The 518,535-nt window shown below is 46.5% G+C and overlaps 3 protein-coding genes across 7 annotated transcripts; 1 reads left to right on the top strand and 2 right to left on the bottom strand.

Moving 5' to 3' along the window:
- Nucleotides 1-67,162: 67,162 nt before the first annotated feature.
- LOC141259633 (amine sulfotransferase-like) lies at nucleotides 67,163-362,226 on the top strand. Of its 5 annotated transcripts, none has more exons than XR_012318444.1 (6): nucleotides 67,163-67,279; nucleotides 229,947-230,121; nucleotides 230,262-230,470; nucleotides 280,725-280,851; nucleotides 349,453-349,633; nucleotides 361,768-362,226. XR_012318444.1 is itself a non-coding variant. In XM_073675897.1 (6 exons), exons 3-6 carry the CDS (start codon nucleotides 229,962-229,964, stop codon nucleotides 361,896-361,898), a joined length of 681 nt encoding a protein of 226 aa, XP_073531998.1. In that variant the 5' UTR covers nucleotides 67,229-67,279; nucleotides 104,529-104,729; nucleotides 229,947-229,961; the 3' UTR covers nucleotides 361,899-362,226. The 5 variants fall into 5 exon arrangements, 4 of the variants coding, with proteins under 4 accessions (XP_073531997.1, XP_073531995.1, XP_073531996.1 ...); XM_073675897.1 differs by lacking the exon at nucleotides 280,725-280,851 and adding an exon at nucleotides 104,529-104,729 and having other exon boundaries at nucleotides 67,229-67,279; XM_073675896.1 differs by lacking the exon at nucleotides 280,725-280,851.
- A 58,318-nt stretch (nucleotides 362,227-420,544) lies between these two features.
- On the bottom strand, nucleotides 420,545-447,385 carry RWDD1 (RWD domain containing 1). Its single transcript, XM_073673186.1, has 7 exons — nucleotides 447,152-447,385; nucleotides 442,924-442,989; nucleotides 439,313-439,443; nucleotides 431,328-431,471; nucleotides 430,839-430,971; nucleotides 422,393-422,455; nucleotides 420,545-420,811 (listed from the first exon to the last, which is right to left on the bottom strand). The coding sequence occupies exons 1-7, from the start codon at nucleotides 447,222-447,224 to the stop codon at nucleotides 420,702-420,704; spliced, it is 720 nt and encodes a 239-aa protein (XP_073529287.1). The 5' UTR covers nucleotides 447,225-447,385; the 3' UTR covers nucleotides 420,545-420,701.
- A 13,152-nt stretch (nucleotides 447,386-460,537) lies between these two features.
- CALHM4 (calcium homeostasis modulator family member 4) lies at nucleotides 460,538-473,279 on the bottom strand. The gene is made up of 2 exons (XM_073673187.1): nucleotides 472,569-473,279; nucleotides 460,538-461,125 (listed from the first exon to the last, which is right to left on the bottom strand). The coding sequence occupies exons 1-2, from the start codon at nucleotides 473,127-473,129 to the stop codon at nucleotides 460,694-460,696; spliced, it is 993 nt and encodes a 330-aa protein (XP_073529288.1). The 5' UTR covers nucleotides 473,130-473,279; the 3' UTR covers nucleotides 460,538-460,693.
- Nucleotides 473,280-518,535: the final 45,256 nt, after the last annotated feature.

Consider the following 518,535-nt stretch of genomic DNA (forward strand, 5'->3'; position numbering starts at 1 on the left):
GTGGCAGTGAAGGTGGGGAGAGTGGAACTGAAAGACCAGGGACTAATTGTAGTAGAGACTAATCCTGATGATACCAATTTGTATATGGTACTTGGCACTAATATTGTTGGTAACTGTTTGGGATAAGTTGTGTTCTTGCTCCAACAGATAGCTGACACTGCCAGGCCAGGGCAGAGGAGGGCGCTGCAGAAGGAGATCCGAGCCCTGATGTACCAGCAGCAAGTAAAGCTATCCGGTGGTGAGATTGGTAATGTGCGGGTAACAGACCCCATACCCATTGTGATTCCCCCAATGAGTGAAATGCTTATCTGGTGTAGAGCAGCAATATGTCTTAAAGGACAGAGCTACCAGGCGGTAGTAGAACCCCTTAGCTCTGAGCACAAACCTACACTCTTGACTGCCAGAGGGGTAGTGGATGTACGCAATGGGAGGGTGCCTGTCCGTCTTCTCAACTGTGGGGAAGATGAGGTCAGATTACCACAGTATGCCACTGTTGCCAAGTTACATGCTGTAAATACCAACTCCATTCACACAGCGGAGTCCTTAACCTCACCAGACGAAGTGGAGGATAATGACCCTGCAACCCAGGTGGAGGAATGGTGTCAACAGCTCCATGTTGGGACAAACACCACTCCTGCCCACCAGAAGCAGGGTGTACACCGGGTGGTTCAGGAATACGCGCAGGTATTCAGTAAGCAACCACTTGACTTTGGGAGGATTAAGGGGGTTCAACACAATATCCCCACAGGTGACCATCCACCCATCAAAGAACGTTACAGGCCTATACCACCAGCACACTACCAAAAAGCTAAGGAGATGTTGCACGACATGAACAAGGCAGGGGTAGTAAGGGATAGTTGTAGTCCCTGGGCAGCCCCCTAGTGCTAGTCAGGAAAAAGGATGGAAGCATGAGAATGTGTGTAGATTACAGACAAGTAAATCGCATTACACATAAAGATGCATACCCGTTACCACGTATTGAGGAATCCCTGGCTGCCTTAAAGTCTCCAAATTACTTTCCACCCTTGACCTCACTAGTGGGTACTGGCAGGTAGCTGTGGCTGAGGAGGATCGGGAGAAGACGGCCTTCACCACCCCGATGGGACTCTGCGAGTTCAACAGCATGCCGTTTGGACTCTGCAATGCCACCGGAACGTTCCAGAGATTGATGGAGTGCTGCCTGGGACACCGCAACTTCGAGACTGTGTTACTATACCTGGATGATGTAATAGTATACTCCAAAACGTATGAGGACCACTTGAAGCACCTGGCGGAGGTATTTGAGTCACTGTCCCATTATGGGATGAAGCTGAAGCCCTCAAAGTGCCACCTGCTCAAGAGAAAGGTACAGTACCTGGGGCACATTGTCAGTCCGGAGGGAGTAGCACCAGACCCGGAGAAGGTCACTGCCATTCAGAGGTGGCCGGAGCCGAAGAACCTCAAGGAGGTGCGTCAGTTCCTGAAACTAGTAGGATACTACCAGAGGTTTGTAAAATTTTACACTAAGAAAGCAGCCCCTCTGCAGGACCTCCTGGTAGGACAGTCCCCCAAAGGCAGAAATCCCCCGTTCCACTGGGGTAAGGAGCAAGCCGAGTCATTTCAGGAGATGAAGGAGATCCTGACAGGCGACGAGATCCTAGCCTACCCTGACTACAGCCAACCGTTCCTGCTGTATACTGATGCCAGCAATGAAGGACTGGGAGCTGTCCTAAGTCAGAAGCAGAATGGCCAAGAGAAAGTGAGCAAGCAGGAAGCTCCGCCCGACCGAGAGGAACCCAGAGAACTATAGCATATTTAAGTTAGAGTTCCTTCCTGGCCTTGGTCTGGGCCATCACTGAAAGGTTCAAGCACTATCTAGCCTCCAGTAAGTTCACTGCCTTCACTGATAACAACCCCTTGACCCATCTTGAGACAGCCAAGTTAGGAGCCCTGGAGCAACGATGGATGGCTCGGCTGTCAAACTACCAATTCACAATTAAATACCGGGCGGGCCGCAAGAACGCCAACGCCGATGCCCTGTCCAGGATGCCTCACCAGTCGGACACAGAAGAAGAAGTGGATGACCTGGAAGAGATTGAGCTACCTGCCTTTCACTGGAATGGGATGATCCACGAGCAACGAGCCTCCAGGAGGCAGATTGGGAAGATGTTAAACCCTTTGCCTCACCACAGCTGGAAAGAGACCCAGGACAGTGACCCGGTTGTCAGCCGTATCAAGGAGCTGATAACCCAAGAAGGTTCCTCCCTGGAGAAGGAAGCATCTCTCCAAGCAAATCAGCTGTGGAACGAGAGAAGCCGGCTGTTTATCTACCGTGAGAAGCTGTGCCAGAGGTACGTCAATCCAAAAACCCATGAGATGGTATGGCAGATAGTGGTCCCCAAGACAGACATCCAAATGGTGTTGGAGGCCTACCACGATCAGGCGGGGCACTTTGGCTGGAAGAAGCTAGAGACCCTGCTGAAGTGTCGATTCTACTGGGTAGGAATTCGCAGCTCCATTGAGCGGTGGTGCCGAAACTGTGGACCCTGTAGCCTCAGAAGAAAAGACTACAGCAGCCAGAAGGCACCCCTGCAGCCCATCAAGACGACTCGACCCCTGGAGATCGTGGGCCTGGTCCATGTCAGGCTGTCGCCTAGCAGGTCGGGGTACTCCTATGCCCTGACCATGGTGGATCACTACTCACGTTTCCTGGTGGTCGCCCCCGTCAAAGACCTGACGGCAGAGACAGCAGCAAAGACGTTCCAAGAGTATTTCTGTAGACCCCACGGATACCCTGAGCAGGTGCTAACGGACCAAGGCCCGGCCTTTGAGGCTGAGTTGTTCAAAGAGTTCTGCCATCTCTACGAGTGTAAGAAGATAAAAACTACACTGTACCACCCACAAACCAATGGTCTCTGTGAAAAGATGAACAACATCATCATCGACCTGCTGAAGACCATACCACTTGAGGAGAGAAACCAGTGGCTAGACCTACTACCTGACCTGGTAGATCTGTACAATCACATACCAGTAAGTTCCACCAACTGCACTCCGGCATATCTCATGCGGGTAAGGCCAGGAAAGCTGCCCATGGACCTGGAGCTTGGTGTTGTAGAACCAGAAGCGGATGTGACCACTGAGGACTAGGACACGACCAGACAGGAGCAGTACAGAAGAGTGCAAGCCTGTGTCGAAGACAGTCTCACTCGGGTGAGAGACAAGCAGGAGGCCCACTACAACAAAAGTGTGCCAGCAGAACCCTTCACACCTGGTGAAGTAGTGTTAAAAAGGAAGAGAAGAAACCACAAACTTGATGACCAGTGGGAGAGAGAACCCTACACTGTGTTAAACTCAAGGTTTGATAATAGGAAGACCAGCCTAATTAGTAGAGACGGAGGAAGAACGACTGCAACAGTATCCAGGGAACATCTGAAGTTGTGTCCAGGTCTGCTAAAGCCCCAAGAAGAAGCGCCCCTCACCGTACTGGAGGAGCCTAAAGAAGCAGTAATACACACTGACTTAGGAGATTTCCCGGCAGATTGGCCTCAACTAGGAGGAGCAGTAATCATACCTTCTACCCACAGCAAGAAGAACCTGTAGGTGCCCCAGAAGAGACTGCTCAAGAAGAATTCCCGGACGAAGGATCCCCGGCTGGAGCAGAGCAAGAAGGCCCAGCGAATGGTATACTTGCCAGTCCCACAGAGAGGCCAAGGCAGTCTAGCAGCCCCTCCACACCTAGTACTGACAGAATGGGAGGTAGTGCAAGTACTAGTGCCTCACGCATCCCAGTACCACGCAGGTCCATGCGTAGTACCAAAGGTCAACCCACTGTCAGATACACTGAGTAAAATAGTTAAACTTCTGACAAGTGTAGATAGTTGCCCCTGGGGTATTATATAGCATTGTATTGTATTATATTGAATTATATAATGTATTTTCTGGTATATGCATTTAACTTATATTTTTGTCTTTATTAATGGACAATTCAAGTAAAACGGACACTTCCCTTGACCCATACAGAACTTTGAGGCTGAGGACTATGTGCAGCCTAAAAACTATTCCTTGTAAATAATTGCACTCCCTGGAGTGCCCCTTTAGGTGAACTCAGAAGCAAAACCTGTCTGGAGTGGCTCTAATGGAGGTCCAACTCGGGATCTTCATGCCCTGCAGCCACCCCAGTGCCTACATTGAGGGTTTGGAACAGGTCCCTCAAGCTACCAAGTACTCTGCCCTGTGAGATGGACATCCTTTCGGGGAACCTCACCAAAAGAGACTTAAATTCTGAGGTTGCTTATGGTATATATGTATACATTTGTTATTTGTAATGTTATATGCAACGTTTAAGAATGTGCCTCCCATAAAGGGAAGATTGTTATAGCTCATGTTTATTCAAAATGTACTTCAGCCCGAGAGTGCTGAGCTTTGCTAGGGGGGAATGTGGCACCCTGCTGCGCTTAGAGCCACAGATCCTAGAGGGGTGCATAAATGGATTCCTCCTCAAGAGGCCCCCACAGCACACACACATCTCCACCTTCCACCTCAGACCACCAGAGGGAGCCCGATAGGGATATAAAAAGGGAAGGTGGAGCTAGGCAGTTCAGTTCCTGCAGAGTGAGACACAGAAACAGGTCAGTCTGCAGTGGAGCTCAGTCTAGAGTACAGAGTCTAGTCTAGACGTTCCTCTGAAGAGTTCAGCAAGTACAGATCTGAATACAGAGTCGAGCTCAGTCAGTTTAGTCAGACTCAGTTGTAGCTCAGGTTAGTGAGTTAGGAGCGTGCCGACTCTCAGAGAGCGGCAGAAGAAGCAGCCAGCTAGCTGCCAGTGGGTATAGCCTAGTGAGGGCCCCGAGTAGGCCGAAGGCTAGAGGAGTGAGTAGCATTGGGGGCAGAAGAGCTGTACAAGCTCACCCCAGAAAAACATATACCGGACACCGGGTCCGCGTCTACAGGGTCTTATATCCCCCCTGTAGAGACAACCGGAGACCCCTGGAAGACTTCAGGTCCCAGGATCACCCAAGAGCTGATACGTACCCGAGCCAGGAGTCACGGAGGCCCCGCAAGCTGGGAGTGCGTACTCCAAGAGAAGGCCCTACCACAAAGTCAGCCGGTGCAGGACAGCGACAAACTTAGGCCTAGCTCCAGGCAGGTCAGAAACTTACTATACAAAGGCAAGAAACAGGAGGCCCTATACCCGCTCACTGAGGAGGGTCCTGATATGCACCCTTCACCCTACAGTGCTCCGGGATGTGCCTGAATTTCCATCAGTAAAAGGTACTGAAGTGACTACCGTGTCTGTCCCTGTTCTTGCTCTGACCCGGCTGGGTCCCATCTGTCCCTGCATCTTTCATCACCGCTGCCCTGAGGCCTAGCTCAACCTTTGGGGAGCTATACCATGCAAGCTGCCTTAACACCGGCCTCAGTGGGCTGCCGCAGCGCTGGTGATCCTCACCAGACACCACAGGTGGCGTCACAAACTTATACATAGTTATCCACCCTTTTAAAAGAGAGGCCCAGGGTACGGCCCCGGGAGCCGACTACCGTGACATCCCCCAAGGTCAGGCCACAACAAGGCCCGGGTGCCGAGTCCTCCCCATCCCCTGGGCTACACACTATTCCCCAGCACTTTACAAGTACAGGTAGAATGTACTAGTAGGTATGTTGATCTTTGACCTGAGAGGCCTCAGGTGGCTCTGTAACATGCGTTTTGGAGGGACAGCTGTTACTTAGACATTTGGGCGGTCCCTCCATCATTGACACTCAGATAGTGGAATACATATTCAATAGCAGTTTACAATGTGCCCATAGTAGCGTTGAGCTTGACCCTCCTCCTCCACCATGTGATACTGCGGCCCTAAATTCAAATGTTCAGAGGCCCTGCAGTAGGCAGGAAAGCTGAGTTTTGTGAGAGATCTCGTGTGCCCCTGTAACATACATTTTGAAGTGCCCTCCTCTAGAGATTTTGGAGGTCCCTCTTGTGTACAATACATTTTTGAGTGCCCTCACTTATTCATATTGTAGGGCCCTCACTCTATTATTTAACTCATTTAAGGGCAGAGACTACAGAGAAAAAGGCCAAGAGACATGGAGAGCTAGAAGGTAGCAGTGAGTGCGGCCTGCGATCCTCAGGTATGGCTGAACTCTGTGAACCGGAAAAATAAAGCTGCACTAGTCAACTGGATGACGAGCTCAAAGATATCACTTGTGCAAGTCAAAGGGCAAAGGATATATGGTGCCCCCCTCCAGGATGGGTTGGAGAAGCTACTCCAAATGGCTCAGAGATTTTGATTGTCAATATTCCCCAGATTATATAGGAAGAGAAGACTTCTTGATACTGTACTACTTGGTCCAGTGCAGAATGTGCATCGTATTTCCAAAAATTACTCCTGGGGGCTGTGTTATAGGTGCAGGGAGATTCCATGACAAGGGCCTCCCTTGTCAAACATTAGCTACGATGGAGTACTGTAGTAGTTGTGGCCGTCAATTCAAGTTTTCAGAGGGCCATCAGTCGGTCATCAACAGTCAGTGTAAATTTCTATTGAATATGTATCCCCTATCTCAGTCACAATGTGGCACAAGCCAATCATGTTTTTTGCCAAATAGGGTGACTGACAGTACATTTCTATTGAATATGTATCCCCTATCTCAGTCACAATGTGGCACAACCTGTGACAAGGGCCTCCAATGACAAATGTTAGTTTGGTAGGACCACTGTACATTCCAGATTTGTCCACTGCACAATGTGCATAGGGTTTGTAAAAATGAGCCCTATGGGCTGAGTCATGGTTGACGTAGGTAGCCACCATCCCAAGGTCCTACGATCACAAATAGTAGTTAGGCTGGAGTAGGAATACTGTCCTGGTTTGTCCACTGCACAATGTGCATAGAGTTTGTAAAAATGAGCCCTATGGGCTGAGTCATGGTTGACATAGGTAGCCACCATCCCAACGGCCTCCAATCACAAATAGTAGTTAGGCTGGAGTAGGAATACTGTCCTGGTTTGTCCACAGCACAATGTAGATAGAGTTTGTAAAAATGAGTCCTATGGGCTGAGTCATGGTTGACATAGGTAGCCACCATCCCAAGGGCCTCCAATCACAAATAGTAGTTAGGCTGGAGTAGGAATACTGTCCTGGTTTGTCCACTGCACAATATGCATAGGGTTTGTAAAAATGAGCCCTATGGGCTGAGTCATGGTTGACGCAGGAAGCCACCATCCCAAGGGCCTCCAATCACAAATAGTAGTTAGACTGGAGTAGGAATACTGTCCTGGTTTGTCCACTGCACAATGTGCATAGAGTTTGTAAAAATGAGCCCTATGGGCTGAGTCATAGTTGACGTAGGTAGCCATCATCCCAAGGGCCTCCAATCACAAATAGTAGTTAGGATGGAGTAGGAATACTGTACTGGTTTGTCCACTGCACAATGTGCATAGAGTTTGCAAAAATGAGCCCTATGGGCTGAGTCATGGTTGACATAGGTAGTCACCATCCCAAGGGCCTCCAATCACAAATAGTAGTTAGGCTGGAGTAGGAATACTGTCCTGGTTTGTCCACTGCACAATGTGCATAGGGTTTGTAAAAATTAGCCCTATGGGCTGAGTCATGGCTGACGCAGGAAGCCACCATCCCAAGGGCCTCCAATCACAAATAGTAGTTAGGCTGGAGTAGGAATACTGTCCTGGTCTGTTCACTGCACAACGTGCATAGGGGTTGTAAAAATGAGCCCTATGGGCTGAGTCATGGTTGACGTAGGTAGCCAACATCCCAAGGGCCTCCAATCACAAATAGTAGTTAGGCTGGAAAAGGAATACTGTCCTAGTTTGTCCACTGCACAATGTGCATAGAGTTTGTAAAAATTAGCCCTATGGGCTGAGTCATGGTTGACAAAGGAAGGAAACGGGTTTTTATGGGAAGGGGGTGACGTTAACAGCAGTAGCATGAATCTGCATTTTTGAAGGGATTACAAACTGTGGAGATATCCAGTCTTTGTTGAATTTAATCAGAGTAAATCTGTCTGCATTTTCCGTGGAGAGGCGTGTGCGCCTATCAGCGATGATTGCCCCAGCAGAACAGAAAACACGCTCAGACACCTCACTAGCAGCCGGGCAAGCCAGCACATCCAAGGCATATAAGGAGTGTTCAGCTAAGACACCCAATAATTAAAGGGAACTGAAGCGTCAGAAAGAACGCATATATGGTCACTTAACCCTAGAACGCATGACCATAAAAATCTACACTTTCACATACCTGGGGCCTTTTAGGCTCGTGTGCAAATAACATGGAATAACTCAAACAAAAATGACAAAACAACTATATACCTGAGGAATACCTAGAGTTTCAAATTTCTAACTAAAGTAATCTTGCAGAAAATAGAAAACAATTAACAGGGCGGGCCTGCGAGGCCGCAGGTATGCGTTCAAGGGTTAAGTACCCCTTGACCATGTTCTGAAACTTATCCCTCCTTGGCATTGTTACAGGCACAGATACAGGCACAACTTGCTGTTGTGCTGGTTTATTGAAAATTGCCCAATTTGTGCACATTTTCCCCCCACCTCTGTTGGAGCTGGTGTTCGTGTCTCTCCCCATTATCCCTTGATGTTGAAAAGAGCCGGTACCTCTGCCACCAGCATTGTCTGAGGGTGATGTGTTCAGCAACTGATCTACAATGGCCCTCTTGAACGTTTCCATTGTAAAACTCTTTGGTGACTCCACAAGGAGAGAAGGAAATTTCTCCTTGTACCGTGGATCGAGAAAGGTGGCCAACCAGTATGGGCTGTTGGATAAAATGTGTATCACGTGAGGGTCTTGCCACAGACACTTACACATGAACTGTGCCATGTGGGCCAAGCTGCAAAAAGGCAAGTGTCTCAAACAGTAGAAACAGTACCCATTCTCTACTCACGCTGACTCGCCTCCACCTCCTCGTTCTCCTCTCCAGCCCATCCAGCCTGGACAGACATGAAGCTTGAGTTGGGTGTCCCCTCTGTAGCATTACAAGTCCCCTCGGTAGCACAGAAAAACAAGTCCTTTCCCTCCTCATCACTCCTCATCTTCCTTCTCATCAACCATTGTTGCCTCAGAATATTGGCTGGGATGGGTAGTAACACCCATTGGGAAATTTGGCTCCATACCAACATGCTGGGTACTCAACAGCGGGATGGTTACACTGATAATAGCCTGATCACCGCTCACGAGGTTGTAGCAGTACTCAAAGTTCTCAAAAACCTCACAAATGTCAGCGATCCACACCCACTCTACAGTTGTTATGTGTGGTGGCTGACTCTCAGTCTGATGGGCATGCTGAAGCTTGTATTCAGCTACTGCCCTCTGCTGTTCACTAATCCTCACCAATATATGATAGGTGGAGTTGCACAGCGTGTGCAGGTCGCAAATGAGTCGGTGACTTGGCAAATTCAAGCGCTTTTGCAGCGCTGTAAGAGCAGCAAAAGCGGTAGAGGAATGGCGGAAATGGGCGCTAATACGGCGCACCTTCTCAAGTAGGTACGGCAAGTCACGGTAAGTTTTCAGAAATTTCTGAACAACTAGGTTCAGCACGTGAACCATGCATGGCACGAGTACCAGCTTGCTGAGCTTTAAAGCCACCAGCAGGTTACGCCCATTATTGCAAACGACCAGACCGGGTTGGAGGTGCAGCGGGGAGAGCCACTGATCGGTCTGCTGTTTTAAAGCTTGCCACAGCTCTGCTACAGTGTGAGCTTTCTGACCTAAACAGATCAGCTTCAGCAAAGCGTGTTGCCGCTTTGCCGATGCGCTGCTGCATGGGTCCCAGCTTGGCAGTGATGGGGAGGGTAATTCAGCAGAGGATGAGGAGTAGGAGGAGGGGAGAGAAGAAGTGGAATATGTAGAGGCAGAAACCCTAACAGAAGTTGGGCCCGCTATTCTTGGCGTGGATAGGATGTGTGATGTTCCCGTTTGCGCCTTTGTCCCACCCTCCACCAGGTTCACCCAGTGTGCCGTGACAGAAATGTATCGTCCCTGTCCACAACAACTTGTCCAGGTGTCTGTTGTTAGGTGGACCTTCCCAGTTACGGCATTGGTGAGAGCACGGTTCAGATTGTTTAACACGTGCTTGAGTAACGCAGGGACGGCACACCGGGCAAAATAGTGGCGGCTGGGAACACTGTATCGTGGGGCAGCCACAGCCAAGAGATGATGGAAAGACTGTGTTCCCACAAGCCTAAACGGCAACATCTCCACAGCTAGCAATTTGGCAATCTGCAACTTTAGTATTTGTGCCTGTGGGTGCGTGGCTGGGCATTCACGCTTTCTTTCCCAGCTCTCAGGCACAGACAATTGGACGCTTTGCTGGGACAAGGAAATGGATGTGGTTGATGTTGTGTGTTGTGTGTGAGCAACCGCATCTTGTGGGCAGAAGATATGAGCGCCTGCTTCCTGAACAGCAGATTCTGAAGGATGTAACCCAGGCGACATGGCATTGGTTTGACCCGCAGATGCAGATTTAGTACCCTGGTGTTCCGCCCACCTACTGGGGTGCTTGGCTGCCATTTGGTTTCGCATACTGGTGGTGCTTAGGTTGCCTTTGTCCTGGCCTCTGCTCAACTTGCTATGGTAGATGCTACAGACTACAATGTTTTTCTCTGAAGGACTTTCAGAAAAAAAATTCCACACAGCAGCTGAACGCCCCCTTGCCCTGACTTGGCGCACAGCGGGGGTTCTCTTGTGAACAGTTGACCCAGTTCTCACTCTGGGCAAACAACGACCCCTTGGTGCCTGTGTTGGTGCTACATATCCATCTTCCTCGGTGTTGCTGTCATGGCTATGCATGCCAACGGTCCAGGTGGGATCAGTGTACTCATCATTGACCACTTCGTCTTCCATCTCATCCTCCTTCCCAGTTGACATTGTAGGCTGACCTGATGGCAACTGTGTCTCATCATCATCAGCCTCCACCTCTGGAGAAAGTAAATGATGTTCCGCCAAGCGGCTTTCTTCTGGCCGTAGGTCCTCAAATTTCTGAGCATCAATGCAGGCCACCTCCTCTTGTCCCTCTTCAATGCTGTACGGTGATAAGCCAGAGTCAACCAAAGGATACGTACCAAACAGATCCTCGGAGTGGCCAAGCTTGGAGTCATATGTCTCCTGTGACTGATAATGGCAGGAGGAAGGAGAACCAGCTTCAGGATTGGATGGGCCAGCCTTCTGTGTATCCACAGTAGACTTTGTGGTCGTGGAAGTTTTGTTGCTGCTTGACAAATGCGTAGGGGCCTTGTCTGCTATCCAAGACAGAATCTGCTCTTGCTCTTCTGGCTTCCACACACGTTTACGTTCCAGACTGGGAAATTTATCCAGGAACATAGTGGATGCATCAAGCTTCTTCTGACCTGACACAGACTGAGTGCCTTCTCGCGCACCACTGACAACATCCACATCCACGTCCCTTAACAACAGGCTTTTTTGGCATTTTGGGTTTGTTGACAGATTTTCAGATGTTGATGGCACAAGCCAAGCTTGCTGTCACAGCCAAAATAGTGGTTAAAATTGGCTGGTGCATGCTTTGTAGCATGCAGTAGGAAATGTTTGGACTATTGTGCAGGGCACTCAATGATTTTAAAAGTGGACTAATATGAACAGAAGGCAGGCTGACACCCCAAAATACTGGTTAAAATGGCCTGGTGTGTGCTTTGTTGAAGGCAGTTGAAAATATTTGGACTACTGCTTTGTGCAGGGCAATCAATGATTTTTTAAGTGGACTAATACGGACAGAAGGCAGGCTGACACCCCAAAATAGTGGTTAAAATGGGCTGGTGCGTGCTTTGTAGCAGGCAGTAGGAAATGTTTGGACTACTGCTATGTGCAGGGCACTAAATGATTTTTTAAGTGGACTTATATGGACAGAAAGCAGGCTGACACTCCAAAATAGTGGTTAAAATGGCTAGTGCGTGCTTGGTAGCAGGCAGTAGGAAATGTTTGGACTAATGCTTTGTGCAGGGCACTCAATGATTTTTTAAGTGGACTAATATGGACAGAAGGCAGGCTGTCATCCCAAAATAGTGGTTAAAATGGGCTGGTGCGTGCTTGGTAGCAGGCAGTAGGAAATGTTTGGACTACTGCTTTGTGCAGGGCAGTCAATGATTTTTTAAGTGGACTAACATGGACAGAAGGCAGGCTGACACCCCAAAATAGTGGTTAAAATGGGCTGGTGTGTGCTTGGTAGCAGGCAGTAGGAAATGTTTGGACTACTGCTTTGTGCAGGGCACTCAATGATTTTTTAAGTAGACTAATATGGACAGAAGGCAGGCTGTCACCCCAAAATAGTGGTTAAGATGGGCTGGTGCGTGCTTGGCAGCAGGCAGTAGGAAATGTTTGGACTACTGCATTGTGCAGGGCACTCAATGATTTTTTAAGTGGACTAATATGGACAGAAGGCAGGCTGACACCCCAAAATAGTGGTTAAAATGGGCTGGTGCGTGTTTTGTATCAGGCAGTAGGAAATGTTTGGAATACTGCTTTGTGTAGGGCACAAAACGCTTTTTAAAGTGGTGGACTAATATGGACAGAAAGCAGGCTGACACCGCAAAATAGTGGTTAAAATCGCCTGGTGTGTGTGTGAAGTGACCGCGGGCAAGGCCGCGCGTTGATATCCATGATCTGGCCCAGCAAGATCCCCACACACAGACTCTACCTTGATAACCGTATCTTTACTTGTATATGACGCGCCCCCTGGGACATATTCCTTTTTGAGGGGAATACCCGGCACCGGATCAGATGGGGGGTTGTAGTCTCCGAGCGGCTGTGACCCGGCCCCGTGCCCAGGGCGTCAAGCTCTGTGTTATGTGGCAGTCCTACGGATGTTATTAAGAGTTCTTTTGTGTCGACTACGCCACCCGTTGTGATGCGGTCACTGTGGCCGCCGCTGCAGCAGGGTCCGCTGAGGCTGATGGTGCAGGTGCAGCTTGTGATGATAACCCCCAACGGGAGGGGTATAGCCTCAGGGGGAACAGGTGCAGAGGATGGGGGTTGTGGTGGTGCAGTGCAGACGGCAGTGAAGACAGAGTCGGGTTATGCAGTTAAGGGTGTTTACTTACTGCAGATGTTGTACTGGTCACTCCAGCTCCGAGTGACCACCCGAGCCGTGCTGCGTCCACCAGGTCCTGGATCCGGCCAACCCCCAAACAAGTCCGGAGCGTGGCCCTGAGCTCTCCTTCTGTCCCGTTCTCTGGCCGTCCCCACCAGTGATCCACCTAGGTCCAGCTCCCTCGGGCCTTCTGTTGGGACACCCTTGGCCTTGGGTTCCCTGACCCTTCATGTGGTGTGCCTTCGGGGTGGATGTAGTGGGTGACCGTGGCAAACGCTGCCCACGGTCTCCGGTCTCTGGCTGGGGAATGTTTTTACCCCCACCAGCTTGGGTTCCGGTACCCTGATGCCGACTCTTCACCCGGGGTTTTAATTTGGGATCTTAGAGTCCTGTTCTTCTGTGCCTCTGGGTCTCTCTCTCTCCTCTCCCACTCTGGGTCTTTCCTTCTCCTCTGCTCCTGACTTGTTCTCTGCATCTGACCCTGTTCTTAGTTGGTGCCCACCTTATATACACCCTCTATGTGTGAGCTCAGGTGACCAGCACCCAATGAGCTCCTAACTTTACCCAGGCTGCTCCCCCTATCTGCCCCTACACTACTTGGGATGTACCACCCCCCTCCCACTCCAGCCAGGAACAGACTCGGTCGTACCTGCACATTTCTAAGTGGGAGTACCGTCGGTCTGCTCCTCGGAAATGGGATGTGTGTAGTGCATGCAGCCTACCGAGCTCAGATCCACACTCCATCCTTACCCGGGAGTGGAATATCACACCTCTGGGTTGAGGTGCAATACCCCTGTAGCAGCCGAATCCTCAGGGTGCTACATATACATTTTTAACACAGCAGAACACAATAAATGACAACCGTAAATGTTCACAGCAATAACGTGTACTTATAAGCTGACCCTTACTGTCCCTACTCACACGTTACCAGTCCTTTACTCCAGAAGGATGTGTCCCCCGTCGCAGGCCTGTCTGTCTTTGCAGGAAGGCGTCCCAGCCGAAGAAAACAGGAACATCAGACTTCGCTGAAAGGAAGGAATACTTCGGCCTCTCGCCAGAGGTCCCGCTTACAGTCTCTCTGATCCGGGTAGTAGCTCTTGTGGATTCCCTTATGTGGTTCACACTCCAGTAGCGGGGAGTGTAACAGCTGAATCCTTCAGCAGTGCGGAAGGTGGGGAAAACTCTGAGGATAAGGTGTCAGATAACAGAAACCATGTTGAGAGTATCCTCTACGGCACACACAAGGACCTGCACACCGTCCTGTTTCTTTTCACAGACCATCTCAGACTCTTCGCGCGCTCTTTTTTTTTCACTTTGCTCATGTGACTCTCCAGGGAGGGACACAGGAGACTCAGTCTTTTTCTCTGTCATCACATCCTGCGCAGGTGCAACCTCTGGCCACAAGGTGGCAACACCATCCTGCGTTATCATTTCGGTTACAGGCTCTATCTCAATTATCACAGAACAGTCAGAGCCTGCCAGCTCACTACACGCCCCCCCGCTCAAAGGTTGGCAGTCCCTGCCAACGACTGGCTCCAGGGCGGCGATGGCTGTGGATGTTACAGGGGGCAGCTGGGAAGAGGGCCACACATATTGGTCTCTGTAGGACTGTCCTGGAGGTACCCCTGCAGTGGTCCTCGTTGTCCGCCTAACGGGTTGGATCCCCTCTCTCTGATCAGTCACCCCACTCTCTTTCCCAGTCGACATGTCAGTAGAGGAGGTAATCGGTTCAAGTGCGTCAGTCAGACGGACAGGGGTAGGCATGCATTCAATCTCTACATCCCCGGGGTCAGTGTCTCCGACAGTATTAGTGATATCCATCTCTCTAGGTATCACAGTAGGGGAGTCAGGCTGGGAGCGACAGGGGCGCAACATATTACGGTGCAAAGTACGGATGCTGCCGCTGTTTTCGCCCTGCACTCGATAGACGGGGCCACCGGGGTACGGGTGTCCAATTACTCGATAGACTTCGGTCTCCCACTTGGGCCGGAGTTTCCCTTGCGGTTTCTTTATACGAACTAGGACCAGTTGACCTATATTCAGTGAGTCCTCTTGTACCGGAAGTGGGTCAGCGTGCACTTGATCCTGGATTTGTCGGCCTACTAGCCAGTAGACAGTCTCCATTCTCTGGCGGTGTGTTTGTAGCCAGGAAGGATAGGTACCACAGGTATCTTCTTCGGCGTTAGACAGTTGCAACTCATGGATGTCTTTGCCTGGACGGCCAAAGAGAAGGGTGTATGGGGTGTATCCGGTGACGGAATGGACTTGATTATTATAGGCCCACAGCAGTTCTGGGAGGAATCGAGGCCAGTCGGGCTTTTGTCTTCAGCCAGTGTCCCGATCAGTTGTAAGAGGGTTCGGTTAAAGCGTTCACACGCACCATTCTCTTGTGGATGGTAAGGGGTGGTCCTGGACTTCTTGATTCCATACATCCGTTGGAGTTCTTCAATGACTCGCCCTTCTAAACAAGCCCCCTGATCAGAGTGCAGCCACTCCGGACATCCGTAGACCCGAACGAACTGTTGACAGATGGCCTGTGCAGCTGATTCGGCAGTCTGATCCTTGGTAGCAACAGCGACGGCGAATTTCGTGAAGTGGTCCACCATCACCAGACAGTACTGGTAGCCACTATTCGCCGTTCCGATCAACAGATAGTCCACCATCAACAGCTCGAGGGGCCTCGACATCTTAATAGTCTGGACGGGTGCACGCTGTTCAGTGGACTTGTGGAATTCACAGGTACGGCATTCTTGACAGACGTTTTCAACCAGCTTACGGAGCCCTGGACAAAAAATGAACTGCTGGGTCCACCGGAGGGTCTTGTCTATGCCGAAGTGGCCGTTCCTCCTGTGAGCTTCGCCCACCATCTCATGGGCCAACTGCATCGGGACGACAATCTGCAAACACTCCTCCAGCATATGGGATAAAAGGGCCCTGCGATACAGGACTCCATCTTTCACGATCAGCCGATCCCATTGGGCAAGCAGAGTCAAGACTCCGGTCGATAGTCGGGCTCTCACTTCGGAGGGCGGTTTCTCTTGTTTATTCACATACCGTTTCAGTAAGACGTGCTCGGGATCTCGATCTTGAAGCTTGGCCCATTCTTGCTGGGACAGGGGAGATCCCACTACGGCTTCAATACCTCCTACAGCATACTGGCGGCTATCTTCTATTTGCTTTGCGAGCCGGGCAAAGTCAGGCATCTCATCTTCCTCCAACTCTTCATCCCGGTCCCCCACTGGCGGGGATGATGTCACTCTAGACAGGCTGTCAGCATTCTGATTCTCATTCCCCGCTCTGTATTTAATTTTGTACTGGAATCTAGAGAGCCTGGCCATCCAGCGCTGTTCCATTGCCCCTAGTTTGGCATTCTCTAGGTGGGCGAGAGGATTGTTGTCCGTCATGACCAGCACCTCCGCTCCTGTCAGATAGGCAGCAAATTTCTCCGTCATAGCCCAAGTCAGAGCCAAGAGTTCCAAGCGGAAGGAGCTGTAGTTGATGGGATTCTTTTCGGTGTCACGGAGAGACCTACTGGCATAGGCTATTACGCGTTCTTTATTATCTTGAACTTGAGAGAGGACCGCCCCTAGACCTTGAAGGCTGGCGTCGGTGTGCAACTGGAATGGTAATGTGTAATCTGCATACGCCAGAACAGGGGGTGATGTTAGAGCAGCCTTAAGTGCCTGAAAGGATTTTTCTTGGTCAGGACCCCAACTGATGCGTCGTCCTCTGGGACTGTTCGCGGTCCCTCGGAGAACCTCATGCAGTGGTTCAGCAAGCCGAGCAAAGTCCTTGACAAACTGACGGTAGTAGCCTGCCAGCCCCAGAAAAGCCCGGACTTCTTTGGCTGCGGCCACTCTTGAACGGCTGCTATCTTCTCCGGAGAGGGCTGGACACCTTCGGCCGAGATTCGGTGACCCAAGTAGTCGATTTCCTGCTGGAACAGACGGCACTTGCTGGGCTTCAACATCCTGCCGACTACGCCAGATGAAGTGAACGCGGGCAAGGCCGCGCGTTGATATCCATGATCTGGCCCCGCAAGATCCCCACACACAGACTCTACCTTGATAACCGTATCTTTACTTGTATACATTTTTAACACAGCAGAACACAATAAATGATAACCGTAAATGTTCACAGCAATAACGTGTACTTATAAGCTGACCCTCACTGTCCCTACTCACACGTTACCAGTCCTTTACTCCAGAAGGATGTGTCCCCCGTCGCAGGCCTGTCTGTCTTTGCAGGAAGGTGTCCCAGCCGAAGAAAACAGGAACAGCAGACTTCGATGAAAGGAAGGAATACTTCGGCCTCTCGCCAGAGGTTCCGCTTACAGTCTCTCTGATCCGGGTAGTAGCTCTTGTGGATTCCCTTATGTGGTTCACACTCCAGTAGCGGGGAGTGTAACAGCTGAATCCTTCAGCAGTGCGGAAGCTGGGGAAAACTCTGAGGATAAGGTGTCAGATAACAGAAACCACGTTGAGAGTATCCTCTACGGCACACACGAGGACCTGCACACCGTCCTGGTTCTTTTCACAGACCACCTCAGACTCTTTGCGCGCTCTTTTTTTTCACTTTGCTCACGTGACTCTCCAGGGAGGGACACAGGAGACTCAGTCTTTTTCTCTGTCATCACATCCTGCGCAGGTGCAACCTCTGGCCACAAGGTGGCAACACCATCCTGCGTTATCATTTCTGTCACAGGCTCTATCTCAATTATCACAGAACAGCCAGAGCCTGCCAGCTCACTACACGTGCTTGGTAGCAGGCAGTAGGAAATGTTTGGACTACTGCTTTGCGAAGGGCACCAAACAGCTTTTTAAGTGGACTAATATGGACAGGCGAAGCCAGGCTCTAACCCCTAAAACAGCAGGGAAAATGGCCTGGTGCGTGCTTGGTAGCAGGCAGTAGGAAATGTTTGGACTACTGCTTTGCGAAGGGCACCACACAGCTTTTTAAGTGGACTAATGTGGACAGAAGAAGCCAGGCTCTGACCCCTAAAACAGCAGGGAAAATAGACCGGTGCCAAAACAAAGGCAGCACAAAATGCTACTTCTGTGTGCGCTAGAAAAATATTGTTTTGCCTCTGACAAGAGCTGTTTTAAGATGGACACTGGAAGAACACTTTATCCTCTCCCTAGCTAATACACAAGCTCTCCCCTGTACTCTGACTTTGCTGTGAGCCTTCAGCTCTGAAAAGAACTATTTTTTGGTGGTATTATGGAGCTAGTGAGCGGATCCTGTAAACAAAGAACTAGTATACACTGCAGGTAGCCCTTAAAAGGGCTTTTGTTTTATCAAGAGGCCAAAACATTTTCCCTAGCAGCTCAGCGATCTCTCCATAGGCTATTACAAAGCAGGCTCCAGATGCAATGTGCACAAAATGGTGGCGGCAGAGCTTAAATAGACCCTATGACGCTGGGCAGCCAGCCAATCACAGTAATGCCACAACCAAGATGTCTGCGGCATTACTGTGATTGATTAAGAAGTCCAGCATGTTTAGTGGCTGCAAAGAAGGTGCCAAAACTGCAGGGCGGGACATCCAAATATAGCAAGGCGAGAACACAAATACTTGCAGAATAACGAGTAACCCGAATACCGTACTATCCGTGCGAATAGCGAATAGTAACGAATACACTCGCTCATCACTAACAGCAGCTCATCGGCACATGACTAAGTGTGCAAATCGCGTATGTGCTTGGGGGGGCGCCAAACTGAATTTTTGCCCCGGGTGCCAGAAAACCTAGATATGCCTCAGGTCCCGACACCCAGCCCCTTTCCGATCAGTACACTGGTATTGGCTGCTGCCAGTTAATGCAGATTAGCTCATATTCTCTTCAATAGACTATGATCTGCAGTACCCTCGCCCGACCATTACACAATGTACAGAGTTGAGGTGTCCTGCCCTTACATCAGGCCACCACTAGATGTGACAATAGCTAATATAGAAGTAGTAATATTTGAAAACTAAAATTCAGGGCCTTCATATAATACTAAGATGCAAGCCCTAGTCCTTACATTCTGAAAGTCATGGCAATGCTATGAAATTAATAAATAATTTAGCATGAAAGAGCTAATTATTTTGGGAATATATTCAGACAAAGCCTCCTAGACGTATTTTCACACCAAAAACTCAGCAGCTGACACTGGTGGCACAATGGATATTATCATATTAATGAAAGTTGCCATAGGGCCACAGCCACATGACTGGTGGATAACACAAGGGTAAGTGCCAAATAGCACACAGACAAGAAAAGGTTGGTTATATCTCCCTTAGGATGTGCTGTATGTGTGGGAAAATAAAACAAGTAGGAGATTCATGATCATTTATAAAGCTTGAGGCAAGAGAGTGAGGATATTCAGTTAATATTTACATTTGCATCATGCTCAAACAGTAAAGTAACTTAGAATCCATAATGTAAAGCACATAAAGTATTTTACCTGATGGTCATATAACTTTTAGATAATCAGTCAGCAGGATCAACCCTCCTAAACCATCTACAGTACTGACCAAAAGTTTGGACACACCTTCTCATTTAAAGATTTTACTGTATTTTCATGACTATGAAAATTGTACATTCACACTGAAGGTATCAAAACTATGAATTAACACATGTGGAATTATATACTTAACAAAAAAGTGTGAAACAACTGAAAATATGTCTTATATTCTAGGGTCTTCAAAGTAGCCACCTTTTGCTTTGATGACTGCTTTGCACACTCTTGGCATTCTCTTGACGAGCTTCAAGTGGTAGTCACCGGAAATGGTTTTCACTTCACAGGTGGGCCCTGTCAGGTTTAATAAGTGGGATTTCTCGCCTTATAAATGGGGTTGGGACCATCAGTTGTGTTGTGCAGAAGTCAGGTGGATACACAGCTGATAGTCCTACTGAATAGACTGTTAGAATTTGTATTATGGCAAGAAAAAAGCAGCTAAGTAAAGAAAAACGAGTGGCCATCATTACTTTAAGAACTGAAGGTCAGTCAGTCTGAAAAATTGGGAAAACTTTGAAAGTGTCCCCAAGTGCAGTTGCAAAAACCATCAATCGCTACAAAGAAACTGGCTCATATGAGGACCGCCCCAGGAAAGGAAGACCAAGAGCCACCTCTGCTTCTGAGGATAAGTTTATCCGAGTCACCAGCCTCAGAAATCTCAGGTTAAGAGCAGCTCAGATTAGAGACCAGGTCAATGCCACACAGAGTTCTAGCAGCAGACACATCTCTACAACAACTGTTAAGAGGAGACTTTGTGCAGCTACTAGGAAACCACTGCTAAGGACAGGCAACAAGCAGAAGAGACTTGTTTGGGCTAAAGAACACAAGGAATGGACATTAGACCAGTGGAAATCTGTGCTTTGGTCTGATGAGTCCAAATTTGAGATCTTTGGTTCCAACCACCGTGTCTTTGTGCGACACAGAAAAGGTGAACGGATGGACTCTACATGCCTGGTTCCCACCGTGAAGCATGGAGGAGGAGGTGCAATGATGTGAGGGTGCTTTGCTGGTGACACTGTTGGGGATTTATTCAAAATTGAAGGCATATTGAACCAGCATGGCTACCACAGCATCTTGCAGCGGCATGCTATTCCATCATTTATTTTTCAACAGGACAATGACCCCAAACACACATCCAGGCTGTGTATGGGCTATTTGACCAAGGAGGAGAGTGATGGGGTGCTACGCCTGATGACCTGGCCTCCACAGTCACCAGACCTAAACCCAATTGAGATGGTTTGAGGTGAGCTGGACCGCAGAGTGAAGGCAAAAGGGCCAAGTGCTAAGCATCTCTGGGAACTCCTTCAAGATTGTTGGAAGACCATTTCCGGTGACTACCTCTTGAAGCTCATCAAGAGAATGCCAAGAGTGTGCAAAGCAGTCATCAAAGCAAAAGGTGGCTACTTTGAAGAACCTAGACTATAAGACATATTTTCAGTTGTTTCACACTTTTTTGTTAAGTATATAATTCCACATGTGTTAATTCATAGTTTTGATGCCTTCAGTGTGAATGTACAATTTTTATAGTCATGATAATACAGAAAAATCTTTAAATGAGAAGGTGTGTCCAAACTTTTGGTCTGTACTGTATATGGGCATGTAGGTCATAGGAAGCTGAATAAAATGATACCTTGATATCTGAGATCCAGTTTTTTATTCCAGAGAAATCCACATTTTTCATATATGTAAATGAGCAGTTCTGGGCTATGGGCCGGACACTGATGTGCATGAGAATCTGCCTCGAAAGTTTTTTATAAATAAAAGGAGACGTTATCAGTGTGAGACTTGTAATTACTGACACTTTGCTCTCATAATCACTCACACAGAAGCTGTCACATTGTACATGCAGTCTGATATGTGGAGAGCATCCTACAGAGAAGGAGAAGCTGAGCAGAATGATACATACAGTTAGGTCTAGAAATAATTGGACAGTGACACAAGTTTTGGCTTTTTAGCTGTTTACCACACATATTAAAGGTTCATTTATGTAATTAATATGGACTTAAGAGATTGCATAACTCCCAACTTTCGAAGAACAGAAAGCGGGACAGACATAGCAGGCAACACGACGCGACAAATTTTGGCCACTCCTCTTGTCACACCCCAATCCACACCCATTTACATTTCTTTCTTCCCTGGCAGGAGGAGTTGTCATAGGGGCACTAGCAGTGAGGGAAATTCAGTAGACTCCCGAGACTGCAGGTTGTAGACCCAAATCCAGGACCGTCCGCTGTATCCATGACAATAGGGACTAGAGATGAGCAGATGGATTCCCGGGTCTCTGGTCCATTGTCCAGGTCAGTGCTACCTGGCGGTTGGACAGGAGGCCATGAATCTCTTATCTTCCGGTGTCCCTGGCGGCTTTTGATTACACAGAGCAGCGCGACGTCATCTGTACGTCCTGCTCATCTCTAGTCGTGGATTATTTTTTGTTCCTTCATTCACAGTTGGAGCCGCCAGAACTTTCTCATCTTTATGTTGCGTCACTATACGACATCTGTTTTTTTGCTGTCTATAAGGCCATGTTCACACAGTGCAGAAATACTGTGTTTTTTGTTTTCGGCAGGATCCACATCAAACTACAGAATAACAATCTTCTCTAATTATTGCTGCATTTTTTTTTAGGTATTTTCCTCCTTATTTGATGCGATTTTGGTGCAAATGTGAAGCTGCTTTTTTTAATTGCTTTCTATAGCACAGAAAAGCTTTGATTCTTAATAAAGTTTCTGCAGTTTTTTACCTGTTTTCTTTTTTTTTTAGGATCCAAATAGAAGACGAGAAAATAAGTGTGGCACCCCAGGGGTCTGGTTTTCCACAGTAACAGCAATGTTATGTCTGAGAGCAGGTGGGAGGTCTCTTGGTCAGGGATCCTATGCATGCCACACCTCCTGCCCAGTCCTGGGAGGGGAAGAACTTCCCCTATATAAACCTAGGGCTGAGGCAGGGTGAGTGAGTAGAGAAGAAGCAGAGAAAAGAAGTAAATATAGGAAGAAACAACAGGAGCTCTGTGGGAGCAGTGTTACAAGGAGTCAGGGGCTGGCAGCTGCAGAGCTCGCCCTGACTGAGAAGTTATCACCGGACCCGGAGTCCGAGGCTGTGGGGACTAACTCCTATCCAGCAGCAGAAACCGACCGGCAGGGGATTGCAGGTCCTCTGGCCCAGAAACCCGAAGGCCCCGAGTCACCGGCCATACGGGTGAGCACCACACGGTACACTCAGGGACGTGGGCTACTTATACCCGCCTCTAGCAAGGTAGCCAGAAGAGTATCGTTAGTTTGGGAGGCCTACAACTCCGCCTGGCCAGGGGAGATCCCATCTGCTCAAGGACTGACCAGGCCCCAATCGCTAGCCAGTACTCCGGGAGGGTCTATCTTTGTCACCAGTAAAGACCCTGAACTACACAGTACCGTCTCCGAGTGGTTCCTGCTACCCCCATCATCCACGTCGGCTGCCCTGAGGCCATACCTCTCCCGTTGGGGGTTATACTATCACGCTGCACAATCCTACCACCGGCCTCAGCGGTCTGCCCTGCAGCAGCAGCTCCCTGGCTGCACTCAACGGGTGGCGTAGTCGTCCAACATCTACCGCTAAAACAGCGCCACTTAGTCTGACACCCTGGGCACGGACCGGATCACCGCCACGAGACTACAACCCTCAACAGATCCGGCTCCGGGTAAGCTCCCGCGTGCGCAACGCAGCGCGACACAGGCCCAGGGGCGCGTCAACTTTTGGCGTAGTCGGCAGGATTTCGTGCCCGCAACCACCGGGTACTGCGTGCCTGAAAAAGACTGTGAAAACTTACCCGTGGTGAAGATTCCCGCCATCCGGCGCCATCTTCCGCTTTCTTCCCGCCATCGGTGGAGTTTTCCCGCCATCCGGCGCCATCTTCGGCCTTCTTCCCGCCATCCGTGGAGTTTTCCCGCCATTGGACGCCATCTTGAGGACGCCGCGCGGGAAGAAGAGGGGCGTGGACTCCGAAAACGCGCGAGAACTGAAGCCCCGCCTCACGTCCGGACGTTGCGTAAGGTCCTGGAAGGAGCCCAGCAGACGCCGACGTCACAGGAGCGCGACGGAAGGTCCTCAACCCTGACGATCCACTGCGGAGCCGCGGCCTACGGAAGAGGATCATCGCAAGGTAGGCCACGGTCCACTAGGGGGGAGAAGGATGTCGGATACGGAGGAGAGCTTCACCGCTCCAACCCCCGCCAGCGCCACCGCTGTTGCGGTCATGCCTTTCACCATGCCCTATATCCCGGGGACAGCCTGGCTACCCCAGTACTCAGGGGAGTCACATACCCTGCAGGACTTTAGAGAAAAACTGGATAGCCTCTTCCAGGTGTACCCCCTCACAGAAGAGCAAAAAGTAAGCATCCTGGTGGCCCAATTAACCGGGGCAGCCAAAAGGGAGGTAAAGTCCTGGCCACCTGGGGGGAGGACTGTCGCAGGGATACTAACCCGGCTGAGGGACACCTTTGATACCCGTACCTCAGCCGAGATCAAGCTTAGATTCTACGGGTGCAAACAGCGGGCACATGAGAGTATAAGGGACTATGCCCTGAACCTACAAGAGGCCCTGAGAGCCATTAAGCAGACCGACCCTGACGGCGTGGGAGACGAGGACAGGCTGTTAACTGAACAATTTATAGAGGGTTTATATTGCAATGCCCACCGAGCCCAGTTGCGGGCAATGGCCTTACAGGACCCTCATCTGGGATTTGCACAGTTCAAGGACAGAGCCATCCGGGTGCTCCGAGAACCGGCACCAGGTGGCGTTGTGACCCACAAACGCCCCACTACCACCTACCACCAGGAGGCGGCGCCCTTGTCGGCAGGGCCTGTGGGAGCTGATGCGCAGGCTTTGAACAATGACTCGGCTCCAGACCTGCACCATCAGGTCCAAGAGCTAGCTAAAAGCGTTGCTGCGCTAACCCGAACTGTGCAGTCTTTACAGGTTTCCACTCCAGGGAAGATCCAGCTGGCATCCGGACCGGAGGGCATCCCGTGGCGTCGACCAAGGAGGACCCCACCGGCCAGAGGAAGACCCAGCGACCGATACAACGAGGACGGACGACCCATCTGCCGCCGCTGTAATCAACCCGGACATATGACAAGGTACTGTCCTTTAAACTGGCACAACCTAGGGTAGAGGGCCAACCCCTAGGAAAAAGATCATCAGGCCCATCGAACTGGCGCGACAAATATGTGGGAGGACGTCCAGTCTTGCCTGTGGTACTGGATGGCATTCCTATGAGTGCCCTACTGGACACCGGGTCACAGGTCACCACCATCCCGTACGTGCTCTTCAAGCAGTACTGGAATGACTCGGATATTACCCGCTACCCTGACGACGACTTGAGTATCATCGCCAGCAATGGTCAGCCCGTGCCACAGATCCGATTTAAAGAGGTGACCATTAAAATTGGTAGAGTTGAACTGGCAGCACAGGGACTGATCATTGTAGACATTGACAAACACGAGAGTCACCCAAAGATATCTCTAGGAACTAATGTAATTGAAAATTGTCTTGCAGAGGTGATTTTCCTTTTACAGCAGGTTGCCAAGAACGCCAGCTCCGGCGAGCAGCGAGTGCTCCAAAAAGAGATCCGGGCACTGATGCGACGGCAACAGGTGGAACTCTCCGGCGGTGAGATTGGTAGCGTGAGAATGTGTGACCCTTTCCCTATTGCCATGCCCCCAAAAAGTGAAATGATGATTTGGTGCCGGGCAGCTATTGGTCTGAGAGGTAGAGATTACCAGGCAATGGTAGAACCAGTTTACTCAGACAGTAGGCCCACCATCTTGACAGCACGGGGGGTGGTTAATGTACGCCATGGGAGGGTGCCCGTTCGCATAATCAATATCGGGAAGAGGGAAGTGTACCTGCCCCGGTATGCCACGCTAGCCAAATTATATACCATTAACCAAAATGCTATACAATCTGTGGAACCCTTGCCTCCATCTCACCCGGAGGAAGGTAACGGCTCTAAGAAAACAATGGAGGACTGGTGTCAGCAACTACATTTGGGTACTGACTCCACTCCCTCACATCAGAAACAGGGAGTCTATCGGTTGGTTCAAGAGTTCGAGAGAGTGTTTAGTAAACACCCATTAGACTTCGGGCGAGTCAAGGGGGTAGAACACCACATCCCCACGGGAGACCATCCTCCCATAAAAGAGAGGTATCGACCCGTACCCCCTGCACACTACCAACACGCCAAGGGGATGCTTAGAGACATGAAGGAGGCTGGGGTGATCAGGGATAGCTGTAGCCCCTGGGCAGCTCCACTAGTCTTAGTCAAAAAGAAAGACAACACCATGAGGATGTGTGTAGATTACCGGAAAATCAACCGTATCACACACAAGGATGCGTACCCCTTACCAAGGATAGAGGAGTCTTTGGCTGCTTTAAGATCTGCTAACTTCTTCTCTACCTTGGATCTCACTAGTGGGTACTGGCAGGTTCCTGTAGCAGAGGCGGACCGGGAGAAGACCGCATTCACCACCCCGATGGGACTTAGCGAGTTTACCTGCATGCCGTTCGGACTCTGCAACGCACCAGGAACCTTCCAACGATTAATGGAGTGCTGTCTGGGCCATAGAAACTTCGAGACGGTCCTGTTGTACCTGGACGATGTCATCGTATATTCTAAGACTTATGAGGACCACCTGAAACACCTGGCGGAAGTGTTCGAAGCTCTGGCAAGCTACGGCCTAAAGGTGAAACCCTCCAAGTGTCACCTCCTGAAACCAAAGGTGCAGTACCTGGGACACGTGGTGAGCGCTGACGGAGTGGCTCCCGACCCTGATAAGATCACCGCAATTAAGGAATGGCCAAGTCCCTCCAGTGTAAAGGAAGTGCGGCAGTTCCTCGGGTTGGTAGGCTACTACCGCAGGTTCATCCCCGGTTTCACCAAAAAGGCAGCTCCTATGCAGGACCTCCTGATAGGCCAGTCCCGGAAGGCCAAGAACCAGAAGCCGCCCTTCAGATGGGAGAAGTTGGAAGAGGAGTCCTTCCGCCAGCTGAAGATGGCCCTCACGGGGGATGAAATCCTGGCGTACCCGGATTACAGACAGCCCTTTATCCTCTACACCGACGCAAGTAACATCGGACTAGGAGCCGTGCTGTCCCAGATCCAGCAGGGGAAAGAACGAGTAATTGCTTACGCCAGCCGAAAACTGCGACCCACCGAGAGAAACCCTGAGAACTACAGCTCATTTAAGCTAGAGTTCCTGGCAGTGGTGTGGGCAGTCACCGAACGCTTTAAGCACTACCTCGCTTCTTCCCGGTTCGTCGTGTACACGGATAACAACCCGTTGACACACCTGGACACGGCAAGACTCGGTGCCCTAGAGCAGAGATGGATGGCCCGCCTGTCCAACTACGAGTTCACCATCAAATACCGGGCAGGATGCTCCAATATCAACGCAGACGCCCTGTCCAGGATGCCAAACCTACCGGACGTAGGAGAAGATCCAGAGGGACTGGAAGAAGTCGAACTCCCCGCGTTCCACCGGCATGGGACTATCCAGTATTCCCACCGGGTAAGGAGTAAGCAAGCCGCTACGTTTAACCCCTTGCCTCACTACAACTGGGAGGAAACGCAAGACAGTGACCCTGCCGTCCGACTGGTGAAGGAGGTGCTGACTCGGCCAGAGGCTCGCCTTGACCCAGACGCTCCGGAGGAAGCCAAGCAACTGTGGGCTGAGAAGAGTCGACTGTTCCTTTACAAGGGGAAGTTGTGCCGCAGAATGGTTAACTCCCGGACGCATGAACTAATCTGGCAAGTAGTGGTGCCACGAAGAGACGCAGCCATGGTGATGGAGGCATACCACGACGGGGCTGGGCACTTCGGATGGAAGAAGCTGGAGTTTCTGCTGCGCGAGCGGTTCCACTGGGTAGGCATGAGGGGAACCATCGAGAGGTGGTGCAGAGACTGTGGCCCGTGCAACCTAAGAAGGAAGGACCGTGCCAGCCAGAAGACTCCCCTGCAGTCCATCGTCACCCGGCAGCCGTTGGAACTGGTAGCCTTGGATCATGTAAAACTGACCCCAAGCAGAAGTGGCTACGTCTACGCACTAACCATCGTGGATCACTACTCCCAGTTCTTGGTTGTCGTCCCTGTCAAGGACTTAACAGCTCGAACAGCAGCTAGAGCCTTCCAGCAGCATTTCTGCCGTCCACACGGGTACCCGGACCAAGTGTTGACAGACCAGGGACCTGCCTTTGAAGCGGAGGTCTTCCAAGAATTCTGCACTCTGTATGGCTGCCGGAAGATAAGGACAACACCCTATCATCCGCAAACTAATGGACTTTGTGAGAAAATGAACCAGGTGGTAATGGATCTTCTGAAAACGTTGCCCCTGGAAGAACGCAGTCTGTGGCCTGAGAAGCTGCCCGATCTGGTGGACCTATACAACCACATCCCGGTAGGTTCCACCAACTGTACCCCGGCTTACCTAATGAGGGCGAGACCTGGTAAGTTACCTGTTGACCTGGAAATGGGAGTCCTGACACCCGAGGACACTTCACCAGAAGCAGACTGGGACACAGAGAGGCAGCAGCAGTACCGGAGAGTACAGGAGAGCGTGGAGCGAAGTCTCTGTCAGGCTAGGGAAAGGCAAGAGAAAACTTACAACCAGTATGCTCCCGCTGTTCCCCTGGTACCCGGAGAGCAGGTCTTGAAGAGAAAAAGACGGCTCCACAAGTTGGACGACCAGTGGGAGAAGGACCCGTACACCGTACTGCCCTTAAGCCACGACAACCCAAAGGTCTGTACCATCAGTAAAGACGGAGGGGAAACCACAACCATTGTATCCCGGGATCACCTGAAGAAGTGTCCCGAACAGCTACGGAACCCTGAAGAGGAACAAGAAGACCCTCGACCCGTAGAGGAAAGGGAAGACATGGTTAGTACTGTGCTCGGAGACTTCCCTCGGTCTTGGACTCAAGTCAATGGCGCAGTTGTGGTACCCGTACGCACCTTCCTCCAACCAGCATCCCAAGCACCTACGGAGCGACAGGTAGAGCTGGAAGAGCAGCCGGTCCAGGAGGCAGAAGACTCCACACAAGCAGAACAGGAGGATCAACCCTCTGCTTATAGTGAGCCTGCCGTACCCCTAGTGAGCCAAAGAGCCGGTAGACAGCTGCCCAGTTTACCCTTGACAGCTCCTACACCCTGTAGTTCAGGACTAGACAGTCAGCTCCGTAGGTCCACTAGGGCCACTAGAGGCCAGTTACCCGCACGTTGGAGGATTTGAAATGTATAAATTGTTTTATTTGTGGTTACCTGTTTTTCTTGTTACTTGTAAATAATTATGTGTTTCTAGTTATTTTTAGGAGTCCTTGGTGGATTTACCGGGAATCCTTGTACAATTAGTTGGAGCGTAACCCAGGATGGACTAAAAGACTGTTAAGGACTCGGGGCAGGACAGACCCCTACCTGGTTACGTCTCCCTGTTTTGGTGAAATGGACACCTTGCTTTCTTCAAAGACTGCACCCGGTTACGGACATGCCGTGACCACCTTTATGTGTTTCTTTATTGTTATTGTTATATCTTGTTATGTTTTTCTAAAATATGTTTAGTCCCGGAGTACTAAATTTCACTAGGGGGGAATGTGGCACCCCAGGGGTCTGGTTTTCCACAGTAACAGCAATGTTATGTCTGAGAGCAGGTGGGAGGTCTCTTGGTCAGGGATCCTATGCATGCCACACCTCCTGCCCAGTCCTGGGAGGGGAAGAACTTCCCCTATATAAACCTAGGGCTGAGGCAGGGTGAGTGAGTAGAGAAGAAGCAGAGAAAAGAAGCAAATATAGGAAGAAACAACAGGAGCTCTGTGGGAGCAGTGTTACAAGGAGTCAGGGGCTGGCAGCTGCAGAGCTCGCCCTGACTGAGAAGTTATCACCGGACCCGGAGTCCGAGGCTGTGGGGACTAACTCCTATCCAGCAGCAGAAACCGACCGGCAGGGGATTGCAGGTCCTCTGGCCCAGAAACCCGAAGGCCCCGAGTCACCGGCCATACGGGTGAGCACCACACGGTACACTCAGGGACGTGGGCTACTTATACCCGCCTCTAGCAAGGTAGCCAGAAGAGTATCGTTAGTTTGGGAGGCCTACAACTCCGCCTGGCCAGGGGAGATCCCATCTGCTCAAGGACTGACCAGGCCCCAATCGCTAGCCAGTACTCCGGGAGGGTCTATCTTTGTCACCAGTAAAGACCCTGAACTACACAGTACCGTCTCCGAGTAGTTCCTGCTACCCCCATCATCCACGTTGGCTGCCCTGAGGCCATACCCCTCCCGTTGGGGGTTATACTATCACGCTGCACAATCCTACCACCGGCCTCAGCGGTCTGCCCTGCAGCAGCAGCTCCCTGGCTGCACTCAACGGGTGGCGTAGTCGTCCAACATCTACCGCTAAAACAGCGCCACTTAGTCTGACTCCCTGGGCACGGACCGGATCACCGCCACGAGACTACAACCCTCAACAGATCCGGCTCCGGGTAAGCTCCCGCGTGCGCAACGCAGCGCGACACAGGCCCAGGGGCGCGTCATAAGCACCAAAACCGCACTGTTCAGTAGTGTCCTTAGACCACAGGGGGCGCAGTTCACATGAAATCACATCCACTTTGCCTCGATGGTTAAGCAGAGCAGAATTTCTGTGCAAAAAAATAAAACAGCTGAAAAAATGCAGCATTTACTCTACATATGAACATGGTCTAAATATCCAAGTAAAGTGGATGTAATTCCATGAAATCTCCTCCCTCTGTGGTCTGAAGACGCTGCTGAACTCTGCCGTTTTGGTGCATTTTCTCTCTATAGGCTTCTTCTGAAAAAAAAAAACTGCATGAAGAAAAAAACTGTTGCATTTTTAAGCGCAGAATCAAAGCTTTTCTGTACTATAAAAAAAACATTAAAAATGTGGATTCACATCTGCACCAAAATCGCATCAAATAAGCGGGAAAACGAATAAAAGAAACGCAGCAAACACGCAATAATCAGAGAAGATTGTTATTGTGTTATGTGGTGTGTAAACCTGCAGAAAACATTCAGAAAGAAAGCAGCATTTTACACTACGTGTGAACACGGACTCAGCATTATGTTTTCAATACATTTTATATTGGTTTAATAGAGAAAAATATAAATTACGCCATTAAAAATAACAATAAACAAGTGTTTTTCATATTTTTCTAATTTTATAGAAATTAAAAAAAAATACATTTTTGTAATTGCTTATAATAAAAATCTTTTATAGGATCAAAAATCTGACTTTTTTTTTCCACCTCAGAATACAAGTACAAAGATATACACTGCTATATCCAATGTACTTGTATTCTATGCATCTGGAGTCACTGCCTGATATGGAGGTCAAGAATACCAAAACCTCCTAAGTCTCCCATTATGACCTATGGCTCATTGGTGGGGCTGCTTCCTGGGGACTCGAAGTTCGAGTCCCGGGAGACCGATAGAGAGTGAGGTGAATAAATAAAATTTAATTTATGCACTTCACAGGGTGAGTATGAGCCGGTAGAATAGCTGAGCCGTGGTGGGACAGTCCCACCGAATATGGTACAGTTGGGTGCTATGGAGATTCTCCACTACAATGTGTAGTGGCCAGTGGTCAGATCGATTTAAACCTTGGAAGTAAGGCTTTCTTCAAATACAGAATACAGTACCTTGTGGTTTCAAATGTGACTGTGCGCGATGCTATTGCTGTCCACTCTTTCTCATCACGTGACCCCTGGCTGCAGCTGCCTCTGATGGTCAGTGATGTCATGTCAACTTCCAGAATTGGAAGATGTCCCGGCATCATCGAGGCAGGACCCAGTCTCCCTGAGTGACTGGGCTGTAGGCGGAGTTTCACCACATGTCACAGCCCAGCATCTCATCAGCTCGCAGCACTCTGTTAATGAAAGCAGTGCACTGCACTGTCCGTTTATCCATTATAGTGTACACTTTATCCTGAAACCACATCTGCATATCTGAACCCCATGGCCACATCAACGGTGCCTCAAACATCTCCTGAAAGCTGCACAGTCTGTTCCCATCCTGTCTGCAAATGTGGCGCCCCTGAGGGTTCAGTCGCCACAGAGGTACTGCACCTCACCCTGAGGTGTGATGTCTCCCTTCTCTCAAGTAAGATGGGAGTACTGCACGGAACCCCAAAACACCTGCATCCAACACTACACTGCTCCAGGCCGGCTGGAGGGGCAACATGCAGAGCGCAGCTGCTGAGCCCTGACCCTGGCTGGAGTTTGGGGAACCCAAAGGTAGGGGGAACCAGTAGTGGGCGTGGGTGGAGGAAGTAGTTAGAGGAAACACTTTTGATAGGAGTATAAATAGGGAAGCCATCATAGGGTGGCAGGCTAGTTCTAGGGAGCAGTTCAGAAGAACAGCTCGGGACAGTTCAGAAGAACAGTCCGGGAGCAGAGTCTCATTAGGAGATCTTCTCCACAAGTAGGGCCAGGTCAGAAGGCCCCGGAAGGGAGCAGGGAGTAGGCTCCGTTCTACAGAAAGGATCCCAGGGGGTACGGCGCGTGCAGGACGGCACCCGTACGCCCCGCATCTGTCAGAAGACAGAGGGATCACTGCGGCATTCTAATCCCCAGGAGGGTCAAGTAGGTCCCGGATCCGACGTACAGGAAGGACTCCAGAGCACCCGAGCGGGATTGAGAGTGGGCAGCGCAGAGCAGGAGGGAGAAGGACCAGAATAAGGACGGTCAAAATAGGAACACAAGAAAATGGGGTTCTGCCAGGTATGCCCAAGTTGCCTGAGGAAGGTTTGAACCTCTGCCCGGTGAGCGCAGCGTGACGCGGGAGGCCTTTACCTGTATAGTGCACCTGTGAAGTGTCTAAAGAACTGTGAGTAAAATCTTGGATGACTGCACCACACTGCCTCTGTCAATTCTTCATCGGCACTATCATTCCCCCTGCACTACAACCCCCAGCGCGACCCACTCTCTTCTACTACACTGCCCTGAGGCCTGCTCCACCTGTGGGGAGCCGTCCCATCACAAGCTGCCCTAACATCTGCCTCAGAGGACTGTTGCAGTGCTGGTGATCCTCACCAGACACCACAGGTGGCGTCATGAACTTTCCCAAATTCCCCATATATCCGTATTCTCCCTTTTGAGTGACCGCCCTGGGCCTCGGACCGGGCCAGCCACCGTGATATCCCCCGGCAAATAGAGGCCAGGCTGCCGAGTACCCCACGGCCCTGGGGGCGCGTCACTATCTAGCGCTGCACAGTCTGTTCCCACGTGCCCGTCCTGCCCTGTTTAGGACTCTCTATCCGAATTAACGTCTCTGACCCTTAGGGTCAGCTGATACAGCTGGATGATACCCTGGAGTGACACTTGGCAGCTACCTGTCGCCCAAGCCTTAGCTCACCACCAGAGGCTCCATTGAACACCAAGGTAGCTGCTTAGTCACGCCGCTCCAGGGTAAGGAAGTCGTTCAAGTCTTAACAGAACTTGAGGAGCTCTAGATAGGAGTACTCCATTAGGAGAAAATTGCTTTCTATGTGCTGTCTGATATCTTTCACCCACTTCACTTAGGTCTTCCCTGGCTGAGAACTCATGAGCCTGTGCTAGACTGGAGGTCCGGTGAAGTACTTTGTTGCGGACAGTCATGTCGCAGCAGGTGTTTGGTCCCTACACTTCCAGGTGGGCTGCCAGTGATGCCATCTTCTCCCTCAGGCGCTGTTCCAATGACATGTTTCCTGAAAACTTCCACCTTAAGGACGCATCCTTGATGAGACCAATTTGAAGATTGACCTGGAGAAGGAATCTTCTGCTTCCAGGTGGTCGCAGGATGAGAACATCAAGGTGGAGGCATCTTCTGATTCTCTACTATCTACCGACCAGGAGGAAGAATCCAAGTCCATCTTCTTTCCTTTCAAGGGGATAGTCAGCCTTACCGGGCTAAGAGAGACTGGGCAATTTAAGGTTCCTGTTTCCAAACCCACTCTGTTCTGCTCCCGGAATGGCCAGTCAGTGAGAAGCACCATCACCAAGAAGAAGATGGGAGATGTAACCTTTCTTCCAGTGACTTGGAGAGAACGTGTTCCTGATGAGAGGTCGTTGGAGTTCAGGATAAAAAATCTGGCTCCATCTCCTCTGCAGGGAGTTCTAACAGGCTTGGAGAAGAGGGCGCATAAAGGGGCTACTGTAACATCCATAGCCAGCATCCCCACATGGTTTCCCTGCTTTCTCCATGTGGGCACACCGCACTGTCTCCTGGCCTCCCCTGTTCTTTAAGGGGCAGCGAGCATAGTAAAATGTCCCCAGTCAACGGCTGGGAAGCATTTAGTAAATGCATCTTCTATAAAAGAACCCCTCCCCAGTGGCTGAGCAACCCTTATAGTAAGTTTGCTAGTGGTGTTGATGTTTGCAACTGTATATTGCCAGGTCCCCCAGTCATTGATCTATGATAGTTATTTCCTATCCTGCACTGTCCCTGTAGTCCGGTGTAGTATATACTTTACCCTGAAGCAACATCTGCGTATCTAAACCCCGTGGCTGCATTGGCGGTACCCGAATCATCTCCCAAGAGCTGCACATTCTGTTCCTGTCAAAAGTGTCCATTCTGCCTTGTCTAGGACTCTCTATCCGAATTAACGTCTCTGACCCTTAGGGTCAGCTGCTGCATCTGAACGCTGCCCTGAAGTGGCACCTTGCAGCTACCTGCCACACAAGCCTGAGCTCACCACCAGAGGCCCCAGTGAACACCAAGGTAGCTGCTTAGTCACACTGCTCCAGGCTAAGCCCGGTCCGTGGCACACTGGGTCCACAAACCACGTGCGCCACCTTTCAGGCAAAAATGGACCACATAATTTGTTGTGTAATTTCTCCTGAGTAGAGGGATACCTCATATATGATCTGAAACTCTTGTTTAGGCAGATGGCAGGGCTTGGAAGGGAAGGACCGCTATTAGATTTTTGGAGTGCAAAATTGTCTGAAATAGATTGCAGACGCCATGTTGCATTTGTAGAGCCACCAAAGTTCTAAAACAGCAGAAACCCCCACAAATGACCCCATTTTGGAAACTAAACCTCTTGAAGAATTCTTCTAGGGGTGTAGTGAGCATTTTAAACCCATGGGTATTTCAAAGAATTGTATAACATTGGACTGTGAAAATGAAAAGTTAAATGTTTCCACTAAAATGTTGTTTTAGCCCCAAGTTCTTAATTTTCAAAAGTGCTTACAGGAGAAAATGGACCCCCAAATTTTTCTTCAGAGTATGGAAATGCCCCATATGTGATCAAAAACTTCTTGTTAGGCACAGTGGAAAGATCACAAGGGAAGGAATGCCATATCGAAGTGCAGATTTGCCTGTAATGATTTGTGGGTACCATTTCACATTGGCAGAGCCTCTGATGTGTCAGGACAGCAGGATCCCCATAAGTGACCCCATTTTACAAATTACACCTCTTAATGAAATCATCTAGCAGTGCAGTAAGCATAGTTACACCACATGTGTTTCACAAAATTTTATACCATTGAGCAGAGAAGAAAAGAAATTACAATTTTACCACTACAATGTTGTTTTAGCCCCAGATTTAACATTTTCACAAAGGGAAATAGGTAAAAACGACCACAAAATTTCTTACACATTTTCTCATGATCATGGCAATACACCATAGTGGTTGTATAGTTCTGCTTGGCCACACGGCGAGACTCGGGATGGAAGAAGTGCTATTTGACTCTTGGAGAACAAATTTTTGTAGAATAGATAGTGGATTCAATATAGAGAGTCCTTAAGTGCCAGAAGAGCAAAATCTTCCTTCAATTGACCCCAATTTAGAAATTACACCCCTCTGGGAATTCATAAATGGGTAAAGTGATGATTTTGACTCCGTAGATATTTTCCAAAAACAAGCAAGAATGGACATTGCAGAGTGAAAATGCAAATATGCCATTGTAGTGCCATACATTGTAGTGCCCGTATGTTGTAGTGCCCATACATCACAGTGCCCATACATTGTGCCCAGTTTGTGCTTCTGGAGACATGCACATCGTAAATTAAGTGGGTTCTCCTCGCTACAGTAATGCCAAGCATGTGGATGCTAATTGCGGTTTAGGCACACTGTGGGGCTCAGGAGGAGGGGCCATTTGGACTTGGGAGTGCAGATGTTGCTGGATCTCTTTTGGTGAAAGCCACATCACTTTTTCCGAGCCTTTGTGCTATCAGTAACGTGGAAACCCACTATATTTTTGTTAACAGATCACAGACCTAGTAGGGACTTGTATTTGTGGGTTGAGTAGAAGCTTTCATTGATGGCATTTTGGAGTACAGAACATTTTGGATCAGTTCACATTGATCTTGTGCTCTACACTAAGCACTTACATCAGGGTCTCCATCTAAATCTACAAAATAAGTGATTTGGATGAAACCCCCCAAGAGATCTGTGTCACCCCAGGCCTGGATGCCACAAACTTGTAAGGCTGTGTCTGAGAGCAGGAGGGAGGTTCTCTGGTCATGGACCATTTGCATGCAGCACCTCCTGTCCCAGGCCAGTAGGGGGAGCAGGCTGCCCCTATAAAAACTGGTACTGAGGGCAGGGTTAGAGAGACCAGGACCCACTTCTGAAGCATCCAGAAGGGTTCCCAGAAGAGAGGGACAGGTCAGCCGCAGCTGAGGAGTCCAGGAGGCAAAGAAGGAACAGAAAGCCAGGGACAGAGGCGACGAGAGCCGGTCCTGGCAGAGAGAGACCACACAACCGGACACTGGGGTCCGAGGCTGTCAGGGTTGCAAGCCCTGCAGCAGATAACCAACCCGCAAGGGATTTCAGGTCCCTTGGCCAAGAAACCTGGAGGCTCCGCCACACAGAGGGACCGGTACAGTACGGAGAAGCTACAGGTACCTAAGGCCCGAGTCGCAAGCCATACAGGCGTAGTACACGGCAAGCTCAGGGACGTGGGCTATCATACCACTAAAGGGGGAGTCAGCAAGGGCAGAGAGAGAACGGTAGGCCTACCCACTCACCCTGACCAGCGGAGCTCGCCCGAATGCCCTCAGACACCCAGGTCCATACCTACCCTGTACTCCTGGTGGGTCTGTGATAAGATCTGCAGTAAAAGACCCTGGACTGCATTATTGGACTCTGTGTGGTTACTGCTGCGCCTGCACCATCACCCCCAGCATCCTATTACACTGCCCTGAGGCAACACTCCTCCCGTGGGGAGTTGTACTATTCCCTGCTGCATCCCCAACACCAGCCACAGGTGGCGTAGTCGGACATTACCTAAAACATATAAAAGGCTGCCACTGGTCTGACCACCCTGAGCCACGGGACCGAGTCGCCACTACTACTCCCAGCATTGCCCTGAAGTCCGGTCCCGAGTGCCCCACGGCCCAGGGGGCGAGTCAGCTTTGGCGTAGTCGGCAGGATTGTGACCAACCCGCCACCAACGGGTATTACGTGCCTGAAAAGACTGTACACGTACCTTAAAAAGAAGTTTCCCGCAATCCGGAGCCGTTTCCCGCCGTTTTCAGCCGTCTCCCGCCATCTTCAGCCGTTTTCCCGCCATCGGACGCCATCTTCAGGACGCCGGGCAGGAAGAAGAGGGGCGTGGACGTCTAAAGCGCTCGAGACTTGAAGCCCCGCCTTACGCACCGACGCTGCGCAAGGTCCTGGAAGGGAGAGAGAGCGACGCTGACATCACCAGGACGCGACGCGACGCAAGGTCCTCACACGGAGCAGCACCAGTGGAGCCGCAGCCTACAGAAGAGGATCGTTGGAAGGTAGGCCACGCTTAACTAGGGGGGAGGAAGATGACGGACGCGGAGGGGCCCTCTACAACCGGTGGGGCTGCAGCGGCGGTGATGCCGTTCTCTATGCCCTATATCCCCGGAGCAGCCTGGCTACCCCAATACTCAGGAGACCCCCATACCTTAACTGACTTTAGGGAAAGACTGCACAGTTTATTCAAAGTTTATCCCCTGACAGAAGAACAGAAAGTGAGCATTCTGACGGGGCAGCTCACCGGTGCAGCCTCGCGGGAAGTGAAATCATGGTCAGATGAGGAGAAAAGGACAGTAAAGGATATTCTGACCCGGCTGCGGAGTACCTTTTATACCCGTACCTCAGCAGAAATCAAAATGCGGTTCTATGGCTGTAAGCAGCGGGCCCAGGATAGTATCAGAGACTATGCCTTGAACCTGCAAGAAGCCCTGAGAGCTATCAAACAAGCTGACAGGACTCTGATAAACTGTTGACTGACCAGTTAATAGAAGGTCTGCTGTCCAGTGCCCACAGAACCCAGCTGCGCCTCATGGCCCTACAGAACCCCGATTTGACTTTTCAAGGATTGGGCCATCCGGGTGCTCAGAGAACCCGCAGCAGGTGGCGCTGTAGCTTCCCGGCGCCCTGCCATCACTTACCACCAGGGGGCAGCGCCCTACCCCGCAGACCTTGTGGGGGCTGATGCACAGGCCCTAAATCCATCCCAGCCTGCAGGCCTGCACCATCAGGTCCAGGAGCTAACAAAGAGTGTGGCTGCATTAACCAGGACCATAGAGTCGTTGCAGGTGTAACCGTCAAGACCAATCGAGCTGGCTTCCAGTCCGGAGGATGTCCCGTGGCGTCGACAGAGGAGGATCCCACCGTTCAGAGGGAGGCCCGCCGACCGCTACACTGAGGATGGACAGCCGATTTGCCGCCGTTGCAATCAGCCAGGACACATAGCAAGGTACTGTACTTTAAATGGGTCCGACCTGGGGCAGAGGGCCAACCCCCAGGCATAAGGTCATCAGGCCCGTCTAATTGGCATGATAAGTACGTGGGGGGACGCCCAGTCTTACCCGTAGTGCTGGACGGTATCCCCTACGCTTGCCAAACTGTTCGCTCTTGAGCACAAAGCTATCAGGGCTGTGGAATCGTTGCCTCCATCTCCACAGGTGGAGGGTAATGGCTCCCAGAAATAAAAGGAGGACTGGTGCCAGAAACTCCATGTGGGTGCTGACCCCACTCCCCTGCACCAAAAACAAGGAGTCTACCGGGTGGTTCAAGAGTACGAGAGAATTTTTAGTAAGCACCCGCTAGACTTCGGCAGAGTAAAAGGGATAGAACACCATATCCCCATGGGGAGCCACCCACCAATAAAAGAGAGACACAGGCCTGTACCCCCTGCACATTATCAGAACGCCAAAGGTATGCTGAGAGAAATGAAAGAAGCTGGGGTCATTAGAGATAGTTGTAGCCCGTGGCCGCTCCCTTGGTTTTGGTAAAAAAGAAAGACAGTACCATGAGAATATGCGTGGACTATAGACAAATCAATCGTATCACTCATAAAGATGCGTACCTGTTACCTAGGATAGAGGAGTCTTTAGCAGCTCTAAAATCAGCTAATTTCTTCTCTACTTTGGACCTTACTAGCGGGTACTGGCAGGTTCCTGTGGCAGAGGCTGACAAGGAGAAGTCCGCCTTCACCACCCCGATGGGACTGAGTGAGTTCAACTGTATGCCCTTCGGGCTCTGTAACGCACCAGGGACCTTCCAGAGGCTGATGGAATGCGGTCTAGGGCACCGAAACTTCGAGACGGTCCTCCTTTACCTGGGCGACGTGATCGTCTATTCGAAGACTTACGAGGACCATCTAAAGCACCTGGCCGAGGTGTTCGAAGTCCTGGCAGGCTACGGCCTGAAAGTGAAGCCTTCAAAGTGCCACCTATTAAAACCGAAGGTCCAATTCCTAGGACACGTGGTGAGTGCAGAGGGAGTAGCCCCCGACCCCGACAAAGTTACAGCCATCAAGAGCTGGCCAAGCCCCTCTAACATCAAGGAAGTGAGGCAATTCCTCGGGTTGGTGGGCTACTACCGAAGGTTCATCCCCGGGTTCACTAAGATGGCAGCCCCTATGCAGGACCTCCTGATAAGGCAATCTAAATCCAGAAGTCACAAGCCACCCTTCAAGTGGGACAAGCCGGAAGAGGAGTCCTTCCGCCAGTTGAAGATGGCCCTCACGGGGGATGAGATACTAGCCTGAAAGTGAAGCCTTCAAAGTGCCACCTATTAAAACCGAAGGTCCACACCTAGGACACGTGGTGAGTGCAGAGGGAGTAGCCCCCAACCCCGACAAAGTTACAGCCATCAAGAGCTGGCCAAGCCCCTCTAACATCAAGGAAGTGAGGCAATTCCTCGGGTTGGTGGGCTACTACCGAAGGTTCATCCCCGGGTTCACTAAGATGGCAGCCCCTATGCAGGACCTCCTGATAGGGCAATCTAAATCCAGAAGTCACAAGCCACCCTTCAAGTGGGACAAGCCGGAAGAGGAGTCCTTCCGCCAGTTGAAGATGGCCCTCACGGGGGATGAGATACTAGCCTACCCCGATTATGGCCAGCCTTTTATCCTCCACACAGATGCCGGTAATGTGGGGCTGGGAGCCGTACTGTCACAGAACCAACAGGGCAGAGGAAGGGTGATCACGTATGCCAGCCGGAAGCTGAGGCCCACTGAAAGAAACCCGGAGAATTACAGCTCCTTCAAGCTAGAATTCTTGGGAGTGGTGTGGGCCGTCACAGAACGGTTTAAGCATTACCTGGCCTCCGCAAAGTTCACCGTGTACACGGACAACAACCCGTTGACACATCTGGACAATGCAAGACTAGGTGCCCTAGAACAGCGGTGGATGGCCCGGCTATCCAATTATGACTTCACAATCAAATACCGGGCGGGCAGAACCAACGCCAACGCAGACGCCCTATCAAGAATGCCCCACCTACCTGAAGGAGAAGATGACTCGGAAGAGCTGGAGGAAATAGAGCTCCCTGCGTTACACTGGTATGGGGCCACTCAGCATTTTCACCGGGTAAGAGACAAAGACTTAACCACCGTCATGTTCAATCCCTTACCCCACCACGGCTGGGCTGAAATGCAAGATAGCGACCCTGCAATACGCCTGGTGAAAGACATGTTAACCCAGGAAGACGCTAGCCCTGGCCCGGACGCTCCAAAGGAAGTCAAGCAGATATGGAAGGAGAAAAGCAGGCTATTCCTCTACGAGGGTAAGCTGTGCAGAAGGCTTGTCAACCACCAGATGCACGAGCTGACCTGGCAGATAGTGGTCCCAAGGCTAGATGCAGCAATGGTCCTGGAGGCCTACCATGACAGAGCGGGACACTTCGGGTGGAAGAAACTGGAGTTTCTACTGAGAGAGCAGTTCTACTGGGTCTGCATGAGAAGGGCCATCGAGAAGTGGAGCAGGGACTGCGGCCCATGTCACCTCTGAAGAAAGGACCATACCAGCCAGCAGACACCCTTGAGGCCCATCATCACCAAGCAGCCTCTTGAGCTGGTAGCTCTGGACCATGTGAAATTGGCTCCAAGCCGGTCGGGCTACGTCTATGCCCTGACAATTGTGGACCATTACTCTCGGTTCCTGGTAGTGGTTCCTGTTAAAGACCTGACAGCCCAAACAGTGGCCAGAGCCTTCCAGCAACACTTCTGCCGTCCACATGGGTATCCGGAACAGGTCTTGACAGATCAAGGTCCAGCGTTTGAGGCTGAAGTATTCCAGGAGTTCTGCAACCTCTACGGCTGTAGGAAGATTCGGACAACGCCTTACCACCCGCAAACCAACGGGCTGTGTGAGAAGATGAACAATATCGTCATTGATCTCCTCAAGACCTTACCCCTGGAAGAACGCAGCCTGTGGCCGGAGAAGCTGCCAGACCTGATTGACTTGTACAACCATATCCCGGTGAATGCTACAAATTGCACCCCGGCTTACCTGATGCGAGCAAGACCAGATAAGCTGCCGATCGACCTGAAAATGGGAGTCCTGACACCTGAGGACACCTCCCCAGACGCGGACTGGGATACGGAACGGCGGCTACAGTACAAGAAGGTACAGGAGAGTGTGGAGAGGAGTCTGGCTCAAGCGAGAGAAAAGCAAGAGAGGCTCTTCAACCAACACGCCCCTGTTGGTCCCCTGGAACCTGGTGAGCAGGTCCTGAAGCGGAAGAGAAGGTTACACAAGCTGGATGACCAGTGGGAGAGAGACCCGTACACAGTACTGCAGTCCGACCACGACAACCCGAAGGTATGTGTGATTACTAGTGTTGAGCCACCCCCGTAGTGTTCGGGTTCGGTTCGGTTCGTCGAACACCGGGATGTTCGAGGAACTGTTCGTCGAACTGTTCGTCGAACACCTTAGAACACCGTCGAACACCGTTAAAACCAATGGCAGGCAAACAAAAACACATAGAAACACATAGAAAACACCTTCAAAGGTGTCCAAAAGCTGACAAACTGCTCAGAAGACGCTTTCTTTAAAAAAGCCGGCCGGCAATTCAGCAGCGGCATACACCAGTACCCGACAATTTAGACAAGAAGGAATAGAGCCTCACACATAGATTAGATAGATAGAAACATGTCAGTCACATATATATGAAGTACAGTGACAGTGTTGCTTACTGTACTTGTCATTTAGTGTAAAGGATTTATTAAAAAATATATTAGTGTTTTCATGCACTGTCTCTTTAAAAAAGCCGGCCGGCAATTCAGCATCTGTACCCGACAATTTATAACAGACAGAATAGAGCTTCACACATAGATTAGATAGATAGAAACATGTCAGTCACATATATATGAAGTACAGTGACAGTGTTGGTTACTGTACTTGTCATTTAGTATTAAAATAAAGGATTTATTATTAAAAAAAATTGGCGTGGGGTTCCCCTTAATTTTAGTCTCTAGCGGAGGTTAAGCAGACAGCTGGGGCAGATGTTTGAAGCCTGGGAAGGGGGTAATACCCACGGAGCTTCCCAGGCTACTAATATCAGCCCACAGCTGAATACATAGCCTTTACTAGCTATTAAAATGGGGGACCCCCCCCAAAAAAATGACGTGGGGTCCCCCCTAATTTAATAGCTAGCAAAGGCTAGGCAGACAGCTGGGGGCTGATATTAATAGCCCAGAAAGGGAGCCATGAATATTGGCCCCCTCCCAGGCTAGAAACACCAGCCGTCAGCCGCCCCAGAAATGGCGCATTTATAGGATGCGCCAATTCTGGCACTTAGCCTCGCTCTTCCACGCTGCCCTGGTGCGGTGGCAGTGGGGTAATAGGGCTGGGGTTGATGTCAGCTTATAATGCCAGCTGACATCAAGCCCAGGTTAGTAATGGAGAGGCGTCTATAAGACACCCCCATTACTAACCCCATAGTCAAAGTTAAAAGAAAACACAAACACCCAGAATAAAGTCCTTTAATTGAAATAAAGACACAATCCTTTATTGTTCTAAATTAAACCATACTTACCATCACGCCCATTCCAGCTGAAGCCAACGATCTCCTGCAATAAAAGAAAAATAATAAAGCAACATCATCCTTACCTTTCCATGGTTCCCACGACAGCTTCAGCTCTGCTACATCGAGATGACAGGCTGGACCGCAGCAGAACGCTGCCATCCAGCCTGTCATCCCGCAGACACTGAGAAGCTCAGGCATGCTTGCGTTCCTCAGTGTCTGACTGTGACGGCATCCAGATGAGCCGACAATGAACTCGGCTCACCTCATGTACGTCACTGACAGCGTGGGAGAATTCTCGCGCTGAGTGCAGGAGAATTTTCCCACGCTGTCAGTGACGTGCATGAGGCTGATATTTAAATTTGGCGCACAAATCGGTGATTGGTCGCGGGCAGCGTCCGCGACCAATCAGCACAGTAGTGTTTAACTTTGGCGGCAAGATCAGTGATTGGTCGCGGTCAAGACGGCGACCAATCACCGATTTGTGCGGCACATTTAAATAGCGGCCGCGACCAATTGGATGTCAGCGCCGCTCCCCGGTCCTCCCTTCACACCCTAGCCGCATGGATGTCAGCGGCGCTGCCTGGTTGGATACTTCCGCTCCGAGAACCCGGGACATGAGCGGGTACTCGCAGCAGAAGTATCCCGACCCGCAGCGCAGCTCCCCGGTCCTCCCTTGACACCCTAGCCGCTGATGTCCCCACAGTATCCGCATGGTGTTACAAAGGTCCGGACATTTGTGTTAAAAATCGCTGATTGGTCGCTGGCGCTGCCCGCGACCAATCACCGATTTGGGCGCCAAATTTAAATATCGGCCGCGACCAATCACCCATCTTGGCTCCACATTTAAACACCGCTGTACTGATTGGTCGCGGACGCTATTTAAATGTGGCGCCAAAATCGGTGATTGGTCGCGCCCAGCGTCGGCGACCAATCAGCTCAGCGGTGTTTAAATGTGGAGCCAAGATCGGTGATTGGTTGCGGCCGATATTTAAATTTGGCGCCAAAATCGGTGATTGGTCGCTGGCAGCGCCAGCGACCAATCAGCGATTTTTAACACAAATGTCCGGATCTTTGTAACACCATGCGGATACTGTGGGGACATCAGCGGCTAGGGTGTCAAGGGAGGACCGGGGAGCTGCGCTGCGGGTCGGGATACTTCTGCTGCGACCAGTCGCTCATGTCCCGGGTTCTCGCAGCGGAAGTATCCAACCAGGCAGCGGCGCTCCCCGGTCCTCACCAATACGATTACCTGATTGGTCGCGCTGTCCGCACGCGACCAATCAGTGATCTTGGCGCTAAAGTTAAACACCGCTCTGCTGATTGGTCGCGGACGCTGCCCGCGACCAATCACCGATTTGGGCGCCACATTTAAATAGTGGCCGCGACCAATCAGCGAGCTTGGCGCCAAATTTAAACAACGCTCTGCTGATTGGTCACGGACCCCAGACGCGTCCAGTCAGTGAGATTGGCGCCAAATTTAAACAACGCTCTGCTGATTGGTCGCGGACTCCAGCCGCGACCAATCAGCGAGATTGGCACCAAATTTAAACCCCGCTCTGCTAATTGGTCGCGGATGCCGGCCGCGACTAATCAGCATTATTGGCGCCAAATTTAAACACCGCTCTGCTGATTGATCGCGGTCGCCGTCCGCGACCAATCAGCAGTATTGGCGCCAAATTTAAACCCTGCTCGGCTGATTGGTCACGGTTGCCGACCACGACAAATCAGCAGTATTGGCGCCAAATTTAAACCCCGCTCTGCTGATTGGTCACAGTTGCCGGCCGCGACCAATTAGCGATTTTGGCGCCAAATTTAAACCCCGCTCTGCTGATTGGTCGCGACCGCCGGCCGCGACTAATCAACATTGTTGCCGCCAAATTTAAACACCGCTCTGCTGAATGGTCGCGGTCGTGACCAATCACCATTATTGGCGCCAAATTTAAACACCGCTTTGCTGATTGGTTGCGACGGCAACCAATCAGCATTATTGACGCAAAATGTAAATACCGCTTTGCTGATTGGTCGCGACCGCGACCAATCAGCATTATTGGCGCAAAATTTAAACCCCGCTCTGCTGATTAGTCGTGACCGCCGGCCGTGACCAATCAGCGATATAGTCGCCAAATTTCAACACTGCTTTGCTGATTGGTCGCGGTTGCTGGCCGCGACCAGTCAGCGATTTTGGCGCCAAATTTAAACACCGCTCTGCTGATTGCGTCGGGTCTGCCGCATACATATTCTAGAATACCCGATGCGTTAGAATCGGGCCACCATCTAGTTTCATGAAATAATTTAAAAAAAAATTGACGTGGGGCTTCGCCCTATATTTGTGTCCAGCCAGGTACAGCAGGCAGGAACGGGCTGCCCCCAACCACCAGCTGCCTATTTGTACCTGGCCGGACACAACAATATAGGGAAGCCCTTTTTTTCTTAATTATTTCATGAATTTCATGAAATAATTAAAAAAAAAAATACGTGGGGCTTCGCCCTATTTTTGTGTCCAGCCAGGTACAACTAGGCAGCTGGGGGCTGGAATCTGCAGCGCAGGGAGGCCCAAGCTTTCTGGGTCCCCCCCGCTGCAAAATGCAGTCCGCAGCCACCCCGGAAAATGGCGCATTCATAGAAGCGCCATCTTCTGGCGCTGTACCCAACTCATCCAGGGCCCTGGTGCGGTGGCTCACTGGGTAATAAAGGGGTTAGGGCCAGCTTGGCATTATCAGCTGGCCCTAAGCCCGAAATTCATGGGGTCACGCCAATATTAGACATGACCGCCATGAATTTCTAGTAAAGTATTTAAAAAAAACACAAACACCCAGAAAAAAAGTCCTTTAATTGAAATAAATACACAATTCTTTATTGTTCTAAATTAAACCATACTTACCGTCACGCCCATTCCAGCTGAAGCCAATGGCTTCTGCAATAAAAGTAAAATAATTAAGCAACCTCATCCTTACCTTTCCATGGTTCCCACGACAGCTTCAGCTCTGCTACATCGAGATGACAGGCTGGACCGCAGCAGAACGCTGCCATCCAGCCTGTCATCCCGCAGACACTGAGAAGCGCAGGCATGCTTGCGCTCTGCAGTGTCTGGCTGTGACGGCATAAAGATGAGACGAGTTCATGTCCAATGAACTCGGTGCACCTCATGCACGTCACTGACAGCGTGGGAGAATTCTCCTGCACTCAGCACTTCAGCGTGAGAATTCTCCCACGCTGTCAGTGAAGTGCATGAGGTGAGCTCATTCATGTCCAATGAACTCAGCTGACCTCATGTACGTCACTGACAGCGTGGGAGAATTCTCACGCTGAAGTGCTGAGTGCAGGAGAATTCTCCCACGCTGTCAGTGACGTGCATGAGGTGCGCCGAGTTCAGTGGACATGAACTCGGCTCATCTGGATGCCGTCACAGTCAGACACTGCAGAGCGCAAGCATGCCTGGGCTTCTCAGTGTCTGCGGGATGACAGGCTGGATGGCAGCGTTCTGCTGCGGCCCAGCCTGTCATCTCGATGTAGCAGAGCTGAAGCTGTCGTGGGAACCATGGAAAGGTAAGGATGAGGTTGCTTTATTATTTTTCTTTTATTGCAGGAGATCGTTGGCTTCAGCTGGAATGGGCGTGACGGTAAGTATGGTTTAATTTAGAACAATAAAGGATTGTGTCTTTATTTCAATTAAAGGACTTTATTCTGGGTGTTTGTGTTTTTTTTAACTTTGACTATGGGGCTAGTAATGGGGGTGTCTTATAGACGCCTCTCCATTACTAACCTGGGCTTGATGTCAGCTGGCATTATAAGCTGACATCAACCCCAACCCTATTACCCCCTGCCACCGCACCAGGGCAGCGTGGAAGAGCGAGGCTAAGTGCCAGAATTGGCGCATCCTATGAATGCGCCATTTCTGGGGCGGCTGACGGCTGGTGTTTCTAGCCTGGGAGGGGGCCAATATTCATGGCTCCCTTCCTGGGCTATTAATATCAGCCCCCAGCTGTCTGCCTAGCCTTTGGTAGCTATTAAATTAGGGGGGACCCCATGTCATTTTTTTTGGGGGGTCCCCCATTTTAATAGCTAGTAAAGGCTATGTATTCAGCTGGGGGCTGATATTAGTAGCCTGGGAAGCTCCGTCGGTATTACCCCCTTCCCAGGCTTCAAACATCTGCCCCAGCCGTCTGCTTAACCTCCGCTAGAGCCTAAAATTAAGGGGAACCCCACGCCAATTTTTTTAATAATAAATCCTTTATTTTAATACTAAATGACAAGTACAGTAACCAACACTATCACTGTACTTCATATATATGTGACTGACATGTTTCTATCTATCTAATCTATGTGTGAAGCTCTATTCTGTCTGTTATAAATTGTCGGGTACAGATGCTGAATTGCCGGCCGGCTTTCTTAAAGAGACGGTGCATGAAAACACTATTATTTTTTTTAATAAATCCTTTACACTAAATGACAAGTACAGTAAGCAACACTGTCATTGTACTTCATATATATGTGACTGACATGTTTCTATCTAATCTATGTGTGATTCTCTATTCCTTCTATTCTAAATTGTTGGGTACAGATGCTGAATTGCCGGCCGGCTTTTTTAAAGAGACGGTGCATGAAAACACTATTATTTTTTTTAATAAATCCTTTACACTAAATGACAAGTACAGTAATCAACACTGTCACTGTACTTCATATATATGTGACTGACATGTTTCTATCTATCTAATCTATGTGTGAAGCTCTATTCTGTCTGTTATAAATTGTCGGGTACCCTGCTGAATTGCCGGCCGGCTTTTTTAAAGAGACAGTGCATGAAAACACTATTATTTTTTTTGATAAATCCTTTACGCTAAATGACAAGTACAGTAAGCAGCACTTTCACTGTACTTCGTATATATGTGGCTGACATGTTTATATCTATCTAATCTATGTGTGAAGCTCTATTCTTTCGGTTCTAAATTGTCGGGTACCGGTGTATGCCGCTGCTGAATTGCCGGCCTTTCATGTTTCACTGTGAGCACAGTTCCCATCGATTTGGGCAATCACTGTAATGCCACAACCACCATGGCTGTGGCATTACAGTGAGTGGCAGACAATCCCTGCATGATTGGTGCTCTAAATAGCGCCAGACATGCAGGACACGCTTTTGGTGCACGAACAGTTATCAAACATAACCTCGAACAGCCGAATTTTTCGCAAATCGTTCGGGTTCGTCGAACAACTCGAACACCTCCCAAAACAGCTCGAATTTGAGATTGGCGAACAGTTCTAGTCGAACACCGCTCATCTCTAGTGATTACCAAGGATGGAGGAGAAACCACTAGCACCGTCTCCAGAGACCACCTAAAACGCTGCCCCAAGCAACTACAGAGTCCAAGTGAAGATCAAGATGACCTTGAACCCGCAGAGGACAAGGAAGAGATGATCAGCACAGTTCTCGGAGAGTTCCCCCGCACCTGGACTCAGATAAATGGCGCAATAGTGGTACCCGTCCTACACTTCCTTCAGCCTACCCAGCAGGAGCCTACAGGAGGAAAGGAAGAACAAGAAGAGCAAGCGGCCCCAGAGGCGGAAGAAACCACGCCAGTAGCCCAGGAGAGTCAACCCTCTGCTGACAGTGAGCCTGCCATGCCTGCGGTAAGCCAAAGGACCCGCAGACAGCTGCCTGCCCTGCCTGTACACCCAGCTAGTAGCTGTACCCTCACTGATATTGGGGAAAGTCAGGTTGGTCGACCACCAGACAGTGGGTTAAGGAGGTCAACCAGTAGCACTAGGGGTCAAACACCAGCTCGCTGGAGGATATAGGTACAAGATCTAAATGTACCATGCATATATTTAATATGTTTGTTACCTGTAACTAATAGTGTTTTCTCCAGTTTGTCTAGATATATGGACTGACAGGTTATGAACTTTGGATAACTGGAACTACCTTGTAAATAGTTGCACTTGGTGCCTCTTGTGAAGACGGCCACGGAAGAAAAACCTGTCTGGCGTGGTCCCGAGTGGTCCAAAGTAGTTTGATTCGCCTTGAAGCCACGCCCAGGGCCAACGTTTGGGGTTTGCTTTGGACAGGTCCCGCACCGGTTGAGATTTCGCCTTAGTGGGTGAAATGGACCCCCGGTCACAGGCCATACTGTGACCTAAAGAACTTAATATGTGGTGTTGTTTGTTGTTTTCTTCTCTGTTATGTTTATGTTATAATTTATACCCTGTATCGTGTTTCTTGTTTAGTCCTGGAGTACTAAGCTTTCCTAGGGGGGAATGTGTCACCCCAGGCCTGGATGCCACAAACTTGTAAGGCTGTGTCTGAGAGCAGGAGGGAGGTTCTCTGGTCATGGACCATTTGCATGCAGCACCTCCTGTCCCAGGCCAGTAGGGGGAGCAGGCTGCCCCTATAAAAACTGGTACTGATGGCAGGGTTAGAGAGACCAGGACCCACTTCTGAATCATCCAGAAGGGTTCCCAGTAGAGAGGGACAGGTCAGCCGCAGCTGAGGAGTCCGGGAGGCAAAGGAGGAACAGAAAGCCAGGGACAGAGGCGACGAGAGCCGGTCCTGGCAAAGAGAGACCACACAACCGGACACTGGGGTCCGAGGCTGTCAGGGTTGCAAGCCCTGCAGCAGATAACCAACCCGCAAGGGATTTCAGGTCCCTTGGCCAACAAGCCTGGAGGCTCCGCCACACAGAGGGACCGGTACAGTACGGAGAAGCTACAGGTACCTAAGGCCCGAGTCGCAAGCCATACAGGCGTAGTACACGGCAAGCTCAGGGACGTGGGCTTTCATACCACTAAAGGGGGAGATAGTCAGTAAGGGCAGAGAGAGAACGGTAGGCCTACCCACTCACCCTGACCAGCGGAGCTCGCCCGAATGCCCTCAGACACCCAGGTCCATTCCTACCCTGTACTCCTGGTGGGTCTGTGATAAGAGCTGCAGTAAAAGACCCTGGACTGCATTATTGGACTCTGTGTGGTTACAGCTGCGCCTGCACCATCACCCCCAGCATCCTATTACACTGACCTGAGGCAACACTCCTCCCGTGGGGAGTTGTACTATTCCCTGCTGCATCCCCAACACCAGCCTCAGCAGTCTGCCTTGCAGTGGCGGTCCTCCCTGACCGCAATCCACGGGTGGCGTAGTCGGACATTACCTAAAACATATAAAAGTCTGCCACTGGTCTGACCATCCTGAGCCACGGGACCGGGTCGCCACTACTACTCCCAGCATTGCCCTGAAGTCCGGTCCCGAGTGCCCCACGGCCCAGGGGGTGAGTCAGATCCATTCACTAATGAGGCAGCAGAAATACTCTGGACTCTGGTGGTTTCTCTTTGGCGGTTTCCGGCCTTTAAGAGGTGCAAAAAAATGTGGCCGACTGTGCTTTTATGTATGCCTAAAAAGACAGGCACAGCAGGATCATAGGCCAGGCAGAATTCAGAATGTTTTCATCTGCCTTATTATAGGGAATCTTCCACCAGAGGTTCTAGAATGTGCCTCCCAAAGATCGCAGTAAGGCTCGGCTCATATTTATCCTGTGCTCTACGCTGAGCGCTTGCACTGGGGTTTTCCTCTAAATTTCTGAAATACATAATTCAGACGGAACCTCCGGTGGAAGATTCCCTCATTGGACCAGCGAGGTGGGCATTACTTACTACCTCAGTAAATTAGAATACTTTATATCAACAGCTTGAAAGATGCTTTTAAAATCCGAAATGTTGGCCTACTGAAATGTATGTTCAGTAAATGCACTTATTCTGTCCTCACACGATAGCACGGTGTGCAGTGAGACATATAGCTAAACCCCCTGTCTTCTTTAAGAAAAAGAGAGGCTGTGAACCTGTAACCTTCTTTTATTGATTGTAGATTTGACAGGAAAGGGTGAAACTATAGGATGTAATAACAAGGTATTCAGAACATATACTGTACAATACATAGATACAGGTAATCTGCAATACAGTGTAACATGAAGTAATACAAACTGATGACACCTATTTAATACATCAACATACCTCTAATGTGCATTGTACCTCTTACACTGCATACTAACACATAGATAGTAACTTACCAACTATGCTTAGGACAGTCTGTTTGAGGAGCATAAGACAGGAGATGAGTGGTCTGATACCTCTTCAAGAGAATGCAGGAAATGGCTGCTGGTATTTCTGCAGTGTCATAATATCAAGTCCACAATGCATTGCAATATTCCCAGAATGCCTCAGATACTCCCAAAATACATTGCAAACTAAAACTAAAACTTTTACATTAAATGGTCAGCTGGTGGTGCTGTTACCAAACAAACAAAGTTCAATACATAAGAATGTGTAATGAACATAAACATGTATTTCAATAGCCTGGCATTATTGTCAGGACAGGACACTCCCCGTTTGACGTCAACCGACGTCACTATTGAGTTTATCAGACGAGAACAAGAGGACGAGTTCCCCTACTGGCCTGAGGAACAATTTTGCCTCGCTTTGTTTCCCTGTTTTAACTTTGACTTTACGTACAACTCCGTCTTTACTCAGGAACGTTTGGGTAATGAGACCTAACGGCCCTTCGTTTCTTCGAGACTGACAGTCCTTCATTAGTACTACATCGCCGGGCTGGAGGTTAGGCTTGCTGGTTTGCCACTTTCTCCTCGGTTGCAGAGTAGGAAGATACTGTTTCCTCCACTTGTTCCAAAAGGCGTTGGAGAGATTCTGTACTTGTCTCCATTGACTCTTGTAACGGTCTTTAACATTAAATTCTCCGGGTGGAGAGCAATTAGGTTCGGTCTTTTGGGTAAGCAACATGGCTGGGGTGAGAACAGTTGGGTCATCAGGATCATTGGACATAGGAGTTAATGGTCTGGCATTTATGATAGCCGACACTTCTGCCATGAAAGTTGTCAAGCTTTCGTGCGTCAGTCTTGTAGCTCCCTCTTGTAAGAAGATCGAGTCGAGGATTCTCCTTGCGACACCTATCATTCTCTCCCACACACCTCCCATGTGTGAAGAATGCGGTGGGTTGAAAGTCCAAGTACACCCTTGTACACTTAGGTACCTTTCCACGTCATTCACATCCAAGTTGGTAGAGAGTTGCAGTTCTCTTACTGCTCCGACAAAGTTTGTGCCTCGGTCAGAACGAATATGTTTGACAGGTCCTCTGATGGCAATGAAACGCTGGAGAGCTTTTATGAAGCATGAAGTATCCATAGATTCGATTACCTCTATGTGGACGGCTCTAATGGATAGACAAGTGAACATAATCACCCATCGTTTCCCGCTGACGTGGCTTCCTCTGGTTTGTCTGACAACCACAGACCAAGGACCAAACACATCTAGGCCGACATTGGTGAAAGGCGGATCCGTACTAAGTCAGTCGTACGGAAGATCTGCCATCTTTGGAACTTGTGCCATTCCACGAAGTTTCTTGCAAGTAACACAGTTAAAGATGAATCTGCACACACATCTCTTGGCTCCAACTATCCACAATCCAGCTACTCGTATGACTCTCTCTGTGAACGTACGACCTTGGTGCTTCGTCCGCTCATGGTAATGTTGAACAAGCAGAGTAGCTATGTGGTGTTGTCCAGGAACGATCACGGGATGTTTCTCCGCGGAAACTATTTTTGCTTCTTTAAGCCGTCCTCCTATTCTCAAGAGACCATTGAAGTCAACGACTGGGTTGAGTTTCCTCAGAACGCTATCCTTTGGCATTGGTCTTTGGTTGTTTACACAGTCAATTTCTTTGGCGTAGTTTTCATGTTGTGCAGCTCGGATAATTACATTTTTTTGACTGCTCTAGATCAAGAGCTGTGTGAACGAGATTACAATGGTGCCAACCTGAGCAGTTTCTCCTTTTTGCTGATGAGGTTTTCTTGTATGACAGAGCTATGTGGGTCAGGCAGGCAATGGCACGAGTGAACTCCAGGTAGAGAACCTACTGAATCGCTGGGATTCCAGGCGGCGGTTCAAAGTCTCCGTATGCAAGGCAGACACTTGAGGGCGTATTTCTATATCAGCATGTGGATCTACTAGTTCAAACAAGGCTGTTTCTGACATGCTGGCCAATGGTCGGGGCCTGTAAACCAAATTATGTCTTTGAGGCGATTAGCGGCAACGAATCTGGTTGCCTGGTCCGCAGGGGTGAGATGTGTAGGTACGGATTTCCATTGTTCGTGTGAAGTAGACCTTCTGATCCTGAGCACTCGGTTGTTGACGTAGACATAGAAGCGTCTCACTTCATTATGGATGTACCCTAACACTATCTTGCTATCAGTGTAGAACTCGACATTTTTAATCTCCAAGTTCATTTCCATGGTGACGAGTTTGGCCAACTCGACTACTTACACTGCAGCACAAAGTTCTAGGCGTGGTACGGTGTGTTCACGGAGCGTTGTTAGTTTTGCTCTGCTCATGACGAACCCTACAAAGCATTGCCCACTGGTGTCTATCGTCTTTAAATAAGCTACCGCAGCAATTGCTTTGATCAAAGCATCGGAGTACACAAAAGTGTTTGTGTCTTTATCTTGGTAGTAGGTGCAGATACATATGAGCGTGCTATTTGAAGACTTGATAAGGCTGTGAGGGAGTTCCTCCAAGCTATTCACTTGGTTTTCTCTTTCGTGGGAAGAGGAGTATCCCAGTTTGACACCTCCTTGGTGAGGTCTCTTAACATGGCCTTGCCCTCGATGGTTACAGGAGCCGCAAACCCCAGTGGGTCATATAAACTGCTTATGGTCGATAGCACTCCTCTGCGAGTAAAGGGTTTATCTTCTCTGCTAACCTGGAAGGTGAAAGTATCCGTTTTTATGTCCCATAATAGGCTGAGGCTCCGTTGCATTGGTGGGGAGTCTATGCCTAGATCTACATTTTTCAAGTCATTTGAGCGATCTTCAGGAGGAAATGCTTCCATCAATTCTTTGCTGTTAGAAGCGATCTTGTGTAACCTCAGGTTAGATAGAGCGAGCATGTCCTGAGCTCTTTTAAGAAGACTAATCGCGGTCTCATTTGTGGGCATCGATTTCAAGCAATCATCCATGTAGAAATCCTTCTCTACAAAGAGTCTGGCATCTGTCCCGTACTTTGCTTCTACCTCTTGAGCGGCGCGTCTCAAACCATAGATGGCCACTGCAGGAGAAGGACTGTTACCGAAAATATGTACTTTCATACGATATTCTGTAACCTCTTTGGAAGGATCATTATCTTTGAACCACAGGAACCTCAAGAAATTTCTGTGTTCTTCTTTTACAAAGAAGCAATGGAACATCTGTTGAATGTCTGCTGTGAATGCGATAGAGTCTCTAAGGAAACAGAGAAGCACTCCCAGGAGCTTCTTGTTTAGGTCCGGGCCTGATAGCAAGACATCATTCAATGAGACTCCTTCATGCTTGGCACTCGAATCAAATACTACCCGGATCTGATCTGGCTTCTTTGGGTGATACACTCCAAACAAAGGCAGGTACCAGCGCTCTTCGGAGTCTTGAAGTGTAGGTGCTAATTCAGCATGACCGTTCTTAAATATCTTCTCCATGAAGGTAAAGAAATGATCCTTCATCTCTGGTTTATTACGGAAGCTGTGCCTGAGGGAGATAAATCGTTTATAAACTTGTTCTCTGTTGTTAGGCATGCGTTGTCTTCGAGGCTTGAAGGGTAGGGGTGCAATCCAGCACTTATTTTCGTCCTGCACCATTCCTTGCTCCATCATCTCTAGGAACAGTCTATCTTCAAATGACATTGCTGTACGATTGTCTTCTTTCGTTTTGCGGAAGACTGTACACCCAAGGTGATCTTGGTCGCCATCCCAAATGCAATCATTATAGGCACGACTTGCTAGGATACTAGGAGCTGAAGTGCCTTGCGGTAGTTCTTTTATGAAGAAGTGATTTTCACACGGTTGAAGGAGAGATGAACGTCCATTCTCAAGCGTACTGGTAAGCATGCTGTTGACCGTTGTTGATTTGTGTGCACCTCCTAAACAGACTTCTCCTACGACGACCCATCCTAGGTCAAGTCTCTGGGCATATGGAGCGTTGTGAGGGCCATTGATCTGCTGTCTAACCTTGTGGATTTGTAGGATATCTCTCCCAAGGAGTAAGACTATCTGAGCTTCTGAATCAAGATTGGGGATCAGGCGTTCTATATGCTTCAGATGAGGATGATGCGATGCTACTTGAGGCGTAGGTATTTCAGACCTGTTGTCGGGAATCTGATTACATTCCAGTATGGTTGGCAAGGGCAGACACATTTTGCCATCTAAAGACTCGACTACGTAACCTGTTGCTCTTCTACCAGCTGTCTCTACAATATCCGCACAAGTCTTCTGAGAGTAGGGGGCACTGGGTCCTCTGACGTTAAAGCTATCAAAGAAGGCAGACTTTGCTAACGACTTGTTACTCTGATCGTCTAAAATCGCGTATACTTTGACGGCTTTGTCTTTTCTGTTTGCTGGGTAAACTCTCACTAATGAAATTTTAGAGCAGGACTTGCCCCCTTTAAGGTTTCCGCAAACTTCTGTACACTTAGAAGTAATTGCTGGAGCATTGGTATTCGTTTCCTTTAGCTCCCTGCTATGCTCTTGGACTTGGGGCAGAGTCCCCGTTGGTGGTCCAGGGTGTAGAGCTGTGTTATGTCCAGCTCTGTCACATTCGACACACTTTGCACTAACCTCACAGTCCCTGGCGAAGTGGGATGTTGAAGAACAGCATTTGTAGCAGATGTGGTTCTCCTTCAGGAAGGCCTTCCATTCTTCCAATGGCTTTTCTCTGAAAGCTCTGCACTTAAGCAAGGAATGTGGCTTCTTGTGTAGGGGACACGGTCTGCTTGGGTCCTTGGATTTATCTTCTCCTTGACGGGAACTGAACTCTTTGTGAACAGAACCTGTGGAGGAAACTTTAGTTTTGTGGACCTCTATAGTCGCTCTACGAGGTTTACTTACAGGGGTACCGGCACATGACAGCGGGAAATCAAAGCTAGGATCATTCCTAATTCTTGCTTGTTCAGAGACAAAATCTACAAGCACATCGAATGGAGGAAATGGTACGTTGTTAATTTGTTTATACCTAGAACCATTCATAAGCCACTTGTCTTGCAAGTTGTCTGGGAGCTTTTGAACTATGGGGTTCACACCTCTAGCAGTGTCAAGAAATGTCAACCCCATAAGATCCCCTTGTGTTTTTGCTACATACAACTCCATTAGCAAGTCAGTTAACTCTCTAAGCTTTGAATAGTCCTTGCTAGCTATTTTAGGAAATTCTTCTACTCTCTTAAACAAGGCACTTTCTATAACTTCTACGGAGCCGTAGCATTCATTAAGTCTATTCCAAATTCTTTTGAGTCCGACATCTGGACAATTTACATCAATGTCTCTGATTCTCTTTGCGTGCTCGGCAGACTCACTTCCTAGCCATTTTACCAGGAGATCCATTTCTTCACTACTTGATAGACCTATGTCTCTGATGGCGTTTTGGAAGGAGGCTCGCCACGCTCTGTAATTTTCAGCGCGATCACTGAACTTTACAAGTCCCTTAGTGACCAACTCACGTCGAGCAAGGAACTTGGCAAAGTCTATTGTAGATCGGTTGGCGTTGATACCAGTTGATGGTGTGTTGTCAGAGTGCATGTATGCTGTGCGGTCATACCTGTTAGACGTCTCTGGTTTAGTCCAACTGGTGTAGTACCTTTCTGAGGCAAAGGGAGTCTCTCTAAGTTGGGGCTGATTCTGGATCCTCTGCTCTGGAGAAAGATTATTGTATTCAGTCTTACCCCTATATGTACTCTCTTGTCCATGGCAGGGCAACTGATAGCTGGCTTTCTGGCGGTCCGGATAATCGGGCTGGCTTGTCTTGTTGACAAAATATACTCCCTCCGGCTTTAGGTCTGGGTGGCCGTCTGCTTTGGAATGTTGCTGGACGTACTCTGAAGTGCACTGCAATGAATCGTGAGGGTCTTGCTGTGGACCTAATACACTGCTGCGTCCGCTGTGTTCGCTGTCAAAAGATATGGCATCCTCTAACACTTCAGCTTCTGCTATGGCTGCTGCTGTTTCTTTCTCGATAGCAAGCCTCTCTAACGTTGCTTCTAAGCGTGCCTTTTCTATTGCTCTTTGTGCACCCAGGGATGCTCGTTCTGCCTCCAGGGAAGCTTGTTGGCGTGCTCTTTCTGCATCCAGGGATGCTCACTCTGCCTCCAGGGAAGCTTGTTGGCGTGCTCTTTCTGCCTCCAGGGATGCTCGCTGTAGTTTCAGTTGGATCTCTTCCTCAGCAAAGGCGGCTTGTGCTTTCGCTGCTTCTGCTTTTGCGTGGGCGATGGCGGCTGCATTGTTGACGGATGATGCCTTTGAGGAACCAACTCGTGATCTCATCTTGGTAGAGGATGCTCGTCCTTCAGACATGATGTGACCATTAGTAGACAGCAGCGATATCTGTTGCGGGCTCCACGTGGATAATGGCGGGCTTCATATAGTCAGATCATCTCAGCTTATTCTTAGCAGTTGTTTCACTATTCTGTCCTCACACGATAGCACAGTGTGCAGTGAGACATATAGCTAAACCCCCTGTCTTCTTTAAGAAAAAGAGAGGCTGTGAACTTGTAACCTTCTTTTATTGATTGTAGATTTGACAGGAAAGGGTGAAACTATAGGATGTAATAGCAAGGTATTCAGAACATATACTGTACAATACATAGATACAGGTAATCTGCAATACAGTGTAACATGAAGTAATACAAACTGATGACACCTATTTAATACATCAACATACTTCTAATGTGCATTGTACCTCTTACACTGCATACTAACACATAGATAGTAACTTACCAACTCTGCTTAGGACAGGCTGTTTGAGGAGCATAAGACAAGAGATGAGTGGTCTGATACCTCTTCAAGAGAATGCAGGAAATGGCTGCTGGTATTTCTGCAGTGTCATAATATCAAGTCCACAATGCATTGCAATATTCCCAGAATGCCTCAGAAACTCCCAAAATACATTGCAATCTGAAACTAAAACGTTTACATTAAATGGTCAGCAGATGGTGCTGTTACCAAACAAACAAAGTTCAATACATAAGAATGTGTAATGAACATAAACATGTATTTCAATAGCCTGGCATTATTGTCAGGACAGGACAGCACTCAATACTTGGTTGGGACTCCTTTTGAATCAATTACTGCATCAATGTGGCATGGCATGGAAGCGATCAGCCTGTGGCACTGCTGAGGTGTTATGGAAGCCCAGGTTGCTTTGATAGCAGCCTTCACCTCGTCTGCATTGTTGGGTCTGATGTCTCTCATCTTCCTCTTGACAGTATCCTATAGATTCTCTATGGGATTAAGGTCAGGCGAGTTTGCTGGCCAGTTCAAGTACAGTGATACTGTTGTTTTTAAACCAGGTATTGGTACTTTTGGCAGTGTGGACAGGTGCCAAGTCCTGCTGAAGAATGTAATTTCCATCTCCAAAAAGCTTGTCGGCAGAGGGAAGCATGAAGTGCTTTAAAATTTCCTGGTAGACGGCTGCGCTGACGTTGGTCTTGATAAAACACACTGGACCTACACCAGCTGATGACATGGCTCCCCAAACCATCACTGATTGTGGAAACTTCACACTAGACCTCAAGCAGCTTGAATTGTGTCTCTTCGCTCTTCCTCCAGACACTGGGACCTTGATTTCCAAATGAAAACTGAAACTCGTGGAGTGTGTCAATGACTGCCTTCTGGACATCTGTCAAGTAAGTAGTCTTCCCCATGATTGTGGAGCCTACTAAAACAGACTAGAGGACATTTTTAAACAGTTAGGAAGCCTTTGCAGGTGTTTTTTGCTAATTATTTTAATTTACTGAGATAATGACTTTTGTGTCTTCATTGGCTGTAATCCAGAAATTAACATAAATAAACACTTGAAGTAGATCACTCTGTTTGTAATGACTCTATATAATATATGAGTTTCACTTTTTGTATTGAAGAACTGAAATAAGTTAACTTTTTGATGATATTCCAATTTAGTGAGATGCACCTGTAAGTTTTGATCGCACTCAATTCTAATTTTTGGGATGGAGAATGAACAAAGTCCGGCTACTCAGATTGGTTTATTTTATTTTTATGCCATTCATAGTGTGGTAAAAGTGATGTCAGCTTTATTCCCTTATTCTTTAGCTCAGTACGATTACAGCGATAACACATAAAGATATTTTTTTGTTATGTTTTGTTGCTTCTAGACAACAAAAACAATTTTATAGAAAATATTGTGTTTGAGTCACTGTATTTTGAGAGATATTGCTTCTTTTATTTTTCCACTGATGGAGCTGTATGGCAGTTTGTTTTATTTCCGGACAATATCTCGCTTTCAACTACACCACTTGTATTTATTTTTGTCTTTTTGATTGCGTTTTATTTCATTTTTTTTTCAGCAATATTATGAAAAACCTTATATTTAGAATATAGACCATCTCGCTCTATGGGTAGAACAAATAGTAACAAAGAGGAGAAGAAACATGGAATAATCACCTTAGGATAATGAATGTTACACGACTTGTTCCACTACTGGTAAAATGTACTTTTAATTCACTTGTAGTCTGCACCACTATATAGGCCAAGATATATTTATACAAGTCTTACGTTCATATTCACACTCTGTAGTTTGTGAATTTATGCTGACACTTTGACAATGGCATTCCAGCATATATGTGTGATCAATATTGTTGGAATTTAATTTTGACTTATATTGCACTATGCCCAAAGATATTCCATATGCATAAATAACTAAAATAAAATGTGCCTTTATACAGTAGGTACGGAAGGTATTCAGACCCCTTTAAATTTTTCACTCTTTGTTTCATTGCAGCCATTTGGTAAATTCTGAATACTTATGACCATGTGATATTTCAGTTTTTCTTTTTTAATAAATTTGCAAAAATTTCTACATTTCTGTTTTTTTCAGTCAAGATGGGGTGCAGAGTGTACTTTAATGAGAAAAAATAATGAACTTTTTAGAATTTACCAAATGGCTGCAATGAAACAAAGAGTGAAAAATTTAAAGGGGTCTGAATACTTTCCGTACCCACTGTATATCATACAATTATCACTTATTTCTTTTGTCCAATTAAGTGTTTAAGTCCCGAGATTATAATAGGCCACGTATGTGGAAAAATAATGGCACCAGATACTAACTCATGTATCGACACCCACATATCTTAATGAGCAACATGAATTGCACACAACTGCGATCCCGTGCAGTAATGTCTGTATACATTTTTGCATCCCCCCTGCCCAGGCATTTGGTACATTCAAACCATGTTTCTACACGGTAAGACACAGCCATTACACGGTACATAGCACGGGCACATTTACAAGATTATCTCAGCACATGAACATTTTTTATAACATCCAATTGTGGAACTTATTTTTATTCCAAGATCTATTAATTAAAATGTACTTTGCTTGTGGGAAAACCCCAAACAAGTAATAAATGAAGTCAGCTGCAGTAAAGGCCGAGCATAGCAACAAAAAGAAGGAAACCCAGCATTTGGTGACATCCATGGCTTCCAGACTTCAGGCAGTAATTGCCTCCAAATAATTCTCTACAAAATATTAAAAATGAAAATTTTTTTATGGTAAAGAAAACTTATCCAATTACTTTTGAGCCCCTGAAATGAGGAGGCTTTGTAGAAAAATGGTTGCAATTCCTAAAATTTTCACAGAATATTCTTGTTCAAACCCTTTAACACCTTTAACCCCCAGGCCTGTTTTCACCTTCATGACCAGGCCAAATTTTACAATTTTGACTAGTGTCACTTTATGGGGAGATATCTCTGGAACACTTCAATGAATCGCGCTGATTTTGAGAAAGTTTTTTTTATGATATATTGTACTTCATGATAGTGGTAAAATTTCTTCAATATGACTTTTGTTTATTTGTGAAAATTAGTAAATTTGATGAAAATGTTAAAAATTTAGCAATTTTCAAACTTTTAATTTCTATGCCCTTAATCAGAATCATGTCACACAAAATAAATTTCTCACATGTCTACTTTATATCAGCACAATTTTTGAAACATTTTTTTGTTAGAAAGTTAAAAGGAGTAAAAGTTGACAAGTAATTTCTAATTTTTCCAACAAAATTTACAAAAGCATTTTTTTGAGGACCACATCAAATTTGAAGTGACTTTGAGGGGTCAGTATGACAGAAAATACCCAAAAGTGACATCATTCTAAAAACTGCACCCCTCAATGTGCTCAAAACCTCATTCAAGAAGTTTTTTAACAGGTGCTTCACAGGAATTAATGGAATGTGGAAGGAAAAAAATAAACATTTAAGTTTTTTTTTTTTTTACAAAAATTTTATTTTAGACCCCAATTTTTTTTATTTTCATAAGGGTAACTGAAGAAAATGGACCCCAAAATGTGTTGTGCAATTTCTCCTGAGCACGCTGATACCCCATATGTGGGGGAAAACTACTGTTTGGGCGTACGGCAGGGCTCAAAGGGGAAGGAGTGCCATTTGACTTTTTGAATGTAAAATTTGCTGGCATAATTAGCGGACACCATGTCGCATTTAGAGAGCCCCTGATGTGCCTAAACAGTGGAAATCCCCCACAAGTGACCCCATTTTGGAAACTAGACCCCTCAGGAAACTTATCTAGATGTGTGGTGAGCACCTTGAACCCACAGATGCTTCACAGAATTTTACAACGTTGATCTGTGAAAATAAAAAATATATTTTTCACACAAAAAATGTTCTTTTAGTCCCAAATTTTTTCTTTTCACAAGAATTGCAGGAGAAAATGAACCCCAAAATGTGTTGTGCAAATTCTCTTGAGTATGTGGTCGAAAAGTACTTTTGAGGCACAATGTAAAGCTCAGAAGGGAAGAAGCGCTATATTGGAGTCCAGATTTTGCTGGACTGGTTTGAGGGTGCCATGTCACATTGGCAGAGCCCCTGAGGTGCCTGAACAGCAGAACCCCATATAAGAGACTCCATTTTTCAAACTACACCTCTCAATGAATTCATCTAGGGATACAGTGATCATATTGACAAGACAGGTGGGTCACATAATTTTATACCATTGGACAGTAAAGAAAAAATAATTACATTTTTACCAATAAAATTTGTTTTAGCCACAGATTTTATGTTTTCACACTGGGAAATGGGTAAAAAAATTGTCCCACAATTTCTGCTAAATGTAGAAATACCTCATATGTGGCTGCACAGTACTGCTTAGCCACACAGTGAGAACCGGGAGGGACGTAGCGCTATTTTCCTCCTGGAGTGCAGATTTTCCTAGAGTAGTTTGCAGACTCCATGTACAGAGCCCAAAGGGCTAGAAGAGCAGAATCCTCCCTCAAGTGGTCCCATTTTGGAAATTATACCCCTTTGGGAATTTATCTACAGGTGTAGTGACGATTTTGACTCCATGGGTGTTTTCCAGAAACAAGCAGCAGTGGGTTTTGCTGAGTAAAAATTGCAAACTGCCATTGTAGTGACCAGTATATTGTTGTGACCAGTACGTTGTAGTGACCAGTACATTGTAGTGCCCAGCTCATGCTTCTGTAGACATGCACCCAGGGCTGCCACCAGGAATTTCAGGGCCCCATACTGGCAAAATTTTCAGGCCACTTTCACACTCTGCCCAGGCTCCACCCAGCTCCGCCTTCACCCAGCTCCGCCTCCACCCCTTGAACCTTCCACAGTCCCCACCACCCACTCTTGGAAAAATTCCACTTCTGCACAACATCCTCCCCAATCACACAGTAACAGTTCCCATTGAACCATATCACATTCATAGCCAGCAGCTTTTGTTTTGGCCAAAAGATTTTTTAAACCGCCACCATGACAAGGTAGACCCTTCTGGCCGGGCCTTACTCTACTCTAACCTATTAAACATTTCTTATAATACCCAATACTCTTTTTGATATATTTTCCTTTAAGGGAATGTGTCACATACATTTTTTTAAAAATGACCACTAATACCACATACAAGGAACAAATACCGTCACACCATGACTAGACCACATAAAAGGAACAAATACCATCACACCATGACCAGACCACATATTACCACCTTATAGTGACCGAATAATACTACATTCAAGTAATAAATACCGTCACATCATGAATAGGCCAAATATTACCACCACATACAAGAAACAAATATGCCATACCATGGCCAGACCACATATTACCACCCCATAGTGACTGAATACTACAATACTGATCATTAATAAAAAAAACACAATACTAATATTACCATAAATGCCATTATACACAGGAGCTCTGTACATAGTATACAGTGTATAGTGTAAGTGTACAGGTAATACAGGGATCACCAGTGACATTATACACAGGAGCCTTGTGTATAGTATGTAGTGTAGTACAGTGTAAGCATCCAGGTAACACACCGACTCACCAGTGATGTCTCTAGTTGAAATCCTTCATCTTCACTTTTCTCCTTCATCCAGCACAGACCGCTATCACTTCTTCCAGCCAGGACTCGTCTCTGCAGAAAATAACACAGTTATCTAGAGCAGTTTGCAGAGCATATTCCACAATTTTTTCCCCAACTTCTACACTACACCAGATGAAGAAAAAAAGTGACATAGCGCCGCCCTGTGTAAGCTGTGTACTGGGAGTGTTCTTCAGGAAATGGCGGAGCCACGGGGGCAAGAAAACAAACTCTTACACAGTTTGATCTCAAAAGAACTATTTTACTTATTTAAGTGTATATTTTCACCCCAACAATACAAAACATTTAAACATTATGCAAACATTAGTCAACAGCTGGAACCTCAGTGGTATACAGCGTGGCACCTAAGCAATCTGTATTTACTTTTTTTTATAGATTTGCCTGCTGGCGTACCTGTCTAAACTGGCCGCCTATTACCGTTTTACACCTTAAGAATTGGATTAATTGTATGCATGTAACGTACAGGCTAGCCTGTGGTACAACACTGAGGTTTTACAATCTTACAAATATTTCCTCTATTTCCCCAACCAAATTTCCCTTTCCCTTCCCATAGTGTTTACAGAGGAACAGTCCGTGTTCAAGAGTCGAGAGTACCCAAAACAAACTACGGTGACGGCCTTTTAGCCGTGAATAAAGTCGTACACAGTTCAATAACTGTCCACTACTAAAATGCTGTGCTGTTCTCACAAACAGATTCTGCTGAATTCCCTTCCAGAGCATCCTCTTCTGTTCAGGACATATTCCAGACTACCCCCAAGATGGCCACTCCACTTATTCCTGTCACGTATGTTTTCAATTGTCACTGGGAAAATCCCTGAGCATATTAACTAAGCCCCTCCCACACTGGAGCTAGACCAATCACCAACTCTCCTTTGGTTGTTGGGCAGATTTCACCATTACTACCCTCTAACAGCATGCACTGAACTCCCTATCATCAATATATTAACTGCTTATTCTTGGTATATAATCATGTAATGTAATGCATTTTAAATCATTCACAGAGTTAAAACCTGACATCAAAATATATATATACATTCTTTCAACAAGTACAGTGTTATAGTGGTCTGGATACAGATTTACATAATTATATCACTCTGGTGAACCGACACACATCTCACACCTGCACAGTAACAGGGTCCCCTCCCCACTGACAACAGTGTCTTCAAAATTAAAATAAAGCCTGCCCCATGTGACTCATCATCACCATCCTGCCCCATGTATCTCATCATCACCAGCATGCCCCCATGTGCCTCATCATCACCAGCCTGCATCCATGTGTCTCATCATCACCAGCCTGCACCTATGTCTCCTCATCATGCTTCCCCCATGTGTCTCATCATCATTCTGCCCCCATGTGTCTCATCATCATCATTCTGCCCCTATGTGTCGCATCATCATTCTGCCCACATGTGCCTCATCATCATCATTCTGCCCCTTTGTGTCTCATCATCATTCTGCCCCATGTTTCTCAACACCATCCTGCCCCCATGTCTCCTCATCATGCTGCCCCATGTGTCTCATCATCACCATCCTGCCTCCATGTGTCTCATCACCATTCTGCCCCCATGTGTCTCATCACCATTCTGCCCCCATGTGTCTCATCACCATTCTGCCCCCATGTGTCTCATCACCATTCTGCCCCATGTATCTCATCATCACCAACCTGTCCCCATGTGTCTCATCACCATCCAACCCCCATGTCTCATCATCATGCTGCCCCCATGTCTCCTCCTCCTCTTAATGTTGCCCCCATGTCTGCTCATCCAGCTACCCCATGGCTGCTCATCATGCTGTCCCAGGTCTCCTCCTCATGCTGCCCCCATGTCTCCTCCTCATGCTGCCCCTTGTCTCCGCTTTACAAGAAAGTAAAAAAGTTTTTCCTTACCTTGCTGCTGCTTCAGCGGCATCTCTTCTTCTCATCTGAGGCGTGGATGCCAGACAGTCACAGGTCGGCAGGGATGTCATATGCTGGTGACGTGCCACGGATGTCAGGCAGCTGCCGGCCTGTGATTGGCTGGCGACTGTTAACTATTGCTGTGCGAGAGATTCCCGTACGGTAATAGATTTAAAGTGAACAGCATCTGAGGACGCAAGTTCAGTTTGCTGGGGCCCGTCGAGCAGACGTGGTGGCCCCGTCGGGCCCCTCTGCTCACTGGGCCCCATACTCCAGTAAGGGCAGTAATGCCCTGATGACGGCCCTGCATGCACCCATAAATTAGGCAAGCTCTCATTGCTACAGAAATGGCAAACATGTGAATGCTAACTGCGGTTTAGGCACACAGGGGCTCAGAAGGAAGAGGGGCATTTGGATATGGGAGTGCAGATTTTGCAGGATTTCTTTTGGAGGGCAAGGAGCCACAATGCTTTTCCAGAGCCTTTGTACTACCAGTAACGTTGAAGGACCCTTTATTTCCGTTATATAGATGTATATGGATGAATATATAGACAGATATAGATGTATGTAGATCGATATACAGATGACGGACCCCAGTGGGGGCTTTTATTGTGGATTGATTTGAAGCTTTTGTTAGGATCATTTTACATAACGTTTGGGATCAGATTTCTCCAGCACTCTAAGCTGAGTGCTTACATCGAAGTTTCCATCTAAATCTCTGAGTGACTTGATTCAGATCCATCCACTATAATGAGGCAGCAGAGTTACTCTCGACTCCGTCTGGCCTCTATTCGGTATTGTCCTTCTTTTCAGAAGTGCACAAAACTGTGGCCAGCAGCATTTTTATGCATGCTCAAAAAGACGGACACCGCCGTATCACAGGCCAGACGGTATCCATAGTGCCTCAATCTGCCTCATTATTGGGATTCTTCCACAAGGGGTTCCGTCTGAATCACGTATTTCAGAAATTCAAACGGAAACCCCAGTGTAAGTGTTCAGCGTAGAGTGCAGGATAAATGTGAGCTGAGCCTTACTGCGATTATAGCAATACCAGATTTATAGTTGGTTTTTATGTTTGTCTGCTGTCACACATTAAAAGATTCTTATTTTTACAAAAAAAATTTTTTGCATCACCATATTTTGAAAACTATAATTTTTTCATAGTTTGGCCAACAGTCATGTGAGGGCTCGTTTTTTTTGCGGGATAAGTTGATGTTTTTATTGGTGCCATTTTCGGGCACATTACATTTTTTTTCTTTTTATTCCAATTTTTGGGAGGTAGAATGAGCAAAAACCAACAATTTACGAATTGTTTTTGGGTAGGGGTTTTTATGCCATTCCGCGTTACCGTATTTTTGCATCGCTTTATTCTGAGAGCTATAACTTTTTTATTTTTCCTCTAATTAAGCTGTATGGCAGCTTGTTTTCTGTGGGATAAGATGATGTTTTCAGTGTTACCATTTTTACTTTTGTCTTTTTTTTCTGCTCTCTAAATGATGTGATCAATTTCGATCAGAGTATTTAGGGGGTTAAAGTGCTGGGATCTAAATCGATCACAGCATTTAGAGAGCAGACAGAGGAAGCCTTGCACGCGCTCAGCCCCTGTACGCAGGCAATCGCCATGACTTATCTATATGTCCAAGGTCTTTAAGTACCAGGCAACCTGGACGTATGGATACGTCTAAGGTTGTAAAGGGGTTAATTAAACTTGAAAGTCTACATTTTAATTGCATCTAAGTTGTTTCATTTTAAATCTAAAATCTAAATAGTGGCATGCAGAGCCCAAATGACAAGGATTCGGTCACTGTCCAAATATTTCTTGACCTAACTGTATATATATATATATATATATATATATATATATATATATATATATATATATATACATATATATATATATATGACTGTAGGGAGTAGAGCAGAAGTTTCTGGTGTAGAAACAGCAGAACTCTACAGATGCTGCGGAGGATTATTTATCCCGTGTGATGCAAGAGAGCATGAGGAGGTGACAGAGCAGCCAGAAGGAGGTGGACAATGTAGAATGCTGCGTATTGGGCAGAGTCGCTTCTTTGACATGCTGATGTGCACAGTAAGGAGGGAAAGGAATGATTGGAGCTGTCGTTTTCATAAGTCATAAAAAGGAGATAGGTATGCAAACACCAGCTTGGTACAGAAGAGCAGGGAAAGGTAAGTGCCAAAAGATTACTTAGTGGGAGGATTCGTAGCCATACTTTACGTACATTATATGCATTTAAAAAAAAAAGTTTTTGCGCTGGCCTAACACTTTGGTTGTTTGTCCTTGTGGTGTTCCATTAGTGGTGGGCAGCCTGCCTGATCTAAGAGTATGGGTGTGACAAACAGTCTGTTGGCCAGCATGGTGCACTACACATATCTGTGTCTGGCACCTTATACAAGCCTTAATTTTATGCATTTCTAATATTAAGGAGCCTCTTTCTCACAGATAACAGTCGTATGACTGGCTGTTCACCAGTATTTTGCACATGTGCAATTTCCACAGACCACCATATACAGGTGCATCTCACTAAATTAGAATATCATAAAGAAGTTAATTTATTTCAGTTCTTCAATACAAAAAGTGAAACTCATACATTATATAGAGTCATTACAAACAGAGTTATCTATTTCAAGTGTTTATTTCTGTTAATGTTGATGATTATGGCTTACAGCCAATGAAAACACAAAAGTCATTATCTCAGTAAATTAGAATACTTTATAACAACAGCTTGAAAAATGTTTTTAAAATCCAAAATGTTTGCCTACTGAAATGTATGTTCAGTACATGCACTCAATACTTGGTCGGAGCTCCTTTTGCATCAATTACTGCATCAATGTGGCGTGGCATGGAGGCGATCAGCCTGTGGCACTGCTGAGGTGTTATGGAAGCCCAGGTTGCTTTGATAGCAGCCTTCAGCTCGTCTGCATTGTTGGGTCTGGTGTCTCTCATCTTCCTCTTGACAATACCCCATAGATTCTCTATGGGGTTAAGGTCAGACGAGTTTGCTGGCCAATCAAGCACAGTGATACTGTTGTTTGTAAACCAGGTATTGGTACTTTTGGCAGTGTGGATAGGTGCCAAGTCCTGCTGGAGAATGATATTTCCATCTCCGAAAAGCTTGTCGGCAGAGGGAAGTATGAAGTGCTCTAAAATTTCCTGGTAGACGGCTGCGCTGACTTTGGTCTTGATAAAACTCTGTGAACCTACACTAGCAGATGACATGGCTTCCCAAGCCATCACTGATTGTGGAAACTTCACACTAGACCTCAAGCAGATTGTATTGTGTACCTCTCTACTCTTCCTCCAGACTCTGGGACCTTGATTTCCAAATGAAAACTGGAACTCTGGGACCTTGTGGAGTGTGTCAATGACTGCCTTCTGGACATCTGTAACGTCAGCAGTCTTCCCCATGATTGTGGAGCCTACTGAAACAGACTAAGGGACCTTTTTAAATGCATAAGAAGCCCTTGCAGGTGTTTTTTGTTTATTATTTTAATTTACTGAGATAATGACTTTGTAGTGGGGAAAGTTCTGGCCTGTGCAAAAACACCATGTAACTAACTGACTAGCTATATACAGGCCTCTGATCAGACTTTGGTTTAGGCGCCAAAAAAATGTAGTTGCGTGCACGGTTATACCTCTACAATGATGCCGAGGGCCTTAAATCTCTTACAGACCCGGGTCTGACTCATTAGGTGCTAGCAGGCAGTTGAGGGGGCTTCCTTCCCAAATGGGGGTATATCCATCCAGACAATCGTGGTTGGTGTCCTTCTCCGACAACCGTCACTCCTCATGCGGGCCTCCGGCTGTACTCGCCCACCTTTGCCATCTCCCCTAAATACCAATTTCCGTTGAAAAACAAACTTAGCAGAGAGTAGTAAGGAAACAGTGACCTCCTGTTGTCACATGACGCCATTGCAGCTTATACATATCATACATTAGCATATATAAATGGATGAGCTGATATCTGCAGGAAACAAGGTTTATATTCTTTTGAACACTGGTATCTATACTTTGTACCACTTTGGTGGGTCAGCATATATCTCCATCCCTGAAGCGCTGGACTGCTGTCCCACCATCCTACAACTGTTCTTTAAAACTGTCTCTGATAACAGTATGGCGGGAACATTCGTGGGAATCATGTATACCATGTACCAGGGTGGTTTCTCCCAGAATACAGTGGGCCGAGGATAAAGAACACAACCAGACAATTTGTCAAGGAACTACTTTTTACTAACAATGGAACCTGAGTTACCCCATCAACGCAAGAAAGAAGCACAGTTACATTTCACACATACCTAGCCCGGGTCGGCTACGACCCCTGCACTGCACAACTAATAGTATCTATCTGATAGACTATAATTTGCCTGAGCTGTGGTTCCGCCTAATGTGATAAATGAGAGTTAACCAAGGGCAAAGGTGTAATTAGATGGGTGCAAGAGACAGTCCCTGCAGTGGTGCAGCACAAAGAATCACAAACTTATCAATTCTCTAAGATTACAATTCTGTTAGGCTATATATATACAGGTTCCCCCTAATGAGGTGAGTATTTGGCTCTGATTATGCAGTTCTACAAGCAAGCAATGTCTCTATATTTGGCACCAAATTCTCTCTAAGTCTGTATGCACACTTCCACCAGGATCCCTGTGGCGGGGCCTGAGTTCAGGACTTACCAGCCATAACCTGTTCACTGATGAGGCTGGCTTATTGTCTGTTTGACTATTTAACTGGGAGGCTGAGGAGTGAATCCTGGACTTGTAATCTGGAGCGTAGTTTTAGCCTGTTAGGCTAGCAGGATGTCCTCCACGTCACAGCAGATGCCTTGGGGGGAATCCAACTCTGCATCCAGTACCCCCCCAAAGTAATTCTTTCTTACTAATAGGCGTCACGGGAACAGGTATACGTTTCTCCAGCAGTCTGGTCAGTTTCTTGAAAAGAGCGAACTCTGAGCTCCCAGGATGGCAGTGGATTGTCATACTCCAGTCAGCTGTCTCCTCAAACTCAAAAACACCATGAGGTCTGCAATAGTGGCAACAGTGACCTCTTGTGGCCAGAGTCCAATACTGCAACAATGTCTGTTCCTTACCATCTCACCATCGTATTGTGTTTTGAAATGATGAAGCTGAGCTGAAAATATTATTTATCCTGGGGTCATTGTTATGGCAAATAAGTAGAATAAGGTTCCGGCACTCAAAAATAGATACAAAGAGTCAGTAGTTTCAATTCCAAATCAAATTCCTTTTAATGATTCTCCGGTAAGTAAATGCCCAACGTTTCAGCCCCACCGGGGTTTTCATCAGGGGCTTCTAATCAACCAGGATTGTAGGTTTTTAGACCAATGAAGCTGGAGAGTCTTCAGGAACAATGTGGAATACCCAGGCAGCTAATGCTGCTGCAATGGATTAAGGTGTCCAGTGTGTCACCTAAAGTGGGTGTACGTGGTGTTGCCACCAAGACAACTGTGCTTGCCAGTCTGTGTGATTTGTGGAACCGGATTGCGTCTTATGGAGGTGGCCGTGGTGTTTGTTATGGCAAATCACCTGCAGTCCTATGGAAAACTAATGAGGAAAGATGATATGGCATTAGTGCTGTGGTAATTAATCTTTGCTACATCTCTATAACATTATGTCAGAGGCGGACAATTAATTTTCCTAAGGGGCCATATGAGAGACCCTGTTGTGGAGGGCTGAACCAACAGAACAAATTTAATTCTGATTATTATTATTATTATTATTTTTATTATTATTTAAGATTTGTATGGCTTAATATTGAGCAGAATTAAGTCTGTTGTATAGGTGATACTGCTACTACATGTTATAATAGGGCTTATTGTAATGCATAATATTACGTGTAGCAGCTAAAACCATATAAATTACAGCTGTTTATAAATCATACTACATTGTTATTCAGCCTTGAAGGGAACCTGTCATGTAAAAAAAGCTGTTAACCTGCAGATATGGGCTTAATCTGAAGATTAATAGTGTTCTGAAGCTACATGGCGCCCGTACTGAGAGCCCCACTGATAGGAAACAATTAACTTTGTTCAACCTGGCAGGCCCAGGCTTTCAGTCATATGTGTGCAGCTGGATCAAGTCACTGCTCAGTACATAGCAAGCGGCAGCTATAACCAAGCCTCCGGCACTGACTCACTACATGTGGCCTGTGTGCCACGCTTTACCTAGGCCTGCATTACGTGACTGATATATGTGCCTGTTAAGGTAATGTGGCACCACAGGGGTCTGGTTGCCACAGTAATAGAAATATTATGTCTGAGAGCAAGTGGGAGGTTTCTCTGGGCAGGAGCCCTAAGCATGCAACACGGCCCGCCCAGACCTGGGAGGGGAGGAATCTGCCCTTATAAACTGGGTCTGGGGCGGGATTAGTGAGTGAAGTCCCAGACAGAGACGCAGTCTGGTCTGGAAGACAGCAGACACAGGGAAAGCAAGAACTAGGAGCTCTGTAGGAGCAGGAGCAGAAGACCAGGGGCTGGAAGCAGAGATATAGCTCGCCCTGGCAGAGCAACTTAGTAACCGGACACCGGAGTCCGAGGCTGTGGGGACTGATATACACCCAGCAGCAGAAACCAGCCGGCAGGGGATTCCAGGTCCTCTGGCCATAGAAGCCCGGAGGCTCAGTCACAAAGAAGGGACCAGCGCCTCCATCCAGGAGCGGAGGCTAACAGAAGGCCCCAAGTCACCAGCCATACGGGTGAGCACCACACGGTATACTCAGGGACGTGGGCTACTTGTAACCACTTACAGCAAGGTAGCCAGGAAGAGTGCAGATAGACGGGGAGGCCTACAACTCCGCCTGGCCAGGGGAGATCCTGCTTGTTCACAGACTGACCAGGCCCCTTATACTAGCCAGTACTCCCGGGAGGGTCTGCCTTATAACATCAGTAAAGACCCTGAACTGCAACCACTCGTCTCTGTGTTTCATCGCTGCACCAGCACCATTAGTACTGGGACGCCCACACCATCACTACCATCATTCACTCTAGCTGCCCTGAGGCAATACTTCTCCCGTGGGGAGTCATCCCATTCTTGGCTGCGCATATAACATCAGCCTCAGTGGTCTGCAGCACAGCGGCGGTCCCCACTGACCGCAATCCACGGGTGGCGCAGTCGGACAATTACAATACAAATAGACTGCCACTGGTTTGACCACCCGGAGCCACGGACCAGGTCACCGCCACACGGAGACTACAACCCCCAGCATCCTACAACAGGCCCGGTCCCGGGTTCCCCACGTGGCCCAGGGGGCGAGTCAACTTTGGCGTAGTCGGCAGGATTTCGTGCCCGCAACCACTGGGTACTGCGTGCCTGAAAAACGCTTTTGTAACTTACCTGTGTTTCCCGCCGTCCGGAGTCGTTTCCCGCCATCCGGAGCCGATTCCCGCCATTAGACGCCATCTTGGACCGTTTCCCGCCGTCTTCTGCCGTCTTCCCGCCATCGGACGCCATCTTCAGGACGCCGAGCAGGAAGAAGAGGGGCGTGTGCGCCGAAAGCGCGTGAGACCCGAAGCTCCGCCCCACGCACCGACGCTGCGCAAGGTCCTGGAAGGGAGGAAGAGCGATGCTGACGTCATCAGAGCGCGACGCCAGGTCCTCGACCCCGACGATCGACTGCGGAGCCGCGGCCTACGGAAGAAGAGCATCGCAAGGTAGGCCACGGTCCACTAGGGGGGGAAGGAGGATGTCGGACACCGAGGGGAGCTCCACCGCCACACTGGCCGCCAGCGCAACCGCTGCTGCGGTCATGCCTTTCACCATGCCCTATATCCCGGGGGCAACCTGGCTACCCCAGTACTCAGGGGAGTCACATACCCTTAGTGACTTTAGGGAAAGACTGGATAGCCTCTTCCAGGTATACCCCCTCACGGAGGAGCAAAAAGTAAGCATCCTGGTGGCCCAGTTAATCGGGGCAGCCCAAAGGGAGGTAAAGTCCTGGCCACCTAGGAGGAAGAGAACTGTCAGAGAAATACTAGCCCGGCTGAAAGACACATTTGACACCCGCACCTCAGCCGAAATAAAGCTCAGATTTTACGGGTGCAAACAGCGGGCACATGAGAGTATAAGAGACTATGCTCTAAACCTACAAGAGGCCCTGAGAGCCATTAAGCAGGCAGACCCTGACAGCGTGGGAAATGAAGACAAGCTGTTGACCGAACAATTTATTGAGGGTCTACTGTGCAATGCCTACCGAACCCAGTTGCGGGCAATGGCCTTACAGGACCCTGACCTGGTCTTTGCACAGTTCAAGGACAGAGCCATCCGGGTGCTCCGAGAACCGGCACCAGGTGGCGCTGTGACCCACAGGCGCCCTGCTATCACTTACCACCAGGAGACGGCTCCCTTGTCTGCAGGGCCTGTGGGAGCTGATGCGCAGGCTTTAAACAGTGACCCGGCTACAGACCTGCACCATCAGGTCCAAGAGCTGACTAAGAGCGTTGCCGCGCTAACCAGAACTGTGCAGTCTTTACAGGTCTCTTCTCCAGGAAAGATCCAGCTGGCATCCGGACCGGAGGACGTCCCATGGCGCCGACTGAGGAGGACCCCGCCGGCCAGAGGAAGACCCAGCGACAGATACAACAAGGACGGACGACCCATCTGCCGCCGCTGCAATCAACCCGGACATATGGCAAGGTACTGTCATTTAAACGGGCACAACCTGGGGTAGAGGCCAACCCCCAGGCATAAGATCATCAGGCCCATCAAACTGGCGTGATAAATACGTAGGGGGACGTCCAATCTTGCCGGTGGTACTGGATGGCATTCCTATGAGTGCCCTACTAGACACTGGGTCACAGGTGACCACCATCCCGCACGTGCTCTTTAAGCAGTACTGGAATGACTCGGACATAACCCGCTACCCAGATGACGACCTGAGTATCATCGCCAGCAATGGTCAGCCCGTGCCGCAGGTGGGATTCAAGGAGGTGACCATTAAGATCGGTAAAGTCGAACTGGCGGCACAAGGACTGATTATAGTGGACATAGACCATCACGAGAGTCACCCTAGAATAACCTTGGGAACTAATGTGATTGAAAATTGTCTTGCATAGGTGATTCTCATTTTACAGCAGGTTGCCAACAACGCCAGTTCCGACCAGCAGCGTGTGCTCCAAAAAGAGATCCGGGCACTTATGAAGCGGCAACAAGTGGAACTATCTGGTGGTGAGATAGGTAGCGTGAGAATGTGTGACCCGTTCCCTATTGCCATGCCCCCGAAAAGTGAAATGATGGTTTGGTGCCGGGCAGCTATTGGTCTAAGAGGTAGAGACTACCAAGCAATGGTAGAACCAGTCTACTCGGACAGTAGGCCCACCATTTTGACAGCACGGGGGGTGGTCGATGTACGCCATGGGAGGGTGCCCGTCCGCATCATAAATATCGGGGAGAGAGAAGTATACCTGCCCCGGTATGCCACGTTAGCCAAATTGTTCACCATCAACCAGAACTCGGTACAGGCCGTGGAACCCTTGCCTCCATCTCAACCAGAGGAAGGTAACGGCTCTAAGAAACCAATGGAGGACTGGTGTCAGCAACTGCATTTGGGTACTGACTCCACTCCCTCACACCAAAAACAGGGAGTCTATCGGGTGGTTCAAGAGTACGAGAGAGTGTTTAGTAAACACCCGCTAGACTTCGGGCGAGTAAAGGGGGTAGAACATCACATCCCCACGGGAGACCATCCTCCCATAAAGGAGAGATACCGACCCGTACCCCCTGCACACTATCAACACGCCAAGGGGATGCTAAGAGACATGAAGGAGGCTGGGGTAATCAGGGACAGCTGTAGCCCCTGGGCAGCTCCACTAGTCTTAGTGAAAAAGAAAGACAACACCATGAGAATGTGTGTAGACTACAGGAAGGTCAACTGTATCACACACAAAGATGCGTACCCGTTACCAAGGATAGAAGAGTCCTTAGCTGCATTAAAATCTGCTAACTTCTTCTCTACTTTGGATCTCACTAGCGGGTACTGGCAGGTTCCTGTAGCAGAGGCGGACCGGGAGAAGACCGCATTCACCACCCCGATGGGTCTCAGCGAATTTAACTGTATGCCGTTTGGGCTCTGCAACGCACCAGGAACCTTCCAACGGCTGATGGAATGCTGTCTGGGACACCGGAATTTCGAGACGGTCCTGTTATACCTGGACGATGTCATCATTTATTCCAAGACCTACGAGGACCACCTGAAACACCTGGCCAAAGTGTTTGAAGCTCTGGCAAACTACGGCCTAAAGGTGAAACCCTCCAAGTGTCACCTCCTGAAACCAAAGGTGCAATACCTGGGACACGTGGTGAGTGCTGACGGAGTGGCTCCCGACCCCGATAAGATCACCATGATTAAAGACTGGCCAAGACCCTCCAGCATAAAGGAAGTGCGGCAGTTCCTCGGGTTGGTAGGCTACTACCGAAGATTCATGCCTGGTTTCACCAAAATGACAACCCCTATGCAGGACCTCCTGATAGGTCAATCTCGGAGAGACAAAAACCAGAAGCCGCCCTTCAGGTGGGAAAAGCTGGAAGAGGAGTCCTTCTGCCAGCTGAAGATGGCCCTCACGGGGGATGAAATCCTGGCATACCCTGATTACAGCCAGCCCTTTATCCTCCACACGGACGCAAGCAACATCGGGCTAGGAGCCGTACTGTCCCAGATCCAGCAGGGGAAAGAACGGGTAATCGCTTACGCCAGCCGAAAGCTACGGCCCACGGAGAGGAACCCTGAGAATTATAGCTCATTCAAGCTGGAGTTCCTGGCAGTAGTGTGGGCAGTGACCGAACGTTTCAAGCATTACCTTGCCTCCTCCAAATTCACCGTGTACACGGATAACAACCCGTTGACACACCTGGACACTGCAAGGCTCGGTGCCCTGGAACAGAGATGGATGGCCCGCCTGTCCAACTTTGAATTCACCATCAAATACCGGGCGGGACGCTCAAATGCCAACGCGGATGCCCTGTCAAGAATGCCGAACTTACCGGACGTAGGGGGAGATCCAGAAGATCTGGAAGAAGTCGAGCTCCCTGCGTTCCACCGTCATGGGATTACCCTGTATTCCCACCGTGTGAAGGACAGGCGCTCCGTGACGTTCAATCCCTTGCCCCACTACAACTGGGCGGAGACGCAAGACAGTGATCCCGCAGTCCGTTTGGTGAAGGAAATGCTGACCCAGGCCGATGCCAGTCTTGACCCAGACGCTCCGGAGGAGACCAAGCAACTGTGGAAGGAGAAAAGTAAGCTGTTCCTCTACAGGGAGAAGCTGTGCCAGAGAATGGTTAACTCTCGAACACATGAGTTGACCTGGCAGGTAGTGGTCCCAAGACGAGACGCGGCTATAGTTCTGGAGGCATACAACAGAGCAGGACACTTCGGATGGAAGAAGCTGGAGTTCTTGTTGCGTGAACGGTTCTACTGGGTAGGCATGAGAGGAGCCATCGAGAGGTGGTGCAGAGACTGTGGCCTGTGCAACCTAAGAAGAAAGGATCGTGCCAGCCAGAAGACTCCCCTGCAGCCCATCATCACCAGGCAGCCACTGGAACTGGTAGCCCTGGACCATGTGAAGCTGGTTCCAAGCAGATCTGGGAATGTCTACGCCCTCACAATCGTAGATCACTACTCCCGGTTCCTGGTGGTAGTCCCTGTTAAGGACTTGACGGCTCAAACAGCAGCTAGAGCCTTCCAGCAGCACTTCTGCCGCCCACACGGGTACCCGGACCAAGTGCTGACGGACCAAGGACCAGCCTTCGAAGCGGAGGTCTTCCAGGAGTTCTGCAACCTGTATGGCTGCAAGAAGATAAGAACAACGCCCTATCACCCCCAAAGCAATGGACTCTGCGAGACGATGAACCAGGTGGTGATAGATCTGCTAAAAACGTTGCCCCTGGAAGAACGCAGTCTGTGGCCTGAGAAACTGCCCAATTTGGTGGAATTTGGTGGACTTGTACAATCACATCCCTGTAGGTTCCACCAACTGTACCCCGGCTTACCAAATGAGAGCAAGACCTGGTAAGCTGCCTATTGACCTGGATATGGGAGTCCTGACACCTGAGGACACCTCGCCAGAGGCAGACTGGGATACAGAACGGCAGCAGCAGTATCGGAAAGTACAGGAGAGCGTCGAGCGAAGTCTGTCTCAAGCTAGAGAAAGGCAAGAGAAGGCTTATAACCAGTATGCTCCCGCTGTTCCCCTGGTACCTGGAGAGCAGGTCTTGAAGAGGAAGAGGCGGCTCCACAAGTTGGACAACCAGTGGGAGAAGGACCCGTACACCATACTGCCCTCAAGTCATGAGAACCCAAAAATCTGCGTAATCAGTAAGGATGGAGGAGAAACCACAGCCATTGTCTCCAGAGACCACCTGAAGAAGTGTCCCGAGCAGCTGCAAAGCCCTGAAGAAGATCAAGAAAACCCTCAACCCGCAGAGGAAAGGGAAGAAATGATCAGTACCGTACTCGGAGACTTCCCCCGGTCTTGGACACAAGTAAACGGCGCTGTCGTGGTACCTGTCCTCACCTTTCTCCAGCCAGCCCCGCAAGTGCCTACAGAGGAACCGGTAGAGCTGGAAGAGCAGCTGGCCCAAGAGGCAGAAGAGTCCACACCAGCAGTCCAGGAGAATCAACCCTCTGCTAGTAGTGAGCCTGCCGTGCCCCTAGTGAGCCAAAGAGTGCGCAGACAGCTGCCCAGCTTACCTACAACATCTCCTACACCCTGTAGTGCAGAAAGAGTTAGTGAGCTCCGTAGGTCCACTAGAGTCACTAGAGGTCAGATGCCCGCTCGCTGGAGAATATAACTAATGCACTGTGAATTTATCTGTTAACTGTTTATGGTTTTTGTTGTTGCCTGTTACTAATTATGTTTCTCAGTTACCCTGCAGATTTATTTGGACTAACAGGTTATGGACGCTGGATAACCGGAACAATTTTGTAGATAGTTGCACCTTGGTGCCTCTGGTGAAGACGGCCGCGGAAGAGAAAACCTGTCTGGCGTGGCCTCCTTGCGGCCCAAAGTAGCTATCTCCAGCCTTGCAGCCACGCCCAAGGCCAACGCAAGGGGTTTGCTTTGGACAGGCCCCCTACTTCGCTTAAAGCTTCACCTTGGGTGACATGGACACGCTCCAGTTACACGAACTTCACCTTGGGTGATATGGACACCCGGTTACGGACACGCCGTGACCTCTACAGACTAAAGTTTCTTGTAAATATGTTGTCTTGTTATTGTTATACCTTGTATTTATGTTTCTTTAAAAATGTGTTTAGTCCCGGAGTACTAAAATTTACTAGGGGGGAATGTGGCACCCCAGGGGTCTGGTTGCCACAGTAATAGAAATATTATGTCTGAGAGCAAGTGGGAGGTTTCTCTGGGCAGGAGCCCTAAGCATGCAACACGGCCCACCCTGACCTGGGAGGGGAGGAATCTGCCCTTATAAACTGGGTCTGGGGCGGGATTAGTGAGTGAAGTCCCAGACAGAGACGCAGTCTGGTCTGGAAGACAGCAGACACAGGGAAAGCAAGAACTAGGAGCTCTGTAGGAGCAGGAGCAGAAGACCAGGGGCTGGAAGAAGAGATATAGCTTGCCCTGGCAGAGCAACTTAGTAACCGGACACCGGAGTCCGAGGCTGTGGGGACTGATATACACCCAGCAGCAGAAACCAGCCGGCAGGGGATTCCAGGTCCTCTGGCCATAGAAGCCCGGAGGCTCAGTTACAAAGAAGGGACCAGCGCCGCCATCCAGGAGCGGAGGCTAACAGAAGGCCCCAAGTCACCAGCCATACGGGTGAGCACCACACGGTATACTCAGGGACGTGGGCTACTTGTAACCACTTACAGCAAGGTAGCCAGGAAGAGTGCAGATAGACGGGGAGGCCTACAACTCCGCCTGGCCAGGGGAGATCCTGCTTGTTCACAGACTGACCAGGCCCCTTATACTAGCCAGTACTCCCGGGAGGGTCTGCCTTATGACATCAGTAAAGACCCTGAACTGTAACCACACGTCTCTGTGTTTCATCGCTGCACCAGCACCATTAGTACTGGGACGCCCACACCATCACTACCATCATTCACTCTAGCTGCCCTGAGGCAATACTTCTCCCGTGGGGAGTCATCCCATTCTTGGCTGCGCATATAACATCAGCCTCAGTGGTCTGCAGCGCAGCGGCGGTCCCCACTGACCGCAATCCACGGGTGGCGCAGTCGGACAATTACAATACAAATAGACTGCCACTGGTTTGACCACCCGGAGCCACGGACCAGGTCACCGCCACGCGGAGACTACAACCCCCAGCATCCTACAACAGGCCCGGTTCCGGGTTCCCCACGTGGCCCAGGGGGCGAGTCAACTTTGGCGTAGTCAGCAGGATTTCGTGCCCGCAACCACCGGGTACTGCGTGCCTGAAAAAGACTTTTGTAACTTACCTGTGGCGAAGTTTCCCGCCGTCCGGAGTCGTTTCCCGCCATCCGGAGCCGATTCCCGCCATCAGACGCCATCTTGGACCGTTTCCCGCCGTCTTCTGCCGTCTTCCCGCCATCGGACGCCATCTTCAGGACGCCGAGCAGGAAGAAGAGGGGCGTGTGCGCCGAAAGCGCGCGAGACCCGAAGCTCCGCCCCACGCACCGATGCTGCACAAGGTCCTGGAAGGGAGGAAGAGCGATGCTGACGTCATCGGAGCGCGACGCCAGGTCCTCGACCCCGACGATCGACTGCGGAGCCGCGGCCTACGGAAGAAGAGCATCGCAAGGTAGGCCACGGTCCACTAGGGGGGGAAGGAGGATGTCGGACACCGAGGGGAGCTCCACCGCCACACTGGCCGCCAGGGCAACCGCTGCTGCGGTCATGCCTTTCACCATGCCCTATATCCCGGGGGCAACCTGGCTACCCCAGTACTCAGGGGAGTCACATACCCTTAGTGACTTTAGGGAAAGACTGGATAGCCTCTTCCAGGTATACCCCCTCACGGAGGAGCAAAAAGTAAGCATCCTGGTGGCCCAGTTAATCGGGGCAGCCCAAAGGGAGGTAAAGTCCTGGCCACCTAGGAGGAAGAGAACTGTCAGAGAAATACTAGCCCGGCTGAAAGACACATTTGACACCCGCACCTCAGCCGAAATAAAGCTCAGATTTTACGGGTGCAAACAGCGGGCACATGAGAGTATAAGAGACTATGCTCTAAACCTACAAGAAGCCCTGAGAGCCATTAAGCAGGCAGACCCTGACAGCGTGGGAAATGAAGACAAGCTGTTGACCGAACAATTTATTGAGGGTCTACTGTGCAATGCCCACCGAACCCAGTTGCGGGCAATGGCCTTACAGGACCCTGACCTGGTCTTTGCACAGTTCAAGGACAGAGCCATCCGGGTGCTCCGAGAACTGGCACCAGGTGGCGCTGTGACCCACAGGTGCCCTGCTATCACTTACCACCAGGAGACGGCTCCCTTGTCTGCAGGGCCTGTGGGAGCTGATGCGCAGGCTTTAAACAGTGACCCGGCTACAGACCTGCACCATCAGGTCCAAGAGCTGACTAAGAGCGTTGCCGCGCTAACCAGAACTGTGCAGTCTTTACAGGTCTCTTCTCCAGGAAAGATCCAGCTGGCATCCGGACCGGAGGACGTCCCGTGGCGCCGACTGAGGAGGACCCCGCCGGCCAGAGGAAGACCCAGCGACAGATACAACGAGGACAGACGACCCATCTGCCGAGCTGCAATCAACCCGGACATATGGCAAGGTACTGTCATTTAAACGGGCACAACCTGGGGTAGAGGGCCAACCCCCAGGCATAAGATCATCAGGCCCATCAAACTGGCGTGATAAATACGTAGGGGGACGTCCAATTTTGCCTGTGGTACTGGATGGCATTCCTATGAGTGCCCTACTAGACACTGGGTCACAGGTGACCACCATCCCGCACGTGCTCTTTAAGCAGTACTGGAATGACTCGGACATAACCCGCTACCCAGATGACGACCTGAGTACCATCGCCAGCAATGGTCAGCCCGTGCCGCAGGTGGGATTCAAGGAGGTGACCATTAAGATCGGTAAAGTCGAACTGGCGGCACAAGGACTGATTATAGTGGACATAGACCGTCACGAGAGTCACGCTAGAATAACCTTGGGAACTAATGTGATTGAAAATTGTCTTGCAGAGGTGATTCTCATTTTACAGCAGGTTGCCAAGAACGCCAGTTCCGGCCAGCAGCGTGTGCTCCAAAAAGAGATCCGGGCACTTATGAAGCGGCAACAGGTGGAACTATCTGGTGGTGAGATAGGTAGCGTGAGAATGTGTGACCCGTTCCCTATTGCCATGCCCCCGAAAAGTGAAATGATGATTTGGTGCCGGGCAGCTATTGGTCTAAGAGGTAGAGACTACCAAGCAATGGTAGAACCAGTCTACTCGGACAGTAGGCCCACCATTTTGACAGCACGGGGGGTGGTCGATGTACGCCATGGGAGGGTGCCCGTCCGCATCATAAATATCGGGGAGAGAGAAGTATACCTGCCCCGGTATGCCACGTTAGCCAAATTGTTCACCATCAACCAGAACTCGGTACAGGCCGTGGAACCCTTGCCTCCATCTCAACCAGAGGAAGGTAACGGCTCTAAGAAACCAATGGAGGACTGGTGTCAGCAACTGCATTTGGGTACTGACTCCACTCCCTCACACCAAAAACAGGGAGTCTATCGGGTGGTTCAAGAGTACGAGAGAGTGTTTAGTAAACACCCGCTAGACTTCGGGCGAGTAAAGGGGGTAGAACATCACATCCCCACGGGAGACCATCCTCCCATAAAGGAGAGATACCGACCCGTACCCCCTGCACACTATCAACACGCCAAGGGGATGCTAAGAGACATGAAGGAGGCTGGGGTAATCAGGGACAGCTGTAGCCCCTGGGCAGCTCCACTAGTCTTACTGAAAAAGAAAGACAACACCATGAGAATGTGTGTAGACTACAGGAAGGTCAACTGTATCACACACAAAGATGCGTACCCGTTACCAAGGATAGAAGAGTCCTTAGCTGCATTAAAATCTGCTAACTTCTTCTCTACTTTGGATCTCACTAGCGGGTACTGGCAGGTTCCTGTAGCAGAGGCGGACCGGGAGAAGACCGCATTCACCACCCCGATGGGTCTCAGCGAATTTAACTGTATGCCGTTTGGGCTCTGCAACGCACCAGGAACCTTCCAACGGCTGATGGAATGCTGTCTGGGACACCGGAATTTCGAGACGGTCCTGTTATACCTGGACGATGTCATCGTTTATTCCAAGACCTACGAGGACCACCTGAAACACCTGGCCAAAGTGTTTGAAGCTCTGGCAAACTACGGCCTAAAGGTGAAACCCTCCAAGTGTCACCTCCTGAAACCAAAGGTGCAATACCTGGGACACGTGGTGAGTGCTGACGGAGTGGCTCCCGACCCCGATAAGATCACCGTGATTAAAGACTGTCCAAGACCCTCCAGCATAAAGGAAGTGCGGCAGTTCCTCGGGTTGGTAGGCTACTACCGAAGATTCATTCCTGGTTTCACCAAAATGGCAACCCCTATGCAGGACCTCCTGATAGGTCAATCTCGGAGAGACAAAAACCAGAAGCCGCCCTTCAGGTGGGAAAAGCTGGAAGAGGAGTCCTTCTGCCAGCTGAAGATGGCCCTCACGGGGGATGAAATCCTGGCATACCCTGATTACAGCCAGCCCTTTATCCTCCACACGGACGCAAGCAACATCGGGCTAGGAGCCGTACTGTCCCAGATCCAGCAGGGGAAAGAACGGGTAATCGCTTACGCCAGCCGAAAGCTACGGCCCACGGAGAGGAACCCTGAGAATTATAGCTCATTCAAGCTGGAGTTCCTGGCAGTAGTGTGGGCAGTGACCGAACGTTTCAAGCATTACCTTGCCTCCTCCAAATTCACCGTGTACACAGATAACAACCCGTTGACACACCTGGACACTGCAAGGCTCGGTGCCCTGGAACAGAGATGGATGGCCCGCCTGTCCAACTTTGAATTCACCATCAAATACCGGGCGGGACGCTCAAATGCCAACGCGGATGCCCTGTCAAGAATGCCGAACTTACCGGACGTAGGGGGAGATCCAGAAGATCTGGAAGAAGTCGAGCTCCCTGCGTTCCACCGTCATGGGATTACCCTGTATTCCCACCGTGTGAAGGACAGGCGCTCTGTGACGTTCAATCCCTTGCCCCACTACAACTGGGCGGAGACGCAAGACAGTGATCCTGCAGTCCGTTTGGTGAAGGAAATGCTGACCCAGGCCGATGCCAGTCTTGACCCAGACGCTCCGGAGGAGACCAAGCAACTGTGGAAGGAGAAAAGTAAGCTGTTCATCTACAGGGAGAAGCTGTGCCAGAGAATGGTTAACTCTCGAACACATGAGTTGACCTGGCAGGTAGTGGTCCCAAGACGAGACGCGGCTATAGTTCTGGAGGCATACAACGGAGCAGGACACTTCGGATGGAAGAAGCTGGAGTTCTTGTTGCGTGAACGGTTCTACTGGGTAGGCATGAGAGGAGCCATCGAGAGGTGGTGCAGAGACTGTGGCCCGTGCAACCTAAGAAGAAAGGATCGTGCCAGCCAGAAGACTCCCCTGCAGCCCATCATCACCAGGCAGCCACTGGAACTGGTAGCCCTGGACCATGTGAAGCTGGCTCCAAGCAGATCTGGGTATGTCTACGCCCTCACAATCGTAGATCACTACTCCCGGTTCCTGGTGGTAGTCCCTGTTAAGGACTTAATGGCTCAAACAGCAGCTAGAGCCTTCCAGCAGCACTTCTGCTGCCCACACGGGTACCCGGACCAAGTGCTGACGGACCAAGGACCAGCCTTCGAAGCGGAGGTCTTCCAGGAGTTCTGCAACCTGTATGGCTGCAAGAAGATAAGAACAACGCCCTATCACCCCCAAAGCAATGGACTCTGCGAGAAGATGAACCAGGTGGTGATAGATCTGCTAAAAACGTTGCCCCTGGAAGAACGCAGTCTGTGGCCTGAGAAACTGCCCAATTTGGTGGAATTTGGTGGACTTGTACAATCACATCCCTGTAGGTTCCACCAACTGTACCCCGGCTTACCAAATGAGAGCAAGACCTGGTAAGCTGCCTATTGACCTGGATATGGGAGTCCTGACACCTGAGGACACCTCGCCAGAGGCAGACTGGGATACAGAACGGCAGCAGCAGTATCGGAAAGTACAGGAGAGCGTCGAGCGAAGTCTGTCTCAAGCTAGAGAAAGGCAAGAGAAGGCTTATAACCAGTATGCTCCCGCTGTTCCCCTGGTACCTGGAGAGCAGGTCTTGAAGAGGAAGAGGCGGCTCCACAAGTTGGACGACCAGTGGGAGAAGGACCCGTACACCATACTGCCCTCAAGTCATGAGAACCCAAAAATCTGCGTAATCAGTAAGGATGGAGGAGAAACCACAGCCATTGTCTCCAGAGACCACCTGAAGAAGTGTCCCGAGCAGCTGCAAAGCCCTGAAGAAGATCAAGAAAACCCTCAACCCGCAGAGGAAAGGGAAGAAATGATCAGTACCGTACTCGGAGACTTCCCCCGGTCTTGGACACAAGTAAACGGCGCTGTCGTGGTACCTGTCCTCACCTTTCTCCAGCCAGCCCCGCAAGTGCCTACAGAGGAACCGGTAGAGCTGGAAGAGCAGCTGGCCCAAGAGGCAGAAGAGTCCACACCAGCAGTCCAGGAGAATCAACCCTCTGCTAGTAGTGAGCCTGCCGTGCCCCTAGTGAGCCAAAGAGTGCGCAGACAGTTGCCCAGCTTACCTACAACATCTCCTACACCCTGTAGTGCAGAAAGAGTTAGTGAGCTCCGTAGGTCCACTAGAGTCACTAGGGGTCAGATGCCCGCTCGCTGGAGAATATAACTAATGCACTGTGAATTTATCTGTTAACTGTTTATGGTTTTTGTTGTTGCCTGTTACTAATTATGTTTCTCAGTTACCCTGCAGATTTATTTGGACTAACAGGTTATGGACGCTGGATAACTGGAACAATTTTGTAGATAGTTGCACCTTGGTGCCTCTGGTGAAGACGGCCGCGGAAGAGAAAACCTGTCTGGCGTGGCCTCCTTGCGGCCCAAAGTAGCTATCTCCAGCCTTGCAGCCACGCCCAAGGCCAACGCAAGGGGTTTGCTTTGGACAGGTCCCCTACTTCGCTTAAAGCTTCACCTTGGGTGACATGGACACGCTCCAGTTACACGAACTTCACCTTGGGTGATATGGACACCCGGTTACGGACTCGCCGTGACCTCTACAGACTAAAGTTTCTTGTAAATATGTTGTCTTGTTATTGTTATACCTTGTATTTATGTTTCTTTAAAAATGTGTTTAGTCCCGGAGTACTAAAATTTACTAGGGGGGAATGTGGCACCCCAGGGGTCTGGTTGCCACAGTAATAGAAATATTATGTCTGAGAGCAAGTGGGAGGTTTCTCTGGGCAGGAGCCCTAAGCATGCAACACGGCCCGCCCTGACCTGGGAGGGGAGGAATCTGCCCTTATAAACTGGGTCTGGGGCGGGATTAGTGAGTGAAGTCCCAGACAGAGACGCAGTCTGGTCTGGAAGACAGCAGACACAGGGAAAGCAAGAACTAGGAGCTCTGTAGGAGCAGGAGCAGAAGACCAGGGGCTGGAAGCAGAGATATAGCTCGCCCTGGCAGAGCAACTTAGTAACCGGACACCGGAGTCCGAGGCTGTGGGGACTGATATACACCCAGCAGCAGAAACCAGCCGGCAGGGGATTCCAGGTCCTCTGGCCATAGAAGCCCGGAGGCTCAGTTACAAAGAAGGGACCAGCGCCGCCATCCAGGAGCGGAGGCTAACAGAAAGCCCCAAGTCACCAGCCATACCGGTGAGCACCACACGGTATACTCAGGGACGTGGGCTACTTGTAACCACTTACAGCAAGGTAGCCAGGAAGAGTGCAGATAGACGGGGAGGCCTACAACTCCGCCTGGCCAGGGGAGATCCTGCTTGCTCACAGACTGACCAGGCCCCTTATACTAGCCAGTACTCCCGGGAGGGTCTGCCTTATAACATCAGTAAAGACCCTGAACTGCAACCACACGTCTCTGTGTTTCATCGCCGCACCAGCACCATTAGTACTGGGACGCCCACACCATCACTACCATCATTCACTCTAGCTGCCCTGAGGCAATACTTCTCCCGTGGGGAGTCATCCCATTCTTGGCTGCGCATATAATGTTAGCCTCAATGGTCTGCAGCGCAGCGGCGGTCCCCACTAACCGCAATCCACGGGTGGCGTAGTCGGACAATTACAATACAAATAGACTGCCACTGGTTTGACCACCCTGAGCCACGGACCAGGTCACCGCCACGCGGAGACTACAACCCCCAGCATCCTACAACAGGCCCGGTTCTGGGTTCCCCACGCGGCCCATGGGGTGAGTCAACTTTGGCGTAGTCGGCAGGATTTCGTGCCCGCAACCATCGGGTACTGCGTGCCTGAAAAAGACTTTTGTAACTTACCTGTGGCGAAGTTTCCTGCCGTCCGGAGTCGTTTCCCGCCATCCGGAGCCGATTCCCGCCATCAGACGCCATCTTGGACCGTTTCCCGCCGTCTTCTGCCGTCTTCCCGCCATCGGACGCAATCTTCAGGACGCCGAGCAGGAAGAAGAGGGGCGTGGACGCCGAAAGCGCGCGAGACCCGAAGCTCCGCCCCACGCAACGACGCTGCGCAAGGTCCTGGAAGGGAGGAAGAGCGACGCTGACGTCATCGGAGCGCAACGCCAGGTCCTCGACCCCGACGATCGACTGCGGAGCCGCGGCCTACGGAAGAAGAGCATCGCAAGGTAGGCCACGGTCCACTAGGGGGGGAAGGAGGATGTCGGACACCGAGGGGAGCTCCACCGCCACACCGGCCGCCAGCGCAACCGCTGCTGCGGTCATGCCTTTCACCATGCCCTATATCCCGGGGGCAACCTGGCTACCCCAGTACTCAGGGGAGTCACATACCCTAAGTGACTTTGGGAAAGACTGGATAGCCTCTTCCAGGTATACCCCCTCACGGAGGAGCAAAAAGTAAGCATCCTGGTGGCCCAGTTAATCGGGGCAGCCCAAAGGGAGGTAAAGTCCTGGCCACCTAGGAGGAAGAGAACTGTCAGAGAAATACTAGCCCGGCTGAAAGACACATTTGACACCCGCACCTCAGCCGAAATAAAGCTCCGATTTTACGGGTGCAAACTGCGGGCACATGAGAGTATAAGAGACTATGCTCTAAACCTACAAGAGGCCCTGAGAGCCATTAAGCAGGCAGACCCTGACAGCATGGGAAATGAAGACACGCTGTTGACCAAACAATTTATTGAGGGTCTACTGTGCAATGCCCACCAAACCCAGTTGCGAGCAATGGCCTTACAGGACCCTGACCTGGACTTTGCACAGTTCAAGGACAGAGCCATCCGGGTGCTCCGGAAACCGGCACCAGGTGGCGCTGTGACCCACAGGCGCCCTGCTATCACTTACCACCAGGAGACGGCTCCCTTGTCTGCAGGGCCTGTGGGAGCTGATGCGCAGGCTTTAAACAGTGACCCGGCTACAGACCTGCATCATCAGGTCCAAGAGCTGACTAAGAGCGTTGCCGCGCTAACCAGAACTGTGCAGTCTTTACAGGTCTCTTCTCCAGGAAAGATCCAGCTGGCATCCGGACCGGAGGACGTCCCGTGGCGCCGACTGAGGAGGACCCCGCCGGCCAGAGGAAGACCCAGCGACAGATACAACGAGGACGGACGACCCATCTGCCGCCGCTGCGATCAACCCGGACATATGGCAAGGTACTGTCATTTAAACGGGCACAACCTGGGGTAGAGGGCCAACCCCCAGGCATAAGATCATCAGGCCCATCAAACTGGCGTGATAAATACGTAGGGGGACGTCCAATCTTGCCTGTGGTACTGGATGGCATTCCTATGAGTGCCCTACTAGACACTGGGTCACAGGTGACCACCATCCCGTACGTGCTCTTTAAGCAGTACTGGAATGACTCGGACATAACCCGCTACCCAGATGACGACCTGAGTATCATCGCCAGCAATGGTCAGCCCGTGCCGCAGGTGGGATTCAAGGAGGTGACCATTAAGATCGGTAAAGTCGAACTGGCGGCACAAGGACTGATTATAGTGGACATAGACCATCACGAGAGTCACCCTAGAATAACCTTGGGAACTAATGTGATTGAAAATTGTCTTGCAGAGGTGATTCTCATTTTACAGCAGGTTGCCAAGAACGCCAGTTCCGGCCAGCAGCGTGTGCTCCAAAAAGAGATCCGGGCACTGATGAAGCGGCAACAGGTGGAACTATCTGGTGGTGAGATAGGTAGCGTGAGAATGTGTGACCCGTTCCCTATTGCCATGCCCCCGAAAAGTGAAATGATGATTTGGTGCCGGGCAGCTATTGGTCTAAGAGGTAGAGACTACCAAGCAATGGTAGAACCAGTCTACTCGGACAGTAGGCCCACCATTTTGATAGCACGGGGGGTGGTCGATGTTCGCCATGGGAGGGTGCCCGTCCGCATCATAAATATCGGGGAGAGAGAAGTATACCTGCCCCGGTATGCCACGTTAGCCAAATTGTTCACCATCAACAATAACTCGGTACAGGCCGTGGAACCCTTGCCTCCATCTCAACCAGAGGAAGGTAACGGCTCTAAGAAACCAATGGAGGACTGGTGTCAGCAACTGCATTTGGGTACTGACTCCACTCCCTCACACCAAAAACTGGGAGTCTATCGGGTGGTTCAAGAGTACGAGAGAGTGTTTAGTAAACACCCGCTAGACTTCGGGCGAGTAAAGGGGGTAGAACATCACATCCCCACGGGAGACCATCCTCCCATAAAGGAGAGATACCGACCCGTACCCACTGCACACTATCAACACGCCAAGGGGATGCTAAGAGACATGAAGGAGGCTGGGGTAATCAGGGACAGCTGTAGCCCCTGGGCAGCTCCACTAGTCTTAGTGAAAAAGAAAGACAACACCATGAGAATGTGTGTAGACTACAGGAAGGTCAACCGTATCACACACAAAGATGCGTACCCGTTACCAAGGATAGAAGAGTCCTTAGCTGCATTAAAATCTGCTAACTTCTTCTCTACTTTGGATCTCACTAGCGGGTACTGGCAGGTTCCTGTAGCAGAGGCGGACCGGGAGAAGACCGCATTCACCACCCCGATGGGTCTCAGCGAATTTAACTGTATGCCGTTTGGGCTCTGCAACGCACCAGGAACCTTCCAACGGCTGATGGAATGCTGTCTGGGACACCGGAATTTCGAGACGGTCCTGTTATACCTGGACGATGTCATCGTTTATTCCAAGACCTACGAGGACCACCTGAAACACCTGGCCGAAGTGTTTGAAGCTCTGGCAAACTATGGCCTAAAGGTGAAACCCTCCAAGTGTCACCTCCTGAAACCAAAGGTGCAATACCTGGGACACGTGGTGAGTGCTGACGGAGTGGCTCCCGACCCCGATAAGATCACCGTGATTAAAAACTGGCCAAGACCCTCCAGTATAAAGGAAGTGCAGCAGTTCCTCGGGTTGGTAGGCTACTACCGAAGATTCATTCCCGGTTTCACCAAAATGGCAACCCCTATGCAGGACCTCCTGATAGGTCAATCTCGGAAAGCCAAAAACCAGAAGCCGCCCTTCAGGTGGGAAAAGCTGGAAGAGGAGTCCTTCTGCCAGCTGAAGATGGCCCTCACGGGGGATGAAATCCTGGCATACCCTGATTACAGCCAGCCCTTTATCCTCCACACGGACGCAAGCAACATCGGGCTAGGAGCCGTACTGTCCCAGATCCAGCAGGGGAAAGAACGGGTAATCGCTTACGCCAGCCGAAAGCTACGGCCCACGGAGAGGAACCCTGAGAATTATAGCTCATTCAATCTGGAGTTGCTGGCAGTAGTGTGGGCAGTGACCGAACGTTTCAAGCATTACCTTGCCTCCTCCAAATTCACCGTGTACACGGATAACAACCCGTTGACACACCTGGTCACTGCAAGGCTCGGTGCCCTGGAACAGAGATGGATGGCCCGCCTGTCCAACTTTGAATTCACCATCAAATACCAGGCGGGACGCTCAAATGCCAACGCGGATGCCCTGTCTAGAATGCCGAACTTACCGGACGTAGGGGAGATCCAGAAGATCTGGAAGAAGTCGAGCTCCCTGCGTTCCACCGTCATGGGATTACCCTGTATTCCCACCGTGTGAAGGACAGGCGCTCCGTGACTTTCAATCCCTTGCCCCACTACAACTGGGCGGAGACGCAAGACAGTGATCCCGCAGTCCGTTTGGTGAAGGAAATGCTGACCCAGGCCGATGCCAGTCTTGACCCAGACACTCCGGAGGAGACCAAGCAACTGTGGAAGGAGAAAAGTAAGCTGTTCCTCTACAGGGAGAAGCTGTGCCGGAGAATGGTTAACTCTCGAACACATGAGTTGACCTGGCAGGTAGTGGTCCCAAGACGAGACGCGGCTATGGTTCTGGAGGCATACCACAATGGAGCAGGACACTTCGGATGGAAGAAGCTGGAGTTCTTGTTGCGTGAACGGTTATACTGGGTAGGCATGAGAGGATCCATCGAGAGGTGGTGCAGAGACTGTGGCCCGTGCAACCTAAGAAGAAATGATCGTGCCAGCCAGAAAACTCCCCTGCAGCCCATCATCACCAGGCAGCCACTGGAACTGGTAGCCCTGGACCATGTGAAGCTGGCTCCAAGCAGATCTGGGTATGTCTACGCCCTCACAATCGTAGATCACTACTCCCGGTTCCTGGTGGTAGTCCCTGTTAAGGACTTAACGGCTCAAACAGCAGCTAGAGCCTTCCAGCAGCACTTCTGCCGCCCACACAGGTACCCGGACCAAGTGCTGATGGACCAAGGACCAGCCTTCGAAGCGCAGGTCTTCCAGGAGTTCTGCAACCTGTATGGCTGCAAGAAGATAAGAACAACGCCCTATCACCCCCAAAGCAATGGACTCTGCGAGAAGATGAACCAGGTGGTGATAGATCTGCTAAAAACGTTGCCCCTGGAAGAACGCAGTCTGTGGCCTGAGTAACTGACCGATTTGGTGGACTTGTACAATCACATCCCTGTAGGTTCCACCAACTGTACCCCGGCTTACCAAATGAGAGCAAGACCTGGTAAGCTGCCTATTGACCTGGATATGGGAGTCCTGACACCTGAGGACACCTCGCCAGAGGCAGACTGGGATACAGAACGGCAGCAGCAGTATTGGAAAGTACAGGAGAGCGTCGAGCGAAGTCTGTCTCAAGCTAGAGAAAGGCAAGAGAAAGCTTATAACCAGTATGCTCCCGCTGTTCCCCTGGTACCTGGAGAGCAGGTCTTGAAGAGGAAGAGGCGGCTCCACAAGTTGGACGACCAGTGGGAGAAGGACCCGTACACCGTACTGCCCTCATGCCATGAGAACCCAAAAATCTGCGTAATCAGTAAGGATGGAGGAGAAACCACAGCCATTGTCTCCAGAGACCACCTGAAGAAGTGTCCCGAGCAGCTGCAAAGCCCTGAAGAAGATCAAGAAAACCCTCAACCCGCAGAGGAAAGGGAAGAAATGATCAGTACCGTACTCGGAGACTTCCCCCGGTCTTGGACACAAGTAAACGGCGCTGTCGTGGTACCTGTCCTCACCTTTCTCCAGCCAGCCCCGCAAGTGCCTACAGAGGAACCGGTAGAGCTGGAAGAGCAGCTGGCCCAAGAGGCAGAAGAGTCCACACCAGCAGTCCAGGAGAATCAACCCTCTGCTAGTAGTGAGCCTGCCGTGCCCCTAGTGAGCCAAAGAGTGCACAGACAGCTGCCCAGCTTACCTACAACATCTCCTACACCCTGTAGTGCAGAACCATTTAGTGAGCTCCGTAGGTCCACTAGAGTCACTAGAGGTCAAATGCCCGCTCGCTGGAGAATATAACTAATGCACTGTGAATTTATCTGTTAACTTTTTATGGTTTTTGTTGTTGCCTGTTACTAATTATGTTTCTCAGTTACCCTGCAGATTTATTTGGACTAACAGATTATGGAAGCTGGATAACCGGAACAATTTTGTAGATAGTTGCACCTTGGTGCCTCTTGTGAAGACGGCCGCGGAAGAGAAAACCTGTCTGGCGTGGCCTCCTTGCGGCCCAAAGTAGCTATCTCCAGCCTTGCAGCCACGCCCAAGGCCAACGCAAGGGGTTTGCTTTGGACAGGTCCCCTACTTCGCTTAAAGCTTCACCTTGGGTGACATGGACACCCTCCAGTTACACGAACTTCACCTTGGGTGATATGGACACCCTGTTACGGACACGCCGTGACCTCTACAGACTAAAGTTTCTTGTAAATATGTTGTCTTGTTATTGTTACACCTTGTATTTATGTTTCTTTAAAAATGTGTTTAGTCCCGGAGTACTAAAATTTACTAGGGGGGAATGTGGCACCCCAGGGGTCTGGTTGCCACAGTAATAGAAATATTATGTCCGAGAGCAAGTGGGAGGTTTCTCTGGGCAGGAGCCCTAAGCATGCAACACGGCCCGCCCAGACCTGGGAGGGGAGGAATCTGCCCTTATAAACTGGGTCTGGGGCGGGATTAGTGAGTGAAGTCCCAGACAGAGACGCAGTCTGGTCTGGAAGACAGCAGACACAGGGAAAGCAAGAACTAGGAGCTCTGTAGGAGCAGGAGCAGAAGACCAGGGGCTGGAAGCAGAGATATAGCTCGCCCTGGCAGAGCAACTTAGTAACCGGACACAGGAGTCCGAGGCTGTGGGGACTGATATACACCCAGCAGCAGAAACCAGCCGGCAGGGGATTCCAGGTACTCTGGCCATAGAAGCCCGGAGGCTCAGTCACAAAGAAGGGACCAGCGCCGCCATCCAGGAGCGGAGGCTAACAGAAGGCCCCAAGTCACCAGCCATACGGATGAGCACCACACGGTATACTCAGGGACTTGGGCTACTTGTAACCACTTACAGCAAGGTAGCCAGGAAGAGTGCAGATAGACGGGGAGGCCTACAACTCCGCCTGGCCAGGGGAGATCCTGCTTGCTCACAGACTGACCAGGCCCCTTATACTAGCCAGTACTCCCGGGAGGGTCTGCCTTATAACATCAGTAAAGACCCTGAACTGCAACCACACGCACACGTCTCTGTGTTTCATCGCCGCACCAGCACCATTAGTACTGGGACGCCCACACCATCACTACCATCATTCACTCTAGCTGCCCTGAGGCAATACTTCTCCCGTGGTGAGTCATCCCATTCTTGGCTGCGCATATAACATCAGCCTCAACGGTCTGCAGCGCAGTGGCGGTCCCCACTGACCGCAATCCACGGGTGGCGTAGTCGGACAATTACAATACAAATAGACTGCCACTGGTTTGACCACCTTGAGCCACGGACCAGGTCACCGCCACTCGGAGACTACAACCCCCAGCATCCTACAACAGGCCCGGTTCTGGGTTCCCCACGCGGCCCAGGGGGCGAGTCAGTAACACATGGTAAACAGTTGGCAGACTTGACACAACCACATCTGTGCACACCATGATTTTACAATATTTCTGGTTTCATCTAGGACTGCAACACAAATTGAACACTGCTACATCTGTGCACTCTGGTTTTAAAATATTATCTGTAGCTTGATATAAAGTTGAATCTGTGATTCAGTCCCATGTAAATCTGTAAACAATATTGTAAAAAGAGAGTTAACATACTGTATGTAGCAGAGTAGAATTAGTGATGAAATCCTAGGTGAAACCTGAAATATTGTAAATTCATAGTGTGGCTGGACTACAGCACAAACTCAACTGTACTACATGTATGAACCGCAGTGGTGTAACTAGAGTCTGATGAGCCCCGGTTCAAAATTTGGACCTACCATTCACTCCATTCGCCCCACGTTTGTCAGAGGTATAGGCCCTTGTAGCTTTTTAAATCCTATAAGAAACTACATGTTGCACCCCTCCCTCGTTATGTAGTAATGTTCCCATCCTGGGCCCCTTCCTGGTATATATATCCCCCATTGTGGTAGCTATGTCGCCCACCCAAATATATATGTCCCCTATCCTGGTATATATGTCCCCAACCTGGGCCCATCATGGTATATATGTCTACCATCCAGGTACATATCTCTCCCATTCTGGTATATATGTCCCTCATCCTGTTATATGTGTTCCCCATTTTGATATATATGTCCCCCCATCCTGTTATATATGTCCCCCATCTGGGTAAATATGTCCCCCCAACCAGGTCTCATCCTGGTATATGTCTCCCATCCTGGGGCCATGAGCACATCCTTGTATATATGTCCCACATTCTGGGCTCATACTGGTACATATGTCCCCAATCCTAGGATCATCCTTGTATATTTGTCTGATATCCAGGTATATTTGTCTCCCATCCTGGGCACATCGTGGTATATATGTCTCCAATCCTAGGCTCATCCTGAAATACACTGCTGAAAAAAATAAAGGGAACACTTAAACAACAGAATATAACTCCAAGTAAATCAAACTTCTGTGAAATCAAACTGTCCACTAAGGAAGCGACACTGATTGACAATCAATTTCACATGCTGTTGTGCAAAAGGAATTGACAATAGATGGAAATTATTGGCAATTATCAAGACACCCTCAATAAAGCAGTGGTTCTGCAGGTGGGGATCACAGACCACATCCATTACCAATGCTTTCTGGCTGATGTTTTGGTCACTTTTGAATGTTGGTTGTGCTTTCGCACTCGTGGTAGCATGAGACAGACTCTACAACCCACAGAAGTTGCTCAGCTAGTGCAGCTCATCCAGGATGGCACATCAATGCGAGCTGTGGCAAGAAGGTTTGGTGTGTCTGTCAGCGTAGTGTCCACAGGCTGGAGGCGCTACAAGGAGACAGGCCAGTACACCAGGAGACGTGGAGGGGGCCGTAGGAGGGCAACAACCCAGCAGCAGGACCGCTACCTCCGCCTTTGTGCAAGGAGGAACAGGAGGAGCACTGCCAGAGCCCTGCAAAATGACCTCCAGCAGGCCACAAATGTGCATGTGACGCACCCCCTGGGTCGTGGGCTACACGGTGCCGGGCCAGTCGTTGCTTGGGGAGATGTCAGAGTGGCGGTGACCCGGTCCGTGACCCAGGACGGTCAGTAAAAAGGGGGATTTTATTTACAGGCGATTTATAGTTTTTATATATATATATATATATATAGTTCGTGACACCACCTGTGGTATGCGGCTAAAGGGAGCCGCCGCTGCGCAGCAGGTCCTCTGGAGCTGATGTTAGTGCAGCAAAGCTGGTGTGGCTCTCCACAGGTAGAGCTTAGCTCCAGGGCAGTGTAGATGTTATAGATGATGCTGGGCGTTGTAGTGCAGGGTTTGATGGCACAGCAATAATCAGTCCACAACTTAATGGCGGTTTCCTCTTATCTTTACTGGCGGTGATTAGGCAAGCCGGGACTAGGGTACTGGCTAGAAGTGGAAGTCCGGGCAGCCTGGAAGCAAGTAAGGAATCCACCTCACCAGGTGAAGTTGGAGGCCTCCCCTTTCCACTAATCTTTTTGGCCCTGCTCCTTGTAGCTGTGCGGTGGCCCTCGTCCCTGAGTGCAAAGTCTTTGTGCTCACCCGTATGGCAGGCAGCTCGGGCCTTGCTGAGGCGTCGCTCCCACGTGGCTGTGCAGGGCCCTGTGGTGCTGCTGAGCCTCCGGGCGTCTGATGGGGCAAAGAGACCTGCAGTCTCCTGCCCTCCGGTTTCTGCTGCTGGGCCTTCAGTGCCCCACAGCCTCGGACTCCCATGTCCGGTTCCTCTGTGTTGGTTCCTTCTGGGGTGAACAGCCGCGCAGCTCCACTCCCCAGCTCCTCTCTCGTCGACGTCCTCACTTCAACTCCTCACACTAAGTCTAACTAACCCCGCCCCCAGATCCCAGTTGCCAAGGGGAGGGACTCCCCTTGCTGGTCTGCAGCCAGGACAGTGTTGCATGCTAGCAAAACCTGATTAGGGTACCCCTGCATGCTTCCAGGCATGGCATCACCTCTTGTGAAGGAGGCAATGCCACTGTGGCAACCGGACCACTGGAGTGCCACACATGTGTCTGCAAAAACGGTTAGAAATCAACTCCATGAGGGTGGTATGAGGGCCTGAAGTCCACAGATGGGGGTTGTGCTCAAAGCCCAACACCGTGCAGGACGCTTGGCATTTGCCACAGAACACCAGGATTGGCAAAGTCGCCACTTTTGCCCTGTGCTCTTCACAGATGAAAGCAGGTTCACAGTGAACACATGTGACAGATGTGTCAGAGTCTGGAGACGCCGTGGAGAGCGATCTTCTGCCTGCAACATCCTTCAGCATGACCGGTTTGGCAGTGGGTCAGTAATGGTGTGGGGTGGCATTTCTTTGGAGGGCTGCACAGCCCTCCATGTGCTCGCCAGAGGTAGCCTGACTGCCATTAGGTACCGAGGTGAGATCCTCAGACCCATTGTGAGACCATATGCTGGTGCGGTTGGCCCTGGGTTCCTTCTAATGCAGGACAATGCCAGACCTCATGTGGCTGGAGTGTGTCAGCAGTTCCTGCAAGATAAACGCATTGAAGCTATGGACTGGCCCGCCCGTTCCCCAGACCTGAATCAGATTGAACACATCTGGGACATCATGTCTCGCTCCATTCACCAACGTCACGTTGCACCACAGACTGTCCAGGAGTTGGTGGATGCTTTAGTCCAGGTCTGGGAGGAGATCCCACAGGAGACCATCTGCAACCTCATCAGGAGCATGCCCAGGCATTGTAGGGAGCTCATACAGGCACGTGGAGGCCACACACAATGCTGAGCCTCATTTTGACTTGTTTTAAGGACATTGCATCAAAGTTGGATCAGCCTGTAGTGTGTTTTTCCACTTTAATTTTGGGGGTGACTCCAAATCTATGCCTCCATTGGTTAATAAATTTGATTTCCATTGATGATTTTTGTGTGATTTTGTTGTCAGCACAATCAACTTTGTACAGAACAAAGTATTCAATGAGAATATTTAATTCATTCAGATCTAGGATGAGTTATTTGAGTGTTCTCTTTATTTTTTAAGCAGTGTATATGTCTCGTATCCCAGTATATACAGTGAAGGAAATAATTATTTGATCCCTTGCTGTTTTTGTAAGTTTGCCCACTGACAAAGACATGAACAGTCTATAATTTTAAGGGTAGGTTAATTTTAACATTGAGAGATAGAATATCCCCCAAAAAATCAAGAAAATCACATTGTACAAATTAGATACATTTATTTGCATTTTGCAGTGAGAAATAAGTATTGATCCCCTACAAACCATGAGTTCTGGCTCCTACAGACCAGTTAGACGCTCCTAATCAACTCGTTAGCTGCATTAAAGACCACTGTCTTACATAGTCACCTGTATAAAAGACTCCTGTCTACAGACTCAATTAATCAGTCAGAATCTAACCTCTACAACATGGGCAAGACCAATGAGCTTTCTAAGGATGTCAGGAACAAGATCATAGACCTGCACAAAGCTGGAATGGGCTACAAAATCATAAGTAAGACACTGGGTGAGAAGGAGACAACTGTTGGTGCAATAGTAAGAAAATGGAAGAAATACAAAATGACTATCAATCGACATCAATCTGGGGCACCATGCAAAATCTCACCTTATGGGGCATCCTTGATCATGAGGAAGGTGAGAGATCAGCCTAAAACTACACGGGGGGAACTTGTTAATGATCTCAAGGCAGCTGGAACCACAGTCACCAAGAAAACCATTGATTCCACATTACGCCTTAAAGGTTTAAAATCCTAAAGTGCCCGCAAGGTCCCTCTGATCAAGAAGGCACATGTGCAGGCCCGTCTGAAGTTTGCCAATGAACACCTGGATGATTGTCTGAGTTATTGAGAGAAGGTGCTGTGGTCAGATGAGACAAAAATTTAGCTCTTTGGTATTAACTCAGCTCGCCGTGTTTGGAGGAAGAAGAAGGCTGAGTACAACCCTAAGAACATCGTCCTAACCATGAAGCATGGTGGGGGAAAGATTATACTTTGGGAGTGCTTTTCTGCAAAGGGGACATGACGACTGCACCGTACTGAAGGGAAGATGGATAGTGTCATGTATCGCGATATTTTGGTCAACAACCTCCTTTCCTCAGTAAGAGCATTGAAGATGGGCCGTGGCTGGGTCTTCCATCAAGACAATGACCCAAAACATACAGCCAAGGCTACAAAGGAGTGGCTCAAAAAGAAGCACAGTAAGGTCATGGAGTGGCCTAGCCAGTCTCCAGACATTAATCCCTTAGAAAACTTATGGAGGGAGTTGAAGCTCCGAGTTGCCAAGCGACAGCCTCAAAATCTTAATGATTTAGAGATGATCTGCAAAGAGGAGTGGACCAAAATTCCCCCTGACATGTGCGCAAACCTCATCATCAACTACAAACAACGTCTGACTTCTGTACTTGCCAACAATGGTTTTGCCACCAAGTATTAAGTGTTGTTTGCCAGAGGAATCAAATACTTATTTCTCACTGCAAAATTCAAAATAAAAAAAATTTAATTGATACAATGTGATTTTCTTGATTTGTTTTTGGATATTCTATCTTTCAATGTTAAAATTAACCTACCCTTAAAATTACAGACTGTTCATGTCTTTGTCAGTGGACAACCTTACAAAACAGCAAGGGATCAATTACTTATTTCCTTCACTGTATGTTCCCTATCTTTTTATAAAATCTCCCATCCTGGAATATATGTCTCTCATAATGGACCCATCTTGGTATACATGTCACCCATCCTGGGACCATCCTGTTATATATGTCCCCCATCCTGGTATATATGTCTCCCATCCTGTTCCCATCCTATTTTACATGTCCTCCATCCTGGACCCATCCTGGACCCATTCTGGTATATTTGCTTCACATCCTCGTATATATGTTCCCCATCCTGGGCCCATCCTGATATACATGTCCCTCATCCTGGGCTCATCCTAGTATATATGTCTCCCACCTGGCATATATGTCCTTCATCCTGGTTTATATATTTTCCATCCATGGCCAATCCTGGTATATATTTGCCTCACCTTTGGCCCATCCTGGTATATATATCCCCCATCTTGGTATATATGTCACCCATCTTGGGCCAGTCCTGGCATATATGTCCCTTAACCTGGTATATATGTCTTCATTCCTGGTATATATGTCTCCCATCCTGGTATATATGTCCCTGATCCTTGGTCCATCCCGGTAGATACAAGTGCATATCACAAAATTAGAATATCACCAAAAAGTTAATTTATTTCAGTTCTTCAATACAAAAAGTGAAACTCATATATTATATAGAGTCATTACAAACAGAGTGATCTATTTCCAGTGTTTATTTCTGTTATTGTTGATGATTATGGCTTACAGTCAATGAAAACACAAAAGTCATTATCTCAGTAAATTAATTAACAAAAAACACCTGCAAAGGCTTCCTAAGCATTTAAAAAGGTCCCTTAGTCTGTTTCAGTAGGCTCCACAATCACAGGGAAGACTGCTGACTTGACAGATGTCCAGAAGGCAGTCATTGACACACTCCACAAGGTCCCAGAGTTCCAATTTTCATTTACAAATCAAGTTCCCAGAGTCTGGAGGAAGAGTGGAGAGGCACACAATCCAAGCTGCTTGAGGTCTAGTGTGAAGTTTCCACAATCAGTGATGACTTTGGGAGCCATGTCATCTGCTGGTGTAGGTCCACTGTGTTTTATCAAGACCAAAGTCAGCGCAGCCGTCTACCAGGAAATTTTAGAGCACTTCAATGTTTTCTCAGTCGAGAAGCTTTTTGGAGATGAAAATTTCATTCTCCAGCAGGACTTGGCACCTGTCCACACTGCCAAAAGTACCAATACCTGGTTTAAAAACAACAGTATCACTGTGCTTGATTGGCCAGCAAACTCGCCTGACCTTAACCCCATAGATAATCTATGGGGTATTGTCAAGAGGAAGATGAGAGACACCAGACCCAACAATGCAGACGAGCTGAAGGCTGCTATCAAAGCAACCTGGGTTTCCATAACACCTCAGCAGTGCCACAGGCTGATTGCCTCCATGCCACGCCGCATTGATGCAGTAATTGATGCAAAAGGAGCCCTGACCAAGTATTGAGTGCATTTACTGGACATACATTTCAGTAGGCCAACATTTCGGATTTTCTAATTTACTGAGATAATGACTTTTGTGTTTTCATTGGCTGTAAGTCATAATCATCAACATTAACAGAAATAAACACTTGAAATAGATCACTCTGTTTGTAATGACTCTATATAATATATGAGTTTAATTTTTTGTATTGAAGAACTGAAATAAATTAACTTTTTGATGATATTCCAATTTTGTGAGATGCACCTGTATATCTCCCATCCTGGACCCATCGAGGTATACTATATACATATAGTATGTCCCCCATCCTGGGTCCAACGTGATATGGATGTCTCCCATCCTGGGATCATCCTGGTATATAGGTTTCCGATCCTGGGCCCATCTTGGTATATATCTCCCCCATCCTTGGACCATCCTAGTATATATGTCTCCCATCCTGGGCCCATTATGATATATCTGTCTCCGATCCCAGTATATATGTGTCACGACAGGTGTGGGAAAGACTTAGTGCAACACAGAGGTAAGAGGGAAAGGGAGCCCAGACATTAGGAAAAGGGGGAAGTGGAGACCTCCTAGTCTGGTCTAGTATCACCCTGTCTCAACTGCCGTCCCTATATTGCCTCTTCCGCAATCGCCGCACGCGTGTCTCGCCCTGTCTTTCCCTGGCATATGGCTAAGGCTAGGGATGGGAGGAGATGAGCACTAGTCGATCTCCACTACACTGTGTTCCAAATTATTATGCAAATAATATTTTCTCAGATTTTCCCAAATTACCTATATGAATTGCAGTCATTGTAATTTTCCAGTCAAATAACTATTAGAGTACGATTGAAAGGTTTTTGTACAAACTGCCTATGATAACAGTATATTTTTAAAAAAATAAAAAACTCAAACTGCACTCAAAATGTATGTTCCAAATTATTATGCACAGCAGATTTTCAACCTTTTCATTTTAATAAAGAACAAAAAAATGGTCATTTTTTAAATTATAAGCATTAGCAGGTTATTACAAACTGAAATCAAACAGTTTTCAACTCAAAACTTTATTCTAGGTGATGTTACATTTGCACATAGGACCGCTTGTTCGAAAGGAGCTTCTGAACTCTCTCGTCCATTGAATTTGTCAGGTTTTGGATGGTTTCTGCTTCAATTGTTTTGCATGAGGACAGAATACCCTCCCAGAGCTGTTGCTTAGATGTGAACTGCCTCCCGCCATCATAGACACTCCTTTTGATGATGCGCCAGAGGTTGTCAATGTGGTTGAGGTCAGGGGAGCATGGGTGCCGCACCATAAGTTTGTCCCCTTTTATACCCACAGCAGCCAGAGATGCAGATGTGTTATGTGCAGCATGAGACGGGGCATTATCATGAAAATGATCTTGCTGCGGAATGCACGGTTCTTCTACTTGAACCATGGAAGGAAGTGCTGTTTGAGAAACTCAACATACATTATGGAGTTCATCTTTACCCCTTCAGGGATCCTAAAAGGGCCGACAATCTCTCTCCCCATGATTCCAGCCCAAAGCATTACTCCACCTCCTCCTTGTTAGCGCCGTAGCCGTGTTTGCATGGGGTGTCCATCAACCAGCCATCCTCCACTCCATTCATCTGGACCATCGAGATCATTTCATGCATGATAATGCCCCGTCTCATGCTGCACATAACACATCTGCAGTTATGAGGGAAGTTCTGGTACAATGTCCGTATTTCGGATGTTCTTGCGGGCCGTTTCCAAACCCACAAGTCGAATATTCTTTGGTCTACCCCTGTGGAAGTCCAAAAAGTGTGTAGCAATTGAGGTGAGTGTCTTGCCCTTCTCACAGTCCTTCTCAGCAATATTGATGGTGGATCAATGTTGCTGAAAACAGCGTCTCAATTCTTGTGTTGTTTGGCCCACATAGATTTTGGGGCAGCCACAAATAATCGCATAAACAAGATTGCGTGTCTTGCAATTGCAGTATTCTCGAAGACGTAGCTGTTCACGGAGAACAGAGAGAGAGATGTTATCAGCAGCCAACATAAATGGGCATACCGTACATTCCCCACAAGGATAGGTACCCCGCAATTTGAAGCCCCTGTTAAGAGAACAGGTGGGGCGTCTAAAATGGCTGGGTACCAGGCAGTCCTTCAGGTTCTGAGCCCTCCTGGCAATGACCCTCGGTTTAGTAGAGATGATGTTACAGAGCTTAGGTTCCCCTAATAATATCCCCCAATTCTTGGAAAGAATATGGTGGACATCCTGTCATTGATTGTGGTATGTGGTTATAAAATTAATAGTCCCCCAATCTTTTCGACATTTAGGTTTAAAAGTCTCTTTCCTGTCAATGTCTCTAGAGAATTGATAAGCTCCAGATATAACTTTATGGTGATAACCCCTAGCAAGGAACCTTTGTGTTAGGTCACGAACCTGTAGCTTGAAGTCTTGTTGTGAACTACAGTTTCTTTTTAGTCGCAAAAATTGTCCTTTCGGTATACCTCTTTTGATGTGATCAGGGTGTAAACTGGAGAAGTGCAATACACTATTTGTTGCTGTAGGTTTTTGGAAAAGAGTCATGGTGAGGGTTGATCCAGTCAAGATAATCTTAAGGTCTAAAAATTCTACAGAGGAATATGAATAATTTGGTGTTAGAATAATGTTCCAATAGTTATCGTTAAGCAGATCAAAAAAGAACAAACATTCCTCCAAGGAGCCTGACCACAGCATGAGGATGTCATATTACATATATAGTTACATAGTTTATAAGGCCGAAAAAAGACAAGCGTCCATCCAGTTCAGCCTATTTCTTGTGCACTGCAGCTATTCCGCAGCGTTGATCCAGGGGAAGGCAACAAAAAACCATGAGGTATAGGCCAATTTACATCACTGAGGAAAAATTCACTTCCCGACACCAATCTGGCAGTAAGATTAAATCCCTGGATTAATTAACTAAGCATAAGATGTAAATTTATTGTTCTCAAGAAAGGCGTCCAGGCCTCTCTTGAACTCTTTAAGTGAGTTGGACATCACCACTTCCTCTCCCAGAGAGTTCCAGAGTCTCACGGCTCTGACCGTAAAGAATCCCCTTCTATGCTGGTGCAGGAACCTCCTTTCCTCCAGACGCATAGTGTGCCCCCTCGTCTTTGTCACCATCCTTGGTATAAACAGGTCATGGGAGAGATCTCTGTACTGCCCCCTGATGTATTTATACATGTTTATGAGGTCTCCCCTAAGCCTTCTCTTTTCCAATGTAAATAGGCCTAATTTTGACAACCTCTCTGGGTATTCTAGTCCCTCCATTCCCTTTATTACCTTAGTCGCCCTCCTTTGTACCCTCTCTAGCTCCAATATGTCTTTCCTGAGCACCGGAGCCCAGAACTGTGCACAATATTCTAAGTGCGGCCTTACCAGCGCTTTATACAGAGGAAGAACAATGTTCTCATCATATGCCCTTATTCCTCGCCAATATAACGATACCATCCTATAACATGCTGTTGAAAATGGTCCATCTTTCATATTTTTGTCTCCTCCCACCAGCCCAAAAAGAGGTTTGCGTACTCAGAGGCACATCTTGCCCCCATCGCGGTTCCAGACATTTGTCGGTAAAATACACGATCAAACAAAAAATAATTATTTTGTAATGCCATCTGTAAGAGATTCAAAAGAAAGGAGTCATGTGGTCTTGTACCTGTGGTATGTGCATCCAAAAAATGGGAGACAGCATTTATACCCAAGTCATGTCCAATATTCAAGTATAAGGACTCCACATTCATAGTAACCAGCATTGTATTTTCTGGTATATCCAGGCTATCCAGTTGTTGTAAAAGATGTGGTGTTTCTAATAAAAGAAGGCAAAGATGAGGCTAGGGGTTGTTAAAAATAATCCAGATAAACACATGGACGTTCAAAAAGGCCCCCTATCCCCGATATGATACATCTACCTGGGGGTTCTGACAGGGACTTGTGCACCTTTGGGAGCAAGTAAAAAGTAGGAGTAGTAGGGTGATGATTTGTTAAGAAGTCAAATTATTTTTTGTTGATGGTCCCCTGCCGTAATGTCGAGGCCAGTAGGCCATCTAACTTATATTTGAAGACGGATGTTGGATCTGAGGGGAGATGTTGATAGTAGGTTGTATTAGTTAGTTGTCTACTTGCCTCCTTCAAATATAGACTAATAGACCATAGCACTATGTTGCCTCCTTTGTCCGCCTCTTTGATCACAAAAGTGTCATTGTTTTTTAATTTAATCAATGCCTTTTCTTCTTGTAGTGATAAATTGCCCTGTTTACAAGTATCAATTTTAAGTTTTTGTATATCCCTGCAGACCATATCAATAAAGATCTGTACTGCAGGGAAAAGAGAGAAGGAAGGAGTGGCATGTGACGGTAGTCTGCCGGGAAAAGGGGGTCTCTTACCAGGGGGTCATTCATTTTCAAGCATGAGATCAACCAGATCACGAAAGACTTGTCTCTCATCATCCGGCAAGGTGTCGATTATTGAAGGTTGGTGATAGAGAAGTTTGAAAGTAAGTTGCCTGCAAAATAAATATAAGTCCTTTGTGAGTGTAAATTTGTCCAAGGTGTTCATGAGTGAAAATTAAAGACCCTTGGAGAGTAAAGCTTCTTCGTCACATGTAAGAACATATGATGACAAATTAATAATACATAGATTACCTGCATCTTCCTTATAAACTATCTCCTGTTGTTCCTGTTGGACCTTGTGTTCCTCTTGTAAGTCGAGGACGACTCCCTGTAACGTCAGTTTCTTTTCCTTAAGTTTGGTAGATTTTCGTTTACCCCTCCGACCGCGACATCTGTGTCGCTTATTTCTGACGACAGAAAAATTGCTTGATGACAATTCTGAGGTTGTGGGTAGATGTTTCGGGGTACCCCTAAATTTGTCTTTAGGTTTAGTTGGTCCCCCAATCCTAATGTTCCCTTGGTGTGACCACTTGTAGGCTCGCTTACTATCAAAATCACTCCTATCATGTTGAAATTTCTGTGTCTTCCTTTTTATAATCTCTGTCTCCAACTGGTCTATAATGGTTTTTAGTTTTAATTCAAAAGGAGCAATCTCCTTAATAGGATCATAGTTTTTCATCAGACCCTCCTTCAATTTAATGTCCCTCTTTACATGATCCAGTACTTGCTTGTCATGAGTAATTAGCATATCTAGGATAATATTAGAGCCCTTAAGTAGGCCTGCTTCCCATGTATTTCTAAAATCCTCATCTGCTTGCCAGGCTGGGAATATCTGTATCCTTAAGCCTCGAGGAACAATACCCGTCCTCCTATATTCCTCCAGACTTTTAATATTCCACCAAGTTTTCGTTAGTAATTTGTGTAAACCAATAACATCTGAGGATAGTTTCACAAAATCACTGTCGCCCATAGGGGCATCAAGTGAGTTCCCTTCTCCCGAGCTGCTCTCGAGCAATGTTGTCAAAGTATTATGCCACTTTTACTGACTTACAATAAAACATACAAAAATGAAACCAAAATGGATTTTCCTTGGAAAAATGTTAAGGAACATCCTTTCCAGGGTACTGACTTGTATATAAGGCAAAATAAATACACAAAAACAAAAATGCTCCTTCACACCTTGGGCTATGTTCACACATTGAGTTTTTGATGTGTTTTTGCACTTTTGGATTGCTTTTAACAGTGAAAAATACATTCAACAGTAAATGTCATTTTAACATTTTACTACCTTATCTGGCCATGTGGTGTGTAAGACATGATCAGACACGTCCTGTTTCATTTATGAAGGAGGGACTATGAAAGTCACAAAGACTATATCTATAGGGCCATCAGGTGGCCCTTACTATTCTTAAAGGGCCAGCAGTCAGCCCTCACTATTGTTAGAGGGCTATCAGCCAGCTATGCTTTGCTGTTCCCATTATTAAAGATTGGTTCTCCTATACTGTTATTGAAAATGCAGTGACTGCAAGGGGTGCCAAAAATATGGACGCACCCCAATACCTCTTTAAAGAGACATTGAGGAGGGCCTCAGTAAAAAAAATGTTCCCATTATAAAGGAGTGGTTCTCCTATAGTGGTACTGTAGGAGATTGTCCCTTAACGGACATTGAATACACTGTGACTTTAAAGCATCATGCTCCCCTCTGAGCCTTGCTGTTGGACTAGTCTCCTCCCCCTGCTGTTGTTGGTATGTGCTGGGACAGAAAGGAGGACCAGGAAGTAGAGACCTCGTGTGGATGTCTGTGTGTGTCTGAGGTAACAGGGAGACACTGTCAGCTTCCCTGAGCATCAGAGACTATAAAGAAGACACTGTTAATCTATGTAAAGAGAAGATTATGGACTATAGCAAGAGTTGTTGTTTGGGACTGTGTCAAGGAATAGAGAAATTTATCCTGTTCTTGAAGAACATTTTCCCGTGAGACTGAGGACATAAGATAACACACAACACAGCTTGTCAGCCATTTCTGTGAGAGTACGGCAAGTTTTGCCTGCTGGCTGGAAGAAAGAGGACCCGTATGCAAGGAAAAGACTCAAGTGAATACATCCAGTGCTTTCCCACCAGGAGCAAGCGGCGGCCGCCATCTGCACCTGATCTACGCACGCGTGAGTGACCCATCAATGTGAACTGTGTTAGGGTTTAGCATAGTTTTCTGTATCTAGGATGCTGTAGCAGTGTGGCCCGAATAGCGGAAAGCCAGATAGGGGATTAGCTCAGAGTAATTTGTGAAACTGGATGTGCACTGTTTGTTCTGAGCTTTCATTGCCATAGCTGGAGCATAGTTTGTGACTCGCTCCAGCTATATCTACCTATGTACATGTTTGTAATATCGTTATTGTAAATATTGTTATTTTCATCTCCCGGCATATAATTCCTTTGTATATAATAAAGCCGGAGTTTTGTTTCAGTCTTCTCGTCTGCTGTGCCGTAATTAAATCCTGCCTTGCGGTGTTCTTTGGACACCGATACAAGTGGCGCTGCGAGCAGGGTACGGTTACAGAGATGGAGATGGCCGACAGCAATGTGGCTAATGTGAGTACCGCAGTTAATGGTGGAACTCCTGCAAGGGCCCTCCCTATGAGCACGTTGTTTAGTGTTCTGCCCAAATTTGATGGCCAGAATATACCCCTGACAGACTGGGTCACCAGATTGCAGAGCGCTGCCAAGATTTTTAATCTCAGCCCAGAACTACAAATTGAAATCGCTCTGGCTTCCCTGGAAGGTGAGGCGTGCAGGAATGTTTTTTTGCAACCGGAAACCACACGTAGCACCTTAGAAGAAATGGTGACGTTTCTGGAAGAGATATAGGGTGAAACGGCTAGTGAGGGCATCTCCAGGCAAAATTCTTCTATCGATTGCAGCGAGAAGGGGAGGGAGTCTCCCAATACGCCACAGCATTGCAGGAAGTACTTGCAGAGGTACAAAAGAAAGAGGCAGACAGAGTAACATAGTAACATAGTTTTTAAGGTTGAAGGAAGACTAAGTCCATCTAGTTCAACCCATAGCCTAACAATGTTGATCCAGAGGAAGGCAAAAAAACCATGTGGCAAACACTAAGCTTCACAATGGAGAAAAAAATTCCTTCCTGACTCCATACGGCAATCAGACTAGTTCCCTGGATCAATGCCCTATCAAGGAATCTAGTATACATAACCTGTAATATTATACTTTTCAAGAAAGGCATCCATGCCCTTCTTAAATATTAGTAGTGAATCACTCATTACAACATCATGCGGCAGAGAGTTCCATAGTCTCACTGCTCTTACAGTAAAGAATTCGTGTCTGTGATTATGATTAAACCTTCTTTCCTCCAGAAGTAGAAGATGCCCCCTTGTTCCCGTCTCAGGCCTCAGAGTAAAAAGATCAGTAGAAAGGTCTTTGTACTGTCCCGTCATATATGGTACATAGTAATAAGATCACCCCTAAGCCTTTGTTTTTCCAAACTAAATAACCCCAAGTGTAATAACCTGTCTTGGTATTGCAGACCCCCCAGTCCTCTAATAACCTTGGTCGCTTTTCTCTGCATCCGCTCTAGTTCAGCTATGTCTTTCTTATACACCGGAGACCAGTTCTGTACACAGTATTCTAAGTGTGGTCGCACTAGTGACTTGTATAGAGGTAAAATTATGTTCTCCTCATGAGCATCTATGCCTCTTTTAATGCATCCTATTATTTTATTTGCCTTTGCAGCAGCTGCCTGACACTGGCCACCAAACGTGAGCTTGTCGTCCACCAAACGTGAGCTTGTCGTCCACCAATACACCCAGGTCTTTTTCAGTGACAATTTTGCCCAGTGTTTTACAATTAAGCATATAATTATACATTTTATTTCCTCTGCCCAAGTGCAATTACCTTACATTTATCCCCATTAAAGCTCATTTTCCATTTATCAGCCCAAGCTTCATAGATCCTCCTGTAAAATAAAATTGTCCTCCTTTGTATTGATTACCCTGCAGAGTTTAGTGGCATCTGCAAATATTGAAATACTACTCTGTATGCCCCCTACAAGGTCATTAATAAATATGTTAAAAAGAAGCGGGCCCAAGGCTGACACCTGTGGTACCCCACTGTTAACTGTGACCCAGTCTGAGTGCGTTCCATTAATAACCAACCTTTGTTTCCTATCATTGGGCCAGTTCTTAACCCACATACATATACAGTGCATTGTGAAAGTATTTGGCCCCCTTGAACTTTTCTACCTTTTGCCACATTTCTGGCTTCAAACATAAAGATATAAAATTATATTTTTTTGGGGAAGAATCAACAACAAGTGGGACACAATCGTGAAGTGGAACGAAATTTATTGGATATTTTAAACTTTTTTAACAAATTCAAAACTGAAAAGTGGGGCGTGCAATATTATTCGGCCCCCTTGAGTTAATACTTTGTAGCGCTACCTTTTGCTGCGATTACAGCTTCAAGTCGCTTGGGGTATGTCTCTATCAGTTTTGCACATCGAGAGGCTGAAATTCTTGCCCATTCTTCCTTGCAAAACAGCTCGAGCTCATTGAGGTTGGATGGAGGGCATTTGTGAACAGCAGTTTTCAGCTCTTTCCACAGATTCTCGATTGGATTCAGGTCTGGACTTTGACTTGGCCATTCTAACTCCTGGATACGTTTATTTTTGAACCATTCCATTGTAGATTTTGCTTTATGTTTGGGATCATTGTCTTGTTGGAAGATAAATCTCCGTCCCAGTCTCAGGTCTTTTGCAGACTCCAACAGGTTTTCTTCCAGAATGGTCCTGTATTTGGCTCTGTCCATCTTCCCATAAATTTTAACCATCTTCCCTGTCCCTGCTGAAGAAAAGCAGGCCCAAACCATGATGCTGCCACCACCATGTTTGACTGTGAGGATGGTGTTTTGAGGGTGATGAGCTGTGCTGCTTTTACGCCAAACATATCGTTTAGCATTGTGGCCAAAAAGTTCGATTTTGGTTTCATCTGACCAGAGCACCTTATTCCACATGTTTGGTGTGTCTCCCAGATGGCTTGTGGCAAACTTCAAACAAGACTTTTTATGGATATCTTTGAGAAATAGCTTTCTTCTTGCCACTCTTCCATAAAGGCCAGATTTGTGCAGTGTATGACTGATTGTTGTCCTATGGACAGACTCTCCCACCTCAGCTGTAGATCTCTGCAGTTCATCCAGAGTGATCATGGACCTTTTAGCTGCATCTCTGATCAGTCTTCTCCTTGTTCGAGATTAAAGTTTAGAGGGACGGCCGGGTCTTGGTAGATCTGCAGTGGTCTGATACTCCTTCCATTTCAATATGATCGCTTGCACAGTGCTCCTTGAGATGTTTAAAACTTGGGATATCTTTTTGTATTGAAATCCGTCTTTAAAATTCGCCACAACAGTATCTCGGACCTGCCTGGTGTGTTCCTTGGTCTTCATGATGCTCTCTGCACTTGAAACAGAACCCTGAGACTATCACAGAGCAGGTGCATTTATACGGAGACTTAATTACACACAGGTGGATTCTATTTATCATTACCATTCATTTAGGACAACATTGGATCATTCAGAGATCCTCACTGAACTTCTAGAGTGAGTTTGCTGCACTGAAAGTAAAGGGACCGAATAATATTGCACGCCCCACTTTTCATTTTTTATTTTTTAAAAAAAGTTTAAAATATCCAATAAATTTTGTTCCACTTCATGATTGTGTCCCACTTGTTGTTGATTTTTCCCCCAAAAATTAGAATTTTATATCTTTATGTTTGAAGCCAGAAATGGGGCAAAAGGTAGAAAAGTTCAAGGGGGCCAAATACTTTCACAATGCACCGTATTTTCCCCTATCCCCATTGTTCTCATTTTATGCATCAACCTTTTTTTGTGGAACCGTATCAAAAGCTTTTGAAAAGTCCATATACACAACATCCACTGCATTTCCTTGGTCCAGTCCGGAACTTACCTCCTCATAAAAGCTGATCAGATTAGTTTGACAGGAACGGTCCCTCGTAAGCCCATGTTGATATTGGGTCATGAGTAGTGTTGAGCGATACCTTCCGATATCAGGAAATATCGTATCGGATTGGATCGGGCCGATACCCAAAAAGTATCGGATATCGCCGATTCCGATACCGGAAACCAATGCAAGTCAATGGGACACAAATATCGGAATGAAAATAAACCCTTTCTTTCCTTGTAGGTTAATTCTACATGAAGTAAAACAACTAAGAATAATGTAGAATGACATGAAAAGCCGGCAATTCATCAGCGGCATACACCGGTACCCGACAATTTACAACAGAAAGAATAGAGCTTCACACATAGATTAGATAGATAGAAACATGTCAGTCACATATATATGAAGTACTGTGACAGTGTTGCTTACTGTACTTGTCATTTAGTGTAAAGGATTTATTAAAAAAAATATTAGTGTTTTCGTGCACCGTCTCTTTAAAAAAGCCGGCCGGCAATTCAGCATCTGTACCCGACAATTTATAACAGACAGAATATAGCTTCACACATAGATTAGATAGATAGAAACATGTCAGTCACATATATAAGAAGTACAGTGACAGTGTTGCTTACAGAACTTGTCATTTAGTGTAAAGGATTTATTAAAAAAAATATTAGTGTTTTCGTGCACCGTCTCTTTAAAAAAGCCGGCAGGCAATTCAGCATCTGTACCCGACAATTTATAACAGACAGAATAGAGAATCACACATAGATTAGATAGATAGAAACATGTCAGTCACATATATATGAAGTACAGTGACAGTGTTGCTTACTGTACTTGTCATTTAGTGTAAAGGATTTATTAAAAAAAATATTAGTGTTTTCGTGCACTGTCTCTTTAAAAAAGCCGGCCGGCAATTCAGCAGCGGTACCCGACAATTTATAACAGAAAGAATAGAGCTTCACACATAGATTAGATAGATAGAAACATGTCAGTCACATATATATGAAGTACAGTGACAGTGTTGCTTATTGTACTTGTCATTTAGTGTAAAGGATTTATTTAAAAAAATAATAGTGTTTTCATGCACCGTCTCTTTAAAAAAGCCGGCCGGCAATTCAGCATCTGTACCCGACAATTTAGAATAGAAGGAATAGAGAATCACACATAGATTAGATAGATAGAAACATGTCAGTCACATATATATGAAGTACAGTGACAGTGTTGATTACTGTACTTGTCATTTAGTGTTAAAATAAAGGATTTATTTAAAAAAAAATTGGCGTGGGGTTCCCCTTAATTTTAGGCTCTAGCGGAGGTTAAGCAGACAGCTGGGGCAAATGTTTGAAGCCTGGGAAGGGGGTAATACCCACGGAGCTTCCCAGGCTACTAATATCAGCCCCCAGCTGAATACCTAGCCTTTACTAGCTATTAAAATGGGGGAACCCCCCCAAAAAAATAACGTGGGGTCCCCCCTAATTTAATAGCTAGCACAGGCTAGGCAGACAGCTGGGGGCTGATATTAATAGCCCAGGAAGGGTGCCATGAATATTGGCCCCCTCCCAGGCTAGAAACACCAGCCGTCAGCCGCCCCAGAAATGGCGCATCCATAGGATGCGCCAATTCTGGCACTTAGCCTCGCTCTTCCACGCTGCCCTGGTGCGGTGGCAGGGGGTAATAGGGTTGGGGTTGATGTCAGCTTATAATGCCAGCTGACATCAAGCCCAGGTTAGTAATGGAGAGGCGTCTATAAGACACCCCCATTACTAACCCCATAGTCAAAGTTAAAAGAAAACACAAACACCCAGAATAAAGTCCTTTAATTGAAATAAAGACACAATTCTTTATTGTTCTAAATTAAACCATACTTACCATCACGCCCATTCCAGCTGAAGCCAACGATCTCCTGCAATAAAAGAAAAATAATAAAGCAACCTCATCCTTACCTTTCGATGGTTCCCAGGACAGCTCCAGCTCTGCTACATCGAGATGACAGGCTGGACCGCAGCAGAAAGCTGCCATCCAGCCTGTCATCCCGCAGACACTGAGAAGCGCAGGCATGCTTGCGCTCCTCAGTGTCTCTCTGTGACGTCATTCAGATGAGCCGAGTTCATGTCCAATGAACTCAGCTCACCTCATGCACGTCACTGACAGCGTGGGAAAATTCTCCTGCACTCAGCGCTTCAGCGTGAGAATTCTCCCACGCTGTCAGTGACATACATGAGGTGAGGTCATGTCCAATGAACTCGGCGCACCTCATGCACGTCACTGACAGCGTGGGAGAATTCTCACTCTGAAGCGCTGAGTGCAGGAGAATTTTCCCACGCTGTCAGTGACGTGCATGAGGTGAGCTGAGTTCATTGGACATGACCTCGGCTCATCTGGATGCCGTCACAGCCAGACACAGAGGAGTGGAAGTATGCCTGCGCTTCTCAGTGTCTGCGGGATGACAGGATGGATGGCAGCGTTCTGCTGCAGTCCAGCCTGTCATCTCGATGTAGCAGAGCTGAAGCTGTCGTGGGAGCCATGGAAAGGTAAGGATGATGTTGCTTTATTATTTTACTTTTATTGCAGGAGATCGTTGGCTTCAGCTGGAATGGGCGTGGTGGTAAGTATGGTTTAATTTAGAACAATAAAGAATTGTGTGTTTATTTCAATTAAAGGACTTTTTTCTGGGTGTTGTGTTTTTTTAAATACTTTACTAGAAATTCATGGTGGTCATGTCTAATATTGGCGTGACCCCATGAATTTTGGGCTTAGGGCCAGCTGATAATGCCAAGCTGGCCTTAACCCCTTTATTACCCAGTGAGCCACCGCACCAGGGCCCTGGATGAGTTGGGTACAGCGCCAGAAGATGGCGCTTCTATGAACGCGCCATTTTCTGGGGCGGCTGCGGACTGCAATTTGCAGCGGGGGTGGCCCAGAAAGCTTGGGTCTCCCTGCGCTGCGGATTCCAGCCCCCAGCTGCCTAGTTGTATCTGGCTGGGCACAAAAATAGGGCGAAGCCCCACGCATTTTTTTTTTAAATTATTTCATGAAATTCATGGAATAATTAAGAAAAAAAGGGCTTCCCTATATTGTTGTGTCCAACCAGGTACAAATAGGCAGCTGGTGGTTGGGGGCAGCCCGTTCCTGCCTGCTGTACCTGGCTGGACACAAATATAGGGCGAAGCCCCACGTCAATTTTTTTTAAAATAAATCCTTTATTTTAACACTAAATGACATTTGAGGAGTTAATAAAGATGCAGTCCCTAAATTATTATTTATTTTTTAATTAATTTTTCCCAAAACTTTTGACGTGGGCTTCGCCATATTTTTGCATGCCAGCCAGGTACAGCATCCAGCTTCTATGAACGCGCCATTTTCCGGGGTGGCTGCGGACTGCAATTTTCAGCGGGGGGCAGAAAGCTTGGGCCACCCTGCGCTGCAGATTCCATCCCCCAGCTGCCTAGTTGTACCTGGCTGGACACAAAAATAGGGAGAAGCTTCACGTATTTTTTTTTTTTAATTATTTCATGAAATTCATGAAATAATTAAGAAAAAAAGGGCTTCCCTATATTGTTGTGTCCAACCAGGTACAAATAGGCAGCTGGTGGTTGGGAGCAGCCCGTTCCTGCCTGCTGTACCTGGCTGGACACAAATATAGTGCGAAGCCCCACGTCAATTTTTTTTAAATCATTTCAGGAAATTCATGAAATAATTTAAAAAAATTGATGTGGGGCTTCGCCCTATATTTGTGTCCAGTCAGGTACAGCAGGAAGGAACGGGCTGCCCCCAACCACCAGCTGCCTATTTGTACCTAGCCGGACACAACAATATAGGGAAGCCCTTTTTTTCTTAATTATTCCATGAATTTCATGAATTTAAAAAAAAAAAAATGTGGAGCTTCGCCCTATTTTTGTGTCCAGCCAGGTACAACTAGGCAGCTGGGGGCTGGAATCTGCAGCGCAGGGAGGCCCAAGCTTTCTGGGCCCCACCCGCTGCAAATTGCAGTCCGCAGCCGCCCCGGAAAATGGCACGTTCATAGAAGCGCCATCTTCTGGCGCTGTACCCAACTCATCCAGGGCCCTGGTGCGGTGGCTCACTGGGTAATAAAGGGGTTAAGGCCAGCTTGGCATTATCAGCTGGCCCTAAGCCCGAAATTCATGGGGTCACGCCAATATTAGACATGACCACCATGAATTTCTAGTAAAGTATTTAAAAAAAACACAAACACCCAGAAAAAAGTCCTTTAATTGAAATAAACACACAATTCTTTATTGTTCTAAATTAAACCATACTTACCATCACGCCCATTCCAGCTGAAGCCAACGATCTCCTGCAATAAAAGAAAAATAATAAAGCAACCTCATCCTTACCTTTCCATGGCTCCCACGACGGCTCCAGCTCTGCTACATCGAGATGACAGGCTGGACCGCAGCAGAACGCTGCCATCCAGCCTGTCATCCCGCAGACACTGAGAAGCGCAGGCATACTTCCACTCCTCAGTGTCTGGCTGTGACGGCATCCAGATGAGCCGACAATGAACTCGGCTCACCTCATGTACGTCACTGACAGCGTGGGAGAATTCTCCTGCACTCAGCGCTTCAGCGTGAGAATTTTCCCACGCTGTCAGTGACGTGCATGAGGTGAGGTCATGTCCAATGAACTCGGCGCACCTCATGCACGTCACTGACAGCGTGGGAGAATTCTCACGCTGAAGCGCTGAGTGCAGGAGAATTTTCCCACGCTGTCAGTGACGTGCATGAGGTGAGCTGAGTTCATTGGACATGACCTCGGCTCATCTGGATGACGTCACAGAGAGACACTGAGGAGCGCAAGCATGCCTGCGCTTCTCAGTGTCCGCGGGATGACAGGCTGGATGGCAGCGTTCTGCTGCGGTCCAGCCTGTCATCTCGATGTAGCAGAGCTGAAGCTGTCCTGGGAACCATGGAAAGGTAAGGATGAGGTTGCTTTATTATTTTACTTTTATTGCAGGAGATCGTTGGCTTCAGCTGGAATGGGCGTGGCGGTAAGTATGGTTTAATTTAGAACAATAAAGAATTGTGTCTTTATTTCAATTAAAGGACTTTTTTCTGGGTGTTTGTGTTTTTTTTAAATACTTTACTAGAAATTCATGGCGGTCATGTCTAATATTGGCGTGACCCCATGAATTTCGGGCTTAGGGCCAGCTGATAATGCCAAGCTGGCCTTAACCCCTTTATTACCCAGTGAGCCACCGCACCAGGGCCCTGGATGAGTTGGGTACAGCGCCAGAAGATGGCGCTTCTATGAACGTGCCATTTTCCGGGGCGGCTGCGGACTGCAATTTGCAGCGGGTGGGGCCCAGAAAGCTTGGGTCTCCCTGCGCTGCAGATTCCAGCCCCCAGCTGCCTAGTTGTACCTGGCTGGACACAAAAATAGGGCGAAGCGCCACACATTTTTTTTTTTAATTATTTCATGAAATTCATGGAATAATTAAGAAAAAAAGGGCTTCCCTATATTGTTGTGTCCGGCTAGGTACAAATAGGCAGCTGGTGGTTGGGGGCAGCCCGTTCCTGCCTGCTGTACCTGGCTGGACACAAATATAGGGCGAAGCCCCACATAATTTTTTTTTAATTATTTCATGAATTTCCTGAAATAATTAAAAAAAAATTGACGTGGGGCTTCACACTATATTTGTGTCAAGCCAGGTACAGCAGGCAGGAACGGGCTGCCCCCAACCACCAGCTGCCTATTTGTACCTAGCCGGACACAACAATATAGGGAAGCCCTTTTTTTCTTAATTATTCCATGAATTTCATGAAATAATTAAAAAAAAAAACGTGGAGCTTCTCCCTATTTTTGTGTCCAGCCAGGTACAACTAGGCAGCTGGGGGATGGAATCTGCAGCGCAGGGAGGCCCAAGCTTTCTGCCCCCCCCCCCGCTGAAAATTGCAGTCCGCGGCCGCCCCGGAAAATGGCGCGTTCATAGAAGCTGGATGCTGTACCTGGCTGGCATACAAAAATATGGCGAAGCCCACGTCAAAAGTTTTGGGAAAAATTAATTAAAAAATAAATAATAATTTAGGGACTGCATCTTTATTAAGTCCTCAAATGTCATTTAGTGTTAAAATAAAGGATTTATTTAAAAAAAAAATGGCGTGGGATCCCCCATAATTTTAGTCTCTAGCGGAGGTTAAGCAGACGGCTGGGGCAGATGTTTGAAGCCTGGGAAGGGGTAAAACCCACGGAGCTTCCCAGGCTACTAATATCAGCCCCCAGCTGAATACCTAGCCTTTACTAGCTATTAAAATGGGGGACCCCCCCAAAAAAAATGACGTGGGGTCCCCCCTATTTTAATAGCTAGCAAAGGCTAGGCAGACAGCTGGGGGCTGATATTAATAGCTCAGGAAGGGTGCCATGAATATTGGCCCCCTCCCAGGCTAGAAACACCAGCCGTCAGCCGCCCCAGAAATGGCGCATCCATAGGATGCGCCAATTCTGGCACTTAGCCTCGCTCTTCCACGCTGCCCTGGTGCGGTGGCAGGGGGTAATAGTGGTGGGGTTCATGTCAGCGCCAGCTGCCATGAAGCCCAGGTTAGTAATGATGGCCGTCTATATGACACCCCCATTACTAACCTACAAAGTGTTAAAAAGAAAAAACACACTACACCCAGAAAAAAATTATTTATTTGAAATAAAACACCATTTTATTTAATTCTTAGTTTACTAAAAAAAAAATAGTTACCTGTCCACGTTCCTGCGCTGATCTCCCATGCACAGCTGTCACATCTGGAGATGGTGACAGCTGTGCATGGCTGCTGTAAGCTCACGCTGCCGGGAACATGTCCGCTCCCGGCAGCGGGAGCCACTGACTGAGGTCACCGGAGTGCATTCAGGCAGCGCAGCTCCGGAGACCTCCTTTACGGCAGTGCTGTACCGTGGGAATTTCTCACGATACAGCAGTGCCGTAAAGGAGCTAACCGGAGCAGCGCTGCCTGAACTCCGGTGAACCCTTACGGCCCCGTCATTCTAGCGGCGGCAGCGGTTCAGAGCGGTCACATTCTATGTGGCTGCTCTGAACTGGAGATCTTCGTGGGACACTCGTGGACTGCTACGGAGGGGTAAGGATAAGGTTGTGGTTTATTATTTTATATTTTATTACAGGAGATCGATGGCTTCGGGGAATTAGGTGTCTAGGTGAGTATAGGTGAAGTTTTTATTTTTTACTTTATTTTAGGTGGCGATCGGCGGGGACAGGTAATGTATGAACTAATTTCTTTTAGGTAACCACTGGCCACCAATGACATGTATTTAAAATTTATTGGGGACACAGTAGGGCAATTTAAATAGCAGGATCAGGCTGATGGGAACTACTGCTCCCATCAAGCTGATCCTGCTGGCACGAGTGGACGGGGGACAGACATAGGCCGATGGGAGTAGTAGTGTCACATCGGCCTATGTCTGCCTGCACGCACAGACACCCCGCACACACACCCGCACACACACCCCGCACACACCCCGCACACACACACACCCCGCACACACACACACCCCGCACACACACTAATCATGACGGGTCTGGGAGGAGTGGCTGATCTGTGCGGCCGTGGGAAAGTTCATGTGAGTTCATGCAGTCAAGCATGAACTCACATGAACCCTCTGAAGGCACCGCGGCTACTTCAAATGAACAGCTGATCGGCATCACCTGATACCTCAGCTGTTCATTTGAAATAACCGGCGGGAAAGCGCAGCACAGAACGGGAAAGCCGGCGGTGAAGTCTTTTCACTGCCGGCTTCCCCGCCCGGGTCCTTCGCTCCTTGGTGCTGCGCTCCCCGCCCGGTCCTAATTTACGATTGGGATTGGAGGTGGCGAGGGGAGCGGAGGATCGGGGTGGGAGGCTGCGGGGAAGCAGTATGGGGCTGTGTGATTGTTTAAAAGCCGGCGGCTTTTTACCGCGCGCCGGCTTTTAAACAATCAGGAGAATTCTCCCACGCTGGGATGGCATTCTGATGACAGGCTGGATCTCAGCTGAGCGCTGCCATCCAGCTTGTCATCCTTCACAGACACTGCAGAGCGCAGGCATTATGGGAACTTCCGATTCCGGTATTCGATATTATAAAAGTATCGGAATTAAGTATCGGAATTCCGATACAGTGAATATCGGCCGATACCCGATATTTCAGTATCGGAATGCTCAACACTAGTCATGAGGTTATTTTTCTTCAGATACTCTAGTATAGCACCTCTTAGGAAACCCTCTAGGATTTTACCCACAGTAGAGGTTAAGCTTACTAGCCTATAATTTCCAAGTTCGGTTTTTGTCCCCTTTTTGAATATTGGCACCACATTTGCTATACGCCAGTCCTGTGATACAGACCCTGTTATTATGGAATCTTTAAAGATTAAAAATAATGGTCTACCTATGACGTTATTTAATTCCTGCAGTACTCGCGGTTGTATCCCATCTGGAACCGAGGATTTGACAACTTTAGTGATTTTTAGACTCCGCCATACTTCCTGCTGGGTTAAGCAAGTGACATTTAATGGAGAAATTTTGTTATCACTGATCATGTTTTCTGTCATGCCATTTTCTTGTGTAAATACCGTTGAAAAAAATCATTTAGCATATTGGCTTTTTCCTCATCCTCATCCACCATTTCACCCAGACTATTTTTAAGGGGGCCAACACTATCATTTTTTAGTTTTTTTACTATTTATGTAGTTAAAGAATATTTTGGGGTTATTTTTACTTTCTCTGGCAATGAGTCTCTCTGTCTCAATCTTTGCTGCCTTGATTTGTTTTTTACAGAATTTATTTCATTTTCTGTATTTACTTAATGCCTTCTCACTACCTACTTGCTTTAGTTCTCTAAATGCTTTCTTTTTGTCACTTATTGCGCCCCTTACAGCTCTATTTAGCCATAGTGGTTTCCTCCTATTTCTAGCATGTTTATTCTCATAGGGTATATATTGTGTACAGGTCCTATTCAGGATGCTAATAAATGTCTCCCATTTGCTTTGTGTAGTTTTATGTCTCAGGATATCGTTCCAGTTTATTGCACTAAGATCATCTCTCAACCGTTGGAAATTTGCTTTCCTGAAGTTTAGTGTCCTTATAACCCCTCTGCTACACATCTTATTAAAGGATACGTGAAAACTTATTATTACCCAAGTGACCCCCAAGTCGTATATTTGATATGTTGTCTGGCCTGTTGGTTAATATTAGTTCTAGCAGTACCCACCTTCTAGTTGGGTCCTGAACCAGTTGTGAAAGGTAATTGTCTCTCATAGTTGTCAAAACCTATTATCTTTGCTTGAAGTACAGGTTTCTGTTCCCCAATGTATTTCAGGGTAGTTAAAGTCCCCCATAATAATGACTTCTCCTTGAGTCGCTGCTTCATCTATTTGTTTTATGAAGATATTATTCGCTGCTTCCATTATTTTTGGAGACTTATAACAAACCCCTATCAGTAATTTATTATTTTTCCCCCTCCCCTTATCTCCACCCACAGGCACTCAACATTTTCATTAGATTCAGATATATTCTCGCGCAAGATCGGTTTTAAAGATGATTTTACATATAAACACACACCCCCCTCGCTTGTTTTACGGTCATTTCTGAACAGACTATAGCCCTGTAAATTAACTGCCCAGTCATGGCTCTTTTCCAGCCATGTCTCAGATATCCCCACCATGTCATAATTATTTTCCAACAAAATTAATTCTAATTCCTACATTTTGTTGGTGAGGCTTCTGGCATTAGTGTACATGCATTTTATGTATCTCTCTGTACCTCTATTCCTTCTTACTATATTGACTGTTCTAACCCCACCCCCAAATTCTTTATTTGTGCCCAGGTCACAATCTGCACTATCTGCCCCACCTATAAAATGAATACCCTCCCCCCCAATCCCTAGTTTAAACACTCCTTCAACCTTCTAGCCATTTTATCCCCCAGCACATCTGTACCCTCCCCATTGAGGTGCAGCCCATCCCTAGCGTAGAACCTGTAGCCAACTGAGAAGCGGCCCAGTTCTCCAGGAACCCAAACCCCTCCTTCCTATGCTAATTCCTGAGCCACTTATTTATCTCCCTAATCTCCCATTGCCTCTCTGGCGTGGCACGTGGTACAGGCAGTATTTCAGAGAATACCACCTTGAAGGTCCTTGCTTTAAGCTTGCAGCCTAATTCCCTGAAATCATCTTTAAGTACCTTCCACCTACCTCTAACTTTGTCATTTGCGCCAATGTGCACCATGACCGCTGGGTCCTCACCAGTCCCTCCCAGTAATCTGTCAACCCGATCAGCGATGTGCCGGACTCGAGTGCCAGGTAGGCAGCACACTGTTCGACGATCCCTGTCTTTGTGACAGATTGCCCTATCTGTTCCCCTAATAATTGAGTCACCCACTACCAGCACCTGCATGGCCTGCCATGCTCTCCTATTTCCCCCCTTACTGGAGCTGACACTACTCCGGCTTTCAGAGGACATGCCTTGCTGCAGCAGTGCTACCCCTGTACTGACACCGCCCTCATCTGCCAACTTTGCAAACTTATTGGGGTGTGCCAGATTAGGACTAGCCTCACTGGCACTCTTCCCTCTACCCCCCCCCTTCTAACTGTCACCCAGCTAGCTGCCTCACTGTCCTGCAGCTCCCTACTACCACCCACCCCCACATCTACCCCAGTGAGCAGCAGCTCAGTGAGCAGCAGACTCCTTACCATATTGTCAATGGATCTCAGTGTTGCCAGCTGCTCATTTAGATCCAGTACCTGGGCTTCCAAACGCACAACGAGCTCACATCTCCCACAGCAATATGCACCCACAACCGACTGTTCATGGATTGCATACGCGTGGCAAGATGTGCACTGGATAGCATTGTCAATAATGGAGCTCATTTCCTAATGGGAATTGCACTAGACAGAAATGTTAAGTAAAAAGAAACACTGGCCTGTTGAACCCTTATGTTCCCCCACCTACACCTTTTGTGGGTTGGCCGTGTTACCAAGGTCCTCAATATCATCCACCAGCGGGCCCCCAGGCTGAGCCAATCTACCCGAGGCCCCAGCGTTCTTCACTGCGACCAGACGGTTGGATGTCAAGGGTCCCTCCCACACGCGGACGAAGAGAGGGACGTCAGGTTGCACAGTGCTGGCGATGTGTAAGTGAAAGACACTTCACTAAAGAATGTCAGAGTGATTTGCAGGGATATCCAGCGCCGCCGTTAAACTTCCAGCCCCTGCAGTAGTGGGGCATACTTCAGGGGGTAGAAGGACAAACCACCCAGCACAATTCTGAACATCTGGTTGCAGGCTGTCCCATCCTGTGAGCTGTGTTTGAAGGAATCCCAGTGGACTGTTTGGTGTATACCGGATCACAGGTAATGACTGTGCCCGAGTCATACTTCAATCGCTACTTCCAGGCAATGGCTAAACCAGAGCGGGAGATGTTAATTTGAGCGACAGTGGCAAATCAGCAACTGATCCTAGTCACGGGGGTCATGTCGATGAACGTGCGGCTATGTGGACAAGATGTGGGAAGGAAAGGTATCCTGTTGGTCCCTGAACTATTCAAAAAAAATGTATCAGTGATAATGGGTATGAATATTCTGCGGGAGTTAGACCAGATGATGTTCACTAAATGGGGGCCTGGCTACTGGAAACAAGCCACCCTGCACAAGCCCACTCAGAAAACGTTTCAACGGCTGATCCGCGTTTGTGGGACTCAGAAGAGCGTCCCGATATACCAGTCTGTGAGAATTATTTGAATGCTAGGAAGGGCGTCCCTCACCCTCCCTCTTGGTCAGGAGACCATCCTCCCACTGCCCGTGGGGACTTTCCGCAACCTTGAAAATATGGAGGTGGCTATTGAACCAGTGGGCCTAGGTGAAATAGACCAGAATGTCCTGGTGGCCCGGACACTGGCAGTGGTCCGGGAAGGGAGACTACCAGTCATGAGTCATGAATATGGGGCAGAGAGAAGTCCATTTACCCTCGAGAGTGTAACTGGCTCGGGTGTACATGCATCGAAGTGAAGTGTTGAGTCCAAGAGAAATTACCCTGGCCTCAGTAGATGATGCAGTCTGGACTCTGGCCATCACGGCCAAAGAAAAGGGGGCACCAACTCCAGAATGGAATGGGCGAGCCCTCCTGACCCAGATGGGGGTGGATGTGAAAGCCCTCAATTCATATCAGATACAAGCAGTGGAAGCAATGCTGTGGGAGAATCAGGTCGCGTTCACCCGTTACGCTGATGACTTTGGCTGCACAGACGCCATCACCCATGAGATACCGACGGGGGACACACCTCCAGTTCAAGAAAGATATCGACAGATACCCCCTAAGCTGTTCCAAGAGGTGAAGACCCTGCTGAAACAGATGTTGGATTCAGGAGTGGTGCAGAGTAGTCAGAGCCCAGTGGTGCTTGTCAAGAAGAAGGACGGGACCCTTCATTTCTGCGTGGACTACAGGCGATTGAACGCATGCACTGTGTGAGATTCATACCCCCTGCCCTGTATCGAAGAGTCTTTGATGGCCCTGTGAAAAACAAAGTACTTCTCTACCCTGGATTTGCCTAGCTGGTACTGGCAAGTATCGGTGCAGAAAAGGACAAGGCAAAGACAGCGTTCATACTCCCTATGGGACTGTTTGAATTTAATAAACTGCCGTTCGGATCATCAAACACGCCGGGGACATTCCAGCAGTTGGTGGAGAAGTGTTTGGGTGACCTAAACTTTGAAGCTACTCTGATATACCTGGATGATATCATTGTTTACTCTGCTATTTTTCAAGAACATCTGGACAGACTCAGGCAGGTGCTTGGACTATTGTGGACCCATGGCCTGAAGATAAAGCTGAAGAAGTGTCATCTTTTTAAGAAAGAGATTGAGTACCTGGGCCACAAGGTGTCCCAGGATAGAGTCTAGCTTTCCCAAGCTAAAGTTGCTGCGATACAACAATGGCCAGCACCTCGAACCCTAAGGGAGTTAAAGGCTTTCCTTGGATTGATCGGGTAGTACCGGCGGTTCATCAAAGACTATGTGAAAATAGCAGGCCCGCTGCATGAACTTCTGAGAGGGACTGTTGGGGGACCAAGAAACCAGGGTATACCCTGGGAACGGAAACAGGAGGAGGCCTTCCAGACACTGAAAGTCGCCCTAACATCAGCCCCTATCTTAGCCTACACAGATTTCAACCGGCCGTTCCTCTTTTACACGGATGGCAGTCTTCATGGACTAGGAGCAGTTCTCTTTCAGATTCAAGACAGGCATGAAAGAGTCATCGCCTATGCCAGTAGGTCCTTGAGGGATACGGAGTGGAAACTCCACAACTACAGCTCCTTCCGCCTGGAACTCGTTGCCCTAGTATAGTCCATGACAGAGAAATTCGCAGAGTACCTACCGGGAGCCAAAATCCAAGTGCAAACGGATTACAACCCGCTGTCCCATCTGGGCACTGCCAAGCTGGGTGCCATGGAGCGGCATTTGGTTGCCCGCCTCGCACAATTTGACTTTTTGATTCGCTAACGCTCTGCCACGGAGAATACCAATGCGGATGGATTGTCAAAAGTAACCTTCGAGACTCCAGGAGAAGACCGTGATGAGCACCTAGAAGAGGAGATCCCAGATTTCTGCAAATTCACACCCATTGCAGTAGCGGCACAGTAAAGTGGAGAGGCTCGACCTCTACCCAAGTCACTGAGAAGGACTAACGAAGAATGGGGTCGAGTCCAAGATGAGGATGCAGGGTTGCAGCAAGTGAAAAGCTGTGTAGTCCAAGGAAAATGGACAGACAAGGAAGAAAGAGGTGCCCTAGATCTCAAAACAAAGTGATACACCAGTGAGATAGATTAAAAGTTCGAAAAGCCGTTCTACACCGCAAATGGAAACAGCCTGCTGATTTAGAGGCGAGATGGCAAGTAGTAGTCCCTGGAAGAGTGGCATGAGAAGTTGCCAAAGAAGCTCATGAGCTCCAAGCTCACTTCGGCTCGGGAAAAACTTACAAGTGGCTGCAGCGTTATGTATATTGCCCCCGGTTGGAGGAGACAGTTGAAGAAGTGTGCTGACAGTGTCGAATGTTTGACCTCACCAAAAGCACAGAACAGAGGGCACCCATACAGACCATATGGACCAAAGAGCCACTTGAAGTGTTGATGATAGATTACTTTCTCGTGGGACAATCAACTAGTGGCCCACAGTACTGCCTGGTAATGACCAACCACTTCTCCAAGTTTGCGGTGGTCACTCCGACTCGGGACCAGACGACTGAGTCTGCTGCATGAGCTGTCTGTCAATATTTCATCCGGGTCTATGGGTGTCCGAAGGGGATTCATTCAGACCAAGGAGCGTGGTTTCAGGGTAAAGTGATGGAGGAACTGTACCGACTGTACGGCACTGAACGGTCCTGAACAACCCCATATCACCCCCAAAGGAATGGGGCCTGTGAGGACTTTAATCAAACTCTGCTTCAAATGTTGAGGACATTAGAAGAAGACAAGAAGATGCATTCGCATGACTACGTACCCAAACTAGTCTGGACCTATAACAATTGGGTCCACACCACCACAGGTTATACCCCATACATGCTACTGTTTGGTAGGGCTGGCCGAGAAATCATCGAGCTAAATATTGAACAGCCAGAGGATCTCTTCGAATGATCTACCACCTCCTGGGTGGAAGAACATCGGCGACGACTTCAGACCCTCTGAAGGTTTGCAGACCAGCGGTTACAAGAAAAGGTGCACAGCGGTCAACCACCAATTCATGAAGTTCTGCTCCAGCCTGGAGACCGAGTGCTGGTGTGGGAAAAACGCCCCAAAGGGAAGCTGAGCGGACATTGGGAGGTACAACCATACAAAGTGATCAAGAGAGTGTATTCCAACGGTCCAATGTACGAAGTGCAAGCTGAAAATGAGGAGTCTGGTTGGAGAACCCTGCATGTATGTTACGACCATGCTGCTCTGAGGATCCTACACATGTTCTAAGAGTTACTCCTCCTGCTCCTTTAACAAGACTGGTTTTCCCTGACAGTGATTTAGTTGAAGACTGGTGGACCCTTCCTAAGTCTGCGGAAGGTCCTCAGTCAGTGGGAGTTGACATTCCCAACACAGATGCATTGCCAGCTCGCAGAGAGAAGGAAACCACGGCTCCAGCCAAACCTTCAGTTGAAGAAGACAGTCACACGGCTGTTATGCCTATGGAGGACAGTCAAGATCTCCGGAGATCCAGTAGGCCTAATGCAGGGATTCCACCAGAAAGGTACAATGCTGATCAGTTTATTTGGTCCACTCATATGTATTGTGATGAAAGTGGTCCTGTGATGTATACCGCTGCATGAAGCCTTTATTTCTTTCAGAGCTATACAGCAAGGCCGAGGACAGCCGTCTTTAAGTGAGGCGGCATGTAGATGATCAGCCCTTACCAAACATTGAATACACTGTGACTTTAAAGCATCATGCTCCCATCTGAGCCTTGCTGTTGGACTAGTCTCCTACTCCTGCTGTTGTTGGTATGTGCTGGGAGAGAAAGGAGAACCAAGAAGTAGAGACCTCATATGGATGTGTGTGTGTCTGAGGTAACAGGGAGATGCTGTCTGCTTCCCTGATCACCAGAGACTATAAAGAAGACACTGTTAATCTATAGAAAGAGAAGATTACGGACTAGAGCAAGAGTTGCTGTTTGGGACTGTTTCAAGGAGTAGAGAAATTTATCCTTTTCTTGAAGAACGTTATCCCTGGAGACTGAGGACCTGAGATAACACATAACACAACGTGTCAGCCATTTCTGTGAGAGTGAAGTAAGGTTTGCCTGCCAGCTGGAAGAGAGAGGGCCCCTATACAAGGAAAAGACTCAAGTGAATACTTCCAGCGCTTTCCCACCAGGAGCAAGTGGCGGCCGCCATCTGCACCTGATCTGCGCACGTGTGAGTGACCCATCGATGTGAACTATGTTAAGGTTTAGCATAGTTTTCTGCAACTAGAACGCTGTAGCAGCGTGGCCCGAATAGGGGAAAGCCAGAGTAGTTTGTGAAACTGGTTGTGCACTGTTTGTTCTGAGCTTTCATTGCCTTATCTGCAGCATAGTTTGTGACTCACTCCAGATATATCTACCTATGTTCATGTTGGTAATATCATTATTGTAAATATTGTTATTTTCATCTCCCGGCATATAATTCCTTTGTATATAATAAAGCCGGAGTTTTGTTTCAGTCTTCTCGTCTGCTGTGCCATACTTGAATCCTGCCTTGCGGTGTTTTACTTGTGGGTCTTAGGACACCGCTACAGTAATGCCCATACAGTGACTGCAAGAGCTGCCAAAATTTGGGAAAAACCCAATAACCATTTAAAGACATATACAGGTGGGCCACAGTAACAACATATTCCCGTTAGAAAGGAGCGGGCCTGCTATACAGTTATAGGGTATGTAGTGATTACAATGGCTGCCAAAATTTGGGAAAAACCCCAATAATAATTTAAAGACACATAGAGGTAGGCCACAGTAACGACATGTTCTCATTAGAAAGGAGCGGGTCTGCTATACAGTTATAGGGTATGCAGTGAATACAGCGGCTGCCAAAATTTTGGAAAAACCCCAATAACACTTTAAAGACACATAGAGGTGGGCCTCAGTAACAACATGTTCCCATTAGAAAGGAGCAGGTCTGCTACACAGTTATAGGGTATGCAGTGAGTACAACTGCTGTCAAAATTTGGGAAAATCCCCAATAACAATTTAACCCTAGAACGTATGACCATAAAAATCTACATTTTCACATACCTGGGGCCTTTTAGGCCCGTGTGCAAATAACATGGAATAACTGAAACAAAAATGACAAACAACTATATACCTGAGGAATACCTAGAGTTTCAAAATTCTAACTAAAGTAATCTTGCAGAAAATAGAAAACAATTAACAGGGCGGGCCTGCGAGGCCCCAGGTATGCGTTCTAGGGTTACAGACACATAGTGGTGGGCCACAGTAATGACATGTTCCCATTAGAAAGGAGTGGGTATGCTATACAGGTATAGGATATGCAGTGAGTAAAACAGCAGCCAAAATTTAGGAAAAAAAACAAAAACAATTTAAAGACAACCAGAGGTGGACCTCAGTAATGACATGTTTCCATTAGAAAGGAGCGGGTCTGCTATACAGTGAGGGTATGCAGTGAGTACAACGGCTGCCAAAATTTAGCAAAAACCCCAATAACAATTTAAAGACACAGAGGTGGGCCACAGTAACGACATGTTCCCATTAGAAAGGAGCATGTCTCTCATACTGTTCTTGCGTATGCAGTGAATGCAATGGCTGCCAAAAATTTGGGGGCACTCCAATGCCCCTTGCAAGAGACGTAGAGGAGGACCTCCTGAAAAAAATGTTTCCATTATAAGGAAGTGGGTCTCCCATACTGTTTGCCTATGCAGTGAATGCAATGACTGCCAAAAATTTGGAGGCATTCCAATGACCCTTGCAAGAGACGTGTAGGAGGTGATATGGTAGATATGGTGGTGAATGATATGGTGATGGAGAATGAGGAGAAGGAGGAGGACAAGAGCAAATAGACAAAATCAGGAAGCATACACCCATGTCTGGGTGTGAAGAGGTGCATGGGAATAGACCTCCCAAAAAAAAGACACTGGATTTGAGTTTATGCTACGCTGCTATCATTCAGTGGTGTTGAGAAGTCTGGCCCAATTCATCCCTTGTTTATTTTTTATAAGAGTCAGCCTGTCAGCATTGTCAGTTGACAGGTGGATACGCCTATCAGTTATAACTCCACCAGCGGCACTAAAAACCCGCTCTGACAAAACGCTAGCAGCAGGGCAGGCCAGGACCTCCAAGGAGTAGAGAGCCAGTTCATGCCACATGTCCAGCATGGATACCCAATAATTATAAGGCACAGAGGAATCACGGAGGATGTTGGTACGGTTGGCAAGGTACTCCTTAAGCATCTTCCCAAACTTTTCCCTCTTTGTGAGAATACCCCGCGTATCAGGGCCTGTGTGATGGGAGGGTCTGAGAAAACAGTCCCAGAACTTTGACACTGTTCCCCTGCCTCTACTAGATTGGATTTGTGTCTCTCTTGCCTATACACCTTGGTTGTCTAAATAACTGTGCCCTCTGCCGCAACCGTTTTCAGATGGGAATTTTTTTAATAATTCCGCAACAAGGGACTTCTGATACTGCCCCATTTTATTAGGCCTGTTTGCTGCGGGAATAAGAGATAGAAAGTTCTCTTTGTAGTGTGGGTCTAGAAGTGTCACCAACCAATAATGACTGTCACCCAAAATTTGGACAGCGCGAGAGTCATGGGAAAGGCAGCGTAACATAAACTCAGCCATGTGTGCCTGACTGCTAACAGGCAAAACTTCCGTGTCCTCACCAAGTGGATGACTGACCATGCTTTCCTCCTCTTCTTCCTCCTCCTTCTCCTCCTCCCTGTCCTCAGGCCATTCATGCTGAACAGACGGTGTGACAGTTGTACAGGTAGTACTGTTTATAGGGCAGGAAATTAGCTCCTGTTCTTCCTCCTCTTCCTCTTCCTCATTGTCACCCAATCCACGTTAGGATGAGGTGAGGCTGGGCTGTGTGGAATAACCCTGTATGGCTCCTTGCTCCATCTCATCGTGTTCCGCCTGCAATGCTTCCTCTTTAATTGTGAGCAGAGAACATTTCATAAGACAGAGAAGCGAAATGGTGATGCTAATTATGGCGTCATTGCCGCTCACCATCTTGGTGGAGTCCTTAAAGTTTTGGAGGATGGTACATATGTCTGACATCCATGTCCACTCCTGAGGTCTTATGTGTGGAGTCTGACCTGAATACCGACGGCCGTATTGATGGCCCAACATCTACCCTCTTCTGCTCACAAATCCTTCCCAACATCTGCAATGTAGAGTTCCAACGCATGAGGACATCGCACACCAATTGGTGAGCTGGAAGCTGCAAATGCTGCTAGGGTGGCGAAAGCTGTAGCTGACATTCTAAAATGGACACACATGCTGCGTACTTTGACAAGCAGATCCAGCAGATCTGAGCAGGTTTTGAGAAACTGCTGAACAAAGAGGTTAAGCAAATTGGCCAGGCATGGTACGTGTGTGAGCTTGGCTCGCTTCAGAGCCGCCACCAGGTTCTGGCCATTGTCACACACAACCATGCCTGGCTGTAGGTTCAGAGGTGTGAGCCACAGATCTGCCTGCTCTTTCAAAGCTGACTACAACTCTTCAGCATTGTGCAGATTGTCACCTAAGCATATTAGCTGCAGCACAGCCTGTTGCCACTTGGCCGAGGCAGTGCAGCAGTGCTTCCAGCTTGTGACTCATGTGGTCATTTCGGAGATGGAGGCTGAAGAGGAGGAGAATGAGGTGCAGGAGCTGTAGAATGTGGTGGCAACCCTGATTGACCCAGGGCCCGCAATCCTCGACGTCGGGAGGACGTATTCCATCCCAAGGTCCTACTGAGTCCCGGCTTCCACTATATTAACCCAGTTAGCTGTCAGCGAGACAAACCGTCCCTGCCCACAAGCACTTGTCCACGTGTCCATGGTTAGGTGGAATTTCCAAGTAGCTGCATTGTTGAGGGCACAGCTAATGTTATGAGACACATGCTTGTGTAATGCGGGGACGGCACACCGGGAGAAATAGTGGCGGCTGGGAACAGAGTACCGAGGGACGGCAGCCGCCATCAGGTTGCGGAAAGATTCCATCTCCACGAGCCTAAAAGGCAACATTTCAAGCGCAAGCATTCGCAAAATGTGTGAATTTAGTAGTGTGGCCTGTGGGGCGTTGGCTGCGCATTTGTGCTTGCGTTCCAAGGACTGGGGTAGGGACAACTGAATGCTGTGCTTGGACAAGGACATGGATGTGCTTGCTGATGCAGGGCGGGAGGCATCTTGGCATGCGCCATTGACAGGGGATTGGCGTGAACGCACAACAGCGGATGAAGCAGTGGTGTCATCTGCAGACACTGTTTCTGGACCCTGGAGTTTGGCCCACTTAGTCGGATGCTTTGCTGTCCTGTGCCTGGTCAGGCTGGTGGTAGTCAGGCTGCTAGTTTTGCTACCCCTGCTGATGCAGGCCTGGTAGGTGGTGCAAATGGCCTTTTTGGGGTTATCTGCAGAGTTTTTAAAAAACAACCAGACTCGGGAAGATCTACAGTAATAGTTGTACTGGCAACTTCCGCCGTGTTGGTGTTACGGGGAACGCTTTCCCACCTTGTGTCTGCGGCCACCACACTGCTTCTTCCTGCCTGTTGTGGTGCTACACCTCCCTCCCCCTGTGTGCTGCTGTCCTCGCTCTGCATGTTACCCTACTAGATTGGGTCAGTTACTATATCATCTACTACTCGTCTTAACTTCCGCACCCTGGCCCTCCTCCTGACTTTCTGGCAATTGTGTCTCATCATCATCCACATCTTGCAACAGTACTTGCACTTTCCCACAGTTGCTTTTGTGTGACCGTGGCTACTCAAATATTTGGCATCATTACTAGTGTTGAGCAAATTTGTTCGGCGAATGTTCGAAAGATTCAAATTCGGCATGAATATGGCACATTCAGATTCGTGATTGCAAAGGCGAGCAAATTTTCTTAAAATCGGAAAAGATTGACGAATTTGCGCGGGACCGCAAATACAGGGTGAACAGGGCGTTTTTAACAGTTTTGTTAGCATAGTGCAAGCGTATGATGAGCGGTGACATGTGCCAGGTGAATGTGGGGGCTGTGGAGAACTTAGTCAGATCAGCGGCGCACTGTTTTTTTTTTTTTAACTGAGGAAAGCGCGGCCAGCCAATCATAGCGCAGGAAGCAGCTACACTGTCCAGACATAAGGGCTTCTGCAACTGGCTGCAGAAATCACATGTCCTCTCAATATAAAAAGTGGCCATGTTCCTTCAGCACCATTATATTCATGTCACTGCTGGAGACAGACGCAGCTCTGTGTTCTCCTGTCTAATGAGAGATATTAGCTAGGTAGATGGGCTCTTGTGTGGTAGTCAGATAGTGTAGATAATTCCTGGCCTGTGTACCTCTGCAACCGCTGGTGCAGCACATTTTTGGTGTTCTTGTGCAAGTACTGAGATTCTGACAGAAACAGAGGGCCCATGCCATACAATAGTGCTGTGCACCGCTGGTATAGAGCTCCATGCCTCAGTATATCTTAAATATTTTTTTGCACTTGCTAATGTGATCAAGGAAGCCCAGTGTACCTTTTCATTTAGTGGGGTTGAAATTGTGCTCGGCACAGTCTGCAGAGCTTCTTATTGCAGAGCACAAAATCAGTTTTTTTTTCTGTTGCTATTGTGATATTGAAAGATGTGTGCACTAAAGTTTTTTTTAGTGTAAGATACTATTTTAGTGGAGTTGAACTTCAGTTGGTTTCAGAGTAAAAAAATAAATTTTTTTCTCTTGCTATGCCCAGTCCAAAAAATATTTTTTCCTGTGCCTAAAGTCATACAGTGCTATAAGCCAGCTACTACGTCAGTGGCGGTCAAATTCAGCATGTACGCACAGACAAACCTATATATATTTTTGGTTGGCAGGCAGAGTCCTTCAAAGGTTTTTTACTGTGGCAAAGTTGATCCAGTTTGCTAAAAGGCAGATCCTATTTTAGTGGCGTTGAACTTGTCCTGGTTTCACAGTAAAAAAACAAAAAAAATTCTCTTACTAGGCCCAGTCCAAAAAGTATTTTTTCCTGCGCCAAAAGTTATACAGTGCTATAAGCCAGCTACTACGTCAGTGGCGGTCAAAGTCAGCTGGAGGCAGAGCTTATGCAGAGTAACCCAAACATATTTGGTGACACAGCTGGCTGGATCTGAGTTTGAAATATTTTGGAGCATATATTCTATGTCATACTGGCCTCATCCACATTAAAAAAACATTTCTTCTGTTCCTAAAGTAATACAGCAGGGGACATCTCAGTTTGAAATTGTTTGGAGAATATCTCGTAGGTTTTATTGGCCTCATGTACACTAACAAATTTCTTTTGTCTATTAGTAACATTATACGGCAGGCCATATCTTACCTTGTCATTTAGTGTTGCTGAAATTCAGGTGTGTGCTGAGCTATTGCACAGGAAAAAAATGTATTTTTCTTTAGTTAATTGCATGCTCCTACCACTGTATCTGACCAACATGAGTGGGAAAAAGAGAGGGCGTGGTGGAAGGAGGAATAGGCTTGGTGTTCAAAGTGCATGTGGGGTACGTGGTAATATTAGTGAAAGCACTAGTGAACCAACACAAGCAGGTCCTATCCAAAGACAACTGACAACTTTTGTTATTGGACGGCCTACTGCACTCCCTTCCTTTGGCAGCCGCACAGCGATAAGCCTTGTTGATAAGGCCCAGAACGAGCAGATGCTCCAGTGGATGGCAAGCTCTGCTTCCAGTGCCCTCTCCTCTTCTTCCTCCACTACAACATCACACCCAGTACAGTCCACAGAGGTGGCAGCCCAATTACCCATGCTTCCCCCCGCGTCACAACTGGCCAACTGCCCAACTGACTGTAGCAAACCACAGCTGGGCGAGTCTGTAGAACTGTTCACCATGGGCATCAAAAGTGTACTCCAAACAGTCACAGAGTCAAGGGGAGGAAAGCATCTGCACCATTGCCCAAAATTTTTTTAGCTTGAATTCGGGACAGGACGAAGTAGGGTCCAAGCAAGTTCCTGACCCTCGTCACCAGACGTTAACCGCAGGGGAGGGAGGTGATCCCGATGAGACTCAGATACCTGAGGCTCATGCGGACTGTACCGTGCTGTCAGGGGAACAAGAGGAAAGGGGTCACTCTGAAGGCGAGGAATAGGATAACACATTGGATGATGACGAGGTTGAAGATCCTACTTGGTGTGAACCCAAAGTCACGCAGCCGAGTAGCTCATCTGATGATCTGAGGGGGTAGGGGAGGAAGACGAGGAGGTTACATTTCGCCCTATGGTGCAGACACGGAGTGATGCAAGCATGAGGAGCACTGCATCCTTAGCCACAACTGTGGCTGTGGCCAGCAGCGGTCATGGGTCTGCAGCACGCAGGGGCAGCAAGGGTTGCCTAGCATGAGCCTTTTTTGTCACTGCAAAGGATGAGCCAACTCACGTTATCTGCAAACTTTGCGATAAAAAACTCAGTAGAGGGAAAAACTGCAATAATTTGACATTCACATGCTAAAACAACATTCTTTACGCTGGGAATCTTACCCCGCTGAAATGCAGACCAGCAGACCTTCACAACCATCAGCTGCCCCATCGAACGCATCTGCTGCTTCTTCCTCCTCCTCTGTTACCATGCCAAGTATTGTCACGCAGGTCTCCCATCGCAGAAACTCCGGTTCTTTACCCACTACAGTCAGGCTGAGTGACAGCCCGTCAGCTGTAACAGAAGCGGACACCCGTGCTGTGTTTGTTTCACAGAGCACACTGCATGTTTTTCCACCGTAGCATCTGCTTCTCACTCACGCTCCACCAGTTTTTCCGGTTCACCATACTCTCTCAGCACATTAGCCAGCCCTCGGTCCCGCAGTTGTGGGCAAGTAAAAGATTGTTTCATCCCATGCATGACAAAGCTAAGAGGTTGAATTCCACCATTGCCAATCTGTTGGCCACGGAAATGCTTCCTTTCACCTGGTAGATACAGACGGTTTCCGAAAACTGATGGCTGTCGCAGTCCCCAGTACCAGTTGCCCAGTCGCCATTACTTCTCTAAGAAAGCTGTGCCTGTGCTACACTAGCATGTCGCAGACAACATCACCCATTCCTTGTCTAAATCTATGTGTGCCTGGCTGCATTTCACTACAGACACCTGGACGAGTAAGCATGGCCAAGGGCATTACGTCTCACTGACTGGGCACTGGGTGACTCTGGTGGCTGTGGGGGCAGGCGGGGAAGGGGCTGCTCCACAAATCGTGGAATCCCAAAGGCTTGCAGAAGAAACTTCTGTATTTCCCACTTCCTCCACTGCTTCTGCATCCTCCACCTCCTCAATGGCCTCCACCTGCGCACTTAACCTCTGCCTTAACGGGACACGCGTTCCAAGGGTGCAGAGCGAATATACACCACCTCTGTACTGCGCAGTCAGGGCTCACCGTAATCAGGCAGTTTTCAAATTAATATGCCTTGGAGATCGCAGTCAGAGTTGTAGGCAGAAGAGTTGTGGGCAGCCCTCCAGGCTCAGTTTGAGCAAAGACTGCCTCCGCTGAACCTAGAGCCAGGGAAGGCCATGTGTGATAACGCTGCAAACTTGTTAGCGGCCGTAGGCTGAGACAAGCTCGCACACGTGCCTTGCATGGCTCATGTCCTCAACCTCATGGTACAGCGATTTCTCCGCCACTATCCTGGCTTGGATGAGCTGCTTCACAAAGTACGGAAGCTGTGTGCTCACTCCCGCCGTTCGCACCCCTCATGTCATCGACTTGCATCGATACAGAGGTCTTTGTCCGTGCAAGTTAACAGGTTGATCTGCGATGTGCCGACGTGGTGGAATTCCACTCTGCACATGTTGTAGCGACAGTGCCAGCAGCAACGAGTTCTGATGCAGTATGTCATGACGTATAGCTTGGGGCAACGCAGTACGGACTTGGGGCATATCACGTTTGCGGAGTGGGAACTGATTAAGGACCTCTGCACCCTTCTGAACGGTTTTGAAATGGCTACTAAACTGGTTAGTGCTGACGATGCCATTATCAGCATCACTATTCTGGTCATATACGTGCTGGAGTAAATATTGAATAACCTGTGGCAGGAGGTGTTGGCCCCAGAAGAGGAGGGGATACCAATGTCTCAAATGTGGAAGGGATACCAATGTCTCAAATTTCTAGACTGTCATCACACAGGCGGATGCCAAGTGACAGTGGATTACAGCAATCAGGGGGGTTTGGTGATACCAGGCAAACTGTTAGTGAAGGTGCAAGAGACGAGGAGCTAATGGAGGAGGAAGAGGTGATGGGCGAGCAGCTGTCAGAGGATGAAGAGGATAATCATCCCCTCTCGTTTGAATGTGGTTGGGAGGAGGGGACAGAGGAAACAAGCATCAGTGTTACACAGCCCACAATACAGCCTGTCTTTGGACCTCCTGGAAGAACCCGACATCTGCAACATGATCCCCGTATAGTTAGGATTCAAAATATTGCTGACTACTGGGTTGCCACTCTGTTAGATCCAAGTTATAAGAGTCAATTTTGCCAGATGCTTCCCGCCCTGGAAATGGACCAGCTTAAAAACAAGCTTTTAAGCAACTTTAATAAAGGTTTTCCCCAAGATAACAGTGAGGCACACAGTGTGCATCGCAGCTGTAGTCTTTCAACCTCCGGCACGTCAGTTCATCAACGCCAAAACATTAGCTGCAGCAGCAGAGTAAGTGGCAGAAGAAATTTCTAGGAGTCCTTTCACACATATTTTGCACCAGCTTGTGCATCAGCACAACAGAGTACAGATCTGACACGTGGTGAACGACTGGAGAGGATGGTGGTGGAGTATCTAGAGTTCAATATCAATATCATCAGGGAGGGTTTGGACCCTTTTACATTTTGGTCTTCAAAAATGGATGAATGGCCTGAGCTCGCCTCTCGCGCCTTGGAGGTTTTATCATGCCCGGCAGCCAGTGTTCTCTCTGAACGTGTTTTCAGCGCTGCTGAAAGTGACTAGCCCAGGGGATGGGGATGACTCGGGTACCCGGGCCTTTGCCTTGGGGATGTCGCGGTGGTCGGCTCCCGGGCCCGTACCCTGGGGTCTCTCTTTAAAAAGGGTGGATAATTTGATAAGTTTATATAAGTTCGTGATGCCACCTGTGGTTTCAGGTGAGAATCACCAGCGCTGCGCAGTCCACTGAGGCCTATGATAAGGCAGCTCGATGGTATAGCTCCCCACAGGTGGAGCTAGGCCTCAGGGCAGCGTATGAAAGGGGAATGCAGGACAGGCGAGACCCAGCCGGGTCAGAGCAAGAACAGGGACAGACACGATAGTCACTTCAGTACCTTTTACTGATGGAAATTCAGGCACATCCCAGAGCACTGTAGGGTGAAGGGTGCATATCAGGATCCTCCCCAATGAGCGGGTGTAGGGCCTCCTGTTTCTTGCCTCTGCGTAGTAAGTTTCTGACCTGCCTGGAGCTCGGCCTAACTTTGTCTCTGTCCTGCGCTGGCTGACCTTGTGGTAGGGCCTTCTCTTGGAGTACACGCTCCTCAGCTTACGGGGCCTATGTGTCTCCTGGCTCTGTTACGTATCAGCACTTTAGCGATCCTGGGACTTGTAGTTCACCAGGGATTCCGGTTATGCCTTACTGGGTCATAGAGATCCCGGTAAGCTTCGGACCCGGTGTCCGGTAAATGCTTTGGGGTGAGCTGGTTAAGCTCCTCTGCCCCCTATGTACTAACTCTCCACTCGCCTTCTTCCTACTCGGGCCCTCACTAGGCTACTCACACTGACGGCAGCTTTCCGCGCTTCACCGATCTTATGGCGCCGGCACACCTAAAGCTCACTTCTCTGAGCTACACCGAGTCTTGGTCTGGATAAGCTCCACTGCAGGATAGCAATTGCAGGAGCTGGAACAGGCTTTTGTCCTCTGAGGTAACTCTTCTCAGACTGTACTGGACTCACTGCTAAACCAGACTCAACTAGACTCGACTAACTGCTGCCTGGCTCCACCTTCCCTATTTATCTATCCCAATGGGCTCCCTCAGGTGGTCTGAGGTGGAAGGTGGAGATGCATGAATGGTTATGGGGGCCTCTTGTGGAGGAATCCATCAATGCACTCTTCCAGGATCTGTGATACCAAACGCAGCTGGGCGTCACAATAGTGTCTTGATGAATAAGCTGTCCCCTGAAAGTGTAGACCGCCTAACTTTCATCAAGATGAACAAGTTATGGATCTCCAAGGACTTTTGCACCCCAATTGCAGACTGTACAGAGTAGGCGATGTTGTCGTTTTGAGTGTGCTACATTGATCTCTTGAAATTGCAGTCTGTGATATGGCTTCTGTGCCAAATCGTGCTGCTGCGGCAGGTTTTAGGCCCTAATTTTGGGAAATGTGGAGAATTCTGATTGTGTCTCCATCCATTGGGTTGGCTATAGTGGGACAGGTTTGGGTCTGCGTTAAACTACTTGTAGTCTGATGACATTGATGCCACTTTGGTGGTGTTAGGCCCTCATTTAGGGCAATGTGAACACTCCTGGTTAGGTCTCCATCTCCTTGGTTGGCTGTACTGGAAGAGGTGTGGGTCTTATTTACACTATTTCTACAGTAGTGAAATTGATGCCACTTTGCTGGTGTCTGCCACTAATTTTTTTAAATGTGGGGAATCCTGATTGGGTCTCCATCTATTGGATTGGCTGTAGTGGAACTGGTTTAGACCTCCTTTGCAATACTTATACTCTAGTGAAATTGATGCCACTTCGGTGGGGTTAGGCCCTCATTTAAGGCAATGTGAACACTCCTGGTTAGGTCTCCATCTCCTCGGTTGGCTGTTCTCGAACAGGTGTGGGTCTTATTTACATTATTTCTACTGTAGTGAAATTGATTACACTTTGCTGGCATGTGCCGCTAATTTTTGGAAATGTGGGGAATCCTGAATGGGTCTCCATTATTGATGAGCGAATGTGCTCGCCACTACTCGGTACTCGCCCGAGCATCATGGTGCTCGACAAGCTCGGCGAGTATTTCCGGGTTGCTCGGGCGGGAACTCGGGTCCCCTCCCTGCATGTTTGGCGCTCTTTAGAAAGTCAATGAACATGCAGGGATTGCCTGCCATGCACTGTAATGCCATACCCATGTTGGTTGTGGGCATTACAGTGATTGGCTGGCCACACAGCGTCATCAGGTCTATATCAGACCTGGCGCCGCCATGCTCGTCACAGTCACTCTGGATCAGACAGTGTAGGGAGAGCTGCTGCTGTGTCAGGGAGAGATTTGATCAAATATTAGGTAGTGTAGGGAGAAAAACCGTACATTACACATATCCATCTTAACAAACAGTCCTTCTGAGGACTAATCCATCTGCAGAGATATCAGGCAGGCAGGGTGTATAGGCAGGCGATGTATATAGCAGCTGCAGTGCATATAGCACAAGAGGCTCCATTCCAGTTCTGTCGGCTGCTGCTGTTAGATATTTCTGAAAATAGGCCCAGGTCTCAGGAGCCAGGAATAGCTTTTTTGCATGTTAATCCTCATTATTTGCTTAAAAAGCAATCCAGAGAACTCGGTTTTTCTGCGCCATTTGTTGTTGGCACTGCAGAATACAGCCAGGTGCTTTCCATATTACAGCGCTAAAAATCCATCTAGTTAAAACTGTGTTTTCTCCGTCACACGGACCACATATACAGTACAGACCAAAAGTTTGGACACACCTTCTCATTTAAAGATTTTTCTGTATTTTCTTGACTATGAAAATTGTACATTCACACTGAAGGCATCAAAACTATGAATTAACACATGTGGAATTATATACTTAACAAAAAAGTGTGAAACAACTGAAAATATGTCTTATATTCTAGGTTCTTCAAAGTAGCCACCTTTTGCTTTGATGACTGCTTTGCACACTCTTGGCATTCTCTTGATGAGCTTCAAGAGGTAGTCACTGGAAATGGTTTTCACTTCACAGGTGTGCCCTTTCAGGTTTTATAAGTGGGATTTCTTGCCTTATAAATGGGGTTGGGACCATCAGTTGTGTTGTGCAGAAGTCTGGTGGATACACAGCTGATAGTCCTACTGAATAGACTGTTAGAATTTGCATTATGGCAAAAAAAAAGCAGCTAAGTAAAGAAAAACGAGTGGCCATCATTACTTTAAGAAATGAAAGTCAGTCAGTCTGAAAAATTGGGAAAACTTTGAAAGTGTCCCCAAGTGCAGTTGCAAAAACCATCAAGCACTACAAAGAAACTGGCTCACATGAGGACTGCCCCAGGAAAGGAAGACCAAGAGTCACCTCTGCTTCTGAGGATAAGTTTATCCGAGTCACCAACCTCAGAAATCGCAGGTTAACAGCAGCTCAGATTAGAGACCAGGTCAATGCCACACAGAGTTCTAGCAGCAGACACATCTCTTCAACAACTGCTAAGAGGAAACGTTGTGCAGCAGGCCTTCATGGTAAAATAGCTGCTAGGAAACCATTGCTAAGGACAGGCAACAAGCAGAAGAGACTTGTTTGAGGTAAAGAACACAAGGAATGGACATTAGACCAGTGGAAATCTGTGCTTTGGTCTGGTGAGTCCAAATTTGAGATCTATGGTTCCAACGCAGAAAAGGTGAACGGATGAACTCTACATGCCTGGTTCCCACCGTGAAGCATGGAGGAGGAGGTGTGATGGTGTGGGGGTGCTTTGCTGGTGACACTGTTGGGGATTTATTCAAAATTGAAGGCATACTGAACCAGCATGGCTACCACAGCATCTTGCAGCGGCATGCTATTCCATCCGGTTTGCATTTAGTTGGACCATCATTTATTTTTCAACAGGACAATGACCCAAAACACACCTCCAGGCTGTGTAAGGGCTATTTGACCAAGAAAGAGAGTGATGGGGTGCTACGCCAGATGACCTGGCCTCTACAGTCACCAGACCTGAACCCAATCGAGATGGTTTGGGGTGAGCTGGACCGCAGAGTGAAGGCAAAAGGGCCAACAAGTGCTAAGCATCTCTGGGAACTCCTTCAAGATTGTTGGAAGACCATTTCCGGTGACTACCTCTTGAAGCTTATCAAGAGATTGCCAAGAGTGTGCAAAGCAGTCATCAAAGCAAAAGGTGGCTACTTTGAAGAACCTAGAATATAGGACATATTTTCAGTTGTTTCACACTTTTTTGATAAGTATATAATTCCACATGTGTTAATTCATAGTTTTGATGCCTTCAGTGTGATTGTACAATTTTCATAGTCATGAAAATACAGAAAAATCTTTAAATGAGAAGGTGTGTCCAAACTTTTGGTCTGTACTGTACGTTTTCAGAAAATACTGCAATTTCTGGCCTCCATTAAAAAAAAATTTCAGTGTGTCAGCAAAGTTTTTGACACTGGTTTGCTGTTCAAAACAGTTACCTACAGGCCAGGTATTTAAAACAGTGTTTTCTCCGTCACACGGCTCACATATACGTTGTCAGAAAATACTGCCATTTCTGGCCTCCATTAAACACTTCTTTCCGTGTGTCAGTGAAGCAATTCACAGCAGTTTGCTGGTCAAACTACTTACCTACAGGCCAGGTATTTAAAACTCTGTTTTCTCCGTCACACGGATCACATATAAATTCGCTCCAAACTCAGTCATTTGTAGTGAGCGTGGAAGATACTGTTCTCCATTTAAAATGGGCAAGGCACGTGGGAAGGGACGGGGAACTGGACGTGATGGTAATGGTGCATGCAGAAGCTGAGGACAAGGCCATGGGCAAGCCGAAATTGTGCCACAACAAACACCCACATCTTCTCGCCCCACCTGTCCCAATTTCTAGGGGACCGCAGCACACCACTATTGAACCCAGAGCAGTGTCAAAAGGTTGTTAGTTGGATAGCGGATAATGCTTCCAGTCACTTAGCCACCATCACCACCACCCAGTCTTCCACACGGTCAAGTCTCAGTAGCTGTGAGTCTGGACCGCATATTCCTCACCCTAATCCTCCTTCCTCCCATCATGCCGAGTACCCAGAGACAACTGATCCCACACTTGGACACTCTGAAGAGCTGTTCACTTTTCCATTTATAGATTCGGGCCTCTCGCCCGGTCAACTTGAAGCGGGGCAAGAGGAGATTGCGTGTAGCGATGCCCAAATATTTGAGCAGCCACGGTCACACGAAGGCGACAGTGGGAAAGTGTCACAAGAGGTGGACGATGATGAAACACAATTGCCAGAAAGTCAGGAGGAGGACCAGGGTGCGGAAGTGGAAGATGAGGTGGTGGATGATATAGTAACTGACCCAACCTGGCAGGAGGACATGCAGAGCGAGGACAGCAGCACACAGGGGGAGGGAGGCAGAACACCCTAACAGGCAGGAAGAACCAGTGTGGTGGCCGCAGACAGAAGGCATGCAACTGTTCCCCCTAACACCAACACGAAGGAAGTTGCCAGTACAACTGTTAGGTCTTCCCAAGTCTGGTTGTTTTTTAAAGACTCTGCCGATAACCCCAAAAAGGCCATTTGCAACACTTGCCAGGCCAGCATCAGCAGGGGTGGCAAAACGACCAGCCTGACCACCACCAGCATGATCAGGCACATGGCAGCAAAGCACCCGATTTTGTGGGCAGAATCTCAGGGTCCAGGAACAGTGTCTGCGAGTGGCACCATTGCTTCTTCCGCTGTTGTGCATGCAAGCCAATCCCCTGTCCATGGTGCATGCGAAGATGCCTCCTGCCCTGCATCTGTCATTTCATTCTCTCAAATAGCAGCATAAGGAAGCACGTCCATGTCCTTGTCCCAGCGCAGCGTTCAGTTGTCCATACCCTAGTCCTTGGAACGCAAGCGCAAATATGCAGCCAACGCCCCACAGGCCACACTACTAAATTCTCACATTTCACGACTGCTTGTGCTCGAAATGTTGCCTTTTAGGCTCGTGGAGGCGGAAGCATTCCGCAACCTGAAGGCGGTGGCCGTCCCTCAGTACTCGGTCCCCAGCCGCCACTTTTTCTCCCGGTGTGTCGTCCTCGCATTACACAAGCACGTGTCCAAAACATTAGTCGTGCTCTCAACAACGCAGTTACCGGTAAAGTCCACCTAACCACGGACACATGGACAAGTGCTTGTGGGCAGGGACGGTACATCTCGCTGACGGCACACTGGGTTAACATAGTGGAAGCTGGGACCCATTCGGACCTTGGGACGGAACACATCCTCCCGACGCCAAGGATTGCGGGCCCTAGGTCAATCAGGGTTGCCCCCATGGTCTACAGCTCCTGAACCTCATCCTCCTCAGCCTCCTCCTCCTCTTCAGCCTCCATCTACAAAATTACCACATCAGTCTCAAGCTGGAGCACTGCAGCACTGCCTCGGCCAAGCGGCCACAGGCTGTCCTGAAGCTAATATGCTTAGGTGAAAAACCGCACAATGCTGAAGAGTTGTAGACAGCTCTGAAAGAGCAGGCAGATCTGTGCCTCACACCGCTGAACCTACAGCCAGGCATGGTCGGAACCTGGTGGCGGCTCTGAGGCGAGGCGAGCTCACACACGTACCATGCCTGGCCCATGAGCTTAACCTCGTGGTTCAGCGGTTTATCAAATCCTACCCGAAGCTGCCGGATCTGCTTGTTAAAGTACGCCGCGTGTGTTTAGAAAGTCAGCTACAGCTTCCACCGCCCTTGCAGTGTTTCAGCAGCGTTTGCAGCTTCCGGCTCAGACTGGTGTGTGATGTCCCCACGCGTTGGAACTCTGCACTGCAGATGTTGGGAAGGATTTTTGAGCAGAAGAGGACAGTTGTTGAGTACCAGCATCAACAAGGAAGTCGGTATTCAGTTCAGACTCCACACATAAGACCTCAGTAGTGGACATAGATGTCAGACATATGTACCATCCTCCAAAACTTTGAGGACTCCACCAAGATGGTGAGCGGCGATGACGCCATAATTAGTGTCACCATCCCGCTTCTCTGTCTTCTGAAATGCTCTCTGCTCACAATCAAAGAGTATACATTGCAGGCGGAGCACGATGAGATGGATCAAGGAACCATACAGGGTGATTACACACAGCCAAGCCTCATATCATCCCTACGTGGATTGGGTGACAATGAGGAAAAGGAGGAGGAGGAGGAAGGACAGTAGCTAGTTTTATGCACTATAGACGGTACTACCTGCACAGCTGTCATACCATCTGTTCAGCGTGGATGGCCAGAGGACAGAGAGGAAGAGGAGAGCATGGTCAGTCATCCTCTTGGTGAGGACACAGAAGCCTTGCCAGTTAGAAGTCTGGCATGCATGGCTGAGTTTATGTTATGCTGCCTTTCCCATGACCCTGGCATTCTCAAAATTTTGGGTGACAGTCATTACTGGTTGGTGACACTTCTAGACCCACGCTACAAGGAGAACTTTATATCTCTTATTTCTGAGATGGATAGGTCTACAAAAATGGGGCTGTACCAGAAGGCCCTTGTTGCGGATCTATTAAAAAAATCCCATCTGAAAATGCTGGCAGCAGGGGGCACACTTCGTTGGAGAGCCAAGGAGTACAGGCGAGAGAGACACAACTTCAATCCAGCAGAGGCAGGGGAACACTGTCAAAGTTCTGGGAGAGTTTTCTCAGACCCTCCCATCGGACAGGCCCTGAGGCGCGGGGTTCTCTCACAAGGAGTGCAAAGTTTGGGAAGATGCTGAGGGAGTACCTTGCCAACCGTACCAACGTCCTCCGTGTTTCCGCTGTGCCTTATAATTATTGGGTATCCAAGCTGGATACGAGGAATGAACTGGCTCTCTATGCCTTGGAGGCCCTGGCCTGCCCTGCCGCCAGCGTCTTATCAGGTGATTAGTGCCGCTGGGGGAATTATAACTGATGAGCGCATCCGCCTGTCAACTGAAAATGCTGACAGGCAGACTCTTATAAAAATGAACAAGGGCTGGATTGGGCCAGACTTCTCAACAGCACCGAATATAGCAGCGTAACATAAACTCCAATCTATTGTTTTTTCTTGGGAGTTGTACTCCCATGCACCTTTTCACACCCACACATGGGTATATGACGCGCCCCCTGGGCCGTGGGGTACCCGGTGCCGGGCCGGTAGATGCTGGGGGTTGTAGTCACAGTGGCGGTGACCCGATCCGTGACCCAGAGCGGTCAATCCAAGGGGAATTGTATATGGGTTTTATTAAAGAGTCCGACTACGCCACCTGTGGAGTGCAGCTAAAGGGGGCCGCCGCTGCGGAACAGTCCTCTGAAGCTAGTGGTTTTGCAGCAATGATGGTAAAACTTCCCACAGGAAGAGTTAGCTTCAGGACAGTGTGTGGATGATGGTGGTTGTGCAGGTTGTGCTGGGCACTCTAGTGCAGTGAGGAATGGCGCAGCAAGGAACACAGAGACAGTCCCAGGGTCTTTACTCACGGTTATTGCAGTTCAAGATACAGGTACCAGTGCAACTTCCCTCGGCATGCTGCTCTTACTCAGTGAGGGGCTCAGTCCAACCCCAGATAGCTCCGGAGTACTTTTCAGGACCCCCTTCTGTGTCCTTTCTCTGGCCTCTTCTCTGCACCTCACACCTAGTGACTCCAATCCAGTACCCACGGGCCTTGGCGGGCGACGTATGTTCCGTCCCCTGGGTCCTATATGGCTTCCTTCTCGGTGAGACTGGTGTGGACTTGTGGCTCCAGGACATAAAGTTCTGCAGCCTCTGATTTCTAGCTGAGACTTGCAATCTTCTACTAGTTGAGGGATCCGGTTCCCTTTGTGTGGCCTGACCCCTCCACCTCCCGGTAGATTGGGGTGTATTGGTGGCCTCCAGCACTGCCCGTACCCCTGGGATTCTTTCTGTTCCTGGAGCCTTCCTGCTCGCTCTCCTCTCTTCTCTCCTTCTCTCAGACTTGGGCCTCACTGGCTAGGCCCGCCTCTGGAGCAGAGCTCATACAGGGCCTCTGCTCCTGTCACTTCTCCTCCTCTGACTGAACTGAACTGATCTAAGATGGCTTCCTATTTGTACTCCCTCTGTCATGTGCTCCCCTAAGCTACTTTCTCCACCCACACCCACTACATAGTCCCCTCCCGCCAGCTAGGAACTCGGGACTGTGCTCTCCCTTAGGAGCAATCTCGCCCTGCCCCCGCTGCAGGTATGTGTTGGATGCAGGTGTTAGGGTCCTTATCTGTACTCCTTCCTTACCTGAGGGTGAGATACCACACCTCTGGGTGAGATGCAGTACCTCTGTGGCGACTGAACCCTCAGGGGCACCACATATACGCTTCCTGATTTTGGCTATTTGCTATTGTCCTCCTCCTTCTCCTCTTCCTCCACCACCATATCACCAGGGTGACCGTGGTCCGTGATGCAACACCCACCTAATTTTTTAAAGGGTGTTTATGATGCCCGTAAAAAATTTTTTATACAGTATGTTCATGTATAAACCCCAGGGGTAAATGTTTGTCAGCCCATACACTTAGTGCATGGGCATTACAAGTATAGGAGGCCCGCTCCTTTCTAATGGGAACATTTTTTTATGAGGCCCTCCTCCACATCTCTTCCAAGGGGCATTGAAGTGCCTCCAAATTTTTGGCAGCCCTTACATTCACTGAATTGGCCAACACTATGGGAGACTCTCTCCTTTCTAATGGGAATTTGTCGTTACTGTGGCCCTGCTCTGTGTGTCTTTAAATTCTTAGAGGGGTTTTTCCTAAAATTGGTTAGCCGTTGGACTCACTGCATACCCTATAACTGTGTAGCAGACTCTCTCCTTTCTAATGGGAACATGTCGTACCTTGTTACTGTGGCCCTGCTCTGTGTGTCTTTAAATTCTTAGTGGGGTTTTTACTAAAATTGTCAGCCGTTGGACTCACTGCATTCCCTATATCTGTATAGCCGACTCTCTCCTTTCTAATGGGAACATGTCGTACTTGTTACTGTGGCCCTGCTCCATGTGTCTTTAAATTCTTAATGGGGTTTTTCCTAAAATTGTCAGCCGTTGGACTCACTGCATACCCTATAACTGTATAGCACACCATCTCCTTTCCAATGGGAACATGTCGTTCCTTGTTACTGTGGCCCTGCTCCATATGTCTTTAAATTCTTAGTGGTGTTTTTACTAAAATTGGTCAGCCGTTGGAATCACTGCATACCGTATAACTGTATAGCAGACCCTCTCTTTTCTAATGGGAACATGTCGTACCTTGTTACTGTGGCCCTGCTCCGTGTGTCTTTAAATTCTTAGTGGGGTTTTTCCTAAAATTGTCAGCCGTTGGACTCACTGCATACCTATAACTGGAAGCAGGAAGCCGCGGGACCGGAAGTGGGACCGCGCGGGGTGTGTGCACGTGGGCTGTGGTGAGCGGAGTGCAGCGTGGTCCGACTAGGCTCGCGGCCCTCCGGCGAGGGAGCCAGGCGGAGGTGACCGAGTGGACCGGAGGCGACCGGAGGGACGAGCGATAGAGAGCGCTGTGACAGCGTGCAGCGCCGGCCGGCGGAGGGCACCAAGTGGTGGTGACCAGGAGGACCGGTAAGAGGCGACCGGAGGGACGAGTGCGCTGTGATAGCGTGCAGCGTCCCTAGAGGAGGTGAGTGAGGGGCAGGAGGCCGCGATAAGCAGCCCTACTGAACCCAAGTGTGTGCTGTACTGTATTATATTTGTATCTGTATTGTAATTGTATTGTATTCCCCAGTCCATATTTAATTGATCACCCCCCCGTCCATATTTAATTGATCACCCCCGTCCATATTTAAATTGTTCCCCCTGATCACTCCCCGTCCATATTTAACTGATCCCCCTTACCACATTTAAATTGACCCCCCGTCCTCATTTAATTGATCCCCGACCACCCCCTGTCCATATTAAAGTGATCCCCCTGACCACATTTAACTGATTGACCCCCCCAGCCCATAATCGATTGATCCCCCTTGTCCTATTTAATAGATTCCCCTTGTCCACTTTTACTGATCCCCAGTCCCTATCTATTTGCCTTATCCCCCACCATATTTAATTAACCCCTGTCCATAATTAATTGATTGATTTCCCAGTCCACAATTAATTATTTCCCCAGTCCATATTTATTGATATTATTGATACTTATTGATCCCCAGTCCTTAGTTAATTGACCCACCGTCCATACCTATTTATTTGCTTTACCCCTTATCCTATTTAATTAACCCCCAGACGATAATTAATTGATTGATTCCCTAGTCCACAATTAATTATTTCCCCAGTCCATACTTATTGATCCCCAGTCCATAGTTAATTGACACACCGTCCATACTTAATTAATCCACCTGACCCACTCAGCTGATTCCCCCGTCCATACTTAATTGATACTTAATTGATCCCCCGTCCATACTTAACTGATCCCGCGCCGATATCTAATCAATACACTTGAACATCCCTAATTGATCCCCGTCCATACACCTATATATAAATAATTGTGTTTTGTACTTGTAGATATATACTGACTGTATCCCCATATTTAGAATGACGTCCATGTTGGCCGGAGCCGTGCAGTGTACATCTTGCGCAATGTATGCATTCCCTGAGCTACCGCTCAGGGATCCATACGGCTGCGAGAGATGTGAGCATATCGTGCACTTGGAAGCCCAAATCCTGGATCTAAGTGCTCAGATAGCGGTACTGAGGAGCATCGACAACATGGAACGGAGTTTGCTGCTCACCGAGCAGACACTCAATGGGTCAACACTGGGGGTGGAGCATAGTGGGGAAGAACAGGCTGAACAGGCAGGGAGCTGGGTAACAGAAGGGATAGAGGGAAGAAGTATAGGAAGGCTGGTTCATAACCGGCATTATTGGAGCAAGACAGATCCTCTGACCGCCGGGGGAGTGTATGCTCCAGTAATGAGGGGGAGGGGGGAAGTGTAGGGCAGGCTAGACAGGTCCTGGTAGTGGGTGACTCTATTATTAGGGGGACAGACAGGGCAATCTGTCACAAAGACCGGGATCGCCGAACGGTGTGCTGCCTCCCTGGCGCTCGAGTCCGGCACATCGCGGATCGGGTTGACAGGTTGCTGGGAGGGGCTGGCGAAGACCCAGCGGTCATGGTCCACATTTGCACCAATGACAAAGTGAGTGGTAGATGGAGGGTCCTTAAAAATGATTTCAGGGATCTAGGTAGGAAGCTTAGGGCAAGGACCTCCAAGGTAGTTTTCTCAGAAATACTACCAATCCCGAGAGCCACACAGGAGCGCCAATGGGAGGTTAGGGAGGTGAATAAGTGGCTAAAGAGTTGGTGTAAGGCAGAAGGGTTTGGGTTCATGGAGAACTGGGCCGACTTCATGGTCGGCTACAGGCTCTACCGTAGGGACGGGCTGCACCTCAATGGGGAGGGTGCAGCCGTGCTGGGGAAGAAGATGGCTAATTGGTTGGAGGAGTATTTAAACTAGAGACGGGTGGGGGAAACCAAGGAAATAGGTGGGATGTGAGGCAAGCAAGGGGGAAGGGGATAAGTGAATATAATGAGGGTGGAGAGGTGGGTGGGGATAGCACAGTTAGATCATTAGAGAAGAGTAGGATGCTAAATAACCCCAAAATTTTATCTTGCATGCTGACCAACGCAAGAAGCCTGACCAATAAGGCGGATGAGCTACGGGCGCTTATATCGGAGGAGAGGTATGACATCGTAGGTATAAAAGAGACTTGGCTAGACGATAGCTACGACTGGGCGGTAAATTTATTAGATTATAGTTTATTTAGAAGGGACCGGAAACAGGGGAAAGGCGGAGGAGTCTGCTTATATGTAAAGTCATGTCTAATGCCCAGACTAAGGGAAGATATAGGAGAGGGAGAAGAGGGGGTCGAGTCCATGTGGGTAGAGATAGAGGAAACTAAAAATAATAATAACATATTACTGGGGGTCTGCTATAAGCCACCCAATATAACAGAGGAGAATGAGAAACTGCTATTAGGACAAATAGACAAAGTAGCAAAACATAATGAAGTGATTGTAATGGGGGATTTCAACTACCTGGATATTGACTGGGAAACTGAAACCTGTAGATCTCAGAAAGGAAAAAGGTTCTTGACAAATATTAAGGATAATTATCTCTCCCAACTAGTGCAGGAACCAACGAGAGGGAAGGCCGTGTTGGACTTAATATTGACTAATAGGCCTGATAGAATAACTGAGGTACAGATAGGGGGGCACCTAGGTAATAGCGATCATAATATTATCAATTTCAAAATGCCCTTCAGTAGGGTTATCAATAAGGGAACAACTAAAACATTAAACTTTAGGAGGGCGAAGTTTGACCAGCTGAAAGAAAGCCTTCAACTTATAGACTGGGACAAAGTTCTTAATCAAGGGAATACGAATAGTAAATGGGAAACCTTCAAAATAATTCTGAATACTCAGTGCGAGAGGTATATACCGTATGGGAATAAAAGGGCCAGAAACAAGAGGAAACCAATATGGTTGAATAAGAACGTAAAAGGGGCGTTAAATAGCAAAAAAGAGGCATTCAAGAGATTAAAAAAGGAAAACAGCAAGGAGGCACTAATGTGTTACAAGGAAAAAACGAGAACCTGCTAAAAACAAATAAAAATAGTGAAGGAGGAAACAGAGAGACGTATTGCTAGGGAAAGTAGATCAAATCCCAAACTGTTCTTTACGTATATAAATAGTAAAAGGATTAAATCGGATAATATTGGACCGATAAAAAGTGATGAAGGCAAAATCATAGAGAAAGATGAGGATAAAGCTAATCTATTAAATAAATTTTTTTCGTCAACTTTCACAAAGGAAAAAGAACTAACAGGCGAAATGAGAAGGGACAAGCTTAATCCTCCACTAAGTATGACAAATCTAACCCAAGCTGGGGTACAGAAACGCCTCAGTAACATTAAAATAAACAAATCACCAGGACCTGATGGCATACACCCACGGGTACTAAGGGAACTAAGTAATGTGATAGACTGACCGTTATATCTTATATTTAAGGACTCTGTTGAGACTGGGTCTGTACCACTTGATTGGCGACAGGCGAATGTAGTGCCAATATTCAAAAAGGGAGCAAAAAGTGACGGCGGAAACTATCGGCCGGTGAGTCTGACGTCCGTTGTGGGCAAAATTTTGGAAGGCTTTATTAATGAGGCAATTAGGGAGCATCTTGATGCTAATAATCTATTAACCCCGAACCAACATGGATTCATGAGGAATCGCTCCTGCCAAACAAACCTGATTGACTTCTACGAGGAGGTTAGCTCTCGATTAGATCAGGGGGAACCAGTGGATGTCGTGTATCTCGACTTCTCAAAAGCGTTCGATAGCGTGCCACATAATAGGCTGGTATACAAAATGAGAATGATAGGGCTGTGGGAAAATGTTTGCAAGTGGGTAGCTAACTGGCTAAAGGATAGAAGGCAGAGGGTGGTTATAAATGGAATATACTCAGAATGGGTAAGCGTCACTAGTGGGGTACCACAGGGGTCTGTACTAGGCCCAATGTTATTTAATATCTTTATTAACGACATAGTCAACGGGTTAAATAGTAAAATATCAATATTTGCAGATGACACAAAGTTATGTAAAACAATTAATACAAAAGAGGATAGTGAAGACCTACAGAGGGATTTGGATAAACTGGGTAGGTGGAGCATTAAATGGCAAATGAGGTTTAATGAGGAGAAATGTAAGGTCATACATATGGGAAGGAAAAATGGAAGTCACCAGTACTCACTGAATGGGAAATCATTGGGGAATTCAGAGATGGAGAAGGACTTGGGTATCTTGATTGATAGCAAACTAAATTGGAGTGCCCAAAGTCAGGCCGCTGCTGTAAGGGCAAACAGGGTAATGGGATGTATCAGAAGAGGTATAGCTGCAAGGGATGAGAACATTGTTCTCCCACTGTACAAAGCACTGGTCAGACCACACTTGGAATACTGTGCTCAGTTATGGGCCCCAATATATAGAAAGGATATAAATGAGCTTGAAAAGGTACAAAGGAGGGCAACAAAATTAATAAGGGGAATGGAGGGACTGCAATACCCAGAGAGGTTGGCAAAACTAGGACTATTCAGCCTGGAAAAGAGAAGGTTGAGGGGGGACATAATAAATGTGTACAAATAAGTTAGGGGACAGTATAGAGACCTTGCCAGGGATTTGTTCAAAAGGAGGGATATTACGGTAACAAGATGGCATTCACTAAGACTGGAAGAGAAAAAGTTTCAGCACCAGCACAGGAAGGGGTTCTTTACGGTAAGAGCAGTGAGAATATGGAATTCACTGAGTGAGGAGACGGTAATGTCGGATTCACTAAACCAGTTCAAGCGGGGACTGGATGCATTTCTAGATACCAGGCAGATTTCAGCATATACTTAAAAATAGAATAAAATAGTAAATTGATACAGGGATTTATTCTGACTGCTGGTTTCAGAGTCGGGAGGGAATTTTTCCTCAGGTGAAGATTGGCCAAATCATTTGAGGTTTTTGCCCCCCTCTGGATCAACTTTAGCAACTACATAACTTACAGGTCGAACTTGATGGACGCAAGTCTTTATTCGGCTTTACTAACTATGTAACTATGTATAGCAGACCATCTCCTTTCTAACGGGAAAATGTCGTACCTTGTTACTGTGGCCCTGCTCCATGTGTCTTTAAATTCCTAGTGGGGTTATTACTAAAATTGTCAGCATTGGACTCACTGCATACCCTATAACTGTATAGCCGACCCTCTGCTTTCTAATGGGAACATGTCGTACTTGTTACTGTGGCCCTGCTCCGTGTGTCTTTAAATTCCTAGTGGGGTTTTTTTACTAAAATTGTCAGCCGTTGGACTCACTGCATTCCCTATAACTGTATAGCAGACCCTCTCCTTTCTAATGGGAACATATCGTACCTTGTTACTGTGGCCCTGCTCCATGTGTCTTTAAATTCTTAGTGGGGTTTTTACTAAAATTGGTCAGCCGTTGGACTCACTGCATACCCTATAACTGTATAGCAGACCCTCTCCTTTCTAATGGGAACATGTCGTACCTGTTACTACATTTTTTTTTACTGAGACCCTCCTCTATGTCTCTTCAAAGGGGTATTGGGTTGTGTCCAAATTTTTGGCAGCCCTTGCAGTCACTGGATATGCAATAACAGTATAGGAGACCCACTTGTTAATAATGGGAACAAGAAAGCATAGCCGGCTAGTAAGGGCCATCTGATGTCCCTATAAAAATAGGCTTTATGACTTTCAGAGTCCCTCCATCATAAATAAAACAGGATGTGTCTGATGATGTGTCACACACCACATTGCCAGATAAGGTTGTAAAATGTTAAAATGACATTTCCCAGAGAATGCATTTGTCTTAAAAAAAAAAGTAAAAATACCAAAACAATAGGATCTTTCTTTAGTATAAAAAATAGCATCACCAATTTAACAACAATGTAATCACATTGTTCAGGTCATGCACCTCCTCCTCCATCTCCGAAATGAATACATCAGTCACAAGCTGACAGCACTGCAGCACTGCCTTGGCCAAGCGGCAACAGGCTTTGCTGAAGATAACATGCTTAATGCTTAATTGACAAACCGCCCAGCGCTGCAGAGTTGTTGAAAGCTGTAACACAGCAGCCTGATCTGTGGCTCTCACCGCTGAACATACAGCTAGGCATGGTCCTGTGTGGGCGGAACCTAGTGACGGAGAAATGACAGCCGGGATAGATACGGTTTCCCTCTATGCCAGTCCTTTCACTGAGCTAAAGAATATGGCTGTGGTGAACTACAACTCCCACTGAGAAGCTGTTTCAGATTGAAAAACATTGTGCCCACCAGAGGATTTGATTCTGAGGGCTAACCTTTCTCCCCCGCTCAAGAGCTCAGCTGCAAAGTTAGCGCTATCATGAACTCTCCTGAGGTAGAAGCCAAGGCACACCAGAGGATTCTCTGGTGGGACCGTCCAACCCTGCCAAGAAGCAGTCCTGGCTAAGAAAAGTGTGTGGGAAGGTTCCCGGACACTCTATGGCTGCTTTTTTACTGAGGAGGAAACACACGCAAACACGGGGAGAACACACAAAGTCCTTGCAGATGTTGTCATTGCTGGGATTTGAACCCAGGATCCCAGCGCTGCAAGTCTTCAGTGCTAACCACTGACCCAATGTGCTGCCGTTCACCCTCTAATATCTAACACGTTGGAGAAACTTGCACCTGCTGCCACTGTATCTTCAGCTCCTTTGTGAGAAAATGTATTTGGGCAGCCACTCAGTCTACCAAATAAAATTCCTGAGAAGGAAATTGGGGATGGCTTGGTTCCTGGTACTGGGGGCAGTGCTAATACCATGGAGTCATACCATAGTTTGGTGGAAATATTCGAGGCTGGTAGGAGGCAAGCAAATTCCCACAGAAAAGTACCAGCAGTAATGATCAGGGACCCGCGCTTGTAGAAGACGGAGACAAGACCGGGAGAAAGTGACGCCTGGGGACCGAGTATGGACACGAGGCATGAGGCATGTGGTTGTGAAAAGCTTCCGCCTCCATGAGCCTAAAAGGCCACATTTCAAGTGAAAGCAGCTTTACAGGACTTCCTGTGAGAAATGACATGCAGGGTAGATAGGGTTTCCCTTTATGCCAGTCCTTTCACTGAGCAAAATACAACTCTCAGCAAAAAAAGTTGTGGACTGGCTCCATACTGTCCCTGGCCACATTCTCCTGTCCATGTGTTTGTGGTTAGGCGGTCCTTCCCAGTAAGAGTACTGGGGAGGTCATGGGTAATGTTGTAGGACCCGTGCTTGTGGAAGGCGGAGGCGATACCGCAAAATATAGTGGCGGCTGGGGACCGAGTATGGACACCCGGCCGCCGCCGGCATGAGGTTGTGAAAAGCTTCTGCCTCCACGAGCTTAAAAGGCCATATTTCAAGTGCAAAAAGCTGCCCAGAAATCTGGCAGTTTAGTGTTGCAGCCTGTGGGTGGGTGGGTGGCTGGCTGCATACTTGCACTTGCATTCCAAGTAACAGAAAACTAAGCACATGGTGGCCTCTATCATCATCATGGCCTCACCTCGGCACTATGAACTCTCCTGAAGGAGAAGCCAGGGCCCGCCGGAGGAGTCTCCGATTCTCTGGTGGGCCCGTCCAACCCTGCCGAAAAGCAGCCATGGCTAAGAAAAGTGTGGGGGAAGGTTCCCGGACACTCTATGGCTGCTTTTTTTAATGTGGATCGGCCATGCTTATGCATGTTATTTCTCAAACCGCATTACAGATCAGGCCATTGTCCAACTCTGTATTGAAGAAATTAAATGCGCAAAGAAAGATGTGTGTGTGTCAAAGCACCACCGACAAGGGCGAGTTGATGTTGGACGGGCTGCCAGTGCTTCTTCAACAAGCTGCATTACAGGACTTCCTGTGAGAAATGACATGCAGGGTAGATAGGGTTTCCCTCTATGCCAGTCCTTTCACCAAGCTAAATACAACTGTCAGCAAAAAAAGTTGTGGACTGGCTCCGTACCGTCCCTGGCCACATTCACCTGTCCACTTGTTTGTGGTTAGGCGGTCCTTCCCAGTAAGTGCACTGGGGAGGGCACGGGTAATGTTGTGGAACCCGTGACTGTGGAAGGCGGAGGCGATACTGGGAAATATAGTGGCAGCTGGGGACCGAGTATGGACACCCGGCTGCTGCCTGCATGAGGTTATGAAAAGCTTCCTCCTCCACAAGCCTAAAAGGCCACATTTCAAGTGCAAGCAGCTGTCAAAAATTGGCAGTATAGTATTGCAGCCTATGGGTGGCTGGCTGGCCACCTGCATACTTGCGCTTGCTTCCCAAGGAATGGGGTAGGGACAACTGAACACTGCAGTGGGACAAGGACGTGGACGGTGATTGTTGCAAGTCTGCAATGACAGGTTCATGGAGGGAGGCATCTTCGCATGCGCCAAGGATCACTTATGATGGGCACACTTTTAGGCAGTGACCTGGGAGTCAGAGATGCTTCCAGAGGTCTTCCCCATGCTGTTCCCATGACTATTCAGCACTGTATGCATGTGTCTGATGATGTGTCACACACCACATGGCCAGATAAGGTTGTAAAATGTTAAAATGAAATTTCCTGGTGAATGCATTTGTCTTGGTTGAAAGCAATGCAAAAGTGCAAAAACGCTACGTGTGAACATAGCCCAAGGTGTGGAGGAGTATTTTTGTTTTTGGTTATTTATTTTGCTTTATATACATTGTACATGTCATGGAAAGGATGTTCCTTAACATATTTCCCAGGAAAATCCATTTTGGTTTTGTTTTGGTATGTTTTATTGTGAGTCCGTAAAAGTGGCTTAATACCTCTGACAACGTTGTTGACAGAAGTGACCTGGGAGTCAGAAATGCTTCCAGGGGTCTTCCCCATGCTGTCCCCATGTCATTTGAGCACTGTTCCCATAGATTTGGGCAATTTTTAGGCCCTCTGCGGACCGCCGAGAGGAGCCGCCTGAAAAATGCTCGAGTTTCCCATAGACTTACATTGGGCTCATTTCTCAGGTCGAGCACCCGAGTATTCCTATTTGCTCAACACGAGCAACGAGTACCCGAGCATTTTAGTGCTCGCTCATCACTAGTCTCCATCCATTGGGTTGACTGTAGTGGAAGAGGTTTTGGTCTCCATGCATTTCTATAGTTAGATTGTAGTGAAATTGAGCATTTGTTGCAGATATTATTCTCCCCAAAAGGGTACCCAAACATGATAAACTCTAAATAGATTTTTAATAAACAACCATCAGCCGCCCCATCAAACACCTCTGCTGTTTCTTCCTCCTCCTCTGTTACCGTGCCAAGTTGTGTCACGCAGATGTCTGACAGAACCAGCTATATACCCGCTGCAGTTAGGCTGAGTGACAGCCCGTCAGCTGTAAGTGAAGTGGACATGCCTGCTGTGTTTGTTTCTCTGAGCACACCACGCATTACTCAATCCACCGTAACATCTCCGTCTGTACCTCACTCACGGTTATCGGTTTGTCAGTTTCACCGTACTAGGCCCTCTCTCAGCACTGCAGTCAGCCCTCAATCCCGCTGTTGTGGTCACGTAGAAGATGGTTTCATCATACACATGACAAAGCTAACAGGTTGAACTCCACCATATCCAATCTGTAGGCCACAGAAATGGTGGTCTTAGGCCCTATTTTTTTAAATGTAAACACTTCCAATTGAGTCTGCATCTCCTGGGTTGGCTGTAGTGGGACAGGTATGGGTCTGCGTTAAGCTACTTGTAGTCTGATGACATTGATGCCGCTTTGCTGGTGTTAGGCCCCCATTTAGGGCAATGTGAACACTCATGGTTAGGTCTCCATCTCATTAGGTTGGTTGTACTGGAAGAGATGTGGGTCTCATTTACACTATTTGTACATTAGTGAAATTGATGCCACTTTTCTGGCGTTTGCCACAAATTTTTTTTAATTCTGGGGAATCCTGATTGGGTCTCCATCTATTGGGTTGGCTGTAGTGGAACCTTCCTGTTCTGCAGTCTAAGTTGTGTAAGATTGCGTACCAGTCCTTGCTGCACTCCTGATACAGACTCTGCCTGCTGCACTCCTGATACAGACTCTGCCTGCTGCACTCCTGATACAGACTCTGCCTGCTGCACTCCTGATACAGACTCTGCCTGCTGCACTCCTGATACAGACTCTGCCTGCTGCACTCCTGATACAGACTCTGCCTGCTGCACTCCTGATACAGACTCTGCCTGCTGCACTCCTGATACAGACTCTGCTTGCTGCACTCCTGATACAGACTCTGCCTGCTGCACTCCTGATACAGACTCTGCCTGCTGCACTCCTGATACAGACTCTGCCTGCTGCACTCCTGATACAGACTCTGCCTCCTGCACTCCTGATACAGACTCTGCCTCCTGCACTCTGATACAGACTCTGCCTGCTGCACTCTGATACAGACTCTGCCTGCTGCACTCTGATACAGACTCTGCCTGCTGCACTCTGATAAAGACTCTGCCTGCTGCACCATCTAGTCTGTCCTACTGGGTCCAGCTGCTGTGTGTCCTGGAGTGGCACCTGGCATTCATCGGGAGCCAAGTCTAACCTCACCATCAGTGTCTCTAGTGAACAGTCCGGTGCTCGCTTAGTCACGCCCCTCTAGGCTCTCTGGGGTCCGTGGCACAGTGGTTCCATAAACCATGTCTGTGACAGTGTGCCCTCGCAGGCAGGGTCCTCTATCCTGTTGTACCAGTCGGTGACCCCTTTTGACATGTAAATCGCAACTGAATAAATGTCGCTGTCACAGTAATAATAATTATAGTACTTGTACTCTGGGTCAATTGATGGTACTTCCTTGGTGTCTACACCTAATTTTATGTGTTTTGGCAGCTTTTGGTCCCATTTCTAGGTATTGTATATGCATTTTTTTGGTCCCCCCATTGACTCCTATGGGATTCGGAAATGTTCAACGAACATTCGGCGAATAAATTCGGCGAATATCAATTTATTTGGCAAACTTTTCTGAACTGAACATTGAAATGTTCGCTCATGCCTAATCGCTCCTCTTGACTCGCTTGAAGCTGGCCGGGCGAGAAGCCCGAATCTATAAATGAAAAATGAACAGCTCTCCTGAGTGTATAAGTGTGGGATCAGTTGTCTCCTGGCTCTCGGCATGGTGGGAGGAAGGAGGATCAGGGTAAGGAATATGCGGTGCCAGACTTACTTCTACTGAGACTTGACCGTGTGGAAGACAGGGTGGTGGTGGTGGTGGCAAAGTGACTGGAAGCATTATCCGCTATCCAACCAACAACATTTTGACACTGCTCTGTGTTCAATAGTGGTGTTCTACTGTCCCCTAGTAATTGGGATAGGAAGGTCGAGCGACAAAATGTGGGTGTTTGTTGTGGCACAATTTCAGCATGCCCATGGCTTCGGCCTCTGAATGCACCATCACCATCACGTTCACTTCCCCGTCCCTTACTACGCGCCTTGCCCATTTTAAATGGAGGACAATATTTTCCACATTCACTACAAGTGGCTGGATTTGAACTGCAGTTATATGTGATACGTCTGACGGACAACCGCAGTTTTAAATAGCGGGTCTGTAGTTTATTAATACTATTCTTCAAAGCGACCTCGTGTGAATAGCTTCACTGACACACTGCAGCAAGATGTAAATGGAGGCCAGAAATGGCTGAATTTGAATCGCAGTTATATATGTCTGACGGAGAACCACAGTTTTAACACCTTTACAACCCAAGGTGGTTTGCACGTTAATGACCAGGGCAATTTGTTACAATTCTGACCACTGTCACTTTATGAGGTAATTACTCTGGAACGCTTCAATTGATCCCCCTGATTCTGAGATTGTTTTTTCGTGACATATTGTACTTCATGATTGTGGTAAAATTTCTTCGATATCACTTGTGTTTATTTGTGAAAAAAATGGAAATTTGTCGAAAATTTAGAAAATTTTGCAATTTTAAAAATTTGAATTTTTATGCCCTTAAATCAGAGAGATATGTCACACAAAAAAGTTAATAAATAACATTTCCCACATGTCTACTTTACATCAGCACAATTTTGGAACCAAATTTTTTTTTTTATTAGGGAGCTATAAGGGTTAAAAGTTGACCAGTGATTTCTCATTTTTCCAACAAAATTTACAAAACCATTTTTTTAGGGACCACATCGCCTCGGGGAACTTATCTAGATGTGTGGTGAGCACTTTGAACCCCCAGGTGCTTCACAGAAGTTTATAACATTGAGCCGTAAAAATAAAATTTTCACATTTTTCCCACAAAAATGTTTTTCAGCCCCTAATTTTGCATTTTCATAAGAGTAACAGGAGAAATTGTACCCTACAGTTTGTTGTGCAATTTCTCCTGAGTAAGCAGATACCCCATATGTGGGGGAAATCCATTGTTTGGGCGCACGGCAGGGTTCGGAAGGGAAGGAGCGCCATTTGACTTTTTGATTGTAAAATTTGCTTGAATAGTTAGTGGACGCCATGTTGCGTTTGGAGAGCCCCTTATGTTCTTAAACAGTGGAAACCTCCCACATGTGACACCATTTTGGAAACTAGACCCCTCAGGGAACTTATCCAGATGTGTGGTGAGCACCCTGAACCCCTAAGTGCTTTACAGAAGTTTATAACATGGAGCCGTGAAAATAAACAACTCAAACCTTTTCCACAAAAATTATGTTTAGGGCAAGAGGAGAAAATGGACCGCAAAAACTTTTGTGCAATTTCTACTGAGTACGCCAATACCCCATATGTGGGGAAAATACAGTGTTTGGGCTCACGGCAGAGTTCAGAAGGGAAGGAGCACTGTGTGACTTTTTGAACACAAAATTGGCTGGAATCGAGAGCGGATGCCATGTCGCGTTTGGAGAGCCCCTGATGTGCCTAAATAGTGGAACCCCCCCACAAATGACCCCATTTTGGAAACTACACCCCTCAAGGATTTTATCAAGGGGTATAGTGAACATTTTGAACCCAGAGGTACGACACAGAATTTAATAACATTAGGTCATCATATTGAATAAGTTGCCATTAGTCTTGAGCGTAAGTGCTCGCTACTTGAGTTTGCATTGGGTACTCAGGTATGCACCATGTATCGCGGGTGCTCGAGTGACATGCTCGAGTCCCCGCCCGCATGTTTCACTGTTATTAGACACCCAAGAAAAAAACAAGCGGGGATCGCTCGTGCATGGCAGGCAATCCCAGCAAGTTTTTTTGGGCCGCGAAGCATATGGGGCAGAGACTTGAGCATGTCACTTGAGCACCTGCGATACTCAGTGCATACCTGAGCACCCGATGCAAACTCAAGTAGCGAGCACTTGCGCTCAACACTAGTCGCCATATCGCCATCTTTTTTTTTTTACTTTTGAAAGAAATCCCAACCCTAACACTAGCCCAACCCAACCCTAACCCTAACCCTAGCCCAACCCTAACCCCAACCCTAGCCCAAACCTAACCCCAACACCAACCCTAACCCTAACCCCAACCCTAACCCTAACCCTAGCACAACCCTAACCCTAACCCTAGAGTTTACTTTTTACGCCGTTCCTTGTGCGGTATAAGTGATTAGACGACTTTATTCTTTGGGTCGGTGCGATTACAGCGATACCAGAATCATATCGGGTTTTTATGATTGACAGCTGTCACACACTAAAAGACGCATTTTTTTGTAAAATCTAGTTTTTGCATCGACATATTTGGAGAGCTATAATTTTTCCATATTTTGGCCGACAGAGTCATGTGACAGCTTGTTTTTTGCGGGATGAGTTGACTTTTTTATTGGTGCCATTTTCAGGCACTTGACATTTTTTGATCGCTTTCTATTCTGATTTTTGGGAGGCAGAATAAACAAAAACCAACAATTCAGGAATTGTTTTTTTTTTATGCTGTTCCGCTTGTGGTAAAATTTATAAGATAGCTTTATTCTTCGGGTCAGTAGGTTTACAGCGGTACCACATTTATATAGTTTTTCTATGTTTTGGCGATTTTACACAATAAAAGCTATTTTATAGAAAAAATTCTTTTTTTGCATCACTTTATTCTGAGAGCTATAACTTTTTTATTTTTCGGCTGATGGAGCTGTGTGGCAGCTTGTTTTTTGTGAGACAAGATGTCGTTTTCAGCAGTACTATTTTTATTTATATTCGTCTTTTTGATTGCGTGTTATTCCATTTTTTGTTTGGCGGTATGATGATAAAGCATTGTTTTTTGCTTAGTTTTTTATTTATTTTTTTTACCATGTTCACTAAAGGGGTTAACTAGTGGGACAGTTTTATAGGTCAGGTCGTTCTGGACGCGGCGATACCAAACATGTGTACTTTTATTCTTTTTTTTTTCATAATAATAATTATTGATGGGTACATTATATTTTTATTTTTGGTGGATTATTATTATTTTTTTTTTTACTTTCTAACTCTTTTTTTATTTTTATTCTTTGTACTACACTGCGCATGACCAAAATATCTTCCTGCTGTCTGGTGACCCGAATGTTGTCATGACGACATTGGGTCGTCATGGCAACATCTGGGAAGCCGCGGCAGACAGCGCTGGAGGCCGGCAGGAGAGGTGAAGAGGTGAGTATCCCAATCACCTCCCCTTGCCACCACAATGCTGCGATCGTCTTCAACATTCGGGTTAATGTGTGGGACCGCTCCCTGCAGATAGCACCGGGTGTCAGCTGTGGCAATCAGCTGACACCTGGCGGAGATCGCGCCCGCACAGCTTGTGTGCGCGCGCGCGATCGCAAAGACGTATTAATACGCGTCAGGCTCTTAAATCCCAGGGCACAGACACATATTAATACGTCTTGGGCTTTAAAAGGGTTAAATAGCGAGCCTGTAGCTTACTAATACTATTCTTCACAGCGACCTCGTGTGAATAGCTTCACTGACAACTGCAACAATATGTAAATGGAAGCAAGAAATGGCTGAATTTGGACAGCAGTTATATGTGATACGTCTGACGGACAACCACGGTTTTAAATAGCGGGCCTGTAGGTTACTAATACTATTCTTTAAAGCGACCTCGTGTGAATAGCTTCACTGACACACTGCAACAAAATGTAAATGGAAGCAAGAAATGGCTGATTTTGGACTGCAGTTATATGTGATACGTCTGACGGACAACCACGGTTTTAAATAGCGGGCCTGTAGGTTACTATTCTTCACAGTGACCACGTATGAATAACTTCACTGACACACTAACAAATTGTAAATGGAGGCCAATATTTTCCACATTCACTACAAATTTCTGGATTTTTATCGCTGTAATATGGAAAAGATCTGGTTGTATTCTGCAGTGCTAACAAGCAAATGGAGCAGAAAAATGGTGTACTCTGGATTTTTTTTTAAGCAAATAACCAAGATTAAGATTAAAAAAAAATTAGCCCTGATATCTGGGGCTATGTCTACAAATATCTGTAACAGCAGGATCAGTCAGAACGTGCAATGGACCCTCTTGTGCTGTATGCACTGCAGTCTGCCACAAATCCTGCCTGCCTAACTTCTGCTATCACCACTGAAAACTGTATATGCAGCTGGATTAGTCCTCAGAAAGGCTGTTAGTTCATATGGATATATAGATATGCTGTGGAATACTTTTACTAACTATAAACAAGCAAATCTCTCCCTGACTCAGCAGCAGCTCTCCCTACTCTGCCTGTTTCCGGGGAAGAATGTGTCGAGCCTAGCGTCACCGGATCTTATATAGACCCGATGACGCTATGCGGCCAGCCAATCACTGTAATGCCACAACTAACATGGCTACGGCATTACAGTTCGTGGCATGCCATCCCTGCATGTTCATTGGCTCTCTGCATGTTCATTGGCTCTCTAAAGAGCGCCAAACAGGCAGGGTGGGGATCAGAGCTCCCGTCCGAGCAACCCGGAAATACTCGCCGAGCTTGTCGAGCACAGTGATGCTCGGGCAAGTACCAAGTAGTGGCGAGCACATTCGCTCATCATTATATACGTGTCCTCCATCCTGGACCCATCCTGGTATATATGTCTCTCATTGTCATATATATGTCCCCAATCCTGGGCACATCCTGATATACATGTCCCTTATCCTGGGCTCATCCTTGTATATATGTCCCCCATCCTGCTATATATATTTCCCATCCTTGACCAATCCTTTTATATAATTCCCCCACCCTTGGCCCATCCTGGTATATTTGTCTCCCATCCTGGGCCCATCCTGGTATATATGTCCCCCATATTGAGCCAATCCTGGTATTTATGTCCCCTATCCAGGTATATATGACTTCCTTCCTGGTAAATATGTCCCTCATCTTGGTATATACTGTATGTCCTTCATTCTGGGCCCATCCTGATAGATATGTGTCCCATCCTGGTATACTATATATGTCCCTCATGCTGGTATATATGTCCCTATCCTGGGACCAACGTGATGTACATGTCTCCCATCCTGGGATCATCCTGGTATATATGTTTCCCATCCTTATATATAAACCTCTCATCCTGGGCCCATCCTGGTATATATTTCCCCCATCCTTGGACCTCCTGGTATATATGTTTCACATCCGGGGCCCATTATGATCTATCTGTCTTCCATCCCAGTATATATGTCCCCTATCTTGATATATATGTCTCTCATCCTGGACCCATTTTGGTATCCATGTCCCCCATCCTGAGACCTGTTATACACTGCGTGCAGAATTATTAGGCAAGTTGTATTTTAGAGGATTATTTTTATTAATGATCAACAACTATGTTCTCAATCAACCCAAAAGACTCATAAATATCCAAGCTTAATATTTTTGGAAGTTGGAGTGTTTTTTTTTTAGATTTGGCTATCTTAGGAGGATATCTGTTTGTGCAGGTAACTATACTATTACTGTGCAGAATTATTAGGCAACTTAATAAAAACCAAATATAATCCCATCTCACTTGTTTATTTTCACCAGGTAAACCAATATCAGTGCACAAAATTTAGAAAGAAACATTTCTGACATGCAAAAACAAAAAACAAAAAAAAATAGTGATCAATATAGCCACCTTTCTTTACGATGACACTCAACAGCCTTCCCTCCATAGATTCTGTCAGTTGCTTGATCTGTTTTCGATCAACATTGTGTGCAGCAGCAGCCACCACAGCCTCCCAGACACTGTTCCGAGAGGTGTACTGTTTCCCCTCCCTGTAGATCTCACATTTTATGATAGACCACAGGTTCTCTATGGGGTTCAGATCAGGTGAACAAGTGGGCCATGTCATTATTTTTTCTTCTTTTAGACCTTTACTGGCCAGCCACGCTGTGGAGTAGTTGGATGCATGTGATGGAGCATTGTCCTGCATGAAAATCATGTTTTTCTTGAACGATACCGACTTTTTCCTGTACCACTGCTTGAAGAAGTTGTCTTCCAGAAACTGGCAGTAGGTCTGGGAGTTGAGCTTCACTCCATCCTCAACCCGAAAAGGTCCCACAAGTTCATCTTTGATGATACCAGCCCATACCAGTACCCCACCTCCACCTTGCTTGCGTCTGCATCTGAGTGGAGCTCTCTGCCCTTTACTCATCCAGCCTCTGGCCCATCAAGAGTCACTCTCATTTCATCAGTCCATAAAACCTTTGAAAAATCAGACTTAAGATATTTCTTGGCCCATTCTTGAGGTTTTATCTTATGTTTCTTGTTCAAAGGTGGTTGTTTTTCAGCCTTCTTTACGTTGGCCATGTCCCTGAGTATCGCACACCTTGTGCTTTTTGATACTCCAGTAATGTTGTAGCTCTGAAATATGGCAAAACTGGTGGCGAATGGCATCTTTGCAGCTTCACGCTTTATTTTCCTCAATTCATGGGCAGTTATTTTGCGCCTTTTTTGGCCAACACGCTTCTTGCGACCCTGTTGGCTATTTGCCATGAAATGCTTGATTGTTCGGTGATCACGCTTCAAAAGTTTGGAAATTTCAAGACTGCTGCATCCCTCTGCATGACATCTCACAATTTTGGATTTTTCAGAGACTGTCAAATCTCTCTTCTGACCCATTTTGCCAAAGGAAAGGAAGTTGCCTAATAATTAAGCACACCTTATATAGGTTGTTGATATCATTAGTCAACACCCCTCTTCATTACAGGGATGCACATCACCAGATTTACTTAATTGGTAGTTGGCTCTCAAGCCTATGCAGCTTGGAGTAGGACAACATGTATAAAAAGTATCATGTGATCAAAATACTCATTTGCCTAATAATTCTGCGCACAGTGTATATGTCCCTCATCCTGGTATATACATCTCCCATCCTGTTTTACGTGTTCTCCATCCTGGACCCATCCTGGTATACATGTTTCCCATCCTCGTATACATGTCCCCCATTCTGGGCACATCCAATGCAATTCAATTCAAAGAAGCTTTATTGGCAGGACCAAATAAACATTTGTTTTGCCAAAGCAAGTGTACAGTAGGGGATAGGGATTGGGACTGTGGGGATGATTGATGGGGACTATGGGGATGATGGATGGGGACTGTGGGGATGATGGATGGGTACTGTGGGGATGATGGATGGGGACTGTGGGGATGATGGATGGGGGCACATCCAGGGTGGGGGCTATGGAAGTCCATGGCATATCATAGTTCTCTTTCTCGCAGCCTATGCCATGTGTTCACATATTGTGCTGCTATCTCCACTGTGCTCTTTTCTTCCCCCAGCAGGATTTATGTTTTCTCTTCCTCCTTCATGGATTTGAAGTTTGCGAAGAGATCAGAGAGTCTCCTGAAGTGAGTGTCCCTGACTGGTGAGTATTTGGTGCAGTGTAGCAGGAATTGGGTCTCATCCTCCAGGGCCTCCAGGTCACAGTGTGGGCACAGTCTGTCCTCTCTGGGCTTGTAGCTCTGTCTGTGCCGGCTGACCTCGATGGCCAGATTGTAGGCACTGAGTTTAGGATACTGTTGAACAGTTTTCCCAGGTTGCTGCTGATACATATGCCTCTGTAGTTGGCAGGGTTATACCTGTCCCCACTCTTGTGAATGGGTGAGATGAGGCCTTGGTTCCAGGTGTGAGGGAAGTAGCCAGCGCTCAGCATGATATTGAACAGTTTAGCCATTGCAGCCTGTATTTCTGGTGGGTTGTATTTCAGCATTTCCGGCGGGATTCCATCCAGGCCGCTGGCTTTTCTACACCTTATGGAAGACATTGTCTCTGAAACTTCCTGTAATGTGATTGGTGTATCCAGAGGGTTTTGAAAATTTTTTACTTTTTCCTCCAATGCCTTGAGTTTTGCAATCATATTTTCCTGTTCTTGGCTTAGTCCTTCCTTTGGGATGTCTTTGTATAGGTCACTGAAGTACTGGAGCAAGATGTTGCCGTTTTGGATATGGATGTAGCTTTTCTTGCTTTTTGTGCCCATGTGGTTCCATAGTTCCCAGAAGGAGTTGTCTTGGAGGGCGTCTTGGAGTTGGTTAAGTTTAGTTGAGATGTAACTTTGCTTCTTCCTCCTGAGGATGGTTTTGTATTGCTTTTGTATGCTGTCATAGGCATCTCTGAGATCCGGGTGGTTGGGGTCTCGGTGTTTCTTGTTTGAGGCTGTTCTCAGGCTCTTCCAAACTTCTTTACATTCTCTGTCAAACCAACCTAGTCCGTCCATGGTATAGAGCAGTGTTTCCCAAACTCTAGTCCTCACGGCCCCCCACAGGTAATGTTTTCAGGATTTCTATAGTGCTGCACAGCCAAGAGAATTACTGATGCCTTGATGATACTTCCACCACCTGGCCAATTCTAAGAAAATCCTGAAAACATGAGCTAATGGGGTCCGTGAGGACTGGAGTTTGGGAAACACTGGTATAGAGTATCTCAATGAGGTCTTTTGCAGCTTGACTCACTCCTTCTGGGTTTGACTTTTACTCGTAGTTGTAGAAGTGGTGGAGCATCTCCTGTATTTCGGGGATGCTTCGAACCTCTTTATACTTTGTTGCCGATGCCTTGGACCATTTATAGGATGGAGGCAGCTTGAATAGGCCGTTCAGCTGGGGCTTTTCTGTTGATGATTTCTTTGAAGATTTCATGTATAGAAGAAGTTGGCTGTGATCTGTCAGGTGACAATGAAGGCACCTATATTCGCCGGGTCCATGTCTGTAATGGCATAGTCAACAACACTCCTTCCTACATGGGAGTTTAATGTAAATCTTTCTAGAGAGTCTCCTTTGGTAAGGCCGTTGAGTATATGAAGTCCTAAACTTCTGCATAGGTTCAGGAGATTTTTGCCACTTTTGTAGACTGTACTGTCGTAGCTTTTTCTCTCTGTGTATACTGAGCCGTGGTCATCAGCCTTTGCTCCAAATATGTAGATGTGTCTGTTCGTGGTCAGAAAGTCTTTTTCTCTCCCTGTTCTGGCATTGAGGTCTCCAAAGATTAGAACTTTGCCAAGGGCCTGATAATGGGCAGCTTCTCTTTGTAAGTTCTCGAACGTAGGTAGCGCAGAGGTAGACATCAGACTGAGAGGTGAGAATGGAGCTGCTGGTTCTGATCCATGTGTAGTTTTCTCCTCTCTTCATCAGTTTGATGTATGGTTGAAGCTCCTCTTTATACCAGAGTGATATTCCTCCTGAGCAGCGACCCTGCTTGATGTTTTTATTTTTCGGGGCGGGGATGGAGATTTCCCTGAATCCAATGGGCACCAGGGATTTGTTTTCAACTGTGGACCATGTTTCCAGGAGGATCTGAATGTCTATATTTTTCAGTATTTGTGTAAAGTTGGGGTTATTTCTTTTACATCCAAAGGCCGAGGTGTTCAGGCCTTGGATGTTCCAACTGCTAATCATAAGTGAAGTCATTTTTTCTATATAACTTGTGTGCATATATCTTTTAATGAGTGTGGCTGTGTAGGATACACCGGATTTCTGACTGGTTTATTAATGACGCTCGCTTCATCCAGTCACATTTGTTTCCTGCACAATGTGCTGAGCCGGGTCTTATCTCCTCCATGTCTCTGCTCTGCATTTCTCTTATCTGGATTAGAGATGAGCGGTGTTCGACTAGAACTGTTCGCCAATCTCAAATTCGAGCTGTTTTGGGCGGTGTTCGAGTTGTTCGACGAACCCGAACGATTTGCAAAAAATTCGGCTGTTCGAGGTTATGTTCGATAACTGTTCGTGCACCAAAAGCGTGTCCTGCATGTCTGGCGCTATTTAGAGCACCAATCATGCAGGGATTGTCTGCCACTCACTGTAATGCCACAGCCATGGTGGTTGTGGCATTACAGTGATTGCCCAAATCGATGGGAACAGTGCTCACAGTGAAACATGAAAAGCCGGCAATTCAGCAGCGGCATACACCGGTACCCGACAATTTAGAACCGAAAGAATAGAGCATCACAAATAGCTTAGATAGATAGAAACATGTCAGTCACATATATATGAAGTACAGTGACAGTGTTGATTACTGTACTTGTCATTTAGTGTAAAGGATTTATAAAAAAAAATATTAGTGTTTTCATGCACCGTCTCTTTAAAAAAGCCGGCCGGCAATTCAGCAGCGGTACCCGGCAATTTAGAAAGGAAGCAATAGAGCATCACACATAGATTAGATAGATAGAAACATGTCAGTCACATATATATGAAGTACAGTGACAGTGTTGATTACTGTACTTGTCATTTAGTGTTAAAATAAAGGATTTATTTAAAAAAAAATTGGCGTGGGATCCCCCATAATTTTAGTCTCTAGCGGAGGTTAAGCAGACGGCTGGGGCAGATGTTTGAAGCCTGGGAAGGGGTAATACCCACGGAGCTTCCCAGGCTACTAATATCAGCCCCCAGCTGAATGCCTAGCCTTTACTAGCTATTAAAATGGGGGACCCCCCAAAAAATTGACGTGGGGTCCCCCCTATTTTAATAGCTAGCAAAGGCTAGGCAGACAGCTGGGGGCTGATATTAATAGCCCAGGAAGGGAGCCATGAATATTGGCCCCCTCCCAGGCTAGAAACACCAGCCGTCAGCCGCCCCAGAAATGGCACATCCATAGGATGCGCCAATTCTGGCACTTAGCCTCGCTCTTCCCACTGCCCTGTAGCGGTGGCAGTGGGGTAATAGGGCTGGGGTTGATGTCAGCTTATAATGCCAGCTGACATCAAGCCCAGGTTAGTAATGGAGAGGCGTCTATAAGACACCCCCATTACTAACCCCATAGTCAAAGTTAAAAAAACACACAAACACCCAGAATAAAGTCCTTTAATTGAAATAAAGACACAATTCTTTATTGTTCTAAATTAAACTCTACTTACCATCACGCCCATTCCAGCTGAAGCCAACGATCCCCTGCAATAAAAGAAAAATAATAAAGCAACATAATCCTTACCTTCCCATGGTTCCCACGACAGCTTCAGCTCTGCTACATCGAGATGACAGGCTGGACCGCAGCAGAAAGCTGCCATCCAGCCTTTCATCCCGCAGACACTGAGAAGCGCAGGCTTGCTTGCGCTCCTCAGCGTCTCTCTGTGACGGCATCCAGATGAGCCGAGTTCATGTCCAATGAACTCGGCTCACCTCATGCACGTCACTGACAGCGTGGGAAAATTCTCACGCTGAAGCGCTGAGTGCAGGAGAATTCTCCCACGCTGTCAGTGACGTGCATAAGGTGAGCTCATGTCCAATGAACTCAGCTCACCTCCTGCACGTCACTGACAGCGTGGGAGAATTCTCCTGCACTCAGCGCTTCAGTGTGAGAATTCTCCCACGCTGAAGCGCTGAGTGCAGGAGAATTTTCCCACGCTGTCAGTGACGTGAATGAGGTGAGCCGAGTTCATTGGACATTAACTCGGCTCATCTGGATGCCCTCACAGAGAGACACTGTGGAGCGCAAGCAAGCCTGCGCTTCTCAGTGTCTGCGGGATGACAGGCTGGATGGCAGCGTTCTGCTGCGGTCCAGCCTGTCATCTCGATGTAGCAGAGCTGAAGCTGTCATGGGAACCATGGAAAGGTAAGGATGATGTTGCTTTATTATTTTTCTTTTATTTCAGGAGATCGTTGGCTTCAGCTGGAATGGGCGTGACGGTAAGTATGGTTTAATTTAGAACAATAAAGAATTGTGTGTTTATTTCAATTAAAGGACTTTTTTCTGGGTGTTGTGTTTTTTTTAAATACTTTACTAGAAATTCATGGTGGTCATGTCTAATATTGGCGTGACCCCATGAATTTTGGGCTTAGGGCCAGCTGATAATGCCAATCTGGCCCTAACCCCTTTATTACCCAGTGAGCCACCGCATCAGGGCCCTGGATGAGTTGGGTACAGCGCCAGAAGATGGCGCTTCTATGAATGCGCCATTTTCCGGGGTGGCTGCGGACTGCAATTTGCAGCGGGGGTGGCCCAGAAAGCTTGGGCCTCCCTGCGCTGCGGATTCCAGCCCCCAGCTGCCTAGTTGTACCTGGCTGGACACAAAAACAGGTTAGTAATGGAGAGGCGTCTATAAGACACCCCCATTACTAACCCCATAGTCAAAGTTAAAAAAAACACACAAACACCCAGAATAAAGTCCTTTAATTGAAATAAAGACACAATTCTTTATTGTTCTAAATTAAACCATACTTACCATCACGCCCATTCCAGCTGAAGCCAACGATCTCCTGCAATAAAAGAAAAATAATAAACCAACCTCATCCTTACCTTTCCATGGTTCCCACGACAGCTTCAGCTCTGCTACATCGAGATGACAGGCTGGACCGCAGCAGAACGCTGCCATCCAGCCTGTCATGCCGCAGACACTGAGAAGAGCAGGCATGCTTGCGCTCCTCAGTGTCTCGCTGTGACGGCATCCAGATAAGCCGAGGTCATGTCCAATGAACTCGGCTCACCTCATGCACGTCACTGACAGCGTGGGAAAATTCTCACGCTGAAGTGCTGAGTGCAGGAGAATTCTCCCACGCTGTCAGTGATGTGCATGAGGTGAGCTCATGTCCAATGAACTCAGCTCACCTCATGCACCTCACTGACAGCGTGGGAAAATTCTCCTGCACTCAGCGCTTCAGCGTGAGAATTCTCCCACGCTGTAAGTGACGTGCATGAGGTGAGCCGAGTTCATTGGACATGACCTCGGCTCATCTTTATGCCGTCACAGAGAGACACTGTGGAGCGCAAGCAAGCCTGCTCTTCTCAGTGTCTGCTGGATGACAGGCTGGATGGCGGCGTTCTGCTGCGGTCCAGCCTGTCATCTCGATGTAGCAGAGCTGAAGCTGTCGTGGGAACCATGGAAAGGTAAGGATGAGGTTGGTTTATTATTTTATTTTTATTACAGGAGATCGTTGGCTTCAGCTGGAATGGGCGTGATGGTAAGTATGGTTTAATTTAGAACAATAAAGAATTGTGTCTTTATTTCAATTAAAGGACTTTATTCTGGGTGTTTGTGTGTTTTTTTTAACTTTGACTATGGGGTTAGTAATGGGGGTGTCTTATAGACGCCTCTCCATTACTAACCTGGGCTTGATGTCAGCTGGCATTATAAGCTGACATCAACCCCAGCCCTATTACCCCACTGCCACCGCTACAGGGCAGTGGGAAGAGCGAGGCTAAGTGCCAGAATTGGCGCATCCTATGGATGTGCCATTTCTGGGGCGGCTGACGGCTGGTGTTTCTAGCCTGGGAGGGGGCCAATATTCATGGCACCCTTCCTGGGCTATTAATATCAGCCCCCAGCTGTCTGCCTAGCCTTTGCTAGCTATTAAAATAGGGGGGACCCCACGTCATTTTTTTGGGGTGGTCCCCCATTTTAATAGCTAGTAAAGGCTATGTATTCAGCTGGGGGCTGATATTAGTAGTCTGGGAAGCTCCGTGGGTATTACCCCCTCCCGAGGCTTCAAACATCTGCCCCAGCCGTCTGCTTAACCTCTGCTAGAGCTTAAAATTATGGGGGATCCCCACGCCAATTTTTATTTTAATAAATCCTTTATTTTAACACTAAATGACAAGTACAGTAACCAACACTGTCACTGTACTTATTATAAATGTGACTGACATGTTTCTATCTATCTAATCTATGTGTGATGCTCTATCTTTCTGTTCTAAATTGTCGGGTACCGCTGCTGAATTGCCGGCCGGCTTTTTTAAAGAGACAGTGCATGAAAACACTATTATTTTTTTAAATAAATCCTTTACACTAAATGACAAGTACAGTAAGCAACACTGTAACTGTACTTCATATATATGTGACTGACATGTTTCTATCTATCTAATCTATGTGAAGCTCTATTCTTTCTGTTCTAAATTGTCGGGTACAGATGCTGAATTGCCGGCCGGCTTTTTTAAAGAGACGGTGCATGAAAACACTAATATTTTTTTTAATAAATCCTTTACACTAAATGACAAGTGCAGTAACCAACACTGTCACTGTGCTTCTTATATGTGTGACTGCCATGTTTCTATCTATCTAATCTATGTGTGATGCTCTATTCCTTCTTGTCTAAATTGTCGGGTACCGGTGTATGCCGCTGCTGAATTTGCCGGCCGGCTTTTTTAAAGAGAGTGTCTTCTGAGCAGTTTGTCAGCTTTTGGACACCTTTGCAGGTGTTTTCTATGTGTTTCTATGTGTTTTTGTTTGCCTGCCATTGGTTTTAATGGTGTTCGACGGTGTTCTAAGGTGTTCTACGAACAGTTCGACGAACAGTTCCTCGAACATCCCGGTGTTCGATGAACCGAACCGAACCCGAACACTACGGGGGTGGCTCAACACTAATCTGGATGTCTCTGTTTTGCATAGCTCTGTGTGAGGCTGGTTGTCTCCTCCGTGGTGTTATTCTCTGATGGTCCAGTTTTGGGTGAGGGTGTTTGTTCCAGTTGTCTGTGATATAATTGTGGTTTCCTGTTTTTTCATTGCCATGGGCCTTTCCATAAAATTTTTGTTGACGTTGGGTCCAAGCCAGGGGTCTCTGTTTAGTATGATGTCCTTCAGCTCTTTGGCCAGGAGGCTGACCCCTTGTTTGTCAAGGTGCTTGCTGTCATAAAGGTGATGGTGATTTATGGAGGGGTGAAGTGCCAGAGTCACTCCTGGCACAGATTGCATTCTTGTCATGAGGTCCAGGTTGATGTTCTAGATGGTTTGGCTGGTAATATCCTTTCTTGGGAGCAGAGATGACAGAATGATTTTGCTGTCTGGGAATTTTAGTTGTGTCGTCCTTGCTAGTTGGGCCAATTGTCCTGCGATCTGCTGGCGCTGGTCTGGCAGGTTGTTTGTACCTGTGTGAATTATAATATTATTTGAGTTGGTAAATCATGGATCATTGATGACTGCTGTCACCTGTTCAATGGTTGCACAGCAGATTTTATTGACCCATTTTCCTGGGAATAGATGCCGTGTATTCAATAGTTCCCATTTAAGTCCATTATTCGGAAGATATCAGGACTTTGTAATGTCACGAGTGAGTTATGTGGCTGCTAATGGGGGTGTGTGCTGGAGACTATGCTGGTGGCAGGATCTATTCTCTCTTCTATGGGTCTGGTTTCTGATTCGCTTTCAGGTTTCTTCATATTTTTGGGGTTATTCGGCATCTCGGCCTCCTGGCCAGTGGAGGTCACGTTGTCTGCACTCCTCATTCTCATGGCCTCGTTCTGGCTCAGATGTCTAGGTGTCTGTGGTTTTAGCTTTTCTATCTCCTGTCTCTGCCTGGCATTTTCCTGCTGCAGTTCACCTATTGCCTCTTTTATTTCCTGCAGTCTCTTTCTAGTTGATATAGACAGTTTCTCAGGGTCTCTTGAGTGAGGGGTGTGAGGAAACGGAGGCAGCAGTGGTGTCTCTGGCTCTGGATGTCTCTGTAGAGGTGAGAACATCAGAGGTGGCTGGGTTTTGTCGTTCTTTGTGAGTTTGGGCCTGGAGTTTAATATGAGGGAAACTGTCTTGAAATTGCTGTAGATTATCCTCAGTCCCTTGTACCAGCATACCTCCCAACTTTTGAAGAACAGAAAGAGGGACAAATTACGTGGCCACACCCCAATCCACGCCCATTTACCATTATCTGACAGGAGGAGTTGTCACAGGAGCGCTGGTAGTGAGGGAAATTCAGCAGACGGCGGAGACTGCAGGTTGTAGACCCAAATCCCGGACTGTCTGCTGTATCTGGGACAGTTGGGACTAGAGATGAGCGGATGGATTGCCGGGTCTCCAGTCCAGCATCCAGATCAGTGCTACCTGTTTTCTGCAGATGTCCGCACCAAACTCCACAATAACAAACTCTTTCCCCTTATTTGATGCGTTTCTGGTGCAGATGTGAAGACGCGTTTTAAGGTGCTTTTTATAATACAGAAAAGCTTTGATTTTGCCCTTATTGAAGTATCTGCATTTTTTTAGGCTCAACATAGAAGCGTCTGAAGATGCTACTGAACTCGGCGGTAGTGATGAGCGAGCGTGTGTTGTTAACCCTTTTGGCAAGCACACTCGGCATTTATGTTAGTGCCACTGCGGCTGCATGTGTCACGGCATCCTGCATGTGTCACAGCTGTCTAACAGCCGCGACACATGCAGTCGCAGCGGCTCAAACATAGATGCCAAACACACCAAAAAATACTCAGCGAACACCCGAGCGTGTTCACCAAAAGGGTTAACAATACATGCTCGCTCATCACTCCTCTGCGGTTTTGTAGCATTTTCTCTCTATAGGCTTCTTCTGAAAAAACGCAGAGCGAAAAAAAACGGCGCAGCATTTTTAAGTGCAGAATCAAAGCTTTTCTGTACTATTAAAAAGAGTTAAAAACTCTGCTTCATATCTTCCCCAAAATCTCATCAAATACGCGGGAAAACACATAAAAGAAACGCAGCAAACACACAATAGTCAGAGAAGATTATTACTGCGTTGTCTGGTGCGAACACCTGCAGAAAAAAAGCAGCAGAAAGAACGCAGCATTTACTATTATTATGGGTTTAAGAAAGAAAAAATATCAATCACGCCATTTTTTTATGCCATTTACCGATCCCCGTAAATATTCTGATCGCTGTGTTCTGCGGGTCATTACGATTACAGGGACGCCAAATAAGTCCATGTTATTTGCTGATTTGTGATGTTCTTTATTTTTTACAAAACGCATTAAAAATGACAAGATTTCTTTCATTATCAAATGTTTTTCTTTATTATTTTTTAGCAATTTTATAGGCTGAAAAAATCTCTTATTCTCCATGTAGAATAAAAATACCTAGAAATACACTGCTGTGTACTATGTATTAGTGTATTTCTATTCTAGGCAGATTCTGGAGTACAGACCAAGTAGACAGAATTCTAGCAACAACTTCACTAGAGCTTGTCGCTCTGCATGTTAAGGGTCTGTGTCAGTAATGTTTTAAGGTTGTGGGTTCAAGACCAGGGATGCACAGAAAAAAAAAATTGTAATTGATCACAAATTTGCTACTTTTATTTATACAATCAAAAAGTTTTTTTTCTTCTGCTCAGTATACAGGTACCAAAAAAATGCATTGCTATACACAATGTATTTCTATAGACTTGTATGAGCTGCTGCTAGTCATTGACTGCATTGTAGAGTCAACAAGTTAACTAAATCCTCCTATGTTTACCGTTGACAGCTGAAGCTCAGTGGTTAGAGCTGCAGCCTCTGGTCACTGAGTTCCCAGTTTGATGGTCCTACCCGTGGATGCTCAGTCCTCTGAATGTCAGACCTGGTGCTGCCTCTTGTTTGCTCTCTGTCCTCCAGAAGATTCTTGTTTTGTCCTTTAAATCTCCTATTTTCTCCTTTTTGATAAAATTTTTTAGTCCAGCTCAGTCCAGCTCGCTTTTCTTTTCCACGGAGTTTAATTTTTCCAGGTTATGTCTTATAGTTTGCTCATTACAAGGTATAAAGTGATAAAAGTTCAAGAGCTCAGGTTCTGTGCTTCTTACTCCTAGGAATGGTGGGCGGGATGGATCCTGATCCACATCCTGATATGCATTAACTGCTGTGTTCCACCATTTACAAAAATATAGCGGCTATACGGACGAAACGAAGGAAATGATTATCCGTAGTATTGAATATCTCCTTGAGCATAATTTTTTTATGTTCAATGAAGAATATTATTTCCAAATTAAAGGTTGCCCAATGGGCTCATGTTTCTCCCCATCTTTAGCCGTACTTTTTGTATCATGGTGGGAAGAAAGCACTATTTTCACAGACAAAAATCCTTTTAAAAATGACATTGAACTATATGTTAGATATTTGGAAGATGTTTTACTAATATAGGTAGGAGAAGTGGAAAAAAATCCCATATTTTTTATCCTATATCAATGCTAATGATGTAAATTTACAATTTACTTATACTGAACCGCTGCATAAAATCAGCTTTTTGGATTTGTATCTCATGGGGGATGTAAAACAACAAAAGGTTAGATATCGCAACTATAGAAAACCTATTAGTGGGAACACTACACTTAGAGCAGACAGCTGCCACCCCGCCCATACTGTGAATTCAATCCCCTATGGGGAATTAAATAGAATTTATAGGAATAGCTCTGATATCACACTATTCAACGAACAAGCAAAGGTAGCAACATCTAGATTAATGGAAAGGGGGTATAAGAAAAAAAACATATTGATGCAGCATTAAAAAAAGTTCTTGTAAGAAATACTCATTTAAACAACAGAGATGATGGTATTAATAACAACCAGAAACCAATAACAATAAAATCAAATAATATGGACAAAAAAAACATCTTCAGTACCCCATATAATTGACAATTTCAGGAAATAAAAAATATTATAAACAGATATGTCCCTGTATTATTCCAAGATCGGGACTTAAATAAAATCCTGAAAAATGGATTAGTATGTGTGCCGAGAAAAGGTAGATCAATAGGTGCTACTCTTTCCCCAAGTCTATACATGCCACAAAAAAAGTGATAAAAAAGCCTGGCTAAGTTGTAAAGGTTTTTCTAAATGTGCATGTTCCAAATGTACGATGTGTCAGTACACACTGCAAACTCAAAAAATTGATGCAGCCAATGATATTAAAAGATTTATTAATTGAAATACAAATTATGTTGTGTATTGCATATTTTGCAAAGAACGTAAAATAAAATACATTTGGCTGCACAATACGTAAATTAAAGGATTGCAGAACATGTTACCAACATCAAAAATCAAAACGCATCCTATTCAGGAGCATGCAAGCATTTTGTAGAGAGACATAAAGGTGGAATTAAACAATTTTTCATTCTATGGGATAGAAAAAGTGGATATTCCTATTAGAGGAGGGGATTGGAGGAAAAAACTCCTCCTAAGAGAATTATTTTGGATCATTAAACTTGATACAAAATACCCCAACGGCATGAACCATAGGAATGATACTCTTTACCTATACTAATCTTAGGGATTTGTATGTAGGTTTTTTTTTTTTTCCCTTTTCCTCTCCTTCTGGTTTTCCTTGTGATTTAGCCTTGTGATTATGCTAATAATTCTCAAATGTGATTGATTGTCAACATACCTGTTTATTGATCAACGGTTGGTTACCATTTGTTTTTATACCATGCATCATAATGAATCTTATCTCAGTGAATAAGGGCTTTTTGCCAGAAAAAATTTGAGATGTATTCCCAACCTGTATGATCTTTTAAATTATTTTGTAATAAATTGAGGATTTTAATTATTTTTGGGACTCACCAAAATTATTTTCTTATCCTGAGATACATGTCCCTCATCCTGAACCCATTATGATATATATGTCTCCCACCCTGGTATATGTGTCCCTCATCTTGTTATATGTGTCCCATATTCTGATATATATGTCCCCCACCCTGTTATATATGTCTCCCATCCGGGTAAATATGTCCCCCAACCTGGTATCATCCTGGTATATATGTCTCCCATCCTGGGGCCATCCTGGCATATATGTCACCCATTCTAGGCTCATCCTGGAATATATGTCTCCTATCCCAGTATATATGTCACCCATCCTGGTATGTATGTCCGCCATCCTGGGCCCATCTTTGTATATATGTCTCCCATCCTGGATCCATCCTAGTATATATGTCCCTCCTCCTGGTATATATGTCTCCCATCCTGGACCCAGCCTGGTACATATGTTCTCCATCCTGGTATATATGTCCCCCATCCTGGGTTCAACATGATATACATGTCTCCCATCCTGGGCTCATCCTGGTATATATGTTTCCCATCCTGGGATATATGTCTCCCATTATAGACCCATCCTTGTATACATGTCTCCCATCCTGGTATATATGTCCCAATTCTGGTATATGTATCCCCCATCCTGGGTCCAACTTGATATACATTTCTCCCATCCTGGGCTCATCCTGGTATATATGTTTCCTATCCTGGTATATAAACTTCTCATCCTGGGCCTATCCTGGTATATATTTCCCCCATCCTTGACCATCCTGGTAAATATGTCTCCCATCTTGGGCCCATTATGATATATCTGTCTCCCATCTCAGTATATATGTCCCCTATCATGGTATATATGTCCCCCATCCTGATATATATGTCTCTCAACCTGAACCCATCTTGGTATACATGTCCCCTATCGTGGGGCCATCCTGTTATGTATGTCCCCATCCTGATATATACAACCCCTGGCAAAAATTATGGAATCACCGGGCTCAGAGGATGTTCATTCAGTTGTTTAATGTTGTTGAAAAAAAGCAGATCACAGACATGGCACAAAACTAAAGTAATTTCAAATGGCAACTTTAGGGCTTTAAGAAACACTAAAAGAAATCAAGATAAAAAATGTGGTACTCAGTAAGGGTAATTTTTTTCAGACAAAGCAGAGGGAAAAAATTATGGAATCACTCAATTCTGAGGAAAAAAATATGGAATCATGAAAAACAAACACACAAAAGAACACTCCAATACATCACTAGTATTTTGTTTCACCACCTCTGGCTTTAATAACAACTTGCAGTCTCTGAGGCATGGACTTATTGAGTGATAAACAGTACTCTTCATCAATCTGGCTCCAACTTTCTCTGATTGCTGTTGCCAGATCAGCTTTGCAGGTTGGAGCCTTGTCATGAACCATTTTCTTCAACTTCCACCAAAGATTTTCAATTGGATTGAGATCCGGACTATTTGCAGGCCATGACATTGACCTTATGTGTCTTCTTTCAAGGAATGTTTTCATAGTTTTTACTCTATGGCAGGATGCATTATCATCTTGAAAAATGATGTCATCATCCCCAAACATCCTTTCAATTGATGGGATAAAAAAAAAGTCCAAAATATCAATGTAAACTTGGGCATTTATTGAAGATGTAATGACAGCTTTCTCCCCAGTGCCTTTACCTGACATGCAGCCCCATATCATCAATGACTGTGGAAATTTGCATGTTCTCTTCATGCAGTCATCTTTATAAATCTCATTGGAACGGCACCAAACAAAAGTTCCAGCATCATCACCTTGCCCAATGCAGATTAGCAATTCATCCCTGAATATGACTTTCATCCAGTCATCCACAGTCCACGATTTCTTTTTCTTAGCACATTGTAACCTTGTTTTTTTCTGTTTAGGTGTTAATGATGGCTTTTGTTTAGCTTTTCTGTATGTAAATCCCATTTCCTTTAGGCAGTTTCTTACAGTTCGGTCACAGACATCGACTCCAGTTTCCTCCCATTCGTTTCTCATTTGTTTTGTTGTGCATTTACTGTTTCGGAGACATATTGCTTTAAGTTTCCAGTCTTGACACTTTGATGTCTTCCTTGGTCTACCAGTATGTTTGCCTTTAACAACCTTCCCATGTTGTTCGTATTTGGTCCAGATTTTAGACACAGCTGACTGAACAACCAACATCTTTTGCAACATTGCGTGATGATTTACCTTCTTTCAAGAGTTTGATAATCCTCTCCTTTGTTTCAATTGACATCTCTCGTGTTGGAGCCATGATTCATGTCAGCTCTCCAAGGTGTGATCACTCCTTTTTAGATGCACACTAACGAGCAGATCTAATTTGATGCAGGTGTTAGTTTTAGAAATGAAAATCTACAGGGTAATTCCATAATTTTTTCCTCAGAATTGAGTGATTACGTAATTTTTCCCTCTGCTTGGTCTGAAAAAAAATTACCCTTACTGAGTACCATATTTTTAATCTTGATTTCTTTTAGTGTTTCTTAACCCCTTAACAACATTTGACGTACTAATACGCGTCTGTGCCCTGGGACTTAAGAGCCAGACCCGTATTAGTACGTCATGGCGATCGCGCGCGCACACAGGCTGTGCGGGCGCGATCGCCGCCGGGTGTCAGCTGATAGTCACAGCTGACACCCGATACTATGTGCAGGGAGCGGTCCTGCACTGCTCCCAGCACATTAACCTCCCGCGATTGAAGTCGATCGAAGTCGATCGCAGCATTGCGGGGGCAAGGGGAGGTGATCGCAGATACTCACCTCCTCTTCCGGCTTCCAGCGCTGTCTGACGCGGCTTCCCGGGTGTTGCCATGACGACCCGATGTCGTCATGACAACATCCGGGTCACCAGACAGCAGGAAGATTGTTTGGACATGTGCAGTGCATCTCCAAACAATCTTCTCCCTGTCCAGCGCTGACAGCCTGCATGGCACAGGGATGGTGCTGCATTCCTGTGCCATGCAGGTGATCAGAGAAAAAAAAGTGAAAGTCCCATAGTGGGACAAAGTAATAAAGTATATAAACTTTCAGAAAGTGGAAAAAAATAAAAATAAAAATTGCAAAAATATAAAAAAAAGAAATAAAAAAAAGAAAATCCACCAAAAATAAAAATATAATGTACCCATCAATAACTATTATTATAAAAAAAGCAAAAAAACAATAAAAGTACACATATTTGGTATCGCCGCGTCCGGAACAACCTGACCTATAAAACTGTCCCACTAGTTAACCCCTTCAGTGAACACGGTAAAAAAAAAAAAAGAAGCAAAAAACAATGCTTTATCACCATACCGCCAAACAAAAAATGAAATAACACACGATCAAAAAGACAAATATAAACAAAAATGGTACCGCTGAAAACGTCATCTCGTCCCGCAAAAAACAAGCTGACATACAGCTCCATCAGCCGAAAAATAAAAAAGTTATAGCTCTCAGAATAAAGCTATGCTAAAAAATATTTTTTTCTATAAAATTGCTTTTATTATGTAAAAGTGCAAAACATAGAAAAACTATATAAATGTGGTACTGCTGTAAACGTACTGACCCGAAGAATAAAGCTACCTTATCTATTTTACCACACGCGGAACAGAATAAAAAAAATCAAAAAAAACAATTCCTGAATTGTTGGTTTTTGTTTATTCTGCCTCCAAAAAATCAGAATAGAAAGCGATCAAAAAGTGTCACGTGCCTGAAAATGGCACCAATAACAACGTCAACTCATCCCGCAAAAAACGAGCCATCACATGACTGTCTGCCAAAATCTGGAAAAATTATAACTCTCAAAATATGGCGATGCAAAAACTAGATTTTACAAAAAATGCGTCTTTTAGTGTGTGACAGCTGTCAGTCATAAAAACCCCATATGATTCTGGTATTGCTGTAATCACACCGACCCGAAGAATAAAGTCGTCTAATCACTTATACCGCACGAGGAACGGCGTCAAAAATAAACTCTCGGGTTAGAGTTGGGCTAGGGTTAGGGTTGTGATGGGGTTGGGATTTTTTTCAAAAGTAAGAAAAAAAGATGACGATATGGCGACTAGTGTTGAGCGCAAGTGCTCGCTACTTGAGTTTGCATCGGGTGCTCTGGTATGCATTGAGTATCGTGGGTATTTGAGTGACATGCTCGAGTCTCCGCCCCATATGCTTCGCGGCCAAAAAAACTTTACGGAGATTGCCTGCCATGCACGAGCGATCCCCGCATGTTTTTTTTTGGGTGTTTAATAACCGTGAAACATGCGGAGCAGAGACTCGAGCATGTCACTCGAGCACACGCTGTACATGGTGCATACCTGAGTACCCGATGCAAACTCAAGTAGCGAACACTTGCGCTCAAGACTAATGACAACTTATTCAATATGATGACCTAATGTTATCAAATTCTGTGTCGTACCTCTGGGTTCAAAATGTTCACTATGCACCTTAATAAAATCCTTGAGGGGTATAGTTTCCAAAATGGGGTCACTTGTGGGGGAGCTCCACTGTTTAGGCACATCACGGGCTCTCCAAACGCGACATGGTGTCCGCTAACAAATTGAATGGAAAATCGGCTCAAATTGTTAGCGGACGCCATGTTGCGTTTGGAGAGCCCCTGCGTGCCCAAACATTGGAGCTCCCCCACAAGTGACCCCCTTTTGGAAACTAGACCCCACAAGGCACCTATCTAGATGCATAGTGAGCACTTGGAACCCCCAGGTGCTTCACAAATTGATTCATAAAAATGAAAAAGTGTTTTTTTTTTCACTTTTTCATTTTTACGAATCAATTTGTGAAGCACCTGGGGGTTCCAAGTGCTCACTATGCATCTAGATAGGTGCCTTGGGGGGTCTAGTTTCCAAAATGTGGTCACTTGTGGGGGAGCTCCAATGTTTGGGCACACAGGGGCTCTCCAAACGCAACATGGCGTCCACTAATTATTCAAGCAAATTTTACAATCAAAAAGTCAAATGGCGCTCCTTCCCTTCCGAGCCCTGCCGTGCGCCCAAACAGTGTTTTTTCCCCACATATTGGGGATCTGCGTGCCCAGGGAAAATTGCACAACAAATTTTGGGGTCCATTTTTTCTTGTTACCCCTGTGAAAATAAAAAAAATGGGTCTAAAATAAAATTTTTGTGGAAAAAGTTAAATGTTAATTTTTTTCTTCCACATTCCAAAAATTCCTGTTAATAAAGTTCTTGAATGTGGTTTTGAGCACCTTGAGGGGTGCAGTTTTTAGAATGGTGTCACTTTTGGGTATTTTCTGTCATAAAGACCTCTCAAAGTGACTTCAAATGTGACGTGGTCCCTAAAAAAATGGTTTTGTAAATTTTGTTGGAAAAATGAGAAATCGCTGGTCAACTTTTAACCCTTATAGCTCCCTAAGAAAATAAAATTTTGGTTCCAAAATTGTGCTGATGTAAAGTAGACATGTGGGAAATGTTATTTATTAACTCTTTTGTGTGACATATCTCTCTGATTTAAGGGCATAAAAATTCAAATTTTGAAAATTGCTAAATTTTCGCCAAATTTCCGTTTTTTTCACAAATAAACGCAAGAGATATCGAAGAAATTTTACCACAGTCATGAAGTACAATATGTCACGAAAAAAACAGTCTCAGAATCAGGGGGATCCTTTGAAGCGTTCCAGAGTAATTACCTCATAAAGTGGCAGTGGTCAGAATGGTAAAAATTGGCCTGGTCATTAACGTGCAAACCACCCTCGGGGGTTAAGGGGTTAAAGCCCTAAAGTTGCCATTTGAAATGACTTTAGTTTTGTGCCATGTCTGTGATCTGATTTTTTCAACAACATTAAACAACTGAATGAACATCCTCCGAGCCCGGTGATTCCATAATTTTTGTCAGGAGTTGTATGTCTCCCATCCTGGTATATACAGTACAGACCAAAAGTTTGGACACACCTTCTCATTTAAAGATTTTTCTGTATTTTCATGAACATGAAAATTGTACATTCACACTGAAGGCATCAAAATTATGAATTAACACATGTGGAATTGTATACTTAACAAAAAAGTGTAAAACAACTGAAAATATGTCTTATATTCTAGGTTCTTCAAAGTAGCCACCTTTTGCTTTGATGACTGCTTTGCACACTCTTGGCATTCTCTTGATGAGCTTCAAGAGGTAGTCAGCGGAAATGGTCTTCCAACAATCTTGAAGTAGTTCCCAGAGATGCTTAGCACTTGTTGGTCCTTTTGCTTTCACTCTGCTGTCCAGCTCACCCCAACCATCTCGATTGGGTTCAGGTCTGGTGACTGTGGAGGCCAGGTCATCTGGGGTAGCACCCCATCACTCTCCTCCTTGGTCAAATAGCCCTTACATAGCCTGGAGGTGTGTTTGGGGTCATTGTCCTGTTAAAAAAAAATGATGGTCCAACTAAACGCAAACCGGATGGAATAGCATGCCACTGCAAGATGCTGTGGTAGCCATGCTGGTTCAGTATGCCTTCAATTTTGAATAAATCCCCAACAGTGTCACCAGCAAAGCAACCCCACACCATCACACCTCCTCCTCCATGCTTCACGGTTGGAGCCAGGCATGTAGAGTCCATCCGTTCACCTTTTCTGCGTCGCACAAAGACACGGTGGTTGGAACCAAAGATCTCAAATTTGGACTCATCAGACCAAAGATTTCCACTGGTCTAATGTCCATTCCTTGTGTTCTTTAGACCAAAACAAGTCTCTTGTGCTTGTTGCCTGTCCTTAGCAGTGGTTTCCTAGCAGCTATTTTACCATGAAGGCCTGCTGCACAAAGTCTCCTCTTAACAGTTGTTGAAGAGATGTGTCTGCTGCTAGAACTCTGTGTGGCATTGACGTGGTCTCTAATCTGAGCTGCTGTTAACCTGCTATTTCTGAGGCTGGTGACTCGGATAAACTTATCCTCAGAAGCAGAGGTGACTCTTGGTCTTCCTTTCCTGGGGCGGTCCTCATGCGAGCCAGTTTCTTTGTAGCGCTTGATGGTTTTTGCAACTGCACCTGGGGACACTTTCAAAGTTTTCCCAATTTTTTGCACTGACTGACCTTCATTTCTTAAAGTAATGATGGCCACTCATTTTTCTTTACTTAGCTGCTTTTTTCTTGCCATAATACAAATTCTGACAGTCTATTCAGTACGACTATCAGCTGTGTATCCACCAGACTTCTGCACAACACAACTGATGGTCCCAACCCCATTTATAAGGCAAGAAATCCCACTTATTAAACCTGACAGGGCACACCTGTGAAGTGAAAACCATTTTCGGTGACTACCTCTTGAAACTCATCAAGAGAATGCCAAGAGTGTGCAAAGCAGTCATCAAAGCAAAAGGTGGCTACTTTGAAGAACCTAGAATATAAGACATATTTTCAGTTGTTTCACACTTTTTTGTTAAGTATATAATTCCACATGTGTTAATTCATAGTTTTGATGCCTTCAGTGTGAATGTACAATTTTCATGTTCATGAAAATGCAGAAAAATCTTTAAATGAGAAGTTACATAGTTTATAAGTTACATAGTTTATAAGGCCGAAAAAAGACAAGCGTTCATCCAGTTCAGCCTATTTCTTGTGCACTGCAGCTATTCCGCAGCGTTGATCCAGGGGAAGGCAAAAAAAAAACATGCGGTATAGGCCAATTTACATCATTGAAGAAAAATTCACTTCCCAACACCAATCTGGCAGTCAGATTAAATCCCTGGATTAATTAACTATCACTAAGCATAAGATGTAATTTTATTGTTCTCAAGAAAGGCGTCCAGGCCTCTCTTGAACTCATTAAGTGAGTTGGACATCACCACTTCCTCTCCCAGAGAGTTCCAGAGTCTCACGGCTCTGACCGTAAAGAATCCCCTTCTATGCTGGTGCAGGAACCTCCTTTCCTCCAGACGCATAGTGTGCCCCCTCGTCTTTGTCACCATCCTTGGTATAAACAGGTCATGGGAGAGATCTCTGTACTGCCCCCTGATGTATTTATACATGTTTATGAGGTCTCCCCTAAGCCTTCTCTTTTCCAACGTAAATAGGCCTAATTTTGACAACCTCTCTGGGTATTCTAGTCCCTCCATTCCCTTTATTACCTTAGTCACCCTCCTTTGTACCCTCTCTAGCTCCAATAAGTCTTTCCTGAGCACCGGAGCCCAGAACTGTGCAAAATATTCTAAGTGCGGCCTTACCAGCGCTTTATACAGAGGAAGAACAATGTTCTCATCATATGCCCCTATTCCTCTTCTGATGCATGCCATGACTCTATTTGCCTTCGCAGCTGCTGCCTGACACTGGGCACTCCAATTTAATTTGCTATTAACCAAGACGCCCAGGTCCATCTCCATGTCAGATTTCCCCAACGGTTTCCCATTTAATATGTATGGGTGACTGCTGTTTTTCTTTCCCATGTGCATGACCTTACATTTATCGGCATTGAACCCCATTTGCTATTTTTTGGCCCAACTCCCCAATTTATCTAAATCCTCCTGTAGCTGTGCCCTATCCTCATCTGTATTAACTACTTTACAAAGTTTAGTATCATCTGCAAATATTGCTATTTTACTATGCAACCCTTCCACTAGATCATTAATAAATATATTAAATAATATAGGGCCCAAGACAGACCCTTGAGGCACCCCGCTAGTAACCCTGACACACCCTGAGCTTACTCCATTGATAACCACTCTCTGCTTTCTATCACTCAGCCAGCTATTTACCCAGGTGTGTCCAAAGGTGTCCAAAGTGTGTCCAGAAAGTGTGTCCAGAAGGTGTGTCCAAACTTTTGGTCTGTACTGTATGTCCTCCATCTTGGGCCAATCCTGGTATATATGTCACCTATCCTGGTATATATGTCTTCATTCCTGGTAAATATGTCCCAGATCCTGGTATATATGTCTCCCATCCTGGTATAAATGCCCTTATTCCAGGTATATATATTCCCCATCCTGGGTCCATCCAGGTACACTATATATGTCCCCCATTCTGTATATATGTCCCCATCCTGGGTCCAATGTGATATACATATCTTCCATGCTTGGACCATCCTGGCATATATGTCCCTCATCCTGGGCCCATTGTGATACTGTATATATGTCTCCCATCCCAGTATATATGTCCGCATTCCTGGTATATTTGTCTGATCCTGGACCCGTCTTGGTATGCATGTGTAAAAAAAATAAACAAAAAAGTACACATATTTGATATCGCCGCGTCCGTAACGACCCAACCTTTAAAATTGTTCCACTAATTAATCCCTTCAGTGAACACCGTCAAAAAATAAATAAAAAACAAAGCACAAAACTATGCTTCATCGTCACACCGCTGAACAAAAAGTTAAATAAAACGCGATCAAAAAGACAAATGGAAATAAAAATTGTATTGCTGAAAACATTATCTTGTCCCGCAAAAAACAAGCTGCTATATAGCACCATCAGTAGAAAAATAAAAAAGTTACAGCTCTCAGAATAAAGCGATGCAAAATAATTATTTTTTCTATAAAATAGTTTTTATTGTGTAAAAGCGCCAAAACATTAAAAAACTTTCTAAATGTGGTATCACTGTAATCATACTGACCCAAAGAATAAAGCTGCTTTATAATTTTTCCCACAGGCATAAAAAAATCCCCAAAAAACAATTCCTGAATTGTTGGTTTTTGTTCATTGTGCCTCACAAAAATCGGAATAGAAAGCGATCAAAAGATGTCATGTGCCCAAAAATGATACCAATAAAAACAACAACTCGTCACACAAAAAACAAGCCCTCACATGACTCTCTTGGCTGAAATATGGAAAAATTATAGTTATCAAAATATGGAGATTCAAATACTTGTTTGTAGAATAAAAAGCGTCTTTCAGTGTGTGACAGGTGCGAAACATAAAAAATAAATAAATAAATCTGGTATTGCTGTAATTGTACTGACATGAAGAACGATGTAAAAAATAAATAAAACCAATTCTTCACCTACTGTTTATTTGTTCATTCTGCCTCCCAAAGATCGCAATATGGCTCGGCTCACATTTATCCTGAGCTCTACACTGAGTGCTTACACTGGGGTTTCCGTGTAGATCTCTGAAATATGTGATTCAGACTTAACCCCCAGTGGAAGATTCCCTATAATGAGACAGATGGAGACACCATGGACGCTGTCTTGCCTTTGATCCGGCTGTGTCCATCTTTTTAGGCATGCATAAAAGTGCAGACCGCCACACTTCTGAACTTCTGAAAAAAAGGACACCACTGAGCAGAGGCCAGATGGAGTCCAGAGTAACTCTGCTGCCTCATTATAGTGAAAGGATCCCTCGGGTGCCTCATCTGAAGCATGTCAGCATAGAGCGCAGGATAAATGTGATCCCAAGTGTTATGTAAAATGTTCCTAACAATAGCTTCAAATCAATCCACAAAACAAGCCCCCACTCATGTCCGTCATCTATTAATGGAAATATAGGGGCTTCCACATTACTGATAGCACGAAAGCTCTGGAAAAGCAAAATGGCTCCTCTCCTCCAAAAGAAATCCAGAGAATTCTGCACTCCAAAATCCAAATGCTCCCATCCCTTCTGAGTCCCAGTGTGCCTAACCCACATTTAGCATCCATATGTTTGGCATTTCTGTAGCGATGAGAGCCCACCTAATTTATGGCTGCGTGTCTCCAGAAGCACAAGCTGGGCATAATGTACAGGTCACTACAATGTACTGGTCACTATAATGGCACTTTGCAATTTTCACTCAGAAACATTCACTACTGCTTGTGTCTGGAAAACACCCGTGGCGTCAAAGTCATCACTACACCAGTAGATAAATTCTCAAAGGGGTATTGTTAGGAACTGACCTGGGTTGGAGTAGTGGTATTGCAACCACTAGGGGCTGCATCGGGAGGTAGCATAATCAGGAAAAGCCAGAAGTCAGTACACAGGAACAGCAGTATAGTCTTGAAGGATTTAGCAGGTTGCGTAGTCAGGAAAAGACAGAAGTCGGTACACAGGAACATTAGTATAGTCTTGAAGGATTTAGCAGGTTGCATAGTCAGGAAAAGCCAGATGTCGGAATACAGGAACAGCAGTATAAACTTGCATGAGGCAGCAGGTGAAGGGAGAGCTTAACTAAAAGCTGGAAGTTCAATAATCTTGCAAAGAATGAGGTGCCAGGCTAGGTTTTAATAGGGTGTTCAATCAGGAATTCACAGGTGGAAGCCAATCAGCAACAACACAGGGTGTAACCGCTCAGGAACAACACATGTACTAGAATCTAGGTTAGCCAGGAGCTATCCAGCGAGCTGAATAGCTCTGAGGGAAGAGCAGCCACCTGGTGCACAAGAGCTGCTAGGTTCGAGTCCTGGCAGTAGTCCCTCCCTTGCAAGATGGCCTCTGGTCATCTCAGGCACTGGCTTCTCTGGATGTCTCTGATGAAAGCCTCACCATGGACTATTTCTAATGGAGGAGGAGGTTTCTTCCTGGAAACAAGTCACTGAAAGGTTTGAGCAAGGATACATGGAACACAGTGTGAATTTTCAGGCTGTTAAGAAAGTTTTAAACGGAAAGCATCTTAGTTAATTTGTGCAGAAATTTGAAAAGGTCCTATGAATTTTTGACCTAATTTCGACAAGGGTTCATTTGTTTTCAGATTTTTTGTAGATAGCCAAACCTTGTTACTGACCTGAAGGGTAGGAGGGGGTTTGCGATGCTTATCTGCTGTTTTTTTATATAATCTTCGTGGGCCTTCTGTAACTGCTCAATTAGTTCTTTCTGAGCTTTTTGCAATTTTGTTAGTCTGTAATTAACAGCAAAGAACCAAAGTATTAAATGGAAGATTAGGAATAAATACTGGATGCAAGCCATAATTAGAAAAAAATGGACCTTGGGATGTAGATGTGTTTGGAGGGAGTTATTATAGGCAAATTCTGCTGTTGGTAAAAAGTCCACGCAGTCATCCTGCAGGTAAGAAATAAAACAGTGTAGATATTGTTTGAGAATTTGGTTAGTTCTTTCAGTCTGGCCGTTGGATTGAGGATGCAAGGCAGTAGACAAATTGACAGTAACTCATGAAGCTGTACAGAAGCTTTTACAAATTTTTGATGTAAACTGAACACCTCTATCAGAAATTACATTTTCAGCAATTCCATGCAGCCTATATGTGTCTCTGACCATTAATACTGCCATTTGTTCATCAGTAGGAATTAGAGATAAGCGAATGTTTCAATATTCGATTCGGATTACGATCGCCGAATTTGCAATATTCGCCAATTAATTTGTCGAAAATTCGTCGAACATTATCGAATGCCATAGGATTCAATAGGGGGCAAAAAAAATGCACATACAACAACTTAAAATGGGTCCAAAAGCTTCCAAAACACATCAAATTAGGGGTAGACACCTGGAAAGTGCCATCAATTGATCCAGAATACAAGTACTATAATTATTATTATTATTATTATTATTATTACAGCAACATTTATTCCGTGGCGCTTTACATGTGAAAATGGGTCACCGTCGGTGACTCACCGACTGGTACAAGACTCTGCCTGCGAGGGCACACAAACAGTCTACAAGGGATAGGTGAGGATACAGTAGGTCAGGGTACAGCTAGTCGTGCAGCGATATGCTGGAGCGAGGGTTACTGCAGATTGTACGCTTGTCAGAAGAAGCGGGTCTTCAGATTCCTTTTCAAAGTTTCCACGGTAGGCAAGAGTCTGATGTGTTGGGGTACAGCGTTACACAGTTGGTTGAGATGCACCGGACAAATCTGCTGAGAGCCTAAGTGAAGGGAAGCTTCCAGGAGCTCACAACCGATCAGATTAACCCCTGCACCGATTAATATGAAGGTGAAAGGCTTCTAATGAGTGCAGGAGAGTCTTCTGGCTCCTCTCTGTCATGGTAAACCTGTGACACCTTGTAAGCTTCAACACAATGTTTACAAGGTAGACAGCAGCGGTGGTCGGTCTCCTAGACAACGAGCTAACTCCTTTATGATGATAGAGGCCACCATCTCCTTAGCTTGCTGCTGGTACTTTTCTGTGGGAATGAGCTCATCTCCAGCCAGCCTGGACTATTTCCAGTGAATTATGGCACAACATCATGGTATTAGCAGTGTACCTAGTACCAAAAGAAAAGCAAAGCCATCCACAATTTCCTTCTCAGGAATTTTATTTGGTAGACTGAGTGACTGTCCAAACATTAGTTTCTCAAAATGGAGCTGGAGACACTGAGTGGCAGTAGGTGCAAGTTTCTCCAGCATGTTAGATATCAGAGCCGGGAGAACAGAGAGAGCAGCACTGTGGAACAGTGGCTAGCACTGCAGCCTTGGGTTCAAATCCCACCAAGGACAACATCTGCAAGTAGTTTGTATGTTCTCCACGTGTTTGCGGGGGTTTCCCGCAGGTTCTCCAGTTTCCTCCTCTGTAAAAAAGCAGCCATACAGGAGTGTTCACAGTTCAAAAAATTAGGGCCTAACATCACCATTTCAATGGTCAACAGATTGGAGATGGTGGAGTTCAACCTCTAAGCTTTGTCATGTGTAGGAGGGAACAATGCAATGCTGTGCTGAGAGAGGTCGGAGTATGGACAAACTGCTGGACCGTGAATGAGATGAAGGCGGAGATGTAACAATGGATTGATAAAGTTGTGGTGTGCTCGTTTTCTGAGACCAGTCAAAAACAGCAGGCATGTCCGCTTCCGTTACAGCTGCCGGACTTTCACTCAGCCAGACTGGAGCGTGTAAAGAACCAGAGGTTCTGCGGTGGGAGACCTGCATGACAATACTTGGAAGGAAGGAGAAGAAGCAGCAGATGCAGTTGATGGGGCAGCTGATGGTTGTTGAGGTCCGCATTTTATCACAGTGAGATTGCCAGAGTAACGCATGTTGATTGCGCATGTGAAGGTTCATGCTTGTAATAGTCAAATTATTGCACTTTTTCCCTCTACTGAATTTTTTATTGCAAAGTTTGCAGATAATATGAGTTGGCTCATCCTTTGCGGTCTGAAAAGAGGCCCAGGCTAGGCAACCCTTGCCATCCCTGTGAGCTGCAGACCTGCGACCACTGCTGGCCACAGCCAAAATTGTGGCTAAGGATACAGTGCTCGTCGCGGTTGCATCACTCCGTGTATGCGCTGTAGGACGCAATGTAACCTCCTTGTCTTCCTCCTCCTCCAACTCCTCACATGAGCTACTCAGCTGGGTGACTCTGGGTTCACACAAGTGGGATCTACAACCTCATCATCATCCAATGTATTATCCCATCCCTCGCCCTGAGAATCCTCCTCCAGTAAAGTCAAGGTTCAGGAAGCTACTAGGACTCAACCTTTTCTTTTTTCCCCTGTATGGAGAACAATAATTTCCCCAAAGAATTTTAAGCTGAGATGTAGTCTGCGTTATATACCAATTTTGAGTTTATCATGTCTGCGTACCCCTGTATGGAGAACAATATCTGCCCCAAAGAATTTTAAGCTGAGATGTAATCTGCTTAATATACCCATTTTGAGTTTATCAGGTCTGTGTACTCCTGTGTGGAGAACAATATCTGCCCCAAACAATTTTAAGTGGAGATGCAGTCTGCTTTATATACCCATTTTGAGTTTATCGTGTCTGTGTACCCCTGTATGGAGAAAAATATCTGTCCTAAAGAATTTTAAGCTGAGATTTAGCCTGCTTTATATAGCAATTCTGATTTTATCAGGCCTGTGTACCCCTGTATGGAGAACAATATCTGCCCCAAAGAATTTTAAGCTGAGATGTAGTCTGCTTTATATACCAATTTTGAGTTTATCAGGTCTGTGTACAACTGTATGGAGAACAATATCTGCCCCAAATAATTTTAAGCTTTGATGTAGTCTGCTTTATATACCAATTTTGAGTTTATCGTGTCTGTGTACCCCTTTACTGAGAACAATATCTGCCTCAAAGAATTTTAAACTGAGATGTAGTCTGCTATATATACAAATTTTGAGTTTATCAGGTCTGTGTACCCCTGTATGGAGAACAATATCTGTCCAAATAATTTTAAGCTGAAATGTAGTCTGCTTTATATACCACGGTAGAAAGAAAACCAATTTCTATTTTATCATGTGTTATCCAGTGAGAACAATATCTGCACCAAACAATTAATTTAAATTGAGTATAGCTACACAACAGCCAGCCCAGCAGATGGAAACACATCAGGAGTGTTTACATTTAAAGAAATTAGGGCCTAACACCATCATTTCCATGGCCAACAGATTTGAGATGGTGGTGTTCAACCTCTTAGCTTTGTCATGTGTAGGATAAAACAATCTTTTACGTGACCACAACTGCGGGACTGATGGCTGGCTGCAATGCTGGGAGAGGGTGGAGTACGGTGAACCAGACAAACTGCTTGACCATAAGTGAGGTGCAGGCACAGATGTTCCGGTGGATTGAGAGACATGTGGTGTGCTCAGTGAAACAAACACAGCAGGCATGTATGCTTCGGTTACAGCTGACGGGCTGTCACTCAGCCTGACTGGAGCAGGTAGAGAACCAGAGGTTCTGCGGTGGGAGACCTGCGTGACAATACTTGGCACGGTAACAGAGGGGAAGGAAGAAGCAGCGGATGTGGTTGATGGGGCAGCTGATGGTTGTTGAGGTCCGCATTTCAGCGTGGTGAGATTCCCAGCGTAACGCATGTTGTGTGTGCATGTGAAGGTTCTGTCGCAGAGTGCATCTTCTTACAGTCACCACTGTACTTACGAGAGCTTCAATCAGCAAGATATCTTGAGTAAACAGTATTTACTTCATACTGGTTAAACATGAGATACAATTCAGTGTCAAACATGAGATACAATTCAGTGTCACACAGTCCGTGTGCTGCTTACATAACACATTCAGGAAAGAAAAAAAAAAAAAAAACACAGGAAGTAGAAACAACCAACAATTGAGAGCTTTCCTCCCACTTATTACAGCAAGCATATAACTATACACACTATCGCCATCTGCTGTCTGGTTAGTATAAAGTCCTCCTTTCACTTATAATAAGTCCTAACCTGTTGTATATGCCAACACCCTTTCTCAACAGTAAAGACTTATTCAATCAAACCCAACTTTTTTATTAGTCTCTGGTGTTTATCAGCATTCAACGCCTTCGTGAAGATGTCTGCTGTCATTTCTTCAGTAGGACAATACTCTAACTTCAAGACTCCTTGTTACTGATGATCTCTCAAGAAATTATATTTCACATCAATATGCTTGGTTCTTGGATTGACTCTTTCCATCTGAGCAAGAACAAGACATCCTTGATTGTCCTTTCAGTTTTGTTGGTTCCAACTGTGGTTGTCCTAATTCTGTCAACAATTGTCTTAACCACAGTACTTCTTGACTCGCATGTGCTGCTGCAACATATTGTAACGGGTCTGGGAGGCGGAACCTCTGAGCTACTATACAAGGGGGCGGTCCTTGTAAGGGAGCAGGAGGCGACCAGGGAAGACGGGCAGGAAGTCACAGCAGGTGACCGGGACAGTCTCTGAGTGAACGGGCTGGAGGTCACGGCAAGTGACCGGGGCAGTCTCTGGATGAACGGGCAGATGGTCACGGCAAGTGACCGGGGCAGTCTCTGAATGAACGGGCAGATGGTCACGGCAAGTGACCGGGGCAGTCTCTGAATGAACGGGCAGATGGTCACGGCAAGTGACCGGGGCAGTCTCTGGATGAACGGGCAGATGGTCACGGCAAGTGACCGGGGCAGTCTCTGGGTAAAGGGTTGGTACGACCTGTGGCGGCTGATGATAGACGTGAGCTCCCAGGTGAGCAGGCGAGAGTCTCTGGATGAACGGGTGGTCACAGCATGTGACGGCGGAGCCTCCAGGAAGACCAACAGACAGGCGGCAGAAGAGCGCTCCCAGGTGAGCGGGCAGAAGTCTCTGGACAGGCGGGTGGTCACAGCACGTGACGGCAGAGCCTCCAGGTAGGCTAGCAGACAGGCAGCAGATGAGCGCTCCCAGGTGAGCGGGCAGGAGTCACTGGACAGGCAGGTGGTCACAGCACGTGACAGCGGAGCCTCCAGGTAGGCTAGCAAGCAGGTAGCAGATGTGTGCTCCCAGGTGAGCAGGCAAGCTGGTCCATAGACAGACTGACAGGAGTTGGAAGGCAGACCGTCGGACCTCAGGCAAGCAGGCAGGTGGCTGGAGTGCGCTCCCAGGTGAGCGGACAGGCTGGTCCTTAGACAGACTGACAGGAGTAGTAAGGCAGACCGTCGGACCTCAGACTAGCAGGCAGGTAGCAGATAATCAGGCAGGAATAAGACAGCAAGCTGGCAGGAATCTGGCAGGTATCTGGCAGGTAACTGGCAACGGGACCTGAGGGCTGAAGCAGAGTAGTGAACAGTGCAACAACATTGCTCGGGCACCTCCATTTTGGAGGAGGTGCCTTATATATGGTGAAGTCCTCCGGCCATTGGCCGGGGACTCCTTAGGACGGCGCGCGCGGCCCCTTTAAGAGGGAGGGAGAGCGCGCGCGCGCGCCCTAAGCACAGTGGCCGGGAAGGAGCGCGCGCTGCCAGCAGAGCGGGAGGAGGACGCCGGGCACGGAGCAGAGAGGTGAGGGGAACAGCGTCCCTGCCTAGCAGAGGGCAGGGACGCCGGCGCTACAGTACCCCCCCTTTAGGCCCCCCCTTTTTTAGGCCAGACAGAAATTTAGCTAGGATAAGAGGGGCATGGATGTTCTCCCGGGGCTCCCACGTTCTCTCCTCAGGACCAAACCCCTTCCAATCTACTAGAAAAAAGGTCTTTCCTCTTACCCTTTTGGTGGCAAGAATGTTCTCTACCTCAAACTCGTCCTCAGCAGAAACCGGAGCAGGAGGCGTACCTGTAGACTTGGAAAAAGAGTTAAGTACCACAGGTTTGAGGAGAGATACATGGAAGGAGTTAGGGATCCGTAAGTTGGCCGGGAGTTTCAATTTATAGGCCACCGGGTTGATCTGACTGATGACCTCCAGAGGACCGATGAACCGAGGCCCTAACTTGTAAGAAGGTATCTTGAGTCGGACATATTTAGATGAGAGCCAGACTTTATCTCCAGGACGAAATTGTGGAGGATCCAGGCGTTTTTTGTCAGCGTGTCTTTTCATCCGTTCGGACGACTGAAGGAGTGCAGATCGGGTACTCTCCCAAATGGAGGAAAATTTGCTAACGAGAGATTCCGCAGCCGGATTGTCCACAGAGGTGGAGACAGGAAAAGGAATCCGAGGATGCTGACCGAAGACTACAAAAAACGGGGATTTGGAGGAGGATTCGCTCTCGTGATTGTTATAAGAGAACTCGGCCCATGGTAGGAGATCCACCCAGTCTGAATGATGGGCATTAACGAAGTGCCGGAGGTAACTGGTCAGGTTCTGATTGATCCGCTCCACTTGACCATTGGACTGTGGGTGGTAAGCGGAAGAGAAGTCCAGGGTGACGTCTAGCAGTTTACAAGTGGCTCTCCAGAAACGTGAGGTGAACTGTACCCCACGATCCGACACGATGTGGAGGGGCAGGCCATGAAGACGGAAGATGTGGCGGATAAAGTCTTTAGCCAGCTCGGGTGCAGACGGGAGGGCTGGCAGGGGAATAAAGTGAGCCATCTTGGAAAAGCGATCAGCAACCACCCAAATGACCGTACAACCGGCGGAGACGGGGAGATCAGTTATGAAGTCCATAGCAATATGCTGCCAGGGGGCAGCAGGCACAGGAAGCGGAAGGAGGCGACCGGCTGGCAGGTGTCTCGGGACTTTGTTGCGGGCGCAGGACACACAGGCAGAAACAAAGTCTATTACGTCCTTGTGCAGGGTAGGCCACCAGTAGTGCCAGGCAATAAGCTGGAGGGTTTTTTTCTGACCGGCGTGGCCAGCTAGTTTAGACGAATGGCCCCAGTGTAGGATCTTCTTCCGATCAGGTACTGAAACAAACGTCTTACCGGGAGGGAGACGATTTAGACTCACGGGAGCCACCTGCATTACTCTGGCGGGATCGATGATATGTTTAGGTTCTTCCTCGAGATCGGACACCAGAAAGGATCGGGACAAGGCGTCTGCTTTGACGTTTTTGTCAGCCGGGCGAAAATGAAGAACAAAATCAAAGCGAGCAAAAAACAAGGACCACCGGGCTTGGCGCGGGTTAAGTATCTGGGCATGCTGGAGGTAAGTCAAGTTCTTGTGGTCAGTGTAAATTATTACCGGGTGAAGAGCCCCCTCGAGTAGGTAACGCCACTCCTCCAATGCCAGCTTGATGGCCAATAACTCTCGGTCTCCTATGGAATAGTTGCGCTCAGAAGAGGAGAAGAGTTTGGAGAAGAAGCCACAAGTTACCATTCTCCCGGAAGATGATTTTTGAGTAAGTACCGCTCCGGCTCCAGAGGAGGAGGCGTCAACTTCCAGGAAGAACTGCTTGTTGCCGTCCGGGCGATGCAGCACCGGGGCGGAAGAGAAGTAGTGTTGAGCCACCCCCGTAGTGTTCGAGTTCGGTTCGTTGAACACCCGTGTGTTCGCCGAACTGTTCGTCGAACTGTTCGTCGAACACCTTCGAACACCGTTAAAACCAATGGCAGGCAAACAAAAACACATAGAAACACATAGAAAACACCTTCAAAGGTGTCCAAAAGCTGACAAACTGCTCAGAAGACATAACTAACACATGGAAAAGTGACAAGTACATATAGTCATGCGAAAATAAAAGAGGTGGAGGAGTAAAAGGAGGGGGAGACACAGATATAGGCATGTCATGCCCTTCTAAAATCCAAAAAGTGAGAAGCCGACACGGCCAGTCCGCTCCTGCCCGTGCCACCTCCGTGTCGCCGGGTTTGTGCCAGAGCCGCGGTAAACCCTGACGGCCAGCCCCCCTCTCCCAATACTGGTGCCTGTCCGCTGGTGGGTCGAGCGAGCCCCCCTGTGGTGGAGGCAGCTCTAAGCTTTTTAATTTAAATTGTCTCTCTAATTTGAATGAATACACTTTAAATCCATTTACAAGGATCTATTGGAGGGCAAGTCTCATGCCAGCAGCCACGGTAATTCCAGCTCCAGTAGCGTCCACTAAAGCTGCTGCAATTAAAAAGCTTTTATAAGGATCGAGCTCGGCTGTCCACCGCAAGGCATCCTACTGCCAGTCCCAGCCCCTATGCCTTGGGGTGCCTCCTGATGCTCTTCACTAAGTATCCCATGGTCCCGAAGCATTTCCTTTGAAAAAATTAAGTGTCCAAACTACAGGTGGTGTAGCTTGCTTAACAGCCGGGATAATCCGCTGACTAGCAGACACTGCTACTAGGCACAAAGTATTTCCTGGGCTAGATGCAGTTAAAAATTTGTAATTAGATACTCTCGTTGGATGCTGAGAAAGCATTCCATAGAGTCTCCTGGCATGCCATATATGATTCTCTTAAAAAGCTTGGGGTAGGGGTCTAGGGGACCCTTTTATAGCCAAAATCACGGCCCTGTATCGCAATACGTCACCTAGGCTGAAGATAAATGGAACTGTAGCACCCTGAGGGCTCGGTTGCTACAGACGTATTGCACCTCACCCAGAGGTGTGATATCTCACTCTCAGGTAAGGATGGAGTGTGGATCAGGACCCGACACCTGCATGCATTACACCACATTGCCGTGGGGCAGGGCGACCAATATGCCCCTGAGATGGGCACGACAGTCCCTGTCCCTGGCTGGAGTGGGGGGAGGGAACACTGAGGAAGGGGAACCCTGTAGTGCAGGAGCAGGGAGGAAGCAGTTCCTGGGTGCATTGAGAAGGGAGTATAAAAGGTGGGCACCATCTTAGTTCAGTGCAGAGAAGTCTGAGCAGAAGTGGCAGGGAGCAGGGGCTCTGCATGAGCTCTGCTCCGGAGGCGGGCCTAGTAACAGAGGCCCAGGCCTGGAAGAGGGAGAAGGAAGGAAGAGGAGCGGAGAAGGCTCCAGGAACGAGGAATGAAGGGATCCCAGGGGTGCGGACGGGCGAGTCGCCACCGCACGCCCGAATCCACCTGCGTGGAGGGGTCAGGCCAAAGGGGGAGACCGGTCCCCGAACTAGTGGAGGCAGGAAACGACCCTCAGCTAGAAACCGGAGGCTCTGACATTTTATGTGGCGCAGCCCCTCGCTACACCCGCTAGGAAGGCACCACATAGGGTCAGGGAAACTGGCGCCAAGTTTACCAAGAGGAGGCCCGAGGCAGCCGGACAGAAGTGTTGGTAAGAAAGGCCAGACAAAGGACACACAAAGGGGGTCCTGTGAAGTGCTCCAAAGTTATCTGGGAGTTGTCTGAGCCCCTCACCTGGTGAGCACAGTACGACATGGGCAGCCGTTACCTGCAGACGTGGTCTGGATAATAAGAACTGTGAGTAAAGGCCCTGGACTGCATCACTGACTCCGTGTCGTTACTGCTGCTGCCCTGCACCATCACCCCCATCCTCCGCATACACTGCCCTGAGGCTATACTCCTCCCGTGGGGAGTTATGCTACGCTCTGCTGCACCCACAACACCAGCCTCAGCGGTCTGCCCTGTAGCGGCGGTTCACTCTGACCGCAATCCACGGGTGGCGTAGTCGGACATTTAAACATCAAAACCACATAAATAGTTCCGCCACTGGTTTGACCGCCCTGAGCCACGGAACCGGGTCGCCGCCACGAAGACTACAACCACCAGCATCCACCAAAAAGGGTCCGGCTCCGGGTGTCCCAAGGCCCAGGGGGTGCGTCAGAACATTTTCATCACCTTTCACAATCACCAATGGGACAAGGCAGGGATGTCCTCTGTCCCCTCTCTTATACATCCTAGTGACGGAGCACCTGCTCTCATCAATTTGCCATAACCCCAATATTAGGTGGATTGAGGTGGGAGGCACCGAGTACAAGTGCTCTCTATTTGCTGATGATGTCCTAGTATATATCACTCAATCACATATATCCATCCCTGCTGTTATGGCTGAAATAGATCACTTTGTTACATGGTAAAATTTTAAAATCAATGCAGCGAAGTCTGAGGCCCTCGATGTCTCCCTCCCCAAATCCATATAGGATTCCATCCAGTCCAACTTTCCCTTTGCCTGGCCCTCACAGGGTATCAAATACTTAGGAATTCCTATTCATAGAGACCTCTCCCATCTATGTTATCTTAATTTTGGGCCCTTTATTGAACAATTCCATACAGACCACGGTTGGCAAGTTAGAACTGTAAGATTCACTACGTGAACCACTGGTGTTTTGTGGAAAAGCACATGTACACTGCGTTCCAAATTATTATGCAAAAAGTGTTTAGGAGTGATAAGGGAAGAATTTGTTTGTTTGTCAGTTAAACTCATTGATGGTGATGTGTGTCAGGGCTCTTTATATCACTGTAAGCAATTGCAGACACCTGTGCTAATTAGTTTGGCAGGTGTGTCCAATGAAAGGCAAGACTACTTAAGAAGGCTCTCTCACATTATTAAGCAGCCTACATTTTCTGCCAAAATGGGAAAGAAAAAGGATGTGTCGGCTGCTGAGAAGCAACAAATTGTGGAGTGTTTAGGTCAAGGCATGACTACAATCAACATTGTGCGATGATCAGGATGAAGTGTCTTGGCAATCAAGAAGTATGTAGCTGATTCACAGTACATACGTGTGCGTGCTGATAAGGGCAAATTGAGGACTCTTTCCTACAGGCAATTACGTCAGGTTAAAAGAGCAGCGGCAAGAAACCCTTGTCATAGCAGCAGACAAGTTTTTGAAGCTGCTGGTGCCTCCAACGTCCCCCGAACAACAAGATGCAGGGTCCTTCAGAGGTTTGCAGCTGTGCATACGCCATCCTGTCGACCTCCTCTATCCACTTCACACAAGCAGAAACGGCTCCAGTGGGCCAAACATTACATGAAGACTGATTTCAAAACTGTTTTGTTCACGGATGAGTGCCGTGCAGCGCTCGATGGTCCAGATGGATGGAGTGGAGGATGGCTGGTTGATGGACACCCCACGCAAACACGGCTACAGCGCCAACAAGGAGGAGGTGGAGTAATGTTTTGGGCTGGAATCATGGGGAGAGAGATTGTCGGCCCCTTTAGGATCCCTGAAGGCGCTAAAGATGAACTCCATAATGTATGTGGATTTTCTCAAACAGCACTTCCTGCCATGGTTCAAGAAGAAGAACCGTGTATTTCACAGCAAGATCATTTTTCTGCATGATAATGCACCATCTCATGCTGCACATAAAACATCTGCATCTCTGGCTGATATGGGCATAAAAGGGGACAAACTTATGGTGTGACCCCCATGCTCCCCTGACCTCTACCCCATTCAGAACCTTTGGAGCATCATTAAAAGGAGTGTCTATGATGGCGGGAGGCAGTTCACATCTAAGCAACAGCTCTGGGAGGGTATTCTGTCCTCATGCAAAACAATTGAAGCAGAAACCATCCAAAACCTGACAAATTCAATGGACGAGAGAGTTCAGAAGCTCCTTTCGAACAAGGGGTCTTATGTGAAAATGTAACATCACCTACAATAAAGTTTTGAGTTGAAAACTGTTTGATTTCAGTTTCTAACAACCTGCTAATGCTTATAATTTCAAAAATGACCATTTTTTTGGTCTTTATTAAAATGAAAAGGTTGATCGAAAAGTTTGGGGGATCTAAGAGTGTGGCAACCCAGTAGTCATGATTACTTCGAATTCTGACAATATGAGGGTCATGCTGCAGGTAGTGCAGCAAGAAGGCACTTATGTGTCTTGCGCATCTCGGAGCCCCAAAATTATTTTCCGGGCTAGATGCAGCTAAAAATTATTTTTAATTTTAAATCTGGTGGAGCTTATTATAGATGGCCTAATAGGATCAGTGCTGCACACTGCTACAAAGCCCAAATTATTTTCCAGTCAAGATACAGATAAACATGATTAGTAATTTGAAAGCTTAAAACGGTTGGTAGGGTGATTTTAACCAATCATCAAGCTTTTACTCTTCCCAGGATGACACAGGGGTAGAAAAGTCGTTTCGGATCCATGATTTGTTCATCTTTATGAACGTGAGTCTGTCTACATTATCAGTGGAGAGCCGCGTGCGCTTATCTGTCAGCACACCACCAGCAGCGCTGAACACACGTTCAGACAGAACGCTGGCTGCGGGGCATGACAAGATCTCCAAGGCGTAAGTGGCTAGCTCCGGCCATTTATCCAGATTGGAAGCCCAAAAAGAGCAAGGGTCCAGTGACACAGTCGTGGCTTCAATGTTTACTTGGAGATACTCCTGTACCATCGTCTCTAGGCGTTGACTATGTGTCAGACTTCTTGTCTCCTGTGGCCTTGCAAAGGATGGGCTAAAAAAGTGGTGAAATGATTCCGCAAAATTGATGTTACCAGCAGATACTGTAGTTCTGTTACGGTTTGAGTGCTGAACACTTGACGGTCCCACGGTTGGCAAGTTGGAACTGTGAGATTCACTACGTGCACCACTGGTATTTTGTGGAAAAGCACATGTAAGATTCTGCAACAGTCTCTGCTGATACTCCTGCATGCGTGCATCCCTTTCTATGGCAGGAATAATTTCTGCAAATTTACTTTTGTACCGGGGATCTAACAGTGTGGCAACCCAGTAGTCAGGATTATTTCTAATTCTCACAATTCGAGGGTCATGTTGCAGGTAGTGCAGCAAGAAGGCACTCATGTGTGTTGCGCATCCAGGAGCACCAAGTCCCTGTTGTGTTGGTGGCGAGGTAACAATCATGCTTCCTTCCTCTGTCCTCTCCCCCCAACCTCGCACAACAGAAATGTGATCATGGTCTCCCTCATCTGATGAGTCTTCCATCAGTTCGTCCTCCACTTCTTCCTGGGCTCCTGCACCTTCCTCACTAGTTTGGCTGCTACCATGCGCCCTGGTAAAACCATCTCCCCCACCCTCACATGCCTGCCGCCTTGGTGCTGCCGACCGTCTGGACCTTGCAGATGTTAGCCCTTCCGCATACAACTCCTCCTCCTCTACTTCCTCCACCTCCTCTTGTGCCACCACCTGTCTCCGAATTCTGTTTAACATGTGCTCCAGCATGTAAATCACCGGAATAGTCATGCTGATAATGGCATCGTCAGCACTAAACATCTTCGTCGCCATTTCAAAACTGTGCAGAAGGGTGCATAGGTCCCTGATCTGAGACCACTCCTCCAGCGTGATTTGCCCCACCTCTGAATCTCGTTGGCCCAGGCTATACGTCAGAACGTATTGCTCCAGGGCTTGTCGGTGCTGCCACAGTCGCTGCAACATGTGCAGAGTTGAATTCCACCGGGTAGGCACATCGCATTTTAGCCGGTGAAGTGGCAGGCCCAACGACTTCTGTAGAGATGTAAGTCGCTGAGCTGCGGGATGCGAACGGCGGAAGTGAGCACACAGCGACCGTGCCCTCTGCAGAAGGCCATCTAGTCTGGGATAGTGGGCTAAAAATTGCTGGACAACCAGGTTCAACACGTGAGCCATACAAGGCACGTGTGTGACATTGCCCCGGCGAAGGGCCGCACCCAGGTTTGCAGCATTGTCGCACACGGCCTTCCCTGGTTTCAGGTCCAGTGGAGACAACCATTCATGAAATTGGTTCTCCAGAGCTGACCACAACTCCTCAGCTGTGTGACTCACATTTCCCAGACATTTCAAAGTAAAAACCGCCTGATGACGTTGAGCCCTACTGCCAGCATAGTAAGGAGGTGTGCAGGATCCCTTCTGCGCAGTTAGAAAGCTTGTGGCATGACCAGACAGGCTTTGGGTGCAGGTGGAAGACCGAGAGGAGGTTGAGGAGGCAGAAGCAGTGGAGGAACTTTGACATAAAGAGGATTGACGCACAACTCGTGGGGATGGCAAGACTTGGACAGCAGCCCCTTGTCCTGCTGTCACCATAGTTACCCAGTGCCCAGTCAGCGACATGTAACGCCCCTGTCCATGCCTACTCGTCCAAGTGTCTGTGGTGAAATGCACCCTGTCACACACAGAGTTTCTCAAAGAAGCGGTGATGTTGTGTGCGACATGCTGGTGGAGCGCAGGCACACCTTTCTTTGAGAAGTAGTGCCGACTGGGCATCTGGTACTGGGGCACTGCGATGGACATAAGGTCTCGAAAATCCTCTGTGTCCACCAGGCGGAAAGGCAGCATTTCTGTAGCCAAGAGCTTGCAGATGGTGAAATTCAACCTCTTAGCTTTCTCATGGCTAGGAGGAAATGGTCTTTTACTTGTCCACATCTGAGGGACCGAGGGCTGGCTATTGTGCTTAGACGGGGTTGATAAGGGTGTCCCCGGCAAACTGCCGGTCTGTGAGGAAGATGCAGGCGGACATGTTAGGTTGCCTTGATCCAAAGGTGGTGCTATCGATGTCGGACAGCGCTCAACACCAGCTGGTGTTACCACCTCCAAAGAAAATGATGACCTGCCAATCACGCTGGCTGTTGCGGGTAAAGAGGTGGCAGGTCTGCGCCCCAAAACAGGTGTGACTGCTGTCCCCCCAGTCACAGAGGATGAAGAGGCCGCGGATGCACAAGATATGGCAGACGGTGGTTGGCCCGGCCGGCTAGGCCGCATTGTAGCACACTGAGCTTCCCACTGCAACTTATGCTTCATGTCCATGTGCCGATTCATGCATGAAGTACTCAAACTATGTATTTTTTGGCCTCTACTTAGCTTTTGCTGACAAATGTTACAGATAACACGAGTTGGGTCATCTTTATCGATATGAAAAAATGCCCAGGCTATGCAAGGCTTAGCACCCATGCGACCTGAAGAGCCACCACGACTTGTGGTGAGAGGCAGAGTTGTGTTTGAGGATGCAGTTGTTGACGTGCTTCCAGTACTACGTCTCTGTCCAGGAAGGCGCAACCTGACCTCGTCGTCACTAGCATCTTCCTCCACCTCCTCGGCTGACCTCATCTTTTGGCTGACTGTGGGTTGACAGTAAGTGGGATCTCCAACCTCATCATCATCACCCTGTGTGTTATCACACCCGTCGTCCTCAGAGCCAACCTGTTCCTGCCCTGACAAAAAACTAAAGTTGTCGCTCCAATCAGGTATTTGAGTCTTATCATCGTCTTCCTCATTGTCTCCACCAACAGGAGTTACTGTTTGGGAATGAGGGTCTACATTATGGTCAGAACCTTCTGCGTCTGGTCCTGGATCCGACTCATAAAGATTCTGGGCATCAGTGCAGATCATTTCCTCGTCTGGATTCACAGAAGCGCTGGAGTCGACCTCTGATTCCCAGGCTATAGTATGAGTAAACAGCTCTGCAGACTCAACCATCTGTTCTACCTCATACTCAGACGGGCAGCTGGAGATTTGGGAGCTGTGAGGAAGCAAGTGCGATTTGGGTGACACCTTTGAGGACTGGAGTATTTGTGATGTTGAAGTTGATGTGGAGGAGAGCCCACTTAAAGGAGCACTTGATATCCGTTGAAGCACCTGCTGTTTTTGTGCCTCATCTGGAATTTGTAGCGATTGGCGTGGCCGTAAGAAAGGGATCTTATCACATTGTCCGCTAGAAGAAGTAGACATTTTAGTTTGGCTGGAAGATGGTCTTTCTTCTGCAGATGTTACTGTTGCTTTAACACCTACCCCACGGACACAACCTTTTTTCCCCTTCCCAACCCGCCTATTCCCCTTTCCACCAGCAGCAGGCCTTTTTCCACTCATTTTGGTGGTTAACTAATTCACAACTCTGGAGTTGTTTGCACAAAAAAACATTGGATGGTAACCGAGCAGAGCTGAGTGGACAAACTGTGGTATTAGGCCAAAACTATTGGCTGGGTTAGATGCAGAAAAAAATTATATTCAATTTGCAACCTGATGGAGGTCAGTATAGATGGACTAATACAACAAGTCCCACACACAGCTAGAAGCCCAATATTTTTTCAGAGGTAGATGCAGAAAAAAATATATTCAGTTTGCAACCTGATGGAGGTCAGTATAGATGGACTAATACAACAAGTCCCACACACAGCTAGAAGCCCAATATTTTTTCAGAGGTAGATGCAGAAAAAAATATATTCAGTTTGCAACCTGATGGAGGTCAGTATAGATGGACTAATACAACAAGTCCCACACACAGCTAGAAGCCCAATATTTTTTCAGAGGTAGATGCAGAAAAAAATATATTCAGTTTGCAACCTGATGGAGGTCAGTATAGATGGACTAATACAACAAGTCCCACACACAGCTAGAAGCCCAAATATTTTTTCAGAGGTACTGTAGATGCAGATAAAAATTATTTTGAATTTGCAACCTGATGGAGGTCAGTATAGATGGACTAATAGAGAAAGTCCGACACACTACTAGAAGGCCAAATATTTTTTCAGAGCTAGATGCAGAAAAAAATTATATTCAGTTTGCAACCTGATGGAGGTCAGTATAGATGGACTAATACAACAAGTCCCACACACAGCTAGAAGCCTAATATTTTTTCAGAGGTAGATGCAGAAAAAAATATATTCAGTTTGCAACCTGATGGAGGTCAGTATAGATGGACTAATACAACAAGTCCCACACACAGCTAGAAGCCCAAATATTTTTTCAGAGGTACTGTAGATGCAGATAAAAATTATTTTGAATTTGCAACCTGATGGAGGTCAGTATAGATGGACTAATAGAGAAAGTCCGACACACTGCTAGAAGGCCAAATATTTTTTCAGAGCTAGATGCAGAAAAAAATTATATTCAGTTTGCAACCTGATGGAGGTCTGTATAGATGGATTAATAGAACAAGACCCACACACAGCTAGAAGCCCAATATTTTTTCAGAGGTAGATGCAGAAAAAAATATATTCAGTTTGCAACCTGATGGAGGTCAGTATAGATGGACTAATACAACAAGTCCCACACACAGCTAGAAGCCCAAATATTTTTTCAGAGGTACTGTAGATGCAGATAAAAATTATTTTTAATTTGCAACCTGATGGAGGTCAGTATAGATGGACTAATAGAGAAAGTCCGACACACTACTAGAAGGCCAAATATTTTTTCAGAGCTAGATGCAGAAAAAAATTATATTCAGTTTGCAACCTGATGGAGGTCAGTATAGATGGACTAATACAACAAGTCCCACACACAGCTAGAAGCCCAATATTTTTTCAGAGGTAGATGCAGAAAAAAATATATTCAGTTTGCAACCTGATGGAGGTCAGTATAGATGGACTAATACAACAAGTCCCACACACAGCTAGAAGCCCAAATATTTTTTCAGAGGTACTGTAGATGCAGATAAAAATTATTTTTAATTTGCAACCTGATGGAGGTCAGTATAGATGGACTAATAGAGAAAGTCCGACACACTACTAGAAGGCCAAATATTTTTTCAGAGCTAGATGCAGAAAAAAATTATATTCAGTTTGCAACCTGATGGAGGTCAGTATAGATGGACTAATACAACAAGTCCCACACACAGCTAGAAGCCCAATATTTTTTCAGAGGTAGATGCAGAAAAAAATATATTCAGTTTGCAACCTGATGGAGGTCAGTATAGATGGACTAATACAACAAGTCCCACACACAGCTAGAAGCCCAATATTTTTTCAGAGGTAGATGCAGAAAAAAATATATTCAGTTTGCAACCTGATGGAGGTCAGTATAGATGGACTAATACAACAAGTCCCACACACAGCTAGAAGCCCAAATATTTTTTCAGAGGTACTGTAGATGCAGATAAAAATTATTTTGAATTTGCAACCTGATGGAGGTCAGTATAGATGGACTAATAGAGAAAGTCCGACACACTGCTAGAAGGCCAAATATTTTTTCAGAGCTAGATGCAGAAAAAAATTATATTCAGTTTGCAACCTGATGGAGGTCTGTATAGATGGATTAATAGAACAAGACCCACACACAGCTAGAAGCCCAATATTTTTTCAGAGGTAGATGCAGAAAAAAATATATTCAGTTTGCAACCTGATGGAGGTCAGTATAGATGGACTAATAGAGAAAGTCCGACACACTGCTAGAAGGCCAAATATTTTTTCAGAGCTAGATGCAGAAAAAAATTAGATTCAGTTTGCAACCTGATGGAGGTCAGTATAGATGGACTAATAGAATGAAGCTATGCCCAAAAGATTTTACTTCACTAGGTGCAGTAAAAAAATTGGTATTCTATACACAGGTGGTATATCTTGCAACACAGATAGGCTACTCCACTGACTAACACACTCTGCAATAGGCCAAAAAGGATTAGCTTTGCTAGATTCAGCCAAATGCTGTGAAAAAAACTTGCACAGCACTGGCACAGACCTGCCTGGCAAAAACTGATAGGAACTGATGTAACCTAGTCCTGAAAAGGACTCCAATTACAATTAGTCTTTACTCCCACAACCTATCTATTTAAGAGCACAGACCTGCCTGATAAAAGTCGTAGGAAATGCTGTAACCTAGTCCTTAAAAGGACTGCAATCACAACTATTCCCTACTCCCAAGCTATCTGTATATTTGTGCGAAAATTGGCTTGAAATTAACAAGGTATAGCGCACACAGCAACAGCGGTGCCGTCTAACACGCAGCTGCAGCAGTGAGAAAATGGTGGCGACGGGGAAAATGGCTTAGTCTTATAGGGCAAGGACATGTGACATACACTGCCAATGACACATGCCCTTGCTTGTGTGAAAAAAAGCACTTCGCTCCGTGTGTGCGCTGCTGATAGGCTGACAGATTGCACCTCCCCACTGTAAATGCGGGAAAGAGAAAAAAAAATGGAGATCTTCATTGTTCCTGCAGAGATCCATCCCCTGCCCCTCCCCCCACCCCGCTGTACACTCAAACTGCGTATTAACATTAATTTTCATCATTACTGAGAAAAAATCCAGTTATGATTTTGGTGCACGAACAGTTATCGAACATAACCTCGAACAGCCGAATTTTTCTCAAATTGTTCGTGTTCGCCGAACGGCTCGAACACCGCCCAAAACAGCTCGAATTTGAGATTGGCGAACAGTTCGAGTAGAACAACGCTCATCTCTAAAGAGAAGGCCTGTTTTAGGGAAAGAAAGGCCTCCTCTGCTTCGGGCGGCCACTCTTTGGGATTAGTACCCTTACGGGTGAGCGCGGAAATTGGGGCAGTCCGGGAAGAGAAGTGTGGTATGAAGAGGCGGTAGTAGTTAGCAAAGCCCAGGAATCGCTGAATGGCCTTCAACCCCTCCGGTCGAGGCCATTTCTCGATGGCAGACAGTTTCTCTGGATCCATTCGTAGGCCGGTCTGAGAAATAATGTAGCCCAAAAACGGAAGCGAGGTCTGCTCAAAGAGGCACTTCTCGTATTTAGCGAAGAGGTGATTCTGCATGAGCCTGAGCAGGACCTGACGAACGTCCCTCCGGTGAGTCTGGAGATCCGGAGAGAAGACCAAGATGTCGTCCAGGTACACCACTACGCAGGAGTAGAGAAGGTCCCGGAAGATGTCATTGACCAACTCTTGAAAGACGGCAGGAGCGTTACAGAGACCAAAGGGCATTACCAGATATTCATAGTGGCCGTCCCGGGTGTTGAATGCCGTCTTCCATTCATCCCCCTGACGGATACGGACCAGGTTGTACGCCCCACGGAGGTCCAGTTTGGTGAAGATTCTAGCCCCCTTCAGACGATCAAATAACTCCGGAATGAGCGGAAGGGGGTACTTATTCTTCACCGTGATCTGGTTAAGGCCTCTATAGTCTATACAGGGACGGAGAGAGCCGTCCTTCTTTTTGACGAAAAAGAAGCCTGCTCCCGCCGGGGAGGTAGATTTCCGGATGAATCCCCTGGCCAGATTCTCCTCAATATATTCGGACATCGACCGGGTCTCAGCAGCGGATAATGGATAAATACGCCCACGGGGAGGAGTAGTACCAGGTAACAGGTCGATAGGGCAGTCATATGGTCTATGAGGGGGTAGTGTCTCTGCTTCCTTTTTATTAAAGACATCAGCATAAGACCAATAAGGAATCGGAAGTCCAGGTAGATTAGCTGGGGTAGGAGAAGGACGGACGGGATGGACGGGAACCAGACAGGTCTTATGGCAGTCCTGTCCCCAGCGAAGGACTTCTCCGGTCTGCCAGTCAAGCACGGGTGCATGTCTCTGGAGCCAAGGTAGGCCTAGCAAGAGGGCGTGGGAGAGTCCAGGCAGAACATGAAAGGAGATACTCTCAGAATGCAGCATTCCCACCTGCAGAGTAATGGATTCGGTGATGAGTTGGATGGGGCGTGGTAAGAGACCCCCATCCACGGCAGCAACAGACAAGGGTACAGCCAGAGGTTTGGTGGGGATGCGGTATTTCTCTACCAGGGACTGTGAAATAAGATTCCCGGCTGCTCCAGAGTCAAGTTGGGCTAGTTCGAAATAACGGTTCTCCCCGCAGACGATTGAGACTGACAACAGCAGAGATGGAGAGGATTTATTCTTGTCTAGGTCGACCTCTCTGAGCGAACCTAGACGCAGGCGTTTCCTGACCTCTCCGGGCAGGTACGGATCCGGTGCTCCTTACTGCCACAGTAGAAGCAGCTCCCCTCGGCACGGCGTAAGTCCTGACGAGTTTTGACCATCTTGGTCTGGTCGACCTGCATTGGCTCAGGAGAGTGTACCTGGGTAGAGACGGAGGGAGTGACGGGTTTCTGAAAAGTAGGAGCTAGACGTGGTAACCTCCTCTCACGGGTGACCTCTTTGGCACGCTCCTGGAACCGTAGGTCAATCCGGGTGGCAAGAGTTATTAGGTCATCGAGAGTGGTAGGGATGTCCCGACCGGCAAGTTCATCTTTAATACGGCCGGACAGACCCTCCCAGAAGACGGATACCAGAGCGTCGTTATCCCAGGCCAGCTCCGAGGCAAGGGTACGGAACCGTATGGCATATTGGCCCACGGTGAGACTTCCCTGACGGAGGCGTAGCAGTGATGATGCGGATGAGGTCTTCCGTCCGGGTTCGTCGAAGACTTTCCGGAAAGCCGTGAGAAAAGCAGGCAGGTTGGACACCAGGGGGTCTCCTCTCTCCCATGGAGGATTTAGCCAGGCCAGGGCCTCCCCGGTGAGATGGGACATGATAAATGCAATTTTGGCTCGGTCGGAGTTAAACTGGTGGGACAATAGTTCAAAGTGCAGGGTGCACTGATTTATGAAGCCCCGAGCCTGGGCGGAGTCGCCTCCGAAGCGAGGAGGTGCAGAAAGCCGGGGTCCGGGGTAGGATACCATGGTATTAGTGGGCAGCGGAGCTGCCAGATTGCGAGACATGGCACTGGCGGAGGTTGCTGGTGGAGCAGTCAGAGTGTCCAGGCGAGTATTGACATTCCGCAGGTGACCCAGGATGGACTCCTTTTGGGACCTTTGACGGGACAGTTCATGACACAGGTCCGAGAGCGAGGGAGCTTGGGTGCCACCGGGTTCCATGGCCCGAGCAAACTGTAACGGGTCTGGGAGGCGGAACCTCTGAGCTACTATACAAGGGGGCGGTCCTTGTAAGGGAGCGGGTGGCGACCAGGGAAGACGGGCAGGAAGTCACAGCAGGTGACCGGGACAGTCTCTGAGTGAACGGGCTGGAGGTCACGGCAAGTGACCGGGGCAGTCTCTGGATGAACGGGCAGATGGTCACGGCAAGTGACCGGGGCAGTCTCTGAATGAACGGGCAGATGGTCACGGCAAGTGACCGGGGCAGTCTCTGAATGAACGGGCAGATGGTCACGGCAAGTGACCGGGGCAGTCTCTGGATGAACGGGCAGATGGTCACGGCAAGTGACCGGGGCAGTCTCTGGGTAAAGGGTTGGTATGACCTGTGGCGGCTGATGATAGACGTGAGCTCCCAGGTGAGCAGGCGAGAGTCTCTGGATGAACGGGTGGTCACAGCATGTGACGGCGGAGCCTCCAGGAAGACCAACAGACAGGCGGCAGAAGAGCGCTCCCAGGTGAGCGGGCAGAAGTCTCTGGACAGGCGGGTGGTCACAGCACGTGACGGCAGAGCCTCCAGGTAGGCTAGCAGACAGGCAGCAGATGAGCGCTCCCAGGTGAGCGGGCAGGAGTCACTGGACAGGCAGGTGGTCACAGCACGTGACGGCGGAGCCTCCAGGTAGGCTAGCAAGCAGGTAGCAGATGTGTGCTCCCCTCCCAGGTGAGCAGACAAGCTGGTCCATAGACAGACTGACAGGAGTTGGAAGGCAGACCGTCGGACCTCAGGCAAGCAGGCAGGTGGCTGGAGTGCGCTCCCAGGTGAGCGGACAGGCTGGTCCTTAGACAGACTGACAGGAGTAGTAAGGCAGACCGTCGGACCTCAGACTAGCAGGCAGGTAGCAGATAATCAGGCAGGAATAAGACAGCAAGCTGGCAGGAATCTGGCAGGTATCTGGCAGGTAACTGGCAACGGGACCTGAGGGCTGAAGCAGAGTAGTGAACAGTGCAACAACATTGCTCGGGCACCTCCATTTTGGAGGAGGTGCCTTATATATGGTGAAGTCCTCCGGCCATTGGCCGGGGACTCCTTAGGACGGCGCGCGCGGTCCCTTTAAGAGGGAGGGAGAGCTCCCTAAGCACAGTGGCCGGGAAGGAGCGCACGCTGCCAGCAGAGCGGGAGGAGGACGCCGGGCACGGAGCAGAGAGGTGAGGGGAACAGCGTCCCTGCCTAGCAGAGGGCAGGGACGCCGGCGCTACACATATTCTGCTTCTGTTGAAGACATTGTCACAATTGACTGTTTCTTACTTGTTCAACTTATTGGTCCACCTGAGAGAAAAAAAATATGTCCACTGGTAGATCTTCTGTCAGTTGGATCTCCAGCCCAATCTGCATCAACATATCCTGTTAAAATGCAATTATCACTTGTGGGTAATTTCAGCTTAACATTGCAAGTTCCTTTCAAATAACGCATTACTCTCTTCACGGCATTCCAATCAGCTTTATTTGGTTTTGATACCTTTCTACTCAGGATTCCTACTGCTGCAGCGATGTCTGGTCTTGTAACGGTCGCTAGATACAGTAGTTTTCCTATTGCTGTTATGTATTCTTCATTATTTGGTAGCATATTTTTTTCACTGTTCATCTCTTTGAGATAATTAGTTTCCATTGGAGACTTTACTGTTTTTGCATCATTTAATCCAAATTTTTCTGTTATGTCTTGAATCATGTGATTTTGATTCAGTAGGAAACTTCCGTCTTCTTCTCTTTCTACCTGTATTCCTAGGTACTGTTTCACATTTCCCAAGTCTTTGATTTTGAAATGTTGCTTCAGGATTTTTAGAATGTTTTATTTATCCCTTTCTTGTTTAAAACAAATCAAAATGCCGTCTACATATATGAGTACATAAATCCATCTATTAATCAGCCTTTTTGTGTACAAGCATGGATCAGCTCTGCTTCTTTGAAATTTTTCATTTGTAAGTACTTCCGTGATTTTGTCATTCCACGCTTTAGTTGCTTGCTTTAAACCATATATGCTTTTCTGTAGTTTGCAAACTTTGTTTGGATTTCTTTCATCTTTGAATCCTGGAGGTTGTTCCATGTAAATGTCTTCTGTTAAATCTCCATTCAGAAAAGCTGTCTTTACATCCAGATGTCTCAGTTCCATCTGTTTCATTGCTGCAACTGTAAGTAAAGTTCTTATTGTAGTGTGCTTGACAACTGGAGCAAATGTCTCATCATCGTCTTCTCCATATTTTTGAGAATACCCTTTAGCTACGAGTCTTGCTAGGTATCTTTCAGCTGTGCCATCTGTTTGGTATTTTACTTTAAAAATCCATTTACATCCTATGGCTTTTCTTCCTTCTGGCAAATCTGTCAGTGTCCATGTATTTGAATCATGCATGGATTTAATTTCTGTTTCTGTTGCTTCTATCCATTTATTAGCTTCTTCTTCAGGAAGTTTAGATATGTCTTCCCAAGAGGTAGGCTCAAAGATTATTCTTATGCTTGTCTTGTATGAGAGACGTTTTGGTGGTTTTCCTTTGTTCTCTCTCATTGAACGTCTTGGTTCTGTGTCTGTTTGTAGTTGTGATTCTTCACTTTCAGTATTTTGTTCTTCATTAATTTCTACTTCTTTCTCATCAGATATTTCTGTCACTATTGTTTTTCTCATTTTTTGTTTCAACTGAAATCATTATGTCTTCATTTAAATCTTCAATGAATGTCACACTGTTACTCACCATAACTCTGTCTGTTTTGGGATCTAGGATTCTATATCTTTTGCAATTTTCACTATATCCAACGAATATTCCTTCCATGGATCTGTTTTGAAGTTTTAACATTTTTCTGTTGAAATGAATATGAAAACTTTACATCCAAAAACTTTTAAATGATTGACACTTGGTTTCATACCTTGCCACAGTTCATATGGAGTTTTCGTCAGTTTTCTGGAAAAAAATTGGTTCTGTATATATGTAGCTGTCATTGCTGCCTCACCCCAATATTTTTCTGGTAGTTTGGAATCCGTCAGCCTATATATTATCATCTCTGTTAGAGTTCTGTTTTTCCTTTCTGCTACTCCATTTTGTTCAGGTGTGTATGGAACAGTTTTCTGGTGTTCTATTCCATTTTGTCTTAAGTAGTCTTCTATTCTGTGACCTGTAAATTCACCTCCATTATTACTTCTGATGACAATTGGCTTCCTTTGAAATTTGTTACTTGATCTTGTTACATAGTTATAAGTTTATCAAAAACTTCACTTTTGTTTTCAATTAAGTATGTGACTGTGTATCTTGAGTAGTCGTCTATAAAAGTCAACATGTATCTATTGCCTCTTGATGTAGTCACTTTCATGGGTCCACATACATCAGTATGCACCAAATCAAGTGGTCTTTCGCTTTTCATCTCACTTTCTTTTGGAATAGATATCCTTGTGGCTTTGGATTTTATACAACATTCACATCTTATGGTAATTGAGAAATCTGATATCTTTAAATCTTTTGTCAATTCTTTTCTCTGTCAGGGTGTCTATGTCCTAGATGTCTATGCCACATGTGAATACAGTTTTTGTGATCATGTGTACATACCTTCATCTGTTCCTTTGGTGTGTCAAAATGATATAATTGTTCATCTGCCTTGACTTTGGTAATCACCTTGTTTCCTGCAATAATTGCACACTCATTGTCTTTGAATTTTACTGTAAGTCCTTTTGCTGTTAAACGTTTCACAGATAATAATCCGCCTTCCAATTTTGGAATATACAACACATCCTGTACAAGTATCTTTGAATCTTGTCCGAACTTGTTTGAACAATTTAGCATACCTTGCCCAATACCTTCTGCTGTTATTTTGCTTCCATCTGCAAGATAAATGGCTTCTTTCTTATCTAAATCAAGATCAGTAAAGAAATTCTTGTCACTTGTCATATGACTCGTTGCTCCTGAATCAATAAACCAACCAAGTGATGATTTCTTGTCTGTTACTTTAAATGTGCCATTCCAATTATTCTCACATGAATTGGAAATTGTGTTTTTTACTTTCTGTGTATGCCTTTTATGTTGTAATTTTTGTTGTTCTGCTTTCCATATGGTACAGTCTTTCTTTAAATGACCTTTTTTCTTACATCTGAAGCATTCTCTTGTCTCTTTATTATAGGGTTTTTTAAATTCTGCAGCTTTAAGAGCGTTTTCACTGTCCTTTTCAGTAGAAGAATCATTTCTTTGTTCTTTTCTTCTCTGATATTCATCTATTAGTCTTGTTTTCACAAAATCTAATGTAATGTCAGTTTCTGGTCTCGTCTCAAGGGTATTTATCAAGGCTGTATACGAATCTGGTAAACTGCACAATAATATAGCTGCTACATGACTTTCTTTAATGTCTTCACCAATAGATCTTAGCTGTGATATCACTTCCATCATTGAGAATATGTGCTTCTGCATGTCGTCATTTGCACTCAATCTCATACTGTAAAGCTTTCTTAATAAAAATAACTTGTGATTCAAGCTAGGTCTTTCATACAGTTTTCTTAATTCTTCCCACATTCCTTTAGTTGTTTCTTCATTTCTTATATGTATTAATTGAGCATCATCCACTAATAAGCTAATGGCGGCTCTCGCTTGTCTATTCTTCTTATCCCATGTCTGATTATCTTGATCTGGTCTTTCTGTAACAATTACTTCCCATAAATCATCCTTAGATAACAACATCTCTACTTTGAATTTCCATAACTGATAATTTTCACTATTCAGTTTATCTACTGTGAATTTCAGTTCTGTGTTACTCATCATCTTTATATAGTCTTACTTGTTTAGAGAGTTGTACTGAAGATATTCTCCTGTTTTTTCTTCTTGCTGATAGTTCCTGTATGTCCTGCCTGTGTTGAATTCTTTGTAATTATATCCAGCTCCTGGGATCATGAATTCCTCTGTCACTCTGTATCTGGATTTATTTCCTTCTGTTTACAGAGCTTATCTGTGTGCTCCGTTATCTGGGGTTATAAACCAGGATCCTCTTGTAGTGCGGGCCTGTAGTGTCTGGGCTTTAGTGTCTGGGTTCCGGCCTGGGCCCATAACCTGTCGCAGAGTGCATCTTCTTACAGTCACCACTGTACTTACGAGAGCCTCAATCAGCAAAATATCTTGAGTAAACAGTATTTACTTCATACTGGTTAAACATGAGATACAATTCAGTGTCACACAGTCCATGTGCTGCTTACATAACACATTAAGGAAAGAAAAAAAAACACAGGAAGTAAAAACAACCATCAATTGAGAGCTTTCCTCCCACACATTACAGCAAGCATATAACTATACACACTATCGCCATCTGCTGTCTGGTTAGTATAAAGTCCTCCTTTCACTTATAAGTACTAATCTGTTGTATATGCCAACAGGTTCATGTAAGTAGTAGTCAAATTATTGCACTTTCTCCCTCTACTGAGTTATTTATCGCAAAGTCTGCAGACAACGTGAGTTGACTCATCCTTTGCAGTGACAAAAAAGGCCCAAGCTAGGCAACCCTTGCTGCCCCTGCGAGCTGTAGACCCATGCCCGCTGCTGGCCACAACAATAGTTGTGGCTAAGGATGCAGTGCTCCTCATGCTTGCATCACTCCATGTCTGCACCGTAGGGAGAAAGGTAACCTCCTTGTCTTCCTCCGCCACCTCCTCAGATAAGCTACTCGGCTGCGTGACTCTCGGTTCAAACCAAGCAGGATCTTCAACCTCTTCATCATTAAATGTATTATCCCATTCCTTGCCCTCTGAATGACCCTTCTCCTCTTGTTGCCCTGACAGCATAGTACAGTCCGCATAAGCCTCAGGTATCTGAGTCTCATCAGGATCACCTCCCTCCCCAGTTGTTAACGTCTGGTGATGAGGGTCAGGAACCTGCTTGGACCCTACTCCGTCCTGCCCCGAATCCAACCTAAAAAAAATTCGGGCATCAGTGCAGATGCTTTCCTCCTCTTCTTGGCTCTGTGAATGTTTGGAGAACACTTCTGATGCCCATGGTATAGAATTGGTGAACAGTTCTACAGACTCGCCCATGGTTCGCTACAGTCAGTTGGGCACTTGGGCAGTTGTGACGAGGGGGGAAGCAAGAGTAATTCGGGTGCCACCTCTGTGGACTGTACTGTGTGTGATGTTGAGGTGGAGGAAGAAAAGGAGAGGCCACTTGAAGCAGCGCTTGCCATCCACTGGAGCACCTGCTCTTTCTGGCCCTCATCAACAAGGTGTATCGCTGTGCGACTGCCAAAGAAAGGGAATGGAGTAGCCTGTTCACTAACAGAAGTTGTCAGTTCTTTTCGGATAGGACATGACGGTGTTGGTTCACTAGTACTTTCACTAACATTACCACCTACCCCACGTATACCTTGAACACCAAGCCTATTCCCCCTTCCACCGCGACCTCTCTTTTTCCCACTCATGTTGCTCAAATAGTGTGGTTGGAGCATGCTATTAGCAAAACAAAATTAGATTTTTTTCCTCTCCAACAGCTCTGCACACACCTGAATTTCAGCGGTACTAAATGAAAAGGTAAGATATGGCTTGCTGTATAATGTTACTAAGAGAAGAAAGTGTTTTTTCAGTGTGGAACTGTGGATGAGGCCTATATAACATACAAGATATTCTCCAAAATATTTCAAACTGAGATGTCCCCTGCTGTATAATGTTAGGAACCGAATAAAGTATTTTTTTTAATGTGGATGAGGCCTGTGTAATATAAGAGATATTCTACAAACTATTTCAAACTGAGGTGTCCCCTGCTGTATAATGTTACTAACAGAAGAAAGTTTTTTTTTAGTGTGGCTGAGGCCTATATAACTTACAGGATATTTTCTAAACTATTTCAAACTGAGATGTCCCCTGCTGTATAACGTTAGGAATCGAACAAAGTATTTTTTAGTTTGGATGAAGCCTGTATAACATACGAGATATTTTCCAAACAATTTCAAACTCAGAACTAGCCTGCTGTATCACATTAGGAACAGCGAAAAATAGATTTTTTTTACTCTGCATAAGCTCTGCATACAGCTGAATTTCACCGCCACTAAAGGACTGGATGGCTTATAGCAGAGTGTAACACGTTTGCGACAGAAAAAAATATTTTTTGGACTCTGCCTAGCAAGAGAAAAAATCTATTTTTTTACTCTGAAAACAGCTGAACTTCACTGCCACTAACGTAGTAGATGGCTTATAGCAGACTGTATCACGGTTGTCACATAAAAAAATATTTTTTGGACTCTGCCTAGTAATAGAAAAAATCATTTTTTTTATTCTGAAAAGAGCTTAACTTCAACGCCACTAAAATAGTAGGTGGCTTTTAGCAGAGTGTATCACGTTTGCGACACAAAAAAATCTTTGGTGGACTCTGGATATCAACAGAAAAAATATAGATTTTTCCTCTGAAAACAGCTGAAGTTCACCACCACTAACTTAGTAGATGGCTTATAGCAGACTGGATTCTGGCTAGCAAGAGATAAAATCAACTTTTTTTACTGTGCATACAGCTGAATTTCACCCACCAAAAATGACAAAGTGGGCTGCTATAGCTTGCGAACACATTTCACATTAGCAAATGAAAAAAAGAGGTTTTTGTGCTCTGCACTCAGAAGCTCTGTAGAGTCTGCATACAGCTCAATTTCAATCCCACAAAATCAAATGGTGGGCTGCAAGGGCTTGCTTTATCACATTGGCAAGTGAAAAATAGATTGAAGGCATACTCATGCATGGAGCACAATACAATCGGTGGCCAACACAGTTCTATGGCGTGGGTCCTGCTTTTTCTGCCAGAATCTCAGTAATTGCTCAAGAAAAAAAAATTGGGCTGCAACATCGATTTCACAGGTAAACTGCACAGGACTTATCTAGGACTTATTCTGACTTCCACACAAGCACCCATCTATCTATCCAAAATCTCTTAGTACACACTGAGCAGCATCTGGCAGCAGTCAGTGACATGCATAAAATGGCGCTGAAGGAACATGGCCGCTCTTTATATACAGAGAAAATGTGATTTCAGCAGCCAATGGCAGAAGCCCTTGTGTCTGGACAGTGTGGATGCTTTCTGCACTCTGATTGGCTAGCTGCGCTTTCCTCCCTTAAAGTTACAGGTTAAAAAAAAAAAGAAAAAAAAATATTACAAGTGCACCCACCACTGATCTGACCTGTTCTGAGCTATCACCAGCCCTCCCCCCACTCATCTAACACATCCCCCCACTCATCATAAACAGGCACTATGCTATGACAAGATGGCTCCCACCACAGAATCTGAATTGTTTATTTTGACAACAAACGGCAGTTGAAGATTTGGATGGACTAGTAATGGTACAGAAGTGAAAAGAATCTTTAGTTTGTCAAAAGTCCCTTGTGCCTCTAGAGACCAGAAAAACACTTTGGGTGAAGTAATTGGCAAAATAATTTTAGAAAAGTTTTTAATGAATCTTTTATCAAAATTTGCAAATTCGATAAAGCGCTGGACATCTTTTAAATATCTTGGGGTAGGCCAGTCAACGACCGCTCTGATTTTACTGGGATTCATGCTCTGACTGTTATGATCTGCAACATGTACTAAGGAAAGAAAGGGGAAAGCTGTCCCTACAGTAAGACTAAGCTGAATCCCTACGATGTAGCTGGCTGCCTGTTCCTAGCAAACAGACCCGCCTTAGTCCTCGGCTAGTCTGAACAAAGACCTATAGCATAAAGGAAGGAGTCCCTAAAAGAACTATGGACTAGAACAAAAATGGGACACCTCCTGAACAGAGAAGGTTGTTGCAGAACACAAAAAGATAAACTGACAAAAAGGTACTAGAGGTCCCAGAAGGACCAAGCGAACTGACAGAGAAAGGCACAGAAGCACCTGGCTAGCAAAACAGTCAAACGACACTGAAGTCCACTGGACCATATTCGCACCTTTCCTGGTGAGATCGGTTAGAGGCTTAACAATTACAGAAAAATTCTTAATTTCCTGTAATAATTGGCAAAACCCAAAAATCTCTGTATAGATTTCAGACCAATAGGCCTAGGCTATTCCTGCACAGCCTGAACCTTCACCGGGTCCATCTCAAAGCCCTCGCTGGAGACAATGTAGCCCAAGAAAGTAATTTTCTGCACAGCGAACTCACATTTCTCCTGCTTACCAAAGAGTGAATTATCACTCAATAACTGCAAAACTTCACGTAAACTCTGCCAATGGTACTCTAGATCTGGTGAATAAATCAAAATGTCATCCAAATGCACAACCACATTCTTACCAACTAAAGGTCTCAGGATGTCATTAATAAGGTTCTGAAAAAATGCAGGGGCATTGGTAAGACCAAAAGGCATAACCAGATTCTCAAAATGACCTACCGGAGTGTTAAAAGCAGTTTTCCATTCATCACCCTCCTTCACTCGTAACAAATTGTATGCCCCCCGGAGATCAATTTTAGAGGACCAATTGGCCCCTACTAACTGGTTAAACAAGTCAGAAATTAACGGCAATGGGTAGGAATTGCATACGGTAATCTTATTAATTTCACGAAAATTCAGACATGGACGTAAACCCCCGTCCTTTTTTTTAACAAACAAAAATCCAACTACCACAGGCGACTTAGAAGGTATAATGTGACCAGCAGCCAAGCTAGTCTGTATGTACTCCTCCAAGGCCTTTCTTTCAGGGATAGTCAGATTAAACAAGCGACTCTTGGGAAGAGTAGCTCCCGGAACAAACTCAATGGCGCAATCATAATCCCTATGAGGAGGTAAAACTTGCGACTCCTCCTCCTAAAAAACTCTCCAAAAATTCTGAATAGGTACCGGTAATTCCACTTTTTCCGCAGCCGCTGTTCGACCATTACAACATTTATCATAGCACTTCGGACTCCAAGACTTTATCATATTAGTAGACCAGTCCAGTAAAGGATTGTGCAGTTTTAACCAAGCCAAACCTAGAACGACTGGAGAGGGTAAATTATCTAATACAACCAAGTCCAAAATTTCTTGGTGAACTCCATTGATAGTGAGGGGAAAAGCAGCAACCTTGTGAGTAATACATTTCAAGGGAGTGTTATCAATTGCAATCACAGAAATAGGTGATGACAAAGGTTTGGATTTCAATTTAAGTTTTTCCAAAAACCTTTTATCAATCACATTAAGAGTGGAACCACAATCCACAAATACCTGAAATTCAATCAAATCTTCCTGCAAATTAGTACTCCCATAAAGAAATACTCCTGCAGAGCGTAAACAAGCAATATGGGCATACCTGACCTCTTTTTTTTTTTTCTTTACTTAAACGAAGCTCACAATACTTAATCAAATGGTCACCTTTATCACAATAAAGACACAATCCCTCTGTGAACCTCCGGTCTCTTTCCTGAGAGTGGAGTGACATTGCCCCAACCTCCATCGGTTCTCCGCCGTCTGAGCAGATTTTCTGGGGACTAGGACCTGGCATTACAGGAGTCTTTACCTCATTCAGCCTGGACCTCAGTCTCCTATCCACACGAACAGCTAATTGCATGGCATCCTGCAGAGTCTCAGGTGCGGGGAATGCAATTAGCAAATCCTTAACCCTTTCACTCAGACCAGCAAGAAATAGACATTTCAGAGCAGGATCATTCCATTTGATTTCTGAAGCCCATCTTCTAAAGTGTGTGCAATAATTTTCAACATCACCTGACCCCTGATTCAAACGCCTGAGTTCTGCCTCAGCAGATGAGATTCAATCAGGATCGTCATATAATAGCCCCATAGCAGAAAAAAATTCTTCTACCGACCTTAAGCATGAATCATTAGGTTGGAGAGAAAAGGCCCACCCCTGTGGTTCATTGCGCAAAAGTGACATAAAAAAACCAATGCGCTGTGATTCATTCCCAGAGGACCTTGGTCTCAAATGAAAATATAACAAACAAGCATTTTTAAAGGAAAAAAAATCTTGCTGTTTACCATAAAAAACATCAGGCAGTCCTACCTTGGGTTCCACAAAATGCGCTCCAGAACAGCTACTCACGTGTTGCTGGAGCTCGGCCACCTCCAGAGACAATCCCTGCAAGCATTGAGCCAAATCCTGGACGGAAACAATACCGATCTCCGAATTTCTTTCCTTTTAGTTTTTTGGGCTGGACTGACTGTTATGATCTGCAACATGTACTAAGGAAAGAAAGGGGAAAGCTGTCCCTACAGTAAGACTAAGCTGAATCTCTACGTTGTAGCGGGCTGCCTGTTCCTAGTGAACAGACCCGCCTTAGTCCTCGGCTAGTCTGAATGAAGACCTATAGCATAAAGGGAGGAGTCCCTAAAAGAACTAAGGACTGGAACAAAAATGGGACACCTCCTGCACAGAGAAGGTTGTTGCAGAACACAAAAAGATAAACTGACAAAAAGGTACTAGAGGTCCCAGAAGGACCAAGCGAACTGACAGAGAAAGGCACAGAAGCACCTGGCTATAAAAACAGTCAAACAACACTGAAGTCCAGCACAGCCAAAAGGGCGGAGCTGGAATATAAAGGCAGGTGGTCAGGGGACCGCAAAACACAAGATCGAAAAAACAAACAGGAGGGTTCTAACACTGACCTTCTGGGGAGATGATGTATCCCAAAAATTTAGTCCTGGTTTGTTGAAATTCACATTTTTCGAGTTTGATATAGAGATGATTCTCCTGTAGACATTCCAGGACTAACTGGACATGCCTGCGATGCTCCTCCAAGGTATCTGAAAATATAAGAATTTCATCAAGATAAACAACAACAAATTGATCCAAGAAATCTCAAAAAACATCATTAATGAAGTGCTGATAGGTAGCAGGGGCGTTGCTAAGGCCGAAAGGCATAACTAGGCATTCAAAATGTCCATATCTAGCTCTAAAGGGGTTTTCCACTCCCAGACAAATTCATACGAGATTATAAGATCCTCTTAGATCGAGTTTAGTAAAATGTAGTCTCTCCAGCAACTCAGGAATTAAGGGGAATGGGTAGCGATTTTTAATGGTAATCTTATTTATTTCTCTGTAAACAATACATGGCCCCATGGTTGAGTCCTTTTTTTCTCCAGAAAACAAGGGTGCTACATTTGGCGAAGAAGGTTGAATGAAGCCTTTCTCTAAGTTTTCAACTAGGTACTCTTTTAGTACTTTCAATTCTGGTTCAGAAAGATTGTAAATTCGCCCAAACGGAATGGATGCTCCAGGAAGCAATTCAAAGGGACAGCCATAAGAACGATGAGGAGGCTGTTGATCGGCTTTCTTCTTACTGCAGACCTCACTGAACTGCTGCTAATAAGGCAGGAGTTTATCATCATAATTCTGATGAGAAATCTCAGATACTTGAATTTATTTGAAAACAGGTAAATTAGCATGGCAATTGTTCTTAAAGTACTCAGAGGGAAAGGTAATGGTCCTCAATGCCCAGTTGATAGAAGGGTTAAAGGTTGAAAACCAGGGAATTCCTAGATAACTGGAAATTCTAGAGAGGAAATAAGATGAAAACTAACAGCTTCATGATGATTTGGTTCAATACAGATTTCAAATTCAATTGTCTCGTGAGTAACAGGTCCAGGAGATAAAGGTGATCTATCCACAGTTTCCAAATCGATTTGCATGGATTTTGTCCTACTTGCAATGTTATTATCAAGTGTAAATTGTAAGTCCCCCGGTCATCCTCGCTGGTCATATCTCTATGTGCCCCATGACATCCGATCACATGACTGGTCATGTGCTCTCAGAGTCACCGGTCACATGACACGGTCGCCATGGTTACCTGGGAGCACCGCTGTTTGTCTTGCATCACGCCACGCCCCACCAGTATCATTGATAGTTATGAGACACACTAATTTCTATTGGCTCAAAGGGCCCTTTAAACCCTGACTCAGCTGAATGACGCCACCCCCTGATGAAGGCTGGAAGCCAAAATGTGCGTTGAGGTGGGCGCCATTGAGGAGCAGGACTTGTATCAGTCACACTGTAAGTACTCATTACTTTTTGACATACTTTAACCTTGGGTTCTTTAGTGACAACACAGGAACATTATCTACCTTACAGTGCTGAACATCATACAGATATATTGATTTTTTTCGATCATGCTCTTGCATGATTTATTATCTTATGCCCATACTTAGCTGCTAATATTAATATATGATTTATCAACATATTAAGCACTTTGCACTTTATTTAATTACTATATGAAAAAATCATGTATATATTGAAGACAATCGTATTGTATATGATCATGTCATTATAATCAGGATCATAGTTCTCATATTCTTTATTCCTGCTGTGGTGCCCACTTTTCGCATTGATTTTAAATTCCCTTGTTTGGAACCCTTGTCTCACCTGAATTTATTGATTAATAAAATAATTTTCCACGCAATTATTTGGACTCCTGTTTCGAAGTTGTTTCCTTTTCCCTTCTTTATTTATTATGTCTTCGATTGCCCTTATATCCATTACTTGGTCCATAGTTGGGTTACCTACCTTTTTATAATCAACAGAGTATATAAATGTACCTGAATAATATTTATACGCTCATACCCACATGTATACTCTTGTGATATTTATTTAGGATGTGTATGAGGCCTACCTCTACAATTCTCTTTATATATATATATATATATATATATATATATATATATATATACACACCTCAGGGCTACATGTTTTTCAACCCTTGCACGTACTTGCACTCAGCCATATCAGTCTAGGAGTCCCACTCCTTAAAAATGGGAAAAAAATGTTTTCTGAGGTCCTCCTCTACGTGTCTTCTGGGGTATATTGCTGTCCCTCCTTGTAATTTTTGGCAGCCCTTGGACTTAATGCATAAGCCTTATGAGTCTAGGAGCCCCACGACCTAACAGTTTTAAGAGAATGTGTATGAGGCCCTCCTTTATGTCTAATACAGGGTGTATTGGAGTCCCTCTTTATTCTAATTTTTTGCAATTCTTGCATTGTCCGCATAGGCTTTGTGAGTTTCAGAGTCCCTCCTTCATAAATTAAACAGGATGTGTCTGACCATGTCACACACACCACATGCAAAGATAAGATAAGGTAGTAAAATGTTAAAATTACATTTACCGGTGATTAATGGTGGGTGTACTTTTATTTCCCCCTCTATTATGTCATCTAATGTAGTCACAGGTGATGGGGAAATACGGTGAGGGATGGCCTGGCTGTCAAGGGGTGAAGTAGGCAGGTTTTTCCCTTTTTTAATTTTGTCTTATATACAAGTCATTGACGCGCCCCCTGGGCCATATTCTTTAGGGGAATACCCGGAGCCGGATCAGATGGGGGTTGTAGTCTCCGAGTGGCTGTGACCCGGTCCGTGCCCAGGGTGTCAAGCTCAGAGTATGTGGCAGTCCTACAGATGTTACAAAGTTCTTTATGTCGACTACGCCACCCGTTGGATTGCGGTCACTACGGCCGCCGCTGCAGCAGGGTCCGCTGAGGCTGATGGTGTTGGTGCAGCTTTAGATAGTATAACCCCCAACGGGAGGGGTATGGCCTCAGGGGGTCAGGTGCAGAGGATGGGGGTTGTGGTGGTGCAGCGTAGATGATAATTAAAGACAGAGTCGGGTTGTGCAGTTCAGGGTGTTTACTTACTGCAGATATTCCGGTCACTCCGGCCTTGAGTGACCACCCGAGCCGTGCTGCGTCCACCAGGTCCTGGATTCAGCCAACCCCCAAGCAAGTCCGGAGCGTGTCCCTGAGCCCTCCTTCTTGTCCTTTCTTCTGGCCGTCCCCACCAGGGATCCACCTAGCTCCAGCTCCCTCGGGCCTTCTGTTGGGAGACCCTTGGCCTTGGGTTCCCTGACCCTACACGTGGTTTGCCTTCAGGGTGGATGTGGTGGGTGGCCGTGGCAGATCCTGCCCACGGCCTCCGGTCTCTGGCTGAGGTATGCTTTAGCCCCCACCAGTTTGGGATCCGGTACCCTGTTGCCAACTCTTCACCCTAGGGTTGTACTTGGGTTCTCAGAGTTCCTTCTGTCTCCCCCTCTGGGTCTTTCTTTCTCTCCTCTCTCACTCTTGGGCTGGGGCTGCTCTGCTCTTCTGCTCTCTTCCTCTGGCTTCTCTGCAAAAGGCTGACTTCTCTCAGACTGACTGACCTCTCACAGACTGACCCTGATCTTAGATGGTGCCCACCTTAAATACTCCCTCTATGTGTGAGCTCAGGTGACCAGCACCCAATGAGCTCCTATCTTTACCCAGGCTGCTCCCCCTATCTGCCCCTACACTACTGGGATGTACCACCCCCCTCCCACTCCAGCCAGGAACAGACTCGGTCGTACCTGCACATTTCTAAGTGGGAGTACCGTTGGTCTGTTCCTCGGAAATGGGATGTGTGTAGTGCATGCAGCTTTCTGAGCTCAGTTCCACACTCCATCCTTACCCGGGAGTGGAATATCACACCTCTGGGTTGAGGTGCAATACCCCTGTAGCAGCCGAATCCTCAGGGTGCTACATTCCCCCCTGGTAAATCACAGCACGTCCTCGGGCTGTAAGATATAAAAACACCAAAACATACAATTTTTGCATAAACAACATAATAAAAACATATAAAACATATATATCAGCAATAAAACTTTTTTTCATAAATAACATTCTTGTAGACTTCTCTTGCTTCTAGCTCCTCCTCCGGACACTGTGCAACGTGTGCCCGGGAAAAGTGCAACAGTTTCTCTAGAAAAATGGTTTTCCTATAAAACCGGTAGGGGGCGCTTTAGGAAGCGCAACTATATACAAGGGGATATGGCCGCTCTCAGTCCTCGGCCAGGTATTTAGGAAAGGGATGACCGCTCTCAGTCCTCGGTCAGAGGGATTAAGGGAAATACGGGTAACAGTTCAGTTCTCTGGTCCCAACGGGGACTATATTAGCAGCAACGGTTCACTGTGCCCCGACGGGCAACTATATACAGCTTCTACTCCGCTGTACTCAACGACGACGTCCTCCTGCTCTTTCTTTGTGATTCACTTTAGCTTCAGACCCGTCCGGGTCCTCTTGCTCCTCTTCACACCGCAGCTCCTCCTCCGTCAGGCGATGCACATTGAGGGCGTAGGGTCCTTTGGCACACTTGTGCCGGGTGAAGGTGACCTCGTCCCCTATATACAGGTCACGTCCTCTGTGTCCCTCCGGTAGGTGGGACTCAACGTCTCTTCTTGTCACGAAGACGTCGCCTGGGGTGCGGTGATCTCGGATGAAGCCCCACCCGTGCTGCATATTAAACTTGATCACAGTCCCGGTGGAAGGGGGACCATGAGCTGCACGGGGACTCCTCCTGGCCCGGCTCTTCTGCTCCGCGCTCTTTATTTGGGCTTGTTGTTCCCGGACCCGCCTCTCTCTCCGCTCCCTCTCAAAGACCTCGAGCTGTTGCCGGCAGCACTCTGCACGCTCCGCTGCAGCTGCCCGGGTCTCCTGAGTGAACCCCATGAGATCTTCTCCGGTGGGGTCCCACTCAAACTGTGCCTCCTCTAGCGGGGGCGAGGTCCTTTTTACGGGCTTCGGAGCCGGGATCAGGGGCTCACACATGGGCCTTGCCCTCTTTTGGAGCTCTTGTTCGTAGTACTCCCTGGGCCAGACAAAGGGCTGCCCGTCCGGCCATGTGTGTTGGGCGAACAGATCTTCTCCCAGATGCGGCACTCTTGGTTTTATGGGCGCGGTGGTGGTGGCGCCCGGGTTGCCCAGGCCTTGCGGCCAGGCCTGGGGCACCTGGAAAGTGAAGGGCACCGTAAGGACGGCGGCGCCCTGGGCTACTTGGCCCTGCGACCAGGCCGGTGGCTCCGCGGAGGTAGGGGGCGCTGTTGGTATTGCGGCGCCCGGGGGTACTAGGCCTTGCGACCAGGCTGGTGGTACTTCCTGCTTGGTCACGCTCGGGGTCGAGGCGTGTGACGTCACAGGGGTCGCGGCTACGGCTTCCGGTTGAGGCCTAGTCTGTGGCGGTGACGTTGCGGTTACGGGCACGGCAGGGGGTACTTCGGGCTCTGCGACGGGGAGCTGGGGCAGGTACGCGGTTTCCCGGTTTGGGGTAGAGACGTCCCCTTTACCTGCCTCCTTTCGTTCGGCTCCCTTCTCGGCGCCGTCTCCGGCCTTCAGTCCTCCTGCGCCATCCTCAGAGGCGGTCTGTCTCCTCGTCTCGGGTGGCGTGCTCCGCTGACGGGTTCTTGTCTGCTGGGCCATCTCATGGCTCCACTCCGCCAACGTCTCTCGCTGCACCCGGGCCATCCTCCGTGCGAGGCCCTCCAGCGCGGTCTGTGCACACTCCCGATCTCGGGGGAGCTGTGCCAAGACCTCCACTAAGCCTAGTGGGGTTGTTGCTTCTAGCAGGCTCCTGACCAACGGGTCGGTGCTGCTCTGCTCTCCTTCCGTTGTCTCCAGCAGGTCTTCTGGAGTGGCGACCGACAACAGGCTCCTGACCACTGGGTCGGTGCTGCCTGGAGTGGCGGCCCGCTTCAGGCTCCTGACCACTGGGTCGGTGCTGCCTGGCTCTCCCTCCATCTCCGGGTAGGCTCTTTCTGGACTCTGCTCCAGGCTTCTTGTCTCCGGGTGCGCTCTCTCCAGACTGCTCCAGGCGACACCCATCTTTGCTCTCTTGTTCTCAGTCCTCCCACTTCGAGGGCGGTCCCGGGGCCACTTGGTGATTGTCAGCTCCAGGGGCAGTTCTTTCACGCTGACAGACACCTCTAGCATCACAGTCTCTGTTGGTGGGGGCGGTTTCCACTTTTGGCGCCATTTTCGGTCCTGGCCCACGATGGGAGGTGGCCTCTTGCCACCCTCTGGCACGCCCATAATGGCGTCCGCTCTTCCAAGGCGGGAAACCTTTGGAAATGGCGGGAATCGTCTCCCAGTGGCGGGAAACTCTGCAGATGGCGGGAAAAAGCTGTTAATGGCGGACAACCGGCGGGAATCGATCTGTGATGGAGTCCGATGGCGGGGACCCTCCGGAACCGGCAGGAGACTTCTTTTTGAGGTAAACTCGTTCTTTTCTTCTGACACGCAGTACCCGGTTGTTGTGGGCACGTAATCCTGCCGACTACGCCAAAGTTGACGCGCCCCCTGGGCCATATTCTTTAGGGGAATACCCGGAGCCGGAACAGATGGGGGTTGTAGTCTCCGAGTGGCTGTGACCGGGTCCGTGCCCAGGGTGTCAAGCTCAGAGTATGTGGCAGTCCTACAGATGTTACAAAGTTCTTTATGTCGACTACGCCACCCGTTGGATTGCGGTCACTACGGCCGCCGCTGCAGCAGGGTCCGCTGAGGCTGATGGTGTTGGTGCAGCTTTAGATAGTATAACCCCCAACGGGAGGGGTATGGCCTCAGGGGGTCAGGTGCAGAGGATGGGGGTTGTGGTGGTGCAGCGTAGATGATAATTAAAGACAGAGTCGGGTTGTGCAGTTCAGGGTGTTTACTTACTGCAGATATTCCGGTCACTCCGGCCTTGAGTGACCACCCGAGCCGTGCTGCGTCCACCAGGTCCTGGATTCAGCCAACCCCCAAGCAAGTCCGGAGCGTGTCCCTGAGCCCTCCTTCTTGTCCTTTCTTCTGGCCGTCCCCACCAGGGATCCACCTAGGTCCAGCTCCCTCGGGCCATCTGTTGGGAGACCCTTGGCCTTGGGTTCCCTGACCCTACACGTGGTTTGCCTTCAGGGTGGATGTGGTGGGTGGCCGTGGCAGATCCTGCCCACGGCCTCCGGTCTCTGGCTGAGGTATGCTTTAGCCCCCACCAGTTTGGGATCCGGTACCCTGTTGCCAACTCTTCACCCTAGGGTTGTACTTGGGTTCTCAGAGTTCCTTCTGTCTCCCCCTCTGGGTCTTTCTTTCTCTCCTCTCTCACTCTTGGGCTGGGGCTGCTCTGCTCTTCTGCTCTCTTCCTCTGGCTTCTCTGCAAAAGGCTGACTTCTCTCAGACTGACTGACCTCTCACAGACTGACCCTGATCTTAGATGGTGCCCACCTTAAATACTCCCTCTATGTGTGAGCTCAGGTGACCAGCACCCAATGAGCTCCTATCTTTACCCAGGCTGCTCCCCCTATCTGCCCCTACACTACTGGGATGTACCACCCCCCTCCCACTCCAGCCAGGAACAGACTCGGTCGTACCTGCACATTTCTAAGTGGGAGTACCGTTGGTCTGTTCCTCGGAAATGGGATGTGTGTAGTGCATGCAGCTTTCTGAGCTCAGTTCCACACTCCATCCTTACCCGGGAGTGGAATATCACACCTCTGGGTTGAGGTGCAATACCCCTGTAGCAGCCGAATCCTCAGGGTGCTACATCATTATACAGGAAAGAATGTATCAGAACATTTTTTCCTATAAAATCCATTTTAGCTTCGGTTTTGTATGTTTTATTGTCAGTCCGTAAAAGTGGAGTAATACTCTGACAACATTGTTCTCAGCAGCGTCCTGGGAGCCAGAGATGTGTCCAGGAGTCTTCCCCATGTTGTTCCCATTTCATTTCAGCTCTGTTTCCATCCATTTTAGTGATTTTCCTGCCCCTAAGTCCTCATGTTAGAGACTTCCAGAAAAATGCTTAAGTTTCCATTTGACTTCCATTATACTCGTTACTCGAATCAATACCATCCAAGCATCCGACCTACTCAATTCGAGTACCGAGCACTCGATCATTTTAGTGCTTCTTCATCACTAATGATATCTTTTTAGCTTTTAGGAGCAACTATGGATCAAGATGCATTTGATGAAGTGCTTAGTTCTACATCCTTTAAACATAAAGGCATGTTCTTTGAAACCCAATATACAACACCTGAAGCTATAGATGCTCTAGAACATATGGAAATTAGAGATGATGATGTGTTTATTGTCACTTCCCCAAAGTCAGGTACGTACATTGGTTTAAATTGCTACCCAGTGATGGTGTAAGAAATTTATTTTAATTTATTGTAGCTGTTTAATAAAGAAAAGCAGAAAACTGCAAAAGAAATAACTGATGAAGTGATATTAATGAATGCTATTCTGCAGGGACAGTCTGGACACAGCAAATTCTAACCTTAATATTTAATGAAGGCCACCGAAACAGAACAGAGCAAATTGATAATTTGAAAAGAGCACCATGGATTGAAAATAATTATTTCAATACTGACTTCAACAGCCGTCCATCTCCTCGTCTCTTCTCGTCTCACCTTCCTTATTATCTAATGCCTAAAGATCTGAGGATCAAGAAGGGAAAAGTAAATCACATAAGTATTCTCTTACAATATGTAGATGAAATGCAATAGCTACTGCCTTAAGGAATGTGCTAATGAGTTAGCTAAAGAGCTGCAATCCTAAAGCACTATGCGCCCCAGTGCTAAGAAACAAAATGCTAATAAAGAATGCAAGGATGCGCTGCAATGCTACTCATACAAGTAGCATTGCAGCGCAACCTTGCATTCTTTATTCTCTTACAATGTTTCTAAGGCCATGTTCACACATTCAGTATTTTAGTCAGTATTTTACATCAGTATCTGTAAGCCAAAACCAGGAGTGGATGATATATACAGAAGTGGTGACGTGTTTCTATTATACTTTTCCTCTGATTGTTCCACTCCTGATTTTGGCTTACAAATACTGAGGTAAAGAACTGACCAAATACTGAACGTGTGAATATGACATTACATTGAATCCTGCATGGATGATTTTACAACATTGGTCTTTAACCTCTTAAGGACGCTGCCAATTTGTGTTGTTGCATTTTCAGTGTTTCTTCTTATTCCAAGAGATTTATTCTTTTTATTTCTTCACTGACATTGCTGTATGAGGGCTTATTTTCGTTTTATGTTTTAGCTTTGAATTACGTCATTCATTTCATTAAATGTACTGAAAAGCATTCAAAATTGTAAAATGGTGAGGAAAAATGAAATTTCACTATTGCTTTTTTGTTTAGTTTTTAAAGGGAATCTGTAAGCAGGGTTTTGTTATTTAATGGTGGGGGGGAGGTTAGAAAGCTTACCAGGTTGTAAATCACGGGATCAACTGGAGTTCATCCTGAGAGTGCCACACCCGCCGGTGATCACAGGCAAATGGTAGAGAACCAGAGGGGAAGTCAGTGGCACGTCCAACCAGGATATATATATAAACGCATCAGGTTTCTTGAGGTTTCACTTTTACCATGTCTTAATTTTTCCAATAAGAGATACATTTTATATATATCCTGGTTGGATTTGCCGCTGGCTTCCCCTCTCTTTCTCTACCAGTTTTTGCTCTTTAATCTGAGAGCAGCATAATTTAGGGCAAGTGAGGGCATGTGTCACTTATTAGGCTGTTTGTTGTAGTTTCAATACAATAAGTATTTTATCAGCAGGACATTATCACTACAGGACTAGGTATCATGTCAGACCAGTTAGTCTGTATAACCCCACCCACCAATGATTGGCAGCTTTCTCACATTCTACAGTGTACAGTCATGGCTGTAGGAGGGGTTATACACAGATCAGCTTTTTGAGCACTGCTACATCTACATCAGAGAAAGCAAGGATTCTAACAAAACTGCACCAAGCAGTCCAGTAACAGAGACATTGCTGGAATCAGGCTCTCAGCCACTACATTACACTTATCTCAGATAACATAATAAAAACCCGCCGACAGATTACCTTTAAGAAAATCTTTATGCATTAAAAATGATCTTGCAAAATGATTCTTCAGATGAGTAGGTTTATAATAATACCAAATGTATATTTTTTTTACTATTTCCATGGCTATAAAATATTATTTGTTTTTCCATTTTTCAGGACATGTAACTTTTTTTATTTCATGTGGTCTGCTGAGCTTTTAGTGATTCTAGTTTGGCGTACATACAACATTTTGAATACTTTTTATTGCATTTTTTGCGGGAAGAATGGTGACCAAAAAAATGGCAATCTTTACATTTCAATTTTTTTTTACAACATTTGCTTATGGATTTAACAATTTTCTACTTTCATAGATCAGGTTTTTACAGATGCTGTAATACCAAATATGGTTTGTCTGTTATGGTGTTTTAGTTTTTAGTTTTAACTGCGGAAGTGCAGAATGATTTTAATTCTTAGCTTGCTTTTAATTAAAATCTTTAAAGCGTTTATTTTTCGCTTTATTTCTTAATTCCTTAATTCCCATAGAGGACTTGATCCTTTGATTGCTTATTATATATACTGCAATTCTACATTATTACAATATCTAGGACACAAATTACTATCTCCACAGTCTCCTTAACAGGTGTTGTAACATGAAAAAACCTGGAAGTCTGAACTGAAACGTAAATTGATGTGCATGCAAAATGTAAATGCATTTTCACACAAGGCCACTAGACAGAGAAAAACCAAAAACAAGCAAAATACCCAAATAGCTGGAAGTAAATGGATAGATCGCACAGTGCAAAAATAATAAAGGGTATTTAGTAGTGTTGAGCGAACATGCTCAACACTGCTCGGTACTCGCCCGAGCATCACGCTACTCGGGATGTTCGGCGAGCACCGAGCATTTCCGGGTTACTCGGGCGGGAGCTCGGGTCTCCGCCCTGCATGTTTGGCGCTCTTTACAGAGCCAATGAACATGCAGGGATTGCCAGCCAGTCACTGTAATGCCGCAGCCATGTTGTTTGTGGGCATTACAGTGATTGGCTGGCCGCACAGCGTCACCTCGAGTATTTAAAACCGGGCGCCGCCATCTTGGACACAGTCGCTCCGGATCAGACAGTGTAGGGACAGCGCTGCTGATTTAGGGAGAGATATACTGTATCCTGTAAAATAGTTAGTGTAGGGTCTGTAAAGGCTGCCAGATCAAACAAACAGTCCTTCTCAGGACTAATATCCATCCCAGGTATATCAGGCAGGCAGGCTGTATAGGAGACGCAGTGGTTATACCAGCAAACGCTGCATTACAGTCCTGTGTGCTGCTCCTGTTGCTGAAATTGCTGGACTTAGCTCCAGGTCCCGGGGGCCAGGAAAAATCCTTTTTTTTTAATCTAAATCCTCTTTTTTTTTTCCTCCTTCACAATGTACAAATACCCATCTTATTAACCTTTTGGTGCCCCCCCCCCCCCCCAAAAAAAAAGTGTGCCTCTGATTTTTCAGACACAAATATATCTTTGAGTGTGTCGCTCACTGTTCAGCCGCAAATATATATATATTTTCAAAAGCCTGGTATACACCAGTAAATTATTACTGTGGTTTTGATGTTCCACGGTAAAAAATCTCTATTATCCTGCTTTTTGCATTTTTTGCTGTAAAAAAAAAAAAATAGTGTCTCCCTGATTTTTCAGACACAAATATATCTGTTGAAAATAGTCTGGTGTAGGCCAGAGAGACAGAAGTGTGCTTTTGCTGTTCCACGGTAAAAAATCTCTATTATCCTGCTTTTTGCATTTTTTGCTGTAAAAAAAAAAAAATAGTGTCTCCCTGATTTTTCAGACACAAATATATCTGTTGAAAATAGTCTGGTGTAGGCCAGAGAGACAGAAGTGTGCTTTTGCTGTTCCACGGTAAAAAAATCTCTATTATCCTGCTTTTTGCATTTTTTGCTGTAAAAAAAAAAAAAAAAATAGTGTCTCCCTGATTTTTCAGACACAAATATATCTGTTGAAAATAGTCTGGTGTAGGCCCGAGAAATACAAGTGTGGTTTTGCAGTTCCACGGTACAAACCTCTGTATTATCCACTTTTGGGCCATTTGTATCTAAAAAAAACAGTTTGAGTGTGTCGCTCACTGTTCAGCCGCAAATATATATATATTTTCAAAAGCCTGGTATACACCAGTAAATTATTACTGTGGTTTTGATGTTCCACGGTAAAAAATCTCTATTATCCTGCTTTTTGCATTTTTTGCTGTAAAAAAAAAAAAAATAGTGTCTCCCTGATTTTTCAGACACAAATATATCTGTTGAAAATAGTCTGGTGTAGGCCAGAGAGACAGAAGTGTGCTTTTGCTGTTCCACGGTAAAAAATCTCTATTATCCTGCTTTTTGCATTTTTTGCTGTAAAAAAAAAAAAAAATAGTGTCTCCCTGATTTTTCAGACACAAATATATCTGTTGAAAACAGTCTGGTGTAGGCCAGAGAGACAGAAGTGTGCTTTTGCTGTTCCACGGTAAAAAATCTCTATTATCCTGCTTTTTGCATTTTTTGCTGTAAAAAAAAAAAAAAAAATAGTGTCTCCCTGATTTTTCAGACACAAATATATCTGTTGAAAATAGTCTGGTGTAGGCCAGAGAGACAGAAGTGTGCTTTTGCTGTTCCACGGTAAAAAATTTCTATTATCCTGCTTTTTGCATTTTTTGCTGTAAAAAAAAAAAAAAAATAGTGTCTCCCTGATTTTTCAGACTCAGATATATCTGTTGAAAATAGTCTGGTGTAGGCCAGAGAGACAGAAGTGTGCTTTTGTGGCACCCCAGGGGTCTGGTTTCCACAGTAATAGCAATATTACGTCTGAGAGCAGGTGGGAGGTCTCCTGGCCAGGAATCCTATGCATGCCACACCTCCTGCCCAGTCCTGGGAGGGGAAGAACTTCCCCTATATAAAACTAGGGCTGAGGCAGGGTTAGAGGAGAAAGAGAAGAAGAGGAGTCCCAGACAGAGACACAGTCTGGTCTGGAGTGTCGCAAAAGCAAGGAAAGAAAGATCAGGAGCTCAGTGGGAGCAGTGCTAAAAGGAGTCAGGGGCTGGAAGCTGTAGAGCTCGCCCTGATTGAAGAGTTCTCACCGGACCCGGAGTCCGAGGCTGTGGGGACTAATCCTTACCCAGCAGCAGAAACCGACCGGCAGGGGATTTCAGGTCCTCTGGCCCAGAAACCCGAAGGCACGGTCACACGCAAGGGACCAGCACCGCCGTCGTGGAGCGGAAGCTACGAGAAGGCCCCGAGTCACCGGCCATACGGGTGAGCACCACACGGTACACTCAGGGACGTGGGCTACTTTTACCCGCCTCTAGCAAGGTAGCCAGAAGAGTACAATTAGTTGGGGAGGCCTACAACTCCGCCTGGCCAGGGGAGATCCTATCTGCTCACAGACTGACCAGGCCCCGATCGCTAGCCAGTACTCCGGGAGGGTCTACCTTTGCCACCAGTAAAGACCCTGAACTACACCGCACCGTCTCTGAGTGGTTCCTGGTGCCTGCGTGCAACTCTGCTAACCCCATCATTCACGTCGGCTGCCCTGAGGCCATACCCCTCCCGTTGGGGGTTATACCATCCACGCTGCACATCCGTACCACCGGCCTCAGCGGTCTACCCTGCAGCGGCGGCTTCATAGCCGCATTCAACGGGTGGCGTAGTCGAACACTCTAACATCTACTGCTAAAGACTGCCATTTAGTTTGACACCCTGGGCACGGACCGGGTCACCGCCACGAGGACCACTACCCCCAACAGATCCGGCTCCGGGTATTCCCCGCGTGCGCAACACTGCGCGACTCAGGCCCAGGGGCGCGTCAACTTTGGCGTAGTCGGCAGGATTACGTGCCTGCAACCACCGGGTGCCTGAAAAAGAGACTTTTAAACTTACCTGTGGTGAAGATTCCCGCCATCCGGCGCCATCTTCTGCCTTCTTCCCGCCATCCGTGAAGTTTTCCCGCCATCCGGCGCCATCTTCTGCCTTCTTCCCGCCATCCGTGGAGTTTTCCCGCCGTCGGGCGCCATCTTGAAGACGCCGCGCGGGAAGAAGAGGGGCGTGGACTCTGAAAGCGCGCGAGAACTGAAGCCCCGCCTCACGTCCGGACGTTGCGTAAGGTCCTGGAAGGAGCCCAGCAGACGCCGACGTCACAGGAGCGCGACGGAAGGTCCTCAACCCTGACGATTCACTGCGGAACCGCGGCCTACGGAAGAGGATCATCGCAAGGTAGGCCACGGTCCACTAGGGGTGAGGAGGATGTCGGATACGGAGGAGAGCTACACTGCCACAGCCACCGCCAGCGCCGCCGCTGCTGCGGTCATGCCTTTCACCATGCCCTATATCCCGGGGGCAGCCTGGCTACCCCAGTACTCAGGGGAGTCACATACCCTGAATGACTTTAGAGAAAAGCTGGATAGCCTCTTCCAGGTGTACCCCCTCACAGAAGAGCAAAAAGGGAGCATCCTGGTGGCCCAACTAACCGGGGCAGCCCAAAGGGAGGTAAAGTCCTGGCCACCTGGGAGGAGGACTGTCGCAGGAATATTAACCCGGCTGAAGGACACCTTTGATACCCGCACCTCAGCCGAGATTAAGCTTAGATTCTACGGGTGCAAACAGCGAGCACATGAGAATATAAGGGACTATGCACTAAACCTACAAGAGGCCCTGAAAGCCATTAAGCAGACCGACCCTGACGGCGTGGGAAACGAGGACAGGCGGTTGACCGAACAATTTATAGAGGGACTATATTGCAATGCCCACCGAACCCAGTTGCGGGCAATGGCCTTACAGGATCCTCATCTGGACTTTGCACAGTTCAAGGACAGAGCCATCCGGGTGCTCTGAGAACCGGCACCGGGTGGCGTGGTGACCCACAGGCGCCCTACTACCGCTTACCACCAGGAGGCGGCGCCCTTGCCGGCAGGGCCTGTGGGAGCTGACGCGCAGGCTTTGAACAAAGACCCGGCTCCAGACCTGCACCATCAGGTCCAAGAGCTAGCTAAAAGCGTTGCTGCGCTAACCCGAACTGTGCAGTCTTTACATGTTTCTGCTCCAGGGAAGATCCAGCTGGCATCCGGACCGGAGGACATCCCGTGGCGTCGACCAAGGAGGACCCCACCGGCCAGAGGAAGACCCAGCGACCAATACAACGAGGACGGACAACCCATCTGCCGCCGCTGCAATCAACCCGGACATATGGCAAGGTACTGTCCTTTAAACTGGCACAACCTGGGGTAGAGGGCCAACCCCTAGGAATAAGATCACCAGGCCCATCGAACTGGCGTGACAAATACGTGGGAGGACGTCCAGTCTTGCCTGTGGTACTGGATGGCATTCCTATGAGTGCCCTACTTGACACCGGGTCACAGGTCACCACCATCCCGTACGTGCTCTTCAAGCAGTACTGGAATGACTCGGATATAACCCGCTACCCTGACGACGACTTGAGTATCATTGCCAGCAATGGTCAGCCCGTGCCACAGATCGGATTTAAAGAGATGACCATTAAAATCGGTAGAGTCGAACTGGCAGCACAGGGACTGATCATTGTAGACATTGACAAGCGCGAGAGTCACCCAAAGATAACGCTAGGAACTAATGTGATTGAAAATTGTCTTGCAGAGGTGATTTTCATTTTACAGCAGGTTGCCAAGAACGCCAGCTCCGGCCAGCAGCGAGTGCTCCAAAAAGAGATCCGGGCACTGATGCGGCGGCAACAGGTGGAACTCTCCGGTGGTGAGATTGGAAGCGTGAGAATGTGTGACCCTTTCCCTATTGCCATGCCCCCAAAAAGTGAAATGATGATTTGGTGCCGGGCAGCTATTGGTCTAAGAGGTAGAGACTACCAAGCAATGGTAGAACCCGTCTACTCAGACAGTAGGCCCACCATTTTGACAGCACGGGGGGTGGTTGATGTACGCCATGGGAGGGTGCCCGTTCGTATAATAAATATCGGGAAGAGGGAAGTATACCTGCCCCGGTATGCCACGCTAGCCAAATTGTATACCATCGACCAAAATTCTGTACGGTCAGTGGAACCCTTGCCTCCATCTCACCCAGAGGAAGGTAACGGCTCTAAGAAACCAATGGAGGACTGGTGTCAGCAACTACATTTGGGAACTGACTCCACTCCCTCACACCAGAAACAGGGAGTCTATCGGGTGGTTCAAGAGTACGAGAGAGTGTTTAGTAAACACCCGTTAGACTTCGGGCGAGTAAAAGGGGTAGAACACCACATCCCCACGGGAGACCATCCTCCCATAAAGGAGAGATACCGACCCGTACCCCCTGCACACTACCAACACGCCAAGGGGATGCTTAGAGACATGAAGGAGGCTGGAGTAATCAGGGATAGCTGTAGCCCCTGGGCAGCACTATGAGAATGTGTGTAGATTACCGGAAAATCAACCGTATCACACACAAAGATGCGTACCCCTTACCAAGGATAGAGGAGTCTTTGGCTGCCTTAAAATCTGCTAACTTCTTCTCCACTTTGGATCTCACTAGCGGGTACTGGCAGGTTCCTGTAGCAGAGGCGGACCGGGAGAAGACCGCATTCACCACCCCGATGGGACTTAGCGAGTTTACCTGCATGCCGTTCGGACTCTGCAACGCACCAGGAACCTTCCAATGATTGATGGAATGCTGTCTGGGACACCGAAACTTCGAGACGGTCCTGTTATACCTGGACGATGTCATCGTCTACTCCAAGACCTACGAGGACCACCTGAAACACCTGGCAGAAGTGTTCGAAGCCCTGGCAAACTACGGCCTAAAGGTGAAACCCTCCAAGTGTCACCTCCTGAAACCAAAGGTGCAGTACCTGGGACACGTGGTGAGTGCTGACGGAGTGGCTCCCGACCCTGATAAGATCACCGCAATTAAGGAATGGCCAAGCCCCTCCAGCGTAAAGGAAGTGCGGCAGTTCCTTGGGTTGGTAGGCTACTACCGAAGATTCATTCCCGGTTTCACCAAAAAGGCAGCTCCTATGCAGGACCTCCTGATAGGCCAGTCCAGGAAGGCCAAGAACCAGAAGCCGCCCTTCAGATGGGAGAAGCTGGAAGAAGAGTCCTTCCGCCAGCTGAAGATGGCCCTCACGGGGGATGAAATCCTGGCGTACCCTGATTACAGCCAGCCCTTTATCCTCTACACCGACGCAAGTAACATCGGGCTAGGAGCCGTACTGTCCCAGATTCAGCAGGGGAAAGAACGGGTAATTGCTTACGCCAGCCGAAAACTGCGACCCACCGAAAGAAACCCTGAGAATTACAGCTCATTCAAGCTAGAGTTCCTGGCAGTGGTGTGGGCAGTCACCGAACGCTTTAGGCACTACCTTGCCTCTTCCCGGTTCACCGTGTACACGGATAACAACCCGTTGACACATCTGGACACTGCAAGACTCGGTGCCCTGGAGCAGAGATGGATGACCCGTCTGTCCAACTATGAATTTACGATCAAATACCGGGCAGGACGCTCCAATACCAACGCGGATGCCTTGTCCAGAATGCCAAACCTACCGGACGTAGGGGAAGATCCAGAGGAACTGGAAGAAGTTGAACTCCCCGCGTTCCACCGTCATGGGACTATCCAGTATTCCCACCGTGTAAGGGGTAAGCAATCTGCTACGTTCAACCCCTTACCTCATTACAACTGGGCGGAAACGCAAGACAGTGACCCCGCCATCCGACTGGTGAAGGAGATGCTGACTCAGCCAGATGCCCGCCTTGACCCAGACGCTCCGGAGGAGGCCAAGCAACTGTGGGTTGAGAAGAGTCGACTGTTCCTTTACAAGGGGAAGTTGTGCCGCAGAGTGGTTAACTCCCGGACGCATGAACTGATCTGGCAAGTAGTGGTGCCAAGAAGAGACGCGGCTATGGTACTGGAGGCATACCACGACGGAGCTGGGCACTTCGGATGGAAGAAGCTGGAGTTCCTGCTGCGCGGGCGGTTCCACTGGGTAGGCATGAGAGGAACCATCGAGAGGTGGTGCAGAGACTGTGGCCCATGCAACCTAAGAAGGAAGGACCGTGCTAGCCAGAAGACACCCCTGCAGTCCATCGTCACCAAGCAGCCGTTGGAACTGGTAGCCTTGGATCATGTAAAACTGACCCCCAGCAGAAGTGGCTACGTCTATGCGTTAACCATCGTGGATCACTACTCCCGGTTCTTGGTTGTCGTCCCCGTCAAGGACTTAACGGCTCAAACAGCAGCTAGAGCCTTCCAGCAGCACTTCTGCCGTCCACACGGATACCCAGAGCAGGTGCTGACAGACCAGGGACCTGCCTTTGAAGCGGAGGTCTTCCAGGAGTTCTGCACTCTGTATGGCTGCCGGAAGATAAGAACAACACCCTATCATCCACAAACCAATGGACTCTGCGAGAAAATGAACCAGGTGGTGATAGACCTTTTGAAAACATTGCCCCTGGAAGAACGCAGTCTGTGGCCTGAGAAACTGCCTGATCTGGTGGACCTATACAACCACATCCCTGTAGGTTCTACCAACTGTACCCCGGCTTACCTAATGAGAGCAAGACCTGGTAAGCTGCCTGTTGACCTGGATATGGGAGTCCTGACACCCGAGGACACTTCACCAGAAGCAGACTGGGACACAGAGAGGCAGCAGCAGTACCGGAAAGTACAGGAGAGCGTGGAGCGAAGTCTCTGTCAAGCTAGAGAAAGACAGGAGAAGACTTACAACCAGTATGCTCCCGCTGTTCCCCTGGTACCTGGAGAGCAGGTCTTGAAGAGGAAGAGACGGCTCCACAAGTTGGACGACCAGTGGGAGAAGGACCCGTACACCGTACTGCCCTCAAGCCATGAGAACCCGAAAGTCTGCACAATCAGTAAGGATGGAGGAGAAACCACAGCCATTGTATCCCGAGATCACCTGAAGAAGTGTCCCGAACAGCTACGGAACCCTGAAGAAGAACAAGAAGACCCTCGACCCGCAGAGGAAAGGGAAGATATGGTCAGTACTGTGCTCGGAGACTTCCCTCGGTCTTGGACTCAAGTCAATGGCGCTGTTGTGGTACCCGTCCTCACCTTCCTCCAACCAGCATCTCAAGTACCTACGGAGAAACAGGTAGAGCTGGAAGAGCAGCCGGTCCAGGAGGCAGAAGACCCCACACAAGCAGACCAGGAGGATCAACCCTCTGCTTATAGTGAGCCTGCCGTCCCCCTAGTGAGCCAAAGAGCCCGTAGACAGCTGCCCAGTTTACCTTTGACAGCCCCTACACCCTGTAGCTCAGGACCAGTCAGTCAGCTCCGTAGGTCCACTAGAGCCACTAGAGGCCAGTTGCCCGTACGTTGGAGGATCTAAGTGTTTAGACTGCTTTATTTGTATTTACCTGTTCATTGTTGCCTGTAAATAATTGTGTATTTTTAGTTATTTTATAGGTGTCGTTTAGGGATTATCCGGAATCCTTTGTACATATGTTTGGAGCGTAACCCAGGAAAGGACTAAGACTGTTAAAGACTCGGGGTAGGACAGACCCCTACCTGGTTACGGCTCCCTGTTCCTTGGTGAAATGGACACCCTTGTTTTCTTCAAAAACTGCACCCGGTTGCGGACACCCCGTGACCATCCTAATGTGTTTTTCTTTATTATGCTGTTTCTGTTTATACTTGTTATGTTTACAAAAATATGTTTAGTCCCGTAGTACTAAATTTTACTAGGGGGGAATGTGGCACCCCAGGGGTCTGGTTTCCACAGTAATAGCAATATTACGTCTGAGAGCAGGTGGGAGGTCTCCTGGCCAGGAATCCTATGCATGCCACACCTCCTGCCCAGTCCTGGGAGGGGAAGAACTTCCCCTATATAAAACTAGGGCTGAGGCAGGGTTAGAGGAGAAAGAGAAGAAGAGGAGTCCCAGACAGAGACACAGTCTGGTCTGGAGTGTCGCAAAAGCAAGGAAAGAAAGATCAGGAGCTCAGTGGGAGCAGTGCTAAAAGGAGTCAGGGGCTGGAAGCTGTAGAGCTCGCCCTGATTGAAGAGTTCTCACCGGACCCGGAGTCCGAGGCTGTGGGGACTAATCCTTACCCAGCAGTAGAAACCGACCGGCAGGGGATTTCAGGTCCTCTGGCCCAGAAACCCGAAGGCACGGTCACACGCAAGGGACCAGCACCGCCGTCGTGGAGCGGAAGCTACGAGAAGGCCCCGAGTCACCGGCCATACGGGTGAGCACCACACGGTACACTCAGGGACGTGGGCTACTTTTACCCGCCTCTAGCAAGGTAGCCAGAAGAGTACAATTAGTTGGGGAGGCCTACAACTCCGCCTGGCCAGGGGAGATCCTATCTGCTCACAGACTGACCAGGCCCCGATCGCTAGCCAGTACTCCGGGAGGGTCTACCTTTGCCACCAGTAAAGACCCTGAACTACACCGCACCGTCTCTGAGTGGTTCCTGGTGCCTGCGTGCAACTCTGCTAACCCCATCATTCACGTCGGCTGACCTGAGGCCATACCCCTCCCGTTGGGGGTTATACCATCCACGCTGCACATCCGTACCACCGGCCTCAGCGGTCTACCCTGCAGCGGCGGCTTCATAGCCTCATTCAACGGGTGGCGTAGTCGAACACTCTAACATCTACTGCTAAATACTGCCGCTCAGTTTGACTCCCTGGGCACGGACCGGGTCACCGCCACGAAACTACTACCCCTCTCAGATCCGGCTCCGGGTAGGCCCCCCGCGTGCGCAACGCTACTCAGCACAGGCCCAGGGGCGCGTCACTTTTGCTGTTCCACGGTAAAAAATCTCTATTATCCTGCTTTTTGCATTTTTTGCTGTAAAAAAAAAAAAATAGTGTCTCCCTGATTTTTCAGACACAAATATATCTGTTGAAAATAGTCTGGTGTAGGCCAGAGAGACAGAAGTGTGCTTTTGCTGTTCCACGGTAAAAAAATCTCTATTATCCTGCTTTTTGCATTTTTTGCTGTAAAAAAAAAAAAAAAAATAGTGTCTCCCTGATTTTTCAGACACAAATATATCTGTTGAAAATAGTCTGGTGTAGGCCCGAGAAATACAAGTGTGGTTTTGCAGTTCCACGGTACAAACCTCTGTATTATCCACTTTTGGGCCATTTGTATCTAAAAAAAACAGTTTGAGTGTGTCGCTCACTGTTCAGCCGCAAATATATATATATTTTCAAAAGCCTGGTATACACCAGTAAATTATAACTGTGGTTTTGCTGTTCCACGGTAAAAAATCTCTATTATTCAGGTTTTGGTAGTTTTTTCCGTAAAGAAAAACAGTAGTGTCTCCTGACTGTTGTGACACAAAAATATATCTGTTGAAAATAGTCTTGTGTAGGCCCGACATCCCAGTGTGGCTTCGCAGTTCCACGGGTCAAATCGCTGTACTATCCAGTTTTGGGCCTTTGGTATCTAAAAAAAAAGCAGTTTGAGTGTGTCGCTCACTGTTCAGCCGCAAATATCTCTATTTAAAAAAGTGTGGTATACCCCAGTAAACAATAACTGTGGTTTTCCTCTTCCACGGTTCTAAACTACTCTTTATTACCCTTTTTCCATTGATAGTGCAAGTGTAAGCTATTTTACTTCATTTACAATGGGCAAGGGACGTGGAAGTGGATGTTCTGGTGATGGTTCGTGCAGAGGACGGGGCCGTGGCCAAGGTGAAAATGTGCCACAACCAACAGCCACATCTTCTCGCTCCCACTTCTTGACCGAATTACTAGCGAAGCACAGAACAACACCAGTATTGAGAACTGATCAGTGTGAACAGGTTATTAATTGGATAGCAGACAATACTTCCAGTTACCTGGGCACCACCACCTCTGGTCTGTCTTCCACACGGTCAACTCTTAGTAGCCGTGAGTCTCGACTGCATACTCCTCCTCACCCTGATGCTCCTTCCTCCCACCATGCCGAGTGTCATCAGACAGCAAGTGATCCCACACTTGGACACTCTGAAGAGCTGTTCACTGGTCCATTTCCATATTTGGGCCCCTCGCCTGATACGCTTGAAGTGGTGGAAGAGGAGATCCCATGTTGCGATGCCCAAATATTTGAACAGCCACGGCCACAGGAAGTCGACGTTGGCAATCTGTCACAAGAGGTGGACGATGACGAGACACAATTGCCAGGAAGTGAGGAGGAGGATCGTGGTGCGCAAGTGGAAGAGGAGTAGGTGGTGGATGATCTAGTAACTGACCCAACGTGGAAGGAGGACATGCAGAGTGAGGCCAGCAGCACACAGGGGGAGGGAGGCAGAGTACCCCAACAGGCAGGAAGAAGCAGTGTGGTGGCCGCAGACAGAAGGCAGGCAACCGTTCCCCGTAACACCAACACGAGGGACATTGCCAGTACAAGCGGTAGGTCTTCCAGAGTCTGGAATTTTTTTAAAGACTCTGCTGATAACCCCAAAAAGGCCATATGTTCCACCTGCCATGCCAGCATCAGCAGGGGTGACAGAACTACCAGCCTGACCACCACCAGCATGATCAGGCACATGGCAGCAAAGCACCCGACTTTGTGGGGCGAAACCCAGGGTCCACGACCAGTGTCAGCGGGTGTCACCACTGCTTCTTCCACTGTTGTGCGTGCAATAGAACCCCCTGTTGTGTGTGCAAGGCAATCCCCTGTCCATACTGCATGAAAAGATGCCCCCTCCTCTCAGTCTTCACTTGTATGGCAGTTTCTCAAGAAACAGCATCAACGTCCACATCCACGTCCCACCGCAACGTTCAATTGTCCATATCCCAGACCTTTGAACGAAAGCGGAAATTCGCAGCTAACGCCCCACAGGCCACAGTCCTAAATTCGCACATTTCACGACTGCTTGCATTGGAAATGCTGCCTTTTAGGCTGGTGGAGATGGAATCCTTCTGCAATCTTGTGGCGGTGGCCGTCCCTCGGTACTCGGTCCCCAGCCGACACTATTTTGCCCGGTGTGCCATCCCCGCACTACACAAGCACGTGTCCCAAAGCATCTGCCGTGCCCTCAACAACGCAGTTACTGGGAGAGTCCACCTGACAACGGACACGTGGACAAGTGCTTGTGGCCAGGGACGGTACATCTCTCTGATGGCACACTGGGTAAACATAGCGGAAGCCGGGACCCAGTCGGACCTTGGGACGGAACACATCCTCCCCACACCGAGGATTGCGGGCCCTATGTCAGTCAGAGTTGCCCCCACAGTGTACAGCTCCTGCGCATCCTCCTCCTCCTCCTCCTCATGTTCAGCCTCCATCTCAGATATCACTACATCAGTTACCAGCTGGAAGCATTGCAGTACTGCCTCCGCCAAGCGGCAACAGGCTGTGCTGAAACTCATAAGCTTAGTTGATAAACCTCACACTGCTTGTGAGTTGTGGACAGCTGTGAAAGAGCAGGCAGATCTGTGGCTGAGACCGCTGAACCTACATCCCGGCATGGTCGTGTGTGACAATGGCCGTAACCTGGTGGCGGCTCTGAGGCGAGGTGAGATCACACATGTACCTTGCCTGGCTCATGTGCTTAACCTCGTGGTTCAGCGGTTTCTTAAATCGTACCCCGAGTTGCCAGATCTGCTCGTGAAAGTACGCCGCCTGTCAGCTCATTTTCGCAAGTCGGCTACAGCTTCCACCGCCCTTGCTGTGTTGCAGCAGCGTTTGCAGCTTCCGGCACACCGACTGGTGTGTGATGTCCCCACACGTTGGAACTCTACCCTCCACATGTTGCAAAGGATTTGTGAGCAGAAGAGAGCAGTTGTGGAGTACCAGCTGCAACAAGGCCGTCGATATTCAGGTCAGACTCCACACATAAGACCTCAGGAGTGGACCTGGATGGACCTCAGGAGTGGACCTGGATACATATGTACCATCCTGACAAACTTTGAGGAGGCCACCAAGATGGTGAGTGGCGATGACGCCATCATTAGTGTCAGCATCCCACTTGTCTGTCTTTTGCAACTCTCTCTGCAGAGAATTAAAGAGGAGGCATTGCAGCCAGAGTATGATGAGGTGGATCAAGAAGCCATAGCGGGCGATTGGGGGACAATGAGGGAGAGGAGGAGGAGGAAGAACAGGAGCTGCTATCATGCGTTGTAGACGGTAGTACCTGTACAAGTGTCATACCGTCGGTTCAGCGTGGGTGGCCTGAGGACTGGGGGGAGGAGGAAGAGGAGGAGGAGGAGGAGAGCATGGTCAGTCGTCATCTTGGTGAGGACACGGAAATCTTGCCCGTTACCAGTCTGGCATGCATGGCTGACTTTATGTTACGCTGCCATAACCGTGACCCTCGCGTTGTCAAAATGTTGGGTGACAGTCATTACTGGTTGGTGACACTTGTAGACCCCCGCTACAAGGAGAACTTTCACTCTCTTATTCCTGAGGTGGAGAGGTCTACAAAAATGGGGCAATACCAGAAGGCCCTTGCTGCAGAACTCTTAAAAAAATTCCCATCTGAACACGCTAGCGGCAGAGGTCACAGTTCGTTGCCCAGCCAAGGCGTACAGGCGAGAGAGATGCAACTCCAATCCAGCAGAGGCAGGGGAACACTGTCAACGTTCTGGGACAGTTTTCTGACACCCGCCCAGCTTACAGGCCCTGAGGCGCGGGGTACTCTCACAAGGAGTGGAAAGTTTCAAAAGATGGTGAGGGAGTACCTTGCCGATCGTATCAGCGTCCTCCGTGATTCCTCTGTGCCTTTTAATTATTGGGTATCCAAGCAGGACACTTGGAATGAACTCGCTCTGTACGCCTTGGAGGTCCTGGCCTGCCCTGCCGCTAGCGTGCTATCGGAGCGTGTTTTTAGTGCCGCTGGGGGAATTATAACTGATAAGCGCACTCGCCTGTCAACTGACAATGCTGACAAGCTGACCCTTATCAAAATGAACAAGGGCTGGATTGGGCCAGACTTCTCATCACCACCAAATGACAGCAGAGTAACATAAAGTCAAATCCACTGTGTTATTTCGGGAGGTGTATTCACATGCACCGCTTCACACCCACACATGGGTATACGCTTCCTCGTTTCGGCTGTTTAATCTTCTTCTCCTTATCCTCAGCCTCCACCACCACTATACCACCAGGGTGCCAGCATTGCAAGTTCCTCTGTCCTAATTTTTGGCAGCTTTTGCTGGGAAAGCATAAGCAAATACCATGGGACACCCACTCCCCAATAATGGGGCTTATGTTTGTAATATGCTGTACTGCATGGCTCTTGTAAGGGGCATTGCAAGTTGCTCCGTCCTAATTTTTGGCAGCTTTTGCTTTGCAAGGCATAAGCAAATACTATGGGACACCCACTCCCCAATAATGGGACTTATGTTTGTAATATGCTGTACTGCATGGCTCTTGTAAGGGTCATTGCAAGTTGCTCCGTCCTAATTTTTGGCAGCTTTTGCTGGGAAAGCATAAGCAAATACTATGGGAGACCCACTCCCCAATAATGGGACTTATGTTTGTAATATGCTGTACTGCATGGCTCTTGTAAGGGGCATTGCAAGTTGCTCCGTCCTAATTTTTGGCAGCTTTTGCTTGCAAGGCATAAGCAAATACTATGGGACACCCACTCCCCAATAATGGGACTTATGTTTGTAATATGCTGTACTGCATGGCTCTTGTAAGGGGCATTGCAAGTTGCTCCGTCCTAATTTTTGGCAGCTTTTGCTTGCAAGGCATAAGCAAATACTATGGGACACCCACTCCCCAATAATGGGACTTATGTTTGTAATATGCTGTACTGCATGTGACGCGCCCCCTGGGCCGTGTGTACACGTGTGTGGGATACCCGGTGCCGGGTCTCTGGGGTCTGTAGTCTCCGTGGCGGTGACCCGGTCCCGTGGCTCAGGCTCTGGTCAAACCAGTGGCAGTCTTTCTTAGGTTTTGAGGTTAATTGTCCGACTGCGCCACCCGTGGATTGCGGTCAGGGAGTACCACCGCTGCGAGGCAGACCGCTGAGGCTGGTGTTGTGTGCGCAGCATAGAATGGGATAACTCCCCTCGGGAGGAGTTTAGCCTCAGGGCAGTGAGTGTGGATGATGGGGGTGATGGTGCACGAGCGCAGCAGGAACGACTCAGAGTCTTTGCAGTGCAGTTCAGGGTCTTTACTGATGATTATAAGGTAGACCCTCCCGGGAGTACTGGCTAGCATAAGAGGCCTGGTCAGTCTGTGAGCAAGCAGGAGTTCCCCTGGCCAGGTGGAGTTGTAGGCCTCCCCGTCTGTCTTCACTCTTCCTGACTACCTTGCTGTAAGCGGGTAGAAGTAGCCCACGTCCCTGAGTGTACCGTGTAGTGCTCACCCGTATGGCTGGTGACTTGGGGCCTTCTGTTAGCCTCCGCTCCACGACTGCGGTGCTGGTCCCTTGCTTGTGACTGAGCCTCCGGGCTTCTATGGCCAGAGGACCTGAAATCCCCTGCCGGCTGGTTTCTGCTGCTGGATATATAAGTCCTCACAGCTTCGGACTCCTGTGTCCGGTTCCTATTGTCTTCTGCCAGGTCGAGCTCTGCTCAGCTTCCAGCCCCTGGTCTTTAGCTCCTAGCTCCTACAGAGCTCCTTGCTGTTACTTTCCCTTGCTCTCACTCTGACTCTGACTGTTCTCTGACTCACTCAACCCCGCCCCAGATCCAGTTTATAAGGGCAGAATTCTCCCCTCCCAGTACTGGGGCAGGAGGATGTTGCATGTTTAAGGGATCCTGACCAGGAAACCTCCCACTTGCTCTCCGACGTAATATCTCTATTACTGTGGTGACCAGACCCCTGGGGTGCCACACATGGCTCTTGTAAGGGGCATTGCAGTTCCTCATAATTTTTGGAAAGCCTTCCATTCACTGCTTAGGCCAACAGTGCACGGGAGACCCAGTTGCTATAAATCGAAAAAAAGGTTTAGTTAACGCCCTCTGACCTCCATGTCATTTCCAAGGGGCATTGGAGTGGCTCGAAATTTTTGGTAGGCATTGCACTCACTGTATGCCCTATAACTGTGTAGCCGAGCCGCTCCTTTTGTTACAGAAACATATCCTACAAGACATATCTGGTTGACTGGCCTGATATTGATGTGAATGGTCCCTGTTCCTCCTGCTCTTTCTCCTTTGCCACCACCTCATCCATCATTTATCACCTGAAGCTTTGTTTTAACGGGAGTCATAGAATTGGGATAGTAGCAGGAAAACATCCAGCAATCCTCGGAGGAGGTAGGATATGCGCCAAAACGCGGACCACCTCAGGCCTAGCCGCTACAACATACATGCGCTTGCATTCCAAGAAAACAAAGCAGATGCTAACTTCTATCATCATCATCATGCTCCTCACCTAGGCACTCTCAACTCCCCTGATGGAGAAGCCAGGGCCCACCGGAGGAGTCTGGTTCTCTGGTGGGCTCGTCCAATGCTGCCCTAAAGCAGGCCAGGCTAAGAAAAGTGTGGGGGAAGGTGACAGGAGAAATCAGGGCGGCTGGGGACCGAGTATGGACACCTGGCCGCCACCTGGCGGCTGGGGACCGAGCGTGGACACCCGGCCGCCGGGCGGCTGGGGACAGAGTATGGATACCTCGCTGCCGAAGCGGCCATGAGGTAGTGGCCAGCTTCGGCCTCCTCCAAACTAAAAGGCCCCATTTCAAGTGAAAGCTAGCAGTATGGTATTGCAGCCTGCGGGTGGGTGGGTGGTTGGCTGCATATTTTCGCTTGCATTGCAAGGAATGGGGGAGGTACAATTGAACACTGCCCTGGGACAAGGACTTGCACGGGGATAGTTGCAAGTGTGCATCTTCTGATGCGGCAAGGATCACTTCTGATGGGCACACTTTTAGACAGTGACCTGGGGGTCAGAGATGCTTCCAGGGGTCTTCCCCATGCTGATCCCTTGTCTTTTCAGCACTGTATGCATGTGTCACACAGCACATGGCCAGATAAGGTTGTAAAATGTTAAAATGACATTTCCCGGTGAACTCATTTGTCACGGTTAAAAGCAATACAAAAGTGCAAAAACGCATGAAAAATGCTACTTGTGAACATAGCCAAGGTGTGGAGGAGTATTTTTGTTTTTGGTTATTTATTTTACCTTATACACAAGTTTTTACCGTGGAAAGGAAATTCCTTAACATATTTCACAGGAAAACCGTTTCAGTTTCGTTTTTGAACGTTTTATTGTGAGCCCGCAAAAGTGGCTTAATACCTCTGAGCACGTTGTTGACAGCAGTGACCTGGGGGTCAGAAATGCTTCCAGGGGCGATCCCCGTGCTGCCCCCATGTCTTTTGAGCACTGTCACTATCGTTTTGGGCACTTTTTAGGCTTTCTACAGACTGCCAGGGATGCTGCCGCAAAAATGCTCGGGTCTCTCATAGACTAACATTGGGCTCGTTGCTCGGGTCGAGCACCCGAGTATCACGGTAAGCTCGGCCCAAGCTTCGAGCACCCGAGCATTTTAGTGATCGCTCAACACTATCAGTCGTCATCTTGGTGAGGACACGGAAGTGTTGCCCGTTACCAGTCTGGCACCCATGGCTGACTTTATGTTACGCTGCCTTAACCGTGACCCTCGCATTGTCAAAATGTTGGGTGACAGTCATTACTGGTTGATGACACTTTTAGACCCCCTCTACAAGGAGAACTTTCACTCTCTTATTCCTGAGTTGGAGAGGTCTACAAAAATGGGGCAGTAGCAGAAGGCCCTTGCTGCAGAACTATTAAAAAAATTCCCATCTGAACACGGTAGCGGCAGAGGTCACAGTTCGCTGCCCAACTAAGGCATACAGGCGAGAGAGACGAAACTCCAATCCAGCAGAGGCAGGGGAACACTGTCAATGTTCTAGGACAGTTTTCTGAGACCTGCCCAGCTTACAGGCCCTGAGGCGCAGGGTACTCTCACAAGGAGTGGAAAGTTTCAAAAGATGGTGAGGGAGTACCAGCGTCCTCCGTGATTCCTCTGTGCCTTTTAATTATTGGGTATCCAAGCTGGACACTTGGAATGAACTCACTCTGTATGCCTTGGAGGTCCTGGCCTGCCCTGCCGCTAGCGTGTTATCGGAGCGTGTTTTTAGTGCCGCTGGGGGAATTATAACTGATAAGCGCACTCGCCTGTCAACTGACAATGCTGACAAGCTGACCCTTATCAAAATGAACAAGGGCTGGATTGGGCCAGACTTCTCATCACCACCAAATGACAGCAGAGTAACATAAAGTCAAATCCACTGTGTTATTTCGGGAGGTGTATTCCCATGCATCGCTTCACACCCACACATGGGTATACGCTTCCTCATTTCGGCTGTTTTTTGCTCTTCTCCTTATCCTCAGCCTCCACGACCACTATACCGCCAGGGTGACCGTGGTCCATGTTGCCAGCATTGCAAGTTCCTCTGTCCTAATTTTTGGCAGCTTTTGCTTGGAAGGCATAGGCAAAGACTATGGGAGACCCACTCCCCAATAATGGGAATAATGTTTTTAATATGCTGTACTGCATGGCTCTTGTAAGGGGCATTAAAATCGTCTTGTTAAGCTACTGTGACCTCCACGTCTCTTCCAAGGGTCGTTAATATTGTCTTTTTATTCCACTGCGACCTCCACCACTCTTCCAAGGGGCATTAAAAGCGTCTTGTTAAGCTACTGTGACCTCCACGTCTCTTCCACGGGGCATTGATATTGTCTTTTTATTCCACTGTAACCTCCACCACTCTTCCAAGGGGCATTAAAACTGTCTTGTTAAACCACTCTGAACTCCACGTCTCTTCCAAGGGGCATTAAAACCATCTTGTTAAGCTACTGTGACCTCCACATCTCTTCCAAGGGGCATTAAAACTGTCTTGTTAAACCACTCTGAACTCCACGTCTCTTCTAAGGGGCATTAAAACCGTCTTGTTAAACCACTCTGAACTCCACAGCTCTTCCAAGGGGCATTGACATGTTGTTTTTAATTACCTCTAACCTCCACGACTCTTGCAACGGGCATTGCATTTCCTCCTAATTTTTGTCAGCTTTTGCTTTTCAATGCATAGGCGAACACTAAGGGAGACCCACTCCCCAATAATGGGTAGAAGGTTTTTAATACGCTGTAATCCACATCTGTTTCAAGGGGCATTGCAGTGCCTAATAATTTTTGGAAAGCCTTCCATTCCCTGCTTAGGCCAACTGTGTACAGGAGACCCAGTTGCTATAAATGGAAAAAACGGTTTAGTTAAGGCCCTCTGACCTCCATGTCACTTCCAAGGGGCATTGGAGTGCCTCGAAATTTTTGGTAGGCATTGCATTCACTGTATGCCTTATAACTGTGTAGCTGAACCGCTCCTTTTGGTACGGAAACATATCCTACAAGACATGTGTGGTTGGCTGGCCTGATATTGATGTGAATGGTCCCTGTTCCTCCTGCTCTTTCTCCTTTGCCACCACCTCATCCATCATTCATCACCTCAAGCTTTGTTTTAACGTGAGTCATAGAACTGGGATAGTAGCAGGAAAACATCCAGCAATCCTCGAAGGAGGTAGAATATGCGCCGAAACGCTGACCACCTCAGGCCTAGCTGCTACTACATACATGCTCTTGCATTCCAAGGAACAGAAAGCTAAGGAGGTGGATGGCCTCATGATCATGAATAATTTACTCGTTGTGTAGGAGGCCGACCACTGCTGCTGTCTACCGTCTGAACTTTGTGTTGAAGCCTGATTGACCCAGGACCCGCAATCCTCTATGTCTGGAGGACGTGTTGCATCCCAGTGTCCAACTGTGTCCCGGCTTCCACAATATTAACCCAGTGTGAAGGCGTCAGTGAGATGGACCATTCCTGGCCACATTCACTTGTCCACGTGTTTGTGGTTAGGCTGTCCTTCCCACTAAATGCACTGGGGAGGGCACAGGTAATGTTTTGGTATGCGCGCTTGTGTATAAGGTGCACCGGGACAAATAGGGGCGGCTGGGGACCGTTTATGGACACCCGGCCACCCCCACGCGGCTGGGGACTGTGTGTGGGCACCTGGCCGCGGGGCGGCTGGGGACTGACTATGGATACCCGGCCGCCCCCTGGCAGTTGGGGACCAAGCGTGGACACCCGGCCGCCGGGCGGCTGGGGACTGAGTATGAATACCAGGCTACCGACGCAGCCATGACGTGGTGGCCAGATTCCACCTCCACATTCCTAAAAGGCCCAATTTCAAGTGCAAGCAAGCTAGCAGTATGGTATTGCAGCCTGGGGGGTGGGTGGGTGGCAGGCTGCATACTTGCGCTTGTATTGCAAGTTATGGGGGAGGTACAATTGAACACTGCCCTGGGACAAGGACTTGCACGGGGATAGTTGCAAGTCTGCATCTTCTGATGCGGCAAGGATCACTTCTGATGGGCACACTTTTAGGCAGTGACCTGGGTGTCAGAGATGCTTCCAGGGGTCTTCCCCATGCTGTTCCCATGTCTTTTTAGCACTGTATGCATGTGTCACACAGCACATGGCCAGATAAGGTTGTAAAATGTTAAAATGACATTTCCCGGTGAATGCATTTGTCACAGTTGAAAGCAATACAAACGAGCAAGATCGCATAAAAAATGCTACTTGTGAACATAGCCCAAGGTGTGGAGGAGTATTTTTGTTTTTGGTTATTTATTTTACCTTATACACAAGTCTTTACCCTGGAAAGGATGTTCCTTAACCCCTTTCCGACCTGGTCAGTAATAGTACGCACCAGGTCGGGAAGGCCGGTTCAGCGGGGGCTCCGGCGGTGAGCCCGCACTGAAGCGAGCACATGTCAGCTGATTATTGGAATCGCAATCCACCCGCGGCTGTTAATATGTTAAATCTCTGACAGTGGCATTTAACTCGCGCTTCCAGGAGTCCTAAGCCCCGCCCATCAGTGGCCCCGTCACGTGATCGCGATGGGTGGGCATGACAACTCAGGGTCTGCAGCAGACGCCTGTGGTTGTCATGTCTCAATTGCTATGAGCGCCACCTAGTGGTCAGCGCTCATAGCAAGTGAGCATTTCTCCTGCATACAAGCGATCTGCTCATCGCTTGTATGCAGTAGAAGCAATCAGACAACTGCTGCTTCTAGTCTCCTCTGGAGACTATAGAAGCAAGCAGAAAGTGTAAAAAAAAGTTTTTAAAAAAATAAAAAAAAATAAAAAATATATAAAAGTTTAAGTCACCCCCCTTCCGCCCCATTCAAAATAAAATATATATATATAAAAAAAAAAACAGATACACATATTTGGTATCGCCGCGTTCAGAATCGCCCAATCTATTAATATAAAAGAAGAATTAATACAATCAGTAAACGGCGTAACAAGAAAAAAATTTTAAACGCCAGAATTAAGTTTTTTTGGTCGCTACAACTTTGCAATAAAATGCAATAACGGGCGATCAAAACATCGGATCTACCCCAAAATGGTATCAATAAAAACGTCAGCCCGGCACGCAAAAATAAGCCCTCAACTGTCCCCAGATCCCGAAAAATGGAGAAGCTAAGGGTCTCGGAAAATGGCGTCATTTTTTTTTTTTTTTAGCTAGCTTTGGATTTTTTTTTCACCACTTAAATAAAAAATAACCTATACATGTTTGGTGTCTATGAACTCGTACCGACCTGGAAAATAATAATGGCAGGTCAGTTTTAGCAATCTGTGAACGTGGTAAAAAAAGGACCCAAAAAATAACTGTGGAATTGCATTTTTTTTGCAGTTTCACTGCACTTGGAATTTTTTTCCCATTTTCCAGCACACGATATGGTAAAACCAGTGATGGTGTTTAAAAGTACAACTCGTCCCGCAAAAAATAAGCCCTCACATGGCCATATTGAACGAAAATTAAAAAAGTTCTGGCTCTGGGAAGAAGGGGAGCAAAAAAGGAAAACACAAAAACAGAAAGACCCATGGTCGTTAAGGGGTTAACATATTTCACAGGAAAGCACTTTCACTTTTGTTTTTGAACGTTTTATTGTGAGCCTGTAAAAGTGGCTTAATACCTCTGACCACTTTGTTGACAGCAGTGACCTGGGGGTCAGAAATGCTTCCAGGGGCGATCCCCATGCTGTCCTCGTGTCATTTGAGCACTGTCACTATCGTTTTGGGCACTTTTTAGGCTGTCTACAGACTGCCGGGGGAGCCGCCGCAAAAATGTTCGGGTCTCCCATAGACTAACATTGGGCTCGTTGCTCGGGTCGAGCACCCGAGTATCAGTGAGCTCGGCCCGAGCTTCGAGCACCCGAGCATTTTAGTGCTCGCTCAACACTAGTATTTAGTAAACATAATTTTGATCAAAATAATGTAAAAGCTATCCCGCAACGTCAAGGCAACCCTTATGGGACAGTCCTAACTCTAATATTAAAAAACTTATCATTTGTCAAGTGACGTACATATGGAAAACTTCCAGTTATTTGGGTATTTTGCTTGTTTTAGGTGTTGTAACAGGGCAGCAACAGGGTCCTTCAGCTGGCAACTTATTGGCACCAAGCAATCACATTGAGGGGGGCAAAGGAATGCCTGGAAAGGATTGCATGCCTGAAAGTGAATCTGTCAGAATAAACCAAATTTATGTACAAGCAGGTCTTTGAAATGTAAAGCCATTTGTTGCTGCATTCCAAAGTAATTACCAGTTTAATTCATATGCAAATGAAGCGCTAAGTGCTCTGGGCATCACAGAGCACTTAAGGTGCCCACAGCTTGTTTCCCCACCTAACACCAGCCTCTTTAGATTGATTGATAGCTAACTAACTGTCTATACCTTCATGAGGAAATTACACAGTGAGCTAACAAGCAAGCTAAAGATGGTGCTGGGCAGGGAAACAACCAGGGGCTCTTTAAATGCTCTGTCAAACGTCATTTGCATATGAATTAAAATACCAATTACTCAGGAATGCAGCAACACATAAATTATATTAAGGTGTCAAAAACCTGGATGGCCAAACATGTGGTGAGAGGATGTAGCGGCAAATTCCCTTTAAATACCACTGTCACCGATTGACAACATTGTATAAGGGGTTAACAACAACGATCAGAGATCTTGCCTCTCCCTAGTGTTTGAGACAGATACAGACTGTATAAAACAACAAGCGCCTGCCCTGTAAGAAGAAGCTTCAGCAGCACACCTGTTCCTTAGTTTTCATGATGTTATTTGATATATAATATTCTCAAACAAACTCCTGAGGACTTCACAGAACAGCTGTATTGGCACCGAGAATAAATTACGGAGGCAATTGGTCACTCAGGATTTTATTTAGGAGTATCAGACTCTAGGGGGCTGAATACAAATGCGTAACACAATTTTCATATTTATATTCATATAATAATTAGAAAACCATGTATAATTTCCTCTACACTTCACAAACACTTGCCACTTTGTGTTGGTATATCACATGAAATCCAAATAAAATACATTTAGGTTTGTGGGTGTAACATGAAATTATGTGGAAAAGTTCATGGGGTAGTAATACTTTTCCAAGTCACTGTATATTTTCATCGTGTAGTGTGAATGAGTTTAGAAGTTTTTGCCAAAAGAAAAAAAGTGTATATACAGGATATATATACAGTTGAAACCAGGAGTTTACATACACTTTATAAAAAGACACATTCATGTTTTTCTCAATATCTGACATGAAATCAGAATAAACCTTTCCCGTTTTAGGTCAGTTAGGATTACCATAATTTTTAACATTTGCCAAATGCCAGAATAATGAGAGAGAGAGAATGTTTTAAGGCATTTTTATTACTTACTGCAAAGTCAAAAGTTTACATACATTTCATTAGTATTTGGTGCCATTGCCCTTAAACTGAATGACTTAGGTCAAACGTTTGGGATATCCTTCCACAAGCTTCTCACAATAGTTGGTCGGAATTTGGACCCATTCCTCAAAATGGGTGTAACTGATCCAGGTTTGTAGGTCGCCTTGCTCGCACCTGCCTTTTCAGCTTTGCCCATAAATACTCAATAGGATTGAGATCAGGGCTTTGTGATGGCCACTCCAAAACATTGACTTTGTTATCCTTAAGGCACTTTGTTACCATTTTGGCTTTATGCTTCGTGTCAATGTTAGTGATGAGCAAGCACTAAAATGCTCTTCTACTCGTTGCTCGAGTGCTCGACCCGAGCAACGAGCCCAATGTAAGTCTATGGGAAACTCGAGCATTTTCCCGGCAGCTTTCCCCGGAGGTCTGCAGGGGGCCTAGAAATTGCCGAAATCGATGGGAACAGTGCTCAAATGACATGGGAACAGCATGGGGAAGACCCTGGAAGCATCTCTGACTCCCAGGTCACTGCTGTCAACAATGTTGTGAGAGTATTACGCCACTTTTACCGACTCACAATAGAACATACAAAAACTAAAGCAAAATGGATTTTCATGGGAAAAATGTTAAGGAACATCCTTTCCAGAGTAATGACTTGTGTATAAAAGGCAAAATAAATAACCAAAAACAAAAATGCTCCTCCACATCTTGGGCTATGTTCACATGTAGTAATTTTGATGCGTTTTTGCACTTTTGCATTGTTTTCAACGGTGAAAAATACATTTACCCGTAAATGTCATTTTAACATTTTACTACCTTATCTCCCCATGTGGACATGATCAGACACATCCTGTTTTATTCATGAAGGAGAGACTCTGAAAGTCACAAAGCCTATTTTTATAGGGCCATCAGGCAGCCCTTACTATTGTTAAAGGGCCAGCAGCCAGCCCTCACTATTGTTAGAGAGCCATCAGCTGGGTATGCTTTGTTGTTCCCATTATTAAAGAGTGGGTCTCCTATACTGTTATTGCGTATGCAGTGACTGCCAGGGCTGCCAAAAATTTGGACGCACCTTAATACTCCTTTGAAGAGACATAGAGGAGGGCCTCAGTAAAAAAAATGTTCCCATTATAAAGGAGTGGGTCTCCTATAGTGGTAATAGCCATGTAGTGACTGCAAGTGCTGCCTAAATTTGTGAAATAACCCAATACCAATTTGAAGACACATAGAGGTGATCCTCAGTAATGACATGTTCCCATTAGAAGGGAACAGTTCTGCTATACAGTTATTGTGTATGCCGTGACTTCAACGACTGCCTAAATTTGGGAAATGCCCCAATACCAACTTAAATACACATAGAGGAGGGCCTCTGTAACAACATGTTACCATTAGAAAGGAACAGTTCTGTAATGAGCCAAAAGGGGCCATTACAAACATTTCTGCATTCATAAGTGTCTGTGGAATCATTTATACTTTGATGTATTACCTGGTGTCATTCTGTTAAATTAAATGTAAATTGTTGCTTTGTAATACCACTGGAGAACAGCAGGTGGTGGTATAAGGGTCAGCAATGGATTGTATTGGAGGATGTCTGATCAACATCCTCTATAGTTTGGTCACTATAGTGAGTTGGGGAATTGGCAGTTGGCGGTTAGAGAGTGTTAAGCCTGTCTAGAGGTGAGGTGTAGGGTACAAGAGCTGCCAGAAAATCTTTTTAGAGCCCATCGCAGCAAGGCCAAACCTTTTCCCATATCAGAGTATCAGTCCCATTGCCATTCAGCTGGCACGTGTATGGAAAACCAGTATTGCAGCTAATTACTGAAGACCCTGCAGTGGAGAATTGCATTGCGGAAGAACGTGTAGTGGAGAATTGCATTGCTGAAGAACCTGCAGTGGAGAATTGCATTGCTGGAGAACCTGCAGTGGAGAATTGCATTGTTGAAGCAGAGGAACCTCCAGGGGATAATTGCATTATTGAAGCAGAAGAACCTGCAGTGGAGAACTACAATGTTGAGGTGAAGAATCTACAATGGACAATTGCAATGTTGAGCCTGAAGAATTTACAATGGAGAATTGTGCTGTTGTAGCAGAAGAAACTATAATAGAGAATTGTGATGTAATAACAGAAGAGAAGAACCTATAATAGATAGTTCATCATCATCAGAAGAAGAATTGATAAATGAAAACATTGTTGAACCAGAGATCCTTGAAGAAGTGATGCCTCCTCAAGATAACCGCTTAATATCGCCATCTTTTGAAGATATATATCTGATAGCATTGATCAGAATTCATCTACAAAACTTTCTGATATTTGCTTTATAGTAAATACAGGAAGTATAAGTAAAAAGAACAGTATGATCGCTGGTCTGAAACTTCTGATGATGATATTGAATATATACGTTCATATATGTTATCTTTCTCACATCAAATAGATTTCCAGGAATATATTCCTGAGCGTCCCAGATTATTTATTACCAGAGGAAGTGAAACACCTTCAGGAACTGACTTCTACAAATAGGGCAAAAAAGTCCTTTAGAAAGCACTCTGGTTCAAATAGTGGTCTATATGAAGCTGATGGAAATATGTTACGGCATCTAAAGGAGCATGAATACAACTGTAGTAGAGGGCAATGAACCATCAGGAGAATTCTTGCAAGATATACAAGAGATGAGGAAAGATTACCATCTGCTGGCCAGGCGAAATCAAGCGGTGCCAAGTTGTGCTAGAAGAGTTGAAGGGGCAGCAAATTCAGATGCCAGACCTGATCAGGTGACCCCCCAGGAAGGATTTCCTGGATATAAAATCCAGCGATCCAAGACCCACGCAGATTTGGTGCCAGGCTGTAGAGTGGAGCAGACGTGCTCCAGAGGGACCGTAGAGCCCAACGCGACAGGCCTCAGCCGGAGGTCTGCACTGCACCAGAATCAGACATCGCCTGAGAGGCCCCAGACTCCTTACAGAAGTGCCCTGAGCCCTGCACATGTTGTTCAACGTCAGGACCTGCGCCACACACTGAATAAGTTCCCGGGACCTGACGCCGCCTGTCAAGAGCCGAGGTCTGGATCCCCTTACTCCAAGCGTGAGAGACCACTGTCAATGTTCAAGCTGAGAAGAGCTTATAGAGGAATGCGACAGGAGAGACGAGCCAGCAACAGTGGAGGAATCGCGCAATTGAACAGGGCCATCACTTCCAACTCTCACCTACGGTACCGGGGACAGTTGGGATTAGGATTTCAGGTTTGTGGGGGCCGATTGGTGCGTGGGAGGCTACATGGGATCTGATAGACTTTATCCGGAAGAGACTTGCGGCCTAGCGGGAAGAACCGGTGACCCCCATTGGGGTCATACAAAGAGAACTCAGGTGATGACTCCCACGACTGGGTGCATCACACTTTTGCAAAGAACTTGACCATTATTCACTGAAATTATTTCTTATTGTTATTTCAAGTTGCTGTTTATTATCCCTGTTACTAACCTCTTTGCATACAAGTTGTTATACATATAAAGTGGTTTTATCAATCCTTGACTGTTCCTGGCTTGTGTCTCTGTGCTTTGCATTCCGGCACCTGTGTTACATAACAGCAAGACAAATCATGGTAATGTTACTGTAATTAGAAATATTAACGACCCTGAATGTGCTGCAAGAACAATCCGCAAAGAGATTTCTAGGCCTGACTTGGACCAAAAAAGAGGAGAAAAGCTCAGCATATCATTGCAAAAAGGTATTTTTATTTAAACATGTATAGAAAAATAGGTATTAAAACCAGACAAATTGTGGGTAAAATATGACTAAGAGGGAACATACTAATACTCAAATGTAAGCACTCGATAGTAGTTAGCCCTTTAGTAGAATTGCACGCTAGCCCAAGGCAAAACATCAATCATGAATAGTGGAAGCCATTGATGTGCTATATATAATACAAGGATTCCACTTACATCAAGTAAGATACTACTCTTAATATAACAGAGCAAGACATTGCCATATGTCAAGGGGGCTCACCAACATCTACCTAATGTCAGGGCAAAAAATAGTAATGAGAAGTATGTTACCTGTAGAAAACTCTCACAACCAGAGTGGAGAGGAGGGAGAGAGAAAGAAAGGGTGGTGGTAGCACGGAGCCCGACGCGCGTTTCTGGTAAAACCGCTTTCTCAAGGGCAGGTTCCTTGGACCAAGTCTTCTCTGGTAACAGAACAGTGTCAGATGATCTTACTCAGAACACTGACATGATAAATGTAAGGTTAACTTGTAATTTAAAGGAGATTTTCCGAAAGTCGTTGAAAGAAAAGTACATATATGGATCTATTTTTCAGACTATTAGTGATGGGTGAGCACTAAAATGCTCGGGTGCTCGTTGCTCGGGTCGAGCAAACTTGAAATGCTCTCGTGCTCGACCCAAGCAACAAGCCCAATGTAAGTATATGGGAAACTCGAGCATTTTTCCGGCGCCCCCCCCGGTGGTCTGCAGAGGGACTACAAATTGCGGAAATCGATGGGAACAGTGCTCAAATGACATGGGAACAGCATGGGGAAGACCCCTGGAAGCATTTCTGGCTCCCAGGTTACTGCTGTGAACAATGTTGTCAGAGTATTATGCCACTTTGATGGACTAACAATAAAATATACAAAAACGAAACCAAAATGGATTTTCCTGGGCAAAATGTTAAGGAACATCCTTTGCAGGGTAATGACTTGTATATAAGGCAAAATAAATAACCAAAAACAAAAATGCTCCTCCACACCTTGGGCTATGTTCGACTTAGTGTTTTTGATGTGTTTTTGCACTTTTGCATTACTTTCAACAAAGACAAATGCATTCACTGGGAAATGTCATTTTAACATTTTACAACCTTATCTGGCCCTGTGGTGTGTGACACATCATCAGACACATGCAAAGAGTGCTGAAAAGACATGGGAACAGCATGGGGAGGACCCCTGGAAGCTTCTCTGACTTCCAGGTCACTGCCTAAAAGTGTGTCCATCATAAGTGAACCTTGGCGCATGTGAAGATGCCTCCCGCCATGCACCTGTCATTGCAGACTTGCAACAGTCACCGTCCACGTCCTTGTCCCACCGCAGCATTCAATTATCCCTACTCCATTCCTTGGAATGAAGCGCAAGTATGCAGCCAGAAACCCACCCACCCACAGGCTGCAATACTATACTGCCAAATTTTTGACAGCTGCTTGTACTTGAAATGTGGTCTTTTAGGCTCGTGGAGGCGGAAGCTTTTCACAACCTCATGCAAGCGGCAGCCGGGTGTCCATACTCAGTCCCCAGGCGCCACTATTTGTCCCGGTGTTGTCTCCGCCTTCCACAAGCAGGGGTCCTACAAGATTACCCGTGCCCTCCCCAGTGCACTTACTGGGAAGGTCCGCCTAACCACAAACACGTAGACAAGTGAATGTGGCCAGGGACGGTATGGAGACAGTTCACAGCTTGTCGGTGAGAGTTGTATTTCACCACAGCCATATTCTTTAGCTCTGTGAAAGGACTTGGGAAACCGTATCTACTCCAGCTGTCATTTCTCCCAGGTAGTCCTCTAATGCATCTTCTTGTATAAGCAATGGCAGCCCATCCAACATCAGCTCACACTTCTTGGTGGTGCTTCGACACACAAACATCTTTCTCTACGCCTTTAATTCCATGACTACTGAGATGGGCAATGGCCTGATCTGCAATGCAGTTTGAGAAGTAACAAGCATAAGCGCGTCCAATCCACAGTAGAAAAGCAGCCATAGAGTGTCCAGGAACCACCCCACACACTTTTCTTAGCCAGGACTGCTTCTCGACAGGGTTGGATGGTCCCAGCAGAGAATCCTCTGGTGGGCCCAGGCTTCTCCATCAGGAGAGTTCATAATGATAGCGCAAAACTTTGCAGCTGCTATGGGGCTCTTGAGCGGGGGAGAAAGGTGGGCCCTCAGAATCAAATCCTCTGGTGGGCCCAATGTTTTTCAGTCTGAAACTGCTTCTCAGTGGGAGTTGTATTTCACCACAGCCATATTCTTTAGCTCGGTGAAAAGACTGGCATAGAGGTTCCGCCCATTGTCACACACAATCATGCCTGGCTGTATGTTCAGCGGTGAGAGCCACAGATCAGGCTGCTGTATTACAGCTTTCAACAACTCTGCAGCAGTGGGTGGTTATCTGCAGCATGTTATCTTCAGCACAGCCTGTTGCCAATTGGCCAAGGCAGTGCTGCATTGCTTTCAGCTTGTGACTGATGTGGACATTTCGGAGATGAAGTCTAAAGAGGAGGAGGAGGTGCAGGAGCTGTAGAATGTGGGGGCAACCCTGATTGACCCAGGGCGTCCAATCCTCGGCGTCAGGAGGACGTGTTCCATCTCAAGGTCCGAATGGGTCCTGGCTTCCACAATATTAACCCAGTGTGCCGTCAGCGAGATGTATCGTCTGTGCCCACAAGCATTTGTCCACGTGTTCGTGGTTAGGTGGACCTTCCCAGTAACTGCGTTGTTGAGGGCACGGCTAATGTTCTAGGACGTAATGCAGGGATGGCACACCAGGAGAAATAGTGGCGGCTGGGGACCGATTACCGAGGGATGGCTACCACCATCAGGTTGCAGAAAGCTTCCGTCTCCGCAAGCCTAAAAGTCTGGAGGAGGAGGAGGTGCAGGAGCTGAACAATGTGATTACATTGAAGTTACATTGACCACTCTGTTTTTTATACTAAAGAAAGAGCCTACTGTTTTTTTTTTGCTTTTTTTACGTTATTTTTTTTACGACAAATGCATTCACCGGGAAATGTCATTTTAACATTTTACAACCTTATCTGGCCATGTGGTGTGTGTGACACATCACATCATCAGACATATCCTGTTTAATTTATGATGGAGGGACTCTGAAAGTCACAAAGCCTATTTTTATAGGGGCAACAGGCGGCCCTTACTATTCTTAAAGGGCCAGCAGTCGGCCCTCACTATTGTTAGAGAGCCATGCTTTTTTGTTCCCATTATTAACGAGTGGGTCTCCTATACTGTTATTGCGTATGCAGTGACCGCAAGGGCTGCCAAAAATTTGGACGCACGTAACTCAATACCCCTTTGAAGAGACATAGAGGAGGGTTTCAGTAAAAAAAAAATTCCTATTATAAAGGAGCGGGTCTCCTATAGTGATAATGAAGATGCTGTGACTGCTAGGCCTGACAAAATTTGGGAAAAACCCCACCACCAATTTAAAGACACATAGAGCAGGGCCACAGTAACGACATGTTCCCATTACAAAGGAGTGGTTCTGTTATACAGTTATAGGGTATGCAGTGAATTCAACGGCTGCCTAAATTAGGGAAAAACCCCAATACCAATTTAAAGACACATAGAGGTGGGCCTCAGTAACGACATGTTTCCATTACAAAAGGAGCGGTTCTGCTATACAGTTATAGGGTATGCAGTGAGTACAAAGGCTGCCAAAAGTTTGGAGGCACTCCTATGCCCCTTGGAAGAGATATAGAGGAGAGGCTCATGAAAAAATGTTCCCATTATTAGGAAGTGGGTCTCCTATAGTGTTTGCCTATTCCGTGAATGCAAAAGCTGCCAAAAATTTGGAGGCACTCCAATGCCCCTTGGAACAGTCATAGAAGGCCTCATGAAAAAATGTTCACATTATTAGAAAGTGGATCTCCCATAGTTTTGCCTATGCAGTGAATGCAAAAGCTGCCAAAAATTTGGAGGCACTCCAATGCTCCTTGGAAGAAACGTAGAGGGCCTCATGAAAAAATGTCCCCATTATTAGAAAGTGGATCTCTCATAGTGTTTGCCTATGCAGGGAATGCAAAAGGTGCCAAAAATTTGGAGGAACTCTAATGCCCCTTGCAAGACACGTAGAGGTCAGAGAGCCTCCTAAAAACAATGTTCCCATTATTAGGAAGTGAGTCTCCCGTAGCGTTTGCCTATGCAGTGAATGCAAAAGCTTCCAAAAATTTGGAGGCATTCCAATGCCCCTTGGAAGAGACGTAGAGAGCCTCATGAAAAAATGTTCCCATTATTAGGAAGTGGGTCTCCCATAGTGTTTGCCTATGCAGTGAAGCAACGGCTGCCAAAAATTTGGAGGAACTCCAATGCCCCTTGCAAGACACGTAGAGGAGGTGATATGGTAGATATGGTGATGAATGATATGGTGATGGAGGATGAGGAGAAGGAGGAGGACAAGAGCACATAGACAAAATCAGGAAGCGTATACCCATGTGTGGGTGTGAAGAGGTGCATGGGAATAGACCTCCCCAAAAAATTTGAGTTTATGTTACATTGCTTTCATTCGGTGGTGTTGAGAAGTCTGGCCCAATCCAGCCCTTCTTAATTTTTATAAGAGTCAGCCTGTCAGCATTTTCAGTTGACAGGCGGATGTGCTTATCAGTTATAATTCCACCAGCAGCACTAAAAACCCACTCTGACAAAACGCTAGCGGCGGGGCAGGCCAGAACCTCCAAGACATAGACAGCCAGTTCATGCCACGTGGCCAGCTTGGATACCCAATAATTAAAAGGCACAGAGGAATCACAGATGACATTGGTACGGTCGGCAAGGTACTCCCTCAGTATCTACCCAAACACTTGCACTCCTTGTGAGAGTACCCCACGCCTCGGGGCCTGTAAGGTGGGAGGGGCTGAGAAAACTCTCCCAGAACTTTGAAAGTGTTCCTCTGCCTCGGCTGGATTGGAGTTGTGTCTCTCTCGCCTGTACAAATTGGTTGTCCAACGAGCTGTGACCTCTGCCGCCAGCGTTTTCAGATGGGAGGTTTTTTTAATAGTTCCGCAACAAGGGCCTTCTGGTACTGCCCCATTTTCGTAGACCTGTCCAACTCGGGAATAAGAGATAGAACGTTTTCCTTGAAGCGAGGGTCTAGAAGTGTCAGCAACCAGTAATGACTGTCACCCAAAATTTTGAGAACGGGAAAGGCAGTGTAACATGAACTCAACCATGCGTGCCAGATTGCTAACAGGCAAGACTTCCGTGTCCTCACCAAGATAACGACTGACCATGCTCTCCTCCTCCTCCTCCCTGTCCTCAGACCATCCACGCTGAACAGACGGTATGACAGTTGTGCATGTAGTACCGTCTATAGCTCATGAAACTAGCTCCTGTTCTTCCTCCTCCTCCTCTTCTTCCTCATTGTCATCCAATCCATGTTGGGATGAGATGAGGCTGGGCTGTGTGTAATCACCCTGTATGGTTCATTATTCCATCTCATCTTGCTCTGCCTGCAATGCATCCTCTTTGATTGTGAGCAGAGAGCGTTTCAGAAGACAGAGAAGCGGGATGGTGACACTAATTATGGCGTCATTGCCGCTCACCATCTTGGTGGAGTCCTCAAAGTTTTGGAGGATGGTACATATGTCTGACATCCATGTCTACTCCTGAGGTCTTATGTGTGGAGTCTGAACTGAATACCGATGGCCTTGTTGATGCTGGTGGTCAACAACTGCCCTCTTCTGCTCACAAATCCTTCCCAACATCTGAAATGTAGAGTTCCAACGCGTGGGGGCATCACAGACCATGCGGTGAGCCGGAAGCTGCAAACGCCGCTGAAACACGGCAAGGGTGGCGGAAGCTGTAGGTGACTTTCTAAAATGGGCACGCAGGTGGCGTACTTTGACAAGCAGATCCTGCAGCTCCGGGTAGGTTTTGAGAAACAGCTGAACCACGAGGTTAAGCACATGGGCCAGGCATGGTACGTGTGTGAGCTCGCCTCGCCTCAGAGCCGCCACCAGGTTCCGGCCATTGTCACACATGACCATGCCTGGCTGTATGTTCAGTGGTGTCAGCCACAGATCTGCCTGCTCTCTCAGAGCTGTCCACAACTCTTCAGCATTGTGCTGTTTGTCACCTAAGAATATTAGCTTCAACTGAGCATGTTGCCTCTTGGCTGAGGCAGTGCTGCAGTTCTTCCAGCTTGTGACTGATGACTTAGGGCCCGCAGTCCTCGGCATCGGGAGGACGTGTTCCGTCCCAAGGGATGACTGGGTCCCGGCTTCCACTATGTTAACCCAGTGTGCTGTCAGCAAGATGTACCGTCCCTGCCCACAAGTACTTGTCCACGTGTCCGCTGCTGGTGGACTTTCTCAGTAACTGCATTGTTGAGGGCACGGGTAATGTTGTAGGACACATGCTTGTGTAATGTGGGGACGGCACACCGGGAGAAATAGTGGTGGCTGGTGTCGGGTGCTTTGCTGCTATGTACCTGATTATGCTGGTGGTGGTCAGGCTGCTAGTTTTGCTACCCCTGCTGATGCTGGCCTGGAAGGGGGTGCAAATGGCCTTTTTGGGGTTATCGGCAGAGTCTTTAAAAAACAACCAGACTTGGGAAGACCTAACAGTTGTACTGGCAACTTCCGTCGTGTTGGTGTTACAGGGAACGGTTGCCCGCCTTCTGTCTGCGGCCACCACACTGCTTATTCCTGCCTGTTGGGGTGCTATACCTCACTCCCCCTGTGTGCTGCTGTCCTCGCTCTGTATGTCACCCTGCCAGGTTGGGTCAGTTACTACGTCATCCACCACCTCGTCTTCTACTTCCCCACCCTGGTCCTCCTCCTGACTTTCTGGCAATTGTGTCTCATCATCGTCCACCTCTTGTGATAATTTCCCACTGTCGCCTTCATGTGACCGTGGCTGCTCAAATATTTGGGCATCGCTACATGCGACCTCCTCTTGCCCCGCTTCAAGTGGACCGAGCGAGAGGCCTGAATCTATAAATGGAAAGTGAACAGCTCTTCGGAGTGTCCAAATGTGGGATCAGTTGTCTCCGGGCACTCGGCATGGTGGGAAGAATGAGGATCAGGGTGAGGAATATGCGGTCCAGACTCACGGCTACTGAGACTTGACCGTGTGGAAGACAGGGTGGTGGTGGTGGTGGCTAAGTGACTAGAAGCATTATCTACTATCCAACCAATAACCTTTATACACTGCTCTGTGTTCAATAGTGGTGTTCTGCGGTCCCCTATTAATTGGGACAGGAAGGTTGAGCGAGAAGATGTGGGTGTTTGTTGTGGCACAATTTCAGCTAGCCCACGGCCTCGGCCTCGTCCTCTGAATGCACCATCATCACCATCACATCCACTTCCCCGTCTCTTGCCATGCGCCTTGCCCATTGTAAATGTAGGACAACATTTTCCATGTTCACTACAAATGGCTGGATTTGAACCGCAGTGATATGTGATACATGTGACGGAAAACCACAGTTTTAAATAGCTGGCCTGTAGATAACTATTTTTAACAGCGAACTGGTGTCAATAACTTCGCTAACACACTGCAACAAAATTTAAATGGAGGCCAGAAATGGCAGAATTTTGAGCGCACTTATATGTGATCCGTGTGACGGACAAACCACAGTTTTTAAATAGATGGATTTTTAGTGCTGTAATATGGAAAGGACCTGGCTGTATGCTGCAGTGCCAACAAGCAAATGGAGCATAAAAATGGTGTTCTATGGATTGCTTTTTAAGCAAATAATCAGGATTAGGATCCCAAAAAAAAATATTCCTGGCCCCTGATACCTGGGGCAATTTCTAGAAATATCTGTAAAAGCACCAGCAGCAGACAGAACTGGAATGGCCCCTCTTGCTATATGCACTGCAGTCTGCCACATACACTGCCTGCCTGCCTAGCACTGATATCTATGCAGCTGGATTAGTCCTCTGAAGGACTGTTAGTTGAGATGAATATGTGTATAATATATTGTGGAATACCTACACTAACTAAGAAACAAGCAAATCTCTCCCTAGCACAGCAGCACCTCTTCCTACACTGCCTGATTCCGGAGTAGACTCTGACGAGCATGGCGGCGCCAGGTCTGATATAGACCTGATGACGCTGTGCGGCCAGCCAATCACTGTAATGCCACAACCAACATGGCTGCGGCATTACAGTGTGTGGCAGACAATCCCTGCATGTTCATTGGCTCTCTAAAGAGAGCAAAACATGCAGGGAGGGGACCCGAGCTCACTCTGAGCAACCCTGGAAATACTCGGCGATCTCCGAGCATCTCGAGCATGAGATGCTCGGGCGAGTACCGAGTAGTAGCGAGCATGCTTGCTCATCACTACAGATTATGTTCGACTCCAGGAGGATTCCTAGCTGTTCACAATGAAGTGTAGAAATCCTCTACTTATCACTGAGGGTTGCCCATACCGCAGGACAGACTTTAGGAGGCCTGACAGCAGACACTCAAGCACATACAATACTTCACCCTAATATGAGGATGAATTATGGGATGAACCGGTTACCTATTCAAGGACTATAAGAAGAGTTAGTATCTTTGATTCGTTTTTGCACTTTTGCATTGCTTTTAACCAAGACAAATGCATTCACCAGGAAATGTCATTTTAACATTTTACAACCTTATCTGGCCTTGTGGTGTGTGACACATCATCAGACACATCCTGTTTCATTTATGATGGAGGGACTCTGAAAGTCACAAAGCCTATTCTTATAGGGCCAGCAGTCGGCCCTCGCTATTGTTAGAGAGCCTTCAAGTGGCTATGCTTTGTTGCTCCCATTATAAAGGAGCGGGTCTCCTATAGTGGTAATGCCCATGCTGTGACTGCAAGGGCTGCCAAAATTTAGGAAAAACCCCACTAACAATTTAAAGACACATAAAGCTGGGCCACAGTAATGAGTACGGCATGTTCCCATTAGAAAACAGAGGTTCTGCTATTCAGTTATAGGGTATGCAGTGACTGCAATGGCTGCCAAAATTTAGGAAAAACCCTACTAACAATTTAAAAACACATAGAGCTGGGCCACAGTAACAACATGTTCCCATTCGAAAGGAGAGGGTCTGCTATTCAGTTACAGGGTATCCAGGGAGTCCACCGACTGCCAACATTTAGGAAAAACCCCACTAACAATTTAAAGACACATAGAGTTGGGCCTCAGTAACAACATATTCTCATTAGAAAGGAGAGGGTCTCCCATACTGTTTGCCTATGCAGTGACTGCAGTGGCTGTCAAAAATTTGGAGGCACTCTAATGCCTCTTGCAAGAGACATAGAGGTCAGAGGGCCTCCTGAAAACAATGTTCCCATTATTAGGAAGTGTGTCTCCCATACTGTTTGTCTATGCAGTGAAGCAACGGCAGCCAAAAATTTGGAAGAACTCCAATGCCCCTTGCAAGAGACGTAGAGGTTGGAGGGCCTCCTGAAAACAATGTTCCCATTTTTAGTAAGTGTGTCTCCCATAGTGTTTGAAAGGGTAGTTATCCATCAACTCGTGAAATTGACTTAAAAAATAGCCTTTATTTTGAAAAAATTAAAAACATGAGACCATAGTGCAAATAAAAGCGTACAGAGGCTTACGCGTTTTGGATATGTAGATCCTTATTCATAGCATAATACAATGTTGAAATGGAAAAACTTTTAAGGCATATGGAGAAAGTAGCCGCCCACCGACATCACCTGTTCAGTTGATGTCGGTGGGCGGCTACTTTCTCCATATGCCTTAAAAGTATATGCAGTGAAGGATCAGAATGCATAGAAGGAGGAGGACAAGAGGAAATAGACAAAATCAATAAGCATATACCCATGTCTGGGTGTGAAGACAGAGGTGCATGGGAATAGAGTTAGACCTCCCAAAAAAAGACACTGTATTTGAGTTTATGTTACACTGCTATCATTTGGTGGTGTTGAGGCCCAATCCAGCCCTTGTTCATTTTTATAAGAGTCAGCCTGTCCGCATTTTCAGTTGACAGGCAGATGCGCCTATCAGTTAAAATTCCACCAGCGGCACTAAAAACCCGCTCTGAAACAACGCTAGCGGCAGGGAAGGCCAGGACCTCCAAGGCGTAGAGAGCCAGTTCATGCCACGTGTCCAGCTGGAATATCCAATAATTATAAGGCACAGAGGAATCACGGGGGACATTGGTACTGTCGGCAAGGTACTCTCTCAGCATCTTCCGCAACTTTTCCATCCTTGGGAGAGTACCCCATGCATCAGGGCTTGTGCGATGGGAGGGTCTGGGAAAACTGTCCCAGAACTTTGACAGTGTTCCTCTGCCTCTGCTGGATTGCATTTGTGTCTCTGTCGCCTGTACTCCTTGGTTGTCCAACGAACTGTGACCTCTGCCGCCAGAGTTTTCAAATGGGATTCTTTTTAATAATTCCGCAACAAGGACCTTCTCATACTGCCCTATTTTATTAGGCCTGTCTTGCGTGGGAATAAGAGACAGAAAGTCTCAAAGCACAGGAAAGGCAGCGTAACATAAACTCAGCCATGTGTGCCAGACTGTAAAGAGGCAAGACTTCCGTGTCCTCACCAAGAGGATGACTGAACATGCTCTCCTTCTCATCCTCTTTCTCCTTCTCCCTGTCCTCGGGCCATCCACGCACAACAAATGGTATGACAGTTGTGCAAGTAGTACCGTCTATAGCACATGAAACTAGCTCCTGCTCTTCCTTCTCCTCTTCCTCATTGCCACCCAATCCATGTTGGGATGAGATGAGACTGGGCTGTGTGGAATCACCCTGTATGGTTCCTTGCTCTATCTGATCGTGCTCTGCCTGCAATGCATCCTCTTTAATTGTGAGCAGAGAGCATTTCAGAAGACAGAGAAGCGGGATGGTGATGCTAATTATGGTGTCATCGCCGCTCACCATCTTGGTGGAGTTCTCAAAGTTTTGGAGAATGGTACATATGTCTGACATCCATGTCCACTCCTGAGGTTTTATGTGTGGAGTCTGACCTGAATACCGATGGCCTTGTTGATGCTGGTAGTCAACAACTGCCCTCTTCTGCTCACAAATCCTTCCCAACATCTGCAATGTAGAGTTTCAACGCGTGGGGACATCACAGATCAGTCTGTGAGTTGGAAGCTGCAAATGCTGCTGAAGCATGGCAAGGGCGGCAGAAGCTATAGTTGACTTTGTAAAACGGGCACACAGGTGGCGTACTTTGACAAGCAGATCTGGCAGATCCGGGTAGATTTTGAGAAACCGCTGAAACACGAGGTTAAGGACATGGGACAAGCATGGTACATGTGTGAGCTCTCCTTGCCTCAGAGCCACCACCGGGTTCCAGCCATTGTCACACACGACCATGCCTGGCAGTAGGATCAGCAGTGTCAGCCACAGATCTGCCTGCTCTTTCAGAGCTGTCCACAACTCTTCAGCGTTGTGTGGTTTGTCTGTTTGAACCCTGGTTAGTATAGCAGCTCTAACTTGTTGTCTACCACTTAAGAATGCCATTTCATATATTAATCCATAACTCCTATGAATTACAAGTCACTTTTTGCACTATGCACTTTATATTAAATTATGCCTTGTATTAATGAGATACAGTTGTGCTCAAAATTTTACATACCCCAGCAGAATTTTTCCTTTTTTGGCCTTGTTTCAGAGAATATGAATGATAACAAAAAAACTTTAACTGTAATCAATGTGTGCATAAAAGCTGAGTGAGTTTCTGGGATCCAGACAGACTCTTGCATCTTTCATCCAGCCACTGATGTTTCTGGATTGTCAGTCATGGGGAAAGCAAAAGAATTGTCAACGGATCTACGGGAAAAGGTAGTTGAACTGTATAACACAAAAAAATCCAAGGAATTCATAATGCAGTCAGCAGCATTCAAACTGTGATTAACAAATGAAAAATCAGGGGCTCTGTAAAAACCAAACCACGGTCAGGTAGACCAACAGAAATTTCGTCCACAACTGCCAGTAAAATTGTTCGGGATGCAAAGAAAAACCCACAAATAACGTCAGCTGAAATTCAGGACTCTCTGAAAACTAGAGGTGTGGTGTTTCAAGATGCACAATAAAGAGGCACTTGAAGAAATATGGGCTGCATGGTCGATTTGCCAGAAGAAAGCCATTACTGCGCAAATGCCACAAAGTATCTCACCTACAATACACCAAACAGCACAGAGACAAGCCTCAAAACTTCTGGAACAAGGTAATTTGAAGTGATGAGACCAAAATGGAACTTTTTGGCCACAACCATAAACATTACATTTGGAGAGAGGTCAACAAGGCCTATAATGAAAGGAACACCATTCCTACAGTAAAGCACGGAGGTGGATCGCTGATGTTTTGGGGATGTGTGAGCTACAAAGGCACAGGAAACTTACTAATAGTTAAAGGAGAGATGAATGCAGCACGTTATCAGCAAATACTGGAGGCAAATTTGCTCTCATCAGCCCGGAAGCTGCACATGGGACGTACTTGGACGTTCCAACATGACAACGATCCAAAACACAAGGCCAAGTCGACCTGTCATTGGCTACAGCAGAACAAAGTGAAAGTTCTGGAGTGGCCATCTCATTCTCCTGACCTCAATATCATTGAGCCACTCTGGGGAGATCTCAAGCGCGCAGTTCATGCTAGACAGCCCAGAAATTTACAGGAACTGGAGGCTTTTTGCCAAGAAGAATGGGCAGCTTTACCATCTGAGAAATTAAAGAACCTCATCCACAACTACCACAAAAGACTTCAAGCTGTCACTGATCTTAGAGGGGGCAATGCACGGTATTAAGAACTGGGGTATGTGAACTTTTGATCAGGGTCATTTGGATGTTTTTGGTTTTCTTTAAGATTTAAAAAGAGAAAACATAGTAGTTTGACAATAAATGGCTTCACCCAACCAATAACCATGAGTGGAGAAAAAGTTTTTTTGTTATCATTCATATTCCCTAAAACAAGGCCAAGAAAGGAAAAATTCTGCCGGGGTATGTAAACTTTTGAGCACAACTGCATATATATAGTGAATTAATTTTTTATCTTTCATTGGATCAAGTCATTGTAGGTGCCCCTAGTCCCCTTCATATTACTACACACTTTTTATCATGTATTTTCATGTTTTTTAATTGTCATGTGGTGTCTTCAATAAAATTAGATTTTTATATGTTAAACTATTTCTGGCTAATTCTTGTTTATCCGATTGGACTATGTAGGTTTTGTATCACTGATTGTCCCAATTGGGTGGTGCTGCACTACACATTAGTATAAGTATTATTATATGAGATTTGTTCTTCTTTATATAGGTTTAAGTCTTCCCCATGTTATTTCCATGTCATTTGAGCACTGTTCCCATCGATTTGGGCAATTGTTAGTCCCCCTGCAGACCTCCGGGGGAAGCCGCCGGAAAAATGCTCAAGTTTCCCGTAGACTTACATTGGGCTCCTTGCTCGGGTCGAGCACCCAAGCATTCCAATTTGATCGACCCGTGCAATGAACAGAGCACCCGAGCATTTTAGTGCTCGCTCATCACTATATGTAACCCCTAGTCTTGTACAGCACCATGGAATCAATTGTGTTATAAAATTAAAAAATAATAATCCCCCACATGATCTTCCACCCAGTCCTCCTTCTTGCCGGTCTGCACACTGCAGAAAGCTGCAGCAGTTGGCACTAGTCCTTACACATACCTTTCTCAAACAGAACAAGTGGTTGGCCATTAGTGCACTCAATTTCTTCTAATTGTGGAGCAGGACCAGGTGAATGACCCATGGAACCCCAACCTGCGGAGTCATCAAAAATCAGAAGTGACTGCTGCATGACTTGGGTCTCAGACTGCTTGCCTGATTTGCAAGGTGAGGAGGTGGAAGACAGATGCCTATGGGCAGTAGGTACCAAATGTGTGCTTTCAGCAGGGGACTGGGTGGAAGACAAAGCAAAAAAACTGAAGGCATTCTCAGCCATCCAATCTCAAACCACCTCTACTTGTTCTGGCCTCATCATTCATCCAGTGGTACTTGGGCCTACTAAATTATGCGGAACGTCCTGTCGCCTGCGTGCACCAGAGGAAGGTGTTTCATTTGGGTGCATAGTAGGCACAGATCAAACACATCCTCACTCTCCCTGCAGCAGCTACACCACCATCAGAAGCAACATGGCCACGTCCCCTATTTGATGCTCTCCTCATTCTTTGCACCCAAAAAAAGTGCAGAATATTAGATTGCCTATATACGGAGAGTGGCCTCAGATTATTACACTGCCTGTATGCAGAGTGCCCCCTCAGAGCCTGCTATCAAAGACCCTCCCAAAAGATAAATAAAAACAAAACACAGGGTGAGCTACATCCTCCGCCTCTTCCACCTACACACCAAGTCCATCTCCATCTCCTCCTACTGGTTCTAGATTGTTTTTTCATATCCCTATCCACATTTGTTTGCAGGGCAATTGTCCTACTCTTACTCCCATTTTGCTTCATTTTGCAGACCCATAATCCTTACTATGACTATTTTACAGCCATTTTAAAGCAACAAACAGAGGGTCCCCAAAGATTTCTATTGGGTTCGAGTTCGGAGTTGAATTTGGATGCCAAACCAAACTTTGAACTACAGTTCGGCTGAACTCCATGAACCGGAATATCCACGGATCCTCTCATCCCTATTTTAGACCTTAAATGTGTTTGATATTTATCACATTTTAAATAATTTTTATTTCATTAAGAAATAACTGTTATTGATATAAATGAAGAAGTGGAAGCTAAAATTTATTAGTAAATCCAATACAAAAATTGATGTTTAGTTCCTTGGTCTGGACTTTCATCAGAGCAAAGTGGATTCCATAAGAGAATAATCTGCTGGACTAGAGGCCAAGCTGCACGTTGGTAAAAGCGAGGTCCATCACTTAGTGTATAGCGCTGTGGCCGGACGTCGCTTTTACCAACACACAGCTCAACCTCAAATCCAGCACATTATTCTCTTATGCAATCCGTTTTACTCTCATGAATATCCAGACCAATGACTGAAACATCAATTTTTGTTTTGGATTGTATTAATAAATCTCTGTTTCCATTTATTTCTGTGCCGAGTAGTGATGAGCGAGCACTAAAATGCTCGATGCTCAGGTCAAGCACATTGGAATACTCGGGTGCTCGACCCGAGCAATGAGCCCAATGTAAGTCTACGGGAAACTCGAGCATTTTTCACGTGGCTCCCCCCGGCGGTCTGCAGAGGGCCTAAAAATTGCCCAAATCGATGGGAACAGTGCTCAAATGACATGGGAACAGCATGGGGAAGACCCTTGGAAGCATTTCTGACTCCCAGGTCACTTCTGTCGACAACGTTTACAGACTCACAATAAAACATACCAAAACGAAACCAAAATGGAATTTCCTGGGAAATATGTTAAGGAACATCCTTTCCAGGGTAATGACTTGTATATAAAACAAAATAAATAACTAAAAACAAAAATGCTCCTCCACACCTTGGGCTATGTTCACACGTAGCATTTTTGATGCGTTTTTTCACTTTTGCATTGCTTTCAACCGTGACAAATGCATTCACCAGGAAATATCATTTTAACATTTTACAACCTTATCTGGCCATGTTATGTATGAGATATCATCAGACACTTCGTGTTTCATTTATGAAGGAGGGACTCTGAGAGTCACAAAGCCTATTTTTATAGGACTGTCAGGCAGCCTTTACTATTCTTAAAGGGCCAGCAGTCGGCCCTCACTATTCTTAGAGAGCCATCAGCCGGCTATGTTTTATTGTTCCCATTACTAAAGAGTGGGTCTCCTATACTGTTATTGCATATGCTGTGAGTGCCAGGGCTGCCCAAAATTTGGACGCACCCCAATACCACTTTGAAAATTTGGATGCACCCCAATACCCCTTTGAAGAGTCTTAGAGGAACAATATTCCCATTATTAGGAAGTAGGTCTCCCATTGTGTTTGCTTATGCAGTGAATGCAAGGGTTGCCAAAAATTTAGAGGCACTCTAATGCCCCTAGGAAGAGACGTGGAGGTCAGAGGGCCTCCTGAAAACAATGTTCCCATTATTAGGAAGTGGGTCTCCCATTATGTTTGCCTATGCACTAAATGCAAGGGCTGCCAAAAATTGGGAGACACTCCAAAGCCCCTTGGAAGAGACGTGGAGGAGGGCTTCATAAAAAAATGTTCCCATTAAAAGGAGCAGGCCTCCTATACTTGTAATGCTCATGCACTAAGTGTATGGGCTGACAAACATTTACCCCTGGGGGGTATACATGAACATACTGTGTAAATTTTTTTTTTTACAGGCATCATAAACACACTTTAAAAAAATTATGTGGGTGTTGCATCATGGACCACCATCACCCTGGTGATATGGTGGTGGAGGATGAGGAGAAGGAGGAGGGCAAGAGCAAATAGCCAAAATCAGGAAGCGTATACCCATGTCTGGGTGTGAAAAGGAGCATGGGAATACACCTCCCAAGAAAAGACACTGGATTTGAGTTTATGTTACGCTGCTATCATTTAGTGGTGTTGAGAAGTCTGGCCCAATCCAGCCCTTGTTCAGTTGACAGGCGGATGCGCTTATCAGTTATAAGTTATCAGTTATAATTTCACCAGCGGCACTAAAAACCTGCTCTGATAAAACGCTAGCGGCAGGGCAGGTGAGGACCTCAAAGGCATAGAGAGCCAGTTCATTCCACGTATCTAGCTTGGATACCCAATAATTATAAGGCACAGAGAAATCACGGAGGACATTGGTACGGTCGGCAAGGTACTCCCTCAGCATCTTCCCAAACTTTGCACTCCTTGTGATAGTACCCCACTCCTCAGGGCCTGTGCGATGGGATGGTCTGAGAAAACTCTCCCAGAACTTTGACAGCGTTCCTCTGCCTCTGCTGGATTGAAGTTGTATCTCTCTCACTTGTACGCCTTGGTTGTCCAACAAAGTGTGCCCTCTGCCGCCCCATTTTTGTAGACCTGTCCGCCTCAGGAATAAGAGATATAAAGTTCTCCTTGTAGTGTGGGTCTAGAAGTGTCACCAACCAGTAATGACTGTCACCCAAAATTTCGAGAACGCGAGGGTCATGGGAAAGGCAGCGTAACAAACTCAGCCGTGCGCGCCACACTACTAACAGGCAAGACTTCCGTGTCCTCACCAAGAGGATGACTGACCATGCTCTCCTCCTTCTCCTCCTCCTCCTCTCTGTCCTCTGGCCATCCACGCTGAACAGACATTATGACAGCTGTGCAGGTAGTACCGTCTATAGCGCATGAAACTAGCTTCTGTCCTTCCTCCTCCTCTTATCATTGTCACCCAATCCACATTGGGATGAGATGAGGCTGGGCTGTGTGTAATCACCCTGTATGGTTCCTTGCTCCATCTCATCATGCTCCGCCTGCAATGCATCCTCTTTGATTGTGAGCAGAGAGTGTTTCAGAAGACAGAGAAGCGGGATGGTGACGCTAATTATGGTGTCATCGCCGCTCACCATCTTGGTGGAGTCCTCAAAGTTCTGGAGGATTATACTTATGTCTGACATCCATGTCCACTCCTGAGGTCTTATTTGTGGAGTCTGAACTGAATACTGATGGCCTTGTTGATGCTGGTACTCAACAACTGCCCTCTTCTGCTCACAAATCCTTCCCAACATCTGTAATGTAGAGTTCCAACGCGTGGGGACATCACACACCTGTCTGTGAGCCGGAAGCTGCAAACGGTGCTGAAACACAGCAAGGGCGGCGAAAGCTGTAGGTGACTTTCTAAAATGGGCACACAGGCGGCGTACTTTAAAAAGCAGATCCGGCAGCTCTGGGTAGGATTTGAGAATTCACTGAACCACGAGATAAAGCACATGGGCCAGGCATGGTATGTGTGTGAGCTCGCCTCGCCTCAGAGCCGTCACCAGGTTCCGGCCATTGTCACACATGACCTTGTCTGGCTGTAGGTTCAGCGATGTGAGCCGCAGATCTGCCTGCTCTTTCAGAGCTGTCCACAACTCTTCAGCATTGTGCGGTTTGTCACCTAAGCATATTAGCTTCAGCACAGCCTGTTGCCTCTTGGCCGAGGCAGTGCTGCAGTTCTTCCAGCTTGTGACTGATGTGGTAATTTCGGAGATGAAGTCCCTGCCCACAAGCACTTGTCCACGTGTCCGTGGTTAGGTGGACTTTTCCAGTAACTGCGTTGTTGAGGGCACGGCTAATGTTTTGGGACACGTGCTTGTGTGATGCGGGGATGGCACACCGGGAGAAATAGTGGCGGCTGTCAACCGAGTACCGACCGCCGCCATCATGTTGCGGAATGCTTCCATCTCCATGAGCCTAAAAGGCAACATTTCAAGCGCAAGCAGTCGTGAAATGTGAGAATTTAGTAGTGTGGCCTGTGGGGCATTGGCTGCGTATTTGCGTTTGCGTTCCAAGGACTGGCGTATGGACAACTGAACGCTGCGCTGGGACAAGGACATAGCTGTGCTTCCTGATGCTGCTACTTGAGAGTGTGCAACGACAGGTGCAGGGCAGGAGGCATCTTCGCATCCACCATGGACAGGGGATTGGCTTGCATGAATGACAGCGGAAGAAGCAATGGTGCCACCCGAAGACACTGTTCCTGGACCCTGGGGTTCGGCCCACAAAGTCAGTCTGCCATGTGCCTGTTCATGCTGGTGGTGGTCAGGCTGGTCGTTTTGCCACCCCTGCTGATGCTGGCCTGGCAGGTGGTGCAAATGGCATTTTTGGGGTTATCGGCAGAGTCTTTAAAAAACAACCAGACTCGGGAAGACCTAATAGTTGTACTGGCAACTTCCTTCGTGTTGGTGCTACGGGGAACAGTTGTCTACCTTCTGTCTGTGGCCACCACACTTCTTCCTGCCTGTTGGGGTGCTCTGCCTCCCTCCCCCTGTGTGGTGCTCTCCTTGCTCTGTATGTCCTCCTGCCAGGTTGAGTCAGTCACTATATTATCCACCACCTCTTCTTCCACTTCCACACCCTGGTCCTCCTCCTGACTTTCTGGCAATTGTGTCTCATCATCGTCCACCTCTTGTGACACTTTCCCACCATCGCCTTCATGTGACCGTGGCTGCTCAAATATTTGGGCATCGCTACATTCGATCTCCTCTTGCCTCGCTTCAAGTGGACCGAGCGAGAGACCCGAATCTATAAATGGAAAAGTGAACAAGCTCTTCAGAGTGTCCAAGTGTGGGATCAGTTGTCTCCGGGGACTTGGCATGGTGGGAGGAAGGAGGATCAGGGTGAGGAATATGCGGTCCAGACTCACGGCTACTGAGACTTGACCGTGTGGAAGACAGGGTGGTGGTGGAGGCTAAGTGACTGGAAGCATTATCCACTATCCAACCAACAACCTTTTGACACTGCTCTGGGTTCAATAGTGGTGTGCAGCGGTCCCCTAGGAATTGGGACAGGATGGTCGGGCGAGAAGATGTGGGTGTTTGTTGTGGCACAATTTCAGTTTGCCCACGGCCTTGTCCTTGGCCTCTGCATGCACCATCACCATCACGTCCCTTGCCACGTGCCTTGCCCATTTTAAATGGAGGACAGTATCTTCCAGCTCACTACAAATGACTGAATTTGGAGCGAACTTATATGTGATCCGTGTGACGGAGAAAACAGAGTTTTAAATACCTGGCCTGTAGGTAGCTAGTTTGAACAGCAAACTGGTGTGAATTGCTTCATTGACACACTGAAAGAAATTTTAATGGAGGCCAGAAATGGCAGTATTTTCTGACAACATATATGTGATTCGTGTGACAGAGAAAACACAGTTTTAAATAGCTGGATTTCTAGCGCTCTAATATGGAACCGACCTGGCTGTATTCTGCAGTGCCAACAAGCAAATGGCGCAGAAAAAGGGTGTTCTCTGGATTGCTTTTTAAGCAAATAATAAGGAGGATTAAGATCCAAAAAAAAGTATTACTGGCCCCTGAGACCTGGGATTGTGTATAGAAATATCTAACAGCAGCAGAAGGCAGAACTGGAATGGAACATCTTGTGCTATATGCAATGCAGTCTGCTATATACACCGCCTGCCTATATACCCTGCCTGCCTGATATCTCTGCAGATGGATTAGTCCTCAGTAGGACTGTTTGTTAAGATGTTAAGTGGTTGTGACGAGCACAGCGGTGCTAGGTCTGATATAGACCTGATGACACTGTGTGGCCAGCCAATCACTGTAATGCCACAACCACCATGTCTGCGGTATTACAATGAGTGGCAGGCAATCCCTTTATGTTGATTGGATCTAAAGAGCGCCAAACATGCAGGGAGGGGACCCGAGCATCTGCCCGAGCATCTCGCAAGTAGTAGGCGAGCTGCAAGCATCTCGAGTACTGAGATGCTCGGGCGAGTACCGAGTACTTGCGAGTATGCTCGCTCATCACTATTACCGAGTTCTTAATTTATATTGATTTACAAATTGGGATGCTACTTGGGCACCTAAAAATATACTTGTAGTGCTGTTCACCAGCTATTGTAATTTGTTATTGAATATTTAGTAGCCATCAGACAAATAAGTACATTGAATCAAAAGTGCTAATTTTGCCTATTTTTTTTTTTCAGATAGTATATGTCTGTCGAAATCCAAAAGATGCTCTGGTGTCCTATTACCAATTTACCAAACTGGTTCCACATTTAAAAAGCACAATAAATTGGGAAACATTTCTAGATCTCTTCATAAGGGGGAAAGGTAAGATAGTTAAAAACATACACATACAACATTTTCAGCTGAATAGTTTTTAAATCAATTATATATGCAAACTGAGCACATTAATTAAAGGTCTACTTTAAAAAAAAAATACAATAAACTTTGGGCTCTATTTCCATTTCAGCCATGTTCTTTTAGCAGAAAATTTGCTAATTTTTACTGTCCAACAAAATGGGTGTGATTCCATGAATATGCAAATATCCTCTTCTGAGACGTATAGGCCATGCAATACTCCTCTGGGAAATTTAATATGCATTCTCCACAAGGAGAAACATTCCCCTTAGATCCCCTTTCAGAGACCTCTTACCCAGGCAGATTAGACCTCCTACTTTGCACTGATGAGTCTACAAATGAAGTGTTTGGTTTGTGTTACGTAGCAATGAGCGAGGTACTCGTCTTCCATGCACCGCCATGCTACATAAAAAAGAGTGTCCTGTTTAGGTGTTTGTGCTTATGTTACCTTGGTGATATGCCTTTGCAGACCGCATACTTCCATTGGACTTGGCAGGCCATGACCACATGAGGTACAACTGAAGGAAGGAGACCACAGTCCAAAAATAAGCTTTTCTTTACTGAACAATAACTTGATAAGAACTACAGTGGTGTGAAAAAATTGTTTGCCCCTTCATGATTTCTTTTTCTTTGGCATGTATGTGGCACTTAAATGTTTCAGATCACAAAACAAATTTAAATATTAGACAAAGATAACACAAGTAAACACAAAATGCAGTTTTTAAATGAACGTCTTTATTAAGGGAAAAAGAAATCCAAACCTACAAAGCCCTGTGTCAAAATGCAATTGCCCCCTAAACCTAATAATTGGTTGGGCCACCCTTATCATCAACAACTGCAATCAAGCATTTGCAATAACTGGGAATGCATCTTAAACAACGCAGGTGATGAAATTTCTACATTTCTGTTTTTTTTAAGTCAAGATGGGGTGCAGAGTGTACTTTAATGAGAAAAAATGAACTTTTTAGAATTTATCAAATGGCTGCAATGAAACAAAGAGTGAAAAATTTAAAGGGGTCTAAATACTTTCCGCTACCCACTGTAGTCTTGTAAATTTTACAAACTGCTGATACTGTATATAAAAACGAATGCTGTATAGATTGCATACATATACAATACAGATGAAAAATCAACTTTTTTTCTGGATGAAAATCAGACGATGTTTTATAAGTTTGTGTGAACTTAGCAGGAGGGAACATGCATACGTTCACTATTTGGTCAGTATTTCACTTCACTATTTGTAAGGCAAAACCAGGAGTGGGTGATAAATGCGGAAGTGGTGACTTGTTTCTATTATATCTTTTCCTCTGTCTGTTCCACTTCTGATTCCGGCTTACAAATACTGATGTAAAATAGTGATCAAATGATGAACGTGTGAACGTAGCCTTAGGGTTAGAATAATGCTGCATGCATTACTTTACTTTACCTCCAGTCATAATTGTTAGAATTTGAGACAGGGGCTCTGAATGGAGCGTTTAATGCAAATATGAAAAGTGCCTCCAAATTTGATTTAGCTAAAACAGGAACTATGGGCAGCAGCTAAATACATTTAATAAGGGAATTTTTCATATTCCGCAGTGCAGTATGATGATTTATACAAAAGGGCTGTTTAGAACGGCAATAATCATAAGTATCCTCAGAAATGCTGTTACAAGTTATTATCTCAAGGTTATTGTTACTAGGTATATTACAATGACCATCATTTTTCAAACCTATAAACTGAAATATTTGTAATGAAAGATTGCCACTGTGTCCTAATGTGACCTTGATAATCACAAGGATTTTATTATAGACCAGGTACTCTGTTTTCTATTGTAGGGAACATGTAGTCAGAAAATGACACACAGTTTACTTCAAATTTTTACAAGTTTTTTTTTAAAACTGTAATGATTTTTTTCACTATTTATATTGAACCTCTTCATGACATTCAACCCCTCCCCGACATATCACGTACTGGTCCGTCATATTTTGCGGTGCGTTCCCGCAAATGGTATGCCATGGTGATTGTACAGACACAGGAGCTGTGCTAGCGTGATCGCCGCTGGGAGCTCCGCTTAAGTGATAGCCAAGACCAGGCTGTCACTGCTAGGAGCAGTGTCTGTGCCACCCCAGTCTGTTTAACACTCTAGATGCCACAATCAATAGTGATGGCAGCATCTGGAAGGCTGAGAGAGAGGGCTCCCTCTCCCATCCGATCGGTGCCCCTGTAACAGCATTACGGGGACCCAATGGTTGCTGTCACAGCAGGAGGTCACATAATGTCCTGATCTGTCAGCTACAAAGACTTGCTTAGACCAAGCTGGAACACTTCTGTCAGTGTAATGGCTCGCTCACATTGGCGTATAACTCGGACGAGTGCAATCCGATAAAAATGTTATTCAATGAGGCAGTGCAGAGCTGGATGTTATTTCTCAGCTGTATTTGGCATGGAAAGGAAATCGCAGCATGCTGCAATTTCACTCCGGAACCTGATGGATGTGAGAAAAAAATTGGATGCCATACAGACCATCAGCATGGCATCCGATTTTTATGGATACACTGAAATTTTGTAAGATGGGAAACTGTAAATGGTCCTATAAAAGATTAATAGCTGCTGAGCCAAAAAAATGGATATCATACGGACGACAAGTGAGAAAAAAATTGTCCCACTCTCCTCTCCTGGATGAGAATGGGTCATATTTTTTTATACCCTAGTGTGAGCATAACCTAAAACTTGACAGGCATTATACCTGTCAGTGCATCGCATTATACCAGTGATCAGACTAATAAAACTTAAAGTCCCATAAAGGGACTAAGAAAAATTGTTAAAAAAATGTGTAAAAAAATTTTAAAAATATTTTTTTTTAAAAATTACAAAATAAAGAACAAAAAAATGAAAAAATATTATACCAATAAATATGTATAATTTCTTTTTTTAAAAATTAGCAACAAAAGTACACATATCTGGTATCATCATCTCCGTAACAACCTGGTCTATAAAACTGTCACACTAGTTAACCCTTTCAGTGAACACCGTAAAAAAAAATTAATAAAAAATGGGGCAAAAAAGTGCTTTTTCGCCGTAAAAAAGTGGAATAAAACATGGTCAAAAAGACGAATGTCAATTAAAATGAGAATGCTGAAAACGTCATCTTGTCCTGCAAAAAATAAAAACCCCATGCAGCCCCATGAGTAGAAAAATAAAAAAGCTATAGGTGTCAGAATATAGCTATGCAAAAACAATTATTTTTTCTAGATAATTGTTTTTATTGTCTAAAAGCACCAAAACATAAAAATGTGACATGAATGTAATATTGCTGTAATCATACTGACCCGAAGAATAAAGCTGTCTTATCAATTTTACCACTCTGTGAATGCCATTAAAAAAAAAAAAAAAACACTTCCTGAATTGCTAGTTTTTGTTCATTCTGCCTCCCTAAAATCGGAATAGAAAGCAAATCAAAAAAATGTCATGTGCCAGAAAATGGTACCAATAAAAACGTCAACTCTTCCCCCCGAAAAACAAGTCCTTACATGACTATCGGAAGAAATATGGAAAAATCCAGAGGTCTGGACGGGGCCTAAAAAATAGTCAAATCGATGTAAACAGTGCTCAAATTATATGGGAACAGCATGGGGAAGACCCCTGGAAGCAGCTCTGACTCCCAGGTCACTGCTGAGAACAATATTGTCAGAGAATTACACCACTTTTATGGACTCACAAAAAAACATACAAAAACGAAGCCAAAATGGATGTTCCTTGACAAAATGTTGAGGAACATTCTTTCCAGAGTAATGACTTGTATATAGGGCAAAATAAATAGCCAAACACAAAAATACTCCTCTACACCTTGGCCTATACTCACACGTAGCATTTTTGATGCGTTTTTGCACTTTTACATTGCTTTCAACGTTGAAAAATACATTCACCAGTATTACGCACACGCCGGGACTGGCTGGCGTGAGTGAGGTTAGTGATCCCACTGGACCATGAACCGAGGAGTGCCTGGAGGGGCGTGACTAAGTATCAACTCGGTCCGACCAAGGTCACACGGCGGCTCAGTCGACTCCGTGAACCAGGGAGGAACCAAGCAGAGGGACCAGGTGCTACTCCAGGTCTGACCCCGGTCACAGCTGTTGACCCACACCGGGGAATGCAGGAACAGGCCAATTAGGCTGGCATACTGACAGGTAGGTACTGGCAGACACGGCTGGTATGCAGACAGGTGGGTACTGGCAGGCACGGTTGGTATGCAGACAGGTGGGTACTGGCAGGCACGGCTGGTATACAGACAGGTGGATACTGGCAGGTAGAAACGCAGGCAGGATAGGGACCTGTACAGACTGGGATACAGGAACAGAGCCGCAGGTGTGGCAGACAAGCAGAGCAGAGAAAAACCCGCAGGTGTGGTAGACAAGCAGAGCAGAGCAAAACCCGCAGATATGGTAGACAAGCAGAGCAAAACCCGCAGGTGCGGTAGACAAGCAGAGGAGAGCAAAACCTGGAGGTGCGGTAGACAAGCAGTGCAGAGCAAAACCCGCAGGTGCGGCAGACAAGCAGAGCAGAGCAAAACCCGCAAGTGCGTTAGACAAGCAGAGCAGAGCAAAACCCGCAGGTGCGGTAGACAAGCAGAGCAGAGCAAAACCCGCAGGTGCGGTAGACAAGCAGAGCAGAGCAAAACCCGCAGGTGCGGTAGACAAGCAGAGCAGAGCAAAACCCACAGGTGCGGTAAACAAGCAGAGCAGAGCAAAACCCGCAGGTGCGGTAGACAAGCAGAGCAGGGCAAAAGCCACAGGTGCGGAAGACAAGCAGAGCAAAGCAAAACCCACAGGTGCGGTAGACAAGCAGAGCAGAGCAAAACCCGCAGGTGCGGTAGACAAGCAGAGCAGAGCAAAACCCACAGGCGCGGTAAACAAGCAGAGCAGAGCAAAACCCGCAGGTGCGGTAGACAAGCAGAGCAGGGCAAAACCCACAGGTGCGGTAGACAAGCAGAGAAAAGCAAAACCCACAGGTGCGGTAGACAAGCAGAGCAAAACCCGCAGGTGTGGTAGACAAGCAGAGCAGAGCAAAACCCGCAGGTGCGGTAGACAAGCAGAGCAGAGCAAAACCCACAGGTGTGGTAGACAAGCAGAGCAGAGCAAAACCCGCAGGTGCGGTAGACAAGCAGAGCAGAGCAAAACTGCAGGTGCAGTAGACAAGCAGAGCAGATACACACAAGGTACTTAAAATGAAGTAGCGAGTGGACATTAAACTCACAAACAGAAGTACAGAGACAACGAGTTGGAGTTAGGTGCAGATTCAGACACTGCAGGAAAAGGGAAGATACGAACATAGAGACAAACAAGTAACGGGCTAGGACACTGTTCAGACAGGAACTGAACCAGGAACCAGGTACAGGAACGAGCCTGGGAACTCAGCCCCCAGGGAGGCGGAAACAGACTAGAAGTCACAGATACAGGTAACGGGCTTGGGTATACAGCCCCCAGGGTGGCGGAACAGACTAGAAGTCACAGATACAGGAAACAGGCCTGGGTATACAGCCCCGAGGGTGGCGGAAACAAACAAGATACAGGACAGGACCTGGCAACTCAGTTGCACAGAACACACTGGAAGAAAGTGTTGCTCAGGCACCTCCTACTGGGTGGAGGGGGTTTAAGTATCCAGTGACTCACAACAATAGGCTGGGGATGCATTAGGAGTGCGCACACAATAACTAGAAGAATCAGGCAGTAACCACGCCACCGCCCTAATCAATCAGACAAGAAACATGCACACAGCAGGTACTGGAGCAAAGTGTGCAGCCTGGACTGATAGATAAGATGGCGGTCTTGCATGGTGGGAGGTGGTAAGCCATGCCAGCACGCCGCCAGGAATGTTACAACGAGTAAATGTCATTTTAACATTTTACTACCTTATCTGGCCATGTAGTGTGTGAGACATGAACAGACTGTTTTATTTATGAAGGAGGGTGTTATGCACACGCCCGGACTGACTGGCGTGTGCGGGTGTTGTGGTTCCACTGGACCATGGACCGGAGAGTGCCTGGAGGGGCGTGACTAAGTATCTGGCCGATCCGACCAAGGTGGCACGACGGCATACGACGCCAGTGCACCAGGGAGAAACCGGGCAGAGGGACCAGGTGCTACTCCAGGTCAAACTCCGGACACGGGGGTTGACCCACACTGGAATTACTGGAACAGGCAGGTTAGGCTGGCACAGACTGGTGGATGTAAGCAAACACGGCAGGTATGCAGAGGGGTGGATACAGGCGAGTATGCAGGCAGGGAGGTACTGGCCGAAAGGACGGGCTGGAGCACAGAAAGGTTAAGACCCAGTACAGACTGGGTCACAGAACTGCAGATGCGGTAGACAACCACAGCAGAGAGGGAACGCCCAAAGCGGTGGGCAAGAACAGAGCAGGACGGGGCTGCAGGAGCAGCGAGCACAAGCAGGGCAGGACAGGACTGCCGGAGCAGCGGGCAGAAGCAGGGCAGGACAGGACTGCCGGAGCAGCGGGCAGAAGCAGGGCAGGACAGGACTGCCGGAGCAGCGGGCAGAAGCAGGGCAGGACAGGACTGCCAGAGCAGCGGGCAGAAGCAGGGCAGGACAGGACTGCCGGAGCAGCGGGCAGAAGCAGGGCAGGACAGGACTGCCGGAGCAGCGGGCAGAAGCAGGGCAGGACAGGACTGCCGGAGCAGCGGGCAGAAGCAGGGCAGGACAGGACTGCCGGAGCAGCGGGCAGAAGCAGGGCAGGACAGGACTGCCGGAGCAGTGAGCAAAAGGGTAAGAGCGGAGCAAGGCTGCCGGAGCAGTGAGCAAGGAGTCAGAGCAGGACGGACAGGGCTCTGTTCACACGGAACAGACAGGAAGGGAAAGGCAGAGCCAGATACCCACAGGGTACTTGCAGTGAAGTAGCGAGGGGACCACAAACTCACAAACGGGAGTACAGAGACAACAAGCAGGAGTTAGGTACGAGTTCAGACTCTGCAGAAAAAGGAAAGGAACGGACATAGAGGCAAAACAGGTAAAGGATAGGAGAGAGTTCAGACTGGAACTGAGTGTACGGAAGAGACCGACACTGCAGCGGGATACAGGAGCGGGTCTGGGAATACGGCCCCCAGAGAGGCGGGACGAACAGGCAAGGAGCGTGTTCAGACAGGACAGACAAGATACAGGAACGGATCTAGGTAATCGGCCCCTAGAAGGCGGGAGGAACAGGCTAGGAGCGTGTTCAGACAGGCCTGGAAATACAGCCTCCAGGAAAGGCAGCAGGCAAGAGTACACAGACAGGACTCAGTTCAGACACGGGAACTGATACCGCAAGGCAGGAGACATAGACAGGACTCAGTTCAGACACGGGAACAGATACTGCAAGACAGGAGAAATAGACAGGACTCAGTTCAGACAGGAACAGATACCGCAAGGCAGGGACACAAACAGGACTCTGTTCAGACGGGAACAGATACCGCAAGGCACAGACAGGCAGATCTAGGAATATGGCCCCTAGAAGGCGAAAGAACAGGCAAGAAGCGTGTTCACAAGAACAGACCACAGTTCAGACACAGAACTGGAAAACAGGCAGGAAAACAGGATAGGACCTGGCATGTCAGAGACAAAAAAGCCGACTGACAGGACACAATGCTCAGGCGCCGTCTTGAGGAAGAAGGTGGTATAAATACCCAAAGATGGACAGCAATAGGCTGAAGGTGCAACAGGGGCGTGTCCGCAGCAGGTACAAGAAACAGGAAGTTCAGCGGGCGTCGCCCTATGCAGCCAAAACAGACAAACAGACAGCAAGGAGGGAAGCCAGAGAGACATTCTGGACTGGAGATCAAGTGCGCGCTCTTGCACAGTGGGAGATGGACCACCATGCAAGGACGCCGCCAGGTATGTTACAGTACCCCCCCCTTACGCCCCCTCTTCTTCAGGCCTGCCAGAATCTTCCGCAGGGAATTCGAGGACCAGTCGTTCACTTCAAGGAGATCACTTCCACTGTCCACAGGAAAAATTGATCTCATCTGGTTAGCTAGGATGCTACCTCCTATCCAGCCATCCCTAGCAACAGACGAAACGGGTGGAGTACCAGGAACAGCACACAAGGAAGTCTCTCTCCAAATATTTTCAGGTGGCACCCCAGAGGGTACAGGAGACGACTGGAAGTCCTTCACCGGGTTGGAGGGGGACAGAGACTTGGGGGTAATCTCTGCTTCGAGGTACATCTTGTCAAGCTCACAGGAAGAAATAGACGGGTTATCAGGTACATAATGAGGAAAAGTCACTGTCTCTTTGTTATCTGGTGGTACCCCGGAGAATTCAGGAAACAACTGGAGGTCCTCCGCCGGGTCAGAAGAGTGCAGAGGCTCAGAGAAAACATCTGCTTCAGAGTACACTAGGTCGGACTCACTGGAGGAAGCAGGCGAGGTATCGGGTACCGAGTATAGGAAAGTCTCTGTCCATTCACCACCAGGTGGCACCCCGAAGGGTTCTGGAGACAACTGGAGGTCCTCCGCCTGGTCAGAGGGGTGTAGAGACTCAAGGGTAACCTCTGCTTCAGAGTACACAAGGTCGGACTCACTGGACGAAGCAAGCGAGGTATCAGATCCAGGATATAGGAAAGTCTCTGTCCATTCACCACCAGGTGGCACCCCGAAGGGTTCTGGAGACAACTGGAGGTCCTCCGCCTGGTCGGAGGGGTGTAGAGACTCGGGATTAACCTCTGCTTCGGAGTACACTAGGTTGGACTCACTGGACGAAGCGAGCGAGGTATCAGGTACAGAGTAAAGGAGAGTCTCTGTCCTTTCGCTACCAGGTAGCACCCCGAAGGGTTCTGGAGACAACTGGAGGTCCTGCGCCTGGTCGGAGGGGTGTAGAGACTCGGGAGTAACCTCTGCTTCGGAGTACACTAGGTTGGACTCACTGGACGAAGCGAGCGAGGTATCAGGTACAGAGTATAGGAGAGTCTCTGTCCTTTCGCTACCAGGTAGCACCCCGAAGGGTTCTGGAGACAACTGGAGGTCCTCCGCCTGGTCGGAGGGGTGTAGAGACTCGGGGGTAACTACCACTTTGGAGTACCCATTGTCAGGCTCACAGGACGAAGCGGACAAAGTATCGAGTACCGAGTGTAGAGAAGTCTCTCTCCATTTGTCATCGAGTGGTATCCCGGAGGATTCAGGAGGCAACAGGGGGTCCTCCGCCAGGTAGTAGAGGTGCACAGACTCAGAGGTAACCACAGCTTTGGAGCATCCTTGGACATGCACACCGGTTAAAGTGGGTGAAGCATCTGATGCTGGGTGCAGGAAGTTCTCCTGTGTGGAGTCTGGATGGGCAGAAGTCTCTTCGGGCAGGAGAACCGGAGCACTACCCACGCACATTACCCGTTGGGGCTTCTCCGGGATACAGGGAGATGAAGCTTCAGTAGGGACTTCAAGGTTGGAGTTAGGAGGTCTCAGGGAGGACAGACCCTGGCGTGACGGCTTGCCTCTACGTCTAGCACGTCTGGACTGCCTCTTGAGGTTGGGAGAAGTATTCCGGAAAGCGTAGTCACCCTGTGAGGATTCTGGGTGGGCAGTAGTCTCATTGGGCTGGAGGACTATTGCGCTACCCACACACATTACCCATCGGGGCTGCTCCGGGATATTGGGAGGTGAAGCTTCAGCAGGAGCCTCCGGGTTAGGATCATCGAAGACCATTAGAAAGGCCACCAGGAAGGCCATTAGGTCCAGGAGGATCGGATCCCGTGTTTCATATAGGGGGTTGATCCATTCCAAGGCATCACCCGCCAGGTAAGACATAATGAATGCCACCTTAACCCGATCGGTGGGAAAACATAGAGGGTAGAACTTGAAGTGTAGCATGCATTGCTCCACAAATGCACGACTTTGTCTTGGATCCCCATAGTAACGTGGCGGATCCGCAGGAACGAGAGCAGATAGATCCATCTGGACGGGTGCGTAATTCGCCTGGAACTCAGCTGAGAAAAAAAAAAAAAATTTTATTTATTTATTTTTAATGCATGTATTCGCTGGAAAACTTCTCAGAGAGCGAAGGCCGTGGGGCTCAACGGGAACCATGGCCTGAGCATGCTGTTATGCACACGCCCGGACTGACTGGCGTGTGCGGGTGTTGTGGTTCCACTGGACCATGGACCGGAGAGTGCCTGGAGGGGCGTGACTAAGTATCTGGCCGATCCGACCAAGGTGGCACGACGGCATACGACGCCAGTGCACCAGGGAGAAACCGGGCAGAGGGACCAGGTGCTACTCCAGGTCAAACTCCGGACACGGGGGTTGACCCACACTGGAATTACTGGAACAGGCAGGTTAGGCTGGCACAGACTGGTGGATGTAAGCAAACACGGCAGGTATGCAGAGGGGTGGATACAGGCGAGTATGCAGGCAGGGAGGTACTGGCCGAAAGGACGGGCTGGAGCACAGAAAGGTTAAGACCCAGTACAGACTGGGTCACAGAACCGCAGATGCGGTAGACAACCAAAGCAGAGAGGGAACGCCCAAAGCGGTGGGCAAGAACAGAGCAGGACGGGGCTGCAGGAGCAGCGAGCACAAGCAGGGCAGGACAGGACTGCCGGAGCAGCGGGCAGAAGCAGGGCAGGACAGGACTGCCGGAGCAGCGGGCAGAAGCAGGGCAGGACAGGACTGCCGGAGCAGCGGGCAGAAGCAGGGCAGGACAGGACTGCCGGAGCAGCGGGCAGAAGCAGGGCAGGACAGGACTGCCGGAGCAGCGGGCAGAAGCAGGGCAGGACAGGACTGCCGGAGCAGTGAGCAAAAGGGTAAGAGCGGAGCAAGGCTGCCGGAGCAGTGAGCAAGGAGTCAGAGCAGGACGGACAGGGCTCTGTTCACACGGAACAGACAGGAAGGGAAAGGCAGAGCCAGATACCCACAGGGTACTTGCAGTGAAGTAGCGAGGGGACCACAAACTCACAAACGGGAGTACAGAGACAACAAGCAGGAGTTAGGTACGAGTTCAGACTCTGCAGAAAAAGGAAAGGAACGGACATAGAGGCAAAACAGGTAAAGGATAGGAGAGAGTTCAGACTGGAACTGAGTGTACGGAAGAGACCGACACTGCAGCGGGATACAGGAGCGGGTCTGGGAATACGGCCCCCAGAGAGGCGGGACGAACAGGCAAGGAGCGTGTTCAGACAGGACAGACAAGATACAGGAACGGATCTAGGTAATTGGCCCCTAGAAGGCGGGAGGAACAGGCTAGGAGCGTGTTCAGACAGGCCTGGACATACAGCCTCCAGGAAAGGCAGCAGGCAAGAGTACACAGACAGGACTCAGTTCAGACACGGGAACTGATACCGCAAGGCAGGAGACATAGACAGGACTCAGTTCAGACACGGGAACAGATACTGCAAGACAGGAGAAATAGACAGGACTCAGTTCAGACAGGAACAGATACCGCAAGGCAGGGACACAAACAGGACTCTGTTCAGACGGGAACAGATACCGCAAGGCACAGACAGGCAGATCTAGGAATACGGCCCCTAGAAGGCGAAAGAACAGGCAAGAAGCGTGTTCACAAGAACAGACCACAGTTCAGACACAGAACTGGAAAACAGGCAGGAAAACAGGATAGGACCTGGCATGTCAGAGACAAAAAAGCCGACTGACAGGACACAATGCTCAGGCACCGTCTTGAGGAAGAAGGTGGTATAAATACCCAAAGATGGACAGCAATAGGCTGAAGGTGCAACAGGGGCGTGTCCGCAGCAGGTACAAGAAACAGGAAGTTCAGCGGGCGTCGCCCTATGCAGCCAAAACAGACAAACAGACAGCAAGGAGGGAAGCCAGAGAGACATTCTGGACTGGAGATCAAGTGCGCGCTCTTGCACAGTGGGAGATGGACCACCATGCAAGGACGCTGCCAGGTATGTTACAGAGGGGCTCTGAAAGTCACAAAGCCAATTTTTACAAGGCCATTAGGCGGCCATTACTATTGTTAGAGGGCCAGCAGCCGGCTATGCATTGTTGTTCCCATTATTAAGGAGTGGGTCTCCTATACTGTTATTCCGTATGCAAGGGCTGCCAAAAATTAGGATGCACTACAATACTCCTTTGCAGAAACATAAAGGAAGGCCTCAGAAATAAATGTTCCCATTATAAAGGAGTGGGTCTCCTACACTGTTATGGCAGGGCTGCCAAAAATTTGGACGCACTCCAATACCCCTTTAAAGAGATGTAGCTGAGGGCCTCATTAAAAAAATGTTCCCATTATGAAGAAGTGGGTCTTCTACAGTGGTAACGCTCATGCAGTGACTGCAAGGGCTGTCAAAAATTTTTACGCACTCCAATACCCCTTTGAAGAGACGTAGAAGAGGGCCTCATTAAAAAAAATGTTACCGTTATTAAGGAGTGGGCTCAAAAACATTTACCCCTGGGGGGTATACATGAACATACTTTATAACATACAGAATGTTAGAAATAGGCCTCTAATAAAATTTCCTACGGGCATCATAAACACTAGTGATGAGCGAGCACTAAAATGCTCGGGTACTCGTTGCTCAGGCCGAGCAAATTGGAATACTCGGGTGCTCGACCCGGGCAACGAGCCCAATGTAAGTCTATGGGAAACTCGAGCATTTTTCAGGCGGCTCCCCCAGGCGGTCTGCAGAGGGCCGAAAAATTGCCCAAATCGATGTAAACAGAGCTCAAATTATATGGGAACAGCATGGGGAAGACCCCTGGAAGCATTTCTGACTCCCAGATCACTGCTGTCAACAACGTTGTCAGAGTATTACGCCACTTTTACGGATTCACAATAAAACATACAAAAACAAAACCAAAATGGATTTTCTGGGAAATATATTAAGGAACATCCTTTCCAGGGTAATGACTTGTTTATAAGGCAAAATAAATAACCAAAACCAAAATTACTCCTCCACACCTTGGGCTATGTTCACACATAGCATTTTTGATGCGTTTTTGCACTTTTGCTTGCTTTCAACAAAGACAAATGCATTCACTGGGAAATGTCATTTTAACATTTTACAACCTTATCTGGCCATGTGGTGTGTGACACATCATCAGACACATGCATACAGTGCTGAAAAGACATGGGAACAGCATAGGGAAGACCTCTGGAAGCATTTCTAACTCCCAGGTCACTGCCTAAAAGTGTGCCCATCATAAGTGATCCTTGGCGCATGCGCCTCCAGCCATGCACCTGTCGTTGCAGACTTGCAACAATCACCGTCCACATCCTAGTCCCAGTTCAGCGTTCAGTTGTCCCTACACCATTCCCTGGAATGCAAGCGCAAGTATGCAGCCAGCCACCCACCCACCCACAGGCTGCAATACTATACTGCCAAATTTTTGACAGCTGCTTGCACTTGAAATGTGGCCTTTTAGGCTCGTGGAGGCGGAAGCTTTTCATAACCTCATGCCGGCGGTGGCCAGGTGTCCATACTCGGTCCCCAGCCGTCACTATTTGTCCCGGTATTGTCTCCGCCTTCCACAAGCACGGGTTCCACAACATTATCCGTGCCCTCCCCAGTGCACTTACTGGGAAGGACTGCCTAACCACAAACACGTGGACAGGTGAATGTGTTCAGGGACGGTACGGAGCCAGTCCACAGCATTTTTTGCTGAGAGTATTATTTATCTCGGTGAAAGGACTGGCATAGAGGGAAACCGTATCTACCCTGGGTGTCATTTCTCCCAGGAAGTCCTCTAATGCAGCTTGTTGTAGAAGCAATGGCAGCCCGTTCAACATCAACACGCACTTGTCGGTGGTGCTTTGCCACACACACATCTTTCTTTGCGCATTTAATTTCATGAATACAGAGTTGGACAATGGCCTGATCTGCAATGCGGTTTAAGAAATAACATGCATAAGCATGTCCAATCCACATTAAAAAAGCAGCCATAGAGTGTCCGGGAACCTTCCTCCACACTTTTCTTAGCCAGGGCTGCTTCTCGGCAGGGTTAGACGGGCACACCAGAGAACCGGAGACTCCTGGCTTCTCCTTCAGAAGAGTTCATAGTGCCGAGGTGAGGCCATGATGATGATAGAGGCCACCATCTGCTTAGTTTTCTGTTACATGGAATGTAAGCGCAAGTATGCAGCCAGACACCCACCCACAGGCCGCAACACTAAACTGCCAGATTTCTGGGCAGCTGCTTGCACTTGAAATATGGCCTCTTAGGTTTGTGGAGGCGGAAGCGTTTCACAACCTCATGCCGGCGGCGGCCGGGTGTCAATACTCGGTCCCCAGCTTCCACTATTTCTCCCGGTATCGTCTCTGCCTTCCACAAGCACGGGTCCCACAACATTACCGATGCCCTCCCCAGTGCACTTACTGGGAAGGACCGCCTAACCACAAACACGTGGACAGGTGAATGTGGCCAGGGATGGTACGGAGCCAGTCCACAGCTTTTTTTGCTGAGAGTTGTATTTAGCTCGGTGAAAGGACTGGCATAGAGGGAAACCGTATCTACTCTGGCTGTCATTTCTCCGTCACCAGGTTCCGCCCATTGTCACACACGACCATGCCTGGCTGTATGTTCAGCAGTGAGAGCCACAAATCAGGCTGCTGTGTTACAGCTTTCAACAACTCTGCAGCGCTGGGTGGTTTGTCAATTAAGCATTAAGCATGTTATCTTCCGCACAGCCTGTTGCCGCTTGGCCAAGGCAGTGCTGCAGTGCTGTCAGTTTGTGACTGATGTGGTCATTTCGGAGATGGAGGAGGAGTTGCAGGAGCTGAACAATGTGATTACATAGAGGTAAAATTGGTGACGCTGTTTTTTATACTAAAGAAAGATTCTATTGTTTTGTTTTTTTTGCGTTATTTTTTAAGACAAATGCATTCACCCGGAAATGTCATTTTAACATTTTACAACCTTATCTGGCAATGTGGTGTGTGACACATCATCAGACACATCCTGTTTTATTTATGATGGAGGGACTCTGAAAGTCATAAAGCCTATTTTTATAGGGACATCAGACGGCCCTTACTATTCTTAAAAGGCCAGCAGTCGGCCCTCGCTATTGTTAGAGAGCTATCAGCAGGCTATGCTTTGTTGTTCCCATTATTAACAAGTGGGTTTCCTATACTGTTATTGCGTATCCAGTGACTGCAAGGGATGGCAAAAATTTGGACGCAACCCAATACCCATTTGAAGAGACATAGAGGAGGGTCTCAGTAAATTAAATATTCCCATTATAAAGGAGCGGGTCTCCTATGGTGGTAATGCCCATGCTGTAACTGCAAGGGCTGACAAAATTTGGGAAAAACCCCACTAAGAATTTAAAGACACATAGAGCAGGGCCACAGTAACGACAAATTCCATTTAGAAAGGAGAGGGTCTGCTATACAGTTATAGGGTATGCAGTGAGTCCAACGGCTGACCAATTTTAGGAAAACCCCAACTAAGAATTTAAAGACACGCAGAGCAGGGCCACAATAACAAGTACGACATGTTCCCATTAGAAAGGAGAGGGTCTGCAATACAGTTATAGGGTTTGCAGTGAGTCCAACGGCTGACCAATTTTAGGAAAAACCCCACTAAGAATTTAAAGACACACAGAGCAGGGCCACAGTAACAAGTACGACATGTTCCCATTAGAAAGGAGAGGGTCTGCTATACAGTTATAGAATATGCAGTGAGTCCAACGGCTGACCAATTTTAGTAAAAACCCCACTAAGAATTTAAAGACACATAGAGCAGGACCACATTAATGACAAATTCCATTTAGATAGAAATGAGTCTGCTATACATTTATAGGGTATGCAGTGAGTCCAACGGCTGACCAATTTTAGGAAAATCCCCACTAAGTATGTAAAGACACATAGAGCAGGGCCACACTAACGATAAATTCCCATTAGAAAGGAGAGAGTCTCCCATAGTGTTGGCCTATGCAGTGAATGCAAGGGCTGCCAAAAATTTGGAGGCACTCCAATGCCCCTTGGAAGAGGCGTGGAGGGGGGCCTCATAAAAAAATGTTCCCATTAGAAAGGAGCGGGCCTCATATACTTGTAATGCCCATGCACTAAGTGTATGGGCTGATAAACATTTACCCCTGGGGGGTATATATGAACATACCGTATAAAAATTTTTTTTACCGGCATCATAAACACCCTTTAAAAAAATTATGTGGGTGTTGCATCATGGACCACCATCACCCTGGTGATATGGTGGTGGAGGATGAGGAGAATCATAGAATCATAGAATCATAGAATGGTAGAGTTGGAAGGGACCTCCTGGGTCATCTGGTCCAACCCCCTGCTCAAAGCAGGATTCACTAGATCATCTCAGACAGATGTCTGTCCAGCCTCTGTTTGAAGACGTCCATTGAAGGGGAACTCACCACCTCTCGTGGCAGCCTGTTCCACTCATTAATCACCCTAACTGTCAAAAAGTTTTTTCTAATATCTAATCTGTGTCTCCTCCCATTTAGTTTCATCCCATTGCTTCTAGTCTTTCCTTGTGCAAATGAGAATAAAGATGATCCTTCTACAATGTGACAGCCCTTGACATATTTGTAGACAGCTATTAAGTCTCCTCTCAGTCTTCTTTTTTGCAAGCTAAACATTCCCAAATCCTGCAACCGTTCCTCATAGGACATGGTTTGCAGACCAGTCACCATTCTGGTCGCTCTTCTCTGAACTTGCTCCAGTTTGTCTATGTCTTTTTTAAAATGTGGTGCCCAAAACTGTACACAGTATTCCAGATGAGGTCTGACCAAAGAGGAGTAAAGACCGATAATGACTTCACGTGATCTAGACTGTATGCTTCTGTTAATACATCCCAGAATTGTATTTGCCTTTTTTGCTGCTGCATCACACTGTTGACTCATGTTCAGTCTATGATCTATTAGTATACCTAAGTCTTTTTCACATGTACTGTTGCTTAGCTCTATTCCTCCCATTCTGTATATGCTTTTTTCATTTTTATTGCCCAGATGTAGTACTTTGCATTTTTCCCTGTTAAAAACCATTCTGTTGGTTGCTGCCCACTGCTCCAGTTTATTTAGGTCTTTTTGAATCCTCTCTCTCTCTTCTCTAGTATTAGCTATCCCTCCTAGCTTTGTGTCATCAGCAAATTTAATCAGCTTACCCTCAATTCCTTCATCTAAATCATTGATAAAGATGTTGAACAATACAGGTCCCAGGACGGAGCCCTGTGGTACCCCACTTGAGACATTCATCCAGCTGGATGTGAAGCCATTTACAACCACCCTTTGAGTCCGATCACTAAGCCAGTTATGAATCCACCTAACAGTTGCCTGGTCCATTGCATACTTGGTCATTTTTTCAATAAGGATGATGTGAGATACTATGTCAAATGCTTTGCTGAAGTCAAGATATACTATATCTACAGCATTTCCCTGATCCACCCAGTCAGTGATTCTGTCATAGAAGGAAATTAAGTTAGTCTGACATGACTTGTTAGTTACAAACCCATGCTGACTCTGGTTAATCACTTCATTCTTATCCATGTACTTACATACATGTTGTTTAATAATTTGTTCAAAGATCTTTCCTGGTATAGAAGTCAGACTCACCGGCCTATAGTTCCCTGGGTCCACCTTCTTCCCCTTCTTGAAGATAGGAACAACATTTGCTCTTCTCCAGTCTTCTGGGACTTCTCCTGTTCTCCAAGAATTTTCAAAGATTATGGAGAGTGGTTCTAAAATTTCTTCTACAATCTCCTTCAGTACTCTGGGGTGTAATTCATCTGGACCTGGAGACTTGAACTCATTTATGTTAGCTAAATATTCCCTCACAATCTTTCTGTTTACTGATAACTTGGATTCCTCTATTCCTTTAAAGGGACAGTGAAGATCAGTTGATGTTACATTTTCTTTCTGAGAGAAAACAGATGCAAAATAGGAATTAAAAAGTTCGGCCTTCTCAACATCCTCTCTTACCATTTCTCCATTTTCATCCTGTAAAAATCCTATAGCATCTTTGACTTTTCTTTTACTTTTGACATACCCCCAAAATCCTTTTTTATTGCTTTTGACATCTCTTGCAAGCCTTAATTCATTGTCAGCTTTAGCTAACCTGATACGTGCCCTGCAGGATCTGCAGACTGCACTATAATCTTCTTTAGATATGCCTCCCTCTTTCCATTTAATAAACATTTCTTTCTTTCTTTTTAGCATGTGTTTAAGTTCTGTGTTCATCCATCCTGGTTTCCTTAAATGCTTCCCATTCTTCCTACTTTTCGGGATTGTTAACGATTGTGCTTTGAGAATCTCATTTTTAAAAATTTCCCATCCTTCCTGGACATTTTTGTCCTTAAGGACATCCAGCCATTGGATCCCTCCTATTCTCTTTCTGAGTCTCTTAAAATCTGCCTTTCTAAAATCTAACCTTGAAGTCTGAGTCTTCACATGTCTTCCTCCTCTAGTTATCCAAAATTCTATAATAGCATGATCGCTGCCTCCTAGGGTCCCAGCCACCTTTACCTCCTCAACCATTTCCTCCCTGTTTATAAGAATTAGATCCAAAGTAGCAGATCCCCTTGTTTTCTCCCCTACCTTTTGGAAGATAAAGTTGTCAGCAAGAGAGGATAAGAATTTGCTTGACCTGTTAGTTTTACTTGAGAGAGATTCCCAACAAATGTCTGGATAGTTGAAATCTCCCATGACCACTACGTCATATTTTTTGGAGAACTTGGTCATTTGATACATAAAGAGTTCATCCATATCTTCAGCTTGCCCAGGTGGCCTGTAGTAAATGCCTACAATGGTGTCCTTTCCGTTGTTCTCTCCTTGTATTCTTACCCAAACAGTTTCCACAGAACTCCCAGTCTCTGAAGCTTCAATCTCTGTGCAGATATACGCTTTTCTAACATACAATGCAACACCTCCTCCTCGTTTATCAAGTCTGTTTCTTGCAAATAAGTTGTATCCTTTTAGCCTTTTATTCCAATCATGTGTATCGTCCCACCAAGTTTCAGTGATTCCAATTACATCATATTCCTTTTCCTGCATTAGTAGTTCCAATTCTCCTTGTTTGTTGCCCATGCTTTGTGCATTTGTATAAAAACATTTTAGTTTGTGATTGGTTTCTCTTCCTCCCATATTTTTATTATTTAGATTTTTTTGTCTTTGTTGTTCTTTTCCACTTCCAGTAGCAGAGATCTCAATAGTATTTGTCAGCTGTATGGCTTTTTCTGGCCTTTTGCTTCCCTTCCCACATTGTTCTAGTTTAAAGCTCTTCTGATGAGTGTAGCAAGGCGACTTCCAAATACATGTTTTCCAGTCTTCGTAAGGTGCACCCCATCTCTAGCAAGTAGTCCATCGTATAGGTAATTCATTCCGTGATCCAGAAATCCAAATCCTTGTTGACGGCACCATCGACGTAGCCAGTTGTTCACCTGTAGAATCTTATTCCACCTCATTGTTCCATGGCCATCCACTGGGAGGATGGATGAGAAGACCACCTGCGCTCCCAATTCTTTCACTTTCTTGCCTAAGTCTTCAAAGTCACTGCAGATGGTTTCCAGGTCCTTTCTTGCGGTGTCATTTGTCCCCACATGTTTTAGCAGGAATGGGTAGTGATCTGTAGGTCTGAAGAGTCTTGATATCCTGTCAGACACATCTTTAATTTTTGCTCCTGGAAGACAGCACATTTCTCTTGAGGTTATGTCTGGTCTGCAGATAGCGGCCTCTGTTCCTCTTAACAGGGAATCCCCCATGACCACCACTCTCCGTTTTTTCTTCACAACATTCTTCTTTCTCCATCCAGGAGGATTCTGAGGGCTTACAAGGTTATTCATTGCTGGCAAAGTCTTACCTTGCTGTATTTCTTCATGGTTCTCCTGTGTGAGAGCCTGGTACTGGTTCCTGAGCAGTATGGGTGCTGACTGCCTCTCGATCCTCCTGCTTCTGTGGGTCACATGCTTCCATTCCTCTGTTTCGTCAGGTGCAGTTCGAATTTCTTCTCTTTCTGAATCATGAAGAGATAATTCTGCTCTGTCTAAGAACTCTTCACCTTCCTTAATGATTTTCAAGGTAGTTAACCTCTCTTCTAGATTTCGCAACTTTTCCTCCAACAGGGACACAAGCTTGCATTTCTGGCATGTGAAGTCTGGCTTTTCCACTGGCAAGTCTGTGAACATGTAGCAGGATATGCAGCTCACCAAATGGCTCCTGGACTCTTCCATGTTCTTATTGTTAATGTTCTGAAAACAGTGAAAAAAGCTTAAAAAAAAAGCTTCAAAATGCGCGCGCCGGTAGGCGCGCGGTTTACTGATGTCCTCTTTTCAGCTCCAACAGCCAAAATCCAGTGTTCTTTGAGCTCGCGGAGACTCTTCACTTACCCCAAAATGCAGTGGGAATATGCAAATTATCTCCTCAGGACTCGTCCCCTGGTTTACCGATGTCCTCTTTTCAGCTCCAACAGCCAAAATCCAGTGTTCTTTGAGCTCGCGGAGACTCTTCACTTACCCCAAAATGCAGTGGGAATATGCAAATTATCTCCTCAGGACTCCTCCCCTGGTTTACCGATGTCCTCTTTTCAGCTCCAACAGCCAAAATCCAGTGTTCTTTGAGCTCGCGGAGACTCTTCACTTACCCCAAAATGCAGTGGGAATATGCAAATTATCTCCTCAGGACTCCTCCCCTGGTTTACCGATGTCCTCTTTTCAGCTCCAACAGCCAAAATCCAGTGTTCTTTGAGCTCGCGGAGACTCTTCACTTACCCCAAAATGCAGTGGGAATATGCAAATTATCTCCTCAGGACTCGTCCCCTGGTTTACCGATGTCCTCTTTTCAGCTCCAACAGCCAAAATCCAGTGTTCTTTGAGCTCGCGGAGACTCTTCACTTACCCCAAAATGCAGTGGGAATATGCAAATTATCTCCTCAGGACTCCTCCCCTGGTTTACCGATGTCCTCTTTTCAGCTCCAACAGCCAAAATCCAGTGTTCTTTGAGCTCGCGGAGACTCTTCACTTACCCCAAAATGCAGTGGGAATATGCAAATTATCTCCTCAGGACTCCTCCCCTGGTTTACCGATGTCCTCTTTTCAGCTCCAACAGCCAAAATCCAGTGTTCTTTGAGCTCGCGGAGACTCTTCACTTACCCCAAAATGCAGTGGGAATATGCAAATTATCTCCTCAGGACTCCTCCCCTGGTTTACCGATGTCCTCTTTTCAGCTCCAACAGCCAAAATCCAGTGTTCTTTGAGCTCGCGGAGACTCTTCACTTACCCCAAAATGCAGTGGGAATATGCAAATTATCTCCTCAGGACTCGTCCCCTGGTTTACCGATGTCCTCTTTTCAGCTCCAACAGCCAAAATCCAGTGTTCTTTGAGCTCGCGGAGACTCTTCACTTACCCCAAAATGCAGTGGGAATATGCAAATTATCTCCTCAGGACTCCTCCCCTGGTTTACCGATGTCCTCTTTTCAGCTCCAACAGCCAAAATCCAGTGTTCTTTGAGCTCGCGGAGACTCTTCACTTACCCCAAAATGCAGTGGGAATATGCAAATTATCTCCTCAGGACTCCTCCCCTGGTTTACCGATGTCCTCTTTTCAGCTCCAACAGCCAAAATCCAGTGTTCTTTGAGCTCGCGGAGACTCTTCACTTACCCCAAAATGCAGTGGGAATATGCAAATTATCTCCTCAGGACTCGTCCCCTGGTTTACCGATGTCCTCTTTTCAGCTCCAACAGCCAAAATCCAGTGTTCTTTGAGCTCGCAGAGACTCTTCACTTACCCCAAAATGCAGTGGGAATATGCAAATTATCTCCTCAGGACTCCTCCCCTGGTTTACCGATGTCCTCTTTTCAGCTCCAACAGCCAAAATCCAGTGTTCTTTGAGCTTGCGGAGACTCTTCACTTACCCCAAAATGCAGTGGGAATATGCAAATTATCTCCTCAGGACTCCTCCCCTGGTTTACCGATGTCCTCTTTTCAGCTCCAACAGCCAAAATCCAGTGTTCTTTGAGCTCGCGGAGACTCTTCACTTACCACAAAATGCAGTGGGAATATGCAAATTATCTCCTCAGGACTCGTCCCCTGGTTTACCGATGTCCTCTTTTCAGCTCCAACAGCCAAAATCCAGTGTTCTTTGAGCTCGCAGAGACTCTTCACTTACCCCAAAATGCAGTGGGAATATGCAAATTATCTCCTCAGGACTCCTCCCCTGGTTTACCGATGTCCTCTTTTCAGCTCCAACAGCCAAAATCCAGTGTTCTTTGAGCTCGCGGAGACTCTTCACTTACCCCAAAATGCAGTGGGAATATGCAAATTATCTCCTCAGGACTCCTCCCCTGGTTTACCGATGTCCTCTTTTCAGCTCCAACAGCCAAAATCCAGTGTTCTTTGAGCTCGCGGAGACTCTTCACTTACCCCAAAATGCAGTGGGAATATGCAAATTATCTCCTCAGGACTCGTCCCCTGGTTTACCGATGTCCTCTTTTCAGCTCCAACAGCCAAAATCCAGTGTTCTTTGAGCTCGCAGAGACTCTTCACTTACCCCAAAATGCAGTGGGAATATGCAAATTATCTCCTCAGGACTCCTCCCCTGGTTTACCGATGTCCTCTTTTCAGCTCCAACAGCCACAATCCAGTGTTCTTTGAGCTCGCGGAGACTCTTCACTTACCCCAAAATGCAGTGGGAATATGCAAATTATCTCCTCAGGACTCCTCCCCTGGTTTACCGATGTCCTCTTTTCAGCTCCAACAGCCAAAATCCAGTGTTCTTTGAGCTCGCGGAGACTCTTCACTTACCCCAAAATGCAGTGGGAATATGCAAATTATCTCCTCAGGACTTCTCCCCTGGTTTACCGATGTCCTCTTTTCAGCTCCAACAGCCAAAATCCAGTGTTCTTTGAGCTCGCGGAGACTCTTCACTTACCCCAAAATGCAGTGGGAATATGCAAATTATCTCCTCAGGACTCCTCCCCTGGTTTACCAATGTCCTCTTTTCAGCTCCAACAGCCAAAATCCAGTGTTCTTTGAGCTCGCGGAGACTCTTCACTTACCCCAAAATGCAGTGGGAATATGCAAATTATCTCCTCAGGACTCCTCCCCTGGGAAGGAGGAGGACAAGAGCAAATAGCCAAAATCAGGAAGCATATACCCATGTCTGGGTGTGAAAAGGTGCATGGGAATACACCTCCCAAGAAAAGACACTGGATTTGAGTTTATGTTACGCTGCTATCATTCGGTGGTATTGAGAAGTCTGGCCCAATCCAGCCCTTGTTCATTTTTATAAGAGTCAGCCTGTCAGCATTTTCAGTTGACAGGCGGATGCGCTTATCAGTTATAATTCCACCAGCGGCACTAAAAACCCGGTCTGATAAAACGCTGGCGGCAGGGCAGGCCAGGACCTCCAAGGCATAGAGAGCCAGTTCATTCCACGTATCCAGGACGTTGGTATGGTTGGCAAGGTACTCCCTCAGCATATTCCAAAACTTTGTACTCCTTGTAAGAGTACCCTGCGCCTCAGGGCCTGTGCGATGGAAGGGTCTGAGAAAACTCTCCCAGAACTTTGACAGTGTTCCCCTGCCTCTGCTGGATTGAAGTTGTGTCTCCCTCGCCTGTATTCCTTGGTTGTCCAACAAAGTGTGCCCTCTGCGGCCAGCGTTTTCAGATGGGAATTTTTTTAATAGTTCCGCAACAAGGGCCTTCTGGTACAGCCCCATTTTTGTAGACCTGTCCACTCAGGAATAAGAGATATAAAGTTCTCCTTGTAGCGTGGGTCTAGAAGTGTCTCCAACTAGTAATTACTGTCTCCCAAAATTTTGAGAACGCGAGGGTCATGGGAAAGGCAGCGTAACATAAACTTAGCCATGCATGCCAGACTACTAACAGGCAAGACTTCTGTTTCCTCACCAAGAGGATGACTGACCATGCTCTCCTCCTCCTCCTCCTCTCTGTCCTCTGGCCATCCACGCTGAACAGACGGTATGACAGCTGTGCAGGTAGTACCGTCTATAGTGCATGAAACTAGCTCCTGTTCTTCCTCCTCCTCTTCCTCATTGTCCCCCAATCCACGTTGGGATGAGATGAGGCTGGGCTGTGTGTATTCACCCTGTATGGTTCCTTGCTCCATCTCATCGTGCTCTGCCTGCAATGCATCCCCTTTGATTGTGAGCAGAGAGCGTTTCAGAAGACAGAGAAGTGGGATGGTGACGCTAATTATGGCATCATTGCCGCTCACCATCTTGGTGGAGTCCTCAAAGTTTTGGAGGATGGTACATATGTCTGACATCCATGTCCACTTCTGAGGTCTTATGTGTGGAGTCTGAACTGAATACCGACGGCCTTGTTGATGCTGGTACTCAACAACTGCCCTCTTCTGCTCAGAAATCCTTCCCAACATCTTCAGTGCAGAGTTCCAACGCGTGGGGACATCACACACTTGTCTGTGAGCCGGAAGCTACAAACACTACTGAAACATGGCAAGGGCGGCAGAAGCTGTAGCTGACATTCTAAACTGGGCACACAAGCGGCGTACTTTAACAAGCAGATCCGGCAGCTCCGGGTAGGATTTGAGAATTCGCTGAACCACAAGGTTAAGCACATGGGCCAGGCATGGTACGTGTGTGAGCTCGCCTCGCCTCAGAGCCGCCACCAGGTTCCGGCCATTGTCACACACGACCATGCCTGGCCGTAGGTTCAGCGGTGTGAGCCACAGATCTGCCTGCTCTTTCAGAGCTGTCCACAACTCTTCAGCATTGTGCGGTTTGTCACCTAAGCATATTAGCTTCAGCACAGCCTGTTGCCTGGCATAGAGGGAACCATATCTACTCCGGCTGTCATTTCCCCGTCACCAGGTTCCAACCATTGTCACTCACGACCATGCCTGGCTGTATGTTCAGCGGTGAGAGCCACAGATCAGGCTGCTGTGTTACAGCTTTCAACAACTCCGCAGCGCTGGGTGGTTTGTCAATTAAGCATTAAGCATGTTATCTTCAGCACAGCCTGTTGCCGCTTGGCCGAGGCAGTGCTGCAGTGCTTCCACATTGTGACTGATATGGTCATTTCGGAGATGGAGGCTGAAGAGGAGGAGGAGGCTGAGGAGGATGAGGTGCAGGAGCTGTAGACCGTGGGGGCAACCCTGATTGACCTAGGGCCCGCAATCTTTGGCGTCGAGAGGACGTGTTCCGTCCCAAGGTCCGACTGGGTCCCGGCTTCCACTATTTTAACCCAGTGTGCCGTCAGCGAGATGTACCGTCCCTGCCCACAAGCACTTGTCCACGTGTCCGTGGTTAGGTTGACTTTCCCGGTAACTGCGTTGTTGAGGTCACGGCCAATGTTTTGGGACACGTGCTTGTGTAATGCGGGGACGGCACACAGGGAGAAATAGTGGCGGCTGGGAACCAAGTACCGAAGGACGGCCGCTGCCATCCAGTTTGCGAAATGCTTCCATCTCCACAAGCCTAAAAGGCAACATTTCGAGTGCAAGCAGTCGTGAAATGTGGGGCATTGGCTGCAAATTTGTGCTTGCGTTCCAAGGACTGGCGTATGGACAACTGATCGCTGCGCTGGGACAAGGACATGGACGTGCTTCCTGATGCTGCTACTTGAGAGTGCGCAACGACAGGTGCAGGGCAGGAGGCATCTTCGCATGCACCATGGACAGGGGATTGGCTTGCATGCACAACAGTGGAAGAAGCAATGGTGCCACCTGCAGACACTGTTGCTGGACCCTGGGGTTCGGCCCACAAAGTCGGGTGCTTTGCTTCCATGTGCCTGTTCATGCTGGTGGTGGTCAGGCTGGTCGTTTTGCCACCCCTCCTGATGGTGGCCTGGCAGGTGGTGCAAATGGCAGAGTTTTTAAAAAACAACCAGACTCGGGAAGACCTAACAGTTGTACTGGCAACTTCCTTCGTGTTGGTGTTACGGGGAGGTTGCTTGCCTTCTGTCTGCAGCCACCACACTGGTTCTTCCTGCCTGTTGGGGTGCTCTGCCTCCCTCCCCCTGTGTGCTGCTGTCCTCACTCTGCATGTCCTCCTGCCAGGTTGGGTCACTTACTATATCATCCACTATATCATCCACCACCTCGTCTTCCACTTCAGCACCCTGGTCCTCCTCCTTTCTGGCAATTGTGTCTCATCATCGTCCATCTCTTGTGACACTTTCCCACTGTCGCCTTCATGTGACAGTGGCTGCTCAAATATTTGGGCATCACTACACGCGATCTCCTCTTGCCCCGCTTCAAGTGGACCGGGCGAGAGGCCCGAATCTATAAATGGAAAAGTGAACAGCTCTTCAGAGTGTCCAAGTGTGGGATCAGTTGTCTCTGGGCACTCGTCATGGTGGGAGGAAGGAGGATCAGGGTGAGGAATATGCGGTACAGACTCACGGCTACTGAGACTTGACCGTGTGGAAGACAGGGTGGTGGTGGTGGTGGCTAAGTGACTGGAAGCATTATCTTCTTTCCAACCAACAACCTTTTGACACTGCTCTGGGTCCAATAGTGGTGTGCTGCGGTCCCCTAGAAATTGGGACAGGAAGGTCAGGTGAGAAGATATGGGTGTTTGTTGTGGCACAATTTCAGCTTGCCCACGGCCTTGTCCTCGGCCTCTGCATGCAACATTAACATCACGTCCAGTTCCCCGTCCCTTGCCAAGTGCCTTGCCCATTTTAAATGGAGGACAGTATCTCTCACGCTCACTACAAATGGCTGAGTTTGGAGCGAACTTATATGTGATCCGTGTGACGGAGAAAACAGAGTTTTAAATACCTGGCCTGTAGGTAAGTAGTTTGAACAGCAAACTGCTGTGAATTGCTTCACTGACACACTAAAGGAAATTTTTAATGGAGGTCAGAAATGGCAGTATTTTCTGACAACGTATATGTGATCCGTGTGACGAAGAAAACAGAGTTTTAATTACCTGGCCTGTAGGTAAGTAGTTGAACAGCCTACTGGTGTGAATTGCTTTACTGACACACTGAAAGAAATTGTTAATGGAGGCCAGAAATGGCAGTATTTTCTGACAACGTATATGTGATCCGTGTGACGGAGAAAACAGAGTTTTAAATGCCTGACCTGTAGGTAAGTAGTTTGAACAGCAAACTGCTGTGAATTGCTTCGCTGACACAGAGTTGTAACCCTTTCGCAACCCTGGGATTTTCCGTTTTAGCATTTTAGTTTTTTGCTCCCCTTGTTCCCAGAGCCATAGCGTTTTTATTTTTTGGTCAATATGGCCATGTGAGGGCTTATTTTTTGCGGGACGAGTTGTACTTTTGAACGACATTACTGGTTTTACCATATCGTGTACGGGAAAACAGGAAAAAAATTCCAAATGTGAAATTACAAAAAAAAGTGCAATACCACAGATGTTTTTTTTTTTTTTACCACGTTCAATAAATGCTAAAACTGACCTGCCATTATTATTCTCCATGTCATTACGAATTCGTAGACACCAAACATGTATAGGTTATTGACGTGCCACTTGGGCCGTGGGGTACTCGGTGCCGGGCCGGTCGGTGCATGGGATGTCACAGTGGCAGTGACCCGGTCCGTGACCCAGGGCGGTCAATAAAAGGGGGATTATAGTTTTTATAGTTTAATGTTCTTGACGCCACCTGTGGTATGCGGCTATAGGGAGCCGCTGCTACGGTGCAGATCCCCTGGAGCTGATGATGACGCAGCAGAGTTAGTTCAGCTCTCCACAGGTAGAGCTAAGCTCCTGGGCAGTGCAGTGATGTGATAGATGTTGCTGTGTAGTGTAGTGCAGGGGATGGCACAGATAATAATTCTAGGACACAGTAGGGTGCAGTCTTCAAGATTTACTCACAGTTGTTGAACTCCAGGTTACCAGTATCAGGATAACCTCCCACGTCGTCCTGCGTTCACCAAGGAAGGGGTTCAGCAATCTCTCAAGTAACTTAGGAGTACTTAAACGGGACCCCGTTCTATGTGCCTTCCTCGGTCGTCTTCCTGCGCTGGCTCTCTCCCTCCTGCCCTGCGCCTTACAATCAGTGTCCCTCGGATCTTGTCGGGCGACCTGAAGTCCCCTGGACCCTCTGTGGCCACCTTTTCAGCGATGTAATTGTGGTGGTTAGCAGCTGCACCTTGCAATTACAGCAGCCTCCGGTTTCTAGCTGAGCCTTGTAGTTCTCCACTAGTTTAGGGGCCGGTCCCCTCTGCGGCCTGATCCCTCTACGTTCCTGCAGATTCGGGTGCACGGGTGGCATATGCACTCCCCGTGCCCCTAGGATCCCTTCTGCTCCTCCTGGAGCCTTCCCTGCTCCCGTCCTCTCTCAGTCTGTCCTCCTGGGCCTCTCTCTCTAGGTCCGCTCCTCTAAACAGAGCTCCTACAGAGCTCCTGCTCCCACTCCTCCACTGCTCTCCTGAGCAGGATTGGCTGCTTCTAGATGGTTCCATCCCTTTTTATACTACTCCTGAAGTGCTCCCCTAAAATACTTCCTCCACCCACACCCGCTACATGGTTCCGCCCTCCAGCTAGGGACCAGGGACTGTGCACTCCCTTAGGAGCATTCTCGCTCTGTCCTCTGAAGTGGAGTCTAATGTATGCAAGTGGTTGGGTCCCGGGCAGCACTCCATCCTTACCTGAGAGTAATATACCACACCTCTGGGTGAGATGCAGTACCTCTGTGGAGACTGAACCCGCAGGGGTGCCACATACCCCCCTGGTAAAACACAGCACGTCCGCAGGCTGGAACAGAGTAAAACAAATTTTAGACATACAAATTTTTTAGATGCATCACATATAAGAATATCACACAACTTTTCTTCCCTTTATGAGAGGCACATTTTCTTGAACGTTACTGGTTTCTTATTATATTACAAACCTTATAAAACCTTCTTCCAATAAAACATTTTCAATAGACCAGTGAAATCTATAGCCGGGTGTCCATTTCACTGAGCAAGGTGCAATCTGATGAACATGAGGGACCCGTCCGAAAACCCTCAACGTAGGCCCTGGGCGTGTCTGTAGGGCATAGGTGATCCAGCTGTTGGACCACGTCTTCGGCCACGCCAAACGGGTTTTTGTTCAGTGGTCTTTTTTAATATAAAACCAATAAGAGGCACTTTAATAAGTGCAAACTATATACAGTTTAAAAGTTTTTGGCTGCTCACAGTCCTCAGCCTGTCAGTTCGCATACCCTCACCGGGTAACTAGGCAAATAAACAAAACTTCTCAAACACGCAGCATTCCTGCTTTACCCTTCCGAGTAACTATATACAGTACAGTTTTTACAACGGGATTCAATAGTGGTGCTCCCTCCTGGGAGACACCTGTCCTGCATAGGCTGGCCCAGCCGGGTCATCATTAGCTCTAGATGGCAGGGGTGCGTTCTCCTCCTCCTCCATTCTGTACACATTCAGGGCGTACCACCCACGTTCTTCATGGTGACGGGTGTAGATGACCCTGTCTCCAGGGTACTTAGCTGCAGCCGGAGCAGAAGCTGCTTGTGGACGGCCAGGGTCAGCGACACCAGAAGTCAGGGGCATGTCCTCCGCGCTCGCCTTCTGTACATCAAGCACGTACCACCCTCTCTCTCCTGAGTATTGTGGTAACCAGGCCGCTCCTGGGATGTATGGCATAGACAGTGGCATTATGAGGGCTGCGGCAGCACCCGCTGTTGGAGCTTCTCCCAAGGTGGGCATCTTTTTTCCCCCCTAGTTCACCCTTGCCCTGGTAGGACTCACCGCTCCAGATACTTATGTCGTCGCTCCTTGCACAGCTGGTCACCGAGACTGCTCTGCTGGTCACTGTACAGCCGCACTCTTGCTGCACAGCTTCTTACACTTGTATTGTATTCAGAGAGCTGCAGCAGCTGGGATGGATGGGATGGATGGGATCACACAGCACAGATCTGCAGCAGCTAGATGGATGAAATCGTACAGCCCTCTGCAGGGGGAGGCGACAATCACCCCCCTCAGTCTGATGCAAAAGGGGAAGTCTGGCACCTTTCAGCCTGAGTGACAGACAACTCTGGTACAGTCTATGCAAGTGGGAGGGGGCTATTTTGGCAACGTTTCCGAGGCTACACCCACGATGGGACACCCCACATATCATTAACTCCGTAAGTGCTACAGGAATGGCTGCAGTTTATACAGTTATACACAGTTTTGTGGCACACAGGACGCTGTTATACCGGGCTTCGAATCTTGTTTGTGACGCCAAGCATGATGCGCCCCCTGGGCCGTGGGGTACTCGGTGCCGATCCGGTCGGTGCAGGGGATGTCACAGTGGCAGTGACCCGGTCCGTGACCCAGGTCGGTCAATAAAAGGGGGATTATAGTTTTTATAGTTTAATGTTCGTGACGCCACCTGTGGTATGCAGCTATAGGGAGCCGCTGCTACGGTGCAGATCCCCTGGAGCTGATGATGACGCAGCAGAGTTAGTTCAGCTCTCCAGAGGTAGAGCTAAGCTCCAGGGCAGTGCAGTGATGTGATAGATGTTGCTGTGCAGTGTAGTGCAGGGGATGGCACAGATAATAATTCTAGGACACAGTGGGGTGCAGTCTTCAAGATTTACTCACAGTTGTTGAACTCCAGGTTATCAGTACCAGGGTAACCTCCCACGTCGTCCTGCATTCACCAAGGAAGGGGTTCAGCAATCTCTCAAGTAACTCAGGAGTTCTTAAACGGGACCCTGTTCTATGTGCCTTACTCGGTCGTCTTCCTGCGCTGGCTCTCACCCTCCTGCCCTATGCCTCACAATCAGTGTCCCAAGCCGGCAGTCTCGGATCTTGTCGGGCGACCGGCCGTCCCCTGGACCCTCTGTGGCCACCTTTTCGGCGATGTAATTGTGGTGGTTAGCAGCTGCACCTTGCAATTACAGCAGCCTCCGGTTTCTAGCTGAGCCTTGTAGTTCTCCACTAGTTTAGGGGCCGGTCCCCTCTGCGGCCTGATCCCTCTACGTTCCTGCAGATTCGGGCACACGGGTGGCATCTACACTCCCTGTGCCCCTAGGATCCCTTCTGTTCCTCCTGGAGCCTTCCCTGCTCCCGTCCTCTCTCAGTCTGTCCTCCTGGACCTCTCTCTCTAGGTCCGCTCCTCTGAGCAGAGCTCCTACAGAGCTCCTGCTCCCACTCCTCCACTGCTCTCCTGAGCAGGACTGGCTGCTTCTAGATGGTTCCATCCCTTTTTATACTACTCCTGAAGTGCTCCCCTAAACTACTTCCTCCACCCACTACATGGTTCCGCCCTCCAGCTAGGGACCAGGGACTGTGCTCTCCCTTAGGAGCAATCTCGCTCTGCGCTCTGAAGTGGAGTGTAATGTATGCAAGTGGTTGGGTCCCGGGTAACACTCCATCCTTACCTGAGAGTGAGACACCACACCTCTGGGTGAGATGCAGTACCTCTGTGGTGACTGAACCCGCAGGGGCGCCACATTATTTTTTATTTAAGTGGTGAAAAAAAATTCCAAAGTTTGCTAAAAAAAAAAAAAAAAAGGGCACAATTTCTAAGACCCGTAGCGTCTCCATTTTTCGGGATCTGGGGCCGGTTGAGGGCTTATTTTTTGTACGCCGAGCTGAAGTTTTTATTGATACCATTTTGTGGTAGAGTCGTGTTTTGATCGCCCGTTATTGAATTTTATTGCAATTTTGCGGCGACCAAAAGACATAATTCTGGCGTTTAGAATTTTTTTCTCGTTATGCCGTTTACCGATCAGATTAATTATTTTTTTATCTTGATAGATCGGGCGATTCTGAACGTGGCGATACCAAATATGTGTATGTGTTTTTTTTTTTTATTATTTTATTTTGAAGGGGGCGAAAGGGGGGTGATTTAAACTTTTATACTTTTTAATATTTTTAAAACCATTTTTTTTCACATTTTGCTTGCTTCTATAGTCTCCATAGAAGACTAGAAGCAGCACTTGTCTGATCGCCTCTGCTACATACAGGGGACGAGTAGATCCCCTGTATGCAGCAGAAATGCTCCTGTGGTATGAGCGCCGACTACTAGGTGGCGCTCATAGCGATCAGCTCATGACAACCACTGGAGTCTGCTGCAGACCCAGGGTTGTCATTACAACCTATCGGTGACCTGCAATCACGTGATGGGGTCACCGATGGGCGGGGTAAATGACGCGCTTCCGGCGCGGCGCTGTTAAATGCCGCTGTCAGAGATTGACAGCGGCATTTAACATGTTAAAAGCCGCGGGTGGATCGTGATTCCACCCGCGGCTGTTGCGGGCACATGTCAGCTGTAATAATCAGCTGACATGTGCCCGGTTCAGTGCACATACAACCCAGGCTGTAAAAAGGTTAAATACCTGGCCTGTAGGTAAGTAGTTTGAACAGCAAACTGGTGTGAATTGCTTCACTGACACGCTGAAAGAAATTTTTAATGGAGGCCAGAAATGGCAGTATTTTCTGACAACGTATATGTGATCCGTTTCACAGTTTTAAATAGCTGGATTTCTAGCGCTGTAATGTGGAAAGGACCTGGCTGTATTCTGCAGTGCCAACAAGCAAATGGCGCAGAAAAACGGTGTTCTCTGGATTGCTTTTAAGCAAATAATGAGGATTAAGATCCAAAGAAAAGTATTCCTGGTCCCTGAGACCTGGGCCTTTGTATAGAAATATCTAACAGCAGCAGAAGGCAGTATTAGAATGGAGCCTCTTGTGCTATATGCACTGCAGTCTGCTATATACACTGCCTGCCTGATATCTCTGCAGATGGATTAGTTAGTCCTCAAAAGGACTGTTTGTTAAGATGGATATGTGTAATGTACGTTTTTTCTCCCTACACTACCTAACACAGAAGCAAATCTCTCCCTGACGCAGCAGCACCTCTCCCTACACTGTCTGATTCCGGAGTGACTGTGACGAGCATGGCGGCACCAGGTCTGATATAGACCTGATGACGCTGTGCGGCCAGCCAATCACTGTAATGCCACAACCAGCATGGCTGCAGCATTACAGTGAGTGGCAGGCAATCCCTGCATGTTGATTGGCGCTCTAAAGAGCACCAAACATGTAGGGAGGTCACCCGAGCTCCCGCCGAGCAACCCCGGAAATACTCGGCGAGCGCCGAGCATCTTGAGCAATGAGATGCTCAGGCGAGCACCGAGCAGTAGCGAGCATGCTCTCTCATCACTAATAAACACCCTTAAAAAAATTATGTGGGTGTTGCATTGGGTCACCCTGGTGATATGATGGTGCAGGTTGAGGAGAAGGAGGAGGGGGAGGACAACAGAAAATAGACAAAATCAGGAAGCGTATACCCATGTCTGGGTGTGAAGAGGTGCATGAGAATAGATCCTACCAAAAAAACCCACTGGATTTGACTTTATGTTCCGCTGCTATCATCCGGTGATGTTGAGAAGTTTGGCCCAATCCAGCCCTTCTTCATTTTGATAAGAGTCAGCCTTTCAGCATTTTCAGTTGACAGGCGGATGCGCGTATCAGTTATAATACCCTCGGCGGCACTAAAAACTTGCTCTGACAAAATGCTAGCGGCAGGGCAGGCCAGGATCTCCAAGGCGTAGAGAGACAGTTCATGCCACGTGTCCAGCTTGGATACCCAATAGTTATAAGTAACAGAGGAATCACGGAAGATGTTGGTATGATTGGCAAGGTACTTCTTCAGCATCTTCCAAACCGTTTTCCTCCTGGTCAAATTACCCCGTGCATCAGGGCCTGGGCACTGGGAGGGTCAGAGAAAACTGTCCCAGACCTTTGACAGTGTTCCCCTGCCTCTGCTGCATTGTATTTGTGTCTTCCGCTACTTGGCTGTCCAACAAACTGTGACCTCTGCCGCCAGCATTGTCAGATAGGAATTTTTTAAATAATTCTTCAACAAGGGACTTCTGGTACTGCAACATTTTATTAGACTTCTCCGCCACGGGAAGGAGAGATAGAAAGCTCACCTTGTATCGTCAGTCTAGAAGTGTTGCCAACCAGTAATTACTGTTGCCCAAAATGCGTACCACGCAAGGGTCACAGGTAAGGCAGCAGAACATAAAGTCAGCCATGTGTGCCAGACTGCCAATAGCCAAGACTTCCCTGTCCTTTCCAAAAGGACAACTGTCCATTCTCTCCTCCTCCTCGGCTGAGGACCAAGTACCAAGGGACGACCACCGCCATGAGGTTGCGGAAAGATTCCATCTCCACGAGCATAAAAGGCAACATTTCAAGTGCATGCATTCTAGAAATGTGGCAGTTTAGTGCTGTGGAGTGTGCATGGTTGGCTGTGTATTTGCGCTTGCGTTCAAAGGACTGGGGTAAGGACAATTGAATGCTGCTCTGGGATAAGGAAGTGGACATGGTTACTGATGGTGGTGGTTGCAAGTGTGCAATGACAGGTGCAGGGCAGGAGGCATCTTCGCCTGTGCCATGGACATGGGATTGGCATGCACTCACAACAGCGGAACAGGCAGTGGTGTCACCCGTGGTGGTCAGGCTGGTAGTTTTGCTGCCCCTTCTGATGCTGGCATGGTAGATGTTGCAAATGGTCTTTTTTGGGGTTAACTGGACAGCCTTTAAAAGGGAGCCAGACTCTGGAAGACCTAACAGTTGTACTGGCAACTTCCCTCATGTTGGTGTTCTGGGAACAGTTGCCCGCCTTGTGTCTGTGGACACCCCACTGCTTGTTCCTGCCTGTTGTGGTGCTACACCTCCCTTACCCACTGTGCTGCTGTCCTCGCTATGCATGTCACTTTGCCAGGTTGGGTCAATGACTTCATCATCCACCACCTAGTCTTCCACGTACGCATCCTGGGCCTCCTCCTGACTTGCTGGCAATTGTGTCTTATCATCATCATCCACCTCTTGCAACAGTAATTGCACTTTCTCACTGTCGCCTTCGTGTGACCATGGCTGCTCAAATATTTTGGCATCGCTACATGCGATCTCCTCTTACCCCGCTTGAAGCGGGCCAGGCGAGAAGCCCGAATCTATAAATGTAAAAGTGAACAGTTCATTGGAGTGTCCAAGTGTGGGATCAGTTGTCTCCGGGCAATTGGCATGGTGGGAGGAAGGAGGATCAGGGTGAGGAATATGTGGTCCCAACTCACTTCTACTGAGACTGGACTGTGTGGAAGACAGGGTTGTGATAGTGGCAAACTAACTTGCTATCCAACCAACAACTTTTTCACACTGCTCTGGCTTCAATAGTGGTGTTCCACGACCCCCTACAAAGTGGGACAGGAAGGTAGGGTGACATGATGTGGGTGCTTGTTGTGCTCCCTCAGCAGGCACAATTTTAGCTTGCCCACGGCCTTGGTCTCTACCTGCACCATCACCATCACGTCCACTTTGCCATCCCTTGCTATGAGCCTTGCCCATTTTAAGTGGAGTATAATTGGCACTCTCCCCAAAATGTCACGGTTATTATGGCAGTAATATCGGATCATGTCTGATGACCACGGTTTTAGGCAGTGGCCATGTAGTATGGTATTGGTCAGCGACCAAGTGTGAATAGGTTGAACAACACACAACTGGCAGACTTTAAATGGAGTGTAATATTTGACACGCTCCACAAAATGTCACGATTATTACCATAGTAATATCGGATCAGGCGTGATGATGAACAAGTTTCTCTGCTTCCACAATACAGCAATGTGAATAAAATCAAACAAATCTGGCTTGTATGCTGCTAATAAGCAAATGGAGCAGTAAAAATGGTGTATTATATGGCTTTTCAAGTAAATAATCAGGATTAAGAACAAAAAGACGATTAGCCCTGATATCTAGAGCTTTGGATATCAGTAACAGCAGTAGAAAGAACGTGCAATGGACCCTATTCTGCTCTATACATTCTCCACAAACTCTGCCTGCCTAACTCCTACTATCACCAGGATTAATAATATGCATCTGGATTAGTCATTAAAAGGACTGTTAGTTCAGATGTATTTTGCTTTGGAATACCTATACCTAACTAAATAAACCGCCAATTCTCTCCCTAGCTCAGCAGCACCTCTCCCTACTCTGCCTGTCTGAAGGGAAGACTGTGATGAGCATAGGGTCACCAATGATGCTATGCGGCCAGCCAATCGCTGTAATTCCACAACCAACATGGCTGTGGCATTTCAGTGAGTTACAGGCAATCCCAGCATGTTTATTCACTATGTAAACAGTGCCAAACATGCGGGGCGGGGACTCAAGCTCCTGCCAGAGCATCCTGGATGTACTTGCCGAGCCACGAGCATCTCAAACAGTGATATGCTCGGGTGAGTACCAAGCAGTAGCGAGCACGCTCCCTCATCACTACTCCAGAGTTATTATCTCTTAAAGTGACACTGGACAGAATTTTAAAATTTGGCCTGGGCAGGAAGGTGAAATCAAGCTGAAGGTGTTAACATTCAATGTCAGGTTCCAGGTTATTATACTGGCTCAGGAGCTGAGTCTGCGTCTGCCTCTAGCAGCAATCACATAATCATAGTTTTAGTCAATAAAAGTTGACCCCAAATAACTACTAGGTACCTAAGTGTATTCTAATTAGTCTTACTGAGATGTAAAGTTTGATTTCTCTCACCTTTGGCACCAAACTCCTGTCTAAATACTGTATGTGTGCAGTTGCACTACTCTCATGACTTGCTACCCATGACTTGTAGCCTACTTTTTAAAAAAGACAGCACCCAAAATCTGTATTTTATGCTTCTGACAACATTTCAAACCCATTATTCTACACGATAATCTGGAAAGGAATGGGTAGAAATTTACTCGGCTTTTGTGATTTGCTTACATGCATTGCTGTAAAGGGGAGCATGCTGCCATATTTCTTCCCGTAAAATTAGTCCACCCAGCAATACTCCACAGAGAGCATCCTGATTTCACTTTTTCTTTACATGAAATAGATTTTTCCGAGTTGATCTTAGCAACAGATTGTAGGCTGTCCTTGTTTTCAGCAATTGCAATGCTGACAAAAGTGGCAGTTTGTAATCTGTAGCATATCCTGCAAATTACACTAATAGTAAAAGTGTATACCCTATATTTAAGCAAAAACAAAAACACTGAAAATAATGCAGCGGTATAAAGCACAAATGATCAGCAAGCATTTGTAAATGTTATTCTGTTTTAGTCTCAGGTGGCTCGTGGTTCGATCATGTTAGAGGTTGGTACACGCACAAATAAGATTTCAATATACTTATTATGACATACGAGGAGATGAAAAAGGTAATTAAGAAGATGTGTGCTATATAACAATAATTGAAATACAGTACTATGGCATCCAGTTTGAATTGACATCTATGGAAATATTTAATTGCTGCTAAACACAAAAACTCTGAAAATTGTCATTCCCAATTTCTTATTCTTAGTCAACAAACATGTTAAACCTTATGGCACCTTTGGACTTAACCCCTTCATGACCGGGCAATTTTCTGTCTTTTTTTATTTTGTTTTTTTAGTCCCCTTCCTCCAAGAACCATAACTTTTTTATTTTTCTGTTCACATAGCTGTATGAGGGCTTGTATTTTGTGGGACATGTTTTAATTTTGAATGACACCATTAATGTTATCACATGATGCACTGGAATGCAGGAATTAAATTCCAAGTGCGCTGAAATTACAAGAAAAATGCGATTTCACAATTTATTTTTTTTTTTTTGGGGGGGGGGAGGGTTATTTACCATGTTCACTACATAGCAAAACTTACCAAGGAGTATGATTCTCTAGGTCATTATGATTACACCGATAACAAATATGCCTAATTTTTTTTATTTAAGTGGTGAAAAAAATTCAGAAAAAAAATTAGCTTGTTTCCCAATTTCCAAGATACCATAATTAGTGATGAGCGAGTGTATTCGTTACTATTCGCTATTCGCACAGATAGTACGGTATTCGGGTTACTCACTATATTGCGAGTATTTGTGTACTCACCTTGCTATATCCGGATGTCACGCCCTGCAGTTTTGGCACCTCCATTGCAGCCACTAAACATGCTGGTCTTCTTAACCAATCACAGTAATGCCCCAGACATCTTGGTTGTGGCATTACTGTGATTGGCTGGCCGCCCAGTGTCATAGGGTCTATTTAATCCCTGCCGCCGCCATTTTGTGCACATTGCATCTGGAGCCTGCGTTCTATAAGCATAGGGAGAGATCTCTGAGCTGCTAGGGAGAGTGTTTAGGCCTCTTGATAAAACAAAAGCCTTTTTAAGGGCTACCTGCAGTGTATACTAGTTCAATGTTTAAAGGAGCCGGTCACTTGCTCCATAATAACACCAAAAAATAGCTCTTTTCAGAGCTGAAGACACACAACAAAGTCAGAGTACAGGGAGGGAGAGATTGTGTATTAGGTAGGGAGAGGTTAAAGTGTTCTTCCAGTGTCCATCTTAAAACAGCTCTTGTCAAAGGCAAAGCAATATTTTTCCAGCACACAGAGTAGTAGCATTTTGTGCTGCCTTTTTTTTTAAAAGCACCGGTCTATTTTCCCCGCTGATTTAGGGGTCAGAGCCTGGCTTCTGCTGTCCACATTAGTCCACATAAAAAGGTGGTTAGTGCCTAATGCAAAGCAGTAGTCCAAACATTTCCTACTGCCTGCTACCAAGCACGCACCAGCCCATTTTCCCTGCTGTTTTTGGGGTGACAGCCTGCCTTCTGTCCACATTAGTCCACTTAAAAAAGTGTTTAGTGCACTACGCAAAGCAGTAGTCCAAACATTTCCTACTTCCTGGTACCAAAGACGCACCAGGCTATTTTTCCCGCTGTTTTTGGGGTCACAGCCTGCCTTCTGTCTACATTAGTCCACTTAAAAAAGCATTTGGTGCGCTACACAAAGCAGTAGTCCAAACAGTTCCTACTGCCTGCTACAAAGCACGCACCAGCCCATTTTCCCTGCTGTTTTTGGGGTGACAGCCTGCCTTCTGTCCACATTAGTCCACTTAAAAAAGCATTTAGTGTGCTACACAAAGCAGTAGTCCAAACATTTCCTATTGCCTGCTACAAAGCACGCACCAGCCCATTTTCCCCGCTGTTTTTGGGGTGACAGCCTGCCTTCTTTCCACATTAGTCCACTTAAAAAAGAATTTAGTGTGCTACACAAAGCAGTAGTCCAAACATTGTCAGTGGTGCGCGAGAAGGCACTCAGTCTATGTCAGGTCAGAAGAAGCTTGATGCATCCACTATGTTCCTGGGAAAATTTCCTGGTCTGGAACGTAAACGTGTGTGGAAGCCAGAAGAGCAAGAGCAGATTCTGTCTTGGATAGCAGACAAGGCCTCTACGCATTTATCAAGCAGCAACAAATCTTCCAAGACCACACAGTCTACTGTGGATACACAGCAGGCTGGCCCATCCAATCCTGAAGCTGGTCATCCTTCTTCCCGCCATTATCAGTCACAGGAGACCCCCAAGCTTGGCCACTCCGAGGATCTGTTTGGTACGTATCCTTTAGTTGACTCTGGCCTATCACGGTGCAGCATTGAAGAGGGATAAGAGAAGGTGGCATGCGTTGATGCTCAAGTATTTGAGGACCTACGGCCAGAAGAAAGCCACTTGGAGGAACGTCATTTACTGTCTCCAGAGGTAGAGGCTGATGATGAGACACAGTTGCCATCAGGTCAGCCTACAATGTCAACTTGGAAGGAGAATGAGATGGAAGATGAGGTGGTCGGTGATGATCCGACCTGGACCGTTGGCACTCATAGCTATGACAGCAACACAGAGGAAGATGGATATGTAGCACCAACACAGGCACCAAGGGGTCGTGGTTTGCCCAGAGTGAGAACTGGGTAAACTGTTCCCAAGAACACCCCTGCTGTGCGCCAAGTCAGGGCAAGGGGGCGTTCAGCTGCTGTATGGAATTTTTTTCTGAACGTCCTTCAGAGAAAAACATTGTCGTCTGTAGCACCTGCCATACCAAGTTGAGCAGAGGCCAGGGCAAAGGCAACTTGAGCACCACCAGTATGCGAAATCACATGGCAGCCAAGCACCCCAGTAGGTGGGCGGAATACCAGGGTACCAAATTTGAGTCTGCGGGTCTAACCAATGCCATGTCGCCTGGGCTATGTCCTTCAGAATCTGCTGTTCAGGAAGCAGGCGCTCATACCTCCTGCCCACAAGCTGCAGTTGCTCACACACAACAAACATCAACCACATCCACTTCCTTGTCCCAGTGAAGCGTCCAATTGTCCGTGTCTGAGAGCTTGGATAGAAAGCGTAAATACCCAGCCACGCACCCACAGGCACAAATATTAAACTCGCAGATTGCCAAATTGCTAGTCGTGGAGATGTTGCCGTTTAGGCTTGTGGGAATACAGTCTTTCCGTGATCTCTTGGCTGTGGCTGCCCCACGATACAGTGTTCCCAGCCTCCACTATTTTGCCCGGTGTGCCGTCCCTGCGTTACTCAAGCACGTGTTAAACAATCTGAACCGTGCTCTCACCAACGCCATAACCGGGAAGGTCCACCTAACAACAGACACCTGAACAAGTTGTTGTGGACAGGGACTATACATTTCTGTCACGGCACACTAGGTGAACCTGGTGGAGGGTGGGACAAAGGCGCAAACGGGGACATCACACATCCTATCCACGCCAAGAATAGCGGGCCCAACTTCTGTCGGGGTTTCTGCCTCTTCATATTCCACTTCTTCTCTCCCCTCCTCCTACTCCTCATCCTCTGTTGAATTACCCTCCCCATGACTGCTAAGCTGGGACCTATGCAGTAGCGCATCAGCAAAGCGGCAACACGCTTTGCTGAAGCTGATCTGTTTAGGTCAGAAAGCACAAACTGCAGCAGAGCTGTGGCAAGCTTTAAAACAACAGACCGATCAGTGGCTCTCCCCGCTGTATCTCCAACCAGATCTGGTCATCTGCGATAATGGGCGTAACCTGGTGGCGGCTTTAAAGGTCGGCAAACTGGTACATGTGCCATGCATGGCTCACGTGCTGAACCTAGTTGTTCAGAAATTTCTGAAGACTTACCGTGACTTGCCGTACCTACTTGAGAAGGTGCACCGTATTAGTGCCATTCCTCTACCGCTTTTGCTGCTCTTACAGCGCTGCAAAAGTGCTTGAATTTGCCAAGTCAGTGACTCATTTGCGACCTGCCCATGCAGTGGAACTTAACCTATAATATGTTGGTGAGGATTAGTGAACAGCAGAGGGCAGTAGCTGAATACCAGCTTCAACATGCTCGTCAGACAGAGTCAGCCACCACACAAAACAACTGTTGAGTGGGTGTGGATTGCTGACATTTGTGAGGTTCTTGAGAATTTTGAGTACTGCACTAACCTCGTGAGCGGTGATCAGGCTATTATCAGCGTCTCATGAAACAATCACAGATAATCTCAAAGAGGAAGCTTTGAGTGCCCAGCATGTTGGTATGGAGCCAGATTTCCCAATGGGTGATACTACCCAGCCCAGCCAATATTCTGAGGCAACATTGGGTGATGAGGAGGAAGATGAGGAGGATGAGGATGGAGAGGATTTGTTTTTCTGTGCTACTGAGGGGACTCGTAATGCTACAGAAGGGACACTCAACCCAAGCTTCATGTAGAGGAGGAGGAGGCGAGTCAGCGTGAGGACAGGATGGGTACTGTTTCTACTGTTGGGGACACAGAACATTTGCCTTTTTGCAGCTTGGCCCACATGGCACAGTTCAAGTGTAAGTGTCTGTGGCAAGACCCTCGTGTGATACACATTTTATCCAACAACCTATACTATTTGGCCAACTTTCTCGATCCACGGTACAAGGAGAAATTTCCTTCTCTCCTTTTGGAGTCACCAAAGAGTTTTACAATGGAATCGTTCAAGAGGGCCATTGTTTTCAGCAACAGATCTACATCACCCTCAGACAATGTTGGTGGCAGAGGTACCGGCTCTTTTCAACACCAAGGGATAATGGGGAGAGACACGAACACCAGCTCCAACAGAGGTGGGGGGAAAATGTGCACAAATTGGGCAATTTTCAATAAACCAGCACAACAGCAAGGGCTGTCTGTGCCTGTAGTAATGCCAAGGAGGGATAAGTTGCAGAACATGTTCAAGGGGTACTTAAGTGACCATACATGCGTCCTTTCTGATGCTTCAGTTCCCTTTTATTATTGGGTGTCTAAGCTGAACACTTAGCCCGACCTCTCCTTATATGCCTTGGAGGTGCTGGCAAGCTAGTGTGGTGTCAGAGCGTGTTTTCAGTTCCGCTGGGGCAATCATCACTGATAGGCACACACGCCTCTCCACGGAAAACGCAGACAGACTTACTCTGCCTAAATTCAACAAGGACTGGATATCTCCACAGTTTGTAATCCCTACAGATGACAAAAATGCAGATTCATGCTACTGCTGTTAACGTCACCCCCTTCCCATAAAAACCCCTTACCTTCCTTCGTCAACCATGACTCAGCCCATAGGGCTAATTTTTACAAACCCTATGCACATTGTGCAGCGGACAAACCAGGACAGTATTCCTACTCCAGCCTAACTGCTATTTGTGATTGGAGGCCCTTGGGATGGTGACTTCCTGCGTCAACCATGACTCAGCCCATAGGGTTAATTTTTACAAACCCTATGCACATTGGTAGGACCACTGTACATTCCAGATTTGTCCACTGCACAAACTAATATTTGTCATTGGAGGCCCTTGTCTCATTCAATAGAAATGTACTGTCAGTCACCCTATTTGGCAAAAAAACATGACTGGCTTGTGCCACATTGTGACTGAGATAGGGGATACATATTCAAAAGAAATTTACACTGACTGTTGATGACCGACTGATGGCCCTCCGAAAACTTGAATTTAGGGCCACAACTGCTAAAGTACTCCATCGTACAAAATGTTTGTCAAGGGAGGCCCTTGTCATGGAATCTTCCTGCACCTATGACACAGCCCCCAGGAATAATTTTTGAAAATACGATGCACATTCTGCACATTCTCTAGTACAGTATCAAGAAGTCTTCTCTTCCTGTATAATCTGGGGAATATTGACAATCAAAATCTCTGAGCCATTTGGAGAAGCTTCTCCAACCCATCCTGGAGGGTGGGCGCCATATATCCTTTGTCCATTGGCTTGCACAAGTGATATATTTGAGCTCGTCATCCAGTTGACTAGTGCAGCTTTATTTTTCCGGTTCACAGAGTTCAGCCATACCTGAGGATCGCAGGCCGCACTCACTGCTACCTTCTAGTTCTCCATGTCTCTTGGCCTTTTTCTCTGTAGTCTCTGCCCTTAAATGAGTTAAATAATAGAGTGAGTGCCCAACAATATGAATAAGTGAGGTCACTCTCAATTGTACACAAGAGGGACCTCCAAAATCTCTAGAGGAGGGCACTTCAAAATGTATGTTACAGGGGCACACGAGGTCTCTCACAAAGCTCAGCTTTCCTGCCTACTGCAGACCTACTGAACATTTGAATTTAGAGCCGCAGTATCACAAGGTGGTGGAAGAGGTGAAGGAGGAGGAGGGTCAAGCCCAAAGCTACAATGTAAACTGCTATAGAATATGTATTCCGCTATCTGAGTGTCAATGATGGAGGGACCGCCCAAATGTCTAAGTAACAGCTGTCCCTCCAAAACTCATGTTACAGTGCCACCTGTGGCCTCTCAGGTCAAAGATCAACATACCTACTAGTACATTCTAGCTGTGCTTGTAAAGTGCTGGGGAATAGCGAACTAAAAATGATGTATGACAGAGGGACCTTCAAAATGTATAAGTCAGGGCCCTCCCAATTGTAAAAGGCGAAAAAAAAGCCACAAAAGTATGTGTGAACAAGTGCTAAAAGGGTTTTTTTTGTTTCTCTGGTTTATTTAGCCTTATATACAAGTGATTATGCAACTGTTTCTTAACCTTTTTGGCCTGTTAAATGCAATTTAGGTTAGGTTTTGTAGTTGTTCTTGGGTGTCTGTGAAAGTGACGTAATACCTTGACAAAATTATTCCCAGAAACCATATGTGAGTCAGAAATGCATGCAGGCATTTTCTCCAGGGTCTTCCCATTCTGTTTCACCACTTTCCCATCCATTTCAGCCGTTTCGTCAGGCCCTCAGAGCCCTTTGTAGGGTCCAGCAGAAAATTACTTGCATTTCCCATTGACTTACATTGTACTCGCTATTCGGAACGAATACGCGATTATTACAAAGTACTCATTACAAGTATAGCGATTACCAATATTACGGTACTCGCTCATCACTAACCATAATGTTTTCAATTTTCCGGATATGGGGCTGTGTGAAAGTTTGTTTTTTGCACCCTGAGCTGACGTTTTTTAATTATACCATTTTTTCCTTGTTACACTTTTAACCCATTTAATTAATTTATTTTATACTTTGATATATCAGCCTTTTCTGAATGCAGTTATACCAAATATGAGTATTTTTTTAAAAAAAATGTTATTAATGGGGCAAAAGAGGGATGATATGAACTTTATTTTTTTCATATCTTTAAAACTTTTTTTTTTAAATATTTACCATATTTGTTAGTCCCCTTAGAGAACTTTAATCTGCGATCATCTGATCGCTTATGTTTTACTTAGCAGTGCTACAGCACTTCTACAGTGGGGAAAATAAGTATTTGATACACTGCTGATTTAGCAAGTTTTCCCACCTACAAAGAATGGAGAGGTCTGTAATTTTTATCGTAGGTATACTTCTACTGTGAGAGACAGAATCTTAACAAAAAATCCAGAAAATCACATTGTATGATTTTTACGTAATTAAAGGGGTTGTTCACTACTTTGACATTGATGCCCTATCCCTAGGATAGGGCATCAATGTATGATCGACCAGGGTTCCGCACGCGGTACCCCGCCGATCAGCTGCTATCGGTGCCAGCGACGACCGGAAGTCCTTACCTGCGGTGCTTGGCAGTCATGTTGTAGTCAATTGAATGGGAGGCGGATGTGCAGTACCCCGAGGCGGCCACTACAGATGGACGGCCAAGCAGCGCAGGTAAGGACTTCCGGCCGGCGGCCACCACCGGCACTGATAACAGCGTGCGGGACCCCGGATAGGGCATCAATGTCAAATGTCAAAGTAGTGAACAACTTCTTTAATTTGCATTTTAATGCATGAAATAATGTCATGTTCGAGATCTGTGTTCTGCTGCTGTGATACCACAATTTCCTCCGGGATAAATAAAGTATATCTTATCTTATCTTATCTTATAAGTATTTGATACAATAGAAAAACAGAACTTAATATTTGGTACAGAAAACTTTGTTTGCAATCACAGAGGTCAGACGTTTCCTGTAGTTCTTCACAAAGTTTGCACACACTGCAGCAGCGATTTTGGTCCACTCCTCCATACAGATCTTCTCCAGATCTTTCAGGTTTCATGACTGTCGTGGGGTAACATTGAGTTTCAGCTCCCTCCAAAGATTTTCTATTGGGTTCAGGCAGAGGCGTAGCTAGGGGTTGGGTTCGGAGGGGGGGGGCGAAACTTCTGAGTGTGCCCCCAACCAGGTAACCCTGATTACAACTAAGGTGGCACATCCCAATAGTGGATGTAGGAGAACCTCAGCAGATGACTGGGCTGTTACTAAAACAAAGACCAACACTGATATTACTGCCATATGGTGACATATAGTGGTAGATACCAGTCCTGCAGAACATATAAGAGATTATAGTACTGTACAGTTAAAGACAGTGACTTACAGCTGACGTTCTTTCTGGTGGAATCATTCACTTTTCTCGTCTTTCCATCTGGCCCAGATCAACATGGCAACTTCTTGCAGACAGGACTCGGCTGCAGAGATTACAACAAAGACACATTTGAGTTGTCACATTTCAGGCACTCTCTCCGTCTATCCCAAACCTTCACAAACCACAAACTCCTTAACCTGCTGATATCCCAATTTTGAACCGCTACTGCCAGATGTGTCCCAATTAGTGCACCTATTGTGTGGTACTGTGTGCCCTCTAATTTTCCGCCTATTGGAGCTCTAGATTTCTCTTTCATTGCAATCGTAAAGTAACAAAATAAGTAACAAGTCAACAAAAGTGCCCCACAAACACTAAGATACCCCTGTAGCGAATTCATCCACAGTACCTTCCACACGCTCAATATGATGAACTTAGCACGGTGGCTCAGTGGTTAACACTGCAGCCTTGCAGCGTCCTGGGTTCAAATCCCACCAAGGACAACATCTGCAAGGAGTTTGTATGTTCTCCCCAGGTTTGCGTGGGTTTCCTCCAGGTTCTCTGGTTTCCTCCCACACTCCAAAGACATACAGATAGGGAATCTAGATTGTGAGCCCCAATGGGGACAGTAGCGATAATGTCTGTAAAGCGCTGTGGAATTTATGGCGCTATATAAGTAAGTAAAATAAATAAACAAACATACTGTACCGCACCACTCAACTGCCCTGGAAAAGTATGGCGACCCCAACACAGTATGATCCCCCAACTGTGACCCGCACACAGCCCTCCATGCAGTATAATGGCCTTACATACAATATAATGACCGCACACCTCTCCATGCTGTATAATGGCCCCCACACAACCCTCCTTACAGTATGATGGACCCCACACAAACCTTCCTCATTGTATAATTGCTTGCATACAGTTTAAAGGCTCCCACATAGCCCTACAAATATAAAAATAGCCCACACATAATCCTCCATAGAGCACAATGCACCCCATAGTCCATACAGCATAATGCACCCCATTGTCCGTACAGCATAATACACCCCATAGTCCATACAGCATAATGCACTCCATAGCCCATACATCATAATGCACCCCATAGCCTGTACAACATAATGAACCCATAGCCTGTGCAACATAATGCACCCCATAGTCCGTGCAGTATAATGCACCCCATAGCCCATACAGTATAATGCACCCCATAGCCCATACGGTATAATGCACAGCCAATAGTTCTCTGTATGCTATAATGCACCCCATAGCCCATGTAGTATAATGCACCCTATTGCCCATACAGTATAATGCACCCCATAGTCCATACAGTATAATGCACCCCATAGTCCATACAGTATAATGAATCCCATAGTCCATACAGTATAATGCATCCCATAATCCATACACTACAATGCACTCCATGGTGTATACAGTGTAATTCACCCCATGGTTCATACAGAATAATGCATCCCATAGCCCATACAGTATAATGCACCCCATGGTCCATACAGTGTAATGCACCCCATAGCCCATACAGTGTAATGCACCCCATAGCCCATACAGTAAAATGCACTCCATTGCCCATACAGTATAATGCACCCCATAGACCATACAGCATAATGCACCCCATAGCCCATACAGTATAATGCACCCCATAGCTCATACAGTATAATGCACCCCATAGCCCATACAGTATAATACACCACATAGCCCATACAGTGTACTGTACAGCCCATAGGCCTCTGTATGGTATAATGCACCCCATAGCCCATACAGTGTAATGCAACCCATAGCAGATACATTATAATGTACCAAATAGCCCATACAGCATAATGCACCCCAAAGCTCATGCAGTATATTGCACCCCATAGCTCAAACTGTATAATGCACCCCATAGCCCATACAGTATAATACACCACATAGCCCATACAGTGTACTGTACAGCCCATAGGCCTCTGTATGGTATAATGCACCCCATAGCCCATACAGTATATTGCAACCCATAGCCCATACATTATAATGTACCAAATAGCCCATACAGCATAATGCACCCCATAGCTTATTCAGTATATTGCACCCCATAGCTCAAACAATGTAATGCATCCCATAGCCCATAGAGTATTTTGCACCCCATAGTGTCATGCAAGGTGTGGGAAAGACTAGTGCAACACAAAGGGAAGAGGGAAAGGGAGCCCAGATACTAGGGAAAGGGGGAAGTGGAGACCTCCTAGGTTAATCTGATATTACCCTGTTTCCACTAACTAACGTCCCTATATTTGTTCTTCCTTAATTGCCACACGCGAACCTCACCCTGTCTTTCCCTGGGAATGAAGGGGACGAGTGCAAGTCGATCCCCACTGACAGTTAAGAACAACAAAGGGGGAACAGACAAGGGAAGATAGCTTAGCTTTTAGTCAACTTCAGAGAGATGAACACCTGTCCTCACAGCTCCAGAGAGTAATAAGTAATGCACTTGCTCTGAGTCTTCATAAGGGGTAAATGTGAGTATCGCCGGCACCTTCCTCTGGCACACAACAGGTATTTATACACCCAGGCCAAGGTGTTAATTAGCCAAAGGAAGGTAGCCGCTGGGAGACAGCTAGAGAGACAGCTTCTAAGAAGCTGCGTGTAATGCTAAACTACGAGATATCCTGCAACTGCAGGGTTACTGTCTGTCACTTCTGACACACCTGTGACAGTACCCCCCTCCTCTACGAATGGCCTCTGGACACTCAGGACTGGGTTTCTCAGGCAGGGCCAGACTGGCCATCTGGCAGTTCTGGCAAATGCCAGATGGGCCGGTCCGGTTGTCGGCCACATTGCCTGCTATTAGCAATTGTGATGGAGCACAGAGCCGAAGGCTCCATTACTTACTCAAGCAGGCCACGAGCATCCCTTGACACGCAGCACAGGTAACTTGCGCAGGCATCCCTTCAGCCGGGGGCTTGCTGGAGGCCGTCGCATGCAAGTGACATCGGCGGTCGATGACTGTATCGCACCGCCAGCGTCCACTGAGAGACGGTACAGAAGAGGTGATGGATGCTGAGGAGGATGAGGAGACAGGATTAGGTGAGTATAAAGAATTTATTTTTGGGTCCTGTGGGGAACCATACAGTAATACTATATAGGGGCTGTTTGTGGGGGATGATTCTGCTATATGGGGGCTGTTTGTGGGAGACCATCATACTACATGGGGGCTGTTTGTGTGGAACCATCATACTACATGGGGGCTGTGTGGAACCATCATGCTATATGAGGGCTCGTTGTGGGGGATCATCCTGCTATATGAGGGCTGTTTGTGGGGGACCATAATACTATATGGGGCTGTTTGTGGGGGATCATCCTGCTATATGGGGGCTGTTTGTGGGGGACCATCATGCATTATATGGTCAGTGTATGGTCATGACATCAGTACTAGTGCAGTGGTTTTAATTAAAGGGGTTGTCCAGTTTTAACGTTAAAGTCTGCAGTGACTCTGTATAACTGCAGATTTTTGAATCTTCATAGTGTGTGCATCGCATGCTGTGAGGATTCTCCGGTGTCGGTCAGTCATGTGACCACAAGTATGATTTGAATTCATGCAATCACGTGCTGGCTAGACGTGCACGGCCTCTCAATAAAAGTGAATTTAGCAAAGCAAAGTACGTTTAGTTGGAATGTGGCCGGAGGTGTGGAAATCCCATACTTGTGGTCACATGACGGCCTCTCCCAACGCTGGTACCGGAGAATCCTGACAGTGCGTGTTGTGAGGATTCAGAAGTCTGAAGTCACAAAGGCTTTAACACCAAGCCTGGACAACCCCTTTAACAATCAGTGTGGTGGTATTATCAATACTGTATATACGGGTAATATTTGGTTATGGTTTGTTGGAATTTATCTGTTATATTGCAATATTGTTATTATTATTCAATTTTATATAGCGGTATTACTAGACATATTGAAAATCTTGATTTCCTTCAGGGAGGGTAATATAAGTAATAGATATCTCCATCTGGGTCTCGGGGGCTGGGACAGCATGGGCCTGTGTGCTTTTATATGCCAGGGCTGAATTTCAGTCCCAGTCTGTCCCTGTTCTCAGGATAAGATGTGTGAAATGAACGAACCAACCTGGGAGTGTTCACCTCTGATGCTGAAACCCACATCCTCTCCTCTGTACCATAGCCCCTGCAGTGCACCAAGTATTGAAGAGAACGAAGTTGGAGATGAGAATCTACAATCCTCGAAATCTGGAACTCCAGATTACCATCAACCATTACTGGGGGCGGTGGTAGAGGTGAGGGCTCAAGAGATTCCACATACTTCTTGAGTAAGGACCTATGGAACACGTTGTGGACCTTAAAGGCCTGAGGAAGTTCAAGACAAAACGCTGCTTATTGACAGCGGTTATTTTATAGGGACCAATAAACCTAGGTCCCAGCATCTAAGAAGGAACTTTCAATCTTATATTCCTGGTAGACAACCACACAAAGTCATTCACATTCAGGTACGGACCTGGCAAGAGTTTTCTGTCAGCCATACGTTTATACCTGTCTCCCATGATCTTAAAATTACTGAGAACACCCCGCCATACTGAGGAGAGCGACGAAGCAAACTGTTCCTCCTCAGGAATTCCCGAAGCTCCTCCCCCACTAAAGGTACCAAATTGTGGGTGGTAACCGTATGCACCGAAGAATGGTGACCTGCCAGTGGATTCTTGTCGATGATTATTAATGACAAACTCTGCCAGCGGTAAGTAGAATGCCCAATCCTTCTGATTTTCAGAAACAAAACACCTGAGGTATGTCCATTCGACTGAGGGTGGAAGGCAGAGGAGAAGGACAGCTGCACCTGCAGTCGAGAACAGAATGCCTTCCAGAACTTGGAAACAAACTGGGTCCCCCATCTAACACCACATCGGAGGGAACCTGAAGGTTCACAATCTCATTTATGAACACCTGAGCCAGTGTCTTGGCATTAGGAAGTGCCGGTAATGCGACGAAGTGAACCATTTTACTGAACCTATCTACAACCACCAAAACCACAGTTTTGCCTGCAGAAACTGGAAGGTCAGTAATAAAATCCATAGACAAGTGTGTCCATGGCCTACTAGGGATAGGTAGCGGAAGGAGAGTACCAGACAGACGGGTATGCAAAACCTTAGAATGCACGCAAATACTACAAGCAGATATGTGTTCAATCACATTCCGATGCAACCCTGGCCACCAAAAACGACGAGAGAGGAGGTCCACGGTTGCCTTACCACCTGGATGACCAGCAAGCACAGAGTTATGATGTTCTTTAATAACCTTACGGCACAGAATGGATGGTACAAATAAATTTCCTGAAGGGCAGGAGGCAGGGGCGTCCCCCTGAGCCTCCAACACCTCACCCTCCAGTTCAGGCTATAATACCAAAATCACTACCTTCTTCTGTAATATAGGGGCAAGGTTCTCATGGTCACTACCACCAGGGAAGCTCCAGGACAAAGCATCAGCCTTGACATTTTTGACCCCTGGACAAAAAGTGACAACAAAATTGACCCTAGTAAAACAAAGCGACCATCTGGCTTTCCTAGGGTTGAGATGTTTAGCTGACTGGAGATATGACAGGTTCTTATTGTCAGTAATAACAGTAATAGGATGGAAAGCCCCCTCCAACCTATGTTGCCATTCTTCGAACGCCAATTTGATCGCCAAAAGTTCCCTATTACCCACGTCATAATTTCTCTCAGCCAAAGACAATTTTTTAGAAAAGAAGGCGCATGGACGCCATTTACCAGGGAGACAACACAGCCCCAACCCCCACATCCGAAGCATCAACTTCCACAATAAAGGGCTGGGAAACTTCATTTTGACTGAGTATAGGTGCAGTGGCAAAATCATTCTTTAAGGAAGAAAACGCCTGGAGGTAAGCATCCAACCATTTGGAAAAATCAGACCCCCTTAATATCTGGAGCACCTGTTTAACATGCCTCCGATGTGTCTCAATATCAAGTGAGTAAACCAAAATATTGTCCAGATAGACCACCACAAACCTCCCCACCAAATGATGGAAAATATCATTTATGAAATGCTGGAATACTGCAGGTGCATTGGTCAACCGTAAAGGCATAACCAAACTCTCGAAATGTCCTTTAGGGATATTGAATGCTGTTTTCCATTCATCTCCTTCTCTGATTCTAAACAAATCCAACTTGGAGTATACCTTAGCTCCTACAACCTGGCTGAACAAATCAGGAATCAGAGGAAGAGGGTATGGATTACGGATGGTAATTTGATTTAATTCCCGGAAATCTAAACAGACCGACATCTTTTTTCTTCACAAAGAAGAACCCTGCCAACACGGGCTAAGATGAGGGTCTAATATGTCCCTTCTCCAGACTTTCTGCTATGAAATCCTTCATGGCTTGTCTCTCAGGAGGGAGGAGGCAATTTTTGACACCCCCTCTCAGAAAAAACATCCTCAAAACCAGACAGAAAAGCAGGTAATATTTCCGTAGAGACAGTAGCAAGGGAGAGATCTAAATAGTTCTCATGGCAGTAATCTCCTCATTCAATGATCTCCATGGCTTGCCAATCCACTAACAGATTATGTTTCACCAGCCACGGAAGTCCCAGTACAATTGGTGTGGGAAGACTGTCATGGAAATAGCAAGGGATTATTTCACAATGAACCTACCCCACCCTCAGTTTTACATTATGTACAATCTGAGTAAATGCTTTCTGTGCAAGTGGCGCTGAGTCGATGACGAAGATGGAAATAGGCTTAGCTAAAGAACAGCAAGCAAGGCCATGAGCTTTTGCAAACTCAGCATCAATCATACTGATTCCCGCACCACTGGCAACAAACATACACATTTTCTCAGTTTTGCTCTCTAGCACCACCTCTGCTGTCAGGACAAACCGGGAACTGCAGGTTGGCTACAAATGCACCCCTTGCTTATCCAACTCTAGACTACCAAGAGTTAATCGAGTCTCCTTTTGCTTAGGAATTGAAGGACACGTTCCAATAAAATGTCCCACTTTCCCACATAAAGGACATACACCTTTTTTCTTGCAAAACTCTGGGGAAATGTAAGATGTAAAGGCACCCCCTAACTGCATGGGTTCCTCTACCTCCCCCAGTACTGGTTCACCACCAGACCACTCCCCCAGCAGAGGTACACAACACTGACAAGAAGGCCCTGGAGAAGGTGGTCTCACCCGTCTATCCCAAAGGCGTCTATCAAGACGTATGGCCAACAACATGGCATCCTCCAAGCACTGAGGTATTTCATATACTGCCAAGGTATCTTTCAACCTTTCAGAAAGACCCTCACAAAATTGGCTTCTAAGGGCTGAGTCATTCCCTTTAGAATCTGTTTCCCATCTACGGAATTCAGAACTGTACATCTCCACTGACCGATTCCCCTGCTGAAGGCGACGTAGCCTAGACTCAGTCAAGGCGACCTGGTCAGGGTCATCATAGAAGAGGGCCAGAGCCCCAAAAAAAGCCTCTACAGATTGGAGACAAACCGAATCCTGAGGTAAAGAAAACGCCCACGATTGAGGATCTCCCTGCAGTAGAGAGATCACAATTTCAACCTGTTGTTCCTCATTTCCGGAGGAATAGGGACAAAGTTTAAAATACAGTTTGAAGGCCTCCTTGAAAACAAAAAACTGGTCTGTACCTCCTGAAAACCTGTTCAGGAGGACAATCTTGGGTTCAGGCTGGACAGGCCTACCTGCAGAGACCCCCACATTGGCGACCTGTAGCCACTGCTGAACCTCACAGCGGAGGCCATTCACCTCCAGAGACAGACTACGCAGCCACTCTGGGAGCTCTGCAACTGAGCCCATACCAAGGAGAAAGGAAAAAAAAAAACCACACCCAATAAACATACACAAAATAAAAACCCAAAGTGTCAGGTTTTTTTTCCCTTTTCAAAATGTGCTCGGCCTGCGATAATGTGATGCAAGGTGTGGGAAAGACTAGTGCAACACAAAGGGAAGAGGGAAAGGGAGCCCAGACACTAGGGAAAGGGGGAAGTGGAGACTTCCTAGGTTAACCTGATATTACCCTGTCTCCACTAATGTCCCTATATTGGTTCTTCACCAATCGCCACACGCGAATCTCACCCTGTCTTTCCCTGGCGTTATACTGCACAACCCTTAGTCTCCTGTATGGTATAATGCACCCCATAGACCATACAGTATAATTAATGCACCCAGTAGTCCATATAGTATAATGTACCCCATAGCTCATACAGTATAATTGTCATGGGTGTGTCAGGTGTGATAGACAGTCGCTCTGGATCCGGCTGTAGAAGGTCACTGCACTTCGCATTGCAGATGCCTTCTTGATCTTCTCATCTCTAGAGTATAGTTATTTCCTTCTTCCTTTAGGACCCAGCGGTGACCTCCACCTTCTGCTGCTGATTGACACACCCTTGCTTGGTAGTTAAGAACTCTCAGTTTCTCCAGAGAGGCACCAGTGATAGTTCTATGTACCTCTGTGTATGCTTGGAGCACTAGCAGTCGGCTAGTTTCTTCTCTGGCGCCTTTGAAGGACAGTTAGCATTATTTCTCTGGTGTCTGCTCAAGCTAAGTGTATCCCCTTTGTTTGTTTACCTTGCTGTCTTTAGTTTGAATTGGGGCCTGACTAGTGCTCACCCCGTCAAGGTCCCTATCTAGGGCCAAGCTCTAGGGACATTCAGGGCTTATGATCCTGTTCAACGATAGGTGTGGAACCTATATATGGATGACAGGGAAGGCAGGGTGATATTAGATCTGCCAATGAGTCTCCACTCCCCCTTTCCCTAGTGTTTGGGCTTCCTCTCCCTCTTCCCTGTTGCACTTAGTCTTTCCCACACCTTGCGTGACATTATCACCGGCCCTGCATAAAAAGGGAGAAAAAAAAACTGACAGTTTTATTTGTGTGTGTTTTTTTTGGGGGGAGGTTTGCTGTGGAGGTGACTGACCTTCGCTCTGAGGTTCAGCAGCAATGGCAGTGGCTGCAATCTCCTAATGTTGGGGTCTCTGCGGGTAGGCAGGTCCAGCTTGAACCTAAAATTGCCCCCCCCGGACAGGTTTTCAGGAGATAGGGACAAGTTTTTAATGTTCAAGGAAGCTTGCAAGTTATATTTTAAACTTCGTCCTTACTCCTCTGGAGATGAGGTGCAGCAAGTGGGGATTGTGTTCTCACTGTTACAAGGAGATCCTCAATCCTGGGCTTTCTTTCTGCCACAGGGTTCAGTTTTTCTCCAGTCAGTGGGCGGGATTTTTGGGGCTCTGGCCCTTATCTATGATGATCCTGACCGAATCTACTTGGCTGTGTCTAGGCTGCGTCGACTTCAGCAGGGAAATCGGTCAGTGGAGACGTATAGCGCCGAATTCTGCAGATGGGCAACTGATACCAAATGGAATGACCCGGCTCTTAGAAGCCAATTTTGTCAGGGCCTTACTAAAAGGTTGAAAGATGCCTTGGCAGTGTATAAAACCCCAGAGCCCTTGGAGGCTGCCATGTCTTTGGCTATATGTGTTGATAGACGCCTTCGGGATAGGTGGGTGAGACGACCTTCTCCAGAGCCCTTTTTCGGGGTAATGCCCCTTTGCTGGGGGAGCGGATTGGGGGCAAACCAGTACTGGTGGAGGTGGAAGAACCCATGCAGTTAGGGGGTGCTTCTGCATAGTACATTTCCCCTGAGATCCGCAAAAAAAAAGGGTGTGTGGTTTTTTTCATGGAAAAAAGGGAAATTTTATTGGGGCCAGTTCCTCTTAACCCTTGGTAGTCTGGAGTTGGATAATCAAGGGGTGTGTAACGTGTAGAATTCAGTGTATATGGAGTCTAAGCATGAGTGCAAAGGAAGTACGAGAAACACAGATCTTGATAAAGTAATATTCTAGTATTATGTCGTCATACAAGCAGATGCACAGTAAAATACAAGTCTCTGAGCAAAGAGAACACCTCCTGGTGTAACTGGATTAACCCCGGACTCTCCAGGGTTACTAAAGGCACAATGAAAAAGACAGTCTTTAATAGTGTTGAGCGAGTATGTTCTGTTCCGAGTATGCTCGGGCCGAGCTCCGAGTATTTACAGCTGCTCGGTGATATGTTTGAATCGCTCCCGTGTGCATGATTTGCAACTGTTTGACAGCTTTATTACATGTGAGGAATGTATAATAAATAGACATTCCTCACATGTCTATTTCCATCATCTTTTGTCCAAGTTTAGATGATGGAATTCTTAAGTTCAAGGTAGGAGATTTGGTCTGGTTGTCAACCAAGAATTTGAAGGCTGGTGCTGGCTTTCGAAATTTATCGGCTGCTTTTTTTATACCATTCCTGAGCTGATTCCAGATTCTCCTTTAACACCTCCAGATTCAGTTGCAGGGAAGAAATTCTGTCGGCCACAGCTGGTAGAAGTGTATCTATGGGAAACCGAGGAAGAATGTTAGGATGATAGCCTAAATTGGCAAAAAACGGAAACTGCTTTGTGGATGCGCTCTGTGAGTTATTATATGAAAACTCCGCCAATGGGAGAAGATCCACCCAATCATCCTGCAGATGGCAAATAAAGCAGCGGAGATATTGCTCCAAGGTCTGATTGGTGCGTTCAGTCTGTCCATTCATCTGGTGGTGAAATGCAGAAGAAAGATTAACTTTAATGTCTAAAGCAGCTCAGAAACTCTGCCAAAATTTTGAAGTGAATTGCACCTCCCGATCAGAAATGACCTCATCTGGTACTCCATGTAAGCGAAACACATTTTGAACGATTAAGTCTGATGTCTGTTTGGCAGAAGGTAAACTGGTACAGGCAATAAAGTGAGCCACCACCACCAAAATGGTATTTTTCCGCTGAGAGGTTTGCAACTCCACAATGAAATCCATAGAAATTGAGCCCCAAGGGCGGGATGGGATGGGCAAGGGCCGCAATAGACCTGTAGGTGAGGAACGTGGTGTCTTGAATCTGGTGCAGACTTCACACGAAGCAACATAATTTAGGACATCCTTCCTGTAGGTGGGCCACCAAAAGAAACTGGATAGAAATTCCTGAGTCTTTAGACTTCCTCTGTGACCCGCCATCTTAGAATTATGAACTAAGTGCAGTACTCTCAATCTGACAGTTTCAGGTATATACAAGCATTGCCCCTGCATCCACAAACCATTCTTATAAGTCAGACTTACCTCGTTAGAAGGTTATTCTAACAAGGAATCTAGTTGATAAGCTTCCTTAATGTCATTTAGTAAATCTTGATTATGGATCACCCCCAGGACCTTGGAATCAGGAAGAATGGTCTTAAGGCCCCGTCACACATAACGAGATTGCTAGCGAGATCATTGATATATCACGGTTTTTGTGACGCAATAGCGATCTTGCTAGCAATCTCGTTATGTCTGACAGGTAGCAACGATTAGGCCCCTGCTGTGAGATCACTGATCGTTACAAAGCTTCCTGGACAATTCCTGGGTCGTTGCCCTCCCGCTGGGCAGTGTGCATCGCTGTATTTGACACCTTATCAACGACCTCGTTAGCGATTCAGAACTGAGACACGTAGGCGTGCATAAATTGGATTTTTCCGCGCCCTTCGTCCCCGATTGGTGGTCGCTACAGCGTTCTCATTTTCCGCCGTGCATAAAGAAGGCAACAGAATAGCAATTCCATCCTTTGTTTCTGACCTCGTGCTGGATTGCAGATCCTAGCAGAATTCTCGGGGCTGTTGATATCCGTTCATTCGACTGAGTCCTGATTTTGCGGATCGTTGTAGCGTTCTCCGGCTGTGACTGATCGTACATCTGGTCTTGTTCCTGACTGCGTCCTTGTTTTTTCGGATCCCACCAGCGTTCTCCGGCTGTGACTCCACCAAACGGAGATGAGGGGGCACGGAAAAGTAATTTTATGCACGCCTTTGTGACACAGTACAGTCCCTATCAAGGTGTGGATCGTTGAAATAGCTGCTGTGTGAAAGCGTCCCAACAACCGCCGAGATCGTTAGTTAGATCGCTGGGGCGGCCGAAATCGTTGGGAAGTTCTGCATGTTTGACAGCTCCCCAGCGATCACGAAACGACTCTCCAGCAATCCCAAAACCGTGACGTAATAACGATCTCGCTAGCGATCTCGTTATGTGTGACGGGGCCTTAACTGCATACCCTATAACTGTATAGCAGACCCTCTCCTTTCTAATGGGAACATGTCGTACCTTGTTACTGTGGCCCTGATCCGTGTGTCTTTAAATTCTTAGTGGTGTTTTTCCTAACATTGGTCAGGCGTTGGACTCACTGCATACCCTATAACTGTATAACAGACCCTCTCCTTTCTAATGGGAACATGTCGTTCCTTGTTACGGTGGCCCTGCTCCATGTGTCTCTTTAAATTCTTAGTGGGGTTTTTCCAAAAATTGGTCAGCCTTTGGACTCACTGCATACCCTATAACTGTATAGCAGACCCTCTCCTTTATAATGGGAACATGTCGTACCTTGTTACTGTGGCCCTGCTCCATGTGTCTTTAAATTCTTATTGGGGTTTTTCCTAAAATTGGTCAGCCGTTGGACTCACTGCATACCCTATAACTGTATAGCAGACCGTCTCCTTTCTAATGGGAACATGTCGTTCCTTGTTACGGTGGCCCTGCTCCATGTGTCTTTAAATTCTTATTGGGGTTTTTCCTAAAATTGGTCAGCCGTTGGACTCACTGCATACCCTATAACTGTATAGCAGACCCTCTCCTTTCTAATGGGAACATGTCGTTCCTTGTTACGGTGGCCCTGCTCCATGTGTCTCTTTAAATTCTTAGTGGGGTTTTTCCAAAAATTGGTCAGCCTTTGGACTCACTGCATACCCTATAACTGTATAGCAGACCCTCTCCTTTATAATGGGAACATGTCGTACCTTGTTACTGTGGCCCTGCTCCATGTGTCTTTAAATTCTTATTGGGGTTTTTCCTAAAATTGGTCAGCCGTTGGACTCACTGCATACCCTATAACTGTATAGCAGACCGTCTCCTTTCTAATGGGAACATGTCGTACCTTGTTACTGTGGCCCTGCTCCATGTGTCTTTAAATTCTTAGTGGGGTTTTTCCTAAAATTGGTCAGCCGTTGGACTCACTGCATACCCTATAACTGTATAGCAGACCCTCGCCTTTCTAATGGGAACATGTCGTACCTTGTTACTGTGGCTCTGCTCCGTGTGTCTTTAAATTCTTAGTGGGTTTTTCCTAAAATTGGTCAGCCGTTGGACTCACTGCATATCCTATAACTGTGTAGCAGACTCTCTCCTTTCTAATGAGAACATGTCGTACCTTGTTACTGTGGCCTTGCTCCGTGTGTCTTTAAATTCTTAGTGGGATTTTTCCTAAAATTGGTCAGCCGTTGGACTCACTGCATACCCTATAGCTGTATAGCAGACCCTCACCTTTCTAATGGGAACATGTCGTACCTTGCTACTGTGGCCCTGCTCTGTGTGTGTTTAAATTCTTAGTGGGGTTTTTCCTAAAATTGGTCAGCCGTTGGACTCACTGCAAAACCTATAACTGTATAGCAGACCCTCTCCTTTCTAATGGGAACATGTCGTACCTTGTTACTGTGGCCCTGCTCTATGTGTCTATAAATTCTTAGTGGGGTTTTTCCCAAATTTTGGCAGCCCTTGCTGTCACAGCATGGGCATTACCACTATAGGAGACCCGCTCCTTTATAATGGGAACATTTTTTTTACTGAGACCCTCCTCTATGTCTCTTCAAAGGGGTATTGGGTTGCGTCCAAATTTTTGGCAGCCCTTGCAGTCACTGGATATGCAATAACAGTATAGGAGACCCACTTGTTAATCATGGGAACAACAAAGCATAGCCGGCTGATGGCTCTCTAACAATAGCTACGGCCGACTGCTGGCCTTTTAAGAATAGTAAGGGCCGTCAATGCTTAATTGACAAACCGCCCAGCGCTGCAGAGTTGTTGAAAGCTGTAACACAGCAGCCTGATCTGTGGCTCTCACTGCTGAACATACAGCCAGGCATGGTCGCTTGTGACAATGGGTGGAACCTGGTGACAGAGAAATGACAGCCGGGGTAGATACGGTTTCCCTCTATGCCAGTCCTTTCACCGAGCTAAAGAATATGGCTGTGGTGAAATACAACTCCCACTGAGAAGCTGTTTCAGATTGAAAAACATTGTGCCCACCAGAGTATTTGATTCTGAGGGCTAACCTTTCTCACCCGGTCAAGAGCCCCATAGCAGCTGCAAAGTTAGCGCTATCATGAACTCTCCTGAGGTAGAAGCCAAGGCACACCAGAGGATTCTCTGGTGGGACCTTCCAACCCTGCTGAGAAGCAGTCCTGGCTAATAAAAGTGTGTGGGAAGGTTCCCGGACACTCTATGGCTGCTTTTTTACTGAGGAGGAAACACACGCAAACACGGGGAGAACATACAAAGTCCTTGCAGAGTTGTCCTTGCTGGGATTTGAACCCAGGATCCCAGCGCTGCAAGGCTTCAGTGCTAACCATTGATCCAATGTGCTGCCGTTCACCCTCTAATATCTATCAGGCTGGAGAAACTTGCACCTACTGCCACTCTATCTTCAGCTTCTTTGTGAGAAAATGTATTTGGGCAGCCACTCAGTCTACCAAATAAAATTCCTGAGAAGGAAATTGGGGATGGCTTCACTACTGGTACTGGGGGCAGTGCTAATACCATGGCGTCGTACCATAGTTTGCTGGAAATATTCCAGCCTGGTAGGAGGCAAGCAAATTCCCACAGAAAAGTACCAGCAGTAATGTTCAGGCCACATTTCAAGTGCAAGCAGCTTTAGAGGACTTCCTGGGAGAATTGACACGCAGGGTAGATACGGTTTACCTCTATGCCAGTTCTTTCACCGAGCTAAATACAACTCTCAGCCAAAAAAGTTGTGGACTGGCTCCGTACCGTCCCTGGCCACATTCACCTGTCCACGTGTTTGTGGTTAGGCGGTCCTTTCCAGTAAGTGCACTGGGGAGGGCACGGGTAATGTTGTGGGACCCGTGCTTGTGGAAGGCGGAGGCGAAACCGGGAAATATAGTGGCGGCTGGGGACCGAGTATGGACACCCATCCGCCGCCGGCATGAGGTTGTGAAAAGCTTCTGCCTCCACGAGCTTAAAAGGCCATATTTCAAGTGCAAAGAGCTGCCCAGAAATCTGGCAGTTTAGTGTTGCAGCCTGTGGGTGGCTGGGTGGGTGGGTGGCTGGCTGCATACTTGAACTTGCATTCCAAGTAACAGAAAACTAAGCAGATGTTGGCCGCTATCATCATCATGGCCTCACCTCGGCACTATGAACTCTCCTGAAGGAGAAGCCAGGGCCTGCCAGAGGAGTCTCCGGTTCTCTGGTGGGCCCGTCCAACCCTGCCGAAAAGCAGCCCTGGCTAAGAAAAGTGTGGGGGAAGGTTCCCGGACACTCTATAGCTGCTTTTTTAATGTGGATCGGCCATGCTTATGCATGTTATTTCTCAAAACGCATTACAGATCAGACCATTGTCCAACTCTGTATTCAAAAAATTAAATGCGCAAAGAAAGATATGTGTGTGTCAAAGCACCACCGACAAGTGCGAGTTGATGTTGGACGGGCTGCCATTGCTTCTGCAACAAGCTCAACTACAGGACTTCCTGGGAGAAATGACACGCAGGGTAGATATGGTTTCCCTCTATGCCAGTCCTTTCACAGACTGTTGTGGGACTCGTGCTTGTGGAAGGCGGAGGTGATACCGGGAAATATAGTGGCGGCTGGGGACCGAGTATGGACACTCGGCCGCCGCCGGCATGAGGTTGTAAAAAGCTTCCGCCTCTACAAGCCTAAAAAGCCACATTTCAAGTGCAAGCAGCTGTCAAATATTTGGCAGTATAGTATTGCAGCCTGTGGGTGGGTGGCTGCCTGCATACTTGCGCTTGCATTCCAAGGAATAGGGTAGGGACAACTGAATGCTGCAGTGGGACAAGGACGTGGACGGTGATTGTTGCAAGTCTGCAACGACAGGTGCATGGCGGGAGGCATCTTCGCATGCGCCAAGGATCACTTATGATGGGCACACTTTTAGTCAGTGACCTGGGAGTCAGAGATGCTTCCAGAGGTCTTCCCCATGCTGTTCCCATGTCTTTTCGGCACTGTATGCATGTGTCTGATGATGTGTCACACACCACATAGCCAGATAAGGTTGTGAAATGTTAAAATGACATTTCCTGGTGAATGCATTTGTCTTGGTTGAAAGCAATTCAAAAGTGCAAAAACGCATCAAAAATGCTACGTGTGAACATAGCCCAAGTTGTGGAGGAGTATTTCTGTTTTTGGTTATTTATTTTGCCTTATATACAAGTCATTACCCTGGAAAGGATGTTCCTTAACATATTTCCCAGGAAAATCCATTTTGGTTTAGTTTTTGTATGTTTTATTGTGAGTTCGTAAAAGTGGTGTAATACTCTGACCACGTTGTTGACAGCAGTGATCTAGGAGTCAGAGATGCTTCCAGGGGTCTTCCCCATGCTGTTCCCATGTCATTTGAGCACTGTTCCCATCGATTTGGGCAATTTTTAGGCCCTCTGCAGACAGCCGGGGGGAGCCGCCTGAAAAATGCTCGAGTTTACCATAGACTTACATTGGGCTCATTGCTCGGGTCGAGCACCCGAGCATTTTAGTGCTCGCTCATCACTAATCAGTACCCAGGAGAGAAAGGCCATACAATCTGTGAAAACCAACAAAGAAATCATCATTAAACCTACTGACAAGAGTGGTGAAATAGTAATGATGAACACATCAGACTACATGAAGGAAGCAAACAGACAACTGATGGACACACGCTAATACAAAAAACTGGACTCTGACCCTACAGTGGACTATTACAAAGAACTAAACAAGTTGGTATCTTGTCTGCCTGATGAATCCATAAGAGCCGATGACTTGTTACCAGAGAGTCCAAGAATAGGGACATTCTATATGCTTCCCAAAATCCACAAATCTGGTAATCCAGGAAGACCAATTACAACCCCTGGCAAAAAGTATGGAATCACCAGGCTCGGAGGATGTTCATTCAGTTGTTTAATGTTGTTGAAAAAAAGCAGATCACAGACATGGCACAAAACTAAAGTCATTTCAAATGGCAACTTTAGGGCTTTAAGAAACACTAAAAGAAATCAAGATAAAAAATCTGGTACTCAGTAAGGGTAATTTTTTTCAGACCAAGCAGAGGGAAAAAATTATGGAATCACTCAATTCTGAGGGTTGTATCTCATGTTTGGGCACCCTTACTGAGAAAGTTTCTGGATGCGTAGAGGGTGTTCTTAAACCCCTGGTAAAGAATACACCCAGCTACATTCAGGACACGAGGGACCTACTAAATAAAATAGCAGCAATAGGTCCTCTACGAGAAGGAACCATCCTGGCCACCATGGATGTGGAATCGTTGTACTCTAATATCCCACAAAAGGATGGATTAAATGCCTGCAAAATCTTCATGGAAAATACAGGAATTGATGCCGATTCTGTGGTGAAACGTACAAAATTCATTCTAACCCACAATTACTTTGAATTTGATAACAGCATATATCTTCAGGAGACTGGCACAGCGATGGGAAGTAAAATGGCTTCACAGTACGCAAATCTTTTCATGGCCAAGCTTGAAAGTGACTTTTTACCCTCATGTCCTACCAGGCCTCTGGCCTACTATCGTTTCATTGACAATATTTTAATCATCTGGACGGGGTCTGAGCAACAGCTGAAGATGTTCCATGAACACTTTAATTGATTTCATCCCACCATAAACCTAACACTCAACTACACCTGTACTGAAATTAACTTTTTGGACACCATCATCAAGCTACAGAACAATTTTTACAAAGAATAATCCAGCAGCCACAGGGGAAGAGGAGGGACACATATGACCCTTCCGTAAACTCTTCTTCACATATTTTTTCATGGCGGTAAATTCAGGCCCAGATAAATTATACAGGTGAGCTTTAGGTAATTTGGCACCAGGGAAAATATCAATAGCACAATCATAAGGACGATGGGGAGGTAATGTATCCGCCTCTTTTTCTGAAAACGCATTTTTGAAGTCTTTCAGGTACTATGGCAGACCACCCAGACTTGCAGAGAATACTTGCACAGAGCTTAGACAATTCTTATGACATTTGGGGCCCCACTTAGCAATTTCTTTCGGACACCAATCAATAACAGGATTGTGAATGAGCAACCATGGAAGCCCCAATACCACCCAAGCAGGTTACTTATTCAAAACAAAACAGAAAATGGATTCAGACTGAAGTACTCTTACTTGAAGCGTGAATTCCATCGTTACAAATTTGACAAAATTCTAAAGAAGTGTTTTGTCAATTGCAAAAATTTGAATGGGTTTTGCCAGACTGACTGTTCCTAATCCTAATTTCTGAACCAGGTCAGAATTAATAAAGTTGGCTGCAGATCCGCATTCAAGGAAGGCCAATCCTGGCAATACCTGGTTCTTAAAAGCCAAAACTGTTTTGAGCAGTACTTTATCTGATGAGAAAAAGGGTACCTGGAAGTCTGGGTGACCACCTTGACTATCACCCAGACTTGGACATTTTCCCAACAGCTTACTTGCTTGAGGGCGAGTTAAACAGTCCTTTAAAAAATGTCCTGCAAGACCACAGTAGAAGCAGAATCCAAGAATCTGTCTCTGTTTCATCTCCACGGCACGAAAACTGGCAGCTCCAACCTCCATTGGCTCTACCGTAGGTAAAAGGGCCTGCTCCGAGAAAGAATACAAGGCATGCCTGCCATACCTCTCACAAATTCTGAAGTCCATCCATATGGCCTGGGTTATGGCTCCCGCCAAAGAACACGGGGGGATCATGCAGAACCAGAGCATTCTTCCGGCATTCAGACAGACCTGTATAAAATTAGCACCTAAGGGCCGCATCATTCCACTGAACTTCGTGTACCACTGTCAAAATTCAGTATAGTAGTCCTCAGCGGTGCGGCTCCCCTGTGTCAGGTTCATGATCCTAGCCTTAGCGACCTGGATTCTGTCGAGTTCAGCATAGATAACCCCTAAAGTATCAAAAAAGCATCAACTGAAGACTGTTCTGGTGTTTATGGGGACAAAGAAAATGCCCAAGTCTGAGGTGCCCCTCACGATAGGGACATGACTATTCCCATATTTCCATCCGCTGGGACCCATCCCCGGGTCATAGGGTAGAGAATAGTCTACAACTCTCTATGAACATTCTAAACTGGTTTCTCCACACCGAAAATGTATCAGGAAGGGCTACTACTGGTTCAGGGGAGACCAACTGAATGTTATAGGGGGCAGATATTGCAGTCTGGTAGTAAAGAGCTATCGGGTGTTTTCCCGGCACTGAGTACTAAGAAGATTCAAGACTCTAGCGATTCAAGATCTTGCTGAAAAACACCAGATACCGGTTCATGTAAATCGTCACTTATAATGTGACGCAGAGTCACTACTCATGGGCAAGCGATGAGACAGGGTAGTCAGGAGGTCCGAGGTCAGATAACAGGAGGGCTCATAGTACATAGGGGTAAGACAAGGGCGTGGTCAGATAACAGTCCAGGGTCAAGTGCCAGGAGGCTACATCAAGACAAAGGAGTACAACAAACAGTCAAAGGCCAAGTCCGGGGTATGTGCAGTCCGAGAGCATCAAAAGCAGAAGGCATAATCCACATGAATAGTCACGACAAGTATGAGGTCCAGCAACAAGATCAAAAGTCAGACACAGAACAAGCAAACACACCTAACCAAGCTAAGCTACAGCTGACAATGTGCTGCTCACAGCAAGCCAGCTAAAAAGCTTACAAATCATTGAGGAGTGGAGACACCTGGGGAAATGCCCACAGGCTAGACTATATTGAGCAGAAGGGCTGTCAATCAAATTGCTTACAGCCCAGCAAACCCCAGGATAAAGAATGGATGACCTAGGCCACAGCCAGTGTTGAAACTGGGACAAGATGGAAATTTACATTATTTTCTTCCTGATATAAGCCAAAGACATAAGTCTCTGATTCGCCCAGGGGGATAAGGGGGAAACTCGGTACCCGGGCCTTGACCTTCTATGGGATGTCACCGCAGTCGGCTCCCGGGCCCGTACCCTGGGGTCACTCTTTAAAAGGGGTTTTGTTAACAGTTTTGTCTCGTGACGCCACCTGTGGTTTCTGGTAATGGGTATCAGCGCTGCTGCAGACCTCCGGGGGTGATGGGATGCCAGCTGGGATGTGCTCCCCACAGGCAGAGCGGGCCCCCGGGGCAGGGTTGATGAAAGGGATGCAGATGAGAGGTGGCCCGGTCGGGTCAGGGGGAATGACGGACACGCACACAGGGGGTTCACTTCAGTACCTTTACTGGTGTAGACGGCAGGTACGGTCCAGGGTACTTGATAGGAAGGGTGCACTTCTGGACTCTCCCCAGTGAGTGGGTATAAGGCCTCCTGATCTGTTTCTTCCTCTCTCTCTGAAGCTTCTGACCAGCCTGAAACTAGGCCTAGCTTCTGTACTCTTTCACTCTCCTCACCTGCATGCTTAGTGGTAAGAACTTTCCTCTGGCTACCACTATCCCTGGACGCTGGGGCCTTCGTGGTTCCTAGTTCTTTAAATGATTGTAGCTTCAGGTGGACCAGGGGTCTAGAATCCTCCTGGTATACCGGTTATTCCTACTGGGCGTAGAGGACCCTGTAGGCATGGACCCGGTGCCCGGCTTGTGTTCTGGGGTGAGCCTAAGATGCTCCTCTGCCCCCATAACTCCTCTCACTCTTCTCCTTGCCTCCAGCCCCGCTCTAGGCCCCAAGGCTTCAGCACGTGCTTTAGGCCCTGGCTGGCCCACAGCACAGCAGCTCACATACTGCTTCTTCACTGATCTGACGTGCTAGCACACTCTCTGACTCTACCTCCACCTTCCAGTCTATATATATCCCTAACAGGGCTCCCTCTGGTGGTATGAGGTGGAAAGGTGGAGATGCCTGTTATGTAATGAGGGCCTCTTGTGGAGAAGTCCGTCCATGCACCCTTTTGGGTCCTGTGGTATCTGTAATAGCAGGGTGCCACATCTCCATGGGCTACACACTACAGTCAATTTACTGTGTCTTTTCCTTTGCAGCAAAACACTCTCTGCCAGCTCAGAGCAGTCATAGACAGCTCCTGCCAGAGACTTTGTGGCCTCTGGTGATGTCACATAGACAGAAAGGCTGCTACTCTTCCGCTCTGCTCTGTTGATGTAGCGTTACTGCTAATGTCATGTTTATTGACAGCTGCTTCCCCCCTGCATAACTATGGTGAGTCAGCTGTCACTCAGAATGACATTGGCAGTCACACCCCATTGACAGAACAGCTGGAAGAAGATCTGCTCTGTTAAAGGGACTCTGTCAGCACCAGATGATTGTTCAAACCAAGTACAGGCGCTTGGTGCTTCACTGAGTGGCCAATAATTTATATACACGTTCCCACCTACTTGGTTTCCCTCTGTCTCCACTCTTTTCTGCCCCTATGAAGCCAAAACTGTCAATGAAAGAAGAGGTGGTGGAGACTCAGGGAAAACAAGCAGGTGGGAATATGTAGTTAAATGATTGGCTCCGTCGTAAAGCACTGAGTGGTGGTTCTTAATTTGTACAGTCATTTTATGCTGACAGAGTCCCTCTAATGTGAAGCACAATGATTAGCAACAGCAGTGTGTGATCAATCATTGATCACTTGAGTCTAAAATAACTGCAAATGTGCAGTCACCATTCTGCTGCAAACAGTGTGCTCGATGCACTTTTCTCAGGATTTTGGGGGTTCTAGCATTTAGGCTCCCTGCAATGAACATTTGTCACAGATCCTATTACTCTAAAAATTCTTTTAATAACATTAATCATGTTTAAACACAAAAACAAAAAGGTCAGAACTCCAGTATTTTAAATCTTTGAGATCTGAGGAGATCTGAGAGTCAGGGGACAAAATATGACATAATTCCTACAAGGAGACAAACTGCACAATTCTGAATTGGAGAGGAACCATGAGTCACAGAGTGAGGCTATGTACCCACGATGCAGAAATGCTCAGGATTTTTCCTGAGCGTTTCTGCATCTCTCCTGGCAGAAAAAACGCATGCGGATTGTACATGCGTTTTTCCTGCCATGGAAGTGAAGCGTTATTCACTTGCATTTCCGCATGCGGGTTGTCAAGCGCTTTCCAAGCGATTTTAGCATCACTTGGAAAGTGCTTGACAACTTGGTCACACTATATAAATCCATGCAAACGGCATGGATTTATATACTGTGACCTTAAAGAATGGTAAAAAAGAAATAATAAATATATACTTACCTTCTGATGGTCCCCGCAGTCTTGCTTCTCTCCGTCCTGGCTTGCCGGCAGCTCGCAGTGCACTACACTGAAGGACCTGCCATCACATGACTATGACGTCAGCGCAGGTCCTTCAGTCCACCGCGAGTTGCCAGCAAGTGAAGACAAGGAGACCAGGGGCCATCAGAAGGTAAATATCATATTTATTTTTTATTTTATTCTTTTTTTTCACAGGTTCTATGGTACCTGGGTCCGAAGGAGAGTCTCCTGTCCTCCAGACCCGGGTACTATGCGCACATTGAAACGCTTGGATTCCGCATTTACAGATGCAGTGATGCGTAATCCATGCGTTGCAATGCAAGTCAATGGCGGCGAAAACGCAGCGCTTCCGCAAAATAATTGGTAGTGCTGCATTTTTTTCCGCAATGATAATCCGCAGCTGAAATTTCCGCAGCATGTGCACAGCACATGCGGATTATCGTTGGGGGACATGGCAGGCCTTCTACCATGCGTTTTTTAAGCGTTTCTGCAGCGTTTTTGCCGCTGGGGAAACGCTTAAAAAACGCACCGTGGGCACATAGCCTGAGAACCAGAGATGCGTAATGTCTGCTGGTTGTCAGTTGCTTATCATTCATCTACTGTGATGGGTGCAAAACAGGGAAATTGGAATTTCTGTGGTATCTTACTGATTACCGTCTAAACAAAAGAAATACTCTTTTCTAAACATAAAGAAGTTAAATCAGAAACAATTGGTAATAAAATGTGTTCCTGTCCATTTAAAGTCATGATGCTTATCCTCATTGCTTTAGAAGTGACTTCCATTAGAAAAAAAGTTATACATGACATCATACTGAACAAGTTTTTACTTGATGGCTCAATACTGATGTTGTGATCTGGATTATTTCTCATGTCTGTTTCAGGACCTTCGGTCTGCTGTGCTGAAAATCTGCAAATTTGTGGAAATAAACCTCGACAATAAAGCAATAGACATTGTGGTGGAAAGAGCAACTTTTAAGAACATGAAAGATGATCCTCTTGCTAATTATACATTTCTTCCAAATAACTTTATAGACATAAATAAAGGAACTTTTTTAAGAAAAGGTAAAGTAAAAACGAAGGGATATACAAGAATTAAGAAAAGAAAGCAGCAAATATATGTATATGTATACACACACACAATGCCTTGAAAAAGTATTCATTCCCAGTGAACCTTTCCATATTTTTTGTATTTTATTGGGATTTTATGTGATATACCAACACTAAGTAGTAGGCATTTGTGAAGTGTATAGGAAATGATACATGGTTTCTAATTATTTTAATAGTAGAAATATGAAAATTGTCATGTGCATTTATATTCAACGCTCTATAGTCTGATACCCCTAAATAAAATCCTTAGTGATCAATTGCTTCCAGAAGTCACATAATAAATAAACTGAGTCCATCTGTGGAGACACGAGGGTCAGGGGATGCTCTCATCAGCTGGCCTGGCTGTCTTTAGAAGACTACATAGACCAGGGCTCATCCCACTGAATGCTCATACCCCTTTCCCATGGGTATAATATCACTCAGACAACACAGGGTGAGGTAATACCCCACAATAACAATTTATTGGATCAACAAAAATCAATAACATTATAGTAAAGTCCCAGCAAACACAAGATGGTGCAAATTAGAGTCTCACCCTTCCACTGGCTCGCCGGGAACTAGAACATCTGCGACTTCGGGTCTTCCAGAGTTAACTACTCCAACCGGTGGCACCCTGATTTTGGTGGGGACCCACAGAGAGGAGTCAGCAGCAAGCTTAGGAACCTAACAGAGTACACTGATGTATGTGACCAGGTGACCTGATTGTCCCAACCTGGATTCTCCAAACATCTTTGAGGGTTCAGTGATGGTCAATTGAACAGATCTGTATTCCTCCAGTTGGTGCCATGGTTCCCTGGCTGCTGTTCTGTAGAATCTCTCTGGAAACAGAATCAGATCCCCCTTTTATAGCTCACAGCTTTTATTCAGACATTTTTCCACAGGTTTGGAGGAAGGTGTGAGGAGGTCATCGCTCATTGTCTGAGTGCATATTTTGTCCTTTAATGTTTGCAGTTCAACGAGCTGCATGGACTGATACAATGGGTAATCAAAATATTAACAAACATGGATTGTTCAATTAACCTACGCCTTTATCTCCCAAAGACTACAGAACAATAAACTGCAGGGACGGATACAATAGGTAGTCAACAAGCATCCAAAAAATCAACAAACATCAATTCAAAAGTCATCATTCAGGCTCATATCAACAATGGCTTATGTCTCTTGACCTCATGGAAAATATATCTGGCATAATTAAGAATAAATGCTGTGTTGTCACACCATCTATGTGTAATTTATTCTCAGTATAACTACAGCTGTTCTGTGAAGGCGTCTGAGGTTTGTTTGAGAACATTATAGATCAAACAGCATCATGAAAAGCAAGGAACACACCAGACAGGTCAGGGATAAAGTTGTGTAGAATAGTAAAGCAGGGTTAGGTTCAAGCTCTAAACATCTCACAGAGCAGTAGTCAATTCATCATCCAAAAATGGAAGGTATATTGCACAACTGCAAACCTACCAAGACATGGCCATCCACATAAACTGATATCCCAAACAAGGAGAGCACTTATTAGAGAAGTAGCCAAGAAGCCCATGGTTACACTGGAGGAGTTGCAGAGATCCACAGCTCAGATGGGAAAATCTGTCCACAGGACAACTATTAGTCATATACGCCACAAATCTGACCTTTATGGAAGAGTGGAAAGAAGAAAGCCATTTTTGAAAGCAAGCAATAAGAAGTCTTGTTTGCCGGTTGAAAGAGCAATATAGAATGTGGAAGACGGTGCATGTGGAAGAAGGTGCTCTGGTCAGATGAGACCAAAGTAGAACGTTTTGGGCTAAATGCCAAGTGCTATATGTGGCGGAAAACTAACACTGCACATTACCCTAAAAACACCATCCCCACTGTCAAACATGGTGGTGGTAGCATCATGCTGTGGAGATGCTTTTCTTCAACAGGGACAGGGAAGCTGGTCAGAGTTGTTGGGAAAATGAATGAGGGTTAGAGCCTGCAAAAGATTTGAGATTGGTGCGTAGATTCACCTTCTAGCAGAGCAACAACCCTATACATACTGCCAGAGCTACAATGGAATGGTTTAGATCAAAGTATATTCATGCGTTTGAATGGCCCAGTCAATGTCATGACCTAAATTCGATTGAGAAGCTGTGGTGAGACTTGAAAATTGCTGTTCACAGATGCCATCCATCCAATCTCACTGAGATAGAGCTAGCTTGAAAAGAATGTGCAAAAATCTCAGCCTCTAGATGTGCAAAGCTGCAAAAGACTTACAGCGGTAACTGCAGCAAAAGATGGTCCTACAAATTAGTGACTCAGAGGGCTGAATACTTGTGATGTTCGGGTCCGGCGGGTTCAGTCAAACATCTTTTAAAAGTTTGGGATCGGGTACCAGGACAGTACCAGAACCCGGACCCCATTCATATGAATTGGGAGCCTGAAAATCCGTGGTTTCCTGCACTGTCATCTGTGTGAAACAGGGGCTCTGATAGGTGGTAAGATCATTACCACCAAAGAGCTGCGGGTTCTTGCTGTCAGATGCCAGAATGATCTCACTGCTGACTGTGACCCTTGGTAAAAAGCTTACCGCGGGTCACAGGCATCAGCTAATTAGACTACTTCCCGCATCAGTCGATGCCTGCTGTCACTGTTAACAGCGAGTGCAGGCACCGCTGATGGGAGTATTCATCAGCCGACGCCTGTGCTTAAAGTAAAAAAAAAAAGTTTAAATAAATACATATTGAAATAAAAATAAAAAACACAGTTATTCTCTCCTACCACCTAATCCCTGATGCCCTTGTCCCCTGTAAAATATCAAAAATAAAAAAACATAAAACTCACCTTAATGCCTAATCCCCGAAGCCCACTGTAAAACTGTAAAAATAATAAACCACCGTAATACTCACTTATCCGCCGTAATCCACATACTCCATACTGTCCCACGACAATCTCACTTGTAGAACAGTCACATTAGCTGATGTGACTGCTTTATCCGGCAGCCGGCTGCAAACTGACAGGAGCATAATAGTTCCCGCAGTGTATAGCGCTGAGCTGCCGTGAGAGAGGTCACAGGAGTTTATCAGCTTATGATCTCCTGTGAACTCTTTCGAGGCAGCTAAGCGCTAAACACTGTCTGTGTAAGTGTATAGCCAGCTGTCGTGTAGAGCAGTCACATTAGTGACTGCTGATGTGACTGCTCTACAAGTAATCCGGATCATTGTGGGACAGTATGGATAGTTTAATCACTTCGGACAGGTGAGGGATATTGTTGTTTTTTTATTTTTGTTTTTTACAGGTGACAATGGCTTCAGAGGATTGGGCATTAGATGAGTATAATTGTGTTTTTTATTTTTAAATAAATGTGTACTTTTATTTCAAATAAAGGATTTTTTTCATGCTATGTCTTTATTTAAAAACTTTTACTATGGGGTTATTAATGGGGATGTCTTATAGACGCCTCTCAATTATTAACCCCTGGGCTTCATGCCAGCTGCAAATACAAGGCTGACATGAACCCCAACCCTATTACCTCAATTGTACCAGGGCAAGTAGGAAGAGCCAAGGCTAAGCACCAGAATTGGCGCATCTTATTGATGTTCCATTTCTGGGGCTGCTGAGGGCTGATGTTATTAGCCTCAGGGGGTGCTAGTATTCATGGCCCTTCCCTGGCTATTAATTTCAGCCCACAGCTGTCTGTTTAGCCTTTGCTAGTTCAATTTTTATAGAGGGACCCTACTTCAATTTTTTTCTGGGGTTCCCCTGTAAATAGCCAGTAAGCACTAATCAAACACCTGTGAGCTGTTATTAATAGCCAGGGTCCTAATGGCCCCTTCCTAGGCTGTTATTATCAGCCCACAGCTGTATGTTTAGCCTTTGCTGGTTAGATTTTATAGGGGGATCCTACGTTAATTTTTTTGCGGTCCCATATAATCTAGCCAGTAAACACTAAGCAAACGGCTGTGAGCTGTATTTAATAGCCAAGGAACATGTTGGCCTAATGGCACCTTCCTGGCTATTCTATTGATGTACTTTGTGAGTACAAATAAAGGTATAATTTTGTTGATTTCACATGGCTTCGACTTCCTGTTCTTGTTGGGTTATCATTAGTGATGATCAAGCACTAAAATGCTCGGATGCTCGTTGCTCAGGTCGAGCAAATCGTAATGATCAAGTGCTCGACCCGAGCAATGAGCCCAATGTAAGTCTATGAGAAAATTGAGCATTTTTCCGGTGGCCCCCACCCCCGGAGGTCTGCAGGGGGCCTAAAAATTGCCCAAATCGATGGGAACAGTGCTAAAATGACATGGGAACAGCAAGGGGAAGACCTCTGGAAGCATCTCTGACTCCCAGGTCACTGCTGTGAACAATGTTGTTAGAGTATTACGTCACTTTTAGGGACTCACAATAAAAAATACAAAAGCGAAGCCAAAATGGATTTTCCTGGAAAAAACATTGAAGAACATTCTTTCCAGGGTAATGACTTGTATGTAAGGCAAAAAAAAATGCTCCTCCACACCTTAGGCTATGTTCACACGTAGCATTTTTGATGCATTTTTTCACTTTTGCATTGCTTTCAACAGTGAAAAATACATTCACCAGTAAATATAATTTTATCATTTTACTACCTGATCTGGCCATGTGGTGTGTGACACATCATCAGACACATCCTGTTTCATTTATGATGAAGGGACTCTGAAAGTCACAAAGCCTATTTTTACAGGGCCATTAGGCGGCTCTTACTATTGTTAAAGGGCCAGCAGTCTGTCCTCACTATTGTTAGAGTGTCATCAGCTGGCTATGCTTTGTCGTTCCTATTACAAAAGAGTGAGTCTCCTATACTGTTATTGCATATGCAGTGACTGCAAAACCTGCCCAAAATTTGGAAAATCTCCAATACCCCTTTGAAGAAACATAGAGGAGGGCTTCATTTTAAAAAAATGTTCCCATTATAAAGAAGCGAGTCTCCTATACTGTTATTGCTTATGCAGTGACCTTAATGCCTGCCCAAAATTTGGAAAAAAAAACAATACCCCTTTGAAGAGACATAGAGGAGGGCCTGAGTAAAAAAATGTTCCCATTATAAAGGAGCGGGTCTCCTATACTGTTATTGCGTATGCAGTGACTGCAAGGGCTGCCAAAAATGTGGACGCACTACTATACCCCTTAGAAGAGACGTAGAGGAGGGCCTCATTAAAAAAATGTTCCAATTATTAAGGAGCGGGTCTCCTATACTGTTATTGCGTATGCAGTGACTGGACTGCAAGGGCTGCCAAAAATTTGGATGCACCCCAATACCCCTTTGAAGAGACATAGAGGAGGGCCTCAGTAAAAAATTTTTTCCCATTATTAAGGAGTGGGTCTCCTACACTGGTAATGCCCATGTACTAAGTGCATGGGCTGAAAAACATTTACTCCTGGGGGGTATACATGAACATACTTTATAACATACAGAATGTGAGCAGTAGGCCTCTAAAACAATTTACTACGGGCATCATAAACACCCTTAAAAAAATTATGTGGGTAGTGCATCACGGTCACCCTGGTGATATGGTGGTGGAGGATGAGGAGAAGGAGGAGAGGAGGACAACAGAAAATAGATAAAATCAGGACGTGTATACCCATGTCTGGGTTTGAAGAGGTTAATGGGAATATCCCCCCCCCTCAAAAAAAAAAAACCACGGATTTGAGTTTATGTTCCGTTGCTATCATCCGATGGTGTTGAGAAGTCTGACCCAATTCAACCCTTGTTCATTTTGATAAGAGTCAGCCTGTCAGCATTTTCACTTGAAAGGCGGATACCCCTATCAGTTATAATGCCCCCGGCAGCACTAAAAACCCACTCTGACAAAATGCTAGCAGCAGGGCAGGCCAGAACCTCCAGTGCGTAGAGAGCCAGTTCTTGCCACGTGTCGAGCTTGGATACCCAATAATTATAAGGCACAGAGGAATCACAGAGGACATTGGTACGGTCACCAAGGTACTCCTTCAGCATGTTCGAAAATGTTGCCCTCCTTGTGAGAGTACCCTGCGCATCAGGGCCTGGGCACTGGGAGGGTCTGAGATAACTGTCCCAGACCTTTGACAGTGTTCCCCTGCCTCCGCTACATCATATTTGTGTCTCTCTCGCCTGTACTCCTTGGTTGTCCAACGAACTGTGACCTCTGCCGCCAGCATTTTCAGATGGGAATTTTTTTAATAATTCCTCAACAAGGGCCTTCTTGTACTGTAACATTTTAGTAGACCTCTCCACCATGGGAAGGAGAGATAGAAAGTTCTCTTTGTAGCATGGGTCTAGAAGTATGATCAACCAGTAATGACTGTCATCCAAAATGTGTACAATGCAAGGGTCAAGGGAAAGGCAGCGGAACATAAACTCAGCCATGTGTGCCAGACTGCCAACAGGCAAGACTTCCCTGTCCTCACCAAGAGGATGACTGACCATGCTTTCCTCCTCATCTTCCTCCTCCTCTTCATTCTCCCTCTCCTCAGGTCATCCACGTTGAACAGATGTTATGACAGTTGTGTGGGTAGTACTGTCTACTACCAGGAAACTAGCTACTGTTCCTCCTCCTCTTCCTCCACCTCATTGTCACCCAATCTGCGTTGGGATGAGATGAGGCTGGGCTGTGTGGCATCACTCTGTATGGTTCCTTGCTCCCAGGACGTGTCCCGTCCCACGGCCCAACTGGGTCCCGGCTTCCACTATAATAGCGAGATGTACCGTCCCTGGCAACAAGCACTTGTCCATGTGTCCATGGTTAGGAGGACCTTCCCAGTAACTGCGTTGCTGAGGGAACGGGTAATGTTCTGGGACATGTGCGTGTGTAATACGGGGATATGTAGATCTAAATGTAGGGAACAGAGTGCACAATAGGGTGATACTCTATGGAGGGCGATTAAGAGAGTGCTGGTTACACTCACCTGATGGAGTTATGACAGGCACAACTCCCATGAAGGCATGAAGAAAAACAGCTGCTGCTGCCCCGTGGCTGGTGGATAAATCCTCCAGGAGATATTGGATCCAGTTGGATGAACACGGAAGTGGGCTGCGCTGCTGAAGTAAATCAATTTTTCAGAGATGATGATGATGAGGAGGAGGAAAAAGCTTTTCATTAACAATGTGTTTCAATGCCGTACCGGCGTCTTTTTCAAGTAAAAAAAACAAATGTGTACAGCATGAGAATGGATGGGTTCTTTTCTTTAAAAAAGAACCAGACTCTGGAAGACTTAACAGTTGGTCTGGCAACTTCCCTCGTGTTAGTGTTACGGGGAACACTAACCCGTCTTGTGTCTCTAGCCTACCCACTGCTTTCTCTTGCCTGTTGTGGTGCTACACCTCTCTCCTCCTCTTTGCTGCTGTCCTTGCTATGCATGTCACCTTGCCAGGTTGGGTCAGTGGCTTTGTTGTCCATCACCTCGTCTTCCACATATGCACCGTGGGTCTCCTCCTGACTTGGTGGCAATTGTGTCTCATCATCATCATCTACCTCTTGCAACAGTTTCCCACCATCGCTTTCGTGTGACCGTGGCTGCTCAAATATTTGGGCATCGCTACATGCGATCTCCTCTTGCCCCACTTGAATCGGGCCAGGCGAGAGACCCGAAACTAAAATGGATCAGTGAACAGCTCTTCGGGGTGTCCAAGTGAGGGATAACTTGTCTCCAGGCACTCGGCATGGTGGGAGGAAGGAGGATCAGGGTGACGAATATGTGGTCCTGACTCTCGGCTACTGAGACCGGAACGTGTGGAAGACAGGCTGGTGGTGGTGGAAAACTGACTGGAAGCATTATCTGCTATCCAAGCAACAACTTTTTCACACTGCTCTGGCTTCAAGATTGTTGTTCTGTGGCCCCCTAGAAGTTCAGACAGGAAGGCAGTTTGACATGACGTGTTTGTTGTGCCCCCTCAGCAGGCACAGTTTCATCTTGCTCATGGCCTCGGCCTCTGCGTGCACCATCACCATCACGTCCACTTCCCCGTCCCTTGCCACGCGCCTTGACCATTTGAAATGGTGTATAATGTATGGCACGCTCCACAAAATGTCTGTATTATTACCGCAGTAATATGGGATCACGTCTGATGACCAGGGTTTTAGGCTGTGGCCTTGTAGTATAGTATTGGACAGCGACCAAGTGTGAATAGGTTCAACAACACACAGCTGGCTGACTTTAAATGGAGTATATTTGGCACGCTCCATAAAAAGGTCTGTATTATTATCACAGTAATATGGGATCAGATCTGATAACCACGGTTTTAGGAAGTGGGCTTATAGATATGGTATTGGTCAGCGACCAAGTGTGAATAGGTTCAACAAAAGACAGCTGGCTGACTTTAAATGGAGTGGAATATTTGGCACGCTTCACAAAATGTCTGTATTATTACCCCAGTAATAAGGGATCACATCTGATGACCACGGTTTTAGGAAGTGGCCTTATAGAATGGCATTGGTCAGCGACCAAGCGTGAATAGGTTCAACAAAAGACAGCTGACTGACTTTAAATGGAGAGGAATATTTGGCACGCTCCACAAAATGTCTGTATTATTACCGCAGTAATATGGGATCACATGTGGTGATGGAAAAGTTTCTCTGCTTCCACAATACAACAATGCGAATAAAATCAAAAAAATCTGCCTGTATTCTGCTAAGAAGCAAATGGAGCAGTAAAATGGAGCACTGTATAGTTTTTTAAGCAAATAATCAGGATAAAGAGCAAAAAAATATCCCTGATATGTCAGGCTATGGATATCTGTAATAGCAGCAGACAGAATGTGCAATGGACCCTATTGTGCTGTATACACTGTCCACAAACCCTGCCTGCCTAACTCCTGCTATCACCAGTAATATATGCAGCTGGATTAGTCCTTAGAAGGATTGTTAGTTTAGATGTATATATAGCTGTGGAACACCTGACTAAAACAACCACCAATTCTGTCCCTCACTCAGCAGCACCTCTCCCTACTTTGCCTGTTTCTGGGGTAGACTGTGACAAGCATAGGGTCACCAGGTCTGATATAGACCTGATGACGCTGTGCTGCCAGCCAATCACTGTAATGCCACAAGCAACATGGCTACGGCATTAGAGTGAGTGGCAGGCAATCCCTGCATGTTAATTGGCTGTCTAAAGAGCGCCAAACATACGGGGTGGGGACCCGAGCTCCCACCCAAGCCTTCCGGAAATACTCACCGAGGGCCGAGCATCTCGAGCAGTGAGATGCTCGGGTGAGTACCGAGCAGTAGCAAGCATGCTCGCTCATCACTAGTTATAATATGATAGATAGATGTATAGATGATAGATAGAATTAGACATACAGATAGATAGATAAATAGGTAGATAGATAATATATAGCTGATAGATGAAAGTGAGAAAAAGAAAGGATAGAAAATATATTAAACTGAGAAAGAATAAAAAAAGAAAGAAAGTAGTGTAGGGGGTGTAACAAACCCTGGCGGCATGCTGGCATGGCTTACCATCTCCCACCATGCAAGACCGCCAACTTACCTACCAGTCCAGGATGCGCACTATGATCCTCTACTTGCTGTGTGTATGTCTCTTGTCTGCTGGCTTAGGGCGGCGGCGCTGGAACTTCCTGATTCTTAAAGTTAAAGTGTGCACAGTCCTAATTCGTCCCCAGCCTACTGCTGTGAGTCACTGGATACTTAAACCTCCTCCACCCAGTGGGAGGTGCGTGAGCTACACTTTCTTACAGTGTGTTCTGTGCAACTGTGAGGTGCCAGATCCTGTCCTGAATCTTGCCTGTTTCTGCCACCCTGGGGGCTGAGTACCCAGGCCCATACCTGTGTCCTGTATCTTTCCTGTTCTGCCACCCTGGGGGCTGAGTACCCAGGCCTGTACCTATGTCCTGTATCTTTCCTGTTCTGCCACCCTGGGGGCTGAGTACCCAGGCCCGTTATCTGTATCTATGACTTCTAGTCTGTTTCCACCACCCTGGGGGCGGAGTACCCAGGCCCGTACCTGTACCTTGTTCCTGTACCTTGTTCCTGTCTGAACTGTGTCCTAGCCCATTCCTGCTTGTCTCTATGTCTGATCCTTCCCTTTCCCTGCAATGTCTGAACCAGTACCTAACTCCAACTCGTTGTCTCTGTACTTCTGTTTGTGAGTTCTGTGTCCACTCGCTACTTCATAGCAAGTACCCTGTGTGTATCTGGTTCTGCTTGTCCCATTTCCCTGCCTTCGTATCTACCTCCTGTGTTCTAGCTATCTTCCTGTGTTTTCCCGTCCCTGTCTGTTCCATGTGAACAGAGCCCTATCCTGTCTGTCCACACCTGCGGCTCTGCTCTGCTCCACTTCCCGTCCGCACCTGCGGCTGTGCTTTGTCCTGCTATGCTCCGCTTCCCATCCACACCTGCGGCTCTGCTCTGCCCTGCCCTGCTCCGCTTCCCGTCCACACCTGCGGCTCTGCTCTACACTGCCCCACTCCGCTTCCCGTCCGCATCTGCGGCTCTGCTCTGCTCTGCCCTGCCCCACTTCCTGTCTGCACTTGCGGTTCTGTTCCTGTATTCCAGTCTGTACTGGTCCTTATCCAGCCTGTTTACCTACCTGCCAGTACCCGCCTGTCTGTATACCATCATGCCTGCCAGTAGCCGCCCATCTGTATACCAGCCGTGCCTGCCAGTACCCACCAGTCTGCAAACATAGCATTTGGGCCACCTCCCTCGTCCCTCCTCAGACCACGGAGTCGATTAAGCCGCCGTGCGTCCGTGGTCGGATCTGGCGAGGCACCTAGTCACGCCCCTCCAGGCACTCCTCGGTTCGTGGCCCAGTGGGACCACTAACCACACTCACGCCAAACAGTCCCGGCGTGAGCATAACAGGGGGTACTGCTGACTTGGGTGCGTCCAAGTCGGTTTATTGCTTCATAAACCGCCCACAAGCAAAAGGGAAAATAAACAGCCTTCAGTGCAGGCAAAACAAAGTAAACAGTTCTTTTCCCTCCCCACACACAGACCATGTGTCAAACAAAGGACTCAATTTTAACCTCTTAACCACACCCAGAGGTGAGGTATGTGGGCAGCCAGAGCCGCCAGTCTCTCAGGCTGCCTGTAAAAACCTGGGCCCCGATGCACCAAACAATCCTCTTAGTTCTATGTGCACTAGAGCAACACTTCAGGATTACATCACAGATGACAACTATCTCTGTGACACATACCTCCCATCAACTTTATGTCCGGTAGCTGCCTTACCGTAGATACACAAATAGATGTGAGATAGAGTCAGACACATAGATAGATAATAGATAGATAGATTCTTCTTTCTTTTTCTTATTTATATAGCGCCAACATATTAAGCAGCGCTTTACAATTCAGACAATTTACAGACATTATGGGCACTGTCCCTATTGGGGCTCACATTCTAGATTCCCTATCAGTATGTCTTTGGAGTGTGGGAGGAAACCGTAGAACCCGGAGGAAACCCACACAAACACGGGGAGAACATACAAAGTCCTTGCAGATGTTGTCTTTGGTGGGATTTTAACCCAGGACCCCAGTGCTGCAAGGCTGCAGTGCTAACCACTGAGCCACCGTGCTGCCCAAAATAGATAGATAGAGAGAGAAATAGATAGATAGAGATAGATAGGGGAAGAAGAGACCGTGGACGAGATAGCAGAGAAATTTGTGAGCGCATGCTATAGGCTGTGAATTATTAAGTTGAGGGTGTCAACAATTTTTTCCGACCTATTTTGAGGATTTTGTGTGAAATGATGTCCAATTTTCATTTTTTTCTCTGTTTTTGTGTTGTTCCATTACACAAAAAAGAAATAAACGTGTATTACGAAAGATGTAATTGCACTAATTTTTTGGGAGAAATACTTAATTTCTTGGAACAATTTTAAGGGTATCAACACTTTCAGCCATATATATGGTTGTTCTTACTGAGTCTTTGTACGAGCAATGACTTGTTGTATTGACATGTGACTGCATCAGATAATCACTGTTGGCTGAATATACATATTTAAGGGGGAAGGTGAATAAAGATTGCCTGACAGCTGTTTGGAATCAGTTTCATACAATTTTGGCATGAATGCATATTTTCATCTGATTTTCTTTCTATATTCTTATTTCAACTGTTTATTGTCCATATAGTGACTCAGCTTTTTTTTTCCTCTTTACCAGGGATTGTTGGTGACTGTAAAAATATAATGACGGTGGCACAAAATGAAATGTTTGATAAAGTGTACAAAGAGAAGATGGGAGATCTGCCAATTGAGTTTTTGTGGGAGATCAATGAAGAAACCGCATCCTAGATAGAGATCTGTTATTTTCACAATACCCTAAAGTGAATGTCCAGCCTTCAGTTTGGACAGAGTTTCATAAGAAAATAAGCTCCCATGCTCCCTCTAGTGGAGACTGTAGACATCCAGAAAATTAGCTGGGGCTAAAAAATTACATTTAATGTAATAAAATTAATTAAAAAAAATACTTGATTTGTAAATCATCTACCAATCTAGTAACCATGCTGTAATTAATCCTCCATCCACTCATCTAGTGTAATCAGTGCCGAATACATATATGTTAATATATACATACATACTCATATAATAAATGTACATGATTGATGGGTAACGGATATCTAGGCATTAGGCTGATGCTAGGGATGAGCGAACCTGAATGGTAAAGTTTGGGCTCCGTACACCTAGTGTCCGGTACCGAACCCCAAACATGGACTTTTAAGTGTACGTCCGATTTCCTGTTCAGGTTCTCCGGTCTAATAAAGACTGTTGAAAGACTGCAGCGCAGCCAATCAACATGCTTTTAGACAGTGGACACTTCGGGAGCCATCACAGCCATGCCAAGTATTAGCATGGCTGTGATTGGCAGCGCAGCACATGACCGGGCCTGTATAAAGGCCAGATCATGAGTGACGCCGCCATTATGCGCTCATTAGTGTAGGGATAGGATGCAGTTTGCGTTAGGGACAGATTCTGACTGCCTACTCTGGAAAAAAGCCACTGTTTGTACTCTGCAAGCCATATCTGTGGGAGCATTGTGCCAATATTCGCTGTGTGTACTCTGCAAGCTATATATATGGGAGTACTGTGCTAAAAGCCGCGTTGTGTACTCTGCACCCCCCGCCTGTGGGAGTACTGTTTCCTTAAGCCGCGTTGTGTACTCTGCACCCCCCGCCTGTGGGAGTACTGTTTCCTTAAGTCGCTTTGTGTACTCTACACCCCCTTGCCTGTGGGATTACTGTTCCTTTAAGTTGCTGTGTGTACTCTGCACTTCCTTCCCACCTGTGAGAGCACTGTTCCTTTAAGCCGCACTGTGCACTGTTCACCTCCCCCTCCCTCCGCCTGTGGGAGTACTATTCCTTTAAGCAGCTGTATATTTTCTAGTAGTTTGAGAAATAAATATTTGGAATCAGCCGTCTCATTACCATTAGTAGGCGAAAGAAATAATTTTTCAGGACCGCTGTGTTTTCTAGTAGATTTATATTGCATCAACCGTCTCGTTGCCATTTCTGGGTCCAAGAAATAATTTTTCTGGACTGGTGTGTGTTTTTTAGCAGTCTGAAAAATAAATAATTGGAATCAGTTGTCAAGTTGCCATTTCTAGGCCAAAGAAATACATTTTCATGATCGCTGTATGTTTTCTAGTAGTTTTGCAAATAAGTACATCGCATCAGCGGTCTAACTGCGTTTCTAGGCCAAAGAAATAATTTTTCAGGACCACTGTGTGTTTTCTAGTACTGTTGCAAATAAATAAATCTACTCTTCTGCCATCTCTTTGCGAGTAGTTTGCACGCAGACAACAGGACATTATGAATCCTTTCGTAGGTCTGAATACCGCTGCATGAAGTGTGAGGCCACAGGATGTTGAAAAGGTGTTAGATTGTATGGCTAAGAGTGCCTCCAGCTCCTTCACATTGTCTTCCACCCGGACCACTGCAGAAAGTGCAGAGTTGGCACCTGACGACCATGGTCATCCGGCTTCCACCTCACCCGCTTGCAAATTAGCCAAGCAGTCTGAGCCCCAAGTCATGCAGCAGTTTCCTCTGCTTTTTGATGACTCCGCTAGCTGTGGTTCGGTGGCCCATACATCTAGCCCTGCCCAAGAAGTGGAAGAGATTGAGTGCACTGATGCCCAACCACTTGTTATGTTGGAGGATGAGTACATAGGAGGGCTAATGCACACAGTTAGTGGACCACAGCAGGATAGAGTAGTGTTAAAAATAATAGCAGTCCAATATAACTAACTAGATTAATCACTGTTTTTGGTATAAATTATATTACGACATGTCAAACAATTTCCCAGTTGGTGCAGTAGATTCTAAGAAAACAAACAGACTCAGCATTCATGATCTGCATATTTTTGAGTCTGTGTATTTGAATAATTAATTGTAACGGGGTGTGTTAAAAATAAAAGCAGTGTGAAGTTCAATTAGTGAGGTCAATCATTCTGTAAAGAGACAGGTGTGAATCAGGCGGCCCTTATTTAAGGGTGAAGCCAGCACATGTTGTACATCAATTTCTCCTTGAAAGCCTGAGAAATATGAGTCATTTGAGACATTGTTCAGAAGAACAGCGCACTTTGATTAAAAAGTTGATTGGAGAGGGTAAAACTTATAAAGATGTGCAGACAATGATAGGCTGTTGAGCTAAAATTATCTCCAATGCTTTAAAATGGAAAGCAAAATCAGAGAGGCATGGAAGAAAATGGAAGACTTCCATTTGAATGAATCGCAAAATAGCCAGAATGGCAACGGCTCAGCCATTGATCAGCTCCAGGATGACCAAAGACATTCTCAAATTACCTGTGTGAAGCTAATCTCTTAGCAAGAAGTCCCCACAAAGTCCCACTGTTAAAAAAAGACATGTACTGAAGCGGATACAATTTGCCAAACAACACATCAACTGGCCCAAAGATAGATGAAGAAACATTTTGTGGACTGATGAAAGTAAAATTGTTCTTTTTGGGTCCAAGGGCTGCAGACAGTTCATCAGAAAAACCCCAAACTCTGCATTTAAGCCACAGTACACTCTGAAGACAGTGAAACATGGTGGTTCAAGTATCATGATATGGGCATGTTTCTCTTACTATGGTGCTGGACCTATTTACCGCATACCAGGGATCATGGACCAGTTTGCATATATTAAAATACTTGAAGAGGTCATGTTGCCTTACGCTGAAGAGGCTGTGCCCTTGAAATGGTTGTTTCAACAAGACAACGACCCTAGACACACCAGTAAATGAGTAAAATCTTGGTTCCAGTCCAGCAAAATTGAGGTTATGGTGTGTCCAGCCCAATCCCCAGATCTTAGTCCGATAGAACACTTGTGGGGTGACATGAAAAGACGTAGTTACTTACCGGTAACGGGATTTCTCAGAGCGCCACGGAGAGAGGGGATCCTCCCTTCAAAGACAGGAAACCTACAGATAAAAAGGGCGGTACCTCTCTCCCGCATCAGTTGTTTACAGAGCACGAGAAGACCTCCAGGTTAATAACACAATATACAACATTATTATGATGCTTATTAGGAACACCATGTGACTACGTATAAACTATAAAAGTAAGTGTGCACACCAATGCGTGAAGTGAGGCAATGTACAGGTGCCATCATGGGCTCTGAGAAATCCCGTTACCGGTAAGTAACTGCGTCTTTCTCCTTCCCCCATGACGGCACCACGGAGAGAATTACAGAGAAATGCAATGTTAGGGAGGGACCACTGCTTCCAGAACCCTTCTACCAAAAGTAAGGTCTGAAGAAGAGGCTAGGTCCAGCCGATAATGATTAAAGAATGTAGAGGGAGATTAACATGTAGCGGCTCTACATATCTGTTCTACTGAAGCCCCAGCTCTTTCCACCCAGGACGCTGCCACTGCTCTTGTTGAATGAGCCTTCAGATTCTTCGGGGTGGCTTCCCCACGTGAGGAGTAGGAGAGGGTGATGGTGTCTCTTATCCATCGCGCCAACATGCCTTAAGAAGCTTTCCGCCCCTTCCGAGGTCCCTGAAAGCACACAAAGAGAGAGCCCTGTCCTTCCTACACTATTGCGTGGCCGCTAGGTACTGAACTAGGCACCTTCTGACGTCTAGTGTATGCGAGTCCTTTTCTCCCTTGTTTTTGGGATTGGAGCAAAAGGAAAGGCCTGCAGATAGTGCCAGGATATCGCTGACTCTACGTGCTGATGTGAGTGCTACTAGCAGTGATGTTTTAAGGGACAGGGTTCTTAGAGATGTGTCTGCTAAGGGTTCAAAGGGAGGTTTGGTTAGAGCTGTGAGGATTAAGTATAGATCCCAAGGACGACGCGTGTTCCGAGAGGGGATAGGTCTAGATCTGGAAAATGCCTTGATGAACCTAGATATCCATCCATTTCTAGGTTGCAGTTTTATAGGGCTCCTAATGCTACGATCTGAACTTTCAAGGTACTTGTAGCTAGACCCTTTTCCAGTCCCTTCTGCAGAAATTCTAAAATCGCTGACAATGGAACCCCTCCATCCAACTCGGAACCGGACGATGAAAGGAACTTCCTCCAAGTTTTCCCATAAAGTCTGGTGGTTACTGGCTTCTTACTTTGTAGTAGCGTGGAGGTTAAAATTTTGCGAAAAACCCTTATTCCTCAGGAGAACCCTTTCAATTTCCTGGCTGTCATGTGCAAGTTTTTCACCTGAGGATGATAAACTGGCCCCCGAGAAAGAAGGTCCGGAAGAACCCAGGGGTCGGAGATGGACATCATCCTCAGTCAAGAGAACCATGTCCTCTTCAGCCAGAAGGGGGCTATTAAGATTACCTTTACTCTGTCCTCCCTGATCTTTTCAGAACTGCCGGAATCAGGGCAAATCAAAGGAAAAGCATAGCCCAGAGGGCAATTCCATGGAATAGTGAAGGCGTCTAACGGTACGGGGTTCCCTTTGGGGTCTATTGAGCAGAACGTCTCCACTTTCCAGTTCTAACTGTTGGCGAATAGGTCTATGATAGGACGTCCCCACATCTCTGATCAGATTGAACACTGATTCTTTCAGTTTCCACTCGCCCTGTCTCAGCTGGGTTCTACTCAGATAGACTGCCCTGTGATTTTCTATCCCCCTTATGTGGAGGGCCGATAGGGACTTCAGATTGCTTCCGGCTAACTGAAAGTTAGACTCTGTCACTAGCATGAGAGGACAGGACCGGGTACCCCCCTGGTGGTTCAGGTATGCTACTACAACCCGGTTGACTGAGAAAACTGAGTGGAGACCCCGCAAAGTGTCCAGGAATTCCAAAAGGGCGAATTCCACTGCTAGCAGATCCTTCATGTTTGAGGATGCTGAACTCCGGTCATCTGTCCAAACCCCCTGAGCTACCTGGTCGTTACAGTGAGCCCCTCAGCCTGATGGACTGAAATCACCCACGGAATACCCCAGGTCAAATAGTCCATCCTCATTCACAATCCCAGAGAAAACCTAGTTTAACCACAAAGTTAGCTGACCAAAATGCCAGTTTAGTGAGCTTTCGGCTCCTAGAATCTCCCACTGCAACTGTCTGGTATGTATCTGAGACCATTGAACGGCTGGAAAACAGGCCATCATGGAACCAAGGAGGGACATAGCTTTTAGTAGTGACATCGATGGGTGATCCTATTTCCTAGAAATCTGAGCAATGAACTTTTGACATTCTTGATTTTTTGAGTCTAATATGATGCCTAGATATTCCTGTACTTGATTCGGCTTGGTTCTGGATTTTTTATTTATTTATTTATTTTTTAGATTTAAAAGCCAGCCTAAGCTGCTCAAGGAATCCATGACCTTTTTTAGTTTGTCTTTGCAATGCTGGAAAGAACTGCCTGTTGTCAGAAAATCTTCCAGGTATGGGACGTCTTGTTCTCTCAGGTGTGCAGTTACCAAATTATTTTGGTAAATACAATTGGGGCTATGGCTAGACCGAATGGAAGAGCCATATACTGGTAGTGCTTGACCACCCCCCCTATAGATATTGCTACCCTGAGGAACTTCTGATAATCCTTGTAGATAGGGACATGATAGTAAGTGTCCTTTAAGTCCAGAACCATCATGAAACAGTCCTGAAACAGTATTTTTACTGACATCTTTATTGACTCCATTTTGAAGGTTTGAACCTTCAATAGCTTGTTCAATTTTTTGAGATTTACAACTGTCCTGTAACTCCCGTCCGGTTTTCTCCTCAGGAAAAGAGGGGAGTGGAAACCTTCGCCTTTTCCCTGGAAAGGGACTTCTTGAAGGACTGCTTCCTCTATAAGGCCTAGAACTTCCTGCTCTACGACTAGCTGCTCTTTGTTTGAGGGCCTTTTGGGAGTCCCTATGAAATTTGGATGGGGAATTTGAGTGGAATTGTAATTTCAGCCCTGATTTTATTATGTTTCAGATCCAGGAGCTGTAGGATATTCCTTCCAAGGTCGGAAGAAACAAGGATAGCCTTCCCCCCACCTGGGGAAAACCTTCATTGTGAGGGCTTTCTATTATCATTGGGGGGTCTGCTGAACAGAAACCCTTTGGCCTTTCTCCTTCTATCCTTCCACTTATCCTAGTCCCTGGGGGGTTTCCTACGGATATATTTCTAACTCCGAAAAGATTTCCTATTGTTGGACAGGACAGGAAAATGTTTTTCCTTATCCCCGCTTTGTCCCAGATATCGTCCAGAGTAGGACCAAACAAATATTCGCCCTCACAGGGAATGGAGCATAATCTTGACTTTGTCTGGATATTTCCCGGCCAACATTGAAGCAGGATGGCCCGCCGGGCTGCATTCGAAAAACTTGCTGCCCTGGCTACTAACCTGACCAAGTCAGCCAAGGCATCTTCCCAAAAAAACAGCAGCTCCTTTCATTACAGAGATGGAGTCTAATATAGTATCCCTCAAAGTTTCTTTTCCCTCAAGTGTGTTTCTAACTGATCCAACCAGACCATCAAAGATCTGGCCGTACAAATGGCTGCTACCGCAGGACTCAACTCTCCCCCAGCAGCTTCCCATAAAGCTTTTCAGACGGTGTCTGCTTTTTTGTCCATAGGATCTTTTAATACCCCCATATCCTCAAATGGAAGAGAAAACTTTTTGGAGGCCTTAGTTATAGCCACATCCAGTTTCGGCGCTTTTTCCCAGAAGCAACATACCGAGACATCAAATGGGTATTTTCTCTTCGGGAATAAAAGGCCTCTTCTCTCTGGTCTTTACTCTTTTTTTAATTAAAGAGTGGAATTTCTCATTAAGGGAAAAAGGATTTTTTTGTTTTTGTTTTTGTTTTTTCCTAGACCCTCAAACATTATATCTTGGACAGATCTTTTGTGACGGGATCAGTCAGCCCCATAGTTGCCCTGACGGCCTTGATGAGATCATCTGTTTCTTCTATGGGAAAGCAGCTACACCCTCTTCTATTCCTAGATGAGGATGACGATGAACTGGACAGATCTGAACCTTCATCATCATCCTCAGGGCTACTGGATCCAGATTCAGGGACACATATTTGCCTCTTTTCTGTTTTTTCCCGTTCCCCTGGAAGGACCTAACAGTGTCTTCTACCTGTGACTTATAATTGACCTAAGTTCTGAAGCAAACTTTGGGGTCTCTTCACAAATCATCTGCTCTATACAAGAGCCGCAGAATCACTTTTCCCATGTAGTGGGTAACTCTTCTGCACAAAGTGCACAGGTTCTATGTTTGGTCTTGCCCACACTTTTCCTTCCCTAGTGAGAGAAGAGAAAAAAGGGGGGACCCAATTATAAGGTGAACTTTCACGAAGATCCCTTGCCATTCAGATGGAAGAAGAGGTACCGGGTTAGGAGGAGGAACCGTTTTTGTAGACGGGTTCTTTCTTGGCTTTGGCGCTGCACTGACGTCCTTGCTGTGCTGGGACGATCTGCCGGAACGCCCACTCCCGCTGTTACCACCCTCGTGATGACGGGAAGAGTCCTCCTGACGCCCTTTTCCTTATCACGCTTCTTCCTCTGTTGCTGCTGCGACTGAGGCTGCCATGGTGCAGGGGGTGGTAGCGGCGATGATTGGGGATGAAGGACCTCCTGGTGCTCCTGTTCACTCATGACCGAAGGAGACTGCCAAAGCTCCATCAGAAGCCCTCTGCAGTGATCTCTGGCTATACATATATATACATACCTGGTCTCCTCCCCGTCTGCCGAATCCCTTTTTTTTTTTATTACTGAGTGAAAATAGCACCCTCATATCCCTTTCCTAAGGGACGCCATGCATCTGCCCCCGGAAGTTGTCCCCGCAATTGACGACAGACTGGACTCCCAGTCAGGCTTTATGGAGCTGCGTCAGCAGGGGGCGCGCCCACCATGGGAGTGGCCGCGTCGTAGGGGTGGGTCACGCCCGCTCACCATAGGAGCGCGCAGCATCATGGGCATGGCGTGACGTGTCATGGGGGCGTGTCACTCCTGCGCGCGCACTGGAACCCCGGAAGTTCCTTGCGCGTCTTCTCAGCGTGACCTCAACTCACCGTCGCCACCATGAAGATCGAGGGAGATCACCCTAGAGGCCCCACTGACCCCAGCGGTGGCGCCTCGGGTCACCGCACCAGCTGGGGCAGGGAACCCCCACTGCCTGAGTCAGACTGGTCGGGCCCGGCTCCAACGAGGATTCATCTTCTTGACACATAGCTTGCTTCCTACACAGGTATGCCGTACTGCAGGTTCCTCATCAAGGACAGGAAACCAACTGATGTGGGAGAGAGGTACCGCCCTTTTTATCTGTAGGTTTCCTGTCCTTGAAGGGCGGATCCCCTCTCTCCGTGGTGCCGTCATGGGGGAAGGAGAAAATGCTGCACATAACACATCTGCATCTCTGGCTGCTATGGGCATAAAAGGGGACAAACTTATGGTGTGGCACCCATGCTCCCCTGACCTCAACCCCATTGAGAACCTCTGGAGCATCATCAAAAGGAGTGTCTATGATGGCGGGAGGCAGTTCACATCTAAGCAACAGCTCTAGGAAGGTATTCTGTCCTCATGCAAAACAATTAAAGCAGAAACCATCCAAAACCTGACAAATTCAATGGACGAGAGAGTTCAGAAGCTCCTTTCGAACAAGGGGCCCTATGTGCAAATGTAACATCACCTAGAATAAAGTTTTGAGTTGAAAACTGTTTGATTTCAGTTTGTAATAACCTGCTAATGCTTATAATTTCAAAAATGACCATTTTTTGTTCTTTATTAAAATGAAAAGGTTGAAAACTCTGCTGTGCATAATAATTTGGAACATGCATTTTGAGTGCAGTTTGAGTTTTTTATTTTTTAAAAAATATACTGTTATCATAGGCAGTTTGTACAAAAACCTTTCAATTGTACTCTAATAGTTATTTGACTGGAAAATTACAATGACTGCAATTCATGTAGGTAATTTGGGAAAATCTGAGAAAATATTATTTGCATAATAATTTGGAACACAGTGTAGGGACAATAGGACCTCCTCTCTGGAGCTCTCGGGTGTTATCAAGTATCATCTCATTCTCCCCAGTACTTATAGGGTACCACTTTATACAGAGGGATGGAAAACCTGGTTTAAGTTTTACTGTCACCGGGAATGGGTAGTTCTCCCAAATCAAGTTTATAATGTGCCCACAACTGGCTGGTTGTGTTCTCGAACTAAGTATGTAGGGAATGGGGTTCAGAGCGTATATTGTCCAGGGCTGTAGGAAGTGTCAGGGACCAGAGACTACACAGGGTGTCTTCATCTAAGGGGGTAGTTATTTTGGGGCCATTTGGAGTGAATTCTATGCAGGCTCTAATTTGCTGCAACACTTCTATCCCTAACAAATTAAAAGATACATCAGGGGAAACTAAAACCTGGATCACAATTGAAATTGAATCATGCAAATTCTGTCAGAGGGGTTGAGACATTTGTAATTTAGTAGCTCGTCCCTTTACCTCTTCACAAGTGACATATTCGGGGGACAGTATGTCTTCTGATCTGTGTTCTTGCATTAATACTATACTGGCTGCTCCAGTATCTAGCATGAAAGTAACAGTTTGTCCCTCCCCAGAGAAATGTGGACAGTGAGTGTGGGTCCCTGAGGTGTGACAACAGACATAGGGAATAGTGTTGAGCGAACATGCTCGACACTGCTCGGTACTCGCCCGAGCATCACGCTACTCGGGATGTTCGGCGAGCACCGAGTATTTCCGGGTTACTCGGGCGGGAGCTCGGGTCTCCGCCCTGCACGTTTGGCGCTCTTTAAGCCAATTAACATGCAGGGATTGCCAGCCAGTCACTGTAATGCCGCAGCCATGTTGGTTGTGAGCATTACAGTGATTGGCTGGCCGCACAGCGTCACCTCGAGTATTTAAAACCGGGCGCCGCCATCTTGGACACAGACGGCCGGGATCAGACAGTGTAGGGACAGCGCTGCTGATTTAGGGAGAGATATATACTGCGAAATAGTTAGTGTAGGGTCTGTAAAGGCTGCCAGATCAAACAAACAGTCCTTCTCAGGACTAATATCCATCCCAGGTATATCAAGCAGGCAGGCAGGCAGGCTGTATAGGAGACGCAGTGGTTATACCAGCAAACGCTGCATTACAGTCCTGTGTGCTGCTCCTGTTGCTGAAATTGCTGGACTTAGCTCCAGGTCCCGGGGGCCAGGAAAAATCCTTTTTTTTTTTATCTAAATCCTCTTTTTTTTTCCTCCTTCACAATGTACAAATACCCATCTTATTAACCTTTTGGTGTCCCCCCCCACCCCAAAAAAAAAAAGTGTGCCTCTGATTTTTCAGACACAAATATATCTGTTGAAAATAGTCTGATGTAGGCCAGAGAAATAGAAGTGTGGTTTTGCAGTTCTATGGGCCATTTGTATCTAAAAAAAACAGTTTGAGTGTGTCGCTCACTGTTCAGCCGCAAATATATATATATTTTAAAAAGCCTGGTATACACCAGTAAATTATTACTGTGGTTTTGATGTTCCACGGTAAAACATCTCTATTATCCTGTTTTTGGCATTTTTTGCTGTATAAAAATAATAATAGTGTCTCCCTGATTTTTCAGACACAAATATATCTGTTGAAAATAGTCTGGTGTAGGCCAGAGAGACAGAAGTGTGCTTTTGCTGTTCCACTGTAAAAAATCTCTATTATCCTGCTTTTTGCATTTTTTGCTGTAAAAAAAAAAATAGTGTCTCCCTGATTTTTCAGACATGAATATATCTGTTGAAAATAGTCTGGTGTAGGCCAGAGAGACAGAATTGTGCTTTTGCTGTTCCACGGTAAAAAATCTCTATTATCCTGCTTTTTGCACTTTTTGCTGTAAAAAAAAAAATAATAGTGTCTCCCTGATTTTTCAGACACAAATATATCTGTTGAAAATAGTCTGGTGTAGGCCCGAGAAATACAAGTGTGGTTTTGCAGTTCCACGGTACAAACCTCTGTATTATCCACTTTTGGGCCATTTGTATCTAAAAAAAACAGTTTGAGTGTGTCGCTCACTGTTCAGCCGCAAATATATATATATTTTAAAAAGCCTGGTATACACCAGTAAATTATTACTGTGGTTTTGATGTTCCACGGTAAAACATCTCTATTATCCTGTTTTTGGCATTTTTTGCTGTATAAAAATAATAATAGTGTCTCCCTGATTTTTCAGACACAAATATATCTGTTGAAAATAGTCTGGTGTAGGCCAGAGAGACAGAAGTGTGCTTTTGCTGTTCCACTGTAAAAAATCTCTATTATCCTGCTTTTTGCATTTTTTGCTGTAAAAAAAAAAATAGTGTCTCCCTGATTTTTCAGACACAAATAAATCTGTTGAAAATAGTCTGGTGTAGGCCCGAGAAATACAAGTGTGGTTTTGCAGTTCCACGGTACAAACCTCTGTATTATCCACTTTTGGGCCATTTGTATCTAAAAAAAACAGTTTGAGTGTGTCGCTCACTGTTCAGCCGCAAATATATATATATTTTAAAAAGCCTGGTATACACCAGTAAATTATTACTGTGGTTTTGATGTTCCACGGTAAAACATCTCTATTATCCTGTTTTTGGCATTTTTTGCTGTATAAAAATAATAATAGTGTCTCCCTGATTTTTCAGACACAAATATATCTGTTGAAAATAGTCTGGTGTAGGCCAGAGAGACAGAAGTGTGCTTTTGCTGTTCCACGGTAAAAAATCTCTATTATCCTGCTTTTTGCATTTTTTGCTGTAAAAAAAAAAAAAAATAGTGTCTCCCTGATTTTTCAGACACAAATATATCTGTTGAAAATAGTCTGGTGTAGGCCCGAGAAATACAAGTGTGGTTTTGCAGTTCCACGGTACAAACCTCTGTATTATCCACTTTTGGGCCATTTGTATCTAAAAAAAAACAGTTTGAGTGTGTCGCTCACTGTTCAGCCGCAAATATATATATATTTTAAAAAGCCTGGTATACACCAGTAAATTATAACTGTGGTTTTGCTGTTCCACGGTAAAAAATCTCTATTATTCAGGTTTTGGTAGTTTTTTCCATAAAGAAAAACAGTAGTGTCTTCTGACTGTTGTAACACAAAAATATATCTGTTGAAAATAGTCTTGTGCAGGCCCGACATCCCAGTGTGGTTTCGCAGTTCCACGGGTCAAATCGCTGTACTATCCAGTTTTGGGCCTTTGGTATCTAAAAAAAAAGCAGTTTGAGTGTGTCGCTCACTGTTCAGCCGCAAATATCTCTATTTAAAAAAGTGTGGTACACCCCAGTAAACAATAACTGTGGTTTTCCTCTTCCACGGTTCTAATCTACTCTTTATTACCCTTTTTCCATTGATAGTGCAAGTGTAAGCTATTTTACTTCATTTACAATGGGCAAGGCGCGTGGCAAGGGACGTGGAAGTGGACGTTCTGGTGATGGTTCGTGCAGAGGACGGGGCCGTGGCCAAGGTGAAAATGTGCCACAACCAACAGCCACATCTTCTCGCTCCCACTTCTTGACCGAATTACTAGGGAAGCACAGAACAACACCAGTATTGAGAACTGATCAGTGTGAACAGGTTATTAATTGGATAGCAGACAATACTTCCAGTTACCTGGGCACCACCACCTCCGGTCTGTCTTCCACACGGTCAACTCTTAGTAGCGGTGAGTCTCGACCGCATACTCCTCCTCACCCTGATGCTCCTTCCTCCCACCATGCCGAGTGTCGTCAGACAGCAAGTTATCCCACACTTGGACACTCTGAAGAGCAGTTCACTGGTCCATTTCCATATTTGGGCCCCTCGCCTGATACGCTTGAAGTGGTGGAAGAGGAGATCCCATGTTGCGATGCCCAAATATTTGAACAGCCACGGCCACAGGAAGTCGACGTTGGCAATCTGTCACAAGAGGTGGACGATGACGAGACACAATTGCCAGGAAGTGAGGAGGAGGATCGTGGTGCGCAAGTGGAAGAGGAGGAGGTGGTGGATGATCTAGTAACTGACCCAATGTGGAAGGAGGACATGCAGAGTGAGGCCAGTAGCACACAGGGGGAGGGAGGCAGAGTACCCCAACAGGCAGGAAAAAGCAGTGTGGTGGCCGCAGACAGAAGGCAGGCAACCGTTCCCCGTAACACCAACACGAGGGACGTTGCCAGTACAAGCGGTAGGTCTTCCAGAGTCTGTAATTTTTTTAAAGACTCTGCTGATAACCCCAAAAAGGCCATATGTTCCACCTGCCATGCCAGCATCAGCAGGGGTGACAAAACTACCAGCCTGACCACCGCCAGCATGATCAGGCACATGGCAGCAAAGCACCCGACTTTGTGGGGCGAAACCCAGGGTCCACGACCAGTGTCAGCGGGTGTCACCACTGCTTCTTCCACTGTTGTGCGTGCAATAGAACCCCCTGTTGTGTGTGCAAGGCAATCCCCTGTCCATACTGCATGTAAAGATGCCCCGTCCTCTCAGTCTTCACTTGTTATGGCAGTTTCTCAAGAAACAGCATCAACGTCCACGTCCACGTCCCACCGCAGCGTTCAATTGTCCATATCCCAGACCTTTGAACGAAAGCGGAAATTCGCAGCTAACGCCCCACAGGCCACAGTCCTAAATTCGCACATTTCACGACTGCTTGCATTGGAAATGCTGCCTTTTAGGCTGGTGGAGACGGAATCCTTCCGCAATCTTATGGCGGTGGCCGTCCCTCGGTACTCGGTCCCCAGCCGACACTATTTTGCCCGGTATGCCATCCCCGCACTACACAAGCACGTGTCCCAAAGCATCTGCCGTGCCCTCAACAGCGCAGTTACTGGGAGAGTCCACCTGACAACGGACACGTGGACAAGTGCTTGTGGCCAGGGACGGTACATCTCTCTGACGGCACACTGGTTAAACATAGTGGAAGCTAGGACCCAGTCGGACCTTGGGACGAAACACATCCTCCCCACTCCGAGGATTGCGGGCCCTATGTCAGTCAGAGTTGCCCCCACAGTGTACAGCTCCTGCGCATCCTCCTCCTCCTCATGTTCAGCCTCCATCTCAGATATCACCACATCAGTTACAAGCTGGAAGCATTGCAGTACTGCCTCCGCCAAGCGGCAACAGGCTGTGCTGAAACTCATAGGCTTAGGTGATAAACCTCACACTGCTTGTGAGTTGTGGACAGCTGTGAAAGAGCAGGCAGATCTGTGGCTGAGACCGCTGAACCTACATCCCGGCATGGTCGTGTGTGACAATGGCCGTAACCTGGTGGCGGCTCTGAGGCGAGGTGAGATCACACACGTACCATGCCTGGCTCATGTGCTTAACCTCGTGGTTCAGCGGTTTCTTAAATCGTACCCCGAGTTGCCAGATCTGCTTGTGAAAGTACGCCGCCTGTCAGCTCATTTTCGCAAGTCGGCTACAGCTTCCGCCGCCCTTGCTGTGTTGCAGCAGCGTTTGCAGCTTCCGGCACACCGACTGGTGTGTGATGTCCCCACACGTTGGAACTCTACCCTCCACATGTTGCAAAGGATTTGTGAGCAGAAGAGAGCAGTTGTGGAGTACCAGCTGCAACAAGGCCGTCGATATTCAGGTCAGACTCCACACATAAGACCTCAGGAGTGGACCTGGATGTCTGACATATGTACCATCCTGACAAACTTTGAGGAGGCCACCAAGATGGTGAGTGGCGATGACGCCATCATTAGTGTCAGCATCCCACTTGTCTGTCTTTTGCAACGCTCTCTGCAGAGAATTAAAGAGGAGGCATCGCAGCCAGAGTATGATGAGATGGATCAAGAACCGTAGCGGACGATTACACACAGCCCAGCCTCATCTCATCCCAACATGCATTGGGGGACAATGAGGGAGAGGAGGAGGAGGAGGAGGAGGAGGAGGAAGAACAGGAGCTGCTATCATGCGTTGTAGACGGTAGTACCTGTACAACTGTCATACCGTCTGTTCAGCGTGGGTGGCCTGAGGACAGGGGGGAGGAGGAAGAGGAGGAGGAGGAGGAGAGCGTGGTCAGTCGTCATCTTGGTGAGGACACGGAAATCTTGCCCGTTACCAGTCTGGCACGCATGGCTGACTTTATGTTACGCTGCCTTAACCGTGACCCTCGCGTTGTCAAAATGTTGGGTGACAGTCATTACTGGTTGGTGACACTTGTAGACCCCCGCTACAAGGAGAACTTTCACTCTCTTATTCCTGAGGTGGAGAGGTCTACAAAAATGGGGCAATACCAGAAGGCCCTTGCTGCAGAACTCTTAAAAAAATTCCCATCTGAACACGCTAGCGGCAGAGGTCACAGTTCGTTGCCCAACCAAGGCGTACAGGCGAGAGAGATGCAACTCCAATCCAGCAGAGGCAGGGGAACACTGTCAACGATCTGGGACAGTTTTCTGACACCCGCCCAGCTTACAGGCCCTGAGGCGCGGGGTACTCTCACAAGGAGTGGAAAGTTTCAAAAGATGGTGAGGGAGTACCTTGCCGATCGTACCAGCGTTCTCCGTGATTCCTCTGTGCCTTTTAATTGTTGGGTATCCAAGCTGGACACTTGGAATGAACTCGCTCTGTACGCCTTGGAGGTCCTGGCCTGCCCTGCCGCTAGCGTGTTATCGGAGCGTGTTTTTTGTGCCGCTGGGGGAATTATAACTGATAAGCGCACTCGCCTGTCAACTGACAATGCTGACAAGCTGACCCTTATCAAAATGAACAAGGGCTGGATTGGGCCAGACTTCTCATCACCACCAAATGACAGCAGAGTAACATAAAGTCAAATCCACTGTGTTATTTCGGGAGGTGTATTTACATGCACCGCTTCACACCCACACATGGGTATACGCTTCCTCGTTTCGGCTGTTTAATCTTCTTCTCCTTATCCTCAGCCTCCACCGCCACTATACCACCAGGGTGCCAGCATTGCAAGTTCCTCCGTCCTAATTTTTGGCAGCTTTTGCTGGGAAAGCATAAGCAAATACCATGGGACACCCACTCCCCAATAATGGGACTTATGTTTGTAATATGCTGTACTGCATGGCTCTTGTAAGGGGCATTGCAAGTTGCTCTGTCCTAATTTTTGGCAGCTTTTGCTGGGAAAGCATAAGCAAATACTATGGGAGACCCACTCCTCAATAATGGGACTTATGTTTGTAATATGCTGTACTGCATGGCTCTTGTAAGGGGCATTGCAAGTTGATCCGTTCTAATTTTTGGCAGCTTTTGCTTGCAAGGCATAAGCAAATACTATGGGACACCCACTCCCCAATAATGGGACTTATGTTTGTAATATGCTGTACTGCATGGCTCTTGTAAGGGGCATTGCAAGTTGCTCTGTCCTAATTTTTGGCAGCTTTTGCTTGGAAAGCATAAGCAAATACCATGGGAGACCCACTCCCCAATAATGGGACTTATGTTTGTAATATGCTGTACTGCATGGCTCTTGTAAGGGGCATTGCAAGTTGCTCCGTCCTAATTTTTGGCAGCTTTTGCTGGGAAAGCATAAGCAAATACTATGTGAGACCCACTCCCCAATAATGGGACTTATGTTTGTAATATGCTGTACTGCATGGCTCTTGTAAGGGGCATTGCAAGTTGCTCCGTCCTAATTTTTGGCAGCTTTTGCTTGCAAGGCATAAGCAAATACTATGGGACACCCACTCCCCAATAATGGGACTTATGTTTGTAATATGCTGTACTGCATGGCTCTTGTAAGGGGCATTGCAAGTTGCTCCGTCCTAATTTTTGGCAGCTTTTGCTTGGAAAGCATAATCAAATACCATAGGACACCCACTCCCCAATAATGGGACTTATGTTTGTAATATGCTGTACTGCATGTGACGCGCCCCCTGGGCCGTGTGTACACGTGTGTGGGATACCCGGTGCCGGGTCTCTGGGGTCTGTAGTCTCCGTGGCGGTGACCCGGTCCCGTGGCTCAGGCTGGTCAATCCAGTGCAATCTTTCTTAGGTTTTGAGGTTAATTGTCCGACTGCGCCACCCGTGGATTGCGGTCAGGGAGTACCACCGCTGCGAGGCAGACCGCTGAGGCTGGTGTTATGTGCGCAGCATAAAATGGGATAACTCCCCTCGGGAGGAGTATAGCCTCAGGGCAGTGAGTGTGGATGATGGGGGTGATGGTGCACGAGCGCAGCAGGAATGACTCAGAGTCTTTGCAGTACAGTTCAGGGTCTTTACTGATGATTATAAGGTAGACCCTCCCGGGAGTACTGGCCAGCATAAGAGGCCTGGTCAGTCTGTGAGCAAGCAGGAGTTCCCCTGGCCAGGTGGAGTTGTAGGCCTCCCCGTCTGTCTGCACTCTTCCTGGCTACCTTGCTGTAAGCGGGTAGAAGTAGCCCACGTCCCTGAGTGTACCGTGTAGTGCTCACCCATATGGCTGGTGACTTGGGGCCTTCTGTTAGCCTTCGCTCCACGACGGCGGTGCTGGTCCCTTGCTTGTGACTGAGCCTCCGGGCTTCTATGGCCAGAGGACCTGAAATCCCCTGCCGGCTGGTTTCTGCTGCTGGATATATAAGTCCTCACAGCTTCGGACTCCTGTGTCCGGTTCCTATTGTCTTCTGCCAGGGCGAGCTCTGCTCAGCTTCCAGCCCCTCGTCTTTAGCTCCTAGCTCCTACAGAGCTCCTTGCTGTTACTTTCCCTTGCTCTCACTCTGACTCTGACTGTTCTCTGTTCTCTGACTCACTCAACCCCACCCCAGATCCAGTTTATAAGGGCAGAATTCTCCCCTCCCAGGACTGGGGCAGGAGGATGTTGCATGTTTAAGGGATCCTGACCAGGAAACCTCCCACTTGCTCTCTGACGTAATCTCTATTACTGTGGTGACCAGACCCCTGGGGTGCCACACATGGCTCTTGTAAGGGGCATTGCAGTACCTCATAATTTTTGGAAAGCCTTCCATTCACTGCTTAGGCCAACAGTGCACAGGAGACCCAGTTGCTATAAATGGAAAAAAAGGTTTAGTTAACGCCCTCTGACCTCCATGTCATTTCAAAGGGGCATTGGAGTGCCTCGAAATTTTTGGTAGGCATTGCACTCACTGTATGCCCTATAACTGTGTAGCCGAACCGCTCCTTTTGTTACAGAAACATATCCTACAAGACATATCTGGTTGACTGGCCTGATATTGATGTGAATGGTCCCTGTTCCTCCTGCTCTTTCTCCTTTCCCACTACCTCATCCATCATTTATCACCTGAAGCTTTGTTTTAACGGGAGTCATAGAACTTGGATAGTAGCAGGAAAACATCCAGCAATCCTCGGAGGAGGTAGGATATGCGCCAAAACGCTGACCTCCTCAGGCCTAGCCGCTACTACATACATGCGCTTGCATTCCAACAAAACAAAGCAGATGCTAACTTCTATCATCCTCATCATGCTCCTCACCTTGGCACTCTCAACTCCCCTGATGGAGAAGCCAGGGCCCACCGGAGGAGTCTGATAGTCCGGTGGGCTCGGCCAATGCTGCCCTAAAGCAGGCCAGGCTAAGAAAAGTGTGGGAAAGGTTACCGGTACAAATAGGGGTGGCTGGAGACCGAGTATGGACACCCGGCCACCCCCCGGAGGCTGGGGAGCAAGCGGGGACACCCGGCCACAAGGCGGCTGGGGACTGAGTATGGATACCAGGCCGCCGACACAGCCATGGCGTGGTGGCCAGATTCCGCCTCCACATGCCTAAAAGGCCCAATTTAAAGTGCAAGCAAGCAAGCAGTATGGTATTGCAGCCTGGGGGTGGGTTGGTGGCAGGCTGCATACTTGCGCTTTCATGGCAAGGAATGGGAGAGGTACAATTGAACACTGCCCAGGGACAAGGACTTGAATGGGGATAGTTGCAAGTCTGCAACGACAGGTGCAAGGTGGGAGGCATCTTCGCATGTACCATGAACAGGGGTTTGGCATGCACACACTACAGCGGAATAGGCTCTCCTTCCCACTAAATGCACTGGGGAGGGCACAGGTAATGTTTTGGTATACGCGCTTAATCTTATGTATAAGGCATACCAGGACAAATAGTGGCGGCTGGGGACTGAGTATGGATACCTCGCTGCCGAAGCAGCCATGAGGTAGTGGCCAGCTTCGGCCTCCTCTAAACTAAAAGGCCCCATTTCAAGTGCAAGCTAGCAGTATGGAATTGCAGTCTGGGGGTGGGTGGGTGGCAGGCTGCACACTTACACTTGCATTAAAAGAAAACATAGCAGATGCTAACTTCTGTCATCATCATCATGCTCCTCACCTTGGCACTCTTAACTCCACCGATGGAGAAGTCAGGGCCCACCGGAGGAGTCTGGTTCTCTGGTGGGCTCGTCCAATGCTGCCTAAAGCAGGCCAGGCTAAGAAAAGTGTGTGGGGGGATGTTCCAAGGAGAAATGGGGGCGGCTGGGGACCATTTATGGACACCCGACTGCTCCCAGGCGGCTGGGGACCGTGTGGACACTCGGCCGCGGGGCGGCTGGGGACTGAGTATGGACACCCGGCCGCCGGGCGGCTGGGGACTGAGTATAGATTCCAGGCCGCCAACACAGCCATGACGTGGTGGCCAGATTCCGCCTCCACATGCCTAAAAGGCCCAATTTCAAGTTCAAGCAAGCAAGCAGTATGGTATTGCAGCCTGTAGGTGGGTGGGTGGCAGGCTGCATATTTGCGCTTGTATTGCAAGGAATGGGGGAGGTACAATTGAACACTGCCCTGGGACTAGAACTTGCATGGGGATAGTTGCAAGTCTGCATCTTCTGATGCGGCAAGGATCACTTATGATGGGCACACTTTTAGACAGTGACCTGGGAGTCAGAGATGCTTCCAGGGGTCTTCCCCATGCTGTTCCCATGTCTTTTCAGCACTTTATGCATGTGTCACACAGCACATGGCCAGATAAGGTTGTAAAATGTTAAAATGACATTTCCCGGTGAATGCATTTGTCATAGTTGAAAGCAATACAAAAGTGCAAAAACGCATAAAAAATGCTACTTGTGAACATAGCCGAAGGTGTGGAGGAGTATTTTTGTTTTTGGTCATTTATTTTAACTTATACACACGTCTTTTCCCTGGAAAGGATGTTCCTTAACATATTTCACAGGAAAAAAGTTTCACTTTCGTTTTATTGTGATCCTGTAAAAGTGGCTTAATACCTCTGACCACGTTGTTGACAGCAGTGACCTGGGGGTCAGAAATGCTTCCTGGGGCGATCCCCATGCTGTCCCCATGTCATTTGAGCACTGTCACTATCGTTTTGGGCACTTGTTAGGCTTTTAAAAGACTGCCGGGGGTGCCACCGCAAAAATGCTCGAGTCTCCCATAGACTAACATTGGGCTCGTTGCTCGGGTCGAGCACCCGAGTATCAATGCGAGCTCGGCCCGAGCTTCGAGCACCCGAGCATTTTAGTGCTCGCTCAACACTAATAGGGAGACATCTGGATTGTCAGTTTCCTATGAGAGGTTCAGGATAGTAGCTGTTGATCTTGTAGGACATTTGGCTGTAAAAAGTCCTTTCTTTTCCCCCCTTTTATTTATTTCCTACAACACCAACATGTACTTTGCGGCAGTCTCTATTTCTTGATTATTGCTTCCCCCTCTGCTCCTCCTTCTCCCCTTTCTTGCTGCAGGGTCCCAATTAACTCTTCCTTTGACATGCTTTCTACTTTAGCACCCAGGGCTGAATCCTTCAGATCAACCTATTGCATCACTCCTGGAGACTAGTGCGTACTACGGTCTGGACTATATTTCTAAGACCATTCATGATTCACTGCAGCAATAGTAAGGAATCACTGTAAAATGACTGAGACTAGATCATCCCATGTGGCCCAATATGCCTCCTCAACACCATGGAGAAGCATTATAAATGTTAGGGGTCTGGGAGCTGGACAGCGAGAGCAGTGAGCTCACTAGGGGACCAGGGCCATTGTTATTCTATTGGCTATACCTATGGTGGATCATGCACCAGCAGTTTATTTTCTATCCTAAGAGGTAGAAAGTGTACATAACTTGTGGTCCTCATGGGGGCAGAGGCACCTTGGACATCCATGGACAAGGGGACCGACAGGACACAGTAATTAACCCCACGGGGATTCTGTACAGTACACAATATCTGCAATTCCTGCATAAGGCAGGGGTGTCACAAAGGATGCAATTTTACATCAAGAATAGAGACTACAGGGATCGTTGTGTTTTCATACTATCATAGATTACATACACAGTTCTATGTCTATTTTCTTTCCTCTGATTTATGTTCACTCATTGAGAGACGCTTTGAATACTTCTAGCCAAATCCTAGCCAGCTCAAGTCTGCTCTTATCTTTCTTCCAGTAATCCTTCCTAATTACAAATACACTTCTCCCATTCCTTCTTAGCCTTTTCACTATATCACATGCATGGACAAAGGTGGTACCTCTCAGATTGCTTACTACTTTCAGTTGCCAGTCCTTATGAGTGCAACTTTAATGCCCGCAGTTAACCGAAGAACTGAATGGGCCCATAGAGTCTTAACCGTAGAAGACTCTACTCTTCTCCCATCTTCCAGTTAGCTTGCAAGAAATAGAATTCAACTCCCAGAACCAAAATGTTCTCGAAAAAGAAGAATTTTTGGAAATATCAACATCAGGTAACCAGCCCTATGTACCCATACAACTTTGATACATAACCAAACAAATAACAATCCAAAAACTATACTACCAATAGTTATTGCAATTACTTCCACTAGTCAAAATAACATGTCATGGGACAATAAATTATTTTTCTACAAAATCTTTGTCCACCTCCTCTGATTCAGACAGATTACATCTAAGACAAGAGAGGAGGGGTTACCTAGATCAGAGCATAATGTTAGGTTTTAAGTACTCTGAACAAGGAGTTCCCTTCAACATCCTGCAGGGGGTACAGCTTGACAATAAAATGTGTGTTAAGTCTCCCCTCTCTGGATATACTGGCTATATAGACTATAACTTCTATTATGACATTTTCTCTCTTGAGTTCACACATCACGGACACCAAGAATGATGATTCATCAGAACTAGTTCACATAAAACAGAGCACAAGCACTGAAGACGACGATTCTGACTCATCAACACAATTTTACACTACGTCAGTCACTCAATCCACACTCCACAATCGCTGGTATAAAATTCTTCTTCTGTATTCGGGCTAAGGCTGCATTCAGTGCCTCTTTCAAGAGAGCTCCCTTATCAAGTTACAGGAGACAATTAATACCTTCAGAGTACTACCTTACCGTGAAGGATTCCTCTGTTATGAACAGTCACACTTCCCTGATCCTGTTAGGGACCAATTTTTCACTTCACCACATGTGAAGGAACACACACAAAACAATCATCCGACTCCTGAAATCTGAAATATACAGGCAGAATTGCAAAGGCACCTGACCTGATCAATGTTCATTCAACCGTCATTCAATCACAGTAATACATCTAAAGACACATTGAAACATATAACAGACCACAAAATATACAAACAAAATTCAAATACAACAGAGATTGTTTTGTTCGGACCACCAGTTACCAGTCTTGGAGCCCTATAGATATCACTGGATTTTTAGTAACACAATGGTTTACTCACCGTGGATCATTATTCAGTGTTCCGAGAGAGATATCCTTGCAGTCGGGTCCAAAGGAGGTCCAGTTCTGACAATACCGGGTTTCGGCACCATGTAATGATGTGGAAACCTGTATAGAAAGTTTTATGTATGGGTGTGAAGAGGTGCATGGGAATAGACCCCCCCCCCAAAAAAAAAAAAAACACTGGATTTGAGTTTATGTTCTGCTGTTATCATCCGGTGGTGTTAAGAAGTGTGGACCAATCCAGACCTTCATTTTTATAAGAGTCAGCCTGTCAGCATTTTCAGTTGACAGGCAGATGAGTCTATCAGATATAATGCCCTCGGCATCACTAAAAACCCGCTCTGACAAAAAGCTAGGGCAGGGCAGGCCAGCACCTCCAAGGCATAGCGAGCCAGTTCATGCCACGTGTCCAGTTTGGATACCTAATAGTTATAAGTAGAGATGAGCGAATATGTTCAAAAATGATCGCTAATTTCAAATTCGGCACATTCAGAATTGTGATTGGAAACACGAGCATTTTTCTTAAAATCGGCAAAAATTGGTAAAATTCAGTAAAAGTGCGAGAAATTATTGCGTTGCCACTAAAAGTCTTTTTGGCACTTTGGCTGCGATAGCGGTTTTCTATCATGAGAGGGAGGGACGTGTTTGATGAGGGGGAGAGCTCAGAGGAGCGGCGTGCCTGTAATCTTTTTTTTTTCTTCCCCCAACTTTATGTGTTATAATTGTGGCTAGTCAATCAGGGCATGGGAACCATCCACAATGTCCAGACACAAGCGCTTGTGCCATTGGCTGCTGAAATCACATGTCCCTTTCTATATGAAGAGCAGACATGTTGTTTTAGTACCATTTTGTGATTATAACAGGTCAGAGAGGGTACTCCTGACGATGCTCCTGGATTCATTAGAGATTTCAGATAGTTAGCTAGGCGGTTGCTTCTAAGTCAGATAGTTTAGATAGCTAGTGTCCTGTGTGGCTGTGAAATCAACCTTCCAGCAGATTTTTTTTCTTGTGCCATTACTGATGTCTAAACAAAGACAGCAGGGCACATTTCATAGACGTCTGTTGTGCACTGCTTCTATTGTGCTCCATGCATGAGTACACCTTTAAAAATCTATTTTTTTCAGCTGTATGCAGAGTAAAAAAATCTATTTTTTCATGTGACTAACATGACACAGCACGTCATAAGCCAACTTGTCATTTTATGGTGGTGAAATTCAGCTGTATGCGGAATAAAAAAATCTATTTTTTTTCTGTAACGTGACGCAGCACACCATAGGCCACCTTGTCATTTTGTGGTGGTGAAATTCAGGTGCATGCAGAGTAAAAAAATCTATGTTTTTCTATGACTAATGTGATACAGCATTTAGATGTCAGTTTGAAATTGTTTGGAGCATATCTCTTATCTTATGCAGGCCTCATCCACACTAAAAAAGATACTTTCTTTTGTTACTAACGTGATACAGTAGGGGGCATCTCAGTTTGAAGTTGTTTGGAGCATATCTCCTAAGTTATACAGGCGTCATCCACACTAAAGAAATACTTTCTTCTTTTACTAACCATGGTATATAAAACAGGCTACATTTAGTCTTTTAATTCTTTGTTGAAAATATTGCTCTCCATATGGCGGAAAAAATACTTTCTTCTGTTACTAACGTGATACAGAAGGGGACATCTCAGTTTGAAATTGTTTGGAGCATATCTCCTGTTATACAAGCCTATTCCACACTAAAAAAAATACTTTCTTCTGTTACTAACATGATACAGTAAGGTACATCTCAGTTGAAATATTTTGAAGCATATCTACTATGTTTTACAGGCATCATCCACACTACAAAAATAATTTTGTTACTAACGTGATACAGTAAGGCACATCTTAGTTTGAAATTGTTTGGAGCATATCTTCTATGATATACAGGCCTCATCCACAGTAAAAAATTACTTTCTTCTGTTACTTTTGGGCGCTAATATTGTTCTCCACACAGGGGTACATATGATGAAGTCGAAATTGGTTTTCTTACTACCGTGGTATATAAAGCAGGCTACATTTCATCTTTTAATTTTTTGGTGCTGATATTGTTCTCCATAAACAGGTACACATTAGTGATGAGCGAGCACTAAGTGTGCTCAACTTAGTGGTTCAGCGGTTTCTCAAAACCTACCCAGATCTGCCAGAGCTGCCTGTGAAAGTATGTCGCATGTGTGCCCATTTCAGAAAGTCAGCTACAGCTTCCTCCACCCTGGCAGTGTTTCAGCAGCGTTTGCAGATTCCAGCTCATCGACTGGTGTGTGATGTCAACACACGTTGAAAAATCAACATTGCAGATGTTGGTAAGGATTTGTGAGCAGCAGAGGGCAGTTGTTGAGTACCAGCTTCAACATGCCCATTGGAATTCAGGTCAGCTTCCGCACATAAGAGCTGATGAGTGGGCATAGATGCCTGACATTTGTGCCATCCTTCAAAACTTTGAGGACTCCACCAAGATGGTAAGCGACGATGACACTGTAATTAGCATCACCATCTCTCTTCTCTGTCTACTGAAATGCTCGCTGCTCACAATTAAAGAGGATGCATTGCAGGCGAAGCAAAAAATATACAGGGTGATGCTACACAGCCTAGCCTCATCTCATCTCAAAGCAAAACATGGACAGTCGTCCTCTTGGTGAGGACAGAGAAGTCTTGGCTGTCTTGGAAGTCTTGATACAGCTTTCACACAGACTGAAAAAAGGGGTATGAGTTTCTCTTCATGATGACCTTCAGTGGCCTAACCTGTGGCTTTGCTTATGCACGTTATTTCTCAAAATGCATTGCAGATCAGGCCACTGCCCAACTCTGCAGTCTTTAAATTCAAGGCATATACATCTTTGTGTGTCGAAGCACCACCAAGAAGTGTGAGCTGATATTAGACGAGCAGCCAATGCTTATCGAACAAGCTGCATTAGAGGACTTCCTGGGAGAAATGACAGTTAGAGTAGATATGGTTTCCCTTTATGCCAGTCTTTCACCGACCTAAAGAATATGGCTGTGGTGAAATACAACTCTCTCACGGAGAAGCAGCCCTGGCTAAGAAAAGTCTGTGTGAAGGTTCCCGGACACTCTATGACTGCTTTTTTACTGTGGACTGGTTTCAGCTATCTATAAGACTTAAAGGGGTTGTCCACTACTATTGAAAATAGCCCAATGTATTTTTATGATGAATAGAAGTATCTTTGTAATTACCTTCCTCTGCTGTTTCTGCCTGTGAGCGGCGCTATCACTGGGCGCTCACAGGCAGCACGTGACCTCCTGCTGACGTCATATCAAGTGAGGCGTGACTCGGCGCTGAGGTCCCCGTGGCGGCTGCTGGGTTTTGGGTGGGCTTACCCCCCATGTCACACCATTCCCAATGAATGGGGAGAGCGCGCGATGGATGCTGGGTGTGACGTGCGGGGTAACCCTGCCCACAGCCCATCACTCACCGTGAAACGCAGAAGAGAGAGACCCCCGGCTGCATCCGGGGGTCACGAGATGCCTGTGAGCGACCAGTTAGGGTATGTGCACACGATCAGTGTTCACTGCAGATTGGACACAGTGCAAGTGCACTGCGTGCAATCCTCAGTGACCAGATGTAAATCCCATGCCCACTATGCATCTGCAGCACACCCGCGGAAACTGACATGCGGAGCGTCTTTCCAGACCGCAGAATGTCTCTTTCTCCTGCGGGCCCGGATGCTGGCTTTCCTCATAGACCTAATCTCTATGGGGAAAGCCCGCTTGTGAGAAGAAAAAAAAAACGTCCGTCATTGATTTGCATAATGAGCAGAAGGAGGAGGCTCGTCCACAGGCTAGGGCCGCAGTCGGCTCCGGATCGTGTGGACATAGCCTTATAGCTCCGCTCACAGGCAGAAACAGCAGAGGAAGGTATTTACAAAGAAGCTTCTATTCATCATAAAAATACATTGGGCTATTTTCAATAGTAGTAGACAACCCCTTTAAGATGCAATCTGGCACCTTGACAAAGCCCAATTCTGTTCTCCCTCTGATATCTAACTGTCACGGGTGTGTCACATTTGACAGACAGTCATACGGGGTCCAGCTGTAGAAGGTCGCTGTGTTGGGCCTTGCAAACATCTTCCTGATCCTTTCATTATACCTCTCTCTCTAGGACCCAGCAGTGATCTTCACATTGCTTAGGGATTATACTTTTAGGACCCAGGGTTGATCATCACCTTCTGCTACTAGTTACCACACCCTTGCTGGATCCCTAAATACACTCAGTTTCTCAAGAGAGTTGCTGGTGATAGAGTTTCCTCTTCTATTCAGGCATGGAATTCTAGTAGTTGGCTAGAATTTCCTTGGAGTCCCTTTGTGGAGTATAGCCTTGTTTTCTCCAATGTCATCTTAAAGCTAAATGTATTCTACTAGTGACTAGTGCTCATCCCTTCTCCTCAGCACCTAGGGCATACCTCTAGTGTCATCTAGGGCTAAGGAATCCTGCTTAATGATAGATGCAGAACCTATGTAGGGTCAATAGGGGAGTCAGGGTGTTGTTAGATCTGCTTAGGGGTCTCCACTCTTCCTTTCCCTAGTTATTGGGCATCGTTATACTCTGGGTTCTCCCCATACCTAGAATGACACTAACAAACAGGTCATGCTGGAGAAACTTGCACCCACTGCCACTCAGTGTCTTCAGGTCCTTTGTGAGAAACTAATGTTTGGGCAGCCAGTCTACCAAATAAAATTCCTGACATATGGAAATTGTGGATGGCTTCGCTTCGGACACTAAGTGCTAATACCAAACCATGGCGTGCCATAATTCACTCAATATTCCTGGCTGGTTGCAGATAAGCTCATTCCCACAGAAAAGTACCAGCAAGCTAAGGAGATGGTGCCCTCTATCATCATGAAGGAGTTAGCTCATTGTCTAGGAGACCGACCACCGCTACCGACTACCTTGTGAACATTGTGTTGAAGCTTGCAAAGATTAAGAGGTTACATTGGCGAGTTTGGTTTTTATACTAAAGATCCTGCTGTGTTTTTATAGTTTTAAGTGAGCACACAGAGACCGTGGTTTCTGCAGCAGTGCATGCAAGTTGAGCGGAGAAAATGCTGTACCATCAGGTTGAGGATGCGAGCCATGCAAGGCACGTGTGAGGTTGCCCTGGCGTAGGGCCGCCACCAGGTTTGCACCATTATCATACATTCCCTTGCTCCAGGTTCAGTGGAGACAGTCATTGCTCAAACTCTGCATGGATAGCTATTGTGAGGCAGTGAGGGGGATCATATGCGAGGGATGGTATGTATCCCTCAGAATGCGCACAGAGGCATATTGAACCCGCTGGAGTGCATTGCAATCTCAGAAACAGCTGTGCTTGCAGTGAAAAATAAAGTAAACGTTTGGACTTGGTCAAGCTATTTGACCAAGTCGGATTTAAGAAAACCTGACCCGGGCTTTTATTTTTTGAGTGATCTACAGGATGGTAGTGGGGTGGGTCACTCCCTCCAGCCTGGGTCTTACAACTGGCTCATATCCGGGATTCACATTTAAACCTCAGAAAAGGTTTTGGTGTGTCAGTGGTTTGTTTGTTAGCTGCAGAGTAGGAGGCTTTGTGTACTGCAAGTGTAGCACCCCGAGGGTTCGGTCGCTACAGAGGTATTGCATCTCACCCAGAGGTGTGATATCTCACTTCCAGGTAAGGATCCCTCATCTAGTGGAGGAGAGCAACTACCCTCAGCTAGTAACCGGAGGCCGTGGCATTGTACGTGCATGGCCCCTCACTACACCCATTAGGAAGGCACCATATAGGACCCAGGGAAACGGAACATACGTTTGCCTGCCAAGGCACGAGGCAGCTGGACAGAAACGTGGTCAATTGTGGGGTACGACAGGCCAGAGAAAGGACACACGAAGGGGGTCCTGAAAAGCATTCCAAAGGTACCTGGGAGTTGGCCGAGCCCCTCACCTGGTGAGCACAGCACGACGTGGGCAGCCATTACCTGCAGAAGTGGCTTGGAGTGTAAAACTGTGAGTAAAGACCCTGGACTGCATCACTGGACTCAGAGTCATTACTGTTGCTCCCGCGCACCATCAGCCCTACCATCTGCACTCACTGCCCTGAGGTTATACTCCTCCCGTGGGGAGTTATACTACCCTCTGCTGCGCACACATCAGCCTCAGCGGTCTGCCCCGCAGCGGCGGTTCTCAGTGACCGCAATCCACGGGTGGCGTAGTCGGACATTTAAGCATTACAAAAACGAAAGAAATAGATCCGCCACTGGTTTGACCACCCTGAGCCATGGGACCGGGTCACCGCCACGGAGACTACAACCCCTAGCATTACACAGAGACTCGGCTCCGGGTATTCCCCTACACACACGGCCCAGGGGGCGCGTCAACTTTGGCGTAGTCGGCAGGATCGAAACCAACCCGTTATCAGCGGGTATTGTGTGCCTAGAGACTGTTTCACTGTATTGAATGTGGCGCCCGCCCCAGAAGAACGGACGCCATTATGTGCGCGCCAAAAGACAACAAGAAGCCACCTCCCATCGTGGGCCAGGTCCCAGAATGGCGCCAAAGATGGAGCCCACCCCCAACAGCCATGAGTGCGGCTGCAGTTATGTCCATCAACGTGGGGGGGCTGCCCCTGAGAGTGATTGACAGCAGATTGCCCCGGGACCACCCCCAACAGGGGCGGAAGGGAAAGAAAACCGAAGGGCAGGGTGTGGTTTGGATCAGTCTTGGCAGACCACACCCGGAGATGGCGGGGAGCGCCAGTCCCAGTGCCCTGACCAGTGGCCTACTGCAGGCCGAAGCGGCTCCGTGCAGCCTCGCGGAGCTGATGGCCCAGCTCCCCAGAGAGGACCCTGAATTCCTCCGGGCTGGACTGGAGGATTTGGACCGGAGGATGGTCCAGGCGCAGCGGGAGGCCATCGCGGGGTGGAGAGAAGAGATGGGCCGGCGAGTCGTGGCCCTGCAGCAAGAGGCGCTGCAACCACCCGACAGCGTGCCTGCCCCTGAGGACGGAGGATCATCACCGGAGGCTGAGAGCAGCGCTGCAAAGGGAGCAGGTAAGGGGGATGCCCCTGATACCAGCCAGGACACCATTAGCCTGCCCCTGGACCCCGTCGCGGAGCCGATCGCTCCGGAAGTCGCTGCACCTCCTCCGCTCCCGCCGCCTGCACCTAGGCCCAAACCCCCAAGCGCAGCCACCGGACCACGTCCCACGCCGTGCCCCTTGATCCCGGGTGCGGCCGGAAGCGGCCCGCTCCAGGCCTGGTCGCAAGGCCTGATGTCCCCAGGCACCTTCCACCAACGGGCGCCCCCGGTACCAACACTACCACCCCTGGGCACGGACCTATATAGCCAGCTGGCCGGTCCTGATGGAGAGCCGGTCCCCCAGCCACACGGATGGGTTCACCCTTGCCACCGGAGGAACCTGTCCACAGGGGCCAAAGCCCTGCTTCCTCCGCTCCTGCCCGCTCTGCAGCCAGTCATCATTCCCCAGCTCCCGGATGGGGAGGCCCAATTACAGTGGGACCGGACCGGGGAGGACTTGATGGGGTTCTCACGGGAGACGCGGGCGGACGCAGCTCGCAGGCGGGAATTCTGCCGCCGGGAAATAGAGCAGCTGGAGAAGGAGAAGCGGGCGCGGCGCCAGAGGCAGGAACAGCTACAGGCCCGGAGCCTGGAAGAAAAGACCCGGACCCGCCGAGACCCCCAGGCTGCACGCGGTCCCACAGTCACCGGGATCGTGGTCAGGTTCCACCAGGAGAAGGGGTGGGGGTTCATTCGGGGCCCGACGACGGACACAGACCTCTTTGTTGACCGGGGGGATGTGGAGAGTCGTCTGCCCGCTGGTTACCCGAAACGGGATCTGTTCCCAGGGGATCAGGTAACATACACCCGACACCGAGGTCTGCGAGGGTGGTACGCCCTCAACGTTCGGAGGGTGGAGGAGCGCCACTACCCTGAATCCCGCTACATGGAGGAACCGGATGAGCCTGAAGAGGATGAGGCGCAGGGATACCGCTACTAAAGCACAGCAATAAGAAACTGTATATAGTTACCCGCCAGGGTGAAAAAAGTTTCAAGACACGCCGTTTGCGGAGTATAAAAAGTTTAACTGGATCGGGATTGTTGTCAGTTTATGTGTTTACTAAAGTTACCCGAAAAGGTTCTGTGAACTATCCGGCTGAGGACTGGGAGCAGCCAACCCTTTTCTATCCGGCTGAGGACTGGGAGCAGCCAACCTTTCTATCCGGCTGAGGACTGGGAGCAACCAAATTTTGTAAATAGCTGCACTTCTTAAAGTGCCCCCTATTGGTTTTATATACACCTACCTCAAAAGATACCTGAAGGTGTTTAAAAGTTTGCACTTAGTAAAATTGCACCTTATTGGATGACATGGACACCTGATCGCAGCAAGGACTGTGACCTGCTAAAGAGACTTCATCGCAAGAGTGCTGCTGAGAATAGTTTGTGTTTTCTACTTGAAGAGATGTTTTATATACATATATTTGCCGAGAGTTATATATTTGAAAGAAAATTTCATATATATATATTAAAAAGTAAAGTTTAATAATGTTGAAAGTAACAGGAAAAGTTGTCCAACCATAAAGGGAAAAAGAAAATGTTGAATTGCTTTTATATGGTTGCATTTAAAATGTTTTTGCATGTCTTGCAATCAATTGTCTTTTGCTCTGTTCCAGCCCGCGGACGTGCTGTGATTTACCAGGGGGGAATGTAGCGCCCCGAGGGTTCGGTCGCTACAGAGGTATTGCATCTCACCCAGAGGTGTGATATCTCACTTCCATGTAAGGATGGAGTATGGCTCAGGACCCTAACACACACATGCACTACGCCACATTTCTGGGGGACAGGGCGACAATGCTCCTGGGTGTGAGCTCAACTGCCCTTGTCCCTGGCTGGATTGGGGGGAGGGAACACCTAGAAAGGGGGAACCCGGTAGTGTGTGGGTGGGGAGAGTAGATTCCGGGTGCACTGTATAGGAGAGTATATATGGTGGGCACCATCTTAGAGTCCGTGTGAAAAGTGGGAGAGAGAGAAGGAGGCTGGGAGCAGAGGCTATGCATGGGTTCTGCTCCGCAGGCAGGCCAAGTCTTAAGGCCTGGGCCTGGAGGAGAAGAAGCAAAGGAGAGGAACGGAGGAGGCTCCAGGAGTGGAGTGAAGGGACCCCAGGGGTGCGGACCAGCCAGCCGCCACCGCACGCCCGCTGCTACCAGAGTAGGGGGTCAGGCCAAGAAAGGGAACGGATCTCTCATCTAGTGGAGGAGAGCAACTACCCTCAGCTAGTAACCGGAGGCAGTGGCATTGTACATGCACGGCCCCTCACTACACCCGTTAGGAAGGCACCATATAGGACCCAGGGAAACGGAACATACGTTTGCCCGCCAAGGCACGAGGCAGCTGGACAGAAACGTGGTCAATTGTGGGGTACGACAGGCCAGAGAAAGGACACACGAAGGGGGTCCTGAAAAGCATTCCAAAGGTACCTGGGAGTTGGCCGATCCCCTCACCTGGTGAGCACAGCATGACGTAGGCAGCCATTACCTGCAGAAGTGGCTTGGAGTGTAAAACTGTGAGTAAAGACCCTGGACTGCATCACTGGACTCAGAGTCATTACTGTTGCTCCCGCGCACCATCAGCCCTACCATCTGCACTCACTGCCCTGAGGTTATACTCCTCCCGTGGGGAGTTATACTACCGTCTGCTGCGCACACAACATCAGCCTCAGCGGTCTGCCCCGCAGCGGCAGTTCTCAGTGACCGCAATCCAAGGGTGGCGTAGTCGGACATTTAAGCATTACAAAAACTAAAGAAGTAGATCCGCCACTGATTTGACCACCCTGAGCCACGGGACCGGGTCGCCACCACGGAGACTACAACCCCTAGCATTACACAGAGACTCGGCTTTGGGTATTCCCCTACACACACGGCCCAGGGGGCGCCTCACAAGCCTGTGTGAAGGCATAACACAGGCCTGTGAAGGCAACGTAAGGGTGCACCTCTGAGCAAAACTGCACTGTCGTCGACCACGGCAGCCTGTTTACACGAACTTCTTGGACCACCTGGCTGCGATCTGGAGGATATCATTTGCATTTAAGTTGTGAGTTTTTGCAAATAAAGACATTTAAGTTGAACTTTCCTAGTATCACTGCCTCATTACTGCACAGTGTGAACACCGCCACAGTACACTGTCCACAACTCTTGATCAGTTTGACTGCAATATACAAGGCATATTAATTGAAACATGTGCCTGATTGCAGTACTAAGGTGGGGGGATTCTATCTGTACTGTTGGAACGGGTGCCTCATTAAGGCAAAGTTGAGGGCGCAGGTAGAGGCCCTAGAGGAGATGGTGGAAGCAGAAGCACTGGAGGAAGTGTTAGATACAGAGGTTTGTCCTGCAAGCCTTGGGGATTCCAAGACTTGCTGTCTAGTGACACCTTGGTGTCTAGTGGTTTAGTTCTCCATCCCCTGTTGTGTAGTAGTTTAGTTCTCCAACCCTAGCTGTTTAGTAGTTTAGTTCTCCAACCCCTGTTGTCTATTAGTTTGGTTATCCATCTTCTGGTGTGTATTTGTTTCCTTCTCCAACCCTATGTGTTCAGTAGTTTAGTTCTCCAACCCTTGTTGTATAGTAGTTTAGTTCTTCATCTTCTGGAGGGTAATCATTTAGTTTTAAATCCCCAAGCGCCCTTCAAGCCTTGGGGGTTCCGAGACTTGTGGAGCAGCCCATTCCCCACCTGCCCCCACAGCCACCAGAGTCATCCAATGCCCAGTCAGCGAGATGTTACTCCCCTGGCCATGCTTGCTTGTCCAGGTGTAAGTGGTGAAATGCAATCGGTCAGACCTAGATTTTTTTCAAGGAAGAGGTGATGTTGTCTGCAATATGCTGGTGTATTCCCCCGGAGTTAACGTCTGGTGACGAAGGTCTGGATTATGTTCGGACCCTATGTCGTCCAGCCCTGGATCAACTGAAAAAAAAAAATGGGCATCGCTGCACTTGCTTTCCCCCTCTTGAGTCGGTGAAGCTTTGGATCAGACCTCTGATGCCCCGGAATAGAATATGTAAACAGCTATGTAGACTCGTCCATCTGTGGTTCCCCACAGTCAGTTGGGCAGTTGGAGAGTTGTGACACGGGGAAAACAAGGGTAATTGGTTGTACCACCTCTGAGGACTGTACTGTGTGTGTATCAGAGGCCACTTGAAGCAGTGCTTGTCATCTACTAGAGCAAATGTTCTTTCTGGCCCTCATCTACCAAGCACACCACTGTCTCGGCATCACAGACTTGGCCCTATCTTGGATCTCTTCAAACCTAACCAATCGGACATTCAGTGTATCCCACTCACACACCACTTCCTCTTATCTTCCCCTATGTGTCGTTGTCCCCCAAGGTTCAGTTCTAGGTCCCCTGCTCTTCTCCATCTACACCTTCGGTCTGGGATAGCGCATATAGTCTCATGGCTTTTAGTGTAACTTCTATGCTGATCACACACAGATCTACCTCTCTAGACCCGATATCACCTCCTTACTAGTGATGAGCAAATATGTTCGAAAACGATCGCCAATTTCAAATTCGGCACGAATATGGCACATTCGGATTCGTGATCGAAAACACAAGCATTCTTTCTTAAAATTGCCAAAAATTGGTAAAATTCGGTAAAAAAGTGCGGGAAATTATTGCGTTGCATCTAAAGTATTTCTATCACTTTGGGTAGGATAGTGATACTGTATGATGAGTGGTAGGACGCGTTTGATGAAGGGAGGGGCTGGGATCAGCGGCGTGCTTCTAATCTTTGTTTTTTTTTTCTTAACATTATATGTGCAAATCACGGCTAGCCAATCAGGGCACAGAAACCATCCACAATGTCCAGACACAAGGGCTTGTGCCATTGGCTGCTGAAATCACATGTCCCTCTCTATATAAAGAGTGGACATGTTGTTTTAGCACCATTTTGTCAGTATAACAGCACAGAGAGGATTCTCCTGACGCTGCTCCTGGATACTGAGATATTTTAGCTAGTTAGCTAGGAGGTTGCTTCTAAGTCAAATAGTTTAGGTAGCTAGTGTCCTGTGTGGCTGTGAAATCGACCTTCCAGCATTTTTTTTCTTGTGCCATTAGTGAGGTCCAGACAAAGACAGTCGGGCAGTGGCACATTTCATAGAACTCTGTTGTGCACTGCTTCTATTGTGATTCATGCACGAGTATACGTTTAAAAATCTATTTGTTTTAGTTGCTAATGTGATACAGCAAGCCATAGTTGCACACCTTGTCATTTTGTGGGGGTGAAATTCAGCTGCATGCAGAGCTCCTGCAGAGTAAAAAAAAAAATCTATTTTTTCAGTTGCTAACGTGACACAGCACGCCATAGGCCACCTTGTTAATTTGTGGTGGTGAAATTCAGCTTTATGCAGAGTAAAAAAATCTATTTTTTCTGTGACAAACATGATACAGCAGGCTAGATATGAGTTTGAAATTGTTTGGAGCATATCTTCTCTGTTATACAGGCCTCATTCACAATAAAAATTAGGAATTAGTCCTACCCGTAATTATATTTCCAGGAGTCCATCATGACAGCATGACAGGAGTTCCCCAACTCCAGAACTCCAGTCCTCAAGGCCCACCAACATGTCATGTTTTCAGGATTTCCTTAGTATTGCACAGGTGATAATTACATCACTTGCACAGGCAATAATCCCATCACCTGTGCAATACTAAGGAAATTCTGAATACATGATCTGTTGGTGGGCCTTGAGGACTGGAGTTGGGGAATACTGCTCTAGGGACAGGAAACATATGAAAGGTTAAAAGCCAAACAGCACAGAGACAAGCCTCAAAACTTCTGGAACAAGGAAATTTGGAGTGATGAGACCAAAATTGAACTTTTTGGCCACAACCATAAACATTGCACTTGGAGAGAGGTCAACAAGGCATATGATGAAAGGAACGCCATTCCTACAGTAAAGCATAGAGGTGGATCGCTAATATTTTGGGGATTTGTGAGCTACAAAGGCACAGGAAACTTGGTAAAAGTTGAAGGAAAGATGAATGCTGCACGTTATCAGCAAATACTGGAGGCAAATTTGTACTCATCAGCCCGGAAGCTGAGCAAGTCGATCTGTTATTGGCTACAGCAGAACAAAGTGAAGGTTCTGGAGTGGCCAGCTCAGTCTCCTGACCTCAATATCATTGAGCCGCTCTGGGGAGATCTCAAGCGTGCAATTCATGCTAGACAGCCCAGGAATTTACAGGAACTTGAGGCTTTTTACAAGAAGAATGGGCAGCTTTACCATCTGAGAAAATAAAGAACCTCATCCACAACTACCACAAAAGACTTCAAGCTGTCATTGAAGTTAGAGGGGGAAATACACGGTATTAAGAACTGGGGTATGTGAGCTTTTGATCAGGGTCATTTGGATGTTTTTGGTTGTCATTAAGATTTAAAAAGAGAAAACACAGTAGTTTGAAAATAAATGGCTTCACCCAACCAATAACCATGAGTGGAGAAATTTTTTTTTTATCATTCATATTCTCTGAAACAAGGCCAAGAAAGGAAAAATTCTGACGGGGTATGTAAACTTTTGAGCACAATCTGTATATACCAGAATGGGGCCCAGGATAAAGGACATATATATATCAGGATGGGGGACATATATACCAGGAAGGACCCTGGGGGGCCCTGGTCCAAATCTTGCACCAGGGCCCATGAGACTCTAGTTACACCCCTGCTGACTCCCCCTCCTTTTCACCTTAATCACATGGCCAAACTACATCCTGGATGGCGGATAAACATTAGTGGGTAATTTTTCTTTTGTCCAAAATATGCAAGCTCGAAACCCACGCCATTTCCAGTCAGTACACTGTTATTGGCTGCTGTCAGTTCATGTAGATTAGCTACTACAACCCCTGGCAAAAATTATGGAATCACCGGGCTCGGAGGATGTTCATTCAGTTGTTTAATGTTGTTGAAAAAAAGCAGATCACAGACATGGCACAAAACTAAAGTCATTTTAAATGGCAACTTTAGGGCTTTAAGAAACACTAAAAGAAATCAAGATTAAAAATGTGGTACTCAGTAAGGGTAATTTTTTTCAGACCAAAATTATGGAATCACTCAATTCTGAGGAAAAAATGATGGAATCACCCTGTAAATTTTCATTTCCAAAACGAACACATGCATAAAATTAGATCTGCTTGTTAGTCTGCATCTAAAAAGGAGTGATCACACCTTGGAGAGCTGTTGCACCAAGTGGACTGACATGAATCATGGCTCCAACACGAGAGATGTCAATTGAAACAAAGGAGAGGATTATCAAACTCTTAAAAAGAAGGTAAATCATCATGCAATGTTGCAAAAGATGTTGGTTGTTCACAGTCAGCTGTGTCTAAAATCTGGACCAAATACAAACAACATGGGAAGGTTGTTAAAGGCAAACATACTGGTAGACCAAGGAAGACATCAAAGCGTCAAGACCGGAAACTTAAAGCAGTATGTCTCCAAAACAGGAAATGCACAACAAAACAAATGAGGAACGAATGGGAGGAAACTGGAGTCAATGTCTGTGACCGAACTGTAAGAAACTGCCTAAAGGAAATGGGATTTACATACAGAAAAGCTAAACATAAGCCATCATTAACACATAAACAGAAAAAAACAAGGTTACAATGGGCTAAGGAAAAGCAATCGTGGACTGTGGATCACTAGATGAAAGTCATATTCAGTGATGAATCGCGAATCTGCATTGGGCAAGGTGATGATGCTGGAACTTTTGTTTGGTGCCGTTCCAATGAGATTTATAAAGATGACTGCATGAAGAGAACATGCAAATTTCCACAGTCATTGATGATATGGGGCTGCATGTCAGGTAAAGGCACTGGGGAGATGGCTGTGATTACATCTTCAATACATGCCCAAGTTTACATTGATATTTTGGATAGTTTTCTTATTCCATCAATTGAAACGATGTTTGGGGATGATGACATCATTTTTCAAGATGATAATGCATCCTGCCATAGAGCAAAAATGGTGAAAATATTCCTTGAAAGAAGACACATAAGGTCAATATCATGGCCTGCAAATAGTCCGGATCTCAATCCAATTGAAAATCTTTGGTGGAAGTTGAAGAAAATGGTCCATGACAAGGCTCCAACCTGCAAAGATGATCTGGCAACAGCAATCAGAGAAAGTTGGAGCCAGATTGATGAAGAGTACTGTTTGTCACTCATTAAGTCCATGCCTCAGAGACTGCAAGCTGTTATTAAAGCCAGAGGTGGTGCAACAAAATACTAGTGATGTATTGGAGTGTTCTTTTTTGTGTTTGTTTTTCATGATTCCATATTTTTTTCCTCAGAATTAAGTGATTCCATAATTTTTTCCCTCTGCTTGGTCTGAAAAAAATTACCCTTACTGAGTACCACATTTTTTATCTTGATTTCCTTTAGTGTTTCTTAAAGCCCTAAAGTTGCCATTTGAAATTACTTTAGTTTTGTGCCATGTCTGTGATCTGCTTTTTTTCAACAACATTAAACAACTGAATGAACATCCTCTGAGCCCGGTGATTCCATAATTTTTGCCAGGGGTGGTATTCTCTGCAATAGATGGCAGTGTCCAACCTTTACATCAGGCCACTACCAGATCTGACAATAGCTGATGGTGGTATGTCGAGTATCTTATGGATAGGTCATCAATATAGAAGCAGTAATATTTGAAAACTAAAATTCTAGGCCTTCATAAATTACTAAGATGAAAAACTTTAAATTCTGAAAGTCTAAAAATCATAAATGATTACATATATTTTTAGAGTGAAAGGGTGAATTATTTTGGGAATATATTCAGACAAAGCCTCCTAGAAATGTTCTCACACCAATAACTCAGCAGCAAGTACTTTTGGCACAATGGATATCATCATGTTAATAAAAAGTTGTCATAGGGCCAAAGCCACATGACTGGTGTGTGACATGCAGAAGTAGTGCTGTTGCTTTAAAAGCATTCAGCAATTAAGCAGTGACCAATTAAGACGAATGTTGAGGACCACATTCAAAAAGGAGGGAAGAGTGTGACATGCAGAAGTAGTGCTGTTGCAGAGTGTGCCATGCAGAAGTAGTGTTGTTGCTTTAAAAGCATTCAGCAACTATTAGCAGTAACACAAACACATGAGACAGGAAGTGTTGTGCTCCAGAAGCATCCAGCAACTAGAGGGGTTAACACAGTCACAGGAGAAGGGGAGTGTTTTAGCAGAGCCCCAGGGGGATTGTGGGGAAGTTGTTTACGGTCTGGCTGGAGCCGAAGAGAGAGGTGGTGTGTGTGTTCTGTAGCTCACAGAAGCGCCCCTGCAAGTGAAAAGGATTCAAGTCAGGAGTGAAGCTAAGCACAGGTCAGGTATAAAGATAAGGACTGGAAGAAATGGTGTTACAGGGATCATCTCCCTCAGCAAACCCCCCCTCCTCCATCTCACTGTGCTGTAAAGAATGCTGTGTTCATTAATGTGCATTTGCATAAGAACTGTGCTGTCCTGTACTACTGGGAAGACTGTGAACTGCTGTGCTGCTAAGGAAACTGTACTGTTTGTCACTGGAGCCTGTTGCGCATAAGACTTAACTTGTACTGGCTGTGCGGCTTCTTATTAAATGCTACTGTTCTACCGTTTATTAGGACACTTGTCAAGTGTGTCTGGTCAGCAAGTGAAACAACCTACGAGTCTGTGCCTGAGGGTCAATTCCCCTGTGTGCCTGAGAGAAGCTGCAGCACATGGTCTATCGTCTCCCCAGTTCCCCCAGGATGCAAAATAATTCATGTAACCTGTCTCGCTCCTATCTGAACCTAGCGGCGTGCGTGTAACATTGGTGGCCCGTACGGGGAATCCTGAGTGGGAATTAGTGTGTAGAGGAAGATGAGGAAAAGTGTCTGGAAAAACACAGCAGCACAGCACCTCAACTCAACTCTGCTACACCAGTTAAAGGAGACTAGCCCTAAAGAAAAACTCACTAGCAATGGATGTGGAAATACAAATGGACAGAATTAGTGAGCTGTTTCTTCAGTTAACTTATGAAGAATTGAGAACAGTAGCAGAACATATAAAGATGTCAGTAGAACAGATTTCCAAAGCACACAACTGCAGGCAACTGTTCGCTGCCTTTAATGTAAAAATGGATGAGCTGTGGGAGAAAGCAGCTGAAGATGTCATGGGGACATTCCTCCAGGAACTAACACAGTTTCTAACCAGGTTGAAGTTGGAGGATGAAGGGGCGGCACCAATTACCAAAAGTGGCAATCTCCGTCTACAGACTGAACTACAGGAATTAAAAGAACAATTCAAAGCCCTAACAACAGCCCTGCAGGAATTGACCAAAACCTCTGAACGGGTGATAGACTCAGACAGAACCTTTAACCTGCTCGGGTTAGATAAATCAGGGAGACAGTACTCTCTAACACCACAAATCACCATAAGGAAAGAATTCAAGATCCTGGGACAGATTAGAGAGTGTGAACAGAAAGAGAAACTGTCTTAAATGAACTCTTTGCACCAGATCGATGCAGGATTACAGAAAGGCTACCAGCCAGATGAGATTGTTGAGGGGGTGGTTAAAGCGATCAACCCAGTACTGAACATCCGTAGTATACTAAAAATGAAGAGTCAATTGACCTTGCCACAGCTGAAGATGATTTTAAAAGGGCACTATAAAGAAGAGAGTACTTCAGAAATGTTCCACCAACTCATTAACCTCTCACAGAAAAATAATGAATCACCCCAAAGTTTCTTGTTCAGAGCAATTGAACTGAAAGACTGTTGTTTGCATCCAGAGATGTAGAAGTGGAAGAGAAGTTTGATGCTGGACTAGTCCAGAAGATGGTCTTGAGATCATTGGGAACGGGATTAATCAGCAAAGATATCAAGTTGCAGCTGAAACAATACCTAGAAGATCCTGGCATTTTGGACGAAGTCCTAATTGAAAAAATTAATGAGGCCGCTAGTTTGGAGTCAAAGAGCGAACAGAAGTTAAAGAAAGGCTCCGCTCCTAAAATCACCAAAATGAGTCAGATAAAGTTGGAGAGCCCCTGTGGCCAGTCCGAAGATCATCATAGAGACCCTCCAGTGCCACCTCAGAGAGAGAACCTTAAATCACCAACAAAAGAGAGGCCTGCCAGCGCTGACTTGGAGGAAGTAATAGGAGAACTGCGAGCCGAGTTGATTGAGGTGAAAAAGTTGATTCATTCCAGGCCAGAACCTGTATCCCTCAGACCCAGGAGTGGGTTCCAAAACAGAAGATACCCGGCTTGTGAAGCGTGCCATTCATCAAATCAGAGTACGGTATGTGTCCACTGTCTAAGATGTGGTGAGGAAGGACATTATGCCAAGGAGTGCCAATGGTCACGGTCATTTGGGTTAAAAGACAGGAGGTTGCCGGTGCAGGGCGACTGGTAACCGCAACATGGAGGAGCAAATCCAAATCTCACCAAACCCCAGAATGGCTGTGTCAGTACTATCCCCAAGTGTGTTCCCGTCTACAACAGCTGCAAGGGTGGCAGGCGCATCAGTTACTTAATGCCCAGTGTGGAGGTCAAACGATGTACTCCTGGGAAGAGGATTCCTCAGTCAGTAAAGATAGCCTCATCAGCCTAATCGGTGAAAGGTGCTTTATACAGTGCCAGCTAGATGGACTCCTAGTAAAAGCTCTGTGGGACACAGGAGTCCAAGTGAGCCTTTTAAATGAAGAATGGAGAAGGCGCTACCTGCCACACACTTGCCTTCGGTCACTAATAGAACTCTTGGGACCAGTGGAACGCCACGTCAAAGCCGTCAACCAGTCCGAAGTCCCTTTCATAGGCTGGGTGGAAGTGACTTTCCAACTCAGGACCACGAAGAACAGCAACACCATTGAGCACTTGGTACCTTTTCTCATGATCAGTGATCAGAACGTTGCAGAGGATCCTATCCTGGGTTTTAATGTAATCAGTGAGGTCATCTCGAAACACAAGTCTTGCCATACCCAACGTTGTAGCAGAAAATGTGATTCATAGAGTAAATAAAGCACAGAATACAATGGACCTAAAAGAAGTCAAGGTAGGCTGGTGCCCAACCATCATTCCTGCAAACCAAATGGTGGGGGTGAGGTGTGGAGTCCGGGTAGAACCTGGGAAGAAAAGTCCAGAAAAGACTGTTCGTGCCAAAAGACTCCTCACAACTTCCGGAAGGCCTAGTTCAAGGTGAGACTGTGCGTACAATTCCTACTCGTGGGTTTGCTTGAGTGACAATATCGGTGATGAATACTATGAGACACGAAATTAGACTGGATCCAAAGACTGTGTTAGGTCACATCAAAACTGTTAAAACGGTATATCCAGCCAGTGTGGGACGCGCCCAGCGGTCTACAGTGAATTCAGTCTCCCCACCCAGGAACGGGCATTGCCAAGGGGAAGAAATTGCAGGACCCACCTCGGAGTCCTGGGATCCCCCAGTACCCCTGGAACACTTGTGTGCTGAAGATCAAGCGGTAGCAAAACAGATGCTGAGAGAAGAGTGTCATGCGTTCTCTAAAGATGCCTCTGATATAAGCTGTATCCCATCGTTGAAGTTGAAAATCAATTGGAAAGACACGACCCCAGTAACCAGAAGTTACATGTCTGTGCCAAAACCATTACACCGTGAAGTGAAAGAATGTTTACAAGATCTCATGAACAGAGGTTGGATCCAAAAGTCGAAGTCGTTTTATTCCTCTCCTATTGTCTGTGTTAGGAAGAAGGACGGTACACTGAGGATCTGTTGTGATTACCAGGAACTAAACTGAAAGTCAGTACCTCGACACCCGATACCAAAGATTCAAGAGATGCTGGATAGCCTATCAAGAAGCACCTGGTTCTCTGTCCTCGATCAGGGTAAGGCATACCACCAAGGGTTTGTCGAAGAGTCCAGTAGACCCTTGACAGCATTCATCACACAGTGGGGATATGAGTGGATCCGCATACCGTTTGGGCTCAGTTCAGCTCCAGCAGAATTCCAGAGGAGCATGGAGACATGTTTTGAAGGATTGAGGGACAATATCTGCCAGCCGTACTTGGATGACAATGTGGTACACAGCAAAACCTTCCGGGAGCATGATGAACATGTGAGGACCGTATTACAACGGTATCAACAACACGGAGTTAAGTTGACCCCAAAGAAGTGTGAACTGATCAAAAGACAAGTCCGATTTTTAGGGAAAATTTTGTCTGGAGAAGGATATACCATGGACCCAGCAGAAATCGCTCCGGTACTGGCCTTAAAAGACAAGAGGCACTCTACCGTCGGGGAGTTGAGGCAGATATTAGGATCCCTCTCCTACTATCTCGTACTTACGTTCGGAACTTCTCCAGGATTGCCGCCCCCCTATACCTTCTCTTGGGGGAGCGACAGACAACACAACCCACGGAGAAAAAGAAGAACGCGGGTAGGACCGTGCTTAAAAGAAACAACGCCTTTTCGTCTCAACAGCCCATTCTCTGGACAGCAGACCAAGAGGTAATGGAAGAACTAGTAGACTACCTGGTAAAATCACCCATCTTGTGATATCCTGATTTCAATTTACCATTTGTTCTTCATTGTGACGCTTCTCAAGTTGGACTGGGAGCCGCCCTGTATAAGCATCAAGATGGAAAAATTAGAGTAATCGGTTATGGTTCTAAAACGTTGACAGACGCCGAGAAGAATTACCATCTACATTCTGGAAAATTGGAGTTTCTGGCATTGAAATGGGCTGTCTGTGAACGATTTAGAGATTATCTCTACTACAGCAAAGAGTTTGAGGTATAAAACTGTCAACAACCCCTTGACCTATGTCCTTACTACAGCAAACTGAATGCAATGGGTCAGAGATGGGTCACTGAACTAGCTGACTTCAATTTCAGCATCAAGTACAGGCCAGGAAAATGCAATGTGGATGCTGATGGATTGTCAAGAATGCCACTAGAGCCTGAGGAGTTCATGCAAGAATGCTTGGAGGAAGTCAGTCTGGAAGCAACTGAGAGCACTACCCAAGCAGTACAAGCTTATCAGGAGGAAAACACACCATTGTCGTGTCCGTTGACGGTGGAAACCACCATAAAAGCGAGAGAACAAGATCACCCCCGGTCTATTCAACAACTACCAAAAGGGAAAATCCGTAGAGCACAACGAGAAGATCAGATAATTGGTAGAATACAACTTTATGTGGACCAAAATCGGTTTCCAAGTAAACGGGAGAGAGACAATGAGTCACTAGCAGTATCTGTTTTAATTAAAGAATGGATGAAGCTCTACCTCAGTGAAGACGGTATCCTGTATCGTAAAGGAGGACAAAACCGACAGTTGGTACTACCCAGAGTATTCCGTAGGTTGGTCTTCAAAGAACTCCATGAAAACATGGGACACCTGGGAGTGGAAAGGACAACAAATTTGATCCGTGAACGTTTCTTCTGGCCGTACATGCAGAGAGATATTAAGAGGTACGTGACCAGGGAGTGTGGGTGTCTGAAAGATAAACCTCCCAACACATCAACCCGGGCACCTATGGGCAACATCCAAACTACTTATCCGTTTGACCCAAGAATGGCTAAGAAGAAAACATTGTACTACTCTGAAGTGGCTTTCTATGAGCCCTGACCTAAATCCTATTGTGCATCTTTGGAAAGAGCTGAAACATGCCGTCTGGAAAAGGCAACCTTCAAACACGAGACAACTGGAGCAGTTTGCTCATGAGGAGCAGTTTGCTCATTATGATTCTCCAGGTCAGTACAAGTTCGTAGATCTCAAACATGTATAGGTTCTTTTTAATGTGGTGAAAAACTCCAAAGTTTGTAAAAGAAAAAAAAAAAGGCGCCATTTTCCGGGACCCATAGCGCATCCACTTTTTGTGATCTGTGGCTGGGTGAGGGCTTATTTTTTGCACACTGAGCTGATGTTTTTATTGATACCATTTTGGGGTAGATGCAATGTTTTGATAGCCCATTATTGCATTTTAATGCAATGTTGCGGCGACCAAAAACTGTAATTCTGGCGTTTTAATTTTTCTCACTATGCACTTTAATGATCAGCTTAATTCTTTTTTTATATTGATAGATTGAGCAATTATGAGCAATTATGAACGCGGCGATACCAAACGTGTATTTTTTTATTGATTTTTCATTGTTTTATTTTGAATGGGGCGTGATTTGAACTTAGTTTTTTTTTTTAGGTTTTTAAAAAAATTTTTTATTTTTTTTATCATTTTCACTTGCTTCAATAGTCTCCATGGGCTGCGACCTTCCGGTCGCTTGTGTTAACCACAGGGTCTCCTGCAGACCCTGGGTTGTCAAGCCATCGGGTGTTATGGCGCGCTTCCGGCACGTGCATGTGAAAAGGTGCGCCAAATGCGCCAATGAGGGGGATGTGACATTGGACTTACGTCCAAGGTCGTAAAGGGGTTAATCTGATAACCAAGCATCATAGAATTTACAGTGCTTGGTAAAGTTACAGTGCATGGTAAACCCCTTAACCACCGCTGATACGATTAAGTGTATAGCACCCCCAAGCTGGTGAAAATCCCATGAGTGACAGCTGCATATGACAGCTGACACCCTGCCTTGACCGGTTTTGGAACCGATTAACTCCTCAAATGACACTCTCAGTTGCAAAGTGGCAATTAAGTGGTTGAAAGAGGGTTAAAATACCGTTTAACACCATCTCCCTCCCACGATTGTAATTGCTGGTGCCGATGGTTGACATTGCACCCCGAGGTCATCTGATAACCCCAGTGTACAGTGGCCGGTTAGACCCAGCTATTAGCAGGGTCTAAAAGGCTGGGTCTGTGAAGAACTAACAGGTTTCCTGCACTGTAGTACATGAGTACCAACGATCAAACTGAAAAAATAGAATTAGACTTACCGGTAATTCGGTTTCTAATAACCCACCAGGACAGCACACAGGAGGATGTAACCCCACCCTAATAGGGACAGGAAATACGAAGAGGTTTAAATAGCCCCTCCCACATCCTCCCTCCGGTGTTATTACAAAGGACCACAAGATGCTTCAAATTCATTTTTATTTCTACTGATCCAGCGGTCGTAGAAACAATAAGCGAGGGGGAGGGAAATACCCGTGCTGTCGTGGTGGGTCATTAGAAACCGAATTACCGGTAAGTCTAATTCTATTTTCTCTAATAACCCCCCAGGACAGCACACAGGAGGTATACCAAAGATATACTAGGGAGAGACAATAGCCTGAAGGACCTTCCTTCCGAAGGCTAAATCTCCAACAGACATTAGGTCTAGTCTGTAGTGTTTGGAGAAAGTATGAATTGAGGACCATGTAGCAGCTCTGCATATCTGTTCAATGGATGCGCTGGCTTTTTCAGCCCAGGAGACAGATCGCCCTTGTAGAATGGGCCTTGAGCTTTGCTGGAGGAGGTAAATCCTGGATCTGGTAAGCCTCCATAATTGCCCTCTTAAACCAGTTGGATATTGTGGATTTTGCTGCCTTCTTTCCTCTGTTTGGACCTTGTGTATGGTCAAATAGGTTCTTGTCTTTCCTTTCTTCTTCTGTTTTCTGAAGATAGTGCAGTACTATTCTCCTAACGTCCAGAGTGTGGAATTCCATTTCTTTTTTGTCTTTTGGGTTGTCACAAAATGATGGAAGGATTATCTCCTGAGATGTGTGGAAATTTGAGACCACCTTAGGTAGAAATGAAGGGTCAAGTTGGAAAATTAGACGATCTTCCAGGATTCTCAGGTAGGGTTCGTTGACCGAAAGGGCCTGTAGTTCATACACTCTTCTGGCTGTAGTTATTGCCACCAGGAAAGCCGTTTTCCAGGTCAGCCTGTCCAGTCTTATGGCTGATAAAGGCTCAAAGGGTGGAAGGGTTAACCCCTTCAGAACAATGTTAAGGTCCCAGGGGGGAATTAAGTCAGTTACTCTAGGGTGGATGCGGGTGGCTGCTGTCATAAATCTCACCCACTGATGTTCAGCTAGTCTTTGATCAAAGTATGAACTTTGAATGCTGCTACCTGGACCTTAAGAGTACTAGGTCTGAGACCTTTATCCAGACCTTCTTGTAAAAAATCTAGAATCTGCGCCACATCAGCCCTATGAGGGTCTGGGTGAGTGGGTGCACACCACCTTAAGAAGGTTTTCCAGATCTTATGGTAAATGGTGTTCATTACAGGTTCCCTGCTCTTCTGGAGAGTTTTGATGACTTTCTCTGAGAGGCCTCTTGTTTTTAATATCAGGAATTCAGAAGCCAGGCAGTTAGGTGTAGTCTCTCGCGAGCCGGATGGTGAATTGGTCCCTGGAGAAGGAGATCTTGGATGGGAGGAAGGATTAGAGGGCTCTCCACACTCAGACTGATTAACGTTCCGAACCAACTTCTTCTTGGCCAGAGAGGGGCCACTAGGATTACTCTGGTCCCTTCGGTCCTTCTCTTCTGTAAGGTTTTTGAAAGGATAGGCAGTGGGGGAAAGGCATACGCTAGTTTGAATTCCCATTGGTGAGAGAATGCATCCACGCCCAAGCAAGTGCCGTTTGGATCCAGGGAGAAATATTGAGGTACTTTCGCGTTCTGGTGTCCGGCAAAGAGATCTACCTCTGGATAGCCCCATCTCTCGACTAACATCTGGAAGACGTCTGGGTTTAGGCTCCACTCTCCTGGATGAATCTTTGTTCTGCTTAAGAAATCGGCCTGGACATTGACTGAACCTTTGATATGAAGAGCCGACAGGGAAAGAAGAGGTTCTTCGGCCCAGGAACATATTCTCGCAGAGATTGCTTTTAAGCTTTCGTATCTTGTGCCCCCTTGATGACGAAGGTGGGCTACCGTGGTGATATTGTCTGAAAATATCTGTATGTGAGTTTTCTGGACCAGAGGCTCTGTTGCTCTGAGGACTTCCTCTACGGCTTTTAATTCTCTGAAATTTCATGAGCGCTGGCTCACCTCTTTGGTCCATATACCCTGGAATAGCTCTTGGGAGACCATGGCTCCCCATCCCTTCTCGCTGGCATCCACTTTTATGGTTACCAGCGGATTCTCGATCCATGGTACTCCTCTGTTCAGATTCTTTATGCTCAGCCACCAGAATAGAGATGTCCTTACCCGTGGTGGTATAGGGATTCTCCTGTTCAGAGACCGTGGGGATCTATCCCAATTTGTAAGGATGTGGGTCTGTAATGTTCAGGTATGTGCCTGAGCCCAGGCCGCCATCTGAATACAAGATGTAATAGACCAGAGGACTGACATGGCATCTCTCAATGATACTGATCTCCTGCTTCTTAGGACATTGATCTTTGCTTTTATCATGACCTGTTTTTGTTTGGGCAGAAATGACATCTGGCTGTGGGAATCCAATAGTACTCCTAGAAATGTGTTTCATGGAGGGAACCATATTTGATTTTTTGTGGTTCACTAACCAGCCCAGAGACAATAGGATCTGAGTGGTCAACTGTATATGTTCTTGGAGTATTGGTACTGAGGGCCCGATTAATAACAGGTCGTCGAGGTATGGTACTATTGAAATATTCTGACCCCGGATATAAGCCATGACTTCTGCCATGACTTTTGTAAATATTTGCGGGGCTGGTGATATTCCGAATGGGAGAACATTGAATTGGTAGTGGACTATTTGTTCCCCATGAGCCACTGCGAATCTTAGGAACCTCCTGTGAAGTGGATGTATGGGGATGTGGTAATATGCATCTTGGAGATCGATTGTGGCCATGACATGGTCCTGTCCAATCAGGGGGACCGTCGACCTGATGGATTCCATCTTGAATCGTTGGTAGTGGATATACTGATTCAGTGGCCTTAGATTGATTATAACTTGGTGTGAGCCATTTGGTTTTTTATTAGGAAGAGTATGGAATAATGTCCTGTGCCTACTTCGTTTGTATCACCCGTGAGGACAGTAGGCCTGTAAGACCGGATATCAGGGTGGCCTGACGACTCTGAGAAGAGAGCTGTGTTAACGTTATCCTCTGTGGAGGATAGGAGGAGAAATTTATTTTTACTACAAACTCGACAACCCTCAGGACCCATGGGTCTGAGCAGATTTCTTTCCACTGAGGGAAAAAATTTGAGATGCGGCCCCCGACTGTCCTGACGTCATGGTCTGTTCTGACGTTGATTTTGGGAGAGAAAAAGATTCTTGCCTCCTCTACCTTTTGGGTAGCTCCATCGTCCTGTTTTCCCTTTACCCCTATATTGAGGGGTCAGCACCTGGGAGGGACGAAAAGGCCTTTTCCTTACGTTCCTAGGTTCCGGGAGGGCTTTCTTCTTGTCTGAGGCCTTCTCTAGAAGATCATCTAGGGCTAGCCCGAACATGTATTTCCCTTTAAAGGGGATGGAACACGATTTCATTTTTGATGCCACATCGCTGCTCCAGGATTTCAACCATAGGGCCCTTCTTACAGAGTTTGATAGCCCAGATGCTCTTGCCGCCACTCTCACTGATTCTGCAGAAGCATCTGCTAAAAACCCCGTAGCTTTCTGTAGAAGCGGTAGGGATGCTAAAATGTCTTCTCTGGGGGTGCCCGAGGCTAGGTGTTCCTCCAGTTGATCTAGCCAACGAGCCATTGATCGAGCTACGCCCATAGAGACTGCGTTGGTAATTAATAGTGCTGCAGAGGTCTCCCAGTATTTTCTGAGTAGTCCCTCCATTTTGCATTCCAAGGGGTCTTTTAATTGAGAGGAATCTTCAAGGGCAGTGTGGTTTTCTTTGCCACTCGTGCAATTTGGATATCCACTCTTGGGACTTCAAACCAGCATTCTGCAGTCTCGTTGTCTACAGGAAATCTATCCTTTAACTCCGTAGGGGTATTTAAGCTCTTTGCTGGAGATTCCCACTCCTCTAAGACTAAGTCCCTAATACTCTGGTGTATAGGGAACACCAATTTTTTCCTGGAACGTAGCCCCCCAAACATCTGATCCTGTACTGTCTGGGGAACTTTTTCTTCCTCGACCTCCATAGTTCTCCTTACTGCCATGAGGAGTTCCTCCAACTATCTGATGGAAAGTAATATCTCTCTCACTGGGAATTATCAAGAGTTGGACTCCTTTCTCTGGAAGATCTTCCGAGATATACACTGTGTTCCAAATTATTATGCAAATAATATTTTCTCAGATTTTCCCAAATTACCTATATGAATTGCAGTCATTGTAATTTTCCAGTCAAATAACTATTAGAGTACAATTGAAAGTTTTTTGTACAAACTGCCTATGATAACAGTATATTTTTAAAAAAATAAAAAACTCAAAATGATCTTGCTGCGGAATGCACGGTTCTTCTTCTTGAACCATGGAAGGAAGTGCTGTTTGAGAAACTCAACATACATTATGAAGTTCATCTTTACCCCTTCAGGGATCCTAAAAGGGCTGACAATCTCTCTCCCCATGATTCCAGCCCAAAACATTACTCCACCTCCTCCTTGTTAGCGCCGTAGCCGTGTTTGCATGGGGTGTCCATCAACCAGCCATCCTCCACTCCATCCATCTGGACCATCGAGATCATTTCATGCATGATAATGCCCCGTCTCATGCTGCACATAACACATCTGCATCTCTGGCTGCTATGGGCATAAAAGGGGACAAACTTATGGTGTGGCATCCATGCTCCCCTGACCTCAACCCCATTGAGAACCTCTGGAGCATCATCAAAAGGAGTGTCTATGATGGCGGGAGGCAGTTCACATCTAAGCAACAGCTCTGGGAGGGTATTCTGTCCTCATGCAAAACAATTGAAGCAGAAACCATCCAAAACCTGACAAATTCAATGGACGAGAGAGTTCAGAAGCTCCTTTCGAACAAGGGGTCCTATGTGCAAATGTAACATCACCTAGAATAAAGTTTTGAGTTGAAAACTGTTTGATTTCAGTTTGTAATAACCTGCGAATGCTTATAATTTCAAAAATGACCATTTTTTTGTTCTTTATTAAAATGAAAAGGTTGAAAACTCTGCTGTGCATAATAATTTGGAACATGCATTTTGAGTGCAGTTTGAGTTTTTTATTTTTTTAAAAATATACTGTTATCATAGGCAGTTTGTACAAAAACCTTTCAATTGTACTCTAATAGTTATTTGACTGGAAAATTACAATGACTGCAATTCATATAGGTAATTTGGGAAAATCTGAGAAACTATTGTTTGCATAATAATTTGGAACACAGAGTATATCTCCTCTTGAGAGTCTTCCTCTCCTCCCTCTGGCGGGCTGATCTTCCTCTTTTTGGCTGCTGAGGGAGTAGATGTAGAACCCTGACTAGGTGAGGGCGTAGGGAGAGCGACCGAGGCTAAGGAGAATTTGATCTCTTGACGCACAATCCCCTTTATCTCTTCCATTAAGGAAGGTTGTTCCTGCCTGATAATCTTCTCCGTACAGTCCTTACATAGGGGCTTTCTATGGGAGGACGATTGCTTTTTTGTACAGATGGGACATCTGCGTGATGGTTTAACTTTGTCTCCAGATGCAGGTTCCTTGTCCCCCTACAAGAGAGGGGAGAAGGGAAGGGGAGCTATAATCACTATTACCTGCATCTGGGAGATGGACTACCAGTGCCATACTTACTGGGACCGGACCGGCGCTGGGCTCTACAGATGCAGAGCGAGAAGCTTCAACAGACATGGTTTTGTCCTACCTGCAGATGTCTTCCTGTCCAGGGCTCCTTTATGGGCGACTGGACCAGCGCCTCCCTCTGTTTGGAGGGCTCCTCCCCCGGTGTCCAGGCGAAGACTTGTGATCACCGGCGGCATTACCGCTCTTTCCCCCCTTAGCATCTGATGCGGTCCACCGTGGAACACAAAACCGCCGGAAGGACGTCATCATCCACCGCCCGGCGTCCGACGTTACTTCCGGCGCCGCGGCGTGCGCTCCACATCCCGGAGCTGGCATCGCCCGCGCATCCAGCGGGGGAGAGGAGGAGATGGACCGGAGAGCTCAAAGAGGCCTCCGGTCAGAAGATCCTGCAGACCTTGCCCGAGAGCGCGGACTGGAGGAGGGGGTCCCGAATCTGGAGGAGACTGGAGCAGCGCATGTGAGGAGAGGTAAAACCGCTCGATCCTCTGCTGCCCGGCTTATAGTTTTCCCCCAGTACCTGTCGCCGGCCCAGCACACCGGGGATGACCTCTTCATCCCTGATAGAGAAAGGAAATAACACTGGAGGAAGGATGTGGGAGGGGCTATTTAAACCTCTTCGTATTTCCTGTCCATATTAGGGTGGGGTTACATCCTCCTGTGTGCTGTCGTGGGGGGTTATTAGAGACATATTCATGTCCCTCAGTGGGACTAAGTGAAAAAGTAAAGAAGAGTGAAATAAAATATGTAAAAACATAGAACGCAACTATTGTGTTAAAACAAAAATACACATAATTGGTAAAAAAAAAAAAAAAAAAAAAAACACGCCAAAAATCTAGTTTACACAGTTTCTAGTTTAACATACTGGCACACAAAAATTGAATAAAAAGAGGTCAAAAAGTCACATGTAAAACAACAACAAAAAAAAGGCTACAAATGAAAACGCCAAATCGTCCTGCAATAAACAAGCCCCAATATGGATCATTCGGCAAAATAAAATAAAAAGTTACAGCTCTCAGAATATGCCCATACAAAAACAAATGCATTTTTGTAAAATATTGTTCTTAGTGTGCAAAAGTAGCAAAGAATAAAAAAACTATATAAATCTGGTAACACTAACTGTACTAACTCAAAGAATAAATTGGTCTTCTCACTTTTACCTCACGGTGAACAGTGCAAAAAAAGATTTTAAAAACAATAGCTGAATTACTGGTTTTTGTTCATTCTGCATCTGAAAAATCTGGACTATAAAGCGATAAAAAAGATTACCGGTATGTACCCCAAAAATAAATCTTCAACTCATCGCAAAAAAAAAAAATAAGCCCACACACAGCTTTGTTCGCCAAAATAAAAAAAATTGCAGCTCTCAAAATAGTGATAAAAAAAATAAAACAATTTTTTCAATAAAAAGGCATTTTTACTGTGTGATCGTAGTAAAGCATAACCCTCCCCCCACCCTGACATAAATCTGGTATTGCTGTAATCGCACTGACACAAAGAATAAACATGTTTTATTACTTATACCGCAAGGAAAATGTTGTAAAAATAAAAAAAATATTCTTGTACTGCTCTTTACTTGTTCATTCTGCCTCTCAAAAATCGGAATAAGGCTCAGCTCACATCCTGTACTCTCTGCTGAGCACCTACGTTGGGGTTTTCATGTAAATCCCTAAAACCTTGATTCAGACAAAACCCTCGACAGAACTACGCACTATAATGAGGCAGATGGAGTCACTTTGGACTCAGTCTGGTCTCTGTTCCGGCGATGTCCCATCATTTTAGGCGTCTTTTTAAAGCACAAACGTGGACGACAACATATGTGTGCACAGCTAAAAAGATGGAGACCACTGAAGCAGACGCAAAACGGACTCCAAAGGGTTTCCATCAGCCTTATTATAGTGAGCGGTTCCGTTGGAGGTTTCATCTGAATCACATTTTTGTGGTATTTACACTGAAAACCCCAAATAAGTGCTCAGCGTAGAACACAAGAATGTGATCCCAGCTTTATACTGAAAGTGGTTAAAAAATAAAAATAAAAACCCTACCTTATCCCACACAAAACAAGCCCCACTCAGGTCCATCATGTGTCACTGAAAATATAGGGGCACCAGACTTGGGAAAAGAAACATGGCTCCCACCCCCTCAAATAAAATTCAGTAAAATCTGGTTCCTAATCCTGAGCCAAAACAACGTGCCTAAAGCTCAGTAAGCGACCATGTTTGGCATCACTGTAGCGGGGAGAACAAAATTTACCCTAAATCTTGTTCTACCCGCTACAGTAATGCAAACATGGTAGTTTACTGCTTACTTATTGCAAATATGCCAGTTTAGTGCCCATTTATATTGTATGTGTTGCCAGAAGCACAAGCTGGGCACAATGTATGGGCACTAAACGGTTATATTTGCAATTCTCCAGAATAAAGCAAGGCATGGATATTAAAAAGTGAAAACACCTGTTGGGCCAAAATAGTCACTGCTGCCATAGATTAATTCATTGATAGGTGCAATTTCTAAAATAATGTCACTTGGTTCTTTTCTGCATTTCTGGTATCTTCGTGGCTCCGCAAATGTCGCCCACCAATTACTGCAGCTAAATCTGTGCTTCAAAAGCCAAATAGAGTTCCTTCGTTCTCGGCCCTGCACAGATTAGTTTCTGACGGCATACGGGGCACCACCAGGTTCAAGAGAAATTGTGCAAAAAACTGTGGGGTCCAGTTTCACCTATCAACCCTTGTGTAACTGACAAATTTGCAGCTAATAAAACATTTTAGTGGTAAAAATGTTATTTCCATGTTCCAATATTATAACATTCTATTAAACACCTGTGGGTTCAAAATATTCACTATACCCCCCTTGTAGGGAGTCAAGTTCTTTGGAACCTATCAGGGTACACACAGGCGCCGGGTTCTAAAGTCGAACATTGTAAGATTTATTATAATTTAAGAAACTTCCAGAGTGCTCAACTGCAAAGAAACAATATCCTTTTCAGGCACAAACAAAACAGTCCTTTCACTGGGTAGCCAAAATAGTTCAGAATTGTCTCACCCATTCAGTTTTGAATCCACCTCTGGCAGAGACTGTCCACCATAAACCGTCTCTTTCCTCTCCAAACACCACAGACGCTGCCGAGTCAGCCTAGCTGTGCGTTATTAGACGAGCAAACACTGGGCTTGAGTGTATGGGAGCAACCTTTCCCACCTAAGCACTTTTGGTCGCTCCTAAATTATGGACCCAAAATCCGGTCCACTAAAAGTCCTCTCAGTAACCTGTTGATACTGGTGTACTTTCTTCCGGGACTTATATCACTGAGACCAGCCACTTCAGTGACACATAACTTCCATCCAGAACTTTACCTCCTGCATCCCTACATACCCCCTCTACCCAAAGCCAGGGGGCTGTGCACCTTTCAAACAATGAACCCTTGACAGGGCATCAGCCTTCCCATATCATTTTCTGAGTCTATACACTACATGAAAATTGAAATCCTGCTGACTTATAAAAACATCAAGTTACCAGGCCATTGTTCTTTTTCTCCAGCATCCATCTTAGTGGGGCATAATCCAACACCAGCATAAACCTTCAGCCCAACAGGTAGTATCTCAAAGCATCCAATGCCAATTTGATGGCCAGGCAATCCATTTCTACAATTGAAGTTTTTCTTCGCACGGGATAAGCTTTTGACTCAAGTAAATTATCGGGTGTTCCTCCCCATTGATCTGAGACGTGACAGCCCCTAGCCCAACATTGCATCAGTCTGGACTATGAACTACTTGCTGAAGTCTGGTGCTGCCAACACTGGCTGCCTACAGAGGCCTAGCTTCAGCTCCTGAAAGGCCCCCTCAGCCATCACTGATTTTATGCCCTTTAGGAGATCGGTTACAGGGGTTCATAGAAGAGCAAAATTAGGGACAAACCTGTAATAGCCCACAACTCCCAAGAATGCTCAGACCTGTTTTTTTCATTAGGGGTCATGGCCAATTCTGTATTGCCTCCACCTTGTTTACTTGGGGTTTGATCTCGCCCCTGCCTACAACGTAGCCCAAATACTTGGCTTCCTCCACCCCCATGACACTTTTTTAATTAATAGTAAAGCTAGCTTTCCTTAAGGCATCAAACATTGCATGAACTTTACTCAAATGACTTCTCCAATTCTGGATGAAAAGGACAATGGCATCAGGTAAACAGCTGCATACATTTTGTCAGGGGCTAGGACACAGTCCATGGCTCCTGAAAAGAAGCCAAAACTCCCTGCAACCCAAAAGGCATCCTGACATAATAACCCTCTTGTGTTAAAAAGGCGATATTTAACTTAGCCACCCTTGGATATGAGAATCTGCCAGTATCCTTTCGTGAGATGAGAGGTGGTGATGTCCTGAGGAGGCCCTAGCCTTTCAATAAGCTCATCTACATGGGGCATTGGGTAGGAGTCAAACGTTGAGACATCGCTGAGATTTTGATAGTTATTACAGAATCTCCACTTCCCATTTGGCTTTGGTACTAACACTATGAGACTTTACCACCCACTCTTGGATTTTTCAGTTACCCCCAAGGTTTAGCATCCATGTAACCTCCTTTGATTTTACCTCCAGGCTTCTGGAATCCTGTAGGGGTTTTAAATTGACCCGAACAGGAGGATCAGTGTGAACCTCATGCTCAATGACCCCAGTGAGACCTGGTAATTCTGAGAACATGTCCATATTTGGGTGTAGCAATTCCCGATACTGCTGTTTTTGGGAGGGTGACAAAGTTTCTGCTACCTTGACGTCTCCAATGTTGGGTTCTGACTTGACCAACAAGCAAGGAGTTTCGAAAAGCTCCCTATCCTTCCAGAGTTTTATTATGCTGACATGTTATATCATGAAATGCTTCCTTTTTCCTGGTTGGCGTATTTTGTAACTGACCGCTCCTGCATCAGGTCACAAAAAATAATCTCAAAATCATCGGGATATATACAGTGGGTGAAATAAGTATTTGATCCCTTGCTGTTTTTGTAAGTTGCCCACTGACCGACATGAACAGTCTATAATTTTAAGGGTAGGTTAATTTTAACATTGAGAGATAGAATATCCAAAAAAAAAAAGAAAAACCACATTGTATAAATTAGATAAATTTATTTGCATTTTGCAGTGAGAAATAAGTATTTGATCCCCTACAAACCATTATGAGTTCTGGCTCCTACATACCAGTTAGATGCTCCTAATCAACTCGTTAGCTGCATTAAAGACTGCTGTCTTACATAGTTACCTGTATAAAAGACTCCTGTCCACAGACTCAATTAATCAATCAGACTTTAACCTCTACAACATGGGCAAGACCAAAGAGCTTTCTAAGGCTGTCAGGTACAAGATCATAGACCTGCACAAAACTGGAATGGGCTACAAAACCATAAGTAAGACGCTGGGTGAGAAGGAGACAAATGTTGGTGCAATAGTAAGAATATGTAAGAAACACAAAATGACTGTCAATCGATATTTATCTGGGGCACCATGCAAAATCTCACCTCGTGGGGTATCCTTGATCATGAGGAAGGTGAGAGATCAGCCTAAAACTACACGGGGGGAACTTGTTAATGATCTCAAGGCAGCTGGGACCACAGTCACCAAGAAAACCATTGGTAACACGTTATACCTTAAAAGTTTAAAATCCTGTAGTGCCCGCAAGGTCCCCCTGATCAAGATGGCACATGTTCAGCCTGTCTGACGTTTGCCAATGAACACCTGGATATTTCTGTGAGTTATTGGGAGAAGGTGCTGTGGTCAGATGAGACAAAAATTGAGCTCGTTGGCATTAACTCGACTCGCCGTGTTTGGAGGAAGAAGAAGGAGGAGTACAACCCTAAGAACATCGTCCCAACCGTGAAGCATGGTGGGGGAAACATTATACTTTGGGGGGTGCTTTTCCGCAAAAGGGACATGCCGACTGCACCGTACTGAAGGGAAGATGGATGGGGTCATGTATCGCGAGATTTTGGCCAACAACCTGCTTCCCTCAGTAAGAGCATTGAAGATGGGTTGTGGCTGGGTCTTCCAGCAAGACAATGACCCAAAACATACAGCCAAGGCAACAAAGGAGTGGCTAAAAAAGAAGCACAGTAGGTCATGGAGTGGCCTAGCCAGTCTCCAGAGCTTAATCCGATAGAAAACTTATGGAGGGAGTTGAAGCTCCGAGTTGCCAAGAGACAGCCTCAAAATCTGAATGATTTAGAGATGATCTGCAAAGAGGAGTGGACCAAAATTCCTCCTGACATGTGCGCAAACCTCATCATCAACTACAAAAAACGTCTGACTGCTATGCTTGCCAACAAGGGTTTTGCCACCAAGTATTTGTTTGCCAGAGGGATCAAATACTTATTTCTCACTGCAAAATACAAATGTTTTTTTTTTTGGATATTCTATCTCTCAATGTTAAAATTAACCTACCCTTAAAATTATAGACTGTTCATGTCTTTGTTAGTGGGCAAACTTACAAAAACAGCAAGGGATCAAATACTTATTTCCCCCACTGTAGTAGAATTCCAGACTTATTACCACATAAAGTTACATTGGACAGATTTGAAAAATGAGGCTTGGTCATTAAAAAAATGGGAACCCCCATCTCTAAGATCCTATCACAACATGTAGTTGGTGTAATAATAATATTAGCAAATATCTCCATTTAGAAATGTAACAGTTTTTAAGATTTGTTATTTCACTTTCCCCCATGTAGGGCATTGCAGTAGCTTAGGTATCCCTAGTACTTGCTCATAGCAGCGTATATGTTCATTTTGTTTCCATCTTAGGTTTTGTCTGTTTAATAGCCAGTGTGAACATGCTCCTACACAATGCAAGTATACCAACTTATACGCCAGTTAATTTCTCTCGGTTTTGCTTTAGGTTTTTGCACTCAAGGGCGTGGGCTCCCTTTCTTTGAGCTAGGCATTACACTTATATAGCTTCCCATTGCTTGGGACCCGATCTTGCTCGGTCCTTATTCACATTGAGGTAATTTTTGGCACATAGAGAGGCTTTAATAGTAGAGGTTAGGCCCATCCTGACTGGATACACTTTGGCCCTAGTGGGATGGCTTTTGTGCTTTTTTTCAACAATAACGTGTTTACTATGTACCCTATGTTATTTGTATGCACTATTGCATTTTACTTACAGCAGAGTAGAAGTTCATTTTGATCCTATTTTAGGTTGTCTAATGGCCAGTGTGAACATGCCCCTACATGTTGCATGTATACCAACTTATACTCCAGTTCATTTCTTTCAGTTTTGCATAAATATATATCATCTCTGGCTTGCTGAGCTGACCGGCAACGGGTGAAACCAGTCTATGAAAAATATAAAGTTACATGTGAGACCATGACAATTTATTCCCTGCAGCCACAATGTGCTCTCCCCTTGGCATATAATGGTATTATTGGATTTACTTTGATAAAACACAGTTATTAAAAACATCCCAATCAATTGATTTTAAGTCACTTTATTCCATGTGATCTTTGAAGTGTTCAGAAGAGAAATCTCCTGATAATTAAAATATGACTTAAAAAATGAAAAGCAGTGGATGAACACTTATTAGTCACAGATACTGTGACTTTTGTGAAGAGCGATAAGTCCAAGGTAATCAGTCACTTTCTACATCAATAGGATTGTAATCTAAATCATCTTCGTCATCCAGTTCTAAATCATCCAATTCTTGGAATAGAGATTCATCCACTTCAACGCTGTTACCAGCTGCAAAGCAAAGAGGGAACATTTATTCATCTACAATGTGTAACTTGCAGCTACAACCTTCTTCTAATCTAAGGACGCTCTACTAAGACACCAATGGACACTTCTTTACACATGTATGCCACCTAGTGGCTGCACACGAGTGTACAACACTAATGGGTTTGTCAATTAATCACGTTTTAGGCCAAATAAAATTAACAAAAAGTTATAAAAAAATAATCAAACAGCGCAAAAAGAAAACAAAAACAATTCTTTAGTTTATTTTAGGACATTCATTGTGCTTTAAAAATTACCTGGCAATATTATCCAGGTCAGTATAATAATGGCGATAGCAAACTTCATCAAAAATAATTTGTAAAAAAATAAATCAATAAAAAATTCCAAGCGGTGCTATGCTTTGAGACACGTTAAGTTTCCATTTTTTGGGAGATGGAACAGTGTAAAGTCTTGTTTTTTCACATAGCACACTGATGTTTTTTTTTTTAACACTATTTTGTATGCATATGACATTTGATTGCTTCTTATTGCATTTTCATGTGGTGATAGAGAAAACACAATTCAGACGTTTAGATTTATTTTTTCTTCTCTTTACAGCATTTACCAATCTGGGTAAAAGGATTCGGTCAGCTGATTCAGGCTGCCCAAATAATAGGCAGCATAAGGCCACGGCCCCACTATCAGTATTCGGTCAGTATTGTTTCTCAGGAGTCAGGTTTTGGCTCCCACTCCTGAGAAAAAATAAGGATTAAATAGTTGGGCTGTGGCCTAAATCAGAGGCTGGCTGCACGATTGTAGCCAGGTATATCTTTCTCTGAAATGACCCAGCGAGAATTTATCTGAAACAAAATACCTGGCTATAAATTGTTGCCTCTGATTTATAATGCCCATGGTATGGGCAGCATGAATCAGCCGACAGGTCCCTTTTAATTAATTTTATATATAAAAGACCATTAAGGACCCAGCAATACCACGTTTCTTCTTTAGTTTATTTTTTTATGGGTGTGGGAAAGGGGGTGTGACGATTGAAATTATTCTATATATATATATATATATATATATATATATATATATATATATATATATATATATATATATATATATATATATATATATATATATATATATATATATATATATATATATATATATATACACACACACACACACACACACACGTCTTGCATACTTGCGGTTATGTGCTGACTAGACTCCAGCACTTCTTTAAATTCTGTTCTATTGAGAAGAGTGGGGTGAGTACAGTCAGCAAGTAACCGCAAGTATGGAAATTATATTCATGCACACACGACTACCCATCTGCACGAGGAATAGTGACAGGGTGCACATCGCACACTCACATTTTGGCAATCCACAATCAGAGTGACTGTAGACATTTCTTTTTGAAAGCAGTCAACCCTTTTAAATTAATATATATTTTACTATGCCATCATACTACACAGCTTTACTTATCACCAAGCTATCTCCAGTACTTGCACTATATTCCATGTAAAGGTTTGGTATAAAAGAAGTATTATACATAAATACGTCAAGCATTACTATGACTAATTGGAAACATTCATAACTTGCCTTCTTCCAGAAATTTGATGTCAGAGGTGTCCAGGTTATGATCGGTCTCAAATAGCTGCTTTCCTGCACAACACACATTTGCAAAAAACTTGGGTTAGAAATAAATAGCTTATGAGTAGAGCATATGAGCGATAATGTACAATACATTGAAAATGCAGTTACATACAAGAAGAGATTTCAATTCACTGACACATGGACAAGTGACTGTACTTTCCAATATTAGCAAAAATATTCCCAGATATCCCAAATTAAAAAAAACAAGTCCAGGACTGCAGCGATAATCCCACAAGACTTACCGTATATACTTGAGTATAACCCGAGTTTTTCAGCACATTTTTTTTGTGCTGAAAAAGCCCCCCCTTGAGTATATAACCAAGTACATAGAGATTCCGTTGGTGGATAGTGGGGTTGGGGTGGTTGCAGCGGCGGAGGAGTGGGCACACGCAGTAGCCGGCTGCTGCAGCTACCACGTGTGCCCAATGCTAAAGGGAAATTAATATTCCCTCTTCTCCACTCCCATGGGAGTGGAGAAGAGGGAATATTCATTCTTTTTAGTAGCGGGCACAGAGGAGCGCTGAGCCGCAGCTCCTGCTGTCAGTGCCCGCTACTATAGAGAAAGCATATTCGCTCCTCTCCACGCACATAGTCCCAGCATGGAGAGGAGTGAATATGCCGGGAGCTCACAGCATCATCTGAGAGCACGCGCTGCGCCTCAGATGCTGACATGAGCTGCAGCAGGAGAACAGGATGCAGCGCTGGAGCAGAGGTGAGTATAAGTGTTTATTTTTTTTTTTGTGTGTGTGGTGATGGGGTACCAGGATTGGGGGATGAGGGGGATCCCATGCCTACCAGGATTGGGGGGATCCCATGCCTACCAGGATTGGGGGGATCCCATGCCTACCAGGATTGGGGGGATGAGGGGGATCCCATGCCTACCAGGATTGGGGGGATGAGGGGGATCCCATGCCTACCAGGATTGGGGGGGATGAGGGGGATCCCATGCCTACCAGGATTGGGGGGGGGATGAGGGGGATCCCATGCCTACCAGGATTGGGGGGGGGATGAGGGGGATCCCATGCCTACCAGGATTGGGGGGGGGATGAGGGGGATCCCATGCCTACCAGGATTGGGGGGATGAGGGGGATCCCATGCCTACCAGGATTGGGGGGATGTGGGGGATCCCATGCCTACCAGGATTGGGGGGGGATGAGGGGGATCCCATGCCTACCAGGATGGGGGGATGAGGGGGATCCCATGCCTACCAGGATTGGGGGGGATGAGGGGGATCCCATGCCTACCAGGATTGGGGGGATGAGGGGGATCCCATGCCTACCAGGATTGGGGGGATGAGGGGGATCCCATGCCTACCAGGATTGGGGGGATGAGGGGGATCCCATGCCTACCAGGATTGGGGGGATGAGGGGGATCCCATGCCTACCAGGATTGGGGGGATGAGGGGGATCCCATGCCTACCAGGATTGGGGGGGGATGAGGGGGATCCCATGCCTACCAGGATTGGGGGGATGAGGGGGATCCCATGCCTACCAGGATTGGGGGATGAGGGGGATCCCATGCCTACCAGGATTGGGGGATGAGGGGGTCCCATGCCTACCAGGATTGGGGGATGAGGGGGTCCCATGCCTACCAGGATTGGGGGATGAGGGGGTCCCATGCATACCAGGCTTGGGGGATGAGGGGGTCCCATGCATACCAGGATTGGGGGATGAGGGGTCCTATACATACCAGGATTGGGGGGATGAGGGGTCCTATACATACCAGGATTGGGGGGATGAAGGGGCCACGCATACCATGATTGGGGATGAAGGGGCCAAGCATACCATGATTGGGGATGAAGGGGCCACGCATACCATGATTGGGGATGAAGGGGCCACGCATACCATGATTGGGGATGAAGGGGCCACGCATACCATGATTGGGGATGAAGGGGCCACACATACCATGATTCATGATGAAGGGAGCCATGCATACTGTAGTGCCGGCGTCCCTGCCCTCTGCTAGGCAGGGACGCTGCTCCTCTCACCGCTCTGCTCCGTGCCCGGCTTCCTCCCCCCGCTCTGCTGTCAGCGCGCGCTCCGTCCCGGCGTCCTCCTCCTGCTCTGCTCTCAGCGCGCGCTCCTTCCCGGCCCCTGTGCTTAGGGCGCGCGCGCTCCCCTCCTCTTAAAGGGGCCGCGCGCACCGCCCTAAAGAGTCCCCGGCCAATGGCCGGAGGACTTCATCATATATAAGGCACCTCCTCCAAAATGGAGGTGCCCGAGCAATGTTGTTTGCACCTGTGCTTCAGCCCTCAGGTCCCGTTGCCAGTTTCCTGCCAGTTACCTGCCTGATTCCTGCCTGAATACTTGTTACCTGTCTGCCAGTCTGAGGTCCGACGGTCTGCCTTACTACTCCTGTCAGTCTGTCTAAAGGACCAGCCTGCCCGCTCACCTGGGAGCGCATATCAGCTACCTGCCTGCTTGCCTGAGGTCCGACGGTCTGCCTTACTACTCCGGTCAGTCTGTCTATGGACCAGCTTGCCCGCTCACCTGGGAGCGCTTCTCCGTTATCTGCCTGCTTGCCAGCCCGGAGGTCCCGTTGTCACGTGCGGTGACCATCAGCTATTCCAGAGACTCTTGCCCGCTCACCTGGGAGCGCTTCTCCGTTACCTACCTGCCTGCCAGCCCGGAGGTTCCGCCGTCACGTGCCGTGACCACCTGCTATTCCAGAGACTCTCGCTTGCTCACCTGGGAGCACACATCTACCACCTGCCTGCTAGCCTACCCGGAGGCTCTGCCATCACAGGTCGTACCTACCCCTTACCCAGAGACTGCCCTGATCACTTGCCGTAACTCCCTGTCCGTTCACCCAGAGACTGCCACCCGCTCCCTTACAAGGGCCGCCCCCTTGTATAGTAGCTCAGAGGTTCCGCCTCCCGGACCCGTTACAGTCCGCCTCCCGGACCCGTTACACATACCATGATTGGGGATGAGTGGGCAATACTTACCAGGATGGGGAAATTTACCAATAGGTGCTGCATTTCCCACCCTAGGCTTATACTCGAGTCAATAAGTTTTCCCAGTTTTTTTTGTAAAATTAGGTGCCTCGGCTTATATTCGAGTACATACAGTACAGACCAAAAGTTTGGACACACCTTCTCATTTAAAGCTTTTTTCTGTATTTTCTTGACTATGAAAATTGTACATTCACACTGAAGGCATCAAAACTATGAATTAACACATGTGGAATTATATACTTAACAAAAAAGTGTGAAACAACTGAAAATATGTCTTATATTCTAGGTTCTTCAAAGTAGCCACCTTTTGCTTTGATGACTGCTTTGCACATTCTTGGCATTCTCTTGATGAGCTTCAAGAGGTAGTCACCGGAAATGGTTTTCACTTCACATGTTAAGTATATAATTCCACATGTGTTAATTCATAGCTTTGATGCCTTCAGTGTGAATGTACAATTTTCATAGTCATGAAAATACAGAAAAATCTTTAAATGAGAAGGCGTGTCCAAACTTTTGGTCTGTACTGTACAGTACCTGTTTTTAAAGCATGATGGAATAAACTTTATAAAAAAATAAAAAACAGGAGCCCATGAACTGGCCTACATATTTCAGCAGGTACTGCTTTATTTATGGCCTATAGTAAGTCTGTCCCTTTCGGCAGCCTTCGTAGGCAAAGTTCAAACGACCACATTTTCAATCTGAGTGCAGTCCATGAAAAAACATACACTTAGACCAATGTTCTTCAATTTTGCTGTTCAGATGAGCGATTTTTTTTCACGATCCAAATCGGACCGTGAAAAAAAACAAACAAAAAAAAAAAACAAAATAATTACTTACCGCAGATTTGATTTTCCAGAAGCTTATGACAGCACCCAGGTTCTGCCCCATAACTGGACAGGAAGACAAGAGCACAAAAATAAAAAGGCAACTCCCACTTCCTCCTTCAATACGGTTTCCAAGAAGTCAAGTAGGAGTCAACCAAATTGTAATCATTATTCTAGCTATTAATTATACATTCAATCAATCCCATTCTTCATTGTGAGAAAAGATTGAGAACCACCACATACCATAAGCCAGAGGAAGGGAATAATAGGGGTGCTGTCATGGGTTTTAGGAAAATCAAATTGCTGGTAAGTAAGCATCATTTTTCCGCTCACCCATGACAGCACCTGAGAGACGATGACCAAGGAATTCTCTGATAGGGAGGGAGCACCCCTGTAAAATCTTGCACCCGAAGAAAGATCCCAAGAATATCCTAGTACAACAAAATAGTGCTTCAGGAAGGAAGATTGCGAAAGTTTTAGATATCATTCAATCAAGATAATGTCTCTATCAATTTGGAGCTCCAACAAGAATAAAAAAAAAAAAAAAAGGACTTTTTTCTCAGAGTGATAGAGGGAAGATATGTTTCATGAAGGCTATTAGCTTCTGTGAATTGAAACCATGAAGTTTGCTCCAGCATGTTATTTGCTGAGAGGGGTTAAACCTCCATTTAAAAGGGAGTGTTTTTTGTGAATGATCATTGTGATGGGTGGGAGGTTATTCACCATATCTCCACCTCAGGGTGTGGTCTGGAGTTTAAATACAAGGCCTGCTGAAGCATTAGGAGTTCAGTGTATCTGGAGAGGCTAACTCCAGAGGAAGGAGCAGCTTGTTGTGCTAGCCTGAACCGTGGGTGTTCTGTTAACCCTGTGAAGGCGGATTCCCATAGGCCTCTGCGGTTTTCTTTTGTTTACCTTTTTGCTAAGGAAGGCCTGTTTGTTTTGATTGACTTTACAGTGGTTTATGCCTGCATTAATAAACCACTGAGAAATTTAAAGCAACAGCGTTCCTGTGTTAACTTCGTGTGCAGCTGAGTGAGCGATCTACCACAGGTGGTGATAGAAGTGCGGGGAAGATCCCAAGGAAGCACGTGTAGCGGCTGAGGACAAACCGCATGTCCTGGGTAAAAGCGGCCATAAGCCAGGAAACAAAAAGACAGGATGTATGGAGGACTTGATCAAGCATCTTGGGCTAGCCCAGCAGGAGACAAGCAAGCTGCTATTGCAACAGATCACCACCAAAAGCAGCACCAACAAGACCAGCTCCGACAGCAGCAGATGGAATTGCTCGCAGAGGCGGTTCGTGGGAGGCCGACAGCCCCTCTCCCAACTCCAGATGATGACTCATCCGTCCGGAAAGCGGTAAGACGAGCCATGCAAAAAATGACCCCAGGTGATGTGGAGGCATTTTTGACTGTGTTTGAGTGGGTGGCAGAGCGGGAGAAGCTACTGCCGAAGCAGTGGTCGGAGGTGCTGGCATCCTATCTGACTGGTGAGTCCCAGAAGGCTTATTATGACCTGGCCTTGCAAGATGCCCAGGAGTATGTTAAACTTAAAATTGAAATACTGGCACGTGCTGGAGTGCATGTCAGGGTTCACCACTGGGCGTATTATGGTGATAAACCCCCTTGCTTGAAAATGTTTGACCTTCCGCATCTTGTACAGAAGTGGCTGCAGCTAGAGTCCTCCACTCCTAGATGGTCGAGCGGGTTGTCATGGACAGGTTTGTGCACTCCCTTCCCAGGCCGGTGCAGAACTCCGAAATGCAGACGACCTGGTCAGTCTCAAAGAAAGGTACCAGGTGGTCGAGAGGTCCCTAAGGAAGCTGGGAGGGGCTGCATACCCATACTGGAAAACCCAGAGAGAGCCAGAGTCCCAAAAGAGGGGTATTAGAACCACCACTGGGCAGGAGGGGAATGTTGAGGCCCCCGAGGGGTCACTGAGGGTCTATCAAAAGCCTCTGGGAAAGACTTGATCTGCTGGAGGTGTAACGATCCTGGAAGCATAGCCGCCCGATGTCCTATGTCTTCTGAGCAGATGGACTGCAGCATAGGAAGACACTGATCATACTATGCCTACCCAGCCTGCAGTGTGAATTATTAGCCTGGTGAGGGGCCACAATCATGTCCCGTGACCATAAATGGAGTGTTCGTGACGCGACTCCTGGACTCAAGAAGTTTGGTGACCCTGCTGGACCCGCTGTTTCCACGGGGACGCCAAGGACTACACAGTCACCAGAGGTGACAATAAAAACTAACTGTAGGGCTAAGTCCCAAGAGGTTGGGGTGGTTGAGAGCCTGCTACACCCAGTAATAAAGTGGGACTTTAGCATGTTCTGGGACTTATGGCAGAAAGCAAGAGTACCATGTGACACAGACAGGAGCCAGTTCCACCATGTTGAACCCTTATCGCAGTTGGAGATTCCCCCTGTGTGTCCTTGCCGGTGACTAGGACGAGACGGTAACCCAAGAGGCTGAGATTCCTGTGTTGGGAATGTCTGGGGCAATTTTGGGACTGCTCAAATGGAGGATCTTACGTTAAAAGGGGCATGGGACAATGTGACTGTGATAAATGGGGCTGCTCAAGAGCCGGGGGCTGACACCAGATTTTCTTATTTTTCAGTTAGGATTTGCTCTATAAGACGCCTCCATTACTAACTGAGCAGTAAAATGGTCGACACTTTTTCAATAAAAGACACGGCCAGAATAAAGTATTTTAATGAAAAACACACGGTTCTACAATTTTTTATTACCCTCTCAGTCTCTCAATCCCTTGATCTACTGAAAAAAACGTAAAACAAACGACCATATTCCTCACCTGTCCGCCGTCAACGACGCAGTCCACCTACCGCCAACGATTGTCCCACGGCGATCCGGGTCACTTCTACAGAAGTGATTGCTGATGTCACTGCTGTAGAAGACAGCAGTGTATACTCACAGGGGTGTAAAATCACCTGTCAGCTGATGAGCCCCTGTGAGCTTACCACCATGGAAGCATTCTTCAGAATGTTCCCATGGTGAGGTCATGTGAGCGATCAGTTGATTGCTCACATGACCGCAGGTCCTGGCAGCGCAGTACACTGCTGGGAGCGAGCGTGAATCCCACTCATTGGCTTTAATTGAAACGCAGAAAATCCGCAGGTATAAATATTATACCTGCGGATTTGCTGCGTTTCAATTAAAGTCAATGGGCGGAAAATGCTCCTGACTGAGCTGGATGCGCTCAGTCCAGCGAGACGGCATCAAAAACGCTTCGTGTGCACAGTCTTTTTGCTAGAAAACGAAACTGTTAGGCTAAGAAAAGCAAGCGATAACCATCACCTCTGAAAGACCACTTTTTTTGCCATGAGGAAGTGACAAGAAATATATGGACCTCTTATCGTATTGGTCAAAGCTCATATGGTAGGCTATTCAACTACAAAGCGGCAGGAAAACCTTCAGGCAGGCTAAACACGAGACAAGAGGCAGGCGGCCGGCCCAACGCGCGAGACATGAGGCAGGCGGCCGGCCCAATACGAGAGACATGAGGCCAGACCCTACTAAGATTCAAACACAGGATCTGCTGACAAGAAGCGCTTTTTAAACCAACTAAGGCACAGCACCTAAACATGAAACACGAGGCTGCAAGGCCACACGAGAATCACAAGTCCGCAGGACTTCTGAAACACAAGACCTCAGGTCCTGGGCCAGACATCAAGCATTGGTAGGAACTGAAGCATTAAGTGTAGATTCTCCCAGACTGGGCCAATGTACTCATTGTCATTCTTACTACAGGTTGCACACCATAGTGTTCTATGATTTACAGCTGCTCCAGCCGTGTGCTCAAGGCTCCTACATCCAGAGAACAGGAAACCACATTGAAGGAGGAAGCGGGAGTTGCCTTTTTATTTTGTGCTCTGGGCTTCCTGTCCAGTGATAGGGACGGATCCCACTTTCTCTCTCTTTCCAGTGTTGTCATAGGTGAGGGGAAAAAAATGAAGTATGCACCAGTTTCTTTTGTATGTCTGACGATTTAAGTCTATGGGTGAAAATTTGGATTCCATAAAGGAGCCATCGTATAGCATTCATTTTTAAAAATACAGTTTACTACTTTAAAAAATTGCAGCGTATTTAGTCTTGTACCTGTTTAATAACTGCAGATATTTTTTTTATACATCTGCATACAAATTTGTGGGTTTTCTGTATTCATATTGTTTTATGTGCCTATGTGAAAACAGCCTTATGTTTGTGCGGGATGAGTTGTAGTTTTGAATGTGCGGGGAAAGATGTGGGCTTGGCGTGCAAGCCCACAAAAGCAGGAGCACCACCTTTGACGTAAATATATATCAAAGGCAGTGAAGGGGTTAAATAATTAAACAGCCGCAGCTAGAGCCTGACTATATAATCTTGCTCCTGAGCACTATCCACACCTGTGGACACCCGCCCAGGACAATAATACACATTATAATTCAGAAATACGGTACGGGGTTAATCACGCCTCCCCCTTTAAATTGTGATAAAAGAGGACTACACATTATAAAATGCGACACCACATTTGTCTATAGCTTGCTTTCCAAATTAATAATGATGGACAGTGTTGCAATGAAAAGATACAATCTAAGTGACAGGAGACTTACCGGTTAATTTACTTTTTCCAGCTTGCTCCTCTTCCTTTTGTCTTTTTCTTCTCATCTCTACCATCTCTACATCAAATTTGGCTTTCCAATTAAGGAAGTTTTCAATTGTAACAGGAGTCCCATGGAAACGTTTCTAGGAGAATTATGTCCAGATGAACAATGTCATCTATGCATCAGCTTAATACGTACAAATTACGACATAACATCTGGAAACATGCCAGCCAGCCACCTCAACCCAGGAGCTAAGGAATACCCAAACACCCAGCTGGTGACACACGAATGGTGGCATATGGGCAGAGTGGGAGCAGAGCAACGGTTCTAAATGCTCCATTATAACCTAAATTTTACCAAGAAACATCTGACTAAAAGATATAAAAACAGACACAACAAACCTTGTTAAAACCAAAATTTGTGTCAAAAGTTTTGCCCACGACTGTATTGACATAACCACTGACATTCACTGAGCATTACTTTTCTATAGCATGTTACCTTTTCTGCTTCTTCCACCTCCTTTTCTTTCTGTATTTTTTCCTCTTCTCTCCTGTTTTTTATTTGGTCTATAATTTCATTTAGTTTATCTTGGACAGCAGACACTAAAGTGAAAATCATCACCATTCCCAGGTTTTCCTCAGCCTACAAAAGATTAGAGGGTTACTGCTGTTCGGTTCTAATTGTATTCAATTCACGAAAACAAAAAGTCATCAACTATCACTGGTCAGATGAGACTTAGGCAGGGTTCAGATGGCTATACTAAACCTGGGGCCAGTCTCATCTGTAAATTGTGGCTAGCTTGGTGTGGCTGTCCTCAAAGTAGACAAGTGCAGGGGCTGCCTGATATGTAACTGCAATAATCTGGTCTATAAATAAGACTAGAAGAGTGCACGTTGCAATTTTTTCCAAGGAGAACATTAGTCCATGTGAAAAATCCGTCATGTACACTGGCTATAACGAATCCGTGTGCTGTTAATGTGCGATCCATGGACATAGTTTATATGTCCATGTGTAACACTTGCCTGAAGGAGTCAATAGAGTTATATTCAAAAAGTGTGTTCCAGAAAACTGAAATGTTGCAAATAATGCAAAATTGTAGTTACACAAACATTTTGCGACCTTACGAGTTTTACTCCAAGTCTGTCAACGTTTACAATAGTGGCAGGAACTTAGTCAAAGGACATAAATTATACATAATTTGCTAGGCTAAGTTACAAAAGTGGTGTAAAATATAGCAGATATGTTCTGCAGCAGATCATGGAGATGCCTGGCTATGCAGCAAATGCTACAAGCACCGCTCACTGTACAGAGAGCGCTGTAATCACCAGCTCATTGCTTGACAGACTTCTATGCAGACACACGCTGACGAGCAGGCTGTCAATGTGTAGAGGAGTGATAACACGCTCAATGCATAGAAAGCAGTGACTGTTACAGTTCCTTGTCTTGCCCCAATGACTGCAAGCGTGCGGCTGCAGAGAGAATACAACCTCACATTCTCCCTCTGAGCTTCCAGTAAGCCAGATAGACATGGTTTAATTATCATTTACCTGCAGCTTAGCACAACATCAGCAAGTGAATAGTTTTTTTTTTGGAGATGATCGGTTCCATTTAACCCCCTTTATAACCTATGAAGTATCAATACATCATAGGTCATGTCCCTCTCTCAGTGCCTGAGTCCGCATCTTTTAAGGCACATGACAGTTGATCTGTACAGCCGTCATGTGCCCCTAACAGCCGTGGGTGGAATCGCGATCCACCCGCAGCTCTTAACATGTTAAATGCCGCTGTCAATCTCTGACAGTGGCATTTAACATGCCCGCAAAAGGAAGTGCGTCATTAGCTCCGCCCATCGGCGTCCCTGTTACAGTTGTGGTGTGCCGCTGGCTTGGCATGAGAACCCAAGGTCTGTAGGAGACCCCTTTGATTGTCAGTCGATCTACTATGAGCGTCGCCCCATGGCCGGTGCTCATAGCAGATGAGCATTTTTGCTACATATAGCAGGGCTGATGCCCTGCTGTGTGTAGCACAAGCGATCAGATGACCGCAGATTTAAGACTCCTAAGGAGACTATTATAACAAGTAAAAAGTTTTAATTTTTTTTTCCCAATATTTAAAAAGTTAAAATATAAAAAGTTAAAATCACTCCCCATTTTGCCCCATTCAAAATAAAAAATACACATACCTAGTAATGCCGTGTTCTGAAACGCTCGATCAAAATATAAAAATAATTAATCCGATCGGTAAACAGCGTAACGAGAAAAAATATCAAAATGCCAGAATTACGGGTTTTTGGTCGCTGCAACATTGCAATAAGTTACGATGTTTTGATCGCACGTTATTGTACATACCCCAAAATAGCATCAATAAAAACGTCCGCTTGGCACACAAAAAATAAGCCCTCACTCAGCCCCAGATCCTGAAAAATAGAGACGCTACGGGTCTCTGAAAATGGCGACTTTGTGTTAAAAAAAAAACTTTGGATTTTTTTCACTACTTAAATAAAAAACAACCTATACATGTTTGGTATCTACGTACTCGTAATGACATGGGGAATCATAATGGCAGGTCAGTTTTAGTGAACATGGTGAATAAGAAGCCCAAAAAAACAATGTGGTATTGCAGTTTTTTTGCAATTTCACCACGCTTGGAATTCTTTTCCTGTTTTCCAGCACACCATATGGTAAAAATCAATGGTGTCATTCAAAAGTACAACTCGTCCCACAAAAAACAAGCCCTCATATGCCATATTGACTGAAAAAAAAAAAAAGACGTAGTTACTTACCGGTAACAGGATTTCTCAGGGCCCATGACGGCACCACGGAGAGAGGGGATCCGCCCTTAAAGGACAGGAAACCTACAGATAAAAAAGGCGGTACCTCTCTCCCTCATCAGTTGTTTACAGAGCACAGAGAGGACCCCCAGGTTAGTAACACAAATTTTAACATTTTTAAGGAGTTTACCAGACACACCTTGTGACTAAACATAGGTATTAAATAAATGTGCGCACCCATGCGTGAAGGGAGGGAATGTACGGGTGCCGTCATGGGCTCTGAGAAATCCCGTTACTGGTAAGTTACAACGTCTTTCTCCTTCCCCCATGACGGCACCACGGAGAGAATTGCAGAGAAGTGTCTTTTAGGGAGGGACCACCGCTTCCAGAACCCTTCTACAAAAGGTAAGGTCCGAAGAAGAGGTTAGATCCAGGCGGTAGTGCTTAAAGAATGTAGAAGGGGAAGACCAGGTTGCAGCTCTACATATCTGTTCAATTGAAGCACCGGCTTTCTCCGCCCAGGAGGATGCCACTGTCCTAGTCGAGTGAGCCTTTAAATCCTCCGGGGTGGTCTCCCTGCTTGATGAGTATGCCAGGGAGATGGCGTCCCTTATTCACCTTGCCAGCGTGCCCTTGGAAGCTTTCTGTCCCTTCCGAGGACCCTGGAAGCACACAAAGAGAGACCTGTCCTTCCTATACTCCCGTGTGGCCTCTAAGTACTGGATAATGCACCTTCTGACGTCTAAGGTGTGTAGGTTTTCTTCCCCCCTGTTTTTAGGATTTGAGCAAAAGGAAGGGAGGGTGATCTCCTGCGACCTATGAAAGTGTGAACCCACCTTAGGAAGGTATGCAGGGTCAGTCCTAAGTGTTACCCTGTCCTCTAGAATTTGCGTAAAGGGGGGCCCTGCTGATAGGGCTTGTATGTCGCTAACTCTACGTGTCGATGTGAGGGCTACTAAGAGAGACGTCTTAAGAGATAGGACTTTAAGAGATGCATCCGCTAAAGGCTCAAAGGGATGTTTGGTTAGCGCTGAAAGAACTAAATTTAAGTCCGAAGGAGGAGTATTACGGGAGGGGACGGGCCTAGACCTGTGTGATGCCTTGATGAACCTAGAAATCAACCTATTTATGGCCAGGTCGCAGTTGTTTAGGGCTCCTAGTGCCGCAACCTGAACCTTTAGAGTGCTTGTGGCCAGACCCCGCTCCAACCCCTTTTGCAGGAACTCTAAGATGGAAGCAATGGGGGCCTCCTCTAGTACCTTCGAACCCGCAAATGAGAGAAATTTTTTCCAGGTTTTACCGTAAAGTCTAGTGGTTACGGGTTTCCTACTATGTAGTAGAGTGGATATTAAATTCAGGGAAAACCCTCTATCCCTTAAGAGCGCCCTGTCAAAATTCAGGCTGTCAAGTGTAGATTTGCTACCTGAGGGTGGAGGACCGGTCCCTGGAAAAGGAGATCTGGAATTTCTGGAAGAACCCAGGGGTCGGAGGTGGACATTATCCTCAGCCAGGAAAACCAAGGCCTCTTCGGCCAGAAGGGGGCTATCAGGATTATGTTTGCTTTGTCTTCCCTGACTTTCCTCAGAACCGCCGGAATCAGAGCGATCGGAGGAAAGGCATAGGCTAGCAGATGGTTCCATGGAACTGAGAAAGCACCTAATGCTGCTGGGTTCCCCTTGGGGTTGATTGAGCAGAATACGGCCACTTTTTTGTTCTGCCAGTTGGCGAATAGGTCTATGGAAGGGTTCTCCCAAATTTCCGTGAGTTGGTTGAACACCGACTGATTCAGCTCCCATTCGCAATGTCTCAGCTGGGTCCTGCTCAGAAAATCTGCTGTGATATTTTCTGTTCCTTTTATGTGGAGTGCAGACAGGGACTCCAAATTGTTCTCTGCTACTTGGAGGATGGATTTTGACACCTGTAGTAGGGAATGGGACCGGGTCCCCCCCTGGTGATTTAAATATGCCACTACTACCCTGTTGTCTGAAAAAACTCTTACATGGTGTCCCCGTAGCGTGTTTAGGAATTTTGAGACAGCGAATTTTACTGCCAGAAGTTCCATCATGTTGGAAGATACCCCCTCCAAATCCTCTGACCAGACCCCCTGAGCTATTTGGTCGTTTAGGTGAGCCCCCCACCCCCTGGGGCTTGCATCTGTAGTTAGGACCTGTGATACTGAGATTGTCCAAGGAACGCCTCTGGTTAAATTGTCTACCTCTGTCCACCATGTTAGGGAAAGCAAGATTTTTGATGACAAAATTAGCCGACCTTCTAAGCGCCCTTTTAGTGACTTTTCCGCCCCCAAGATTTCCCATTGTAAATCCCTGGTGTGCAACTGGGCCCAACGAACCCCTGGGATACAAGCAGTCATGGAACCTAGAAGGGACATTGCTCCCAGCAGAGTCAGAGGGATGGTCTCTCACATGAGATATCCGGGCTATCATATTCTGGATTTTCCCTGCCGGGAGACGGCATTTCTGATTCCTCAAATCTAATAGGATACCTAGATACTCTTGCACTTGTTCCGGCTCCAACCTCGACTTTTTTAGGTTCAGAAGCCAGCCTAAATTCGTCAAGGAACCCATGACCCTTGCTAGATGGTCCTTGCAACGGTTGAACGAGTTGCTTATTAGCAGATCGTCCCTCAGATGGGCCATTACCTCTGCCACTATTTTTGTGAAAACCCTTGGGGCTATCGCTAGACCGAAGGAGAGGGCCGTATATTGGTAGTGTTTGAGTATTCCTTTTAGCGATATTGCTACTCTCAGGAATTTCTGGTAGTCTCTGTGTATGGGGACATGATAATAGGCGTCCTTGAGATCCAGGACCGCCATAAAACAGTCTGGGAACAACAATTTCACTGACGATTTTATTGACTCCATCTTGAAGGTTTGCACCTTTAGAAATTTGTTCAGTTTGTTCAGGTTTACAATTGTCCTGAATGTTCCGTCTGGTTTTTTCCTGAGGACTAGGTAGGGGGGGGGGGGGGGGGGGAGTAGAATCCTTCGCCTTCCTCCTGTGCAGGGACTTCCTGAAAGACTGCTTTCCCTATTAGGCCTAGGATCTCTTGCTCTAGTGCTAGTTGTTCTACCCCTGAAGACCTCATAGGGGTTATGACGAAGTTCGGACGGGGAATGGAGTGAAACTTGAATTTTAGTCCTGTTTTTATCAGGTCTAAAATCCAAGAGCTGTTCGATATTTTTTTCCCAGGCTGGGAGGAAATGAAGAAGTCTCCCCCCCCACCTGGGGCTGATTCTCATTGGGCGGGTTTCCTGTTATCGCTGGGGGGCCTGTTAAACATAAACCCTTTGGCCTTTTTCTTCCTATCCTCCCACCTATCCTGGTCTTTGGGAGGTTTCCTGCGCATAAATTTTCTGCTCCGAAAGGACTTCCTGTATGAAGTACCAGAGAGGACCGGGAAGCGCTTCTTGTTATCCCCAGCTTTGTCAAGGATATCATCCAGGGTAGATCCGAATAGGAACTCCCCCTCACAAGGAATGGAACACAGCTTAGATTTGGTTTGGAGGTCACCTGGCCAGCATTTAAGCCAGAGGGCCCGTCTGGCTGCGTTAGAGAAGCTAGTCGCTCTGGCTGCCAGCCTGACGGAATCGGCTGATGCGTCAGCCAAAAAAGCTGCAGCGCCCTTCATTACTGGGATAGAGCCTAGCAAGTTATCCCTTGATGCTTTGTTTTTAAGTTGGGCCTCTAGCTGATCTAGCCAGACCATCAAAGATCTGGCTGTACATGTGGCTGCCATCGCAGGTTTTAACCCTCCTCCTGCCGCCTCCTAAACTCCTTTCAGGAAGGAGTCCGCTTTTTTGTCCATTGGGTCTTTTAGAACCCCCATGTCTTCAAATGGCAGGGAAAAATTTTTAGAGGCTTTAGCTATTGCAACATCTAACTTTGGCACCTTCCCCCAGAATGAGCATACCGGGTGCTCAAAGGGGTATTTTCTCTTAGGGGACAACAAGCCCTTCCTTTCCGGCTTTTTCCATTCCCTTTTAATCAGGGAGTGAACTTTATCATTGAGAGGGAAAGATATCCTTTTCTTTTGTTCCAGGCCACTAAACATCATATCCTGGACTCATTTTTTAGGGCGAGGATCTACCAACCCCATAGTGGACCTAACTGCTTTAATCAAACTATCCGTATCCTCTATAGGGAAACAGCTACTACCCCCACCCTCAGAAGATGACGAGGACGAAGAGAAGCAGGACGAATCTGAGTCTACCACCTCCCCGTCCGAACTGCTAGATCCAGATACAGGGGATAGGTTCCTAGTTTTTTCTCGTTCCCACCCCCCCCCCCCCTTCTCCGTAGGAACTTAAAGGTATCTTCAACCTGGGATTTAATCAGGGATCTGAGCTCTGAGGCGAACTTAGAGGTCTCCTTACAAATGGTTAGCTTAATGCACGAGTCGCATAGTCTCTTTTGCCATGTGGTGGGCAGATGCTCTGCGCAAAGCGCGCAGGTCCTGTGTTTGGACTTGCCCGTACTCTTCCTTCCCTGAAGAGAGAAAAATGGAGAGGGGGGGGGTCCCAAGTTACAAGTGAGCTTTCACGAAGATCACTTACCATCCTGCTGTAAGAGGGAATACCGGATTTGAAGAGGAAACCGTTCCAGTAGCTGGGTCTTTCCTCGAGGTTGACTCCACGCTGGAGTCCTTGCCGCGTTGCGAAGACCAGCCAGACCGCCCGCTCCCACCGTCACCTTGGCTGTGTTGGCGTGAAGGGTCACTAGGGGGTCCTTTCGTACTCTTCCCATGTTTCTGAGGTGATGGTGAGTGGGGGTGCGAGGACTGCGCACCCTGTAGCTCCTGCTCGCTCATAGCCGAAGGGTGCCAGAGTGTGCCAGGAAGCACCTCCCTGGTGCATTCCCGGCAATTTAACCCCTACAGGGGTCAGCCCCCCCACCTGGCTTGTCCACCGCTGTGCACCTCCAGCATGGGGAACGCCCCCCCCCCCCACAGGGGAGCCCATCCCGCCCCCCAACGCTTTCTTTCTGGGTGTAAAGTCCCTCGGTTCCCACGCGTTCAAATGCGCCGCTCCCAGAGGGCACCGCGGCACTCGTCACTTCCGGTGCGCACGCGCGCCCTGACCATCGTCACCCAGTGGTGCATTGCGGCCGCGTCAGAGGGGAGGCGTCCAGCGAGCGCGCGCGTCCAGTCACGCCGACTCCCCAGATCCAGGAAGGCGTTCGGTGTGCGTGCTCCGCCATGGCCCCCGGAAGCCTAGGCAAGCATCCCGACCTGGGCCCCAGAAGCCCAGGCATACTCACCAACCTGGGTCCCGACCACAACTGGAGAATGCGGCGGTTCCAGTCTTCCCTGCGCTGCGTCTCCCTGCCACCCTAGAGGCCCACTGACCCCAGGGGTGGCGCTACAGGACACCGCACCAGCCGAGTCAGGGAACCCCCGCTGCCTGAACCTGTCTGGCGGGGCCTTGTAAGTCCATATTCTTCTATCTTTCTTTTCTTCTTCTTTCTGTAGGTTCCCGTCAAGGACAGGAAACCAACTGATGCGGGAGAGGTGCCGCCCTTTTTATCTGTAGGTTTCCTGTCCTTGAAGGGCGGATCCCCTCTCTCCATGGTGCCGTCATGGGGGGGGGGGGGGGGGGAATGTTATGGCTCGGGGAACAAGCGGAGCAAAAAACGAAAATGCAAAAAAGGAAAATTCCTAGATGGTGAAGGTGTTAAGTTAAAGTGTAGAACTGACCTGCTCTGCTAATAAGCCCAATACAGCAGATGCATCACTATCTTCAAGGTTCTCTTGGGAAACAATTTCATAGAGAGGAGCTTCATCTGGATATGACGCCACATAAGTAAACTTCAGAGTTACTTGTACATCTGTAAAACAAAAGTATATGGTGAGATTGTGACGACCACAAAGCTGATTTAGTGGAGAAAGGCAATGTAGAATCCTGCTTGAGTATCCTGTCATTTTACCAAGTTTACTTCCTCTTCTATAGAGAACATACTTTGCTGATGGTGACGCTCAATAAACTAAGTTTTGAGCAGTATTAGCGTAATTGTGAAGTTCAGATATACAGTACAGACCAAAAGTTTGGACGCACCTTCTCGTTTAAAGATTTTTCTGTATTTTCATGACTATGAAAATTGTACATTCACACTGAAGGCATCAAAACTATGAATTAACACATGTGGAATTATATACTTAACAAAAAAGTGTGAAACAACTGAAAATATGTCTTATATTCTAGGTTCTTCAAAGTAGCCACCTTTTGCTTTAATGACTGCTTTGCACACTCTTGGCATTCTCTTGATGAGCTTCAAGAGGTAGTCACCGGAAATGGTCTTCCAACAATCTTGAAGGAGTTCCCAGAGATGCTTAGCACTTGTTGGCCCTTTGCCTTCACTCTGCGGTCCAGCTCACCCCAAACCATCTCGATTGGGTTCAGGTCTGGTGACTGTGGAGGCCAGGTCATCAGGCATAGCACCCCATCACTCTCCTTCTTGGTCAAATAGCCCTTACACAGCCGGGAGGTGTGTTTGGGGTCATTGTCCTGTTGAAAAATAAATGATGGTCCAACTAAAAGCAAACCGGATGGAATAGCATGCCGCTGCAAGATGCTGTGGTAGCCATACTGGTTCAGTATGCCTTCAATTTTGAATAAATCCCCAACAGTGTCACCAGCAAAGCACCCCCACACCATCACACCTCCTCCTCCATGCTTCACGGTGGGAACCAGGCATGTAGAGTCCATCCGTTCACCTTTTCTGCGTCGCACAAAGACACGGTGGTTGGAACCAAAGATCTCAAATTTGGACTCATCAGACCAAAGCACAGATTTCCACTGGTCTAATGTCCATTCCTTGTGTTCTTTAGCCCAAACTTGTCTCTACTGCTTGTTGCCTGTCCTTAGCAGTGGTTTCCTAGCAGCTATTTTACCATGAAGGCCTGCTGCACAAAGTCTCCTCTTAACAGTTGTTGAAGAGATGTGTCTGCTGCTAGAACTCTGTGTGGCATTGACCTGGTCTCTAATCTGAGCTGCTGTTAACCTGCGATTTCTGAGGCTGGTGACTCGGATAAACGTATCCTCAGAAGCAGAGGTGACTCTTGGTCTTCCTTTCCTGGGACGGTCCTCATGTGAGCCAGTTTCTTTGTAGTGCTTGATGGTTTTTGCAACTGCACTTGTGGACACTTTCAAAGTTTTCCCAATTTTTCATACTGACTGACCTTCATTTCTTAAAGTAATGATGGCCACTCGTTTTTCTTTACTTAGCTGCTTTTTTCTTGCCATAATACAAATTCTAACAGTCTATTCAGTAGGACTATCAGCTGTGTATCCACCAGACTTCTGCACAACACAACTGATGGTCCCAACCCCATTTATAAGGCAAGAAATCCCACTTATTAAACCTGACAGGGCACACCTGAGAAGTGAAAACCATTTCCGGTGACTACCTCTTGAAGCTCATCAAGAGAATGCCAAGAGTGTGCAAAGCAGTCATCAAAGCAAGAGGTGGCTACTTTGAAGAACCTAGAATATAAGACATATTTTCAGTTGTTTCACACTTTTTTAAGTATATAATTCCACATGTGTTAATTCATAGTTTTGATGCCTTCAGTGAGAATGTACAATTTTCATAGTCATGAAAATACAGAAATATCTTTAAATGAGAAGGTGCGTCCAAACTTTTGGTCTGTACTGTACTATTACTGTACTGACAGCAAAATGGCTAATGCACCCAAGTTAGGTATTTTATGGATGAAGATGAAAAATAGCGATACACTAGAACTGCTGGTGGCAGGTAAAAGGCTGTGCTAATAGCCAGATCTCATCTGAGATGGAGAATTACAATGAGAAGGTTTTTACTGAAGTTCCCTATACCTTATAAGTGAGTTACACATCGGTGAATGTGTAGTGTACAACGCACACACACACACACACACACACACACACACACACACACATTTAAGTGGCAAGAGATCAATTAAGGGTATTGAGCTATATAGAAGCAGTTGTAGCATACAAATGTACAACAGTTTAAATAAATAGATGTTGTGGAATTGTAATGACCAAAAATATTCTATATTGATCACATTTACACTGTAAATAATATTTCTAGTAGCAGAGATGCTGAAATAGAAATAGATTCTAGTATGTGTGGGAGGGTATTTGACTCTTCGCTCCTGCTCTCCTTTCTGTTAAACTGCATACAGGCACAACAGAGTCTGGCTTTCAGATCAGGTCAGGTAAACCCACTAAACAATGGAAGGCGCAATGCATGGAAGTAAAGGAAGTTCCAGCACCTCTAATGCTGGTAGAATTCTGATAAAGAGAAACTGACCACTAAAAGTAAATTACAGAGAATGAGAATGGATAGAGGTTCACCAAAATTAGCTTTGTCTTATTGTGGGGGGTGGGGTAGCCAGACCATGCATTTATTCTTGTTTTGGATGACCTGACAGGTACACTCTTATTCTCCCTGAGGCACCTCAGGCATTCTCCCTGAGCTTACCTCTTTCACCTCTGTAGATTTAGGTGTATTGTACACTAGATGAAAGAGTAACATAATGCTCATCAATCAGCTGATTTAAAAAGGCTACATGGGAGCATTAAAGACGTTTTTGAAAACCCCATGCAGTTTGTTTAAAAAAACAAATATTAAATCACCCTCTCCGGGTCCAGCACAGAGTCACTCCTGCTTCTCCTGGTGTCTTATTGTCTACAGCTCTGCCAGAGTAGAAGGCACGAGCTGCTCCGAGCCAAGGAGCTCAATGACTGGCTGCAGTGCTTTCAGCCTGATGACAGTGTTGCAGCCAAGATAAAAGGACCGAAGCAGCAGTGGACGGCCGACGCTAGAGCAGATGGGGGAGAGCACCAGCTGGATTTGTTATTTTACATGCCTGCCTGAGAACCCCTATAAATCCAGCTAAGTGTTGCTTTATAGAGGACAGTCCTTTCATCACTGCTGGCTGGAGATCAAACAACATGTCCACAGCTACATTGGGAGCAATGGCTTCTACTCTTTTAGCAGAAAGAAATAAAGCAGAGAAGTGTTTATGCACAGGTATTAGCAGGTAGATGTGTAGATTTGCACAAATGTAGATCATTTTAACATACTGTAGTTTTGCTACTTGGATCCATGAGAAATAGGACGCATGCTGTAGCATACAGATCTGTATTACTCACTTTTACTGTACTCTGCTCTACACGCCTCTATGCCAAGCTTTTAGATGACAGATCATAGCTCTACATTAATAAAAAGAAATACCTGACCTATACCCCATCCTCCACAAGCTTACTACAACTTCAGAAGAGACAAAGTACACAAATACAACACTGCTTTCCATGAACGTACTTTCTTCTTCTTCTCCTGCTTCTGACGACACAGTGATAGAGAAACTTTCTGGGGATGTAGAGAAGACTGCAAGAAAAGAAATGACATGTTTAAGAAAAAGTCACAGGTTCATTGCATAGGAGCAAACTAAATGTATATAGGGCTTACCAATGCCCTAGTAATAATTATTATTATATCACTTTAACATTGATTACAAACAGGGCTGTGGAGTCGGAGTCCATTTTGGAGGAGTCGGTATCAAATGGACGACTCCTAAAATATATAATAAATTGGGTACAGTAGTTCAATGCTGTTTGTGGGGAATATTTTTTCATAAGAATTTGGGAAAGTTATGAAATGTCCTATAAATGTCTGTCCTATTCCTGATCTAAGGGTCTAGACTTTTAGCTGAGATTAATCTGTGCTACAGTAAATTCATCACTTAAACATGAGCCATGTATGAGGGAGTCGGAGGTTTGGCTTACAGACTCCACGGACCTGGTTACAAAACATCAATTTATGCCATCAAAATAGTAAAAATGCTTTTAGGTAATCTGTCAGCAGGTTTTTGCCATGTAATCTAAAAAAATAGTATGATATAGGGACAGAGATCCTGATTCCATCGATGAGTCACTTAGTTTACTGGGTGTAGCAGTTGCAATAATATCACTAATCTGCTGCAGATCTACAAAGTTCTTTGAATGCTGAGCTGTGTATAACCCGGATCACATCACTGATTGGCAGCAAGCTGCTAATCAGTGGTGTGGGCAGTGCTACACAAAGCAGTAAATAAGGTGGCTGCTAGTCCTGTAGAGATGATCAACTACAGATAAAAAGCTGATTGTATTGAAACAACAACAGTTCAGTAAGTACTGGTAACATTGTTGTAATCAGCGTCTGTGCTCCTACATCATGCTGCTCTCAGATTATACATAGCAAAAGCCTGGTGACAGGTTCCCTTTAAAAACAACATCAAAAGCTAGGTAGTTTTACTGCAAATACATTTTTGCAATGCTGTTTTAGGTCAAGTATTTTTATGACAGATTATATTTATTTTACGTTTCAATTGTAAAAAAAAAAAAAAAAAAAACCTACGAAGTTGAAAACTGCAATTTTCAGCAATACCTGTGAGGATTTTGATGTTGTTTTCACTCTGTGGTCAAATCTCCCCTTATGAATATTTTCTGACACTTTTCTTCTTAGGAAAGGATTAGAGAACAAAACCAATTGCAAGTAAGCAATGTTTTAACTCTACGCCCGTTTTCACTAAAGCAAGTCTTACATCAGCATCTCATCAGTTTCTTTGTGTCCGTAATATGAAGCTAATGGTATTTTATAGAACTATTCAAAGGGCATATAAAATGTAAATATAAAAGAAATGGCAATAAAAAAATTCAGAAGTTTATAGAGTGATTAAAATATGGATGCATCTACATGTCTTAGTGGCTGTCTGATGTACTATGAACATTTTCCTACAAACCAACCATCAGTAGAACACTAAAGACATAACAATGTATTGTCATCAGTAATATATAAGCATTATTAAAGAGACTGTCTACTAGTCGGACAACCCCTCTGAATCCCTGTTTCAATCCAGTCAAATAACATCTATATTCATCTCCAGTGCCGGCACTGTTGCACGGTGTCAGCACTGTCTATCCCAGGGATCACGTGACATTATGTCACACAATCCCTGGGGCCAATCAGCAGCCGCTTTACTCTCCCTGCCTTTAGACAAATCACATATATCTGGAGGAAGTGAGAGCTGTACAGTGATTGAGAAGGGGTTGTCCTTTTTTATCCTCTTAATATATTGCAGTCATCACATTATATAATCATATTATGGGGGCAGCACGGTGGCTCAATGGTTAGCACTGCAGCCTTGCAGCGCTGGGGTCCTAGGTTCAAATCCCAGCAAGGTATTTGTATGTTCTCCCGTGTTTGTGGGTTTCCTTTGGGTTCTCCGGTTTCCTCCCACACTTCAAAGACATATTGATAGGGAATCTAGATTGTGAGCCCCAATGAGTACAGTGCCGATAATGTCTGTAAATTGTCTGATTTGTAAAGTGCTGCGGAATATGTTGGCGCTATATAAATAGATTATTTATTTTATATTATATGGCACTGTATATTTAAAATTACTCATTTTGTCTTTCTATCCAGCTAATTATTCTCTTTTCTCTGCTCTATGTAGAAACAGGAAGTCTCTTGTCCCTGCATGCATGATTCCCCTCTTCATCTCCTGACCCGGCTGCTCCGCTCCTCCCTGCTGCCAGGAACTTTTGCAGTGACTCAGGACTTGTGCAGAGAAAATTGACCTCCTGTTTCTACATAGAGCTTAGAAGGATTCCGCTAGTCAGTTTTTAATCATGTAATGTCATAGATCTAATGGAAAAGAGAAAAATTATCTGGGTAGAAGTGCAAAATGAGCAATTGTAAGTATACAGTGCTGTATGTGATGAAAGCAATATATTAAGAGGATAAAAACTATGATGGGAGTGCTGCTTTAAAGTGGTTGTCCGGTCCAGACTGATAAGTCTGCAGTCACTCTGTTCCCCTGACCCTCAATGCCAGGCTAGGCCTCTGCCCTGCAACATCAGCCTGTTCCCCTGACCCTCAATGCCAGGCTATGCCTCTGCCCTGCATCACCAGCCTGTGCCCCTGACCCTCAATGCCAGGCTAGGCCTCTTCTCTGCAACGCCAGCCTGTTCCCCCGACCCTCAATGCCAGGCTAGGCCTCTGCCCCGCAACGCCAGCCTGTTTTCCTGACCCTCAATGACAGGCTACGCTTCTTCTCTGCAATAACAGCCTGTGCCCCTGACCCTCAATGCCAGGCTAGGCCTCTTCTCTGCAACGCCAGCCTGTTCCCTCGACCCTCAATGCCAGGCTAGGCCTCTGCCCCGCAACGCCAGCCTGTTCCCCCGACCCTCAATGCCAGGCTAGGCCTCTGCCCCGCAACGCCAGCCTGTTTTCCTGACCCTCAATGACAGGCTACGCTTCTTCTCTGCAATAACAGCCTGTGCCCCTTACCCTCTATGCCAGACTAGGCGTCTGCCCTGCAACGCCAGCCTGTTTCCCCGACCCTCAATGCCAGGCTAGGCCTCTTCTCTGCAACGCCAGCCTGTTTCCCTGACCCTCAATGCCAGGCTAGGCCTCTTCTCTGCAACGCCAGCCTGTTTCCCTGACCCTCAATGCCAGGCTAGGCCTCTTCTCTGCAACGCCAGCCTGTTTCCCTGACCCTCAATGCCAGGCTAGGCCTCTTCTCTGCAACGCCAGCCTGTTTCCCTGACCCTCAATGCCAGGCTAGGCCTCTTCTCTGCAACGCCAGCCTGTTTCCCTGACCCTCAATGCCAGGCTAGGCCTCTTCTCTGCAACGCCAGCCTGTTTCCCTGACCCTCAATGCCAGGCTAGGCCTCTGCCCTGCAACGTCAGCCTGTTCCCCTGACCCTCAATGCCAGGCTAGGCCTCTGCCCTGCAACGTCAGCCTGTTCCCCTGACCCTCAATGCCAGGCTAGGCCTCTGCCCTGCAACGTCAGCCTGTTCCCCTGACCCTCAATGCCAGGCTAGGCCTTTGCCCTGCAACGTCAGCCTGTTCCCCTGACCCTCAATGCCAGGCTAGGCCTCTGCCCTGCGCCCTGCCACGTCAGCCTGTTCCCCTGACCCTCAATACCAGGCTAGGCCTCCGCCCTGCAACGTCAGCCTGTTCCCCTGACCCTCAATGGCAGGCTAGGCCTCCGCCCTGCAACGTCAGCCTGTTCTCCTGACCCTCAATGCTAAGCTAGGCCTCTGCCCTGCATCACCAGCCTGTGCCCCTGACCCTCAATGCCAGGCTAGGCCTCTGTCCTGCAATAACTGCCTGTGCCAGACCCTCAATGCCAGGCTATGCCTCTGTCCTGAAATAACTGCCTATGCCCGACCCTCAATGCCAGGCTATGCCTCTGTCCTGCAATAACTGCTTATGCCCGACCCTCAATGCCAGGCTATGCCTCTGTCCTGCAATAACTGCCTATGCCCGACCCTCAATGCCAGACTATGCCTCTGTCCTGCAATAACTGCCTATGCCCGACCCTCAATGCCAGACTATGCCTCTGTCCCGCCAGCCTGTGCTCCTGCCCCAACATGCTGTGTCACCTACCCAACCCTGACAGCCTGCTCCTGACCTGAAATGCCAGGTAGTGCCCCTGCTCTTTAATACTAGGCAGTGCTCTTCCTCCGCAGTGCCCCTGCCCCGCGCCATCTCGCCGCTCACCAGTGAAAGAGTCAGCATAAATGGACTCTAAAGCCTCCAACTCATTGCGCTGCTCCTCGGCGTAGTCCGTCATGGTTAATGGTCCATGGAAGCGAGCAGCAGCGGAGGGACGGACGGTTATGGAAGTGTGTGGTGTTGCGGGCTCTCCGCCGGTGTCTGGCTGCCGCTGAGGATTACCCGGCCACGCTCAGGAAAGGCTCGATAACTCTGCCATCGATTACTCCTTCCTTCAGCACCTCCCTGTTCACCCTTCGGCTGCTGGTTCCGTGTGTGGTGTGAGCTCACGGCCCAGGCGACTACACGTTCTGTTATACGGACTCATGTGTACGGTTCATATCCAGACCGGACCATTACTCTATGGGTAAGCTGGTGTTACAGGTTTAGCTATAGACACGATGGATTGATCTCACAGGTGATTGATTGGTTGAGCCTTAAATGTCGCGGTCTGTGACGTAGTCACCGTGCGCCGCTTGTGAGTGATTTACTAACTTTCCATGCAGCCGAGTGCAGTATTCTTCTGGTATTCCGTCCTTACAGATGATATGAGATAACTTGTGCCATGTGAGAGAGACGGCCCTGTCTGGGGTCTCTATAATCCATAGTTATAAAATACAGCGACCACCCAAGCTTCTCTGTCAGCGCCCCCTAGTGGTCAGTTCATAATCTGCCTTGTCAAAGACCTGTCCTGTGTTAGTGATCTATTCATGTGACGTGAGGACATACTGTGTAAGAGTTATCATGTGCATATAGCAGTATTTAGAAGGTTATCACCTGTGCATACATGCTGATTACTAGGTGTCCATAATCCTAAAATTGGGGGTCTGCAGCTCCGTCCTGAATGCTCGACCTCTATTCCAGTCATTGTCTATGGGACTGCTGAGTACAGCACTCGGTTATTTCTGGCAGACCCATAGACAACGAATGGCTGAGCATTCAGGACGAGGCTGCAGACCGCTAAGCTTGGAATTGCTGGGGGTCTTAGAGGTTAGACTTACCCTATTGATAGGGGAGAACATGTTTTCTTGGAATAACCCTTTAATCTCTATCCAAACCCTATATATAAATATGAGGAATAATAAATGGTTTAGCATAAACTAACACATGCCGTTTCCTTCAGTGGCTGTAATACTTGCTTTTGATTGACAGCTTCTAGCAGCTATTTTGTGGGCACAACCGCCAATGGGTTGTCTCATAAGAAGTTCCCCTCATGATCAGATGATTGGCGGGGTCCATCAGCTAGAATTTCTGTCAATTAGCTGATGTCATACAGATGTTCGCTGAAAGATCTTCAAAGCAGGAGCCACGTTTTGCAGAAGTCATATACCCTGACATCAGACACTGATAATAATCTTTATTTTTATATAGTGCTAACATATTTCGCAGCGCTTTACATACATAATCATAATCGCTGTCCCTATTGGGGCTCATAATCTAAATTCCCTATCAGTATGTCTTTGGAGTGTGGGAGGAAACCCAGGCAAACATGGGGAGAACATACAAACTCCTTGCAGAATTTGTCCTGATGGTGTATCCTAGCAAATTCTTTATGTTTTGATAAAAGACAATCCAGAGTCCTGGGCACACAAAAAAGCTTATTCACATGGGGATCTCATTGAATAGCTACTGTAGCGCAAATCAGTGAGAAAGAGTGAGGCTACTGGGGCAAATAAAGTTCATTGGTGATTCAGCAAAGGAACTCCAGCAATGCTCCTTGTTTCCAAGTGGATGGCTCAACACCGCTGTAGCCAGTCAATTGTCATGTGCCATATTATTGATGTAATATCTTTGCTAAGCTTGAGAAAAGCTCTATACCGCAGCACGGTGGCTCAGTGGTTAGCTCTGCAGCCTTGCAGCTCTGGGGTCCTGGATTCACAATCCCACCAAGGACAAAATCTGCAAGGAGTTTGTATGTTCTCCCCATGTTTACGTGGTTTCCTCCGGGTTCTCGGGTTTCCTCCCACACTCCAAAGACATACTGATAGGGAATCTAGATTGTGAAACCCAATGGGGACAGTGATGATAATGTCTGTAAAGCGCTGTGGAATTAACAGCACCATATAAGTGAGTGAGTAAAATAAATAAATACTGCTAAGATGCATTGTTTTTACCGAGATCACAATAAAAAGTTTGATTTTTTGAGAAACCTCAGATTCCTGATTATTATGGATGGTCAAGCTTTAACCACTTAATGACCAATGATGTGAATAGCACGTCATAAGAAGTCAGTTCCCGCATCATGACGTGCTATACATGTCATGTAATTAAACTGTCACTGTGTGCTTTCACACAGTGACAGCTCTGTGCCGACAGCGGTGACTGACAGCTGGCCAGCAAGGCTAGAGATGCTAGACCAATTTCAGCAGTCCCTGCACTCAGATTTCTGTGATTGGTCAGTTACTCTGACTAACCAATCACAGCATGTCATCTGCAGGAAGTGCTGAAATATCAGCACTTCCCTGCAAATCACCACCAGGAGCTCTGCTCAGATGACAGCTGAGCTCCTGCTGTAACAGCCAACACCGCCCCTGGCTGATTAACCCTCCAGATGCCACAATCGAAAGTGATCGAATATAAATAAAAATGGTATCACTAAAAATGTCATCTTGTCCCGAAAAAACAAACCACCATACATTCCATTAATGGAAAAATAAAAAAGTTATAGCGCTCAGAATAAAGCGATGCAGAAATAATATTTTTTCTATAAAATTGTTTTTGTTGTGTAGAAGCGACAAAACATAAAAAAAACGATATAAATGTGATATCTCTGTAATCTTATTGACCCGAAGAATAAGGCTAAGTTCACAGGATGCGTTTTTGCGGCGGTCTTCCCGCCGCGGAAATGCTGCGAAAACACTTGTAATAGGTCTGCCAGGTACTGCAATGCAAATCCGGATGTGCTGTGCATATGATGCGGAAATTTCCGCTCCGGTTTCGCATTGTGGTAAAAACCGCAGCATGTCCATTGTTTGGGCGTTTCCGCCGCAAATTCGCGCTCATTGACTTGCATTGAATCACACCAAACCCCCAGGTATAATTTCTATACCTGCTGATATGCTGCGTTTCAATGAAAGTCAATGGGCGCGAAATCGCGCCGGAAACGCGCTGCGGGTGGTACACGGGTCGGGAGAGGAGGACTACATCTTATCTCATACGACCGCCGCTCTCACTGATAACAGCGATAGCGGCGTGGATGGGAGGAGCAGTAGTCTGCTCTGCCCAGCCTGTGTGCCCGCGGTCAAAAAAAGGCCAGGTTCGCTCCCCCCAGTGTGCCGAGCTGCCAGGACCTGTGCTGACATTACTGATCAGCTGATGGTCACATGAACACCAGCTGATCAGTGACGTAAGCGCAGGTCCTGGCAGCTCGGCACACTGGGGGGACCAGGACTGGACTGGGCTGATTGATCACGTGACCATCAGCTGATTTATGACGCTCACGATCAGCTGATCGGCCACGTGACCAATCAGCTGATGCTCACCTGACCCTAGGAACATTCGCAAGAATGTTCCCAGGGTGGTAAGCTCACTGGGGCTGATCAGCTGATCTTCAGCTGATCAACCCCAGTGACCTCCTGCAGCATGTATACTCATAGGAGTGATTTTACACCCCTGTCAGTATACAGTGCTGTCTTCTACAGCAGTGACATCAGTGATGGCTGATGTGACTGCTGTAGAAGTGACCCAGATCATCGTGGGACACTCGTCGGTGGTACATGGACCTCGTCGTTGATGGCAGACTGGTGAAGAATATGGTTGTTTGTTATTTTGCGTTTTTTTTCCGAAGATCGATGGCTTCGCGGACGGAGTGTAATAAAAAAATTGTAGACCCGTGTGTTTTTTATTTCATTAAAGTACTTTATTCTGGCCGTGTCTTTTATTGAAAAGGCGGCGACCATTTTACTACGCAGTTAGTAATGGGGACGTATTATAGACGCCCTTCGAAACTAACCTGGGCTTCACGTCAGCCGCCATTACAAGGCTGACGTGAACCCCATTACCCCACTCGCCACCGCTACAGGGCCGTGGGAAGAGCGGAGGCTAAGCGCCAGATTTGGCGCATCTTATGAATGCGCCATTTCTAGGACTGCTGAGGGGTGATATTAATAGCCATGGAGGGGGCTAGTATCCATGGCCACTTCCCTGGCTATTAATATCAGCCCGCAGTAGTTTAGCCTTTGCTGATTAGATTTTATAGGGGGACCAAACGTAAATTTTTTTCTGGGGTCCCCCTGTAATCTAGCCAGTACAGGCTAAACAAACAGCTGTGGGCTGATATTAATAGCAAGGGAACATTGTTGGCTAATGGCCCCTTCCCCGGCTAATAATATAAGCCCCCAGCAGTCGACTTTCCCTCTGCTGGTTATAAAAATGACGCGGGAGCCCACGCAATTTTTTTAAAAAAAATTTTAGGCTCTGTGCGCACGATCTGGACGTAGCATCGCTTTGGACACATTTTTTGCTGCGTCCAAAACATTGCATTCTATTGAATGCAGGTAAATCCACATGTGTTCACTGAACCATGCGGATTCTAGTGGTCAAATTTCTGTTGCGAAGACTAGTGACTCTGCAAGAGAATTTGACATGCTGCGGGTCTGAAAGATGCGCTGCATGTCAGTGTCCATGGGTGATCCACAGCCTCTGATGCACGCATACTAGACATGGGATTTCTAGAAATCCCATCCACTATACCGTAACATCTGGACACTGCAGGTTTGACGCTGTATAAACACGCAGCGTCGAACCTGCAGCGGCTCCTGACAGTGGCCACGTGCCCAAACTCACCCGTAGCATGTCAATTTCTGTAGCAGACACGCTAGTCTCCGCTGCAGATTTTGACCAATTGAAGTGTCATATGTGGTGGATTCACATGTACCGACAACAAAAGTGCGGCATTAGAACGCCACGTTTTGCACACAACAAAAATGCCCTGCGTCCAAAGCGCTGCTGAGTGCTGCTCGGGGGGACGTAGTGGCTAACAAAACAGCTGTGAGCTGTTATTACAAGCCAGGGAACATGTTTGCAAATGGCACCTTCCTAGGCTAAAAATAACAGCTCACAGCAGCCGCATAAATTACATGAATAGAAATGCTAATGAAGATTGGGTGAATGGGACTTGCTGACACCCAGCTCTTTTGTTTGGTGATGACAAGGTGTCAATCTGACCTTTTCATGACTAAAACTAATTAAAGTAAAGTGAAGAGTTAAACACACAGAGCAAACACTTTATTTGATATACAACACATTCTTAAATCATTCAAATTAACCAATATACTCACCCCAGTTCTGCCGCTAATCCAAGGGTTTAAGCAATGTCCCACCAAATAACTTTATTTAGCTCCAAAAAGCATTCATTGATGTACAAAACCGCATCAAAACCCACATAAAAAACGCATAAAAAATGAGTAAAAAATGCATCATAAACGCATCAAAAACGCCCAGCATTTTTCCTGCCAAGAAGATGCAGAAATGCTCAGGAAATTTCTGCTTCAAATCCTGATCGAGCGCACATAGCTTCAAGCCGTCTTCTTTTTGTTACCACACGGTGAACGACATAAAAAAAAACAATCTCTGGTATTTTCTAGTTTTTGTTCATTCTATCTCCCAAAAATCGGAATGGAAAGCGATCAAAAAATATTATGTGCCCAAAAATGGTACGAATAAAAATGTTAACTCGTCCTGCAAAAAACAAGCCATCACATGACTCCGTCGGCTGAAATATGGAGAAATTATAGCTCTCAAAATATGGCAATGCAAAAACTAGCTTTCGTAAAAACAATTTAAAAAAGTTTTTTTAGTGTGTGACAGCAACAAAACATAAAAAAACAATATAAATCTGGTATCGATGTAATTGCACTGACCTGAAGAATAAAGTTGTCTAATCACTTATGCCGCACGAGGAACCGCATAAAAAATAAAAGCAATTCTTCTCCTGCTGTTGATTTGTTTGTTGATCACAGTAAGGCGCGTCTCACATTTATCCTGCGCCCTACTTTTTAGGCGTGCATACAAGCGTGGTCAGCCGTAGTTTTGTGCACCTCTTAAAAGGGACATACCGCCAAACAGAAACCACACAGATTCCAGAGTATCTCTGCTGCCTCATTAGTGAATGGATCCCTCAGTGGTTTCATCAGAATCATGTATTTTGTAGATTTAGATGGAAACCCTGATGTACCGTAAGTGGTTAGCATAGAGCTCAGGATAAATGTGAACTGATCCAAAATGTTCTGTACTGCAAAATACTACCAATAAAAGCTTCTACTCAACCCACAAAAAACAAGTCACCCCTCAGGTCCATCATCTGTTAACAGAAATATAGAGGGTGTACGCATTACTGGTAGCACAAAGGCTTTGGAAAAGTGACGTGGCTCCCACCAAAAGAAATCCAGTGAAATCTGCGATCCCAAATCCAAATGCCCCCCTCCTCCTGAGCCCCACAGTATGCCTAAATTGCATTTAGCATCTGCATCTTTGACATTACTATAGCGAGGAGAGTCCACTTAATTTATGGTGTGCAGGCACTACAATGTATGGGCACTGCAATGTATGGGCACTATAATGTATGGGCACTGCAATGTACGGGCACTACAATGATAGATTTGTATATTCACTTTGCAACATCCAAACTTTGCAACATACCTGTAGATGAATTCCCAGAGGGGTGTAATTTCCAAATTGGGTTCAATTAAGAAAGGTTTCTGCCCTTCTGGCACTTAGTGGCTCTGTATATGGAGTCCGCAAACTATTCTACTAAAATTTGTTCTCCATGAGTCAAATAACGCTCATACCCTCCCAAGTCTCGCCGTGTGGTTAAGCTTTACTGTACAGCCACATATGGGGTATTGCCACGTTCACGAGAAATTGTATAACAAATTATGTGGAAATTTTTCCTATTTCCGCTTGCGAAAATGTAAAATCTAGTGCTAAAACAACATTACAGTGGTAAATATGTAATTTTTTTCTCCATTGCTCAATAGTATAAAATTTTGTGAAACACATGTGGTGTCAATATGCTCACTGCCCCGTTAGATGATTTCAGTAAGAGGTGTACTTTGTAAAATGGGGTCACTTATGGGGGGTCCTACTGTCTTGACACCTCAGAGGCTCTGCCAATGTGAAATGGCACCCACAGACCATTCTAGGCAAATCTGCACTCTGATATGGCGCTCCCTCCCTTTTGAGCTTTCTACTGTGCCTAAAAAGTAGTTTTTGACCACATATGGGGTATTGCCATACTCAGGAAACATTGTGTAACAAATTTTGTTGTCCATTTTGCTTTTGGAAAAATAATTTGGGTGCAGCAATATGGCGCCGCGCATGCGCAGTAGCATCTCTCGTCAATCGAGAAATGCTATTGCGAGGGCGGCGGGTGCCATATTGCTTGAGGCAAGTTTCTTTTTCCTGTAGCAAAATGGCGCCCGCACGTGCGAAATAGCATCTATCACTTGCCGATGCTACTGCGCACGCACGGGCACCATTTTGCTACAGAAAAAAAACTTGCCTGCAGCAATATGGCCCCGATGCCTGCGATTACGCAGTAGAATTTCTTGATTGCCGAGAGATGCTACTGCGTGGCACCATATTGCTGCACCCAAATTCTTTTTCCAAAAGCAAAATTGCACCCATACAGTAGAATCTCTCAGACACTGAAAGATGCTACTGCGCATGCGCGGGCGTTGGGCGGCCATTTTGGGGGATGTAAATTTCAAATTGGCAGAGAAATTACAAAGGCAATATTTAAAATAGTAGGCAGGTCACTGAAAGCACAGTGACCTGTCAGAGGCCTGAGATAGGCATACATAATAAGAGCACCAGTTACAGTCCCTCCCTAAAGTCCCGCCCCAGAGCACATGCATATTATTATGGCAGAACTGAAAATAAAGATTATAAAAGAATCACTGGACGGATTTCATCAACAAAGGTATCATTTTACTCAGTGTAATGGTGTCTACCTGACAGCGTATGTAGTTTACTAAGCATAATCCTGCTGTCAGGTGCGCTTTAAGGGGTTAAAGGGGTTGTTCATGGTATGAATGATCAGTTTACTTGTAAAAATAAAATACCTAAAATTGTTTCCCTTAAAATACATTTATCATCTATCCACAGAGTAGGTAAAAATGATTCATTACTGGGGACTCAACCACTGGGACTCCCACGATCCTGAAAAGGAGGGTCCTGATATCCCATTCTTCCTCACTGGGGTGGGGTTTGAATGAAGTAGCACAGTCAGCATGGGTGCAGCAGGGATTTGAAAGGTGATGATGTCATCCTGTCTACATTCGAGAGCATGTGCTGAACTACTGATCCATCTGTAGATCACATGATACGGCTGCTCATAATGAAATGTTCAATATATATACCGTTGAAACCAGAAGTTTACATACACTATATAAAGACACATATGCATGTTTTTCTCAATATCTGGCATGAAATCAGAATAAACCTTTCCCGTTTTAGGTCAATTAGGATTAGCATAATTTTTAATATTTGCCAAATGCCAGAATAATGAGACAGAGAGAATGTTTTAAGGCATTTTTATTACTTACTGCAAAGTCAAAAGTTTATATACATTTCATTAGTATTTGGTACCATTGCCCTTAAACAGAATGACTTGGATCAAGCGTTTGGGATATCCTTCCGCAAGCTTCCACAATAGTTGCTCGGAATTTGGGCTCATTCCTCCTGACAAAACTGGTGTAACTGATCCATGTTTGTAGGTCGCCTTGCTCGCACCTGCCTTTTCAACTTTGCCCATAAATTTTCAATAGGATTGAGATCAGGGCTTTGTGATGGCCACGCAAAAACATTGACTTTGTTACCATTTTGGCGGTGTGCTTTGGGTCATTGTCCATTTGGAAGACCCATTTCCGCCCAAGCTTTAACTTCCTGGCTGATGTCTTGAGATATTGCTGCATTATTGCCACATAATCTTCTTTTCTCATGATGCCATCTATTTTGTGAGGTGCACCACTCCCTATTGCATCAAAACAACCCCACAATATGATGCTGCCGGCCCCGTGTTTCACAGTTGGGATGGTGTTCTTAAGCTTCCAAGCTTCTCCCTTTTCCCTCCAAACGTAACAATGGTCATTATGCCCAAAAAGTTCAAGTTTAGTTTCATCAGACCACAGGACATGTCTCCAAAAATGAAGGTCTTTGTTCCTGTGTGCAAACATTAATCTGGCTTTTTTGTTTTTTTTTGGAGTAATGGCTTCTTCCTGGCAGAGTAGCCTTTCAGCTCATGTTGATACAGTACTCGTTTCACTGTGGATATTGACACAATCTTACCAGCTTCCGCCATCATGTTCACAAGGTCTTTTGCTTTTGTCCTTGGGTTGATATGCACATGTCGGACCAAAGCACGTTTATCTCTGGGACACAGAACCCGTCTCCATCTTGAGTGGTATGATGGCTGAACATTCCCATCGTGTTTGTACTTGCGTATAATTGTACAGATGAACGAGGCACCTTCAGGTATCTTGAAATTGTACCCAAGGATGAGCCAGACGTAATCTTAGTGCATGTAAACTTTTGACTTTGCAGTAAGTAATAAAAATGCCTTAAAACATTATCTCTCTCTAATTATTCTGGCATTTGGCAAATATTAAAAATTATGGTAATCCTAATTGACCTAAAACGGGAAAGGTTTATTCTGATTTCATGTCAGATATTGAGAAAAACTTGCAGAAGTGTCTGTTTATATAGTGTATGTAAACTTCTGGTTTCAACTGTAGATGCACCTGTGTGAGGATGAAACCAATTACAACTCTAGAATATTGCGACTGCAACAGATTATTAAAGTTAATTTGTTAGAATGCTATTTTAAGCCTTCGCAGTCAAATTTAATTTTTTACATTTGCATTTTTCCCTTCCCTTCTTCCAAAAGCCATGACTTTTTTAATTTTCTGCCAGAGCGAAGATAATAGCAGAAAGACAGCACTCACCAACAGGTGCCGAAACAAAGTCCTTTATTCCAGATTGGACATGTCAGAAACAGCCAGTCTGGAATAAAGGACTTCATTTTGGCATCTATTTGTGAGTGCAGTCTTTCTGCTATTATCTTCTCTCTGGCATATAACTCTGTCTATGACTAGCACCTCCTGAGCACAGAACATCCATAAGACTAATTATTTCCAGATAAAAGGTAGCAGATTTGGAGGGCTAGAGATTGGATCTGGTGCCGCTTCACGTCCTACTGAGAGTTTTTATTTTTCTGTCTACATAGCCGTATGAAGGCTTTTCTTTTGCAGGATAAGTTGTAGTTTGCAATAAAGCAATTCATTTTACCATTCACTGTACAAAATGTAAATGAAAAATGTGAAAGAAATTCAAAGTACGAGAAGATGAAATGAGGGAACCATTCAGTTGCACCATTGTTTTTTGGGCTTTGTTTTTCTGTGTTCATTGTATGGTAAAAATGGCGTGAAAAATACTTTTCAGGTCAGTATGATTATGGTGATACCAAACCTACGTACGGTAGTTTTTTTTTCATTTAAAGGGAATCCTGTCACCAAGTTTTTGCTGCCACATCTGAGAGCAGCATGACTCTGATTTCAGCGATGTGTGAATTACTGGGCTGCTTGCTGCATATTTAATAAAATCACTGTTTTGTCTGCTGCAGATCTAGCAGTTCTCTGAATGCTGAGCCCTGTTTAACCAGACCCACACCACTGATTGACAGTTTTCTGTGTACACTGTGTATAGGCCGAAAGCTGTCACTCAATGGAGGGGGCGGGATTATACAGAGCTGATGAATATGGAAGACTATATGGAAGCATTCTGAAGTTTATAAAATATATATTTTTTCTATTGCTTTGTCCAAGCATAATGTGTTTATTTTTCCGATGATAGAGCTGTGTGAGGGCCATTCTATTGCGGCCTGAGATGGAGGTTTTATTGATACCAATTTGGGATACATAAGAAGTTTTAATCATTTTTTATTGCATTTTCTTAGGGAGGTGAGAGAACCCAAAAAAACAATTCTGGTATTTTGATTTTTTTGTCTACAGCTTTTACTTATGGACTTTTACAGACACAGCAATACCAAATATGTTTATTTTCTAGTAAGTCTCTCTGGACAGCACACCAGGATGTAGTCCTTCCTGACCTATACAGTGATAGGATCATTGAGGTTAAAAGGCCCTTCACACCTCCACCCTCCAGTGTTTTCCTGTCCTACAGGGGATAGTGGCATGAGAGTTGCTCCTAGGGTGAAGATATCTTGTAAAATTTCATTGTACGGACTCATGTGGGATCGCAGCGTCATGGCCTTCAATCCCCTGTCCCTCAGCCATTAGTTACTGTATCAGTGTATGGACTTAGGTGGGATCGGGGGGGGGGGGGTTAGGCCTTCCCTTCCGTTCCGGAGCTGATGCCTCATTGGGAAGAGGTCCCTCAGCCATCAGCCAGCCTATGCATCATCTGCAAAAATGAAGTATTACTGTTTGTGACGCCGCTTCCCTCCATGGTGGGCTCTCAGAATTACCTGTTTCCACGTCAAATACATACTGATAGCCAATGTAGATTGTGAGCCCCAATGGGGACAGTGGCAATAATGTCTGTAAATTGTCTGAATTGTAAAGCGCTGCGGAAAATGTCGGCGCTATATAAATAAAAACATTATTACTATTATTTACCCTGTTTCTAATCCGGAGGCGAAAGTTATGAGGTGAAAGGAAGGGGTGAAGCTATGGGACAGTGTGGAGACAGCACAAGTAAGTGCACTATGTAAATGTCTTGATGGGCTAGGCCTCTGGGCTGATACTAGCCACACACCTTTATGCCGAGCTGGACCTTGGGCCTCGTGCTGAAGTTTGGCTTCAGGTACGAAACCTAGGCCTCGGGCCTCTGAGCTAAAGTTAGGCCACATGCCTGGGTTATGCCTGATGGTTTGATTTCACTTTGCTGCCTCACATTTGTCCGCATTTTGTGGTTGGATAACACTCAGATGTTTCCACTATTGTCTCGCCAAACCAGGTTCAGTCTGACTACTCCATCTGTAGGAGGGCATATGATGTTAATGCAGTACATTATCTTGTATATGGAGACTGCTCTCCAGCTGTGCCTAAGCTGGTGAATTAATTTCCTCCAAGCGCGGCTCTGGCCTCGTGCCTCACACCTCCAAGCACGGCTCGTGCCTCTAGGCCTCTAGGTCTCTAGCCTTGTGCCTCATGCCTCGTACACCACGTGCCTCCAGATCTCATATACCTGATGCCTCCATGCCTCGTACATCTCGTGTCTCCGAGCCTCTGGCCTCTAGCTTCTGGGACTTGTACACCTCGGGCCTTCCGTGCTTGTATGTAGTGCCTCTGACCTCTAGCTTCGTGCCTCTGGTCCCTGGGATTGTGCCTCTGGCCAACAGGCTTGTACCCCTGGCATCCAGGCTTGTGCCTCATGCCTCTGTCCTCCGGGCTTGTGCCTCCATGTTTGTGCCTCATGCCTCGCAGAGGATGGCCCCTTGTCGCTTTTGCAGACTAGGTGTAAAAGATCATTGGGAAGATCTCTTGCTATTCCCTCATATATTTGCACATTGTAGTGGAATTGCCTTTAGGCCTTTATTCTTTCGAGCTGAGTGTTCTGGGGTGTTATGGATCTAAAACTGGGCATGTTGTTTCTGGTTAGGAATGTGCAGATGAACTTCATGGGTTTTCAGGTAAAATTGATAAATTGATTTTATTTATAGTTTCTTCTGATCTTACAGATCAGTTACTATATCTAGCCTAGTTCTTGCCCAGGACAATTGTCCTATAGAGCTTCTGTATCCCCCCAGTACTATTTATCTGGTATTGCTCCTGGTGTGCTGTCTGAAGGGATGTACTGGAAAAGGGGAATTAGACCTACCGGTAATTCTATTTCCAAGTAGTCCCTCAGGACAGCACCATTATCTGTCTTACCTTATGTTTTATCTTAGGATGAGTTTCTGTAGGTTCGAATTGCCAGTAGGTCTAATCCCCCTTTTTTCATATATATATTTTTAAAACCTTTTTTAATATTTTTTAGTTTATTTTTTAGTCCCATCAGGATACTTGAATCTGCAATTGTCAGATCACTAATTATATATACTGCAACGCTACAGTATTGCAGTGTACTGTGTAAATGGGCTTGCATGTGAATTCTGAAATCATCACCTGACAGTCCAATACAGGCAGAAAGCTCTGTTGCTGTCAGTGAGCATTTCAGCTAACACTATTAGGACATTGAGATTAATATTCCTAGAGGACTGTAGCTCAAAGGTGGAACCATGCTGTTACTTCTAAAGAAAACAGAAAAAGCTAATCATATCTCTTTCTCCTTCATAATTCAGTTCAGTTCACTGAAGGTGAAGATAAATTACAATTCTAATTTATAATCATAAGACTTGGTTAGTAAGATGGAAATATCATACAAATGACACATGATTAAAACATTTTTATTGCTTGAAGCCAATCATTTCCGCTCAGTCTCTTTACGTGGTAAATGATTTACATAGATCCATGCCCCCATTCATGCAAACGTCAAGGAACCTATACCATTTGACTCACTGAGCCATTCACCGACAAATATAGTAAACTATAGAATTTTAGGAAGTTCCGCTGGGGAAGTCGTATCCACCGGGACTTGTCCTACATCAATAGGAATAACTTTCCCATCGGATGGTTCCTCATCTGCCCATGCATGAAGAAGACTGTAATGACAATAGTCCTGATTGACTACCTTTAACAAGTCAAGGCCAGAGATTGTTCTCCAATCCATATGTGAAGGGATGCGAATTTCAGAAATGTTTTTACTACCAGGTGAGAACCCAAAAAACTTCTTGATGTTCTGCATGGCATACACTTTTGAGTGCTTATCTGCTGCCTGCTCAAACAGAGTCTGCTCATTGTTGACGTAGCTGGTCCAGTACCTCAAATGCAGGTAAGTAAGAGGAGAACAACACCTAGCCACACACAGGACCATGAAGAACAAGATTGCCACAAATGCTATCAAGAGCCATCCAGTAACCTGTAAGAAATCATAAGAAGGAACGATTAAAGATATAATTCTTCATTAAACAGCCTGGAAATATCTGAGTTGCAATGGTATGCAAATTACGTGAAATAAGATAACATTACCTCTTAAAATATTAATTTACATGACTGTTACAAAAATTCTACTTGCATGCAGTCATCATGGTATGATTTAAAGGAAAATGAAATTCTTTAAAATTAATTTCCATCAATACAAGACGGTCAGGGGCCCGGCTACCTGCACCCTATTGATCAGCTGTTTGAAGGTGGCCATGATGGCTCCTGCAAGCTCCAAATCTCCTTTGTATAGATTGGTATGTACTGCACACGCAATCCTTTCAGTATGCTGATATTGCAGTTTTGTCCCATTCAAGTGATTGCCCCAGCTCCTTCAAACGATTGATTGGTGATGGTTCCAAGAGTCAATCTTCCACCAACCTAATATTGTTGGCCTATGCCAGTGGCGTACCACTAGCAGTAACAGACCATGTGAGTCAGAAGGTGTGGGTGGCATCATACTCTATGGAGGCCATGAAAGGGCTATCATAATGGTTGAGTAAACTAAGGGATTTTAGTAGGGGCTACATTATTGTGAAAGAGTCACAATACACATTCCGCCCCCTGTCTTTAAAGGCAATCTGTCAGCAGGGTTTTACTATACAATCTGAGAGCACCATAATGTAAGAGCAGAGAGCCTGATTACAGGGATGTGTCACTGGGCTGTGTTTTGCTATTTCAATACACTCAGGGCCCAATTAATCAAGACCAGCTTTGTTAACTACAGTCTTGATAAGAGGGTGTGCTGGAGTCAGATACTTCTGATGTATGAAGAAGTGAATATGACGAGTGGCGAACGCCTCTGTATGCTATGCCAGAAATCATACTCTAGTGCGATTTCTGATGTAGGGAACACCACAGGTCACCATGAATTAGAAGAGCTCTGGCGTCCTGCCATGTCCCTGTTCTGGCCCATCTCCACCTATCTTGTCGTAGCTGTCAGAAACTGGCTTGAAGACACCAAAAGACGCAAACTCTGAGTTGCGGCTAAATTTTGCAACTTTTTAAACCTTTTATACCAGAATTCTGAAAGCTTTGATGAGTGGAACCCTCAGCGTTTAATCAACGGATTATCACTACTGGACAACTGGCCTTGCGCCTCCTAGTCCAACCACTCCACCAGCAATGATTAGCAGCTCTCTGTCACTATACAATGTACACAGAAAGCTGTGGTGTGGGTGGGGTTATACATCTCAACATCTGATCTCTGGTAGATCTACAGCAGAGAAAACTGTGATTGTATAATAACTGCTGTATCCAGTAAACTTAGGGGCAGAAACCCTGATTCCAGTGATGTCAAATTACATCTCAAAAACCTGATGACAAATTCCCTTTAAAAGTTGGGAGGTATGCTCTTCTTTATGACTGCGCCTATCTGCTGTGAACCCGGCAAATATTGATTTTTTTTGGTGGGGGCAGTGGGGAAAGAGCCCCAATTGGGACTTTTGCTATGGAACCCAATGATTTCTGTTTAAGCCCCTGGCCTATGTTAAGCCATACATTTTAAAGAATTGGATAACCCCTTTCATTGAATACCACTTTCCTTGTTGCCTTTTTTTAATTTAAGACCGCATTAGGCAGCTCCACACTAACAGGTTTCTAAATATCTCAAATTGAAAAAAGAAGTCCCTAAATTGCCTCTTAAAGAAACTACTTTCTATCAAAAGTTGGGTCTGAACTTTTGGGTTGTGGGATCCCAAAATGCAGAGTGGGATCCAATTACCATCCATTGCAGTCCTTCCTGTCAAAACATGAGATCTTGCATGTTATTGAGACATCTCGCACTTTGGCATCATTAACATCTTCCCTCCATAGCCAACTTTCATTTTTAAGCTTTAATTTTTTTTCATTCCCTTCTTCCAGGAGCCATTACTTTTTTAGTTTTCTGTTGACATACCCATATGAGAGCTTGTTTTTTGATGGACGAGTTGTAGTTTTAAATGATGACATTTGTTTTATCATTCAATGTACTGGAAAACAGAAAAAAAAGTCCAATTTTGTGCTGAAAATTTGAACAAAAATGCACTTCTGCCATGGTTTGGGGGTTTTATTTTTATAGCGTACATTCTGTGGTAAAAATTACCCTGAATTATGATTCTCCATGTCAATATGATTACGGCGATATCAAACTTGTATAGAATTTTTTGCATTCGGGGCTCATTCAGAACTTCATGAAACTCAGTCTGAGAATGGTCCGCGTATATGAGGCTGCTGAGTTTGGGTCATCAGACCCGCGGCCAGTCCAAGGTTTGCGGTCCGTGCTCAGACCGAGTTTCACGGATGTCTGAATGAGCCCTTACTTAGCAAAAAAAAATTCAGAAATGTATAAATCAAAGTGTTTTCGTTTGTGTCACTATTTTCCGAGACTTGTAAAATTTTTATTTTTCTGTCGATTGAGCTAGGTGAGGGCTTGTTGTTTGTGTGATGAGCTCTCGGTTTTATTCATACTAATTTATGGTACATACTACATTTTGATCTATTTTCATTGCATTTTGTTTAAGGTGGAAAAACTGCGATTCCGGTGTTTCGCTTTTTTTCTCTCATTACAGCGTTTATCCATTTGGCTTAATTCATTTTATATTTTGATAGATCGAACGTTTATTAACACGATAATACCAAATATGTTTTTTTTTACATTTTTATGGGGAAAAAAGAAGTGATTCGAACTTTATATTTTTTAAAACTTTTTTTTGTTTATTACTTTATTTTTTAATTCCCACAGGGGACGTGAATCTGTGCTTGCCTGATCGCCTAAACTATATACTGTAACACCGCAGTATATAGTGAAAATCGAGCTCATTTGAAGCTTAGAATTTAGCAGAGCTTCAGAGGAGTACCAAGATGGCAGGATTCAGCAGACCCCCGACTGCCGTAGTAACCCATTGGTGCCCTGCAATCTTGTCATGGGACTCAAACTGAAGCCAGCAAGTCTGAGCACCTTCAATTTAAACGCCGCTGTCAGAGACTGACAGCAGCGTTTAAATGGTTAACCGCCACAGACAGAACTTAGCTCTGTCCCAGGCTGTTAAAGACAAATGCCAGCTATTTAGTATAGCCATTATTTGTCACATGTGGAGAGAGCTCATCTCCTTTGCCCTCTCTATATGCAATCACGTACATGTACGTGATATTGTAATAAGTGATAAATGGTACCTGACAGCAGAATTTACCCCTAGGAGAATGTAGAAGAAGTAGTCCTTCTCTGTGTCCCTGCACTTCCCTGCACGTGCTCGGATGTCAGTCATACCATTATGGGTGCATCCCAGAGCACTGTAATAATGATTGACAGCTGTTCAGGACTAGTTCACTCCCCACAGGCAGGGAGGATCAACATTTGTTTAAACACACGTAGCGTTTAGGTGTAACACAGGAATAATTAAAAACGGTATTAATAGGTTGATAACGGGTAAATCCCTTTAAGGCCACGTTCACACATACAGTATTTGGTCAATATTTTACATCAGTATTTGTAAGCCAAAACCAGGAGTGGAACAGTCAGAGGAAAAGTATAATAGAAACATGTGCACCACTTCTGTATTTATCACTTCTAGATTGGAGGCCAACAAGAGTCCAAAGTGATCGTCTGACCCATTATACTGAATGGTTTCATTGGGGGTGTCAGCTGAATGCCATTTTTTGTTAGTTTTAGATAGATTTCCTGGCATAGTGCTCAGTGTAGAGCAGATGCTAAATGTGAACCTATTCCAAGAAAGGCACTGCTCTAAATCATATATATGGTTACATATTCTAAAGATTTCAAGATGTAATATATTATCCTTTACTTCTTTCTCTGATTTGTGACCTAATTTGAAGGCAATGCTTACACGCCTTACCTTTTAATGTATTATTCATACCATCTTAACAAGTCTGAGGGCCACAAGATCATAGCATGAAACCATGAAAGTAATCACACCTGAACACTTTACTTTGAACTAAGACATCTTATTCCTTTCAGAAATTGATTAAGTATCCATGTCAATACTTTCCCATTAAGAGGTTCACATAAAAGCGGTTATCCAACTTTGAAAAAAAATTAACACCCAAATAAACTATATTTACCTCTACCCTCCCCTGGCAACCCAGCACAGCAACTGTGGTGGTCCTTCTGGTCTGACCAGTGCAGGGGTGGACAGAAACAGAAGAGGGTCCATGTGCAAGAACAATATATGGGCCCTTTGCAGTCCAATAGCTCATCATAATGCGCAACTCAACCTGCTTTGGAGATGGTCTTGGGCCTCCATATCTCTTGGGCCCCTTTGTGGCTGGACAGGTTTCACCAATGGTATGTCCACCCCATCACTGCTCAGGAATGAGAGCCATGATGCTACGAGTATGGCATGTAACCACTAAGGCCACACATTGACTGCAACAGTCACATGCCAAGGGTTACACATTTCCTCCTTCACCCCTCCAGAGACAAGGGGGCCTTGCTGGTCATCTGACGATAGTCCCTCTGTACCTTCCTGCCCTCATGCACGATTTTCTGTGCTCTACTGTCTGGATTTGGCCACGATCTGGCTGTCCTGCGGAGAAGCTCCATATTTGCCTCCCTGGTCGAGCCTCACAAACCCCCTATGAGAGTTACACAAAGTTCTGGACAATTCATACAACGTAAGTGTTAATTTTCTATTAACAAGTTTACGGCAGTTTCCTACTGCCATTTAGTGGCTCTCTAACATAACTACACCACCATCTTATGATACAGACTACTTTCTGCATTACAGCTTACCTCAGCATAAGATCTTCACCACTGACCACACGTCCGGAAGACTTGCAGAACAATACCATCGGGCATTTTTTTCACATGCCATTTCGGACGTTGCTAGCTTCTCTATGCCGAACATGGCGCCAATGCTCAACCCATCAGCCAGTTCACGGGGAACCACCAAACGACCCCCTGGATAGCCCCGCAAGACCTTGAATGATATATACATGGAGGTCACCCCCGCCTCCTCATCTCTGGACGCCTCTGTATATCCTTTTGACATGGAGGGCCTAGAATTATTGCAGTCTTTGCAGACAAGTCAGTAGCACCCCACAACCTTACACATAGATACGTCTCCATCTCCGATGCACTCGGATCTTCAGGTGTTGTGAGAACTAATACAGGCCTTACCAACATAACAAGACATTGATTCCTTAGTCCAGAGAATTGAAGCCTCACACCAACAGGCCATTCATTCTATGCGAGAGGACAATCTAGATTCCCTATCAGTATGTCTTTGGAGTCTGGGAGGAAACCGGAGAACCCAGAGGTAAACCCACGCAAACACGGGGAGAACATACAAACTCCTTGCAGATGTCGCCCTTGGTGGGATTTGAACCCAGGATCCCAGCGCTGCAAAGCAACATTTCTAACCACTAAGCCACTGTGCTGCCATGTATAGATAATATCTTCTTCTTGCATCATGCACTTGTTAGTGTCTCAGTTAAAGGGGTTGTTCGGTCAAAAGTGATGTCTGCAATCACTCTGTGTGACTGCAGACTTATGAATCCCCCCAGCGCAGGCACTGTGCGCTGCGGGGATTCACCGGTATGAGACCCGGGACAAGAGGCTATGTATATGTTATACATGCCCCCAGCCAGTTAGCGCCGCCTCTTTCCATTCACTTGTATGGAGCGAGGCCACGCCCCGTCTAGTGACGTGGACGGCCAGTGGACACATCCGACTAGAAGGCACGGCCTTGCTCAATACAAGTGTATGGAGAGCGGGAGTATGTATAACATATACATACCCTCCATTACTGGTTCTCATACCGGCGAATCCCCGCAACGCACAGTGCCTGCGCTGGGGGGATTCATAAGTCTGCAGTCTTATCACTTTTGACCGAACAAACCCTTTGGGCATTGTCACTGGGGTTTGAACTCGTCTCTTCTTGATGACCCAATTGTGAGGACTGATTTACAAGAATCTCTTGACACATATTTTGCAGTAAACTCTGTTGAGGGAACAGATCCCTGTATTGTATGGGAGGCACACAAGTGTGATTAGGGGAGTCCTTATTAAGCATGGGACCCATAAAAAATGTGAGCGCACTCAGGAGATCACCTGTCTGCTGGGGGAGATTGGGGACCTAGAAGGATCACATAAACACTCTCCGTTTGATGACATAAAAAAGTATTGATAGCTAAATGTGAATCCCTGCATTCATTACTCTTGTATAAAGCAAAAGCTGATTTCTCTAAATGCCGTCGTCATTACTATGAACATGGCAGAGCCCTAAGAACACAGATAGCTATTATTTATATCCCCTCTATCATGGATCAGTCACAAAGATGCAAAGACCTTCTACCTGACATTGCTGATATGCTTAAAACCTTCTGATCCTCTCGGCTAAAAAGCTGTAAAACCAGTTAAAGATAGAGGAAAAGCTAATTTTAGGCTTTGAGCAGAATTCATGAAATGCGTGGAAAAATCAATGAATTTGGCACCAAAAGACGTAAGCGAAAATCACAAGTCAAAAAAGAAAAAAAAACCTGCTAATTATGAATCAGCCCATTGTGAAAAATTGCATTACGTATGTTCACAAGCATACACAGAAAAACACCCTTATTATAATTGAGAGGGCAGGAAAAGGAAAAAGGTATTATCAGTTTGAAGGAATTTGAGGAAGGCATATTTATGCTAAAAATGTCATGGGGGAAAACTATGATATACCTATTTAATCACCTCCTATAGTGCTAATCACATCCTTGCTGAAAGCCCTACCTTCCACAGCTGTCCATAACTAAGTGATTATAACTTGTTGTGCCCCTCCAGGCACACATAGGGTCAACATTAAACTGTTGTTACTGGGCATATAGACTAACCACCCGGCATCTGAAGATTAATGTACCATGTATGTGCAAACACTTGCTGAGAGCCTGGGTTGGGTTCATAATTACCTGGTTTTCCTGGTTTTTGAACGCATTAAACACAGTGACTCATCAATAAGGTACATCACCTCAGGTCCTATAATGGCAGATTGTCACATACACAGTATTGTTTAGAAATCAATAGATATAAATGTATAGCAGGTGAGGATTTCACCAAAGTGATGTAAATATGTGAATATGGATATCTGTTCTCATTTATGGTATATTCTGGGAAAACCTCTTTAACGTATAGGCTTAGGGATCTATAAATGGACCTGTAGAAAAAAGAACACTGAGGCAGAATTACTATTGTGCTCCTTAACTTTGGTAGAAATCTGAAAAATGTTAGCGCTTTCTATTGCATTTAGATTTAGGCTAGTCATGATGTGTTTTTTGGGGGATCTGTGGGCAGCAGAAAGGAACCAACTTGCGCCAAAATCTTGACACAGTAAATTATTCTAAAAGTAAGCTGACCAAGAAGTGATGTTATATCAGACAAAAGTTTCTGAAGATGTCTGCTTTGAGACTATCCAGTAGGGATGAGCGAATCTTTTGCAATTTGAATTCGCCAACTTCGCCCAATTTTCCCCAAAATTTTGATTTGTGGCAAATTTCAATACTGGAAAGCTTGTAGTTGCCCATAAAATACATGGAAGAGAGAGGAGAGAGAGGACACTGCTGACCATAATAACTTTTGTTTTACAGATGAGAAAGAGAGGAACCCACTGACTATAAGAGCTTACAATTAACATGCGAGAGAGAGGACTCTGCTGCCCATAAGAGCTTACACTTTACAGGAGAGACAGACAGAGGACCACACTGATCATAAGAGCTTACTATCTACAGGAGAGAGAGGACTCTGCTGACCAAAAGAGCTTACACATTAGAGAAGATAGAGGACTCGCATAGCCTATAAGAGCTTAAACTCTACAAGAAAGAGGACCCCACTGACTATAAAAGCTTACAATTAACATACGAGAGAGAGAGGACTCTGCTGCCTATAAGAGCTTACACTTTACAGGAAAGACAGACAGAGGACCACACTGATCATAAGAGCTTACTATCTACAGGAGAGAGAGGACTCTGCTGACCAAAAGAGCTTACACTTTAGAGAAGATAGAGGACTCTCATAGCCTATAAGAGCTTAAACTCTACAAGAAAGAGGACCCCACTGACTATAAGAGCTTACAATTAACATACCAGAGAGAGAGGACTCTGCTGCCCATAAGAGCTTACACTTTACAGGAGAGACAGACAGAGGACCACACTGATCATAAGAGCTTACTATCTACAGGAGAGAGAGGACTCTGCTGACCAAAAGAGCTTACACTGTAGAGAAGATAGAGGACTCGCATAGCCTATAAGAGCTTAAACTCTACAAGAAAGAGGACCCCACTGACTATAAGAGTTTATACATTACAGGCAAGAGAGACAGGACCTCACTGATTATAAAAGCTTACATTATACAGGACAGAAAGGACCCCGCTGGCCATAAAAAACTTACACTTCGCAGAAGAGAGAGGAACCCACTGCTCATAAGAGCTTACACTTTACAGAAGAGAGAGGGCCCATACTGGTGATAAAAGCTTATACTTTACAGTAGAGAGCGAGAGGAACCCACTGATTATAAAAGCTTACATTCTATAGGAGTGGACCCTGCTGACCATAAGAGCTTACACTTTACAGGGGACACAGACAGAGGACCACACTGATCATAAGAGCTTACTATCTACAGGAGAGAGAGGACTCTGCTGACCAAAAGAGCTTACACTGTAGAGAAGATAGAGGACTCGCATAGCCTATAAGAGCTTAAACTCTACAAGAAAGAGGACCCCACTGACTATAAGAGTTTATACATTACAGGCAAGAGAGACAGGACCTCACTGATTATAAAAGCTTACATTATGCAGGACAGAAAGGACCCCGCTGGCCATAAAAAACTTACACTTCGCAGAAGAGAGAGGAACCCACTGCTCATAAGAACTTACACTTTACAGAAGAGAGAGGGCCCATACAGGTGATAAAAGCTTATACTTTACAGTAGAGAGCGAGAGGACCCACTGATTATAAAAGCTTACATTCTATAGGAGAGGACCCTGCTGACTATAAGAGCTTACACTTTACAGGGGACACAGACAGAGGACCACACTGATCATAAGAGCTTACTATCTACAGGAGAGAGAGGACTCTGCTGACCAAAAGAGCTTACACTGTAGAGAAGATAGAGGACTCGCATAGCCTATAAGAGCTTAAACTCTACAAGAAAGAGGACCCCACTGACTATAAGAGTTTATACATTACAGGCAAGAGAGACAGGACCTCACTGATTATAAAAGCTTACATTATACAGGACAGAAAGGACCCCGCTGGCCATAAAAAACTTACACTTCGCAGAAGAGAGAGGAACCCACTGCTCATAAGAGCTTACACTTTACAGAAGAGAGAGGGCCCATACTGGTGATAAAAGCTTATACTTTACAGTAGAGAGCGAGAGGAACCCACTGATTATAAAAGCTTACATTCTATAGGAGTGGACCCTGCTGACCATAAGAGCTTACACTTTACAGGGGACACAGACAGAGGACCACACTGATCATAAGAGCTTACTATCTACAGGAGAGAGAGGACTCTGCTGACCAAAAGAGCTTACACTGTAGAGAAGATAGAGGACTCGCATAGCCTATAAGAGCTTAAACTCTACAAGAAAGAGGACCCCACTGACTATAAGAGTTTATACATTACAGGCAAGAGAGACAGGACCTCACTGATTATAAAAGCTTACATTATGCAGGACAGAAAGGACCCCGCTGGCCATAAAAAACTTACACTTCGCAGAAGAGAGAGGAACCCACTGCTCATAAGAACTTACACTTTACAGAAGAGAGAGGGCCCATACAGGTGATAAAAGCTTATACTTTACAGTAGAGAGCGAGAGGACCCACTGATTATAAAAGCTTACATTCTATAGGAGAGGACCCTGCTGACTATAAGAGCTTACACTTTACAGGGGACACAGACAGAGGACCACACTGATCATAAGAGCTTACTATCTACAGGAGAGAGAGGACTCTGCTGACCAAAAGAGCTTACACTGTAGAGAAGATAGAGGACTCGCATAGCCTATAAGAGCTTAAACTCTACAAGAAAGAGGACCCCACTGACTATAAGAGTTTATACATTACAGGCAAGAGAGAGAGGACCTCACTGATTATAAAAGATTACATTATACAGGACAGAGAGGACCCTGCTGGCCATAAAAAACTTACACTTCGCAGAAGAGAGAGGAACCCACTGCTCATAAGAGCTTACACTTTACTGAAGAGAGAGGACCCTGCTGGTGATAAAAGCTTATAATTTACAGTAGAGAGCGAGAGGAACCCACTGATTATAAAAGCTTACATTCTATAGGAGAGGACCCTGCTGACCATGAGAGCTTACATTCTACAGGAGAGAGAGAGAGGAACCCACTGATTATAATAACTTACATTCTATAGGAGAGGACCCTGCTGACCATAAGAGCTTACATTCTACAGGAGAGAGAGAGGAACGCACTGATTATAAAAGCTTACATTCTATAGGAGAGGACCCTGCTGACCATACGAGCTTACCAGAGAGAGAGCGGAATTCACTGATCATAAGAACTTACATTCTACAGGAGAGAGAGTGGACCCCACTGGCTATAAAAGCTTACACTCTTCAGGACTACAGGAGAGAGAAGACTCCACTGCTCATAAGACCTTACACTTTATAGGTGAGAAAAAGAGAGACAATCCCGCTGACCATAAGAGCTTACACTGTGCAGGAGATATAGACTTACCCAGTGACTCTGGAGATGGAAAACGACTCTTTCATACAAACTGTGCACCACTGGGAACCACTGATCTGTGATGGCCCAGGTACTGACCACCACTGTACTAGGTATGATAATTCACTAGTGACAGCTGCAGGGCATTATAGGGAAGCCTCGCAGCAAGGCAGAAGTAATGTTTGCCTGCTCTCTGATTTTATCATTCATTGCTGATATTTATGTATATTTTCACTAGCTAATTACCATAATAGCATAGTGTAAATCAGCCTATGAATTGTCAAACTTTGCTCAGTTTTACATGTAGTTGCACATAAACCATCTTCCTATTTATGAAAATGTCCCAACTTGTAACTTCTGCAATGTTATGTAATCCGGAGATCGGTTATTCCCTGCTTGTTTGACATATTACCATTCACACATTAAGGCCGGGTACATCAAATCTGCATGTAGAACATCCACAGCAAATCTGTAGCAGAATAGGCATGCAGATTTTGTTATAAATTTATTGCATATTTCACCTCTTGTATTTTGAAATGAGTGAAATGTGTGATGAAAATCCACAACAGAAAAATTCTGTGGATGAAATTAATCTACTCCGATATCTGCTGCAGATTTTACCTAGGCAAATCCACAGGTGAAATCTGTAGCTGTTCTGTCTGGTATGGACATACCATGATAGAAATGCAAACTGGCACCAAAGCCTGACATCCACTTATACCTGTGATTGATACTTCAGCTCCAGTAACACTTCTTCTCTGACCCTGGTCAAATTGCTTGGAACCAGCTGGGCACAGGGGAATTGCGCCAGGGTGAACTTCCTGACGTCAGCGCTCAGATTCCTAAAGATATCATAGTGATCCACACTGGCAAATTCGCTGACAGCACACGCATAGTAAGACCCATTTAACAGAGTGACTGCCAGCCAAGTGACTGGTGCTACCAGAGCTCTGCCAATGATATTGCCCAGCACAAAGCAGATGAGTTTATACTTCATGAGGAGGCTCTGTCTGCTCCTCTCCTGGATGCTGAAGTCATAGGTTGAGCCTGTGAATAATCTCCATGTATTGTCATTGAATATGAAGCCCACAATCAGCAGGATCAATGCTGGTACTCCCAGGAATGCCAGTCCATACCTCAGATTTTCTGTGGGGCTACATGGGCAGCTAAAAGCGAAGAACGAGAAGAGCTGCTGCCCTCCCACTGTCAGTAAGGCCACTATAGCATTGAAGATGATGGATTCCTTGCTCTTGAGGAAGGCTATAAGAGAAGCTAAAGACATGTTTGCAGCGTCCTGTGAACTTCTCTATCCTGTGTCCCAGTGTTATGTGATCTGTCTGCCTTCTCTGGGTGTGCCCTACACATGTCCTGCCCTGCAAACCAATTCCTGTACCTATTGTGTGTGGGAGCTGTGTATACTTCTACTGATATCACCACTCCTACCTCATCTCCTAAATACACCCTGCTCTTTACTGTCTACACCCATACAAGTCCTACTCCTCCATCCAGTGAAGATGGCCATGAAACTCCTCCTATCCTCTAAAATCTTCAAGGAGAGAAATGTGAACTGAGTTGAGATAGTGCCATATATCAAAACCTTCAGATAAAAGTGAGCCAAAGTAGCTATGGCCTATCCCAATCTGCAACCTGTGGCTCTCCAGCTGTTATTAAACGCCTAGCATGTCCTGACATCCGCAATATATGCTTCTGATGTGTGTATTATTGAAGCCCTCCCATTAAGTTTTTTATTCTTTAAATGTGTGTATATGTGCTTGTAAAAGTCATAGGAAACCTTGCGGTAACCTGCTATTCAGCTCACCCATGGACTGAGGATCTCCTCTGCACGGACGGTCTAGTAGTATAGCAAGGAACAATGAAGAGAAAAAGAAGGTACAGCCAGCACTGGGTCCTCATAAAAAAATCTTCTTTATTACAAATCCATAAAAACTCCAGACATAGAGTAATCACATACGCGTTTCAGACGGTTACGTCCTTAGTCATTGCATATATGTAATGGCTATATGTAATGACTAATGACGTAACCGTCTGAAACGCGTATGTGATTACTCTATGTCTGGAGTTTTTATAGATTTGCAAAAAACAAGAATTTTTTATGAGGACCCAGTGCTGGATGTACCTTCCTTTACTCTTCTATATGTGCATGTAGTTTCATGAGTTTGGTAATATACTCACCTACTGCCATGCTCTCCGGGATCCAGCGCTGTTCACCTATTTTTCTCAGTGACGTCACCGCTCTTCAGACTATCCGGCTCACTCTGTGCTCTATGCCTCATTCTGACAATAAGGCTTATATTGTAAGTGCCATTTCCAGAGCGCAGTGTGACTCGGAGAGTCTGAAGAGTAGTGACATCACTCAGAAGAGGAGCAAAGTGGCGGTGGATTCCGGAGAAAGAGGCAGTGGATGAGTACAGTATATTAAAGGGAATCTGTCAGTAAGCTCAACCCTCCTTAGCTGTCTATATGAGGATGAAAAATAATAATATGATTTATATGTCCAATTTGATGTCTTATTGTATGTAAATGAGATGTTAAGATCGATGGACTGGGCATAGATCTCCCCGAGAATCTGTCTTCAGAGCTTATTTTAAATTAAAGTGGGCATTAGCATTGTGAGACATGTAGATCAGGAGAGCAGACTGTCAGTCATTATATGTCTCACACTTGTAACGCCTCCTTTTCATGTAAAATAAGCTCTGGAGGGAGTGCTGTGTTAATTTACCATACACACATACCAGTTTTGGTCTGATTGGACAGAAATTGATCAGATATCTGTATTTGTGAGAGTAAGGCATGATACGACCACCGATGGGTAAACCTTTTCCTGTTGGTGGTCATTTAACGTCCTGTTTATACACGTATACCAAAGTAAGTGATGCATACTGAATGATTTGTAATACATAGCTCAGTGCACACAGGCTGCCAGCAGTGCGAGTCCTACTTCCAAAGTACGATGCGCCACTGAGAACAATGATATTTTGCGCTGTACAAAAGATCCTTTCACCCAATGAACAAGCATTTTTATCGTCAGCCTGTTTACATTGCAAGATAATCGTCAAATAAGCATTTTTAAGTACTCTCATTTATGATTATCTTGCAGTGTAAATGCAGCTTAAAGCTGAATTCAGACATGCATGGACTGCGGGTCTCCTAAACTGGACATGACAACCTCATGTACGCCTATGAGGATGTCAAGGTCGGGTCAGGAAACCCGTGGCCAGTCTGTGCATCATGATCCATACTCAGATTGTGATATATGGACATTTGAATTCAGCCTACGTCTCAACATGGCATTTGCTTTACGGCATTGTTGCAACCAGGTGCTGCTGTGAATTTAAATTCCCTATTAAAAATTATTTGATGTTGCAGGAGTAACAGCTCCACCCTTAAAACCACAGGTCTGACTTTAAACTAGAGGTACCCAAATACTAAAAGCTAGCACAGCTTGTGCTTACTTCAAATGACTTTCCTTACTTACTTTGCTTTTTTAGATGAGAGATTATTTGATCCATATACTGTCGCTGTGTTTGCAATGGACTGCCCAAGCACAGCACTTGGAAAAAAATTGCAGTTACTCTGTTCCATTAACAGACCAGAACAGTACATGCAATAGATGGCAGTTTCTGCAGTTGCCCACAATGAGGACAGGCACACAGAGCTGCCTACAGAACATCTGCAATTTGCAGACCTGACTGACCCAATTTTTCTTAGAGCCTTCTGAACCCAGCCTAAAACCGAACTTTAAATTATACTTGTAGTTTCAGGTAACTTTTCTGTCTTAGCTTGGATTTTCACTAATTTTCCCTTTTGCAGGCTTTTTGTCTAATTTTCAGTTCTCTCTGAACTGGAGATTGCAGACTAGCTGCGATGATGTCTCCTATACACATTACATACAGAAACATGGATTTCTGCTCTTCATTCTCTGTACCATACAGACAGAAGATGCAGAATGGAAGACATTATACAGCAGTATTGAGCTGTGTGTCTGTGAATCCAGTACTGAGGCGAAATCCATTTGCTGAAATCTGCAGCACAGTCCTCCTTTGTCTCCCTGCTCGACACTACTGTTCCTCTACAGAGGGCTCAGAATAGGTAACCTTCCAGTGAAAGAGAGTGGATAACTGTGCAGCAGCTTAAGGGCTTTCTGCCTGAACACATGTATGTGCTCCAAAACCAGGTCGCATGCTACAAGCCTATGCATTTATTTCATATTTTGATGAAATGTTAGGTATAATTAAAATAAACTTTGCTCTTTTAGAACTTGCTAGAGCTTAGGTGTTTTGTCTATGGTCCCTAGTCATCAGGTTGGTGGTGGCTTCAAATTTCTAAAGACAATGGAATGCATGGTACCAACCAAAGTAGAGGTGTAAGCACGCTGTGTGAAACGCGCATCGGGTTCGCCGAGCACTAGAAGTCCCGCTTTACTTTGGTTGGTATCATGCATTTGATCATGCTGGAACATTGTTTAAATAAAATGTATGTTGTGGGTGCTTTTCTCTGCGGTGTATGATTCTAGTCACTACTTTATATAAGTTGGATGTCAAGCATTACTAGCTTCATTTATGCTGATTGATTTTAGCTGGCACCACTCTTTGTTTGTTTGTTTGTTTGTTTCTTTCTTTCTTTCTTTCTTCTTATTATTATTACTGGCATAATTCACCTTTAACTATTTCACTTTCTTTTGATTTATATATACTGTATTTTTCGGACTATAAGATGCGCCGGACCATAAGATGCACCTAGGTTTTAGAGGAGGAAAATAGAAAAAAAATTTCAGCCAAAAATGTGGTCATGATGCACTGTTAAGGGGGAGGGGGTCTACTGCTGACACTGTTATAGGGGTAATGTCCCCCAATTCTGTTAATATCCCCCATCCTGGTATATATGGCCCCATCCTTCCTGTTATATGTGGCCCCCATCCCCATCCTGATATGCATGGCACCCCTCATCCCCATCCTGATATGCATGGCACCCCTCATCCCCATCCTGATATGCATGGCACCCCTTGATCCCCATCCTGGTATGCTAGGCACCCCACATCCTGGTATGCATGTCACCCTTCATCGTGGTTTGTATGGCACCCCTCATCCTGGTATGCATGGCACCCCACATCCAAGTATACTTGCCCCCCCTCATCCTGGTATGCATGGCACTCCTCATCCTGGTATGCATGGCCCCCCTCATCCAAGTATGCATGTCCCCCTCATCCTGGTATGCAAGGCCCCCCTCATCTTGGTATGCATGGCACTCCTCATCCTGCTATGCGTGGCCCCCCTCATCCCTCTTCCTGGTATGCATGGCACCCCTCATCCCTCTTCCTGGTATGCATGGCACCCCTCATTCTGGTATGTATGGCACCCTTCATCCCTCTTCCTGGTATGAATGGCACTCCTTATCCCTCATGCTGCTATGCATGGCACCCCCTGATCCCCATCCTGGTATGCATGGCACCCCGATCCCCATCCTGGTATGCATGGCACCCCCTGATCCCCATCCTGGTATGGAAGGAACCCCTTGATCCCCATCCTGGTATGCTTGGCACCCCACCATCCTGGTATGCTTGGCATCCCCTAATCCCCATCACACTGCACAGACAAAAATAAACAATTATACGCACCTCCTCTCCCCTCTAGAGCTGCGTCTCGCTCTGCTGCCGACACTATCACTGTGTGAGCCGAGCATGGCGTTACTGCCATGCGCCCTCACACAGTGTGAGATGCTGTGCCGGAATAGTCACTGCTCCCCACTCCAGAAGTGTGTGCATGGGGAGCAATGACCATTCACTCTCCTTAATAACGCTCACACTGTAGCCGCAGCGTGGCTCCTGCTGCAGCTGGCGGTCTGTGTGCCCGCTATTAAAGACCATGAATATTCACTACAACCCATGCAAGTAGATTGTAGTGAATATTCATGGTCTTTAATAGCTTGCACACAGACCGCAGAGCGGCAGCAGGAGCTAGGCTGCGGCCACAGTGTGCACTCTATTAAGGAAAATGAATATACATTGCTCTCCACGCCCATGGGCGTGGGGAGCAGTGACTATTCATTTTCTTTAGCAGCGGGCACAGCATAGGCTTCAGCAGGCAGCTGCTGCCTCCTGTGCCCCGCTCATCCCCCGCTGCCGCTCCCCCCACACCACCACTACCCACAGCCATAGGTATAGAGTACTTGCCACAGTTCGGACTATAAGATGCACTCCCCACTTTTCTCCAAAATTTTGGAGGAAAAAAGTGCGTTTTATAGTCTGAAAAATATGGTACTTCATTTGCTGATTCATCATTCCTTCATGCATGCCCATCTGCATTGGGCCATCCCTTGGGCCCCTAACTATCCTGCCCATTTTTCCTTTTGGCTGGTTGTTAATCTGGTATGGATTCCTTGTATTGTACTTTTTATGTGTTTTTATCTATTTGTCAATAAAGTTGTTTACTTTTTCAATTATATATGGTCTTAAGGCCCCGTCACACTAAAAGCGACGCTACAGCGATCCCGACAACGATACGACCTGTCAGGGATCGTTGCTGCGTCGCTATGTGGTCGCTGGTGAGATGTCAAACAGTCAGATCTTCCCAACGACGCAGCAACGATGCGGCGACCCGTAACGATCTGTATAACGATGCACGCCTATGTGTTTCTGTGTCTGAGTCGTCAACAAGGTCGTTGGTAAGGTGTCAAACACACCGATGCATGCTACCCAGCGGGGTCTCAACGATCAAAGAAATGTCCAGACCATTCTGACACGACCAGCGATCTCACAGCAGGGGCCTGGTCGCTGCTAAGTGTCAAACATAGCGAGATCGCTACTGAGGTCGCTGTTGCGTCACAAAACTTGTGACTCAGCAGCGATCTCGCTAGCGTTCTCGCTTAGTGTGACGGAGCCTTTAGTCATGCTTCTCATGTTAGGCCACACTATCAGTATTTGGTCAGTATTTTTTCTCAGGAGTGGGAGCCAAAACCAGGTGAGCAACAATCAGAGAAAATGTATAATAGAAACAAGTCACCAATTCTGCATTTATCACCCACTCCTGGTTTTGGTTCCCACTCCTGAGAAAAAATACTGACCAAATACTGATAGTGGGGCCGTGGCCTAAGGGTCTTTATGATATGCTGCATGAGACCTGTACTTATACGTTGGACTGTATCGGTATGCTTCAAAATTCTGTGGTTGGCCAACAATAAAATTCCACACAATATTTGTTTTATCTATAGAGCTCAAAATTCTGTTCTGATTAATTTCTAAATATATTTTTTATTGTAGTTGAAGCATTATAATATGATATACAGTACAGACCAAAAGTTTGGACACACCTCATTTAAAGATTTTTCTGTATTTTCATGACTATGAAAATTGTACATTCACACTGAAGGCAACAAAACTATGAATTAACACATGTGGAATTATATACTTAACAAAAAATTGTGAAGTAACTGAAAATATGTCTTATATTCTAGGTTCTTCAAAGTAGCCACCTTTTGCTTTGATGACTGCTTTGCACACTCTTGGCATTCTCTTGATGAGCTTCAAGAGGTAGTCACCAGAAATGGTTTTCACTTCACAGGTGTCCCCTGTCAGGTTTAATAAGTGAGATTTCTTGCCTTATAAATGGGGTTGGGACCATCAGTTGTGTTGTGCAGAAGTCTGGTGGGTACACAGCTGACAGTCCTACTGAATAGACTGTTAGAATTTGTATTATGGCAAGAAAAAAGCAGCTAAGTAAAGAAAAACGAGTGGCCATCATTACTTTAAGAAATGAAGGTCAATCAGTGCGAAAAATTGGGAAAACTTTGAAAGTGTCCACAAGTGCAGTTGCAAAAACCATCAAGCGCTACAAAGAAACTGGCTCACATGAGGACCGCCCCAGGAAAGGAAGACCAAGAGTCACCTCTGCTTCTGAGGATACGTTTATCCGAGTCATCAGCCGCAGAAATCGCAGGTTAACAGCACCTCAGATTAGAGACCAGGTCAATGCCACACAGAGTTCTAGCAGCAGACACATCTATTCAACAACTGTTAAGAGGAGAATTTGTGCAGCAGGCCTTCATGGTAAAATAGCTGCTAGGAAACCACTGCTAAGGACAAGCAACAAGCAGAAGAGACAAGTTTGGGCTAAAGAACACAAGGAATGGACATTAGACCAGTGGAAATCTGTGCTTTGGTCTGATGAGTCCAAATTTGAGATCTTTGGTTCCAACCACCGTGTCTTTGTGCGACACAGAAAAGGTGAACGGATGGACTCTACATGCCTGGTTCCCACCGTGAAGCATGGAGGAGGAGATGTGATGGTGTGGGGGTGCTTTGCTGGTGACACTGTTGGGGATTTATTCAAAATTGAAGGCATACTGAACCAGTATGGCTACCACAGCATCTTGCAGCGGCATGCTATTCCATCCGGTATGCGTTTAGTTGGACCATCATTTATTTTTCAACAGGACAATGACCCCAAACACACCTCCAGGCTGTGTAAGGACTATTTGACCAAGAAGGAGAGTGATGGGGTGCTACGCCAGATGACCTGGCCTCCACAGTCACCAGACCTGAACCCAATCGAGATGGTTTGGGGTGAGCTGGACCACAGAGTGAAGGCAAAATGGCCAACAAGTGCTAAGCTAAGCATCTCTGGGAACTCCTTCAAGATTGTTGGAAGACCATTTCCGGTGACTACCTCTTGAAGCTCATCAAGAGAATGGCAAGAGTGTGCAAAGCAGTCATCAAAGCAAAAGGTGGCTACTTTGAAGAACCTAGAATATAAGACATATTTTCAGTTGTTTCACACTTTTTTGTTAAGTATATAATTCCACATGTGTTAATTCATAGTTTTAATACCTTCAGTGTGAATGTACAATTTTCATAGTCATGAAAATACAGAAAAATCTTTAAATGAGAAGGTGTGTCCAAACTTTTGGTCTGTACTGTATTTCTATGACAAAGATTTGAGGCTGACCCTAAGATTGCTGCTGCGGATTTTCTGACTTTGTGCTTCAAGTGTGCAGTGGATCTATGTACGACGATTAGCCAGTCATTATCATTCAGGGAGGATTTTCTTATGACAGTTTGCACCAAAAATAAGCCCCCAAATTTTTTAGTTGCATGTTAATAGATTTGCAGAAATTTCATTTACATGTACAGGGTGCAGATTGCTGGTGGATTTTTTTATTTATTTTACTCACTTATATAGCATCTTTAATTCCACAGCGCTTTACAGACATTATCATCACTGTCCTCATTGAGGCTCATAATCTAAATTCCCTATCAGGATGTCTTTGGAGTGTGGGAGGAAATCCACACAAACACAGGGAGAACATACAAACTCCTTGCAGATGTTTTCCTTGGTGGGATTTTAACCCATGACCCCTGTGCTGCAAGGCTGCAGTGCTAACCAGTGAGCCACCATGCTGTTCTGGTTTGACACATTGGGTCGGTGCTTAAATCCCCTACATAAACATGAATTTAGAACAAAACAAGGCACTTACCTTCAGCCAACACTAGAGGGAGATCTAACTCGGTAGCATACTCACTATGCTATGCAATTAGCTCCCTCATGGTAAATGACATTACGGTCATGTTCACACATTCAGTATTTGGTCAGTATTTTACATCAGTATTTGTAAGCTAAAACCTGGAGTGGGTGATAAATACAGAAGTGGTGACGTGTTTCTATTATACTTTTCCTCTGATTGTTCCACTCCTGGCTTTGGCTTACAAATAAACACTGATGTGAACTATTGACTAGTGTTGAGCATTCCGATACTGAAATATCGGGTATCGGCCGATATTCGCGGTATCGGAATTCCGATACTTAATTCCGATAATTTTAGAATATCGTATACCGGAATCGGAAGTTCCCATAATGCAATGAGCCAGTTTCATTTTATTCAGCCAATGAGGATCCTAAGAAGTGTGGGCACATCCTGTTAGGCATGTAGGCATCTTAACTAATGGCATGGCTGTGATTGGCTGCTGAAATGATGTCATGATGCACTATAAAAGCCGCTGCCGCCATTTTGAGCTCACTCTGCTGTGAATTCAGTTAGGGATAGGACGCTGCTGTTCTGAGGGACAGTTTTAGCTACTTATTTGGTCTATTCTGCTTTACCCAAGCTACTTTATAAATCGCTGTGCCTTGCAGCGCTAGTGCACAGTTCTCTGTGCTGTTCACCGCTGTCTGCAAGGTCTCTGTGTGTGAGTGCAGCTCAAGCTGTAGTGTGTGCTTCAGCCACGTCTGGTTGTAGTGCGCTCAGCGTGCGTCACTGCCTCATACATTGTTCTTTTTTGCTAATTGATCATTTTTCCTGATTTCTCCTATTAGTGTGGTGGTTCCATCTGTAATCAGCAAAATTGGTTCCAAACACACTATGTAGGAGTAGATATAGAATTTTTTTTTTGTCTTGCAGCGCTAGTGCACAGCGCTCTGCATCTGCACTGCTCACACCTGTCTGTAAGGTCTCTGTGTGTGAGTGCAGCTCACGCTGTAGTGTGTGCTTCAGCCACGTCTGGTTGTAGTGCGCTCAGCGTGCGTCACTGCCTCATACATTGTCCTTTTTTGCTAATTGATAATTTTTCCTGAATTCTCCTATTAGTGTGGTGGTTCCATCCGTATTCAGCTAAATTGGTTCCAAACACACTATATAGGAGTAGATAGAGAATTTTTTTTTTGTCTTGCAGCGCTAGTGCACAGTGCTCTGCATCTGGACTGTTCATGCCTGTCTGCAAGGTCTCTGTGTGTGAGTGCAGCTCACGCTGTAGTGTGTGCTTCAGCCACGTCTGGTTGTAGTGCGCTCAGCGTGCGTCACTGCCTCATACATTGTCCTTTTTTGCTAATTGATAATTTTTCCTGAATTCTCCTATTAGTGTGGTGGTTCCATCCGTATTCAGCTACATTGGTTCCAAACACACTATATAGGAGTAGATAGAGGAGCCTTTCTGCAGCATTGTGCCCTGCTGCCCAAGCCAGATTAGTATTAGCCTATTTTTTGTAGCCTCATCTATTGCATTGTAGGTTACCTTCATGCATTGTAATAGCTACAAAAAGTTTGTGATACTATCGGTATTACATCTTTGGGCACATCCAGTGTCTTTTTGTGACAAAAAAAGCCTAAATAAAGTTCACCAAACACTCCACTTTACAGTTGTGTAGGCCACATTAGCTCATATTAAAGTCTAGTCCACACTTTATAAAATTAGTGTTTCTTATACCTGTTAGCAGCTGTTCAGGAATAAGCACACTAAGCCCTTAGTACTTTTCTGCCTATCTTTATCAGTCTACCAAGAGGAAGAAGGCAGGGAGTAAGGCATGTGGTCGTGGGCGTGGAGTTTCTGCAGGGAGAGGACGTGAGGATTCTGTGCCTGCAGGGAGAGGACGTGGGGATTCTGTGCCTGCTGCGGGCACAAGTGACTCAGCATCCCCAGTTTTACCAGGGAACAGTCCTTTATGCGCAGCTTTGTAGGAGCTAGCCGTACCCCACTGCTGCGGGAGGACCAAATTGAAGCCGTTGTCGGATGGATGGCAGCTAACGCATCGACTTCAATTAGTTCCAGATCCTCTCAGGTCCTGAGCACTGAAGAGCACCCATCTGTCTCTTCACCACCTGCCAAATTGCCCAGGCAATCAGAGAGCCCTGGACAGGAGCCATCTCTACTTCTGTTCTCTGAATCTCTTGGCTTGGAAAGAGGGGACCAGCCAAGCAAAATTCGAGAATTTGAAGAAGAGGTAGTATGCAGTGATGCGCAACCGTTTTGTCTCTCTGAATCTGAAGAGGCGGGTGGGCCAGTGCCTATGGTCAGCAGCACACCTCAGTACGCATCTGATGATGAGACTCAGGTGCCACTTTCTGGTGCGTACTGTGCTGTCGAGACTACCTAGGAGAAGCAGTTGTTTGAAGAGGCTGGTGTAGATGATGAGGTCCTTGACCCATCATGGCGTGAGGGACAGGAAGGTGATGGGAGCAGCTCTGAGGAAGAGATTCCCCGAACGGCCCAAAAAGGAGGGAGGGGGCAGACTTGGTTGCCTGTAGCCTCCACTTCGGCACCCATTAGGAGCATGGCTCTTCCAAAATCCAAAGCGGGCGCTCCCAAGACTTGCAGTGCCTGGTCCTTTTTTGACACAGTTGCAGATGACATTTGCTTTGTCAAATGCAAGCTGTGTAATCAGAAGGTGAAAAGAGGGAAAAGTGTCAGCAACCTCAATACCACAAATATGTGGAAACATGTGCGGACCAAGCACGTGGTGGAGTTACAAAAACACACTGAAGACCTAGGCCAACCTACAGCGCCACCTACCACCTCTTCAGCTCGTGTTGTAGCCTCTTCCTCCAGCTCACACACAGCTGGTTCGGCTTCCTCACAGGATCGCCATGGAAGAACCTCTGGCACTGTTGTACAGAGACACAGTGTAATTCCACCCACAGCACCTCTTTCCCTGTCATCCTCACACTCCCAGGCCAGTCTACAGCCATCGTTAGCACAGGCATGGGAGAAAAGGCGCCCATACTCGGCAAACCACCCCCGAGCACAGGCTCTGAATGCTGTCATTGCAAAACTGCTGGCCCTTGAAATGCTATCATTCAGGCTTGTGGAGACTGACACCTTCCGTAACTTTATGGCATTGGCAGTCCCACAATACAACGTGCCCAGCCGCTTTTATTTCAGCAGGCAAGCCGTCCCTGCCCTGCAACATCATGTGGAGGGAAAAATTAAACATACGCTACAAAACGCCGTCAGTAGCAAGGTCCACCTGACCACCGATGCGTGGACCAGTAAGCATGGACAGGGACGATACCTTTCCCTCACTGCCCATTGGGTAAATGTTGTGGAGCCGGGTACAGATCTTGAGAGTGGCGCTGTACGTGTTCTGCCAACTCCAAGGATTGCAGGAATCCAGTCTGTACACATTGACTCCTCCTCATACTCCAGTTCCTCTGAATCAGCGCTGCAGGAGCCGTCACGGGCTACCTCCACATCGACCCGTGAACGGTTACCTGTTATGATGACCGATATGAGCACAGCCGTGGCCAAACGTCAACAGGCCGTATTAAAATTAATTTCTTTGGGGAATCGAAGCCACACAGCGCAGGAGCTCTGGAATGCCATCAAGCAGCAGAGCGACGTGTGGTTTGTGCCAGCGAATCTCCAGCCAGGCATGGTAGTGTGTGACAATGGCCGAAATCTGGTGGCAGCTCTGGGCCTAGGCAACCTCACTCACATCCCATGTCTGGCACATGTGCTCAACTTGGTCGTGCAGAGTTTTTTGAGGGACTATCCGGATCTTGATGCACTGCTTCACAAGGTCCGCATAGAGTGCGCTCACTTGCGGCGTTCCAGCAACACACGATCGCGCATTGCAGCTCTGCAGCGCCGATTACGTCTTCCGGAACATCGCATCATATGTGACCTACCCACCAGGTGGAATTCAACGTTACATATGTTGGAGAGGTTGTGTGAGCAGCAGGCAGCAGTAATGGAGTACCAGCTGCAGCAGGCGCAAACAAGTCGCAGTGCGCGGCATTCACACTTCACCACCACTGAGTGGGCCTCTATGAAGGACATTTGACACGTTTTGCGTGCCTTCGATTATTCCACGCGGATGGCGAGTGCAGATGATGCACTAGTCAGCATGACTATCCCCCTTATCTGCCTGCTTGAAAAAACACTGCAAGCACTAAGGGAGGAGGTTTTGGAAGAGGTGGAGGATGAGGAGTCACAAATGCCATCTGCTTCTGTACAGTCTGCGCAACGTGGTTCCTCACAAAGGCCTAGGCAGGGGACACTTTGTGAGGAGGATGAGGAGGAGTCAATGGAGGAGGAAGACATCTGTCCAGAGGAGGGAGGTACATAATGCTCTAGTAGTCAGTATCTAGAGCGAGGGTGGGGTGATGCAGAGCAGGCAGAGATCACGCCTCAAGCAGGGGACAGCGTTTCTTGGCCAGTTGGCAGTCTGCAGCACATGGTTGATTTCATGCTGCACTGCCTGAGAAACGACCACCGCATCGCCCACATTCTCAACACGGCTGATTATTGGGTGTCCACCCTCCTAGATCCTCGCTACCGGGACAACTTACAAAGCCTCATAAAACCATTGAACCGGGAGCGTAAAATGCGGGAGTACCAAGACGCACTGGTGCATTCCATCATGTTCTCCATTCCAACCGAGAGCAGTGCTGCTAGTGCTTTACAAAGCAGCTCAGTGCGTCGAGGCAGTGGAGGAAGCTCTGCACAAAGAGGGAGCAGAAGCAGCACCTCAGCACAAGGCAAGACCAGTATGGTCCAAATGTGGCAAAGTTTTGTGTCCCTGCCGTCACAACACAAATGTCTACACCATCACAGACGGCTCCAGTCAGCAGGAGGCAACGTTTCCGTTAGATGGTGACAGACTACATGTCTTGCCCTCTTAGTGTACTCCCAGACGGCTCTTCCCCCTTCAAGTTTTGGGTCTCTAAGCTGGATACATGGCCAGAGCTTACCCAGTATGCATTGGAGGTGCTAGCTTGCCCTGCTGCTAGCGTATTATCGGAACGCGTCTTTATTGCCGCAGGTGGTGTACTAACAGACCGTCGCATGTGCCTATCCTCCGATAACATTGACAGGCTTACTTTTCTAAAAATGAACAAGGCCTGGATCTCGCATGAATTTGACAGTCCTCTTCCAGAATAAATAATTGGTTGTAAACAGTATCCAGGTCTCCTGTTGTGTTCATGTTTCTACCACCTGAACTGTAATCCCTGAGCTCCAACACTGCCAGTTGCTGCTCAGAAGTGCCGTCTGCACAGTCAACGCTTGCTCCAGTGTTATTGGGTTTCAGTAACGTCAGCTGATGCCTAGCTGTGTGTCCGGCAAATACTCCTGCTCTGTCCACATCCACTGTACTACTAATTTAAAACTTGCTCCAATTACACCTCTGGCTCCTCTGTTTTTAGTATTTACCCTGGGCTCCAACACCGCTAGTTACTGCTCAGAAGTGCCGTCTGCACAGTCAACGCTTGCTACAGTGTTATTGGGGTTCAGTAACGTCAGCTGATCCCCAGCTGTGTGTCCGACAAATTCTCCTGCTCTGTCCACATCCACTGTACTACTAATTTAAAACTTGCTCCAATTACACCTCTGGGCCCTCTGTTTTAAGTATTTACCCTGGGCTCAAACACCGCTAGTTGCTGCTCAGAAGTGCCGCCTGCACAGTCAACGCTTGCTCCAGTGTTATTGGGGTTCAGTAACGTCAGCTGATCCCCAGCTGTGTGTTCGGAAAATTCTCCTGCTCTGTCCACATCCACTGTACTACTAATTTAAAACTTGCTCCAATTACACCTCTGGCTCTTCTGTTTTTAGTATTTACCCTGGGCTCCAACACCGCTAGTTGCTGCTCAGAAGTGTCGTCTGCACAGTCAACGCTTGCTCCAGTGTAATTGGGGTTCAGTAACGTCAGCTGATCCCCAGCTGTGTGTCCGGAAAATTCTCCTGCTCTGTCCACATCCACTGTACTACTAATTTAAAACTTGCTCCAATTACACCTCTGGCTCCTCTGTTTTTAGTATTTACCCTGGGCTCCAACACCGCTAGTTGCTGCTCAGAAGTGCCGTCTGCACAGTCAAAGCTTGCTCTAGTGTTATTGGGGTTCAGTAACGTCAGCTGATCCCCAGCTGTGTGTCCGGCAAATTCTCCTGCTCTGTCCACATCCACTGTACTACTAATTTAAAACTTGCTCCAAATACATCTCTGGCTCCTCTGTTTTTAGTATTTACCCTGGGCTCCAACACTGCTAGTTGCTGCTCAGAAGTGCCATCTGCACAGTCAATGCTTGCTCCAGTGTTATTGGGGTTCAGTAACGTCAGCTGTTCCCCTGGTGTGCATACGGCAATTTCTCCTGCTCTGTCCACATTCACACTACTACAGATTTTAAAGTTGCTCCAATTACACCTCTGGCTCCTCTGTTTTCAGTATTATCCCTGAGCTCCAACACCGCCAGTTGGCGCTCAGAAGTGCCGTCTGCACAGTCAGCACTTGCTGCCGTGTTATTGGGGTTCAGTAACATCAGCTGTTCCCCTGCTGTGCGTACGGCAATTTCTCCTGCTCTGTCCACATTCACACTACTACAGATTTTAACATTGCTCCAATTACACCTCTGGCTCCTCTGTTTTCAGTATTATCCCTGCGCTCCAACACCGCCAGTTGGCGCTCAGAAGTGCCGTCTGCACAGTCAACACTTGCTGCCGTGTTATTGGGGTTCAGTAACGTCAGCTGTTCCCCTGCTGTGCGTACGGCAATTTCTCCTGCTCTGTCCACATTCACACTACTACAGATTTTAAAGTTGCTCCAATTACACCTCTGGCTCCTCTGTTTTCAGTATTATCCCTGAGCTGCAACACCGCCAGTTGGCGCTCAGAAGTGCAATCTGCACAGTCAACACTTGCTGCCGTGTTATTGGGGTTCAGTAACGTCAGCTGTTCCCCTGCTGTGTGTACTGCAATTTCTCCTGCTCTGTCCACATTCACACTACTACAGATTTTAAAGTTGCTCCAATTACACCTCTGGCTCCTCTGTTTTCAGTATTATCCCTGCACTCCAACACCGCCAGTTGGCGCTCAGAAGTGCCGTCTGCACAGTCAACACTTGCTGCCATGTTATTGGGGTTCAGTAACGTCAGCTGTTCCCCTGCTGTGCGTACGGCAATTTCTCCTGCTCTGTCCACATTCACACTACTACAGATTTTAAAGTTGCTCCAATTACACCTCTGGCTCCTCTGTTTTCAGTATTATCCCTGAGCTCCAACACCGCCAGTTGGCGCTCAGAAGTGCAATCTGCACAGTCAACACTTGCTGCCGTTTTATTGGGGTTCAGTAACGTCAGCTGTTCCCCTGCTGTGCGTACGGCAATTTCTCCTGCTCTGTCCACATTCACACTACTACAGATTTTAAAGTTGCTCCAATTACACCTCTGGCTCCTCTGTTTTCAGTATTATCCCTGAGCTCCAACACCGCCAGTTGGCGCTCAGATGTGCAATCTGCACAGTCAACACTTGCTGCCGTTTTATTGGGGTTCAGTAACGTCAGCTGTTCCCCTGCTGTGCGTACGGCAATTTCTCCTGCTCTGTCCACATTCACACTACTACAGATTTTAAAGTTGCTCCAATTACACCTCTGGCTCCTCTGTTTTCAGTATTATCCCTGAGCTCCAACACCGCCAGTTGGCACTCAGAAGTGCCGTCTGCACAGTCAACACTTGCTGCCGTGTTATTGGGGTTCAGTAACGTCAGCTGTTCCCCTGCTGTGTGTACTGCAATTTCTCCTGCTCTGTCCACATTCACACTACTAGTCTACTACTGATTTTAAAGTTGCTCCAATTAGGCCTCTGGCTCCACTCTGTTTTTAGTATTTACCCTGGGTTCCAGCACCGCCAGCTGTTTCCCAGCAGTGTCTTTGGCATGGGTACTCCCTCCTGCCCAGCCTGGTTCCAGCACGCCAGCTGTTTCCGGGTAGTGTCAACGACATTTTGCTTCCAATGCGTTGTCCTGTCGTGTTGCGGTCGGGTTAGCCGACTCTATGATGCCTGCAGTTTAGGTGACTGCTATGTGGGCTGCGGGATCCGGCAATGAAAGCTGGTTCCATAGTGCCAATAGGACAAGCACCCCCTGTAGGACTGTGGGTCTCGGTAACTGCGGCCGGCTCGTGGCCTTGCAACTTTTTTTTTCATGGGTACCTTCTGTTACCCATCCGAGTTCCAGTACCGTCAGCTGGTTCTCGGCAGTGCCTTTGGATTAGGTGCCTCCTTCTCGGTATCCAAGTTCCACCAACGTCTGCTGGTCCTTGGTAGTGGTTTCTGGCACAGGTACCTCCTGCTTAGTAACCGGGTTCCAGTACCGTCAGCTGGTCCTCGGTAGTTCCATTGGCTCTTGTACCTTCTGCTACCCATCCAAGTTCCAGTACCATCAGCTGGTTCTCGGCAGTGTCTTTGGCATGGGTACTCCCTCCTGCCCAGCCTGGTTCCAGCATGCCAGCTGTTTCCGGGTAGTGTCAACGACACTTTGCCTCCAATGCGTTGTCCTGTCATGTTGCGGTCGGGTTAGCCGACTCTATGGTGCCTGCAGTTTAGGTGACTCCTATGTGGGCTGCGGGATCTGGCAATGAAGGCTGGTTCCATAGTGCCAATAGGACAAGCACCCCCTGTAGGACTGTGGGTTTCGGTAACTGCGGCCGGCTCGCGGCCTTGCAACATGTTTTTTCATGGGTACCTTCTGTTACTCATCCGAGTTCCAGTACCGTCAGCTGGTTCTCGGCAGTGCCTTTGGCTTAGGTGCCTCCTTCTCGGTATCCAAGTTCCACCAATGTCTGCTGGTCCTTGGTAGTGCTTTCTGGCACAGGTACCTCCTGCTTAGTAACCGGGTTCCAGTACCGTCAGCTGGTCCTCGGTAGTTCCATTGGCTCTTGTACCTTCTGCTACCCATCCGGGTTCCAGTACTGTCAGCTGGTTCTCGGCAGTGCCTTTGGCTTAGGTGCCTCCTTCTCGGTATCCAAGTTCCACCAACGTCTGCTGGTCCTTGGTAGTGCTTTCTGGCACAGGTACCTCCTGCTTAGTAACCGGGTTCCAGTACCGTCAGCTGGTCCTCGGTAGTTCCATTGGCTCTTGTACCTTCTGCTAACCATCCGGGTACCAGTACCGTCAGCTGGTTCTCGGCAGTGCCTTTGACTTAGGTGCATCCTTCTCGGTATCCAAGTTCCACCAACGTCTGCTGGTCCTTGTTAGTGCTTTTTGGCACAGGTACCTCCTGCTTAGTAACTGAGTTCCAGTACCGTCAGCTGGTCCTCGGTAGTTCCATTGGCTCTTGTACCTTCTGCTACCCATCCGGGTTCCAGTACCATCAGCTGGTTCTCGGCAGTTCCTCAGCCTTCTTGTACCTTCTGCTACATTTCCAAGTTCAAGCTTTTTGAAATGGTTCTTGGAAATCATTCTGGATCTCCCTGACGAGGACCCTGAAGACGAGGACCCTGAAGACCACCCCGAAGAAGAAGAGGAACCCAAAGATGAGGACCCTGAAGACGAGGACCCTGAAGACCACCCCGAAGAAGACGAGGACCCCGAAGATGACGACCCTGAAGACGAGGACCCTGAAGACCACCCAGAAGAAGACGAGGACCCCGAAGATGACGACCCTGAAGATGAGGACCCTGAAGACCACCCCGAAGAAGAAGAGGACCCCGAAGACGACGACCCTGAAGACGACGACCCTGAAGAACACCCCGAAGAAGATGAGGACCCCGAAGACGACGACCCTGAAGACGAGGACCCTGAAGACCACCCCGAAGAAGACGAGGACCCCGAAGACAACTACCCTGAAGACCACCCCGAAGAAGACCAAGAAGATGACCCTGAAGAAGATGACCAAGAAGACAAAGAACAAGTAGACAACCACCAAGATACAAAAGAACAAGAGACAGAAAACCAAGAAGCAGAAGTACAAGAAGCTGCAGAACAAAAAGCGTAAGAACATTAAGCATAAGACTAAAAATCAGAGCAAAAGATATTATCTAAATTATAAGCAGAAGATGACTAAGCAGTGTATGGGGGTGAGTCCGTTCCTCCTCGTGGTGCCCCTGGAAAAGACCTGCTGCTGCAGGCCAAACTGAACGCGGACAAATCCTGTTGTAAATCTTTTGTGACGGGCAGAACGAAAGGTGTAATGTTCAAACTTTTATAGATAACAACTACAGGAATGCCTGTCACAAATAAGAATATGATGAAGAAGAAGAATATGAAGAAGATGAAGAAGTAGAATATGAAGAAGAATAATATTTGAATAAGAAGAATATGAAGAATGTAAAAAAAAAAGAATAATACGAAGAAGGTGAAGAAGAAGAAGATGAAGAAGGTGAAGAAGAAGTTGATGAAAAAGATGCTGATGCTGAGGATGATGAAGGAGAAAGTGTGGGAGAAGTAAAAAAGAAGGTGAAGAGCATGGAAGTAGTGAAACATAAATATCTGACAAAATATAAAAAAACTTAACATAGTCAATATTTCCGAACGTCTTAAAAAAAATATTAATTCCTGCTATTCCATTTGATTGGGCTAAACCTCTATGCCTTTATTGTCTCCCCCACCTCCCCCAATACATTCTACATTATTCTTAGTTGTTTTCCTTCATGTAGAATTAACCTACAAGGAAAGAAAGGGTTTATTTTCATTCCGATATTTGTGTCCCATTGACTTGCATTGGTTTCCGGCATCGGAATCGGCGATATCCGATATTTTTTGGGTATCGGTCCAATACAATCCGATCCGATATTTCTCGATATCGGAAGGTATCGCTCAACACTTCTATTGACCAAATACTGATAGTGTGAATTTGGCCTGCAAGAAATTGTTTTTGTGAATTCCGCCTCCCCCCAAAAAATTAGTAAAGAATGATAAAAACAAGTCTTATGTACCGCACAACTCTACCTATCGAAAGTCCGTCCTGAGTCCTGGATAGGCACTGCTTTCAAAGCTATCCACAACCTCATCACACTCATACAAGTGAAAACAGCGAAAAGAGCAGGGATCTTTTGGCATACTCTGACAAACCGCAGACTGCTTTGGTGTTTAGCCTGCCAGATTTCTAAAACACAGGGAGCACATCAGGTGGCACAATGAAATCACCTCATCGCGATGCCTGCGCCAGGCTGACTGCCAGGAGAAGGAGCAGAGCTGCATTCCTCATCATGATAGCTGGGTGAGGCAAGTTTCATTGTTTTTTTTTTTGTTGTTTTTTTATATCTACAAAGAGTATGTGGAAATACTTAAAGGTATACAATGGGGAAGCTATTAAATTAATACATGGAGGCACAAGCAGGCATTAGTAATATATGGGAGCATTATTAATATAGTGGCACAATGAGACATTGATAATTTATGGTGACACAATTGAGTACCAATAATATATGATTGCACAAGGGGGCATTATTTATTGTAACACAAGCTGAGCATTATTAATACATGGTACCACAGGGGCATTATTAATATATGGTGGCACAAAGAAGTTTTAGTGTAACTGGTATTATTAATATATATATCTATATTTGCATTTCTATTGTTTTTATGTTTTGTTTTTTGTTTTGTTTTTTAGGCAAAAAGAACACAACATAGGTCCTGCTGGCTGCAGATATCCAAGCAACAAGCTTTTGGGGGACATGGGAAGTCCAGAAGTTTCTTTGAGGCCCATAGGACTCTTGTTACTTGGAACAGACACACAGAACAGATTTAGCATCCTATGCTTGTTTCAAACTTAAGCTGAAGGGCCCCATTGATTTATATGGTGTCTGGCAATCATCCAGCTTGCTGTCTATTTTTAGAATAGAAGAGAAATTCTGGTATGCAGAACCTTTTATTCCATTCTAAAAATATACAACAAACAGAAACCAGAAAAATCCGTTTATCTATTCCATTTGTCTGTTGTAAGTGGAAACAGACATATAGAAAAGATGAATGGACATTTGAACAGACCCTAACAAGTGCCCAAGAAGCTGCAGGGCTGGCATAAACGCAAGGTAAACTTGTAGGGAACCATGGTGCACTGGAAGGCATCATGGCTATCGATCATGAAAAATGATCAGGGCTTATAAAACTTTTTCTATTGAAGCCTCATCAGACAGACCAAGAAAAGGCCATGTCCTATCCTGGCAGACTATAGCCATGCCTTTCCCTCCCCATCTGTAGTGGAAGTCCATCCCAGAGTTAAAAATATCTCTAAATTTTCTTTTTCTCCTGTCAACCTCCATGACTGCACCATAGGAGGTTGACTCCCTACCCTAATAGGGACAGGAAATCCAAAGAGGTCAAATAGCCCCTCCCCACTTCCTATCTCCAGTGTTTTTCCTCTCCCTTTCCTCCTATCCTGGCTGCTCCTGTCACCTCTGGGTCTCAAGACTCCTCCATTTCTCCTACTTTCTTGGGGCAAAGCAAAATGGTTGCAGGCTGGGGTTCTACCCTGAGTTTCCCAGCTTTCCATGTGCTGGCGATGTAGAGCCTTGCAGGCACGCTTAACGGAAGTGACATCAGACATGACCGCGCTCCTGTTCAGCGTCACTTCCGGTTGCATTCCAGGATTAAATACATGACCATTTGTCAGTGTTTTTGACTGGCACACATGGAGGAACATGGAATATCTATTAGCAAAGTCCTCCAGAGTTTGCAAGACCAGTAAGAGGAGTTATCATCTGTGGCATGATGCAGCGCTGGGTCCAAGATACCTGGATATGTGTCATGGGTGTGTCGCCACGAAGATCGTCGCGACTACACAGCCTGACTTCTCGCAGCTGAGTTTTTGGTGCTTTGTGTTTTTTGGTTGTGAGGGAGTTAATTCTCTCTCTCTGTGCTTGACGAGGCTCAGCCTCGCCCAGCTGCAGTTAATGCTGCAGTATTGGGATTCCTTCAAATACCTGCTGGTCTGATAAGGAAGTTGTCGGTGAAAGCATTTCTTGCAGACCTTCAGAGTGGATCGTTGTTTGGTGGAGTTCGGAGCGAGGAGTATGCGGTGTGGTTTGTTCCCTTCCTCCCTTTATCATTTATCTCCTAACATGTTGTTGTTCCCTCTGTAATTGTGGTGTTAGTTTTTGTATGCAAGGTGGTTTTTGGTTTTCCCCTTGTACTGTCTCGTTTGTCTAGTACTGTGTTTTGGGCATTTTCTATCCTGTTCCCCATTGTTGTGATCGGGGTCCTTCTCAGGACTAGATTACTTAGGTTCAGGGATATTCAGGAGTATAGGGTTATGCTGGCGGCCTGGACCTCTGTACCATTAACAGTACCTCCAGGTTGAGGGATTAGTCAGGGGCCCCGTCTAGGGTCAGCTCAGGCCCTGACCCCCCTGTACGCTGAGACAGCGTGACAATATGTGTCCAGGACAGAAGACACCAAGGATCTATCCTTTGGCTATGGAAGGTGCTCTTTCCTCTCCCTCTGCATCTGCAAAGTCCAGGGCAAACCCAAGCCAATTAAGTGTTTATGGCATGGGTGGGTCTTTTGTCTCTCTTTTTTGGAGCACGATATCTTTATTATTTGTTATCCTTCTCCCCTCTCTTTCAGGGTGACAAGGTTCCAGCACCAAAAAATATTGACAAAATGACAAGTTGTTTATGTGCCATCTGTGCTAGGAGAATTCATTCTTCCCATAAGAAATGACTGTTAGGATTGTACAGATAGGATTGTAAAAGAAGAACAGCCCTCTTTAATAAAATAAATTAAGTGGATGGTTCATCAGTCAGGATATTCAGTCGGCCTTAGCTTCCTTTTCCCAATCTCTATCCCTGGCCTCATCAGGGGCCAAGAAAAGGAAGATGAGTTTAGCAGAAGAGTCGGACTCAGAACTCTCAGGAGTTGTATGTCTATCTCGCAAGAGCTGCTGGAGGAAGGATAGTTAACCTTGACTCCAGACCTGACCCAGGACATCAAAAAATATTATGTCTCGTCCGAGGACATGGAAGAACTCCTTACATTGGTAAGAAGAACTATGGAAGTGGAAGAGGTGACAACCACTCGGACGGTCCAGCGTGAGATGTTTGGGGGACTAAAATCAAAAAAGATGAGGGTGTTCCATATACATGAAATATTCATAGTCTATTTTTGCATGAATGGGAATCTCTAGAAAGACAGTTAGGAATGACTGCTAAACAGAAGGACTGATTTCCATTGGAGGAAGAGATATCCAGATGTTTGTCTGAGATACTGAAAATCAACATTCAGGTGGCTAGATTAGCTAAAAAGACGACCTTAACATTTGAAGATTCTTCACAGCTTAGAGACCCGATGGATTGAAAGATGGACAGTCTGTTGATGAAATTCTGGGAGACTTCGGCAGCCGTACTTAGAACAAATGTGGTTTCTACATGTGTGGCGGGGTCCATGTTTCGGTGGTTGAATTAACTAGAAGATCATCTGAGTATGGGGTTAGTCAAGAGATGAGGCCATCCAGAGGTAGACCTACAGTTATATGAAAAAGTTTGGGCACCCCTATTAATCTTAAGCTTAATGTTTTATAAAAATTGGTGTTTTTGCAACAGCTATTTCAGTTTGATATATGTAATAACTGTTGGACACAGTAATGTTTCTGCCTTGAAATGAGGTTTATTGTACTAACAGAAAATGTGCAATCTGCATTCAAACAAAATTTGACAGGTGCATAAGTATGGGCACCTCACCAGAAAAGTGACATTAATATTCAGTAGATCCTCCTTTTGCAAAAATAACAGCCTCTAGTCGCTTCCTGTAGCTTTTAATGAGTTCCTGGATCCTGGATGAAGATATTTTTGACCATTCCTCTTTACAAAACAATTCCAGTTCAGTTAAGTTTGATGGTCGCCGAGCATGGACAGCCCTCTTCAAATGATCCCACAGATGTTCAATGATAATTCAGGTCTGGGGACTGGGATGGCCATTCCAGAACATTGTAATTGTTCCCCTGCATGAATGCCTGAGTAGATTTGGAGTGGTGTTTTGGATCATTGTCTTGCTGAAAGATCCATCACCTGCGTAACTTCAACTTTGTCACTGATTCTTGAACATTATTGTCAAGAATCTGCTGATACTGAGTGGAATCCATGCGTCCCTCAACTTTAACAAGATTCCCGGTGCCGGCATTGGCCACACAGCCCCAAAGCATGATGGAACCACCACCAAATTTTACTGTGGGTAGCAAGTGTTTTTCTTGGAATGCTGTGTTTTTTTGCCGCCATGCATAACGCCTTTTTGTATGACCAAACAACTCAATCTTGGCTTCATCAGTCCACAGGACCTTCTTCCAAAAAGAAATTGGCTTCTCCAAATGTGCTTTTGTATACCTCAGCCGACTCTGTTTGTGGCGTGCTTGCAGAAACGACTTCTTTCGCATCACTCTCCCATACAGCTTCTCCTTGTGCAAAGTGCGTTGTATAGTTGACCGATGCACAGTGACACCATCTGCAGCAAGTTGATGCTGCAGCTCTCTGGAGGTGGTCTGAGGATTGTCCTTGACTGATCTCACCATTCTTCTTCTCTGCCTTTCTGATGTTTTTCTTGGCCTGCCACTTCTGGCTTAACAAGAACTGTCCCTGTGTTCTTCCTTTTCCTTACTATGTTCCTCACAGTGGAAACTGACAGGTTAAATCTCTGAGACAGCTTTTTGTATCCTTCCCCTGAACAACTATGTTGAATAATCTTTGTTTTCAGATCATTTGACAGTTGTTTTGAGGAGCCCATGATGCCACTCTTCAGAGGAGACTCAAACAGGAGAACAACTTGCAAGTGGCCACTTTAAGTAGCTTTTCTCATGATTGCATACACCTGGCTATGAAGTTCAAAGCTCAATGAGGTTACAAAACCAAAAAAAGTGCTTTAGTAAGTCAGTAAAAAGTAGGAAGGAGTATTTAAAACAAGAAAATGATAAGGGTGCCCATACTTATGCACCTGTCAAATTTTGTTTGAATGCAGATTGCACATTTTCTGTTAGTACAATAAACCTCATTTCAAGGCAGAAACATTACTGTGTCCAACAGTTATTACATATATCAAACTGAAATAGCTGTTGCAAAAACACCAATTTTTATAAAACATTAAGCTTAAGATTAATAGGGGTGCCCAAACTTTTTCATATAACTGTATTTGCAGGCTGTCAGAATGCAAAAGTAAAGCGTTACTTCCCTCTGAACCCAAATGACGCCTATATAGCAGTGAACACATTTGCTCATCCCTGGAATTTTGAGCTGGCATATGCCTTCCTATCAATTCCTGTTCTGCCAAGGACACTACGAGACATCATGACAGAGAGGGTAAGGACAACCCTTGTAGCACCTCTATGGCCAAAAAGAAGCTGGTTCAGGACTATGAACAGCCTGTCATTAGAAAGTATCCTGATTCTCCCACCAATCAAAAACCTTCTTCGACAGGGTCCAATCTACCACCCACAACCACAAAGCTTGACTCTGTATGCTTGGCTTCTAAATCCACAATCTTAAAAGCTAGGGGCCTCTCAGACAAAGTCATATGTACTCTTCAAAAAAGTAGGAAACTGTAACTGTGGCACCCTGCTGCGCATTGGTGCCACAGATCCCAGAGGAGTGCATGGACGGAGGCCCTCATAGCATTCACACACCTCCACCTTCCACCTCAGACCACCAGAGGGAGCCCGTTAGGGATATAAATAGGGAAGGTGGAGCTAGGCAGTCAGTCAGTCTGCTGCAGCCAGAGAGGTTGTCAGGTCAGTTCAGACTCAGTGAGCTCGGATCAGTGAGCCTAAGGTGTGCCGAGCGGTGAAGAGTAGCGAGGCCTACTGCCAGTGTGAAGCCTAGTGAGGGCCCCGAGCGTGGCCGAAGGCGAGTGGAGTAAGCGAGCTACATAGGGGGCAGAGGAGCTTAACCAGCTCACCCCACAACCATTTACCGGACACCGGGTCCACGTCTGCAGGGATTCCTACATCCTGCAAAAACAACCGGAACCCCTGGCGAACTATATGTCCCAGGAACACCAAAAAGCTGATTATGTACCAGGGTCAGGAGTCACGAAGGCCCAAGAGACCAGGGAGTGTGATCTCCAACAGAAGGCCCTACCACCAGGTCAGCAGGTGCAAGACAGAGACCAAGTTAGGCCTAGCTCCAGGCAGGTCATAAACTTATCAAGGAAAGGCAAGGAACAGGAGGCCCCACACCCGCTCACTGGGGAGAGTCCTGATATGCACCCTTCACCCTAAAGTGCCCTGGATCGTGCCTGAAACACCACCAGTAAAGGTACTGAAGTGAACTCCGGTGTGCGTGCCTATTCTTCTATCCTTCCTCTGACCCAGCTGGGTCCCCTCTGTCCTGCATCCCTTACACTTACGCTGCCCTGAGGCCCCGCTCCACCTGTGGGGAGCCACACCAACTATGCTGCCTAAACACCGGCCTCAGAGGACTGTCGCAACGCTGGTGATCCTCACCAGACACCACGGGTGGCGTCACGAACATTCCCTATCCCATATAACTTCCCCCCTTCTTTTATGCATGACCCCAGGGTACGGGCCCGGGAGCCAACCACCACGACATCCCCCAAGGTCTGGCAACAACAAGGCCCGGGCGCCGAGTCGTCCCCATCCCCTGGGCGCGTCATAACAAATGCCATCTATAGCAAAATATGGAAATCTTTTTGTATAATGATGTGACTCTAATCCTCCAGATCCCCTTCTTCTGGATATGGCCCAAATTCTGGATATCCTAAAAATGGTCTAGAAAAAGGCTTAAAACCAAATACTAGTGATGAGCAAGCGTTCTCGTCACTACTCTTAACTCACCCAAGCATCACTGTACTCGAGATGCTCGTTACTCAGTGAGTATTGTTTGAAAGCTCAGGCAGAATCTCGAGTCCCTGCCCCACATGTTTGGTATGACAGCCAATACACATGCAGGGGTTGCCTGGCAGTCACTGTAATGCTGTAGCCATGTTGGTAGTGGTATTACTGTGATTAGCTGGCTGCATAGTGTCATCAGGTCTATTTAAGACCCGGGACCCTATGCTTGTCACAGTCTATCCCGGAAACAGGTATAGTAGGGAAAGCTGCTGCTACTGCTATTAGCAGTAGTTAGGGAGAGATTGAGGAAGGACAGACTTGGTTTATTGGAATAGCATCGCTATATAGTGCAAGCAGTTTTATAAAGTCCATCTGAAGTGTGCTAAATTTTCTTTGATACATATCCTGAAAAGTTTTCTCAGCATTAAAGTCAAAATCTTCTTCACCAAAAATACTAGTCCATTTGTGCGTTAAAAGCATACACGCAGACTTGGTTAATTGGAATAGCATCTCTATATAGTGCAAGTAGTGAAAAGAGTCCATCTGAGGTGTGCTAAATTTTCTGTGATACAAATACTGAAAAGTTTTCTCAGGATCAAAAAATTCTACGCTATTTAAACTGCGAGAGTTAGGTGTTCAAAACATAAATCCAGACTTGGCCAGTAATCAGTAGCATCACTATATTGCTATTGCACTGTAACAAGTCCATCTGAGGTGGACAAATTTTACTGCTAAAAAAAACTGCAAAGTTTTCTCAGCATCAAAAAATTCTACACTATTTAAACTGCAGTAGTTAGGCGTTCAAAACATAAATCCAGACTTTGCCGGTTACCAGTAGCATTGTTACATTGCTTTTGCATTATAACAAGTCCATCTGAGGTGGACCAATTTTACTGCTATAAAAATACTGTACAGTTTTATCAGAATCAAAAAATGTTATGCTATTTTAACTGCGGCAATTGTGCGTTCAAAACATAAATCCAGACTTGGCCGGTAACCAGTAGCATCGCTATATAGTTATTGCATTATAAAAAGTCCATCTGAGGTCAGCAAATTTTACTGATATAAAATTGCTGCAGTTTTCTCAGCAGGGAAATATCATACATACTTTAAAATGGAGAAGGCACGTGGTAAGGAACAGGGAAGTGGATATGATGCTGAAGGTGAGCGTAGAGTCCAAGGCCGTGAGCAAGGTGAAACTGTGTCTGCTGCAGGAGCAAACAAACACACACATCATGTCGACCTAGCTTCCTGCTGCACTTTTTTAGGGAGGCGCAGAACACCACTCTTGAAGCCAGACCAGTGTGAAAAGGTTGTCGGTTGGATCGCAGATAATGTTTCCAGTCAGTTTGCCAGCACCCCCCTGTATTCCACACTGTCCAGTCTCACATAATCCTCACCCTAATCCTCCTTCCTCCCACCATGCCGAATGTCACGAGAGACAAGTCATCCCACACTTGGACTCTCCGAAGAGCTGTTCTCATTTCCATTTATAGATTCTGGTCTCTCTCTCTGCCCGCTTCAAGCGAGACATGAAGAGATCGCATGTAGCGATGCCCACAAAAAGGCGACGGTAGGAAAGTTCAATTACTGTCGCAAGAGGTGGATGATGATGAGACACAATTGCCAGCAAGTCAGGAGGAGGACCAGGGTGTGGAAGTGGAAGACATGGTGATGGACAATGAAGTCACTGACCCAACCTGGCAAGGTGACATGCAGAGCGAGGACAGTATTGCAGAGAGGGAGGTATCCGCAGTATTATAAAAGTCAGGAAGAGGCAGTGAGGTGACCAGAGACACAAGAAGGGCAAATGTTCCCGAGAATATCAACACGGGGGAAGTTGCCAGTCCAAGGGTTAGGTATTCCCGAGTCTGGCACTTTTTTAAAGACTGTCCAGTTAACCCAAAAAAGGCCATTTGGAACATTTGCCTTGCCAGCATCAGCAGGGGCAGCAAAACTACTAGCCTGACCATCACCAGTTTGCTCAGGCAGCTGACAACAAAGCACTCGACTAGTTGGGCCGAACGCCAGGGTCCAGAAACAGTGTCTGCGGGTGACACCACTGCCTCTTCCCCTGTTGTACATGCACACCAATCCCCTGTCCATGATGCAGGCGAAGATGCCTCCCACCCTGCACCTGTTGTTGCACACTTGCAACCACTGTCAGTAACCATGTCCACGTCCTTGTCCAGCACAGCGTTCAGTTGTCCCTACCCCAGTCCTTGGAACGCAAACGTAAATACGCAGCCACCAACCCATAGGTCACAATATTAACCAGACACATTTCCAGACTGCTTGCTCTGGAAATGTTGCCATTTAGTCTTGTAGAGATTAAAGCTTTCTGCAACCTCATGGCGGCCGTCCCTCGGTACTCGGTCCCCAGCCAACACTATTTTTCCCGGTGTACAGTCCCAGCCTTACACAAGCATGTGTCCCATAACATGAGCTTTGCCCTGAACAACGCTGTTACTGGGAAGGTCCACTTAACCACGGACACATGGACAAGTGCTTGTGGCCAGGGATGCTACATTTCCATGACAGCACACTGGCTAAATATTGTGGAAGCCGGGACCGAGTCGGACCCTGGGATGGAACATATGCTATCTACGCTGAGGATTGCAGGCCCTGGTTCAGTCAGGGTTTCCCCCTCCTTCTACAGCAGTTCCTGCACCTCCTTATCCTCACCCTCCATCTCCGAAACGTCAATATCAGTCACAGGCTGGAAGCACTGTAGCACTGCCTCGGCTAAGCAGCAATAGGGTCTGCTGAAGCTAATCTGCCTAGGTGACAAACCCCACACCACCGCACTGTTGTTGAAATGTCTAACAGACCAGACTGATCAGTGTCTCTCACCCCTGAACCTACAGCCTTGCATGGTCGTGTGTAACAATGGCCATAATCTGGTGGCGGCTCTGAAGCTTGGCAACCTCACACACGTACCATGCCTGGACCACGTGCTCAACTTAGCAACATAGTAACATAGTAACATAGTTTTTAAGGTTGAAGGAAGACTAAGTCCATCTAGTTCAACCCATAGCCTAACTTGTTGATCCAGAGGAAGGCAAAAATAAAACATGTGGCAAACACTAAGCTCCACATTGGGGAAAAAAATTCCTTTCCGACTCCATACGACAATCAGACTACTTCCCTGGATCAACGCCCTATCAAGGAATCTAGTATTTATAACCTGTAATATTATACTTTTCAAGAAAGGCATCCATGCCCTTCTTAAATTTTAACAGTGAATCACTCATTACAACATCATGCGGCAGAGAGTTCCATAGTCTCACTGCTCTTACAGTAAAGAATCCCCGTCTGTGATTATGATTAAACCTTCTTTCCTCCAGAAGTAGAAGATGCCCCCTTGTCCCCATCTCAGGCCTCAGAGTAAAAAGATCAGTAGAAAGGTCTTTGTACTGTCCCCTCATATACTTGTACATAGTAATAAGATCACCCCTAAGCCTTCTTTTTTCCACAGTAAATAACCCCAAGTGTAATAACCTGTCTTGGTATTGCAGACCCCCCAGTCCTCTAATAACCTTGGTCGCTCTTCTCTGCACCCGCTCTAGTTCAGCTATGTCTTTCTTATACACCGGAGACCAGAACTGTACACAGTATTCTAAGTGTGGTCGCACTAATGACTTGTATAGAGGTAAAATTATGTTCTCCTCATGAGCATCTATGCCTCTTTTAATGCATCCCATTATTTTATTTGCCTTTGCAGCAGCAACCTGACACTGGCCACTAAACGTGAGCTTGTCGTCCACCAATACACCCAGGTCTTTTTCAGTTACAGTTTTGCCCAGTGTTTTACAATTAAGCATATAATTATACATTTTATTTCCTCTGCCCAAGTGCATTACCTTACATTTATCCCCATTAAAGCTCATTTGCCATTTATCAGCCCAAGCTTCTAGTTTACATAGACACTCCTGTAATATAAAATTGTCCTCCTCTGTATTGATTACCCTGCAGAGTTTAGTGTCATCTGCAAATATTGAAATATTACTCTGTATGCCCCCTACAAGGTCATTAATAAATATGTTAAAAAGAAGGGGGCCCAATACTGACCCCTGTGGTACCCCACTGTTAACTGAGACCCAGTCTGAGTGTTTTCCATTAATAACCACCCTTTGTTTCCTATCACTGAGCCAATTCTTAACCCACATACATATATTTTCCCCTATCCTCATTGTTCTCATTTTATGTATCAACCTTTTGTGTGGAACTGTATCAAAAGCTTTTGAAAAGTACATATACACAACATCCACTGAATTTCCTTGGCCCAGTCCAGAACTTGCCTCTTCATAAAAACTGATCAGATTAGTTGGACAGGAACGGTCCCTCGTAAACCCATGTTGATATTGGGTCATGAGGTTATTCTTCTTCAGATACTCTAGTATAGCATCTCTTAGGAAACCCTCCAGGATTTTACCCACAGTAGAGGTTAAGCTTACCGGCCTATAATTTCCAAGTTCAGTTTTTGTCCCCTTTTTGAATATTGGCACCACATTTGCTATATGCCAGTCCTGTGGTACAGACCCTGTTATTATGGAATCTTTAAAGATTAAAAATAATGGTCTATCTATGACGTTACTTAATTCCTGCAGTACTCGCGGGTGTATCCCATCCGGGCCCGGGGATTTGTCAACTTTAGTGATTTTTAGACGCCGCCGTACTTCCTGCTGGGTTAAGCAAGTGACATTTACTGGAGAATTTTTGTTATCACTAATCATGTTTTCTGTCATGCGATTTTCTTGTGTAAATACAGTTGAAAAAAAATCATTTAGCATATTGGCTTTTTCCTCATCCTTATCCACCATTTCACCCAGACTATTTTTAAGGGGTTTGTTTTTTTTTTTACTTTCTCTGGCAATGATTCTCTCTGCCTCAATCTTTGCTTCCTTGATTTGTTTTTTACATAATTTATTTAATTTTCTATATTTATTTAATGCCTCATCACTACCTACTTGCTTTAGTTCTCTAAATGCTTTCTTTTTGTCACTTATTGCGCTCCTTACAGCTCTATTTAGCCATAGTGGTTTCCTCCTATTTCTAGCATGTTTATTCCCAAGGGGTATATATTGTGCACAGGTCCTATTCAGGATGTTAATAAATGTCTCCCATTTGCTTTGTGTAGCTTTATGTCTCAGGATATCGTCCCAGTTTATTGCACTAAGATCATCTCTTAACCGTTGGAAATTTGCCTTCCTGAAGTTTAGTGTCCTTGTAACCCCTCTACTACACATCTTATTAAAGGTTACATGAAAACGTATTATTTTGTGATCACTATTACCCAAGTGACCCCCAACTCGTATATTTGATATGCGGTCTGGCCTATTGGTTAATATTAGGTCTAGCAGTGCCCCCCTTCTTGTTGGGTCCTGAACCAGTTGTGAAAGGTAATTGTCTCTCATAGTAGTCAAAAACCTATTTCCTTTGCTTGAACTACATGTTTCTGTCCCCCAATGTATTTCAGGGTAGTTGAAGTCTCCCATAATAATGACTTCTCCTTGAGTCGCTGCTTCATCTATTTGCTTTACGAGGATATTCTCCGCTACTTCCATTATTTTTGGAGACTTATAACAAACCCCTATCAGTAATTTATTATTTTTTCCCCCTCCCCTTATCTCCACCCACAGGGACTCTACATTTTCAATAGATTCACATATATCCTCCCGCAAGACAGGTTTTAAGGATGATTTTACATATAAACACACACCCCCCCCCTCGCTTGTTTGTACGGTCATTTCTGAACAGACTATAGCCCTGTAAATTAACTGCCCAGTCATGGCTCTCGTCCAGCCACGTCTCAGATATCCCTACCATGTCATAATTATTTTCCAACAAAATTAATTCTAATTCCTCCATTTTGTTGGTGAGGCTTCTGGCATTAGTGTACATGCATTTTATGTATCTCTCTGTACCTCTATTCCTTCTTACTTTATTGACTGTTCTAACCCCACCCCCAATTTCTTTATTTGTGCCCAGGTCACTATCTGCACTATCTTCCCCACCTATAAAATGAATACCCTCCCCCCCAATCCCTAGTTTAAACACTCCTCCAACCTTCTAGCCATTTTCTCCCCCAGCACAGCTGCACCCTCCCCAATAAGGTGCAGCCGGTCCCTAGCGTAGAGTCTGTAGCCAACTGAGAAGTCGGCCCAGTTCTCCAGGAACCCAAATCCCTCCTTCCTACACCAGTTCTTGAGCCACTTATTTATCTCCCTAATCTCCCGTTGTCTCTCTGGCGTGGCACGTGGCACCGGAAATATTTCAGAGAATACCACCTTGGAGGTCCTTGCTTTCAGCTTGCAGCCTAATTCCCTGAAATCATCTTTAAGGACCTTCCAACTACCTCTAACTTTGTCATTTGTACCAATGTGCACCATGACCTCTGGGTCCTCACCAGCCCCTCCCAGTAATCTGTCAACCCGATCAGCGATGTGCCGGACTCGAGCACCAGGTAGGCAGCACACTGTTCGACGATCCCTGTCTTTGTGACAGATTGCCCTATCTGTTCCCCTAATAATTGAGTCCCCCACTACCAGCACCTGCCTGGCCTGCCCTTCTCTCCTATTTCCCTCTTTACTGGAGCTGACATGCCTCCGGCTTTCAGGGGACATGCCTTGCTGCAGTAGTGCTACCCCTGTACCGTCACTCTCCTCATCTGCCAACTTTGCAAACTTATTGGGGTATGCCAGATCAGGACTAGCCTCCCTGGCACTCTTCCCTCTACCACCCCTTCTAACTATTACCCAACTAGCAACCTCACTGTCCTGCAGCTCCCGACTACCACCCTCCCCCACATCTACCCCAGTGAGCTGCTGCTCAGTGAGCTGCAGACTCCTTTCCATGTTGTCAATGGATCTCAGTGTGGCCAGCTGCTCATTTAGATCCAGTATCTGGGCTTCCAAATGCACAACGTGCACACATCTCGCGCAGCAGTAAGCAACCTCGACCGGCTGTTCAAGGAATACATACATGTGGCAAGATGTAGATAGCATTGTCAATAATGGAGCTCATTTCCTAATGGGGATTGCAATATACAGAATGTTAAGTAAAAAGAAAAGTAAAGAATTAATGAAATACAGTCAGCAATTCAGTCCAAAGTCCTCCCTTCCAAGCTCCCTGAATACAAAGTCACTGAAAAACAAGTCACACACTTACTTTTGTTCTCACTTACGCTCCGTACACACGCAGCTCGTTCACACTCGCAAACTAAGAGATTTAAAGAGTTTTTTTTTTTTTTTTTTTCCCTTTTCCAGCAATGCACCCTTCACCTCAATGCACTTCCAAAGTGGTTCAGCTGTTTCTCAAAACCTACCCGGATCTGCCTAAACTGCTTGTGAAAGTACGCCATTGTGAAAGTGTGGCCATTTCTGCAAGTCAGCTACAGCTTCCACTGCCCTAGCAGTGCTTCAGCAGCGTTTGCAACTTCCAGCTCACTGACTGGTGTGCAATGTCACCACTCGTTGAAACTCAACATTACATATGTTGGCAAAGCTTTGTGAGCGGCAGAGAGCAGTAATTGAATACCAGGTTCAACAAGCCCATCGGTATTCCAGTCAGCCTCCGCACATAAGAGCTGATGAGTGAGCATGGATGTCTGACATCTGTGTTGTTCTCAACAACTTGGAGAACTTGACTAAGATGTTCAGCGGCGAAGACGCTATAATCAGCGTAACCATCTGTCTTCTCTGTCTACTGAAATGCTCACTGCTCACAATTAAAGAGGAGGCTTTAACCAAACCAAACTGCAACTGAAAAAAATCAAAAAACTTTATATTCTCTATTAATACTGGTGTTATCTGTATATAGTATAGGGTGTAGATTTTTTACTCGCTCAGCTGCAGTTGAGCTAGGCACAGGAAGCGGTTTCCATTAAAATGTCCCGGCAGGTTTATTATGACTGCATAAACCACACATCAGAAGTAAATAAAATGACAGCCTTTTCCAGCACAAAGAGGAAAAACAGAAAATAAACAGTCCATACAGTATGGAGGGTTCACCCGCTCAGGTCAGTGTCCTTTAACAAAACACCCTGGAGGTCTCCACGTCTCCAGTCACAGACACTGAATGAGACACTTGGTCTCCATTTTATCTGTCAAACCACGCCCTCCGCATGGAGATATGTGAGCAGCAACTCCCACCCATCTCTTTGACTGTGCATAAAACCCGGCCGTGAAATACCCTATTAACTCTCTCAGCACAATACGTGCTGAAGCATGCTTTCCCGGGCTTACGTCACTGAAGCTACCAACCTCGATGATATATATCTCCCCTCAAGGACCTGTCTGGCTGTAAAACGGGTACTTTAGATGCAGTGACACAGAACCTGCGTCTCTTCTCTAGTCAGCTTTACTCCTCCGGTCCACTGCACTCGGCTCTTGCTCCCAGTCCTGGAGCCAGGAGCCTGGACCCTCTCACGCTGCTCTACTGAGCAGGACCCAGCTCCGCTTTCCCGCGCAAACGTCCTCGTCTCTTCTTCTCTCTCCCCACGTCAGCAGTCTCTCGGTCACCTGACCTCCCAGCTCTCACTCTGGACACGCCCCCAGCTTCCCAGTCACCTGACTCCCGTGCTCGCAGTCTGTCTTCCCCCTGCAACCAGAGGCACGGCCCCGGCAGTTCCGGATCCCTTGCTCTGAAAGCACTTACACCCCGGTCTTCCCCCTTACATGGCGGCCAAGGAACAGGTGCTAGGTATCATCTGCTGGAAATGAGTCTTCATTGTGGTCACATACTTTTTTCCAAAAAATCATTGACAGATTCATAATTTTTACCGTGATCTGTACTCAGAAATTCATCTAAGCAAGCTGGGTTGCTTGCGTTCCTCCACAGTTTGGTGCTGCTACATACAAAAGAAACTCTTTTCAGGGCTGATTCAAAACTATTTAATTTTGCACAATATCACTATATTACTTTTCTTATCTGCAATTCGTATACGGTGAGCTATTACACAAGGGACAGCATATTGCTGGCTTCTAATCAGGGATTATGGCCTCATAGTCCGTGCTGCCGCAACCAAAAAAAAAGAAAAAAAATTATATTCTGTTCCCTATTAATACCACTGTTAGCTGCGTTTAGTGTAGGAACATGTGCTAGGTATTGTCTGCTGGAGTCTTCATTGTGGTCACATAGATCTCTTATACTGTCTAACTTGATTGCATTTTTCATAAACTCATTGATGGATTTGTGATTTTTACAGTGATCTGTACTCAGACATTGATGAAAGCAGGCAAAATTAAGGGCCGATATAAATCTATTCTATTTTCTACAATCTTACTATATTACCTCTTTTATCTGCAATTCGTGTATGGTAAGCTATCGCACAAAGGATAGCACATTGCAGGCATCTAGTCAGGGATTATTGCCTATTGTCTGTGCTGCAACCAAAAAAAAAAAAAGAAAAATTCTATTCTACTCCCTATTAATACCGCTGTTATCTGCGTTTAGTATAGGGACAAGTGCTAGGTATCATCTGCCTTAAATGAGTGTTCACATACATCTGATCACATTCTGATCACATACATCTCTTCCACTGTCTAACTTGATTGCATTTTTCAAAAAACTCATTGACAAATTTGTGATTTCTACAGTGATCTGTACTCAGAAATTTATGAAAGCAGGCAAAATTAACTGATTTAATGTGTACATTCGCAGTTTCTCTGTAGCTTCTATATGTAAGAGGTAATAGTGGGTGACTTTACGCTAATAGAACTGGAATTACTACTTCAGTGCTCTCCAGTGCTTTGTTTCTGTCCATTTCTGGGTGCTTCTTGAAGTATGTTTTGGGTCATTGTCCTGCTGGAAGACCCATGACCTAGGATGCAAACCCAGCTATCTAACACTGGGCACTACAGTGCGACCCAAATCCTTTGGAAATCTTCACATTCAATTATGCCTTGCACACAGTCAAGGCACCCAGTGCCTTTATTTGTAGGCCTCATTCCATTTACAGTAAACAGTTGAATGATGTACTTTAACAAAAAGCTCTGTCTTGGTCTCATCTGTCCACAAGATGCCTGCTAGCCATCTAAAAATAGTGGAGGCCACCTGCTGGCACTCCAAGTTTCAAACTTTACAGAATATATACAAAAAAGAAAATGTGACCACCTCAGATGGATACATTATATTGCATTAGCATCGCCGGCTACTGGCCCTCTAAAAAGTCTTAGGGGGGCTGGCTGCTGGCCCTCTAAAAATGTTGAGTGAGGGCTGGCTGCTAGTCCTCTAAAATTTGATTGAGGTGCCGCCGAATGGCCCTCTGACAATAGTGAGTGCCACCTGCTGGCCCTTTGTCAATAGTGAGGGCCGACTGCTGGCCCATTAACAATAGTAAGGGCCGCCTGATGGCCCTCTACAAATAGTGAGGGCCGCATGATAGCCCTGAAAAATCAATGGGACTTTCAGAGTCCTTCCTTCATAAATTAAACAGGATGCATCTGATCATGTCTCACACATCACATGGCCAGATAAGGTATTAAAATGTTTAAATTACATTAACTTATGAATGTTTTTTTCACCTTTGAAAGCAATACAAACGTGCAAAAATGCAGCAATAACACTATATGTGAACATAGCCTAAGGTGTGGAGGAGCATTTTTTCTCTTATTTATTTTGTCTTATGTGCAAGTCATTATGCTGGAAAGAATGTTTAATGTTCTTTTCAGTAAAATCCATTTTATCTTCGGTTTTGTATGTTTTATTGTCAGTCCGTAAAAGTGGCGTAATACTCTGACAACATTGTTCCCAGCAGTGACCTGGGATTCAGATGCTTCCAAGGGTCTTCCCCATGCTGTTCCCATGCCAGTTCAGTGCCTTTTCCATCGATTTGAGCAATTTTTAGACCCTCCAGACCTCTGGGGGGACGCCGTCGGAAAATTGCTTAAGTTTATCATTGACTATCATTATACTCGGTTGAGCACCCAAGCATTATGACTTGCTCGACCCAAGTAACAAGTACTCAAGCATTTTAGTGATTGTTCATCACTACCAAATACCCTCAAAGTCCTGGTTCCAGCACTAAGCTCATTCTTTGATCAGAACTTGGCGGATCATCGTTGGGTGAGGAGATTCATGATGGCATCCTCCCGGTTACATCCAAGACCTTAACCCCATACTGGAATGTGAATATCATCATCAAGAGTCTGATGCTGCCTCCCTTTGAACAGTTATCTTTTCTGGCCTTAGACAAACTATCTTGTAAAACTGTCTTGCTAGTCACTAGGAGAGTCAGTGAACTTCAGGCCCTGTCTATCAGGAAACCCTACCTAAAGATTCTGGAAGACAGAATTATTTTCCGTTTGGACTCATTCCTACCTAAAATGACTTTGGAGTTCCACATGTTTCAGGAAATTGTTCTTTCTTCTGTAACGCTGGTGGCCATGGGCCAGCCTTACCCTGGCGGGGCATGGCTAAGGGACTACTGGGTATTCACTAGAGTCTCTGATGGCAAGGATAGGCTTGGCCACCGGTAGACACCCGGTACTGCTTCAGGGCAGTCCCCAGGTCTGCAGCAACTGACTGTAGGGTCAGAGACACTGGTACGAGGTACAGATGGATGAAGGCAAAGATGTCGTCAGACAATCCAACGTCAGAGCAGGCAGCACAGTTTCAATATACGTAGCAGAGGTCAGGAGCAGAGAGATCAGGATAAATGGTAAATGAGCCCTGTAAATAACAGAAGAGACATGCACAAACAGGAACTAGAGACAAGCTACTAGCAACCTAAGTTCAAGCGAGGAGTGGAGCGTGGAGCTGCCTGATATATCACCTGATGGCAGGTGAAAGGTCAGCGAAGCAGATTAGATACAAATTCCTATAGAGTTTGGCCATGCCTCCCTATAGCTGGGTGGAGTCTCACAGCAACAGGCAGAAACAGCAGAGCTGGAAGTGCTGCACAAGGTCAGGTAATGGGTGGAGCAGAACAGAACATGCAGTGAGTAGATCTTGTACGAGTCACCGTCGTTACATTAACCCCCCTTACGCACCCTCCTTTTTTGGTCAGACCGAATGAGAAATCTTTCAAAGACGTTAGGGATGCAAGCTCCCAAGATCTCTCCTTCAGGCCAAAACTCTTCCAATTGACTAAATGTAATGTCTTTCCTCGGACACTCTTGGAATCCAGAATGTCTTTGACCTCGAACACATCCGAAGGCCACTCAGGAATGGATGTAGAGGCAGGAGTATAGACCTTGGAGAAGTGATTCAGGATCACCGGCTTCAAGAGCGAGAAGGAGTTTGAGATTTGTAGATTTGGCGGAAATAGAAGACTATGGGATACCAGATTGAGTTGTCTGATGATTTTAAATGGACCAAAATACCGTGTAGTCAACTTGAAGGAAGGCACCTTCAGGCGAACATTCTGTGAAGACAACCAAACCTTACGGTGGATAGTGAGGTGGCGAACCTTTTTTTTTGTCTGCATGAGTCTTCTTCCGAGACCAGGCCTTAAGGAGGGAGGCCCGAGCTTGCTGCCAGATCTGGAAGAAGTCACCAAAACAAGAATCAGCAGCTGGTACCCCGGAAGAAGCAGATATAGGAGAAGGCACCTGAGGATGCTGGGAGTAAACAATGAAGAATGGAGATGCTCTGGAAGACTCCCAAACGTGGTTGTTGTAGGAGAACTTCTTTGTCACGAAGAAAAAGCCGACACCAGCAGGAGAAGACTTACAAATGAATCCCTTGGTAAGGTTCTCCTGGACATATTACGACAGGAGCAGTAAGGCAATTCAAATTTCATATATTTCATGTTTGCATACTATAGTGCTACAGAGTGCTACTTTAGTTGTTGGTTATATATGGAGATGGCTACTCTTAGTAAGCACCTGTACACACCAGTTTTCTGTTTTGGAAGTGACGGTCAGTCTTCAGTCTTTTGATATTTGTATACATAGGCTTTCTGATTGAGCACTCCACCCCTAAGCCTCAGGCGGTTTTAATTATAGCAAGATCCTGCCTTCCTATATACATGTAGACATCAGTCTAAGAGAGGATTAATACTAGGGAGATTCCCAGCAACAAGAGTTGCCTTACCGTGGCTGCCGGGTATAGCGCTACAGAGTGCTACTTTATTTGTTGGTTATATATGGAAATGGCTACTCTTAGTAAGCACCTGTACACACCAGTTTTCTGTTTTGGAAGTGACGGTCAGTCTTTTGATATTTATATTGCGATATTGCCTGAGTCCTTGGCAGGGGTAGAAGGTATACCTGGCCTTGGGGAGGAGAGGTGCCAGACTAAAGGTCGATGGGGCAATCAAACGGTCTATGAGGTGGCAAGAATTCTTCCTTCTTCTCATAAAAGATGTCTGCAAAGTCTTGACTAAAAGTGGGCATAGAAGAACAGTTCATAGACATGGAAGGCAGAGACTAGGATGAGACCTTGGCAAGGCAGTTGGTAGCGCACGACAGTCCCCACTGAAGCACTTGACCAGAGGACTAATCAACAACTGTCACGTGTAAACGCAATCATGGAAGATCCAGCAAGACATAGTTCATAGTTTGTGACAGCACATAGAATGAAATTCTTTCAAAATGCAGGGATCCAATCCGCAATGTGATGGGCTGCATGATGAACTCGGATAGGCTCAGCCAGGAGTTGTCCCTCTATGGAAGCAATAGCCATAGGTTGATTAACCCCACCCTACTGTCCCTCCTTATAAGTATGCCCCTGAGCAGGGGTTTACATAGAAAACCCATTTGCAAAAGTCCTATCACGGCACATAGGCGCAGTCACAGGAGTCACAGGTCATACCTCCAGACTTTTAAGACATGTAGAGGGATATGTGTTTCCAGACTTACATTTATTTTGCCCCTACTGAAGCCCCTTAGTTTTCTCACTCACGATGATATCTCTTCAATGGCCCCCATAGAGTATGATGCCTCCCAAAATTCCCCCATACAGAATGATATTTCCACATTCTTCCACATACACAGCATGATGACTCCACAAACCTCATACAATAAGACTGTCACTCCAGCCCCCCATACTTTATCATGGTCACCACTGACGCCCACACAGTATAATGTTCACCATAGCTCCCCACACTGAATGAGGGTCGCTCCACAGCATGATGGTTTTCACAGCCCCTCACAAAGGTTGATGGTTCTCACACAATCCTCCACACAGTATATAAATTACCAACAGCCCCCACACAGTATGATGGTCCCCCCAACAGCCCCAATACAGTATGATGGAGTCCCCATATAGTATGATGGTCCCCTTCCACTCACAGCCCTCCACATAGTATGATTGTCCCCACAGCCCCAATATAGTATGATGGTCCCTCCCCACAATGATATTCATCACTGGCCCCCACACAGTATGATGGTTTCCACAGCACTCCACAAAGTATCATGGTTCCCCCACACAGTGTGATCATTCATTCAGACAGGATGATAGTCCCCCCACAGTATGATGGTTCCCCTACACAGGATGATAGTTCCACCACAGCCCCCACACAGTATGATGGTTCCCCCATATAGTATTATGGCTCCATCAAAGTATGATGATGGTCCCCCACAGCATGATGGTCTCCACAACCTTCCACACAGTATTATGGTTCCCCCACATTGCACCACACATTATTATGGACCCCAAACATAGTATGATGGTCCCCCAAAGCCTCAATGCAGTATGATTATCCCCCTAAAGCTCCAATACCGAGTGATTGTCAATTCACAGTCTCCCATATAATATCATGGTCCCCCACAGCCCCCATATAGTATGAGGGTCACCATCACAGCCCAAATACAACATGATGGTCCCCCACAGCCACATAGTATGAAGGTCCCCCTCACAGCTCCAGTACAGTATGATGGTCCCCCACAGTCACCATATAGTATAAGGGTCCCCTTCATCGCCCTAATACAGAGAGATGGTTTTCCACAGCCCCCATATAATGAGTGTGCCCCTCACAGCCCCAATACAGTATGATGGTCCCCCACAGCCCTTAAATAGTATGAGGGTCCCCCTCACATGCCCAATACAGTTTGATAGTCCCCCATAGCCCCCATATAATATGAAGGTCCACCTCACAGTCCCAACACAGTATGATGGTCCCCCTCAAAGCCTCAATAAAGTATAATGGTCCCAATACAACCCCCATATAGTATGATGAACCCCTTTAAAGCCCCTATACAGTATGATGGTCCCTCTCGCAGCCCCAATTCTATATGATGGTCCCATTCGCAGCCCAAATACTATATGATTGTCCCCTACAGTCTCCATATAGTATGAGGGTCCCCTTCACAGCCCCAATACAGTATGATGGTTCCCCACAGCCCACATATAATATTATGGTCCTCCTCACATACTAATACAGTATGATGGTCCCCCCACAGTCCCAATAAAGTATGATGGTCTCCCACAGCCCACATACAGTACGATGGTCCTCCTCACAGCCCCAATACTGTATGATGGTGATGCACCCCCTGGGGCCGTGGGGTACTCGGTGCCGGGCCTGTCAGTGCTGGGGATGTCATGGTGGCAGTGACCCGATCCGTGACCTCAGGCGATCAAATAACTAAAGGAAAAGTGAAAGGGGAATAACATTTTTAGAGATAATGTTCATGACGCCACCTGTGGTATGCGGCTATATGGGGCCACTGCTGCGGTGCAGATCCACTGGAGCTGATGGTGACACAGCAGAGTTGGTTCAGCTCTCCACAGGCAGAGCTAAGCTCCAGGGCAGTATAAGATGAATTTTGGAGGTAGATGTTGTTGGTGCGGTGTAATGCAGGTGATGGTGCAGCAATTATTCAAGGACACAGTGAGGTGCAGTCTTCAGGTTTTACTCATAGTTCTTAAGTTCTCCAAGTTACAGTTACCGGTGTGCAACCGCCCACGTCGCCCTGTGTCCTCCAGGGTAGTGATCCAGCAAACTCTCAGGTATCTCAACAGCACTTGGATGGAACCCCGTTCTATGTACCTTTCCAGGTAATCTCACTACGCTGGCTCTCACCCTCCTGCCCTGCGCCTCACAATCAGTGTCCCAAGCCAGTGGCCTCCGGCCTTGTCGAGCGACTTGCTCTCAGTCCCCTGGACCCTATGTGGCCACCTTTTCAGCAATGTAATTGTGGATTTTGGTTGCAACACCTTGAAAATGCTGCAGCCTCCGGTTGGCTAGCTGAGCCTGGTTGTTCTCTACTAGTCTGGGACCAGTTCCCTTCTGCAGCCTGATCCCTCCACGTCAGCGTGAATTCGGGCGCACGGGTGGCATCCTGCACTCGCCGTGCCCCTGGGATCCCTATGTCTCACTGGAGCCTGTCCCAGTGCTCCTCTCTCCCCTCCTCACTCTTCTCCTGGGCCTCTCTCACTAGGCCCGATTCCTCTCTCTCTTTCCTTGCTCTCCTGAGCGGAGCTCCTTCTGAGCTCCCACTCCCAACTGTCTCTTCTCTGAACCTAAACCCATTCTAGATGTTTCTATCTGCCTTTTATACTCTTTCTTTCTGTGCTCCCCTGATCTACATCCTCCACCCACCTCCTCTACCTAGTTCCACCCTCCAGCTAGGGACCAGGGACTGTGTACTCGCCCTTCCCTCCTGAAGTGGAGTGTATTGGATGTGGGTGTGTGGGTCCCGGGTAGTACTCTGTCCTTACCTGAGAGTGGGGTACTACAACTCTGGGTGAGATGCAGTACCTCTGTGGCTACAGGACCCGCAGGGGCGCCACATTCCCCCCCCCCTATTAAACACAGCACGTCCGTGGGCTGGAGCAGAGTAAAACCAATTTTAAGACATGCAAAAATTTTTCACATGAGGACCGCCCCAGGAAAGGAAGACCAAGAGTCACCTCTGCTTCTGAGGATAAGTTTATCCGAGTCACCAGCCTCAGAAATCGCAGGTTAACAGCAGCTCAGATTAGAGACCAGGTCAATGCCACACAGAGTTCTAGCAGCAGACACATCTCTACAACAACTGTTAGGAGGAGACTTTGTGCAGCAGGCCTTCATGGTAAAATAGCTGCTAGGAAACCACTGCTAAGGACAGGCAACAAGCAGAAGAGACAAGTTTGGGCTAAAGAACACAAGGAATGGACATTAGACCAGTGGAAATCTGTGCTTTGGTCTGATGAGTCCAAATTTGAGATCTTTGGTTCCAACCACCGTGTTTTTGTGCGACGCAGAAAAGGTGAACGGATGGACTCTACATGCCTGGTTCCCACCGTCAAGCATGGAGGAGGAGGTGTGATGGTGTGGGGGTGCTTTGCTGGTGACAATGTTGGGGATTTATTCAAAATTGAAGGCATACTGAACCAGCATGGCTACCACAGCATCTTGCAGCGATCCGGTTTGCGTTTAGTTGGACCATCATTTATTTTTCAACAGGACAATGACCCCAAACACACCTCCAGTCTGTGTATGGGCTATTTGACCAAGAGGGAGAGTGATGGGGTGCTACGCCAGATGACCTGGCCTCCACACTCACCAGACCTGAACCCAATCAAGATGGTTTGGAGTGAGCTGGACCGCAGAGTGAGGGCAAAAGGGCCAACAAGTGCTAAGCATCTCTGGGAACTCCTTCAAGATTTTTGGAAGACCATTTCTGATGACTACCTCTTGAAGCTCATCAAGAGAATGCCAAGAGTGTGCAAAGCGGTCATCAAAGCAAAAGGTGGCTACTTTGAAGAACCTAGAATATAAGACATATTTTCAGTTGTTTCACACTTTTTTGTTAAGTATATAATTCCACATGTGTTAATTCATAGTTTTGATGCCTTCAGTGTGAATGTACAATTTTCATAGTCGTGAAAATACAGAAAAATCTTTAAATGAGAAGGTGTGTCCAAACTTTTGGTCTGTACTTTTGGGGTATCGGCTTATTTAGTAGAAATTGCACAACAAATTTTGGGGTCCATTTTCTCTTGCTATCCTTGTGAAAATAAAAAAAAATGGGTCTAAAGTAAAATTTTTGTGAAAAAAGTTAAATGTTAATTTTTTCCTTCCACATTGCTTCAGTTCCTGTGCAGCGCCTGAAGGGTTAATAAACTTCTTGAAAGTAGTTTTGCGCACCTTGAGGGGTGTAGTTTTTAGTGTGGTGTTACATTTTGGTATTTTCTGTCATATAGACCCATCAAAGTCACTTCAAATGTGAAGTGGTCCCTAAAAAATGGTTTTGCAAATTTTGCTGGAAAAATTAAAAATCGCTGGTCAACTTTTAACCCTTATAACTTCCTAACAAAAAAAATATGTTCCAAAATTGTGCTGATGTAAAGTAGACATGTGGAAAATGTTATTTATTAACTATTTTGTGTGACATAACTCTCTGGTTTAAGGGCATAAAAATTAAAAGTTTGAAAATTGTGAAATTTTCTAAATTTTTGCCAAATTTCCATTTTTTTCACAAATAAACGCAAGTTATATCGAAGAAATTTTACCACTATCATGAAGTACAATATGTAATGAAAAAACAGTATCAGAATAACTGGGATATGCTGAAGCATTCCAGAGTAATTACCTCATAAAGTGACACTTGTCAGAATTGTAAAATTTGGCTTGGTCATTAAGGCCAAAATTGGCTCCGTCACTAAGGGGTTAAACATTTGCTCACCGTTCAGAATAATTGATATTTAATCTCTATTCTGCGGGTCATTTGCACAGAAAAACACTTAGGCTGTGTGCCCACGATGCGTTTTTTAAGCGTTTCCGCAGCTGCAAAAACGCTGCAGAAACGCTTAAAAACCGCTTGGTAGAAGGCCTGCCATGTTCCCCAATGATAATCCGCATGTGCTGTGCACATGCTGCGGAAATTTCTGCTGCGGATTATCATTGTGGAAAAAAGCGCAGCACTACCAATTATTTTGCGGAAGCTCTGCGTTTTCGCCGCCATTGACTTGCATCAGAACGCATGGATTCCGCTTCACTAGATAAGGACTTGCGGATTACATGCTTTCAATGTGCGGATGGTACCCAGGTCTAGAGGAAAGGAGACTCTCCTCCGGACCTGGGTACCATAGAAAACTGTGAAAAAAAGAATAAAATAAAAAATAAAGATTATATTTACCTTCTGACTGCCCGCGGTGCGCTCCTCCTCGCATGCTGGCAGTTCACAATGGACTGAAGGACCTGCGCTGACGTCATAGTCATGTGACGGGTCACGCGACGCTGACATCGGCAGGTCCTTCAGTGTACCGCTGCCGGCAAAGGAGAACGGAGGAAATCAAGACACTGGGGGCCATCGGAAGGTAAGTATAATATTTATTTATTTTTTTTACCATTCTTTTCGGTCACAGTATATAAATCCATGCCGTTTGCATGGATTTATATAGTGTGACCAAGTTGACAAGCACTTTCCAAGTGATGCTAAAATCGGTTGGAAAGCGCTTGTCAACCCGCATGCGGAAATTCATGTGAAGAACGCTTCACATCCGCATGTCCCTGGCAGGAAAACGCATGTACAATCCGCATGTACAATCCGCATG

Source organism: Phyllobates terribilis, unplaced genomic scaffold, assembly GCF_046119375.1.
Source record: "Phyllobates terribilis strain yellow unplaced genomic scaffold, ASM4611937v1 Scaffold_3__8_contigs__length_932513732, whole genome shotgun sequence".
NCBI classification, from domain to species: Eukaryota; Metazoa; Chordata; class Amphibia; order Anura; family Dendrobatidae; genus Phyllobates; species Phyllobates terribilis.

Excerpts from the sequence above, each read along its gene's own strand:
- LOC141259633 (XM_073675894.1), top strand. The coding sequence starts at position 79,762 with ATGCTGACGTCATCGGAGCGCGACGCCAGGTCCTCGACCCCGACGATC.
- RWDD1 (XM_073673186.1), bottom strand. The coding sequence starts at position 447,224 with ATGACGGACTACGCCGAGGAGCAGCGCAATGAGTTGGAGGCTTTAGAG. Across the intron at positions 430,972-431,327 it reads AGGTGGAAGAAGCAGAAAAG|AAACGTTTCCATGGGACTCC; the intron begins GTAACATGCTAT and ends TAATTCTCCTAG. Across the intron at positions 420,812-422,392 it reads CATCAAATTTCTGGAAGAAG|CTGGTAACAGCGTTGAAGTG; the intron begins GCAAGTTATGAA and ends TTTGCTTTGCAG.
- CALHM4 (XM_073673187.1), bottom strand. The coding sequence starts at position 473,129 with ATGTCTTTAGCTTCTCTTATAGCCTTCCTCAAGAGCAAGGAATCCATC. Across the intron at positions 461,126-472,568 it reads AGCTGAAGTATCAATCACAG|GTTACTGGATGGCTCTTGAT; the intron begins GTATAAGTGGAT and ends GATTTCTTACAG.